The sequence below is a fragment of the Cuculus canorus genome, chromosome 2, assembly GCF_017976375.1.
Source record: "Cuculus canorus isolate bCucCan1 chromosome 2, bCucCan1.pri, whole genome shotgun sequence".
NCBI lineage: Eukaryota > Metazoa > Chordata > Aves > Cuculiformes > Cuculidae > Cuculus > Cuculus canorus.
Genome location: NC_071402.1, coordinates 137,623,365 through 138,124,351, shown reverse-complemented (window position 1 = coordinate 138,124,351; position 500,987 = coordinate 137,623,365). Strand labels below are relative to the sequence as shown.

The window sequence follows — 500,987 nt, the reverse complement described above, 5'->3', positions numbered from 1 at the left end:
CATTTCCAGCCCTTCCTTTACTCACAAATGTTGCCTCTCCAGTTGATCTGATTCATAAATGCCTTGGGTCAGAAATTCATAAGGTCCTGATCTCAGATAGGGTTTCAAAGCAACTTTATTACTATAAGTGTTAGTATTAATAACAACCACAAATTCATTAATTTAAATAACAGAAAGTTTAATGGTTGTTTAAAACAGATCCCTTCAAGGGCAGCTTTGGAAAGGCAAACTATATTAGAATAGTACAGTTTCCGTTTTCCTCTTTGCAGGCTCTTAAGCACTGCATGTAGTAAAATGTGGAAATAGAGTATAAAGTGATGGCAATTTATATATACATGAAAGGACATATGACATGCTGTTATTATAGTACTTTCAAAATTTTTTTCCTGTTACTGTTTAGAGAAAGTGAGGAATGAATAAATCAGAAAAAAATGTTGATTTTCTAAAAACTCTTTGACATCATGCATACTGCCAAACTCACATGGAAGTAATGTGTCAGACACAAAGTATTTCAGAAGAGATAGAATAAACCACTAACTAATACCGTAGGGAGCAGTACAGAAATCTTTGCATCTCTATGCCTTCTTTCTGCACAAAACATCTCTGAAAAAGCATGCTACACCCTGATTTTGTTCATGTTCTTCAGTTGCTTCTAGGCCACCTCCTTAATAACTATGTTGGAAGTGGTTCCAGAACACGTATGTGACAACGGCTTGGTGAATACTTTCAGCATCATGTTCCTATTAGCTTGGTGCAGGAATGAGTCTGTACCACATCTGTGTGAAGAAAGCCAGCTAAGTGCAACGCTATAAGATAGTTCTGCTAACAGAGAACCGTTTTAGTTTAACAAATAGAGTCTTTTTTATTATTGTACTTAATACACAGCACATGCACTGAGGCCAGTCTGCTAAGATCTGCTAAGCAAGAAAGAAAATAAAAAGTACTAAGAGAAAACAAGAATCCTGGAGGGACTAGAATTCAGTAGAAAAGCTGACTTTTCCAGTCTTGCAAAGGAAAGAGAAGCGTGGCGGTTACATTAAAATGCCCAGTCTGTATACAGGGCTAGCCATGGGGTAGAAAAGGAAGTGAAATGGAGATTTTTGTTGCTATCTCAGGAGGAGATGATCAGGTCCAGTCAGCACGGATTCACGAAGGGGAGGTCCTGCTTAACTAACCTGATTGCTTTTTATGACAAGGTGACCCACTTAGTATATGAGGGAAAGGCTGTGAATGTTGTTTACCTGGACTTTAGTAAAGCCTTTAACACCAGCGCCCACAGCAGTCTCCTGGAAAAACTGGCTGCTCATGGCTTGGACGGTCATACTCCTTGCTGGGTAAGAAACTGGCTGGATGGCTGAGCCCAATGGGTTGTGGTGAATGGAGTTAAATCTAGTTAGTGGTCAGTCACAAGTGGTGTTCTCCAGGGCTCAGTGTTGGCTGAGGGGAGAACTTATCACTCTCTAGAGCTACCTGAAAGGAGGTTGTAGTGAGGTAGGCTTCTGTCTCTTCTCCCAAGTAACAAGAGATAGGATGAGAGGAAATGGCCTCAAGTTGCACCAGGAAAGTTTTAAAACAGATATTACAAAATATTACTTCACCAAAAGGGTTGCTAAGCATTGGAACAGGCTGCCCAGGGAAGTCGTTAAGTCATCATCCCTGGAGGTATTTAAAAGATGTGTAGATGCAGCGCTTAGAGACATGGTTTAGTGGCAAACTTGGCAGCATTATGTTTACAGTTGGAGTTGATGATCTTAAAGGTCTTTTCCAACCAAAACAATTCTGTGATTCTGTAAGCCAAGTATAAATTTGCTATAGACTTAATTGCAGAAAAGACAGAAATGGCTATTGAAAAGCATGGAGAAACTCTTCTCAGTAAGCTAAGAAAGTTGTATGGACTACCAAGGGCCCAGGGTGATAGACCTCAAGGCTGATAATGGGAAAGGAGAGCTCAGGGAAGAAATGCCAGACTAGTGACAAGAGTCCACCAAAACAGAAGTGAAATGTGGGATTGAAGAAGTGCAGGTGCTTATGTGTGGAAATCGCAGGAATCCAAGAATAGTAGAGTAGGAAAAAAGCCTGTAACTGTAGAGGCTGTTTTACTTCTCCAACAAGAGTATAAATCTCTAGCGTATTAGGTAACCTGCATATCTATAGGTAGATAGTATTGGAAGATAAAATATTTTTGTCTTGTAGGCAATCATGTTAATGAGGATGCAAGAACTTTCAGTCCATGCAGTTGCCAGGAAGCAAAGTGCCTCGCCTCTAGGTCAGTGATGAAGTAAGGCACAAGCAATTCTGCAAGGAGCCAAATGAGCACAATTGCATAAGTATTAATTGGTGATGCAGTGTTGTTTATTACGTATTGGACAATCAAGTCACAGAAATGAAATTTTGATAGGTGTATAATGAAATGATGAAAAAAGTTTGTTGTTTGCTAGAAAAGTAATTTTGCAAAACAGAAAGAAATGCTATGAATATTCTTGCCAATGTACTACTGAAGCAGTTGAGTGTGGGTGTAGTTTGATATCAGGAACCTTAACACTGAGGCTTTTCCTTGAGAGGCTGTAATCAGGAGGAAATTGAGTTGTTACCCATGACTAGATCAGATGTAAGCACATATGCTGAAGGGACTTGTGCTAAGTTCTGTGGCTATTTTTCTTCGGTATCCAATATCTTTAATTTTATAAAAGGGCTGAATTCATTCAGGTGTTACTATTTTAACCGGTTGCCATCAGTAGTTATTGCTTTCAAATACAGCTTTCAAAGCATCATAAATAAGCCTCATCTTCCTACTTGCCTTCCAGCTCTCATACTCCTAAAGCAAAGCCATGGAACTAAAGGTGAAATTGGTAACATGCATTTATACAAGTGAATGCACAGCCCACGCTATAGGCATGAATTACTGCTGGATAGATATAACAAGATGGCCATAAACAGAGTGGTCCTTCATGACATATTTAGCCCATACTTGATACTTTCTTGAAACAATGAATAGACATCCCATCCTTAAAAAGGTAAAAATAGAGGGATTGTAGATTTTGTTGATGTACTGGTAGGTCCACAAGTTGCTCATTGAGACCTTCTGCTCAGGCATTTGCTAAAGCAGGCCTCAAACAGTGATCAACACAGGTCAGTCACACAAGCATAAATATGTTAATAAGATATGGAAACAAATACAAGATTCCTGTCAAAAATCAGTAATGGGGCCAGATTTGTTAGTCACAGGTTGACCTACAGTAAGATTTGATTACAATAGTAGTGTAACAGTATTCTAAATCGATGTGGTCTTTGCTGCAAAGTTCTCATCAAAATATTTAATGTCTTTGTACGAACAAAGGCAAGGAAGTATATTTCTTCTTACAGAGCTGGGGAGTCTGACACAGTTTTCTTTTGCTGAATAGGGGATAATCTACAGAAAAAGGAACTGGAGAAGGTATCAAGGCTTGGCACACAGTGTCCAGAGGGACTTCCAGTGGACAGTCACACTGGTTAGGATGCCTATGAAGTCCAAAGCTAGTAGAAGTAGTAAGGCAGCTGTTGCTGCAATAGTGGTCACAAATCAAATCTAACTTTGATGTAAAATCTGTGGGAAATGCAAGAATGGGGAGCAGAGAAACTGCATGGTTCAGAGACTAACCTCCAACAGAGATGCTGATTTATTGCCATCTTTATTCAGTCTTGCTGATGATGAAAGAGACAATCCTGTGCTTCACAGCTTCCCGGAATGTAAATTTCTACCCTAGTCTTTTTGTCAACACTAGCAACTACATAGCTATGTAGTAAGAGCACATTGCTTATATCATGGTAAAAGCTACTTATCCAGTAGGTTGCTTTTCACCTGCATCAGTCAGGTGATCCCATACAGTCTCACCATCCTCCTGTTCACAGGGAAAAGGCCCTTTCATGACATTTTTGCAAGCTTTTACTCACTTAAACCATGTGGAAAGATGCATGCTGAGATTACATTTACAGCCCTAAGGTTTGGATGTGAAAGACATCTATGTGAACCTAATGGAGTAATTTACCCTTAAGAATTATTTTACAACTCTAACTGAAACAAAAAACCTACAGAGTCCGTATTACTAGTTTGAAAGACACATTCAGCTGATCTAATTGTCATTCAAAAAAAAAAATACTACCCACACTGAAGAAAGAATTATTGCACAAATAAATAATCTTTGGCATAGATTCAGTTGAATCTGGATTTATTTGAAATCTATGTATATCTGGTTAGGAAAAGGTTGGTTTTTTTTCCTTTTTACAAGACAGCAGTTCTATAAAAAATAGATTATTTCCAAATTGTCCTTCTCGCTCCACTACTTCCATCAACTGGCTTATACCTAAGATGTGACTTAGACCCTATTACAATGAAGAAAGAATACATAAGAATTTCTCCGCATGCTCCAGATTTTTCTGGATTGTAAAGTTTCCAGGAGAAATAATCTTTCATCTTATTACCTATACATTTTAAGTTAGATATGTGATCTGATGAATTAATGGCAAACAAAATCTGCTTGAGAGTGTTCACAGTCAAGAAGAGTATTTCCTTCTTGAACAGTTGGCAAAGAAACGTCTCTCTGAGGAAAAAAACCATCGAATTTTGTTTTAAGAAAATATTACCTGTGGAAGTGCATATTCTTTTATTTCCTTCACATTTAGAATAAGCTGAAAATAAAATGCCATTTCTATAAAGAATTGTATAAAAGATTAAAAGAGCAATCGGAAAGATCACAGAATAATTTATGTTGAAAGGGACCTCTAGAGATCATATAATCCAAGGTCTGCCTCATTGAGTTTTGGGTATCTCCATGGATGGAGACTCCACAACCACCCTAGTTAATCTTGTTCCAGTGTTTGACCATGCTCACAGTGAGGATATTTTTCTTTCTATCTGCTCCCTCATTGTGCCTTGTATCTGCAAGCCTTTTGTCTATTTGCTGAGTATATCCAAGACGACGCTAACTATGTCCATCCTCTTCATACTCTTCCATTAGGTAGGTGAAGACATTAATAAAATCCTCATTTAGCACTCTCTTCTTAAGACAAAACCATTTCTCTCAGCCACTCCTTGTACAGCACCCACTTCACTCATAATCACAAGGACCCCAGCAATGCTCATTCAGTATTTCAACATCCTTCTAGTACAGCAGAATCCAAATGGACACAGATGTCTGTTATACTGAAGAAACTTTGGATTATTTTTCAGCACTTAATGAGCTTTTATTTGCTTTATTTGCTTAGGGATGTGGTTTAGTGGTGAACCTGGAAATTTTATGTTTATGGTTGGACTTGATGACCTTAAAGGTCTTTTCCAACGTAAACAATTCTATGATTCATTGTCATGACATCACCTTATAGTACAAGGGCAAATATTAATTGAAAAGTACAATTGAAAACACAAGCTGCAACAAAACTGCTTTTGCATGAACCACCACTAGAACAAACATAGTGACAGCCACGACAGCCCCATCCGCAGAAAAGATAAAGCCAAAGGTAAAGAAACACAGAGTGCTTACACCCCAGAGCTGTTTTGATGTTTCCCAAATGAAAATGTTCTATAGCATACAGTCTAGAAATCTAGAAAATGAGTCCTTGTCAACTGCAAGAGCATTGTATTTCCCAGTTGGGCAGTCCAGAACCAGGGAGGCTTCTCAGATATCTAGACACGTGCACGCCTCCACTGTCCTGGACAGGTGCACCCTCTGCTGGGTAAAAAAATAGTTGGATGGCCAGGACCAAAGAGTTGTGGTAAATGGAGTTAAATTCAGTTCAATCTTACATACTAGACACATTCCATTCACACATACACCAGTTAGCTGCCTGCCTGGAGATTCCGGAAGCCAGGCAAAAAGCAACCTTATCCTCAGATGGCTGTTTACTCACTGAATTTAGATTTAAGGTAGTCCATTCACCAGTCTATCAATAAGCACCGATGGAGACTAGGGAGTCTGGGAGTCAAACGATTCACTTCACTGGTTGGTCGGAATCTGCTATTGAAGCTGCTGGATTGCTTACACCCAGACAGGCATGTGAGATAACCTGGCTAGGAATGCAGAAGCCTTAACAAGTCAGGGCATCGAAAACTCGCTATCTTCAAATCTGTAATAACAGAGCTGCCAGGCTATATGACAGTTAGGCAATGTTATTCTTTACTGATTTTATCTTATCTTCACAACAGAAATGTGATTTGGGCAGCCTCTGGATACCAGCATGTCCCAGTGTCCTAAGCATGGTGGTCCTGTTGGAATTTCATATTTCTGCAGCTGTACCAGTACCTTACACATTATTACATCACATATATGCTTGCTCACATTCATCATTCCTACCATCATTAATATAAGAAAAAAAAAAATATATATATTTTCCAGGGTAGGGACTTAGGCTTTTTGGAAAATAATAGGGTCATAGAAAGAGGTGTTCAGTTAGAGGAATGCACATCTGTAACATGCATCATAATACTCATTACAGGTTTTTTAGGACTATGGACTCACATCCCTAAAACTTTTCCTACACAGGGAAAAGCAATGGTGTGATCTCTTGGAGCGAGTCCAGAGGAGGGCAAAAATCTTCAGAGGGCTGGAACATCTCTCATATGAGAAAAGGCTTAGAGAGCTGGGGTTTTTCACCCTGGAGAAGTCTCTGGGGAGACCTTCTTGGGGCCTTTTTGTACTTGAAGCGGGCTTATAAGATAAAGACAGACTATTTAGCAGGGCCTGTTGCACTAGGACAAGGGGTAATGGTTTTAAACCAAAAGAGGGGACATTAGTATAAGGAAGAAGTATTTTACAATGAAGGTGGTGAAACTCTAGCACAGGTTGCCCAGAGAGGTGGTAGATGCCGCATTCCTGGAAACATTCAACGTCAGGTTGGACCAGGCTTTGAGCAACCTGATCTAGTTGAAGATGTCCTTGCTTATTGTATGGGGGGTGGACTAGGTGACCTTTAAGGGTCACTTCCAACCCAAACTATTCAATGATTCTATCTCAAGGAAAAAAAACAGGTGAAGATTGTAATATCAAACTTCTTCCATAGGCAGCAGTGAAAGCTGACCCTTTACCATCAGACTAGCAGAGACTCTATAGGCTAAATACTAATTTAGCAGGTCATTAAATCAGGATATCTTTTGTGTGTGCTAACCAAAAAGTAAGTGCTTTATATATATCTGCTTATAGCAAAAGATGACTGAACAAAGTGGTCCAGAGATGGAAAGACGATAAGATGGTTAATGGGGAGACATTTTGGCATCAAATGCATGTAGTAACAGGGAAGCAACCAGAAGGTGCCACAGCTGCGGAAATAAAGAGGAAAGAAGTCAAGGAACAAAGCCCTGTTCACATTAGTTATGAGTGATAGTGCAGTATAGCCATGCTGGCAATTTGCTCTGAGCACGGCAAGTTATCTCACAGAAAATATTTTAAAATTGATACCAAGATCACATGAAGAAAGTGTTATGCCATCTTCTGTCTTTAATCTTCCTGGTCAAAAAAACTTATCAATTTAGATGACAATCTTTGGCTTTAGGAACAGCAGAAGAGTAGGATTAAGTAGCAATTCAGCAGATGAACAGTCTTTTATCCACTTTGCTTTCACAGCACTTATGGTAGCTTTGCTCCCATTTCCATCTCTACAATCTGAACAGGGTATTAGAATGTCTTAGTGTTATCTAAAATGTGTGGATGAAAATTTTTGGCTAGAGCCCAACTTAGATAAGGTCACAGCGATTCTCATGGCTACAACTAAAGACTGTAAAGCAACATTTAAAAAACTTGCTGCTTGTGACACACACTGTGAAACACTAGTCCTTCTTATTTCCCAAGTACCAACGCTTCAGTGGTAAGAATACTTGAGAGGCTGTAGGACTGCAAGTTTGTTAGTTTTCTATCATATGCTGACTTTGCTATTCTTGTTCCAGGCTAGACTTAACAGCTGTGAACTGAAACCTGAACTAAGCCTTAAACTCACTTAGAAATAGCAACTATTACTACGGATCCCTTGTTAAACAGCTTTTTTTGGTTTTTTTTTCAGAATCTGGTCAAATTTTGTTCCTTTGCTTAAGCTACTAATCAGATTTTTAGATGAAGATGTGATTGCCCTTGATTTTAAGCTCTGAGCTGCTTCTGGACCTACCTGGGAATCATGCAGAAGGATCAAGCAAATGTTTACTATAAAAAACAACGTGTGATGGGAACCTTTGATGAAAGCGAAGGCCACGGTGACCTGAAGTCTTCCCCACAAGGGAAGAGGGAGCCATAGGACGCTGCAGTCCCCATATGGCCTATAGTAGCAAATACATCCGGAGCCTCATAGGGGTGGAAGCGAGTAACAGCGTCTGCAACCTGGTCAGGGTTATACAGGGTTTCTCTAGAGGTCCCTGAGTCTCTGCCTGAAGGCAGTGATGGCAGGCACCAGGCTATATCCTGAGCATAGTCCAAACCTTCTGCCTCATGTAGAGACCCTTGCATGATGCAGACAACCTAACGTGCACCTCCCTTTCCTGTCCTCATAGCTGTGTCATGTCAGACTGCCTCCGCTACTGCTTCAAGACCTATCTGAGCTGCCAGGAATGACTTGGGAGCTCTTCTGAGCAGCCAGGACTGCAGGAAAGGGGGAAATCTCTGGGCTGAGCCATAGCTTTCCATCACACATCATCCAGAGGTGCCAGAGACCTTCTCAGTGTGCTGAAGGGCAGCACTGACACGCATCTCTGAAAGCAAAGACCTCATTAACTATGGCAAGTGGGGCTGGGTGGGCCTGCTCATGTCTTTCCCCACACAAACTGCTTAACCACACAGTGAAGCGTTTGCTCAGTGTGAGAATTAATTGATAAGTTTTCTGCAGCTGGTTTGTATGTTTAATTATCCTGTAATATAAAACCATCTTCTATCAAGAGATAATATGCAGACAATCTCCAGACATGGATGAATAACCCAAAAGAGTAAATGCTCTCTTAAGAGTTGCAAGAATTTACTGACATGCTTAACTGTCTTCTAAGATGGAGTTGTCTTAGGTCAAGAGAGAACCTGAAGGGAGTCTCCAGACATGGTCGGGTAACCTAAAAAACCCAAACATTCTTCGAGGATTTAACACACTTCTTTGTCTAAAACTGGTACAGACACGCACTGTTTCTGTGAGACACGATGCCTTATTTAGAAGGGCATCCGATTCAGCGCTGAATCCTAAAATAAAAATATTACCGCCTTCGCTTCGAAGACTCTGTCCTTTCCAGTATTTCACCGGTGACCCGGCGTTTCTCGCACTGAGGAAGGCAGGACGGCTCCAGACCCCGCTCCGCCCCGCAGCCCCAGGCTCCAGCGCAGCCGCCACTCCCCGCCACGGCCGCCTTTCCTCAACACGCAGCGGCGCCCGCAAAGCCTCCGCCAGCCTCACGCCCCGCCCGCGTCCCACCCCGGGGCTGCCTTGCCGCGGCCCCGCCCGCGCGGCTTGAAGTAGGGCAGAGGTGAAACGGGGCGGGCGGTGCGCGGGACGGGTAAGCGCTGCCGGCGGCGCAGCCTCACACCACGCTCGGCTCGGTTCGGCCGTGTTCGGGCGCACTCGGTGGGGTTCGGCTCGGTTCGGGTGCACTCGGCTCGGTTCGGTCGGTTCGGGCGCGCTCGGCTGGCTTCGGCTCGGCTGGCTTCGGCTCGGCTGGGCTGGGCTCGGCGGGGTTCGGCTCGGTTCGGGCGCGCTCGGCTCGGTTCGGCGGTATTCGGGCGCGCACGTCTGGCTTCGGCTGGGCTGGGCAGGGCCCGCTCCTCGTGCCTCTGTTCCTGCGGGCTCGGCAGGGCCGCCGGGCGGTTCCCCCTTCCCTGGTCTCCGCTGTCCCGGAAAAAAACGCCAGGCCTCGCGTCTGCAGCCCTGGCGGCTCCCCAGCGGGGCGAGGGAGCGTCCTGGATCCCGGCTTTGTGGGCGGACAATTCCGTGATCGGTGTCTCTGGCCCTGGAAATGGGCGGGGGAAGGAAAAAACAGAACGGGAAGAACGACATCTCTCTCGGGCGGGTTTCATAGACTGTTAACGTTGTGCTGCAGGGCTGCATCATGGAGAAGCAGGTGGTCTCGTCCTCCGAGGAGCGAACCTTCCAGTACCAGGACTCCCTGCCTTCCCTGCCTGTGCCTTCTCTGGAGGAATCTTTAAGTAAATACCTTGATTCAGGTAATGACTTAATAGTATAATAATAGCGCTGTGTGTGCGCTGTTGTGACCGGGCTAATCTGAAGATGTTTGCAAAGTGATTTGTGGAGACGGCTTTTATCAACTGATATAATTGGGATGGGGGATCCAGACAAGTTTAGAGAGAAAAAAGCCTTTTTTCAAGTTCAAAATGGCAAACTAAGTGCCCAGAGCAACTTGATTAAAAGTTTCTGTTTTACCAGTATGTGACTTTCTTCGGTGTGAAAGTGAATGGGGCATGTGAGAAGGTTATCTTTTGGGGCTTTCTCTCTCTAAGGTTTAGGTTTTGTTTTTCAGCTATGTGGGGTCCAACACAAAAAAAACCAAACTCTGAGACTAATCCTATAGCTCAGGAACCAAGAGTGGGAGGGGAAAAACGAGGAGACAGTTATAGAACATGAGCCTAGTCTCACTGAGACAGGTTAGAACAACTCAATCACTTTACTCAGTACTAGTGGACACATACTCAAATATAGGCACTTTCTTACCCTCAGTTAGAAAATCATAGAACTGTAGTATAGAATCATAGCATGGTTTGTGTTGAAAGGAACCTTTAAAGGTTCAACCTCCCTGTGAGGGGCAGGGACATCTTCAATTGGATCAGGTTAGTCAGAGCCCTGTCCAACCTGACCTTGAATGTTTCTGGGATGGGGCTTCTACCACCACTCCGGGCAACCTGTGCCAAGTGTTTCATCACCCTCATTGTAAAAAATGTCTTGCTTATACTGAGTCAAAATCTCCCATCTTAGTTTAAAGCTATTACCCCTTCTATTATCACAACAGACCCTCCTAAAAAGTCTCTCCCCATCTTTCTTACAAGCCCCGTTTAAGTACTGAAAGGCCACAAGAAGGTTTTCCCAGAGCCTTCTCTTCTCCAGGCTGAACAACTCTCTTGCCCTTTCCTCTTCGGAGAGAGTTCCATCCCTTTGATCATCAACTGAGCCCTTCACAACACCACTGGTGACTGGCTGATACACTGATGTAACGCCATTTACTATAACTCCTTGAGCCAGACCTGTCACCCTGTTGTTCACCCAACGTATTATGCAGTTCTCTAGCTGTATGCTGGACATTTTGTCCAGAAGGTCTCCCTGCAGCCTTCTCTTCTCCAAGCTGAACAACCCCAGCTTTCTCAGCCTTTCCTCATAGCAGAGTTGTTTTATCCCTCTGATCGTTTTTCATGGCCCTCCTCTGGACCCACTCCAACAGGTCCATGTCTTTCCTGTGCTGAGGGCTCCAGACCCGGACACAGTATTCCAGATGAGATCTCACCACAGTGGAGTAGAAGGGCAGAATCCCCTCCCTCGCCCTACTGGTCATGCTTCTCTTGAAGGATCTGGTTGGCTTTCTGGGCTGTGAGTGCGTATTGCTGTCTCATGCCCAGCTTTTCATCCACCAGCATCCCCAAGTCCTCCTCGGCTGGGTTGCTCTCAAACCATTCTCTACCCAGCTTGTATTGATAGCAGGAGTTGCCCTGACCAAGGTGCAGGACACCTTGATAGGCATATCTGTAATATTCTTTGCTACAGTTTGTGAAGCAGTATTTGGCTAATAACATTGCCGTGCTTGAGCACCCACTCTGTTCCCTCTTCCCCAAAGATCAAGTCAGTGCTCAAAGGAACCCATTTTTTGTTGGCTGAAGAAGTGAAAGCAAAACTGACGGACTTCTTGAACAGCTTTTCAGACAGTGATTTGTGGAATTGGTTTGAATGTTGGCAGCATCACGCACAGCTATGTGTCAACTCAGAAGGAAACTATTGTGAAGGTGATCATAGTTATTTTCTAGATTTGTGAAATAAAAAGTTAAAGGCACAGTCTCAGTTTGTTTTTGTGGTGTTGGACCTCATATTAGCTGGTCTAATGAAAGATATTTTTCTGTCTACAAATTTTGTTTTGCGTGATGACTGCTTTGCTTGTGTGTGACTGTGTTTGCCCAGGGTCTTTTACACTTTCTCACCAATTCTGTTAACTATACAGCAGTAGGAAAAAAATGGTATTGGGCATTTTTGCATGATTTTCATGATCTACTTTAGAGAGCAAAGTTCTCAAAAGAACATCAATGCACACATGCTTGGCTTTGTTTATAAAGCAGAGACACTGACTGGTTCTTTATTATCATATCAGGATTTGATATGTTGGGGATGACAGGGATACATTACCTAGTATCTTGAGATTAGTTTCCAAAGTTTCTTTAATAATTTCCAGAACTCTGAGACTTTGAGCTTTTTTTCTGTAACATCTGCTTTGTGTCTTAACGTCTTACCTGTAATACAGCGATCCTAACAGTTAGACCTAGAGTTCTGTCCTTAGTAGAAACCTATTACACCAAAATTTTCCTTTCCCAAAATAGAAATCCTCAAGTTCAATCAGAGTTCGCTTTTATTTGGAGTGTAGATGGCCTGGTAGATGGTAATGGCTTTTCTTTGTTGTTCCTTATGTCATCACATTCTGATGCAGAATGTTGAAATGGTGTTTTTAGGAAAGACATGTTGTGTGTACGCATGTCAAAAAAAGTTCTCTTTTTGTTGTAATACAGATTAAAGTTGTGCTGCAATAGTAGTGAACCTGCAATAGCAGAATTGCCCTTTAGAACTACATTTTGTAAACCCAGCTGGCTTTCCAAGTTAGTAAATAACTCTTATGGAGTGACACAACCTGACAGTGAATTTGTTTACTCTTGTTTTCTGACTCTGATCTGTGATTCTCTAAATACCTTATGACATGTCCCTTTTTTTTCATGCTGAAGTTACTTCCTCTGTACTGTTCCTTATTCGTAAGTCATTCTATAACTTTGATCATCGTTGTTGATCTCCTTTGGTCTCACTGGAGATTGGAGGAAACTTAATCCAGTATTCTTTGTTCTGCCACAGTCTTCCCTTGTTCTAGTCACTTAAAGCCACAATGTGTAGTGCACAGTTCTAGATGCTAGCTCAGTGATTCTCATTGCTTAAGCTCTTCATTTGTTAGTCTGCGAAGGTGAGTGAACAAAGGAAAGTGCTTCTGAAGAACAATTCAGAAGCTCCAAATGACCCTTCATATATGCTGTGAATTTTTCCTTGGAAACCTCTGTATTTTATTGGTTGGAGGAGGATCCCAGGCACTTAACATTAGATAGTGTGCCTGTTGGTTAATCATTTGTCTCTTTGAAGCCAATCAGTTAGAAAGGCTGGACAGAGTATGTCCAAATAAGGCACCTTCTGAGGTCTTTGCAGTAGCTGCCCCTGCTTTGGATTCAGGATGATTAATCTTGTTTTGAAGGTAGGCCTTGAGCAAAGAGGATGGCTGTAGCCATGTGTTATTTAGCCTTTCAGCTCACTCCAGAGGCTGAGACTCAGAAGCATGGACTCAGCCTGAAAGTATGAAAAGCCAAAGGTCCAGCTTCCTGAGTGTTCCTTAACTATGCAACTGAAGACGTCTTTCATGGGGTAGTTTTTGTTTTATGGATGGAGCTCATCTATGTAGAAAGGAAGACAAGGTCTGTGGGCCTGGAGAATGTGGCAAGTTTCACAGAGCTCTAGTGAGAAATGAGTTCTGCTCCTTTGTAATAGTACTGCTCCTACCTCCGATCAAATAGTTTTTAAATGGAAAGAGGCTATGTCATCACAGAACCACGTGGGTTGGGAGGGATTCATCTAGACCAGTTTCCTGCTCAAAGCTGGTCCAACTACAGCAAGTTGCTCAGGCTTGCTTAGCTGGATTTTGTATATGTGCCAGGGTAAAGATTCTACACCCTCTCTTGTTGTGGTATTTCATCACCCTCATGATTGTGGGAGAGGGAACAAAACCCAAACCAGCAACAACAACAAAAACCCTTCACGTTTTTCTTGTCAGAAATTTTCTTTATTCCATCTTTAATCCATTTTCTCTTGTACTATTCTTGTGCATATGTGAGAGGAGCCATGCTTTATCTTCAGTTTGCCTTTCCATTTAGTTGTTAGAGCAGCAAGGTCTTCCCTTTGTATTCTCTTCTTAAGCTGAAAAAAACCTCAGTTCTCAGTCTTGTCTCGTCATCATGTGCTACAGTCCCGTAGCAGTCTTGGTCACCCCTGAAATAGGGACCACAACTCAACAATTTTGCTTAATTTCTTTCTTAAGTGCATATGTATATGTTCTGTAATGACTTTACTTTAAATAATAGAGGATGATCACTCTCTCTTACAATATTGTGTGGTAGTAAGGTCACTCAGAGAAACCTGAGTGTCGGATTACCCTCAGTCTGGTAAGCCTTTCGGCTCCAGGTTTCCTGGGTGGATATTGTAGACTGCTAAATGGTGTAGGTGGATGCCTCTCTTTTTTTTTTAATCTGTGTTCACAAGTGATGGTGGTGCAATTCAAGCTACATGTAGATATTGTTTATTGGCTTTAACAAGGCTTTTGGCACTTCAAAAGGTTGTTTGTTTTTGTTTGTTTGTTTTTTAAACTTCCTCCCAGACCAACTGATGAAGTGTGGATTACATAGTGGGCAGTCAGGTGGGCTGTCTCAGCTGCTGATCTCAAAGGTTTGTGGTCAGGAGCACTTATTCCAGGTGTAGATCAGTCTCTGATAGTGTACCCTAGGGGTTCAGCCTTGTTTAGTCTCTTCCTTAATGACCTGGATGATGAGACAGGGTGCACTCTGAGTTTGCGAATGATACAAAGCTAGAAGGAGTGGCCGGTGCTCCAGATGGTTGTACTGCCATCGGAGGAAGCTTGCCAGGCTGGAGGAACAGACTGGAAAAACAAGCTGACAGGGACTTCATGAAGTTCAACAACGGGAAATGCCAAGTCATGCACCCAGGGTGGAATAATCCCCCACACCAGCAGAAGCTGAGGCCCACTGTCTGGAAAGCAGCTTTGCAGAAAAGCCGGTGGGGTGCTGGTGGGTCTGAAGTTGAACATGAGCCAGCAATGTGCCCTTGCAGCAAGGCAGGCCAGCAGCCTTCAAGGCTCCACTAGAAGGAGTGTTGCCTGCAGGTAAAGAGAAGCGATCCCCCTCTCCTCAGTGCTGGGGAGGTCACACCTGAGTGCTGTGTCCCATTTCTGGGCTCCGCAGTACAAGCAAGACATGGGCATACTGAGGTGAGCCCAGTGAAGGGCCATGAGAGTGATGAAGGGCTTGGATTATCTGACATATGAGAAAATGCTGAGAGAGCTGAGACTAGGAAAGAAAAGGCTCTATGGGGGATCTTTGCCATGTGTGTAAAGACTTGATGGGAAAGAGTAAAGGAGATTGAACCAAACATCACAGTGGTATCCAATAACAGAACAAGTGCAATACAAGAAATTCCTTTTAGGTGTAAGAAGACTTCTTATTTTAAGGGTGGTTAAGCACTGCAACAGGTTGCTGCCAGGGAGGTTGTAGAGCCTCCATCCTTGGAGATGTTTGAAACCAAATACAGTCTTGAGCTGCCTGCTGTAGCCTACCCTGCTGAGATGAGATGTTGGACTAGATGATCTGTAGATCTATGAGGAAGAAAAAAAGTAGTGGTTGCAGGCAAGCAGGCATAATTGCAGCAATGCACAGTTGTGAGGAAGTAGGATTCTACTTCTATGAGGATAGGTTAGTATTCGAGAGCGTCCCAGGCTGAATCTCCATTGTTAGAAAAACTAGATTGGAGGTGATACAGACACTTGTTTAACTTTTAGTAATAGTGTATCCTTCCTTGTTCTTAACAGCTGTAAGCAAATGGAGGGTTAGCACTAGCAAGGCAGACAAGAACTTGTTGGACAGTAGTGCTCAGCAGCCTCAAAAAGTAATCTGACCTTATTGCGTAGGCATTGAATCAAGCAGAAATGCCCCCCACTCCCACCCCACACTTCTGTTTGCTACGAACTTGCACGGAGTATAAAGGTAACAGAAAATACCTTATACGCAAGGTGAGTATAAGAGGGCAATAAGATGTGCCTGTATGGAAACTGGCATCAGCAGTGCCTGTTACTGAACATAGATTTCATGGTAAAAAGGCTTTAAGGAGGGTTTTAGATTAAAATAATGACTAATTTTGCAAATGTTTACAGAGAACTTTGGCTTGAATGGTACGTGATCTGAGAGAAATCCAAAAGTATTTTAAGATTATAAAAATAGTTGCTGTAAGTGTTATTCAAAGGTAGGCATAACATGGGGACAAGGAATGAGAATTGATGGGCAGGGTGCTTGTAGACCATGAACGAATCTCTGAAAATAATGGAAAGAATAGCTTATGGCTGGTGCAGCTGGTGGAATTGCAGAACTCCATAGTATTTCTGCCTACAGTTTTAAATGTGTTTGGTTTAGTTATCTGTTAGGTATTTCAGGTTTTCAGCAACTGCTTAATCTGCTAACATCTGCATTTATTTAACAGTATGTATTTGTGTTTTATTAGAACACACTGGAAATTATTTACAGATTTTTAAAAGGTGTGTCCCTTTAAATATTTGCTTTAGAAAAGTAAGTTTTGAGTATTTTCATCCACTGCCTTGCCTGTGAGTGTCTGGAATAAAAACCAAACATTTCCTTTCTACAGTGAAGCCATTTCTAAATCAAGAAGAATATAAAAGAACTGAAGATGTAGTTAAAAAATTTGAAAATGGGATTGGGAAAGAGTTGCATCAGAAATTACTGGAAAGAGCTAAAACAAGAAGGAATTGGGTACGTATTTAGATATGTAAGAAAGCATAACTGAACTGATAGAAAGTTGATTCTTCAGAACCATTTAGCTTTTTTGGTTTTAGGATCTTCCTTCTGTCTGCCACTTGGCCTATGGGTATGAATATATTCACTTATTTATGTGTGATTTGTTTTATTAAAAGTGGGGTGACTGAGTTCACTTACTGAGATATTAAATTACCTTAACAGCTTTTGAATGCTTTGTCTGTCAGTCTCCACTTCTATCACAACCGGTCCCTCCTCTCTCCACCCTGCTCCCCTCCCAAAGACAGAGAAAGAAAAAGTAGGATTTAGCATTTTGTCTCTCTCTCTCTCTTTCCTGAATAAAGCTATGTGGTAGCATTTTTGTCTTTCAACAGAGAAAGGGATACAAAGGGGGTTGTTACCGAGTAGAATTCATGAGGACTTCTTAAATCTCAACATGACACACTCCAGAGTGAAGATTTTCAGGTGATGGGAGGAAAAAATACATTATGAAATTTCCCTCTCAGATCCTCTTTCGCACAAATCTCCTTTCCTTCCATTCCTCTTGGAGTAATCTGTCTGATATTCACAGCAGCTGTAGCAGACATCTGTGAGTTTAAGGTGATGACTATCAGGGAAGAACTTATCATAATTTACAGTTTAATAGTCTTAAACAGTATTGAATTTTATTTCAAGCTTGAAAATAGAAGAACTAGATGTATTTTACCCCCAGCAGTTAGTTTTTAACCAGTGTCTTGCTGCCTTTTACTTATAAACTAATATGCAAAATATATATATTTTTTTAAAAAGTAGTAAAAATACCCCGCAGGCAGTTGAACAATCAAGTGATTAGTAAAGAATTGATGCCCGAAACTTAATTTAATGTTAAACATTTTTCATTTTCAGCTGGAGGACTGGTGGCTGAATGTGGCTTATCTTGATCTTCGCATATCAACACAAATACACTGTAATATGGGAGGTGCTGCTCCCTTTATTGAACACTGCTGGCCACCTAAAGAGGGCACTCAGATAGAAAGAGCATGTGTGAATATATGGCACAACCTGAAATTGTGGGAGCTATTAAGAACGTAAGACTTTAAGAAAAAATAATTTATTCTGAATACGAATGATCTATGTGTAATTTAGTCACAAAAATGTGTTTATGTTCGCTGGCATGCGTTCTATGCATTAAAAGATGGGTTTGTCTTACCTTGATTTACTTGCATAATTATCAGCTCTCTACTTTAATTTTGGTTTATTTGTTTATTGCAGAGAGAAGATGCCTGTAGAAAGAGCTGGGAATGCTGTTCTGGATATGAACCAATTTCGAATGCTCTTCTGCACTTGCAGAATTCCTGGAGTTAACAGAGACTCTATCGGCAGTTATTTTAAAACTGGTAAACAAATGCAAATTATGGGTTAATACAAGGAGATGATTTTGTATTAATGGGCTAGAGTAGTGGTCATTTTAACCCTAAAATACTCATTTCCTCAAGCACTATATCAGATACTTGTTACTGAGTGCTTATATAAGGAAGCAATTAAGATATTTGATCTACAAATGCCCTTTTTGGTCCAATACTTAGTCCTTCCTAAATAAGATTAAAAGAAAGCTCTGCTTCAAATTGTCTGTTACCGGCCTAATGCCTCTAAGTGTGCCAGCATTAAGAATTGAAAAAGGACGAATTCCATGGATTACAAATATGGGTGGAAACTCAGTGTTCTATTTTGATCACACTTAATGAATAAAACTACTATCCTGTGGAGATGCAATTTATGTCATCCATGTCCCTTTTCTCCCTTAAAATATTGCAAGAACTTTAGAAAACATTCTTGCTTCTATCACTTCTCATGTTGTACATGGCAGGTGATACCCATTTCCATGTAGACTGTTTGCCCTCAGGTGATGTATTTAGTCCAGTTGGATGTCTTGGTTCTCTGTGATCCATGGAGATATATGGACAACTCCAGAGAAGAGTTTGGGCAATCAAAATATGTAGGACAGGCAAAAGAGATTGTTTATCTCCTTTGGCTGCTGAGGGAACTGACATGGTCTGAACACTGGACAAAAATTTGCTACTAGGTAATGACAATGGCTTGAAGTACCAAATAACAGTAGAAGTTCTGTACTTATGTATATTTTCTGACAGTTGTAAAAAATTCTTCAAATTTGCCGTAAGACCATACGGTTTGACTGAAAAAGTTATTGTTTTTTCCTGTTTTTGACTGTATGAAGTCTGCCTCATTTTGAATGAAAAATGGGTCTGTAGGACTTGCTGAGTGTTTTTCCTTTATCTGTCTCCACGGTTGGATTTTCATTTTTTGTTTCATTTCAGAGACTGAAGGTGAATGTCCATCTCACTTAATAGTCCTGTGTCGAGGTCGAGTGTTTTCATTTGATGCTATACATGAAGGCAATATGATGACTCCTCCAGAGATTTTCAGGTGTTCAAACTACCTTGTTTCCGATGAGCTGTCCTATTTAAGCTACCTACCAAAGAGAGTCTTTCTTTTTCTATCCGCTTCACCCCGAAGATTTAGGTGCGAGAGAGGCCACAGCTTCTCAGATGAGGGTTCAGATTTGCATAAATTCTTGTTTAGTGGATGGCAACTTGCCGTGAAGCATGATGATCATCTACTGTTGTAATACACCCGTAGAACATCATACAGAAGGTGTTTCAGTAGGAAATATCATTTACATATGAAAGTTCTTGACATGGAACTATTAGGATTGTAACTAAGATTGTAAGTTGGTCCTCTCAAGACCAACCCACATTGATAATTATCTCATTGTTACTTAATCATTATCAAAGATGAAGCACCACTTGTCGTGTTGATTCAAATCTAATACATTTGTGTCAATTTTCACAAGAATGGAGGATTTGAGATTCCTATTAATGAGTACAGCAGAGTCCAAAATCACACTGACTTTCTGCGAGTACAGAGCAATACAGCAGCACTTCACTTGCATTTCTTGTCTTTGCACCAGACCTGTGACAACCAGCAATGTTTGTGGCTCTTCATGTTCCTGAGCTGCTGCAAAGGAAGAGAAAGAATTTGGTTCTTTAAATAGTGAATTTCAGTACTAGTGCAACTGACAGTGGTTTAAAGCTTTTCCATGCTGTACCTCTGTTTTCTCTCAGCAGCATGAAGAAGTGTTGACTTTTCAAATTGGTAATACAGTTGTGGCCACAAGGTTTTCTGCTTTGTTGGTTGAAGTCTTATGTCACGTACAGAGGGAGTTTCAGCATAAATCTCTTGTGATCTATTTGGGATCTATATCCATCTACTTAAAGAGAGGTTGTGCATTTCATCTAGGAATAACTTACTCTGTTTGTCAAGGGACTGTTTATAGAGCACAACAGAAGACTTCCGTAATTCAATTTAGGAAAAGGTGGATGGCAAAGTTCCTTAGGCAAGACAAACTAGTTTTGAGAGTCTGGTACTTTAATACTTAAGTTATTTCAATATATGTATTTCTAGATTCTGTAGTTGTACCTGTTAGATCAAGCAAGTAATAAAGAAATGAATGCCTGAAATACAGACAGAAATCCCTAGATTGTCTGTAGAAAGAGCAGATTGGTTTTGGTTTGGTTTTTGTTATGTGGTAGCGGTTTGGTTTGTGGGTTTCTTGTTTGCTTTTTTTCATGACGTGAAAAGCTGAATTTGCAAACTACAAATTAGTACTTTGTTAATAACTTTTCAAAGGTAAAATGAAAGGATGGATAGGAAGGGAAGTAGTTTTGTGTAGTTCCATCCTTCTGTTTCAGAAGTCCTTTTTCTGCTTTAAGTTTCAAGGTTTATCTTGAGTGGAAGGTTTCCCCTTCTGTCTAATTAGTTCCTATAGAAGCTGTGAAATTGCAGTATTGCAGGTGTCCGCTGCTCAGGAAAGTCTGGTCTGCACAGCTGAAGTCTTAAATCTAGTTTAAAATTAAGTGCATACATCACACTTAGGAGCACGATTGTTTACATTTAAGTTTGCACGGGCTGGTACCTGCAATTGAATCAACTGTTAGTGACTGAAAATAGAGCAGATGTTCAGCTGCACCTTAGGGTCTGAGGGAGCTGATTCATGCTTCCTGAAAATTCACATTAACTTGTGAATGTGGAACCGAAATTCAGGCTTGGCAAAAAAGAGAAATAAAAAGGGTGACTTATCTTCTTTCTGTATGTTCTTCATTAACTTCAGTTTTTGAAATCTTCCTAAAGGCAACTTGCATATATCCAGAAAATATGTCATAGTGAACCCGATGGACCAGGACTGGCAGCCTTAACAAGCAGCGGAAGGACAGAATGGGCAAAGGTGGGAATACTGTAACAGCTGATTCCTTAGAAAAGCATTGTGATCACTGGAAATAAATAATTTCACTTAGTTTTGTCTTTCATGCTTTCTAGTTACGTGAATATTTGATTGATCTTGATCCAAAGAACTTAGCTCTTCTGGAAAAAATTCAGAGAAGTTTGTTTGTAGTCTGCCTGGATGATGCTAGTCCCCATGCAACTCCTGAAGACTACAGTGAGGTATCTATGGTTTATATGATAATTCGTATCTTGTCTTGTATATATAAAAATATCTTCTGCATATATGCATGTCTTTCTGTAGAGAAGTAGCACTTCTTACTCTTGCGGAACAAAGAAGATGAAGCAGATAAATGCACAGAAAATGATTCTTGCTCACAGGATTACTTAAATAGTTTGAATTGTTAGGATATTGGAAGTGGGAATGGCTGAAATCCGCCTTCGTAAGCTTTTAGCCTTCTATGACTTCAGGGTCCTCAGAAACAGTCATCAACTTGTTACCACTCTTAATTTAAAAACTTAGAATTGTTAGTGTTTAATTTTTAAATGATGAAAGTGTCTGGCGTCTCAGGGAAGACTTACTTGCTTAATGTAGGCTTGTTTTAGCTGACAGGTTGACAGACTACTCAGTATTTTTCAAAACCCACGACATGTAACTTCTACTTTAGGTTACAAGGCTGGGGCTAACGGGTGACCCAACTCTACGCTGGGGAGATAAATCCTACAATGCAATAGCCTTTTCCAATGGAACCTGTAGCATGTTCTCTGATGTAAGTTGAAAAGTCCTGCCCCCTCCTTGTAAGTCTTTCAAGTACTTATTTACTAAATTTTCCCTGTCAGAGTATTATTTTAAAAGTTAGTGTGTTCCTTTTTAGTATAGTTTTGTCTGGCTGATTTCCAAAAGCAGTCTGCCTTCATAATGCTTGACATTGCACCATACTTTGATTAAGAACATGAGTTCTGAAATAATAAACTTTTTAACAAGTGTTCAGTCCAAAGGAAAAAAAAAATACATTGCACAAGAAGCCCTAAAATTAGCTCTTTTTATTACATAGCTATTTGAGCAGCTGTATTTTTAAGTTAGGATTTTTTAAAATTCATTTCTGAATGGCCAGATGGGACTACATCCTGCCTGAAACCTGCTTCTCCACAGCAGTGTTGTATTGTGCCTCCACGTGTGGCAGCAGAGCAGTCAAAACCGTGGGTGAACTTCCAGTAGTTCAATATGTATTGTAGAACTAGAGAAACAGATCTTGCACTGTGCAGTAAAATTGTTAATCTGCATAGAGGAGAGTGGAAGAGGGAATGAAAGCAATTTGATCCTCTTGCAGTTATCCAAATGTGATATTTTGTCTTATATGATTCTAGCATTCTTCTTTGGATGGCATGGCTTTGATTACTCTGTCTACTTATGTCGAAAAGAAGATATTTGAAACTGAGGGAAAATGGAAGGTATCTATCCTTTAAACTTTCACATGCATTAGGTAGTGTGTCTTTTCTTTTGGGTAACATTTTCTGTTTTCTCTTCTTTCTTTCTGTCTGCATCCTCCCAGGGATCAGATAAAGTGAGGGATCTTCCATGGCCAGAGGAACTTGTATTCACAGTGGATCAAAAAGTTCTAAGTGGAATTAGACGTGCTAAAGAGTTGTATTACGATAAGGTGAAATTTCTTGCTGCTTCTTTTAATTGTTGCTGATAGTTTGGGGTTTGGTTTTTTTGTTGTTTTTTTTTTTGTTTGTTTGTTTTTGTTTTTTTTTCTTGTTATATTTACATGTTTTTAGCTGGTCTTTCTCCATGCTGGAGAACAGGAATGAATATGTAATTCATAAATTGATGAATCAAGGGACTTAACACCGTGGTTACATATGTTAAATTGTTGTTTTAGGCGGATTGTATTTTACTTGAGGTGAACGAAGTTGTGATATTTCTTGAATTCTGTGGCTTTTCCTTCTTTGGTATGACAGGTGTCTGACTTGCAGCTGGTGAATTATGCCTTCACATCCTTTGGCAAAGCATTGATTAAGAAGAAGGAACTTCATCCTGATACATTTGTGCAACTTGCCCTTCAGCTGGCTTATTACAAAAATCATGGGCGGTAAGAAAAACTCATTACCCAGATTAGCAATAAAAAAATAGACTCTTGAATAAAGATATGGATCTGGAGATGCAACGCCACTGTGTAATTTGCTATGCTGACATAAGAATGAAGAAGTAAAGATCTTTTACTGTAAAGATTGAAGAGGACTGTATTTGGCACTATTGAAATCCATGAGGCTTATGCTCTTGGCTTCAGAAGAATTGCCTTGTGCCCACAGGGATAATGTGTGTACATACTATGGAAAGGAGGGCAGAAGACAATCCATGAAAATGTGGTCTTGGGCTGTACAAAGTAAACAATTGGGCAAATGCCAAACACTCTGTGGGTTAGGATTCCATTTATCTGTAGCAAAGACAGACATCAATAAAAAGGTTAGTCTTCCAAGCCCATAAAAAGCCTCGCCAACCTCAGTGTCTCACTTTCTTTGGCACCATTAGATGTGAACTTTTGGGCAGAATAATAGAGCTATACATAGGGACCCTACAAATGTCTGCCTATGCATTTTTAAGTGTGTAATTTTTGTATTATTGGTAAAAAACAGCATTCTTCCTGATATTGGTGATCCCAAATTTCTTTTTGCTAAGTTGCACCGATATGGCGTGTGACTGATTTGACAAGTATTGCTTTAAAAGAGGAGTTTTGTCATACGAGCATAATGCTTAGTCACCGGAGATGCCTGTTGTCTCTTAGGAAAGGTCACTAGATCTCAATTTGCTGAATATTGGAATAAATTGTCTGACTAAAATAGGCTATGAAGTGTGTTCTAAACATACTTGTATGTTTCATGTAAGTTGTATATTGACTGGTAGAGTGTCATAGAGCTGTGGATGCTCCAGGTAAAAGCTGGGTGAATGTAAGTATGCAACAGAGAACGATTCGAGTCTTTTCCTTGTAAAAGCATTGGGAGATGCTGCTTATTTCTAGTATTTCTCTTAATTTTTTAGGTTTTGGATGGTGTAGATGGTTTGTTTAATGGAAATATATAATGAAACGGAAGCCTGCATGATTTCAGCTTATTTATACCAGAAGCTGGTAGATCTGTAGTCTGCAGAAAATATACATGACAATACAGTCTTGGCTGCACTGGCATTTTTTCAGTCATCTGTCTCATAAGAGCTTGCAGAACTCTTTTCTTTTTTTTTTTAAGGCACAAAATTTGAAGAAAACTAGTGGCTCACTGGTACTTGTAACTAGGCTAGATGTATAGGATGCTTTGCAGTACTTATTTTTCCATTGAGAGACCATATAGTTTTGTTAATTTAATGAGATACTCTTGTCTAATTTTTCTTCTTAGTCCGGGTTGCTGTTATGAAACTGCCATGACCAGGCGTTTCTATCATGGCCGCACAGAGACCATAAGATCGTGTACTGTGGAAGCAGTGGAGTGGTGCAAATCCATGCTGGATCCTTCTGACAGTGTAAATACTGAAATCCTACTTTAATTATCATGTATTTAGAAGGCCTGTCATTCAAACAGCTTAAAACTTATTTTCCTATTATCTCATTAATGGGACTTGGCCTTGTTTCCAGTGAGACAGATTTCACGTGTTGAGTTGCTTGAAGTCTGGCTCTGGTCATGGTGACTGAGGTGAGCTGTCATGTGTGGGCTTGTTTGGTTTTCTATCTACTTACCTTTTGGTTTCAAGAATGTAAGTTTCTTGACTAGCATTCACGTTCATTTTCACACCTCAGAAAGTAAGAGGGTTAGAACCAATGTATTCTGCTGTGGAGAATACATTTGTTGGTTTAATTTGCAAGTGAAATCAGGAAATGTTAATCTAATCCTTGAGTACGAGAACAAGGTTGGAATCTGTTTGTGTCCAGGGATGTATTCCAGAGTTTGTCTGTGAATAGCTGAATCAGTGACCTTTTCTTTCTTTTCCTCTGGTGCTTGGCTAGCAAAGCATGTCGTGCCTTTCTTGCCAAACGAGTGCTGTACTAATGCTCTTTCTGTTGTTCTCACTGCATGTTTCTCAGATCCTGAGAAATGAAGCAAGGAGAAGATTTTTGAGATAAAGTGCTACATATCTTTAGGAAATTCAAAGGTTCTATATTGTTGATACATCTTAGAAACATGCAGGAATATGGCTATCAGGAATTATGAGTGATTGATAATTACAGTCTTCAAGAATATATTTTCCTGGTCTTCACTGTCTTCTTTTGGCATGTGCTGCACCTTTAAAACTCAATTTTCCTGCTATTATTCAGATCTATTTTCCTATTGCAAATATATTTTCCTCTTATTTCTCTGCTCTTCACTTACCTTCTAACCAGTTACCAGGATGTTATGGCTAATACCCATAGAGGTTTGTTACTTCCAACATTAACTGTAGCCTCTTTCTTTTTCTCTTTGTCATTTTAAAAAGCATCTCCAAATGCCTTGCTGTTGCTATTTTTTTATGATGAACTCTTGAGGCTTAAAAAAGCGTTGAATCTGTTCAATAGCATTTAAAAATCTACTTTTAAGGAACTATAGAATACCTAAAGTTAGGTGCTTCAGAAAAATCCTTTTGTTTCAACTGCTCGTTTGCCCCTTGTGAGCTTAGCAGATTGATTTTTACCCAAATTGAGTAGTTACTACCCTTGTTTCTCATTCTGTGCTGCAGCCTTTCATAATGAGTAGTGAATAACAGTATAAAGAGTGCTTCTTAAGTAGTTAAGAATCTACATCATACAAGCCAAGATCTTGAATGACTAGAGATTTTTCTCTAGGCCTCCTTTATCAAGACATGTATTCATATTCTGTTGTCTCTGTTTTTAATATGTAAGCTTCAATGTAAAATAAAAAAACCCAAATGATGTTGGGCAGAATTAGTGCCATGACAGTAATGTTTCAGTCAGCAAAGTTTGGAATGCAGTTGGCATCTATATATATTTTAATTAGGGTCTTTTTTGTTTTGTTTCTGCTTTTGCTTCACAGATTATTTTTTTTCATTTGTGCATTTTGGGTTTGGTTCAGTTTGGGTTTTTTTCACATGAAAAATGATTATCATGTAAATGCAAGCACACCTGCTGAAAGCCAGCACGCTTCTAAATAAGTGGTACTGTAGGAAATCTTCGAGTTTGATTACTTTAGTTCACAGTGGCTACTTGCTATTCTTTTGGCTTTCTTGGGAAAAAACCACAAAGTGTAGAATATTATTCAGCTCAAAAGCAACATGACTAACAACACAGAGATAAAGGAAACAAATGAGCAAGTTCTCCTGAAAAAAGAACTTGGAATTAGGAGAAAGTTTACGAGCAGTTCTAATGTACCTCGATTTTCTTCTATCAAAAGTTGCTAGAAACTGTGGAAGGGAAGATCTGTGATTCCTGATGTTACTCATCTGGATTGCTTTTTGGTTGCTGTGTGTTGTTTTTAATCCTGTCTCCCTTGCTTTACACAGAATTATCACCGACTACAGTTGATGCATAAGGCATTTGCAAAGCACAATAAAATGAGGAAAGAATGTGAGAATGGAAAAGGTATTCTTGGATCAAAAATTAGTTTTATTTTTTTAGTTTCGGTGAAAAAGGAATATTGCTGTATGCTAATTCATTGTCTCTGTCTCCTTGTTTTCAATCTGAGTAAAAACTACCCCTTAACATTTCAGGGAGAGGGACTAAAACTTAGTCCATGCACTGTTCCTTGTGCCCCAAACACATTCACTTTGAATATTAATTCATTTTTTCTGCCCAGCTAAACATTATTTCAGAATGCTTTCTGGTTAAATATATGCTTGGCTGAAAAGTAGGAAATTCAGTCTTGTAAGGCAGAGGAGAGATTTGGGTGAAAATCTAGCCCACCTCTGTTAGCATGGTAAGTTATTCTATGAATGAGAGAGAGTAGCTGGGAAATAATCACCATGTAAACCTTCATTCTCTCTCCACCCTACTTGGTGAGTTGTCTAGGCAGTTGTGGCCCTAAAAGCCTTTTCACCTTGTCTGTGTAACTGCCACTGAGCCGGTTTCACTATGTGGAACTCCTCCTTGGCTGACATGGAAGCTTGCTTGGTTTTTGTTTTCCACAGGAACTGTGCTGGGTTTGTATTACTTAGTTCATGTGCATTTGGGCTCAGTGTTGCAAGCTGAAAGTGGCGAAGGCCTCTTAAATCAAGTATTTGGGAAATGCTTTTGTATGCTACAATATGAATCTTGGTTTTCAATTGACTCTATCATTTGTCTGTGCTTGTACTGCTATTTGAGCTTCCAGCTATCCAAACCAGAACAAACAGAAAAGCGGGTAATGCTGCTTTTTGTTTATGATGCAGTATTTGCATTTATTTGACAGGCTTTGATCGTCATCTTCTGGGTCTCCAAATAATAGCACAGGAGCAAGGACTGCCAGTGCCAGAACTTTATTTGGATAAGGCCTTCACAGCTAGGTAATTTATATTCATGTACTAAGAGGAGGTTTTATCCCTTGATACTGAGGGCAGCGTTACACTGACCTTATACGTACTGCTTTCTTGATCTCTAGGATGAAATTACATTTTTGTAAAACACAATTGTTTTAAATTATTTTTAAAAATAATGGGTTTGCTTTGTTTTCTTTTACAGTGGAGGAGGTGGGAATTTTGTTCTTTCGACTAGTCTGACTGGCTACTATAGGTTTAATGGATGTGCGCTCCCCATGGTGCGTCATGGTTATGGCTTTTTTTATAGCATCAGAGATGACAGGTAAGGATACGATTTCATTTTGAGCATGGTTCTGTCTCTATCACAAAGGGAAAGGTGGCTAACAGAACAAGGAAGGGAAAAGACAGAAGAAGCAAGGCTGAACGTGTCAGAGAGGGTTGAGAGGTGAGGTACGTGAGAATGGAGGCATTAACATTCTGGGAAAGTGTGTGTGGGAGGAAGGGTGAATGGTAGAGGTGAAGTGAGCACCAAGGTATTGACATTGGGCGGAAAGAAAAGAGCAGGGAAGGTGGAAGAAGGGAGGAACAAAAGAAATTAACTTATTTTAAAATAAGGTTTTGGTTTAAAGGTCATTTAAATGTACCATGCAAAGATGCTTTTTAGGAAGTAACAGTTGGCTGAGATAGACCAGATAGACCAGGTGAGCACACTGTCCATCATTCTTGGCAGTGACACACGGTTTTTGGCTCAAACCAGACCTCTGAGTAACGTGGAGAAATTAAAACATTTAGCTTCACTTCTTGTAAATGTTAGGATTTGAAAAGAGCCAACTTTGGCTTACTGGTCTGATTGACAAAAGTTATTGCTTCTTTATCAAATCTCTTAAACGTCTTTGATTATAATGATTTGAGATAACTTGCTATTTTTGTGATGTATATGTAATTTGGATGACTTCTTCATAAAGCTAAATATGGATTGTGTGCAGATTTGATTCAGTTTGAAAATACAAACCACTAATATTTTGATCCATGGCTCTGTTAAGGTAAATAAAGCTAGGCAAAGGTTTACCCTTTATTAAGTACTTTAAACCTTAAACTCAGTATTTTCAAATATAAGCAGCAAAGTTTTCTCACTGTATGTAGAAATGGGTATTTAGATCAAAATATCAGGTTTATAGATCTGTTAACAATATTGCTTACTGAATGCACTAGGGATCTTAGTCCTTTTTAAATGTTGAGACAGTATGTTTATGTGAGAGTTTTTGCTTCAGAATTTATGTCAATAATTTAAATGTGTCAAAAATTTAAGTGTCACTTTTATCCTAGACCATGACAATTAAGAGTGCTAACTTCATTGTTTTCCTTATTGATAGGATCCTTGCTGTCTGTTCTTCTTGGAACTCCTGTCCAGAGACTGACGCAGAAGTGCTGTGTAGAACTGTGTTCCAGTGTTTCCAGGACATGCTACAGTTAACAGTTGCAGCTCACCTGTAAGGTTTATAATGATGCAGAAGCCTTTACAAGCTCACAAAGTTATGTGTATTACTTATTAATGAAATGATGCTCAAGAATACTGTTATATTCAAGTTGGGACATGTAATGAGCTGTGTGAAGTCTATAATTTTTATGGGATTTACCATGGTAACAGTACCCAGTTAAAAGTAACATAGCCATTTGCAACAACAATGCAAGCAGTAGTACCTTATCTGTGTAGAACTATGCAATATTGAAATATGCCTCAACAATGCAAACATACTTGAGAGACAGGGTGTTGGAAGTGGAGAATTTATGGGAGACTTGTATTTATCATCCTAGCAGTAACAGTTGGAATACTTTGTAGTCTACTGATATTGTTTATGCCAGCAGAGCACTTAACTGCTTACTTAAGAGTAACCACAGGGTCCTCATGGGTGATTATGCTTCCTGTTCCCAGTGGTTTATGAAGTAGAAGGACTGCTTCCATCGGGCTGTATGTTATTTTATAAGTTATCTTCTATTTTTGCTGTCAGGATTATACCAAATAAATGTTGTATCCATGAATGGGGATGGTCTACAGTTGTAGTATGAAAGTACTGCCATCTCAAGTATTTTGAAAAAGGAGCTCTTGATAATAAAGACAGCAGCATATGAGTTCTGAATTCCAGAGTTTTCATCTGGTAGCGAACTGTGAATGTCTGCTGTTTTATACTAATAATACGTGATAAAAGTAAGCACTGAATACAGTTTACGATTCTCAGGATTTTAAGACTTGATTCCTCTGTTTGAGCAGCTTTGTATTTTCCTGTCATAGAAATAAAATTCTTCTGAAAATCAACTTTGTATTGATTGCTTTGTGGGTGGGTTGTTTAATGTGTAACAACTGAACTTTGTGAGAGACGATGTTTGGGACAGATAAACTTGATAGAGATATTCTAAAATACCCATTGCTTTCTGTTTTCTTTAGTTTTTGGAGTTTTGAGAGAGACTAGAGATGATGATTTGTTTTACAGGAACAACTGCATCCTCAGCTAACACTGAACCAATCTCTTTGCCCTCTGGAAGCTCTGTTACATAGCAAGAACAGAGTTTCCCTTTTCATTTCCTTCTTCAAAGCATGATGCTTCTCCGAGTACCAGGCCAGGGTGTGTCAGACTGTCTAGTTGCCTCATAAACCGAGTCTCATTATTTCAGCCTTTGTCTTCCCTGCCTTTACTGGACTACTTGTACATTCTGTCTCAATTATATCTGACAACAGTTCATTGTTCAATGGTTGATTTGGGATCTTGCAGATTCATACAGAGTAAGAATCCATTCCTGGTCTAGAGTGCTTGTAATAACCCATTGTCTTTCTTGGAGGTAAATGACTTTCTGAAATCTGTTAATGAAGCATGAGTCTGTACAAGTTTGTATCTGTTGCCCCTTGTCCTGTTGCTGGGCACTGTTGAGAAGAGTCTGGCCCCATCCTCTTGACACATGCTGCTTAGATATTCATGAACACTGATAAGATCCCCTCTCCATCTTCTCTTTTTCCAGGCTAAATAGACCAAGCTCGCTCAGCCTCTCCTCATTAAGATGTTCCAGGCCCCTTTGTGGCACTCCACTGGACTCTCTTTAGTAGTTCCTTTCTGGAGTGGGGAGTCCAGAACTGGAGAAAATACTCCAGATATGACCTTACCAGGGGAAAATAGAGGGAGAGGATAACCTCCCTCAGCTTGCTAGCCACGCTCTTCTTAATGCACCCCAGGATACCACTGATCCTCTTGGTCATGAGGGCACAATTCTTGCTCATTGTCTATTTGTTGTCTACCAGGACTCCTGTATCCTTATCCGCAGAGCTGCTTTCCAGCCAGTCAACCCCTAACCTGTACTGGTGCAGGGGGCTGTTCCTTGCAAACTGCAGTACCCTACACTTTACTCTGTTGAACTTCATTTTGTTCCTGAACTTCCTGAGTTCAAAAGAGAGAAAGGCAAAAGAGAGATGAAAAAGAGGAATGAAGCCTGGGCTGAGCAAAGGGCAGATGGGGAGGAGATGTGCAAGAAGAGATTCACTTGAATGCATAGGGGAAGGGGACATAATACTGATAATTGAGAAGGAGTTGGTGTAATCAGGGCAATAAGCAGCTTCAGCTTCGGCTGCAATTTTTGCCAGACAGGAGTGTGGCAAGTGCTGAAAGTAAATGTGCATGGGAGTCAAGGCGCCTGTTGAAAAATACAAGCAGAGATTTCAGCTGCAGGGACAAAAGCAAAATACTTGGTTAGACTGGGTGTTTGTTGAAATTTTCTCCTGCTCTCCACCAGTCTTGACTCAGTGCTCGTGATTTCCTCACCTCAGTTTCACTTGTTACTTACTCCACTTAACTTTTAATCTTGTACACCTACGCTCCCTGCAGATAAGCTGTGATTCTGTTGCTAAAGAAACCTTGATGGCCACGAAAACAGGGAATACCTTTGCTTTGCCTGGCTTCACATTGCCTTCTTTTTACCCTGGGCAACCTGCTTACTTGTCTGTAGGCAGATAAACACAGTTTAAAATCATATCTTTGAAAATCTCCCTGCTTTGTCACCGAAGGAAAAATAGTGGGCAGAAGTCTTCGTAAGTCTTGACTTAAAACTAATGAAAGCTCAGGCCTTAATTTTCTTAATGGTTGCCAGATATTAAGGGGTTTTACTTGTGGTTAATTAATATAATCAGCAAATATTCTGATAACAACAATTGACTTAGCCTTGGTCAAGAAACAGGCAAATCAAAACTCCAAATGTAAAGCATCTTGGAAAGCGATTTTGTAAAGTAGATTCATGGAGCACTGTACTCATTCCAGCTCATAATTTAGTCCTGATGTGCTCATTTTACATAAAAAGAAAAATTAAAAACTGTCTGCTGCCTAGAAGGTCACCGAGGGCCTGGGACTCGAGCTCAATGCTTCCTTATGTATTGTCATCCATGTAAGATTTGTACACTGTGGAATCCCACTGCCTTCACAGACCACCCCCACGCAGCCTCCGTACCACTGCGCATTGTGTGCTCATGGGTTGTACCAGGTGCGAATTGACTCCATGAGGTGAATGTAGGATTAATTCTGCTGCTCATAAGGAGAGCATGACACAAATTTACTCTTTTAGTTGCACTGTTTCTGCTCTACCTTTCAATGAGAGTAGTTTATTTTTCTCCAGAAGAATCCCTCTTCTAAAGAGAAGTATAGATTTTTACCTAGAGCTAAAAATAGATGTTTGGGACTTATTTTCCTTCAGGATCATTTGATATGGTGAGAGTGAGACATTTTGCTGAATTGCTATGGAAATGCACGTATTTTAAATTTTGCCAGAAAATGGGGGTCTGCAAAAAAATTGCTTTGATTAATATAGTCTGCCAAAACCAGATATTCAGGTCATTGCCTAACAATCATGTAACTTTTCTTACAGTCTCCAAGGAAATTGGCATGAGATAATGGTAATCAGTGACTATGAGATAACTTGAAATATTTCAGTGATAAGAATGCACTCCACAAGGTTACCTGTTTGGCAAAGATTTATGAATAATCAGCGACAGTATTTTGAAAAATTTCTTGGTTACTGTATCATGTAAAGATGAACAAGTTTCTTTTGCCAACACATATATTCTTTTAAAAATAATCCTCTTTTAGCTTCCTATATTAATATGTAATAAAACACTCCTAGGCTTGTGAAACATCAGTCTTTACTGTTTCAGTACTTGGAAGCAAACTTGACTTTCAGCCTTGAAGTCAGTAAGAAAAATGAAAAGCCTAGCAGCCCTAAACACGAGAGCTAACCTCCAAAACCTTAACTGTACCTCTGCACTTAGCAGAACTTTCTTTTTACATTTCTACAGACAACTGTGAAATGAGAGAAAGAGACAATATATGACAGGTAGAAGAGAGGGGCTCTGAGACAAATGAAGAAAAGGAAATAAAAACAGAGTGCTGGGAAAGATTAGGGAACATGAATTCAGACTCGGGACAGCTGTGAGGTACCCAAGACTTAAAATGCTCAGTATGCTCTGAATGCTACCAAGTATTTGAAAACATAAATTAATAACTCACCGTTTAAATTTTCAGGTTCATATTTGCTCTGTCCCCATTTGACAGAATAATACAAGGCAGAGATTGTCCTCTTTGAGAAGTGTGTTCTTGATCCATCGCCAACGTAGTTATCTATTAAGCAACACTTTATAGAACAACATGAAAAACATCACTGAACCCACTTGCCCCGTGATTTCCAGTTCCTTCCAATTTTTATTTGCATGTCCAGCAAGTGTCTTCATTTGGACCGTTCCTGTTACAGCGATAATTGGAACAATGACTAAAAGCAGAAGAGTCAGCTGCCAGCCATAGACCAATGGCAAAAATCCCAGTCCCCAAATTAACTACATTTTGCACACTTAGTCCCAGTCTAGGAGCTGTAGCCTGGAAAAAAGTGAAGCTATTGTAAATTGCCCTGTCTTATTTGAAAACTAGATAGGAAATATTTGTTACCAAGATAACTTAGTTTTATTCACCAGAGGATGTCTGAAAGTGCTAATTTGGTCTAAACTTTCTGCAGAATTGGATGCTTTATCTTTTAAAAAAATTGTATTGTACAGATCATTCCCTCAAGTCTTCTGTATCTTATCTAGTCTTACTCCTCTGTTTCCATGTGTTTACTTGGACTCGTAGTCCTTGTTTTTAGGTTTTGTCATTTTTTTGTCATTTTTTGTCTTTTTTTTATACCTAGAACTGTGACGCCAAACTTGCTGGGTCTCCTGAAACATGACATTTCCTAACTTGGATGCTGAGATGACTATTTTTTGTCTCTGACCTTAAGCATGTGAACAAACACAGTGCTGCAATGAGAGCAATTTTCCTTTTGAGACATACTCCTAAGAATTTTGTTAATATTTGTAACACTTAGCAGAGAAACACAATGCTATCTAGACTTCTAAGCAGATTGGATAAATAAACAAATTATCTCCTTGGATGACTCATTTATACTAGTGATAACAGGTCTGAACATTAGTATGAACTAAAAGCAGTGATATATAACTATATAAAATACATATCCTACCTACTATTATGACATTAAACTTTTATGTGACACCAAAATATTGTTTAATAAACAAATATTTGTTAAATTAGGTTACGTTATGTTACATTACATTATAAATAATAACAGCTTCCAGATGACTGTGTGTACAGGGTTTCTACCTATTGAATCCAGTCTGTAACTCGCTCCATGCTAAACCAGATCTGAAGAAAAGCCAGTGGTTGTTACTCCTTTCACTTGCAAGGCATCACTAGCAAGTCCTGTAAGTAGTGTTCCAGTGCTATTTTTAGGATCATCAAACCAGCTCATCTCTTACAACATGAAATAGGATTGTTATAATCTTGTAAACTTTAGACAGCACATTGTCTGATTAGGTGACATAAGGTAACTCAGTCGCTTTGGATTACAATGAGATGACACACGCAATAGGGTGTTCTTTGTGTGTAACTAAATAAGGTAGACCTAAAGGTTTAATAAAGATATGGGAACACAAAACTCAAACCTCAGTCATGTTAACAATCTGTATATCCTTTTGCAATAGCACAAACACCAACACATTATTTCATACTACGTGTAGCTTTACAAGACATTTTTTCTTGTGAAATCAGAATGTTTTTTATTACAAGGTGCTCACTAATTAGCAGTACCAAGGATTTTGGCCTTTTTGAACAATTACTTGGATGTATAACATGCCTCTGCAAAGACTACTAACTAAATAACAAACTTTCTTCTGTTATAAAGCTAAAAATACATCTCAGTTCTCTGTCAGTTACAAGTACTGTGAAATCTGTAAGTCTGCTGTGAAGTGTTTTGAAAGCCCGAGTGTTGCTGCAAAATTTCTGTGGTGCCTGAGAAGACGTATGTAAAATGATATGCGGTGCTGGGACATTACTCAAGAGTATCTCTTCCTCATCTGGAAGACACTATTTTAGGGGAGAAAATCTTGTCAATCATATACTTTTGTATCTCTTTAGAAATTCAGATTAAGTGGTCAGAAGGGTCACTATATTACCTGAATTAAAAGCAACACATTTGTCTTATTCAAACCCAGGAAAAAAGAATACAATATTCATTCTGTCTTTCCCCCAGATTTGCCAAATATCAATACCAAAATATCATTATCATGGAACAATGTAAGTATTTGTATTACATACATACTTCTTAGTGACAATAGAGTATTTTTGTGTAATAACTGTTCAAAAGGTTACTGAAAGAGCTTTTATAATTCCTACCATTAGTATTTAAATGCAGAATTTTAGATATTAACAAAGATGCTACATTTTGATTTCTTAGGGCTTTATTGAGAGTGAGAGGTTACTTTTAAGTCCAGTAGAGTACTGTATTCTTAACTACAGCGAGAAAAAAAGATGTAAAACAAACAGTGTCAATCTGGTTGCATGCTCACATAGCCAGATGGCTGCTTTGGTGTCGCGTGGTACAGAAAACACACCACACGTGTTGGTGCTAATGCATAAAACCCTCACAGGCCCCACTGCCATAATGACTGTACTTGAACACGATGCTGAGTGGACATTATTTTCACTCCGGAGTGAGAAAAGTGAATATAATGACATTAAACTTGACTCCTCAAAACCTTGAAAACCTCTCTGTTACCTTCAAGGTGTTTCAGGCTCTTCCTCCAGGGATCTGTTGAGATTCGGCATGGTCTTAAGAGACTTCACTTTCCTCCTGGCTACTCAAAAAAGTCTCATGAGTCTTGATTCCAAGTAGGTGACCTATAATCCCTTTCCATAAAAATCAGAAAGAAGAGGCTTTTAGCCCCAAAGTGAAAGGGATTAAGGAAGGGGAAGCTGATGTAGATCAGGTTGGTTCTTGGCAATTCTCAAGGGGAAAACAACCCTCTGTGGAGACCTTGTATGGGCTGAAGAAGTTGGGGGTTGAACCTGTTTGGAAGTGTCCTCTTTGTTCCCAGACTCACCAAAGCATCAGACCAGCCTGGTTGGGATAGACCGCTGCCTGTAGTGAGTGAAAGGCAAGGGAGTGATGTGTCCAGTCTCACATTACTCTGCTTTCTACTGCATCAGCAGTCAAATACACACCTACAGCTCTGTTAGCTGAAAGTAAAATTTAATCAAAATTCAGGGTACGATTCAATTTATGCTGTGGATTGATAATAAGGTATCGAATACTCACATTTCCTTAAAGTACTTGATGAACCAAAAAATAATACTTGGTGAGAAATCAACTAATAAGAGGAGGAACAGCAGCAAAAGAAGGGAAAAAGTACCTGAGCTAGCTCTAGCTGTGCAGAAATCCTAACTGAATATGTTGGCAAGCCTGCAGGGCGGGTACCAGTGCAGGCTGTGCCACCCAGGTAAGGCTTTCTAGTTTGCACTGGTGCACCACATACACTGCAGCAGAGTAGGGGTGCTGAGCAGCTCGACTTTGCACCAGCTGCATGAAGCAGCTCATGCCTGCCATCAAATGATGGTGTTGAAGCTGGTAACGCGTGCAGTTGGGATCCTTGCCATCCTCCTCACTGCTTAGCAACTAAACACCGCTCTGCTTGGGTTTCTGTCTGATTATTTTTAAAAGTTTTCATTCTGCTGTTGAATGTATTTTCCTGGCAGAAAAGCCCTGCTCTTACCCCTGGATACTACCGTGGCTGTCTTGGTGCTTGCTGCGCAGGAGCAGCCACCAATTTAGTAAGTGCTGCTAGTCAGAAATCCAAGTCCATAACCTTCACAACCTTCACTAGTAATTATTTGTGGCTCCTAGGCTGTAAATGGAGTCAGCTGACCTTTGAAGGCTGAATTTCAGATTCAGTTTCTCACAGTGCTGGTGCTCAGTCCAAAGGTGTTTGATTTTATTATATGAGCTAGATAAACACAACCATTACCTTTGAGCTTCGTTACAGTTCAGTTATAGCTATTTCAGTATAAAGGTTTTAAAATAATTTAGAATATCTTCCTGAACCTGTTACGAAGATTTAGTCTAGCCAGTTTCTAAACTCATCTAAGGAAATCAGTGTGGCATTTTTATTTCTAAAGGTCTGGAAAGCCAAATATGTAATACTTTCACCTGTCTCGGAATTGGTCTAATATTGTTATAACGTTTTAAGGACTCATTATTTTTTTAGACTAAGACTCAGTGATAAACAGACTTCTGTTGTTTGGTATCTACATGTTAATAAAAAACAAAAAAAACCCTAAACAAAACAAAAAACTAAACCAAGCCACAACAACTGATTTTGTACAGAGAGTTTGCTGTGCTATGGAAATAAGTTTCCATTTAAAGCTTCTATGCAACTCTTTAATAAATTAATATTATAGATGTTACTCAACTTCTATAATACGCAAACAAAACGCAACAGCATACAAGCCATTGTCTACTTTTATATTTGGTAAAAAATCACAGTCTATGAAGCAAGGAGTTAATAAAGCTTTGGTTTTGATGGGTTCATAGAGCAATAAAGAAAATTCTCCTAAGTTTAGATAACATAAATATATTTTATAAGGTTTGAATCTTCAAGGTCTTTTAGACAGATCTTTGACGGTGTTATATATTTTTCGTTGTTGTATTGCATTTGCATATTTTGGATGTTGAGTAACTGTCATTATGTGGTTTTATTTTTTTTAATGAAATATAATTTCTGTTAGTAAAAATTTATCCAGTTTGCTCAGAGTAATTGCAGTTTCCCTTGTTTTACATTTTGGTCCATAGCAATAGTATTTACAATGCACTTATTTAAATTATATAGTATACATTTGTTATAAATCCTACCACATCTGAAAACTTTTTTTAAAGTTTTAGAGTAAATTAACATCTTAGAAAGTAAGGACTTTCATTTGGTTTTTTTTTTTTTCCCAATGCATATCTTTGTCTCTTTGTGAGATTATTTTCCATGTTGGACTGATTTGGGAGCAACTACTGAAAGATTGCAACTGCCTAGCATGCTCCCCTTCCCTAAGGAATGTTTCCTATTGCTCTTTGCATTAAAAGTCTAAGTATAACATCAATATAATACTCTTTCTCATACAGCTCTTTGGATGTAACTCCTCATGTATGATTACAAAAAAAATAAGATAGGCTCTTTCAGTGTCTTTCAAGTTGTATACTACAGTTCGACTGGCTGTAAAAAATGCTCTAGTAAATGCAGATGTTGCTGTGTTTTCGTTTTCTTCATTTTTCTTGTTTTTTTGATGACACTGTGAAAATTTCTAGTAAACATGTAAAGACTGAGAGCCTCATCCCAAAACAGTCAAAACATAATCTGAGGTTCATCTTCCAAGGCTGTACTTGTTTCTAAACTGATTAAGATTTAATGTAGTAACATGACCGTACATTCTTTTCTTGGTATGGCGTGTGAGTAGCGTATGGCACAGGGGTACATAAGTGCGCATAAACACATATACTTTTGCTTTTGCATTGCTTTGTGTCACATTATACCTTCTGAAAGGCTATGTGGGCAAGACAGCACCAGGATCACCCTTCATGCCCTGCTGACATACTGCCTTTTCTAAAAGGGTAAGGGAGTCAGATTCAGAGAGGTCACGGGAGAACCTCTCCTTGTTCAGCATCAATGGGCCAATCTGCTTGAGGATGTGTGATTTACACCACTATCCTGTGAGACACTGAGCAGACATTTTGCCTTCCAATTTGCAAGAAGTTTTGGCTGTTCCTCATATTTGTGGTACAAACTGAAAAAAAATATCATTTTATTGGCTTATAATAAAGATAATTAGGAAATAATGACAAAAGATGAAGCACACAATGAAGATTTTTTACTTGTTTTATATGCACCCCTTTAATGTTTAAAATGATGCCTGAAAACATGGGTTGCAAGGCCCCATTAATAATTGTGCATAAAGTTCCAATAACAGAGTATGTCCATTCAGCTTTATTCAATTACAAAATTTCAAAAAATGAAATTAAACAAACATATAGGCTGCTTTCGCATGTTTTCTTAAACAGATACTTGCTCTTGAGGGGGAGTCACATTTCTTTGTTATCCTGTTAGTTGTGGAAAATGCATACAGGTAAGAATACAAAGACACTCATAAAGCTGAACAGCTTTTATACCAATTTCATGATTTTATATTCTGAAGCTTCATATGCTGTTCTGAGTGGATCTTCTTTCCTGATGCCTGAAATGGCACACAGTATGATGCTATAAATTGTTTACAGCCATCCAGAGGGACCTTGACAGGCTAGAGAGCTGAGCCAGTGTGAATGTCATGAAGTTCAACAAGGTCAAGTGCAAGGTCCTGCACCTGGATTGTGGCAATCCAGCATAGATATAGGCTGGGCAATGAGTGGACTGAGAGTAGACAGACCACATCTGAACAGCAAAACTCCAGGAGCCCGAGCCACTAAGGTGCTGGTGATTTGCAAAATTACTTGTGTAAAAGTTTGTTTTCAAAATTACAGTAGGAGGCACAGGAGCAGGTGACTCGAGGAGGGTGTGGAGTATCCATCCTTGGAGGTATTCCGAACCCAACAAGATATGGCCCTGAGCAACCTGCTTTGACCTCGGACTCTGCCCTGTGTTCAGTAAGGGTGGAGACAGATAAGTCACCAAGGTCCCCTCCAACCTGAGCTATTTTGTAATTCTATGACTTGGAAAAGTAGTCCGAGAACTGATCAGCTCTGAAACTTTATTTTTGTCACAATCTTAACTTTTATCTTCCTACATACTTTATTTTTAATGTAATGCTTTTAAAGAACCTTTTTTTTGCTTAGAATTCCTGTAATTCACAACTTTGAACTACATTTGCACTTTTTACTCAATATGAAGTTTTCTTAATACAAAATTTAGAGCTCTTTAGGAAAGCTCTTTCTGCCCTAGAATTTCTTTACTGAGAAAACACTGCAAAGCTGGAAGTACCTTTGGGAGCAATTGAATCCTGTTAAAACCAATATCAGACAATATGATAAAAACTAGGAAAAAAAATTGTGGAAAGCTACCTGCGTATTAACAAGCTTGTAGTAACTTTCATTCTCTTCTATTCATTCATCATGAGTCCCTTCTTCTGTGATGACATCATTTTCAAACGCAGATATAAGGTCTATATTTTGAACCATTGAGAAACAATGAGCAATTGCAAGTGTAGCGCGTCCTTTCCTGACCTGCAAACAGTGTAACGATGGCTCCCTGTTAGCATTGTAAAAAATGTATAATATTTCCCATCTTCATATTAGAGTTGAACAAAATATTTTAATGGAAAAATTTTTCCTACTGAAGACCAAAATTGTCAACTGAGAAATTTTGAATTTCACAATATTTTTCAGTTCCTCCTAAGTAAACTTAAATACTGCAAAACATATTTTATTTGGAAGTATGAATTAAGGGACTCTGGCTTTTTTTTCCATGTCAGACTATTATTTCTGAACACAAATATCTAAAAGTCCTTTCTTTTTGAAACTGCCTTTCAATATCCTCCCAGGTTATGTCTCCAGTTTCCACTGAAAAGAAAGACTTTGTACCATTAAGCATGTCAGTGACAATTCTATTTCAGAGCATTTTCACAAATACTAAAAATTAACCACATAGTAAGGAATCACAGAAATTACTTGCTCTGAATTATTTGTTTGACTTAGCTGAAAATATTTGTCTGAAATTCTTCTGAAAATCGTACTTCTATTACTCATGTTGGTTTTCCATCTTTTTAATCACTCACTAAAATAAAACAAATCCTGTAAGTACACAGTTTGACACGACAAAGATGTTTTTACAGGCACATTGTGACAGTGTGTGCTTTGATGAGTTGGTATTAAAATCTAATGACCCAAAAAATTAATCCAAGCTTTATATAATTCAGTTTAAACATCTCCACCTAACATTTTGAACTGCTATAGTAATGGCTTAGTAAGTGTTTTACAATTAAGAAATAACAGAGAAAACTGCAATGTGTGAAATATTCTCAATGAATTTCTAGCCAAACCTCACATCTTAACATTGTCACATGATTTGAAGAACTGGAAATAACAGCCATTCAACCTACGTGATAAAAAATGGTATGTATTTTCTTGGTAGTCTGAAACCTTCACTACGTCTGAGATGATCTTAAGAAGTTAATATCACATCAAAATACAGAAGAAAATCAAATTAAGGTCCTTCATTATGAAAGCAAAGAATTTAGCACAGGTTTGGTGAAGCCTGCAGGGACAAGCAGTTTGCACTATATCCGATGTAAACCTTCTATAAAGGTACATGCTCAGCACAGCAAGGAAAATAAAAAGTAGGCAAGAGGAGGACAAATGAATGCTTGGCACACATTTGTTTGGCTTTATCTTGCTTAACATCAGCAATCAAAGCTAGTCTAGTCTCAGCAAGTCTTTCTGGTGTGCTCTGCCAGAAATGTCAACGGGGAGATTCATCTCTCCTTCCCCACATCTTAAAGACAGGTGGGGAAGGTAAGAGGCTAAGTAACTTGTTTGAACTAGCTGTATAAGTTTCATATTGCAGCAGTTAGTTGGGATTGTTGCAAGTATATCTCAATCAGGAGTTCTCTGCCCTCCTCTCTCTGGGATTCACTTTACAGGGCATGAGTTGGAAGAAAGATCTGTAAGTGAGCCAGCAAACATAGTTTCAGAAAGTAGTGTGAATTACTGGGAATTAGGACCAGTGGACAGAGAGTCTTACTCTCACTGAAGTTATTAGTAATTGGGTGTCCAAGTCAAAATTAGGAACTAAAACATCTTTGTAGATGAGGATTTAGATTCTGTTGCCCGATTCTTCCAGGCAGTGAGTAGAGTAAGATAATTCTCTTAAGGCAGACTAGCATACAAGAGAAAATGCTTTCTGAAGATATTTTGCATAGATAAATTGCAATCATTGCTGAAAATGTTTATGCAATGGAAGTAGAATCATAGAGTCTCTAGGTTGGAAAAGACCTTTGAGATCATAAAGTCCAACCATACTTGCGTACTACTAAATCATATCCCTAAGCACTTCATCTACCCATCTTTTAAATACCTCCAGGGACGGTGACTCAACCACCTCCCTGCGCAGCCTGTTCCAGTGCTCGATAACCCTTTTTTCCTAATGTCCAGTCTGAACCTCCCCTGGTGCAACTTGATGCCATTCCCTCTCACCCTATCACCTATCACTTGGGTGAAGAGACCAATGCCCACCACTCAGCAACCACCTTTCAGGTAGTTGTAAACAGTGATAAGGTCTCCCCTCAGCCTCCTCTTCTCTAGGCTAGAGAACCCCAGTTTCCTCAGCTGCTCCTCATAACATTTGTTCTGCCATCCCTTTACCAGCTTCATTGCCCTTCTCTGGACGTACTCCAGGACCTCAATGTCTTTCTCATGCCATTGGTCTCAGCCCATCGGTCCAGCCTGTCCAGATCCCTTTGCAGAGCCTCCCTACCTTCAAGCAGATCAACACTTCCTCTCAGCTTAGCATCATCCACAAATCTTAAAGAATACAAAAAAATCTTGCAAGATAACTCTAGCTAGTGAAGGGAAAGGACTACAGAAGTATCTGCTCTGTGTCTTGGGCAGGTTTTACAGCCCTTACTGTGGACTTGTTCCTGCAGCTATCACATAGGACGAATTCCTAGCCATTGACGTCACAAATATCTGCACAGGCTTGGGAATGCAGAGTGAGGTCTTCACTACTCTCTTAGACCTTACTGTTGTCAATAGGCAAAGATAACTTAGCAGAATGTAATGGTGTTTCCATCAATGTATAATGTTTCTTTGCATCTGCTGCTTTGCTCATCCTTGTTTTCACCTGTCATACAACATCTTTTGCCCTTTCTCACCAAGATTACATCTAAAAAGATGACCTCTGTAACGGATAAAGCAAGAAGTGAAAAAACAAAAGCCCTTCCCTAGTACTAGATAACCTTATAAACTTCTTAGAACCTTGATACAGAATTCACTGATAATAGTAATCTTAGTCTTCATATTGGTTCTAATGGTAGATAATATAAATATCAGATAATTTCAATTGCTGTCTTTAGAAACTCATGAGCTGGAATATTTTCTCTGTGTAATTATTTAAAATGCGACTTAAGAAAGACCCAATCCTTCCTGTCCTCATATTCTACCTTAACAAAATGGAGACAAATTCCATTTTATATATTATTGGAAGTAGACTCCCTTCACATTGGAAAGTATGACCTTCCAAGACATGCATAATAAACATATTTTCAGAAATCATTCAAATGTCTTCCCCAGATGACTGCATCAAGACATACCTTAAAGCTCTCAAACGAAATAATCTGTTTCTTCAAAGGTGCAGGTTTTGCATTGTAAATGTAATAAACCAGGTGTTGGTCTGCCATCAGTCTCAGAGAAATACTACCAGATTTACAGTGTTGACAATCTGGCAGATCAGTACACTGCTACAACACAAGTGATGTCCCCCAGGGCTCAGTATTGGGGAAGATTCTGTTTAATATCTTTATCAACGATCTGGATGAGGGCATTGAGTGCACCCTTAGTAGGTTTTCAGACAACATCAAGTTAGGTGGGAGTGTTGATCTGCTTGAGGGAAGGAAGGGTCTACAGAGGGATCTGGACAGGCTGGATCAATAGGCTGAGGTCAATTCTGTGAGGTTTAACAAGGCCAGGGGCCGGGTCCTGCACAACAACCCCATGAAATACTACAGTCTTGGAGATGAACGGCTGGAAAACTGCCTAGCAGAAAAAGGGGGTGTTAGCTGGCAGCTGGCTGAAAATGATCCAGCAGTGTGCCCAGATGGCCAAAAAGGCCAATAGCATCCTAACTTGTATCAGAAACAGTGTGGCCAGCAGGAGAGATGTGCTTGTTCTCCTGTACTTGATGTGGTATTATTACAATGTCTGCATTGCATAAAATATATTAACTAGAAAAACACACGTTATCTACTGCCAAAAAATCTTGACTTTTCGGTTCTTCTGTACTTTAATCATTACAGAAATCTGAAGCTGACTAAGTTTCTTTACCCTTAGAAATACTTGCATCACTACCACGAGGCAGTTCTGGTATGTGTCAGGACAATTAATTGCCTGACAAGCATAGGAACATTCATGCTCCTGACGCACACCAGGAAATGAAACTGTAGAAGAGCACTGATGCTGTGAAGTATTATGGACTGCACATGTTAAATAGGGCTGGGATTTTAATCTTAGCTGAAAGGGCAAGGCTGGCTAGTGTCATGGGAATTCAGTAGACAGTTGGTACTTGACACCCTGATACCATTTTGCAAGTCCTAGCCAAAAGAAACTATTTCTAGAACTTCTCCAGGACTTAACAGTCAGTCACTTGTGATAATCTCAGCTGTGCCATTTTACTTCATTTGTGTATTTATTTATTTTTACTGACAGCAAAACTCATGAAGTCCAGTGAAGAAGGTGAAGGCACTGCTTATTTACCCTTTTGTATGACCATATGTTGTACTTGGATGAGCTTTGCTGCAGGATAGTTGTGTCCATCGTGGAGGCATTGCACTTCTTCAACTATACCAGTGTTATCATGTGCCCATTCACACCTTTCTGTGTTTGAGTAAGGACTAAATTCTCTAACAGCCTGATTACATTTTCAAGCCTTACAAACACCAAATGGGACTATAGGGCATATGGCCTACCAGTTTACTGAAAACTTTTTTGTCTATCTTTATCCAGAGAGCTGATGAGAATCCCGGAACAGGCCTGAGTGCCAGGATCACAGGTGTTAGTTTTCAACCTTTTGTAGAGCCAACTATAAATTCAATGAAAAGGGTAGCCACTGCCTGAAAGAACATTGCCACTTCCCCCCTATTCCTTCATTAGTCTCAGAAATCTCACTGAAAAAAATGCAAGCTATGTCCAAACAAACAGGAAAGTATGGAAAACATGGAAATTAACTTGCTAGGTACAGCATGCTTTCTCAGTGCTCCATCATGTTTCTAACACCTGCAGCTCAATTCAACCACAAGTTTGCAGCCACACAAAACATAGGGCAGCATTCTCCAACATCTCCGTTCCTCAGGCTCCATTTAAATGATCCATATGCACCTAAGGATCCGGATCAATATTATAATAGCATAACCTACAGAGAAGATAATAGAATAGAGGAAAGCATCACAAATTATTTTCAATAATTAGAATTAATACTCAGTTGGCAATTAACTGATATTTCGTACTTATTCTACAAGCCCACAAGTTCTATTCTACAAGTTCATCCGCATCATTTACATCAAATCATACAGTCTCCTGTCTCATTCATTCTTTTTGTTTACTGGCCAGTAGCCAGTGCCTGATATGGCTGAATGTAGGCAGCAAAAACAGTTGAATGTAGGCAACAAAAAGAACATCAGCTCCTATTCCAGAACAGTAATATGCATGTCTGGAAGGAAACAAAAATACTGGAACCTGAATGAATTCTACTACAAACAGGGCTGGCTGCCATTTCTCTTTCTTCAGTATAATGAATGTTTTAAAACTTCTTCCAGAATGAAATTTTAGTTTTTATCTTTTGCTATCTTAGACAACTTCCACAAATTAACACAAAACTTTTAATTTAAAAAGTAATGTCTTGAAATGCATGAAGACATGTTAAATAATGACATATTTACTCTTAGAAATACTTTCTACAATTAATGAAATTAAAGACAGGAATTTTAAAAGTCATTTCATTGTTTTGTTTAGCAGTCTTTGAGAAATGATAGTTAGGTTTTAAAAAATGTGTTACATTCCTAGGGAAAAATAAACGCATTAACATCTAGGTACTGCTGAAGTAATTACAACAAAATAAGGCTTCACACATACAATGAAAAAGAAAAAACAATAAGGACAGTTACCCTAAGTTTTAGCTACAAATGAATGCCAAAGATCTTTCATTTGTAACCACAATTAAACAAATATATCATACTTAAACTGACAAATATTAGTACATTAATGAATAAGTTAAAATTAAATGAGTAGTTGAATGTCACTCTTAATCATTGCCAGCATAAGAGATAAGTTACAAAAAGCAGCAAAAGGTGGGGAGGGAACAGAATTTATGCATTTGTTCAAATGTTTATTTATACTAAATATAATTAATTAAATTTTGGCTCAAAACCCCTTATTTATTAAGTTTATTTTATATTATTAATAGTAACAACTAATTGGAAAAACAAAAAAAATATGACAATATGAGTTCTTTGTTGGATGACAGTTTTTAAGAAATGTATTGCTCCGAATTTACCAGCTTTTTTTGCAAGACAAACACACCTGATGTCTATGTTTAGATTCCAGTTCCTGAACTAAGCCACATAATTTTTATATCAATAAGTATTAATTTTTATCCTGTGCAATGGGGTTTGTGCAACAAGGGGAGAATTTGCCATCTGTGATTTCACACTCCTTTGATCATCCTGCCTTACTTACAAAACAAATACCCTTCTCTGAGGTTGAAGACAAACACTGAGGTTTTCTTCCCATTTCAGAGGCATGAAGAAAGAGGAGCCAGGACTTGAAAAAATGTAAAAACAGAAGGAAAACCTGAAAAGGGCAAAGGATGACAAAAGAAGAGATAGAGTACAGGTAGACAGAGAAAGAAAAAGGAACAACCGCCCTGGAACCATAAACCTGCAAACTGCTCAGACGATCACACCATGTAACCCCACAGCCTGTCTCTGAAAATAACTGGTGCTTAACGCCTTAGGAGACTGTGAAAAAAATTTTATTAGACTAACATGAAACAGCTTGTCAGTGAGACAGTATTATCGGATCACCTGTTGCATCTCAGTCCCTATTTCAGTTTCATCCAAAAATAAAACTACATGATCATAATGAGTTCTTGGCCTAAGTTATATTCTTTAGTTCTGAGCGCTGCAGATTTGCTGGGTGTATAAAAAGTATTTATTTTATCAGTTTTAAATTTGATGATGTTTCTTAACTTCACTATCTATTCTTCGTTCTTACAAAAGAAAAAGGTACCAAAGACTACTTGTTTTTACCACCCAATGGCAATCATTACCTTTACTTGGGTGACATTTGGGTGGCTCTTCCTCTGTGTTTGTAGTGGCAAAGACCAGAAAACTGAAAACCTGGAATGGTGAATAGGGCAACTGTGGCAGGAAGGGGAGAAGCCAGCCTGCCAGGCAGGGCTGCTGGAAGAAAGGGAGCCGGAGAGTTCAAGGGAAGGCAGAGGAGGGAAGTATGCAGACAAGGAGGAAGAGCAAGACCAGGAGCAAATACTGAGAGACAGGCATGAGAACTGGCATGGGAAGAGAATGAATCATCCTGATACATGAGAATTTTGTGTGAATTTTTACCACTAGTTTCCTGCAGGTTTTCAGAAAATGAGGAGGAAGATGGGAACTCTGCTGAATACTGTGCTAGTGCTGGGAATGCCAAGAGTCTGGTGATGCTCATTGTCATCTGACATGTATCATGCAGTAGTGGTTTTCTTATGCTCTCTCTGCAGTAGGAATTTTTTTTTAAATGCTAGAGTTATCCACCAGGAGGTAAAAGGGCATTATTTTCCATACGTATTTGGAGACTTTCACAAAAGAAAAACTTCCCTAAAGCTACCTCAGATTATGTTAGACACAGGCTTGACTTAAACCTGAATAACGCCAAGTCTGCTACTAGCTACAGATGAAATTTAATTAATCTGTTGAATCTTAATGCAGTTATTAATGAGACAGATGTTGTACAGAATAGTACGGAAGCTGCTATTATTTCCTTGTTAGGTTAACTCACACGGCTCATGTGCAGTTTCAGTTGAAGTCCTCAAGAGGGCAGATAACTAACGAAGTAATAAGAGACATTCTTAGCATATGTTACAAAAATCAACTTCAGATGATTCGTAGGATATGTTATAAAACCAACGTCAGATGATTGCCCTTGAACAGGTACCTAGAGAAGCTGTAGGACCGCAGCTGCTGGAGATTTTCCAAACTTGCCTGGACAGGGCTCTGAGGAACATGCTCTTACTTTCTTGTTTAGGCTAACTTCAAGAAGGACATTGGGCCAGATGACCTCCCTTTTATCTAGGGTTGCTCTAATTATGTAAAATGCAAAAATGTTGTGGCCTGCATACAAAAGAAGATAATTAAAATTGTGTGCTTCCAAACCACCTGTTTAAAAATGAATGCAGTAGTATTGTAAAATCTTCTGTAATTCCTTTTTTTCTGGATTTCAGTTTGGGTGGGAGAATGGCTGAGAAGAGACTAGTTAGCAATGTAGTATTGATAAGTTAGTATCAATTGCAGAAGAACAAATTGAAATAGAAGCAAAGATTTCCTTGTTTCTACCAATGCCTTTAAAAGAGTAATCCATTAGGCAGTGATGCCAAATGCGTATGAAAATATAGCTTGTGTGGGAGATAAATTTTCTGGCATAGGCTGTTCTTAAGCTAGGGGTTTTCCTTTTCTTTCTTCCTGTGTCTGTTTAGCATTTCTAGCCTAGATTAGAGTCTAGTAGTAGCTATTTGCCATATTTTTAAGCAGATTTGGAAAACTATGTTGGCTAATGTTGGCTAATGCAACATTACTGCCAATTGTCTGTCAAAGACCTGTTGTAGATAAGTACTTTGATTTCAGATCATTAGACTGCAGTCAGGCAGACTAATGTGTCTAATGATGAGGTTCAACCTGTAGAACTGAACTTGGAAGAAACTAGGCTATTAAAATGAGAAGTGGACTGTAAAGATGGGAAAATTAAACAAATCTGGTGAAGACAGAGATGGTGGTGGAAAGAACGCAAAGCTTTGTGATGGTTAGAGGGCTGGTACCAGAAATTAAAAATGCATAGGTTAAAGTTCAGAAAACTCACTGTGAGTTCGCAGGTCAGTGTCCTCTTCTAACACAAGACAATCTGTGAGTTATTAACACGGCTTATGGGACTGAAAGATGATCTGTGTCAAACAGAAAATGTCAAAATCATGCAGGAGTTTTGCCTCTGCTTGAAAAATATGAAGGTTCATACCGAAGGTTTCCGCTTGAAAAAATGTTAAAGCACTAATATTTAGCTGAATGTGTTATAGGGAAAACCTTGAGGCTTTGGGATTGGGTTTTTGTGGGACTAAACCTGTATTCATTCCATTGCCATTATGAGGAGTGCCAGTTTTAGACTGAAAAGTTAGAGTAAGCAGACTTTGCCGAGGCTTATAGAGGCTCCCATGATCCAAGAGGAGGCGGTTAGAGACTTGCTTGCCCAGCTAGACACCCACAAGTCTATGGGACTGGATGGGATCCACCCAAGAATATTAAAGGAGCTGGCGGATGTGCTTTCCAAACCCCTTTCCATTATCTTCCAGCAGTCCTGGCTGACTGGGGAAGTTCCAGGGGACTGGAGGCTGGCTAATGTTGTGCCCATCCATCCGTCTGACCACAGTGACCGGGAAAGTCATGGAACAGGTGATCTTGAGTGCTATCATGAAGCACATGCAAAAGAACTGGGTGATCAGGCCCAGTCAACATGGCTTCACGAAAGGCAGGTCTCACCAAACTAACCTGGTCGCCTTCTATGACAAAGTGACTCGACTACTGGATGAGGGAAAGGCTGTGGATGTAGTCTTCTTGGACTTCAGTAAAGCCTTTGACACAGTTTCTCACAGCATTCTGCTTCAGAAACTGTCTGCCTCTGGCCTGGATGGGCGCACACTCTCCTGGGTTGAAAACCGGTTGGATGGCCGGGCCCAGAGAGTGGTGGTCAATGGAGTTAACTCCAGCGGGAGGCCAGTCACAAGTGGGGCTCCCCGGGGCTCGGTACTGGGTCCAGCCCTGTTCAATGTCTTTATCAATGACCTGGATGAAGGAATTGAGTGCACCCTCAGCAAGTTTGGGGATGATGCTAATCTGGGTGGAAGCGTGGATCTGCTGGAGGGTAGGGAGGCTCTGCAAAGGGATCTTAACAGGCTGGACTGCTGGGCTGAGACCAATGGCATGAGGTTCAACAAGGCCAAATGTCAGGTCCTGCAGTTGGGCCACAACAACCCTATGCAGCGCTACAGACTAGGAGAAGTCTGACTAGAAAGCTGCACGGAAGAGAAGGACCTGGGGGTGTTGGTTGACAGCTGACTGGACATGAGCCAGAAGTGTGCCCAGGTGGCCAAGAAGGCCAATGGCATCTTGGCTTGTGTCAGAAACGGTGTGACCAGCAGGTCCAGGGAGGTTGTTGTCCCTCTGTACTCGGCACTGGTGAGAATGCACCTTGAGTACTGTGTTCACTTCTGGGCCCCTCACCACAAGAAGGATGTTGAGGCTCTGGAGTGTGTCCAGAGAAGAGCAACAAAGCTGGTGAGGGGGCTGGAGAACAAGTCTTATGAGGAGCGTCTGAGAGAGCTGGGGGTGTTTAGCCTGGAGAAGAGGAGGCTGAGGGGAGACCTTATTGCTTTCTACAACTACCTGAAAGGAGGTTGTGGAGAGGGGGGATCTGGCCTTTTCTCCCAAGTGACAGAGGACAGGACAAGAGAGAATGGCCTCAAGCTCTGCCAGGGGAGGCTCAGGCTGGACATCAGGAAAAATTTTTTCACAGAAAGGGTCTTTGGGCACTGGCAGAGGGAGATGGTTGAGTCACCTTCCCTGGAGGTGTTTAAAGGACGGGTGGATGAGGTGCTGAGGGGCATGGTTTAGGGAGTGTTAGGAATGGTTGGACTCAATGATCCAGTAGGTCCTTTCCAACCTAGTGATTCTATGATTCAATAAAAACAGACATCTTATTCAATCAGTAGTGCACCAGACCTCCACTGGATACTCTCAAATATGATACAATTTTGTATTCATTTGCCTTTTTCAGAAACACGGCAGGCTCTGAGAATGTTATTAAAGTGTGCCTTGTTTGCAGAGGGAAGTAAGGTTTTTGATTGTGGGTAGTTTTTTTTTTATTTAGTAAATTCAAAGAGAAAACATGAAATATTTTATTTTTACCTTACATTTTTTACAGATTTTTGATATCGTATAACTAGAAATGATAGCAGTATGCATTATCCTGAAATGACAGAGACTGCAAGCTGATAAACTCTGAAATGCTAAATTATCATGCTTCCCTCCATGGACAAATTCAGGACAACTTTTTAAAGTTTTAACACTTTTTGTCTGAATCAAAGTGAAATATCTCCTTTTTAGGATTTAAAAGGAGGAAGAGGAGCTTTAATAAGGGTCTTTTACCTGTAAAACATCAGAAAGGAGATATAAGAAGGCTGTTATCTGAATAAACTCCCTCTGAACAGTTCAGGCTGTCCAGTTAAAACTAAGACTATCCAGCATGTTTAAGAGGTAAATTGTGTTTCTGCTGTTTTGCATTGGGGCTTCTTTCAGCTCTAAAAAGTTCAGTATCGGATCAAATCATGGTCTTTCTGCTGCTGTTATTGGTGTGATTTATTTTAAAGGACACAAAACACTGTGCCAGTCAACAGTTTAATAAACTCTTAACCCTAACTGGGATGAGTCACTGTTTTCACTTCTACTATGCACGTGGGTCAGTCTCTGGTACCTAAAATCCCATTCAAACCATCCTAAACACTCTCCCAGAAGGATACGTGGGTATCAGGTGTCTTTTACTGCATGACATGGGAAACAGGGAACTACAATGCTATGCAGTTCTTTAAATTATGAAATCTATATTCCACTGTAATCCATTTCTTTTTTTTAAGCAAGAGAGTGGTAGTAGAGGAGAGCATGCAGTACATCTGACCCCAGCTGGCCCTCCATTCTTCTAAGAAACTTACATCCTTCAGAGAACTTGGAGAAGCATGTAACTTAGCTGTCCTTTAACTATTCTGGCTTCATTTTCTCAGTACTTTAGACAAGCCTTTTAACAAAAGAGGATAGATACAGCTGGCACTGCCTTCTTGCAAGAGAATGAATGAAGCTCCCAAATTTCCAATAATCACAACAGAAATTCTCAATCATAGCATCAAGGTACAAGAAAAGCTTTCTGCTCCTCAGACAGGTTTCCTCTTTGGGTTCTACTGGATTTATCTGTTAATAATTCATCTATAATTAGATTTATTTATTTAGATATAGATATTTATACATTTTTATATCTGTGTTTGTCTATGTTGTCTGAAGATAATAATGGATATAAAAGACGTTTCCAAAAAAAGGAATACTATATAATTATTCTTGTATTGTTTATCAGTAAAATTTAAGCCTATGTAGTTAAAAGTAAAGCATTAGTAGAATAGAATCATAGAAGACTGAGACTGGAAGGGACCTCCAAAGACCATTTGATTCAGCCTTTCATGAGAATGTTTTGAAATCAACTGCTATACTTACCATTTGTCTTTAGATCTGTAATCCTGATATGATACATATCAGCCTTTCCACTTCTGTAAGAGTTTGTTTCATCTTCAGAATGCATTTGAATCTGTTTGAGAAACAAAGTACTTCAGGAAAAACTAAAAAAAATAATACAAAGCTAATAGTCTGAAAACCTGCATCCTGTTGTACTGTTTGAAACCAGCTTGTTTTCAGCTTTTAAGTAGGACGTATAGTGGTGTTCCCTGCATAATCCCTGGTAATATGTCATTTCAAAGCATGTTAATTTCTTCAGCTTACCAGAATTAATACAAAATAAGTAGTAAAATATATTTTAAAGTAGAACAAAATTTCACTGGGTATTTTCGTGTGGTTTTTTGCATTCGCTATTGAACACTGATAATCTGTCTCAGACAAAAGAAACGTGCTGACTTACCACAGGGGTGATCTGAATCCATTTCCACCTGTTCTGGAAGATTATTCAACAGTCAGTAGGGCTAGGTTGGTTAGAACCAAGCAATGAGGTTGGATTTTGCTAAGGAAGCAAAGGAACTTGCTATGATAAAATAGTGTAACATAGCGACATCTAAAACCAGAACACATAAGTTGAGAACAAATTGATATGACAGTGTTCAAGTATCTGCTTAATATGTGAATTCCCTAATATTGACTTCTTAAGATGAAAGATGTAATGACTTACTGTCTATGGTGGTAAATGGGTGAAAAATTGTTTTCATACATCTAAGATATGTAGCCTCAATCTGTAGGCTGAAATCCAAGTAATTGACCAGTTTGTCAGTTATTTATCATCTCTGAAACTGAAGTCAGTGGGCAAAACCACTTGAAAATGCTGAAATGATTTCCCTGAACCAGGTGTAATATTTCTTACTGATATATGAGTATTCTGAAGCTTAACATTTGCAATATGCTTTGAGTATTTAGAAACAAAAGCAGTGGATGAAAACAATACTCCCAAACTTTTGGTGACTTAGTCTGACATAAAATTTTCTTTTATTTGCATGAATATTCCGAAACTTTGCTTTTGGAAATGATATGGGAGTCCTGAAGCAAACACCTAAAAGGGGGACTGCAGCTGCTATTCTGATGTTTGTAGGTCATAGCACAGGAGCTGTAATCATGGCTAGCACTCAACTGCGTGAGCAGCTGCGCACACAGGAATTGCTAAAGCTGGATGAGCAGGAGCAGCCGGAGAAGGCTGCATCGGTTCTCTATGAAGCTTCTCAGAAATATCAATGATGGTTTTGTGTCTCAAGCACCAAACTATGTACAGACTGAACTGATATACAATACTTCTACAGCTGGGAGAAGAAATTTTTAAATTGTGTAGTCATATTAATTTTTTTTTTGGATGAGGGCATATTCTCAGGACAGTTTTCCTGTATGATACCCATGAATATGCTCACCAGATGCATAGTCTTGTGAAGAAATCTCGTTCTTGAAGCAGATTTTTCCTCGGTGTAGAGTGATAAACCATCTCTGCATCCTCATGGCAGCTGATTTTACCAATTATATAATTAAATTATTTTGAGATTAGTATTTTTATTGACATAGAAGTCCATTGTAGATCTATTATAGTATATTAAATTGAATCAAGCATTGAATTTCCTGTTCACAGCTGCAAAATCAAGCAATTACATAAGTATGTAATACTTCTATCTTCTGTTAGCAGGAAATAGTAAATTCACCTAGTAATAAATACTGATGCCAGTGGTAAAATGGCTGTAGTCTCGCAGGTGGAAAGTTTTACTTTATCATAGCTACAGCATTTTAATACTCTATTTTGTAAATTTCTATCTCTGTTCTTTATAAATTATAGGACATGTGAAATTCAATGTAGAATGATAGTGGCGTTTAAAGTAATACCTCTTCAAGAAGTCTTTCACTAACGAAAACGGCACTCAAATTCTAGAACTGGAATCAAATTACCCAGACTAAATGGAAACCTCTTTGCTCTTGTAATACTCAGAAATATTTTTAATACATCAGAGGACTTTTCTTTAACCTTATCCTTTATCTTAAAATATTTTGTGACAAATCAGATTAAATTAGGAAGAAATAAATGAAAGGTCTTTGATTTAAATTCCAAGATAGACAAGATGGAACACTATATATTGAGCTGAAGAAGGTAGGCATGAAGAAGAGAAGAAAAAGAAATTCATAAAAGAAAATTCATATTAATTTATCTATTGTCTGAACAAATTAATCTATCACGTGGCAAATTAAAAACATAGCCGCAGAAAGAAAAACAATAGATTAATAGTATTGGAGAAAATGATGAAAATACACGCTTTCTGCAGTGAACTCAAAGAAAACGCGTGAAAGTTGAGATACAGAAATTTCTCATAGCTTTTCATGTTTTCAAGAGGAATTCTTGAGGAAATTTTGAAGGGTAATTCAGAAATTCTTTATCAATGAAAGATTCTTAGATAGAAAGCACATGCATTTTTTGTGTCTTTCAAGTCTCATAGGTGATAATGGAAGAATGAGAGTTAGAAAGAACAACCATATCTTCAAAGGAAAGATTTCAAATATCTTCAAATGAGAGTGAAATGAGCAACTACGTTTCTGATAATTAATCAAGCTCCTCAGGAAATTGCAGGAAATGAAATTATAAATATCTGCAAAACTAGGTTGTTCTGTGCTTCATTGAATGTACCTTTATCAAGTTGAACCTTGAAATCTTAGCATCCTGAACTGTATTTCTCAACTCTGGCAAGCATGAAGAGCAATGTCTATGTTGTTTCTGATTTGGCAGATATGCAAATGATGTTCATCTTTAACCATTCATCATTTGCATTGAAGAATAGACAGGTACATGGAGATAAATCTTCTGTAGAGCTACCCAACAGAAAATCTTGGGAAAGCTTCATTTGGATTAGGACTTCCTATGCTGAACTCACTTTGTGGATGGAGAAATCTGTTGTCATTTCACGGTGCCTTTTTTATCCCTCCCTTAGAAATTGTGCGTATAAGTTTTGTTTGGCTTTTTGTTTGTTTTTTTTTAAAAACATAGAAATGATTTGTTCTTCTACATTACTATGAAATATGTGCATGTCAAGGAATCACTGAAGACTTAGTATAGATTTGAGCATTTTAAAACAGCCCCATACAATTCCTAGTATTTCCGTAAAAAATGTATCTGGCTTGGTGAATAAAAAACTGCAGCTAGTATTTACAGATCTACTTTTTGAGACAATAAGTAGTGCGAGATCTAAGATCCTTATTTTAATACAGCAGTCATTCAAAGTGTGACTCATTCTGTCTACTGTTGTTAATCTGACCTGCTAGCGAAAGCAACTTCAAAATGGGAAAAATGCCCTAGATTCCATTGATCAGGCCTTTATTGACTCTGCATTAGATGGGCTTGCCTAGAGAACTTAATTTAGGCATGAATGTTCACTTTGTGTTAGATGCATTCCTGTCCTAGACCTCTACAGCAGAAGTGTTAGAGTACTGATCACCTCAGTTAATAGAGTACAGCTAGAATGAAATGTACACAGGAACAAAGACAAAAGGAAATGTTCTCATCTTACAATAACAGGGCTTGCTAAAGATAGTTGTCCTCGTGTGTTCTGCTCTTTTCCTTCCTATTCTCTACTTTTGATATTCTCTACTTTTGATATTCTCTACTTTTGATATCTATCTCATTTCTATTGATATCAGAATTCACAGCAAAAGACTTGAAGTGGCTGCTGGTCCTGTCTCCTATTTTTTTTTGAAATTCACTGCATTAAAATAACCACAATTATAGATACTGTCCTATCTGAGAAATAGAGAAGGAATGTATGACTAAACTACATTGTTCTAGATAATTTATCTAGAAGAAAGTCTAGGTACTTGACAATAACAGTTATTTAGACAGTCTATAGATACATTCATAAAGTGGCTTTTTCGTACAGGACTTGCTAGTTGAGTGGTTTTACCCTGTATTCAGAGGCACTGTCTCATGTCTCTCCTCCCCTCCAAGCCGCTGTTTTCTTTCCTTCCAATGACCAAGTCTACAAGGTAGATTGGATTTTTAAGGAGAGGAATAGGAGGAAGAGTTATAAATGTATGGGTAGACAATACACCTTCAGGAACAGATTAACTGTATGTCTATTTGTACTATGAATGATTACAATAATTACCCATTAACAAATGTTTCAAGGAGGTCTTTAGTGTCTTGCAGAAATTAATGCTACCAGGAAGAGTTGCTTTCATAGACAAGCATAGTGGCAAGAAAGAGAAAACAGGTTCAAAGGATTTACTCACATGGAAGTAGGTTTCATTAAAGTGAGACTGATGGGGAGTCTCTGTCAGTGTGGAAGATTGTTGAACACCTCCTAGCATATGGGATAGTTCAGGAAGAGCTTTGAGGGAATGCCCGAAGAAGAGACTAGGGGAGATCTAGAACCAGTTTACAGTCTTTGTTTAAAGATGGTACATGGCCTATGGCACTGGTGAGAAATACTTCTTCAGAATCATTTGAGGGGAGGGAGAATTTCAGAATTTATTTATGCCTTCGTTCTATATCAGAAACAATAGTGAAATATTTGTTGCATAAGGAACAGCAAATTGCCCTTGTAGGGGTAAATATGTTGGAGAATGGTGGACAACCGGACACTAGTATTCAATACCCTGATAGGAATCTACACTAAGAAAGGCTTTCTAGAGCTAAACCCCATTTTAATTCTGAACACACTCCTTTGATTAGTTCTTTCAGCAGGAGGGCTAGCAGACTGTTGAACTTATGTACTTCTTGCTTCCTTTTTCCTACAGTCAATGGTATATGCTTGGAAAGTGATTCAGTTTGCCAAAGTGATATCAATGCTGACATCTCTCGGAAGACTCGTTCCAAAGGTAATGGGGCAAGAGGCATGAGAAATGTATGAAAAGCACTGCTAGATTACCTTGCTCCAGAAAAGTAAGGTCTGCTTGAAACTGTTGCAAGCTCTCAAAAGAAGAACAAAGCCAAAAGATCTTTAAAATAACACGTAAGTATTATCAAGTGTTTAGGCTGCTTACAGTTGAAGACAAGTGCTGACTATTCTCGTGAGGAGAACTCAGAGTTCAGATACATATCTTATGATATGAAGGTGAATGAAAATGCCTCAGAGCCTAACTGAAAAGGAAGAGGTAGGAAGTAAAATCTCTTATGTCCTCTAGAAAGACACAGTTGAAAAATGGCCCTTGGAGCAGAACTGAGCAATGCACTGTGCAGAATTGTCCTAGGTCAGTCAACCATTTATTTGGGTCAAGAATTATAATGTAAAAGTGTATTGATAGAATATGGTGAAGAGCACATTTTTGAAGGCCCCTGCCTGTCCTTTTGGCTCTGTGATTAAAGATTACACGACGAGGCAACTGGTGGTAGCACAATAGCACTAATCTGGTGGTTGTCTTCCAAAAGGAAGTTCTGAAAGCAAAGCAAATGTGAGCAGTAGCATAGGTATTTTCATTTAAGTCAGGAACAGAAGAAAACAGGTAAGAGATTCAAGAGGAACACAATGCAACTGCACAAATCAACATTCTGGGGAGTGTTATTAGTACATTGATGAGCCTAACTGCCTGTCAGTTAGGCTGTGTGTGTAAGCAACTACATGTAGATGTGATAGCTCATGTATAAATCTTGGGGAATCAGAAATTGCTATGATGGAAGTGTGGAAGACTGATTAATCAGGCCGATTTTAAACTTAAAAAAAACCCTTTACTGCATAGATATTAATTAACAATATACATTTCTAATGGTTAATTAATCAGAATTATTAATTAATTAATAATCATTATTACTACATATTGAAAACAGTTAGTCTTTAACAGTCATCCTAAATTAGCAACTAACACACAATACCTCAGAGATGGTGTTATGTAATCAGCACTGATGATTACAGTCCTTGAGAGTCTTAGTCACCAAGGTGATTAGGTTCAAGAGCTTTTCAATGAAGGAAGCTAACACTGAAAAGAGTGTCCTTCCTTTGCCCAAATTCAATGTTTCCACCTTTTATAAAATACTGCAGTCTTTAGAGAGTTCTTAGCCATTGACCTCTGACTCCTAGGACTTTGAGAAACTTGTCAAGAGCACTTTTCCAGGCTGCAGCAGGTACCTTGCCTTGCCCAACAGTTATGGGTTTTTTGCCTTGCCCAACAGTTATAGTTTTGTTTTTTCTTATCTGCTGCTTCTTTTCTGTGTCATGCTTCAAAGAGTCTTTTCCCAGGTCTTAAGGTTGCACCTCTTCAACGATCAGTAACAGACCATCCATGAAGTACTTAAACTTCTGGGACATTTGATTTCAGCCTGTGCCCATATTTTCAAGATGTTTGCTGTCATCTCAGGCTAAAACTCCACATCACAACTAGAGACATCTAGTATCAAGCTCCAGCTGACCTGTAAGTTCTCATAACAAGTTGATAACAACCTTAAAACACCAGGACTGACTGTGCCTTACACAAGGCCTATGATAGTAGTGTGTGGTTAGTATAATGAAAAGTAGTATTGAGAAACTGGTATATATTTACTTAGTTTTTTTCTGGTTTTGTAGGACTTTTGAAAGGAAGGAGGAAATCCAGAAGTATCAAGACTAACTATTGATACCAAAATAATTACAGTGACAAAAAATAGCAGTATTGAAATAATTAAAGTGACAATTCAGAAATAAGTATTTTCTTTAATTTACATGTTGCATGACCCACTTTGAACATTGACCAGAGAATTATAGATGCCTTTTGCAGCAAGCAGCTGCTGATGGGTCCCTTGTTCTACAACTTTGCCGTTCTGGATCACAGCTATCTTGTCAGCATTTTGGATGGTGGAGAGGCGGTGAGCTATCACAATGCAGGTGCGACCTTCTCTGGCTTTATCCAGTGCTTCCTGGACAATCTGCACAAGGAACAAACCAAAAGTTGAACTATTCTGGCAGCTGTAGTGGGATATACCTCAACTGCCACCTTTGAAGTAAACTGTACTATGACAGTGTGGGAAAGGGAATATGTGTCTTTAGCTTCCTTTTTTAGAATTAGCCTGTGTTGGCAGGGAGTCGAAACTGTCAGAGTGGGTGATGCCATGATAACTAAGAGGATGAAATGGGACCAAACTCAACACTGAGGTGCCTGGTATATTTTCAAGGACCCTACTCGACACAGCACTAAGCAACCCAGCTTGAACTCAGTATTGGCACTTGTTTGAAGAAGAGTCTTGATGAGTCCTCCAAAGGTCCCTTTCATGACTGATTAATTGTAAGCCAGTCATCTTGGGTCAACTATTATCATACTAGTTCTCATGATTTCACAGGGAATCTCATGAATCATGCTTTTCTTAAAGCTAGCACTGGCAGCAAAATACTAATAATACTGTGTTTATTAATGCAGAATAAAACAAGAGATGAAATTTCTGTACGTAACTGGTATGTAATTAAGAAAACAAAGAATCCTGGAATTATTTAATGGCATTTTCCAATTAAACATTCTGGCTTTATGCCTACACTTGGTCAAAACTTAGTCTATAGGGTTTGAGCTTTTCAGGATTTAACATTTGTATATTTGCCTCATTAATAATACATACTTTTGTATAATCAAAGCCAATTTTCTACAGCTAGATTGTGCTTCTGTTATACCAAGATTGTAGCTTTGACCTTAAAAAAGAAATAAGCGCTCTAGTAATTTTTTCACTGGAAGTTTGCATATTAGCCATGAACATATAACAAGGACTGGAGAGCAATCGGAGAAGCAAGAAAAATTATGAAAGCAAGATTTGGCCATTTCTCAGAAAAAAAGTTCTTTGGCAGCATCCTCAATTCCAGCTTTTGAAGTTTGTGGCTTCCAATTCTATTTTGACAGCACTTTTCCAATTGAAGCTAGAACAATTCCAGGCAAAGAAATGCCTTCTTCATTGTTACTTCAATCTGCCTACTGCCACTCAGAAGAAAAAAAAAAAAAAAAGAAGTTTTCTTGGCAAGGAGGAGTAAGACCTTTATATTTGTCTGTCATTAGCACAAATAGGTAATTTGCATAATCCATCATATTTCAAGCTTTGGCCTTTAGTTTGTGGGAGTGAAAACAATATTCATAATAAAAATGAGCACAGATTTAAAGCCCAGACTCTGAACTCACAATCAAGTTACCTTTTCACTTTCGGTATCTAAGGCAGATGTAGCTTCATCCAGTAGCAGAATTTGGGGCTGACGTACAAGAGCTCGGGCAATAGCAATACGTTGCTTCTGGCCACCAGACAGCTGAGTTCCCTTGTCTCCTACGCGGGTATTGTATTTCTAGAAACAATATATTCAGATTATGAATGCAGATCTATTCTGAAGTATATTTGAGCGTATTGAACCTGGCACCAGCCATCCATAAACTCCATATTCCATGCCAGCAGGTCTCTGAAAACAGATGACCAGAACTGCCATCTGCCACAGATCTGTAGATCTTCCATTAGGGGACTTGGTAGCTTCAAGCATTTCATAAACTCAAAGCAACAACCCCTCTAAGGTTAGAAGGCAACATTATTCTCAGTCAGGTATAGAACACCAAAACTCAGTGAGTGTCAATGATGATACTGGGGACCAAACCCTGACCCTAAAACCTCCAAGCTAGCATCCTAACCAATCAGTTATTTTAAAACACATTTATTCATCCCTAATGAAAAAATAGCAGTGTATAAATTGTATCAGTTTCAGGCCAAATTATATACTATATCTATATGTAAACATAGACATTTTAGATAATTATGCTTTTACTTTAATTAAGGCGAACCACTAAGGTCTCTGGACAAATTCACATGTAGGTCACAATAGTTTTGGGGGTATTATATATTTGGTTGCAAAAGGCACCAAAGTTTCATGAGACAACATTGCGTATCGCAAGATCTCTAAAAAATTTTAGAAAGAGCAGATCTTGCTAAGTCATTGGAAACTAAACACGATCTGCAAAAATCATGGGCTTTGGACTTTGCATTTTTTCAAGAAGTGCAAAAAGCAGCTTAAGAGTCTAAAATCAAGCTGTATACTTACAACATATAACTGTGCCAGCAACCTCTGGTTGACCTGACCTCTTGGTCAGGTTTCATCTGACTCAAGATGTTCATTCTTACACTGTTATGGGTTGGTCAGATATATATATGAAAGACTTTCTTACTAATTTTTGCACTGTATGAATATTCAAAATTTAAATTCTGACAAGGTGTAACTGGAAGAAATGCATAAAAACCTCATCACTCTAGTGGAGTCCTTTACATATGCTTGAGATATATAGGAGCTTAAAAAAGAAATGTTTAACTCACTTTAAAAGAAATGTTTAACTCACTTTAAAACAACCCACCCAACACTTCCAGCTCTCTATTAGATATAATCGTGGATTTTCTTCCCTGATGTCTCAGGTGTTCAGCTCTCCATCTGACAATCAAGTCCCTCAGAGTAAAATAAGCATGGTAAACACAACTAAGAAAGCATAAGATATAAAAAACAGTTTCAGATCTATTTGCATCTTAGGGAATTATTGTATCCCAGAGAACAATAAATGGACACAATTCTTCCTTGCCACAGTAGTTTACCTCCAGTTCTGAGAAAGAGAGAAAAGGAATAACTTACATCTGGCAAAGCATCAATGAAGGAATGAATGTTGGCTTCTTTTGCTGCATTAACAATTTCCTCATACGACACTTCCCGACTGTTATCTCCATATGCAATGTTTTCAGCAATAGTGCAGTCAAACAGCATTGGTTCTTGTGAGACGATACCAATCTGAGCTCTCAGCCACTGGATGTTTAAAGTCTTTGCATTTTTGTCATCAAAAAGCTGAGAAACCAAGCATTTTAAATTTCAGTCACATGGCTTTGTTTTATTTGAGACTTACTGTAAATTCATACACAGTAGTTGTGCAATTGGAGCTCTTTCCTTGGGGAAAACATAGGGAAACCTTAAAACTGAAATTACTAGAAGTATTTACAATCTATTGCTTGTTAAGTGGGAATACTCTGAAAGATGTTTCCAACAAGCAAAAGTTATGATAAAAATAATTTTTGTCAAGGATGGTCAATGTTTTAGAAAAGAAAATAGATGGCAAATTCTATTACTATATTATACAGAAGTAGATATGTATACTTAATAACATTTAAATTGTTCTTAACATAAAAACTTCAGGAAAATTTCTCTGAATTCAGAGCCATCATTGGACTATGGATCAGGCATATTTTTACCACACAGACCTTGTTTAATTAATTGATTATAATGTGTGAAACCTAGACTTTTTCCTTTATATTATCTCATTGTATTGAAATAAGGAACACTGATGAGCCTGCTCCTTGCCTTTAATATTAAAAACATTTTTTAAACTGCTATAAATATTTATTATATGTTATCATTCACATAAAACCAAATAAGCACATCCTCACTTCATATTTTGACACATTTTTACAAAAATGCTTACCATTTCTCCATCAAGTGGATCATAAAATCTCTCCAGCAGCTGAACAACAGTACTCTTTCCACAGCCGCTGCTACCGACAAGAGCCAGAGTTTGTCCCTTTTCTACTTTTAGATTCAAACCTTGGAGGATTTTGACCTGTGGTCGGTTTGGGTAGTTAAATGACACATCTCTGATGGTTATGTTTCCCTCAAATGTATCCTATAATTGAAATAGTATCACTGTTACACCTTTAAGACAATTTAACAGATGATTCAAATACAATTGCAGAAGTCTTTCTTTTTTATCTCCACTGAAATCAATAGAGTTTTTGTATTTGCCGGAATGCTGACAGTAAGTTTATGGTCTGAATCTTCATGAGGCTATAAAATCTAAGTACAGCAATGAACTATTTTGAAAATGCTTTGAATTCTGCTGGTTGAATTCTACACAAGTTGCACCTTAACCAGATTTTTAAAACAAATAACCTTTACGCATTGTAGGCAGTAGGTGGACTCACAAATAGCAAAGTTGGTACATATTGTGTTTAGATAAAGCCTTGAGAACACTTTGTGGTAAGGAAGTAATCAGAAGGAAAGGAAGAATCAGTATGAATGAAGTGAGAAGAGTACTGTCCATATTGTCAATAAATAATATTACCTGTTACACATGGCTTACTTACAGGTTTCTCTCCTTCCTCACTGTAACTATCTATGGCAGGTACTGTTTCAAACAGCAGAAACAAGTGGGCTGCTGATATCTTGGCTTTGGCATAGTCTGGAGCAAAAGAGCTGCTTTGTCCTAATGCCATTGCACCAAATACAATAGCTGAAAACACTCTATAAAATAAATCAGGAAAAAATGTATCAATAAATAGATGATGAAGAAAAGGGCTGCAGTCAATCTCTTTTTTTTTTTTTTTCTTTACACAGAGGAAAAAGCGGACTAAATTTTGAGAGAATAAAGTAGTAACCGATTATTGGATCAAACCAGGAATTTGGTTTGATCCTATTTTAATGAGATGAAATAAACAAGGCTCTATTCCAAACTAAATGCTTTCATTACCTATTAGCACTAATTCCTTAAATTATTAATACTGCTTAACTATATCAAGTCTCAACTGGGGCTAGGAGGAAAGTGGTCAATGGACGGTAAAACTGTTACACTAATCCTGTTCTACTACTGCTGTGGTTTCCTCACTGTGGTTCAGTGACCTCTAGGAGTTACTGATTCATTTTTAAGTCATCAATGAAAACAAGAAATCAAGCCTGTAACAAGGTGACAATAAAGATTTAATTTGCTGTCTTAGCTTTGTGGAAAAATTTGAAGGGCGTACAACCCCCCAAAAAGGTTGAAAACTAGACTTACAGTTTTATGGTGAATGTAGATCTATCGTTACTGGCTACATTAGAATGGTTTAAGAACCTGCTGTCCTCGCATATTAATTACTGCCACACAATGTAGGATTGCGTCACTGAGAAATGGTAATTGACATGAGACCTCTCAGACAGTTTTAAGGCAAGGTAAAATATACTCATTTATTTGAATTTTTATCCTTTATCTTCAGACCTATATGAACTGATCTGTTTTATTCTGCATTTGAAAAGCCTAGAAGGGCACACACAGTTTTAGGTCAGCCAGTCCCTTCCAAATCTAACTGAGCCACTGGAAGTTCACTGGCTAGAGATGTTCATTTACCATATGGGATGCAGACACTTCCCAACATCTTCAAGCCAGAATGATCTATGTTAACTGTCTTTAATCAGACTGCCAATGAAAAACCAGCATGATTGGCCTTTCTTAGATATTGTGGTCACTGATATCTGTACTGGTAGAATCTCATTATATTAATACTTGTTTCCATGGGCCTGTATTGAGCTATTGCCTCTTAAATTAGAAATTATAATTCTTCTGAGTTTATAGAGATCTAGAAGAACAGTGCTTTGGTTATGCTAGGATCTCTTAGGTATTATGTTAAACGATTGGATAAAGAGTGATTACAAAATCAAAATATAAAGGTAAGAAGCTAAGGATAAGCTAGAATTTGAAAGTCATTCCTTTAATTTTTGTACAGTTTCTGCCCTTACAAGTCTATAAAGTGCCCTTAAAGACAAATAATTGTACTATTCCTTGTACAATTTTAGATTGCAATGGATAGTCCTTCTAAGATTACTGCAAATTAGAATAATATTTCATTAGCAGTACCTGTCCAAATTAAAAATAAAATGCTCTACTTAACTATGAGTGTGTACAATATCTACTGTTCTTGCACTTACGGTCCATACTTTCATTTCCCACTCAAAATTCATTCATTTAAGTGAGCAAGCTTCTTATCAGAACATTGTCTACAATAATTCAGCTATCCTTCACTAACAGCAAACAGTGTCTACCTTGTGGAATCCCATTCTCCAATCATTTAACATGTATTTTAGAGAAAATTTCAACTTGCAATGAATAAACCTGACACAGAAATAACAAAGACAATGATGATCTATTCTTGAAAACATTTTACCATACCGTTATGCTTCCTCAAACAGGTACATCTATAGTTTTCATATAATATACAGAGGACCTCACAGCTGCATAAGCAATAAGATTGGTGAGAATAAACAAAGTAATGTAAGTAGGGTAGTCTTTCAACATCTGGAAAACATAATAGTCCCAAACAAATACAGAAAAGGAAATCCAAAATCAGGCCTACTTGAACAGTTCAGACTCTGTAGTCGCCTAGAGTATCCACTTTGTAATATGCTTTCATTATATTTAAGTACAGAAGAAGACCTTGCCTGTTTTCTCATAGCTTACCCAATGGATTCCTAATATCTCTAGCAGTAAACAAAGACCTTTGCCTGGACTGACAGAAAAAAGATTGCAAAAGAGATACTTACAAAAACACATCTTTATAATTCATGTGTCCTTTTACCACTAGATAGGCACCAAACCGGAAACAGCCAGCGTAGGTAAAGAATATCATTGCTTGTGAAAGGGCAAAACAAAGTCCAAACACATGTGCTTTCTTCACAGAATTTCTGTAAGAAAGAATGCATATTTTCATAAAAATGTGCAAGCGGGATTAAGTCCTTGTACACAAAACCAGTTAATTGACTTCAGATGACACTCTTACAAGTGGACCAACACAGTCCCTTGTCTCCTATTAGTCTGTGTCCAAGAGACTTAGTTTTGCTTCCAGAATTTTATTTATGTCCATGAACAGTTTGGAATATGGGTGCAGAAAAAAGTGACACCTTTGCTGCTATGTGTAATTATTGTCTTACCATTCCATAGCTTGAGTTTTAAAACACTTTATGGTTCAATCCATGATTACCAATTTGAAGATGTAAATAAACATGTTTGAAATTGTACTACCACATGACAGGGGGGAAAAAAGAGCAGAACCATTAGCCCACTTTCAGCCAAAGTCAAATTTTTGTGTAATTTTCTGTACCTGTGATTTTGTGTTAACCAAATAACGAAGATATTAAAGAGTTCAATATCATACATTTGAGACACTGTTTCTTTTCAATTTAATCACTCAAAATTCCTCTTTATCCAGATTAACCCTGGATATGTGATGCAAAAATTAGATTTTGGTTGATAAAACTATGGCAAATACTAAAAGCAAGGCAGAAAAAAAGTTTCTCTAACTATGAATTCTACCAGACGAAAAAGAAAGAAAATATTTAAATTTTATTTATGCTGTTACTAAGTCACAACTGTATGGATTCTTCTGGAGAAAATTCACATCAAAACTAACAAGAGCCAGATACACAAGTGTGTTTTTATTGATTAACAGGCTATTGTTACTTCTGTTTTACACAGCTGATTTTACATTAATCTGGTATAACCAAAGCCCTAAACTCAATTTTTATAAAATAGAAACTCTTTGCCTAATCAGTGGTTTAACAAGCACTGAAACATTAACTGGAAAACACATGTCCTGTATCTTCCAGACAAATTGACCTCCAGGGCAAGTTCTTATTTAGACTAGAACAATATTTATATGAAAGTCTTGGAGCAACCCCATCAACGTCAGCCCTCAGAGTGGTTAGGCATCGACCTGCAAGTTGTGAGATTTGGACTCAAAACTGAGCAACCTGAGAAAAAGTCTAAATAATATCTTTTATGTCCTACGCTATGCTGTGCCCTAACCGCTCAATTATTATAGTGGATGTATTAGTAGCATCCCTACTTGTCTCCCAGAATATCTGTGTACAAATACTGCCATTTCCTTCACTTTTCTCAAGGATGTCTGAAAATGAAATACTTCATTACAGAACAAATAAAACCTTCATTGACAGGGTTTTTTTAGTTTTTTACTTTAAGACTTCTTAATTTTGATTTAGTACAGGTAGATTTATATTCCTTTGTTTCAGCAACAAAACAAAAAGTAATCATTCAAATGATTTCTGTTCTATTCATACTTTCAAAGATGGCTTAAGCAGTATTCAATTTAAATTTAGAAGTTTTTAATTAAATATTTGAAACACTTCAGGCAGGAGATTAGATGACTTCCAAATTTCACTGAAAATTAACATTTTTACCAAACCAAGTGACATTGCAATAGAAGATACCAATATTATTACAGAAAATTAATTAAATAAAAGAATAAAAATGTTGGCTGGTAGTTGCATTTACTAATAAAGAAAATGCAGAATATTTACATTTAATTCTGAGGTAATTAAATTATATATTAAATTATACACACTAACAAAAGATCAGTGTTAGCCCAAGTAATAATTGTAATTTATTCTATAATTTAAATATAATTTGTTTTCTAGCTTAGTCATTTTTATTATACCTGTATGGTCCAAGCAAATGTTCTCCATACATCAACTCAAATTTTCTTTCTCGGGTCAAACTAGCAACAGTTCTAATATTTTCTATGGCTTCCGTAGCAATCTGCAATAGAAATACAAATTCTTTAATCAAAAGTTAAGATTATGTTGCAATTCCTTATTCTAAACTAATAAAAAGCATCTGTAGGTATATAATTCTATATTTTTTATAATTGCTATTAAAATCACGGACCTTTGATATCAAAACTAAGCATTTTACCTTTTTCTCTTTATGACAGCAAGATTTTCTGCCGATGCTCAGAATTTTCTGGTAAGACCTCTAATGCCCTCCAAATAAGTAGTTAAAAAACATTAGACAGCAGTGACTGCTATGAAGATACTTTATAAGAAAAATGGCAATTTAGCATTCAACTTCCAGTCCATTGAGGTTGAACTATAATCAGAATGTACGGGTTATTAATGTACTGAGAGCCTAATTTAGATGTCAGCAGTAAATAATTGATCTGATCAATAATACTTTCTTTAAGCTTGTAGAGTCCTTAGACTTGAGTTGTTTGCATACACAAAAGTACCTAGTAACATTTGAAGACCGTAGATGCATGCCTATGTGGGAGCAACTGATTCAAGGATTTTATGTAGCTTATTAAGTAGCCATAAAGTCTTCCTCAATGAGGATAGAGTGAGGATAGGAGCCTGTATGGTCAATTCAGCCCATATACATGTAGAAAAGGATGATGCTTAGAAGTGGCCAACAGAAAACATCTGGAACAATCACATCTTTAGACACCAGGACTAGTGCTGTATCCCTCTGTTCACCTCTGGCTGCAACACTGGGCTTGAGTCCATGACCTACATATTAGCTCCAGCGCAAGGTGTGGTATGTAGGGTGTTCCGGTTGGCCGCAACTGCTGTTGCTCTGGGAGGGCAGAGAAGCCCCCTTATAGTATAGTATACCTGATGATCCCATAAGAACGAATGTTTTCAGTTTCCTAATGCATCTCAGATACCTATATCTAGGCTCTATTTAGTTGCCAACCAGTCTCATTTCCAAGGATGAGTATTTAGCAGAAGAGCTCACTTACTGGCATAGATACTGTACAAAGGCACAGTGATAAGTCTGTTTATGACTCAGAATGGGCCTAAATAGTGCTTAGCACATTCTGGGGCTTATAAATTATAAAAATAAATATTGGTTACTAACAGAATTCTTTAATTATTATCAAAGAAGTGTGATGCTCTACAGATCCACTAGTCAAACAACACAGAGCCCGGCTGTCTCTGGAAGTTAAATATTATGACATGTTCTGTACTTGGAAATAATGCCTCCATCAGCAATGCTTTGGTAAACATGATTTTATACATTATGCAAATGCAGATAAATTTCTCTAGACCCACCTTTCCTGCAGCTTCCAGCTCTATTTTATCCTTTATAGCATGTCCAGCCAACATCTTCATTTCAATCATTCCTGCCACTGCAATGATTGGCACAACAGCTAAAAGTAGCAGCGTCAGCTGCCAGCCGTAGACTAATGAGATAATAATTCCAGTCCCCAGGTTAGCTATGTTTTGGGCAATCAATGCCAGTCTGACACCAGTTGCCTGGAGGAAGAAAGAAGACATTTCTTGCTGAAGTTACTGTATCTTAAATAAGGAAGACATTTTCACCTATAGTATTCCTGATCCTGAAAACACTCTAGAGAGTGTTAACCCGGTTTTGTTATTTTTCAAAATGTGATTTTCTTAAATGATTTACTAAAAAATTATCTAGATCACTTTTAATTATTATCTCCCCATATTCTGATAACTTTGCACTGCAGTTTCTAAATTCTGCTTTTGATTCTGAACAGACTTCAAGCTTACATTTACACCTAAACATTAAAATCTGTCACATCGTGTAGACCATGCAGCTACTTTTGTAAGTCATCACTCAGAGCCCAATGAAGAAGAAAATTAGATGTTTAACCTATAAAGCTGAAGATACTACAAAATTCCTCAGTTCTGAGAAAAAAGCATGTAACTTCACTTAGCACTAAAACTTTATTTAAGCATACACATAATTACATTCAGTGTTCTTTAGCCTAACATTACAGACTCCTGGAAGTTCACAAATTACTTCTAAAGAATCTGCAAAAGGTAACAAGGAAAAGGAAGTCTGTTGCTATTATGTCTGGATTTTTTCATATCCAGAATCTGTACGATCAAAAAAATAATAAGAGGTAATAAAGTGAACAAATTTAGATGCATATCTTTAGGAAAATAAGATAACCCCAGCGGACTTCTTAGATAGAGATTCCCAATGAATGTGTTTAATAATGAAGATCACAAGACAGCAGAGTAGTGAAACCCAAATAAGGTTTACCTGGAAATTATTTTGTAAACATATATTACTATCATTTTTATAAAACACACCAGTGCATTTTATACCAGCTATTTCATTATAGTAAATTTTAACTGTCAAAGTTAAGACTTTTATCCACCTAGTCAGACCAAAGCTGCAAGTTTACTACATGCTAAAGCAAATATGAAAAATTCCAAAGAAAAATTTTACTTACTCCTTTCACTTGTGACGCATCATTAGCAAGTCTTGTAGTTAATGCTCCAGTGGTGTTTTTAGTATTATCAAACCAGCTCATGTCCTACGATAAGAAATATTTTTCTTAGCACCAGTTTTTTGACATTTCATATAATCTGCAAAAAAACCTTGAGGTCTACCCAGTATGATTGAGTCCAGTGTCAAAAGACTATGTATGTGTCAGTGCATGAGTTCTGCATATTTGATTAAGAATAATTGTTTCATTGCACAACGAATATTTTTAGAAAAAGTTGTGTGCCTGTGGATGATCTGATGTGTACGCTAACACTGCTGAGACGGAAGGAGAGCAGTCTGGGTAATTCACAAAATCAGTATATGCCCTCCCCTGCCACTGCTCAATCGAATTTCCTTGGAGGAGTTGACTCTTTGGTCATACTCCTGCACAACTGCAAAGCTGTTTGGGGATGAATTAAGCATAAAACATTTTCAAGGTAAAAACACCCAATTTATTACTTTACTTATCCTCAGACTGACGAGACCTCTTTGGACAGAAAAAAAACCCAAACCAAACTGGTTTATCTAATCAAAGTCAATTGCTGGTGTCAGGTACACAGTTTACAATTTATTCAACGTGTGACCAAATATCTGATTAAACTTTCATGTGCAATATGCATTGAATGAAGACCTACTGATGTAGTATAGGCATTTGTGACCTTAAGACTCAATTGTAAGACTGCTCTTTCTTTAGGTCCTCAGTGATGCTGATCTATAAATCATAGTTTTTAAGACTACAAAAGCTTTCTGTCTGCATTGCAAATAGTCATGTTCACATGACTCAAACTCTGTGTCTATATGTAGCTTTAAATGCAAGACATAAAACCCCAGAAATATTGTGTTGTATATTTGAAAATCTGAAATACTGATCTTGAAATCATACAAGATTAAGGTCTTTTTAGATAACTACCTGAATTACTTAGAACCACTATGAAATATTTATATTTTAAATCTCTGAAAATGCCATTAGATTTAAGTATAAAATCTCATTATTGTATTAACAAACATCAATAACAGATTTGGGAACTCTTTGAAAGAGACCTTCAAGAAATTAAAAATCTCACATCTGTTAAATCAGACATTTCAAGTAAGAGTTACAATGTAAGCTGTATTGCATTACATTTCTTTAAGGGAGAAAGCGCACCAAGGAAGCAAAATAGGAAAATGAACATATAATGGGATACTGCTCGTGAATACCAACTTGTCAGGCTATAGTAACTTGGCTGTAAATCTAAGTGCTTGTAAGGAGTACAGAATAAGCTCTTTTACTTGTATTTATTTAAGACTCTCCCCCTAAGGATACATTGCTTAACCACATGTAAATAACCAAATTGGTTTCTAGACTGATTTAAAGAATCTTTCCTATAGACAAGTCATGATACCATAGAATAATGTAGAATGCAGTTATTTTATTATGTGTTTACAATTAATTATTTTTAAAACCCTGGAAATCAAAATATTTACTCTCTTTACCTGTCTAAGCATTGCTTTAAATGCCATGAATCGAAGCCTCATTGTAAGAATTTCACCAGCTTTGCCAAACGTGAAACCCTATTTAAGAAAAAGTACAATTGCTAGCACATTATTACATTTTTTTTGTGTTTATTCAAGAAATATTTTAGATATATAGTCTCTACTATATACAAAGTAGTCAACATACAAAATATTGCAGTCCTGATTGTTCAAAGCAAATGTAAAAACTGGTTTAATATTCATAAATTCTAATAAGTTCACAGTACAGACATTCAAATAATATTTCTCAAAAAAAAAATGTAAAGCATAACAATATAGTGTTTGACTGCTGAAGAAGTGAGGAACTTTTGAAGTTAAGAGGCCAGAATAGGTTAGGAGATCTATAACACTTGAGAAGCTCTAGGTCAAAAAAGATTCAGTTCAGCACAAGGCACATCTAGAAGCATAAATGTGATTTCTGGTTAAGCTTGGAGACATGTATTAAGAAGATACAAATTTTTAGTATATTTCAGATCTGGTTTCTAATATATGATGAGCAATTATAATAAAGCTAAAATAATAAAACATACCTGCATAAAGAAAGTTAGAAAGTATATGATCCCAAGTACTAAAAACATCAGTGAATAAAAGTTGCTCTTTTCTCTTAAAATGCCTTTGTCGGTTTCTGAAAAGATCTATAAGATATTTAAAACAATAGGGTGTTTGTTTAAATCAACTAATAATCTAGAATAGTCCCATATTTCTCAATAACTATGTTTAGTAGTCATTTGCATTGGCATAAAATTCGAGCATATGTCACATACGATTATAGGTACAATAAGCAAATTTCAGGCTGTAGCAAAACTTTTGGATTTTGTAAATCTCATATAATTCTTCAGATTTTTGTAGTAGTTCTTCATGCACCCCTCAGCTTTATTATGCAGTGATTGTTTAAGACTTGTTTTTATTAGAAATAAATTTTGTGGGCTTTATTTTTTTTTTTTTGCATAATTTATTCTAACTTACCCCTATAATTTCTGAAAATATGATGGCAAATGATGGTTGTAAAGCTCCATTGATAACTGCACTTAAAATTCCAAATACAAAGTATAGCCATTCGGGTTTGTTCAACTTCATAATTTTCAGAAAGGGAGCTGGAGGTAGTTCTTCATCCTTAAAAAATGGGAATTCTGTTAGGACAAACATGTATGTATTTGGAGACATATGGAGAAAGAGAGTTTAATAGTTGGCTTCCTACTCCCAGAATCTACTCAGGGGAAGTCAAATATATATTTTTAATATCATCAATAATTAACTTAATGTACATTTCCTTTTGTTATTTTAATACAAGGAAGGAAGAGCTGTGAGAATATAATTACAGTTCTTATCATATTTTAGTTTATCTAAACAATTTGTATTCATCAGCAGTCATAGTATTGATCGGTGATGACTGAAGTATTCCCTCTGGGCATATTGAGTGTAATCCATGACTAGATTAATGCAAGTAATTGTTCATTAAGCAATTTCTAACAGCAATGTATTTGATGCAAATATGAACAAAATTATATTTCTTGTATGGGTTTTTTGTAAGGTTTGTTGTAAGAATTGCATGTGGGGCCAAAAGTTCTGTTTCTGATAAAAAAGTTAATATTTATCCAGTATTGACTATGTTAGTATGGTATGGAAATATATGTAAGTATATTTGTTTTCTAGCAAATTGATTTTCAAGAATAAACTGATCCTTGTTATAGATTTTTAAAATCCTGTTTTATTGCTATGATAATTTATGGTGAGAATAACAAAAAAAGTTATGAATATTAGCTATCAAAGGCTATTGAGATTTAGAAAATTCTCATTTTTTTTCACCACTATCAAATGTCTCCTTCCTCTTGCACCTTTCTAGAGTACAAGAATTAATGTAATTTTAACTTATTTTGTTGTAAAGTAACAAGGTTTACTAACTGCTTTGCAAAGACACTTACAGATGGACTGGTTTTCTCATCAGAATCATCAATTTGTGCTGCTGGCTTTCTCATACTTCTTCGAGTTGATCGTCTTCTCAGTCCTCTTGTTAAGGATTCTTCAAATTCTGGTTCAGATTCACTTTTTTTGACACTAAGTGCATTTTCATCTTCTTCTGACGATGGAGCTTCAGCTTCTATTGCCTAAAAGAAGGAAGAACGTGATGCTAAGATTAATTACGCGTGTGTTACTTCAAACTTTCAAAAGTATGAGGTAATCCAAGTAAAAGTCACTTTGTTTCAGTGGAAAGAGATATGGGGGAAACAATACATAAAGCAGACATAAAAATCTCTCTTGCATTTGAGCAGAGCTCTGTCTTCAGAACTTGGTTAATATGTGAGTATTCCACTTATGAAGAAAATACTTCTACTGAGTGGAGGGCAGGGGAAAGGAAGTAGCTGCTCTTTTTTTATGAATTAACTTCTAACAGAGTTTTAAATTGAGTGTAAACCACTCACTTTGGAATCTTTTTGAATGAGTTCTCAGTGGATACACTGTTTAATCATGAAATTAGAAAAAAAATACCCCTCAGTGCAGAACATTTAAAAATTTTTAACTTTAAATACAATAAGGAAGTTCAGGATGGAACACATCAAAAGGAGATTTTGACTGAAAATTTTGAACAATCTGGAAAAAAAGCTCTACTTTTGGTGGTAGTTTTGCCAGTCTCTTTGACAGAATAAATAAATGTCTACCCTCCACCGAGGTATTTAATAGTAACCTAACTCAAAGTTGCCTTAAAATAGTACTTCTTTTTTTCCCAGTAACTTTTTGTTTCTTACTGCTTCTTGAACTACTAATAAAAGGAACTTTTTTGATTCTCTTTCCATTTTTTGTTCTTTTCCATTATTTTTTTATTTACTTTCCACTTCGTGTTTCTTAATTTTTCCCATTATCCCATTTGCTTGAATACAAAGGTACTTTGACTCTAAGGTGACCAAATGCATTCTCACCATTATTTTATGGAGAAATGTTTTAATTGACCTAGTTTACTCTTTCCAGTCTTGCACACTGACATAGCAGTTTCAGTTTCTTTAATGGATGTGGTAGTTATGCAGTAAAACACCAGTGACACAGAAGGCTATAGCGAAGCTCAGCTACAGCCTATCACATGGGACATTGGGATATACCAAAGTATTTTTTTCTTTACTTAATAGCTAATACATTTTTACATTTATATTATTATCCAGTCTCTATGTTTCTCTCTACTTACTTTAAAAGTGTACATATTTTTGCAGTCAGCATAGCTGCATTATTTTTCTTTTTCTCCTATTCCTCCATAGTTTTTTCTTTAGAAATAAGTTCAGTATGAAGGATTATAATTAAACAGCTTAAAATGTGCATGCTTTATTCCTCTACTACCAGCTACTATATTTTACCTTTTACTAGAGTCTAGGAACAAGAAATGAAATATCAAACTTCTATAGCCAGCTGCTCTACATTAACTGCATAAAAGGAAAATATAAATAACCTTTCAAGTTTTAATTCCTAGAGGATTAAAAGTGTACTATCCTCAGCTTAGTTGGTTCTGGTATCAAAACTAATGTCCTGTTTTCACAAACAACCTCTCTGCTTTCAAAGTACATTTTTTTTTTCTGTTAACAAAATGTGCTGCAGATTTTCCCATATTTCTGATGATAGCATACAATAACTATGAGCATGGAATACAAAAGAGAGAATGAGGCAATAGCTAGGAAGAAAAAAGTACCTGCATGTTGACAAGTTTGTAGTAGATTCCCTTTCTCTCAAGCAATTTAAAATGATTCCCTTGTTCAGTGATAACTCCATCTTTGAAAACAGTTATAAGATCTGCATTTCGGACTGTTGATAGTCGATGAGCTACTACAATCGTGGTGCGTCCTTCCCTGGCCTACAAAAAACAATATTTAATGTGAGTATTTTTAAGTATATTCAAAGATTGTTCATCTTCATATTAGACTTAAACAAGACCTAAAGTAAACACTGAAATAATCCACAGAACAATATAGCTTTCAAAAAAATGTTTTAAAAAGAGATTTCAATGAGTACCTTAACAGAGAATATTAATCTTATTAGCTTGAAAATTAATATTAGAGACAATCTTTCACTGCAGCACATAAAAACATCAGATTTTTATCATCAGTATCTAAATAAAGCTCAATATTTGAAATTTTAGAATGCTACAATGCTACAAATCTTAAAATTTTAGAAGTATTAAAATAGATTATATTTAAGTCCATAGTTGTCCATTTAAGCCTTAAAACTTGTTAAGGGTAATTTATACTCCGAAGCACTGGGAAATATTTCACAACAACATTTAAAAAACATTCGGTGAGTCATTAGTGACTCAAATAGCTTCAATGAAAATAAAATTCTCTACAATTTCATATGAAATACATTTCAACTGACTGCCTATCTTTAGATACTTATAAGTCTGTCACACATAATATATTAAATGCCACAGCCTGCTCCTTTAATTACCAGGCTGTATGAAAATGATCAAGCAATGTTTAGTTTAAATAAAGTAATGAACCCAAGCAGTGGAATTTTGTTGGAACCTGGATAGTGTTTATCTTCAGAGATGTCCCCCAAAGGTCCATACTGGAACCTACACCATTTAATATCTTCATCATTCCAATAATTAAATTGGATTGAGTACACACTCAGTAAGTTTGCAGATGGCGGCAAGACGCGTGATGCAGTTGATTTCCTTGAAGGAAGGGATGGCATCCAGAGGGACTTTGACTGGCTTGAGGAGTAGGCACATGTGAACCTCATGAAATTCAACAAGTCCAAGGGCCTGCACCTGGGTCAGGGCAATCCTCAGCAACAATATAGACTGGAGGATGAAGGGATTAAGAGCAGCCCTGTGGAGGAGGACTTGAGAATACTGCTAGATTAAAAGCTAGACGTGAGCCAACAACGTGCACTTGCAGCCCAGAAAGCCAACTGTATCCCAGGGTGTGTCAAAGAAGCATGGCAAGTAGGCCAAGAGAGGTGATTCTGCCCCCGTGCTCCAATGATTCCCCACCTGGAGTACTGCATGCAGCTCAGGAGTCCCCAGTACAAGGAAAGACATGGACTTGGTGGTGAATTCAGAGGAGGGACACAAAATGCTCAGAGGGATGGAAAACTTCTGCTGTAAGGACAGACTGAGAGAGCTGGGGTTGTTTGGCCTGGAGTAGCAAAGTGAGACACTGTGGTGGCTGTTCATTATATAAAGGGGGCCTGTAGGACAGGTGAAGAGAGACCTTTTACTGGGGCCTGTAGTGATAGGACAAGGGACAATGGCTTTAAACTGAAAGACAGTAGATTTAGAATAGATATAAGGAAGAAATGTTTTACAAAGAGGGTGGTGAGACACTGGAACAGTTGCCCAGAGAAGCTGTGGATTTTCCACCACTGGATGTCAGGATGGACAGGGCTTTGAGTGATCTGATCTAGTGAAGGACATCCCTGTTCATGGCAGAGGGGTTTGACTCCATGATCTTTAAAAGTCCTTTCCGACAAACCATTCTATGATTATATGATTTCCTAGGTCTTCTGCAAAGGTTTATGAGTAACCATATTTATAAGATTATGTGACAAAAAATCCAGACAAATAACTTCTCTATTAAATGTATTTCCTTTAAGAATTCTCCTCAAATTGTCTTTATCTATCTAACATCAGCAGGAAGCATTAGAGTGCTCCAGCAGAATCTGACTGTGTAAATTCAGAATACTGTTTGGGGATACAGCTCTATATTCCTCGAGACTCCTGAGTTGCACTGGGGATCAACTGTTCCTTAGTGAGACAACTTTACACTGAGAACAAAACAAGCACCAATAAGTATTCATATCAGCTGAAGCAAATGTTTCCTTCGGAGTGTTTCCTGCCAAGTCATTGATCACTTATGACATGCTGGTAGTGCTTACCTTATCTGTCAGGCTCCAATAAAAGTTAAGTAAGTAGGTGACTGACAACAATATGCATGTCTGCAAGACAGATAACTGCAGGGGATGGAATTTACACCAAGAAAGTATTAATTTAAGCTTAATAATGCAGAAAATATAACTCCATCTTCTCAGTTTAAACAAGAATCCTCTCTGTAATACCTGCAGGATCTCAAAAATTCTCTGTACAAAGAATATTTCCCGAATACAATACAAATATATATATTTACCTTCTGTGTTTTAAGAGTCTCTATTCCTTGCTACTCTTTCAAAATATGTAGGGAAAAAAGTAAATATTAGGCCTCTGCTTACCTGCTTCATTTTAGAATACAACTGACCTTGTCCAGTGCTGCCTGCACAACTGCTTCACTCTCAGTATCCAAAGCTGACGTTGCCTCATCAAGCAGAAGAATTTTAGGATTGCGAACCAGAGCTCGGGCAATTGCTATTCGTTGCTTCTGACCTCCACTCAGCTGTGCCCCTCTTTCTCCAACCACAGTTTCAAATTTCTACAAGACAACCACACACATTTCCAAAACACTAGGTAACACAGTCCTTTCACTAAAGAAAGGCAGTGTAAAGAAAAGGCACATCAATGTTTCTAACGTTGGCAGCATCTTCTCCTTCCCTCTAAAACACTACAGGATAAATACTCAATGGATGAGGGTACTCGCCTAATCATTTGAGTCCCTGGAATCCTAAGAATTCTTCAAATGATCACCAAGTCACAGCCTAAATATTTAAAATTAACATTATTCTCAAAAGTTGTGAGGAAGCTCTGTATAGCTCTGCTTATTCGCAGCTCCAGGGATAACTTTCCCTATTTACAGTAATCCCTTCTAAGGAACTATTTGGCACAAGAAGGTTTAGGAGAAATGATTCCTGCAGGATAGCTGGTTTGCTTACATTTGGTAGCTTCATGATGAAGTCATAAGCATTCGCTTCCTTGGTAGCTTTTTCAATCTCTTCCATGGTGATGTCCTCACGGCCATAACGAATGTTTTCTGCAATGGTAGTAGCAAAGAGCACAGGCTCCTGATTCACCACACCAATAATTTCCCGCAGATATCTTACATTTAGGGTCTTGATATCCTGCCCATCAATGGTAACCTAAACAAAAGGAAGCAGATAAAAAATGTTTACTAAATGTTTTGGTCAAGGAACCTCTCTCCTCATGCTGGCGTGTGCCTTTTTAGGGGAGACTTTGCTATGTCATTGGAACACGAGCAGCGAAGCCAGAAGTAGACTTCCAACAACTGTGATACACAGAGAAGTCATGTCACTTGAGGCATCTTACCGTGCCTTCCTTGGGATCGTAAAATCTCTGGATAAGCTGAACAGTTGTACTTTTCCCACAGCCACTGCCACCAACTAGGGCCACTGTCTGGCCACAATTAACTGTGAGATTCAAGCCCTTCAGTATCTGTGCATATAAGAAAGGTATGTAAAAACTTCAGTGTAGAGTTTTAAGAAATTCTAAAGTCAACAATAAAATACTCTTCATATTTATAGCACAATCTGAACAAAATAAAATTTCTAAATATATAAGCTTAGATTTGGAGTAACTAATTACTTCAGCTTGATTTCCTTAATATTTACATCACATTTGGTCCAATATCAATGTATTATACAACACACTTCACAATTACTCATACTATGAAAAAGTTCATATGACAAAATAACAATAATGCAATTACTACCCATAATTAAAATACCATATTGAAAAAATATGATATAATATTTCTGCATTGTGTTGCCTCACTTTTTTTCTTTAATGCATCATGCAAACTACAGGAAAATTATTGTACCATAAAAGTCACATTTAAATGTGACAGAATATACCCTACATTGTTTTGGAGGGAACGTAATTTTAGCAGTTTTGAAGTATCCTTCATTTTTCCACCTTTAATTGGAATTGCTGGTGGGGTTTATTTACAACAGTGACATATCTTTGCACGACATATAACCTTTCAGTACTAGTCAGCATAAAATATAGCATTTCACATCCATGGAAGAGAGAAAGTTTCGCCTTCCTTGGGACTGTTACATCAGGAAAATGTAGCTGTTTGTGCCATGTAATTTCTTTTTCATTTAATTTTCAAGAATACAACCTGTGTTGAGTTGCGTAGTAGGACTATAGGACACACAGCATGTCCATGCCATGTATACTACATTTTCCCCATCTTTCTGCTTAACTAGCTCATTTGAGTAGGAAGAAGATACAGCAACAGGCAAAAGCAATAAAATGGGGTTTTTTTCTTCTTTACACAGAAAAAAGGTGTACAGGAGTCTATAGAGCCCACACTACTTTACACAGCCTTCGTGACTGGAAATGTATATTGAAATGGAGAAAAGCATACTTGTTCAGTAATTAATCTTCTGGAGGATTAGGCTACAATGCATTATGCATGCCTGAATGTCAGCAGCTGCATCATGACTAAATGCATTTTTCCAGACACACAGCCGTACACTGATATGTTCTGATACTTTTCCAATGTACTTATCAGTACCTTGCAGCCCTGTGTCCTCATTACTCTCTCTTTCTTCCTAAATTTCTGCCTTCAGCCCTACTGCTATCTCTTCACCTTTAAGTACCAACATTTGTGCCCTTTAAAAGTATGCCTTATATTGTTACAATATTTTTTAGATCAAAACAAGAAGACCAACATAAGTAATAACAACTGAAAATTTATGAAGCAGCCTTATTTAACCTTCTGGGTGTAACACTATCGATCATTTAGTCTATAGATCTTGTATAGACCTTGTAGATCTTCTACAGAACCGCTCAAACAAATCTAACTTAAATAAGACAGCAAATAGAAGTTGACTAAAACCTATGGATTACCACTGATTTCAGTGGACTATTGACAAGAACATTTTTCCTATATAAAAACAAAATCCATAATTAAATCCATTTAGGCTGTTTCTAACAACTCAAAACAAACCGAGAAGACAGAGTAAGGAGCATAAATTAATCAGTCTAGTTAGAGAGGAAGCGAAGTGCAGCCTTCATCCTGCCTGCCTATTACTTTGCTGCACTTAATCCTTCTGAGGAGTTAACTTGAAAAGTCAGGTAGATTAAACTTAGGCAGAAAGGAACTACCCTGAGTTATCTGACCTCCTCATTTTTCTGTTTATTATAATTTATTAAATAATTGCTAAACGTTTGGTGCAGGCCTAACTTCCTATATTTATTATCTCTGAAACTATGAGGGAAAAATCTCTGTTCGTATCATACCTTTATAAATTTATAAAATAGTGCACTGAGATTAATAGTTGTCTTTTAGTTACAATTCTATATGAAGAAAAATCAAGCATATTCACTTTCTTGATAGAATGAAAAGATGAAATGTTTAACATATTTATGAGTAAAAATGGCTTAAAAAGAAAGATTTGTGTATTTCCTTTCTGCCAACTGAAATTGAGAAAGATCCCTTTATCCATATCAGTGATTTTCCCTCAAGGTAGGAAGGAAACAGTTACATTGTTCAAAGACAGTCTTCATGAAAATATTTTCAAAAACCCTTCAAAAGTCTTCCACCTCCACTGCACTAAGATTTTAGATTTACGACAGTGCTTTAAAATGCAAACTTGCTCTATCTAGGCAGAGAAAATACAGATTCTGATCGCTGTTGCATAGGTAACAAGTCCTTGCTTTACCTGCTTTCTTTAACTGGTTGAGATATAGTCTCAACAGAGCTGCATTGAAGGTACTTTTGAAACCCACTCATTATTATTACTGTACAAATCAGCTTAGATTAGATGTATAAATTAAGATTCTGATACCAATAAATCTTTAAGTTTTATTGCATAGCCACACTGACTATTGCTTCACACAGAAAATTATTCAGAAAACATAATATGTTTAGTGAAGGTGTAAATAATTCTAGCTAAAATCACTGTGTTAGCAAAGTAGTTTCATACAAATTAGAGAATAAATTTGGAATACTTGTATTTTCAAAAGAATTTTTTTATGACTTTTTTTCCCTAACAAATTATCCGCATCTATAACTGTAATATGTATAAGGTTTCATTTACAATACCTCAATATCTGGTCTAGATGGATAACTGAAGTAAACATTCTGGAATTCCAGGTTCCCTTTAATGTGGTCGGGTTTGTGACCCGTCTCTGAAAAACTGTCAATTTGAGGTTCCTGTGCAAAATAAAATAAAATAAAATAAAATAATTAAAACCTTATCTCCTAATTTTTTTTTTCATAAAGAACTCCTAGAGTACACCACTATTCTGCAGACACAGTAAACATAATTTTAATGTAATTTAGGTGGGATTGCTGAAACATGTAAATTGTATGCTTTTCTGCCTCGTTACTACATTGATGATTTGCTCACACAAGAATACTTTTATCATTTCTCCACTTAAGCTTTTGTGTTAATTTAGTACACTGTCTTTAAGGCTATACCCACAGTTAGCCATAATTCGAGATTCAATTCACTGCCTGATGATTAAGCTGAACACATGATCTTTAATGAGCTGTTCATTTATAGCTTTCTGTTTCTCCTGAAATATTTTATGTGAGAAAAAACCGATACACTGATCATTAAGTAGAAACATATTTATCTTAATTATTATTCTTAATAACATATTATCATTAATTATTATTATCAGTAATTATTATTAATTATTAATGGATTTTTTTCAGTGCAGGGTGAGTCTAGAACTTGACACATGTCTTAACAATAGCCCAAAAAACGCAATTGCATTTTATAGAGCTTCATTAGCTAATAAATTCACAACTTCCCTGATTTTAGACTCTTGCCAATTGAAATACATATCCCGGTTACCAGGTTGTGTTTATTGATCTGCCAAAACTCACAGTGCTGGTGGAACCATTGATACCTTGCAAGATATGTTTATACACCAACACTGGCTATAATAACACATCTATATGGTAACTTAGATGTGCCCTTCATTATAAAAACACTAGAGGACACCTCCAACACCAAGGAATTTTAAGATCCAGTACTTTTAGCTTTGAAGCCAGGACTGATGACTCTAGAAGACAAGGACAACTTAACTAATAATTACATGTTCCATGTTTTACGTTTTTATTTCTTCTTATTTTACACATTGTTACTTATTACTAATTTCATATCCATAAATAATGCCTGTACTTTAAGTCTTTTTAAAAGGTCTCTCGGTCCCGAAATGAGAGTGAGGGCAAAGATACTCACATTGTCTATGATATTAAAGATTGCATAGGCAGCTCCTCTTGCACTAGCAAATGCCTCTATGCTTGGAGCAGTTTGTCCAATACTGAAAGCTCCAATCAATACAGAAAAAAAGACCTAAAAGAGACGTTTATTGTGACATATACAAAACGTGTATTTAAGCAAAGAATTAGATTGATTTATTTATTTGTGTTACATATCTTTGGGTCAAGAGGCTCCATGCCTGTTAATGGAAGTTTAAGAATCTAGGATCGAAGAAAAAGTGAAAGAGTTTCTCTTAAGCAGAGAATAACGATAAGAAAAAGGCTTTTAAAAATTCAGCCAAGAACTGAGTTCCTGCAGGAAGTGAATGTTGCAAACATATTGATAAGAAGTGAAAAAGTGACTGAGACCTGCCAAATTTATGCCAAAAGATGTATATTACACTTGACATTTCTGGATTTATTGCACTAATTCATTCCTTGGCAAAAGAACTCCAAAGACCAGAAAGTATATTCCATGCATTCCAAAGAACAAAGACGTGCAAAGCACTAGGAGTTCTGCTTTCAAAGTGACAGTGAAATAGTTTGAGTCCAACTTCGCCACCACAAAGTGATGAGTCCCTTTGCTAGAATGAAAGAAAGTGCAAGCAAACAAGAAAAAAACAGAAAAAGAAAAAATACATTTTTTTTCTCAGAGAAGCATAGTTTATTGCTTTCAGCTAGTAGAAAACAAAAGTAATAAAAACACACCGCTCAAATAGAGATCATAATAACTGCCATAGTACATCAGAGTAAAGGTACATCGCACCCATCTTTCCTCTAAGAGTGATCATTGACCGATGTGATGCCTAATAAGGCAACATCCTACTGTTCAAGTCATAAGAACACCATTCCAACAAACTACAATGCAGACAACAGAAATTGCAAGTACTTGGAAAATTAAAAATTACATGCAAAGGCATGAACCTCACTGAAATTCTGTGTGGCAGCCTGTCTTTAAAAAAAATAGACAGGCCCAAAAGACCAAATAAAACATATCAGATTTATTTTTCACAAACTTGTGTGGTTCATAAATAAACTAAAACAGGTAATTTAAAAGACATATCAATGTATACATATATATGCATATGGCTATGTTTCACCATGTTTAACAAGTTATTCTTCTTACCATATTTGCTTGATATCTCATACAAAATTAGAATGGTTGCCACATCAAGAAAACAATTTAAGTTATGACTTATGCATTATGGTTTTCTTCCTTTCGTTAGAAATCTGCAAAAATCTAGATAGAAGCAACATGCAGACATTTTGGCGGGAATCTTTTTGTTAAGAAGAAGGGTTGCTATTTTGATGATTAATAATTCTTATTACACCCAAATAAGTTCCCAATATCACTTTAATCTATTTTCTTTGGTATTTCTCACTATTAAAGGGAATTTACTCATTAGTACTTACTGTAAGAACATTGCCAATAGAGTAATCCTCATTTATGACCAAGGTAGTTCCATACCAGAAGGCCAATGCATATGATGCGTATATCAGCAAAAAAGCAGCACCCATAGAAATATTAGATGTAATAGACTTTTTTATTCCAATCCTTTTAGCATCTTCTAAATTTTTATGGTATCTAGAAGAAAGATAGAAGATCAAAATAGATTCAGATTTGTACCATGGCACACAGCACTAAAAACTCTATGGTTTAATTAGAAAAAGAACACTCACAAAGTACAGGAAGGTACATAAAATGTACATAAGACATACAACTCTAAGACCGCACAAAGGTAAGCCTGGTAGTCAGACTCAGAGACTTTAAGGTAACTCCTAAAAAGGCAAACATGACCCAATCTGTATATTAAAAAAAAAAAAAAAAGGGCATTGCAGTTCAGGGACTGACTTTCAAGATCCTTAAATAACATACAGGTCAGTGAACTTTGATCATGAACCACTCATGACAGGTTTCTAGATTATAGTTGTTAGCTTAAGATAAAACGTTAAAATATACCGCAAGAATGTTGTTTTACAGTATAGTGGAAATAGAGATACTGTCTATCAGTACCTTCAGAACAACTTCTGAGTAATCAGATTACCAAAGATACCAACATCTCTTCTCATGGCAGAGCCTTTTTTTAGTCTAAAGCTCTCACTGTGATGTTTAAAGGAGTTTGTACACTCTCTAGAGTACTGGCAATATATCAACTTAGTACATAATTTTCTAGAAAAATAACTAATATTTTTAAACGTGTAGAGAAACAGAATAGCCCTTAACGGACAATTTCACATTACTTAAACTTATTTGTTTTGACAGACTTTCAACAGCAAAGATACAAGAACATTTCAAAACATCTGAAGCGAGTACTTTAAATTCAGCTGAGAAAGCAAACATTGTTCTTACCTTTTGATTTCTTTTTCCTGTCCTCCAAAAGCTATCACTGTACGGACTCCGGCCAGAACTTCCTCTGCAACGGCACCTGCTTTTGCATATGCAGCTTGCTCTTTGTCAGTGAAAGCAGAGAGAACCTAGTACAGGATCAAATATTTTGACTTAAGAAAAATAGAATGAGCTCAAGCACTTCATAATGGCTTTTCTAACAGTTACTTCCTTTCAGTATGAAGCCTTTTGATTACATAAATGCATCAATGCAAAATGTTTGATATTAAAATCCTTAAGCACATTATGAAATCAAGCAAATAATTCAACACTATCCATTCTCAAAAGTTAAGGGCTGGGTTTTCCACTCTGCTTTCATCCAGTTCAGGAGATTAGACTACTACTTATACTGAGCTGGTGTGGTTCTCATCAGCCAGATCTGCTCAGATCACTCTCATCTCTGGCTACCTTAGGCGGAGGTCTCTATAGCTTACATTAAATTTGCCACTGTCCATGAAGACTCTTGTCCAGTAGACATGTGTAACATAGGATTCTCTACTCCTATCTCTTCCATGATATGCTCACTCAAGACAGAGAAGACCTATATAGTCTTTGAAATGCAGCAGAAATAAAATATTGTAAAAATTAATAAGCTTCCAAACTACAAATGTAAGTCACTCCAATCCATAGTAAATTAGTATCTCTCACATCTAAGTCTCTCTATAGTTTCTTACCAAAGCTTTCAACAACTCCAAAAAGAAACTCTGTCTGAGACCAAGGCTAGGTCTAATTTATTCACTTATATTTCAGGAGTTGCAATTATTCCTTTCAACAGAACAAGTACACATGTGGATGATGTTTAACAGTTATAGATGTTATATTTGTAGAAACAGCATCAAATCAAACAAATCTGTCCAATCTACTGGAATTATAATATTTAACGTACATGAAGGTACTAAGACACAATTCACCTAAGAGCTTATGTACATAGATGTTGTCTAAAGGTATAATTATTCTAAGCAATGCATTCTAACAGTGAGAACTAGAGAATGTAGGTTTATTTCATTTTTTTTGCATTAATATAATACCTGACACTGAATGTATGTTAACCTACCTTTGCCCAGAGGGCTGCTGAAAGTCCCAGGAGAGGACTGACTGCTAATATCACAAGAGTTAGTTTCCATCCTCTTATGAGACCAACAACAAATCCTGCTATAAATGTTGTTAGTGATTGAAAAAGCAATCCCATTTTGTCACCTATTCCTTCATTAATCTTGGAGACATCACTGAAAAACAAATTACATCCAGGCAGGAAGGAAAATGTAGAAAGCACAAGAAAGCTTTTCAGTTTTGCTACATGAGGATCTGTGTAGAGAACAATCTTTATTATTCAATTACTGCCAAACAACAGTTTGCTTCAAGATAGAGCACTATATAGCATGATCGAAGAAAATTTCATATTTCTTGTGAAAATGTAATAGCATAAACCTGGTTTTGTCTGAAAATGTTGAAATTCGGCCTACATTACAAAGCTACTCTCACTTTCTTAATTCCAAATATTTGATATGTTTGAAAACTGTGGGATACCTGGAAAGAAAAGATAAAGCCTTTCATCCAGGCAAAGAGAAAGGAAGAGCTTGTCATGCCATTAAAGCTGTTCACACCTCTGGGTCAGTCAGCACATTGTTCAGTCCCCAATGTGCATAGAAATGAACTATTTTTTCCCTTCACAGGGGTAATCTCATAGGCTGGGCTTTAGGCATCCTCTGAGATCAAGGGCACTTATCAAAATGCTTTTGTAATATCCCTGTCACAGTCCAGAATCAGAAGTTGTTCAGTCTCTGAGACTCTTCGTAAGAAAACCTGAAAATTTCATTTCATAATGAAATAATTTCATTTCACTTCACGGAGCAATTTTATTTTACAATGAAATAATTACATTTAAAAACAAAACCTAAAAAAATTGTAATTCATACATTCTTAATAAGATAAAAAAACATCTGGAAAGGTATAGTATACTTACTCTATAAGACGCGTATTAAGTTCTCCCACATCATTTACATCAAACCATCCAATGTCCTGTCTCATTATTGCATGAAAAAATTTTTCTCTGACTTTTTTTATTTGCCGGCCTGCTGCTAGGGTCCAAAATGAAGTCTGGATATAAGCAGCAATAAGAACACCAGCTGCTATTCCAGAATAGTAGTATGCATATCTGAAAGAAAAAAAAAAAGGGCAGGGCTCTCTGAAATTAGTTTTAATTAACTAGTCTATATTTAGCTTGATGCTCATTTTCTCTGTTTCTGACTTGAGTTAGAATTTACATATTTATACTGGAGTTTATACTTCTCTGCAAAATTTGCCAAGTTTTCTGTGAGTAGCATTTAAAAATAAACTAAATAAACTATACAAAGCAATTACTAGGCAAGAATATTTTCTTTTTGTCCATATAGTAAATATTTTCTCATAGGATTATTTCAGAACTGGTTTAGATACAATATCCTTTTCTCTTACATGTATAATTTTCAAAACATCGTAACATTTTTGTTTAAACATGTATAAACAGACCTAATCATCTATACCTATATTCACACACACACTTATATCATACAACATGCCCGTATATATATTTATGCATGCATACCAATGCGAGAATACAGCATTCCTATATATAAATCCATTGCAAGCAAATGCCATTAGATGAAAAAAATCTTTTGCTCTCAATTTTATTCATAACTGATATTTTACTTTTAAATTAGTTCAGCTCGACGTCACAAGAAGGGTATCAAGTATGCAAACCTCTATATTTCTCAAACTGGAACTGAGTTTGAGACATAGCTTTAAACTATTATTCCAGTTTAGCCCTTAGCCAGCAGCTAAACAATAGGCAACCACTCTATCACCTCCTCCCAACCTGGAGAGAAGAATCAAAAAAGAAAAGCATACAATGCTTAGGAAAAGGAAATGCAAAAGGAAAGTAATACAACTTTTGGCTATGTGGCTGATGCCATCATGAGGGTTTTGTGCTCTGTGACAATGGGACATTCTTTGATACCTATAAGCTGTTAGGAAGGGGTAGAATCTGCCTGTCTTGAAGAGGCAAGGGAAACTTTGGCAGTAGGCTGGCCAACTTGGTGAGGTGGGCTTTAGACTGAAGGACTTGGGGTGTGGGGTCCAAAATGGCAATGCTTATGCCATTACATCTAACTGGGGAATAAACCAGGCCCATCAGAGCAGCAGCAAATGCTTCTTATCTTCCTCTCATGACAACAACCTGATGGTCAACCGTCTCAAGGGTAGGTACAGCTGTGGTTGATCCTCTCGCATGCTTCCAGGGAAGCCTGCATGCGCAATTAACATCCCTGACACACATTTACACCAATGCACGCAGCCCACGAAATAATCAGGAAGAACTAGAAATCTGTGTGGAGTCGCAGGGCTATGATCTCATTGCAATTACAGGAACATGGTGTGATAGCTCGCATGACTGGAATGCTGTCATGGATGGCTACGTGCATTTAGAAAACACAGGCCTGCAAGGCAAGGTGGTGCAGTTGCTCTTTATGTGAGGGAGCAACTGAAACATATTGAGTTCTGTCTGGGATGAATGAAGAATGAGTTGAGAGGTTATGGGAAGAATTGAGGGGCAGGCTAATATGCACGGCACTGTTGTGTTTACTACAGCCACTTGATCAGGAAGAGGAAGTTGATAAGACCCTCTACAGACAGCTGGAGGCAGCCTCATGGTCACAGGCCTTGGTTCTCATACGGAACCTCAGTGACCTGAGTGTTTGCTGGAAAGACAACACACCTAGGCACACACAGTCCAAGAGATTTGTGCAGAGCATCGGTGATACCTTTCTGAAACAGCTGGTGGAGGAGCCAATTAGAAGAGGTGTGTTGCTGGACCTTGTATTAACAAACAAAGAAGAAGGTCTGGTTCGGGATGTGAGAGCTGAGGGCAGCCTTGGCTGCATTGACCATGAGGTGGTGGGGTTCAGGATACTGTGTGGAAAAAGCAGGGCAATAAGTGGGATTACAACCTTGGAATTCAGGAAGGCTAACTTTAGCCTCTTCAAAGATGTACTTAGAGGAATCCCATTGGTTAGAGCTCTAGAATGTCGTGGGGCTCAAGAGAGCTGGTCAATATTCAAGCTGTTCTTCCTCCAAGATCAAGATCAGTGCATCCCTGCAAGTAAGAAATCAAGCGAAGGAGGCAGAAGACCTGCATGGATGAGCAAGGAGCGTCTGAAAAAACTCAAGGGGAAGAAATAAATTTACAGAATGTGGAAAAACGGACTGACCATTTGGGAGGAGTATAGAAACACTGTCAGAGTATGCAGAGAGGCAAGGAGGAAGGCTAAGCCCCACTTGCAATTAAATCTGGCAAGGGATATCAAGGACAACAAGAGGGGCTTCTTCAAGCACATCAGTAACAAAAGGAAGACTAGGGAAAATGAGAGCCTCCTGCTGAATGAAGTGCTGTGGTGATGGAGGATATAGAGAAGGTGAAGTTACTGAATGAATTCTTTCCTTCATGCTTTACTTGAGAATAATGATAATACTAATGCTATAATAATGATCCCCAAAAATATGCAAAACTATATTCAGCCTGTCTGTAATGGCTGCACTCAACCCCCCTTTAACCAAACCAGCAGTAATTTGGTTCAGGCTCCAAAGGAGGCAAAGGCCTGGGCAGTGGCCAGGTCAGGAACTCCAGGAAGACCATGAGAAGCACTGTGAACACCAATAAGATATGGGTCTCATGCACACCTCTCCTATTGTACGCAATTTGACTATAAGACAACAACTTTTATCCAATAAATATGACAGTATAAGTGATCCTTTGAGTTCTCCCTGCTGGGCAGTGTGGCTGCAGGGACACCTCCTCAAAGCAATGAAATCTTTGATAATGACAGATCACTAGTGAGCCCCACTGGAATCCTCCCTGGACAGCAGCAGGAGTGCACACCAGGCAACTCTCCTCTTTAGCAAGGATTAGTTATTTAGCCTAATTAAGCAATATTATAAATAGAATAAAACATTTAGAGTTATAATATTGTGTGATTTATTATGCTGTTTGCATGGATTTATAGATAAAACTTTTCAAATTTTAATCCAGTTTTTTTTGTAGCTAAGATAGCATACAGCTTATTCAGGGACTTTGGAACTATACTCACTCTTAAATGAACTTTATCTAAACTGTTTAATAAAAACAGCATAATGCCTAACTGAATGCTGATTACTTGAATATTGACCTCGATCATCTTCTGCTCCATTAAAACTCTGCACAGAAGCTCTCAAACGAAACCCAAGAACACTGCTTCAAAACTCAGCAGTAATTACTTTAGACACTTACTTAATGATGCTACCTCACTTTAAAAAATTGGTTTATGTTTGGACTTTGTTTCATGACAAATTCTACCAAAGGGGCTTAATATCTTCGCCAGATTCCATGCTGATGAAATACATTCTGTAAATTCACTGCTGAAAGGTAGCAAACAGTAAATGCTTACTGCATTGTAAAGAAATTGTTCTTTTTCTCTTGAGAAATCCTTGGGGTTTAGGCAAACTGTTGCTCAAGTAACAAACACAACCACGTCCATGTGTATAGTTCTGTACTTGAACACACTTGTGTAAGAACTTTGTCCCCATAAACAGTCTTTATTATTATTCAACCTGCTGGCAGGTGTTTTTAGGGAAACAGGGAGTGGGTACAAACAGCTTTTTCAAACCAGACTAATTCAAGGCTCTATCTATAAACTTTAGCAAAGAGAACCTGTTCCCATGCTGCTAGTAAGTAAACAGTCCTCATTCAACAACTTGTTTCTAAAGAGAAACTTGGGCAGCTTTTTATACATACTTTTACTTTCAGAGGTAATGTTTAAAAGACATAGTGACACACACAATGTTAATCCATCTCTTTCAAATAAATCAACTCTTAGGGTTGTGAAAACAGGTAGTTCTCAGTATTTAGATGTTGACATAGATCTATATTTATGTTTACACTTTCTTTCCGTCAGCTTGTATGTTTTCCTGCACTCTTTGTTCTTTAAGCAGTAGTGACTCCTGGACAGTAGCCCACTTAGGACAATTGGAGGATTCCCATTCATTTTAGTTGAGACAAATTTATACGAGTTCAGAGATTAAAAGAACACCAAACCATTAATCAAATCCGGTTCTGATTGATTGTTGGTCTAAAAGGCATAAAAAACACAACGATCTACACACTACTCTTATGCTGTAAGGGTCAATTAATACCTTGTGTAACTCTAGTACATCCTGCTTCTAAAATACAGGTTAGCTATGCTTGAGTAGGAAAAATAAAAATGAAAATATATGGATTTTAAAGCTGTATAACTTAAACCATGCACAAATTAATTTGCTCCTCAATTTTGCCTCCAAATTTGCTTTCAAATCAGTGGGCACAAATATATTCTACTGAAGCTGCATATGTATTACTTGCATTCATGAGTGACAGAAATGTTGTGGGAGCAAGAAACTTGTGTCCACACTCTCTTGTAAAACGCAACTGCCAATTCCCTGCCAAGTCCTTCTCATTACATGATAGCTCTTCCTTTCTGAGTAGAAGCCTTTTCTTAACTAGCTCTTACTCATTTATTTTACAGTAAAGAAATTTTTTTTTTGTGTAAATTGATTCTTTTTAATTAGAAACTTAACCACTTCATTGTTTTGGCTTTGGCTGGAATAGAGTTACCTATCTTCATAGTAGCTGGTACAGGTCTATGTTCTGGATTTGGGCTGGAAACAGTGTTGATAGTATAGGGATATTTTAGTTATTGCTGAGCAGTACTTACACAGTCAAGGCCCTTTCTGCTTCTTATAGCACCCCATGAGTGAGAGGTCTGGGAGTGCACAAGAAGCTGGAAAGGGACACATCTGGGACAGTTGACCCCAATTGACCAAAGGGATATCCCACACCATATGATGCCATGTTCAGCATATTAAAGTCAGGGGAAGAAGGAAGAGGAGGGCGTTTGGAGTGATGGTGTTTGTCTTCCCAAGTTACAGTTACATGTGATAGAGCCCTGCTTTCCTGGAGACAGATGAACACCTGCCTGCCCATGAGAAGCAGTGAATTAATTCCTTGTTTTGCTTGCATGCGTGGCTTTCACTTTATCTATTAAACTATCTCTATCTCAATCCGCAAGTTTTCTCATGTCTACCTTTCCATTTTTTCTTCTCCATCCTACTGGGAGACAGCACGTGAGTGGCTGAGTGGTGCTTAGCTGCCAGCTGGAGATAAACTGCAACATTAATCTAAATGATCTGTAAGTTTACAGTTCACTGTTAGCAGAAATGATAATACATTTCAATATAAAACAGTAGGAGTTACTAGAACAAATGCCTTATTTCCTTCTTTTCCTTGGAGACCACATCAGCATTCCTGAGATGTCACTGATATTTTTCAACACTTAATAAGGAACAGACTTCAACCTGAAGAAAAGAAGCTGAAGTAGTACAAGAAAATGCGTATGAACTTTAGACATCCTGCATAAACCAAGTCCATGGACAGTGGTTAATAAAGATTCTTAACAGATCACATCTATTGGAAGCTGATGTTTCTGCTTATTTTCCATTTTCTTTATGAAGCTCTGTAGCAGAAGTACCTACTGACTATTGTCTTCCGCTATTGCCACCTCTAGAATGCTAGACTTAAGACTGCATATAATCTAACTCTGAATTTTCTGTAGTTCAGATAATGTAGTTGAACTTGATGCTTTGTCAGCAAAGTAGGTATTAGCCAGCAATTTTAATTCTGCTTTTTATCAGTGAATCATCATAGCTCAAGGAATGGATGGATGATAATCAACAGAAATTTTTAGCATAAGAACTACCATTTATAAATTCAGAGGAAGAGAAGGAAGAAGGAAGGAAATGCAGATGGCATTAGAACATAGAACATCTCTGAAAAGGAATTGGGATGGATGAAAGCAAGAGATTACAGGGAAATTTTTGAGATGGCTAGGGATGTTCAAGCCTCTCCCCAGTAACCTCATGTGAAAATCTTTAGTTACATACATTATTCTGTTCAGCACTGCTTTTATGTTGTTTAAAGTATGAAAAACATCCGTGGGAGAAGAATGGCTTGACTAGAAATATGTGCCAACATTAAAAAAGAAGAGGAAATATCAAATTCTAATTACCTTGTCATATCTTCTTCCAGCTTGCCAAAAAAATATTCAGACATATTTGCTGCAGGCATGTCTCCTTAGAAAAGAAGAAAATAGTAAATATATTTAATAAAGGAAGTTCTAATAAAATTTGTTTCCTGCATGCTCTTGAGAAAAATTTGAGTTGATACATTTCCTTTTGAATCAAGTTGATTTTAATGAAAGGAGGAGTGTAACAATTTCAGGTTTCTACGTATTCAAAATCAATAAATATACTAATACAAGTCATAACTCCACTGACTACAAAACTACATCAGTGTAACTTGAAATTAAAAGGTCTTTCTCAGTATTCTTTTAATGCTGAGTTTGGGTTTTTTCTTTCTGAAAACATAGGGCATTTGTAAAATGCCAAAACCCATTTAAAATACAGGCCTAGCAACTGACATCAAACCAGTAACTGTAGATAGCTTAAACCATTATGAAAACATTGCCCATAATGTTGGTGTTGGCCCTAGAATATTACTCCTCTATACAAGAACTTAGTGACAAATGTTTTGAGAAAACTACAGCTGTGGCGTTTTGCATTTGCATCATAAAAATTTGATCAATTTATTGCACTTGGGAAGGAGTAAATATTAAATTACTTATTCTCATTAATGCAATATGCCTGTGTTTCTTATAGCAGTGTTATAAATGAAAAAATGTCACAGGACAGAAGATAGTCATATCCATTATGTTTTCTGTGTTACCTCAGACATTTGTTAAAATGCTTAATAAAGTTTTATCAGATATTTCAGGCAACAAACCTGTTCACAAGTGTAACATCTAATGCATTAATTTGAAGAACAAGGTAATCTGGTCCAACTGTGAGTTGTTACCCAAGTGACAGTATTAGTTCTCCCTCTTATATCCGGCAGTACAAATGTGACCTCCTCTGCATTTAATTTTGTACTTCTGATTTAGCAAATGAGGCTGTTCTAAAATTATTCCAAGAGAAAATAAGTAATCTTATTTTTGTTAGCAAAATTTTCTGTTTAACCTACTTATTGATTTGTTTCACATTGTGAAATATAGTTGTCAGATTGATGCAAGGGGATCAACAGGAACTTATACTGAAGAGACGGGATACCAGCCTTTTCCTATTTATCATGCCCACAGCTAAACATGATATGTTGAATGCACATTGTGGTAGATAATTTGAAAAAGATAAAAATAGAATCTACCACTTTCTACAGAAACTAAGAATTAAGAACAAAAGAATTCCATAGGATACCTCTATTGCAGCAAACATAAGAGTTACTAGCTGGCACCACAATAAAGTAGAAAGTTGATTTTTTTTTACATCAATATCTCATATCAAGATGCACGAATATCCCTCTCTGTTTTCAAAATATGAGCCATTATTCTCTTCATATCAGGTATATGCTTACCTGTATCATTTGTAGTTCCAGAAGAAACAAAGCTATCAGTCATATCACCGAAAATTATCATTGTAATAGGTAGACTGCTTCCATGGACTATTGCCAGGAGAGTGCCTAGTATCATTAGTAATCTATCTGACCAACTGGAGTATCGAAACTGTGAGTGAGAGGAGAAATTCTTTGTAATTGTTGTATTAGAATGCTAACACGTTACATCTACAAAGGCAAGAAAATAAAGGAAAAGCTATCAATTGAACACCTATTGTCACAGAAGTACAACTTTGTCTGATAAGAAAATCAGTTTACAAAACAATTTAAATGTACAGGAAGAAATCATTCTAATATAAGCACTTTTACAATATAAACTCTCAAAACCAGAGAAGTGTACTATTTTAACGTATGAATATCTGCACCTAGGTAAGAAAGGACATGAAAACAAAGTATAAGAAATTTGTCCTTTTTAAGTTTGCTATTTGAAGTTCAAATTATACGAAAATTTAATGGCATTTTGATAATTAAGGCAATAACTACTTGTACTGTAAATTCATTGTTATGCTGTCAGAAAAAACTGTTCCAAATGTACCGGCGACATTATCAAAACTTACTGAAATCTTAACTACCTCTTGCCATTGAACTTGATAAAGTTTGAACTCAACTGTCACAAATCATTGGCTTTCTTTTGTATCATAAAATACTAAGTCTACTGTTGTAAATTATAGTGGTAGGATGTAATTGTACAAGCGCAAGCTGGCATAGAAAAGCAGAAAAATTGTGCATTGGCCAGCATCATGGGCTACAGTTTCATTTCTGTTATTTGTCATAGTGTTGCTGCCCTTTAGGCATACTACATCTACAAAATGAAAAAAAAAGTCAATATTACTAAAATAAGACCTAGGATTTACTTTGATTAAATATTAACAGATTAGCTTATTTAAAATATACAGTAAATTTAAAATTTCTGTAATTTAAGTACTTTTTAGTGCATGAATTTTAATTTTAAGTTTCATCAGTGCCATAGAATTTCCATTTACTGCTAACCCAGGTGACTGAATAATGATTAATGGGTCTAATTAGTATGATTAGTACTCAATCAGATAATTTAGAGGATAAGACCACACATAACCTAAGGTATACAGACACCCTTTCCACTGTATTGAAATAAATAGCTGAGCATGGAAACCCCTACGTTTCACAAACAAAAATCTAATACAGGTGTGTTTTTCATCAGAACTTCCTAAGGGAAGACTCTTTAGAATCCATATATGTACAAAATTTATTTAATAAAACTACATCCACAAAAAGAACTGTTTGAGTGCTATACTTTATCGAATATTCTGTAGTATCAAAGTATTTTGTAGAAGCAAGACTACATATGCAGTAGTCTAATATAATTTTAACAATTTTTGTGTATAGTTTGAAATGCGCATGTGTGTATCTATATATACACATACAGAGAGAGAAAAATCTTACCAGTGTAAGCGGGCTGACCATCTTAGCCTTTTCTGCTTTCTTCTTTTCCTTGCTTAAAAGGTATGATAAGCATAGTGCATTTAAAAAGCAACAACATTTCACAGAAATATGAATGTGATGCATTAATTAAGTTAAAATCTAATTATGAAGTAATTCTACAGGAAACAATTGTATGTAAAATGAATATGATTTATAGAGCATTCTTGAGATGTTTTTGTTTAAACCTCCAAGTACAGAAATAGCATCCTGACTGCTTAAATTTAAGTCAAGCTCTTCCCAGTTCACCTCTCTCAAGGGTACAAGACCACCAAGTGTTTGTTCCACTGTCTGACCAGCTAAACTGTGAAATAAAGCAGTACAGCTTTCAAAATGGGAAAGTGGAAGATAACCTATAAAATCAAATTTTCATTCCTGGGGGATGGAGAATAAATAAAATGTTCAAGGTACGTAAAATACTGATTCCCTGGCATACTAAAGCTTTCAACATAATTTTTAGCTCATGATACAATTGTATCAAAGATGTCCATTCCAACATAATTTCTGTAATATTTTGGAGTAATTTTCCAACAAATTATAGGCAATACTGTGGACACTTAATGCTTAGAAGAAAAAGTTAAAAGGTCCTTTAGCACAAAATGAACACGTCAATGAATGCTACTTTCAGGTTGATACAAAGCTTTCTGTTATTAGGCTTTCTTGACAAAATAAAGCAAATTTTTTAAAAAATTACTAAAGTAAATAAAATGTAAAAGAAAATCTAAAATAAGTTAATGTAATCTTATAAGGTGCAATACATAACACATTTGCAATAAATAAGGGTACTTACTGTTTGTCTTCAGATTCATTTCCCTGGCTGGATGCAGTCATCTCATGACTATTTGCATCTGCAGTACGCTTGTGCCCCTTTTCGTCTTCAGAATGCATTTTTAATTTATTTAAGATAGCTACCTGTAAAATAACATTTGACTGAGAAATACACAACTGTTAAACCAAAGACAGTAATCTCAACAGCAATTTGTTTTGAACAAAAATATAGATACTTATAAAACCAATACAGTTACTAATGTCATATATTGGAAGTGAATCCTCTCAATGAGCAAGTATAAAATACATTGGAACAAGTTCAGATGTTTGGAGATGGCTGGCAAATATCTACATTTCGGATTTGTACTTGTTTGAGAACTGTGTGTTCTTCATTTAATTTGTGTATTCTGAAATTCAGCGCAGATATACAAAATAAATGAGAAAGTAGATGTTTATTTAAAAGAATATGCAGTTATTTTTAATTTTCCCAATTTTAGTTACCAGTAACTTTTAGAAAACACCTCTGATTTAAAAAAAAATTGACTTACCGTGAAGATTGTTCTTGGTTTGCGTCTAGTTCTCTGGAAGACTATTCAAAAATCAGCAGAATTCGTACGGTTAAGAACATGCAGTTTGATTGGACTTTGATCTTCTTATGTAAAACAGAGATGACGAACAGCTTTCTCATCCTCTTCCCCCCCCCTCCCCGCCTCCCCAGCTCCCGTTGCGTTGCCTACTTTGGAAAGTAAAATATATGCACTTCGGACTCTCCCACTCTTTTCCTAAAGGGAATATATAGCAAACAAAGTCCTTAAACAAACACTTATTTCATTGTCACTCCAGAAAACAAACGTGAATGGTCTATTCTTCCACCAGGAAAAGTTCCTCTTATCTACTATTGACTTAATTATGCCCTTTAACACTCCCCGGAATCCCTCTTTACCTTATTAGAGATGGTGCTGAATGCTCCAAGTAACTGTTACACTTATACATGAACCCATTCTTGAATATGTAGTGAGAATGAAACCAAATAACACAAAAGGAGTGTTTCACTATTTTGCCTCCTTTCTCTTCTTCTAAGTCTAATCCAGAAAAATACGACCCATCGAGCCTGAAAGAAAATAGGATTTTACTACCGTGCATATTGTTTCTCATTTGAGTAACTGCAGAACAGCAAAATGACTTTCAGACTCGGTTTGGAAGTGGTTTGGAAATTGCTATGTTCAGCAGAAGTCTGCTCAATTAGTATTCCAATTTTTGAACATATGTTCAGATTCTAAAGTGTTCAAAATTGACCATTTGTTTTTATCAATAGGCATTACTTCAATGAAAATAAGAACAAATATTTTAAATATTTAAGAGGAATTCATGGCACTTCCTAAATGTTATTTCCACATACATAGTAAGCTAGATATGTTCAATACCTTCACAGAAGTAAAATTTATAAAAAGTTAAATAAAAATCCTTGTCCTAGAAGACAAGTACATTTATAGGAATTTCTCTGGAGAGCACCTGTCACCTTACTCAGACAAAGTTCACTTAATTGGTTAATTAACCATAAGAGATAATTTTTGTTCCTCTTAATCATGCTTACCTGTAATTTCAAAATTTAGATATAAATTAGATAAAAATTATCTGGAATACAAAGAGTCATATAAGAGTGAGGATTACTTTAGAAAGTGTAGTTTACCATTATCAGTCAAGCAAAATATAAAGAATTAGTAAATAGAACTACTACTTATTTATGAAAAGACATCCTAAGACATTTGCATAGATTTCTACCCATTTCTTGGTTTTCACTAGTGTTCCTAAGTGCTTTGCTTGACTTGGTCTTAATGGACTGGTCCAGTTTCCAGCAAAGGATATTTGTCAATATATTTCAGAGCGAGCTGAATAAAGCTAAATGGAAGACTCTAGAGAAAAGTCAGTAAATTTAAACAAATGACACTGTGTGTGCAGGTCTTCTACAATTGTTTCACCATACAGGGAAAACGGGCAAAACTACAAAATCTGTCACAATGTTTCATTATCTAATTCCAATATCTCAGTGCTATAGCAGTACGATCATGATAAGAAAGTGAAATAGAAATAAATCAGAATAGCAATATGTACCAGAGTTTCTATTGCCTATGTACAGTAGGGCAAAGAAAATGAAGGACTTTTACAGCAGATCTTACCACATTAGGAGCTGAAACAATTAAACTGGTACTACAAAAGTGGGAAAATTGGGACAGGACATTATTTTACACCTACTTTATAAGCTACCAAATTCTGTTATTTCTCTGTAGCTTCTGTACTTTGACTTTTCCTCGAAATATCTTCACAGCTGCACAGAATCTGAGGCCAGAAAAAGATGACTAAATCTTTCTTCTAATCTCTTGTATCTCAAAATTTGCTATAAATCAGATATTTCTGTATAAAAACTGATAATTTGAGTTAGTCTATACAATTTCAGTCTGAAGAGATAATATTTGTGTCATAAGCCAACAGCAGAACAATCTGAGGTGCCACCACTGCTCATTACCTGCACTTGAGTATATAAATTACATGTAGGTGAACGTAGTAGCTGGTTCACAATTCAAGATGTACAAGAAGACCTAGAAATAACGTACGTGCCAGTCAATCTAACCGGAGGAGAAATACTTTCTCATTCAAAGTCTGGCAACAAGTTTTGCCCTAAATATATATGCAGGTTTGAAGAGTACTTTCTGTTCTCCCTCAGATCAGTTATTTGGTTAGAACAATAGCTTACCCCCAGCTTTAGAAGCATAACTAATTGAAACTTCAGCACAAAACTTGAGCACTACATTTTTCAAATGCCTTTTTCTGCCATTCCAGAAACTGAATTATGATCAGTTTGTTCACAAAATATTACAACATTTTCATACATAGGAGAGGGTTGGATATGTAAATTCAGGTAAATATATACATGGAAACAGTCTGAAATAATTAGCAGTGATTTAAAATACAGAATTATCAGTGTTACCTAATTTATCTGCAGTCCAAAAATTATGTTAAGAGAAGGGAATTAATCGTGTCTTAGTCTACAGCATTACAATCTCTCCAGAATTTCAAGAGACCTACTGGTCATCTCTCAAAACCACAATATGTTCTCACACTCAAACTTCTAAAAGAGATGTGTGCATGTAACCCAGGAGCTGTAAAAACATGTCAGATAAAAGTAAATTGGCTACTACCTTAATAGAGAGAGGGTTCAGTAAACTTTATGAATATTTAGAAGTATTTTCACATAGAAAAGATATCTGACAATGAAGGTCCTCATAGAAGCAATAATATCCAAGAAGTATTGTTCTGTCTTGAATCAAACAATTTCCATGAAGGGAAATGGAACACAGAAGCAGCTAGCCAATAGGTACAAAGAAATTGTGAACAACTGCAGTTTTTTAAGTGAAACTAGATGTTTTCCTGATGTATAGGCTTTAATTTAAACAAGGTCAACTCTCCTGATCCTGAGACTCACTTTCCAGAATTTTCAGTTGTCTAAAATCTCAAAATATTTATCACATAACTCAATAGAGGTAGTTTTTCAAGCTGCAGTCGTCATTTCTTCATACAGTCCCAGTGATCCGCTATGGGATAGGACTGAGATGGACATAGAGCAGAGTTTTGGATAATACTGGTGCATGAACCTTATGATAAGGCTGCAATGGACATATAGCAGTTTTGGACAATCCAGTTCAATGAACTTTATCAGCCATTTTTCACTTGCTTGTACAACAAGGGATTTGGATTGTCCAGCAGTTCCTATATCAGTCAATTCCTGTTTCTACTGATCATAGGATAATAAACTGGTTTGGGAATGGATTTTGTAGAGTTTATGAGCCTTAAATAGCTCAAAGGTCATAGATTGGTCATCTCTGTTTAAATCCGTCTTCTGTGGGAACTTTGTGACTAGTAAATAGAATGACAAAAAGAAAGGTTTTCTTTTTTCTCAGATTTATGAGCGAACAGGACACTCTGCTTTCAAGATGTTCAGATTGTCTTTGCACTAAGTCAATGCCCATTTGATACAGACAATGTATATACAAGATTTCATGCTTCAGGGCTTCAACGTACAGAATTAAAAAGAAATCTCCCTTGATGACATCGAAGACTGGTTAAAGCACCGGGCATGATACTGATTTAACTAACTCATGCTGAGGCAATCTCATCCCACAAATCACACATTGATTCCATGTATATTTTTTCACCTGATGCAGGCCAGCAAAGGGGGTGTCCAACCAGCACATGGTATGCAAACAAACAACTAACACAGACACTTTAATATAACTTTGAAGTCAGAGTCAAAACATTGTGAAATGATGGCATGATACCTTCAGAAAGTACCATTTTATTAAGCTTATCAATAAAAATAACAAGACAAGAACCTGAAGGCAATCTTTCAAAGCCTTTACATACTGTAACCAGAGAAAAGGACGCAAACTAATTTTTTTTCTTTATTTCCTTTAAAGATGGAGAATTGGATTTTCCAATAAGCTCCAGGTAGGTGAAATGGTGGAGAGGGTCTCAGGAATCTTGTATTGATTCTTCAGTGATATTCAGCCCTAGCATCGGTTAGAACAAGCTCCGATTACGGTACTCAGGGAACACCTGTTCCATTTCGGCAGCCTCTCTCCTGTTAATAAATGCTGTAAAAGAATACAACTTTGTACAGGAATTTTACCAGCTTAGTCACCATTCTATCAATGAGAACTGTCCTATGCAAAGAGAATTATCATACAGTCAGAAAATGACAATTTTTTGTTCCTTGAACTATGCTGTGTGCTCAGCCACAAGATACAGCTTGGGCTAGGTGTGAGACCAAAGTGAGTTCTTGTAAGCACGATGCTTGTATTTGTGTTTAAAAGAAAATTTATACAGAAAAGAATGTTTTAATGATATTACAAAGCACTGTTTTTCACTGTTGAAGTTGAATAAAACATATATTATTACAGATACATGCAACTTTCTTCCAGATAATTCTTCTAGCCATATTATGCCTGGTAACATTGTAACAGTGCAAGTAATCAAGGAACTTGAAAGAACTTTTATTGTTCCTTCACTGAATCACTTTGATTGGACACCTTTTGCCATGCACAAAGAACCTCTGTAAGCTGAATATACACAACTTAAAAGTATTCAACAGTTACTGATTACTTACCATACACAAAGATAACTTGAATTAATAAAATAATAATCGGAGCGTTAGTATGCCTTGAACTGCTGCCTATCTCTATCTTAAGAGTCTTACCTCAGTCTGCAATTGTACCTCTCTTAACTTGCAGAAGTCCACCCTATCAACTTTTTTGGAGTTCTTGCTCAGAATTTAGTGATTACATTATAAGTCTGAGAGCATAATGCAACTGTGCTTTGAATCACAGACAGCCAAGTTCCTGAGGAAGAGGGGAAGGAGTTTACAAACTAAGTAATTACATATTAAATATATAATAGAATTAGTATCATATCGTCTACAGAAATCAGAGCTATTCATATTGACTTATTACCTTCTACCATACTACTTAAAAATGTATTTTACAAATATCTCCATTGTATTCCATATAATTATGAAACATCTAGATTACCCAGGAAATTATGAGAATAAAAACCTGTTGTTCAGCTTCAGCCTATTAATACCGAATTCAAAGCTTTATTTATTTCTCTATTCTAAAATATAGTTCATCATATCCCTTACAAATTGCAAAAATAAGGAGTGGAAGAGACTTGAGAACGTCCCCCCATCCATCCTCCATCCTTCAAATCAGACCAGCTATTCTATTTTGTTCTTGACAGATGCTTGAGTCCTGTCACTACATCGATAGTTTCCAAAAATAAAGATGGAGAATTTCAGCCTTTCTCAACTGTTAAGATTTTTTTCTGATGTCTAACCTGAATTGCCCTTGAGATAGACTAGACCTGATACCCCTTTGCTGTCCACAGCAAATATGAAGAACAACTTCTTTTCTACTTTGCAGTACTACTGAAATCTTAATACTGCCTTCACAAGTGTTATCTGTCCTCTTAAAACAAAAAAGCACAGTTCCTATAACCCTTCTGGACAGAGTTTGTGATAGTGACTTTGCCATCGCTATCGTCTGGACTCAAAGTGTTTCATCATTTTTTTTTTTTGGTGAAAGTAGCCCCAAACTGGGGTTTATTTAAAAAATAGACAAATATTTTTTACCTCTATGTGCTGATATTGGCTGGGATAAAGTTAATTTTCTTCGTAGTAGCTAGCATGGGGCTATGTTTTGAATTTGTGCTGAAAACAGTGTTGATAAGACAGGGATGGTTTAGTTACTGACGAGCAGTGCTTATGCAGAGTCAACGCACTTTCCACTCCTCACACCACGTCACCAGCAAGGAGGCTGTGGGTGTACAAGAAGTTGGAAGGGGACACAGCAGGGCAGCTGACCCCAACTAACCAAAGGGATATTCCACACCATATGATGTCATGTTGGGCATATAAAGCTGGGCGAAGAAGGAGTAAGCAAGGGACATTCTGAGTAATGGCATTTGTCTTGCCAAGTTACAGTTACATGTGACAGAACCCTGCTTTCCTAAAGATGGCTGAATATCTGCCTGCCAATGGGCAGTAGTGAATTATTTCCTTGTTTTGCTTTGCTTGCATGCATGGCTTTTGCTTTACCTATTAATCTCTCTTTATCTCAGTCCAATCCTTACTTTTAGCTTTCTGTTTTTTCTTCCCAATGCCACCTGAGAGTGAGTGAGTGGCTGGGTGGTGCTTAGTTGCCGACTGGGGTTAAACCACCACAAGGTAATTCAACTTATTTGTGCTTTAACAGTATGGAAGTACACTTACTTACTTTAATTAATCTTGTATATTGGACTTTGGTTACTGTAGTAAAATGACAAGAACTAATAACTTTATTGAGTTAATCTCATAAGAAATATATTATGGCAATATGACCATGTTCTGCATGTGTCTTTGAGCAGGGTCAAATTGGTTTGTTTGTTTTTTGATGTTTACCGTAAAACAAACATTTTACTATAAGGTAAATGTGGTTCTACAAATAGTTGTGTTCAGGCAGATACATACATGTTCATGAGCTTCAAACCTTTTGAATAGCCATGCCCATAAACCTTTTGAATAGCCATGCCCATAGACACTAGAGGTAACGCTTCCTTTTACCAACCACTTCTACTTCCAGAAACACACCGCCACGTGCCACATATCTGTCTGTTTTACATGCCACAATGTTAAGACACCCCTAACAACCACCCAGATAGATCTACCACGAAGATTTCAACTACGATATCAAGATGTGCCTGCATGCAATCACTGCATGAAATAGTTCTAAAGAGGCTGGAGTAATTAAGTCTCTCACCAGGATTTAGCAACTAGAACATCAGATTTCTGTATATTGTGCCAGCCACACTATGACTACAGTCACTGAAAAGATAATTACCTATAGCTATCCTGTTGACCCAGGCTAGATACCCTACTGTTTCATTAATTTATCTGTATCTCCTCTTAACTCCCAATTTCCCTCATGCCATAATGGTGCATTAATCTTCACTTCCTAAAGTCCTACCCAAAGTCTAAACAGAACTCTTTCCCAGTACTTCCAGGTGCAAGCTGCTCTTTTGCTTGCAGATCTGAGCCATCTTTAGAATCATAGAATGGTTTGAATTGGAAGGATCAAAAGATCATCTAGTTTAACTCTCCCTGCCACCGGGAGGGACACCTCCCACTAGATCAGGCTGCTTAAAGCCCCATCCAGCCTGGCCTTGAACACCTCCAGGGATAGGGCATAGCCATTCCCCCTGGCCCTACCACTACATGCCTTTGTAAAAAGTCCCCCCATCCTGGCTTTCTTGTAGCCCCTTCAGGTACTGGAAAAGCTGAGGTTTCTTGAGTGGCGAGGCTTAGGGCCGTGTTCTGGCACCATCAGAGACAATTGAAGGAGTGCAGTGATCTCTGCTCATACAGGAATATGTCATTTTATTACACTTCACTTTATTGCACTTTGTAGATACTGTGTTCTTTATTGCACCATTTTTTAGCAATAAAGCAGTTTTTATTAAGGTGTATAGGTTGGTTTTTTGGACACAATGCTACTGCACACTGAATAGACTACAGTACAGTGTAAGTATAATTTTTATACACACTGGGAAGCAAAAAAACCCCCATGTGACTCACTTTACTGCAATATTTACTTTGTTGTGGTGGTCTGGAACCAAACCCACAATGTCTCCGGCACATGCCTGTATTCCAATTTCCTCACACTTTGCACTCTAGACTTCCTCCTTTCTTACTCAACTCTGAGTCATTACCTCTGCCTAGTTTACATTCTGCTTGCACAAAATGACACATGACCTTGTACAAGGGTCATGACACTTAATGTATTTTTTTATTTCCTTTTATAGTCAGCAACAGATAATGAATGATTAACAGCTAACCAAATAAACTGTTCAGAGCATCTCTGTTTTCCATTTCACCATTCACTGAGAGCAAGTGCTTTTCTTTGTATGGAATTATGTTCAAGAAAGAAACTCTCATAATCTCATTTAAGCACTTAGTCAGACTGATCCCTGCTACTGTGAGTAAAGACCCATATCACTTGTATTCAATATCTGCACTTGGCACGCTAGGAATGTTCCAGCAGAAATTAGAGATCCTAAAGCCCACATCCTAAGGCCCACATCCTGGGGATCCACAGGTTCCTCTTGTAGGCAAGGTATGCTTATTAATACTACAGGGATTCCTCAATGAGAGGAGGAGCACCTTCAGTCACTACTATGAAGCAGAACTGTTTGTAGATAATGGATCTGTCTTAAACTGCCTCTGGTGAGTACCTTGGGCCTTTTATCTGACCACTGGAGGAAATGATCTGACGGTGATTCCATGGGCCATTTGCAGAAGATATTACAGCATTTTCCACGGTGTCTGGGAACAGAGATATTGCTAGGTTTTCCCACATCCAAAGGAGGCAGATAATTTCTCTAGTTATCCCTCATGGCTGGCAATCAATTCATGAAGAGGTCCATTGAATTGGCAGTTATAAGCAGGTGTGACTGGAAGAAAACCAAGTTCTATAATAAAAACTGATTCCATGGTGTGGTGCCCATGAGGGAGGAGAACATACCTGCCTAGGTTATTTATGGAACATCTTGGCAACACTTTAGCACAAAAGATTATTACAGTGTGCAACAGGATGGGAAAGAATTTCTCATACACCAACTGTATAATGCAAATCTAACGTGTATGTTGGAATCGTATGTTTACAAGAAAAAATTATTTGAAATGTGGAGCTTCATATTGTCCCAAATACGACAAATACTCTTTCTGAATATGAGTGTGGTGGGTTACTTCACAGGACTAAATTACCACCTACTATATTCATATTTCAACTAGACCGATCTATTTAAGAGTGGTTCGTGTCTCAGGGGAAGTATACGCACTTAACCTCTGTAAGGCCTAAAAAATGAAGATAAGTTAATAGCATGAAGAGTGCCTGTATGTTTTTTTCCATACTGGGGGTTAGATTGGGTGATCACAACAGGTTAGAGAGTTCACCTTGTTCTAGCGAACTCTACCAATTTCATCCGGTTCACAAGAGAGAGAAGACAGGCAGAATAATGCTAACTCCATGATTTCACAGTAAGATGTTCCCCATAAATAATTTAAACCCAAGAATGGGTAGAAGTTATGATATTGTTTCTTTTTACATGCCACTGCTACAGTAGTGATCAAAACAACTTTGTGCTAGGACAGTACTAATAGTAGTGGCCTATTTTGATAATGGTAAATTGAATAAACAAATCTCCTCCCAATGGATCACATGGATATAGATAAGTACTAGATTGTCACACAATATCAGATGAGTCATAGGTTAGTGTTAAACCATGAGAGGAAATAGGAGAAAGTAATAATGCCATCATTCACATATGAAAATTCCCTTTCTTCTTGATGTATATTTATGAATATGCACAGAAAAACAAAGAGGTGAACAACACAGAAAATAAAACGGGTATACCTATCTTCTATACTAGCAAAATATGAGTAGAAATAGTTGCAAATCTTACCAAAACTCCCTGTTGTGCATCAACTTTGATCTAGATGATGATAAAAAATGAGACCTTTGTCTCTGCCTTGATCTGGAGATATAATACCAGTCTAATAGTGGTTAAGAGTAGGTTCTCAGTTTCCGATTGTTAGGTTTACCTTATAGTTTTTGCAGTGAACCATTTACTAACTTGAAGACAAATTCTGAAAGCTATTCTGTACAGACATATTTCTGCACACTCAGAGAACCCTTTTAAAAGGAACCGAAAAGGAAAAACAGTCCCTGCTGTCGGTTTAGTTCAGTCTGTAAAAAGAGATGGTAACAGTAACTGCAAAAGATACTTGGAGAACTTGATTAAAAACTTCTTTTAGGGAATGCCAAAGGACTGCAGGAAAGCAACATGGTACAGTTTGAGAAAAAGAAGCAAAGATATGAGAAAACCGGATAAAATCCATAAATTTCCTACTGGCTTCTCTTGTCAAGCTAACGAATAAAGGTGATACTGGTGAACAAAAGCTACAGCATATAACAGGTCCCTCTCAGTGAAGCTCTCAGGCATCGTCTCTCCCTCTCAATAATAAAGACTAAGGACCTGATATAGTGGCAAAATTACAGTACAACCAATGCAAATGGCCAGTAACAATATTGGTGCTGGGTGGTCAGGGAAAGAATGTCAACAGCCACTAGCGCTATGATGTTAATTGATACCGTAGTGTCAATAAATGCAGTTCCAGCTGGAACTAAAGAAAGCAGAAAAATGATAAAGTTTGTATTATATGCATGAAATGAAGTTCAAGCACATGCATTAAGATCTCTGCCTGCAGTTAAATAGATGCCAAGTTCAGGAGCTCCTTCTGAGTGCAGGAATGGGAGGATCCCTCTTACAAACAGCAAGGGATTATTGGCACAGCCTTGCTGAAAGTAAATGGATTAGCTGCAGATTTTGCTACAGAAGTTTGTGGAATTGGGGCTGACCAGTAGGAGATGAGGGTGGAGTGATTCCTGCAAGTCATTGATGCTTTGTTATTAGGAATCCGGAGGAAGTAAAAACAGTAGCTATTTGGGTAACAGAATTTCCTGAAGTTTTCTGCATCTGTAAGTTTAATTGTGGAAAAATGGAAGTTGAGTATTAATTGAAGTCCAGATACTCCTTCCCAAAAAACAATATCAACGCCCACAAGAATTAGAGGAAGGACTCCAACGTACCATCAATGAGTTTACTGGAAAGTTAGGGTGAGGACAGAGATCTATAGTTTAAACATCCAATTTTTCCTCTAGGTTAATAGCAAAGAAAAAAGCCTAAAAGTAGACTTAAATAAGGTAGCCACCTCTCAGGTTGTTTGTGGTTAAAAGATGCCTGGAATTCTTGTAGCACTAAGCAGAATATCTCACTGATTTTTTGTTATTGACGTAGCCAATGTTTTCTTTGCAATTTCACTAGCAGAGCAAAGCTGTTTTAAAAAAAATAATCTACCTATGAGGGAAAGAAATATTGTTTTATCTACATACCTTAAGACTTTCAGATCAAACGTATCAAATGTGGATGAAATTACCTTCAAACTGTGTTATGTCATATTACACATGGATGATGTGTTGGTACATGTAAAAACTGAATTAAAAATCTAGGAATACATCCGAGAATTAATTTGGATTATTCAAATCACAGGCTTTAAAGCTAATCATGACAAAATTCAGTTGGTACAATCTGAAGTGAAATATTCAGAGTTTTAGGTCAGGAAGAGAAGGGGATGTAGGGATTATCAAAGAGTAGAACTAACAATGAGAGTTTACATCTCCACTAATAATTATGTTAGATACACTTCTGGAATTGCTGACATTTTTGTAAGAATATTCTTAAATTTGCAGATATCAGTAAGCTTCTAATGAAGTTAGTGAAGAAACCTCACAAAGAAGAACAGAAAGGACAGAAAGAAGCAAAACTTCAGTAGTTCAAACCCTGGCATTTAGCTGTCCAGATTCTTGCAAGCTGTTTCATATTCAGCTGGCCACTATCAATCTAGATCTTTGAGACTGTGCTATTTGAAGAACGCAGAAATAGGATGCAAGTTACAGTCTTTACTTTGCATGTCTTAAGATCAGAGGGAAAGTACCCTTTTCTGTGTTAAAAAACAGGTTTGGCATCAGCGCAGGCAACAAGCTTTGGGAATAAATCCCTAGAGATTGTTTTGCAGTAGTACATATCACACATACTCCGCTAAAGTACATTGTCCGTGGAAAAGTACGAACTGGATAAGTATCAAACCCTAAGTTAGCCGCATAGACATTGACTTTTATAAACTTTCTGTAGCAGAAAACAAGATTTTATCGCCAGCCCTATATGGCTTTTAACCACTGGAAGAGTACATAAGTGCCCTTTACCTGTTTATGTGTCTCTCACCAGAGTAAAGCTCCGTTGCTGACTGTGTTCCACAGGATATTCAATGTGGTTCATAGATGGGTCCAGTTTATTATCAAAAAGACGGAAAATCCTCTATTAGATATGCTGCAACCCCTGTGGAAAATAAAAAGAGCAGTCTGCCTTCATTCTGCACAAGCAGCAGAGCTACAGGCTCTTCTAACAAGGTTAAAAGAGGAACCTGAAGGAAATGACTTGGCTTTGCACATAGTTTCAGACCGGATAGATCAAGCTTTAACTATTTGGCTACCAACATGAAATAAAGGTGACCTACAAACACAGAATGGAAATCTGGCATCCTATCAATCATGGAAAAGAAATATTGAAAGTAGTTTGTAAAAAGAAGAGAGGAAAAAATATGCAGGTCATCTAAAAGCATACCAAAAAGAAAAAAACAGAAGCAGCAGTATTGGAATAGCCAGGCAGGTGCCCTTGCCAAGGTAGTAGTGGTCCCAGTAGACCTAACATTTGAAGAAATACTCATTTTGAAAACAAAACAAATACAATCACACAAAGCAAGGTATCAAAGACCTAGCCACTTTACAACTTGGAAACTTAGAAATTGAGGGTTAATTACTATAAAAGCCAGTAAGGTAAAGCATAGAAATCATAATGAAGCCAGATAACAAACACTTGTAGATGGAGAGCACTATATACTCTTCAAGTAGATTTGTTTCAATAAGTGCATGAACAAGATCATGTAGAGGTTACATGAATGTAAAAGGGAGTATTAGAAGACAGCTAGTTGGCCAAAAGACAGGTGTGTACATAATCGCTTAACTTGTGCTGTGGTAAATACCCCTACTAAGACAAAAATAACATTAAAACATTTGAGAATTCATGAACCACAGACTAGGATACAAATAGACTACACTAGACAACATGTAATCCCACCTTAATTCCACCTGCCATGCAAAGTGGGATTAAATATTGTTAGATGGTATTAGATCCACTGACAAAATGGTTTGAGATAGATCCAATGAAGAAAGATACAGCCAAGTCTACCACAGTACAGGCATTAAATGCTGTATTTTCCAGGTGGAATTTAAAACAATACATTCATTTGGAGCAAGGAACATTTATGTGGAGGCCTGGGAAGAAAAGAAAGGTTGCGCATTTCTGGGAACTCCTATTCCAAGGTAAATTGAATGACATGATGGGACTATAAAAACAGCACTAATCAAAATGGTGAAAAATTACAGAAGAGTTTGAGATATTGCATCATCTTGCCCTTTTAATGACCTATAAACCACAAAGTTCAAGTTCACGTGATTTAGAACTATGCCTGTGAGAAAAAAAGACTGCCTAGTGTTTTAGCTGAAGAATGTATACAGACCCTATCTAAACACTTGGAAGAGGTAAACGTTGTTATAGCAACTAGGAAGGAATGCTCAATGCATGGATAAACAAACAAGAAGAAACCACTAGTCTGCAGAATAGCGAGAAGGATGGAGAGCAATGTTCCATGTTTTCCACGCAGACTAAACTGTAAACGGGATGGACTAGCTCCAATTATAAATAAAGCAGGCTACTAAAAGAAGAATCATAAATTAATTGTTAGGCTTTGATCGAAATGTGCATGGTTTTTATTTTTATTAATAAATGTATATTAATAATTACGTTAGATTAAAAATTGTGAACATTTATTCATGTTACTAAGGGGTAGCAATCTCCCTGCTTTTTTATTGATAACAGACTCTACCACTTCTGGCAATGGAAAGCTCTTTTGTACCAAAGATCTTAAAAACATTCGATGTACACCTCTACTTCTCTAGAACTGCGGGAGGCAAGTGTGAAGGCTAAACAATAGAGTCTACGTTCCATGATGCCAGAAGTAATCTTATTATTTTAACAAATTACTCTGATTTTAAGGAGGTGTATGATGGGGGCTTGAAGCAGCATACAAATTTGGCTTGGATATTTTGTTTCTACTTACTTGGCTAAAAATCAAAATAACTACAACAATTGTGATAGAACCTGAACAACCACACCAACTGAAACGTGAGTGGAAAACATCAGAAAACATCAGTTAAAGCAAGCGTGAGAGCCAGAAGTGAAGTAGAAACTGAAACAAAAAAGAAAAGGTCAAACATGCTTAGTTCACAGAGTTGTGTTGTTGCGGATAACATTTTAAACCAAAGATTGCATTTGAGAGACAACTCACAATTTGGGGAATACAAGATACTGCTCAGTGGCAGCAAATTTATGGTGTGCATATTACCATGAACAAAGCACTACTTTGAATTTTCCAAGGCAGAACAGATAAACTCCTTTTATTGAAGAGACATTTGTACCATTGACCCAGAAATTAATTCCCTGTGATAGAGTACAACATACAAAGATGGTTTAGGGATACCATTTTAGAGGGAACAGGAGCTACAGATGGAATCTTGGACATCACTGATGCAGAAACTTTAACTAATAAATTATCAAAATTGGGGCATATTATATGCAGCATTCAAAACCCATGAAGTACATGTATTAAAAATACACCTTTGAATATTATTTATACAAGATTTAACACTGTCATACGGGAATCAAAATGTGGGCAAAAGTAGCAAAAATATTAGTTTTATAGAAAGAAAAGTACTGGAACTGGAAAGCGGTATTAACCTTGTTCAACTACTAATAGAATAGTAGATTCTGTAAGTAATTATCATTAACACAGAAGTTATGGGACTGCCAGTGTGTAGAATGGCCTAAGTTTCAACCACTGAAATGGGATAGAACTGTGATTTTAGGAGACATGAAGGCTACAAGACTATAAAGGAAGCATAGAGATGATTGCAAAACAGCACATGCACAACCTGCTTTGCTATTGCTTGAAAATATCTACCGGTAACCGCACAGAGGTTAAGTAGCATTACTGAGGGTGCATTAACGAGTTTGAAAAGATACTGTGAGAAATGGGGTTATAGCCACTGGGGCCTGTCCTGATGGAATGGAGTCTAAATAAGCCCCCACAATGGAAATAGGATATTACTCCTACAACAGCAGTAACTACTTGTAGTGGAGCCAGTTAGTAGTTAATGATTCTAGGATCTATGACACCAGATATGGATACATGTTATTGCATCTCTGCATCTATTTCAGCAGGAATTGCCAGAAAAATGCGTTCTGTGTAGAGACGTAAGTCTGCAAAATTTCTCATCTATCTAAGTCAGGGTAAGCATCTGCAACATTCACCCATATCACCAGAATTATAACAGCCAGAACACCACCAGCCTGGAGCTAATTTGGAATCTATAAAAAAAATAATTACAGAATCACAGCAAATAAAGCAAGTGGCTAAAAAAAATTGATGAATAGGCACCAAGCAGTGAAAGGACATAATATTTTAGAGAATCAACAGCCACTATATTTTTTTAATACCATAAAAACTTTAAAATATGCAAAAAGAATGAACAAGAGAAATGAATACAGATTGAACATTATGTGCCCTGACATAAAGCAGTAATATAATTTATGGTTCACCAGCGTAGCTTTCATAAGCTGTTTTCCAGTGTTTCAGTTACAATGCCTTCAAATATTGCTTTCTCATTCATTTCAGGCAAGCAACCTTAAACTGATTTGCAACAAGTTTTAAAACTCCTAGACCAAAATTTACATCCTCCTTGTCCTAAATCACAAATATGCTTTAGTGTCTACTTTTTCTTGGCCAATGCTACTATGATGGTGATGTCATTTTGTAGAATTCAGGTCTTGTTCTACTTGTCCTTCTGTTTATGATTGTCACTCAAATATGTTCTAAAAAGACATGTGGTACTCTGCTTTCTACAGTTCCTTCCACTCCTTTCACAGAATCAAGTATTAGCTGGATGCCAAGAAAAGATGCTGGGTGGAATTCCATCTCATAAAGCATCCTCAAATTTTCTTTTAAAGGATCCTGTACCAATTTCTTGTAAGACACAAGGATAAGGGATAAGCAATAATGCTGAAGTGCAAGGCCTGCAAATAACCTGGCGAATTTACTAATTCTGAGAGTTCATGTAGGAAAGCATGATTTGCAAAAGTGCAACTAGAACTCCAAATGGTACCTAGCAGGTTTCAGTACAAAGATATTGGTAAATCAAATATTCACAGATATCCAGAGGATACTGCCAAGAAATAATTAAGAAAAAAAGCACAACAAAATTAAAAAAACCCACAAACCTCTTCAAAACACAAACTTTTGAAACAGCCTCCTACATATACATAAAGCTAAGCAACTGAATGAAATCCATGAGATATGCTCCAAATTATTAGTACACTCAAAACTATCCAAAAGTGCAATAGTAAAATGCACCGTAACCAGTTTGTGGTTTTCTCCTAATTTATATCAAGTCATTTTCTCCTACTGAAGTCACAATACAGTACCAACTTGTCATGGGTTAACCCCTGCCAGCAGCCAAGCCCTACACAGCCACAAACTCACTCTTGTAAATTTGATGGGAGAGAGAATTGGAAGAGTAAAAGTGAGACAAAATTGTGGGTTTAGTTAAAAGCGGTTTAACAAGCGAGAAAAGCATTGCATGCAAGGAAAGCAAAATAAGCAGCGCATTCAATACTTCACATCAACAGGCAGATGTTTAGCCATTTCCAGGAAAGGAGAGCTCCATTATTCGTTACAGTTACTCTGTAAGGCAGATGGTCAGATATCTCCTGTCATCGTTTCCTCCTTCTCTCTCTGAGCATTTACCACTGAGCACAACGTCATACTGTGCGGAATCTCTCTTTAGGAAAATAGGGTCAGCTGAGCTGTCTGTGTCTCCTCCCATCTTCTTGTGCACTCACAGCGTGTTTGCTAGCAAGGCAGTACGAGAAACAGAAAGCCCCGTCACTGTATAAACACTGTTCAGCAACAGTTAAAATATTGGTGTATTACCAGCGCTGTTTGGTAAGAAACCCAACACAGTACCAAACTGGCTGCTATGAAGAAAATTGACTCCATCCTTGCCAGATACAGTGCACATCTTGCATAGGAATTTGCTCAAGTGGACCTAAACCTCGTAAATATTTAAATCGTTCAGAAGTGAAGTTTTAAAGTTGCAAATTGTGCTGAGACACAAAGTCAGAGAGAATGGAATAAAAAGCCTGACTTTTAGATCTTATTTTCCAATGTTTTCAGAAAATAATTCTGGTGAATGAATTCTGCCAAATTTCTAAGGGGAGCATGTTACTGATTTTTTTAATTAAGTATATCCTTTATGGTGTTTTTGTCATTTCAGTTACGCAAACGATCTGTTTAAAAGGCATCTTCTTATTGACTGAAAGCCAGTAAATCTGCAGAAACACTTTGGAGTCTTTTTCTTTGAGAAGTAGTGTTTTTCATAAAGCCATTGCTATCCATAAATCCAAACTTATTTTAACCAGTTAATATTCCTCATTGATGCTACACCAGCCATAGCTGCTGTATTTATTCATATAGTGACACTTCAAATTCCTGATTCACTAATGCTGTTTCTGAATATACAACGTAATCCGTTCCAGCTTAACATGGCTGAAATCAAACAGGAGTGAGTTCCCAGTAGGTTTGGTTTAGATTGGGGCTTTTTGTATACCTTTTTAGAATGACGCGCTGCTCATGCCAATGTTTTACAGACATCGGCATCTAAGTAAAGCTGCATACCCTGTCACACACAGCTATGGGTATCTTCTTGAAGTTCTAGAGTTGACAGCATCGTTAGAAGGAACCAGTTGAAGTCTGTGCATCAGCTTACACAGACACAGTGTTATCATTGGTACAGTGCATCCATATTATGTATTCTGGGTTCAGAAACTTTAGAGATGAAAGTACTTTTTCTTATGAAATTAATTATAGGAATAAATGTTCGAGACAGCTGTCAGATGTGAATCAAAACAGTTTAGGCTGCAAATGACTGATAGAAGTCATTTTTCTACCTACTCAAAGCAGGGTGAAATTTGAAGTTAGATCACAGCATTTTGATTCTTCATCCAGTTAAGCTTTCAGTAACCCTGTGACAAACATTCTACAGCTGCTCTCAGCAACCTGTTCCAGTATTTGAACATCTTTGCAGTCAAGAATTTTTACCAAATATCAATTCTTTTCCTAACATCTAGCAGCTTAGGACAATTGCGCCTTCTCCATTTGCTATGCACTCCTCACAAGGGCCTGACTGGTCCCTCTACCCCCCCATTAGGTAGTTGAAGACAATAAGATTTTCCCTTAGCATATTTTCTCACAGAGAGGCATTAAAAATGCAAAAGTTACCACAGCAAATTTCCTGGTAAATTTATTGATCTTTCCAAAGTCTAAGGCAGTGGATTATATTAAATACATATTCTTTTGAAGACTTCTCAAACATTTTTACATTTCCTGCTTACAATAGTAGAAGATAGATTATATTTTTTAAGACAGAAATTATCTTTGACAAAATTTACTTACTTGAGGGCTAAAACCTAGTAATATTGAATCTAAAGCTTGGTGCAAGAGATGAGCCTGATTTCATCTTAAATCTCTTTCAAACATAAGAATTAAAAGTTGAAGTTTCTGGAAACAAAGCAGAAGAGAACAGAGAAGATATTTCTGCTTTGAATATATATAGAAAAGTTCTCACTTTTCTATATATCACTTGGATTTGTTTATTTTTTTGTGAAGTGTCATGGACACATCCACAAAACAGAAAACCAGTCACTGAAAATGAGTATTTACTTAGGACTCAAATCAAAATAAACCATAAGGCCAACTTAACAATTCTTAAGTTTTGCAAACAATCCTGTAGGAGGATGATCCAAAATGTGCATAATCACTCACCGATAGGATGAGGGATTTCAGTCCCAGGGAAGTTACCTTGGTTGGTGTCCAGATCCAAGGAGAGAATCCCTGACTGTACACCCACTGCTTTGTGAAGAAACTGGCTCAAATTGGCTCTTCAGCAGCACTCCATTACATAGCATAGTTGAGTCTGATCTGTGGTCAATTCTAATCCACTGCAGCCCCCATCTTCTGGGACTGTGTGCCTAGCAGTAGTTCTCTACCTCCTTGACAGCAGCTGCACAGGGATGGGGGTTTCAACAGCTAGGAAGCCCCAGTCTTTGCATATTTGGCAAGCCCAGTATTTCCCAGGTCTTTAGCAGATCACAAACTTGGTCAGGTCCTTAGCAAACCACAAACTCGGTCAGGTCCTTGTCAGACTCTTTGTTGAATCCTCATCAAGGTGATTGCATCTGCCACAATTCACCTCATGACCAGTCACAACTGGACTAGTTTCCCTGGCACAGTGATACAGTCACCTCTTGCCTCCAAGGTTAAAGGGGAGCACAGTCCTGGCATGGTTTAATGGTCATTGTGGATCACCACTCAATTATTATAATATCCCATTCACAACCAGGTTTCAAGGGGTTGTACTCTACCATTAACCACAGATTTCACTACTGTGTGCCTAACACATATTATTACAATACATATTACAGTAATCATAACTACAATCATCACTAAAGAAAATCCAAACATATCAGAACTTTCCCCAACCCATTAGTCCTTAGTACAGCAACAACTCCTTCTGGGTTTCTTGCCACTTTCTTCATTTTGTTGCGCTGATTCTGAGGCAGCATCGACACATTCGGGATGTGGATGCAGCACTCATCTATCAACAGGTTTAATATTCCACATATAATTTTCTCCTTTAGCAACATCCAGCATTAGTGTTTCACCAAGCACTGCATTCAGCATCACCCCATGGAACATTAGAGCACAGTATAGTGCCATTCCAATCCTCACACTGTGCCATGGGTAGGAACAATATGAGTTCATCATTTGGGTGAATCCTGCAATCATTCTTGCCACAGTGTTGTTGTTCAGGTCCTGGTTGTCTCCATTGTCAGTAGGAGCACCAAGGAGTCCATTTTTCCAACGTCCAGTAAGAAAGAATAGAGCTGGCCTTGGCTTAGAAACCAGGCTTCAGGGTTAGAAGTCAGGGTGTATCCACCGAGAGCTATTACAGTGAGTTTTTCCACTCCCATCCATGGCTTCCCAGGCATATAAGCCTCTGGGTTTTGCCAGGTCATGGGCACAACATCAGTGGGGTGTAGCTTAACCGTTAAAGGTTGGCCCACGTGTTCGTAGTGAGAACTGGACCATTTTATCATCAGGTATAGGGTAAATGCCCATTAATGTTCCTGAAGGACAAAATGCACCAATTTGGGAGTTACTATAACTTCCCTAGCATCTGTTAATAATAAAGATTGTATGTGGCAACCGTATATCCCAGCTGTGGTGTAATACATTAGCATGTCTTTTAATCAGACCATTGGTTCATTCAACTGTACCATTAGTCTGACAAAATTACAGTTTGTGGAACACTTATTTGAGCCCTTCCCCTCCAACCCGGTCTCGTACCACTGTGGCTGTAAAATGTGAACCATTAGCACTTTGAACGCACTCAGGAGTGGGTGAATTACTAAGACACTCACCTTTTGAACCATCTGATCTCCAATGGCAGTGCTAACAGCTGTCAGTCCAGCTACCACCTTTACTCCTACCAAAATATATCTCTTCCCATGGGATGGTTTTAAAGGACAAATACAACCAATCTGCCAGGTACCCCAAAGAGCCTTGTCTTGTTTGATATCCTGGGTTGGGCTTGGTTCAGGTGGTTGGCCTTAAGCCTTACCCAACATTTTGGACAAGGTGTAAGAATTCCTTCAGGTATTCTCATAGACACTAGCCATCCCTGAGACTGACATGCTTAACAGAGGTATATTTTCCCTGAGTGACTCCCCTTAACGTGCAGCCATTCAGTGAACTGTTCCAAATCTTCCTCTTTGATAATTACTGCTGAAATTTGGGTTAGGTTGATAGCAAAAAAAAATGCCAGCAAATAAACTCTCTTAACAGTCATTTGGGAGTTTTAGAAAGCAAACATCCTTTATTACAGCACTGGGTGCATGGAGAAATAATTCCATCAATCACGTGTAACAAGAGAAGAGCTGATTACAGAATATATTTTCCATCTATATGCATATGTATAACATTTCTCAGAAATCTTATACATATTCTATCACTTTCCAAGGACTAATTTTAATGTTATGAACTTTACAATAGCCGAATCTCCACTAATTGGTACAGTATCATTTCTCTGTCTGACCTTGCATTCTTTAGATAGATAGAGAGAGAGACTATAAACAAATGAAGAAGATTACAGAATAAGACACATCTGTTCAGCACATATCATACCTAACCCAAGATGTTATTGTTTCTCAAGAGAACAGTGTCTGGAAAAACACTTTGAAAAAGATATGCTATTGGAGGGACATTCTCTCTCTAACTTTCAAAAATACAGTTACTTAAATGAGACTTCAATGAAGTTAGAAAAATGATTCTACTTTAGCTTAAAACAGAATATTCCACTTTTTGCAGTGATAACTACTCCTTGCAATCAAGGTGGTCTACCTGCTGATTTCATTTTGCAGTAGAGGTACTATTCCTTGCATGATCTTCTACCCATCCCAACTTTAGGAATCATGATCTGCCTGTTTCTAACAAACCCCAGCTCTCCAGACTATTATATGTCCCATTTCCTACTGGCATATGCACTCTGTGGCACCCTTATAGGTTGCATAGGGATCAGGGTAAATTATGGTGGCTCCATTCTCTGCTGGCAGCAGGAGGGTATGCAATTCTCCTACCTGTTCACAACCTTCCCACCCTTCGGTAATTGTTTTCCCAGCAAAAATTTCCAATGCTGCTACTTTATATTTCCACCTGGATCCCACTCAATGAGCAGTTTCAACAGCCAGAAAGCCCCAGTGTTTGTGTCTTTGGCAGCCCAGTATTTGTCAGGTCCTTGGCTGGTCAGTTGCAGCTGCCACAGTGTTGGTAACTATCCAGTGTGCTTATCGTAAATTCAAGAACAACAGACCTTGCAGCTGAAATTGCTAATATGCAGAGATTAAATCTACTTCAGCCTCAGCTTGAACTTAATCAAAAGATTACTCAACCTGCATGAATCTCTTAACAGAAGCTATAGAGACAATGGGCCTCGATGAAGACTGAGAAGCTGAAAGAAACCTGAAGGCAGGCTCTTAATTTCTGAGTCAACAAGTAGCACGGTCAACATTTTCCTTTGTCTGAAAGAATCAGACAATCTTGTTCTAGCAGAGCCATTTCATCCAAAAAAACCCTGTTATTCTTGCTTTCAGAGTAGATAGAGGAAGTCTATCCTCCTTTAGATTTAGCTGTGCCCCGACTTGTTTTATGCTGTTTCTGGAGAGGGGAGGAAGAGAGGCAGGAAAGAGGATGATGAGCCACCTCATAGTGAATTTGAATTATAATGTGCTTGTGGAAAAAATCCATCCAAGCAAAGATTAACCTTCACCTTAGTGAAGGCAGAACATTTTACTTCCCATTTAATATAAAGCTCAGTGAATATAAAGATTAGTTCAAAACTTATTCAGCTATATGCTGAGTGGGGTGAGAATAGAGCACATCAAGTAACATATGACTATCTTGCAAGTTTTGGTAAGTGGTAACAACACTCAAAACAACTTATGAAATGTCTTCTAATGAAAAAGAAGAGACATTTACATGCTACTGTGTCTGAAAACATGGTCATCCATATGGAGATCTACTTTTTAAAAGTCCTGCATCAACACAATTCCTCTTCAGGGAACATAATTAGCAGTCAATAACTGGACACAGTTCTCTGTTTGACAGCATTTCTAAGGAAGAACTTCATACCTACAAAGTTATAGTCTCTGAGGAAACGTGCATGTCAATAAGTAGAAGGGTTTGTATTTAATAAATGGAAACGTATAGCTTAGACTGTAACGTACTCATTAGGAATATCATAAGCATAAATCAGTAGAATAATGAGTTACACCACAATTTATTTCACCATCCATCCTTGAAATAAATTCATTTTCTTAAACAGAAAGGGAACTTCCTCCCAGAAAAGTCAGAAAAAAAATTAATCCATCTCCTCAACTATCTAGTGAAATCCACTCCTTCACACCCCACAATACACAATTAATTTACTGCTAGGTTTTCTTCAGAAGTGTTGGATCACCCCATCTTCCACTCACTTGAACTTCATTTCATCCTGTATCTTTTGTACAACTTGACACCAAGGCAAAGCCCTGTACCCAGAGTTCTTCTAAGCAGGCTCAGAAATCACATCTTTCTTTAGAGCATGGGCAAATGGCTGTATTTTGATTGCAGAGTGGATTACCACTTCATTCAAACAAGTATTACGGCCTCAGAGGGCTAAAGGACTCACTCGACCCGCAGACCAACTTGAAGGTGAATGAGGGGAAACATAGAATCATAGAATGGTTGGAGTTGGAAGGGACCTTAAAGATCATCTAGTTCCAACCCCCTGCATGGGCAGGGACACCTCCCACTGGATCAGGCTGCCCAGGGCCCCATCCAACCTGGCCTTGAACACCCCCAAGGATGGGGCAGCCACAACTTCCCTGGGCAGCCTGTGCCAGTGCCTCAACACTCTCATGGAGAAGAAAATCTTCCTTATGTCTAGTCTAAATCTGCCCCTCTCCAGTTTATACCTATTGCCCCTCGTCCTATCACTACAAGCCTTTGTAAAAAGTCCTTTCCCAGCTTTCTTGTAGCCCCTTCAGGTACTGGAAGGTCGCTATAAGATCTCCTCGGAGCCTTCTCTTCTCCAGGCTGAACAACCTCAACTGCCTCAGCCTGTCCTGCTATAGGAGGTGCTTCAGCCCTCTGACCATCTTTGTAGTCCTCTTCTGGACCTGCTCCAACAGTTCCATATTCTTCTTATGCTAAGGATTCCAGAACTGGACACAATACTCCAGGTGGACTCTCGCAAGAGCAGAATAGAGGGGCAGAATCACCTCCCTTGACCTGCTGGCCAAGCTTCTTTTGATGCAGTCCAGGATATGGTTGGCCTTTGGGGTTGTGATCAGACATAGACGGCTCATGTTGAGTGGGTAGTAGTATTATAGTATCATAAAGATTGGAAAACACCTCTAAGGTCATCAAGTCCAACGCCACCATGCCTACCAAACCATGTCCTGAAGTGCCACACCTACACGGTTTTTTGAGTGACTCCACCACTTCCCTGGGCAGCCTGTTCCAGTGCTTCACCACTCTTTGTAACTCTGTAACAACTGCTAAACTGAAAACTTATATTCCTTCTATTTGATCTGCTTCAGAAAATTTGATAAAAACATTCTTTTTCTGGTTTTGTCACATATCTTTTTCACAGGTAAGGGTACAGGTAAGCATAAAAGCCTAATATCCAACCTAAACTTCCCCTGGCACAACCTGAGTCCATCTCCTCTTGTCCTATCACTTGGGAGTAGATATCAGCACCCGCATCGCTACAGCATCCTTTCTGGAAAGGGATGCTTGCTCTGCCACGGACATGCTCCCCCTTTTACACCACCCCGCCCCCAGTGCCCTGGGTATCGCGCCCCCCCACCCGCAGTATCCCCGCTTCCCCCGCAGCATCCCTGCCTCCTTCCAGCAGCATCCCCGCTCCCCCCGCAGCATCCCGGCAGCATCCTCGCTCCCCCCGCAGCATCCCTGCAGCATCCCGGCTCCCCTCGCAGCATTCCAGCTCCCCCCTGCAACATTCCCGCAGCATCCCCGCTCCCTCCGCAGCATCCCTCCGCAGCATCCCCGCAGCATCCCCGCTCTCCCCTCTCCTCCCGCTCCCCCCGCAGCATCCCCGGCCGCGGCGCTCCCCCCGCGCGCTGATTGGCGGTCGCGCTGCGGCGCGGTGGCTGCAGGGGGGGTTGCGGGGGGCCGAGGGGACCCCATCCTCGGGGCGCTCGGAGGGAGGAGGAGCAGCGCGGAAAGCACGGGGGCCTCCTCCGAGTGCGGCGGCGGGCGCGGCATCCTCCGGGAAGGGAGGCCGGGAACAAAGGGCTCCGCGGCAGCGGCTCCACCTGCGCCCGGCGGGGATGGCGACCCTCGGCTTAGGGGGCATCAACGTCTCCGCCCGCAGGAAGAGCGTCCCGGCTCGCAACGCCGCCGTGGAAAGGCGGAACCTGATCACGGTGTGCAGGTGAGACCCCGCCGCTCCTCCTGCCCTGCCCAGGGGACCCTCCCCCCCATCCTGACTCAGCTCCTGCGGGGCGTCCGTGGGCACCTCGGCGCTAAGGGGTCTTTTTGGGGGAGGAAAGGTTTGTTTTCGCATCGCGGCTGCGTCCCTGGGCGCCGGGCAGGGCGGGCTGAGCTCCCCGCGACGCTCAACCGAGCCTTTCATCTCCGGAATCGGCGCGGCGCCGGTTGCTCTCAAAGATTCGTGTTTAATGCGTGTGAAGTGAAGCCGCAGCCCGTGCCCCCCCCGAGCTCTGTGCTCTCCCGCTGGCGCCGCAGCAGCGTCCCGAGGAGCCTGCGGGGGGCTGAGATCTCCCAAATCTAGAGCAGGAGATCCGCAGTACGGGCTGGAGGCAGCGCACTCGCGTTTTTCTTTAGCGTCCTAGTGCTGAGCTCAGGGATGCTTCGTAACGCTTCCCATGGTTTTCCGCGTGAGCATTCCCGGCCCTGTCATTGTTGAATCCAGGCAGCATTTCCAAGTGTGCAGCGCTGACCCGTTACATCGTGGCAAACTTTTAAATACGTGAACGTGCTGGTGGCAAAGGCTCTGTTATTTCGTTTGTTTCGGCTGCTGCATTTTTGAGTTACCAAATTTGAGTATTACCTGGAGAAAGTCTTCAACAGATTCACGTGAGCTATGATATAATTTTAATTCTCACTAAATTTAATACTGTATCAGACAATTAGACAATTTTGTGCCCTCATCCCTTAATGCTGCAGCAGTGTTTTTTAAAACAGTTCAGCACAGGTTGCCCAGGGAAGCTGTGGCTGTCCCATCCCTGGAGGTGTTCAAGGCCAGGTTGGATGGGCCTTGGGCAGCCTGATCCAGTGGGAGGTGTCCCTGCCCATGGCATGGGGGTTGGAACTGGATGATCTTTAAGGTCCTTTCCAATCCAAACTATTTACATGGTGAGTAGATTATAGATTTTACGAAGTGTAACTCTATCATCTGGCTACTGAAAGGTATTTGCTTCAATGTTCCTTCAAGTCTTAGGATCTGGGTTTCAGAGTAGCATCAATGCTGATCTGTATTTTCCCTGGGTTTTATTCTTACCTGTATCCTTAACTCTGAAAAAGATATGTAACAAAAACAGGAAAAGACTGTTTTTATCAAATTTGCTGAAGCAGATCAAACAGAAGGAACACGAGTTTTCAGTTCCACAATTGTTACAAATATCACCAATCTGCAGGCTCGAGAGAACGCTGCTTTTGTCAAGGAATAACATGAATTGTTCAAGGTATATACAGTTCTTTTTAAATCAGTATATTGTATTCTGCAGAGCTTGCTACTTTCTCATTGGAGAGAAACTTCTGTACTCTGTGCTGTTACAGTTTATTTTGGGGTTTGTGAATTTCATGTCCTTGTCTTGCAAGTGGAAATAATCTTGTAACATGTTTAAAGATGCTTAGAAATCTGAGGGAAGTAAAACACATGTGAAATGAAGACCTACTGCTGAAACTACTTGAAATCAGTGTATTTTAATTATTTTAAGTAAAACTGTTCAGTGTTGCTGTATCTTCACAAAACTTGAGTTTCCTTGTTTGTGAATACACCTTATAATTTGGAAAGGATAATGAGGAAAGAGGATTTGCATTATTATAATGTTCATACATTTTCTATATTTTTATAATTCTGCCAGTGTAGGAGTAAATGTTTAAAGCATCTCTGTGCTTTACTGCTGTTATTCCACATTTTCTGTTATTTGTTAGGAATAGCCATATTACTATCAAACCCAATCTTTTCCAATCATAATGCTATGAGAATGTGATATATTTCTGGTAAAAATAGCTCCAATGAATTGATTCAATTAGATTTATATTATATTTCTTGCTACCCAGTGGAGGTGAGAGATCACAAGGAAGATATTCTTCTGAATTACCATCTCTTAACAGTCTCTGATAGTTTAATGAACTATTTTTGTCAAAGCTTCTACTTAGCAGATTTTTACTTAATGGTTAAACCAGGCTTTGGAGTTTCAGTCTTTTCTTACAGTGATGATATCTAACTCCACATGGAGTTGGATAGTTTCTTATATTGACAGCTTTGGAAGTAACAGTTTGTTTCCACTCAAGTGTTGAGTGGCGCTGTAGCCAATGGGAAGTAATGTGGTTACTTGAGTTCCATAAATAAAATGGCATGTGAAAATACATGGTTATGTTTGTGTAACTTCACAGCCATGATTTAAATTGCAATACTTTTTAGGACTACAATTTGATGTCTTTCATTTCCTGAGAAGTGGTGCTGGTCTTTTGAGGTTCCTCTGGGTCGTTCACTTTGTTTTCATCTAGTCTCCCTCAGATTCATAGATCAGAGATCCATATGGATAAAGAACCACCAAAAAAGTAGAGACTTGGAAGTGAGTCATAGCTTAAATACAGAGAGATATGAGTTTATAATGTTGGAGATTATTCTGCATTAACAGTTTATATCCTTTAAAATGGCATTTTAATGATGTTTCCCAAGCTGCAAGCAAAATAAATTTGACAGAATCCTTCCATTCATTTGTAAACCAAGAGGAGCAGAATCTGACAGTTAAAAGTGACAAATTCGTATAGCGATTAAGTTCTCTGCCTATGTGCGTTTTGATTAGAAGCTTGGTGTTGTTTGGGAAATAAGCCTATGGACTGGGATATAGCCACAAAAGTTTTGGCTTTGGTTTGGAGTTATTTATTTGAAGAAACTTCGGAGACGTTCTTGTGTGTCTTGCAAAACAGTGGAAGAGTGTACCCTAAAAAGATCATTGTAGATCTGTCTTATTAATGTTTTAGTCTTACATAATTCAGAAGGTCTTTTTAAGGTTGGGGAATGCTACTATTTCTGCATCTTTTTTTGGCTCAACCAAGACTAAATTCGTGATGGAGAAGAATATGCAAGAACCAGAAAACATCAGAGTTTACAAGGGTCATTTAGGGACACTGATTTTGGAATCTCTCCAACATTAGTTACCATATTAAAAAACCAAACCCAAACAAAAAAACCAAAACAACAAACCCCACTATTGTTGCAGTGACACAATGGGAAAGAATTGGATAAAAGACTTTTTTTTTTTTAAAGAGTCTTGAAGCAACAGGTGTTGGAGCTATATTACTCCTGTTCTCCTACAATCCACCAAAAAGTTGATCTTAGAAACTTTTAGGATTTTTTTCAAGCCACTCTACTTTCTCAAACCCTTTTGCTTCAGCTTCTCTGTTAACCTCTGAAGTGTAAGTAGACCTGGTCACTGTGTTTCCCCTCACATCCAATAAAGCGTTGATATTCTCCTTGGTCCTCCTTTTGTTGCTAATGTATTTATAGTAATGTTTTTTTATTGTCTTTAACAGTAGTAGCAAGATTAAGTTCTAGCTGGGCTTTGGCCTTTCTACTTTCTCCCCAGCACAGCCTCACATCAACGCAGTTCAGCCAGGCTGATTGTCTTCCATGCCGGCTTGTTTTTCGGCTCCCAGGGACAGCCTGTTCTTATGCCTTTAAAATTTCCTTCTTAACAAGTGTCCAGTTTTCCTGGACTCCTTTGCCCTTCAGGACCCCCAAGGGACTCTGACAACCAAGTCCCTAAACAGGCTAAAGCCTGCCAGAAGTCCAAGGTGGCAGTTCTGCTGACCCCCCTCTTTACTTCTCCAGTTATTGAAAACTCTATCAGTTCATAATTGCTGTGCCATAGACAACCTCCAACCATGACATCCCTCACAAGACCTTCTCTTTTCACAAACAGCAGGTCCAGCAGGGCGCCTTCCCTCATGGGCTCCTTCATGAGCTGTATCTGCCCAGGTGGCCAAGGCAGCCAATGACATCCCACCTTGCATCAGGACTAGTGCAGCCAGCAGGACTCTGGGAAGTGATCCTTCCCCTGTACTTGACTCTGGCGAGGCCACACCTTGAATACTGTGTTCAGTTTTAGGCCCCTCACTACGAGAAGGACATCAAGATGCTGGAGAGTGTCCAGAGAAGGGGGCAACAAAGCTGGTGAAGAGTTTAGAGCACAAACCTTATGAGGAGTGGCTGAGGGAGCTGGGGTTGTTTGGTGTGGAGAAAAAGGAGACTGAGGGGAGACTTATCGCTCTCTACAGCTACCTAAAAAGAGGCTGTAGTGAGGTGGGGGTTGGTCTCTTCTCCCTGGTAGCCACTGACAGGACATGGGGAAATGGCCTCAAGATGTACCGGGGAGATTTAGGTTGGATATTAGGAGGAATTTCTTTACTGAAAAGGTTGTAAAGCATTGGAATAGGCAGCCCAGGGAGGTGGTGCAGTCACCATCCCTGGAAATGTTTAAAAGATGAGTAGATGTTGTACCTGAGGACATGGCCTAGTGGCGAACTTAGCAGGGCTTGATTGATGGTTGGAACCAATGATCTTAAAGGCCCTTTCCAAACAAAACCATTCTGTGACTATTGCTCTAGAGCACAAAGCTTCTGTGCCAGCCTAGTGAGAGAAGATGAAGTTGGGAGCCTCAAAGGGAAACAAGAGCTGCTGTAACTGTACCTACTTGGACCCTTTTTCCTTCGTCGCTCTTGTGTACTTTAGACCTGACCTTTTCTTTCTTGACTTTCAGTGCCAAGGTGCTCCCACATAACTATGCAAGGGCATATGATTTTTTTTCTGGGGAGCTGTACACTGGAAACAACATATGAGGCATCTTTCATAACTGAGTAAGTTGCCTACCGAATGCTTACAGTGTAATATTTTTTCAAATACATCACTTCTACATACCTTTTTCTAATCTGCATGGTAAGCATGGTAAAGCGTGAATATCTAACATAGAATCATAGAATCATTGACTAGTCTGGGTTGGAAGGGACCTTAAAGATCATCTAGTTTCAACCCCCCTGCCATGGGCAGGGACACCTCCCACTGGATCAGGCTGCCCAAGGCCCCATCCAACCTGGCCTTGAACACCCCCAGGGGTGGGGCAGCCACAACTTCCCTGGGCAACCTGTGCCAGTGCCTCAACACTCTCATGGAGAAGAAATTCTTCCTTATGCCTAGTCTAAATCTGCCCGTCTCCAGTTTATAGCCATTGCCCCTCATCCTATCACTACAAGCCCTTGTAAACAGTCCTTTCCCAGCTTTCTTGTAGCCCCTTCAGGTACTGGAAGGTCACTATAAGATCTCCTCGGAGCCTTCTCTTCTCCAGGCTGAACAATCTCAACTATCTCAACCTGTCCTCATATGGGAGGTGCTCCGGCAAAATGTTTCTGTGACTTTTAACTTACACTTAGAGCTACGTTTACCTCTCTGTAGTACTGGAGAAAAAAGAAAAACAAAGCCAACACAGATATTTGCCTAAGATTTTTTTTTTTTTTAATCTTCCACAAAATATTTCCCAACAATCAGTTTTTGCCTGGTAGCATTGTTACCTTTCTGGTCTATAGAAATAAGATGTACATACTCCTACTCCCTGTCAGACCTCCTAGAAGCCAATTTCAGCCAAAGTTGACATAGCTATAAATGTTGTTTAGGTTTTTGGTGAAAGTGCAGAGTAGAGAGATAGAAATTAATATTTCTGTGGAGAGGATAGTGGCAGTAGTGTGAGCACTTAGAAAGTCCACCATTGATGACAATGAACTGTTAGACTGTCTTGTCTGATCAGATCCTAAATACTTAAAAATTGTTGTCCTTAAAAACTAGTTATATTTTCTCTTCAATTGAATTGCAGAATGCTTTAAAACTAAAAAAAATATACTTACCTGTGTTTTTTAGAAGTGTATGTGGATTGCTTTTTAGTGTTCTTCTTTAATATAATCTTCATTTCTGAATATATACCCCATACAATATTAACTAGCAAACTTTTAAGTAGGACACTGAATAAAGGAAAAATAGGCATAGCTTCCTATTATACATTATTCTCTTTTCCAGTTTATGGCTGATTGAGTCATGATCATGTCTCTGACTTTTAAGATTATATTCCTATAGGTGTAATAGGGTACATTTTCTAACTCACTGTATCTCTTGTGTAGTACCTGTGAATAAGGGATAAGCTGCACCTTCTCTTTTTCAGACCTGCAGATTATGGGCCGAATCCTCTTGTTACAGCTAATACTTAGTCATGACATTGCTATATGCATGTGCTTTTCAAAATTAAGATTTTGTTTTTCTATAGATAATTTCATAACTCTGGTATAAAGGAAACAATCACTGCTGCCATTAGAGAGTAGTCAATAGCAATGATACTGACTAGGTAGAAATATGCTGGTGGGCATGCATGTCTCTCACTGAAAACTGGTTAAAAATGTGGAGGAGTTGAAAACTGAGTCATAACTTGGCACTGCAGAAGCAGCTTCCTCCCCCACCCTTCTCATTCCAAATTCCTATCCTGCCAAAAACATTACAACAATAGAAGCCTGCAGGAAAGGTAGGATGGGAGTTTTTACCAGAAGTTTACTTAATATGACACAATTGAGTTCAGCTCTTGAAATATACATGTCAATTCAGTTTGAATGTAATTAGCTTCATTTAGTAAATGAGCATCAGGAGGCTGTGCTGACTCCACTAAGGGGTTACCTAAGTTACGGTATAGAGCATTTGGAAATACTGCTGCTGTTTTAAAGGCATCTTATTCCTGCCCATGCCTATGCAGTCTGCTGCGTCAGTATGTGCTGTAGAACTGTTTGTGTTGGGATGCTCTGAATCATATTTATTATGAATGTATCCATATTTAATAGCCACTCCACCCTCCTCTCAAGTACTGAAAATCTAGCTCAGTTCATACTGAAAAAAAACAGCACAAAACCCAGCACAACTGAGGGAGCAATGTTGAAGTTTGGATGTTTTGAAAACTATCACCTCAGGCTCTAGTGTGGCCCCATTAATACAAATAAGGGTTGTTGCAAAAAACCACAGCAAATGCCTCAAAATGAGTGTTACTTTCAAAGGTGAGGATATATGAAACTTACCTTGAAACTGAGAACTGAAGAACAAGGAGCAGGAAAAGAAATAATACTGGATTATAATTTAAATGGTGAAGGCATGAGAAAAATCAGTCTTGACTTGTTTCTGGAGGTTTAAACTACTATCTTTGAACAAGAATGAAATTGTGTAAGTGCAGGGGTAACTAGACACAGCTAACTGGCTAATTGACTAGTTACATCTTGTCTGCTTTTCACAGTGGCTTAATTCAGCCTTTTCAGTATCAAATGTTAGATCATTTAAATTGATAGCTTGTCTGGCATAATAAAGAAGCAATATGGTGCTGAATAGGGATTACTCTGATTCACAGGGAAATCAGCCTGTCCACATTAATGCACAGACTTAGCAGTGCATGAAAATTCATTGCTTTATAATATAGTTGGATTATTCCTGCATTAGAATGAAAGTACAGTGTTCTCATAATAGGATAAAGTTTATACTTATGATTCTTGGACATGAAGTTTGGAATAAAAGGAGCATTGATGAATAAAGGAGTATTCTTGCTTGAAATGTCAAGCAAAAATAATGATATTTAGGATTTCAAAGAGAAATTGATGTTGGATGCTTTTGAGTGCTTGTTTTTCTACAGCTTTATTAAAATAGTTTAGAGAAGAGGAAAATAATTAGAAAATAATTAGAAAATAATTAGCTCACTTCTACGTAGAGCATGTGGGGATTTTTGTTTTCTTTTTGTCTTTAAGGCTTTATACCTTGGATCAACAATGATGCATGTATTTCCAGGCAGTTTTTCAATGTGGCATGTGTTCTGCTCTGACTGAACTTGAAAACATCAAGGTGATTTTGTGTTTCTTTGCTGGTTTGGTTTGTACAAACTACTTTCCTGCTACAGAGGACTAATAGCTATCCATATAATTTATGATTGTCCTTTCCTTTTGCTCTAGGTTTTCAGTCAAGACGCTAATTGACCGTTCCTGTTTTGAGACTATAGATGATACTTCCCCTGAGTTTAATAATTTTGCAGCCATTCTGGAGCAGATCCTCAGTCATCGACTAAAAGGTATGTTAATTAACTTCCTTTCTGGTGATGTTTTCACCACGAGAATTTGTTTATATGAAACCAGTGTATCTCTGTAGAAACTCCTTGGTGCTGAATGAAAGTGTTGGCTTTGCGTGCTTTCCTGATTGTTTGCATTACTGTGGAAAAGTCAATGAAACGGTTTTTGTGGAACATGTTTCCAATGTTCTCGTTGTAAGCTTTCTTGGCTGGTAATGAAGGAAGTGGATGTTGCCATGGTGCTGAGCTCTGTCTGCTTTTCTTCTTTATGATAAGGCTGTGTCCTAAGAGTCTGAATCTGAAAGACAACTGTAGTGTTTTCTGCTTTGAAGTGACAGAGAGCATGTAGTGCTACTCCCTTTTCCTTCCTCCATCCCCGCTTTTGTTGCCTTCTTTTCCAGATACTGCGTTTAGGTCCTTTCATTCCTGTCCCCTCACATATAATGGATCTGGATTAGATTGCTTTTGAGAAAGGTCATTTGCTGGTTTCCCTCTTGTTTTAGAGTCATATTTTGTTCTAATTAAAGAAAATATCTGTTTGGATCTTCTGATTGTTCTAGAGGAAGCTGCTTGGCTAAAAGAACAGAGTGTGCCTCAGCAGTAGCAAGCACTAGAAAAGGACTTTGGAAGTTTATTCTCATTTCTCAGTTCTGTGTACAGTTTCTGAAATTATTTGAGGATTATGAAGGACATCATAATCATCTAAATATAGATGTGTAATATGACAATCTACTCCTTTCCATACTTGCTTTTTAGTATTCATAACTAAGCTTTGTGAACAACATTGTGTGTAGGCTGACATATGAGCAGCACAATTACTACCTGCTGTCATTCTGTCAGAAAAGGAAAGAAAAACCTCTCAGTGGGGTAGGAACATAGCGTTTGTCACGTTGTCACAAAGATTGTTGTAGCGATTATGGGTACTTAGCAACTTGACACTCCAGCAAAATTGTTCTGTTTTCTCCTTTGCTCCAGCTTCAGTGATGTTTGAGCAAAAATCATTATGAATTTTATTAATTTCTTTTCCCTCAACATTCTTTTGCATCACAGGCTATTATTCAGATCAGGTAGTACAGAGAACAAGCCTTAACAGGTTGGCAAATGTGTTACAGGCAAATAGAATTTGGAAGTAAAAAAAAATTGTTTCAAATACAAACCAAACAAAATTAAAAAGCTAAATTGTTGTTTTGGTCTTCCTCTTGTAATTACCAGCATGATTTTCTAAGTTTGCAGAGTTAAAAAAATGTGGGAAAAGACAGCAACTTGTGCATACTGTTGCAAAGTGGGAATATTTTGGTACTTCACTGCAAGTAATTATTTTATTCTTTACAAACTTAAGAGGGAAATCGAGATAATCAGTGTACCACAACAATTGAAGTTTTAAGAGGGTTATATTATCCCACACAGGCTTGAAAGAAATTGCATTTTATTGATGGAAATAACTCATATATTCTGAATGCATACTTCGCTTCAGTAGGAGCACACGAAAAGCAAACTGGTGATTGCAGTGGGCTGTACAAAACATTTTAAAGCAGACAGAACATATCTGGTCTGTTTGTCTATGGTAAGATAAATGGCTTCTTTGTATTAAAGTTGTCAGGATAATCCCATGACAGTGTAGTTGAGCAGATGTTCCACATTTGAGAGTTTGAGAATATAGACATTTACTTTCTTAAGACCATGGCAAATAACAATTCTTAATCTTTAGCTTTTTTTCACAAGTATTGGGTGAGGAAGGAAGAATTAAAAAAACCTCCAAAACATTTAATTTACTTTGCCAAGGACAAAGTTTATTTTTATTAGATAGTATCTAATAATGGCAAGTGTCTTTTCTGACACTAAATAAAATATGTTTTTAAGAAGTGAAGCATAGTCCTGATGGAATATAGTGACTATTGCTGCTTATTGGGTTTGTATTCAGATAGGATCCAGACAAAACAAAATGGGAGGAAGAAGGTTAGCCATTTTAAGGAGGAAAAAATATTCAACTAGGGGTCTAGACTTTTATGCTTTTCCTAAAACCATTGCAATTAATAATTCTGAAATAATAATTCTTCAGTTGTCATTCTGGCTATTTTCCTAAAAATGCCAGTTACAGCAGTTAGAACACCATTTTAATTTTTTTTTTTTATAGGTAACTGATCTGATGTTGCCAACTCCAAATAGCAAAAGGGTCAAGAGACAACGCTCATAATGGTTTTGAGTAGTTTTGTAGGTTTATTTTTTCTTTTCAGAACCATTGAAGAATTTAGTTTGGAAAGTACCTTAGAAGGCCATCCCATCCAACTTCTTGCTCAAAGCCAGGCTGTCTCCTATCGCTCGTGGGATTTTCCAGTTGAGCATTGAAAAGCTCCATGACATTTCTTAGGCTCAGTGCGGTTTGCTACCAAATTTTATCCCCACCTCCCACTTCGTGCTTACTTTTCCTTATCATTGGCCATGGTCTTCACTGCGTCCTGTGGTGAGCCTGACCAGGAAGTCAAACAGGCAGAAAATGAATGACTTTCCCCATGGATGCACTGCTTTAACCCAGTTGCTCATTATCCTAAGAGTGGTTTAGATGTGAGTGTTTGCTTAGTAATAAAATGAGGTCAGCATAAATTTATCAGCTCACACAACAGAGATCTGTGAACGCTGCCTGATTGCAGGTGTGTGTTCACATGATACAGAAGACTTATAATATATGGCACCAGAATAGTTCCAAAAAAGGTAACATCATATGCCATGGCCAAAGGGCCACATCTGTTATGTTACATTTACGTGTAGAGCAATGCCAATAAGCAGCAGTCAGGAACAGGCCACTGTTGTTAGAACAATCTGGCTCACAGCATATTTTTCAGTTGCCCTAAAGAAGAGGGAAATAGAGTAAGCCCTATTAACTGTCTTTTCAGGGATTGCAAGCCATTGACTGCCTTCTGCACTAGAAAGTGAAGTTATCCTTATTCCTGTACTGTATAATACTGTACGTGTGGTAAAGCTGGCACTCCCTAGACACGCTGGGTTTATTGTGAGTGTGGAGTAGACCAAATATTGCAATGAGGAGGATATAAAGCATGTGTATTTCCTGTCATTAAAATAAGTTGTGTGGCATGACTGCTGGTAAGGAAAGATACTACTAGACAGGACAACTGAAGATCTTGAAAAGGTAGGAGAGAAGGAGTGATAGAAAAAAATGAGTGACTAATTACTCTTTGATACCTTCTTAGGAATAAGAATTTGCATGGATTTATAATATGGCAAAGAGTAAGTTGTATTCTGAGTGGATACAGAGGCAAGGTCTCTGGACCAAATAAGACCTATAGTCCTGAAAGGCATTTTACAGATTTGTATAGAAATGTATGTGGGTTTGATAATCTTTAAAGCAAGCTCTGTAATTTCATGAGCCTTTCATTTCCCCAGATAGTTGTTTGAAATTTGTTCCTATCTTACCAGTTCTGTACTATGAAGATTAAACTGCTTCTTGTCACTGTCTTGGTGGTTTCTTGTTTTCACTGCTGGCCACAGATTTTTCACGTTTTTTCCTGCAGGTGTCCTTTTTATCAGATCAGATAAGTAAACACAGTGCAAAAATGGTAGGGGCATCAAAAAGTGCTCAGCAACACTACTGGGGGGTTGATCACAGGTATATCCTAGCCAATTTAAAACCTGAAGTCAATTCAAGGTGATGTATATATTGACTTTACTATATCACAGTGTTTTATGTTTTCTGCCTTTTTCTCCCACTTTAAATTAGTTTTATCTGAGTTAGTACTGAGGAACTTCAATAATTATTGTAGATTTTTATGACCAACACCTCAAACATCTTTCTGAAAACTTGTTGTCATTTGTATGTATTTGTTGACCTATCAGATTTTCATTGTGCTATCCCTTACAGCAAAATGTGTTTATAGCCAAACTGCTAGCCCAGTATCCATGCTTAGGAGTAGTTTTAGTTTATAAATCTACCTACTACCTGCGATTTCATGGAATCTTTCTTTTTAAACTATGCATATTAATATAATCAAAATTCACTGAATTCTAATAATTCAGGCATAAATAGTGGTTACAAAGGGAAAGAGTAGGAATTATGTCTGCAGAAGACAATTTGTGCTTGTAGGTCTAAGTCACAGGTGAGGAAGAACGGGTCTTTGAGTAAGATGCAGCTTGTAACACAAGTCTGGTAGAGTAAGATAGTTGAGGTAATGGAGCTGTAATGGAGGTGAAAAAAGTGGCTTAAGGAAATAAGAGCTGAAGACACTACTGTCATGAAAAAGACAAAGTCTAAGCATATAGCTGCAGTGGCCCTTTATTTGGCACAGTAATGCTATTGGAAGAATAGCTTTTGTTAATGGATTTAATATTTATAGACACATAGTGACACTATTACTGGCTTTGGCTAAAAAGAAATAGCAGGGCTCCTGTGTGACTTATAGTTAACTCATTCTCCTTTCTCCGGTGTGGAGAAAAATCTTGAATGAATTTATAATTGTCTTGGAGGACTGGATTTATGAATGACTGTAAATTTTTAATTTTTAATGACCCATTCTGTAGTCTCATAATGAAAGAGTAGCTATCACAGAAATTCCTCAAAGGAATAACATGCCAGTTTTTGAGTAACAGGTTTTAGTAAACTTATTTTTCGTGGGATAGAAAAAAATTGCTAAATAATTTACTAAATAACACAGAGAAGTCTGGAGAAAACCTGCCTGTACCTCAAAGCATCCTAGATGTTACTGTGCAACCACAGAACTATGTAGATATGAAATTGGACCGTGATTGAGTAGCAATCAAACTGTTTAATGTCCTATTTGTGAAGAATTTCTTGGGTATGGAAAAAGATGCACAACAACTAGTGTTATGGGTGTTTCTATCTAGTTGTCAGATTGCTGGAGCAGAAATGGATTGATATAAGTAAGTGTGCAGCAGTATTGGTGAAATTCACAGTATTGTTTCTATTTGCAATTCTGTAGACAAGAAGTGAATTAATTTCAACAATGTTTAATAATAAACATGCAGTTTCCTTGCTTACCTGACAATTCTGTTTGACTGACGAAAACAATAATGTCATTCCTGTTGGAATAGATGTCAACTTCCATGTCTTCTGATGACATATAAAAGTCACGGAAAAGACCACATACTTTTTGTCCTTTGGACCTCACAGGAAACTTACTTGTTCCTTAAGAAGCACTTTGACAGAATATAAGTTGTATATGCTAAAATTACCTTTAAAGTTTATTAGGGCTCTTTAAAATCTAGATACAATTATAGAATCCTAGAATGGCCCAGGTTGGAAGGGACCTCAAAAGATCGTCAGGTCCAACCATTAGTGGGAAAGGAGCCCAGCTAGATTACCTAACACTCTATCCAACTGCGTCTTGAAACCTCCAGCAATGGGGACTCTATTGCACCCCTGGGAAGGTTGTTGCAATGAATGATTGTTATTACTGTAAAAAATTCCTTTCTGATGTTGAGATGAAACCTTGCTTGGTGCAATTTGGACCTGTTGCCTTTTGTCTTCTCCATGTGACTGCTTGTAAAGATAAAGCCTCCATGCTCTTTGTAGGGGCCCTTTAAGTACTGAAGTACTGTCATGAGTTCCCCTGTGAGCCTTCTCTTCCCTAGGGAGAAAAGACTTGATACCTTCAGTCTTTCCTCAAGAAGCAAGTTCTCCAGACCTTTGAAGATCTTCATAGCCTTCTTTTAGATCCTCTCCAGTCTGTCCATGTATTCCTTGAATTGTGGGGATCAGAACTGAACACATTACTCTAGAGGCAGCCTGACAAGCACTGAGTAACCTATTTCATTCCTCATTCTTCAGAGTTTTTGTGACTGTGTACCTTGAGCACATTGAGGGCCAAATAGAACTTAATACGCCGAAACCTTTTCAAATCATAGTGAATATACAGCTTGATATCCAGTTTAGTAGTTCTTAAAATACATTCTCTCTATTATTTTCCCTAGTCTTTTCCAACATTTTTCTGTGTATAGAATGATTAAGTTTCTCTTCAGATGGTGTTAATTAGTAGAGTGTGGCAAGGTCTGAAGTTGTAGGGGGAAACCGGTGAAATATAGAAGTCTTTGGTTCACAGAAGATCCTGAGTTTCAAGTGAAGGCAATTTTTACTTAAGTCTGAAACCCATCTCACCTGAGAGCAAGTCATTATGTCAGTGAATATTGTCATTACAGTCAGCTTGCTATGTTGATCACTGTATGCCAAGTAAGTGCTGTATGCTGACATGTATTTCTGTTATAATTTTTGTTTTCAAATGATGTGGTTTTCAGGTGCTTGTTAGTAAAAGGAATTGTTTTGAACTAGTGACTTCAGGAAACTATGGAGTCAAACTGTCCAGTTTTTGCAGAATATCTTCTGTTCTTTGGATAGGTTGAAAAAGCTCCAAAAGCTATTGTATGATATGCTTGCCCTTATTAGTTGGCACTGGAACTGGTGACACAGAGTCATTTTTACACTTTGCGTTTAATTGTGCAGGTACAATCTCCAGGGCAGAAATGTTTCTGATATAGTAAAGAATATGAAAAATATCTGTAGCCTTTCCTGTTGATAAAATGCCGTTGAATTCTTGTTGCTGTCTGCTACATTTGGCACTTCAAAAATACTAAATTGTGTAAGAGCACTCAACTAATGGAAATTCTGATGAGAGGATCTGAATCTACAGTAACTGAAGCACCTTGGAATTTTGTTTTTCCTTTTTTTTGTTTTTCCATATTGAGTAGTATATATTGCTTCTTCTCGCATTTTAAAAAATGCCTTTTATCAAGCTTTGAATTTAATAAATAAATCTATTTGGTAAAGTAAGCAGATGGACCACAAAGTCAAGTTAAATGTACTTTCTAGGGAGAGAAGACCACCACTTGACTTCCTTAAGATCATAGGCGACAGAACTTCGGCACTGCTCTGGCTGTGCTTGAAACTAAGATAAGACATGCTAGGTAAAAATATACCTGTCATTGTATTTTGGCATTTTGTAGTAAGTATCTGTAATTTGCAGTATCAGTCTAGTAGGTTCCTTTCTGAAATCTGAGCTTTCTGACAGGAAAGTAATTAATCTTTCTAATAAATAAGAAAAGTTTAGAAGTACAACTCAAGACTTAAAATAAAATAAAATTAGCTTAACAATAAGATTTCATTTTATATGGAGAAAAGGTTTTGCCCATATGTAATAATAGCAGTCACCAGAGGGCTTCATCTTACTTGTTACACACCTGTTTTCAGTTGTATGTTGTTAAGTCTGAAAAAAAAATCCTGTTGCAGCTGTAATTAAATTTATTTTGTGTGGAGCAGCTGCAAGTAATATGTAATTTTTCCTTTTTTTTTTTTTTTCTAAATGTGATACATTCCAAGCTGGAAAAAAACATGAAGTATTTTGGTTAAAGGTCCAGACGAGATATTGTTTTGCTCAATTCGTTTTGGTCAGCTTCTCAAGGAATGTTCTATGAATACTTAAAATAAATTTTGACTGCAAAACTTTTTTGATCATGCATCAACTTCTCCTCCAACGAAAGCATATCTTGAAAAAATCCAGTCTGCCCCTAGAGAAAAGATAACACCATCACAGCAAGCAGTGGTCTTTTTATATAAATGTGTGTGTGTGTGTATTTATATATATATATAAAATTTATGTTTTTAAGAGCAAAACTCTCTTTACTTGACTGTATTAATGAAACATGTAATTCTACCTAAAGCAAATAATGAAAAAGTCCTTGCATCATATTTGAAGTCACAACAGTGTGTGCTCTACTGTGATTTAAAAGTCCTGTGAAGAACTCTTGAGTATTATTATGGCATAACAAGGAAAAGAACAAAAAAACTCCCAACACTTATGGAAAACCCCCAAATTTGTCTTTGTGCATCAGTTTCAAACCTGTGAGCCAGTTTGCAGTAGGAATTTATGGACTTGCTAGTATAAAATCCTGTCAGTGAGGGCAACCTAGACGCAAGTATTTTAATTATGTTTATATCCAATAGGCAGAGAGGGTGGTTAATAAATCTTTATGTATCTTGTGTTTTGATTTAAGGTCAGATCACCTGGTTCGGCTATGAAAGTCCTCGTAGTTTCTGGGACTACATTCGAGTAGCTTGCCGAAAAGTCTCTCACAATTGCATCTGCAGTATTGAGAACATGGAGAATGTCAGCTCTTCTAGAGCTAAGGTAGGGAAGAAAAAAGGTCATATTGACTTTTTTGTTTCTTCTGTGTAAAATATAGCTGACATTTCTGTACCCAGAAGAAAAACACATGACTGAGATTGCCTCACAAAATTTTTCATTGTTTAAAATAATTATTTCTTATGCATACCTAGGAATTATTTACTTTTAAAAAAAAACACGTTTAAATCTGACTGTGTTTCCTTTTAAATTTGGTATTCAGTAGAATAAATCTCCAATTCTCTATCCAGTGGCATATTGTATTATTAAATGATTGCCTTCACATTTTCAAACTTACACAATTTTTTGAAAATGCAGCATGTTTAGGGAAATTAGGTTCACATGGACATGCCTAACAATATTATTTTAAAATTGTAGAGATGTGATTTTTTTCCTCTAAGTATCATTTTATTTTTTATGTATTTTATGCACTAATAGAAACAGTGTCATCAGCTCTTGAGTTTTTTTGTGTGAATGTGAAGGAAGCCTTTAATATATTTGTTTGCTAAAGATCCATCATTTTAAAGTATTTATATTGACATGACATTACAATTTCTGAATGTAGGTACAAGTAAATGTTAAGGAGGTGATGATTTAATGGGTTTACATGCATGTAACCTGAATAAGCTTTAAACTGAGCTATCATTAAATCTTAATAGTTCGAGACAGTATACACTAAGATCTTCAAAACAATACCGTTGGAGAGAGAGATTACAAGTTCTTTTTACTAGCTTGTAAATGCTTTTCAATAGCTTGCATTTCTCTGTAAGTCAGCTTTGATTGATAGCTGAGAACCTTCTGACTTGAAAGTGTAAGTAGTTAAAAACAATGCACAAATTCTTAATTCTTCTTATTCCTCAATTAACTGGAATCAGTTGTTTGAACAAGTATCGAAACTGTGCTCTATGGCTATTTTAAAAATCGCATAGTTCCAAGTTTTTATTCTACTCTGGATCATTCACAGTTGGTGTCAGTGGTAAGGTGGAAATATTTAGATTGTTATATACAAATATTTTGTAGGTTTGTTTTTTTTTCAGAAGCATAGCTGTGGTTAATGCAATTTAAATTATATGTATTTACAGAACCATAATTTTCTTCAATAAAGGGTGGTGCTTGGATCAAGTGGCATCATGGATCTAGTAGATCTTTGAGCTGCCATTCTGATGATATATAGTATTGCAGGACAGCTTCTTTACGGTGTCTGCTGTTGCTCATTTCTTCTTTTGTATAGACTCAGTTTTAAATTTTATATAGTAAACATATATGTAATTTGCATGAAAGCTTTGAAACACTTGAGATTCTATGACGAAAAGCTATTGACTGGTTTTCTTATCCAGAACATTACATGCTTTCGTAGCACTTAATGTACCAGAGTAGTACATTACAGTAGTAAAGAGTAGTACAGAGACTGATTATTTAAGTCATATAGCTTTTCTTGCCTATGTTGAGATGTGGAAATTCAGATGATTTTGAGAACTTACCTCCAAATACTTTCTGGAGATATTCATGTTCTAGAAGCTGATGATTATACTGCTTATATTTGAGGTTATTTTAAAGATATTTCTGAATTCCAAGATTTTAATAGATATTCATATTTAAAATCAGTAGATAATAAGATGCAAAACTATTTTCAGGTACACTTTTATGAATAAATTAAAATTTTCTTTTTCTCTGTGCAAAACTACATACCAAATAGTAAAAAATGAGCTGATTTGTGCAGCTAGTGTAGAGACCGGTGCTGAATTTCTAAAAGTGCATGTGGGAGTATTTTGGATGCCCATATCTGAAAAGGCTGGAGGCATGTCAACACAAATACCAAGGGTATGCACCCGTTTTACTGGTGGCCCAAATGGGTGTCTGCTTCAGCCTAGAAGCTGTTAGTATGGGTTTGTAGGCACTAATTAGCCCTGTTTTCACTGGGGCTGCATGGGATTTAGTTGTTAGCTAAGCAGCAGGGTTCTTGTTCTTAAAAACTGCAGTGTAAAGGCAGCTCTCCAGATAAACATCCTTTTCATTTTAGTGTGCTCTATGTTAAAGTTTTTGCTGTGCTGGTATTTATGAACACAGGGTTTTTTGTTACTTAGCATCTGCCTAACTTATTATAAGTTTAGTTTGATTTAGGTCTGTATAAACTAAAAGTAGGATCGTAATCTGCTAAAGGTAGTTTTGGTAGAGTGTTTGTAGTGACGTTCAGCTAGATGTCAGCAAGCAGCAAATATATGAGGCAGAAAGATGTCTTACTACTTATATAAATATCTGTAAGTTTATATGGGTTACAAGAAATGTTCCTGGTGTTCTCAAACTAACAATCACAATTATAGCAGCCATTTGAAATGTCTCTTTCTTGTAAACTACAGTCCTGTGTGCCAGATCTGTAAACATAGTGCAACAGGCATTCCTAAAGGTTATATTTGAAGTTATTGCTGTTGTACTACAAGTTTAGGCCGCTTAGATTTGATTTAATTCCTGTATATTGTGTGCACCTTCTATAATGATGGCCTTACTGATGGGAAAAACAATTTACACAAATTACATAATAAAAATATGTCACTGAGTTATTTGTGGAATCAATTAAAAAATTGTGTATTTGAATAAACACAGAGAATTAGTTCTTGCTTGAAAAAATTGCCTTGAGAGTGGGTTACTGTCACTTTACAGTGGAACCGATAGGAGGCTTCCAATACAATTGTCTTTAGAATTAAAAGCTTTCTGCCCTGATCTACTAGCACTTATGCACATGAGAGTTTAAAAAAGCCGGAGTATATGATAAAAGCAGAATACCCCCCTTTTTTTGTTAATCAGTTCATTTAACTCAGGTAAGTCGACTATATTACTTCGCAGATGTAAAATTAAGTGTTCAATTCTATAATATTTAAGTATTTGATGTCTGTTTCTTCTTGCAGGGTCGAGCGTGGATCAGAGTAGCATTAATGGAAAAGCATTTGTCTGAATATATTTCCACAGCCCTCAGAGACTTCAAAACAACCAGGTCTTGAAGACTTATTTTTGCAATATTTTAACAAATGTTGCTTCAGTGAAGGAGTTAGGTTTGGAAATTAGTGTTCCACTTGATTTGTATAGGAAAAGATGTCAGTAGTGAAAAAGCTGTGTAACCTAGTACAACACAGCTGATATCAACTGATTGGATTTTAGCATGGGAAAATCTGCAAAACTGAAAATCCGTTTGTGATATAAAAAATGTGGAAATACGCCTGGAATTGTTGTGAGGTCAAAAGAGGAGAACATTTCTCTAAAGAAGGAACTAATTCTGAAATTGTAGCATGATAAGGATAGAAGATGTAATGTTCCTTTCAAAATTAGATATGGTTGAAGAAGCCTTAGATACTCATTAGAAAATAATTTTTGTAGGAACTTTTCTGGAAGAAGAAAAGAAGATAATTTCAGGAACCTTTCGAGAAATACAAAACAAAATTAGTGATCGGGCATAGCTAGGATTCTTGATGTAATATGAAAAATGTGTTGTACCTTCTAAAGGTAAAAGCTATTATGGACAAGAATATGCTTTGTGTTACAGAATACCCTGTCGGTTTCAAGCTGGTTATATGATGCTTTATCCTGTAGCAAGTGTGTCTTGTAGATTTATGATGAAGTCATCTATATGGACTACTTAAACAATGAGAGTTTTCTCTGTAAGGACTTCTGTATGTTTAGAATATTATTTCTATTTGTAACACTATTTGTCCACAGATCTTAATATATTTTGCCAATATTAAGGTGACTTTGAAACATAACTTGGTAAAGATCCAATTTTATTAAAGTTTCCAGGCTTTGTTGTCTTTATTTTACCTTGACTTGCTTGCATTTACAGTAGACAAGAAGCTTATAAAACAAAGATTTCTGGAATAGATTTACTCACATTGCCTCAAACTGAAAAGTCATTTCTGGTTTTGAGGGGGAGATGAGGAGGAAAAGGAAGATCACAAACTCTGTGGTCAACTAGTATAATTCTTTGCCCCTGTTTGGCAGTGCAGTTCGTTTGCTAGTGGATAATATTGGTATTATTTTATTAGCAGCTTCAAAATAATTTATTTGAACATGTTAATGTTTAATATATTTTAATGTTCTTTCAGTTTTATAGCTTTTGGAAACAACCTTTCGCGTATACCAGGGTATATGAAGTGTACATGAGATCAAGGCATGGAGTTCTAAAACTTTGGACAATAGGTGTTTTACAATAGAAAATGGTGTTAAGGAAACACTCCTCCTTCAAATAATGAAATATTTAAATCTGAATAACAGGGAATAGTGTGCATCTTCCCAGCACCCAGTGTTTTAAGAAAAAGCATGCTACTTGGAAAATAGCTGATTTGTGAAAATATTCTTTTTAAAAACAATCAGTAACTAAGAATGAAGCATCAATGTTGAACTGTAAAAGAGCCTGCAAGTACAATTTGAGAGAGAATTATTTTTCATACGATGGAATTATTATTTTTTTAGTATATGTGACACATTCTTCCTTACAGCAGTAAAGTACAAGATATCTTCATAATGTTCTTTGAATTTTTTCCATCCTTTATACTGTTTCCTAGGGCTAATATTGGAAATTCTTTTTGCTTCTGTCTGAATTTTTATGTGCTTTAAGACTGTGGTGGTTTCTGCTGTGCAGTCTATTGTTTTGCTTAATTTGAAATGGAATATGAATGCCTCTGGGGTTCATGAGCTTTTTATTTAAACTGGATTTCCTCAGTTTTCTGTTAACTATGAAAAACATTATTATTATTATTTGAAAGAAAATAGTATTAACTGAAACAAATTTTTTTTTTATTGAAGGAGATTTTATGAGGATGGAGCAATTGTTCTTGGTGAAGAAGCAAATATGCTTGCTGGTATGCTGCTGGGACTCAATGCAATTGATTTCAGGTATTACGTTTGCATGCTTCATAACAAAATCCTCGGGGAAAATACTTATAAATGAATGCAATTTGGAAAACATTTTTAGATTCCCATGATAGTTTGAGAGACCAAACTTAGGTGAGGGGGGAAAAACGGTGAGGGAGAAGGAGATCTTGAACGGCTGTTCTAGGTAAGAACAAAATTATGCCATAGTTTATATAGCTGCATGATTGCACTGTCTTTCAGGTATCAGCAATCAGGAATTTAACTGCAGAAAATATATAAAATCTACTAAGGGAAGCTTACAGACAATTGAAACTTTTGAAGTTATTTTTAAACTGTAAGGAAAACTGTGATTATGTACATAGTTATGCCCTGTTACTCGAGGACAGCATTGTAACTGCATATGTAGAAGGTGTAGGTATTTTTAACTTCAGAACTTATGGATTTTAAAAACTTAACATACAAATGATCATTTAATATTAATTTGTGTTGTAATTAACTGCAGCCAAACTACAAAGTATCATCAGATTACAAGGATTTACCTTTGGAATCTCTAGCTACACTTTTCTGTGCTTTGTTATATGATTAATTCTGTGTTTTGGGGTAATGAAGGTGAAAGAGTACCTTATATTATATATATACACCAAGGTGGGGTTTGTGTTAATGTATGTGTATATAAAACATCATCAAGTGTTGTGGAAGCTCCTGCAAAGCAGACATCCATTTACTAAATAATGAGGATTTACTTAGGACTCCAACAAACAAAACTAAACCACAAGTTCAGATATCAGTTGGGAATCCACTGCGTAAGTTGCGTGAGCAATCTGCTAAAAGGATGACCCAAATGTGTGCAATCACTGACTTGGGAAAGGAAACCTCTCACTCAAGGGTACCCAGAAGACAGAAATGCTCACCCAAAGGGTCAAGGGCTCGTTCAAGGATACACCCAGAAAAAATACTCCCTCGCCAAAACGAGGGTGAGGGCACCCAGTTCCAGTGAGTAGCATCCCAATGCCAAGGGGAGAGTCCCGAGAGTCCTCACTGCAGTGCCACTGCTCTGAGGAGGAACCGCCTCAAATCAGCTTTCCTGCGGGACCCCCTTAATGCCCAGTTGAGCCTTATCTGTGGTCAATTCAGATCTGCTGGGGACGCTATCTTCTGTGCCCGGCAGCAGCTCTCTGGCACAGGGCGGGTGGAATGGGGGGTTCAACAGCCAAAAGCCTTAGTCTTTGTCTTGGCAAGCGTGGTGTTTCTCAGGTCCTTAGCAGGGCGCGATCTTCATCTGTTCCTTGTCAGGGCAGTGGCACCTGCCACAGCAGGGTGTGCAGGACACAGTGCCGATGGAAAGATCAGAGCTGGCTGCTGCGAGGCCCTGTCAGTAAGCCTCGTGGGGCCCCTTCGCCTCATGCAGAACCACTGGGAAGGGTTTCATAATGCTGCGTAGGGAAAATGGGAGAATTCATGTTTTCACCAGTCTCTTGGTAGTTAATATTTACCCTGCAGCAGCACAGATGCTTGTCACAAACCAGCTTAGGAGATAAACTGATGGAAATCATCACATAGTCTCACTGGATGCACTGAGTAATAGACTGTTGCCAAAGGTCTTTGGAGATTTACTCCTGCTTTTGTACCCTTATACCAGTTTTGAGGCTTGTCAGACCCTTCTGTGAGCCACATTAACTTGTTTTGAGGAGTGGCCGAGGGAACCGGGGGTGTTAAGCCTAGAGAAGGGGCGGCTGAGGGGAGATCTTATCATTATCCGCAACCATCTGAAAGGAGGTTGTGGCGAGGTGGGTATTGGTCTCTTCCTCCAAGTGATAGGGACAAGAGGGAATGGCCTCAAGTTGCGCCAGGGGAGGTTCAGGTTGGATATTAGGATAAAGTTCTTCACCAAAAATTTTATTGGGCACTGGAACAAGGCTGCCCAGGGTGGTGGTTGAGTCACAATCCCTGGAGGTATTTAAAAGAAGTGTAGATGAGTGCTTAGGGACATGATTTATTAGGGGACAGTTATGATTGGACTTGATGATCTCAAAGGTATTTCCCAACCTAGTGATTCTATGATTCTATTTTATTGATAAAAAAAAAAAACCACAGCCAGTAAGAAGACGGGGTAGTTCTTTTGCTGTTAGCTGCTTTGGCTCATGGAAGCATCCTTTTAGTGGCAGAGAGGATGGGACCATTGGGCTTAGAGAAGAGAAGGAATGAAAAGAATTGAGTAATGTCTTCCCTTTCTGGTGGCAGGGAGTATTTAGTTCAGCTGCCTGTGGAACTGCAACTGCATGCTAAAGGGGAAGAAAATCTAAAAATTCTGGTCTTGATGGCTGAACTAGCTTGTCATGGAATCAGATGAGTGCTAGTATCGTTGTTAGGAGGGGAAAGGGAGTCTGGTTGGAGAAAAAACAGGGAGGGAGAGGTTGAAAAGGCAAGATAGCTTCTCTTGGCAGCATTTAGTCATTAGAGTGGCTTAACTGCATCCGCAGCATATGTTCTGAGGGAATGTAAGTGTGCTGCAGGATGATAAGAGAGATAGCCTTTTGTATAGCAAATCCAAATCTTACCAGATTTTATTAGTTGAAGCTTTACGCTATGTGAAATGAAACTGCTTCTGTATTAGCATTTTACCTGGAAGAACTATACATGTACATGAATAAGAAGCATAGCAAGAGTAGGTCTGCACTATGTAAATCCTGCCATAAATAATCAATTGACTGTGTTTGTCTCACATAAGCCCTCGTGGTACATACTACTGGCGTGAAAGCTTAGTTGTATGAGTGCATTGGTTCTTCCTTTGTCCTCTAATTTCTAATGTAAGTGTATTTATAGGTATCTTAATAGTATTCAGAGTAATAATTGTTTCTTGTTGGAGACATTTAATTTTTTGTCAATGCAGCTTTTGAGAGCCCAGAAAATTTCAGGGCATAATAGAAACACATTTGTATTTTGCCACTTATAATTCATAGTCTTGTGGTTTAAGTGGCTGAGGAGCAGTAGCCATTCTTTGTATTTTGTATTTCAGATATTTTTTCTCACTTCAAACAGTCTCTTATAAATGCTGTCCAGCTTATCTATGTGGAACTGTAAATAAGACTTTGGGGTGGAGATGGGGGAACCCAGGTGAGAACAGAATCTAAGTACTTTTTTTCCCCCTTCACAGCTATGTGGAATTACGTATTTAGTTAAAATCATTGTGGATTTGCTGCAGGGGTATTTTTTGTTATTGTCTTTGCTCTTCTTTTCTTAGGGAAAAAAATCTTTCAGATGTACTTCCCAAATACCACCTAAGTGACTGCATTGTCAAAAATGACACTTTGCATTTGAGTTAGCAAAAGCTGTGTCTTATTAGAATCTGTTTTTTGATGACAGAGATAGGAGTGAGGAATACGAGTCTTGTGGAAGCATAATTAATTTTGTCCCTTCTGTGATGGTTAAACATGATTCAAATACAGTCTTTTATATCCAGTGCAAAAAGAATGCAGCGTAGATGAGAGCTTTATAAAGTCACAGCCTTTTATGAACTGCAGCCCAACACCAGAAATTATCTGAAAGGAGAAAGCATCTGGAACATTTTTGAGAACTGATTTTTGACTTAAAGTTAGTAGAATGGTTACATAAGAACTCTAAACACTTTAAATGAGCTTAAATACTGAAGATTCCAAGCTTATTGATTGCTCTTCTGTTTCTCTTGCTTCAGCTAACTTTCCTTTCACTGTTATTCACTTGCAACCCATCCCTCTTTTCAGAATAAAAGGGAATGTTTAAAAATAAGAGTTGATACCACTTGCTCTGATCTATTCCCTGATTATGTGGAATTTGTTTGTTGGGGTTTTCATTATCCTATAACATGCTCAGTGACTCTTATCTAATAGTAAACAATCTAGGCCTTTTTCATTACCAGAGAAATAAGAAGAATCAAATTTCACATTAAGATTCTACTGTAACTGTCATTTAATTTTCTCGTTATAATTTTATCATTATTTCTCTATTTTGTCAGTTTTTGTCTGAAGGGTGAGGGATTGGATGGCAGTTTTCCAGCTGTCATAGATTATACACCATACTTGAAGTTCACCCAAAGGTACTTTTTATCTTTACACTGCTTTTTTATTTTATTTCATTGGTGAAATTTTACTTCATACTGGGCCTCTTACTTTTCATTTCACGTTCAAAGTAATATCCATATCTAAATACAAAACTGTACTCTCAGCTACCTTGCTCTTTCAGAATGGTGGAATTATTACATGACTCATCAAAATGAGTCATGCTAACTTTGTTTACTTGGATTAGAATCACAGTTCATCAGGAAACAAATATTTTATTTCTTCTGAAGATCTCAAGACCAAGTTGGCCTTGGGTCTTTTCTGTGTGGCTATAAACTTTAAAGGAGTTATTTTGTAAATAAAAGGTATGTATGCCCTGGTAAATGGTAAGATAAGACAGATAAAAGCAGTATGCAATGTGAGCTGTTAGCATGTAATAGAAAATCATGACCTAACAGCTACATTTTGCTCCTCTGGCAAGTCATATGATTAAGGACTGAAAGAATGATCACTATCTAACAGATCAGATAGCAATTTGACATCTCCAAAACAGCATGGAAATTAATGGGATGTGTTCTATTGTTAGGTTTGCCAAAATGAAGGAAGCAGTTGGGAGTTAGGAGTAGTCTTGGAGATGTACAGTTGAATGTGAAGCATCCTAGTTATTCTTTTGAAGTTCTTAATATCTTACATATTAATGACGAGTTGCATAGTTCAGTTAAAGCAGGATCATGGAATTGCAAGAATCACTACTTAAAAAAACTAGTAAATGCTGTTAATGTAGTGGAAAGCATAGCTGCAAGGGAAGATTTCAAATGGAGATTGGGATAAATTCAAAATCTTGTCTTTGTGACAGATGTCTGAATTCTCTGACGTACATTGATTCTGCATGATATGGAGATATTTTAACAATGAATATGCATGCTATATGGGGAGATACTTATTTTCTGTGAAGTAACAGGCACATGGTCATCACTATAGCCATAATATTCCCATTTAAATTTATTATGATTTAATGTAACAACAATCACTTTATCACTTTTTTTATTTTTCTGGTTTTTTAGAAAAAAAAATATATATTTTCAGCTACTACTCTTTGCCCTCAATTTATGATTGAAAGATTAAGTCACCACTTCCTTAGATAGCGTGTTGTAACACATTGGGCCTTTGTGATTTAGGAGAGTGTCCCACATGCAGTTGTTTGACTCACCCAAGACAACTTTCCTAGATCACAAGCAAATTTTTACATTCTTTGGGTGACTCTACAAGTAAAAGCTTGAAATTTAAGTTATGTTTGGTGATCCTATCCCAGCATTTCTATTCTTTTTGTTTACAGAGCTTTAGATGCCTTTATGAACTGTGGTGCTTTAATTTCAAGGGGGATTTGCATTTTAATAAACACAGTTTTTTGCTTGGCTAATAAAAATGATCCTTCAGTTCTGACAGCATCAGCAGTGATGAAGAAGAGCTAAGAACATTGGGCAGTAGTGGCAGTGAAGGCAGTACTCCAGAGAACGTTGGTCCTCCTTTCATCACGGATGAAAACAGTTGGTACAACAAATGCAAAAGGGTAGAACAGAAGTACCGGCTGGCATTGGAACAGAAGGTAAAAGATTAGTTTGGGGGGGGTGGTGATGGAGCCAAAGCTCATCACCATCCAACTGGTGACGTATCCATTTATGTAAAGTCAGAAAAATATATTAAATATTTTTTATCTTCATATAAGTGGTCTTAAAATTATGATCTTAAGAGTATCTAAGTATCTTTGGTAAATGATTTGAGGAAAAAGAGGTTTGGAGACAAAGGAAAGAGAATAATAATAATTCGAAGATCAGATTTCATAATCTAATGAGGAATCTTTGGCTCATTTTCCAGTCTCAGAGTTACAGGCAGTCTGTCTCTGAAGCTGCTAGGCTGTGAGTTTGAAGTGAAAGCTGCTGTAGATGCCCTAGAATTTTATTGATGTAGGTAGACTCAGAGCTGCAGGCTTTTTGAAATGACAGTGATATTAAATTTTAACATTTAATCTTACAGTAAACAAAAGTGATCTAGAAATGTAAAGAAAAACTATCTTCTCTGATAGTTGGATTTTTAGAAAAAATGGATGGATTTTTAGAAAATATATGGTTTTAAGACCTGCTAGAATAAGAAAAGGGGGGGGGGAAGAGTGCATTTGTTTTGATTTTAGTAATTTAGGTGACATACTGAATGTTATAGAAATCAAAGGTAGGTCCTCTACCACCCAAAATAGTTAGTTGAAGGTATATGTTAGTTGACATATATATCCAAACGTTTCAGTATTTTAGTATTTTTAAAAGCGTTTGTCAGTTTTTCATAACAGCATATTACAACTACAGGGACAACACCACACAGTATCCAAGGGGCAGAAAAAAGGGGAAGACTATTCATAGGCAAGGAAGAAATAGTGCACAGGAAAAATGAAAGGGAAGACAGAAAAATGAAAGAAGAGAAATGGTTAATGTTTTTAAAGAACTTTATTAATATTTTTAGTATTCTTTTTTCCTTATGTTAGAATGTGATTTGGTGAAACCCTGGACACAGTAAACCATATTGAAAGGCTGGAACTACATAAGGGTGCTTGGAGGTGTATTTATTTCCCTTAGTTTAGGGCATTAGCGTCCCAGGGTTATCTCTCTGCCTTTCTAGTTTTCATTGTAGTGAAGAGAAAAAAAATATTTATCTTTTTTAAAAGAAAAAAGAGAGGGGCATATGGAATCTAGAATGGATATGCTGCCAGTTGAGACTCACTACATTCACTGTGGCCCAGGTCCTGGTATCAACTCAGTCGCATATTTAAATTCTAAGAATGGTTGTTGGCATGGGTTTGGCCTGGGATAACTAGCACTGTCCCAGACTATTTCAGGTCACAGTCTGTGAATTACTGTTTGTCAGGGATCATTTCAAAGAACTAGTATGACTGCACATGTGGTCCTTTGGAACTTGAGTTTTAGTATAGAAATAGCAAGACTGAGAGAATATACCTGAGAAGGATTTCTGGCTATGTTCAGTTCATTAGGGTAAATGTAGGAATGGATTGCTAAACATCAGTCTTAATATGAAATGGGTGGAATCAAAGCTCGTTTACTTTTAAACCTAGTTTAACGTTTTTCTAAGTAACAGTGAAAAAGTCAGACTTGCTGTGGGATGATAGATAGGAAATGTATGGTTTAAAAATATGCAGACAATTATTTATTTCCTCTTTTGAGTCCCTTAGACTTCTTGTTTTTGAAATGACCTTAAATGTTGGCATCCAGGTTACTGGTATGATCTCCTAAGCCAGTGTGGTACCACTTTCCATATGGAAGGAATTTGTGTTCCTTGGGGCTCTCTCTAGTACAGAGGATATATTCCCTCCTTTTGTAACCAAAATGTGCCATTCAAAAGTAATCTTTTCAAGTACATAAACAAAACGAAAACCTCTCCATCCTCACCCCAGCAGTCCTTGAAGCGTAGGAACGTAATCAAGACAGTATTTCATCCATATATCTAGACAAAAACATCATAATGGTTTGAACTCTGCTCTTCCACACCCTGTCCCTAAGATTATAAAAATATTCTGAGTTTAATGAGGAAAATCTCATCAGCACTGAAGAAGCACTGAAAAGAACAAAATGGGAGGATGTTTATTTTTCTAGGTACATCCAGGTGGTTTATTTTCAAGAATACCCCATGAAGGATATGCCATCAAAGTTGTGAAAGACATCTATAGAAACAGTATTGAAATGTGGTGTCCAAATCCACTTGCCAGAGTCACTGGGAAGCTTTATGGCTGCAAAAGCACAAAGATCTTCAGTGGCTGTGGCAGCAAATGGAGGGTTTGGTTTATTCGCAAGTCTAAGATCCAGAAACAATCCTATTGCTTGGGAAGGCATCCACTGTTGTGATAATGAATATTTCAAATTCTTGAGCGTTACTGTTTCAGTGAGTCACATTATTCCTTGTAGTGTTCTCTTAATGAACTGCCAGCTTCTATAGCCAACTAATATAGGGGTGAATCCAAGTCAGTTTTATGATAATTCTTTGAAAACTTTGGTGCATTAAATACAGTCTTCAAAATGCTAGCTATTCTGACAGCCATTGACACTTTTCTACTGTTAGAATACCTACGGGACAACTGCAGCAGCAAAATAACTTATTTATTCCCCGATACAGAAAACTTTTCCTTGTCTGATTTTCAGTTGAGATGTACCTGCCAAATTTTTAGATAATTTGCTTCAATATACTACATCTGTTCTGTTATAACCTGAACAAATGACCACTAAGAGGTTAGATGGACTATAGAATAGAGCTTCTTTCCTGAGTGTCTCTCTCCTTCCATTTTCGGTACCATTTTCATGGCAATAAGTTGCAATAACAGTCAAGTTACACACAGTGCAGTAAGTACCAGTTAATCAAAGACAGTGTTTTCTTTCAAACAAAGGGTCTTCCTGACATTTTATGTGCTGGAAAACTGGATGTTTGTGACAAGAAGACCAAGTTGAAAACGATGTATTTTTAGTAACTGATACAGTGAGTCTGATAGATCCTTCTTTTGCTCTGTTGTCATTGACTTTGCACAAACAATGGTAAATTCTTTTTGTGCCTCCTAAGTAAGTATGTGTACTGCAGTTAATAGCACAGGTAAATAATGTTTACTACAGTCACAACATGACAAGCAATTGCATTGAAGCTAAGATAAAGGTATCTGTATCTTCTGAGTTGTTTGAACGGTAGGATAGGGTCAGGTATTATTTTAGCAAGGCAAATCCTAGCATTTCTTTATTGGATCAACAGTGATACGCTGCTTTAGGCCAAGAGTCTTTGGTTATCATGCTATCCTATCTTGGATACTTGCCCAAAGCAGATGTGAAGGGAAGAATAAAAACAAAGCCAATGTATATGCACTGCTTTTTCTCTAATATTTTCTTGGCCAGTGCATATCAGCTGAAGGACTTCCTGAAGCTGATAAGGTTTGTCTGTTCAGTGACTTGTGATGGATCTCTCTTCCCAATAATTTTCAAATATCCCCGTGACCTCATGTAAATTTTAGGCATCCAAACGATTTCTTGGCAAAGCATTCTGCTTATCTGCCATCTGTTGTGTGAAATGCCACCTCCTTTTCTGTCTTTTGAATCTGGCTCCTACAAGCTTGATTTCATGGTACATAGCTCTTGTATTTTAAAAAATTATTATCAGTTGCTTCCTTTCTGTCCTCTCCAGGCCACTCTGGAAATAGGATGAGATTGCCTTTTCCAAGTTGTCTTTTGTCCAGATTAATGAGTCAGAGTTACACATTTGTTACTTATGTAGAAGGTTTTGAATGGTGTAAACTGTTTGCTTCTACATAGTAAACTGCTGAATTCTTTGTGTACTGTTTATACTGGAGTTTTATGTGCTTTCATTAGAGGCATTATGCACCCCCATGTCATTATAGATGGAGGTATATATTGTTCATAGTATTCTGTTTCTGATACTGATGCTTCATACCCAAAATCTTTTTGTAAAATTCTCGTTTGATGTTTCTGGGAGGCAGGAAATTTATGTATGTCCTAATGCCTCATTGAATACTTTGAAAACACTGCTTAGAACTCCAAGGAGTACCTCAACAGTCAAGATAACAGCCACATTTGTCTGGGCAGTACTAAACTTATTGTATTCAGCTTTAACTAAGAATTGATAAGAAGTTACTGGTATCTGAGGTGCTGGGACTCTGCCTGAAGAAGAAAAAGAAATAGCTGCTTAGTCTTGTAACCAGATGCATAATTTATGCACAGACTTTGTGGCTAGCCTGCCATCACAGCTGCTGTTAAATGCTCACATTGTGAATTTTTGTAAATGACTAAGTGTGGTTAGGACTACTGCATATCTTTTATAGTATCAACTGGAAAAATTATTACATAAATGCACATGCAGATTCCAGCTCTTCTTGTCCAGTGTTACTAAAAGAAGTGCCCTTCACCAGTTGTCCTACCTTATGCTTTACTATAGATTAATATTTATTCCAGTAATTTTCTTCTTTGTCCTTTTAATGTGTGATGTAGTATTGCAGTTTTCAAATAAACTTTAAAATAATGTGAGAGATTTTTTATAATAAATCTGTATCCCTTTCCGTAACTATACAGATCCATATAGATCCATCGTACTCTTGTCTTCTTACACAAATCTAACATCCTACATCTGTTGAGTTGCAAGGTTCTGATCTTTTTCTTGTACTAGTGACTGTTCTGTGTCATTTTCATGCTGGTGGCATTCCTGTCTCATTGTTTCATCCATTATTATACTACTCTGCACAAATACACATAAGTACATGATTTTCTTGGTACCTGTTAGGAAACGTCATGTTAACCTTAGGCCAATTTACTAGTCTCTTTAAAGAAAGAAAAAAAAAAAGCCTACAACAAAACTAAAGTAGCACTGTACACATCTTAAACCAGAAAAATGTGAACATATATTATGAAAAGATTTTTTGATCGTGTGTTCTTTAAAGCTCTCTAACACTTATATTTCCAGGGTTACCTTGAAGAATTGGTACGACTCAGAGAAAACCAGCTATCTGAATCTGTCTCACAGAATAAACTGCTGTTACAAAGAATTGAAGATATGGATCTAGCCCATAAAATGGAGAAAGAACAGTTGGAATATATCATTGTGGAACTGCAAGACCAGTTGTAAGTTAGTATAATGAGGAAACATTGTTAGTGCAGTATTACTTAAGTTATTTAACTTATTTAACTATAGGATATGAAAAACTTCTGGTCCTGTGAAAACGAGTGAAACTTTTAAGGAAATTTATTCATTTTAGCTTGTTCTTTTTTTTTCCCTGACAAGTCTTATATTCAGAAATGTCTCCCCTGAAAACTGCAGTAGTGTAAAACAGAATAATTCTGAAATTATTTTCTTTCCAAGATCTGAAATAGCTTACGGTAAACTTGCTTAAATTTTAACATGTTTTTATAAAATGTTCTTTATATTTTATTGCTCCCTTTAAGGCTACCTTTTCAAAAATATTGGGAGCAGCTTCCTTTGTAATACTATTTTTAAAATGCTAGGCAGGAGAGTATAAATAAATGTTTATTTTCTTTGTATAGATTCTATTTTATTTGCAGGTGGTTCAGACACAGTAGTAGTTTATCTGGTAGTCCTAAAAATATTCAAACTGATGAAACAGTTTGCCACTCACCCTTTCTTCAATGAAAAGCAAAATCCTTAAACAACAGGATGTTTAATTTTTAATAGCCTGTGTGACTCCTAATATGGTAAATATTTGAGTATCTTGTGATACTTACACAGTTTATCCTCCCAGCCCTGTCTGTTGGGTAGAAAGTTGCTGCCCTTTTACAGAGACACTCCCTGGTGATATTTAAAGACCCAGACAGATGAAGACTCGTGTCATGGTGAATTGCCACAAGACTGCTGTAGTGAGCATCTGCAGTAATTATTTTTTTTCCATTCTGTTCATAACAAAGTCAAGATAACATATTTTACCTTATATCTGGGGTGATTTGTACGTGTCTGAGCCCTGAAGTAAAATGGAAGCCACCTGTGGCCTTTGAAACAAACCAGTATGAAGAGAATATAAAGATGGCTTTGGGGTACTTTAGTTCCCTTTGCCTGATGTCTCACAGAGGCATCACCCAGAAGGATCTTTTCAATGCAGTTAGAAGTACTTCCTTCCCCTCTCTTGTCTCATGGTAGATAATTTTATTGCCAATGCTTGAAATGGATTTTATGAAAATCTTCAGGAATACAGTATTTCCATCTTATCTATGTCAGTTTCAGAGCTAAAGAAGAAAAAAGATGGAGTTTTGATTCTGTTTTTTTTTTTTTTATTCTTTTTTTCTGATTACCTGTAAGGTTTTGAGAGATACCTGTTCTTGAGTTCTATTCTGAACTTACTGAGATAGCTAATGATTCATGTTATATTTCCTTCACCTCCCTGATTATTTTGGGGAGGTGGGATGGAAGGTGTGATATCATTTAAACCCACTCTGATACTTGGATATTTTGAATGTTCAGACCTGTTGTTAATTTTTAGCTGAGCTATATGCAATCAAACTGTTGTAAACATAAGTCTTTGGGACTTGATTTCATTTGCTGGCATTCTTATATGAAGGCTCAAATTATGGAGCAGTTTCTGTTGTACCTTGACAGTGTGTCCTTGTGTAGCTGTTTGTGAGAGACCGTAGTCAGGAGCCTTGATGACACTGGGTATTTGGAGAGAGAGGTGTAATTTAACAAAGTTGTTACTTCAAGTGTAGTATGCCTGTCAGATAATCTCTTCTTAAAGTGTGCCAGAAACTCATAGCTCCTAACTGAGGAAAGCAAAGGGAAGAAATGTTCCTAGCAGGCTGTTGATGGTCAACATCAGTCGTAATTAATATCTTTTAATCATTCTTCTATACTTTTCTTTTTTTTTTTTTTTCCTTTCCTTTTTTGCTTTTTCATTCTGACCAAGGGTGGCTTGGCAGTGGAATATCGGTTGCATCACTAATGTTTCTGTAATGAGGCATGAGTTTTGACCAATTGCTTTTTCTAATCCAATCATTTTAGAATGGTGTTCATGTAATTCCAAATCTTGGTGTTTTGCTCCCCTACCATTAGCAGCATTTTGAAGCAATGAATGTATGCTGTAATCTTTTTTAATTCTTAATCAGCAGGTAAGAGCAAGTTTGGGATTGTAATTCTGCCTGAGGCATACCACATTACTGTTTGTAAAACGCTTTAAGATCTGATTTAGGATCATTTGCTGTGTAATGGAAACTACTATAAATAAACATTCTATATTTCCCTTTTAATGATGCTTTTCTATTCCACTGGTGGCTGTTGTTAAGGTAGCAAGTTCTACTGCTTCAAACTTCCGCTGAGTAAGTATTTGTTGATGTTACCAAAAATGGTATTTCACAGGAATGCAAGTCAAAAAGATTTAGGTATATTCTCCATGGGTTTTTGGAGAATCTGAGTCTGTCTGTCTGCCTCCTGTTACCTTCCCAGGATAACACTAGTGATCAACAAGGCCTTCAGGTTATGAATTGGATTACTGACAGAGAAACTTTTCCATATTCACTTCTAATAAGGCAGTTTGCTGTAAAACATGAAATAAATAAGGAGATTGGAGGAACTTGCAAGTCATTTTTGTTTTACAGCTGCTATGCAAAGCTTAATGTTCTACAAATTTCAATATTCTAATCACACATTTGAGTATCTAAACTACAATGAACAACATAGTTTTCAATTTAGTTAGAAGCCATTTCACAGATCCCATAAATACAAATATCTGGAAAATAGTGATGCTGATTTTTTTTTTTTCAAATTAGTTCTTCATAAAAGAGTAACATTTTTTGTGTCTTTCAGCCTAATTGGATTTCTTTGTAATACGCCCACCCATCTGAGGATGGGACATCTCACTTTGCTAGCAGGTGTCTGATGGCCAGTCAGGTTAGGAAAATGAAACTGCAGTAGACTACTTGTTCATCAGTTGGACACATTTAAAATAATGCACAGCTGATCAAGAAGGTTTAGACTGGACATTAGGAAGCATTTCTTTACTGAGTGGAACACTGGAACAGGCTTCCTAGAGAGTTCATCGATGCCCCAAGCCTGACAGTGTTGAGGCATTTGGACAATGCCCTTAACAACATGCTTTAACTTTTGGCCAGCCCTGAAATGATCAGACTAGGATCATTCTTTTAAGTCTCTTCCAACTGGAACTGTTCTGTTCTATTCTATGAACAGCTTGCTCTTATACTACGTTTTCAGCATCTCCAGATGAAGTGGATTGCCTAGTGATGTGTGTTAATTACAATAATGATCAGACATATTCTGGCTTTCATTTGCTTTCTTCAGAACTGTTTGCTGTCAGTGGGACATGCATTTGCCTGAGATTTGTAGTTGAACACGAGAGAACAGTGCTTTTGTCTCCACTCTTCTGTTGAAATAATGTATTTTTACAGTGAGGACAGGGCAGTTCTTAAGGCCTTAAAGCACCTAAAATTAATAGCTCTTAAATGCTTAAAAATAACAGCTCATAGGAGAACTGCCAAGAGAATCCTGTGGTCCATGGCATGTCTAACTGAAGAAAACTGTGTGAATTCCATAACATTCAAAATGTGACGGATGGAAGAGGGATCCCAGTTCATCAAGGAACTTGTATCCTGAAGTGTTCAAAACTCAGAGGCAGGCATTTCTTCCTCCTCTAAGTTCTTGCAAAGAAGTGTTGCATGTCTCTTGGAGCAGAGGCATTTAAATGTGCACTCTGTTAGTAAAAACAATCTGATCAATCCCACTAATGCAGATATATTTGTTCATGTATTTATAAATGATATACATGTACTGCTGCAGGTTATAAAACATACAAAAATATAAATAAAAAAGGATGAGATAAAGATGAAATATAAATTCCTATATCCCTGTCTTGTTCTGCTGTTTAATGGAAGGAAAGAAAGTCAAAAAACTCTTCTGTGTTTAGAATTTTGTGGCACAAATAAGACTCATAATAAATTGTAGGGACACTCATATCTTACACTATGAAGTTTGTCTGTAGAATTAAGAATGTTTTGTATGTTTCAGCAAAACTTAAATCTAGATTTATTTAGTTTGTCTGGCTATTACTTCGGAACTGATCAGGCTTTTCAAGGCCCCAAAGGTGCTTGTACTCCATTCCTATATTTTAACATAGCTGTCTAACAGATCCAGCAGTACTTTAGTTCCTATCCAGATAACACAAATGTCTGTGTAAAGACAGGAAATGGCAGTTTACTTGCAACCCTGAGAGACCATTTGTTTCAGTGACACACTTTTAATTACAGTGAATGTTCTGTGTATGTTTCCACTCCTGAGTTGTACACAGCCTGTCACTTATGCTTCACTCTTTTCCAGGCATTGACTGTTGGAGTACTCTGTCCACACACGTATTTTTCCCTGTGTTAGCACTGCATTGAGCTCAGGCTAATGCATCCTGCCTTTCAGAGAAGTCCATCAGCTCATTCTCAGCAGCACCTGAACATAGCCGCAATAGTTCTGTGAGAGCAGCATGCCGGAGTAAGTTCATACGTGTTTTAAGTCCAGGCAAAATGAGCTTCTCTGTTTCAAATACACCACATCCTATCAGATTTATTATAGAGTTCTTAAGGAAAGATTTTCTATATTCTTTGTAGCAAAGATGATTCCTTTCCACAGACCAATTATGCCTCATTTGGTTAAAAAACTTGCTTAAGAAAATAGTATCTGTGCTTCCTCCTGCTTTGCCAAAGTTCTGTTTGTAAATGCGCTTGAGCCTTTGGAGCCACAAATATTCTGCCCGAGAGCAGGCAGGGAAAGGTCACAGATGAAGGCACAAAGTTTTAGAGGATGTAGGCAGAGGAAAATCAGAGAAAAGCTTGTCCAAGGAAACGGAAGCAGATGGGCGTGAGCAAATCCTTTGAAAGTTAGCCTGTGTTTTGTGTCACCTCGCGAGTAAATGTGGGTTGTCTGTCTTTGTAATCCTCACTAAAACATCTGGAGAAGTAGGAAAGCTGGATCAGTTCTTTAGCATTCTTACCTTCATTCTCAAATACTCCTCTTGTAAGACTTTTTTTTTTTTTTTAAGAAGCCAAATTCCTCAGCTGCATAAGTACAGTAAATCCGATTTGTTGTAGCTACTTTATTTTCTCACTGAAAGGAACTGGGAGATTAAAATTTAATGTTTGATCTTCTTGGCAATTTTATTTCCTTAGAATGTCAAAACCTAGAATCCTAATCCTTCCTTTTAAAGCTTTCATGGATCCTTGCTATCAAACCATAATTCACATTAGCCACGCTTTTATCTGTAATGCTTCCTCTGTGTCCTCTGACTCCTTCAAGTTTGCAGGAGCAGTTTTAAAGCCTTAGCACTCGAGAATGGTTTGTTTTCAGTGCCTCCTTTTCTCAGCTTGTCTGTTCCTCTTTTTTTTATCAAACAACATAGGAAAAATTGCCTATTTTGACAGACATTAAAACTGGTTTGTTTAAGCAGTGTTTTGGATTTTATTTTTGTGGAATTCTTTCTTTAGGGATTTCCTGCACTATTGTGCGCTTGTTCTGTTTTACAAGGGTGTGGTTAGACAGCAAGAAGGAAAGTTCTGTTTTCAGTGAGGTGGAAACCTGTGTTTCTTTGTTCCTTAAGAGTATTACTAGGAAAAGTTCAGCTGGGCATAGTACCTGGATAGACAGATTCCTGCCATTCAGACTGGAGCAGAGTGAGGCACAGCAGAGAGATATGCAGAATTAAACAAAATTACAGCCAAACCTCTGACATAACAGAGGCCATGCTATTTTTGGAATTCAGAAGGATTGCGTGGGTTTATTTCACGACAGAAGCCAGAAGTTTCTGGATTCATGGCAGCCCGAAGAAAAGAACTTGCTCTGCAAGAGGCAGTGCAAGGAGAAGTATTTATTTTTAAACACTCATACTTTAATTTCTCATTCTGAACTTCTTAAAAGAGGACTTTAAAATTTTATATTAAAATAGACCTTACATTTTAAAGACGTTAAAAGCCTTAGGAGTTATTGGTATCTTCAAGGACAAGATGTTTTGGTATATTTACAGCAAAATGCTGGCTGACACCAAGGTGAAAAATACTCATTTTTGTAAGGAGACGGGGGTCCTTATTGGGTTACAGAACCACAGTGACTTTCCTTTGACTATTTCACATATGTAATGACATTAGTATGGGAATGTGTCCCTTTCTCTGAGTCTCTAATGTGTAATACTAAAGTCTGTTTCTATAGTGGCACTCTTTCTCTTTTCTCCCATAGCTACATTTCTATGGATAATGACATTGCATAAAAGTAGCAAGCAAGGAGGCTTTAAATTACTTGGACATTAGTGCTTCGTGAATTCCAAATTCCAGAATTTTTATCCAAAGTAGAATTCTAAGATTGGGAACAGCAGGAAGGCTTTTCAAAATAATAATGACAATAATTGAATCTTTGAGGGCCTGAGTGCATTGCAGTTGCAAATGATATGCATTCCCAGTAGGAAAGTGTATTGTATGGGTCGTGGAGTTTCTTCTTCTGTTAATATTACCTGAACTTACCTGAACTGTGGCAGAAAGAGACCACTTGCTTTTAGGCATAGTAGTGCTAAAGGACCTATACAACAAATATCAATATTTTCCTTTTTTAATTTCACAAAGATAATCGTCTCATGTCTAGAATGAATGAACCTCAGGCTTTGGTTTCATAAAATGGTTTGAATAACTTGATACTCACTGCAAATGGAGGAGATAGAGATCATCAGCTAAAAAAAAAAAATGGGGTAACTCAATCATGATGTATAATCATCAACTCTTGGAGTCCAAAAATAGAATTTGATCTCTTTGTGCTTCACCCAATTAGATAAATCAACTTGCATTACCATTTGCTTCAGAGAGTCCCTATTTTTCTTGCTTCATTTTTTAACCCTTATATAAGTTTACTGTAGATTTTTCTACTGTACTCTGGAAGATACTGATGGGAAAACCTGCTATTTGAAAGTGCTTATACATAACTGAGAAAAGTTGAACAAAAGCTATTTTTACATTCTTCTAATATATTTAAGTTACATGAAGCTCAATACCAAACTAAATGGACTTTAAATGGGAAACAGTAAAATATTATGATTTTTTTGTGACTGTGGAAGGATAGCCTCAGGATAGAATGGTGAGGAGAAGCTAGGTTGTATTGCAGAGGCATTAGTTTATCATTGAAAGACTGCATCAGCCTTTCTAAGTTTCTTTAGATGAAAGAAATTTTTACTGAAATTATTCTAAATTTTATTTTTATTCGGCTATATTTATTGGTTTAAATAAATCAGATAAAGAATTAAGCATCATCCATTAAAAAGGAATAGAAAAAGTCATTTTATTCTTTCAAAATAAAATTTAAATTTCTCTAAAATAATAGTTTGATCAAAAAAAGATGAGTTAGAGTTCAGTGTCCGTACAGAGGCAGTCACAGAAATGTTTGGTGGTTGTTTTTTTCAAAATTATGAATGATATTTGTAAACTTAGGTTATAACTTGGTTTTCTTTCTTTGAAATCCAGTTTTTGTGTCTTGGGTTTTCTCAGTGTTTGTTTAAACTAAAACACAATTTAAATTATATCTGGAAGGGCTTGAAATAGAAAAAGTGGAGTGTTCGAAGCTACAACCAAGGAAATACAGGGTAATATGTTACCTGATTTCTTGAGCAAGAAGCTTTTATTAGCGGCTTTTCTATTTCCAAGTGGCTGAGATTTAGATTGATGCTTTTTCTGTTTGTTGTGGAGATGTTATTATGCAGCCACTTAACAAAAGAAATTTTTCAGTATTTTATTATCCAAAGTATAATTCAAATTACACTTGGCAAAGATTTCCATTTCCTGCCTATTTTCTCTTTCTATTTCTCCACTTCTGCTGTTCTTTTCTCTGCGTGTGGTTTTTTGTTTGGGTTTTTTCCCCCCTTTCCTCTTGGATCATATTTTTCTCCTCCATTTTTTTTTCATTCTGCAGTTGCCTTAGATTTTGAAGCTCTGACTTATTGTTTGCATAGTTTGAGAGTTATAGTAATTCCTATTCAAGGAAGAACTTAATGGTAGTCATGGTAAGTCAACATTCCTATATTCACTTTTTTGTAATTAGAAATATGGTATACTGGAGGACCTTATATGCTAGCTGTGGCAAATATTTGCCCATATAAAAGATCCATCTTGCAGTTATAATATCTCTGCTGGATATCTCTGCTGCAACTCTTACTGGCTTAATAGGTGAAGAGAAGTTTGAAAAATGTGGTGATTTTGTCAACGCAATGTTTATTTGAGCGTTTTGCAGTTGATACGGCTGTTTTTACTGAATCCAAAGGCAGCATGTTAAAATGCCATAAAAATATTGAGAAGATCACTGGTTTTGGTGAAGTTTTCCTGATCTATTCTGAAAGAAGACCAGATCTTGATTTTCTTTACCTGCCCCCATGGAAATGTTTTGGTTTGGTTTGGTTTTTTTTTTTTAAATTAGTTCATCTGTAGGTAGGTAATTGTAGTTATCTGACTGACGAGGAAAAAGACTCCTTGAATGATAAGCTCTGTTTGAGAGGCTATTTATTAAAGGCAAGTTTCATAATCTATCAAAAAAAGCTGGTTGCCAAGGGTCCTCCATTTTTTAGTGGAAAGGATCTCATAGTTGAAGAACAGAATTAAAAGCTGCTCCTTAATTTTTTAATAGTTTGTTTGCTAGTCAAGTTCAGCATTTTTCAGTCTAAACATGGGATCTGGGGAAACTGTTTGTGTTGTGCCTGTTCTCCTCCTCCAGAGGAATCGGGCCTGGGTATGAAGAGTGTTGGTCACACGCTGCAGGAGTATTTTAATGAGCACGCACAAGGTTAACATATCGTAGTGTGCTTTGATCCATTCTGGATGTCTGTATTCTGAAATAAAATCTCCAACTTAATTAGATTAGAACTGAAGGGTCAAGCTGCAGGTATTTCTGCCAATATTAGCTTATTCAAATTACTTCAAAGGTCAAGGAGATCAAAGGTTGTATAAAATTGATGACAGTAATTTTATTACTGGAGGATATATTCCAAGATCTGTATGAGATCTTAAAGGAGGACTAAAAAAGTTGCTGAAGAAGCTTCAAGGGGATCTGTTTTGTGGGACAACTAGTACTGTTGCTGTTACACACGAAGATCTGTTGGCCAGTCAGGAAGAGCAAGAAGTTGTGGTGTGGTAGGACATGCCTGCTTTTTTTTTCACCGCAACGGTTGCCATTAGAAAGCCTGCTGGGAACTAACTACTTTGGCACCTAATTTGGGGAATACTGTGTCTGTGCACAGGGCACAAACCTGAGAGAGGGGATATATTGCAGCATCAAAATCTACTGGTAAGTATCTCATTTTCATACCTGCTGATCTAATTTCTCAAAGTCCAATGACATACCAGTCCAGGCAGCTCTCTGTCTTGCTACAGTGCTGAAAGCTCTAGAGTTCCCTTTTGGTTTAGAGTTGCTCTTACAGATTTCAGTTGTATTCATGTATGCTATCAATTTGAGTTTGCATTCCATGTTCTCTGTCCTAAATAAATGTTTTTAAAGCTTGTTCTTTCTTATTCAAATGTTTTTATTTTTTTTAAGCTTTTATTTTCACTTTTACTTTTCACTATCAGGTAGTTCTTGAACTGGAACACTCATCTGATATAATTCCCTTTCTTAGGGAATTAGTCTGTTTGGTTTATTTCCTGTCTTCATCTGCTGGTAGGAAGGCAATTTGCCAACTGGACTGGCATTTTCTGGATTTGGAGAAATTAAACTTGCAGGTAAGAAATTACCGTTTTTTCAAAGGCATAACTGGAAAGAGAACTGACTTTTTGTTTATTAAACAAAAAAAATCTGTGTAAATGGGTCTTTCAGAATAGGCTTCTAATGATGTGAATCTGGATTTGATCCACGAGAATTTGGAAATCCAGTCTAGCTGGAAAGAGACCACAAATTTTATGTGGTACCAAGATAAAGCTTTTCTGTATTAGCTGGGTCTAAACTTGAGATTAATTTTTGTTTACTTACTTATTTTTAAATTCCCAGATGTAATATAGTTACAGTATAGTAAATGACAAGAGATAATCACCTCTTTATATAATTTCCATTGTGCGTTCAGGAACCCCACGTACGAGCTGTCTTTTGTCCTCATCCCCCACCATAAATGAGGAAATCAAGTTGGGCCACAGTTTCAAGATGCAGAAGTCTTAGATGTGTTAATTCAAAGGCGTAATTTATCCTTTTGAGAGGCAGCAGAGCTGTGAAAAGTGATGCCAATACAAATAGAACTGTTCATGAGGTTACCTCATGATTTCTTTAAAAAAAAAAAAAAAAAAAAGCTTCTTTAAAAAAAGTCAAAATTTTAAAACATTTTGATGGTCCATATTCAGAGCAGCTCCTATGAGGTTGCACCAGAGCAACTGGAAGGGCAGCAGCTGAAAGGGAGCAGGGATGGAAATGAGCAGTAATTTGTCAATTGCATTTTATTATTCTATGTGTACCATAAACAATGATATTCGCCTTGTGCTTAACAAATAATGTCAAAATAATAAAACATGAAATAAACATCTTAAATAAAATAAGAAAAGTTGAGGAAACCTGCAACTGAATATTCTGGAGAGTACCTGACAAAGACAGGGCCAGCAAACACTAGAGGAGAAGGATATTTATCAGAAGACTTTACTAATCTCACTTTTCCCTACTTCTCAAGCACACAATTAAAGGACTGAAATTTGAAATTTAAAAGCATGTGGAGACAATTCTGGGAGTAGCTGTATAAATCTGATTTTAATGCTGTGGCTGTTGCTGTTATTCTTGAGTAAAAGTAAGTAAATTTACAGACCTGGAGGGAGCATATGTATCTGCACTTAAATCAGACATTTATTCTTAACTTGGGACTATGTTCGTATTGGTTAGTTAATGAATCATCTGTATTCTTTTGTAATAGGCGGTAGTTCATTAGCAGAATGTTTTTCTTTTACTTAATACTTTTCATTGTTTTCTAAGAGCAGCTTAATTTAAATAGCGGTTCCTGATGCAGAGAACAAAAATTACAAATGTAAACAAATAGGTATTAGTTTTTAATTATGTGTTCTAGTATTAAGATGATGTTCTCATCTCTTTTACTGCTTGTTTTTACTAACAAGTTATTAGTTGTAGCAATATTTTAACTTTGTATGGAGTTTTTCTTTTTTTTTTTTTAAACATAAAGAAAAGGCCATCACAATTTAAATGTCATAACTTAAACAGGGTATCCTCAGCTAATGTGGTGAGACTGCGTATGTTATACTTCTCTTATATACTTGTATTATGGAAAAATATATGCTGTGAAGCAGCAAAAATATATTTGATAATTTTAAAACCAGGTTTTTTTTTAAAATACTGTCTCCAGCATCACCAATGCCTCTCTCCTGTAATAAATCCCAACAAGCATTTTGCTGGGTTTGTCTCACTTACACTTTTCAATATGAGAACAGGAATTCAGCAGTACTTCTGAAGTAATTAGAAATCTTATCCCTCTGCCTGCCATGTCTTCAGTATTTTTTGATTTTTGTATTTTTTTCAGAACTTTAAACACAATTTGAAGTTACCTTATAAAAATATTTGTTGGAGTGAAGACCGCTCAGGGCACAAATGTTGAGAGCAGGAGAAAAATAATTGTTTTCTCTCTGCAGATCAGAAAAGAGGGCTTCTGCTACTTTTTGCCAACATGATCATAAATGGATGGAAATGGTTGTAGGTAGAGAAGATATGAGTGAGTGGATGGGGGTAAAAATTCACATGCTTTTAGAGAACCAAGAAATTTTTTGTGCCTAGGTTCATTCAGTTTAATCCTCCCTTGCTTTCGTAATAAATTCTTACATATTCTTCCTACTCTGCACAAAACTTTCTGTGTTTTCTAGCCCCACAGTGTTAGTCCGGGATACCCTGTTCAGCCATATTCACATGCTGCCTTTCATTCAAAAAATAACCATACAATCTCTTACTAAGATCCACTGAATTCTCCATGTACCAACTACTTTCCTGAGATTATTGCATTTAAAAGCCATTGTTCTTACCTTGGTTTTGGCTTTCAGGTTTTACATTTCCAGTCTAAAGAAAATGAGTTAACAGCTTGTTGTATAGGCTCAAGTCTGTATAAGCTTGTTTTCACTCAAGCTTGATTGTGTTTCCTTTTTTTACAAAAAAACCCTTCTTTTTTGTAGTAAACCTTTTTTTCTCTCTTACTTTTCCTCTTCCCTTTTTGGAATGTCCTTGCTTTTACTCCTGTACTAAATAGCTTAACGTATTGTCTACAAACCTTATCTTGCATCATTCTTAAATCATCACAGCTACAAAACCAAAAGAAAAATATTTTATTAAATTTTATTTGAAAACAAAAATGCATACTGGTGATCGTCAGTGTAATTCTTATGATGTATTAGGGACTTCATGTAAGTTATGCTTTTAAGTTATGAGGTACTATCCTCCATAAAACCTTGGCTTTTTTGGTCTACAGGAGTTCAGGTCATTTTGGTGCTTCTTGCCAGCAGTTTGTTCTTGGTAACACAAGCAACATAATAAAAGCTATTTCTATGTAGGTTATTCCAGTTTTACTATGGACCAGTATTTTATATAGAGACATATATTACATTACATTACATTACATTACATTACATTATTTTTATGTGAACTTTTGGTATTTTTGAAATATTTCCCACTCAAGGCACGAAGACTAAAGTAGTTCTTTTTTTATGTTTGTGTAAATAACAGAAAATGCTACCTTACGTTTCATTCTTGAAAAATTTGTGAAAATTGTAAATTTCACTAATATCCCTATTTCCCATCCATTCCTCATTTCTTACATTTGTTCCATGAAGACTTCATTCTAATTTTTCCACTGAAAGTTTTTATATGCCCAACTTATTTTACTCTACTAGTAGATAAATAAGTTTCAATAGTGATATTCTTCTTCTGCTTAAACACTGACAGTAAACATATAAGAAAGCTTGTAGTCTTTGTTGCACTCCTGATCATTATGAAAAATCCTATTTCAGACCTTGCAGAGTCACAGTACTAGTTACAATGTTTGCATTCTCAGGAACAAGAGTGCTGCTGTAAAGATTCAATCTGCCTTGGACAAAATTTTGTTTTCCTTTGAGAGCTCTTACCTTCTAGAAAAGAGCTCCTCTTGTCTGACCAAGAGTAGGACAGCACTCAACCTCGTGCAGCATCTTTTCACAGTTAGTGTTTCAAGATTTATATGCTTCTTTCATTAATGCTTGAACATGTTTCCTTCTTTTTTTTACCTCCTTTCTATACAAAACACTTTTGTTTCCATTTCTTTTTCTCTTCCTGCTTTTGAATATTTTTAGCAGGACCACTGTTGCCTTTTGAGAATGATGTGTAGATGTGGCACTTAAGGACATGGGTTAGTGCTGGACTTGGCGGTGTTAGGTATACAGTTGGACTGATCTTAAGTGATCTTAAATGAGTCTTTCCCAACCTAAATGATTCTATGCAGCTTAATACTTTAACTCTTAAAATAAGTGTGGTTAAAGTGCATAAATTGACACTGCCTTTGCTTATCTCGAGAGAATCACTGTTTGTAAGTAATGCCTCTAATAAGTCTTTGCTGCAGTGGAGTCTGATGATGCTTTAAAAATAGCTGCAAGAGAGCAAACAGCTAAATAATCCACAAAGTTAAAAAAGTAGGCAGTAGCTATCAGCAACTGCTGTGACTATTTTGGCTAGCCTTCTGTTCTCTATACTACTATTTTATATATACTGAATACTGTGTTTGGGTCTCATTTTATATATTCAAAGTGATTCTTACATATTTTTAAAGATTCAAAATAAAAGCATAAAAGACTTAAGAAGAAACCAGTTGCTTCTGTATCCTGCTTGATGCTTGGTTTTCTTCCTGAGCACGGTGGAGTAGTTTAACTCATGTTCTGCTGGAACTGTCTTTAAATGTTGTTATGCTAAAATGCCTGGAGAAGTTTGGTTAGGCTTTGTTTCACAATTTCTTTGTCCACACAGAAAGAGGGAAATTTCAAGTTTTAGTAAAAAGCAGCATAAAGTAAAGCAGAATAAAGATTTCTGGAAAATGCTTCAATATCTATCAATGTAAAATGCCCAATTCCTCCATTAGCAACTTGCCTATGGAGATGCAGTTTTGTTGTCTTTGCTCAACATGTTTATTTAATAATAACTTAACACTGCTGCTGAGTTCTGTGGTGGTAACATACAGGAGTTGTCCAAACGGCAATTCACACTTAAGTGTTATATTTTGATGAATTTGCATTTAATTACTGTGTGCATAGTTGATAATATAAACTATGTCTTGTTAGGAAACTTCTGTGAAAGCATACATGAAGTCCTTCTGAACAAGGAGGTGATGTAATTTCACTGACTAACCTCATGAGAGCTTACTAGGTCTCAGTTTCCTTGAATCAACAAGCCGACTTAATGGTCGATGTACCTCATAGGATTAGGGGAATTATATGGGGAAGTGAATACCATACAGCATCTTTGAAATTATTGAGAGCTTTGGGTTATCAAAATGGTTATTCCTATAGACCTTTAGAGAGGAGGGGGTGGGATGAGATCCCAGGGTAGAAAAATTGATTGTTTGCTTGCGTGAATGCTGGAGGAATTCATCTTGAGAAAAGTTTCTTGAAAGTAGTTTGTTCACTGTGGTGCTTCACCACCTTCTCTTACAAAATTGCTCTGCATCTGTCTCCTCTCTCAAACTCAGCTACTAAAAATTCCTTGGTCAACTTGCTTTTGTTTTACCTTGTTTTGTGGCAAATTTTGGGGTTTTGGGTGGTGTTATGTGCCCTTAATGAGGTTTTTTATTTCTAAACAGTTCAAATACCATCAGAATCAAAAGTGCGTTATAAAAGTAGACCTGTTGACAGTGTTATTTGTGACTTCACATAAATGTATGTGTGCCATGACTAGTTACTTAATTTGCTATGCAGTCATTTGGCTTTGAATGCCCGAGTACATCCAGGATGGAGACATGTAATATCAGCTCTTTCCCTCAGGCCACAGGCAGTCAAACTTATTGTGATGCAGCATTTTACTGTAGCTTAGTATTTCGTGGATTGGAGTGTATTTATGGGTTAACAAGCGATACTACTTCTGTCTAGAGTTATTCTCCAGGGTAGGTTGTAGGTTGCGTGGTACTATTGGAAAAAGCCTGATCTTGTCTTGGAGCCTGAAGAACCATGTACTTTCCTTAATACTGTATGACTTTTGGCAGATGATTTCCAGGGTTGTCATATTAGCTTCCTTATTTCCAGAATCGTTGAAAACTGATCTGTTTCATTGGGACTATGAGGCAAAACTAATTCAGTTAAGATATTTTCTTTAATTTAAAAACATAAATTACTAGAAACTGTAAGGTGATAGAAAACAGAATAACTATGTGTTCTATTTTACCCAGAAGCATATAACAGAATTAACACGACTGGGTTTTAGTTAATTCTGCGAAAATATTGGAGGGAGGGGCATTTAAACTTCAAAAAAGAAAAGATGGAGGGGAAAAAATGACATCACATTCCCATAGTTGCTTTGCAAAATAGGTGGACTGTTAATCACCATTATGCTGGCATAAAGAATCTTTAGAACACCATTGCCTTTTTATTGCTTTTGTAGAAAGATTCTAATTTCAACTTTTTTTTAATCCTAAATACCGTCTCAATAGGTTTCCAAGTTGCTTCCCTTAGGAAAAATGAACAGTTTAAGATCCTCTATGAATGTTGCAATCTGTTGGTCAGTTGAAGTAGAAAAACAGCTAGGTTTTTCTTTCTGTACCTTAAGGAATTGTATTTAATAGACTGAGATTTACTGCTTTTTGTATTCACAGGACTGTGCTAAAGAATAATGACTTGAGATCAAGACAAGAATTAACTACTCACCTCACCAATCAGTGGCCTTCCCCAGGAGCTCTGGATGTCACTGCTGTTGCCTTGGACACTCTACTCTATAGAAAGCACAATCAACAATGGGATGAGTAAGTTGAACAATCGATTCTCCTTCAGTGGAACAAGGAAACTCAAAGTTATACATTTCCCTTAGCATACTCTTAAATGGATCCTATTGGAATTACCTGTTTCAATGTACAAGAATCAGCTAGCAGAATAAATTGGTTTCTCTTGCCTACTGTAAAACTTTTCTTCCTTTGGATTTTTTTTTTTTAAAAAAAGGAAATAATTGCTTTAGGAAAAAATAGCAGTTTAGGAAACAAGCAAAAAGATAGTATTCAAGAGAAGAAAGATTAACTGCTATGGGTTTTTTTTTAGAAAACGTTTTAAGGAGAATCAAAGATTTCTAGTCAGATTTTTAAGTGTGTTAATATTAAATACTACTTCCTTTGCAGGAAAAGTTTTCAAAGTCTGGACCAGCTTTCAGCAGAAGTTAGTCTTTCTCAGTCCTCTCTCGATCCAGGTCACTCTCAGGATGGGAAGCAGGATGGAATGAACTTGTTAAATGAAGGTACAGAAACAGTCTAGTGGCTTAATTTTATTTTGTTCTTCATAGCTTTGATCATCAGTCCTTGTGAGATGAATTTTCATTGTGAACAAAGTATGTATTTAACAGCATATCTGTTTCATTATTACACAAATTGTTTTGGTTTCCTTAAAGGCTATACTGCAAATAAATTTGGATTTATGAAGATGCCCCCCCTCATATTTATAAGACTTCATGCTGTATTTGAAGCTGATTTTCAAATATGTTGCATATCTTCCTCCTCCATCACAGAACCAGAGACAACTCAGCTACAAGGAGGATCTTCTGTCATTTTTCTGTCGTAACCAACTCAAGTCTTTTGAGTTCTTTGAGTTTCCACTTTTTGTTTCTTAAAATAAAGATTAGAGGCATTGGATTTGCAACTACCACCATCATGCTTCTATCTTGCATTCAACATGTATCTGTGGCGATGCAGCCTGATGGTGTTTTTGTTAAAATATAGAGGAACATGATATGAACCCATGCTCATATATAAATGTAATATGTTGCCACACCCCCCTTTCAAATCCATACACTTAGCAAAGTTGAGCTGCTCCATCTTGTGGGCAATTGTGAAAAACAGAAAAATGCTGGAAGAGTCCTGAAATAGTATTTTGGGTACAGAACATAAATTGCTATAAATACTCCTTATCCGATCATGTGTTAACTTTAAATAGACTTGACAATACAGAGCATTACTAAATCATAATTGTAAAATTTCTTTGGTTTAAAATACCAAGAACACAAAACACAGCATGTGATCCTGCTGTTCAAATACCTCTGATCTAAATCAGAGTATGGCAGGTTTAATTAAAAGATTAGAAATACTAACTTTCACATTGCTATTAAGCCCACTCATGTAGTCAGGTTTTTAGCTTCACACTTGTTGAAATCAAGAGCTGTGCCCAAACAGTGTTTCAGTGCTCTTTGTGTATTTTCTGTCCTCAAATGGAATGTAGTCTTTAAAGGATATTTTTATAGGATTGAAGGGTTTTCTAAAACTGAAGACTTTATAAGAGCTCATCTAGCTCATTCTTTAGGGAAAGCTATTTGGTCACTTGAAAAACAGCTCAGTAGAGATAAGACATAAAAATCTACTGGAAACTGCTAAGGACCATAAATTATGCAAGAGAACTACATTTCATTTATGTTTTTTTCCACACTGAATTTCAGACAGGACGCAGTTTGGGTTGTTCAGGTTTTTTCTTGCATCCTAATCATGGGAATAAAATTCTTCTACCAGGAAAGGAGACAATTTTAAGCAATGGTGCTTTATAGATGTGATTTTTAAAAAAACTATTAGACTGGCTTCTCAATAAAATCTGTGTCTGTGACCTCTTTAAGTTGATTTTCATCTCTAGTTTAAGGTGATCTTTTCTGTTCTGCAGGTGAGTCACAAGGATGAAATAGGGTGATACTTGTAGATCAAATTCTTTATAATGTAATTTATTAGCAGAGCTGGCAGAAAATAACTTGAACAGATATTTTGAGAAGGGAACTTATAAAATAAACAGAAAAAATTGTCCAATGCAGTCTTATACATATAGGGTTGTTTCATGTTAACTGTATTTGGATGACAGGGCAGATACTTTTCTAGTGGTCAGAGCCTAGGATACTTCAAATTAACAGGGTTTAAAAAAAAAAAAAGCCTTTTTTTTTTAAAGAAATGTATCCTCATTCCAGTTCATTCTACATTTTTTCCTGAGGGATTCAAAATCAGATCTCTGGTACCAATGTTGCATCAGTAACGTCATTTCCATTTATATATAATGTACTCAACTAAAACCGGTGCTTGAACCTAGTAACTTCTGATCACTGTGTAGCCAGTGGAGTCTCTGAATTTCCCTCCATAGGAGACTGACTACAGCCCAGCCTGTAGCACACAAGTAGGGATCGCTTTACCACTTGGACAGGGAAGGTATGCCACAAATTACATGTCCTCCTGACTGCTGAAGCAGTAAGATGTAATTCATAGCAGTGTAGATGAAACATTTTTTTCTGTATTTTTTTTTTTTGTGGTCAGATCATTTTGTGCTGTAACAATGATTAGCTTAATTCTTGTTTTTCTTAACAGGGAAGGAAGACACTCCATCGTTGCTTGGTCTTTGCGGCTCTCTTACTTCAGTAGCAAGCTACAAATCTCTCACAAGTCTGAAGTCAAGTGAATATCTTGCAAGTCCCACAACAGAGATGACGAGTCCAGGCTTAACACCATCTTGAAATAAAAAGAAGGAAGATCTTTGTGTTGTATGCATTTGGTTTATGTTCCATAAAATGACATGAAATGAAAACTGCTAGTTTTAAGTTAAAAATAGGCTTCTTTATTTTTTCTTTTCATGGTTACCTATTTAATTCACAAATTCTCTGTTTTCATTCAAACTTCTTCCCCAGAGGACTTTTCAGATTTTCTATTTTAGCCTTGACTTATTTAAAGCACTTCATCAGGTATAGGGCATATAATCTGATGCTTATGACTGATTTTTAACAAAACAGTTGGAAATCAGTCCCCGACTTAACTGCCATGACCTTTGTTTCTCCTTGCAATGGCCTGGCCCTACTCTAGCCACGGTGCTTCTCTGCAGTGCTTTAAATATCTATCAATTCTTGCAGAACAGGGAATTCTTAATGCCAGTCTTTGTAGGCAAATAAATATTTTACCTAAGAATCCAGCTTTTCATCTGTGTATGTTGCATAGGACCTCAAACAGCCTATTTAACCTATCAACAGCTCTTCTGAAATTGACTGAATGTTCTATTTTGCATTCCTGTTAGTATCATGGCACTTATGAGATGTCTGAATCGCACTAAAGAATCACTTTGAAACACTCTTACTAATTCTTGAAGTTGCATGTGAATAACAAATGTAAGTTGATCATCTAAATCAAGCGTACTTAGCAATTTGTAACTGCTAGGACACTTTTGAGGGGGCTGAGTTACAGATAATCGACCATTAAACAGGAAATGTCTTGTTTAATTGGTCTTGCTGGAAAGATAGGGACTAGGGATGGTGGAGTTAGCATCTTGGGAAGCCTGGATTGTGTGTTTATTGGCAAGATCACAAGAGTGAAAAGGGGAAACAAAGACAATGTAATGACACTATTATCATGTTAAAGATTTTTCTCATTCCTGTAGTAGTGCAATAGGTATTTTTCTTGATTAGGTAATATGTCAGAACTTAATTAAGTCCATTTCCTCAAATTACTTGCCATTGATTTAAATGGCTAATAGAAAAAAAAGTTTTTTAAATGAAACTAACTTTTCAGATTTCCCTACAGTTTCAGAGTTTGCAAATTGATTTTTGAATCGCAAACTATATTCTTAATTGTTTGTAAGATACAATGAATCCTTTATCTATGAATTTTGCTAATCAAGGTAATGCTTATCAGTACAATTAGTAACTTTTTAAACAAAACTTAAATGCATGTAAGTATGTTGTATTTAGAAGTGCTAGGGAAAATGCTTTTTTGTGCCAAAGAATTTTCATAAATTGTTTACATGAGTAGCTGCAATACAAGACAGATTTTTAATTATTGCTTTCTCTAAGATGTTTACAGTATGTCACTACACTCTGTACAGTTTTAGTTGATTTGCCTCTTGTAATGGTACCTTGGCACTACTACTATAATCTGGTCATCTTAGTATGGGCTTGAAAGAAAAGAGGAATCATTCTTTCTTTACTAAAAACTACAGGAAGTCTTTAAGCCTTTAAGTATAATGCTACGCTTCTCTGGAACTCAATGTGCTGTTGGATTTTGCTGGTGGAGGTTCAAGATACATCTCAACTCTGTAGTCCACAGTGCTGGAATTTACTGCATGCACAGCAGGATGAACAATTACTGATGCCATTTTAATGCAGACTTTTAAAGCAGCTTAGCAAAATCCATCAGACCTTGTCTTTCAAGCCCTCATGTGCCCACCCAGCTAATTTCTCTGTAATAAACTCTGACCATTAAATCCTTTCATGCACTGTCAGAATGCTCATTACTTCATGTAGCTTTTTGTTATCGTATTAAGCACCTGTTCTCTCATGGCAGTTGAGTCACGTTATTAAATACTGATTTGTAAGCTGGAGATGCATTTTTACTACGAATACCGTGAGGGAATCTGGATTCTACAAGTTAACGTTCTGCATCAAGGTACAGTGATTTAATTGGTCTTGTTTGCTGTTGAACACTTCTCCCACTACATCAGTGTTTTGGAGGGGGCTATAATCATGATCTTCAGTCATGTTCACTGATGGCTCTTTTCTTGGAGCTACTGGTGTGAAATTCATGTGTCGTTCAACTGAAGTCTTTTATGTAGTCTGACACTATTGAGTTTCTGGTGTCATGTTGTGCATGGGAAATCAGTTCTGTGTGTCTTTCTCTGTTCTAAACATTAATCGTTTCAAAAAAAATGAAAAAATGCTGAAACTGTATGTTTTGTTGCATTGATGTTCCATAAACATTGCATGTAAATTAAACATTTTGTATCATCGCTAATTCCTAGGTTTTGTCTCTGTTTTAATCACACAGGATAAAATAAGACTATTTGGTGAATTACAGTATTACCAAGTTTAGAGCAAATTCTTTTCTTGCAAAACAGGGAGAATTTGCTTTTGTTGCTATATTTCATTCAATTTTGTCCTAAATCTGCTGTTAATACTTTCTTTCTCTTAGGCCTTATTTTGAGTTTCTAGTGCAGAATTACTTTGAAAAATCACAATGGGGGAACAGTCAAGTATCTCCTATGGTAGCACCTCTTGCTGCATCATATGCTGTAACTTTCTGCCTAATGTCTTCACAACTAGAGCATTTTTCAGTGTTATGAATTTTCACCATGGCCAAACACATGCTGGGATACCTTCTCCATACTAGAATAGGACTGAAGTCCATTTTGTAAAGCACACTTGAAACTTGGTGTCTTAAGGACCTGAATACTGAGTTGCTTTTGTACCAGCACATCCCCTCTTTAAAAGAAGTAAAAAATAAAATACAACAACTTTATTGAACATGCATGAAAGAAGGGTGTAGTGAGAGTAGTTAAAAGATAATTTTTAAAAAGTAGTTGTACAAAGGAAGCTCTGATTCCATAAGTCAAGTGCCTATGTGCAAGGGAAATGCTGCAACAGTTCACACCACGTGTGTGCAGCACACCATAGCAGACAATGGCTAAGTCTATAGAAGTAAACTAAACGTGCTTTTCCCTTCAGATACATACTTGGCTGAGACAAACTGGCATGGAACTACCTGTGTTTATGCCAGCAAACCAGGTGATCCCACACAAACAGTGTATGAGGAATACTCCCTGGCAGGAAGCCTGGCCCTTCCTTGGAGCTTTCTGACAGTGACAGTTTGCACCTTCCAAAAACACGCTACAGAGCGTTCTCCACAACACCTGTGCAGGTATTTGTCTTCAGTGCCTGGGTGTGCTTTAATTTCTTAAAGTACTACCTTAAACTAAAAAGCCTCTGCAGCACCTCTCAATGTATTCTCCATGCTCTCTGGATTTATATTGAGCATGAGGTACTTTTTCTGGGTTTATTTAAAATGAAAAATGCTTTAGGTTAAATTGAGAAGAAGCCGAAGTATGCATTTAAACAAAATATAGAACTGCAAATAACAAACATGCACAGAATTAAAAATATTAAGCAAGAATAAATGTTTATTGGATTCATTCCGTATCAACCCCCTTACGGAGGAATAATCATATCAAACAATTGGAAGCCCACAACGTTTTCTAACCATCATTTTAAATACCCCCCAAAAACGTTCAGTCAGAATGAAAATTAACACAGTGGCCGTGGTTATTCTTCATTGCTTTGTCCAGCCTCATTTTTTTTCACCCTTTTAACAGTCAGCACTTCTTTCCCCACCCTCCCTTCTCCTATCTCTTTTTCTGTTTTCTCTCTAGCTGCAAGAGAAGTCAAAATCCTCAGTGATATTTTAATGGTTACGTGTATTTTCTTAGTCTTAAGAAAAATGTAAATTTATCATTTGCGAAACAGTTAAAAAGGAAGCTGTATTTCATTACCAAATGTAATGGCAGAAATTTACTGGGAATTCCAGAAAATGCCTTGACAGCTTCAAATTTGGGACAAGATATTTTGCCGTATATTTTGACTTCACACCATCTGATGAAGGAAAACTAAGGACATTGATTTATTTTTTCATTTACATGAGAAAAGACGGACTTTCCATATTCATATGTGCTGATCATTATCTCAGAAGCAGGAGCAACTCCACACAGCCGTGGAGTAATACCTGCCTGGAAGAGAAAGTATTCACTGTCATTTGTTTTCAGACTGAAGCACTCTAGTACCATTTAGTGGTCATAATATAACGATGCCATAGTGCATCAGTGTAGAACTGGGATTCTACCTGTCTAAAATACTGGAATTACTGGCTGTAGGTATTGCTACTGTAATAACCTTATGCACTCACTTAAGCCATCCTTCATGACCTGCCTCACTGCCCCTCTGTCTCTCCATTGTGGTGGAGAATCTTGACCTGTGGGGCTATTTTGCTCCAGCACAAGAAGAGGTGGCTCTGGGGGCAGATTATGTGCCTTCCCCTCTGTGTTAGTGCAACCCTGCTGCTTGTGTGGGACAAGCAGAGGCTTGTGACCTCGCAGGTGGAGCAACCAAGAGATTCAGAAAGCCCTAAATACTGAAATGGATAAAGTTAGGGAGACAAGGGCTCTAGTAACGTGCCAGGCTGTACCCTCTGCTGTAGGTATGTGTCTCAGCCCTTCAAGCCAACAGCTGAGAAAAAAGCATGATTCCCCTGCCACTGTCTTCTAAGACTTACAGCACTTTCACTAAAATGGAAGAGTCCTGGTCACATCAATAAAGGACAACATTGAGGTGTTAAATGTCTCCTATTCCAATCTGTCAACCATAGTCTCGTCAGTGGAGAAAATAAAGCTGAATCCACTCATTCATACACAGCCATCTAGTTCCACCTGAAATGCAAAGGTCCACATGTAGTTAGTGCAAATGTCATATGACTGATTGAAAACTTCTGTTCCTTTGGAACAGTAGCAGGAAGCAGGGCAGAATACCTCCAAGTCATCTCACCTACATGTGGGTGACTGAACAGAGACGGTGGCTGGCCAAGAGAACACCTCCACACTCTTGATACCCATGTGTCAAGACCTAAATGTACGTATGCTAATCTGTGAACTACATTCAACCCAAAATATCTAATAATATCAACACTTCATGGTGTCATCCATTCTGCTGGCATCAGTGCTTGGAAATACGCAAGTCTATTACCCAGCCGTGCCATGGCTGTACAGCAAGTAAAGCACTTTAGTCTCTTTCAACAAACACAAACAACTCTTGCAAATCTTCAGACAGTTGTGTAGCCATTCCCACAAGGAACCTCAGAGAACTAAGGAAGTGCTGTCAATGCTGGTAAGTATCTGGGTTTGGAATGTCTCTTGTAGTTGTTCATTTCAGGATGAACAACTACAGACTTTTATCTCAATATCATTTTCATCTCATTATCTTGTCATTTCCTCCTTAGGCTGCCAGTCACACCTAACACTGTGTGCATTGTGAAGGACTTCTGTTCACGGCAACAACAGAATATTGCTCCAGCCACTCAACAGAATAGGACAACAGCGACCTCACTCATCAGGTAGACTTGCTGAAGATAGAAATACAGGGAAATCTCTTTCCCATACAGCCTGGGAGCAGGGTATGGGGGGAGCTGAATTACAAGCATGGGGGAAGAAAGAAAGATTAGGGAGATGAACATCCTGAGGTGGACACAGGAAATCAAGAGCACTTTGTGACTATAAGCATTTTACATACATTCAAGGTTGAATTTTCAGTCTCAAGTTGCCATACGTAGAAAGAAGAATATTCAAAAGGAAAACAAAACCAGTTAAGTTTTTTTTTTTTTTTTAACCATTTAGTTAAGAAGTGATACTGTTTTAGTCTGGCAATACTCGGGCTAGTAAATTATTGATAGAGCTACCTAAATGTACTTATTCAATAAAGGCAAAGTTTCACCCCCAGGTAAATATTTGCCTTTGTTTAATGAATGATAGCAGTTCTTCACAAAAAGATATGAACCAGTAATTAGAATTCTTCGAAGATGTGTAATCAGCTTGAACATTCACACTGTGAATATCCATTTGCACTGTCGTGTAAGGCTGGAAACACCTGCTCTCTCAGTTCCTGTCATGTGGTGACAATCCAAGATTATCTTTGTGCATACTCAGGTACACAGAGTGGGAAATGTCTCGCACCACTGGAGTTTCCACTTAATTCCCACTCGGCCACAATGCAGGAAAGGGAGAGAAGGTAGACAGTGAGTGCACTTGTGGAGGGAACTGAAACACAGGGAGATGACTCGCAGAAGTGGAGTGCTACAAACACTTCAGAAGGGATAGGCAAGGAAGGAGAGGTGGTGTGGTAGTTCTGCATGTTACAGTGTATTTAGATTGTCTACAGGTTAATGATGGTGATGACAAGGTTGAGTGTTTATGGGTAAAGAGAATCGGGGGGGGGGCGGCCATATCTTCCAGTCCTTTGAAAAACCTGCATCAAAGTCCAACTTAAAATGACTACATCACAGGATAGATGGAATCTATGCTGGCCCTTCTATTCCACAAGCCAGTAACAGTATTTTATTATATGACTTCTACTTCAAAATTTCTATTCCATACTCAGACTTCTTGGGTTCTCAATAAATGTTTCTTATTGAAAGACTAAGAAGGGACACAGGAAAATACCATTGAAATTTAAGCTCTGCTTCTGAGATAGAAAGAACCAAAAAAAGTTAGGTATAGAAACTAGTATGAGACGAAGAACGAAAACCAGGGTGGCTATTCCCAAATATAGGTGCTGCAACAGTAATGACAGTTTGAAAATTTTTAGCACTGGATTAAAAACTGCATCTAAGAAACTTTCACAGTCTAGAAACACCTCCACACTGTAGCTTCCAAACCTACAATCCATTTAATTTCTTTTTACCAATTCTTTCAGAAAAATCCAAGCTGTACAGTTTAACAAATAAACAAATTATTTAAATTTGAAAAAAAACTGTTTCCTGAACTGAACCCTACCCCACTATTTTTAATTGCCAGCACAGAAATATTTGTCGATTCCAATCCTTCTATCTTTTTACATAAACCATGTCCATTCTTGGAAGCAACTTGTGAAGAGATCAGCAAAATTCTCTCTGGATGCACGCATGTCTATTGCTTTATATACATAAACTATTCCATAACTGAGAATGTTAACAGAGACCAAAATATTATATAATTTATGTGTGATAGCACCTATAATCACATTCTACTGATCAGAAACTTTCTCTCTAATCTTAATTTTTTAATAAAGATATCAAAATATTTACCAGCAAATAATCCAGAAATCCCATTTTTTTCTTGAACCCAATACAGTACAAGAAAACAGTGAATTAAACAATATACACAATACCACAGAAAACTATTTTAGAAATCAGAGGCAGCCACTTCAGATGTAATTATTAGGTTTAGTTAATTTTATGTTCATTTTATCGATATTATTTATACAGGATGATAAATTCATACAGTTTTTGAATTACTATAATACTCAGGTTAAAATGACATGGGAAAACCTGTAGTAATAACTGGAGTAAGATTCATGAGCAGAGACAGTATTCCTTACTGGAGTAACTGAAATATTTGAAAACAGTCAACTAACTTTCAAATGAGCCAGGGCCTTTCCATGTCACTTCATATACGCAGCTAAGAGATCACCAAAATTCATATTTTTAAAAAAGAGCTTTCCATTATGGTAAACTGAATCTAAAGATAAGTTTTGACCACTGATATTGTAAGAATTAATATAACAATTAAGCTAGGACAGTACACCTTACGGCTAAGTTTACAAAATCAAATCCTCCCCAAATTTATAAGTTAGTTTAGGAAACTATAGGTCTATAAGATGTGGATCACAGTCCCTTGTGGACTAAATCGCATACCATAAGCAAGTGGAGCAGCATCAAGAAGCAATCAGCATTGCAGACATACGCAACTGGTTTAAAGACAGGATTTTCTGGTACTGTTTCACTCTGCACATGCTGTTTTCATTCACCAGTAATATGAAAGCAGCCAAGAATTTTTTCAAAAAGTTCAAATTTTTTAAAAATTCAGATTTTAAAAAAATTCAAAAATTAAAACAGTTTCATAGACTACATTCAGCAGGTACATCCCATAGCATCTGGAAGCTGCAAAATATTTTTGCAGCAACAGAGAGACAATATGTAGATATATAGTCAGTGTCCAAACCTACCCACAACTCATTTGGAAAGAACTAAACTAGTACAAATTACAGATAATCATAATGAAATTTTAAATACACATTAATCTAGCTAATATCAGCCTAATAAATATATGGCAGCTCCCTGTGATTTAATCTAGTGTTAGCAATGAATTTTCACCTTCATCAGCACAAGGGAAGCATTGAAACACAGTAATAACTTATATTTAAATTGTTTTCGATCTTTGTCTGTTCTGCAATGAAACATATGTAATTTTTTTTCCAAGATTTATACCAGAAGAAAATAATTTACCTGAGAGAATGAAACCTCATGCCAAAATTTTATTTTATTTTTATCAACTCAAACCTCTTTTTCAATAGATCACTTTTCACCTGAATATTTTGTAAGACATTCAAACTTGGTCTAGTAACACAATGGGATTCTAATCATAGAATTAGAGAATGATTTGAGTTGGAAGGCACCTTAAAGATCATCCAGTTCCTATCCCCCTGCCATGGGCAGGGACATGTGCCACTAGACCAGGCTGCCCAAGGCCCATCCAACCTGGCCTTGAACACCTCCAGGGATGGGGCAGCCACAGCTTCCCTGGGCAACCTGTGCCAGTGCCTCACCACCCCCATGGTGAAGAAATTCCTCCTTATGTCTCGTCTAAATCTGCCTCTCTCCAGTTTATAGCCATTCGCCCCTTGCCCAGTCACTATAGACCCTTGTAAAAAGTCCTTCCCCAGCTTTCTTGTGGCTCCTTTCAAGTATTGAAAGGTCACTATAAGGTCTCCTCAGAGCCTTCTCCAGGCTGAACAACTCCAACTCTCTCAGCCTGTCCTCCTATGGGAGGTGCTCCAGTCCTCTGATCGTCTTTGTAGCCCTCCTCTGGACCTGTTCCAACAGTTCCATATCCTTCTTATGTTGAGGATTCCAGAACTGGACACAATACTTTAGGTGAGGTCTCACAAGAGTGGAACAGAGGGCCAGAATCACCTCCCTCGACCAGCTGGCCACACTTCTTTTGATGCAGCCCAGGATATGGTTGGCCTTCTGGGCTGCAAGAACACATTGCCGGCTCATGTTGAGCTTCTCATCAGTCAGCACCCCCAGGGCCTTCTCTGCAAAGCCACTCTCAATCACATCATCCCCCCATCCTGTATAGAAACTGTGTATTGCCCCAACCCAGGTGTAGGACCTTGCACTTGGCCCTGTTGAACCTCATGAGATTCACTTCTCATGAGGTTCACTCAAGGGGCCCACTTCTCCAGCTGCCTGACTGTTTTCACACAGGAGCCGCTTTTGCAATACAAATTGTTACATTGATTTTAATTCCTCTTGAAAGAGCTAACTTGAGCTAACCACAGCAAATACGCAGACTGTGCTCTAAGAACACCAGAAACCGTGTAGCTGTTGGGGCATCATTCAAATAGTAGCGTTAAGATAGACAATACTAAGGGAGCATATAGAGTATTTATGACAAAATAACTAGAAAATGCATTTGGAAAAAGCATTAAGCCTTAGCTTTATTTAATCATTTTTGTGGCATTTAATTTTGTTAATTTATTTTTTTAAATATATTTTTCTTTACTCACACATCTAATTGTCTGCTCAGTTCTTACACCTACAAGGCAGTAGCTGCCTGTTACAATCTTTACCTCTAACTTTCTGGCACCCCATGATGCCTCCCAAGTACTAAACACAACCAAGTGCTCACTGGCTGTGAAGCAAATGGCAAAGTAGCGTGGAGATGGACTTAAAATCAGCAAGGATGTTTTGGACCAGTGGAGGAACAGCAGGCATGGACACAAGAATCTATAAAAGGCTGAGAAGAATGCACACACATCACCTTAGTGCCCTCTTCCTTGTGCACTCCCTCACAGTCCTCTGATCCTCCCACTCTGTGAAAGCAGCGGAGGGAAGGAAGATCACTAGCCTCAGACACATCGGTACAAATCCTAGTAAGACAAGAGTTTCTACTTGAAGTCAGGGCCTTTCAGCACTAGCATTAACAAGTTCTTTAGCAGTCTCCTCACGATATAGCAGAGCTGTGAGAAAAAGGCAGAATACATGATCATCCGTATCCCAGTTATCTTAATGAATAAGCCCAGCACTAGCTATGCTATCAGACTTACCTTCAGACTTTCAGCTTGATAGCTGAATGAGCAAAGCTAACTTCATGGTTTTCAGAGCAGTCGTACAAGCTAATATCTCCTGCCAACAAAAATTCCTGAAGACACTATGGTGTCACTCTCTTTGTCCGTGTTTTCAAAATTAAGCATAAGAACACTTACATACACGATGTGACTCTCTAAGGAAATAGCTACTATACATATCATAGGGAAAACTTCCTACTGAAAGTCGGTAAAACAAAAGAACAGTCATTGCATAAACTAAAGATGAGAAGAAACAGTCTAAGAACAGAGAAAGGGAATGTAAAACAGAACTTTAGTTGGTATCCACAAACAAAATCAGGGGGAAAATCTCAGGTCCTCAAAGAATTTATTGATAAAAATACTCAGAGGAGAACAAGTGAATCTCAGTCATTCTTAAAGCTAGCCTTTAAAATTACCTAAAACCACAGAAAAAACCTAAATGAGTTATGTATAAACAGATCTTCTCACATAACACAAACTTGCATGGAAAACAAACCCTACAGAATAGTAGAAGTCCAGCCTCTCCACAGAGAAAGCCATCCATTTGTAGCCACTTCATTGCTGATGCATAGTTGCTTGTAGGACAACTTGTGATACTGTATTCTAGTTCTGATCAACTCCAGGGGGCTCACTGCAGTAATGGAACCAACTGCAAATGAGAAAAATACAGGCTTTTATTTTAAAAGTAACATTTGCTATTAATATTTCCTGAATATTGAAGTCAGGTCTCATCTTGCTTTTTATATTTGATTGCTTTCAATTCTCCCATTTTGCTTGAAATAATTTCCAAAATAAGCTTTCTTCCCAGATAAGAGTACTGTATCTATTGACAGGGCTTAAATTTTCTGGGAGCACAAGCTACCTACCTTTTTCAGTACTGGCACATTGTAATCCATGTAACATGTTAAGAATCCTCATTTTCAGATTTATTGCATAAATCAGCTGAAAATTTGAAGTACTTCCAAAGATTTAATTTAAATAATTGCCATTTTTAAGCATAACTTGAAACGTCCTTGAGTTTAGGGTTTTTTGAAATGATAGTTAGAGATTAAGCTGTTACTGATTTCTAAGCATCCTTGCCATTCTTCTTTTAAACTACCAAGAATATTTAGCAGGCAAGCTGTATCTGATAAAGTAACTCTTGCATCTTGTGGAAAGATCAGTGAGCCACCACTCACTAACAAGATCCAATCACACATATAAGACTTCAATGATTTTACTAGATCCAAGAACTTTTCTCCTATTGCTGGGATAAGTTGTCTTTGACATGTGAATTTAAAATTTGCGGCAGCCTAATCAGAAAAAAATGCCAGAATAACATTTCTTCTTCCACTAGTCTTCCAGTCCCCCTCATGGTTGTCATCAGTATAATATGGAATATGGAACTACATCCTCAGCCTTCTAAAAAAGCCCCAAAATAGATGAGGAAAAGGACAAACAAAAGTAAGAAAATACAAACCCAAATTCAGTCAACTTTACATGATACAGCAGTAAAATCAGTAAAAGTCTAATTTTCCTTGTAATTACCTATGTAGTTTCCATTAGAGGAAGTAATGATGTTTATTATTAGATTCACGACAGAACAGACAAATTAAACTCTCCTTGGTAGAAGTCTAGAAATAAACAATTTTAAACAAATTACAAATGTAGAGAAGGTATTACAGGAAAAATAAATCACATTATTCCATGTTAGAGGGTTATATTGCCCAAGAAATACTGGGTAATTACAGTATTCCTTCTTCTCAGCTACAATATTATCCCTCTTTTAAAGCCACAGTAAATTTATTTCAAAACCAAACAACAAAACAAAACCAAGAAAACAGCATACAGGTATTTTCTCTTTAAATAGTTGGCAACATAAGTCTGCTTAAGGAACCTGCAAGAACTGGAATGCGTTCATCTTCCTTTCTCAGTCTAGATTTCAGAGCTTCACTCAATTGGTCATAGCAGGTAAAATAGATTACTGTGGTAGGAAGTGCCGTTATTCTAAAATATAAGAGGGAATCTAGATTAGTAAAAGGAAAGCAGGAGCATAAAATCAAACATTTTGCAAGGATATTTTGCTTAAAAAAAAAAAGTTGAATCTCCAACTTTATGTTATAGATGAAGAAAAGCATTAATCCCATGGCTTTGATTCCCTGCCTCTAGTTCAGAGTTTCAAGTCCACAGATTTCTCAGTTTTCTAGTTTTTTTCATTTCATTAGGAAAAACTATAAGTGAAATGATGGTGGATTATCTCAGTCAAAATTTATTTCACATCAGCTTCAAAGTATTTTGATAAAGAAATGGAATTGAAAGATCTGCATATGAAGCAACCAAACAAAACATTATGGAAATAGCTAGTAAACTTAATTTTTTATTCATTTAACAATTGGAGATTATTTTCTCTATTTTAATCAACACTTACTTTCTCACTACATTGTCACAAAGTCAATGTGTGATGAATAAATATAAGCTTTTTCCATTCCAGCACAGCTGAAATACAAACCTTTTAGTTCAGTTAGGTCCTAAAGGTTTATATATTGAAACTGCCACATGGTGTAGGATAAACAACAAGGCCTGAGCTCCACCACACTTTGCATTATTGTGCCAATATACTGAGCACTGTGTGCAAATCAAAAGTGTACCACTGCTTTCCCACTGGGCAGCACTTCATGTCTTACAAGATACAACTTTAAAATACATCTTAGATTTGACCACTTGCTTTATGGTTTATGGAGGAGAATATAATTGCAGAGGTCTTAATTACTATCTGTACCAGGCTAATATGAATAAAAAGAGAAAAGATGTTGGTGCTGATTAGCCTCAAAAGAAGACCAGGAGATCTGATAACACTGTTTAAATACATACATTGCTCTTGTAGAGAGAAAATGAATGACCTATTTTCCATGACAAAGTTGGATAGTATAAAAAACAATGAAGCTCTTTGAAGAAGATGCTAGTTAGATGTTTGTCAAAAAACTAAGTAAGGGCAATGAGGTGTAACACTAGAGTGTCTATGCAAACTGTCGTGTCGCCTATTGTATTCTCTAACAATCATGTTCGATCCTATGATTTGATGATGCTGTCGAGGGGATGGTTACAGTAAGGATACCATCTCTAAAAGGCAGAATGAAAAGTCTGATATTCCTGCTTAACTACAGAGACTATATCAAAGAGGTTGCAAGGAGAAATCTCAAGATCTAGAAAAACTAAACTCTAGATGTTTCTGATCAAGTTGATTACATCATCTGTAACTTCAGAATTTACCTAAATTTAAAATCACTTAGAAATAAACATACTAATTTGTCTAAATAATGAAGTAACTTTTTAAACAATAATTCCTAACATTACTAAAAATAGAACATTCCATTTACAATGTCGGGGGAAGTCTACTCCACAGTGATTTTACTCCCTCTCTTTGAATAATTTTCAGAAATGCATCCTAAAAATACAGCCAGGCAGAGGGCAATAATTACAAACTTTTGTATTCAGTAACATATCTAGCTGGCAAAACACAAAATTAATGTATTAAAAAGCATGTTTCTAGAATGGTTTATCATTGTAAGATTTTGTAATTGCTTATGCTACCTATGACATTTAATCACACAAATAGTTCCACTGAGTTGAAGGGAGCGTGGAATTGAAATTAGTAATTTCCTTCCACCTTTGAAATACCAAAGAATTAAGTTTTTATCAGTAGCTGACAGCTCTGTGAATAAGTTATTTTCAGAACTAATACAGCACAGTGGCAACTTGTGGAAACTTTCCCAAAATGATCCACTACAATATTATTTTAATACATATCAAAAGTTCTAGATATGAAATAGCAATTAACTCTCCATGTTTCTTCAATACTTACTTTCTTTGACAATATACGTGCAATATATATATACTGTACTATATACTTGGAAGCTTACAATTAATATCATAGCTGTCCCGCATACTCCCAGACCACTGAATTTGAATATCATTCAAATTAAATCAGCATCAAAAAGACAAATTCACTAATATTAGGATACCAATTTTCTTAAACATCTGGAGGAAGAGGTTGAGATTTGATTAATTAGATAATGCTTAAACCAGACATTGTCACAGGGCCTCAAAAGATACAGAGCCTGACAGACCACAAAAAGGACTCGAAGGAAGAAAAAGGCAAACAGCTGTAAAGTAGACAGCCTTGATGGACAGATACACAGAGGTAAAAAGTTGTACAGGCAAAACAAAGACATAATTTATCAAAACAAGCCTGACTTGTAAAAAAATGGAGCTTTGAGAGGGAATCAAGAGACCAGTTGATGATGATAGTCATTCTTCTTTATGAATTACCTTGTCACAGCAAAAATGGGCACAAAAACATGTCAATTAAAAAACTAAGCAGCTTTCTAAAAATATATAGTAGAGTTAATTGAAAAATCCAAACTTCTGAAGTTATCAATTTAAAAAATAACACTGTAAAACTGCTCAAGAGACCTTTGCATGAAAGTCTCACTCTTCTTGGAAATTTAATTCTGAATAAAACTTGATGACACATGTTATTTAATGGCAGAGCCAAACAAAATCTTGATCAACAAAGCAGCATCACAGTGTTCGGCAGTAAGTGTGCTTCAAGTGTCTGAGCAAAATGCTAGTCCTACAAATTTCAGTGGATCCAGAACTTGACATACAAACTTAACTTCCATACACTACTTGCGTTACTGGTTCAGGTCAGGAGCATACTGGGAGATCTGAGGACAGAAGAGCTGTAATCAGGTGCAGAAAATCAGTACCTGCAATCACCAACTACTGGCAATATAGCTCAAAAAGTAAAATAAAATCGTAGAGCCAGTATCCCATGAGTAAAGATGTGTGGCAGAGCCAGTATCCCTTGAGTAAAGATGTGTGGCTGCCCCCTTGTTTGCCTAAAGGAAGGAATACATATTTTATTATAAAAAGTAGAAATTATCATTAATCACCACACAAATTACACAGTGTAACCACAGGAACACCTCTCAAATAGTAACAGATTCTACTAGAACTTAAAACCAAATAAATTTACACCATTTTATTTTATTTTTTGTCCATGCACAGTTTTATATAAATACAAAACATTCTTACCATTGTCCCTTTGAGACGACCAGGTTTCTTATACCATGCTTGGCTGTACCCATTCTCACAAACGCATATACGATCCATAAGGCCATTTTCATATACAAAACACCTTCCTAATAAAATGGTGTATAGGAATATAGTTAATGCTTCTAAGATTGTTCTCACTCAGCAGCAATTTCAAATTGGATATAATGGAAACACAGATTTATCTCATTAGACAAACGGGCAAAATAATCTTGGAAAGTCAATGGTGACAAATTAAGTATAAAAGGGAACAAACGTACTCCTCAGAGTGTCAGATTAATTGAAACTGCCCGCAAAGGCTCCAGGAGACATTTTTATGTTATACCACCATCTGTTGACAGCTAAAAACAGTGCAAGACCTGAATGTCACTATTGTATGTAACTATGTGAACATCTTTCAGGCTTCTAAAATTTTTCATCAAGTAGCCTCAGCATCCACATTACAAATGGAGATAGTGTATCTTAGGTTAGACTGTATGAATACTAGATCATCCTCTCTACTTGTTTTATATTTCTTCTACATCACGTACTTTGAACCTGTTTGATAAAATATTATTGCCATTGCAAAAATATGCTTTGAGCTTCACAATTTCAGATTTCTGAAGGGTTTAGAATTTACTAAAAAAAAATGTTAGAAGGCACAAATATTTTTTCTTATCTACAGCAAGCGCAACTGCAAATATTAATCACCACAGGCAACATGGAACACTAGTCAACTCCTTTCTTTTTAAATCTCATTTATTAATCTTAACTAAACAGTAGGAATTACAGGCATTTCTTTGAGTACATCATATCTTCATCCATTTAGAACCCGAGAGGTAAGTGTCTTAGATAAGGCCTACTGCTCTTTCAAAAGTCTCTGCATTCTGGGGGTGATAACTTTTGATATAGCAGCCTGAATACATAAGCCCCCTGTTTAAAATGGAATATATTTACGGGATTTTTTTTCACTATGTTTACTCACCGGCATATTCACTCTTTAGTAATTAAAGTATATATTGCTGTGTTTTCCCCTGCACAACTTATGCTTAAGAAATAACTATTTTGAAACAAATGAAAACATTCTGTAGCTCAGCATTATGATAATTATCAAATAGAGGCAATAGCAAAAAGCAAACTGCGTCCTCTATTACACTACACATTTATTTACCTCTGGGGACTGCATTGCTTTGCACTTGAAGTCGACTTTTGATAATATCAAGAGGAGTTACTAAAATGAAAGAAAGCTCTCAGTTAGAAACACTCTGCACGCCCTTAAAATGAATGTGTGCAGATGCCTTACCATAAACTTCTGCAACTTTTTTTTCTTTTTCTGAAGGCAAAAAAGAGACCTGTTTTACAATGCAACGATTGGAAAAAAGGATAACTTACAAATCAAGTATGGTTTGCAAGTGACCATATGTATCTTTTCTAATACACTAACAGTTGTACTGACAAGAAATACTAGAGATACATAAAGCTCATCTAAAAACCATTGCATCATCTTGTCTGACAGGGATAAAACTTGTGTTATTATGCTCTGCTGCTAACCTTTTACAAGTGGCATACCAAAAGGCATATGAGATCGGATTTTGGCCTCTGCCACATAAAACATTACAGCATTTATCGTGTGTTTATTCTTTTTCAATAAAATGACCATAATAGCAATGTTCAAAAGAAAAACATTAAACTCATGGTATACTTTCCTTCTTCACTGTGTGTAGAGAACTAAAACGTCAGAGCTTTTGAAAAGTAAATGGTTTAATGACGATTTCTTTGCTTTTGCCTGAACACTTGGAACTATTACAGGCCTAGACTTGCTAAACCCCACCTCTCACTGATTAGATTGACTGAAGGCTTGATTCAGTTGCCTATGTGCAAGCAGCCAGTGCCATATGAGTCTCTAAGGTATTCAAAATATCTACACAGTTGACAGTACCACATAGGACCTCCAACCTTACTTGCCAAGCAGCAGCTAGAAGCTAAGTCAAACCCTCCAGCTGTTCACAAAGGCTTGTAGTGATAGGACGAGGGGCAATGGATATAAACTGGAGAGGGGCAGATTTAGCCTGGACATAAGGAGAAATTTCTTCACCATGAGGGTGGTGAGGCACTGGCACAGTCTGCCCAGGGAAGCTGTGGCTGCCCCACCCCTGGAGGTGTTCAAGGCCAGGCTGGATGGGGCCTTGGGCAGCCTGATCCAGTGGGAGGTGTCCCTGCCAATGGCAGCTGGGGTGGAACAAGATGATCTTCAACGTCCCTTCCAACTCGAACCATTCTGCTTCACCTCTCTGATCCGAACGGCTACTGATCTGGGGATAGGCTCTGTGGGGTTTTTTAAGTCATTTCTTATAACACAACTGCCTTCCAGAGCAGCACCTACAAGCCGTTCAGCCGCAGGAACCTCGGAAGGCAAAGCCCTCCCTACACACGCGCACAACCCCACCCGCAGCCTGAGCGCCTCCTCGCTGGGGTCTGTGCTGCGGGGGCCGCCCCCTTCCCGCCCCGCCTCCCGCCGCGCTCCTCCCCCCACGCGCGCGCCCGGCCGTTGGCGCTGCGCTGCGCGGCGCTGGCGGAGGCGGGAAAGCGCGAGGGGGCTGCGCGGAGAGGCGCGGAGGATGTGACCCCCGCGGGAAGATGAAACCGAGCGCCGCGGAGAAGGGAGCGCGTCCCCGTAAGCGGCGGCGGGGCGCGGTCGGGCTTTGCTCGCCCCGCACGGGGCAGAGGCCCCAGTGGAGCTGGGCGGGGGGAGGGGGGAGCGCGGGCTCCGCCGGGGCCTCGGGACGCTGAAACGAGCCCGGGAAAGGAGAGGCCCCGCTGCGAACCTCGCATCGGGTCCCCTGGGAGCTTAATAGGTCTTAACTCCGTTGTTTAATAATTTCTGCACTTTAATAAGTACCCCAGAAGACTTTTGTTTTGATTGAAAATGTATTAAAAGTTAGATCGTAGAATCGTAGAAAGGTTTGGGTTAAAAGGGACCTTAAAGATCATCCAGTTCCACCCCTTGCGATGGGCAGAGACACCTCCTACCACACCAGGCTGCTCAAGGTCTCATTCGGCCTGGTCTTGGACACCCTCAGGGATGGGGCACCCGCAGCTTCTCTGCCAGGGTCTCACCACCCTCATCCTGAAGAGTTTCTTCTTTATGTCCGATCTAAGTCTTCAATTGAAAGGCATTTACCTTCATCCTATCACTACATGCTCCTGTAAAAAGTGGCTTCTCAGCTTTCTTGTAGATCTGAAGTAGCACAGCTGCCCCCTTACCAGCCATAAAATGTGTTTGGAAGGGGTGTTGGTGTAATGTCGTTTAATCCTCAAAACTTTCTTCACAGTGGCTGTAATGCTCCTGTCTTCATCTCTTCACGGTATATTACTTCATATTATTTTACTTAGAGGGGTTGGTATGGGAGGCAGGTATTGATTCTTCCTTGATACTAGTTTTGTGCAGAACCAGACCATTCTAGATGATCTGTAGCTATACACTGGAGACAGCCAGACAATAAAGCAACAGTAGTGAAGTCAGCAGGTTAGAGTAAAACAAGAAGTTATGATGTTAAACAGTAGTATTTTTTTTTTATTTTGTGGGCATGTCACAGCTTATTATTTGATGTTATTAGTCAACTCAAGCAAAATTTATACTTGTATCGTTACCAAAGCAATTCTTACTGAAAAGTTGTATGTGAGCTCACATGCAAACTCTTTTCCAGAAAGATATTTTGCTTTTTTTAAATGTTTGAATATACTAGATCTGTACCACTCTTAAGTTGGAAAAGGGCACTTTTCCATTGGTATTAAAGTGTTCACAAGGCAGTTCACACTGGAACTAGTGTTTGGACTCGATAATCCTTAAGGTTTTTTCCAATCTAAATGAATCTGTGATTCTGCAATCTGTTAATTTTTCAGCTGCCCAGGCCATTGCATGTGTGTGCTGGATATAGCACCATATTTGATCCCTGGTAATCTGCAGAATTTCACTTGCACACCTGCTTATCATCCATCTTTTCTGTTTAGATTCTGAATCAGTTACACTGTCTTAAGCCTTCCCATTTTCCTATTTCTCTAATTCTGTTGGTCTCTAGATTGTACAAAGCGGACTGTTGTTCCTGCTTCATTCATGTGTGTTCGTAACTACTACGTTATGTTGCAGCATGAGTGATAATTCTACTCTGTCTCCCATCTAAGACCATTTTGGAGTGGGAGAGGAGACATAACAGAGGGACTGGTTTACACGTTGGCTTTTTGTTTCCAGAAGAGGCCTGCTCACTTCCTGCAGCGGCCCTCATTGTATGCTTTGAGCTTCTCCAGAAGGGAAGCAATTAGGTGTCAGTCAGTGAGGAAGAAAAAATAATGTAAGACTAACAATATGCAAGTTTTGGATGATTCTGTCTCTGTCACTGGTTGTAAATGGATTCCTGTGGAAATACATAAGAACAGAGAAGGTATGATTACTTTCACCTAATAATGATAGTCTAGTTTCCAGCTGTGTTTAGCTACAGGGACTTTGTGAGTTGCATGTCACTTCTGTGCATCTGGGAGCCCTCAAAGTATTCTTCTTCCTTGCACATGTCCAGCCTCCCCTAGAAATCACTCCTAGTTTTCTTTTGTTTCATGCTCCATAGATCTTCTACTAAATAGGCTGTTTAGTCACATTATGTTCCTCTTGATTTTTTTTTTTTGGTATCTATTCTTCTTTTCCTAAGTCATTTACTTTACAGACTGACAAAATCTCAGTCTACAAGGTCATTCTTCATGCTTTTGATCATCCTTATTACTCTTGAGGTGTAGCTGGGTTTCTTAGGTTTAGAGTAAAATTCACTGGGACAGACAGAGTGTATGTAACCAGAATGATTCTGAACATTAAGCTTAGTTTTCATGCATCTCAGGTAAGTGCTCAAAATTTAGATAGATAGTAGAATCTCAGTCTTGTATTTTTTGGTGTTTCAGTTACTTGTGGCTAGGGTTTTTTTGTTCTAATGGGTCTATATGAATCCTTTTTGTTTCAGATGAGTAAGAGACAGATTCTGTTGTAAAACAATGTTCTTGTGATTATTGGTGACTGTGCAAGTAGACCATATAGTGTGGTACAGAGATAGTGAATATTTGCCCAGCTGGGTTAGAAAACTGATGACCTTGTATAGCGACTGAAATAAATAAGCCATTTTAGGATATTATTTTAAGAAGATGCTTATGAGGGCTATATGTAGTAGTATTAATGCCTTCTTTTTACATTTTTACCATATATCTATTTTTTAGAAGTCCCTTTTGAAAAGAAAAAATAAACAGTACACAAGACGGGGACCTGTTTAAATTCACTTTTCTTTTTGCAGCAGATGGAATGCAAGCAAAAACAGAAAAGATAAAATCTTCTCTGAAGAATGTGAAAAAAGATACAGGAAAATCAGAGAAACTTAAATACAAGCCACTCACTGGGAAGGTGTTTTACCTTGATATTCCATCAAATGTGATCTCTGAAAAAATAGGGAAGGACCTCAAAGAGCTAGGAGGGGTAAGTTAATGAACAGAGACCTTTATGAAACTAGAAAATCTGTGCATGTGAAATGCCTTTTCCATGTTGTTTGTGACTGCATTTTAGTGTTACTCGCATTTTATATGTGATAGGATTTTATTTTTTGTTTGTTGTAATGTTTGATACGAACAATTAGCTTGTTTATGAATTATTTTGTGTTTTTCTGCTAGAAGCTGCTTTGCTAGTTGTAACAAAAGTGTTTATTATAAAGATTGGCTTTCAGTTGGTTATTAATTTGCTTGAAATTTTATCCAGCTTTGGTAAGGTTTATTGTTTGAGGTGATTTTTTTCCGCTGCTTCAGATTATATTGACACATTTATTTGTTGCAACTGAAGTTAAGATATTAAGAAATTGAAATTAGAAATTGTGACTGGTAAGATGCTACTACAGCTCAGATGTAATCGTCATCTAGATCTTTAGAAAATATCACCTTGTAAAGTCAGTGATTTTGAACTTAATTATTCTAGACGTTTGTCACTTTTCTTTAAAGCATGCAATGTAAATTGAGTTACAAATTCATTATCCTGAAATAATTACTTGTTTTATGTCTTTATGTTTAGAGAGTGGAGAGTTTTCTTAGTAAAGATATCAGCTATCTGGTGTCTAATAAAAAGGAGGCAAAATTTGCACCAGTTCTTGGTCAGATTTCTCCTGTTCCTAGCCCAGAATTTGCCCAGAATGGAGGACATAGTTCACCTCATCCTAGCAACCGAAAAGATCGACATGACGGAAGTTCATTTAAGATAGTAGATACTGTAAGTTTGTAAGTAATAATACTGCAAGTCAGGTATAATGCATGGGATGTGCTTTTAAAATTTTTCTCCTACTTTGTTTCTTAAAGATGGTAACTGTTCCTGAGGTGAATAAGGTTTTTTTTTCATGTTGTGGTTTGGTTTTTTTCTAAATTAGGTCAAATGTGCTTGTAAACTATTTTAGGCTAGCTTGTCAAACTTAACAAACTCAAAGTAATTAAGCAAAGTTTCAAAAACTAATTTTAAAAAAGGATTAAAAAAAAGAGCCTTTTGTTCAAATAAGCAGGCAATGCTAAAATCTGTTCTAATATAGTAAGCCTGAATTATAATTAAACAGTGACCTTGTTGTCTTTGACACCTGGCTCAACATGGATAGGCTTGTGATGGCATCCAGTGGTTCCTGTCTGTTTAGCAACACAGCCTACTAATATCTGGCAACTCTGATGTTGTTAATCCAAATATCTACAGAAGCACTCTTTGATAGTAGTTCAAGAATATAATTAGAATTAAACATTATGAATATTAAGTATTTCTGAGATATTTCTTAAGAGTATCCTGTTAATTGCAACAGTTAGTATGTGAATTTGTGCAGGTTTACATGAAGTTTCTTACATGGGCAGGTCTTGCATCCTGTCAAAATACAGTTGGAAACAATTAGCTGTGCTGTATACATAGGCACTTAATTAGAAATATGACTGTTGCCAATCTATGGGCTGGTCTTTCTGTCACAGAGGTGCAATCACCTCATTTTGCAAAATAATATGGGTAGGTAAAGGCATGCTTATTATGAGCAAACAGCATACAGTACAAAAGGACTGATAGAAAAGATGGGGATATGACAGAGGCTGTGATTATATTCATGGCTGTTAGCTTAATTTGGCTGAAGTACAGCTGATGAAACCTCATATTTTGGTGTGTGCCACTGTGGCTGCTTATTCCCACCGCCTGTGTTCTTCCAGTACTAAAATTTCTTGAGCAATGCAGTGACCTGCTTTAGCTGAAGAGGCCTGGTTTTGGGTTGGGTCGTTTGGGTGTTTTCCACAGGCCGTATTAACCCTAACCTTGTGGAGAAGATATGAGTTAATGAAAAATAGCAGTACAGTAAACAAGAGAAGACTGTCATCACTAAAATAAATATTTGTTAGCAACAATGGAAATTGTGTTACGTTTTGGTTTTTTGAAACTAATTCAAACTTGCTACAAATGTGTTTCCGTTTTTTTAAAGGTACGTATGAGCAGAGGAAAATCTTTAGTTGAAAAAGCAATGAAAGAGCAGGTAAGCCAAGTAATCAAGTGACTTATGCTTGAGAAACTTTGGTTTTGCTCTTCTAGGAAACAAGCGGCAGTAAGAGTGTTCTTGTTTAAGATAGAAGTGTCTCTTGGAACGCCTGGACAGATGCCAAGGGATTGTCTTGAGTAAAACTGTTGGCTTGTACTTGCTGGGTGCTTCTTGAAGAATTGAAAATTTATAGAATCTTAAGACTGGTACTGTAACTTATTAGGTTTGCTAATACAGTTAGCGTTTGAGAGGTACTCCTGGAGTTAAAGTGCATATATAAATTCACTGTCTTCAAATCTCAGTTACTATAAAATGTGACAATGGAATACAGTTTCGGCTTTACGAAAGGTTAAATAGTTTGAGAGGTACTCCTGGAGTTAAAGTGCATGTATAAATTCACTGTCTTCAGATCTCAGTTACTATAAAATGTGACAATGGAATACAGTTTTGGCTTTACGAAAGGTTAAATATAATCTTTGATGATGAAGTGCTGTAACACAGAGATGGAAAAGTCAGTTGGGGAGAGAGGTAGTCTTTTGACAGGAAGTAAAGCATCTGTGCTTTGATCTGTTCTTGTATTATGTGCTGTAGCATATTTGTAATTGTTTTACATAATCTACTGTGTGTTGCTTAAAATTATTAATATAATTTATTGTTTGCAGGACTTAGTCCCCTCTGGCAGTATACTATCCAATGCTTTGAGTTGGGGAGTGAAGGTACTTCATATTGATGGTAAATACTATTTATTCAATGAAGCCTAACATGAACTTGTAACGTTAATCATTTTCCTGTTGAATTAAAAATACTAAAAGTGACAAATTACTTCAAACAGGCAAAAATAAACTTAGCTGAGTTAATTATCCCTCTTTTTGCCAGATGTGAAGAACTACGTTGAGCAAAAGAAAAAGGAGCTCTACCTAATTAAAAGAGCAGACAATTCTTTTAAAGATGGGGTGAGTGGCTCTTTGCCATTTGTGAAAATGCCATTTGTTTCATTAACTGAGAAAACACAAGTGTAGTAAATACTACCTACTGTGAAGCTTATAGATCTTATATTAATAAAGTCTTGCTCATGTTCAGTTTTTCAGACCAGTATGAATTTTATGAACTTTTTATGAAATGATTTAAAAAACATCTCTGAAAAATATAAGGTATTAGCTATACATTTCAGCAATGTTAAAAAATAAATTCCATAGTAGCATCAGGTAAATAACATATAGACTCTTGCAAAGGATATGTAAGAATCAGAAGTACTGTACTGTCTAAAATTTCCTTTCTGCTTGCCTCAAAAAGAATAAGTAATTAAAAAAAATAGTAGTTTGGGTTTAGGATGAAGTAGATTGTGGTTAATTTGCTTTGTATAATTTTCCCTGTGAGGCAGTGATTAGAAACCCTTTCCTTTTGATGGGCCATTTGGAAGAATCACAGTTATACTTTCTGAAGAAATGTTCTCTAGGGAATCTGTGTCACTTGCTCAACTCTGCATATTTTCCTTCCTAGTCTTAAAACAACTAGGATAAAGTATCTTTGAGCTTTTCTGACAGTAATTTGCAGTCGGCATGTGAAAATCCTGATTACTCGAGATTTTAGTGTACGATACAGTAAGACATCAAACTGTTCTAGCTGCTTGGGCACTGCATCTGCACGTACTCTATAATATAAATAAAATGTGAAGTTGTACAATTATGTCTAGTCTAGGCAGGACTCAGTGATAAGTAAGTGGAAACATACTGTCTAGCATATGTTACGTTGCTTTGGAATGCAATATTGGCTAATTATTGAGACCACAGAAGTCCTGTGCTAAGTCATCGATGTGTTGGTCTTCATAGATAGCAGGGTGGGTTTTTTTGCAAGTAGTATAAAATATTAGCTGTAATTGGTTCTCGTAAAGGTATAAACTAACAGGTGATGCTTGAATGTAGACTCCTCTTTTCTGAAGACAAAGACACTATTTAATTTTAATCTTCATTGCAAAAAAAAACAAACCCCAGCCTGTGTAATTCCATTCAAATGAGAAGATTTTTTTGAGTTAGAGAATGTTGCTACATGTACTTTTTTGTGTCGTTTTACGGCTTGTTGTTAATTGGCATTTATAAAGTGTTGTAAAAATTTTATCAAGTGAACTTTCAGCTATGGCAGAGTATTTTGTGGGAGGAGAGAGTAAGTGAATAAATTTACCTGTGTGGGTTTTCTTGTTTGGTTTTCTTCTTAGGAAAAATAAATGGAAATGTCTGAACTAGAACACCATTTTTTGCAATGTAGAAAAAATTTTTCTTTGAGAAACGTATCAGCATATTTTGGAAGTACTAATTAGCTTAGTTTTTCTGCAGAATTAATTGTGACTGTGTACGAAGTCATGATTAACACAGACCCTCAAAATTTGAAATTAGCTACAGTTAAAGCTTTAAGTAAAATGCAAAATGATACTTACAGGGATTTTCTACCTTCTCTTTTCAATAGGTAAAACAAGCTACTGCTCAAAGGTCAAGAAGTAAGTATTTCAATATTTGTAGAGGTTTTTGTTTTGCCTTGCTTTCTGAATGCTTAAGAATGTACTGCAGTTCTCATTTGGTCAGGTGTGCTGCTGTATTCTGATTTGCATGTCTAGGAAAAGCATGTAGAAGAACTACAGAAATCAAGTTTGTCAAAACATGTATGTAACGAGTTCTAAAATAATGTCTGCTTATTCAGCTACTGGACTAACTTACTCAATGGAGAGAAGTATTTATCCCTTAATTTCCTTTTCTCCTTCCTTGAACAGGTAAACTGAAAAATCCATTTCTTAAGGTGGAAGATAGAAGTCGGTAAGTGTTCTCTTTGTGTATTCCATTATGGGGTTCTCAAACTGAGTAATTCATAAACATTTAGTATGCCTTGAGGAAGTGGCCTTCAGATTTCAATTTCCTTTGACTTCCTGGCTGTAGATACCAGGCACAATGTCCTTTTATAATAAACAAAATTTTCATCTTTGTGTGCTCTGGGTAGGTGCCTGTGTTTAGCCACTGAATGAGATTGAACAGGTAGTACTTTAATAGAGGATACTTGTGATAGGTAATGGACGTGGAAGGTTAACATGTAGCTCCAGTTTGTAGATCATGAGAGTGAGTTCTTTGAGTAACTTTCTGCCAAGGGCTCTTTCAGTGGAAAGGAGACCTGGAAGCTTTGAACTTTGACATCTTTTCTTGGATCCAAAACCTGTGACCCAAAAGGCCAGTAAAGCTTTGTATACCAAGTTCCACTCCTGTAGTCCGAACTCAATAACATTAATTTCCTATAAAGACTGTTTAAATCTAAGGAAAGGGAAGTGTCGTTATTAAAGTCATCCCTTGAAATTTGGTTTAATTTCCTGTTCAATCACTTCTTTTTAAGGGGAAAAAAAAATTAATCTGATTTCAATATCCACAGTAGCATGAAATCTGATACTTGCAGCCTTTAAAATTGTTGTATCTTTCTGGTGCTGTAATAGGTCAGACCTGTTTGTGTAAGGAAATACCAGTTTGCCTGAAATTCGGAGAACAATAAATTATAAAATAAGTGCAGTTCTGCACAGCGTGTACTGCACCTTTATATTCTTAACTAACTTTTGCTTTATGATGATGCTTATGAGCTCCAAATTATTTGACCTGATTTTTTGATATTTTCCTGCATTTAAAAAAATCTAAGCCTGGTTTTACACTGTGAGTTGGCATAATAGGCATGAGGAATGTGAGGATAGTGGGGAAAATCATACAAGCACCATTGCAAGTACAAGACATTCGTATATAAGTATGTGTAAGTTTGACTTCTGAATGTAGTTGTGTACTAAACTCCTGAAACTATTCTAAATGGTTATGCATCATAAAGTTTTTTAATTTTTAAATGCTTATACATAAGTAACAGTTCAGAAGTGGAACAAGACGCTTAGCTATCTGTTTTGTTTTTCAGACTTTTTCTTCTGCTTGAGCAGCCTTTATAATACTAACATGAGGGAAAAAAAGATGATTGAACTTTGGCATCAGCATTTCAGTCAGATGATTCATTATGTAAACTTTTAGTGTGCCCTATTTCAAACATTTTTAATATAATCAGAGCACTGGTATAGTCCCTAGTTCTGATACAGGTACAAAGCATTACAGGACAGTTATCTTTCTGGCAAATTAAAAGGTCAGTTTTTACATTTTGAATAGTAAATTGATTAAAATATGTTAAAAAAGGAAAGAAAATGGAGAAGTCAAAAAAGTAGTGCCCTGCTTGTTAGGAGCTGTTATAGCTACTTCTCAGGAACATAGATGTGACATCATCCAAATTGTTCTTATTTTTATTGCTTACCCAACTCTCAACAATAAATAGGCATGAAAGCCATACCCCAGGGAATGTGTAAAACTGCTATGGAAACTCATGGCTAATCTATTTTTAAAAATATGAAGTTTATAGGTAGGAGGGAAGGAATGACATTCCAGGGTGTTTATCTGCTTAGCATTCAGTGTACTTTACGTGTAAAAGAGACACTTTTTCAGAATTTTTTACTTGATTATATAGTAATTTGTGCTATAAATTTCTTTTTCCTTTTCTGATGGTTCTAATGCATTTTTTTTATCTAATACAGCCAATACCGACCATTTTATCTGCAGTTTCCCAGTTTTCCACTTCTGAACTACTGTGTTCCAAAGCCATACAGTCCATTTGAGGTGGATAAGAAATATCCTTCTGGTCAAAAGCAAACTCAGTCTAAGCAAAGGTTTGTTGAAAACTTGTTATTGAGGTGTGGATAGAGGCGAGAGCAGTTCTCTAAAATAATTCTGAAGTAATTGTTTTCCAAAATAATTGCTCTACTTCTGATTTTGTGTGATATTTAATACTAATAGCCATGTCTTATCTGACATATTCACTGCACCTTAATTGTTGGTGTCTGTCTGTCTTTCTATACCCTCTTTGTCCTGTCCTTAGTCCTTTGTTTGGACATACAGATGCATACATCCAAAAATGCGGCCTTCTCCTATCGCTGTGGGTCAGCATAAGATCTTTTTTCCTTTCTGCCACTGGTTTCTTCTTTGTCCTCATCTTGGATGCTGTCCAGTAAGTATTTTGCAGGAAGTGGATTTCTTAAGACTTCTTTTGATATTTGTCAGTATAATGCTAAAGTAGGCAGCTGGTCTTTTTTTTTTTTTCAGACAGTGATATTTTTTTTTTAGACAGTGATATTTGGTCATAGCATAAAATAATTGTTGATAAAGAGTGCACATTGTTGATAAAGTCTTAATTTATAGAAATTAGACTCTGCAATTACTGCTTCAACTCTTCAGGTATAAAAAGTAGATGCTAACTGCCCAGTAGAATGGCATTTAGACGTATTTAGATATGATACTTGGTTTTTGTTATAAAATAGCTTCTCCGCTGTTAAGGTTCAGCTTGTTCTTCACTATCATTATAGTGCTTGACATTTTCAGTTCCTGTTGCCATGATGGATTTTTTTGTGTTTTTTTTTTTTTTAAATTACAATAAATGTAGCAGTATGAAAAAAAAATAACCCTTGCAATAATAATGCAGTTTCTGATGCTTCTCTTCAGAAGGAGTTAGAAAGGCCCGTTCTTTTCAGAGCATTAAAAAAGGAAGAAATTAAAAAAAAAGAATATTCTTTTCATTTGGATGGATTAAGGAATACGGTACATTAAAAATTTCAAGAGTTTGAATGAATATTTGTATTTAATCTTTCAGATTGGTACTTGCCAAAGAGATATCTAGATGGGGATTATTTCATACTCAGCAGGTAAATGTCAGGAGTGTCAGTTACAGGAGGGAGAAAGGGAAGTGCTCCCTTGTTTCACCTTCATCCGGGAGGAAATCTTGTTGAAGCTGAGTTGTCGGTTCTACTTGCCTCTGCATCAGGCAAGACCTGCAGGCATTATTCAGTCTTCAGATGATAAATTCTGTTGCTTATGCTCTGCTTTACTGGTTCTCTGTGATTTTTAGGGTTCTAAAGAGGGAAGGTGAAAAGGCTAGTGTAATAGTAAGAGTGCACAGTTAGGTGGAGCCTGTCCAGTGGAAACCAGCAAATCCTGGGGCAGGTGTTACCAATTTAGACTTATTGACAGAAACCAAATGTTTAAAGCAGTGTACACTTATGCTGAGCCATACATTTGTAAGTTTTGATGTTAAGTCTTGTGCTTACATCTATGCAGATACTTGGTAAAATCTGTCAGAATTATTTTTGGCTCGACAGGAAGATGGCACTATTCCTGTGAAGTAAGAGGGAAGTGTAGAGATTGATGGTTTTGCTTTATCACTAGGATATCGTCCTTAGATAGTTTAATAGCGAATTGCAGCAAAGCAGTAGCTCTCCCCAAAAGAGGACTCTGAAGGTCACGTAGCAGCTATTGAAAATCTCTTCGTGTATTAATCTCCATGAAGAGCTTGAGGTTCATTTCCTCATATTTCCACTTAGCCTGCACCTAGAAAAACAGAACAAAATGGCATTTGATCAGCATATTCAAAAGCTATGTATAACCAACTAATATGATTGTTCTTTACTTATACCATAGTTTTGATTTTATCAAACCTCTGTTTCTTCTACGCATAGAGATTTCAGTATGTCCTTTGATTTGTCAAGTGAGATTTTTTTGTTTAGCAATTTTATAGTGTTTTATTCTGAGTCAGTGGTAGTAGTACATCTGTACTAACCTGGATGTTTTATGCTTACATGTAGTTCCACTGAGCCTGCCTGTCTTCTTGCAGTAATTTTAATTAATGCATATTTTTTCTCTTTTTTTTCTATGCATTGACTAACAATGTAAATAGTATGAGGGGAAAATAAAAGTTGTTGGATTTTTTTTTCAATTGAATAGAATGAATATGCTGTGAAAGGCAAGTATAAAGCTCAGCTTCCTTTTTGAGACTCATTAATTTATTTTTTCTGTTAACAGGAACAAAATAAATACTGACAAGGACTGTGGGACTCTTGTTCAACTCCCTCAGAAGGACAAAAAAAAGAGAGGATATTGTGAATGTTGTGGGAAGAAATATGAAGATCTGCAAGCAGTATGTGAAATGTCAAGTATATGCTTACGGGTTGATTGCTGCCTCTGACGGCAGTAATAGTTCATGTCTTGGAGACACTAGTAATAAATTAATGATATTTCCTTGCTGCTCCGTCTCATATGGTTGACTTGTATATTCATACCTGTAGTATTAGATTTGCTTCATGTTTTTTCTTTAATTTCAGCATCTTGAAAGTGAACAGCACCGAAATTTTGCACAAAGCACACATTACCAAGTTGTGGATGATATAATCTCAAAGTTTATTTGTGAATTCATTGAATACAAGGATGATGCAAAGAAAATAAAAAGGTAAGTTATATGTTAGAAGTTTTAAAAGACCCTGTGAGTTGAGATGTTGAACACAAAGATACTTTGGTTCTGATATTCTGGATCTGGTGTTATATAAATTCATATTTTTCAGTCTGAAATAATTCACTGAAACTTGCAATGACATTGTACCTGTTAAATCAGTTCTATGAAGCAGAAATTAAAAAAAAACCAAACAAACAACAACCCAAACATTAAAAGTGTTGATGGTATCACTGGAAAACGAGACTGAAAGGATTTACCAAAAGTTGTCCTACCCATTGTTCATCTTCAGTAAAGCAAGATGTACTGTGCTAAAAGATTGTTGGCAGAGGGACAGCAATGGCTGGATGTCTTTTGCTAAAAACTTTCTGACATTCTTAGAACAGTAAATGATATCCTCCTCAGTCAATCTGATCTTCTTACCAGTCGCATAACCTTTCCTAGTCTAATCTAGATCTTCCTGTCTATACTCTAAGCCTCTTAGCTTCTGTACTGCCTGTGCTGGACAAAGAAAGCAGATTTTCCTTTCTTCATAGCTTAAAAGCTTAAGTGTGAGAAGGACTTGTTCTGTGTTTTGGTGTGTAAGCAACGTTTTCTTAATTAGTTGGAAAAGTAACTCAATTCATGATTGCTCTGATTTGTTTTCGAATCAGTCCTTATTCCTTATTTGTTTTAAAACACTGAAGAAATGAAGATATTCTTAGTGAAATCAAAGGAAATGCAAATAGTCAGGCAACGGATAGCCTAATGAAGGCAAGCCTTTATTCCTTTTGTGATTTAAAAATACTCGAGTGATTAGGTTTGAAATGCTATGTCAAGAAAAGCATTATATCATTATGCTAATTTTGTGTTTATATGTAATAGAATGTTGTATTTATCGTCATTGCATTATATTCATTAACTTCTTTTGTTCATAATACCACTGTGAATTGATATTTACTGAAATACTAGACTACTTACTTCATGTGTTTTTAAAACAATTTTACAAGCTGTAGAAGTCAAAAAGAAAACATCAAATTAAAATATAAGGCACTCTTTTCCTCTAGAAAGAGTGTATTGCTACCCTAAATACATCTTTCCTTTAAAACCCAACAATTGCTTTGTCAGTTTATTTTTTTCTAGAACTAGTTGCATGTAGTTACTTTATACATGTCTTTTTCAAGTGTTTGTTAATTATTTTTAAAAAATTACATTGTAGGACAAAATGCAGTACAGGACATTTTTCTCCTATTATTGGAAAGATAACTAGACCAGAGGAGCTGAACGAACGACTGAAAAAGCAACGCATTTCATTGAAAAGTTACTTGTGGAAGGATACTGCAATACGAGCACTCAAACTGGATCGCCGGCCTGCTGAAGTACAACCGCATTCTGTGCCAATACCTACCCCTATTTCTGGATCTGTCTGCTCGGTTCTTTATCATCGACTGTCACAACCTTCAGATCTAAAAAATAAGTTCAGAAATAACTATGAAAATATTAAAACTGATTGCTCCTGTGCTGAAAACTTAAGAGAGACTGATCTATCATCAAATTTCATACAACCACTCCCTCAGAAAGATGACAAAGCATACACAGAGAACTTGTCTCAAGCTTTTGAGCCATTTAATAAAGAACTACTGGAACCAGAAGTAAATAAAAAGAATATACAGTGTATTCAGGAAGACATATCTACTTTATATGCTCGTACGCAACTTACAGATTTTACTGAAAGAGACAAAGGCCTATCCCAGCCAAAACGAAAATTAAATAATGCAGTAGTTCTACCAGCAAAGTGTTTGAAAAACAAAGATGCCAATCCCACATTTGTCAAGAAACGCGATTTATGTGATAATCATCAACAGATGCAGCAGAATGTGGTTCTGGAGGCTGAGGTATCTGATACTGGTATAAACAAAGAACTTAATGAGTGGGCTGCCAGCACTGTGCACAGTTCACCGCCTGGGCAGCTTCACAGAAAAGTGAAGATCTACTTGGGAAGGAATAAAAGAGAAAACCGTAGACAGAGTATAGAGTTAAGTGTAAAGCATAGAGATGGACTATCTGTTCCTGAAGAGAAGAGAAGTTCTTGTAGCTCACCGGTGCAGGCCCTACTGGAATTATTTCAGACAAGTGAAATAAACTCAGAATTTGGAGGTTTTTCGGGTTACACTGAGAGCAAAGGTTCGACCAGCATGAAAGATATCTGGGAAGGGCAGAATGCAGATATTATGCAGTCACTGTTTTCCTCTTCTTCCTCATCCCCTTTTGTTGGATTTTGATGCTGTTTTATTTAATATAATGACATCAAATAAACTCAAATTTAAGATTTTATTCATGGAAACTTGAATTGCTGTGGTATATGTACAGCTGGTTTGGTTTTCAAGGTTTTTAATGCAAAAACTTATGTATATGTAAATATGAAAAATAAAAATAAGGTGATGTTTTGGGTTTTTTTCATAAAAGGTATTGCTTTATCTTAGCTGGTAACAGGCTCTGACACCAGAATTGGGTTACATTGATTGCTAGGCAACCAATAAGCATGGTGTAGCTGAATTTAGGTAGAATCATTTTCTAAAGTCCTTGATTATGATACATTCTAAATAACCACATTATAAATAATTGGGTAGTCCATGGTAAATGAGGCAGTCCTTTTCATGTAGACTGCTGATATTTTGTTTAGATGTGGCTGGGAGACTTTGCTGCTTCCCTTCCTGTTCCTTCTGCTGCTGTTTTATTAGAGAATACCAAAGGAAAAAAGTCACTTGCTCTCCTAATATTTCTTCTGCTGAAATTCTCAGGGAACCTATGTAATCACAAAGAAATAAGATTAGGAAAGCATTATTTTTTGTCTGTGACATAATTTTTTGTTAGACTAAAACTGGCTGCGTTTTGTATTTTAGCCAGTGGGAAAGCAGTAGGTGTATACTTTAATTTTTCTTTTAAAAAAAAAAAAAAACACCAGACACGACAGCAACAGGATAGCAACAATGATGACGACAAAACAGCCAACTGGTTTCTGATTGACTCAGGTAATTTGTCTGATTTTTCTTCCAGAATAGCCAGCCTGTCTGACTAGCGTACTGGGAAGCAAAAGGCACAAGTGAGAATTTGGAAGACTTCAGATCTTTGGCAGAGCCAATCTTGGAATTTCCCTATCTGTAAATCAGTGCAAGGCATGAGTATATAATTACAGTGGAGGTAATTGCAAAGGTTTCTTAATAAATGTAAGTGTCTTAAGGTCATATAAGAGAGAAACCAGCAGAAATTACTCTTGTTAATTTTTGCATAGATTACTTGTTTGCATTTTTCTCTCTTGCCCATTTAGTATTCTCAAACCTATTTTGTCAGTGTTTTTATGGTTAAAGTACTTTCAGTGATTGCATTCTGTTTCCTGTCCTTTCTAGGGTGTTTTCGACAAGGTGGGGGGTAAAGCTTAGTGGGGAGGAATGGGTGAGGAAAACCACATAGAAATACTTTCCTTTAAAGAGCATGTGAGTTGGAGGCTTAATGGTGAAAGTAGCTGCTTAGTGTGTTACTGTCACCTTGAAGGCAACATTTCTTATTCCATAGCTCAGGTAATTGCCTACACAGTCTGGGAAGAACTGCTTTTGGGCTCTTCATCTTACTGGTCACTTCTGGTTTGATTTAAAGTTTCTTCTCATCTGGATTCATATTAAGAAAACTATGTGGAAAGCTATTACATAAATGAGCACAATTAACATCTAAAAAAAGGAGTTTATCTTGACTATCTATGTCTGTATATATTTTGCCTGTAATTTACCAATATATAGTGATTTAGGATGGGTTTTTAAAGTGGAACACTGAAGCTATTACTTTGTTCTTCATTGTGAGTGACACTTTAATGACAGAATGATTGTCATCTGATTCAATGAATGCAGTCAGTTTTAGGAACAAGTGTTTTTACATTTTTCTTGAGAATTTTGGTTGGTTGGTTGGTTTTCTTGGTACTTTTTTGCTTTTAATTCAGTGATAAAGTCTGAAAAACCTTACACTTTTACCCTAACACATTGCAGTGATCTGTCAGTATCTCTTGTGGTGTCTCCCTCCTCACATCCCTGAGACATATACTCTTTTTAGACTTAAATGTTAATGGCAGAGGTATTCAGTGTTTCTAAATCTGCTCATCAGGTAACCTGTGTGTCTGTGTCCTGTATGTTACATCATTAGCTGCAGTATTAGAATATTTTAACTCGACAGGCACTGCGGAGAAACTATTTAAACACACTGGAATCTGGCTTTGGAATCTTAAGGAGAAAAAAATAAAACAGGTTCTTGTTAAAATACAAAGACTACTCATTGTAATGCAGAACAAGATAGGAGAGTCCTGCTCCTGAATGCAAAAAGCATGTTGCAGATCTTGTGTACATGTGACCGGTCCCATTAGTGTGTGCCAGAAGTCCTCTCTCTGTGTAGTATCTTCTGATACCATAACGATCCACAGTAACCCTGTTAACTATTTCTAAAACAGATTTATTCAGCACATAGTGTGTGGTTTTCATGCATTTATTGTCTTTCAAGCTTGGTTTAGCATGAGAAGTGCATTTCATCTGTAAGTACATCTTTGTGATAATTACATATTACATAATTACAGTTTGACCTTTTTCACAGGTAGATGAATTTATTTTAATGGACTTCATTTTTTTAATTGGCTTGCTTTATGTGGATTTGGGAAGCTAGTATAGGTGGTTTCTATATTCTGTTCAAACCAGTTTTTAATATATGAATTGTTGCTTCCTTTTTGTGGTGGTTAGAGAAACTTGGAGCTGTATTCCCATGGTGTCTGCAGCGCACCTGTACACAGTTGGGATCCAAAATTTTAATGAAGTACACAAATCTTTACTGTTGAAAAAAAGGAAAAGCTTTCACACTAGTTTAGAACAGACACTACTTCAGTTTAAATTCTGATTAGAAAAAAAAAATCCCCTAAACTTTTACATTATGAAAGTGCTTGTTTAAGTGATTATCCTGTGGCCCAGTGACCATTGCTCTTTCTTTTTCATAGGTGTAGCAGGCGCATTTCTAGGGATGCAGAATATTTTAGTATAATCTTTAGAATGTTGAAATAGAAGGTATATGCATGCACACACGTGTACCATTACTGAAGGCCTGTGCAGACACCATACTGGTCTGGTACTTCACTGTGAGGATGAGTTGCAACTGATCTGTTCAGACCTACTTTGTTTTGTTACCAGGGAAGAGAGCAAAATGATTTTCAGTAAAGACTTCTAAAATGGAAACCATAACTACACAATGCAAAGCTCTGATGGTAGTAACAACATCCAAAGAAGTACAAGTGTTAAAATTTGCTTTTAGAAATAAAGCATTAGAAGTAGTGTTTTACTTTAATTGTGCCTACGCCAAGTTTGGTTTGGTATTTCTGCGGTAGATGCCCAACCGCTGCACATGACTTTGCTCCACAGTATGTATTTTATCTGGAACAGAAATGTTGGTTCTTTTCTGGTAACTATAGTGTGGCAGAGGGAATAGAGTTCCAAAGGTTGGGAATACTTATGTGTGGGTGTGTGCATATGCCTATGGGTGTACATACAGCTACTCAGATGGGTATATGGTGATAGTGGGGATCAGTGACTCCAAAACCCCATGTGTATGAGGAAGTTCTGCCATAACTTCTGAGTTTCGTGCACTCAGGTAAGCCCTGCACTCAGCAGCAGGATTGTCGAGCCGTAATATCCTGCTCAACATCCAACTACAGAACATGTAACACAAAGCAGCAGGTAGGTGACTTAAAAAAAAAGCTGGCCTTCCCCTTGGAGTTGGGAGGAAGGTAGTTACAACCTGAGAAGCCTGAGCATGTTAACATCCATCCTGTCGTTCAGGTGTTGCCATTGTGCATCAAGGTAGTCGAATCCATGTTCCACCTCGGGTTTGCGACAGAAGGGCGCAGTTAAGTTATCCATTCATGCTGTCACTGTTCTGTGTTATCTCCTGGCCTATGTGACTGCAAGGCATATGACTCCTTCAATACACCAGGGGGAAAGAGGGTGGCTGTGCTTTCATCTTGCAGCCTGAAGGCTTGGCTCTGAAGGCCTCAGCAAATATAACTGGTGATGGTGTCTGTGGAGGTCTTGTGGTGGTCTCTGAGTGCAGGAATGATGAAAAAAATAGTAGCTGTTCTAGCTCATGCAGTTACAGTAAGGTATGTGGACATGGGATGAAAATACGAATCCCCTTGTATTCCTGCATTAGAGAATCATCATGGGCTGTATGGTGCACGTGACCTCTGGACCACTGGCTGATACGCACCAAGGGCTGGTAAAGGTTGCCCATGCTGGGCTTCTTGATCAAGCTCATAGTTGATACCACTGATTCCTGTAGCAGACTGAAGAGAAGTGCAAACTGAGTTCATTAACCAGATTAACATCTCTGAAGGTGATAGGAGATGAATATTTGTGGGTTTTACCCATTCTGTAAATGCATTCTGTAAATGTTACTATTTGGCTCTACTATTCAATGTTGTATTCACTTTATAGACTGCAGCTATCCAAAATAAGAGCCAAGCATACCAGATATAGCACCATTTAAATGTTTGGGTTGCAAGGCAGTTGTTTGAGTGGAGTCCAATTTCATTTGAGATAAAGCAGCTGTAGATTAAGGTGGCTATCAGATATATTATTGTTGTTGTTGTTATGGATATCAGTTCAAGATTCCGTGTCTCCAATATTCTATGTATGTAAATAGCTAGGCTTTAAAACCCAGGCTTTCTCTGACCTTCAGAAGAGTTTTGCTGCTCCAGTGGAATAGTGGTTAAGTACCACTCAGTGGAAGTCAGTTGCCAAATGATGGCAGTCATTTCTGTGGTTTAAACCACCAGGCAAAGTGAGAACTGGGTCTCACGCATTTCAGGTGCAGGCACACCAGCCAGTGTCACATGGGGTTCATCTTTCAGGTGGATTGTCTGCAAGCAGCATAACTGAGTTTTAGAAAAGGTTCATGGCCCTTGGAAATGGAAAGTCTTCTAGCCACGGAAAGATGCATGAATCTCGTTCTGTATCCTGCATTTGGGATGGGTTAGCTGAGTAGCTATGTACCTTGTTTCTGAGCATAATGTTAACAACTAACTTCCCTGACATGCTTTAGGAGTTACTACAGGAGATCTAACCTGGAAGGTTCTAAGTGAATGCAAGTTTTGTGTATTGTAAAACATGTATGAGATCTAGGAATGTGTTTTACTTTATTGGTGCCCTCCCTTCCAAATCACTTTGCACTGAGTCAAATTATTCCCTTTTCATATGAGAAATAAAAATCTTAGCTTTCTTTGTCACCGGGTTTTCTGAGAAACTGTCAGTCCTAGACCATGCTTGTAGTTACCCAGCCCTGTCCTCCAGTTCCAGGAGTGGCAATCAACAGTCACAAGAATGGCAAAAAGGATCCCATGCAATGAAATGTATAACTCCCAACCAAAAAATCCTATTTCTAAACTTGGAATAACAAGACTGGACAAAGCTGATGCACTTTTTTCCAAAACTGGCTGTTCACTGCTGCAGGTCTGGATGTTCTCTCACTCTGTAACAAAATCCTGTCCTTGACGCTGAGAATTTTGAAGGATTTCATCAACAACCTAAGTAAAGATTTCAGTTTTGAATTAACACATTTCTTCTTATCAGCTTTTCATTTGCTAGGTTTTAATTCCACTGACTGTCCCATTATTCAAACCCTGGTGCTGGGAAAAAAGAAAGCATGAGCTTACTTTCCCTATACCACCGATCTATCATTTTATAGTGTTCCTGTCTGTTCATTGCTGTCCTGAACAGCCCTGATCTTTCTGGGTTCTGTCACCTTCTTTCTCTGAACTCTACCATGTCTTCACTGGGAATGGCTGCTGCAGCACTCCGTATCAGACTGTTCTTCCAATTTAATGGCAAAATAGATTCTGTGTGATGTGCTCTATGTTTAGATTACAGTTGCACATCCCTCCTGTTTTGACGCAATATTTATGCTCTGAACTAAATAACCAGCAAAGTCACATGTTTTTATGTACATTAGGCAAAAAATCTCTGCTGTAAATGTACAATTGTGTAGTCAAAATGCACTGTTGACTGTAATTGGACATGTAACTGATTCAAGAAAATTCAGTTACATGTATTCAGAACATAAATGTGTTTTTCACATGGGAACATTTGGGCTAGTGCACTTATGGTAAGAGGTGGCCAGATAAATAGAGACAATTATGAAATATTCACATATTTGCCTTTTATCAAAGAAAAGTCTTAATATGCTTTTTAAAACTTAATAAATCATGACTGAATATCAACCACTGAGAATATGTTTGGTAAAAAGTGCCCTAGATTTCAGTTACAGTCTATACACAAAAGTTGCTGTGTGCGTGGAGAAGTGTTATACTTTCCATGGTATGAAGATACTGTAATGTTCTGTAATGGGAGTCAGTGTTATTTTTCCATCATCTCTATGCATGCACAAGGCTCCATTGTGTATTCCTCAAAGCAGAAAATTCAGATTTTATCAAAATTATAAAAATACAAAGCAATGTCTGTATGTTTTCTAGCATTTAGAAATGTGATAATTTTTCAGCATTTTAAACTAGGCTAATTGCTTCAGAACTTTAGGCACTTTAAAAGTGTAAATCATGATTGCAAAATAGTTACTATGTACTGTAGTCATTATAGCAAAGCTTAAGTTGGACAGCTGGGAGGTAATTTTCAAGAATACCCCAAATAAATTAGAAGTATGATGTCAACAGTGCTGTTTAGTCCATGTATCTTTCTTATCTTCTGTGGAAAGAAGAGAAGTAACACTTAGATATTAAATTATGACTTGTAATTAACTGTAGTTCAAAAATAATCTTTGGAATGCCTCTGGTAAGTAAAAAATTGAATATCTGCTTATAAAATACATTTTTTTCACTGTCTTTCTCCTGACCCTTTTGCAATATTGGCATATGCTTTTCAGGCGTCATTTTTCTGCAATTGTGGTTCAGATAGTCATATAGATGATGCTCGTTATGTTTGGCAAGTTATGAAGACACGTTGCCACACAGGAGAGAAATGTTATTACTCTTTTTTTTTAAAAAAATGGCCTGAATTTTTCAGTATAAGAAAATACCCTCAAATGTGAACTGCCAACAGAATGAACGTTGGAAAGTTGGCCATCATTTGCACCCACCAATTTCTTTGGGTACTTCAATATAAGGACATCAAATTAGTACAGTGTCTCCAGAGGAGGATGACCAAGATGGTGAAAGGCCTGGAGGGCAGAACTTCAGAGGAGCAGCTGAGGTCACTTGATTTGTTCACCTTGGAGAAGAGAAGGCTGAGGGGTGACCTCATTGCAGTCTGCAGCTTCCTCAAGGTGGGCAGTGGAGGAGAAGGTGCGTATCTTCTCTTTGGTGACCAAGGACAATACATGGGGAAATGGAATGGAAGCTGCACCGGAGGAAATTCAGATTGGACATGAGGAAGAAGTTCTTCACAGAGATGGTCAGTCACTAGAATAGGGTCACCGGAGAAGTGGTCATGGCATCAAGCCTGTCAGAGCGCAAGGAGTGCCTGGATGATGCTCTTAGTAATATGGTTTTGGTTTAGATGGTCCTGCAGGAAGCAGAGAGTTGGACTCGATGATCCTTATGGGTCCCTTCCCACACAAGATATTCTATGATTCTACTCTGTGCTGGAAGAAGAAAAATATCTGCCCTCTGATAGGCTTGATGCTCAGAGCTGGGCCGTCTGTCACAGTCCTAATGAATGTCAGGGAGCTTCCAGTGAAGTAAGACTAGGAAGTGAACATCAGTTTTCTCTGCCTGATTTCCCAAACAAACCTGGAAAATCCATCAATAATTTAAAATATTATTTCTCTGAAGGATTCAGCCTGACAAATTATACCTTCATGATCACCCATTTCAAATCAATGTGTACTATAAAAGGAAACTTCAGACATGCAGATCAGGATTTCCTTCATCGTGATTTATATCTTTCAGTGTGATACAGAAAATTTCTACCATTTATTTAAGCCTTTGGTTTTGAATTAATCTTCAATATTTATCATGCAAGTGTTTTCCTAGGCAAATGTAGAAGGATGTAAACAACAGAGGTTTGCAAGGAGAGGGAACAGTTTTTTCATCTCTGTTTTGACTACTTGCTTCTAGCACATGTATTTTTAAAATGCCTTTATTTTTGTATCAGTTGGCTCTATTTCTGAAAACGGTTTTGAAAATTGCTCTTTAAATTAGTTAAGGGTTTAACGAAAGTAGAGTTGGCATGATAAAAAAGCGCTGTATTTATGAAATTACTTTCGTCATATTTCATGACATCCCCTGAGCCAACAGACTGGATAGAACTCCGTGTCATAATTGTTAGCTTAAAGCAGCCTTGCCTTAATTAATGCTGTTTTGGTGAACCTTCCTCGTGTGATATCTACGGACAATAGTAATGGCAGGAGGAAAAAGAAATGTATGATGTACTGATCCAGGAAATGAGTCTGTAACTGTACTGTGTATCTGTTGCATAACGGGTGTAATACTTATCCAATATCATGAATTCTCACAGAAATACTAACATAAGAAGCTGTGAAACAGTGTGCCATCATGCCAGTTTGGTGTAACTCAGATAAGGGTAGAGGCTGGCTGCAGCCTGAAATGTAAGCACTTATGACTTTTGAAAAATGTTTGAAACATCACATTATAGCACTGATTTTTCTCTCTATAAACAGCATTTTCTGATTTCCTTTACCCATCCCACCTATGGTCCGTTAGATACCCCATTTGATACCCTGCAACAGAGTTCCATCAGCTAATTGTGCACTGTTTCAGCAACTGCTTTAGGATTCAGTGGATACCTGAAAGTAAAATTCTGCCTTGTCTGCAGTGTAAGCAGGACAGAGCAAAACTTACCAGCCACTTTCTCCCCGAAGTTCATACACATTTCCAGATGCAATATTGTGCCCTTAAAATGCCTGTCTTGCACCCACTGTCAGCTGGTGGAAACATCATCTTGTCTGTATTTTATATTATGGAAACAAACCGTGAGAAACTTAATTTCCTCCATCTACCCTCTCATGGCTTCCCATAATAAGATGATCGATATAAGCAGGGTAAGGCATTCAGAAAGATCAGCCCAGGACTCCTGGCCTTCTCCATGAGGGAGAGGGCAAGCTGTCCTGGGAGCATCGTCCCTCCTGTGGGAAGCCCACGGAAGGCAACCAGCAGGCTGGAAAGCTCCCAAGAGCAGAAATGGAAGTGTCAGGTCTCCTGACAGGGCAAGCAATGCAATTAATATTGATCTACATAATAACTTTAAGGCTACAAAACCAATGATTTTTGTTGTTGTTCTTTTCATCTTCCAGACTATAATGAGCAGCAGCTTTCAGTGCCGTTTACTCTGACGCCACCTCTTCGTTATGTGCTTATAACTGGTGTAAAACCTTTCCGTGGTCAGTTCGACCTCGTATTCTTTTGCCTGAGCCCGTATTGAGCTGCATCTGTCCCTGCGCTGCTCTGACCTTCCTCCCCCTCTCCCGGCTCAGCCTCACCGCGTGCTGGCGCAGTCCTTCCTAAACGATTGGGAAGGGACACCTTAGGCAATTGCCGCTCTTGTCCCATTTTCAAGGAGAAACGTAGTTAAACGGCGAGACGGATCGTACCGCCGGGCAGAACCGGTACCCGCGGCTCCCCGGTAGGTGGGGGTGTGGAATTGGGCTGCAGATGCCCCCACCCACCCTCTGCCGGGGGAGAGAAGGGGGAGAAGAGGTCGCGGGCCCCGTTCTGCCCATTGCTTCGTCCAGGAGCGCACGTAGTAACTTGAAAAGGATTCTGCGTTCTAATCCTTTTCAACTCACTTTTAAGCGTTTGCCCAGCGGAGAAAACGGGGAGGGAGTGGAAATTAAAGAAAGGAGGAAAAAAAAAAAAAGGTCACAGAGAAGGAAATGGAGGATGCTCTGAGACGGCACAAGGGCGGGGGGAGAGAGGGGCTGGGGCAGAGCCCCGCGGAGCAGGGGACGGGGCTGCGGGGGTCCCGGGAGCCGGGACAGAGCGAGTGGGGTAGTAACACGTAAGTTAAAGTGTAACGTTAAGTTCACACGTTACATTCCAAGTCATTCCCTTCCAATTCCCAGTTTCTATTTTTAAGAACGCCCCCCCCGCCAGGCTGAGGTCCGCAGCGCTCCCACGCAGCTGCCGCATCCCGCGGCTCGGAGCGCAGCGGCAGCGCCGGGGCAGGGAACCCACCGCCGGGGGACCATCCCAACCGCTCCGGCTGCCGCTGCGGACGCAACGCCGCTCCCAGCGCTCCTTCGGGCGCCTCTCACCGGGCAACGCGTTATGCTTTAGCAGCGAAAACGCCCCCGGGGGAGGGGGCGGGTGAGACGCCGCCTGCGCTGCCTTTGGGGAGGGAGCGCCTCGCCCCCCGCGCCGGGAGAGCCGGGGCTGCCCGTGCCCGCAACGCATCCCCGTGCCCGGCCCCGGGCTGACCGTGCCCGCAGCCCACCCCGCCCGGTGCCGCAAAGCCGGGGCTGCCCGCGCCCGCACCCCCTCCCCGTGCCCGGCCCCGCGGGGCGCTCCCCCGCCTCCGGGGCTTCCCCTCCGCTCCCTCCCCGGTTCCTCCCGCATCGGCAAACGACTACATTTCCCAGCACTTCCAAGCGGGCTCTGCGGGGAGCCTCGCCTCGCCTCCGCTCGCAGGGGGGCTCGGCGCGGCGGCGGGGCGGAGCTCGGCGGCCCCGCAGCCCCCCCCGTGCATCGCGGAGCCGGCGGGGCGGCGGGCAGCGCTATGCGGGCTGCCGCCTGCCTCCTCTGCCTGGCGCTCTGCGCCCTGCCCGCGGCCCCAGGTGAGTGGCGGGGCAGCGCTCGGGGCGGGGGGCGGCGGGGCACGCCGCGCCGGGGGCATCCGCGGCAGCGGGGGCGCAGCCGGTGACGGTGCCTCTCCCCCGCGCAGGAGGCGCCCGGCGGGGCGACAGCGGCTTCTCGGAGCGACAGAGCATCAGGCCCCTGCGGCTGCTCGGCGGCGAGGGCGGCGGCGGGGCGCGGCGGCCGGTCCTCAGCACGCGGGTGCGGAGCGGCGCTCTGCGGACACAGGTAGGCGCGGGCGGACACGGAACCGGCGGGCGGGGGGGGGGGGAAGGCAGCCCCGGTGCCGGCGGGTGGAGGGGGGAGAATCCCCGGTACCGGCGGGTGGAGCGTGGGAGAGGGAGCATCCTCGGTACCGGCGGGCGTTGGGGGGAGGCATCCCCGGTACGGGCGGGTGGAGGGAGGAAAACATCCCCGGTACCGGTGGGTGTTGAGGTGGGAGCATCCCCGGTACCGCCGCCCTGGGGATGTGTTGCGGGCGCGGGCAGCCCCGGCTTTGCGGCACCGGGCGGGGTGGGCTGCGGGCACGGTCAGCCCGGGGCCGGGCACGGGGATGCGTTGCGGGCACGGGCAGCCCCGGCTCTCCCGGCGCGGGGGACGAGGCGCTCCCTCCCCAAAGGCAGCGCAGGCGGCGTCTCACCCGCCCCCTCCCCCGGGGGCGTTTTCGCCGCTAAAGCATAACGCGTTGCCCGGTGAGAGGCGCCCGAAGGAGCGCTGGGAGCGGCGTTGCGTCCGCAGCGGCAGCGGGAGCGGTTGGGATGGTCCCCCGGCGGTGGGTTCCCTGCCCCGGCGCTGCCGCTGCGCTCCGAGCCGCGGGATGCGGCAGCTGCGTGGGAGCGCTGCGGACCTCAGCCTGGCGGGGGGGCGTTCTTAAAAATAGAAACTGGGAATCGGAAGGGAATAGCTTGGAATGTAACGTGTGAACTTAACGTTACACTTTAACTTACGTGTTACTACCCCACACGGGGTACGTTTTCAGATTTTTGGTATATGAAGACCAATCGCTGTAGTTTCTAACAAATAGCTAATTCCAATTTGTACTGAAATACCGCGATTTTCGTCTTGATTTGTAAGCCTCAGATTTGAGGCAGTGCATGGCTGTTGGATCTAAAGGGGAAAAAACATTGAGTCTATGCTGTTATAGACAGACATAAAAATGTGCATTTGAGGTAACAGCGGACAACCGAGATGAGTTGCAACCTCCATTTTTTCTTTTTCCAGTTGGCTACTGTCTGTTTAAGAAACAAAATAGCTGAAGTGATTGTCTCTGATTTCTTGTTTATAATCCTTCAAGTATAACCACTGACAGCTTGCATTCTTTCTCCGTAGTTAAATAATCAAAAGTCTCTTCAGAGCATTTTTGTTTGCCCCTGAACATAATTTGTTGTTTGTAAAGATTTTTAAGTTGTGAAGGCCGTACTTACAGAACAACATCAGAGGATTCTTTAAGTTCCAAAATGGGTGCTTTACTTGAAGAAAAGAAAAATGCCCTCAGCATTTCAGAATTCGTTGAAGACCCTTAGACACTCACAAGTTCAAACAATTTGTGACACTTCTGTTTAAAAAGCAATAATGATTGCATTTGGATCTCAGATTAAGGTCCAGATAGTGGTTTTAGAGAGCAAAAAGTTAGTGAGTGGATTTTGGTTTTCTGAATGTCTCAACTTTTATTCACCAAATCTTATGCTCATTAAAAATTTTCCAGTCATCTTCATTCAGTTAAATTGCTAGTATTAATGTTATGCCAACCACAAAAGTAGTATCACTGGTGGGTTAAAAAGAGTTAAATGCATTTTTGTACAACATTCTCCACCTAAACGGAGCTTATGTGTGTGAAGCTCTGCGTGCAATGACAACTTTTCCTCCAGATCAAGAAGTTTCCCTTTGCTGCTTAAAACATCCACAGCCTCTCCCATGGTTGGTTTTTACTGTATGATGTTTTTTTACCCAGTGAAGGATGCAGTAGCTGGCTGTGATTTGAGGAAGAAAATGATGAAGCGAAAGCAGGCTGAAGGGAGTGGAGCAGTACTGATTTTCTGTGCTTCTCGCACAGGGCATGGTTACATCCTAATTGCAGGATACTGTGCCCCTTGCCTGGAGGTCTGAGTCAGCCCGGCAGCGTGGCTGCCTTTGCTTAACTGAAGTTTTGTAGGAGCTGCATTTAGGAAGGTATTTTTGCAGTAATTGTATCAGCTGTTGCAGTTGAGTAATTTAATATCCTAACTCCTAACGTCTAGAATGTAATGAACATCCCAATACCCCTTTCTCTGCCAGACTGCTTATCAAAGCCATGGACTAACTGAATTAACTTTTATGGTTGCTTTTGGGTGGCTGGTAAAAGTCACAAAGTGTAAAGATGCAGGGTGCTGGATTCTGCTCCCACGTGAAGAGGCATCCATGTCTACTCTGAAGAGTTGACAGGCTAAGATCAGTGGCTTATCAAGGATAGGGGGACAGAGGGCACTCACCATCAACAATATTTTCAAAAGTATTTGTTTTATGATTAAATATGCTCTGACCTGTCTCCCTGCCTTGTTCTGTCCAGTGTTTGGAAGGCTGTGTGTCAGAGTTGGAAAAAATGGTCTTGAATAGAGATTTCAAAACAAAACTAATGGCTTTGTGGGTTAGTTTTGAGAGGGTGAGTCTTGGAGGGGGTTTGAAGCATTCAATAAGGATCTCCGATAGTCAAAGGACGAGCAACTGTGGCTAGAAAAGCAAGGATACCTGACTGGGATGGTGCAGTCAGAGGACTAGGCAGCGAGGCTGTGGCTGTTGAATTAGCGTAAAACCATATCATTATGTTTTGAATTGGATAGAGATAAAAGGAGAGAAGAGAGAGAAAAGCTGGAGAGAAGGAAGTTGTATTAAATCGGATTGGATTCCTTTAATTCCTGGATGAAAGCTTTAGCTTCTGAAAGGGCAGAAGTCATACAAGAGGGATGCAAGCCTGCGTTTGCAATTGCACAAAGGGAAAGGAAGATAATTGTTCAGGGGAAGCAGAAGCAAATCTTGGCCTTTGCAGATCAGGAGTTTCTGAACAGGCCTGTAATCAAGTTGAGGCAAAGGAATGTAATATGAGAGAAAGAGGCAAAAGAAGATAATTGAAGGCAAAAGTGACTGGGAAGTGGTGGCAGATTTCTAAAAGTGTATTGGATTTTTTTCAGCATTTGTTGAGGTTTTTGACTAGCAACCTCCTTTGTTTTGTTTATTTGTTTTGGGTATTTTGGTCCATTGCCATCACTATAGCTACTGAGTGACTTCTCAACATGCATGCTTTACTAGTAAATAGTAAAAGAAATAGTCTGTGTACTCATCCTAGAAACCCAGGATGTTATTCCTAAACAAAATCAACATGCCCACAGTTGTGGTTGTCTGAGATTGTCAGACTTCACTCTGAAGTCAAGCACAAGGCAGATATTGTAGGCTATTATATAGTCATGTCATTAATGTTTTAACGTACAGTGTATAGTGGACATGGGAGAATTCACGTGGCTTTGGGTTTCTGCTTTCAATTCTACCACAGAATAGAGTCACTACCAGTATCTGTGGCATTCCTGTATTTCAGTTTCTCTGTTTCCCAGAGGAGGCCTATTAGCAGGTGCACAGCACTTAATCCAAAGAGTAATCAAGATAAGATATATCCGAGAGTATGCTAATTATTAATATTATCATAGATTCAATCCAGGATCCTAGCAATGGACACCTAATTTACTGTTGCATAAATAAGTTGATTAGAAGATTAATGTCATGTATGTCAGGGGCCTTCAGTGAAGCTAAGCTAAAATTTTTGTGTTTAAAAGAGTTAAGTTCCTACTGTAGATGTTTATAAGAAACCTTTCAACGCCATGCCTTGAGCTGTATTTTGGTACTTTAAGAAGCGCATAGGAAATCACGGGTTTCTTAGTACTTTCCGTTAGTCAATACTCTGCAGACATCTTCTTCATTAAAATGTTGATATGTGTAAGCATTCCTTCCCACTGCTTGTATTTGTTCTTCTGCTTGTGAAGGAGACTAAAACAGAGCACAATAGTAGGCCCTTTACAAACTTGAGTGCCTGATTTGGAGGACCTTTCTCTTAATAGTTTTCAGAGGATCAAGTGTTCTTGTTGTGAAGACAGGATTCGTTTTCTAACTGGAGATTGGAGAACCAGACCTGTACATCCCTTCACCCAACAGGTGCCTTCCCTCAATCACAAGTCTAACTTTACAGTGATCTTGCTCTTGGCTGGAGGTAGCAGCCTCCCCCTCACGACGGTGCCCAAGTGCTGCCTCCTAGAAGGTGTCTGCACATACCTTGCAACTCGCTGTAGTGGAGGAGGGTCCCAGTTCTCCTTGAGGCCCGCACTTCATGGTCATGCTAATGCATCTGCACACGCAACCTGAGAGACAATACCTTGTTCACATTGTGGCTTTCTTTACAGTTATTTGCTTTTGGTATATCTAGGTGTTGATGGTAAAATCGGGAAGATTTGTTGTTAGTGTGAACAAGGTCATGGCTCAATGACCCTCTATGGACATAGGTTGACTCATCTCTGCTGGCTGTGCAAAACGTCCATACGATGGCAGCTTCTGTTTCTCAACTTGTTTTTCACTTGCTTTTTGCCAGTTGTCGTGAAGGTATGCTGGATTCTTTCCGAGTGAGTAAAAGGGCTGACCTAGTCCTAGAAAGCCCGATGTGAAGGGGCTGCAGCACTGAAGTGTGCCTGGAGGTAGAGATACATACTGTTTGTAGTCCAGAGGGACTCAGCAGTTTTCAGCAAGTCTGTTTATTTGTCTTCTGCAGTTTGCATTCCTGATTTGGTTGTGATGAAATGATAGAATTTCATACATCGATTTGGAAGCCTGGCTTACAAATTTCTTAAGTAACTTCTTATTGCTAATAATTGATTGCAAAGCTGCGCTGCTCTGCTTTGTCATGCTGAGCTTGCAGAGCTCTGCTTGCACTTAGAGTTGAAATCATCATTAGTTATTCAGATGTTGCCTAGTCTTTGCTATTGGATTCTCTGTCTTCTTGGCTTCGTGCTCTAGTCTTCTAACAAGGTATTCCTGTTCTTTGCGGGTGCTGCTGAAACTACTGACTTTGTTTAAAAAGTTTTTGGTTTCTGTTCTGATGCTGTCAACTTCTGTTAATATTATAAGCTCCTGTGTTGGGTAGCTCAAACAATTAGTAATTATTTTGTTTAAAAAATGAGTTCTGACTGTTGAGAGGCTTATAAAACGCTCTAGATTTTGGGAGTGATGGATGATGACTGTTGGAAAGAGAAGTGTCACAAGAAATTGCTCAATTTTAAAAATTCTTTCCTGCCTACTTAATCAAATGACTGCTGTCTCTTTGAGAAACTTAGGCACAGGTTTTGATAAACCTATCAAAAGAAACAAAGGGGGAGGAGGCTAAACTGGAACCGAGGCTGTAGTGAGCAGGTATACTGCCAAATTTGGTTTTCTTTCTGCCTTGTTGCCTCTTTCTCTTCCTTTAAGGTTTATAAGGCATTTGACAAAATCTGTGTGAGACTTTACTATATGTTCAATATGTTCTGTGTGCAGTGCTTTACTCTATTTTTGATGTATGCAGTTCTTCAATATTTGTGTCAGAGTAAGACACTTTACCAACCTAACAATATTCTGTTTCACGAATATGTGTACAGCAGTTAAATATCAGTACTCTTGATGCAGATCCTGCCTTCTGAAGAGGGAAAAAAATCACTGATAATCCAAACTTTGCTATAGATTACCTCATGCTGCAAGGACATTGAGAGTGCCCTTTGATTTCTGATCTGGAGGGATGTTCAGATACACCTTTTTATAAAACATAATATTCATAGTGTGTTTTGGTATTCTATAGGCAAAGAATATTTCAAATTTCTAATTTATCCTTCTTTGCAAGCTTATTTCAGGGAAAGTCTTCTCTGACTTGACAACGAGATTTGCTGTGACAGAGGAACTACATAGGAAGTGAACATTCACTGTAAAATGTTTGCAACAAGAGTGTCATGGATGTATGTGTAGCACTGTCACAGTAGATCTGGTATTGTAGTAATCTTCTGATATCAGGTCCCCTTTGTAGTCTTCTCGATAAATATATCAGTCTTTAAGTGACTCAAGTCTAACAACTTAGGGCTCTGCCTGTTAAAACATTGTTGCAGTTACCCTGTCAAACACTGCTTAAAGGTCAATCAAACTCTGTTAAGCCTTCAAGAGCATGGTAATGTTCAGCTCTCTAAATTGTGTGTCCTTCTGGCTAGTGCTATCATAGTGCTTTTCCCTCTCAGATCGGCTCTGCTGAGGTTTGTGATCCTTCCAGTTACTGTGGCCACCTCCTGCCAGGCTTCTCTGCTTTGAGAGGATGTGACCCTTGTCTTCAGCTTCCATAGGTTTGAGCCAAGGATGCTTCTTGCCCAGGCCCGTGGCTGTTCTCCGAGTCTGGATGTGGAGGGTGAAGTCCAGTGCTATCAGAGGACCGAGCCCACCCCTCTTGGACACAGGGTTGTGGTGTATTCTTGCAGTATCTCTTCCTCATTCATCAACTGATGTGGTTCAGTTTTTTGGTCCCTAAATAATCTTCTTTTAGTATTGTAGATTGTAGAAACAACGTAATTGTTGGCTCTTGCATGATAACTCTAAGTGCTATATTTTCTATCTCCAGAAATCACTGTGATACCCATCCTGGCTCTTCTCTCAAGTTTTGACTTCTGTATTTTGAAATATGTCAAATTTGCTGTGATTGTCTGTGTGAAAACTTTCAAAAAAGAAAGCATTCTAGTCATGTTCTTCCCTTTGGATTTCCAGTGTCCTCCTGGGTAGTGCATAAAATACTGTTCTGAGATGTCTTTTGGAGTGCATAAAAGATCACAGAAGCCTGTCAGATGAAGTTTTATTCTTCATAGCCATAGATGCTCCCCGATAGTACTCCTCTGAAGCTATTGCAACATTTGCGTTAATCTAAGTAGGAGAAAACATAGCTGCAGGGATGAACCATGCAGTGGCAGCTGTGCTGAGCCAAGAATGGAGCCACATCCTGCTCCTCAGATGGAGACATGTTTAGTGCAGAGGAGAGGTTTACACACAGGAGATTACGTCTGTGAAAACTTTTTAATACCTCTCGTGGGATGGTTGTGCGAAACTTTGTTGTGCGAGTGTTCAGCAGCAAGGGTGGCTGAAAAGCTGCATGGGAGTGCTGAGCACATGGACAGGATGGGTTCTGCCACGCTGTGGTGTGCACTTCCATGATGGGGGTCAGCGGGTTGGGTAAGTTCAAGTGGAAAGCAAGTGTCATCTGAAATTAAAGACATGATTATGTAGAAGTTAAAGAAAGTGGCAAATGATGTAGAGCTTTTAAGCTATTGAGTCAGTAAGAATCCAACTTGAAAACTGGGTTCAGTTAAGGAAAGTTAAGAAGCATGATATTGCTGCTGGGCATTTGCCATCAGACAGTGAAATTTGGTAACTGCTCTGGTAATTTCACCAGCTCGAATTTGTGCACCTTCACCAAATTCACCCTACAATCTCTCTCTCTTTTTTTGTTGTTTTTTTTTAATGAGTGTTCCCAGACCAGAAGACTGTAGGAAGTGAAAATGCTTTAGAAAATGCATATTTCAGAATATTTATGCAAAATGTAGGAAGAGTTTATGTGGATAAATGCCTGTTAGTAGTGCCTTAATTCTGGAAGCGTTATATATCTGAACGTGGAGACTATAGCCCTGACTTACAGCTCAAAAGGAGCCCAGAAGAATAGCAGTATGTAGAGCACAGTCTGTTCCAGGAATGTCTCCTTAGAGTATTTCAGCCCCTGAAATTCTGTGGGAATGAAAAAAATCCATCAGCTGTTTTGGAAAATGTGTACAGTGAAAATGTTGATTCATTTTGATCTCCCAGGCTGTATCAAGAGGAAAAGGAGCTTTGAAGTGTGCTTTTCTCGTACTTTCCAACCTCACAGGGCTTTGATACTTGTATGTAGGGGTTGAGTCATATTTAAAAAGTATTATCTGTGGAGTTGATTGAGCAATGTATTGGCAGGCCTAAAACTCTGCAAGTTTCGTCAAGCTATTAGCCTGTGGTGCTGACAAAATGTTTGTAAACTTTCTGCTGTTACCCAAGAACCGATCATAGGAAGAGTTAGCCATGTTGGTAGCCTTTAGGTGTCAAAAGAGTGCTTGTTGCTTGCAGTAGGAAGAGCTAATCTTTTGATATGTAAGACCTTTGAAATTTTGTTTTTAATATGTCATTGTGTTGCTTAAAAATGTTTTGGTCACAGATACTTGTTGCATAAAGTAGCAAAGTTAGCGTGAACTATTTTTATTATGTTTGAATACTTTTTTTTAGATGTAAAGGCAATGCAAATAGAGGAGTTTTGCAGATTCCTCTGGTAGCGGAACTCTGTTCCTTTGTTTCTGAAGCCAACAGGAGATGCTGGAAAGGGAGCCTTTCTCTACACGTTTGGAAAACATGCGGCTAAAAATGACCTCAAGGAGCCATCTGCTTTGCGAGAGAAATACCTTCGCTCCTCTGGACTGTTACATTCATTTAAATTTCCTTCTTGCCTAAGTGGTGTCCTTGAGCCAATAGTCCTTTCTCCACCTGAATGACACAGTGATCCAGATGGGTTTGTCTTCAAGTGCTGCCTATGGTGCATGCACTACTGCACTTGTTTTGTGTTCTCTCCCCACGCAGATGCATTGTGCATTGGTTGTTTGCCTCTGGGGCTGCAGCCGTACAGGAATGGTGGCTCATTTGGGTTCTGCCCACTCAAAACTGCCAGATGTCCTCGGGATAGAGGATCTTTCATTGAAGAGAGATTTTCCTTGTTTGAGTCCTTCCCTCTGACATCATGCTTCTTCACAAGGAAGTAGGTTGACCATCTGGTTGCACAGTCAAGTCTTGTAGTATCCAGTGAGATAGACAGAACATGTTGCTCTACCACTGTTAAATCTAGTGTTGTCTTCATGTTATATGTGACCCTCTGAAGCCTACAGTGGCTGTGGGGAGCAGTGGATACTGCCATGTCCTTGTGTCACAAGGTGAGTCTCTTCTCAGCTCCCCAGTCTTGGTTTTAGAAGCGTGACCTTCAATGGTCATCAAAGTTTTTGTATGAATTGTGGCACGAAGACATTCTTAACTTTCCAAGTTTTCATTTATTACTTTCCTTTGTTTCCTATGTGTAGCCCAGTACTTTATTAATCACCTTTATAATAACCTATTTGTATTAGGTTCGCCTGTAGATCCCCGCGTGCAAAGACAAGACCACTAAATCAAGGTTAAATCAAATACGTTTTATTGTTCAAATAACCTACTACACCTGGCTACATAAAAAACTTAGAAGCTTACCGACCAGTGGATTGGTGTCATTTACCGAGCAGGAAAAGGACATGAAGTGTGGTGCTGCGATGATCAGAGTTGATAGGTACCGCACCTTCAGCGCATCCCCTGGTAAAAGGCATGCATATGGTCCTTCTTAAATCCTACCCATCCAGCCCCGCTCCTTATATCTTCTTCTTGGGGACTGGAAGAGGGTTAGCAACATCGCCTACCCCTCGTATGGCCAGTGAGTGAGCAGCTGAGTGCCGACTTGTTTGTCCCGCGCTAACAGCGATTACGACACCATGCCCTGTCTCCATAATGACTACAAAATTATTTACACTTTCCACCTTTCCTTGCTACACGTGCTCCTTGGGTTCTGCTTCAAGATCTTGTAAATACCAGGCAGTTACAAACACTTTTCTATGTTTTTTTTAAATCCGATTCCAAGCCTGATACCTGCTTAGTTCAGTACAAACAGTTGCATACTTTCTCACCGCAAGCTGGCTAAGAGTTATTACTTAAGCTAATTCACTCACGACTTTACTCTAAACTTATCTAACATAAAATTCATGTCTACAATACCTTAACTATATATATATATCATTTGACTATATATCATATCACACAACGGACCCTTATTTATTGTCTCTGATACACTATATTATCATACTGTTCCTAGACATTAGTTTTTCATGAAAAACCTTGTCAACTGCATTTTAAAAATAAGAAGTTGGTTGGTCACCAGTTTTTCTGGTTTTACTCCATTAGTGATATATTTAGGACCTCTTGTACGTTAGTTAAGTGCAATCTTTTATACGTGAACCTTTGCTGCTCCCCCTTTCACACAAACACAGAAAAAAGAGTATGGCTTCTCAAAAGTTCTTGCAGTTCTTGCAGTTCTTCCTTTCACTCGGCTATGAGGACTTTCACAACAGCAGAATTAGTTTTAAAGAAAATCAAAAGTTAGAACTAAAATTTTCATAAAATCAAATTAATGTCATTCTCTATGCAGAAGAGCACAGTGAGTGTAAGATGCAGTGTTACGGTTTTTTGCTAGTGCTGGAAACAAGTGTTGGATTGCCCTTTGGGATGCAGCATCTTGCCCATTCAGGTAGGTAAGTTTTTCGGTTTAGGTCTGTGAAATGGTAGTTCATGCTTAAATTTGCCAGCAGTTAACAGCCCAATAGTTTTCCTGTCTTCATTGCTCCATCATTTGACCGTGGGTGAATTTTTAAGATTAAGTGGAGGCGAGGAAGGAGAGCAAGAAGTTTTCAGGGGAAAATAGGACTTTTTCTTAGTCAGTTTGTTGTAAGTATGCAAAAATGCCCACAGTTTCAGAGTGTCGGGTGAAGGTCTAGTGTGAGATGCATGAGAGAGACAGCTGAGTCCAACAGAGCCCTGCATCTCACCTCTGCAGGGTCTCAGAAGGATCCCTGCTGCTACCCAGGTATTGAATCTGGAGTATTAACACCTGCATTAATACACGTCATCGGTTTGTGGTCAAATTTCCTTTTTCCTGGTCTTGCTTCTGTCATCCATATTTCTGGAGACCCCTTTTACTTTACTGTATTAAGCAAATGCAAAAAAACCTCTGATTTCAAACCTTTAAATAAATAATAAAATAGTTTCTTGTGATTTGTTTTGGGTCTTTCTTGCTATTGAAAACAATAATTACTGGCATTTTAGAGGTACAAGTAGTTTTTGTTTCTGACTGATTTCATTGATACTATGATGTTTGTTTGGAGAAATGCTATTTTAGGTTATGTTTATGACTTTGTCAAGATATTAATCTGCTGAGAGCTGGCAAAACCCCACCAAAGTGAATCGGGCGATGGCACTATGCTCTGGCTGATGGCATTTAAGAATCTCTCTGTCTCACCCTCATTTGGCACAGAGAAGAGATATGTCATCTATGATTCAAAAATGAACATGAACCTCAAATTCATTCCTTATTTCTATTTTTTTCTCAGAATAAATGACTTATTTACTAAAGGTACCCCAAAGAGGCAGCTGTAAAAGCCGTTTTATCAAACCATGGTTCTATTCTGCAGTATTTTCATGAAAAATTTCTGCCCCCTGAGAAAGCCCAATAGATATTTAGATTCATACAATGGATAAAAAGAGAGATTGCATTAAGAATAACAAATAATGATTATTAATATAGCAAATGAGTGCCTATAAATATTTTGAGAATGCTAGGGAAAGAAAAAGAGATTTTGCAGTCCTTTATTATGTTGCAATATGTGAATCCACTGAACTTTTGATTAAAATTAGGTGTTTGCAAATGGCGATAGAGAGGGATTGAGGAAATCATGTTGCATTTATATTTTATTGTGTGGGGTTTTTTTTTTTTTTAAGATTCTTGGGCTTGGAGATACTTATTTTTATTCTTAGAACTAGACTTATTTCTGAATTTTGTCTCAGAGCAAAGTTTTTTTTTTTCCCAGTACAAAAAATTGTCCTTTTATAATGTGTACATGTGCTAATTAGCATTGTATTCCTCTACTGTAGCATAAATGTAAGTGTAATGATTATTTTCAAAACCATGGTTAGAATTTGTTGTAGGTGAATCTATGTAAAATGTTTAGTAGTTTTCATTTTGTTTCATTAGTGTATTTATTTGAATTTTCCATGGACTTACCTGTGTCCTTACTGAACTTAAGAAACTGTCATTTCATACACACTTACAGGTTTGTTAACAAGTTGAGGGTTTATTCTCCCATTAAATGGGGAGGGGAATTAAACTAATATCTAAGGAATCTTGTTTTGTAAATGTGACTCTCTCCCAGAATATCTGCTGTAAAACCTCACTGTTCTTAAAAGCTCTGAAGCATAGCTTTTAAGTTCTCTCTTGCTGTGATATTCTGTATTATTCTTTTCTTGATTCTCTCGATGCTTTTCTTTTTGCTCTACAAATTTGATCAGAATCTTTTCATTAGAAACCACAATGCTATAAATAGCAGTAAATATAAAATTTCTTACATCAAAGGGCAAGCATATAAATATGATTTTCTCATCTTTTTTTATAAAAATATATTCTTCTCTTTTGACAGAAATAGTTTTCTCATCAGTAAAATTTACTAAGAAGCATCTAAGTGCTTTATGCATGCTCTTTCAGAGGTAGGAAATGTATTATGAGTATTTACACATTACATCAAAATACATTTTAAATTCTCCTTTTCTTTATTTTAGCGGGGAAAAATATTAGTCATGTTACTATGCTGCTTTCAACACCCGAGTAATTATATACAGTGTGAGGAAAAATTCTAACATATTTCCTTTCAAAATTTTTATTAGCTTGTTTTTTAAGAAAGTGCGTAGCTTGTAAAGGTTTCATTAGTGGTTAAAATTTTTGATTTATCTGAAATAAAAATCTTCCAAACTTATTTAATGTTACTTCATTAGAGTTGATATATATGATATACATTGGTTGTAGTTTATGTACGTGTATTCTCTTTAGAGATGCTCATTCTTCAGGGCCAGTGTCTGGAGAAAGCTGGTTCCCAGTAGGGGGTACTGAAGGGATTATATCAGGAATATCATTATTTTGCTGTGTTTCATTATAATAATAAAGAGTCATACTGGGTACTGATTCCAGTCTCGTCTGTTACCACAGTGATCCCTGAAGCATGGAGCAAGTGATTTAAATAAATTGGAATCACATCCTGCTTGGTTTTGCCGGAAGGTTTGCTTGCCACTTAAGTTTTCCTAGGATTCAAACTTTTAATATTTGTTTTAGATAAAATATCTGTGCTTAGTGATTTGAAATAATCCTTTCCACTCTGTTTACTTTTGATTCCTTTCAGACATTCACTGAGATACTTAAGCTCTGCCATCTTTGTCAACAGCTCTCTCTTCCCATAGTTGCGTTAGATGCATGGGATGCTTAGTATTTTCTGTAGGAGGGCTTGCAAGGTAATACACTTTACATGCCACTAGAAACTGCATCTGAAATCACCACAGCTAGTTTCAGAGTTGTTATCAATATTTTTCTTCTTCAGTTGCGTGTCATAAAAATTCCAGAACTTTTTATTGTTTCAGAGGCACGGGCACTGTGCTTTTCCATTAGGTTGTTACATTCTCCTTTCCTGGTTCTTGTTTATATCGTGCATTGAGTGCATCTCCCCTGCACTCCAAGAACTCCCATTTTATGACTCTGTCAACCATCGATGTGTCACACCAACGATTGTTGAAAAAGCCTCAAATTTTTTGAAAAAGTTCCTTGGTTTGAGAACTGAATGACATAATTGATTGTCTTGCTTCACTGGCGGGTGTCTGTCTTGTTACTTCTGCTTGAACGAGATGGCATAGGTGGCATAAAAGTACTTATTTCCTTCCTTTCGGTTCTTTCATTGATATGTGTCTATGACTGTAAGCTTCCTTTGCAGCTGGCCATTTTACCTGTTCGCTAAGCAGGCAGGGAGGTGTGCTTGAAAATAAGGTAAAGCCAAGCCTTTTTAAAATCCATTTCTTTATTCTGGAGTTCTTTTTGATCGTTTCAGAGGTGTGGGCACTAGCTGGCACTCTTAGGGTACAGTTTTTTGTTACACTGAATGAGACCTGTTAGCTGTCATTGAGAGGGGGAGTCTGTCTTCCTCTTCATTCTCTTTTTCACATCCCCTACAGCTTCTTTTCATCGCATCTAGTCATGGTGTGACTAGATAGGTTATTTTGTCCGACAAAAAATGGATCCGCTCCAAGACATGATTAATTTTCTGATGCTGATCTGACTTTCTAGGTAGTCACATGAGCTGGCAAGGGAGAGCAGGTGGAAACATGGCCAGGATGGGCAGAACTGTCTGGTTTCGGCAGCAGCCTACTGTACTCAGTGTTGCAGTGCATTACAACCATGTACCAGGGTTCAAGATTTCTTTGAATCTGGAAGGGCTGCAGATTCTGGGAAGGGCTGAGTTTGTCTGGCTATCCAAATTGTACATCTTGGCATCTCAGTAGGTTTGAGTAGGTTGAGATTCTGTCAGGGAATAACTGTGGTCCAGGGTCACCTCAGAAGTACGTTAACCTTGTAATTGCTTATCTTGGAGACATGTTCAAGGGAGGAAATTTCCCAGACCAAATCAATATGATGCAATATACCTAGCAGTTAAAAATCAAACCAAAGCAAAAAAACCTACTCATGTCTGCTCTTACAGTGAATGAGGTGAATACATTTTAATGACAAATTCTCCGTTTGGTACATGTACATTTACAAATTTATCTTAGACTTTTTAGATTCTTCCTTACTGACAAAATCTCTTTTTGTACCAGCGTATGGTCATATAGGAGAATTGGTTATAATCTGTACAGAGAGCTTAGTGATGGCATATGTAGCTATGTTATTAACAAACAGAAATAATAAAGTACTGTAGAATCTTCCTTGCATTTAATAATATAATGATGAAAAGCAAACAGCTGGGCTGTAATTACTCTTTTGATCAGAAAGTGGTTGTTGTGGTGCAGATAGGTAAATGAAGGTAAGTTAAGGTTAGCAAACATGCTGCAGTGGAACAAGGAAATGACAGAACTAGCATTGACCTCTAGTACGTTACTCTGTTCTTGGCTTGTCCCATCCTCTCTAGGAGCAGCAGCCTAAAAATTCACATCTAGCAAGAGGACACAAAATTTTAAAATCGTTCAAAGCAAACTCTGCTGCCTGAGAGTTGGAAAAGAAGTGCAAATGCGAACATGATAATTTGTTGATGGTTGTTTTTGCTGTATTTGTGGATGTGCTAAATGCTGCAGGCCAGAAGCAGCTCAATAGTGGTCCTACGTGTGGGTGGCCATACATGCTGAGGGTGTCTGTACGTGCCCTGTGTGTCCATTGTTGCTTTGCATGTACCGGCTTGCTGTGTCATGGCTCAGTGTGGGCAGGTTTGAATCCCTTAATTTCAAATATGGATCAAAATGGGTGATGTTAGGAAAGAACTGCAGGTTTGGTTTTTGGTTTTATTTTTCAAAGGCCTTTTGGGATTGGAAGTAGGATTGTAATATCGATGATAGTTCATAAGCTATGTTATATTAAGTTAGTTAGTCAAGGATTATACATTTATTGAAAAGATGTACTCTTTGATTGTCCAGAAATTGTAAGAACCGCTTAGTGAAGACGTGGCTTGTGTTACAAAGTGGGTTAGATGTAATGAGGATAGCTGAAAGGATAACTGACTCTGTGAATTGCGTCTTTTGAGAGGCCTTCTAAGAAGCTTTCCAGTTAGTACTGCATACTTCTAAAAAGTAATTTAAATATCTGAAATTTCTCATCATGCCATTTTGCATGCACGTTCACTGTAGTGGCACCGCTAGGCACTTACACAGAGGGCACACAGCCTGAGCATCCTCTAATAAAAGAAATTGCTTGACTACTTTTTTTTTTTAAAGGAATCAAGTGTTTATAAATATATTGGAATCATAGAATGGTTGTAGTTGGAAGGGACCTTAAAGATCATCTGATTCCAACCCTTCTGCCATGTGCAGGGACACCTCCCATCAGACCAGGCCTCATCCAGCCTGGCCTTGAACACTTCCAGCGAGGGGGCATCCAGAACTTCCCTGGGCAACCTGTGCCAGTGCCTCACCACCCTCATCATGAAGAGTTTCTTTTTAATGTCTAATCTAAGTCTTTACCCATCCCCAATTTAAAGCCATTCCCCCTTGTTCTATCACTACATGCCCTTGTAAGAAGTCTCTCCTGACCTTTCCTGTGTTCCCCTTTTCAGTACTGAAGGCTGCCGTAAGGTCTCCTTGAAGCCTTCTCTTCTTTCTCCGGGCTGGACAACCCCAACTCTCTCAGCCTGTCTTCATAGCAGAGGCACTCCAGACCCCTGATCATCTTTGCAGCCCTCCTCTGGACCCATTCCAACAGTTCCACATCCTTCTTATATTGAGGATTCCAGAACTGGACACAATACTCCGGCAGGGGTCTCACAAGTGTGGAATAGAGGGGGAGAATCGCCTCTCTCAGCCCGCTGGCCATGCTTTCTTTGGTGCAGCCCAGGATACAGTTGGCCTTCTGGGCTGCAGGCACACGTTGCCGACTCATGTTGAGCTTCTCATCAGTCAGCACCCACAAGTCCTTCTCCATGGGGTAGCTCTCAATCACATCATCTCCCATCCTATATTGAAACTATGGATTGCCCTGACCCAGATGTAGGGCCTTGCACGTGGCCATGTTGAACCTCATGAGATTCACACAGGCCCACTTCTCCAGCCTGTCCAGGTTCCTCTGATTGACATCCTGTCCTTCTGGCGTGGGAACTGTGCAACTCAACTTCTTGGTGTCATCTACAAACTTGCTGAGGGCGCACTCAATCTCGCTGTCTATATCAGGTTTTTCATTTTTGACATAAAACCCCCATTCCATTGTAGGGCAGTTGAAAAATGTAATAAATAAAAAAGCACGACTCCCTCAACTTCCCATTTCCTTGTTGCTGTTCTTTTCGAGGGAAGCTGGTGTTCTCAGCTCTTCTGGATTTAATGCCTATTGAAAGTCTGCCAGTAGTTTTAGAGAGAGTGAACTTGATGATTCACATTATCCCATCCTGCCTGGTGTTTCCCAGAGTTTTCAATAAATCATTTGTTAGAGTTGTACTGTCCTGTGTTTGTTTAGAGAAGTGTAGTTTAGAGTTGTAAGTGGTTCTTCGGTGTTTCTTCTTAGATTCCTCTGTCTACATGCTTCAAATCTTAATGTGCAGGTTTCAATGGGAAGAAAATAAAAACAAAGTTGAAACTGCTCCAACATGTCTGAAAGTAGCTTTTCATATTAATTAGTTAAATAACATGGTTGTTCTGTTTCTTGGGAGTTTTCATGTCTAGAAACAACCGTTGCATTTCCCTTGGATAGCTATTTTCTTCCACTGCTGCTAGAATAGATGTTCTATTTCTGGCAAATAGTGAGTTACAAAGTATTCCCATGTTTGTTCTCGATAGGACTGAATGAGAGCAATTCAGGGGAAATATATGGCAAAGAGAGAAAGAAAGAAAGAGAGAGAGAAAGAAAGAAAGAAAGAGATGTTTCTCTAGCACCCATTTTTCTTTGATTTTAGTGACTGCTCTAGGAGTTGGAGTTTTGGGAGCCTTTGGAGGAGATGGGTGACAGTGTGGTGAGTCAGACCTTTACAGAAAATGTGACTAATCAGATTCTAGCCCATTGCTTTCACCTCTCTACGTGGACCTAAATGAGAGTCTGTCTGAATGAACAGTTTCTTTCAGGTAATGTTGTCGAGATTTGTGAGTGTATCCTGGTCTGACCAAACCAGTACTGCTCATCTGTTCTCCACTGGTCTGTGTCCAGAGTCAGGTTAAGGAAAGAGTAACACATTAGTCAGGTGAAGTCTTCCACTCTTCTTTGCTCAAGGTTTTGTCCAGGGTGGAAGTTCAAACAGAAGAACTATTTCCTACTGTGTGGTTGGGTTAAGATGAGGGGTTACGAAGGCAGAGCCTCCCAGTCACAGGTTCTGTTATTGGGACTTCTTGAATAAGCCTCATAGATTCAGAAAACAGAAATTTTATTCAGTATCATAGACTTCTTTATCCATTTTAATGCAATTTTATTTGGTTAATGCCATATTGTTCCTTAGTAAATACATTTAGTTTCTGCACTCACAGACCTGTATGATATGTTTTGTTTTGACTGAATATTAATTCCAGTCTTTTCAATGTTGCAGTCTACCCACATTGCTCGAGCCAGCTTCCAAGTCGATGCTTTTGGATCATCATTCATCCTAGATGTGATGCTAAACCAGTAAGTAATGACTATATCTTACTCTTCATTTGTTCAGGATCTGGTGCTAGTGAAATGCCATTTTTTAGTGGAGGGTTTGGAGGCTGTGTTATAGCACAAATGCTATTTCTATATATTGAGTTCATTTGTAGTAGTGTATGTTAAGTTCTTTTGTTATTTTTCTCAATTACCATTGTAGGCTTTGATAGTCTCATTGTTACTACTTAGCAGCTATTGCAGTGTAACTAACGTTCTAGCATTGTAATTTCATTTGCCATCTTTCAATTTACTATTATAAAGGCAAAGGCTTGTGCAGAGCTTCCCTGGATATTAAAAGATGGAGTTGCTAAAACCTAGTAGCTGTTAGTATTTTAATAACTAAGTGTTGAGTACTGAAAATGCAGCAATTGCACTACAGGTAATCTTCAAGAAAGAATGAGATAGATAGTTGGGAATGAAGTTCCTCTGCATGCATTTACGGTCTTGTGGGAACAGAGGAGCATTATGAGGCAGTAGCACACTGTGGACTTCAGGCTATAAGGAAAGATTGAATGATAGTAGACTTGAAGTGAAATCTGGCATGTGGCTTTCAGTAGTGAGTTTTTGCAGTAGCCTTTTGGCACAACTGTTTTAAAAAGAGGAGTTGCTTTGCTTTTCTGCTCTGAAATGAAAAAAAGAATAAATAGTATAGTAAATAGAAATGCTTTGTTAAGTAATTCATCTGCTAATAATTGAACACAATGTTGTGTGGTTTGGTGTAAGAGTTTGTGCTCAGTTGCTACAAGTTCTGCTATAAAGGTGAACTATTCTGGTTGTGATGGGAACCACTCATATATAATTTTTTATCACTTGTAAGCTCATTTTGTAGGTTTTGTACTTTCTTTATGTGCGCTGACAGGAGTAAAAAACCACAGAATCCTTGCTGGCTACAGACAGCAGAGACACTGTGCTGCCTATTCTTAAGGATGTCAGAATCCAACTTAAATATGGACTTTTCCTAAAGAGCTATACTTTTTATAATGTGAAAATTTTCCTATCACAAACTGTGAGAAACGAAAACAAGAAGGCTGCAAGGAAATTAAGATGTTTGGCTTCTATCATGATACTTAAATCAACTTTTAAACTGCTTCTGAAATAGCATTTGAAGATCATCAAAAAAGAGGGCCAAGTATACCAGAGCAACTTTTAAAATATATTCTTATATTTGTTCACAGGAATAATAATTTTCTATTCAGAAGGCTGTATGTTTCTTCTCTTGCAATTCTTACTCTCCATATCATATTGCGTATTTATTTTCTGAGGGTCTTGAGAGAAAAACACTTATTTTTTTGAGGCCTGGTTTGAAAATTTGGACCACAGTAGCCTTATAATTGAGAAGTAGTTGAATGCTTGAAAGGAGTAAGGTTCAAGATTTTATTTTTCCTCTGGAAAACATATCAACTTACTATTTATAACTGAACAACCGCTAATATCAAAACCGTGCTGAAGCAGGCCTCTGTGGTAAAATTAGCTTTTATGCATACTATACATTTGAGGAATGTTAAAGGAAGTATGGGGGACAGAGAGGGGAAAAAATAATTTAATATATAAAGATTGTCAGAAAGGAGAGACTCTCCCTGCCTTTGTCAGTCTCCTTTCTTGCAGTCTCCCTGGTTTTTAAAGGTTGGTGTGTACGGCTTGTATGTCTGAGTATATCTGAGTATCATCTCTGGTTACGGTGTCAGTGCTGGACAGTCACAGAGCAAGTGTTCGTTCTTCCATACGGTTCCGCAATTTATGGAGGAAAAAAAATTCAACATTAAAATTATGGCAGCAAACAAAGAGCTTTTAAAAAAATCAGGAAGTAAAATATACTCCTGCTCCCTAATGTTTGTCTGCAAATAGTTTTCTTTGTTGGCATTATTTTCTCTATACTCTTCAAATCTGTCTTTTTATCTGACAATCAGTTTCCCTGTTTCCTCTGCTGCATTTGCCTGTGCTTTGTTCTATATCCCCCATTATGTACCTGTTTGTATTTCATGTTCCGTTTTGTTTGTATGTTTTCCATCTATGTACTAATTTCTCTGAAGAGTCACACATTTCTTTCTCTTCTTTTTCCATCGGGAATCATTGTCCCCTCTGCCATCGTCATAGATACCACAAATCTTTCTTGTTTTTCTTGCAATCTTTTTCATGACAACTTTTTGCACCCTGGCAGTTGAGGCTGGCAGAAATGTTTATGGGCTCTTACTTACCTCTCTTTTCCTCCACTGCTTGATACCCTCTGTTTCATCTCTTCACCAAAGAAGTTGCTATTGAAACTGGGTGTTAGTTGAAGCCACTTTCCTTTCCTAGTCCCTTCCTCTGTCACCTCTTGCAACACAGTCCTGCAACCAAAGGCTCATCTCTGCCATGGAACAACCTGGGAAGATGCAGGAGGTGGTCAGGGAAATAAAAGAGCAAAGCTTATGCTGACATTTCAGACTTAAGGAAAACTAAGGCGCAGGATGGGAGTGTTTTGCTGGTCCTGGATGCAAGTGAGAGGAAGGTAAAATAATTTTCCAACTCGCATTACAGTGTGGCAGTTAAATTTAAGATTGAAATCTGCATGCTTTCGTCTTGCTGGTTTTGGATCTTAACCAGTTTTGAATGCATATTTGTTCACAATAAATGCAAGTCTTAAGAGGAGCGGCTGAGAGAGCTGGCGTTGTTTAGCCTGGAGAAGAGGAGGCTGAGGGGAGACCTTATTGCTCTCTGCAACTACCTGAAGGGAGGTTGTGGAGAGGAGGGAGCTGGACTTTTCTCCCACGTGACAGAGGACAGGACAAGGGGGAATGGCCTGAAGCTCCGCCAGGGGAGGTTCAGGCTGGACATCAGAAAAATATTTTTCACAGAAAGGGTCATTGGGCACTGGAACAGGCTGCCCAGGGAGGTGGTGGAGTCACCATTCCTGGATGTGTTTAAAAGATGGTGGATGAGGGGCATGGTTTAGTGGTTGATAGGAATAGTTGGACTCAATGGTCCTGGAGGTGTTTTCCAACCTAGTGATTCTGTGAAATGCGAAACATTTGGGCACTGAAACATTACCTTGAATAATAATAATAATAATAAAGTAATAAAAAGCTGGTGTATTTATAATGTAGTTTTCTTTTTTGCAGTTGTGGTATTTTGTCCTCATACATCATCATTCTTTCTCTCTTATTTTTCCCCCTTGAGTGGCCATAATATCTCTACAATGAGTTCTATAAGGTATAATGTTTCTTTTTTGACTTTTTTTTTTTGCCTCTTCAACTGGCTGAAGTATTTAAAAAGGAGCTTTCAGATCAAATCAGCTGTATTTTTAAAAGGTTCAATCCCTTCAGCAAAGGTTAGGAATGCATTAGCTGCATCAGTGTGTTTATCAATCCATTTCCTTGCTGTCCTTATGTGTTCAGGACTGCATCTGATAGAGCTGTTTTCTATGGCCATCTTCATTAATGCTGCCTTTAGCATTAGCAAACCTGAGGCTTGACTGCTAGGCTGTGCAGCCGAGTGTTGCTCATCGCCTTCCCTCCTTCAGCGAGTGTCCAGCTCTGGTTGTCAACCCAGAACTGTGCAGGAGTTGCAGAGCAATTAAGTACAATATCTATTTATTTATGTAAGTCCTTCCCCTTGAAATTTTTAATGCTGTGAAGGAATCTGTGGCTCAGTACATGGCTATTTGTTTTTGCATGCAGTGTATTTCTTCTTAAATGTAGCCATGTGACCATTTACACTGTCATCTTGGGTTGCAATTATGTGATTAAACAGCAGAGCTGGATAGGAACATGATTCCAAAAGCTCCTTAGAGGTCCTTTTGGTCCTGCAGACCTGGGCTAGGGCACGTCTGTCTGCATGTGAAGCAGCAGAGACCTAGTGGCATACCCAAAGCGAGGTGTGATCATGGGGTGGGAGTGGGAAAGAGCATGCTGCAAGTTGGTTGATCAGAAAAACTGCAGCATTTGTGCTTGTCTGGAGTGTGGACAGGTCTTGGCATGTTGTGACCACCCCATGTTCACTTTGCGATAGCCACAACAGGCAAGAAAGATGATCAAGACCCTTCCTAGCTACAGCGTCATTCTTCATGCAGGGGCTCTGGTGTCTCCTAGCACAGAAACGAGCAGAGAGTGTTTCTTGAGCCTGAGCCTGAATTGTGGTCACTTCAGAGGTGTAATTTGGACACCAGGTGCCCCGCTGAGGAGACTTGGCTTTCTGAAAGCTCCCTGGAGTGTCTGGCCACCTATGCACGCCCTGACTCTTTATGCTGTAAGTAGAAGGGCCCTCCCTGATCATGGCTTTTTTTTTTTTTTTGTGAGAGTGAAAACATTAGTAGCCTGAAATCCTCAGGTTCGTGGTGACAGGGATGCGCTCTAAAGGGTGAAGCATAAATAAGGATTTCAGGCCTGTATCTGGCACTTGAGAACTGCTCTCTCTACTTCCTCATGACAGTCACTTGGATGGACCATAACTGCCACCTACTTTCTCTTCTTGCAACGCAAATTCAATTTCTCTGGTCCATCTGTTAGTGGAGAATGATCTACAAAGAAGTAGTAGGCTGGGCAAGGTACGCTCAGAAACCCTGCTCCTTCAGGAAGCTCACACATCTGTTCCTGTTGAGGGCCTGACTGTGTCCTGGAGGAGTTCTAACCCTGTGTATGAATCGATGGCCGTGACCTTCAGAAGGCTGAAAGATTTCAAATGAGGTAAATTTTATAAACTCTGCAGTCACTATTCTCTATGTGGAAAATAAATGCTCCTATCACTTAGTTTATCAAAAGGCAGACAAATCAAAGAATTTTCTTCAGAAAATATTGACATGTATTTTGTATATTTCAGTATTAACTGAAGTGATTTCTGGTTGGTGATACTGGAAGATTCCTGGCACTCCAGGAATTAACAATTTTTCCATGCCTCTGAATGGTTTTTGCAGTTTCTGCTGAGAAGGTTGGAGACATTCCCCATGATTTGTGGGGAACATTTGTCAGGAATGTCTTAACTAGAGTTTTGTGAACCTTACAGAATCAGATTGTAAACTTCATCAAAAAATCCTGAAAATGGAAGCAAAATAAAAGGCAACTTGACAGACAAGTGCCAGCTTTTTCATAAGACAAATTGCTGAAACCTTGTCTGTAATTTCTCTTGGCAAATTGTCTCCAACACTAATATCAATGTGTCATGTAAGCTGTAAATGAAAAACATATTCCTAAAATTGCTCTAAATTGTAAACATTTGGCTGTATGGAATTAAAAATACTAGGTTTCTGACGTGGTTTAAAAAATGCAGTTACACTGTTTCTGACTATTATAACTTATAGTACGTCTTTCTCTTGTGTTGTCTCCATGAGTCTTGAGCTCCTCCTGGTCACCTGCAGGATGGGCATGTGGTTGAGGGGCTCCATGTGATGTGATGTGGCCTGCTGGGTTGTGCTGCTGGGTGCGAGAGGACGCATCTACCATTCCTCCTCTAAAAGTACTCTGTGCTTTATGATCTTCGTTACTCTTGTAATGACTCCTGGTTTTACTGCATGTAGTAAGTGATGGTCAGAGCAAACCTAGGGAGGAGCAGCTCTTCATTTAAGCTGTTTTGGTTCTCACGGAAGTCAAACTCAATCCATTATTAGTTATTTTAATGAATGCCTTGGGTGCGCACAGTGCCAATTGTTCTCACTGTCAGCTGGAATTTATTTGGATTGAGGGAATTTAAGCTCTGTTCGCTTTCCTTATTCATGTCTTGTGCACGCAGGGAGAGGAGCCCCACTTGGGTACAATCCCATTTTAGTAATTGATTCTTACTTAAAATATGATAGTGCTTTGAAAATTTAATTGTGAAATTTAGTACCAGTTTACAAGTACGATATAGACTGGGTTCAGATCTTCTGAGCAAGGTACTAAATCATGTTCTGCACTATTTTTGAATTATTTTTTAAGTAATGTTTATCATGTGCTCTGTGATCAGAACTCCAGCTGACCCAAAAGAATTATTCTTTCACAACCTCATTTTGCAAAATCATTCTTTCACCCTCCCAGAATATGATAGCAAAAATAGTATGGTCATAATTGCAAACCAGACTGAAGAAATGCTTTCTCCCTGATATTGCTGCTTAATTTCAATGGTTGATTTTGTTCTCTGGGACACAATTATTCTGCACCTCCATTTATGTTAGCACACTTTGCATATTTTTTGCAAACTATTTTTTAATGAAAAATGTCAGTTCTGCAGAGATTTCTGCCAGCTAATTCTGTTTGGGCTGAAAGATAAACTAAGGTAAACCAAGAACTTAAGTTTTTAGTAGTGTATCTCTAAACATATCTTAAGGCTAGGGTGAATATCTGGGATTATGCAGTTAGATTTGTGAAGCCGTCATCACTAAACTTTCCTGCCTTCTGTGTTTTTTTTTTTTTTTTTTTCAGTTTTGTGTTGAAGAAGTATAGGAATGAAGAATTTGTCAAAATAGAAATTGAATAGTGTAAGTACCCTCACTGATAGAAGTTTGAACATTAGTTTTAGACTGAAAAGGTCCTGTGGCTTAGAGATTTCCTCCTGCCTTCATACAGCATATCAGCCACCTTCTTGTTACAAAATAGTTCCTGGATCTTTGATAAAATGGCATCTTTTAAGGTCTTTAATAATTTCTGTGCCTTTTTGCTGACCTCCCCAATTTGTCAGTATCCTTACTGAATTGTAGAGTCAGTACTGTATTTTGGTAGTATTGCATATAAAGTCAGCACAACTTTCCCATTTATAATTGATATATCTATATACCTCCTTATGTTGTTCTCAAGATTTGTTCTTTTACTTTCTTTTTCTAATTTTTCCTTTTTTCTTTTATTTTTTAAAAGCTTCCTTCTTTCAAGCTTAGAATTTATTGTTTAGTAAGTGTGAATTATATACTTTGATCTTATTATTGATCTTATTATATCATCACTGTTACTATTATTGAATTTGTAGTGCTGTACAAGAAAAATATCAGGATTTCTTTGACAAGAAAATTTTCCATAAACCTGTGCTGATTATCACTAGGTTTATTACCTTCCTTTAATTTGTTTTGTATAACGTTCCTTTGTGCTTAAGACTTCTTTGGAAAGGGTGAATTGCTTTGGATAACTCCATTAAATTTTATTAATATTCTAATTTAGTTTTAGGTTAATAAATTTCTGTAATGATTATTATTTACGATTACTTTTATAGAATTTTGTTGATTTAGTACCAGCTACTGGTAAAGGCTGTTGAAATCAACACAAGTTTTCTACTGTCTTCAGTTGGATGGGGTATGAGAAGTTTAAGTGGTGTCTGTGAAATGCATGTGAGTGCTCAATTGGCATTCTGGTTAAAATGATAAAAAGGTGATTTATTTAATTCGTCTGTTATTTCCAGGTGTGTCACTGTGAGGTAGTTGTAATCACCTGTGAAAGAATTCTCCTGATGTTTCTGAAACATCATTTAAAGCTTAATGCTTTGGGACTTGTAAGGAAAATAGCATATGAAAACATTTATGGATCTACAAAATCTGTGCATCCCCTCATAAGATACTTTCCTGGCCATTAAAAAGTGTTCTGAAAAGGTCAATCCTTTGCTTTCCTCTCAGTGGATGTGAAAAAGAATGTTTTACTTCTTCTGGGAAATTGCATTCATTGGAAGCAATATTTGTTGGTTTATAGTAGAGTAATTAAAAACATATGGGATTATCAGCACTGAGTAGATGGCCTTTCCGTGGACTAAATTTTTTTGATGCAAAAATAATTATAGAAAATGTATTGCTGTGTATTTGTGAGAGTGGGTGTTTAGGATGAAAATGATAAATTATTCTGGAGAGGTATTATCATTCTATTGCTATAATTTTTTTCTTTCTTGATCATTCTCCTTAGATAACCAGATCATTTAGGAGCTATATATCTTACACACATATGCAGAGGTGCCTCATATGTACAGATTAATCATGTGCTATATTTAGCATCTTCTTTAAAGTAAAGTGGCTTAAACTAGGGAAAGAATCAAATTCCTTAACATGTTTCAGGGCCTATAAATTTATCTTTGCAGTGCTGAGTATCTCCAAGTGGTGGTGATTTTAAGAATCAAATGACATCTAGCCATTATGAAAGACTGTAAATTTAGTTGTATTTTTGATTTAGCCTTTACAAAGTGACTATGTCAGTCCAAGTGTAATTTCTGGATTGACCGTTGAAATGGAATTCTATCCTCACATGCTAACATTAGTTTGGGCACCAGTTTTTTCACTTGTGTTTGGATTGTATATGCATTACTGATACTTCTGTAAATAACACAAAACAGACCATTGACCTTTCCAACTATTTCTATACTTAGTTATGCCTGAAGAGCTAGAGTAAGATTTGTGTTTACAAAAGCAAGCAAGTGACATGCAAGTCAGTCTAATAAAAGTGATTATCTTGTCTGACTTTCTGTCACTTAGATTCTCAGATCACTGTGGCTGCAACACTGTTATTGTTCTATGAATTGTGACATTTAAATGCTCTTCGGACTAAGACACGTGAAGAGGGTAGTAAACAGGCAAATGCGTGAACTGGAATGTGAATAGTGGGTATTTTCTATGCTGTCATTTATAGGGCATCTCTGCTGTGAGTCAGCAGCCTTTCTGCTGATACTGTTCCTTTCATCTGCTTTTGCCTGTGTTGTCCAGCTGCTCTGCTTTCTTTCTTACTTTCTCCTTGAGAACTCCTTTGGCATCATAACCTTCTATATGTGTGCATTAAAAATAGAACTTAGCAGAGGAAGTGCTGCAGGCTTTTTAGCTTGGGGCTCAAATACTTCCTTCAGCTAAGAGGTGAAATGAATTGGAAGCCCTTTTTCTAAACGAGGAGTCAAGTGATGCATGCAGCTAGGAATGAAGATAAGGAGAATGAAAATAGTAAAAATTATTAGGCTTTCCAGGGGGAATTGAGGGACCTAATGGATGGCTGAGCAGCCATCAGTGTACAAACTCATGGTCTTTAATTCTGCAAGATCTTTACAGGAGGAATAGATTATTTAACCCTCTTTTACTCAGGATAGCAGTTCTACTCAGGAAATGTATTTTGACTCCAGAGACTGAATCAACAGGCAGTATTAAGACAATATGTTGTTAACATACAGAACATCTTACCCACCAAATAACAGTGCCGGACTCGCACACAAAAACTCTGTTGTATCGAAGCAATAGACTTGTTTTCTTTCCTTGCAATACATATTACAGAGAGAAGGTGCTAACCCAGCAAGTCTACAGCCATTTATTTCTGTGATTGTATGAGATTTAGGTAGCGTTTTTAGTGCTTTCTGTTGGGAAGATTCAAGACAAGTGTGCTCACGTTCCCTCAGTTAGTGGCTGGAAATGGGCTTCTTTTGGCAGTCTTTGTATGGTGTGTAGTCTTTAATATAATTGTTTTCATTTGTTTGGAACCTGCTGGTAGGTAAAACCTCATTTACAGACAGTTGTTTCATCTTAGTGCTGTAAGTTTGTTAACTTCAAGAAAGCCACAAACAAATCCAGTAATTTTGTTTGAAAATCCTGTTCCCAGCTGTATTAGCATGAGAGGCGCATTGAGCATAATGACCCACCCTATGGGGACCCTTCTTTCTTCCTCCAAAACACGCACAAAAATCAGGTTTCCAAATCTTGGAGCACCAATTAGCAAATGCAGATCTGGTAGGAAACTACTGATCCTGCTCGTGGTCCTCCTTTCTCACAGCGTTCTGCTTCAGAAACTGTCAGCCTCTGGCCTGGATGGGTGCACACTCTCTTGGGTTGAAAACTGGTTGGATGGCTGGGCCCAGAGAGTGGTGGTCAATGGAGTTAACTCCAGCTGGAGACCAGTCACAAGTGGGGTTCCCCAGGGCTCGGTACTGGGTCCTGCCCTGTTCAAGGTCTTTATCAATGACCTGGATGAAGGAATTGAGTGCACCCTCAGCAAGTTTGCGGATGACACTAAGCTAGGTGGAAGTGTGGATCTGCTGGAGGGTAGGGAGGCTCTGCAAGGGGATCTTAACAGGCTGGACCAATGGGCTGAGACCAATGGCATGAGGTTGATACTGTTCATCACATAGAGCATTAAATTCTGTGGTTTACACAAATATGGAACAATTTGCATTGCACAAATATAGTAAGTTGTTTAATGAAATGTACTATCAAATAATCCTAACAGAAGCACTGAGCCATGTTTTATGGTGTGTTATTGGAAACAACTCTTTTTTAAATGTCTTTTCTGTTTCTTTTCAGATGTTTTAACCAAGGAACATACAGTCTCCTTGTAATACCATAAAATACAAATAAATTCATGTAGACCAGAAAAGATCTCTTTATCAACTGACTGAAGGATGCATGATAATATTTCTATTTCTTTAAAAAAAAAGAAAAAAATGATGTTAAAGAACATTTATCCTGTGTCCTCATTCTGTTCCATTTACTTTATTTCTGCCATCCCAAAGGAAATAAAATGCTGTCATTTGGTGTGATACACAGTGAGATGGAGGAGAAGAATCATCTTTTACTTTTATTAACGTTGACCTACAAAAGGTATTTCTTCTAAATTGGGCTTCTGCCCTTTTTTGAGATGTAAAAGGTCAGTTGAAAAAAATACATTTTTTTTACTCTTGATCTTTCTTTTCTTCTTTCTCCAGAGAAATAAAACCACTTAAAATCCAACTTTTTAATAGCATGGTTTATTTTTACCCTGTGTTGTTTACCTCATATCAGATCTCCTTGTTCTTGCTGAAGAATCTGTTGGGGAGAGTATAAATGTATAGGAAGAGTTACATATGTACAGGATGTACTTATCCCCTAAAGTAAACCCCCTCCTCATGATTTGCCTTGGAAGAGCAAAACAAAAGCATTCATGTCCAAAAGGCATGACAAATTTTAAGCCTCTGTTTGTGTGTTATCAAATATATTGTAGTGGCAGTTTGAGACTCCAAATCATTGTAGAGATTACTTTAATGCATCATTTTAAAAGAAAAATAAAATTACCTTGTCTTTTTGAAGACTGAATTTTGGGTATCTTTTGGCCAGCTAGCTAAAAAAGCACGTCTTAAAGATTTTTCCTCAATTCAGTTAGAGCAAAACTGTGCCTTTTCTCCTTGTAACTGTGGTGCTTGTTATGGCTCCCATTCAACCTTCCTTTCACAAAGACAGTCTTGGTGGCAACAGTAAAATTATAACTGTCTCTCTGCTTATTATTGCTCTTCTAATTAATTGCTTTCCACTTGGTCTGTGAAATCTTGATAGTAGACAGTGAAGTTATGCTGAGAGAAACGGAGAAGAAATGAGCTTGACGTAATGTTTCTACAATGGAGTTATGCATGTTTTCAGAGTAAAGAAGAAAATCCAGATATATCTTTACTTCTTAAAGTGACAGCTTTTCTAAGTATCATTAGATAAAGGGGATAAAGAGCTTTATGTAATGTTGCCATGTGTTTTAGCATCACCTCTGTTTTTGCTTAATCGTAAGAAGTAAAGGAGTTCTCCTGCTGACTACAGAGATGGGAATCCCATCCAAAGGCGTCAGATTATCAATGCATTTCTGCCCATATAAAGCACCCAATTTGATTACAGAGGAAAATTCCCAGAAATTAGCTAAGGAATAAATTTGGGTTATTGTATTTCACTCTGTGAGTTGATCATCAGTAAGCAGAAATCATGAAACTTGAAGCTGCAGAGAAACATCAAAGATCAGGCTGAATAGGGTACTGTAAAGACACTGCCAAGTCTAGCTAAGGAGATTAGAATAAAAACATTTCCAGTGTTATTGAAAAATGGTGGCTGGAGCTTTTAATTTATACATGCACAGCCTTTGCTTTGGTACAAAGTCAGAGAGTTTCTTTTGTCTTTCTCTTTTTGCAAGAATCATTAAATCTTACATTACAATGTATTTTCTGGGTGAGCTTGCTGATCTTTAGCCTGTACTTATCCATAATCATTCTTTGATCTTCATTTCTTTTTTGCTATAAGAGGATGTATTTCTCTTTGGTGGTTTGCCAGAACATCACTGCTAATGGATTTCTGATGTGCCAGAATTTTTGCAATAGGAACTGATATAATAATGTCCATTGGCCTGTGAATGCATGACCTGTTGCCACTTGAGTTAGGCAGTTGTGCTGTATCCATGCTTTGTTCTTCCCTTTGCCTGTCTCCTTAGATAGACTGTGAGAAATAAGCAATTTGTCACTTCTTATTGAATGTGTTTGTTTTCCATATTTGTTGATATGACTGGGATAATTTTCCAGCTGGGAATATGAAAGACTAGGAGCTGATACTAATGAATTTCTGCCATTCCCTTTATGGGCAGGTTCTTGCATGTATCTTTATGGGTTTTGAGCCTGTGAAGGTCATTTGAGTTCACTTTTATTTCAGTCCTGCTCCATCTGGATAGCAGAAATTAAGAACATCAGGCCCAAGCATACAGGTTTGCTGGCTAATGCTATTTCTGCCCTTCCCTTCAAAGTCTGATTTAAATTAGCCTTCTAAGGTCTGAACCATGTTTGAATGTAGACCTTCAGACACTGAGTGGTGGTTTTCATATGGTCAGCCGTTGCTTGGTGCTAATAATTCCTCCTTCACTTGTCCCACATTCGCAGCTGGTTGTTTCACCAGTATGAAACTGGAATGTGACCTGTGGGTTTATCTGAAGAAGAAAAGAGGAACCTTTCCTTATGATTATGCTTCTAGCAAATGATTGAACATTTCAGGTTAAGGCCCTGTGTAGTTTACGCCAAAAGGCTTGACAGATAAAGTTAGTGGCATCAGATTTTGAGGATGGAGTACAGAAGTTGTTTGTAGTAGATGCCTGAAAAAAGCAGGTGATGCTGAAGTAGGGGGGAGTGTAAAATTTAAATCTTTTGCAGTATTGATGCCAACAAAAATATGGCGTTGTCACGATTTAGCTCCGTTCTGGCCTGAATTGGCAGCTAAACTCGAGCAGTTGTGGATGGCCCCAATTCCTGTCCCCCTCTGCCCCCTTCCAGGTAAAGGAAATGAGAGAAAAAAACCTTGTGTTTGGAAACTAAAACAACTTGAATGAAAGAACAGAAAGAATGAAAGAATAGAGACTGAGCCTTGTGATCCCTCAGTTTTATACGAAGTATGACGTAAATGGGATTGAATACTCTGGTCAGTTTTGGGTCACCGGCCCTGTCTGCTTCTCCCTGCCGGTGTGACCCTTTTTCGCCTCTTTGACGTATGTCACTCCACCAGCTTGAGGATGACCTTGGTTTCTATAGGGATAGTATAAACAATGGTCCTTCTGCATAACGATGTTAGCAGTTCTAGAGAGAAACTGTCTGAAAAATCTGTTATCTTTTAGAAAATGAAGTTACTTAGATGAGGCTTAGCTGAAAAGTTAGAAGACTAATTCTACTTTAGCTCAAATCAGAACAGGTGAGTTAATAAACTTGCTTGGCTAATACTATATTGTTGGGGTTTAGGGCTGCATTTTCTCCCTGCTCAGGCTCTTACCATGCTCTTCCCACTGATCTGACCTTCCTGAGGGACTGAAGTATCTTCCTGCAGACCGAATACATGTCAACACTGAGATATATTCCTCCTCTTCTCTACGTGAGGAGTGTTGGATCACTTCAAGAATTTTTTTTTCTCTTGTCTGTTGATCTGCAAATACTTTGCTTTGGGTCTTTGCTGGGGTGAGAAGGGAGTACTCAGAAGAAAAGGAGAGCATGACCGCTATCCATGCTGTTTGGCTCTGGAAGCAGGTAGGCTTGTCTCCGCTTCTCAGCCTCTCGTCCATGCAGAAGCAGATGTACAGTTTGGCCAGAGACGAGTGGATTAGACTGGAAAGATTTGTCATGTGTACAGCAGCACAAAATTAGTGTCTTGGAGAACTCCTTTGTACTGACACTCAGTGACTTTGGTAGCATGTGTGTTGAGAATTGAGATGTTGCCTGTAACAGTGGTGGGAACAGTGGGAAAGAAAGTGCAAAAGTGGAACTTCAGTTTTTGGAATGGTTAATTTTTCTAGGATTTACATTTTAATATTTATTTTACTTTTCAGAATTTGTTCCAAGATATCCTAGTTCCTTTGCAGGGACATACTAGCATATAGCATAGAAGAGTCTTATCTTTATTAATGAAGTTTCTGATAACCCAGTGTATAAGTATCCCTGTACTTGTGTGTGGCTGAATGCTGTGTGATATGTATTTTCTTTGTAAACTTACTCAGACTCTTATTCCTGGATGGAGTCATCATTGAAATATAGTAAGAAGAATTTGAAAAGTTTTATTTTTTCTGCCTCCTTCCTTAGATTGTCGTAGAAACGTTCACTAAAACAAAGTTTCATGGGAGTATAAACAAGAGAGAAAGCTTTGCTGAATGTTTCCTTAAGCTGCAGTGCAAGCTAAATTTGAAGGATAATGAGCACTCACTGTTTCTATTGACTTCTTGGGTTTTGTGCAGAAAATGATCTTCAAAGAAAAAAAACTAGAACAAAATGTAAATAGTTTATTGATATATATTTATCTTTGAATCATTGTGGCAGCCTTTATGTTGATCCATGCTGTAAGGCCAATGTATTAGATCAGTACAGTTCCACAATTAGCTAATTGTATAATTCAGTTGGAATAGGTAGAAGCTGTCAGAGAGTCCAAAGAAGTGTGTATTGCCTGAGAGTTCTTTGCGAATACCACAACGAATTGTATTACTAACTTTAGTAACTTCCTCTGTGCTTTTTTTAAATACACTTATGTGTATACACACACACATACACACAGAGGGGCATTTCTGTTCTCCCCCTCTCTTTATAGGTAGATCTGCACTTAAGACTTTACGTAATTCTTGCATGGCTCCTGTTCCTAATAGCAGCCCAGAAGGACTGTTATTTACAATTGAATTGTCTAGACGTTGTCTGAATGTGCAGATAATAGAGCAATGTAGGTATTGCAAATTCTGGACTTGGCTTCTCATGTGGGAGATGTACTTGAACATCTACCTCCTAGCAGGATTTTTCTGAATTTCGTGCTTTCAATTTCTGTGCCACTCTCCGCCCCAAATGAGCAGATTGAACAAGAGGCACTTTGTCACTTCAGAGAAGTGAGATCTTCACTGCTTTTATTTCTTTTGCAGATAAATTCTAAAGTGTGGTTGGGGTTTTTGGAAGCAAATCCTCTGCTTTTATTTTGGTTTCAGTTGTTTCATCTTGATAATCATGCAGATAATTCCTGAGTGCAACTCATATTTCTCATGAAACGAACATGAGGAAAACAAGGTAGTTACTGCTTGGTCCTTGCAAAGCCTATCAGAGGATAGGCTTTAACTACATTAGTTCAGGATAATATGACTGAGATTGTTTTTTTAATTATTATTATCTCTGCATATCTTTCTGTCATGGAGAAATTAAAGCAGCAACATGTAGACAGTATGCTGACATTTTACTGTGCCAGCAGGTATAAGAAAAGTATTCAAGCTGACCTTCAACGAGGAAAACATATGGACAGTTTCAGTTGTTTTGGTATACTGAAAGAATCTTTAAACTGTTTTCAGACTTGTTTGCAGGTCACTGTGCACACAATCCCTTCACTGTGTGTTGCTGATAACACAAGTTCCTTCTTATGTGGAGTAGGAGAAGGCAAGCCACCATGGTGTTACCTAAGTGACTGTGGGACTTTGGGGAACGGCTAGGTAATGAGCAAATAATGAGTTGTTCTCCATATTGCAGATCCAGTAGCCCTTCAGTATTTCTTGGCAGAAATCTGCTTGTGAATTCAGACAGATTAAAGATGTATTAATACTCTTGTGTTGTGTCAGCTGTGTCACCACAACAGAAAAAGAAGATGCTAATGGAATTGCACATGGGCTATGGCAAACCAAATGATGCTCCTGCACTTGGGCAGCTGCTGCTTTTCAATTCTCCTTTATCCAAACCTAACAGCTAGTTTTCAGTTATGCATTTCATATTTTCCCTGTTTAGGCATGTGTATAGCATAAAATGAATGTTATATGTCAAATTTTGCCCTTGGATGAACATCAGTAGTTCTGGTTGACTTCAGCAGGAGCTGCAGGCAAACATCCTAAAAAAAGAACTTGGCCTCGGATCTAAAATCCCTTTTGCTGCATCCTATATTCCAGGAATGTGTATCTCCCTGTTTTCAAAGTCCAGCAGTTACCAGCATTGTTAACAAGACTCTTTCAGTTGTCCTGGAAAACCAAACAGAAGGAGCTAAAACTTGTATGGAACTGAGAGGCCAATGTTTGTGCACCTTTGAGATCTCAGATCCTGCTTTCTCAGCTGCTACCTAACCAAAACATTTAGGATTTTGTAAGTGTGCATGGACAGTTAATACCCTAACCAGAGCAGAGTGATCCTAAGCACCAGGCATCTGTAGAAACTGCAATAGACAGGCTTAATGGGGTAGTACAAGTGTTTTGAATATTTTTGAAGCTGCATTTTTATGCATTGTTAATGTGTAGTAACTATGTAGTCACATTTTCCCTGGGGTTTCTGAATGTAGCTAACAACCTCTGCTGTGGAATGCTGTCCTTACTTGAGGGAAGAGGCAGAATACAGCTTTTAGCTGTCAGCTATGGAGCCAGCAGAGGAGCGTATCAGAAATCAAGAATCCTTTCACCTTCTCTAAGACCATATGGCAAACAAAATCTTCCAATTCACTACCAAGGAGCCATGAGACAAAGGAATTTAAGTTGCCAGTCAAAGGGTGGACCAGAGTAGGGAATAATCAATTTACAGAGAAACCACCTGGGGAAGCTAAAAGGCTGAAGCTGCATTAGGTATTTCCCATCAGAGACTGAAAATAATTTTATGCTCTTGTAAATGCATAAAGCAGGATTGCCTTCTTTCTGGTAAACTGGGAACACTGCTATCAGTAAAATGAAGCTGGTGTAAGAAACATCTCTATTTCCCAATTTAATGTGAAGTAAAATTCCCAATACCTGATGTAAGGGCTTAAACCAAATTTGCCACCCCAGCTGGGGGACCAGAATGGTTGGCTACAGAACCTGCCTTTCAGGCATGATGGTTGTTTAGTATGTGTAGCAAATCTAAAGCTTTCCAAAAGCCCAGTGTTTAGAGCATCATCCTGGGATGTGTGAAACCTGATTTGAAGTTTCTTCTGCAAATCAGCCTAAGCAGGGATTTTTGAAACAGATCTGCTAGCTGCCTTGTTTCCTTAGGCATCCATTAGTGTGTGAGAGTTGATGTCAGGTAGATTCTAAACTGAGATAAAGAAATGCTTAGTAATCTGTGGCAGCTCTTCAGGGATAAAGCTGGTGTCAGCATCAGTGTGGGGAACAAGGATTTGTTGGTATAGTGGCTAAGAAAAAGTGCATAAAACTAGAGGGTGTGAACAGGTAAACTCTTGTTTATGAAGTGCTGTTTTTATACCTTCTTTGTTTTTCCTTACAGATACTTCAGATATGTGTTGAAATAATTGTTATTATTCAATCTGTGATCCTGTTCAGTAATTGCAAATAAATGGTCATATTTCGGATTTGTATAATCAGTGGGTGATGAGATTATTTTAATATAATACAAGGGTTGGTTTTACTGGTGTGCAGGAATGCCACACTTAGTACATTCATTGAGTCTTGGTATAATCATCAGTGAGGTATTAAGGATTGACTTAGGACAATTTGTTTGTTAACAGGTATGTTCAGATAAAGTTTGTTTTATTGGTAAGGATCCATAGAAACCATCTCTCTTTAATGCAAGATTGAGTGGTCCTGTCCAGTTTCCTTTGTATAAAGATAGTTTTCTCTGCTACTACAAATTTAAAGTCTTCAGGTTTATTTTTTTTAACTGCAAAATTTTATTTTTTTTCAAGTTTTTAAAAGTTTTTAGAATTTTAAGAGGTTTTTAAAGACAAAAAAAATTAAATACAAAATTTAGATATGAAAAAACAGCAATAAAGTATTGTCAGTACCCCCAAAGTGTCAAGCTAAACATCCAGTAAGAAGCCAGGAGAGTTTTAACCACTTTTGAAAAACATCATCTTCATTTTTCAGCCAGTGGCCAGTTCAGAAAGAGCAGGATCTTCTTACTGTCAGCTGACTATTCCCTTGTCCTTTAAGGAAGTTTGGTCACCAAAATATCACAGATTTTGATTTCTTTTGGCATCAGAGCACCTTGGCTACAGAGGAGGCAGCTGATGCTGCTGTGTTGATATTGACATCATCTTCTCATGCTAGTATTGCTAGAGCTCAGAAAACTTAGCATGTGGTTGCCTGCTTTTTCTGTCCTTGCTGTAACTTGGTGCAAGCATCTACCTGTCACCACTATTTCTTCTTCCGCTGCATCCTTTTTATCCTTACATTACTCCTGTTGATCGGATTTTTCATTATTCAGTCTAACTTTTTTGGGTTTCTTTTTGAGAGAGGAAGAATACATTCACGTTGTTCTCCTGGTATCACTCTGAGCCTGGCTGTTTGCTGGTAACCTGGACACTGTTTTCTGCTTGTCAACAGTCACATGCAATGCTTTGAACGGTATAGCCGGAGAAGCTTTAGGTTTCAGTGTTTTTTTTTTTTTTTTATTCAGCTCCATGATAGTGAATGTGATGGGTCTCTAGGCTTAGACACTTTTGAACTTTAGGGAGAATACTTGATGCCGGAAAGTATGCTCTTTACTCAGGTGCTCCTTGGAACTCTTCCAGTGTGAGTACCGCAATTACTTGGCTTTGATTACAAGAGCAAGATGACATTGTTGTAGTGGTCTCACAAGTGATTTTTTCAATAATAGTCCCCCTTCTTCCCTAGGGACTTTGTCTGGCTGTTTCTTAGCTCATGTGCTGCATTGTCTCTTCTCACATATGGCTGGTTTTGCCCAGGACATCAGGTCAAGGACATTTGTCTCCTTCAGCTTCTTTGTAGCGCATTAATTTCAAATTGCATTTGCAGGTGGAAAGAGCAAACTGTCTCCATGCTGCAGACACTAGGATCTGAGTAAATAAAGGGTTTTTTTTGTCTTGCTCTAAACCTTTGCTGAAATTTTTAAGGTTGTTCTAATTTGTGCATTTCCCTCTTTTATTTTTGATGTGTTACTACTCTTCCTGTCATTAACTCACAGAGCTACTCCTCCAGGCACATCTCTTCTCTCCCAGTGACTTTCTCATCTGCTTTTTTTGCCCCCTTTTAAGTCTTCTCTCTTCCACCAATTGCCAATGTGATTAATGAATTTGTTTTTAATTATTGGGGGGTTTTTTGTATTTTTCTACACGTATTTACAGTGTTGTCTTGGTGCATTTTATAGGACTGTTGTCTCTGCCTTCTCTAAACAAGAATAATACTCTTTCTTAGCTCTTAGAACTATGCAACTCTTAATGGGTAGCAGCAGTACCTTCCTTCAGCAACCCAAAATCAATTAGCAGTTACCATGTGGCATCTGCTGCACTACAGGGTTATTGCACTCTGTACAGATGTTAGTCCTATTTCTGCTAAACTACTGCAGATCATATTCTGCATTCAAAAAGTGGAGATTTCAAGGTGACCATACAGGTATATTTGTACATAAACATTGTTTTTCTATGCTCTTGTGTCCATAGCCACTGTTAAATTTAGAAGCCCCGTGGCGTTTTCACTGTGCACTCTTGCACTGACTTCTGCTGCCTCCCATGACTTGAGGGGTGCTTCTATACGAAAGGGGTGCCTCTCTAACAAGGCGGGGGAGACATATAACAAATCGCCTATCACTTTCAGGGCACAGTCTCCATTCTTGCAAACTGGTGTAAGGAAAGGACTCTCTAGGACTCTCCTCAGTGTATAAAGTCAAGTCATTCTCTTAGAAGCGGCTCCAGCAGTTTAACTCTCATGATCCTCTTGAATTGTCCCAGAGTCTTTGTCAGGAACTTGATGTTGATAGTGAGGGTTTCTTCCTCAGCAGTCTTGGATCCTTTTAGGGTTATTTTTATATGTTTTCAAACTGTTTGAACACTCTTGTTATTGATCCACAGGTTTACTCGTATAGTGGTTGCCTTGTTTTGTTACGCCTTTACCCTGTAAAGTATTGCCCATACAAGTTCTACCTATTAGTGTATACCTGGAGAAGGGCTACCTATCCCATGTTGAATTTTGAGGTATGTGGACAGCCTGCTATGTTTTAAACAGGAGAATAACACACATACACCCCACTCTCTCCCCACCCTCCCACCCCAGCCAGCTTTGTTTCCTCTTTTCTTGGGAGTGAACATTTACAAACACCTCTTAATATAATGTCTAAAACCAGTAGGTAGCTAAAGTCTGGAAAAATGTTTTGTACTAAAATTAACACCTGTGCGCTCAAGTTAGTTTCTTTTGCAGTGTGGAACAGTCTTTTAGTTCTGATGTGTACATAGTTTTTACATGAGGATGGCTGTTGTGCAGCTCAGTGCCACTACTTTTATAAACAGAAGATTGTTAAGTACTTCCAGGCCTGTTTTCTTTTGGACTTCAATTTACAGATGAAATAAAGAGTCAGGATTATTGTTGATTTTAGATTGGCCTCAGATACTTCTAATCCCTTCCTGATGCCCCAGGTTGTTCATGATCTGGTCCCATAAATGTTTTCTTTGTCTCAAGTGCCTGAGGAGGGTTTGATGCTTGCCCCAGATAGTTGTTTGTATACTATACATTTAGCGAGTGTGAGAGTTTCCTCTCTGTTTGAGCTGCCTTGGTAGTCCACCCACCCTGCATGTCTTGTGGTTATTTGCAGTTGAAGGAAAAGCAAAGGTGATCCAGTAGCTGGAAACGCCCCTGGGGCTGGGCAGTCCCTGGTCTGCCAAGTCCTTCACTTAGTCTTGAGCAAATCACTTTATCCCACCTTAACTCAGCTCCTGTCTGTTAAGCAGGATAATAGACAATCTGTAACTTGAAAGGGTGTTGTGGGCTTTAAAACATTAACTCAGATCATGGGGGTTGAATGCAGAACTTCCAAACCTGAAGGCTTTAACTATGACTATCCCAGGACCTCTGGACCTCTACAGTGTTAGTAGTTTACCGAGTGTTGCATAGAGACTCGTAATAAGCATCCTTTGGAATGCACTGTCCTCAGATACTTTAATAGTGAAAATGGGTGGGCATATGTCAAAGACAGCTACTAAATTGAAATGAAAATGGGAGAAGGCTGTGATGTCTTGCATGCTGAAACAATCTGTGAGAAGTGCTGTGGCTTTCAGCTCACTGCTTTTTGCGTTTTCCCTTGCTGAGTTAGAGCTATTTTTAAACTCGGTGTCTTTTAAATAATGTATAAGTTAACAATAGAGACTTATAGTACTGGAAAAAACCACAAATGATCTCAAATAAACCTACCAGACTGCTTCCAGGAGGGTCTCTGGGAGGAACAGAGCATATTTGTCTGTTCAGTTTCCAGACATTTTTTGCAAAGTTCTTTTTTTAGAGCAAAGCTTCTGTCTTTGAATTGAGATTTTCATTTACGAAGTGCTTTCCCAATCCAAACAACTGAATAAGCGCTATGCTGAGAGAGGTACATCACTTCGCAGGCCATGTGTTTTGACGTGGCACGGCCAGACTGGGCTGCGCTCAGTACCTTAGAACCTTCGCATGACAGGAGAAGTGGTGTCAGAAAACCCCTTCTCATCTGGGAATAGTATGCATGAATGGTTCAGCTGAGCTGTGCAACTGCAACTAATCTTATTTTTTCAAGCAGTGCCAGATCCGTGGTCTGTGTCCTCCACGGCTGTCCCATGCACAGGTGGCCGAGCCACCAGAGCTGCATGGAGCCTCTAAGACCTGAGGCTCTCAATGGCTGCCCCAGGAAAGATGGTTAGTGGAGGTGGTTACCTCCAAGTAGCTTTTGCAGCCTACTTCCAGCAGCCACACTCTGTCTCTGCAGCTGGCACATGTCCATGGAGGACGATCAAGAGAAAGTGCTGGCTGGGAATACTGTCCCTGCCAGACCAATTTATCTGGCCCTGATTGCTCCAAGAAAAAAGAGGTTGCAGGGACTGAGTCGCTGGGCAGATTAATTGTCCTGACAGCTTGCAGTTTTGTAACCTCTGCGGTCACAAGTACGGTGTAAGCCACAGAAGCCTGGGCTTGCATGTGAACCATGCTAGTGGGGCAGAAACTGCAGAACTGCTTTAGGTTCTTCTAACGTGTTAACCTCTAAAGTGTTGCTGGGTCTGAGCTGGGGGACTGCAGCCCTCTGCCCTGCTCAGCTTGGCAGTGACACGAGCAGTGAATTTAGAGATGGAGAAGGACTGTGACATGAAGAATGTGCTCAGGGATTTGGATCTGCTGTGTTTTTCTTGTCATCTAGAGGTAGTTCAGCTAATGAGACCTCTAACTGAAGGAAAGGGAGAATTTCTGTTTTCAGTAATCTGTTGCCTTTATTTCCAAAAAAATAAACTCTAATGGTCTTAAAGGGGAAAAGAGAGAGAAACACAGAGTATTTATAAATCCAATATCAATCATATAATTTTATTCACTTTCACTTGTGTCAAAGGCTTTTACACCATCATATAGACAGTAATAAATATTCATGGGGGAGGATACTTTTTTTCAAGTACATTTGGAAATAATTTCCACTCTGGTTGTCTGAAAAATTACAGTTCTGTGCTCTTTTTCAGACACGTTATTTTAACACTTTGTGAGACATTTTGGGTGAAATGGTTAGATAATTGGAACTGTTCCATTGTAAGAATTCTCTTTTTTCTCTCTGTCTTCAAATTTCCAGGTGTCTGTAATAGACAGAAGATGTTTTCTATTGATTTTCCTGAGAAGCATTACTGATGAATGTCTGTTAATAAGGCATTAATGTGTTACAGGGTTCAAAGAATTAAAAAATCTACCTATATGTTAGCCATAGTTCAGTAACTGATGCAAGAGATAAAAATAATCATCTACCTGGTCCCAACACAGAAAATGCTTTTAAGGATACCTTTTCATGTTCCTGCATTGAATTTTTACAGAGTTTTGGGGTAGTTGGTTGAAAGTGGTGAAATTTTGTGATATCTGTTTAATTTTCAAGAATTAAACATGAAGAGACCTATGTAGTACATGTAGTTTTTCAGGAATATTGCTCATGGCTTAGTTTCAGGGGGAGAACTTCAAGAGTTTTAGGATGAATCTGGGCTGAGAGTCGGAGAATGTGTTCCTTGGTTTATGTATTATCAATGAGGAATAAGGGCTTTATTTTAAAATCAGTGTGTCAATTACAGTGTTCTTTGTAGAGATTGTGAAGAAGGGGTAGGTTTGACGTCATCCTGTAAAGTCTATAGTACTCTGTACTTTTGCAGTATTGCAGTGTGGCACATCCTCGGACTATTTAGCCAGATCTATTACTGTTTGTGCCTGGCACTTCCGACAGTCAGTGTAGATGAGGTTTGCGTTTTGGAGTCTTACAGGGTACACGTTCTTATCTTTCCTTATGTTGCAGGCCTGAGGACATAAAAGATGGTGCATGTTCCCTGCTATGCCTCTCATCCAGCTTTGGCAGAGTACCATATTTTTAAATGCTCATGTGGTCTGCAGCTGTTCCCAGAACCTCTCCTTTCCCTCCCTCTCCCCAACCATTTTCTTCTTATTTTGGAGTCCTTCAGAGAGTTGCACTGTCCTTTTCTCCACCTTCAAGCTTGTCATTACAGATGAAGTGAGACATAACAGTCTCTGTCCTCCAACCTGTGGCCTGTACACAGATGTGACACTCAAGTTTGGCTTTTCCGGGTTGCCTGACTCCAGGCATCTCCAGGCTGTGCGTTATTTGTAAAATTTTATTCATTTTTTCAGAAAGACGCTTTAGACCAAAGTCTATGTTTACCCTGAGGAGAAATGCTTGCCCTTGTTCTCTAGTCTGCGACTGCACGAAAGTTAGAAGAGCATGGATCTGTTCATGCTTGGAGAGGTCTTTTTCTGTGAGAATGTTACCCAAAAAAGAAAACTGTCCCCAGTGTCTTTTGGAAGGCTTTCTACACTCTTTTCTCATTTTCCAGGCTTGTACACCTTGCAGCCTTATGGCAGCAATGTCCATTTTCAGGAAGCTTCTTCCTCGGGGCATGGTAAACGGAACAAAACTGCATATTTGAGCAGACAGTGCTGTGGATGATCATATGCCCGTGCTTGAGCCCGTGCCCTAGCTGAGCTTATTCTGCCAGGAGAGACTCGGTGTGGAACGTCACACCTACTGCTTCTGGCTTCTTCATTGGCGCTGACTTGTAATGACTCAGTGAGCTTGGGGGATTTCTTTTACCTTTCCTTTCTGTATATACATAGACTGTCTTGTGTAGCCATTCCTTGTGTGTTTAGGACACATGATTAAAAAAATAATTATTCTAATTTAGATTACAATAAATCCATCTGATGATTTATTTATTTTTAAATGGAAAGCATTTTGGTTCTTGAAGATCTTTTGGAGTTGCTGATCCACCCTAGAGTTCTGTCCAGCAGTGGTCAGGTCATGGTAGAAATTTTCTTCCATCTGCAAGACAAATGTTTAACAGTCTCAGTGATTTCTGTTGAAATTCTATCTAATTGTTTTTTTGGAATTGTATGCACTGTAGTATGAATTTCTAAAGTAGGCTTGCCGGTGATAAATTATGTTCTCATAAAAAGTAAAATAAATAATTCCTTTAAAGATAAGATGATTTCCTATTGGGGGGGAAAAAAAGGTGTATATTTGACAAAATCTTATCTAATTTATCAGCTTTTCTGACAACCACCAACAGAAAAGTTTAGAGGGTTTTTTTTGGCAATAGTTTGTTTTCTTTTTGTCTTGAAGGATGAGAAACATTAACAGAGGTAGGAAAAAAACCCCAGAAGATCCTTTAAAAATATTGTAAAAGCTTTTGAAGTCTTGGCTTAAAGAAGCCTAACGTAATATTGTTATCTCAAATATTGTTTGAACAAACAGGTATACATTTGTGCTTCTTATTCTTTTGGTTGTATTATTTTTCTGTAAGCTTTCCTTTTTCTCCCTGGATAAAACATTTCATTCTGTGTTGCTGTTACCCTGTCATTGACTTTTCTTCAGTCATAGTGTAGGGTTCTTTGCTGCAAGCTCTGAAAAACTTGAACTTGAGACAAAAGTGTAATTCTGCTTTTAGAAATGATATTTTACAAGTCTGGTATAGTAACTCATTATTTTTTCAATGTCCTTTTATAAACCCATATCAGTAGTAGTGCTAAAATACTTACTTGTATTCTCAGTAAATTGCTGGAACTCAAGTGGCCAAGTAGCTAAGAATAATTCCTTATTTTGAATTATTTTCCAGTGCTTTCCAACAAGTTGCTCATTCAGGAAAGATGAATAAGATTCTATTTTGGTGTGTTTCTCTTATTTAAGTATCTTTGAAGATTAAAAAGGAACTGCTTGGGGGAAGAAATGCATGTGGAAAAAATGTTAATACACTATTTCTCATTAGACTAAAGGATCTGGTATTTGTGCGTTGAGTTACCACTAGTGAACGGAAGCTGTCCTGTTAAAAGTGTAAATTGTGTACTATTTATGGTCCATTTATGGCATGACAAAAATGGTAATGAAGTAGAATTTTCTGAGCTTTCACTATGTGGTACTTTCTGTGTTTTAACATGTGCTGGTAAAAGCAATGAAACGATTTCAGAAGTACAAAATGATGATACTTAGAAATATGACCTGGAAAGAACTATGTCAACATACTGTGAACAGAAACCTTTGAATACTTAGAATGTATTTAGATAGCAGGGAGAGCTAATGGTGATTAAATAGCCTACGAGGCTTCCATTGGCATTGGGGCATACCTGGGTTAGGGTGACAGTTGGAGGAGCTGAGAGTGGGGTGATCCCTGGGATGCCTAATAAGTCCTCTGCTCCTGTCTTTTGCAGTTTTAGTCTGTTTGCAGTTCTATACCTCTTGACACCTTTCTGAGGTGGTGGTGTGATGGTGTAAATAATACTGAGCTCTTTCATCATCAGTTCTGTTGAGTATGAGACTGAGGTTCTGCCTTGCTGCTGAGGGAGCGGTTCCCATGCTCTACTGCACACCAGTGCTTTTGAGTAGCAAATCTAAGTCTATATTTTCTGAATAAGTGTCACCTTCCATTTCATTTTCTGTGATGAAGCTAAAGCACATACATTTTCAGGCATACATACTCATCTATGCTTACAGACCCATTCTTGTAAGCTGAGTTTAAGCTGGCGTGAGTGGTATCTCATCTCATCTCATCTCAGAGGACTTAGTTCTTTGAGAGGCTAAGTGCCCTTGGCTCCCACTCATTTAATTGGGAATTGGGTACCTTCACTTTGTGCATGCTCAGATTATAATGACTGAAGTATGAACTTTATGTCTCAGAACAATATCGTCATCCTCTGTATAAAGAAAATTTCTTCAGCAACCTGCAATATCTAGAATAGCACTTTGTCAGCTCCTGCTTTTTGATTACGTCATTTGAAGTTGAAAATGTTTCATTTCTTCACCTTGTCCTTAATGTGTACTTCCTGCTCATATTATATATTAATTCTAGAAATGCATTATTTAACTCTGAAAAGCATTTTAGGTCGCAAGCTGTCATAGAATATGAAAGGATGCTTGAGGTAAGGGCAAACACATCTTATCTATTTTAAATTTGTTTAGATGAATGTGTATATATGTATATGTGTATATATGGTTTAAGACTTTGTAGAGAATTTATCATTACATTTCAAGAGTTTACTAGTGTTTCTGATGTTAAATTGACTTTGATGTGAGAACTCAAATATTTGATACAAAACACAAACCCATATACATTTGCTTAGTTTTCGTGTTACTTTTCATGCTTTCCACAATGATAAGCTGTAGTATCTATTGTACAAAAATGAAATGGGCTTTGCAAAGGCTGAAATTCTCTGTGTGAAATTTGGCTATATCCTGGAGACTGTGCACCTCAATCAGGAGAAATCTGTTTGTACTTGGAAAAGAGTTCTACTCTGTTAAATTCTGTTTCCATTAAAATCTTTCATAAAAAACTGTAAGGGTAGTAGATTTTAATGATGATAGCTGCTTCTTGTAATGCAGAAGTGGTAGCAGGTCTTTGCTTTACTATTGTAACATAAAATACTAAGCTGTAGTGCAAAGCATGAACTCTGTAAGGTGATGATACAGGTGTGGGAAGAGCTGGAATTCACCTGTTCGACAGTGAATCACCCATCCACCGTTGGGTTTAGCCGTATTTCCCCACAAAGTAAGTTTCCATGAGATGTCAGTGTACCTCTAGAATTCCCTTCCACATTTTCATTCTCTTGTTTTGAATGTTTTAACACTTACATATTTTTGGCCAGAAATATCAATCTCAAATGTTTAATCAGTAGTCTGTTGTTTAAATAGAAATAGGTTGATTTTCAAAAGTGCTGTGTATTAGTACCTTCTGCTTTGGTAACACATATAATGCATGGTCAGCAGCTCAAACTATCTCGTGTGGGTTCTTGAGAGAAATGTCAGTTCGGGAACAAAGAGGGAAGAGAACTGATAGCACTGAGGCATAACAAGCCTCACTTTAAGTCTCCTGGATGTGCTATCAGTTCTTTTGGCAGAAAGAACTCCTATCTCAAATTTTTCAGTTAGCCTTGACTTTGCTTCATTTGGCCCAATGAATCCATTGTATGGCACAGAGTGGAGATGTTGGAATTGATGCCAACCTGATAATAGTCTTTAGAGCAATGATTAGAGTACATATCTTATTATAGATACTCTAATTATGCTCTTTGTCTGGAATCAAGTAAATCAGTGCTTTAAATGGGAGTGAATAGGGTTATGGCGGTCTTTGGCTATATGGAGGTGTGTTTTGAAAAAAGTATTTTCTTTAAACTATTGCAATGCTGATTAAAGCTTCCCTTTGGAAAAGTTGGAGGAATTATTTTGATGAAAAGCCATTTGTTGGAAATTCCGTCAGCACTAAATAAACATGTTTTCAGGGAATTTGAAGCATCTCAGACTTCTTGCTCTCTGTTCTTATGCTCTAATTCTCTAGCCACTGTAGAGAATAGTCATTTCTACCTACACACAACACTGGTCTGTAAACAAAATAAAGGTAAATGCAAAATATCTATTATTCCTGTTAAGACATTCCTTAAACTTAGGCACTTTACTTTTGAATTATCTTTTCTGTAAGGGTGTTTGTGTTTTTGATAATAGTATTAAGTATTTGAGGTTATATCCCCAAATGCCAATAGCTATCTGCAGAATCAATTAACTTGCAAGGAAATAGACATCAATGCATATGTCTTTCTGATTTAAGGAAAGCTACGTTTATTTTTCTGACTTTCAGTTTAATACTCATCTCCAAGTATTAAGATAGAGTGCTGCAGATTTCAGTAATACTAGCAGTGTTTAGCAGGTGTGCTGAAACTATTCCTGTGAAAAAAACATTACAGGATTGATTAATTGGTACTATTATTGTAAATATGTCTGTCTCTCTTTTTGTGAGGGGAAAAAAACCAACCTGGGATGTATATATAAAACACCTCATATTTAAAACACCCTGTATATCTTCTAATTTAAAAATCATTAGCATCCTTGGAGGTCTGTTAGCTTTAGTTCATAGTTTAGTTCAGCATTAAATTCTGTGATACTGTGTGGAGCTTTTGGAAGGCTTTTTATTTTTCTGCAAGCCACCTTACCTTCCCTGATGATTGCTTGTAAAATGCATTGCGCTATAGAACTGGAATTTTAAATCCAGTTTTTAGTATAAGTAACACATGACATGTTAGAAGGATTATTTTTAGAAACATAAATAATTTAAAGTACTGAGCAAGACTCTAGAGACATGCAGTGGGGAGAATAATAAGGATATCCTTATACATTTTTGTACTGGAGGAGACTAGCCTTGAACGTGTGCTAGTCAGTGTGAGCTGTAGGTATAAACAGTAGTGCCATTTATCTGAATTAATGCTTGCAAAACCACAGGTGATGTTCCTTAAGAACTGTTTGAGCGCTGTTGTGAGTGAGAGGTGCTTGAATCCTCTACTGAGGCACTGCTTTGTATTCCCTGGGGGAGTTCTCCACCTCATTTTCAGGCACAATGAGCAGAGGCGCCTCAATTAGGAGGCTATTCTCCCAAGGTGCCTGGAGCCAGGAGGGAGAGCCAGGAGGGAGAGCATGGGCTCCTGGAAAGAGTTGTCAGGACAGGAAGCTGGCAGGCAGGTGATGCCTTCATGAGCAACTGCTTGCTTTCTCTACTGGTGGTGCAGGAGGGGATCCCATAGGGACCAGCCTCCCAGCTGGATGTACTGTTTCCCCATGGCTCAACAGAGTGGATGAGGGGGTGATTTAGTTTCTCTTTAAAATGTCTTTCTGTATCTTTGCTCAGCTGCAGAGGTTCCTTTAGGACACCCAGTTAACTCAGGATGAGGACAAGTGAAGAGCTGGAGCAGTTCTCCTGCTAAAACGACGTCAGCACATCACTGAGATGCTGAGCAAAGATGACAGGAGATTTGAAAGTAGGTTTCTTGTATAAATGCCTGGTCAAATTCAAACTCGTCATTCACAGAATGAAAATTTTAATTAGAGGGATCTCCACACTCAGATGCAGATCACAGCTAGAGCAATCGGTTTGTGACTGCGTGCTTGGCTGATGGAATTGTTTTATAGATGCTGGGTGTGCTCCCAGCTGTAGACCCTATCAACTGGCTGTGTTTTGCATCTCAGTTCTAGATGAGCAAGTGGATCCTTGGGTTGGCAAAGGGAGAGGAATGCAAGAGGGATGGCACACAGAAGTGATACTGAGCTCTCTATTCCCTTCACCTAGCAACAGTGGCACTTTCGGCTATCAGAAGCCTTGAGATGAAGTGCTGTGCGGAAGAAGCCACTCAGTTAACTGAGTCAAAGGCTCTGAGAGGGAATATGTTATACTGTGTGCTGTTTAGTGTAGTTCTTTTTCTCTTTCAAGGTTTTCTACCACACTGCTGTATGGCATTCAAAAAGGTCTGCAGCTGTTCTGCACCTTTAGACATTCTTTTTCTTTATGAAAAAAAAATGGATGAAGATACTCACTACAGGGTAAAATGATGGTTGGACCCAAAGGATGGTGGTGAATGGAGTTAAATTCAGTTGGAGGCCAGTCACAAGTGGTGTCCCCCAGGGCTCAGTGCTGGGTCCAGTCCTGTTCAGTATCTTTATCAATGGTCTGGATGAGGGGACTGAATGCACCATTAGTAAGTTTGCAGATGGCACTAAGCTGAGTGGAAGTGTTGATCTGCTGGAGGGTAGGGAGGCTCTGCAAAGGGGTCTGAACAGGCTGGATCAATGAGCTGAGACCAACGGGATGATGTTCCACAAGTCCAAGTGCAGACAATTTATTAGTTTCAGGGTTATTTATACGGATTGCATCCCACCACATAGGTGCCAATACGTGCCACGATGCAGGTTCAACTCCACCCTTAAATTGTGTAGTTACTGCTCTTTATGGCTCATGCGCAAACCCCAGTCGAGTCTTTGCCTCCTCCTAAAGGTTGTTACTTTATCTTTCTTTGTCTTCCTTACTTGTCCTTTAGCCGCCCTTGGCTGTCATCCCTCTCACTGAAGGTTGCTTACAACTGCAAGTTTCATGACTTAGGTGGGAAACACAGCTGAACAAGTCCTTCTTCTCTTAAATATATGGTTCTTCATTGTTCTCAACACAGTCTTTCTCTTGTGATGGTTCAGTTACTGGTCAGGCGTTTGCTTGAACTTGCTACAGTTAACCACTTTCTCAGGTACTTGCTTAAACTTATAACAATACAATACACTGCTTTACCTCTACAGATCAAGTAATTTTCATCTCCAATACAGTGTGACATAGTGCTTTCTTTGAGCTGTTTTACATTGGTCTAATTTCTCCAAGTACTTCCTTATTTTACTGATGTGGAATTAAGCGAATAACAGTTTTGCATTGGTTCTGTCTGTGGCCCACATGATATTGTAAGCCTAATCATATTCCCCCACCCTCACCCCATCCTCTCTTCTCCAAACTGAAGAGCATTTTGAGTTCAAAGAGGATGATTTACTGGTAAGTAACACACAGGGAGGCGAAGTAACCTGCTGGGTCGTCAGCACTGCTAGAGCCGTCTGGCAAGCCAGACGATCTGACTTGGACCAGCATTAGGAAATGGATTTTTTTGTCTTTCTCAAGCTAGCTGTCCTCTTGCAGTTGCATATGCTAAATGAAGATTGATGATTGTAAGTTTGAGGAGCAATGATAATTCCTTGGGCTGTGGGTAAGTGATTAGTGTTGTCTTAGAATCTAGCTCCTGAGGATCTGGTGGTTAAAGGACTCTTGTCTTCCCACTGCTCATTCATTTTTAAGGTGATCCATGAATTTTATTTCACAGAGCTTTGTGTCACTTGTCATTTGCAAATGTTCTGTGAGATTTCCCCAGTAATGCTGCTTCGAGAGGCTTCTCTTCTTGTCTCCCTTAACTGTGCATTTGGATTTCTTTGCATGGTTTCAGAGTACAACCCTGGCTCACTCGCAAATGCAATGTTAGACCTTTGACTTCTGATCTGGACAACGTTCTGTGGTATTAAAATGCACCTTCTTTATAAAAAACAGAGATTACAGTGCTGCAGCAGGTACCTGTAGTTTCAGTTTCTTGCTCTTTGATTTGCCTGACATTGTAGATACTTTTCACATAATGACTCATTTTTCCTTAGCCCCTTTGCTGATCATGGGCTTTTTTCATTGTCTTTGTAGTTACAAGCCCATTTCTGTTTTCTTAAAATTCTAGCAGATTGTCTCCATCAGAATAGTTTCTAGAAACTAATTAGTTCCTAGACTTAAGCCTTACTGTTTTTTGAATTAAAGCTGTTTTCAGGTACACCCTTTTCTAAAGTTTACATGTTTTGTGAACAAAAATAAAAGTAGTGGTAATCTTTTTTTCTGATCTCATTTCTGAAACATGTCAGGTACTTGGACAGTTGATGCATTCATCAGATTAACAATAAAAACAAACATCTCCATAATTTTTAACCCATATATGCTAATGCTCTTTAATTATTAAAAAAAAAAGAGAACTGTTCAGAAGAAAATATCCTTCTTGGTGAGTACTACAAAAAAGAAATTCTCGAGGCAAGAGCACTGTTTCAAATTTGAGGATAGAATGCAAGTTCTAACAGCAGGTAACCATGAGCATAAGGGAGCGTTCATCCTAAGCGTGTACAAAAGAAATGACAGCACAGCAGGGGAAAGCTTTACTGTCATTAATGATACACATTTTGGGATAGATGTGTTCAGTGTTAGTGCCAAACTGTGAATGTAAATTTGAAGAGATACTGACTCCTGTGCTTGTCTTTCTTGGCATCATGCAGAAGCTGGAAGCAGTGGTGTGGAAATGCTGGTTGGTAAGATGTGGTGATGGGCTAGGGAATAGAGGGAGGAGTAGGAATGTGGCCAGGGAGAGGGGACCTGAGGACAGAGGAGGTGAGTATGGCGATGAGGAGTTTGGAAGGATACGATGAAACAGGGAGAAGCTGGGGTGGAGCGTAATTTGCCTCCTTTATATTCCTATTTTATGCAGCTTAAGTTTTTTTTATTTTATTTGTTTAATCGGATGCTATTTGTTGCCAATGTAAGGTAGTCTGAGGGTGAAGCAAGGCTGTGCTAGGACTGAGGCAGTTTCCTGGGCAGTCCCATTTTCCCGTGGGAAATGCATATGTGCAAAGCAAATGGTGATGCCTGGTCCCTTTGGCAGGGATTTCCTGTGTGGGTCTAATCAAACACCTCCAATAGTGGTGCCTTCTCTATTTGCTTTAGTGACTGTTGTTCTCCAGGCACCTGGTGAGCGGGACATCTGGGATCAACTCTCCAAGAGCTCCTGAGTTGTCCTAACTGCAACACAGGGCAGTACACATCTGAAATGTCTTATGATGAAAAATATATTGTATTTCTACAATGTGAAGTTTCAAACTGGCTTTCTAGTATTGAGGAAAATGCTGACGCCTACTCTCCTGTAGGACAGTGTATAGAGAACTCACTATTTGTTTTTTTGCAAATACTTTGAGAGATCAGCATGGAAGCGCCCATAAGTAAAGGAATAATTTGTATATTTGCTCCAGGGCAAAACGGTGCATATGGTAACTAAAATTTGAGGGCAAATCTTGAAGGAAGCTACCAAATAAAAATATTTAGTAATGTCTATTCACTAAATGATACAGGTGTCCTGTGCAAAATGTGTGTTCTTGTGTTTAATAGCATAAAGTCATGTTGCGGCACACTGATATGGGTGATATTTTACGACACTTAAGCATTTAATTTTGCACTTTTTTGATACAGTGTGTGTGGGCAATACACAAATATGAGCAAGAGTTGGATTGAAATGTGCTTGAAATAAAAAGTTAGTTTACCTGGGAAGTGATTTTCCATATAGTGTAAATCAACTTGACTGTATAAAGAGGCGTATTAAAAGCTAGGATTAGACCATGCTAGTAGATTTCTGCAGGAAAATTTGTAGCCTGTGTCTCTCATGTGCTTGCCTCTTTCCTTGTTTATTATTTTACCATCTTTTCAAATACTAAAATTACCTATCCTGTCTTTAAAGTAAAAAGTGTGCAGACAGAATGGTGTGGAGGAAACTGCTTTTTAATAGTGGTATGAACACGGTCTAAAAATATCTGCTCATTTTAATAGGACTCCTTCTGAAATTTCTGTAGGAAAAAAAGTAATTGCCTGAAGATATACTGATGTAAATTACTCATCAGCAGAAGCAGAGAGAGGTTTTATTGACACTTGCATTGCCATGAGTAAGGATGTAGGATAAGTAGGTAAGGAGCGGAGCTGGTGAACCTTGCCCAGACTGCTTTCAGCTCTAGTTGTGAAAACAAAAGTTTCAAGCTAAAAAAATCTTATTTCATCTTTCTACCTGACAAGGTTCTTGCAAACAGCTGCCATCTACTCTATGCTTGTTAAAGTCTTTATCATTGTGGCATTTCAAGTAGCAGTATCTCCCCTTGGATACTAGGAAGAATCTCTGTTTGGGGGTGCAGCTTCCTTGTTGGGGCAGGAGGTTAAATATCACTGTTGTCTGAAAGAGAAGACTGTGATCACCTTCCCTCCATCACCAGCAGGATGCATTAATTGCTGTGTTGAGTTTGTGCCCTTTGCAGTACTTGTGCCAGAAAATGTTTTACAATGCTCTATTTAAAAAAAAAAAAAGTCCTTATATATATAATATCAGTTGTTATTTTTATGTTTAGATATTCGTATTAAGAAATGTTAATATTGATGCAAGAAGTATTAACAATAATTTGATTATATTTAAGTTGCCAGGGAAAACAGAATGTGAAATTGTGATTTCAGAGCTGCTTTAGGTTTGTCCTGTTTTTACTTTTGTTGGAGTAGAAAGCTGTATTCAGATTTCATTAAAGCGTAGTAAAAAGAAATGTGTGGTGATATGAGTAAATAAATGATTAGCTTGTAAGTGCCTCTTTTCTTAGCTGCAGAACTTAAATATAAGCTCTTATTTTTTTCTCTGGAAAATATAAGCAGTGTTTGTTCATCATTATGTGACATATTTAAAGCAATTTCTCGTAAAACTGCCTATGTGGTCATTGAGATAAAGGAGATCAGGCTGAATTGCAGAGGCTGAAAAGGATGGGCTGAAAAGTCAAGGTAGTGACTGTAGATGAAGAGTGGCACCACAAAATGCCTGCAGAAAGGGAGAGCCAAGTGCAATTCAGGTACAGTTCACGTGCACAAGGCACATCCAGCATCAGGATATGGCCACAACAGCCTAAGCATTGGAACTACCACTGTTTCTTTACAGATTTTCCTTGCATCTTTTGTTGTGTCTTCTTTCCTTTTTTAATGCTGGTAATAGGACTATGTACATAATAGAAATTTGATGAAGCTAAGCAGGAATGTCTTCAACCTGCTTAAATGTTTTCCCACCGGGAAATGAAGCCAATCCAGTAAATCAAATACACGCTGTTTGTAAGGTAGTGCGTCTAGATTTCATCTCTGATGCCAGAAGTGGAGGCTCTGCGCAAGACTGCAGAGTTCCTCTGCAATTTGATGTCTGCAGTAGGGTGCCGGGCAGTTACTGTCAGGTCCTGCAGGCACATTAGCTATTAAAGGATAAAGAGATTAAATGCATTTTCAAGTCAGATGTCATTAGCGATCTAACAGAGAAGTCCTGGAGTGGAAAAGTTTGAGAAAATGTTAGTATCTGGAAGAAACTTCATCAGAGATTCAGGTTGCTTATCATTGTCTGTTACTGAAATGTGAAACTGAGCTCCAGGAAAGGACTGAAATTGGGTACGACTCAGCATTTGTGTATAATCCCTTGAGGTCTCAACCCATTCATAATTCTCTTTGGAGAAAATCTTTACTAGTCAGTAGGAACAGAAACATTAAGAAATTACTTTCTCCTTTCTTCCCTTCATATTAGCAACAACAAGAACAGAATAGCACAGTAAGAATAAAAAGGGAAGAAGCTTCAATTTGTGCACACAAGAACTGGCTGTTTTTCTGAGTTGTTTTTTCTTTCTTTCTTCTAAATAGGCACTGTGAAAACTGCTGCTGTATTTAAGAGAAGCTATCTAATTCTGACTGATTAGTCCATTTGGATAACTTAACAAGTACAGTCATTAAATTAATTATCCATGTAAAAAGAAATTCAGCAGTTCTTTTGAGGGCAAGAAAGGGATAAAAGTTTTAGAGCTGTGGCTATTAAAGCAGATAGATTCATGGAGTTTGGAGATAGCTAATCCCCGAAGGTGTAGGCAAAGTTCATGTGTGCGCAGAGAGAAGGTGTTTGGGTAGGCATTAGGATAAAGGATAATTAAAATGTCCTAGCTAGTCAGGTACAGAAATCTACCAGCTGAGTGGCTTTTATCTTGCTGTATTTTTAGTTAGCTCATAGATGATCCTGAAAATGTTTTAGGATCATAGTGTAATGCAAGGTAATGCTGATTGTCCCATGCACTTTTACTGACTGGCAGATACAAACATCCCTTCTGTACCCTCACATCTAGTTTTCCACTTTCTTGGTCCTTGTTTCATGATAATAATCAACCTGCCTTCTCTTCCCTGGTGTACAAAATAGGCTGTTCTAAAAATACTACCTCCCCTAGTCACTCTTTCCGTATCTATTAGTCTGTTAATAAAAAGAGTCTTTCAACGTTTTTCTCAAAGCAACAATCTGGTAGTTTCTCATCTTCTACAATGACCTCCTATATGAATCTGATTCCCTCCCTTTCCCTTCTTTTGAGAGGGATAACTTCTTATATAATTGAGTTACAATTCAGACCATTCCAGGTTATTTGGTAGAGGATGTACATCTCTGGGGGAAAATCGTTCACTTGATGGGAAGTTTCCTCATCCTTATGTGCTTGATACCCAAACAGTGCCCTTTTACCTCAGCTCTCTCAAGCGTTATGTTGCAGGAGGCTCCCTTTCACACCTTGCTCCTTCAACGTGGGTTAGCATTAACTGTGCAGTTAGTATGGCACCTTTCTCTTATCAGTGTCTCCATTGTTTCCCTGAACCTGTCATTTTCTCTTGAACGTCTCCCTATGTCTGTCGACAATTTCATACTGGCATTCAACCCATCCAGGCCTTTCTGCTGATTTCAGCTAAAGCTCTGTCTTCCTTTTCAGTAATGCATCTCAGCTCAGATCTCTCATTTGATGTCCTTGTCTGGCACCATATTTAATCTGAAATTTCATGTGTATGTAAGGGAGAGTTGTGGAGATAGAAATCAGGGTGAATAAACAGAAGAAATGATAAAGAGTTCCCATGTTGTCCAAGGAGACACAGCTACGATACTGGATATCATGAAGCCAGTAACTTATCTCATTTATTACACTGATATGCCAATAAAGCCGCATTTCAGTACTATGATTATAAACTCCTTTTATTCCTACCTTTCTTTAAGTCTGTAATTGCTCCAATGGCTTCTGAAAAGGTCATTATCCTTTCTGCTTTTTTTGTTCCATAACTTTTAGGCATTCCATCTTTACAGTCTATTGAATCTGGAGAGTTGAGTTTTGTTCAGAAGCTGATGATGGTTGATGGGCATTTTCCTTCTCTTCTTGAAAATGAAAGTTGCTATGTCATTTCCAGGGATAATTCACAGTTTGTTAGCTGTTTCATATTTAAATGCAAACCTTAAATCTTTAACGGCCTGTTTTTTCTTCTTTCAAGTTGAAGTACTTTATAGTCTCCTGTTTCTCTTCCTGTTTCTTTGTTTAGTGCACTGGACCTGTTCTGTCCTTTTCTGCTCTGGCCATCTCAGTTTTTCCCTCTTTTTCCTTCCTGGAACAGCCTCCTTCTGCTGGGGAACCCACCTATTGCCAAAGCTTGTCTGTTTTCCTGAGCTCCCAAACCCAGCTTTGATTTGGCAAACATTATATGCAAATGCTACAGCTAATTCAAGGTAGAATTTCAGTGCGTATACACACGTGATTTTGGATAAGGATAATTTCCTTAGCTGAGGTCCTTTTCTGTAAGAAAATTCTTCCAGTTCACCTTCTCCTGTGTACTTTTATTGTGACTCTCTGGGAGATTTGGGATAGCAGAGAGGAGCTTGCTCATTTTGTTATTCTTGCCCTTATGCTGTTGGGTCTGTATGGGGTGGACTCATATGGTTGTGACTGAAGATAATGCTCCAAAAAATGATCCTGCTGTAAACAGAACTACTTGATTTGTGTGCGTTTTTAAAATAACACATCTCTGAAAACAGAATTGCTATTATTAGCGTAACTGGTTTTTACTTGTAAAATCCACAGATCACGTGTGCTTCTTTCCTGTGAAATGGTTTATTTTTAGGTCTTAACACATGCAGGTTTTTGCTATGCCTTTTCAAAGGATTTATAGCAGTGCCTCAGCAAATGTTTCTGAAAAATCTTGTTCTCCAGTGTTGTCTTTTATAGTGTAGATGTTTTTTCACTGTAGTTTTCTATATTCTTTGTGTTTCTAAGATTTCTTTTTGAAATCTGTTTGGGTTTGGATTTTTTTTTCACATGCAGATTTTATTTATAGTTAATACCAAAACTACTACTAAAACTGTCAAAGAGAGATTTTAATACAGATTGGCAGACAAGCTAAATTATTTCTGCTTCATCTCTACCATAGGAAAAGGTTGTACAATCTATATTGAAATGCAGATTATTTTAGTGCTGACTGCTTAATAACTTATGTTGCTTAAATAATGTTCATTGTTTCATGAGTGTTTCGGTATAGCTTCTGGTGGTGTAAAGTAATGGCTCTTATTAAAATTACATGGTTATGTACCTCACTGTTTCTGAGGACCAAACAGTACTCCACCTATGTGATGATTTCATGAGAAGTAGATCTTTTGGCATAAGTTTCCAAGACTGGGTATAATTGCTAGGTTGTAGCTTAATTTGTAATAGCATTGCATTATTGGATCTGCCAGAGTGTTGTTGTGTTTTTTATGATGTTTCCTGTGCACTGAGTCATAGTAATAATCATAAAGCATAACATGGCATCATTTGTGGGATTTTCTACTGATAAAATATTACCACGTGTATCCTGCCCGCCATGTTACTTAGAGTAGGCCTTAAAATGTCTTTAAATTTCAGACCTCTTGTCTGTTTCTAAGCTCCAGACTCAGTCCCCAGGAGCTGCCAATGGCATTTCCCTTCCAGTCAGGGTCATTTTGGGAACCAAGACAACTGCAACAGACCTTCAGAGGTGAGGGAGTGCCAGAGATGTTTCCAGTCCTTTTGTCCTGCAAGTAAGGACCAAGGATGGAATGGATGGACCTGTTTAGGAATCCTTCGCTTATCCTACTTTGAAAGTGAGCACAATTGGAACAACCTGGGTGTGTCCATCAGAGCACTTGACTCACCACTGGCAACCCTGGAGCTGGATGCTGGGGGACCCTACATAACCCGGGAGAAACAGAGCTCTGCCACGGTCCAAGCAGAACAGCTCAGCTCAGGTCAGAGGGGCACGTGGTCAACTGTCCTGTCTCAGTGGCCCAAGGCAGATGCTAAGGGAAAAGCAGAAGAGTAGAACAAGCATATATCAGGTTTCCAGAGTCCTTTTTCAGAACTCCAGGACTTTATAAGTCAGGTATAATTTCTGTGTGTTTGGCAGCCCTCAGTTATGTCTATTAACTTGTCCGTTCCCAGCCTGAACTAGAACAGACCTTCAGCATCCATGCTTTCACTTGGCAAGAATGTATTCATTGTAACCAGGGGCTGTGCTGCAAAAGATCTCTTTTATTAGTTTTGAGCTTACTGGCCTATTCTGTTACCTTTTACTTCTTGCACTTGTACAAGGCAGAGAATGATCAATCCCTTTGTTGGATACAATTGGATACAATTTCCACATCTTTGAGAATGTAAGGTATGATCTTTCAGAATGTAAAAACATTAGCAGCAGAATCTTCTAAAAAGCAATAGTTTTGTTAGACCCACATGAGAAGACCCTGTGGTTCTCCTTGTTATCCCACTCAGACATTTATTAGCATCCCTCTTTTTGTTGCCTCTGTGGTTTGCATTTAGATACCAAGCAGTTTCCATTCAATTTCCATTGACTCATTGACAGCCTTTGTGCCTTTGAGGTTCTGCCAAGATCTTCTATAGCCTAATCAGCCACCTTTATACCTTGGTGTATAAACTCTGTTCAGATCACTTCACAATTCATTTTTCTGCTAGCCTTCAGGAGCTTTCCATTCCCTATTTGTCTCAGGAGCCTCTCTGTGCCCCCAGGTGATTGAACTCTCTATACAAAGCTGTCCAGTACTTGTCCACACTATTTGAAAGGAGATCTCCTTTGGACAGTGGTATTAATCTTACCTCAGTTTGACTGGAAATATATCTCTTTGATGTATTCTGGGATGACAGTTGTGTTTTTCAGGAAGGTGCCCTATTGATCTGGAAAATCATTTTGCCAGAATCAAGTGCAGTGATGTCTCTCTACCTTTATAAACCAGGCCTTCCAAAACAACATAATAGAAATTCCCTCCAGCCCTTAAGTGCATAAATTTGCTGTTTGTACAATTGAATTTGATCTTATTTCTAATATCCAGTCCTGAAGATCATCCAGCTCTTTCCTGTGGGAGTTTCTTCAGTCTTCTTCTTCATTCCCCATGCTTTCCAACTTAGCGTTACCAGCATATTTCATTAGAGTGCTCCTGTTTTTTTGTGCCTGGGTCATTAATGCAAATACCAAGCTGGCAATTTGCAGGGCAGGTATGGAAGGATCCTGCTCGGGGTTCACCCTAGGCAGTAACCAGTGCTTACATGAGCAAAAAGTCCATGGCCCTGCTGCCTCTTTGGACAGGATGAAGCTCTGGGAAACCGAGCAGCTCCTGCCCGGGGTGCTGCTTTGCTGTCCTTGCTCTCCCACAGCAGGTCAGTTCGCCTCTGACCTATGTGTTTTGCTGTTTGAAGGACAGTTTTGCCTCTTCTGCCAAGAAGCTCTGTGATTGTTGCCTCCTGTCCTGTCAGTCAGAGTGCCTGTTCTCACGTTTTCTTTACTGATACTTCATCTTTTCCAGTTTAATTGCCTCTTAGGTAGGCCAATATTAAATCTTTATGCAGACTTAATATGAGTAAAATTTTGCAATCTTTGGAAATGCTTAGTGAAATTTCTTATGTAGTTTTATTTGCTTGCCTAGAAGATAACTTACATAGGAGAGGATTTGACTGGTTTAGCATATTGAAGCGTCTTAGTAAATACAGTGTGCCTTTAACTTAAATCCATTTGCCTCAGGTCTGATTGATATTTGTCTTCAGTGTTTGTTCCAAATCCTTGTGTAGTTTTGAGACTGGGTTTGCTATTGCCCAGAGCATTTCCCTCTGATGCTGCTAAAGCTGTAGGGCTTCCAGGGAGAGCGAGTGCGACAAATGGGCCTCAGTGGAGGGGAGCTGGAGGGCAGCCTGGCACCTGCCACCTGCCGTAGCACCTATACAAGGTGGGACTGGCCAGGAGCCTGTGGTGCAGTTCCTGAGGCTGATGGTTTCACCTACATATTTAGCATGATCTTGAGCTCACTGTATTGATGTTACAAGGTCATTTCATTATTGTACCAGTATGTCCTCATGTACCATTGAGTCCTCCGGAGGCAGCTGCGATTTTCTCGGAGATACAGTCTACTGCAGGAGTGACTGCAACTGATTTCCTCATCATTCTGCTTTTTTCTTTTTTTCAAAGTTCAGCCAGCTTCCTTACTGTTTGCTTTTGGCATCGGATAGAAAAGTGTCTTGAATTAAAGTCATTGTCTGGTTTTGCACCTTCTGTGAAGAACCCCCACCTCAGTTTTCCTCGTCTCACTTTCTGGTATTAAAAATCAATGTGTACCATGCACTGTGTAACTCCATCGGAGGTGATTGTTTGTGATTTTCATGAACATTTTAGGAAAAGTACCCTGCAAGTTTTGCCCTTTTCAAATGTAAATGTTTAATCAGTGCTTGCTGAGACAGAGTATAAGAACACATGCTTCACACTTACGATTCTTTATTTCCTCTTCTTGCAGTGACCTGCTGTCTTCTGAATATATTGAGAGGCATATCGAGCCAGGTGGGAAGACAGTGGAAGTTAAAGTAAGAATTTCCTTTTTAGGCTTTGTTTTTTTAATTTGCTTTGCTTTTGATATTAATGCAAACACCTATTTTCGTGAAAGGAGGGATATCTGCTTTTTCAGGTGATTTGTTTTGCTCTTCTGAGGCAAGCATGTTTCATGTCTCCTAACTTTTTAGTTTTTTAGATAAGGCAAACTTTATGGGAAAATGTAGTACATTAATGTTTACATCAAAATGATATCCATGAAAAAAATATATATGGTAGTTCTTTTTACTAATAAATATAATTTGCTTTTGATGCCTGTTGAAGAAAATATTTCTGTTTTGGTAGCTAACATTTCCTTGTGTTACTAAACCCCAACTTTGTTGTTTTTAATGAGCTGGTTTGTACATTTGAGAATAACAACATTTATTGTATAGTATTTCTAAATTTCTAGTCACTGTCTTGAATTCTTTCCCTCCGTGATGGTTGGTATGATGGCTACAAGATCCTGGTTGTTGCAGTTGTCTTCTGTGAAATAGCCTACTGCCTTTGCAGAAGTGTTTCGTTATTTGCATTCCAACATAAGAGAATTTTCTTAAGGAGCTTCTGTTCGTTAGGACAATATTTTGTAGATGTTAGGTATAAAGTTACTGTAGATTATATAAAATGTGTATGAATGTAATATATGTTGTGCATAATGGAAACTCTTTAAATTTGCCTATCAGATCAAATTTTGTTCAAAGTTTACATTCTGTTAAAAAAAGCCAAAGTCTTACTAAAAGTGAGATTGCCTAAATACCCTGAAACAAATGTTAAACTCTGTAATGTGAAAGTGGAGGTGGAAATGGACAATCCTTTAGTCACTGAGTAGCTGAAGATATGTGTTTCCTTTGGTTTATCCCTTTCTAGCATTGCAAACTTGGAATCTGCTTTCTTTTTACTCTCTAATAATAGTCTGCATACATTATCAAATTAAGGCAAACATATACGTGTTCCATTAAGTTGTGAAGACTAATTTCTCAGTCAACCATGTTCTGCAATCAAGAAGTCTTGACTCAGATTCAGCATGTGAGTCAAAGCAGAAATAAGGATAATAGCTCATATTAATAAGAATGAAACAATCCATTTGTCTGCGTCAAGGTGTATATGCAAGTTAGCTAAATTAATCTATCTGAGTCCCATCACTGAATTAGGACAGATCCGTTTCTGAAGAGAAAGCCTTAATCAAGCAAGGAAATGTTTGAAATCAGTAGCTCTTCACATTTAGGTACTGTTTAATTGCATGGGGAAGAGACAGGAGGTTCAGGCCTTTCGTAAAACGTTTTCTGGGTGAAACATCTCCTGTTCTCCAGGGTCCCAGAGATAATTTCCCCTTCAGTTTGCTGCCTTGCAGGGTCATGCTATACCTTCAGGGATGGCTATCACTGCCTTCCTTAATACTTTCAAATCTGCCCTAAGTAGAGAACCAGTGCTCCTGCATTGATCTTCATGCTCGAAATTAACTGAACTGGGAGTGAAAGATTGCATTGTAAAGGAGGAATATTGCTGCTCGAGTGGGGTGTTTCCCGCTCCATGCTGCCTTCTGTGTTGCAGGCTGGGGCACATGGAGGGGGAGGCACTTTGATACCTTCCTCACCCATCACTCTGGGAGTTTGGTAGGAAGCAGTCCTGCAAAAGTGTGCCAGAAAGGGGAATGTGTATTTCTTGCTTGTTTTGCTGCATCTGAATGCTTGGGATTGGAGAAGAGGCAAGCAGCTGCTCTGACAAAATGTCCGGAAGAGCCCATCGGCTGCACTGAGGGACACAATTTCAGAAAAGTTCACATATCTAAAGATTTTTGGAGGAGTGCAGTCTACTGAGTACATCTTGATGCCAGACACTAAGTAAGTCTAAGTTGAATATCCAACAGCTGTTTAAAAGTAAAATTGGTTCCCGCTGACCAGCCAGCATTTTTCAGAGCACTACTAAGTGCCCTGGAGAGCCCCGTTTGTTGAACAATTTATGAAAAGCCCAACAGTATTTGTTTTGTATTTGAGAAGATGAATTCTGGTTTTACGTCAGATGTTTTGAAAATCTTATTGCGAATACAAGAATTTTTTGTGACGGTAATTCAGTGCCTTCTGTGGAAACTACTGTAATTGGTAAAACCACCTTTGAAATGGTACTTACGATGAGCAGCAGGTAAAGCAGCATTATTATACTAGATTTTAGGGATTATGCAGATTTCTTAGATATTTAAAAATAGCTAGTAAAGTGGTGCAACTTATATATAAATCACAGAATATGGACTCTGCTACGCAGCATATTCTTAAGCAGAAGTAAGGGAAAAGGTATTTCAGAACGGAGCCAGGTTTTTATCGGTTGCTCCAACATGCAGCTTTTCACCCACCTCTGTGTGATTTATCTTCGGCTGTAGGCAGAAACAGAGGCGGCCTGGCGACATCTCTTTTGCTGCTTCGGTGGGAGTAATGGTGACAGGAAGAAAATGCCCATCTGTTCTGCATTGCCAGCTGCAGGCTTTGAGCAAGGCTGTTTATACAGCAATAGGGCCGCCTCTGTTCTTGGCCCTCTTAGTAATGTAAAGAGAGGTGTATTTTAAATTACATATATATTTCCTTGTTACATTTCAGTGCAGGAATACTGCACAAACACACAAATAGTCAATGCTGCTGTTGCGCCATCAGCAGTATGGGAGAAGACAGAAGCTTTGAATTGTTGTGGGAAGGCAGCTGTACCTACATTCAGCAGTTTGGGAATGTTACAGGAATGAATATGTCCGGGAAGCAGATGCCTGCCTTGGCTCGTAAGTGATGTAGAGTTGATAACTCCTCTTGCCACTCCTCCCCCTCTCCATCTCCTCCCTGTAAAATTTCCTGTGCTGTAAAATACATATGGATCTTCTGCCGTTACTGAGGATGATTCAGAGAGGAGAGGGGGGCAGGGAAATGGAGAAACATTCACATCATTAAAAATTCCGCTTTGAAGAAGCAAAGGGAGGAGAGTCCTCAGTTTAACACACTTTTTTTATTAAAAAAGAAAGCTGAATTACATTTGATGCTGCATAATTTGTTAATACATTGGACCGTTGTGAAGGTAGAACACGTTACACACATTTTTGCAGGGTACCAGCATTTAGCAGCTGCAGAAGAGAGACTTCTCTATGACGCGTCCTTGTTGATTTGGCACAGTTAGGCAGCACCTAAGACCTTCTTATTAAACCAACAGCAATGTGCAGTGCTTAAGGAAAACAAAACAAGGTAGGTCTTTGAATTATTTCAGTGTTTCCCCCCACACCCTCCTTTGCTTTAGATTATGTCTCTAACTGCTCGGGAAGCAGCAGTATTGGCCTAACTTCCCTCTGGTAGCAAAGAGAATAATCAATTAATAAGAAAGAGAAAAACCCTTCACGCGTTGCCTTTTCCTGATTGTGTCAGTCCAGCTCATCCTATGCTCACGGCACATAAATACACAACTTGTGTATTCTTAATGTTGCTGCAGTATATCTCTCTGTCCTTTTATCTATCTGTCTCTTTTTTTGGGTTATCGTTCTGTCACTGATGCTGTCAGTGAGATGAAAGGCAAAATCCAGCTATAGCACCGATTAATTCACATTGCTAGATTTTTCTCCTTCAGAAGGAACAACTTGTATCTATTCAGTGACATTTTATCATATAAAATATTCCAGTTTTCTTCTTTGGAGAGTGTAGAAATAAGTATTTCTGCCTGTATTTCCCCAAAACATTGGATAATTCAGTTAGTTCTTACAAAATCGCTTTCTGAAAAAAAATTAAGCAATGAAAATAATTCAGATCCTAGTTAGAGAAATTGTACAAGTAGCATTGTGGTAGATAAATTTTTGGTGGCAGGTTTAAATATAAGTAAATGGAACTGTGTTTCATAGTCAATCCTAATATTCTTAAGTGTGGTAGTGTAAACAAAGTTTGTGTATTATGGGCACAAAATTACAGAAAGAATGCTCACAGCATAGAACAATGTTGCTTTTTGCTTCTACTTCACAGCATGTTTATAATGATAGCATCAAAGAACATAAACAGAGAAATATTAAATGCTAGCCACTGCTTTTCTCCATTGTGGTGTTAATGGAGAAGCTTTTGCCAAACTTGCACAAAGCTTAAGATTTTTATGTCTCAAGCTGTGCTGAGCCATATTGCTGGCCCCTGCAGTGCTCCTGTGCAGCAGTGAGCACCAGCAGGGCAGTGCTTGGTGCCTTCCTCCAAACCACCCATGGCCGTCCTCTCGAGCTGGGGTGCCCCAGCATGGCCTTGAGCTCTTCAGTGGCTCTTGCAAAAGTGCTGTCATTACAGTTGGGGGAATGAGAGTTGTGGGGCAAATGTGTTTTAATGCTGCATAGCAAAGCAGAGCCCTTAGTTTGCAAAAACAATCATTATTTCCTTCTGTTAGATGCATTGTTTGGCTAATAGTGTGCACAAAATGCCTGTTACTGCAGCTGAAAGATATTTTAATGCCTGTGCACAAGAGGGGGAAATTGTTGGTCTTCATGGCCTTTCTGTGATTAAAATCTCACCTTGTGTGCCATGATGTGTATTTGAAGGGCTCTTTAAAAACCTTTTTTTAGGAAAATAATATAGAAAGGAGAAAAACACTAAAATCTTGAAAGGCCAGAGAGGACTGTGGACCCTTGACATAAGGGATATGTGTTCTGTGTTGAACCCCCTTCTTCAGTCTAATCTGCTCAAGAAGTTGTTAAGGTGCAGTCCCTTCACTGAGGGCAATGTCTATGTCTGTCACGCCTTAGTGCCTGTGTTTGATGTGACCTTATCCTAAATAGCATTACAACATTTTCTGTATCACCACAGGTATGAACTGATCATAAAGCTACAATAATTTGCAGTGCAGCCAGTGGGCAGATAGTTTTTATGATTGACTGGTATGCTTCCAGTCTTACAGCAAGTTGCTTTTACCATCATCTTCAGTTTTGAGGACATCCACTGTCTGAGCTCCATAGAAGAATCTCTTAATGTTTCTTCAGCTATTGATAACTCACTGTTTTGCAATCAAAGAGGAAGGCATTTCAATTTACCACAAAAGCCCATATGCTAAACACGTTTTCCTGTGAGGGATTACATTTTCTTCCTGAAAACCAGAGCCCCAGTTGAGGCAGCAGGAGGGATGGGAGGGGAGTGCAGGAGGCTCTGTCCTGCGAGGCTAGAGCTCAGGGCTGATGGGGAGCTGTGTGCGTGTGTACCTGGAACTTGCATAACCTGATGATGAGCCCCTGAGGGAGAAAAGAAACTGAAAAGGAACAAATAATAAATAATGCAGGAATTACGCATGCCTAGTTCCGACAAGGCTTTTCCGGCTGTGTCCAGAGACTAGAGAGGCTGCTAGTACCAGAAGAATTACTCTCTTGCTTGTTTGAGAGAAGATTTTGAATAAGGGTTCCTGTAATGTCATCAGAGGTCCTCTCCCCTACTCCCTCATCAGAGCTCTGCTTGCCTCTTGGCAAATTATTAATAAATCTGGCCCATAATCTGCTTTTTAGTGATAGCAATGTACTAGCCCAAGAAGAGCTGACAGAGAGCCTGTAAACCTGACGCAGTTTAGCACGGGATCCCTGGAAGGCTGCTCTTCAGACTGCTCTCATCAAATATTTTCATTAATGATTTACATTAAAAATGGTATTTGCGTAATAATGAAATTTGCTAGCAATACAAAACTGGGAAACATTACACCGTGGAGAAGGATCAGATTGAGAAATGGCTGTCCTTGACCTGTGGAGTAAATAAAAATGGGATGAAACTAGATAGAACAAATGGCGACTTCTTTCAGTTAGGGACTAATTATAAGTGGTTTTGCTGTACAATAGCAGTTCATAAACTGAAAGTTCCACAAGAAGAAAATCAGAGTGGAGCAGCGGAGCAGGAAATGACTGTATGGTTCAGACCTTACAGGATTCTGCAATTGCAGAAAAGGGAACTATGGTCCCAGAGTATACTGGTCAAATTACTTCCTGTAAATTTTGGCTAGAATTAATGTTACTGCATGTGCCCTGATGAAGAGTTGCAAAATTTTTAAATTTCTGTATAGTTTCAGTTACTCTGGACATCTTTTTTTTTTTTTTTTCAGCAGTATCATGCTGCCACATTGAGTTGATAGGCAATTAGAAATATCTCACTTTTCTGTTTTAGCATTGTTTGATTTATGAAGGCAATTCCTTTGTGGTTCAGTAGTATCCTCTTGTGGGGTACTAGGACAAGATAACCAGCAACTGTATATAATCCATTTGCTGGACCTAATGGTTCTGCAGGACAACACTTTTAATGTATATTTAAATTAACATTTTTTAAAATGTTTATCTGCCTACTATTACTAGCTTGCTTTCTACATACATCCTGCTACGGAGAAGGAGGAAATGAGAAGTGGCAGCTTTCCATATTAGGAGTCTTTCCCAGGCCATGTTTTTGAATATACTACACTAGAATGAATCTCAGATCGTGATTCAGAGGATCTTGCAGGTTTAATAATCTTCTCTTCCATTTCTTTGTGAAATAAAAATTAAATCCAGTGTTTTAAACTAGTCCTAGAGGGGAAAACAATTGTTAGAAAATAGAAGCCATCGAGAGCTTAACATGTACATCCCATTGCAGATATGGGACCCATTGATGAAGTCCGAGTTCTGCTGAAGTGAGAAGCCAGAGTTGGGCTTATAGTTAGGATTAGAGTTGTGTCCTTATGGAAAGCTGGCCAAGGAGAGTTGTCCTAGACTCCCCTCTTGAGTACTGTGCTACCATTTTCACATGCCCCAGAGGAAAGGCACTGGTCCAGTGCTTGAATTTGCAGAAAAGTCCTACAAGACTTTGTGCACCTCACAAATTATTTTCTATAAGTGATGACACACAGCATGCTTAGACAGTGAGTTGCATCAACCAAGCATGCTGGAAACTCAGACCATGCAAAAACTGAGTATAGCTAAGAGAAATTAAATACTGCCTTAACATTAAAGAACATTCAATTCCTTTGTAGATGCTCTTATTAAAAAATAAAATTATCTTTTTGGGTTTAAGTTAATCCCTTTGAGCAGGAATTAAGCTAAGCAAACTGAAGTGGTGGTACTTCCGAAAGAGCACTTCTAAGCAAGGCTTCAGTGTGCTTTAGTGCAACATCTTTACTTACTTGATATTGACTTCAGTAAATAGCTTTGCCTAGAAACATCTGTTGTTCTCTATGGATACCAAACTGGCACTGTGTTATGTACAGTAGGTTAATATTTCTAGATACAGTCTTGACTTCTGTGAATTCTCACTTAAAGAGGAGTTTCTGTCATTGAGAAGTAATGAACCAATAAGGAAATTTAATTAGTATTTTTCTCTATTTTACTCATAACTTTATCTTCTGACTGACTGGTATCCACATAGGTCCATGCCAACACCTCTGCTTCTGTGTTGTGTTTTAGTAATGTTGTACATTATGTGCTTGTAACTTGGCTTCAGACTCAGGGTAGGCTGATGAACTGATGTGACTTATAGTATGGGTAGTTTATAAATAATTTTCATATAGTCTCTTAAAATGCTCCCTTTTCCCTATGTACAGGCATGCAGGAATGAGGCAAAATGACTGTCATTAAAATTACTTGTATACCACAACTCGGAGACACTAGGCACAGCTACAGGAGCCAACTTTATTAAAGACAGCAGGGTAGGCAGGAAGAGGTAACCAACCCTATTCTCCTCAACCTCAACCTTATCCAGCAGCTGATAATTAAAATGATTTTCTCTTACACCAAGGTAAGGCAAGGCAAGTAAAGAGGCTGTTTCCCTAGCAGATGCCAAGGCAGCTCCCAGACCAGATGGCGTTGTGCTGGGATGAGCTCTCTATCCACACCCTGCAGCTACATTTGCTGAGCATCTTCTCTTGTAGCTACTGGGCAGTAAGCACAAGGCTCATTTGGCCTCTGAACTGCGAAGCTGGGCTGATAGTGCATGCCATCTGCTGAAAGTGCCTACTGGGAGTCACCAATGGCAGTTGGACTGAGTTGCCTGTGTGCAGAATCCTGTCACGTACACATGTCTGTGTTTTTAAGAGTGCTGCCAACAGTCTTTAAACATGGACATTTTCTGGAGAAGCCTTAGAAGTGGTGATGCTTTATCCTAATTTTAGAATCCATATTTCTGATTTTAAAATCTGAAATAGTGTTACAATCCAAAGTCACCACAGTACACCAGCTCTGAGTTACGCGAGTACGTGTGATAGCTGTCCTACAAAGGGAGGGCACTGTTCACGTTTGCAAAACAGTTGGCTTTCAAGACTCTACAGTACACCCTATATAAGTCCAGAGACATGCAGGACAGCACAGCCCCCAGCTGGGCCCCTGCATTTGCTGAAGCACATGTCAATTAAAAGAGAGGTGTCTCTCCATGTAGTTAGACAGATCAGAGTGCTGTTTTGACTTATCTGCTTACAAATAGAATCTTATCATAGAAGTCACCAAGAGGGTGTGCAATTTCTTCTCCTGTTGCTCTTTCTTATGCAGTCTTGGTTGTCACTGGGTCAAAATTTGTGCAGCGTCAGTATTTTGTAAATGATTACTAAGGAGGCAGTTTTAAAACTAGTGACCCACAATCGGTAGCTCTTTAGAAACCTAATTGTTATCCAGCATTTCACAGAATGGTGTGGCATAGTCATTAGCTGGCCTTTTGGGAGCTTTTTGCTGCAAGGAAGGAGGGACCTGTGTTGCTAGGATCTGAACTAGACAAGCAATCTCCTTTGCTTTGGATTAATGAGTGTTAAAATAGGAATATGTACCTGCTGGAAGAAGGAAGTTATTAATTTTACGTTCAGTGACTGACTGTAGCATGAATTTTAATGGCCAGCACCTCTCCTAACTGCAGAAAATTGCTTACTTAAAGATACCATGTCGGGTGTTATTTGAAAGCAGATGAATACGCATCCTTAATTTTCCTCCCCTGGGAAGGTCATAGTGTCTCTGAGGTGAATAACAAACACTGTCAGTGTATGGTCAGCAGATGTTTTCTTCACAGAGACTGCAGAGAAAAGTGAAGCACCGCCATCACTGAGTGTTGTGGCTGCTCTTTGCTTTACTTATTATTATTGTGAATATTCAGTAGTGTGTTTTTTCTCTCGTTTTCTCAGCAGCTGGTGCATCTCTGGGTGGGGAAAAATGATCTTAAAGGATAGAAATGGAGACAGATTTTACTTATATTGCTAACAACTCTGCCTGCTCATTGTTTAGTATCTTTGCCACGCTGCCTACCCAGAGAGGCTGCTGGGAAACTCAGACTAACATGGGCAAAAAGGATTGCATGCTAGTTGACAGGGAGCTGCGTAGTTCATGGGATAAGATACCGCTAATTCAGGATTTTGCTGTAATTACCCAACTTCAGTATTGAGATTAAGGCATAAACTGGCCACTATCATAATGATTAATTTGTTTTAATTGACCCTGGGAACATTCTGATTTTTGTTGTTGTTGTTGTTGTTGTTGTTGTTGTCGATAGGACGTTATTAGATTTTTAGCTCCCCAAATCAATAGGCTTCTTATTAAATATCTAAATATTCTCTTTTCCTCTTGGAAGTGACTGTTAAGGCTAAGAGGTTTCATCAAGGAAGGAGAACTTGATGCACTGAAGAAGTGGACAACCGTGTGCCATGAGCATTGGCAAGAAATTTGCCTTATGTCTTGCTAACCACAGCATGAAGAGTGACTGTGTGCCTTGGGAAGTTGAACTCTTCTCTGCTGTAGCATTAGACTGCCTTTGGATATGGGCTGAGTGTGTGTGCCTACGTTGCAGGCTTGTGTAACAGACATTGTCACCAGGTTGACCTTGTCTCATAGGAGATGATATTTAGCCTAATTTTCTCCCAGACTCTACTCTGGCCAGGTTCAGTTTTAGAGCAGAAAGGAGTAACTGTGCTGCTCACATTGGCGGCTGGCATATGTTAGAAGAGCAGTTTTATTTCCTCTTCATTTTCACAGTAAACTATTCCCCAGCAGCTGACAAAGGGAGGTTTGATTGCTGACATGGGCAATTATTGCCTGGTTTTGGAGAGCAGAGGGGGATTCTAAGTAGGTACAGGAAACCAGTAGCTCTTCACAAAACACCCTTGATTCTCTGCACCAAACTGTTGATAATGGTGCTTATTTCGTCTCTTGGGGGAAGTCGTAATTTTCATATGGGACCAGAATATTTTTAAGAAAAGGTAGATTTTTTTCATCTCCTATGTCACTGCTACGGATACTAATAGAGAAGAGAGACAACTCCAGTCTTTCAGTGACTGTTTACAAGAGCAGAGTGAAAGACAGATGTAATGATTAGGTTTAGTCTTATGCTGGTCTGTAGTACTGTGTATTTTATTGCAGCATCTGCTATAAAGGAGCTTTAGTATATATCAAAACCAAGAGGATTTCGTCCTCAGTGCTACAGGGAGGCAAAACCAGTTAACTTCTTATCCAAAATTACATGTGCTCCAAAGAAAACATTGATTGGTAGAGTCTCTTCAGCTGTCCTGATTCTTGGTACAGAACCACTCCCAGCCTTTGTAGCTTCAAGTGCTTCTCTCTTACTTCCTTGCTAAGATTGTAACAGTACTCAGAACTACATTTAGGAGTATTCTGACAGCAGAATTTCTTAGGATGAGGCGTTAAAAAAACCCTTTTAAACCCCTTAAATTTTGTTAACTGGTTTGAGGTGACATACATTATGTTGATAAGAACATAAGTCCATGTGTAAACAATAGCCCCCAGATGTAAGCACATAGAAATAAATGTTTTGTAGTGGTAGGAATTGGTCCCTGAGACTGAGAAGATAAGAATTATATATCTGTCTCCACTAGAATTACTGTGAATTTCGGTTCATCAATGAGTTGAATTGATTTGATTAAATAGAACAGATTTGTGTGTCTGAGTTGTGTTTTTCCCAGGCAAGAATTGAGAGTTTTTTTTCTTAGATTTTTGTTTTGTAGATCTGTATGCATGAAAGTTTGTTCATGGATTTATTATGGGATAAATTAATTTGGAGGTACTATCATGGGGCATTTATTTGATTCTCATTAAGAAGATCAAAACACACTTTTGAGCCACAGACTTGGATTTTTAGTATGAAAAAGAATGTTCCTCCTGGAGACAAAGACATGGTTTTGCAAACTAATGGAGCCTGAGATTCTACTTCTGGTACATATTAACTACATTTTCTAAGTACAAATCAATTTGTCTGGTTACTCCAAATTCCTTCCATAGCTAGAGCTCTGTGCGACTCCCTACTGAGAGTCTTTCCAATATTATTCCCATATTCATGTGCCTCCTCTAAATCTTTTACAGGAATACTACTGCAAGAGTTCTGTTTAGAGAATATTTTATTACTCACAAGGTTTTAGCTCATTCCTATTGTTTGATTGTTATTAGCTTACTGGACTCTCTCTTTGTTTACTTTCTATTCATATATGTTCTGGAAAGACATTAAAGCCATAAGCAGTACTGTGAATCTATAGTGGAGGATGTCCTATGGACTGCAGGAAAGAAAATCTTAAATGAAGAGAGCTTAAACTAACTAAGATATAGGAAGTAGATAGGTGTGAAAAAGGAGAACAAAATGGAGAAAATGAGCCAAAGCTTCAGGACAAACAAATTAAAATAGAGTCCGTCTAAAATCCCATGTTACTTAGGTTGGTGACTAAAATGCATGTGAGTACAAAGCAGAAACTCAAACCGTCTCCTTTTCACTTGTATTCCGTCTGAGTCTTAAACACTTGACAGTCTTGAGAAAAGCTGGTCCAGGGACAGTGGCGTGCATGTCTTTCACCAGACACCCTGCTGTAGCCTGGTATGGAGGGTCAGCCCAGAGCTTCTCATGGGCTTAAGCCAGATAAACACCTGTACAGGCTGCTGAACATTGCATGCAGCAGGCAGCATTCAGTAGCGTTTTCCTGCAGACATCTTAGTAGGGAGGTGCCCATGGTGCATGGAATGATGGCAACTTTGCAGGTCAGCCTGGTGAAAGTGTTCTGTATCTCTATTGGATGCACGGAGAAACAAACGCTGTGGTGGAGAGGCAGTAGAGATGACTGTTGTCATGCAGCACATGGAGGGAGGAAGTGGTGTGTGGAAGAGAAGAAATAACAAGATTGAATGGAACTAAGGGGCAAAAAAAATTGTAGCAATTTCAATGGAAGATATGTGATTATGGCTATAAACTGGAGAAGGGCAGATTTAGACTGGACATTAGGAAGAATTTCTTCACAATCGGAGTGGTGAGACACGGGAACAGGTTGCCAAGAGAAATTGTGTCTGCCCCATCCCTGGAGGTGTTCAAGGCCAGGTTGGATGGGGCCTTGGGCAGCCTGATCTAGTGGGAGGTGTCCCTTCCCAAGGCAGGCGGTTGGAACTAGATGATCTTTAAGCTCCCTTCCGACTCAAACTATTTTATGATTCTGTGATTCTGTTCTATAAGGATTCCCTATACAAAGTAAACCAACAAGCCAGATAGTGACAGACATGTAGCGTGTCGGATCAGGTGTTGCATTTCTCTATAGTGCTGCTATTGCTGATCACTGGAGCTTTAAGCTGCCTCCGGGTGTGCTGCACTGAGTGCTTTGGGATCCAGCAGCAGCACAGCATGCATGAATGCTCCAGAGAAGATTTGGAGGGGGAACTAATAATTTCCAGTGATCAGGTTGAGATCAGGTCTCTTTCCCTGCAAACAACCATGATCTGACAAACAGGCCCTTATACTCTCTTAAGCAGAACATGTCAAAATAGAGGCACTATTTCATAGTTGCTTTAAAAAATAGTTTGCACACCTTGTAGGAAACCGAACAGGATTTCCTGATCAAAACACAAAAGTACTCAGTATTCTATGTGTTTTCTTGACTTTTGCTTGATTTTGATTTTTTTTTTTGATATTTGAAAAATAAAATCCAAGTGCATTTAATGTCAGATGTCTAATAGGATTGTGCTATGCATCACGCAAGTGACTACTAGCTTCTGAAAAAGCAGTAATGCTTTTCCCCCCTGCAGTAAATGGACATAGATGTTTATGTGGCTGAGTGTGTTAGGCTAGGTAGATTATTCATACATTTACTCATAAGGAATAGAAATCACTAGTGAAGTATTGCTGTTGGGTGGGGGGAAGCACTGAAAACTTTCATAGTCATTTAACCAACAGTAGTGCAGTAATATGGTGCAGCTGAATTTGGCAAGGCACTAATAGGTAAGTTCCTATTAGTAGTAGAGAGTGGCAGTTAGAATTTAAGAATTTAAGGAATATTAGCATTGTTTCTCTAATTCTGCATACAAATACTGACATTGTGCAATACTTAACTCATTCAGTGCAGGTACAGTAGGGCTTACTTTGCTGTGGGTGTGAGTTCTGTGAAACTGTTGAGGATTTTTTAAATACGGTCTGCTGCATCTAATTTGAAAGATGTATATTTTACTTGCAGAAGAGAAGAGGTAAATATTAATTTTCATTGTATTCCTTGGTTATACTTAAAAGTTTCCAGTAGTTTTGAGGGACTAGTTAGCACTTCTGATTTGTTGTTTTTTTTAATGAAATATTATGATTTGATAAGCAAATCTTTCTCCTCAGAAGCAGGCAATTGCCATACCCTCAGAGCAGAGCTCATCTTGTCTGATGTAGTCATGTGCAGAGCAGGTGCTGAGTCTAAGCCCCTTGTTTCCGGCTCTTTTCCTAGTCAATGAAGAAAGATGAGCGCTTCTGGAGTCATTTGTCTGTGATATCTGTCTCAGGATGTCAGGGATTTCAGACAGAAAATATCTCCATTTGGAGTAGAAGTTGTGGTGTTTGTCTTGGTACCAAACCATGGCTAAAAGGAAATCTAGGGTGAAGACCCTTGTGAGTGATAGTTCTTGGTGCTACGTGAGTGGGTTGGGAATGTATTTATGAAAAAGCAGTTTAATAGGATGGAGTGTTATACTGTGGATTTACAGTGTCAGTTTCCAATTTCAGGGAGGAGAACATTGCTATTATCAGGGAGAAATTCGAGGAAATCCTGTATCATTTGTTGCCTTGTCAACATGCCACGGATTACAGTAAGTCTGCTGTTTTTTTTACTGGCCTTTGCTTGTTAGTCTTTTAAGCACAATGCAGTTAGTTGTTTATAGTAAAATAAGTGCTATTTGTTTCCCTACTAGTTTGTCACCAATGTTAAGTACTCAACAATCTTTAGAGAAAATGGGTTTAATTTGAACCTCACAAAAGTCTGGTTTGTTTTCAGAATTAACTGACAAAGCACACAAGTTTTATTTCTTTTTTTTTTTTTAAACTAAGGGCATATGACAGTGGCCAGGTATTGTTTTAAGAGAATTTATTATAAAGATGGAAGAGTGGCTGAAAACATCCTCTTCCTCAAGAATATAAAACACTGCCAGTATTGATATGAACAATTTGGAAATTATATTCTTTTCTTGTTGCTACGATGATGTATTTTATCTTCCTTGTCTACGAAAAGGAAAGTGTCAGTTTAGAGTTTCTCTTGTCCTTTCCGTTTTCTTCACAAAATTGCTGGTCTTAAGCTGTGTGTGTGGGATAACACCTTTGATACAGTAAAATACTGGAAAATCTGGAAGAAAAGTTAAAAAATTTTGCAATTTTTTTTTTTTAAGTACATCATTTTAGTGATAATATAATTAAAGGATCTGTCATCTGAACGTTATATGGAGCACTGTATTGATTGTACAGCTTTTGGACCTGTCTACTTTTGGCAGTATTCAATGATGTTAGTCAGGTTTTCAGAGCAACCAAGTAATTTCAGTGTCTGTTGACTCTGGGAATTACGGGATCTTAATGCTCGTGATACGGAGATCAACTTCAAAAGTCACAGCAGCAAGTGAGCCTCTTTTTCAGGGGAAGCAGGGCTTAGCTGAATGAAATCTTCAGCTTATTTTCTCTCTCTCCAACTCTTCTGTAGTTTTGGTATCAGCCATATAAGTACAAATATTCAAGTAGTGTCTTTTTTTTTTTTTAATTCTTTGTTAGGAAGGGGGAGAGCACATGCAGAAGAATTGTCATCCTTGCACTTGTCTGACTTACAGCTGTGTTTATCTCTTTTATGATCAAGGTTGAGCAGCTCAAGAAACCTGAGCCCATATTCAGTGTGGACAGTGAGCTAAAAATAGGAGCATCCTAATGTACCCTGAGCCATCGCGTGGCTTCCATTAGCAGTGATCCATTAGGTCTTGGCCCCAGCTAACTCCTAGGAGAAAAAGCATAAAGAAAGGAGAGCCTGCACATGTCCTTTCCTGCCCTCCTTTTGTGGGTTTGTTCTCAAGACTAACCCTCCTGCTGCTCTGTATTCTTAAATTGCCTGATGTTCAAATTGGTCCCTTCTAACATAGTTATGCAGTGAAAGTTGCTTTTTTTCCTCTGTGTAATTCATCTGTCCCTTGAGAGGTATATTTTTTCCTCTTTTCCTGATACAGTAAGATTTCAGCAGAGTTATCTTTCACACAAGAAGCAATGTGAAGCTTACTGAAGCAAGCTGATAATTCCAGCATCCAGTCTGAGAAAGTGATGTTTTAGTGAGCTGTTTTAAACTTGTATACTCTGTCACAGCATCTCCATCACCAGAGCTAGCTGCTCCACTGTCAACTTTAAATGCTAAGTAATTACTAGCAGCTCACAGCGGCAATCAGAGCTCCTTAACTCCAACCACAGTTTGAAGCATCTGGCTAGAATAAGTGAAGCTGGGGACAATTATCTTCTAATAAGGCATGCGGAGGGCAGGAACTTTTCTTTTATGAATATTAGGACATGCATAAGACAGAACAGATGCTTAAATAGAAAAAAAAAAAAGCTTCATACTCCCGAAGTGCATGCTAATCTCTCTTACTTATTAATACCCTTAAATCTTTGCCAGCAGAATTTTCCATACATGTGAGAAAATGTGGTTTTGTAATCATAAATTGTGTGTTCTTCTGCTAGTAATGTCCATATTGTGGTCTCCCTTTTGTGAGTTAAATTAATTGAATGACTGTCTGGGAGAATACTTAAAATTTTGAAATTTTTCTCTTCTTGAAGTCTTTTCTAATGAAAAACTTATCTCTGCCACCTTAACTCCAAGAAAGCCATTTTGTTTGGAGATTTTTTCTTTTTTTTTGTGGATATGCAGTAACCACAGTTTCCTATGAGTTAACACTAAGAACTCTGAATGCAAACACTGGTTGCTAGGATATAAATAAGCTATAGTCAGGCACTACTTGCAGTCCTGTGTTTAAAGGCGAGTTGCATAGACACCAGGTTGGTCTATGATTGTGCTGCCCACTGCTGGTGAATATAAAACCTGCTGTTAGGACGGCAAATTAGACTTTCTGGACTATAAATTTGGGTTTTTTTTTTTAAGAATATAGATAAACAAAATCCAGGTTTTTTTTTAAATGGCTCCTGTTTTGCCATTGCTTTCTCTCTAATACATCGATGAGCATGCGATTTGTTCACAGAGCACTGGGCTGTTGAAATCAGTCAGAAAAGAGACGTGTATGCTTTGAGTAAACAAGTCAGATCTGTAGGTCAGCCGTGACTATTATTCTTGTCACTGTTGAGTGACTGATCAGAGGTCAGTGCTGCTGGGTGGAACAGTTGCATGAGAAGCTCTTTGCTGACAGTGCTTCATCTTGCAGAATATACCCATGCAAAATTGCATTTTAGAGGGAAGTTTTTCTGATTAAGAGCTGCCAGGTGTGCCCAGGTGTCACCTTATTCCCAGGCAAAGAATCTTCAGCAAGTGCTAGAATGTTTACTGTAAGCTGTGTAGACAGTATTTTATTTCTAAAGAATAGGCACAGCTACGCCTAAATGTTTGCTAATAAGTAATCTAAATAAATAAATAATCTTGCTTTCAAGCTGCTGTTGTGCACTATGTGCCAAGTTTGAAGTTACAGCTCATATTTATCCTGAAGGCTAAAGCCCTTAGTAGTGGCACTTTGAAAGGGACGTGCTGGTACAGCCTAATCCCAACCATGCGTGTATGCCACTGCAATAAAGGCAGAATTATTAAAAAATTATGCTGACTTCTTTGAAGATCAGAATGGTAGTGAGGTAAGAAAAGCCCTTTGGTTTTATGCTCGTACAGAGTAGTGTCTGTATCAACACTTGAGCATCCTGCATTATGTTGAAGACTAAACCTATCTGATTTGCTTCCTTACCTTTTTATCATGAACATCATCTAACGTCCACGTTTATGTGATAATGCATATAGACATTAACATTTCCTAGAAATATAAATGTAAATTAACTCAATTTAAAAAGAAAATACTATCTGTCATAATTATTGTTATTGAAATATCCCAACCCCTCTATGTCCAGAAGAGCCCATTATGCCCTTTGTATTCTCTGAGGTTACTGAGGAAAGAATTAATAAAAACTGTTAAAACCTAAGGATTAATAAAACTTAACAATATTTTTATTTGGGGCAAACTGCGTGCATGTTCCAAATACTCATCTTCCTAAAAGCAAGTCCCTTATTAACCTGTTGCAGGTGGATCTCTCTTGCGTGGGGGTTCTCAACTGCATTTTCAGTTGGCTAAATTTGCCGATTTTTGTGATGTTTATATGTGTTGTAGAGGAGCCTTGGGGAAGTAAGAAAAGTCTATATCACTAGAGAATGTCTTTCTTTCTGAAGTGAAGAAAGAAGATTGACTCAGAATGACGTTCAGTTCCTGAAAACATTTTGAACTGCTTCCTTTGCTAAATAGTTATTTTTTTAAAAATATATTAACTTCTCAAACTTCAGTGTTTCACAAGTATTTGTTTATTAAATCAGTATTTATATTTCCTACTCTTGACAGTGGGATGTTCTATGATGGAAATCATACTTACCTTATTGAGCCGGATGAAAACTACACTTCAGATGTAAGTAGAAATTACAGTAGTCCTCCTGTGTTGTTTCTTGAATACAGACATTCATGTGTACAGAGTAGGTGTAAGGCTCTGGGACCAAAGGGTCACCCCCTCCTTCCCAGCTCATTTACTTAGTATGTGAGTCCTCTTCACCAGAGACTAAACTAGACCTCCAAAAATTAGTCCGTGATATGTGTATATATGTATACTCTATAACACTTGGATGTAGAGTGCAGCACTAGAGGTTGCTTAGAGTCCCTTGAAGTCAGCAGGAGAAGCCTGTGAGCGCCCTTTCCTCTTGTCTGGCACTTCCTGCTCTGGATTTGTTACATCCCTCTCCTCCTGGTTCAGCCTCACTTCCAGTTTAGCAGCTCCTGTGACTTTCACTGATGTTCTCTGGGCTGGTCACGTAAGCCTAGCTCTAAGCATCTTCAGCTGCTGCATTTAAAGTGCTCAGATATTTCAAATAAAAGGAGGTTAATTGTTAATGATCACATCACAGCAGGTAAAGGAGAAGAGCGTGGAGTGATGGTGCCTTGCAACTTTCACTTTCACTGGTGTTGGATAACCAAGGACCTTTGGAACTGTCTATTTAATGCTCATGGGATGGATTAGTTTATTCGGGTGTAAAACATGCAATTCTTTGTTATTTCAGGATGACTTCCATTTCCACTCTGTTTACAAATCCAAGTTGTTTGAGTTTCCTTCGGATGACCTGCCATCTGGTATGATTTCTAAAATTCATAACTTATTGACTTGTTTTAGTCTGAGGTCAGATTTGTTATTTGTATTTTATAAGTGATCTTCTGATAGTATGTTGTTTATTTGGATATATCTTCTTTTTCCTGATTAAATAATAAAAGCATGGAAAAAAAAGAATCTGGAATACTGAAAGCACTGGAAAAGAACCTGTAATGCTGAAATAAGCCTGAATCCAATGTATCAAATCTCTCCTGGACCTTCATGTTGTGATGCGTGTTTCTTTTAGCAAGTCATGTGGTACTTTTTAATAGGTACCATGGTGTGAGCATAAGTTTGGGAGACAGGAACTTGCCAAATATTGTTGCTGTTCAGTGACTCTCATCGCCAGTCCGTTCAGTGTCTTTCACTGGCAGTAGTGTGGGTCATGCATTTCAGTACAAATGAATTTGGAAACAGAAATGGTTTCGAGTGCTTGCAGCGATGAATTCCATAAACGGTTTATATTGTGTGTGGAAGGAGAAGAGGTTTTTAGAAAAATGAGTTTCCATCTGAGAAGGTGGCTTGTTAATTCAAGCTAATATTGCAGTATTTATGGCATATTCCCATTCTGTCAAGGATCTGCCAGTTTTACAGATGTGTTTTCCTACTCTACAAAATATATCCTAGCTAAATAAAACTGTCCTTCATAGACACTGTCATTTGGGTAGAAACCATGTCTAGGCTAATTTGTTCAGGAGAGTTACAGATGCCCACTTATCTTGTTGCAAACTATTTGTCATATGGTAATGTTTGGATCTGTGATCCTGTAATGCTGGGTGGTGGACATAGATGGATCCTTCTCTGGAGCACAGCGTGTTCAGGTTTGCTAGTTGTTAAGCAAAGGAGACTAATTCAGAGAGCTGATGAGAAAAAAAACAAGGGAAATTGATACTGTTGTGCCACCTCAATTTCAATTCCGAATAAGGAATCTTTCTGTGTCTAAACAAAACACTATCTCAGCTTGTTGCCTCACATTGCGTGGTGATGATTGCCCAGATGAGGAGGCGTTGGAATGGAGAGGTAGCACAGAAGGCTCATGCAGTGCAGGACATGGACATCTGTATCATGAAGCATCCTATGAATGTGCACCTTAGGCACGAATCGTGGTTACTCTCTGTACTTGTGGAGATAGCAGTGTAATGAGAACAATTTATTGAACATAAGGACAAATGTATCTTTTATCACACTTTCTTGAGGCTGTGTTATTTGAAAGGTTGGAAATAATGTAATCACTTCTGAGCTTAAAATAAGTCTTCTGTCTCAGGTTGTTAAGGTGGAAGACTGCTTAAGGTTTCTTAATAGCGAAATTTTATGTTTTCAAGATTTGGAATAATTTTTTTTTTTCTGCTTTTGAAATTATGAAGGGGTGTAAATTGCAAGTATAATCCATCAGTTTCACCTCCACCAAAGCTTCTTGATTTAATGAAAAAAAAAAAGAAGCTGTCAAAATAGAGCTTCAGGTTTGGTTTGGGGTGGTTTTTTTTTTTTTTTTTTTTTCCTCAAAAAACCAGATATGCCTGTATCTAGTTTTTTTTACTGTAGATAACAAGTAAATGGTTGCTGGCTTTGCTGTACAAAGTCTGACGTGACATAATGGAAGGTGTTGCCATTAGGTTGAATTAGAATTGCAAGACTGTAGAAAAGGTTGAAAAGGATATTTAATAGTGGTGTGCTAATGGTCTTGATGATGCAGATATTTGTAATGTGAATAAGAGCTATAAGGTGCTAATCTTCTATTGCTTTATATTTAGGATCCCATATATGGAGAAACAAACTTTAAGTCACATTCTGCTCTCCCACATGTCCCTACTTGTTTTTGTAAAACTGTTTGGAAAGGTGTTTCTGAGGTCTGTACTGAAAATTTTGGTAGATGTGATAGATTACCCACCGTTTTAATTTGACTGTGATTATTCATCTCTGTCTTTAAGCCATCCTGTGTGCATAGACACTGCTCCAGAGGATGACAGCCATCTGCACCACCTCTACTTTCCTACCTTTGTGCCCACAGGAGCTCAGTTGTTCATCTCCCAACCTGCTGCACAGCCTGCCCAGCCTTCCCCTTTGCCCCTCACACATGCACCCCACCAGTGTCTCCGCTTGGCACTGCCTCTTCCCTGCCAGTCTGGAGAGTGCTGCCTTTTCTTTTGATGTTTCTTCGTTTTATTTACACAATATTTCCAATTAGTTGCTAATAGTATTGTTGTGATTGATCTTTTTTTAACGTACTACCACAGAATCATTATTAGTAGTAGCAAGCACTGTACTTGGTCATATCAGTATTATTTCTTATATTCCTTATTGCTCTCGTAATTTTTCAATTTGCCCAGCCTAAAGAGATTTTCCTAGACGTTAAGATTTTATTTTATCTTTAAAAGGGTCTGTGTGTAAGCTAAAATTTCCACTCAGCACTATGTTAGGAGTGGATGCGTCATCAGCTTCAATATGGCAAAGAAGGAAAAATCAAATAGTAGGATTTACTCTATATCAGTGATAGTAAAAGCACACACTATCACACTGCAGTTCAATAGTACTGTACTTTTTATGTTCTTTTGCTCTCTGGGTTAAATAAAAAAAAGAAAGCTATGGCACTAAAGAATAAATTGTACTGTACTTCTCAGTGATCTGAGGAGGTAATGAGGACTTTAGATAAGGAAAGCTTGGATGGAAGCTTGGAATGTTTATAGAATTTGACTTCATCATTTAGTAGACTGTATTTTTTTTCTCCCAATTTGTATCGAGACATATAACGCCCTGGCACGGTCTTAGTACTATGTTATTGAAGGTGTTGTTTTTCAAATAATGTATTGCAGATGTCCTTTTCTTTTGAGGTCACTTGATTCCTCATTACACTTTTTCAAGGTAATATGTTCCCACCAAAATTTCCGCTAGGCTTTCTTAGCTATTCGCATTTCCTGTGATTTTGCTGGTCGTGTTCTTTTGCCTGAGGGTCCCTGGCTGGAAATACACCTTGAGTGAATTAATTCAGCTGGTGAATTATGGCACAGTGTTAATGTGTGTCAGTGTATTCAGATTAATGGCTGCATCATTCCCCTCCAGAGACAACTGACTTCCGATGGTGGGTAAAACGATCACATTTGCTGGTAAAGTTATTTGAGACCTGACATGCATAGTGTAAGTTATTATTTTATTGATTGAAAAGTTGCATTTTTACCAATTTCATGAACTATAATAGGAAACCTAAAATGACAGGTCAGTTGTGTGGCACTAGAGCACAGACTGAATTAATCAACCTATGTAATACATAATCAAAACCAAATTTGTAAAAAAGAAGTCAAGATGTAGTTTCTCTTCATTGTGAGGTCTGTTGAGTGCAGGTCTTTAAGCAATAAATAGGGACCCTTGGATGTGATTTAATTTAGTTTAGCTCCTTTTTCTGAAGAAAATCTGTAAGTGCACTAATGTAACCATGTAAACATTTTAAAGTAAAGGGCCTGTGATTATCCAGGCCCTTCCACAAAAAGATACCTGTAAACTTCACACACCAAAATGACGGCATTGTTCCGGAGATTTAGCTAAGACAATTCCAGTTAGTCATGCTTTGCTTTCTTGGTTTGTCTTATCGGTAACTAGCCACTCCTGGTGAAGATTCTAACACTTAGTCCTGGTAATGTTCTGTCAAATTGGCGATTCAGCTTTGTATTTTAAGGTTTTACTGTCAAAGCGTTGCTTTTAATCCTTTTATTTGAACCTCATGCAGAAATTGCACAGTTAATGTACAGCAGGTGGGAGGTAGAGCTGTGAGAAACTTACCTGTCTCACTGGCGAAACAGAACTGTTTAGGATTTTGTAACACAACTAGAAGCTGTGTACAAATGTATATGAGCTGGAAGTCCCTTAATTTACACAGCTCCTATAGGACTGTCTACTTCTCTGCAGGACTGATAAAATCACTCTGGAATACTGAAAGCAGTTTTCTACCCCTGGAGACTGAAAAGATGTCCAAAGCTGGAGAAAGTATAAAGAAAGGAACAAAGGAAAAAGACATATTACAGAACGAGCAACTGCAAACATTTAATTTACGTGTTTTCTTGGGATTATGTGAATAGTAAACATGTTTATAGAAGATAAGCAAGGAGATTTCTGTTCTGCAGAGAGAAGTGAGGCAGGGACTATGAATCTAAAATTACAGATGGAAAAATACTTCTTGGACATTTAAAAGGGTGAGAACAAGTATTGTCTTCTGCTTAGTTTATAATGTGTTCTTTTCCCATTTCCACAAGGAATAAACTACTTGGTGGTTATCGTTAGACGTTTAAGAAATTAAAAGACACAGTGGGATTAGCAGGAAGTAATATTATATTGATAGTGAGCATTGCCAAAATCTCATAAGGTTTCTCCCAACATATTTTACTTTGTGACTATAATCGCCTTAAAGCATTAATTCTGCCTTCCATGCTCTTTTTGTTAATTTGGATAGCTATTGCAAAAGCTCCATGAATGTCTGCTGAATTCCCAAAAATGTGATTCACTTCACAGATGCACAGTGCTACTAATATTACATACCCAGTGTTGGTGAAGTTTTGGTGTAGAATATCTGCTGTGCTTTCTGAAGTGTGACACCCACAGATCATCTGTTTCAGCGGACCCAGATTATTAATAGTGGAGTTTTTAATAAGAGCCTTGTTACAGGGAAGCATCTGTAACGTTGCCTCGTTTCTAGCTGGAAACATGAAAAAAGGAGTTGGTACCACATCTGATGCTTGAAAGAATGCCATACTACTGTCATGCTGCATCAGGGTCACTAATTGTTGGGTTATATTCTTGTAAACATTCAATCTATTTGCCTATGTTTTCTGCTTAGAGTTCTGGCAAATGAACAATACGTCGCAGAAGTTTGTTGTAAAGCCAAGACACAAAAGAAGTAAAAGGCAGGTATGCGCCAAATGCTTGTTTATAAGTAATATGCCATCAAGTTTGTTTTGTGTCTGCTGAATTAATCTGTCCAGATGGAGTCCGGCTGCTGCTGCTGGTTTGGCATGAGGTCTCTAAATCAATACAGCTATTACAAAAAGAGATATCTAATGCTGACAAAATATTGTTGGGTTCTCTTGGACATTGCCTGCTTGAAGAGTTATAAAATTGTTAAAAACTGCTAAATTGCAAATGAAAAGGTAGCTAAAATATTTTCTCTCATTTTGAGTATAGAATTTTATCAGAAACTCCCAATTAATGAAAAAGGTACCAACATTTTTTTATGTTGCAGTAGTGACTTGACTTTTATTTAAAATAAATATTCTAAACTGAGAATTCATTCCCTGTTTGTTAAAGTGGGGGAGCCACTAAGTGCAGATCTTTGTCTGTACCCTGGAAAGACATCGGCAATCTTTGCATTTTAGGAATGGAGCTCAAATAACAGTACAGGTCAAAACAGACCTGGGTCAAGGGGACTGAACCGTGCAGGCAAAAATGAAATACTGAGAGCAGTAGGAGATGACTTTAGTATCTCTGACTAATGCAAGCCTTTCAGAGGCAGAAGAGGAGTTAGAAAGACATTGGAGAAATTCCAGAAGTTGTTCTCGAGGGTCTTACTTTGTATCAGGTAGTTTGCTGCCTTTCTATAAACTAGTCATTACTCTGCATTTTCAAATCATAGTGATGCAGTAACTCTTCTGGAAAACCCAGGAAAACAGTGACACCATGAAGAAGCACAGTCATAAATGTTTCTAAATGCACAGTAAACACAACACAGAGATTATGCCACTGAATGAATTGAACAGTGTGCAAATAAATTATAGAATTGTTAGAGAGATTTTCTCATAAAGAATGCAGGAGGGATCTTTTTCTCTGTGGAAAAAAAAAAAATATAGTTCTTACAAGCCAAGGGGTTAGACTAGATATCTTTAAAGGTCCTTTCCAACCCAAACCATCCTATGATTTTTATAGATATAGGCCCCACTGAGGATTCTGTTTCTTTCAAAAAATGAAACTTGGGGTTAGATGGATTGAAAGACTTGATTTCATTCTGTAAGATCATGCAAATGTCCTGGTGGAGGTGAAAGGATTTTTTAGAGGGATGCAACTAAGCACCATAAGTTTCATCAATATCTGATATCAGATATCAGAATTAAGAAAACAGAAGAAATGTATGCACCAGAAATTTAGTTTCTGAAGCCATTTCTAGTTACCAGTTACAATCGCTCTGTACTCTGTTAAAGTCTCTTATAGTTGTACTCTCTCCATAGGTTCGTCATATTCCACGTAAAGTTGAAGAGGAAACGAAATATATTGAGTTAATGATTGTAAATGATCATCTAATGGTAAGACTGACACACTTCAATAACTCACAGTTACTTACATCAAATTACTTTAATTGGTCCATAAAGGATAACAATAAAGAACAATATATGGTCAGAATGTATTCAGTAAATTAATCAACCTTAAGAGAAGATATGGTCTCCTTAACCATTGCTGAAGTTGCTTCTGAATTTTGGTGAGGTATATTCACCAAGAACACAAAAGGCCTGACTATCAGAAAGAAGGGTCGTAAATTAAAGCCTTGTGTCGTGAACTAATGTCAGTGTGACTAAAGCTGATAAGATTTTCTTTCTGGCTTTCTTGAGCACTTACCTTAGTTATAGCCACTCAGCAAGCAATAATGCAGTTATTGCAATTGTGCCACAGCTGTTGACAATGGGGAGATTAATAATGACTAGATTTTTTTTGATACATCCAAATCAATACAGATAATTTTTTTTTAAAGGTTGTATACTTTCTCTAGGAGAACATAAAAAGGCTTTTTAATGTAGTGGAAAGAGACGTAATAAAGATTAGTGAATTGAAGAGAAATCAGGCTCGTTCAAGTGGGAAAAGGCACAGATTTATGTCAGCGATTAATAATTGAGTACGGAGTATCAAAGGAAATGGTGAATTGTTCATCACTTGCAGTCTTCAAATCCAGACAGTGTATTTCTGAAAGATATGGTTATTTCAAACACAAACAATAAGATTCAATCTTAGAGTAACTGAATAAAGTTCAGAGGCTGGTGGTGCCCCTCTTACTACTGACATTAGTTGATTTTATGGTCCTTTATGACTTTCAAATGAAAATGTATCTATACACTCTATCCACTCTTTCTGTAATGTGCAGCTTTGCTCAAGCAATACCCAAATTGGCAAAAATAGACATCAAGAGTGTAAAAGGAATATGCCACTGTCCTTGGACAAGCATACTCCTGTCAGCTCAGTTTGGTGAGAGTAGCACTAGATTCTTGAATTAAAATGGGCAATACTGGATGCAGAATTACCTAAATTGGTGTCATTGTGTTTGATTCTGAAGACCTGAAGCTACAACATTGCCCTGATTCCCCCCATGGACAGTGTTTCCTAACTTTTTTTAATTATTGATATTAATTAAAATTCAGTCCACCTGGGAGTTTATTCGCTGAAGCAAATGCCAGTGAACGTCTGTGGTTGAAGAAGCCAAATAATTTCTTTCTGGGAGATGGAAGTATCGTATGGTCTGGGCTTCTCCCTTTCCCCACAGCCTGGGCTAGTGCACCTGTGTATTTGGATTACTCTGTGCAGGCGCTGGATGTGGCACTATGTGGTGCTCAGCATGGAGCAGATACCTCAGAGTTGGAGCCATTTTTTCTGTTCACACTTCCCAGGCACTTCCAGAAGGAGCAATAAACCTTGCGCTTCTCCTGCTGGTCTGCAGAGCCTTCTGCATTCCACTAGTCGCAGCCTTCCTGGGCTGCTCGCTGCTGTGAGGGGTGTGGTGCTCTCCTGTCCACCTGTCAGCTGCTCATCCAACCATTGCTTCCAGTTGAGGAATAAAGCTTTTAAAACCCCAAAACTGAAATAGGGTTATAAATTAGTATACTGAAAAGACCTTTTGGGATTTTAGTTGCAAATAGAGACTTGAATAGTATACTTATTTCCCTTTGCTCCCGTCCTTCATTTTCCATTTATTTTGTGGCTTTTTCATTTCATCCTTTCTACCATTTTTAGCTTCACAATCCTGTCCTGCTTTTCTAGTAAGTGTAACTTCCTCATTTTTGGTCGCTTTTCCCCTATTCCTGCTTGCAAGCACGCCTTTCTCACTCCCTAGATTCTGGGCACTTCTTGCCATTAAAAGATCCTAGCTTCCAGAAAATACGGACAAGTTTCACTCCAAAATCAAGTGTCGCAGGACATAAGATGTCTTGACATTTTTTTGAAAATTTCTGAAAATTTGTAACTTTCATACCCGTGGTGCTTGCTTTATTATAAGTGTTTTCTCTGCACGTAGGAGAGGTATCTTCAGTGTCGTCTTTATAGCACTATGTTACAGATTTCAGTAAAGGCGCCATTGCGGTTTGATTACTGTGGCATTATGGGGTGTGAAATGAAGAAATCCAGAAGGCAGCTTAAGAGAGAACTGAAAAAAAAAAGAAGGAAGTCTGATAGATTAAGACACGGAGACAGGCAGTCTTGGAGTAACACTTCTGGAAGTTGTGTATTGCCATTTGGAAAAATTGGCAGTAATAAAGTTACTATTATTTTATATTCCTGTTCCTATAGCATTTTCCAGTAAAGATCTTAATTCCTGTTTAAAAAGTACTTTTTAAAGTTGTAAAGTGTAAAGTGTATGGGGTAATGTGCATTTCCAAGCAATTTTCTATTGTCCTTTATTAACATTCCATTCAGCACCGGAGACCAAACCTTACACAAGGATTTTACTGTTGATGTAGTTGCTTTTTACTTGGTGCTTTTTTGGAAGTGGGACTTCTTTTTTCCTCTGAAATCTGTATATGTAACCTGTCTGTGTTTGTTTACAGTGTAAAAAGCACCGCTTATCAGTTGGCCATACAAACAGCTATGCTAAATCGGTTGTGAACATGGCAGATTTAGTAAGTATCACTCAGCTAAATGTTTTTACATGTGAGACAAGTCAGATGATTCTCCTACTGATACATGCAATTTTCAGCTCATAGTATACCTAATAATAAAATATGTGAAGATTACAAAATTTCATCTCGAACCACTGTCAGTCACCTGTGAAGTCTTTGTTTAACATAAAGCGTTATAGATCTTTTGTGGTTTCAAACATTTAAGTATCCTGCTGGATCAATCCCTTGAACCTGAGTTTTGAAGACTATCTTAGATATGACAATTTTTAACATAGAGTCCCTTTGTTGACAACCTGAAACCCATAAGACAATCTGAAATTGTAATGAAATGCACTAAAATTTCTCTAGAAATGGCACTTTTGAGTACGTGAGTACATGAGTTAGATTAGGGACATGTAAGTGGATTATATTGTATTTGTGGTGCTGAATTGGATGAACTGCTGGCTCTTGCACTTCACTCCAGAAAAGTATTACTAGAAAAAGAAAAATGTGGTTCCCACTCTTGAAAGTATTTGGTGTGGAGTATTAACCTCCAGCATTGAAAGGATGATCTTTTCTTGTGATTCAGCCAGTATGAAGTTATATACTACTGTAGAGGTGTGTAACAATGAAAACTTGTTTTATAGATCACTGTTTGGTACAAGAGAACCCTTGTGTATTGCTGGAGTGAGCCAACTTTATAAAGGACCCGTTAATCCTAAATCTTTGAGCTATTTGGAATGGTTCTGCATACAATTTTCAAAACTCCCCTCTCCCTTCTATGCAGCTCGGTCTGTGTAGGACCTGTAAGGGATCTTTTTGCAAGCTGAGAGTTGATTGGAGAATTATGCCTAAAATTGAGATTTTGCTTTGTTTTCATGTTTGGCTTTTGATTATAAGGGAGGTAAAATCACCTGGGAAATCCTAAAGTGTGATAGGACCAGCTAAATATTTAGTTATGTAAAAATGCAAGCTATTAGAAAAAAAAAGGGTAAAGCTCACCTTTATTCTATTTAACATAATTTATTTGTTCATTTTGTTAATGTACTAGATATATAAAGAACAACTTAACACCAGGATAGTACTGGTTGCCATGGAAACCTGGGCTACTGATAACAAGTTCACCATATCTGAAAACCCCTTGGTGACCCTACGTGAGTTTATGAAATATAGGAGGGATTTTATCAGAGAGAAAAGTGACGCAGTTCACCTTTTTTCGTACGTAACCTTGTGTGATGTTTTATTACTGTTGGGTTTTTTTTCTTTTCCTTGGGGGGTTGCTTATCTCAACTAGCTGATACGTCTCCTGTTGTGTATGTAATCCACAGTAATTCAGAAAATAATGTTTCTGATGGGGAGGTGGAAAAAGTTAATGCACAAACTGCCTGTCAGTGCAGCTAGAGGTTTGATTCACATTTTAGTTTTAATGCACCAAGCCTGAGCTGGATGCACTCTAATCCTTGAATATTCTATCTATTACCTACTCTGCAATTGCAGCTGCGTGAAAGGTGATACATGGTTCCACCTTGGAGGTTAGCTTCTTCAGCAGTAGGGCACAGACAGCCCTGCTGTATTATTTACAGGCAGAACATTGGTTTTGAAACCAGTGAGGTTTCCTGCTTAAAAAGCACTTATGACCTGCTTTACTTTGTTGAATGACCTGCACGCTCCAGGATTACTGAAGTGTTTCAGATGCTCGAAACAGTTTGTTCAGCAGAGAGATGTGCTGTAAGAAGAATAAGCTGAGAGGAATGTTATTTTCTCTAAATCTCCTAATTGTTTTCTAAATAAGACTGATAAAATATGTCTACAAAAATAGAAGAGAGATTCATGGCTGATATTTCTGATCCACATGAGACAGACCAGATGAATTGCTCTGTTGGTGTCCTTATCCCTCTCTGCTGACTGCTGGAACAGCCTATGTGAATAAACCTAATAACACCTCGCTTTCACGTGAGTGTGGTAGGGTGCCAGAGTACCCAACCCCAGTATTCACCCTATCAGAATTTTTGCATCTGCTTGATTACTGTCATTGACTTCTGACATGAAGAGAACTAGTAAGATCTGTAAGTGGCGTTTGCAGATTTTGGGTTCTCTTTGTCTCAGTTCTTTGTAAAATGAGAATCAGATTTTCTCACATCCTTAATCTATGTTCTCTGTTGATATTGTAAGGTCTCTGGGGGAAGTCTTGTTCTTATGAATGTTTGTGGATTGGCTAGGATAAAGAGGGCCCTATTTGTCCTGTGACTGGGACTCTAGGTACCCATGTATTGCTGATTCCAGTGTTGTCCATAACACCACCACTGATGTTTGAGGTATTGCATTCATAGACTGTTTAGAAATACCAGTTTCTAAATGTGTGAGTGAGACATGGTTAAGCTGGGAGGTGAGGTTGGCAGGTGTTGTGCTGCAGTGGTTACAAATTAAGTTCTGCCTTCAGCAGTTAGCTGATTATATTGTTTCTTAATGTTTTCTTGTTTTCCTTTCAAAATAACCCCAATTTGCTGCAGCTTATATAGATCAGTACTCTGAAGTGGAGTAGAGTATATTTTGTCTTGTGGTCAGCACCAGAGAGATGATTAGGTTTAGGCTCATAGTGCACCTATCCCTTAGATGAGAACAGCTGCAGTTGCAGGGAGTTTTCACCTACATCTGCATGAGGGAGCCGCTAATGCATCTCCCTTTGAGTTTTGTCACATTAGCATTGCCCAGCTAGAAACGTCCACCATGTGCTGACAGTGAGGTGGCTTTTCCTGCACTCTGTCTGTAGGATGTGCCAGCAGAAGTCACTTGGTGTGGTAGTATGTCAGTGAACAAAAGGCTAGTGAGTTTCGGGTGGCTTGGCAAAATAATCCCCTTCGTGCTTTCTTATACAAGGCAATCTGAGAAGTTTGGCTTGTGAGGGGTTACCTGTTCTTCCCATCTTGTTTTTGCATAGTTTTCAGCATAGAGGTGGCAACCAGAATTTGCAAATGTCAGTTTCTCATTTGGACGTCCGAAGGGTAGATACTGGGATAGATAGGTGCAAATCTTATGGGCTGAACAGGATAAACCTTCTCTTCCTTTTCTTTTTTGTCAAAGGGGCAGTCGATTTCAGAGCAGTCGGAGTGGTATAGCCCATACTGGTGGAATCTGCTCCTTGCTTAAAGGTGGAGGTGTGAATGAGGTAGGTGAGAATATTGGTGTGAGAAAAAAGTAGTGGAAATTTATCTGCTCAGAATTTTATCACTGCAGACATATTCCTCAAAATATCTTTCTGCTTCTTCATTGATAGTTTTAGTGCAGCTTTATAGAAGTGCTGTTTCAGTGAAGAGAGATGAGTGAATGAAGTCAGATATGGATTCAAATATACTTTTCAGCATATTCTGCAATATCCCATCATTCATATGTGCAGCCACAATGGCAAGAGAGAAGCAGACTTTTTCTTACTTAACTTGTCCATAAACCAGCATTTAGTTTTCCTTGCTTGTCCATTACCTAGCTGCTCTGAAGCAAGAACTCTAACATTGTGCATCTGATTTTGACTTTGGAATGAGAAAAGCTTCATTTGTGTCTCAGATACCTGTATGTAATCGATTACTCTTCCTACCTTGCTTGTTTCTTTCAGTTTGGAAAGCCCAACTTAATGGCAGTCACCCTGGCACAAACCTTAGCCCAAAACATTGGCATTTTCTCAGACAGAAGAAAACTTATAAGCGGTAAGGTTGTTTGCTCTTTCTCTCTGTCTTAAGAGAACATCTAGAAAGGTGGAGGATCTTGTCAGTGCCTCTCTGATGTGTATTTTTTCTCATGTGCCTAAGGATGTTGGAATTTTTTTTTTCTTGTAGTGGCATGAGGAAAGATTGACATAGCACTGATTTTCTTCTATTTAAATGCTGTGTTATGCCCCTGCCCATAATTTCTGGCAGCATTGGTGTCACCATTTCCTTAAAAATAAATCATAAAGGTGTCTGTCACTTCCATTAATTTCAAGTGGATCTCATGCCCGCAGACTGACTAATATTCAGAAACTAATATTCAGAAATGTAGGACTATGCTACTGACATGTTCAGTATTCACTTTCCTGCTGCATATAATTAACCTGCTACAGGGATAGGGTAAAAGATGATAGTGGTGGTCCCCTTTCTTTTGGCTGAGCAGAGGGACAGGACATAGTTTTGGTGGGGAGGGAGCGGAGTGCAACTAATAGGTAAAGCCTTGTTTCCCTTTTAACTGTACTTTTCAAATAAACTGATGTTCACGTATTGCAGTAAGTAAAATTGCAGAAGGAGAAAGGTGGAAATATGTGTGCAAAGTATGTGTACAGCAATAGACACAAGTCACAATTTTGTAAGTGTTGGGCTAAGACCAAAGGAGAGCACTCCAGGCAGCCTGGCAGGGCAGAAAGGAGGGCTGCCCTCTGCCTGGTGGAGTGGCGTGGGCAAGGCAGTCACAGAAGGGAGGGAGAGTGCATGAAGAAGCTGCTAGATCCTGCTGTACTGCCTTGTGTTTACAGACCATTTTGTGCATTTTTGTGCACATTAATGTATGAGGTGTTTTTCAAGGGAAGATTTCCCCAGGCTGGCATAGTAGTAGAAGAGAACTGAAAAAATAGAATGATTGAAATGTTAATTTTTTTTTACTCTGAAAATTTGGGAATCAAATATCATGACATGGGACAAGGCAGTAGAGCTCACTTAGGTTTTCCCAGTGTTGGAGGCTAACACTTCAGTTTTCCCTAACTTCACTTTAAGAGAAGGAGAGAAAAACAGGACATATTTTCAAAGCTTAGGATTTCATAGTCTTGTATAAATTTTGAAAGAAGGTTTGTCAGCATGCATTGATACACTTTAATTAAAGTGTGCAATAAAGCAGGAAATTATTCTCTTTAATCTGTATTTAAGTATGAAATAGAATTTGTGATAATAAATGTACTATTTTGGACTCACAAGACTAAAGATGTAAATTTTCTTTTTTTGTGTGTGTTGTCAGGTGAGTGTAAATGTGAGGACACATGGTCTGGCTGCATAATGGGAGACACGGGGTAAGGCGTTTCACTATAGCGAAGTCATGTCTTTCATATAATGACATAAAGGAAAGGTGTGAAATTGTTTGCCATTTGTAATTTGACAGAACATTTTCTGTAAATAATTTTTCAGAAAAGGTATTAGCTGTACAACTGTATGTGGAAAAGACACTTTCAAGGAAATGCATGAGTAAGTGAGTTAATGAGGGGATGTGTGAGGATTTTTAGTGACCACGGGTTTAACTCGCAAAGCATAGGGCTCAACAGCCAAGCCAGGTCAGTGCAGAGAAGCAGAAGAATGCTTAGCTTCTTCGCTTCTGCAAGCTTGCTCTTGAGTTATGGGAACAATGACACATCCTAATTCTGAAGTACTGTTTTCAAATTTCTTATGTATGCCTTCAGTGTTTCTGTTGGAATCTTCCAGTTATATCTGTCATGTTTTATCCTCCACCTTGTGTGATAATGTTAGAAAAACTGCCTCCGTTGGAAATTGTGTCTGCTTATACTCACATATAATATCACTAGAGAGATTCTATCTGAAGAGTAGTGAATCAGCAAATTTTTACTGCCAGATGAAATTTGATGCTTTCTAACGTGTATTCAGACCTTAGTTCTTCATATTACCAGCTTGTCTTTTGTCACGTGTATAAATTAAACTATAGTCTAGTTTTAGGTATAGACAGTGCTCCAAATTTTTGAATTAATTTCCAACTGACCTTCAAATTTTCACAATAGCTTTGTGGTCAGAACAGTTTTGAACAAAGAAGCATATTTCATTAGAAGCTCTTTGGAAGAATGACTGCCTGCCTTTTTCACCTTGTCTACCTAAAAACATACTAGGTAGGATTTTTCTGATTTTTTAGTGTGTTAAAAAGCCAATCTGAGAAGCATTCTGGTTCTTGTAAAGGTGATTCCTTATCTAATCTGGATGTGAACCAGCAATGTGCCCTTGCAGCCCAGAAGTCCAACCATATCCTGGGCTGCATCAAAAGAAGTGTGGCCGGCAGGTTAAGGGAGGTGATTCTGCCCCCCTACTCAGCTCTGGTGAAACCTCACATGGCGTACTGTGTCCAGCCCTGGGGCCCTCAGCACAGCAAAGACATGGGCCTATTGAAGCAGGTGCAGAGGGCAACAAAAGCAATCTGAGGCCTGGAACACCTCTCCTGTGAGGAGAGGCTGAGTAAGTTGGGGTTGTTCACCCTAGAGAAGAGAAGGCTCCAGGGAGACTTGTGGCCTTTCAGTACTTAAAGGGGGCCTGTAAGGAGGATGGGGACAAACTTTTTAGCAGGACTGGCGGCACAAGGGGTAATGATTTTAAAATAAAAGAGGGTAGCCTTAGACTAGATATAGGGAAAACATTTTTTACAATGAGAATGGTTAAACTCTGGCACAGGTTGCCCAGAGAGGTAATAGATGCCCCATCCCTGGAAATAGCCAAGGTCAGGTTGGACATGGCTCTGAGCAACCTAATCTATGGCTCTGAGCAACCTAAATTCGTTGATCACCACTGCAAAGTGGTAGCACTAGGTGACCTTCAAAGATCCCTTCCAACTCAATCTGTAGTATGTTTCTTGGCTCTATTGTCATTTTAATGGTCTTCAAATTATTTATCTGAAGTCCAAACCCTTCAAATAATTAGGTACACAAAGCCAGCCTGTATTTACATAGCTTATTGATGAAGGATTGTGAATCTCACATTCTCTATAGTCATTAGACGCAAATCATGAACACTAGAGCTGGAAAAGACATATTATGTTTTACAAGCCATCACTCCTGGCAACGCAGGTTTATTTTGTATAGCACTTGTGCTAATATTTTTTTTATCCAGTGATGAGCTGATACAGGAGAGCCCTTGAGACTCCAAAATCTGCTTGAAATATAAGTACTTATATGACTAAAGACCTAAATGTAAGGGTCACTTAAGTTATTTGGGAAAAAGTCTTTCCTTGTGGAAAGTATCCATACAAAGATTCTATGCATCATATTGGTTTTAGGTGATGTGCTGTACCTTAGACTGGCCTTCGCTGCTCAAATGAAATTTATTCGGTGCAGCACATGGAAGAAGGAAGTTGAAATGTGAGCTGATGTTTGTTACAAGCATGTTTTAAAATGGCACTACTCTACTACTTAAAAATTCTATGGGCCAGGAGAGCAGTTTCATCTAAGAGGGAAATGAGCAATCTTTGTCTCCTATGATATGTACTGGAAGGAATAAATGTAAGTCTGAGATCAGGCCCTTTAGCAGAGCAGGTCACGTTTGTGAGAACTACACACTATGCAATAGGATTTGTGGTATTTTGCTAAGTTAACTTAGCAAACTTAGCAAAATCTTTTAGACCTCTCACGTCACATAAGCTCTGTGTCATTGTTGAAAGTTCTTCACTTGCTAAAATTATTTACAAGTTGTTACAAGCAGATCATCACTCTGATTCTGAACAGTGTGTTTTTGTACTTCTTCTAGAGTATAACATTAGATTTCATCTCCTATTTTGAAAAAAAAGAAAATGTACCGTAAAGAGGGCTATAGAAAGTAATCCTGCTACCTTATGTCTGTGCAGATATTATCTTCCGAGCAAGTTCTCGAAGTGTGATATTGAAGAATATCATGAATTTTTAAGCAATGGAGGTGGAGCCTGCCTTTTCAATAAACCAACCAAAGTAAGCATTACCTTATTATTGAGTTTTATTTCCATTCTATTTCTAACTTAGATGAAACCAAGAAGAATGAAAATTATAATCTTGGAGAAAATAACACCTGTAATTTTGATATTTTTTTTCAAAGTTCTAAATTTTCTGCTAGAGTTTGGAAAACTGGGACTAGTTTTTCTAAAGCTGGAAGTGGTAGGGCAGGAGAGAAAGCCCTGAGGTGTAGGGGACACACGTTAACAGGGGCTGTGACTGCTGGGCTGTCACACTCCTTTTTTCCCAGGCCCACATGGTCCCAGTAACTGTTGCCAGGGTCTGTCACCTCCTGAACCACATGTGCTGGGGGAGATAAGTGTCTGGTGAGAAGTGCTTGGATCGTCTTAGCCCTGTGTTAGCTCCTTCTAGGACAGCGCGCGTGACCCTGTCCAGCCTTGCCTTGAGTTGGGGAATCCCCCAGGTGGGGAAGAGTGGTGAATCCCTGCTGGACTCTGGTCCTCAGGGCCACTGTAATGTGCCTTGTTTAGCTGGAGGTGTTAGCTCCCTAAAGACTTGGGGGCAGGAGAGCTACAGAGACATCGGGACACACTTAAATGACTGACCCATCCCCTCCAAATTTGCTTCTTAATTATGAAGTTAGAGGTCTTGCTGCGTGAGTCTTGGAAATCAGTAGTAGAGGGGAATATCTCTTGAGATAGTATTCATCTTTTCTTTGCTTCTCTTGTCTCAGTTTTGACCTGCTAAACAAGTATATTCACATGAAGGATGCAAAGAGTATGAAATGATTAGCAGAGGCATTTAAGGAAGATGCATATAAAAAAGTCTAAAGAGACTCCAGCCAAGGTACAAGCACTTCTACAGTGGAGCATTTGTAGTAGGGTTTCAGTGTATTCCTGCTCCATTTACTGAAGCATGTGTTAAAATGTAAAGTAACCAGGATAACGAACTTGACTCTTTTCTATGTGTAAGTAATGTTATCCTCTACTTAATGGCTGTTTCAACAAGCAAAGGAGAGAGGCTAAGGCACAAAGACAGTCCAGTGTGGAAAAAAGACTTGATAGCTGAGGTGGTCACAGATGTACAAGAGAAAGTCAAGTCTGGAGTGAGTCACATTCCTTCTGGAGCAGCTGAGAAAATGTGCGTATTCTGACAACCACAGAATTTTGGTAATTGTTGGAGAGGGCAAGAGATGGCACCGAATCCAAATAAATTGAGTCTCCTTATCACTCATAAGTCTCCTTTTTTCAAAATGCAACTGTGTTTTAGGAATTTGTTGTCATTTAAGATTGAGAGAAATATCGGTGGTTGTATTTCTTTACTGAGTGAATTTTCTCCACAGTCTAGTGTGTCTTATTTGGGCTTGTTTGAGTGATTATGTTCATTTGCACATCTGTCAATGGGGAAAAAAATACTCTAATATCAATTTTGATTGGCAGCATTTACAGCTTTTTCTGATGGCATGTGGAAATGTGAAAGTTAGATGTGAAAACCAGGCAAATTTGGAAGGGGTGGTTCAGTCATTTAAGTAGGTCCCAATGCTTCTGTTGTTTGGGTTGGTTTAAAGTTATTGCCAATGGATGTGTCTTTAATTCGCAAGGCTGTCAAAGATGTGTTTCCTAGCATAGGTGGTGAAACACAAACTTGACTTTTGCTTTTCAAGAAATATGTGATAAAGGAAAACTAATGTGACAAGGTGCAGTGTTTGACAGTGCTGTGCTGTAAGGTCAGCTGTGGGCCTGAAAATTGCGTCAATGACTGCTGGAGCAGTTTGAGCACGTGCTCTTGTCAAATGAATGGATGAATCGTATGCCTTTTTGGGAAAAAAAAATAACCAAATTGCTTTTCATGTTTTTGTCTTCCATTTCATATTTAGCCATCTCTATACACTGTAGCAAACTGGTCCAATGTTTTAAGGCAGGACCCTCTGTTACTGCCATCTACTTGTCTGTATTGTGCAGCACACCTAGAGATACTGAAAAAGTTAAGATGCTGGAAAGATAGGTAGGAAACAAGCAGTTTTATCAACTCTTTAATAAATTCTGAAAGATAATAGTTTGCTTACATTTAATGTAACATTCTACATATGCATTTCATGCTGCAGTCAAATTTACATATCAATAGGGGGATTTAAAAATAGCACGTCAGCCTGTACCAAAAGCCTCAGGCTGGTTTGTGGCACAGTGAAATACATGGGAGGATGCTTCATCCTGTGGGATGCTGGCAGAAAGGCAGCAGCCAGAGAGAAATACACTGTGTGCCATGAGCGATGAACTTGTGCAGATGGCTCATAAGCAGAGTGGTTTCTGAAATGATCCTAATTTAATTGAAGAACTGGAGGGCAATCTGCAGAATTTTCATCTTGGTAACACTCTTATATACCTTCTTATTTATGGAACAAAATGACTCGTATGTTTTGGTATGCTCAGAAGAAAACAAAACATTTTCTTTTTGAAGAATTACCTCTAGAAATTTTAGGGAAATGATAACAATAAAGCTGGAAAAAACAGACTGTAGGTATCCATTAAAAGACAACATAGCATGGGTCCTCTGTGTGAAATGGTGTATGAATCCTGCCTCTGGGAAACAAAAGTACTAGTATAAATATACTGATTTAGACACTTTAGGTTGGAGTTTAGTGGAGTGGCTGAAGGGAAGGGGAAGAAGCCTCACTAATTATGCTTTCTCGTCTGCCTGTGACACAATTATGGAAAACTGCTGAAAATTCCCAACTGTGGTAAAGAAAAAGGGTAGGAAAAAGCATCCAACTGCAACAAACACTGACAAAGAAACTCAGCCTCTCCCCTCTCCCTGCATTCCTGAAACAATTTTTTATGGCTATTACTTTTGAAGGGATTATGCAGGCATCAACGGGGGTCACAGCCTTCATCACTTGAATTCCAGAACAACAGCAATTGCAGCCCCTATGATGATGATAATGAAAATGTTGTATTGTTTTAACTTACTTCTTTTATTGTCACACCTTTTGTTTTTGCTTGTGGCTTCTGCTCAGACAACCTACTGTAAAAAATGGTAGTCTCACACAGGAGGCACCATGTGATTCTGCAGTGTTCCTGAAGTAGTTCACAGTGTTGTTCATTTTCTCACATTTTGTTTGTGTCGTTTCTCATTTGCTTCTTCCTGAGTTGTGGATACCGTGTTTTGGTTAATGTATTTGGAGTGCTATCTAAACAAACATGTTGTACAGAATAAATATGACAGTGATTCCCTTAGGAGAGACATGCCCTTAGACTTCTGATTTTGCCCTGCAGCTTCTGGATCCTCCAGAATGTGGCAATGGTTTTGTGGAAGAAGGAGAAGAATGTGACTGTGGGACAATAGCGGTAAGTGTAACGTACTTCAAATTAGCAACTAGATTCTCGAGGACACAGTGCTGCCCATCACTGTTGTTGACATGAAGTGAAGAAAGACAGGCAATGTTAAGGTCCTGCAGCAAGAGATTAATCATTACTTATCTTTTTTCCATCACATTTAACACAATGTGGGCCGGCTTTTTTATTTCGTCACCACATAAATTCTAAACATTAATAGCAATAGTTACCTGTGAAGAATCAGGCCTCAGAAGATGTTAAAAAGCATATTTTTCTAGGTGTAAATGTGACTCTGGTTATTGCTAAAATGTCAGTATTTAATGATTGATACTATTAAATTAGGAAAATTATTACCTATATTGCATAGCAAACAGCTGTGCAGGAGCTTCGTACCCAACAGTGCATGCTTTTTTTTCTGCTTCTAGATGCCTAAAAGCCTAGTTAAAAACCTGTTAAGGTAGCATCCTAAACCAAGAATTAATAAGATCTCAGGGCTCATCTGCTTTTCCCATGGATTCTGTTGTAAGTGTATGTGTTCCTCAGGAGTGTGCCAGTGAAGGAGGAGAGTGCTGCAGTACTTGCACCCTGACGCCAGGCTCCCAGTGCAGCAACGGGCTTTGCTGTCGGAAGTGCCGGGTAAGAGCAGTCACCTTCACTGCAGCATCTTAACGGTAATGCATCCAGGTGGCTGCAGGCAGCACTGCACATTTTTTTCCTTGCAGACCTTGTTTTTCCTTTTCTGAAAACTTGCCTTTTACAGTTGGCTGAAAACTGATATGTCTGGGGCTATTCTCTATCTTTTAGTCTGGGCTTCTTAGGACAGAGATTGTTATCAAACATATAGGTGAATTAAAGCCGTCTACTTTCAGACAAATTTAGATTGGATTGTGGTTCCCTGAGGTTTCATTAGATGTCCTTGTTTAAACACATATGTCTTTACCTATGTGCTGCTCCCCAATGCCTTACATGTTGCTCTGTTTTTTCTCCATCGTACTACAGAAGCCTGAGAGAATGTTATAGTTAAAAATAACAACAACAGGGAAACAAAAAACCCTAATGGCTAGCAGAATTGTTCAGAAGTGTTCATCTGAAAGACTTCAGTTTTAGTTAGGCCTGCCTGTGTCCCCTTATATTTGGAATGATTGAAGTCCCCACATAGTAAAGGGAACCAAGCCCTGTGTACGCTATAAAGTATTTTTTCTGATGCATCAGTAAATAGTAGAAGGAGGTTTGACCAGGCTGTAAGGGAGCCTAGCTAAAAATGACTTCAAGTAGTTGTTTATACTCATTTAGTAATAATGATAATTATTATTAATGTATTAAAACTGTGATGTACTATATGTGATACTTTTATCTTCGTCTGTGGGGATTTGAGGGTTTCATTTCCTTAGAAGGAACATTGGTAATAACTGTCGACCATATTCTTGACATTGTACTCATCCTAATGTTAAAAAAAGCACAGATTATGCTGGAACAGATCATATTTCCCTAGGCATGTTCTTTTTTTTCTTTTTTATATAATGTAAAAGATTAGCAGATTGCCAGCATGGGTGAATTTTGTTCAAGTATACAAGTCACACTGGCACCATATTAAAAAAAAAAATTAAGCTTGTGTTCCTACATTTGTTGTGGTGAGGTGAGTGTTGGTCTCTTCTCCCAAGTAACAATTGATGGGATGAGAGGAAATGACCCTAAGTTGTGCCAGGTTATGTTCAGATTAGAAATCAGGAAAAATTTCTTCACTGAAAGGGTTATCAAGCACTGGCAGAGGCTGCCCAGGGAGGTGGTTGAGTCGTCATCCCTGGAGGTGCTTAAAAGGCAGGTAGGTGGAGGGCTTAGGGATATGGTTTAGTAGTGGACAGGTACAGTTTGACTCGATCTCAAGGGTCTTTTCCAAACAAGCGATTCTGTGATTATTTTTACAAACGAAACAAGAATTTATCTGTGTACAGAGTGGTGAGGGTGAGCCAAAGAAGAGAAAAGAGTTTTGCCAAACGCTTGTCCCTAGGAGATGTTGATCAGAACAAGTCAAAAGACCACAGTTCCCAAACTTAGAGTTACCTTCCCCAGTAATACCCTGCCTGGAAGCAGGAGTGAAGGAGGGATTGCAAGCAAATCATGGTGGGTGTACATCCCAGAATCTGTAAGGTCCCTGACAACATTCCTGTCTGTCTCCATTTTCCCAGAGACTGGTAGGGAAAAGATAAGCTGAAGACTGAGAAATTGCCAGAGTCTAGCTCTTCCATTGATGTGTGCTGATTTACACCAACTGTAGAGTTAGCGGTTGTTCTCCAAGAAATGTATGTGCACGCAAATCCAGAAAAAAAATCACAGACCTGCAAAATTAACAGACATGCAAAATTAAAAATGGGTTTTGCAGACTTAAGAAACTTTTCAGGGAAAATAATGGATCTGCACTAACAGTTGCCGCTAATGGGATGCCTTCCTGCTTTTACGGTTCTTGAGAGTTAGCACAGAAGTCTAACCAGAATGCCTATGTTAGGCCACTAATACATATTTCGTTGTTAAATATCTGGTCACTTAGAAAATGGTGTCAAACTATATAGAATGCAGTACATTTATTAATAATTTCTCTTTTACAATAGAGCATTGTAATAAGCACGGTGTTTATACGGAGAGCTTTGCAGTGTTCTTTAAACCTAGAAAGAAGATGAAGATCACTCTCCCTGTTTTATAAAGAGTAAAATAGTAACAAAAAGGTGCAATGACCTGGTCGAGATAATGCTGCAAGCTGCTGCAGTATTGTTTTGATAAATGTCAGGGGACTTGTGTCATGGAAGAGCACTTGTCCTGCTCAGCTCCACACTCAATGCACTGAGGAAGGGGTGCCTCAGAGAGTGATACCACTTGCACCAGTGAATAGCTGGTGGCTTGACAGGTGAAATGGCTACAGCAAGGAAAGGCAAGTCTTCTCACTTCAGTCAGCACATGAAAATTTCCCATTTTTCATTTAGTTAAAACTCTATGAAAGCATTATGTTTAAGTCAAGATATGGAGAAAGCAAGGCACTAATTTTCTGTCCTGTTTTTCCAGTTTGAACCTAAAGGAGTTCTGTGCCGAGAAGCAGTGAATGATTGTGATATTGCAGAGAACTGCACAGGAAATTCCAGTCAGGTGATTTTTATATTTTCCGTCCAAGAGATGAGCAAAATAACCCTGTAGTCTTTCAGTTACTATGAATGTTACTCTTTTGTATAGTAAGGTGTATAAGAATTGTATTAAACCTTTCGATACAGAAAATACCAGCGTGGTACTGAGATAAATTTCCATATGACATGTGTTGTATGTTTTGCTTCTGTGCTTGTCTGATCTATTAGTTATTTTCTCTTTTATATAGTGTGCTCCCAATATTCATAAAATGGATGGATATTCATGTGATAACAAGCAGGTAATTAGCACATCAATTTATTTTATATTCTTTCTGCATTTATAGATTGCTTGTTATAGATCTTGGTTTAAGGTCTTTGGAAGTCACCTGGGACAGTTCTGCTGACATACCTGAGTTTAGGTGCTAGTTATATTTTGGAACTAAGTATTTAAATGAACAGAAAGTAGAATCCCATATTAATTGCTTTAATACTGTGTGCCAAATCTATATTTTAAACAAACATGTATTCGGCAAAATCAAGTTATTTCAAACTTTTTCTGTATATTTTCTTCCTTTCTTTCTTTCCAGGGTATTTGTTTTGGAGGAAGATGTAAAACCAGAGATCGGCAGTGTAAATATATCTGGGGTGAAAGTGAGTGTATGTTATTGTTTCTAAGTTGGTTGTTGTTCACGTAGCTTGAAAGATTATCTTAGCTGAGAAAAACTATGAAAGAGGCATATTCAGAAGAACTAAAACCAGCTAGAACTGTATACCCCTACCCCTCTCTACCCTCCGTATTTCGTCTTTCCAGCTCTTTCTGTAGTGTTGGTTAACTTACTGGTGAGTATTCTGAAGTCTTGGATTTAACTTCTCATTAATACCCACCCAGGACATGTTGGACCAATAAATCCTGGTCAGTCTGAACAAAATCTTAAAACAGTCCTATGATGTCAAATTAAAACATTTCATTGAGAATACTGTGCAGAGTTTCACAGGCCGTTTGCAGACCATTGACACTGCAGTTCACATAATGGGAAGCTCTGTTTGCTTTGATTGTGCATTGCCATTTCATACAACCTGGCTTTTTGAAGTCATCATCTTAGAAGAGATTTGTTTCTGTTTTTAGAAGTTTCTGCTGCTGACAAGTACTGCTATGAGAAGCTGAATATTGAAGGGACTGAGAAAGGAAACTGTGGAAGAGACAAGGACTCTTGGATACAGTGCAATAAACAGTAAGTTGATCCATTTTGAAAACAACTGACATGAGTTTTTTATCCCTGATTCAGTTCTTTAGCTGTCATGAAGATGTTCTCTACAGAACAGATTTCTCCTGACTTTATTCTGCAGACCTCAGTGCAGGAAATTCTGAAGGGAGAAGAGTGTCAAGAGGAGTTAATCTCTGCCAAGAGAGTACCGTCTGAACTTTGGGAGCACTTGGGTCAGAAGTGGTCCTAGTACTCTTGGTGATGCTTAGCAGCGCAGAGGAGAGCAGCCTGTGGTTTCATATATCAGTGTGGCGTTCAACTTTTATGCTGTGACATTGCATTGCTAAGTTGTGTTCAGTTGTCATCATATTTTGATCCTCTACATATATTCCTGCAAGTTGCTGCCTAAACCGTGGTTTCACATTCTGTATTTATGCAGTTGATTATTTCTGCCTATGAACCTTTTGCCAGTCCTCATCAAACTGCATCCTATTTTATCAAATGAGTTCTCCATTCTGTTAATGCCACTTGAATTGTAGCCCTGTCTGCAGGTAGAACTGATGTTCTTTCCCACCTTTCTCTGCAGATTTGATAATCTTACTTTTCGAATTCACGAGTAAAACATATCTTCCATGAATTCATGGGTAAAACGCATTCAATAATATGGGAGAGGCTAGCTAGTGCACAAGTCTCCGCACCTGAGTTGTAAAGTCCCTTCAGCTGCTGAATTAAACTTCATGTCTCTAGTTCCCTTATGTATGTGTCATATGAGAGTTTATTTAAAGCCAGTGTCTGCTGTTTCTCCTCCATGGGCCAGTTACTGTATCTTAGTAGGATAATAAATCAATTTGATGTGATTTGTTCTTGGCAATTCCTTGCTTAGTATTACTCAGAGCATTGTTGATAATACATCTTGAAAAAGACTCTTCCCAGTCTAAGGTCCAAGGAGAATAGTTTTCTTGGGAAACAAGACATTACTTATGGGAGTTAACTGTCAGTGGGAGAAAAGCAAGGAATAACAAACATGTTACAAAGCAAGTGAAGAAAAACACATCTGTTCATCCATTTTCACTGAAATTTATTTTCAGTTATTATCTCTTTATTCTCTCAATGCAGGGATGTGCTTTGTGGATATCTTCTGTGCTCCAACATATCCAGCGTGCCCAGACTGGGAGAGCTTGATGGTGAAATCACATCGTCAATCTTGCAGTTTGGAAAAGTCTACAATTGCAGGTAATTGGCAGCCCTGAAAACAGAAGACAGACAATTGATATCCATCTTGCATAGAAAAGCAGCTTTCTCATTTCTAAGTGGAGAACAACTGTTTCCATTAACGTTGTTTTTTTCCCCTGTTAATACATAACTGTTATTCTATCTCAGCATTTGTTAAGCTTCAGGAACTTGACTGCATGTGGGGAGTGCAGCTGTTTTGCTGTCCCCTCTGTGTAATAGTTAATTTTGCCTGTAGAGAAGCAATGCTCTTCTCTAGCCTCTTGATTTACATTCTTTATTGTTTGTGAAGTACTTGATGTACTCAAAATACTTAGACATAGGCCTGCATGGCCAAAGCTAACTGGCAGCTTAATACGTCGCCATATGTTAGCTGAATCCCAATTATAGACCTGGTGTGTTCTTACAGCTTCACACAGCTGTAAGATGAAATAAAGTCCTGCACAAGGAAACTCAATATTTTGTGCAACGTTAGCTTTTACACATGAAAAATGGTTTTTGTTTTCACCATTATATTAGTTTGGTGTAGATATACTGTGTTTTGGTTTGCTTCGCATTAGGGCCAGTGAGGTAAATAAGCCAATAGTTACTCTTTCCTGGTCCTGGCGTTGTATAATGCAGACAGAAATGAAAGCAGCAGCTCAGAGCCCAGTTTCTCAAGCAGTCCCATCTAATCACAGCATAAGTCTTTGGGATTGTCTTGATTGTCTTGCAGTGGTGGCCATGTAAAGCTTGATGAGGAGACGGACCTGGGCTATGTGGAGAATGGGACGCCTTGCGGGCCGAATATGGTGTGCCTTGATCATCGCTGCCTCCCCACCGAGGCCTTCAACTTCAGTACCTGCCCAGGCACCACAGACAGCCAAATTTGTTCTGGACATGGTGTATGTTCTTGTACTCTTTAATCCTTTTTTTTTCTGGTTTTGTTGAGTATCTGATGTTGTGTAGTGTACTAGCTAGACATTTCAGGAAGCCAGCAGTATGTTTCTAGAAGTCTTTATACTGGAGAAGCTTTTGAAAAGGAAAGGAGGAGGAGGCATATAAATAAATATAATGCATGCCAGTCAAGCCATCTTAAACAATGAGTCAGAGTAAGTACGTATTAGTTTTGCAAAAATTTTATCAATCAGCCCTTTTGCTGTCACTTCTTCTAACTTTATATTTCCTCGGGCAATGTACTGGTGAATATAAAGGTTTAAGAACGGGGAAACTTGGATCTGTGTTATTCTAGATGCTCTTTTTAATTCTATAAGGATTATGTCAACAGCGGAGAATGTTCATAAGGTTGTTGGATTTTGTTGGCTGAAAGTTACTTTGCTCTGAAGAAGAGGGCAGTGAGCTGCCTCTTGGCTAGTGGCAACTTTTTTGCCTACTGCACAGCCTGTAGCTTTGCTGTGGCCCTGGCCAGTTGGTTAGTCCCTCACACAGTTTGAAACAGTGTCCCTATGGCTGAGCTGAGATCAAAGGAATTGTTTTCTCATAACATCTTTTCACTTTTACACTGCATTTAAACTCCCTTTTTTATCTGAAGTCAACCACTTAATCATATTTTGGAAAAAATAAAGCCATTGAAGTTCAGAGTCTCCCAAAGCAATTATAAATGGCTCTATTAAATATATATTACATTAAAATATATTAAAGTACTTGATACTTACTACACTTATTTTTATATGAAGTAGAAGAATACATTTAATATTTTTATGTAACATAAATTAAAAATTACTGTATATTAAAAACGTTCTGCAAAATTTTGCATGCAGTCCAAATCGATGCTATAGAACTGTACCTATAGTGTAGGTATTAATTACGGGAATAGATTAATTTTGTGATTTTATTCTGAGCTGCACTTCTGGCTGCAGGTTTGTAGCAATGAAATAAAGTGCGTCTGTGACCGATTCTGGGGAGGAGATGACTGCAGTTCACGCATCAAGGATGATATGTTTTTTGATAAAGATGCCATCAACAAAGGTATGTTACCAATAACTGGAGAAGGTTGGATTTGACGAAGCATAGTTAAGCAAGGCTAAATCTCCTACTCTTTCAATTAGCATACAACAGGATGCATCATTAGGAGCCTCATTCCTTTCCCTTCCTCCAACATCCGAAGGACTTCATGTCTGTGAATAGAGGTCTTTGACTTGGCTCTAGATGCCAGTGGTGCCACTCACAAGCACTCAGTACACCTCTCAGGGCAGATACCTTGCTTGTTCCAGTCATCTGAGTGGCCTGATTAAGTATAGATTAGGACAAGCTAAAAGCTACTGGGACTTTTTATATCAAGGTGGAAAAGGTAATGTGGCTTACATGATTTGCTTTTATGTGAGAGTCAATTTTTATTATATGGCAGGTATGCAGAATATTGGCATACAAATTTTAGACTTCTACTTTTTTTGAGTGAAAGTTTTCATTCATCTCTACGCTTTCATACAAGATAAAGATATATTGTGGAAAAATGAGTTTTATTTATTTATCATTATAAATCCTTGCATGAGCAACAGTTTTACCATCTTCCAGAATGTCTCTTTTCATTAGTTTAGTTAGCTATGGAAGTGGTTTGAGCTAAAAGAAAGAAAAATGTCACTTTTAATCCAATGTAAGCATGTATTTGCCAGGCTGGTTATAAGGATGTAAGCTACAGCATCTTAATATTTTAATATTGATAACATTATATGGGCATACCTGGCACAATGTTCCCATATAGCAGTTGTTCAGTTAAGGGAAGTGGACAAAGAGATCAGAGCTTGATTTACAAATTATCTTTTTATGCCCATGCTACAGTTGTAGATTGTATCATTGGTTACAATTAATCAACTTAGCAAAAGTTGTCCAAGCAGGTTCTTGAAAAACTGCATTTACTGGTTCTGTATATTATTCTCCTAAAACCTTGTGTATTTTTCCCCTTTCTTGTGTTTCTAGGTGTTGTTAGCACAAATATAATAATAGGGGCTATTGCTGGCATCATTTTAGTTTTGGCTCTCATCTTAGGAATAACTGGTTGGGGTTACAAGTAAGTAAATTGCATTCTTCTTAATAGTTTAAAATATGTTTAGTTCATATTTATGTTATTCGTATTATGTTATGAAAAGAACGATTCAAACATAGTCTAAAAATAACCCAAATTGGATCATATTTACACAGTGGAAATGTTTATAGTATTAACATTTTTCAGGCAATTATTACATGTGTATGTGGTTTTGGAGAGCTTGATCCTCTTTTGAAATTTATTTCCTCTTTAGTTATTTTATTGTATATGATCAGATTATGATCTTACTGTATCTGGCAAAGGAAATACAAGAATACAGTCTGATTTGATTATAAATCTCTCCTAACGATGAAGTAAATTTAGCAAGATTAACCTTCAGTCAGTCAGTAAAGCATTTAACTATAAGCTTCCTAAACAAATTGTTATCCTTCTCTCTAAATTGGAGAGAGATGGATTTGAAGGGTGGACGGTAAGGTGGATAAGAAACTGGTTGGGTGGTCACATTCAGAGAGTAGTGGTCAATGGCTCAAAGTCCAGATGGAGATCGGTGACAAGTGGTGTCCCTCAGGGGTCCATACTGGGACCGGTGCTGTTCAATATCTTTATCAATGATATTGACAGCGAGATTGAGTGCACCCTCAGCAAGTTTGCAGATGACACGAAGCCGAGTGGTGTAGTTGCCACTCCAGAAGGACGGGTTGTCATCTAGAGGGACCTGGACAGGCTGGAGAAGTGGGCCTCTGAGAAGCTCATGAGGTTCAACAAGGCCAGGTGTAAGGTCCTGCATCTGGGTTGGGGCTATCCCCTTTTTCAGTACACGATGGGGGATGACGTGCTTGAGAGCAGCCCTGCAGAGAAGGACTTGGGTGTGCTGGTCGATGAGAAGCTCGACATGAGCTGGCAACGTGCACTCACAGCCCATAAGGCCAACCGTGTCCTGGGCTGCATCAAAAGAAGCGTGGCCAGCAGGTCAAGAGCAGTGATTCTGCCCCTCTACTCCTCTCTTGTGAGACCTCATCTGGAATACTGTGTCCAATTCTGGAATCCTCAATATAAGAAGGATATGGAGCTGTTGGAACGGCTCTAGAGGGAGGGCTACAAAGATGATCGGAGGGCTGGAGCACCTTCCCTACGAGGACAGGCTGAGAGAGTTGGGCTTGTTCAGCCTGGAGAAGAGAAGGCTCCGAGGAGATCTTATAGCGACCTTCCAGTACCTGAAGGGGGCCTACAGGAAAGCTGGAGAGGGGCTATTCATAAAGGCTTGTGGGGACAGGACCAGAGGGAAGGGGTATAAACTGGAGAGGGACAGATTTAGACTGGACATTAGGAAGAATTTTTTCACTATGAGAGTGGTGAGGCCCTGGAACGTGTTGCCCAGGGAGTTTGTGGCTGCCTCATCCCTGGAGGTGTTCAAGGCCAGGCTGGATGGGGTCTTGGGCAGCCTGATCTAGTGGGATGTCTCTGTCCATGGCAGGGGGGTTGGAAGTAGATGATCTTTAAGGTCCCTTCCAATCCAAACTATTCTGTGATTCTATGATTGTATTTCAGCTTAATCTGAAATTAACTCAGGCATGTGTTTTGGTAAGAGAGAAAGGTTTATGTATTTAAAAAAGATTCAAGGTGCTTTATTTGTCACCTCTCTTTAGATGAGATTGACGCTTGAAGTCCTTCCTCCACAGGTCTTTGGTGTGCTTGGAGGGCAGGGTAGATTCAGCTGCAGGCAGTGCTGTAGCTGGGACACAGCCCCACCAGTTTGGCATAATGAACTGGCACGTCCTCTGCTGGTTTGTTAGACTGAGGTAAGCTGAGGGCAGATAAAAAAATATGTAGGGAAATAGGCACTTGAGAAAAAAGCATGAAGATTAGGATAATAAAAAGGTAGGTTATACTGCCTCAGCGTCTGGCAGTATCTGAAAATCTTCTAAGTACAATTTCAAAAGTTAAGGCCTCATTTTGAAATCACATCTAGCCAATGGGATTAGCTTTTGGAGGTAGAGGGCAAAAGTGCAGCTTTCACTGGCCACTTCACAGTGAACAGACTTAAACTCATCATGAACTGCACTTGCAACTCAGCGCTGACTATAGCTGTCAACATGAAGATATTTTCCTTGTTTATTCTGATTTAGTATATTTATAGAATCATAGAGCCACTAGGTTGGAAAAGACCTCTTAGATCATCGAGTCCAACCATAATATGAGTATGTTTATTTCAGAAGTGTTTTCTGTTGAGATATTTTAAGCAAAAATTTAATTCTGTATACATTACTTTTCTCTTTACATTTTTTTTCTCTTACTGACCATGTATATCTGCATACTGATAACTCATTCTTTCTTTCTCTTCTCTTTGTATGGAAAGAAACTACAGAAGACAGAGGTATGTGATTGAAGTAGTGTGATGTATATTAGAAAGTTCTGAAAATAGCTCTTCTCTCCTGCTCATTTACATGCTGTAAAGAAAATATAGTGATCACTATAAGGAAAATATAGTGATGGATTATCATATTTTAAAGACTGTTTGCTTGAATGTATGAAATTGGTATTTATTTTATAAAGGCATTGCTCGAAATCCTGATTTCACTGGACTTAGTAGCAAATGCAATGTATACATCTGACATAGACTATTTTATTCAGGAAAATAGGAGAATATTTCCAATAAGAGAGACTGAAAACTGCTATTAGAGATGAAAGTGTTCTCGGGAGTCTGAGAATTGAATAATTAATATTAACATGATGTTCAGGATCCTTTTGAGACAAATTCATTCCTGGAACTGCTTTCCAGTTAAAAATATGATGCGTTTAAATTACTGTGCGAATGAAGAGCCCATTCCTTCCCACTACCCTGCTCGATTGATCTGTAGCTGAAGCACAGTACTGTCTTCAGCACAAGACTGAGTTTTCACCATTTGAAGCTTGTGGCCAAAACCCAAACAGTTCTTTGTGACTCAGGTTTGACTCTTGGAAGACTACCTCCCTATCATCAGTCATCTGCCTGCAGATTGGTCTTCTGGAAACCAGTTGGCTCCTTCCTCTCCCAGTCCCCCACAGATAAGAGGGTTTCTCAAATTCTCCTGTTTTCTGCCTGTATCACCACCTCCTAGTCCAAGCTGCTGCTTTGTTTGTTGCCACTGCCTGTTGTGCTTGTTCTCCATTTCCTCTACCTGTGCAGCGCTTTCTCTGCCAGGCTCAAAATACTTGCAAAAAGCCGAAAAGCTCTGACAAGTGCTGTTTGTGTACTACAAGGTCACAGGAACGGGAACAGACAAAATACAAAGCTATTGAGGTCCAGTCTTCTGGAGAGGTTGGTAGGTAGTAAATGTCACCCAGCACAAGGAAGGTAGAATTTCAGGGTTTGGTGCTCTTCTGTGGTACAGTGTGTATCTGCAAGCATGGACTAACATGGCCATTGAGTCACTCTGCTGTGGATGTTTCAGTATTGGCTGAGGGCAGAGCAGTCTCCCTCAGAATATGGAGGGAGACTGCCCCATATATATTCGTGTTGGAAAATTAGTGAATCTTGGAATTTTTCAAATTCCCTCATCTCAAGAAGTTAGTATATGGATAGAGAACTCTGAACATGCAGTTAGTATGCAGCTGTGTCTGTGGGCATGGAGAGTAGAAACCAGCATCAGCTGAGTCTTTTGATGATGTAGGTATTTAATAACGTCTCCTTCATGCAGTAAATGAAGTTCTGTAGGCTGACTTCAAGGTAAAATAATTCTGGTTATTTGTAAGGAATGCTCCATAAATGGAAAAAACAGACATCTGCTAGAGTGTCCAGAATGTGCTTTTTTGTCCCCGTTGTCAATGATTAGTCCTTAAATAAAGATGAAAGCAAGCCATTGTGGCATTTTTGAGCCTTATGTAAGGAATGATATTTGGTGGTGCTAAGCAACTGAAATGAATAAACTGAAAATAACAAAAAGAGCAAATTAGCAAGTATTCTGCCAACTGGGATAGTGTGGCTTAAAGGGCACAGGTACGTGGGAGAAGTTATTTCTGACAGGGTAGTATGAGGGCAGTTTGCTGGAGGAACCCTGGGGAGCAGAGCTGCTGATATTGAGTCAATTCTGAATGCACTGTTGAATGTACTGGATGAAGAATGGGACAAGAACTGAGACTCACGAGGCGTTAGAAGAAATAGTGTGGAAGTACTGTGTTACACTAATGATTTCTGTGCCATATAATTATATATTTTAAATACTTCAGGATACCTTCTGATAAATGTGCATCTTGATAGAGGCAGACTGAAGCAAGGAGGCCTTGGAAAATGCAAGGCTGAATAGTTAACTAAGCTGCTGATGTTATGATATAGCAAACTTTGGAAGTTGGTACATGTACTAGGGAGGATTTTTCAACTTGGTGGAAGTGCAACTGTAGTATTTCCACAACAGTTTTCCTGCTGGCAATGACTTCACTGTCTCTAAAAGTGTTGCACGACTTGATGAAGGCATTCTAATGTATAGGTAGTTCTATGCACCAAAAGCTTCTAGTACTGGAAAAGTATAAACTATTGTTGGATGTGAGTAGCATTAATTTTATGTGTCTTGGCAGATTGAGTCTGTTGTGGTGTCTGGAGTAGCTGAGAACCTCTGGCACTGGCATTAGTTTCCCTGCACAAGAGAACAGTTAATAAACTGGAGGGTTTTCTCCTGAGGTTTAAACGACTCAGCAGATTGCTATTCTTGTATTCAGTAGTGATCACAAAAATTAAGTGGAAAGCATCTATCTCATAAAGAAAAAAGCATTCACTTCCTGAACTCATTTTTGATCCAGGCATGCATTCAGCTCATGCTGCAGTATTTGTACTGCACGTGGCAATGCTTTTCACAACCAAAGCAATGGAGCAATGAGCCATTTGAGAAGTCTGAACTTGGTTATCCAATGTATCAAGAACCACAAACTATTTACTTTGAAAGCTATGACTAGAGTTTATCAGTGAAATGTTCCTTGTTTTCCCCTACCAAAACCACACAATCCACTTTTCTGCACATACTAGAAATATGCAGGAGTTTTCTCTCAGATGGTTGAAGTATTTATTAATAGGTTTATTTTGTGTGGTTAACAGTTTCCTTGAGGATTGCTAGCCTTGCCTCTTTCTTTTAAACTAATATTTGTGCATGTTTCTGTGTGTGCTTGTGCCTGTCATGTTTTCTGACTCTACAATGTTTGTTATACTTTAGACAAATACCCCAGGGAGATTATGTAAAAAAGCCTGGAGAGGCCGACTCTTTTTATAGCGACATGCCTCCTGGAGTCAGCACAAACTCTGCATCTAGTTCTAAGAAGAGGTCTGCTTTTCTGTCGCATTTTCAGATTTCTACCTGTTCCATCACCCATTATTCCATTAGTCAGAACATTTCATTGTTTTGCAGCAGGTTTGAGTCTTTCTTCTTTCTTTGTGGAATGTGTGAAATAGCATCCTTTGTGCTTTGATTACTGATTTTTTTTCACATGCCCTGAGTGGCTAATTGTTATGAATAGGCCAGATTAAACAAGTTTTGCATTGTAAACCAATTATCAGTTAATCACATTTTCATCATTGCCCCACTTGAGAATTGTTCTCAAGTAGACTGTAATAATAATTACTGACTCAAAAAAAAATTAAGTAAAAACCCGACAATTTTTAAAATCATAGTCATGTAATCAAAGAAAAGGAACACTGTCTTGTTTCAATAATAGCTATAAACAGAAACTGTTAAGTATGTTCTTTTTGTCTTTATTTGTCCTAGTTGACCTAGACTTCTGCATAATATTCTTACTGTCTCACATTAAAGATGATGGTGAATGCATTTTAGTCCACTTACTGGACTGGTATACTGAATAGTCACCACGTGTTATCTTAGAAGATAATTTTACAAAGACTTTCTGTAGTTTTGTGCTTGCTGTTATGAGTAACTAAGGAGGACATTAGATTTTACCCTTGATGAGATTTCACTAATTTTATTATTGTTCCAGTTATTAAAAAAAGCCCAAACATTTCAAAATGGAAAAGTCATTAAAAAGCGTTACGAGTCATTTGTAATTGCTGAGGTCATTAGGTCATGATGCTCACCATCCCTCTGCAGTTAAAGATTCTTTAATGAAGAAAATCTCCAGCTAGCACTTGAAAACAACTTCTGAGAAGCAGTATATTGTAGGAGGAATAGACAGTCTTGAACTGCTTCCTAAGAAAACTGCAATTCTCTATTCTTGTCTTGCCGAGCAGTCAGTAACTGTGCAGTTGATGAAACCATCTTCTTTCTGGTTATTTCGAAGAAAGTAAAGAGAATGTGTGGGAGGGATACATTTGCAGTGACATTTGCTATCTGGGTATAGCAGCTTCATACTGTATGCAACTTCATTCATACTGTTCTAATGAATATGTTATAAGGAAAACTATAGTAGTGTTTAATTAATTACTTTTAATTTTTAAATTCAGATTTTTAGATATGAGAGTCGATAGTTTGTTCTTTTTTTTAGGGGAGCAAGCCTTAAGTGATGCACTGTTTGTGTTGGAGAATATTTTCTTATTCGGATAAAATTTTGAAAAAGTCTTGGGAAAGCAAGTTTTCATAGCTTTGTATAAGCAGGTTCAAATACCAGTTAAGAAAGAAAAAATCTTTTAAAATTAATGTAATTTAACCTGTTTCTTACTTGTATGTGTCTTTTCATACTTCATTTCTTTCATGTGTCTCTCTTTATTATTTGTTTCAAAGAGCTAATGGTTTCTAAGGTCTGTCTGTACTAGAGAGTTTTGTTGTTCCCCACTGCCAGTTCGGGTATGTTGTGCCACTGTCAAGTCTTGAAAAGTGAGTCTGACAAGTAGTCCATTAACATTGTAATGGACCCTACATAGTCCTTCCATTTGAATGCCCAGAATGCTATTTCCTAGCTTCCAAACTGGTTTAGATTTGCTCTATGTGCAGATTTAGATTGCATCTTTTGGGAGATGTTAGAGTAACTGGGCCATTATCTGCCAGGTCTTCTCCATGCTGGAAAGCACTGTGAAGCATTGGTTGATATTCAGATGATGTTCAAAGATTAAAACATAACTTTATGATAACTCTTGCTGTTAATGAGATAGCAAACACCAAACCTACTGTATAGCAAGGCATTCTTGAATCTGAAAATAGACTTCTAGGAGGCTATGCTTAGGATTAAAGTCTGTCAGTGTATCTGTTGGTTCTCAGACCTTTCATGTTGTAAGTAAATTTGAATTCATGAAACCCTGGGCTTACTTCAGTGTGGCTGCGTTTAGCCTGGGCCTTCTGGAAACTGAAGAGCGTGTCTTAGATGCCTGCCCTCTAAGGAAAGCAGAGGCTGAAAAATGCAAGAGTATCCAGACTTAGAAACTAGAGAGAGAGTTCCTTTAAGCAAAACTGCTTTGTAATAAAGAAGCCATCACTTTTGACCACTTACCAACTTCCTGTTGTTTTCTTCTCTTTTGAAGTAGTTGTAAATCTCATGGCAAGCAGGGGAGCAGCAGACTTAGCTCAACAGGAGGGAGTCCATTGCAAACCCCGGTGTATTAGCTATCACCACACACATCCTGGCTCTTAGGGGGAATTCCAGAGGAAGAAAAAACTTTAGTTTGGACCAAACACCTAGATACAAAGACTGATTTTGGCTTTGAGTTTAGCATTAGACGTACATACTATAGTGACTGGCTGACAAGATGTAAACCAAATTCAGAATTAGTGGAAAGGAGGCAGAGTTATCTCTCCACTGGAGCTACAAGCTGTGGGTGGGAGGATGCTCATCACAGACTCCTGGGCCCCTGAGACTGGTAGCGGTGGGGAGAGGGAAGCAGTCCCAGCATTCCTGCAGCTTCAGGAGGAGGCAGTGGGCAGCCTGCAGGCACATTGTGCTTGAATGTGGGATAAAAAAACTTCGATATAAGCACAGTTGGAAGAGCATCTTCCAGCTAAGAACTGGGGCAATGCTGCAAATCCACAGGAAATCTGGTGCGTGCTTGTGTTTGTACTTTCAGCAGCAGATCTGTGAGAAAGCAGTGCTGTAGCCTGGCTCTTGAAAGTGAGCAATGCCAAACTGCTGCAGCGAAAGCTGCTAAGTGTAAGTGCAAGGTTTAACCAGAGATCCTGGGTGCTCTGCTAGTGCAGACAGACCTTAGGCTGTGTTATGTCACTGGCCTTGGGAATGTGACTCTCTGAACTGCTGGGCTAACACTGATGTGAGGCAGTACCCTTAACAGTAACCACATCTAAGCCCTCCTATTCCAGGTCAAATGGATTATCTCATTCCTGGAGTGAAAGGATCCCAGACACAAAACATATTTCAGACATATGTGAAAATGGGAGGCCTAGGAGTAATTCTTGGCAAGGTAAGTGTGAACCTCTATGCTGGCCACAGTGGAAACCAGCCTCTAGGCCATTGCTGCTCTGCTGAAAGTTTAGCTGATCTTAGACAGCAGCATGATTCCTTAAAGTTGTGCTAATTGTCATTAACCTGGAATTTGGATTTGCCAGCATCCTCCACAAGTTGGTGGTTTTTTTCTTTTTTTTGCACAGTGCTTTGTCACACAGAAATGACATTTAATTTCTCCCATACTCCAGTGTGAGCTAACAGGAGGGAGAGGAAGAAGTCTTTTCATACTTGCCGACTACTGTGATTTTATTAGGCAGTGTTTAGTGTTTTTCCTGAAGTGTAGTGATTTTTTCAAATGAAAACTGAAATTAAGGAGTTCTTTGCTCTACATAGTTGCTACAAAAAGCAGAGAAAGATCTCCTAAGTGTCAAGTTTAGCTGGTCTGAAGTAAATCAAGAGGGACTGACCTGTGACTTTAGATGGTTAAAGTTAATGAGGTAATGAGTCTTTTGCTGGGGGTGCAAAGGGAATATAGAGTTTGACCTGGGATGCAGGTGAGTTTCAAGTTGTTTTACTACCTGTCTTTATCCTTTGATTTTTTTCAGGTAATATAGGAGGAAACAGAAAGAAAGTCAGAGGCAAAAGATTTAGGCCACGGTCTAATTCAACTGAGTAAGTCTGAACTTATAAAAGCAAAACCAAAAAGTACAGTTTCCATATTTGTGTTTTGTAGATGGAGATTAAGAGTAATGGAAAGTAGACAGCCACGTTTTTGTTCTGCGGCCTATTCTGATTGCTGAGTGATAATCTGGTAAACGGTTTGGCTAATGTATTTCAACCTTTTTTAATGTATTCTTTACAAATTAACTATCAATTTTCTTTTTTATGTAGGCTTCCTCACAGTCGTTCCCATAGCAATTCCCAGTGATGGTGGCAGCCTGCACCATCACTGCAGGCTTTTGTCTACAGTAAACTGCCATTGCTGAGTGTATCCTGGTTCAATACTGAATTTCTGATAACCTTTTTCCTACCCTTGTCTTCACCTTGGGTTGGGCCTTTGCAGAGTTAGAGATTTGTATCTCTGTGTACCTGCCTGGAGATTTTAGGAGAGGTATCTGTCTGCTTTGAGAGTGCCCTGAAGTTTATCGTCATAAGCCTGAAAGAGTCAGTCTTGAGTAACCCCTGAAAAAAATGGGTATTGAGAATCCTTACCAAGCAACTGAACCCCAGACTTTTCTAGTACGGCTTAGAGTTGTTTTCTTATTGATTTATTTGCTACATTTACTGAAGCAGTAAATGCTTGCAGTATGCACATGCGTGCAGTGCTCCCCATAGGGAAAGAGCCTTTTGTATGTACTTCAGCCTGCTGGTTCAGGCTTCTTTCATGAACGAATGCTGAGTGGCTGGAAACATAATCTGTGGGCTTGTCAAGCACTGGCCGCCTCATACAGTACTCATATGCCACATGGGAATGGCCCTTTCTTTGGCTGCGGTGGCAATGACAATGCCCTTTCCCTGTATCATTAGTACTAACTTTGCACCTTTATGGGCAAATGGGCTTAATACCAACCCTGCTAGAAACTAATAGTGCTAACTCCTCTCTGGGCCCTGCTTTCTTTGGTTTGAGGGTTTTGAGTTTGTTCTGAAACTTTTCTTCTACCTGCAACACACTGTCATGAGGTGAGTAGGCTTGGAAAGGTTCATAGAGAAGACCCGCTGTTACAAGTTACAGAAATAATAGTTCAATGCGCATTGCAATTATAACATTGGATGGTCAAAATGGCAACATGGAATCAGACATTTTAGCCCTAGATCCCTCAGAGGAGTTTATCTGTCAAGTGCCCCTTTGGTCTTGGTCTTTGTGCTGATAAACTCTTACTGAAATGTTATGCTGCTTATTTTCTCTTTTCCTTGATAAAAGCAAAATTGGTTTGACCAGACCGCCAAAAATACAAACGAGGTTGCACATTCTTCTTTAGAAACTTGTCCTGTGCTTTCCTTCATTTTCCAATTCTATTTCTTAAACAAAATTTGTTGGTTTTTTTTAAGAAAAAAAGTTTAGATTAATGATACCATTATTCTGTCATTCAGCAGAGATGTACGTTGGGGCTGAATTGGTTCATAAAGAATGAAACCAGATCAGCTCTTTTTAGCCTGGAGTGAACGTAACTGTATGATAAGCATATTGTTTTCAGTAAAAGAAAAAAAACCCAAATGAGCATATTCTTTTCTCTGTGCTGCTCAGATTGTATATTATACATTTGCTCTGAGAGCTTTGGAGCACTAAATAACTGGGTAGACAGAGAGTATGAGTTGGAAATCTTTTTCCTCTTAAGTTTTTTTTTTTTCTCTTTTAAAGGTGCTCCTGAATTCCACCTAATTATCTGCTTTCCTTCTTGCTGCTTATTACAGTCTCTCAACACAGCAGCAGCCCTGGTGCTAGAGGGAGGAGGTTTGTACTTCCCAAGGGCTGTGGGGGAGCCCATAAGGGAAGTGATTCTATGAAGCACAACTTATGTGTTCCTGGGAGAGACCTGCCAGGCAGGGAAAGTGCTGTTTCTCCCAATGGTGTCTATCTTGGAGTGCATGAGACCGCATGGCTTGTCCGTGTCTCCTTGGCAAGTCTGTCGTCCCTTGGAGACAGAGCTTCCACTGAGTGATCCATGTGCTGTGCCAACTCAATAAGGAATGGAGAGAATTGCCAAGGGTGCACAGTGGCTCTGGTTAGAGAGAGAACTTACCTTGCGAGCAGAGAAAATTGACTGAGAATAGCCAGCTCCACTCATTTAGGAAAGCAAAAAGGTGATCATGGAGGCTTTTCCCAGACAAATTTACTTTCTTACTTTCTCTGGGAAATATAGAAGAATGTTGAAATCTGTTCTGAAATGCTAGACAACATTTGCAAAGTCCACCTGTGTAGCCTCTGGAGTCCAATGAAGCCTACTTGTTGAGATGGAAGAAAAGGGTTAATGCTGTTGCTCTTCTGTTAATAGTAGATACAGCGTAGTTAACCACTAGAAATTTGGGTTCATTTGTGCCATACCTTTTGCAGAATTATTTTTTTTTAAGCAAGTGCGTAATAGTACAGTTGCCTACAAAAGTATTCGATATAGGTGTGAGTCTGCAGTAACTGTGCATATTATGCCCAGTTTTTTTGTATACAGCCAAGCAATAGATTGAGACTGAGCAAGGTTTGAGCTCTGAAGCCCTCACGAGCAGCACTGACAGGATGGTTGAAAGCACATTGGGCAGTTCCTGAAAAATGTACTGTTTTCTGAATAAGTTGACAGTTTAATTGGGAACTTGTGTTAAAACAGATCCCAGGGAACATGCATTTTGCCAAACAGCAATTCTAACCTTTGTTGATTTGCGCTGCTTTTCCTATAAGCATTTGTCTTCCTCATTGTTATAACTGATACAAACATCTTTGGCTTAGACTTTCTGTTATATATTGTCTTTTCGCAGCAGGGTAACCCATGCATCTGAGCCTGGGCTTTCCCTCGCCCACCAAATCCCGGCCCAAGGCATAAGCTCTGGGGGTTCTGACCACCCCCAAACAGGGAGTCGGGATCACAGGTCAGTCTCACCTGCCCCTGCATTCTAGGCTGCCATTTTATGCCGTGAAAAGTCCCTTCCCTCAGTATACAATAATTTCACTGTGGCAAAACACCGTGACTGCTTGGAGGTGCTCCTGCTGATGCAGCGCTAGCTAACCTTCCTCCTTGCTCCTCGCAGCCTGAGGAGTATGAGTAGTCTTGAGCCCAGTTTTTTTGCCTTGTTGCATGTTGCGCTGCAAGCCAAATTAAGCTCTTGGTCCAGCTGTAGTTTTTATCTGTAAGGACACCTGTGTTTTAAAGCTGAATTTCTCACTCAAATAAAATATGGTTTCTGGCCATCACTAAGGAACATGTGGCCAGGAGGAACAACCTGAGAGCTCTCCAATGGTTACATGTAGTGGTCTGCTGTAGCTTGAATTAGCCTTTCTGTAATGGATGAATTGAGGTGGTGAACGGAGTTCTGTAATACAACCAGATGCAGGAAACCCTGCAACATGGTTGTGCAACAACTGCATGCTTTGATACCACCTTACACTTTGTTTTCTAATACAGGAAGCCAGATTGGGAGTGTTTCATGGTTACCAAAAGACCCTTTCAAATGAAAAAAAGCAAGTCAAAAGTACTGCAGCAAGTACAAGAAAATGTGTAGTCACACCTACAATTAAAGCTAAAGCAGAAGATTGTTAGTTCCTGGTGATGCTGGCATCAGCCTGTTGCTCCACTTGCAGTTCATCTGTTGCTGCGCTACCACTTTTGACATTTTCTTTCTCTAAGAACCCAAGCTGGAAAGCATAAAGCACTCCTGATTCCTGATAAATAAGTGAGCTGAGGAAGCTACTTAGAAGCACTTGTGGCTGAGGGCGAGTACTTTCTGAAAGCTGTGGCTGTGCTTGCGCGGGGCGGGGAGGAGAAGTTCCAGAGCAAAAAAGGAGCAAAAGAAGTAAAAAATCACTTTTGTCATCAACATGGTTTGAAATACGGTGGGGGTTGAACAACATGATCAGGCCCAACCTTTACTCATCTAATCAATCCCTTGCAAGGCCTGTTCCCATGTGTGAGGTCATTGTCGAGAACTGGCCCATAAATATAAAAAATAACCTAAAGAGGAATTTTCTTTTTCCTTTTAGCTTGGTTACAATTTATTTCCTGTTTCAGAGTGTGCTAGTCTCTATTATATAGAGATGGTGATTACAAATGATTGTTTTAACTGTTGCCATTCTTATACAAGAAACTTAAAATTGGACCAGGCAGACTCCTGTTTCTACATTGCCTTTTTTTCTTAACATGACCAGGGGAGGGGGGAATTTGCTAATTTTGTTACTGGGGCCTAAGAGGAACCAGGAACACAGAAATATGTATTCTTCCATGGTAATATTACTGCTGGATAATTAAACTCATCTTTATTTCATCATTTTCATGTACCTAATATGAGTATGCAGCTCAGATTTTTTCCTAAAAAGTGTGGGTTTGGTAACAACATTGCTTCCACAAAACGTGAGAAAACTCTGCAGCCCACCTCCATTAGAGCTTCTTGTGGTGCTACCAAATTAAATGGTCACTTTAAAATCAGAGGGTTATTTGCACATAAGTGTAAAAATTGTAACTGTAGTGGCAAACAGTTCAAGCGTTTTAACACACCGAGACTGGAATTTGTTCCTGTAGAAAGGGCCGAGCCCAAGTTTTTGTGCTCATTAAGCTATTATCTTGCTATTTATTCTAGATGGGTACAAATATGTGTCTTCAATAAGCAAACTGCAGGATTGGAGCCGAAATGTCCCTTCATCATTATTTGGAGATTGTGAGAGGAATTCAGACCATGAGCTTAACACTGGCCCTCTGCATAGGAGTGAATTTTATCCTTAAGACATAAAGTGAATGATTTATCCCAAAGAGTTTCCAAATTAATGAAACATATGAGTCTTGTTGTAGGGCAGATTTTCTCATGCAGTTGTACACGTTGCCCAGTCCTCACCCGACATTCATAATTTATTTGCCATATTCACTTGCATTTTGGGGATGAAGGCATCCTTGCTAAGCTTGTGCTGTGTGTTCTCAGATTTTCTATTCTTGTTCTTCTGCTTTCTCTGTTCCTTCCATTGCTTTCTGCAGGTATTTAAACCCATGGTTCAAAAGAGAATATAATGTAGCTAAGTGGGTAGAAGATGTGAATAAAAACACTGAAGGACCATACTTTAGGTATTTTGTAAATTAATTCTATATCGTTTTTAAGAGCTATTCCAGCATATACAAATACCTTGGGACTCCTACCTTGTATAAATCAATACAAGTTACTGTAGGTGCAAAGGGCCCCTCTTCTTTTGCTGCATTTTGATGTCTGTTTTTGGCTTCATGTGCAATTTACAATTCTTTTTCTGAATGTTTTAATGAAGCCATTGAAAAGGGTGTGTGTAGTGCATGCGTTCCCACCATCATCTATAGCTTGTAGTAGCTTTCTCATCATTTTATGCTAAGTAGTGTTTTATGGGCATGAGACATATTTATCACTAATAAAGTAGTATTAACTAAAATAGAATGTAATTTACTGAAGAAAGTGGTTTCATAACACATTGACTCTACCCACTGTCTTATATAGTGCATACTAAAATTTAAATGAAAAAAGAATAAAAAGTAGTGGTGTTTTACCATCAGTATACAATGAAATAATTAACATATTGTAATTGGAAAACTAAATGTATGAGAATATACTTTGTGCTCTATTTATCAAATCACTAATTAATCTGATACAAGTGAGTGTAGGGTTCAACCCAAAATATTGCTTGTTTTTGAGAGGGGGAAATGTGTATTATTTGACACATTCCAAGTCAAAAAGAAGTGTGCATGAGGCTGGCCTACCTGTTATACATGAATCCGGAGACTGAGAACATGTCAGTAGATTCCCAAAAGTCACAGTCCCACTGAGACAGAAATTTGCATCAGCTGAAAAAATCAGCTAACATAGGAGACAAGGGAAGACAATTTATGACAAATAATATAAAACATGAAAGAAATTGATGAAGCTGAAGCAAGAATTATAGAAACAGAAAGAAAAAGAATGCAAAGCAATATCTTTAGCTAAAAGAGTAAAGGATGGTAAGAAGGAGTAGGCATAACAGTAATAGTACAAAAAGGCAGAAACATAACTATGTCCAGTGTGTATTTGGGAAAAAACGTGATGGAGTTGTATCATAAGATGCTAATGAAACACTTATTTTCCAATAGTAGCACTGGCAGAATGGGAGTTCAGTCATTTTTAGGACTAAAAATGTCCCAAAGTTCTAAAAGAGCATAAAATTGTCCCTTGTTTAAACAACATCTGTTTGCTTTCGAGAATTCTAAAATCACAGAATCGGTTGCAGAGAGGCAAAGAAGTATGGCAAATGAGGTAAATTTAAGCCTGCCAGCCCTGATCTTGGTCCTGAACAAGGAGGAAAAATCCCTGACACAAGAATCCAAGCCTTACAGGAGGATGTGATTTTACCAGCTGGTATCAGTAGGGCCTCTGTGTTGGTGCTTGGACATTCAGGCAGGGTGTGCTGTGAATCCAGGAGTTCTGCTATTGCTGGTTTTAGTGTTGGGATACTGGGTCCAGTTCAACAGGCGCATTCAAGAACTGGGGAGATCTAAGCCCTGAGAAACCGTAGAAGGGACTGCAGGGCCTCAAGCTGTTCAGTTTGATGGAGCTGCTAAACGCTTACCTGATCGTAAAATCCACCTAGCTGCATGTGGAGCAAAACTGCTGTGGGAAGGCCTTTAGACTAGCAGACTAAGACTGCTAATGACCAAAAGTCACTGGAAGGTGAAATGAGGCAAACTTACAACTAGAAATGAGGTGTGTTTTTATTAGCAAACCTTTTCCTGAAAATATACTCTGGGCCTTTGTCGTTCAGGCAAGACCACCAGTCACTCACCACAGCCTAACCCCATAGCTGTCCTTCATGGTGTTTGTATCAGAGGCCCTGTGATCGCAATAAACAAGAACATTGATGGAATAGGTAGATAGCACTAGTTTAAAGTAGGTTGAAATTCCTGTGTGGATACTCTTAATTTGGTTTTCATTTTTTATTATCAGTATATCTTGATTTAGTAACTAGATTAAATTGATGGGAGTGTACGCTGCCCGTGAGGATTTTCAACTGTTGCTCTGAATGAATCATACTTCTAACTGTATTTGAGATAAACCAAACATTTTTTTGCGTGTAGATGAGGACTAAGCTGACCCACGTGAGTTTTAAGGTCACTTAATGCTTATCAGCAGAGATGAAACACAAGTTAAAAGTTTGACATCATAGAAGCTTACTAATGACTGCCTGCAGCAGTAGCTTTAGAAATGAGAGAGAGACCAGAATAAATTTAGAAACCTGCATGCTCTAACTAATTGAGGTAGCCATGGGGAAGTACTCTGCAGGCACATTATGGAAGGCAAAGAATCAAATGCTCTCCTGGGATGAGTTGCCATGGATGAGAGGTTGAGCTGAACAGTTTCTCCCCAAAACTCAGGTGCCGTTTTGGTTAATCTCTCACAGACTAGAAGACTTCCCTGAGAATGGTGTGTCTGATTATCATGTGGCTGGGTTTGGAGCCTGTGAAGTGATTCCACCAACAAAACAAAACATCTTGTTTGGTAGCCAGAAAGTCAGGCTGAAGTCGGGCTCTCCAGGTGTTATGTACTTTTTAGGAATCATAGCTCAGGATAACACATTTACACCAGATAATAAGATGAGTGGTATTTTTGTTGCTAATCATCTTTGAGTTCTCTTTTCTTTTAAAGATGTCTTGAAAGTAACACTGCTGGTTTGCTTATCTCCCTATAGTTGTAGGAATAATGTGTTGATGATCGGTGCTGTTGCAGGTAGAATTGAAGTAGAATCAAGAGAAAAGATGAAAACACTGCCTATAATTCCTAGGAACACTGCAGATTTTTGGAAAACAGAGATATTATTCATCAGAAAGACTTTCTGCATCAGCTTAAAAAAAATCCTATATAAATCAAAATTTGTCTCTCTGACACCCAGTGTCCTAGTTTTTATTTTCTTTTCCTAGTGTACAAGTCTATTGGGTATTTCTATATAATTACTTCTTGTTAATGATAGTAGTAGTAGTAGTAGTAACAGTAGTAGTAGCTCGTGTCTCTAGTGCCAGAAAGGTCCCAGCTGTGGGATTCCCTTCTGTAAGAAAATAAGATCTGTAAAGAAAAATCTCATTTTACTGCTCAAATTCTAGGCTAGATTTTAATTTTATGTGCCAGGCCATAGCTGTGTAACCTCAGCAATAACCCCAGGCAGAAAATGTTGCCCTGATTTCGGCTTTGCTGCAAGCCAAGCATTTTTACCAGTGTGATACTACTACTTACTTTGTTACTGCCAATTACAGTGGCTACTACACAGACTGACCTTATTAAATGTGGTTAAGGATTATTTTAAAGAGTCAGGAACCATGATGACACCAGAAAATAAAATGTCAGAATTCCAAAATGTGGCATTTCTGTAGTAACTATAGACAGAAAAGACTAGAAGGCACCTTCTGAAGCACTGAGCTGCCTACATTTGATTTAATGAAAATATTTACAGCAGCCTAGATTCTATGGAAGTTGTTTAAGGATAAAAATAGTTTATAAAGAAAATAATTTTTTAGATGGAGACTCAAGGTGGAAAGTGGCCATCTCACATCAGAAAGGCATTGGCAAGGAGCAGGGAGGGCAGGATGCAACAGGCTGTCCATTTCCCTCCATTTTTTCCTGTGCTTTGACGTTGTCACTTTCTTCCTTGTTTTCTTCTGAGCTCCTCCTCAGCTGATCATCAGCCAGAATTGGCTGTGCTGCTCTGTGAGGTCCATTGCCTTCCTCTGTGAGCATCCAGCTGAGGCCAGAGCTGTGACCAGGCATTAGCTCCCAGCTCTTGCTGAGGCAGCTTAAGACTGTGTTTAAAGAAAAGAAGATTTTTTCCCTGTTACAGCTAAAGCAATGATAAAAAGTGCCTATCGGTGTCAGCGAGAGCAGGATTTCATTTGAAGAGTTAGTGTGAAGGATTCTTAAAAGCATGAGGGTGCCTGCTTCTGTGGCATTGCCATGCAGGGCTTAAAGTGGATGGCTCAAGCCACAGCTTTTGCCTTTTCTGTAGCCACCCACCAGCCAAGCCTCCCCTCTGCTGCTGCACTTCATGAGGAAACTAGCACACATCTGTGGTTTTTAAAAGGAACTGCATTTAAAATGTTAAGCCACAGCAGTGTTCCTGGAATATCCTAGCTTCCTAGTTTAGGATAATTTAGGCTGATCATATTCTACAAAGAGCTGAACCTGTGGTTGCGAAGGTCAGTTTAGGCTGATAGCATCTACATTTGGACCTGAAATGCTTTTGCCAGGTTGAATGTTAAGTGGATTTCATTGTTATTTCAGTCACAGCTTTTGAACAGCTCAGATTTGACAGGGCCACCTGCCTTGTGTTCAGCTAAAGTGACACTTAAAATCACAAGATGTTTTGTTGTGGGACCAGGTGACACATTTCACACTGTCTCTTGTGGGCAAACACTGTCCCATTTAGGTGACAAGAAGGCAGAGCAGTCAGGTTCCTGGCTGTAGGAGAGCACATGCAGATGTCCTCCTGCTGCCAGTGTTTTGTTGCGAATCCTAGCACAGTCTCCCCACACTCTTGGTTTTAGTTCCCAGGACAGGAAGATGAGCACATCATCTCGACATCTTTCTGTCTGGTCAGAAATGAGAATTCTTGCAGTGCATTGAGGTGCATGGCTTTATTTGGAGTTGGTGGTAAAACCTCTGAAGCTGCCATAGTGTGTACAGGGCAGAATACACACTGCAACGCAGTCTGCTTTCCTAGTTTTTTGTGTAAGTTTTAGCTGGAAACAAGGTTTGGCATGAAAGCTAATGGATGTGATAGCAGGAGAACTGAAACCCCAGTGAAAGCTATATGAATCCCACCTGTGACCAAACTGCAAAGTTTTGCCTACCTTTAACCCCAGCATTACCCGCAAGTGTCCCTGAATGCTGTCTTTTTTCCATCCTATAAATGAGAAAGATCATGCTGGCTCTTTCTCATTTAAAGTACATGTAAATCTGGGATACACAGCACATACACAATTGCAGGGCAGAAAAAATGGTCAAAACACCTGAAACAACTATGTTTGTCACACAAGACGCATCCTAAGATCTGTGAGCATATTTGTAGTGGTGATATGTTTTTACGGTCTCAGTAGATGACACTAAAGATGGCATAAACAAGTACAGAACTTGTGTAGCAGAAATAAGGTGTGAGGGCCTGTGAGGGGAGGGCAAGGTCATTTCTTTTATGTGTGCAACTGCATTCTCAGTATATTTGGCTGTAGCTTTGCACATGCAGGTGAACAGCAATGTGCGCATCAGTTAGGCCTGCAAAATATGGGTGAGCTGGCAATGCAAAGCGGGGTTGTGAATTAAGAAATGTAGGCAGCTACACTGGAGGTCCAGGCTTCAAAATCTTTTGAAAAGGCAGCATTTGACTTATGGTGCAAAGCTACCTGGCTACAGGCTCAGCTAGTGATCCTGGTCTGAGAACTTGCCGTGCAAAGAAAATGTTCAAGGTGCCCCGTCCCTGGGGGCATTACTGCTATTTCTAGGATCACCTGCTCAGGTTGATGGACAGGTATATTGGCCATGACTTTCCCTCTCACCATGGCCTTCTCTTGTGGTGTCTAACCTGTGGGAAGAGCCTGTGGTGCGCAGGAGGCAATGTTTGTGCAAGGGATGGGAGATGCCTTCATTCTGTGTACTCCCTCCTTGGATAAACAGCTTTCTGACAGGGCTTGCCCAAGTCAGATGTCATACCTCCCAGCTCCTTCCCTCTGAACTCCAGATGTATTGTTATAAATTTAACCATGAAGATTTCAAATTCTTCTGCAGCTGTGGGGCAAAATTTGTGAGTAATAGATTACTAATAATATGTAAAATCTGCTTTCCTTATCTTTCCCTCTTCCTCCTCTCTTTGTTTTTTTTGATTCTAGATCCACTAATAGTTTGTTAGTGATCTTCATCAGTCCAAGGGTGTGCACAGATGAGAGGGCTTGTTTGGGTAGAGAACAGCAACGCACTGTTGAAAACCTTTCCCTGGATTTTATTTAAATAAACAACCCTGTTATGTTGCACATGCAGTTTGGTGCCCAGATCTGTGTTGCCGGACATATGAACATTTTGTTTTATAATGCAGTAGCTGTTTACCATTTTCTTCCTGAAAATGTTTGTATATGTCCAGTTCATCTTAGTGGGTGATCAAAGTGCATTTGTGGAAGATGTACTCTTCAGTGTTTGGAGAATTGTACTAACCTAAATCTTTTACGGGCCGTTGAACTTAGAAGGTACAGCATGAGGCACTAGAGCATTGTGAGCCAGACTGGAAAGATGTCACTTTATAATTTCCATTGACATCTTGTGGCTTCTGCCCACCATAGGTCATTGTTTGTATGGGAGATAAGAGAGTGTGTTGTTACAGGGAGCTACAGACATAAAAAATTCATGTAGTAGTCCAAAACAAAAGAATGACTATTTAAAGGTAAATTAATTTCACTTATATAATAGGTATACAAAGCAATTCCAGAAACAAAAGAGTCCCCACCTTGTCTGCAATCCTCTCTGAGTGAAAGGACCTGATCCTGCAAATCCAGAAGCCAGGGATGTCAGGCTGTCTGCTGGGGTCGTTCCTGTGGCTCTTTGGTATCAGTGATGGTGCTCATCACTGGGGTCTACACCTGCACAACGTGCAGCCTCCTGCTTTATTTGAGGGCCTTGGAAGACTTGTCTCTAGAAACTGAGAGAGACCTTCCATCTTCAGGGACACGTTAAGTTCAGAAGACAGTAGATAGCAGTGCTCGGGGAAGGTCTCGGTGATGTACCTACACTAGTGAGAGGCCTCCTTTGAAAGATGCCCTCAGTCTGCAGAACAGAACAAGAAAACAAGGTTAAATCATTTTTTCCACTTTGAGGCTTTTCCTCCTGCTTTTATTCTGCCCAGATTTAGAGCCTAATAGGAACCTCTCAAGTGGGAAAAGTGCAGAATCTCAAAACAGAAGCATAAGAGTTTTTCTTGGGTATAAAATTTCAGTCAATAATGTGCTGCTGCCTTATTGACATGAAAAGAATGCCTTTCATGTGATACAAACATTTACTTGCTCCTGCTTACTCTACTCACCTTGTACAGAAATGCTGATTGCCATTGACTAATCAGTCCATTTTTGTATATTCTCATCAGACTCTTTCTTTGGCTGGAACAATATGCACTGTATGATGCTTGCATGTCTAATAATTTGTTATTAGCACTTTGTATATGCCTTTGTTACTTCACAACTAACAGTTTGGCCTCCAAGTGCATGCATTTGTGTAAATTAATGTGTTATAAAATCATAGATTTATTTGCTATGTTTGTATCAATGTAGGAGATGTGTAAGGTATACATACAGACACTGATAATTACCATTTAGTCAGTGGCAGAAGACATTGTTCAGCTTGTATTTACACAATCACTGTTTCTATTTTAGACTTCATAGTGCCATGCCTGTCTTTTAGTTTTGTATTTATTCAATTGCAGATTTGGTGTGTTAATTTTATAATGATTAATTACAGTATTATAGAAAAAAGTTTTAAGAAATCATTTTGGTTATGCAATACAATTCTAATAAGAGGTAGGAAATCCTGTTTTTTTCTTCCAATGTTCCTGAAAGCTATAAAATACCTTTGTTCATATAATGAAATTATTAGACTACAGATCAAACAACTTTATCCCCCCCAATATTGAGCTAATAATAAGCTATACACTTGGTTCTGAACCAAGCTTCAGAGTAATGGCAGTTGCTGTTGCAGTGCTGAGACCCAAAGACATCACATTTATTTTGTGTGTTTCAACATCTCAGGACACTATCTCCTGCAAAGTCTCCATCTTCATCCACTGGATCTATTGCTTCCAGCAGAAAATACCCCTACCCAATGCCACCACTTCCTGACGAGGAGAAAAAAGCCAACAGGCAAAGTGCCAGGGTATGTGTCCGTTTTCTTGGTGCATTTTGTTAGTAGCTTGGTGTACTGGTAGTTTTTCAAAAGGAAAACGTGCCAGATCAGCATCTTTGACTAACAGTGAGAGCAGCAGTGGCATTTCCTTTGTACCCATGGCTCCGGAAGCTGCTGAAGGCTGAGCCTCTGGCAGCAATTAAGGCAGCTTTAGCGGCTGTGTTTACAGATATCCTTTCAAATTGCTCTTAAACCTGCCCTGAAGTCCAGATTTCACTAGTTGTCTAATTTCAAGCCAGGAGTGAGCCCGGGGCAGGTTTGGGCTGTGCAGGGCTGGGAGCCCTGGAACAAGCATCATGTCTTTCCTTCCTTAACACTTCCTGGGGGCTGACGTGGCAAGCGACTCTCATTCAGGATGGCGGATAGCTGCTTTTGGGCTTTATGGAAAGGTAACTACATTGCGGTCAAAGAGGATGTGGAGGGTTTGTATCAAGCCCTTGCAGACCTGGAGAGAAATTGCTGCTGCATGCCTTGAGCCCACCGTGGCCTCCAAAGGTGGGCTGGAACTACTGGAATGTGCTGCAGTGGTGGTACTACGCCACAGGGAGAGATTTCCAGCTGCTACCAAAAGGCAATGCTATCTAGTTCTTCCTTTGTGTCAATTCAGACATAGCAGATATTTGAATAATCAAAAATTCTGAAATTTACTTCAAGAGTTTTACTTTGATGGCTTTAGTTCATATTCTTGTTTCAGATGAGACTCCCATCTCTGTTCTCTGTCCTTATTTCTCCAAGTGAAAAAGGAGCGGAGTGTGACTGAGGGGACCTGCATGCTGCTACCCTCATGTCGTGCTTGGAACAGAAGGTTATGTGAGGGGCAGCACAGGGTGTCCCAGGCTCATGTGGAGCAGAGCAGCTTGGAGGAAGGGCTGCACTGGTGTTTCTTGGCCCTGGAGCTGCCTCGGCACCAGCTCAAATCCATGGCAGAAATTCACACTGCCTTGAGTTAGGCAGAAGAGAGTGGGAAATTAGATGATATGAGTTATTGTAACTGTAAGATAAAAGCAGTCTAGTAGAAAGTTGATGCTACACTGATATTTTTCCTCCAAACTCTCCATACTCCTAGCCATGGACATTTACTGTGCTGACTGCAGGTCTGTGCTGAAATGCTTGAAGCTGCTGACTTTGTGGTATGAACAGATACCCACCAGGAGCTGGGAGACTAAGAACATAGCCGCAATGACTAAAGCGAAGTAGATACCATTCCCTGAGCAAGCTCTTCATGCTGTTTGGGTAACAGCCTGTTTTATCTTGGTGTTCAGTGTGTGTTTGTGTTCCTTTTCCCCCTCTCCAGCTTTGGGAGACGTCCATTTAGCTGCACTGTTTTCCTGGAGTGACATCAGAACTGTTTACTTTGAATTTTATAGAAACTCAGCATCACTGAGTCATTGAACATTCATCTGCTCTTCAGACAATTCGAAAGATCAACAGAGATACCTGTGATCACAGTGAGAACCTCCTCTCACCTGGAAGGGAAAAAAAGCAGTCTTCTTTCCTTTTGGTTGACTAGTATTTTATGGATTTGATGAACAACCAAAATCGTAACAATTAACAGGAGATAATTAGCCCGGATGTGACAAGGCTGCCCCGCATGATGACAGACACACTTACCAAGAATCCCAACTGCAGTCCGTTTGCCATGTAAGAGGTTTTTCTCTGGTTTAATGCAGTGCTGAGTCAGACCAGAGTGGAACTGGGAACACACCTCCTGGAGAGCCCAGCCGATGTAAACGTGTACGCTGTATGCATGGACCTTGTGTTCTTTACTTTCCACGTGTAAGGGATAAACAACATACTGTAGTAGAAATTAGCATGCAGGAGTAAGAAATATAGGATTTTTTTGTGACAGGATTTCAAGCTTTGAAAGGCAACTATTTGACACAAACATCAAACAAACAAGGCTTATATCTTTTTTTTTACCTTATGTGTTTATAATCTCAGTATACAGATTGTATATACGTCAATGTTTGATAATGTCAAAAATCGCTGTTACATGTAAGTGTATTTTGCAAGACACCTAAAGAAACGGTCATGACTAACATTATCACATTTCAAATTTTTAATATTATGAGCAGACAACTTCGGAAATACAGAAAGTATAGTACTGTAAAATTGTGTCTCTCAGAAGGTGATATTTGACCAAAATCCATACTCTCTTTTCAGTATGTTATACTGTCTTGACAATCTCAGTTGTGTGGTAGACTGCAGAAACCAGTACAGCAGCACTTTGTCTTAAGTCATCGTAAGAGGAACCAGCCAAAATGCAGTGTTCAGTGAGATAACCAGTGTATCCTCTCACAGCTGTAATCAAGGATGATTCACCAGACAACAGAGACAGAGTCTCTAAATAATGTGCAGTCCAGGCATACTGGACATTTGCAAATACTTCTAAGTAGACAGTTCAGGATGTGGTGATGTGAAGTCCTTCTGGTGAGAGCTGCTGTGTATTTTTAACAGAGCATTTCAGATCACTGCACTCGATACTAACAGTGCTGGGCAAGTGAACAGTTTCATTGCTATCTTTTATTTGTTACTGGAATCACCTTCATGCACTCGAATGCTGTGCTTGCTGCCCCTGAGGTCCCCTTGACAATTTTTGGGGGCATTAAACTAAGTGATGTGAAACATGTGAGTTTAGCCTAAAAAAACACAGTGTGGGGGGAAACAATACCATGGAGTTGTTAACCTTGTGTAGAAGTGGATGGTTAGATTTTTAACACCTGAGCATTCTAAAGATTGTTGTAAAACAAATGTCTTTTGATTAGGAATTTTCAGTCTGTAAGAAATCAGACCATATTAAATCAGTTTGTAACTTTCCAGCTTTCCAAAATTGACTAATTATTAGCTTAAGGTAGTATCATTGAAGAATAAAACACCCGCTTCAGTGCGATGCAGTTCAATACTTTGCCCAACAGCCGTATGATCAATTAGATATTATTGTGATGGGAACATCTATGGTGTTTCTGACTCTTCTACCTCTTTCACGTGTTTCCTTTAATAAGTGAACTCAACACTTACAGCCTTTTAATATATTTTTTTAACTTTTAAGTCTCTTGATAAAGTCATATATATGTAAGATTAAATTAAGAAAAGTTTAAAGATGTCAGCAGCTGTAAAGTATGTAAGATTTTTACAGACATTATATTTTATGATTAGGCTGTGTGTTGGATTATGACAGAATACTGGCCTTGGAGTTCAAATGATTTTCCTTCACAGTTGGCAGGTTTTGGTAAGTATTTTGGAGAAATACAAATATGAGAGAGTACAAGTGGATGCAGACAGACCATCTGGAAGGAGCCAGTCACTTGTAATTGCTTTAGGAAAAGATTCTGCACTTTTGTGAAGAGTAAATATCTGCCAGCACTGTAGAATATTTTTTGCAAACATTTACTTTGAGTGTAGGTAACTGGATTAAAGATAGTTTATAGCGTACAGCTTGTGAAATTAGGGCCTGAGCTATAATTTCATGAAATCAATGTCTTATTGGCTTCACTGGACTTTGAACAGGACCCCCAAGTTCACCCACGTTAGGACATTATGCGAACCCAACAGCCGCTGTGTTACTCTATTGCCTGGAAGCTGGTTTTCCCTCACATATTAGTATCTTGTCTTTAGTAACTGGACTGTTCATCATGTGCCTTTTATGGTATTTTGTTTGGATACAAACTGGCATGTAATTTTGAATAATCCTGTTACATTTCTGTGCATATTTTATGTTTACCAGTGTTTTCTCTTTCTATTTTGCCTTATCAAGAACCAGCAAGATTTGGCAGACTGAACTGGGTATAACATACTGACTTTGTGTAATGTTCAAAGCTTCTTGTTTTGCAAACAAATGGCTCTCCTAACAGTATTTTCAGTGTAGTGTGTACTTGCAGCTTCTCCCTTGTTTTGGTATAATTAATTTGTAGCATATGATAATACAGTTATATGTGTAGTGTAACTTTTTACAGTCACTTTCACTTTTGGAGGTATTTAGTGACTGAAGAGTCTAGTTACGAGCATTAAGTTTTAGTTAAATAAATACTGACTTTCACTTGGATGGTCTAGAGTGAAAACATCACAGGACTTGGGTTTTTGCAAAGTTCTTCTGCAGAGAATTTTGCATCAGGTTGGTAACTTGAGACTTTGTCATTGCATTAAACCTGACCTGTCAGGGCTGTAGGAGCCTCCAAGGCCAGAGAGGTCAAAGAGAGAAATGGTTTCCTTACATTCTGTGGTTTCCTACTTCTAAAATGTAGTGTGTTAGAAAGCTGCCAGATTCATAATGGTGAAGATTGCAAATATTTTTATCCACTGCAGTTAGCTGCACTGGCAATAGCAATATAAATTGCCGCATAATACCTCATCCATCCTAAAGCAGAGTACTTGGATTGTCAATAAGATAGCTCATTTTGACTCATCGAGACTCATGCTTCTATTTTCATGGTTGGACTCGATGACCCAGTGGGTCCCTTCCAACCTAGTCATTCTATGATTCTATGATTTTGGGTTTTTTCTCTTTTTTTTTTAATTTTAATAAATGAACTAGTTATTGCCAGCTATGCTGTAGATGCCTGTTGAAGTGCGGACCGTATCAGTTCTTCTCAAATAGAAGTAATTGTCCATATAAGGATAGGACCTGCAGGGTAAGCTATATTTGAGTTAGTGTTATATATTTCAATGTGGGAGAAGAATCTTGTATAATTTAAAGTAAAAATTAGTATAACTAACTGATGGAGACTGGAAAATAGAGGTCGTGTCCAAATAATAATGCTGCACACTGATGCCACAGCTTAACAAGTGAAAATTTACCTGCTAATTCTGGATTTGTTGACATAAGAACTTCAGTAATTCATACTATCAACTTTCGGTGAATATACTTGGTCAATATACCAGAAATGATTGTAACTGATAGTTTGCATAAAGTTTTATTATATTTAAATAAGTAGTTTTGAGGAGGTTGTTAATTTCATACATCCTGTCTTTGCTTAAGTTGTGAACTTAGGTCACTGCTTCCTACTTATCTGATTTGAAGCGTGATTTGACTTTGAAGATAGCTACTTCCAAGTGATTTAAGAGTTCCTGATTTATAAGATGTTGAACCTGCTAAGCTGATGTACTCATCAGATAACTTTGTTTGTGCTAATGAACAAATGGACCTTTGAGCTATAGCCTGAATTAAAATCGGAAAGAAATTGTGTCAGTAGCTAATATACTGGATTCCTCTTACCTGAATTCCTGTTGCTGGTTTTAAGTGAACTGAGAGTTCTTGCCAGCACCAACAAGACATTTTTAAAACTAGGGCTAAGAGTAGGCACACGCACTATTACAGACATGCATATAATACAAATTCTGACAAAATTTACAGTCATTTCATTAATGAATGAACTAATAGGATAGCATGTAATGTGAAAGAATGATGAGACCTCATAATCCTACAGGAAAACAAGTCAGCTCTTAGGACTTGCTCCATTGTCAAATCCTATACGTTGCTGCTGTAAGCAAAATTATTGTGCTCCAGTGTAAACTCAGCAAGCTCCTGTTCTCTTCCATCCCCTTTCCACCCCTACTGGAAATCATTTCTGTGAATGATAATTACATCCACTAAGAAGTGTTAGCTGTTTGTGTTAGCTGGCTAAGAAGCTGTGAAGTGAGGTACCTTTCTGCACAGTGGCCTGGAGGTCTTCCCAGGGCTGTTCTGTTAGCGTATCTTTTGCTCTTGTTGCAGTGTACGTGATGGAACCTCATGTCTCGTGTAATTTGCATTGATAAAATCATTTAGGGGCTCAGTCATCCTGGGTCTTTTTCACCCTCTAGCATTGTTGAAGGCTAAGTCTGTGAACCTGGAAGTTGTGATGTGTCCTGTTTCTCTTGCTGCAAATCTGAAGACCATCAATTTCTCTCTCCATTTATTTATCTGTATCATCAGCAGACTGCTTGGGCCACTGTTATCAGTTGACCACAGTGTGAGGTCCTTTACCTCATTTTTAAAGAGCTTGAGCATTCTGGTCTCCTCTGAAGCCATTTTTTCCTCCAGAATAGATTACCATCAGATTGTTGAGTTGAATACCCACTATTTGCATGGCTTCCAAACCACAGGAGACATCGGCAATACGGGATGTGAATTTGATAAGATTTCCTAAAGACAAATATGAATTAACTGCACCTATGTGTACAGCTTGTCATCCCATAACTGCACAGTGGGGCAACATTCCCGTGTGCCCATAACTATTATCTTAATAGAGCAGGAGAAAAGGAAGCCATGAAACTTAGTGTGCAGACAATAGTTAACGATACAGATAGAATTCTTAAGTTGATTTCAGGAGGAAATTAATACTTCCTATCTTCTACTCTAAAAACTCCTTTGACCTGAGTTATTTTCCAAGTCAGCTTACGAAAAACATGTCTGATGCCTCAAGTATGGATGTTGATGTAAACTAAAGCTTTGGGAACAACAGCTTGTACACCCAGCATTCTTGTGGTATCGTCATTCCACAAGTTTTCTGCAGCTATTTTGAAAATCACTACAGCAGTCAACTTTAATGTTATCTTGGCCAAGTAATGAAAACAAACAGTAAAAATAAATTTGGGACACAGAAATGTGGTTGTTTCTCAAACTTCAGAAACTTTGTACCTGACTTCAAAATTGGTTCACCTATAGCCAGCTCTGCTGGGTTTAGTTCTCTAAAATCCAATCTACACCAGTTTCAAAATTGCTTTAGCTAAGCCAGCTTTGAAGTGTTTATAAAAACTTCTGCTATGTAGACAGGCCACAATTGCAATGTAACTCAGAGTGAGATGAGGAACATTATAGAAAGTAAGCGCAGAGCTGTTGAAAAGAAACACATTCTCTAAAGGAGAAGTATATGTGTCTTTCTTACACTATTTGTAATTACTAGAGCATAAAGTGTCAAAGCAACAAGCTATTTTTTTCTGTTTCTGTATTCCTCTGAATAAAAAAAATAAAATTTGGTTAAAATAAATTTTAACGTGAGGCCTTAAGACCTTATATATTCTAACTTTGGCATGGAGAGTCTATTTTTACAACCATGTTAGAAATTCTGTATATAGGCCTGACTGACCTTGTAAGTATAGTGGTGCTAGCAGCTAAACATGCAATATTGTATGGCTCTGTATAACAGTAAATGCTGATTTATTTTGATTATCGGTACAAGAACTCCTGCTCACTGCCTGTGTAGAGAATTTGCATATTTTATGCTTGGAAATACAGCCCAGAACATATTCAAACTGTGAATATATAACCTGATTTTTCTTTTCTTAAGGGCAAAGATATATTACAATAGTAGTGTTTTATATAGAATACAGTACTTATTTTTATTGTTGCATAAATGCAAAATATTTTTTTCAGAATAGCGAAGCATTACATAATTTTTAATCCCCTGGAGAAAACACTATTTATAGTATGACCACTTCTTTCAGCAAAGCTTTTGGGGTGGTGTATATCAATTGGCTCTGCCAGCTTCATTTTGTGCTACTGTTTGTCATTGGCATTGCTGTAAACAAAAAAAAGCTATATATTTTTTCACTTATACTGGCCCTTATGGGTAAAACATTTAGAGAGTCAAGGAGAATCGTGTTTCACCACTGGGGCTGGGCTAGTATTAGCAAAAACAACTGATCTCTACCATATTGTTGTCTTTGCTAGTTAAAATCCTTTAAAGAACATACCTGATGTAATAGAAAAATAAGATTTCTGACAAATGCCAAAATGAAGCATTGCAATTTACAACTTTCTAGCTTTGAGTGTGGTATTTTTGTCATAACCATTACAGGCATTGGGCTGTTGAAGTGAATGAATCTGGCTTTCATGTAGCTACAGAAAATGTTGCTTTTTATAAAATAAAATCATTGTAATTTGGGGTTCTAAATTCCTGCTCACTTTTAATAACAGCATCACAGTATCCACTTCTATGAGATAATTTAATACAAATGCCTGTGGTTTTCAATGTTACTAACATATTGTAACATCAGTAAAGTGACTTTCAATGACAAAAACTGTTGTGTGTATTTTGTTCTCAGAAGTCCTTAACATCTAGCACTTGCTGTTATATAGGTCACCGTAAAAAAAGATGCTGCATGTATGGGGAAAAAAAAGGCTATTAACTAATAACCAAATGCAGATGCTATTTTTAACAGAATACAGATGTTATTTTTCGAATTCCAGGGTTGACAATAATCCTGGAAGCTTCTTGACCTTGGTCTTACGGTTCGACTGTTATCAAAGCAAACCTACAATTACAGTTCCTTAAGTTTGCATGTCTGGGGGAAACTTAGAAATATTATCTACGCTCTAAACTATACTCGATTGCACAGAAGTCAAAAGCAATGACTTCTCTTTTGGGAAAGAGAAACCCTTAATTCTGAGTAACCGGTAACTGTTTCTCCAAAGCAGGTATCTTATTCACATATCCAGATTGCTTACTGAATCTACTCTTAATGGGGAAGCAACTTTTACCTGGGTTTCAGGTTTTACATTGCTTTACAGTGGGTATTTTTAGTTAGATGACAGCAAATTCTGTAGGCACTCCTTAGCAAATTTTTTAGTTTATATCAAAAGATTATTTATTCCATCAGTCCATGTGAATACTGTGTATTTTTGAAATGCTTATGGAAAACAAAAATCAGTGCTTTCTTGGATAAGGTAAAATTTGTGCCTGGTTTTGGAGCAGTGTTACTTTTCTCCCTTTATGTTTACCAGAAGATCCCTGAAGAAGAACCTACTGGTTCACACTTGTCACACCATTTTGCTGCTCAGTAACTGGTTGGTGCTAAAAGAGCAATTCAGCCTGGGGAAATAAATTGAAGTAGACTTAATGTTTGTTATTGATACTCTCATTGGTTCAGACAAGTGCTACGCTTTTACTTTAAAAAAAAAAGAAAAGATAAAAAGGAAAGTAAGCAAGGTAAGCTAAACACATTTTTTTTTAAGCCAAGCTTTTATTTATAGGTTCAGTTTTACTCCTGCATATTATTTCATCAATAATTCTCATGATGTACTGTAAAACTTCATATGTGTATAACAGTGTGGAACTTCTGCCCAGAGAAGCTGTGGATGCCTCATCCCTGGAGATGTCCAAGACCAGGTTGAACGAGGCTATGAGCAACCTATCAAGTAGAAAGTGTCCCTGCTTATGGCAGGGGGGCTGGAACCAGATGATCTCTAAGGTATTTTTCAACCGGGGGTGTCAGGTCATCTAGGAAGTTACACTTATATACAAGAATATTATATTTGATATTCCCTGATGTTTTCTTTCATTATTAGTTTCAGGCCTGTAGTGGATGGAGAACTGTAAGAGCAAAAGCAAAATAAAAAATAATAAACAGCAGATTAAGGTAAAACAGCTTTAGTGAAGGAAAAGAGTGGAGAGGGAAAAAAAGCCATGTAAAGGCAACCACTTTCCACCTCCCACCAGCAGACCACTGTCCCACCAGTCCCCAAGCAACAGCTACTTTGGAGAGACTTAGCCACGCCTACCCCAAATTTATTGCTGAGCATGATGTTTGGTCCACTCGGGCCAGCCCACCTTCAGCCTCCTCACTGCAGCCACAGAGTGGGAAACAAGATTTTTGTGTTGAGCAAGCACTGCTCAGCAACAGTTAAAACACTGATGTGTTATCAATCAGTGCAGTTTCAGTCACAAATCTAAAGCGGAGGACCGTATGGGCTGCTATAAAGATAAACCCGGTAGAAGACCAGAAACACAATTAATCAAAAGTATGAGAGAAATATTGTGTGGGTAATGAGCATTTTGGTAAAGATGTCTCATCCTTTTTAGTGTGAAATTAACACTGTAAGGCTGAATACTGTATGCAAAATGATCTAATCAAAACCCTACAGGAAGAACAGCCTTTGCTTCATACTCTTTACTTTGTCAGCTGTCACAGCTGTCAAAGTTCTGAACGACAGGAGAACTGATGGTGGCTACTTCAGTCAGACAAACCTTTACAGACGGTAATTTTGTTAGAAATGTTGTCTGTAGCATTCCATGTCCTTCCCAGTTTAAGTTGCAACAGGACAGCGTACAATTGTCAGAATGTGGAAGTACAATCATGTCTGTGCATTTAAAATTCCAGGGCAGAAAGAGAACTAGCTCCTGAAATGAAACTAGAAGCAATATGCGAAGTATTCTGAATTTAAACAGTAATACTAGCTGTTTCTTTAGGTGAGACCTGCCAGCTTTGGAGTTATAGCTCAGAAACCAGAGATGTGGATTTCAGTGTCCTTAACAAGCTAGGGTATAAATTACCTTCAAGCAAGCAAGATTTCTGCTCCAAGGATTATTTCTATTGTTTGTGTGGTCATGTACATGTAAGTGTCTAGATACACACATGCAAGTGTAGTTTTGCTTTCATTCTGTAGTGCAAGGGCTCCTCCTCAAAAGTGCTCTAAACTACTAATGTAAGAAACATACTCATGTTAACATTCCCCTGGCATTCTTTGCATTTACAAGGCTACCAAAAGAACATCTATCACTCTTCTGGTGGTGAGTGAAATTAAATATTTTTTTCCCTTAAACATTTCAGGCAAATAAAGACTTTTCTTTCTGTATCTGCTTTCATGTAAATTCTACAACATTGGCAATTACTGTCGTGATCTGAAATACTAGTAATATAGCAAGAAACCCTTGAATGTTGGTTTGCATATAGAGGCAAGCACTACTTGTTAGGGTTTAAGGTGGAGGAGATATAAACATTAACTTACACGTAACTGAAGTCTGACAGCTTAGAAGTTCATTGTCAAAGGGATAAAAACACACAGTGGAGTAATTTTGTATGTTTAAATATGTTTTATATAATGACACAGTGCAAGATTCTTACTGGTACAAAAGTCCCCTATACAAGAAAGAGCACACTGCTAGAAGTGTGCATCCGCATCCCGGCTTATGAGAAGTTCTACAAGGTAGCCTTACGCTCCATGTATGGAGTCACAGATTTCATCCTGAAAATAGCTAGCAGTCTGAAGAAGCAACCTACACTTACTGATGTTCTAACAGAGCAGCATAAAATTACCATTCCAAAAGCAACTTCAGTTTGTACATATGTCTTATGCTTTTAAAGACAAAAGGATATGTATCATCTTATGTCGTATACATGATACTGTTTAAGACAGAAAAGGTAAGTTGCAGTCCAGGTGCTGGTTCTAGTGAAGCAAGTGAAAAAAGGTAATAACATTATAGAAAAACTATCTGCATAACTTGAGTTACACATGATGCATTGCAAGTATACGAAGATAAAAACATCTTTAAGAGTCACAAGTTAGAAATTAAAAACAACCGTACGGGTGTAGTTTGTATTGATTGTCAAAACTAAAAAAGTGCACACGTGTAAAGCAATTCCTTCATAAAATATGCAATTTCCAATATTGAGATACACAATCATTGTAAGATTTGGCAAGGCAAAACACAAACTGGAATGTTAATCATGATCACCCATGGCTTCCATCCTTTTGATTTAGATGCTCATAACACACTGTATGAACTGAAAAAAAGAATAGCCACTTATTAGAAGTATGGTAGAGAACCACTTTTCATTTTTTCTCTTAAAATACTCATTGTCACTACACTTTTCTGTAAACAAATTCAGTCTGTGAACAACAAAACTTTGAAACTAAATATGAAAATAAGCTAATTGTTAAAGAACGCATCTCCTTAATAATGGCAACACGCACACCACACACCACACCACCCCCCCCAGAATGCTTGAATCTAGTGTTCTTCTCTGCACAGATGTGGCCAGAAAGCCAAGACCTACATGCCTGACTGTGTGATTTCTCTCTCTCCATCCTGAACCTCCCCCAGCCTTTCCCAAGTAAAATGTAAATGAAGCCTTAAAATAAACAAACAAAAAATTAAAAAAAAAAGTCACAGAAAGCGATGTTAGCAAGCAATGTAGCTTCTTAGATCTTTTTGAACCATGTTGGCATGAAGTCCAGACAGAAATGCACCACATTTTACAGAACTCTATAAATAAGTTAAAGCTTTTTGAGACAAAACTCAACGAAACCTGGAACCTTTGTGCTCTCAGGTAACACCATAAGAGTACAGAAGACAGACACAAACTCAAATTATTACTGTTTGCCTTCAGTTTTCAGTTTTTCTTTAGTTTTACCCTGCAAGTTTAACTGACTCATTAAAGTTCACTTACATCATCATAATGGAAGTTCACAAAACCTTGCTGAGATGCATCCCTTCTTCTAAAACATTCTGTACAAATACATCAAGAAATAAAACCAACATCAGGTAAGAAGAATTACAGTTAATCAATTTTTAAAAAATGCATTGTACTTTCATTAAATTCCCCCAATTACATGAGTTAGAATTCATGAAGAACACTGCAATTCATTCTCAGACTTAATTTCCTGTTCTTCATTTTCATATTTATCATATACAATACTTTATGTTCCATTGATAAATACAGTTTCCATATTTTGATAACATAAGTCTTCTAGCCTCTGGAATAAAACCTGCATTAGTTTTAAGGCCATTTTTCAATGGGAACTTAAAAAATAATAATTGAAAGAAAACTATTTTGTGCTACAAAGAAGTTAAGGTTGACCCCGAGATAACTGAGTAATCAGATTTTATTAAATAAAAATATATTATGGGGATGATAGTAACAATGCTATAATCCAGCTTACCAGTGAGAGCTCTGAGTTTCACACAGCAGGCTATGTAATCATCAAATGTAATCTTTCCGTGAGTGCTGTATCGCCTTGTGATTGCATTCACTGCCTGTGGGCTCAGTCTAAATCCTATTTAAAAATAAAAAGTCTACATTGAAAAGGCAGGCAAGTTAAGATGATCCAACACATTTCTGATTGAAAATACCATGTGTCAGTTACTGCACGATGTTAACTGAAAATGGGAAATGCTGTAAGTCAGCATCAGAAGCAAGGACATTTCATAACTTACCCATGTTCATCAAGGCTTTCTCCAGTTCTTGACGATCCACTGTACCACTCTGATCGTTGTCAAAACTTAAGAAGTGTTGCTTCCAGCCATTGACCACAGCCCAGAGCTCTTTAAACTCATTAAATCCCAGCGTGCCAGACATATCCCTCTGATTCCAAAGGTAAGAAAAACATTTCTTAACTTAAAAAATGTAAAAGAGTCCTCTCTTCAATGGAAACTCATGTTTTTATCATCTGTATTTAAAAACTTTCTCAAAGGTCAATATGAACAATTTTACTATTATTAATTTTTCTGGTAGAAAAATAACTGGCACATTGCACAGCACAGACAGAGGGAATACTACTGATCAAAACTAAAGGCCAGAGAACTTGCTCTTCCCACTTCTCAGCGAAATCTGATAAAACTATTTGTTCTTTGTGAATTTAACTTATTTCACACACTTTTATCTGAAGCAGTATAATTGTTACCAATAAAATACAGATCCAAAGTAAAACCAGATGACCAATGAAAAACTACTTCAAGTTAGAATAATACCAGTTCTCTTGCATTCTAGGTATTTTATTCAAGGTGAGCTCGAAGCCCTTCCTGTTTTATACATGCTTTTTTTTTTTTTTATAAATGGCAAAACATTTGAACATGAAGATTTAAGTTTTGACTAAAAAAACCCAAAGACTCCAGCCTTGCGCGTATGCCTACATCTTACACAGGTTCCGCTGCTGAATGCCATACACCATCCCATTAGACATTCAAACCTGATTCATTCAAGCAACAGTACTTAGGGGGATGTGGTCTGTATTCAGGCTCTGTAGTACAAATGCTTAATTCATTAGGAAGAATTAGAATGTTGTTCAATTTGAAAAGCACAACGAGTGATTTGTACAAAACTCTGTTCTGAACGCCCAGATGTGACTCTTTGTACATTCAATGCAGAAACAGTTCCTTAGGGATACCACTTGTTGTAAGACAATTAGTCACCAAGAGCCTTATTTATTACAATTATTATTTAATCCTGTAAAATATGTAAGAATGGAATTTTGTAGTTCCCCAACCATAATACTTCTGAAGTCAAGGATTAAGGGTATCATAACACATTTCTGAAATTTTCAGCACCCTCTCACATCTTTGCATACGTAACAGAAAAATGTTTATCTTTCATAGTAAAGGATACATCCAGCATTGAGATCATGAGTCTGCAAGTCTCCAAGTTGAAAGCTGTTTAAATTTAAAAAAAAGGGAGAATAAGTTATATTAAAATAATAATTTTTGGGTTTGCCTACATTTAAAATTTTAAATCGCTTTTTATGATATACTGATAATATGTTATAATGTATAAAATATTATATAATTGCTTCTACTGTATACAGTCATACCATATTTTGATCCAAATAAGAGCTTTTAATCATTTCTTGTTAGAAAAGCTGACAGTGGACAATCTGGAGGCAATTTAATTTATCTTTACAATTAATTTTCTCTTATGTCAATCCATAAAGGTTTTAAAGTGGTGTTTTATATTTCACTATAGACACCACTTAAGCAAGACAGTTTTACTCAAGGAAGCTCGATTTTGTAAACAGAAAACTAGATATCCCGACAGAGGAGTCCTGCTACACAATTTTTTTGGTCAGTATCAAAGCTCAATTTGAAAAGAAAGCAAAACACCTTTTTAAGAACTGGTTGTCCATTACAAAACAAAACACTTCAAATCCACAGCTCAGTAGCGAGGAACTAAGGAGGGTGAGAAAGGAAGTCCTATACACACAGAACCCAATTCAGAGAACTTAGCATTTCAAAGTAGTCTATAAGGAAAGAAAGCCCATTTACCATGCAAATGAAAACTCAAAAAACTCTGCAGAAGGCACAACTACAAGCATTGTCTAGTAGACGCCAGAAGAATTAGTATGCTTTAGGGTTGGTTTTTTTTTTGGTGAATTTAAATCATTAACTTACGTTTATACGATCCTGCAATCCCTGACTGGGTGAGACATCTCTGTAGCTCATCAGCATCTATTTGTCCATCCTTTCGATAACAGAAGATGTATCAGCTATTGTTTTAATTCCCTCTACCAGGCTGGTTATTCCCAGTACCCACTCCCTTTTCAGCAGCATTAATTTAGTTACCTTTTCAAAAACCAACTGATTACCTGTCTGCTATATGACAGAAACTACCTTTTATAACCCATGTCTGTAACGATATTTCTTGCATCAATATTTTTGATTACCTGTCTGCTATATGACAGAATCTGCCTTTTATGACCCATGTCTGTAATGATGCTTCTTGCACTGATATTTTTGCAATATGCATTAGCATCCAGTGATGTAACAACAACTGAACAGGATTGGCATGTTTGCTCTAAATCTAACTTTTTAAAAGAAAACGAACCATATCAAACACAGGTAGTGTATACTCGACAGCCAGCTGCACAGAAAACAAGGTGCTAAATTTGGAACAGAAAGACAGCTTTCCTTAAAGTACTAATGTTAACTTAGTGGGTACTGTAGTCACTTTAGATTATATGTTTATAATCTCACTGCTACAGTATGAAATCTGGAACCCAGATCATACGCAACCTCTTCTCAAGACAGCCTTAAGACCTGCAAATCTAAAAAAGGATTGGTTTGGGGGGAATAGTAAGTTGTTAGAAAAATGAGCAAAAGCAGAAAGCAAAGAATTTTAAAAGAAACCCAAAACAAGCCCAGAAAAGACAGCCATCTGCGTGGTTTGGAAAAAGACTCACTTCCAACACATCCTGGTCAGGGCTACATAGAGAAAACAACTGCCAATTCACAGAAAGCAACGAGCTGTCAGAAGTGCAGTTGGAATTCTAGATCACATTCTTCACACACCTAACATGAAGTTCAGTTCACAGAAAGTTTAATTTGTTTGACAGAACATTATATCTGTAGATAGAAAAAATTATGTGACTTCTGTAAAGCACTAAAAGGGAAAAAGAGAGCTGATTTATATTTGAAACAAATTTATTTGCCCCAGCATTTTCCTAATGTTTTTGTATCAATTACGCATTTTTTTTTTCTTCTTTTGTTATAGAACAGAGATACTCTACTAAATGTCACAACCTGGTAACAGCCAGGTAACTTTCAGAAATGAAGTATCATTACTTATAGGACAAAGTAGTTAATATGTTAAAAGATATTTGATAAGGTCTGATATAAAAAGCAACAAATTTTTGAATCTATGTACAATTAATGGCAGCTAAACCCCAAATTGTTTCCAATCTACTCTAACCACAGAGATGTATTTAAAACTTCACACTCGCAGGAATATAAACACAAATGGAGATTTGAAAAGCCATGCACATTAAGCAGCAAATCTTTTCAAAGCCCTTGTGTCTTCTCAAACAAAGGCAGGATCTGTGTAACTCGGTAAGAGGCAGGAAGACAGAAAAGCATGATTTGTAATCATGATTAACATTACCAAAAACATGCTTGGCTTTTGTTTTTTTCTGAAGTAGAACTTAAACAGTTAAACTAGACAAGGCATACGGGCTTTGCAAACAGACCAAAAAATGAAAGTTATTACTTCCTACAAAGACAGACTCAAATAATTGAATAAATATTTGGAACAATACTTTTCACTTTCTTCTGTAAATAAAGGAAACATATTCCTCAAATCTAAGACAAAATCTCTGTTGTAAAACTAATACAAGGAAAGCTCAGAGATAACATCATATGCTATACAGGCACAAAACAGAGAGAGCAGCAGACTACAACTAATTCTACAATAAGTACTTGAGGAAAACTGAGAGATGTTTATTTTACAGACTTGCACAAATGGCTGTAAAAGCAATTGATAATTTATCTGTTCCATTTCACTGCCTCCTTACTGTTTTAACTTCTGCACAGCCACTGGACTCTGAAACTTCCAGTTCCAAGAGAACATTTCAAAAGCTACCGGTTCACTTTCTTAAGGAGTGATTTCTACAAAAAGAAAGTATTTAAGAGTACTAACTTACGTACTCTTAAGTGGTAACTTGATCGTATCCATCAGCTCAATGTTTCCACAGCTTTCAGTAACCATGCCTCACTGAGTATGGTCCATGCTTTGCTGAAGTCCACCTCTTGCCACCTCTTCTCCACAGGACTGCATCCTGTTTGCTGTTACCTCCCTTTCTGTTTACCCTAGGAGGTTACTCACTTTTCCATTGTCAGTTACTGGCTCCACAGCCGATTCCTGGCACGCATCCCAGTGGCACCTGGATGCAGAGGTGTCTCAACTGGCTGGTAAACTTTCAGTACATTCAGCAGAATTCAGCTCGGGCCTCCACCTCCCCAGAGGCCTGCCTCACTATGCACAGGTCACATTCCAGTGTTCTCCTCTACTACAAAAATACATGGTCTACATATTTTCATAAGCAATGTTAAAGAACTAACACATAGGCTGTCAGATGCATTATTAACTCAAAAAATAATGTAGAGAACAAACCCAAATTACATTCCTAAGCTGGGAATTTAAACATCAGCTTATATTGCTGAATTCAAGCCTTCGTGTTGTGGTTATGTCTACCTGTGGATAACTGATCCAGGAGCAGAGTTTTAGATCTGCATACAATCTGGAAGCATGCAATAAATAGCTCCACATAAGGCCAATAAAGACAGAACTTCAGCTCAATAAACCTAAGTTATTTGCTCCTAAACTTCAAAATATCATTCAAGAACTACTTACTTCAACTAATACCCATAATTATACTAAAACAATATACACAATAAAATTACAGGATAGAAATTAAAAGTGTAGTGCAGAATGACAGGCAGGAAAAAAAGAAAGGTCTAAATCCTAAGTTGTGACTGCCGTTTCCCTTAAAAGAATAATCACCCCACACTACCAGCAAACTCAGATATTGGCACAACTCCAAACTGCTTTTCCATTTGTGAGTCTATTGAGATTATTTAATTATCTCCTTCTTAATAGTATTTCCTGGTCCTAGCCACAGTCTACGCTTCCCATTGTTTCTGGCTTTTCTACTGAAGCTGACAGCATTCCCTAACCCAGAGCTGAGTCACAATTCAGTTACATGTAACTATGTAGTCTCTGAATATACTTATATAGGAAAAACAGAGCCTACATGCATGCACGAATTTACACAAACATACAAAACCTATATAGAAATGAACAGCATTATTCAAACTCTATAGTTACTGTGTGTATATAGCTACTTAGCATAGTTATACAGCTCTACGTAGCAGACAGACTAAGTAAAAACATCTTGTTGGCTTTTTAAAAATTTGAAAAAAGTTTTTCTTGCTGCAAATTCCTCTTTCCAAAAGCTAATGTAGAAATTAGTTCCCAGAATAGATAAACAAACAAACAATATTGTAGAAGTTTACCTGCCCTGCAACTGCAGCAAAATAACCATACAAAGGATCCTGGGCTTGTCCAGGGAATGCTGGTCCTCCTGGGGCTCCTCCATACTTTAGAAATCAAGAAGAAAATTTCAAATCAATGATTCATTTAACTGCTATGAAGCTGCAGTGTTTGTACTTAAGAAACAACTTGTGTTTTCATACACACACCATGTAAAAAAAGTTGAACCAACCAAAAAATAAATCCTTAGATAAAATAAAGACAAAATTGTGGTATCAAATAGAATCATAGAATAGTTTGGCTTGGAAGGGACCTTAAAGATTATCCAGTTCCAACCCCCCTGCCATGGGCAGGGACACCTCCTACTAGATCTGGCTGTCCAAGGCCCCATTCAACCTGGCCCTGAACACATCCAGGAATGGGGCAACCACAGCTTCCCTGGGCAGCCTGTGCCAGTGTCTCACCACTCCCATCATGAAGAAATTCCTCCTCATGTCTAGTCTAAATCTGCTCCTCTCCAGTTTATACCCACTGCCCCTCATCCTATCACTACATGCCTTTGTAAAAAGTCCCTCTCCATCTTTCTTGTAGACCCTGAAATATGTCCATTTGTTGTAATTTAAGCAGATCAGTGTAAAATCTTGCACAGGAGCAATGTGCATCATGCTATATCTCATCAAGGTGGACCTTTAGCCTCCCACTACCATAAAATTGCATACTCAAGATAGGATGACTGCGGCACTGCAGTTTTCTTTCCACTTCAGAAGACCTGAGCAAGACAGACCTCTGGGGAAAATACTTGGAAGACTAAGCATGGATTTTTTTAAATAAAATTGATTGTTAACTGAAAATCATGGAATGAAAGAAGTTAATCGTGTTTGACCAAGTTCAACCAACAATCTGTGTAACAGAGACTACACCCTTTCTGCAGATGGTCAGACTCTAACCAGGAGCACCTTACTCTTCGAAGCTGCCTCATGATTTACAGCCCCAGGAGAGCTTGACACAAGGTGTGAGGGATGGCAGCTTGCTCGTGGGCAGCGACATAGAATCATAGACTCACCAGATTGGAAAAGATCTCCGAGATCATTGAGTTCGACCTATCTGCTACTGCTATCTGCTCCTAATCCATATCCTTAAGTACCTAATCTACTAGTCTTTTAAATATCTCTAGGGACAGTGATTTAACCACCTCCCTGGGCAGCCTGTTCCAGTGCCCGATTACCATTTTGGTGAAAAATTTTTTCCTGATGACCAATCTGAACTCCACCTGGTGCAGCCTGAGGCCATTCCCCCTTGTCCTATCACCTGTCACTTGGGAGAAGAGGCCAGCCCCCTCCTCTAAATCCCCTTTCAGGTAGCTGTAGAGAGCAATAAGGTCTCCCCTCAGCCTCCTCTTCTCCAGGCTAAACAACCCCAGTTCCTTCAGCCACTCCACATAAGACTTGTTCTCCAGCCTCCTCACCAGCTTCATTGCTCTTCTCTGGACACGCTCCAGAGCCTCAACATCCTTCTTGTAGCGAGCGGCCCCAAACCAAACACAGTATTTGAGGTGCAGTCTCACCAGTGCTGAGTACAGCAGCAGAATAACCTCCCTAGACCTGCTGGCCACGATGTTTCTGATACAAGCCAAGCTGCCATTGGCCTTCTTGGCCACCTGGGCACACTGCTGGCTCATGTTCAGTCACTGTCAATCAACATTTCCACGTACTTCTTTGCCAGACAGCTTTCCAGCCACTTTTCCCCAAGCCTGTAGCACTGCACAGAGTTGTTGTGTCCCAAGTGCAGAACTCCGCATTTGGCCTTGTTAAACATCCCATTGGTCTCAGCTCATCGGTCCAGCCTGCTCAGAGCCCTTTGCAGAGCTTCCCTACCTTCCAGCAGATCGACACTTCCTCCAAGCTTAGTGTCGCCTGCGAACTTCGAAGGGTACATTCAATGCCTTAGTTCAGGCCATTGACAAAGACATTGAACAGGACTGGACCCAGCACTAAGCGCTGAGGAAACACCTCCAGAAAGCACCATGGCCCGCCGCGATGCGCCCCCTCCCTCCGCCCTGGAGCCCCCGCCGCCACCGGAGCCTCGGACCCCGCGGGCGGCACAGAGGGCCCGGGGGGAAGGCAGGGGAAGGGCTGCCCCACCCCAGGCGCTATCGCCCGCGCCGCAGCCGGGCTGCCCCGCGGCTCCGAGCTCCGCCACCCCCGCAACTCGAGCCCGACGCCCGCCAGCCCCCGCTCACCCCGCCCTGGTAGAAACCGCCGCCGGGCGCCGGCTGTCCGGGAAACGCCATCTTGGGCTGGCACCTGCCCCACCGCGCCCGCCTCGCCGGGGCGCAACCACCCGCGCAGGAAGGGGGGGCGCTGGGGCAGCCTACGGGCTGTGTAAAGGGCTCGAGCTGGAAGCTCTGCCTCTCCTGGGGGACAAGAGGCTGTCTGCGGACACCGTCGCAGCCGGGCAGGGTAAAGCGGTGCTGTCGGGAGCTGAAGGAACCATCCTCCCGCAGGGTGGTACAGGCCGCCCCCCTTTTCCCCGGGGTGGTACAAGCCGCCGGCCCGGGTCCGCCTGTTCCACGGTGCCGGGTCCCGCCCGTGGAGGGGTGCGGTGGGTTCCGCTCCCCGTGGGGGTGCGCCGGAGTGGACGGGGAGCGCTACGGGCGCTGGCGGTAACGAAAATGCCGACAAATAAAACTCTCTAAGACTAGTTTTGGAACTTTAGAAAGCACCTTTAACCAGGCCGGGGCAACGTGAGGGCGTGATCTCCATCAATCATGTGCAACGAGACTAGAGCTGGTTACGGAATGTATTTCCTGCTTACATGCAAATATATGCGTTTTCCCAGAAATCTTATGCATATTCTATTACTTTCCAAGGTTTAATTTTAATGTTGTTATGAAACTTCACAACAGTCGAAACTCTTGCTAACTTGGAGCTGTGGAGGCTGCTCTGCCTGACTTTGCATTTGAGATAGGGAAAGACTGCAAACAGGTGGTCACAGAAGGAGGCGCATCTGTTAGCACAGAGCACGCTGGACACAGGACGATAACATCATAGAATGAACAGTGTCTGGAAAAACACTGTCCAAAAGGAAACATGATATCAGAGGGACATTCTGTCTAACTTTCACAAATGCAATTACTTAGATGAAACTTTAGCTTAAATCAAAGTGTTCCACTTCTTGTAACTACTTCTTGTAATTACTTCTTGTAACTACTACAGGAGAAGAGCAACAAAGCTGGTGAGAGGGCTGGAGAACAAGTCTTATCAGGAGCGGCTGAGAGAGCTGGGGTTGTTTAGCCTGGAGAAGAGGAGGCTGAGGGGAGACCTTATTACTCTCTACAACTACCTGAAAGGAGGTTGTGGAGAGGAGGGAGCTGGCCTCTTCTCCCAAGTGACAGGGGACAGGACAAGAGGGAATGGCTTGAAGCTCCACCAGGGGAGGTTCAGGCTGGATATCAGAAAAAAATTCTTCACAGAAAGAGTCATTGGGCACTGGCAGAGGCTGCCCAGGGAGGTGGTCGAGTCACCTTCCCTGGAGGTGTTTAAGGAACGGGTGGATGAAGTGCTTAGGGACATGGTTTAGTGGCAGATAGGAATGGTTGGACTCAATTATCTAAGAGGTCTTTTCCAACCTAGTGATTCTATTCTTCTGTGATTCTTGTACCACTGGAGGATGTGGGGCCGGTGGAGGGGAGCACATTCTGCAGGACACAAGCAGGGGGCAGCGGCTGGGAAGGGGCGTCCTGGCATACACGAGGGGCTGCCCTTGGCTGCACGTTCCAAACCGTACGGCATTTGGAAAGCACTGACCCTGCTCCCTTGTGAACTGCCTGTGTTGGTGTGAAATTGGTCTTTAAATTGCCCATCTGTGATTTACAAGAAGTCCATGAACTCAGTAGTTTGCGCGTATGTATCGCGGAATGCCTTGTTACACATGTCCTCATCCTATTTTGGTCCTGTAGCTTTCTCCTTAAAGTCTGAACACCTACCTGTGGTCCTAAACACAGAAAAAATGGGTAAGTTGCATAATTTCTCCTCAGGTCTGTTGGTCTCAATTCCTTGGAGAAGGAACGATGGAGGAATGGTAATGTCCTGTTGGATTTAGGAAGCCTTTTTGTGCTGGCTGCCACCAGCAGAGCTCAGTCTGAGGCCTCTCCAGTTTTGGAGATCAGCTGGAGGAGTCTCTGCTTTTTTTCAACAACTTCCTCTAGGTTAGAGGATCTCACTGGTACAATCCATGTTTTAATCTTTATTGGTGTTCACTGTGCCTGTTTCTTGTTGGCTTTCTGGAGGACTTCTTGGCTCAGGCTTTTACCTCCTCTGCTGCCTGAACAAAACTGCTGCTGATTTGGTTAAGGGTGGGGTTGAGTGCATCTGTCACACTAATGTATAGTGAAGTTTTCATTAGGAGTGAGTTACCCTTCTCACCTTCTAAGTGATCCAGTAAACAGAGCTTTCAGATAAGATCTACATAGCATATATTTTTATTATTTCAGCACCATTTACACTGATACTCTTAAGAGTGGCCAGTAACATGAACGTAAGCACTGTGGCATTCTGTGAAATTTAGTATTCAATAGAGTTGCCAAATGAAAGAAACAAATCACTGTGTAATACGTGCCTCACACAGGACAGCATATAGAAAGCCCACATTTTCAGGGCAGATGAAGTGCCCTAAAATCTAGTCACAGGTCACATTCATTGCCTGTACCATACAGTCTCACAGTGAACAAAGGCTAGCATAAACCCACTACAAGTCACACACTTTATGCTCACCTGTCTTCCCTCCCTCTGACCCACTAAATCTGCATACATTTAGCCCTAACATAAGGATGCACATGGTGTGGGAGTTCAGCCAACCTGAACGGAAAGCCTTGAGCCACACTGTGCTGGCAGTTGTATTCCCATCTAGTGTAGTGGCTGGGAGCTCAGCGCTAGGACATCACGCTCTCCTGGCAAACCTGGTGTGGAATTTGTCCTTTCCAGAACAGCAATAAAAGAAGCTAAGGAGGCGGCAGGGAATAAAAGTGTAAAGTTCAAATTTCCTGAAGTGTTTACTTAGCACATCTGAGGGGATAAAAACTTAAGAATAAGTATATTACTTAAGGAGGGGCAAAATATCATCTCCTTACCCTTTTAATTGCCATAACTAGAGAACAGGCATAAATTCATAGAATCATAGAATTGTTTAGGTTGGAAAAGACCTTTAAGAACATCAGGTCCAACCGTAAACTTAACACTGTCAAGTACACCACTAAACCATGTCCCTCAATACCACACCTACACATCTTTTAAGTACCCCCAGGCATGGTGATTCCGGGAAGCCTGTTCTAATGCTTGACAACCCTTTTTTTTCCCCCCTAATAACCAATCTAAATCTCCCCTGGTGAAGACAGTGGAAAGGTCAATATAGTACAGATCAGAATAATGTCTCCCTCGGTGCCTAGAATGAATGGTGCTCCACTGTTCTGCTGCTTTTTTTTTCTCTTTGACACCACCCTTTCTTTTTCAATAGAAAATATACTGCACATTATTTATATTTAGTTCTGCAGCCGGTTATTTTGTACAAAGATTTTCTGCAATAGCCAAGTTTTATGTTAGTTTCATCAAATCATACACTTGAGAGGACAGGGGACAGGGTAAGGCATTTTTGTCACTTTACAGGTAAAGAGAGTATGGAGATCAAAATTTTCTATAAATTTTGATGGCCCAGTTTGAGCTACCTTAATTTTCTGCAACCCAGTATAACTTCCAGACTTACCGTTCCCTCCAGCTGCTTTATCAGATGGTTCAGTGGTGACCACCTCATTTCATACTCCTTCCTTTCTTTTTTTTTCTCTGTGTTCAGCATTGTGGGAATTCTTCATCACTCACTGGACATCAGCAAGAGTATCATTGAAGGCCTAAGGCAAGATAACCTTAACTGTGTATAGTGCAGCTAATGAAGTTATGAATTACCAAGTTTATTTAATTATAAATATAACAGTTTGTTCATTCTCCAGACATGAGTTCTTTACAGGACCAAAGCTAAAATGCTGGTTTTCAGTAACAACATTATTATCTAAGATTTTGCTGCTTGTAGTTTGATGGTTCCCAAGATGATATTTAATTGTGAAAGTTATAATTACAGTATAAAGACATTGGAAGATAACAGTGATGCCTGTCTGTGACTTGAAAAGAAAGTTACAATTCTGCTTTGCCTATCGCTTTGCAACTGATCTTTATTCCTTTACCGTGTACCTTATTTCAAAACCTTCAGTACTGAAGATTTGGATAATTTAAAACAGATTGATGAGAACTAAAGCAAATCATGCAAGCTCCTTTAATCCTTTGGATGAATATACACGGGGTCAAGATCTAGATCTCTGTTTTTGCCAGACAGAAGCCGAAGTATGAAAATGAACTGTATAAATGATTGCAGTACAGAGTGAGTTCAGCAATAAGGCATCTGATTCCCCCTGTACAGCACTTTTTGCAATCATATGTGCTAGCATTTATGTTCTGATATAAATTATAATAATATGCTACTTTACCTTCTGATAGGGCAGGATTTGGCTATACTGGCTAGGAGATAAGCATTAGCTTGTAAAACTCCTAGGTGCAGATGGAAAGAAGGTGCTGCTAAGGCCGATTCTTCTTCATGGGTATCCAGCTGCAAGAGGGTATTCCTAGTCCACTTCCAGTTTTATGAATGATTTAATTAAAAATCAGTGTCTATCTAATGAAAAAATGGACAAATGGTCCAGGAGGCCAAGCCTGAAATGCATATATGATCTGTGGGCTAAAGAAAAAGATCCTACTTGTTTGTTCTCTTGTTTAAATTTTCAGTTCCACGGTGGTTTTGTTTTACTATGTGGGCTGAAGTATGTTGTTTTACAAAATTGCCTTAAGCTAGAAATTTAAAGGATGCCTTGTTCTTACATAGCCTGAAACTAGTTTCTGCCACTTTGTGGGTGAAACCCTTATGTGTTAGGGTAGCTACACTACCCTGTGAATTAGTTATGCAAAAAAAAATGATGACATTGTGCTGTTCTCCCCACCATGTTTTGCAGTGAACTCAGTTCTGCCAAGTGATCCAGTTGGAGGATTTATTAATTATGCTATGCCTGAGTACCAAAATGGTGGTAGCTATGAAATAAGATCATAGCTGGTTAGTTAGCCATAGAGCAGTACTTCTGGGCAGAAAACCATCATGTAGAGTGCAGAAATCATGTTTGAGATGTCTAAATTCTGTGATTGTCTCCATTAGGTGCCTGAATTTGGCACCTAATTAGAATTTGGGCTCTAATTCTTACCTCCTAGGTTTCGTAGAATCATAAAAAGAGTGGGCCTTAAAGATCATCCAGTTCCAACCCCCTGCCATGGGCAGGGACACCTCCCAGTAGAACAGGCTGCTCAAGGCCCCATCCAACCTGGCCTTGAACACCTCCCGGGATGGGGCAGCCACAGCTTCCCTGGGCAACCTGTTCCAGTGCCTCACCACTCTTACAGTGAAGAAATTCTTCCTAATGTCTAATCTAAATCTTCTCCCTTCCAATTTAAAGTCATTTCCCCTCATCCTATCACTACATGCCCTTGTAAAAAGTCCCTCCCCAGCTTTTTATACGCCCCCTTCAGGTACTGGAAGGTCGCTGTAAGGTATTCCTGGAGCCTCCTCTTCTCCAGGTTGAACAACCCCGACTCTCTCAGCCTGTCCTCATAGCAGAGGTGCTCAAACCATTTGATCATCTTCATGGCCCTCCTCTGGACCCATTCCAACAGTTCCATATACTTCATATGTCGAGGATTCCAGAACTGGGCACTCTATTCTGGGCGGGGTCTCATGAGAGTGGAGCAGAAGGAGAGAATCACTTGCCTTGCCCTCTGGCCACTCTTTTTTTGTAAACATCCCAGGATATGGTTGGACTGGACTGTGAGTGCACATTGCCAATTCATGTCGAGTTTCTCATCAATCAGCACCCCCAGGTCCTTCTCCGCAGGGCTGCTCTCAATCACGTCATCCCCCATCCTGTATTGAAACCGCAGATTGCCCCAACCCAGGTGTAGGACCTTGGTCTTGGCCTTGTTGAACCTCATGAGTTTCATACAGGCCCACTTCTCCTGTTTGTCCAGGTCCCTCTGGATGACATCCCATCCTTCCGATGTGACAGCTACACCACTCAGCTTGGTGTCATCTGCAAACTTGCTGAGGGTGCACTTGATCTCGCTATTTATACCATTAATGAAGATATTAAACAGCACTGGTCCCAGTATGGACCCCTGAGGGATGCTGCTAGTCACAGATCTCCATCTGGACATCAAGCCGTTGACTGCTACTCTCTGAATGTGGCCATGCAACCAATTCCTCATCCACCGAACTGTCCACCCATCAAATCCACATCTCTCCAATTTAGAGAGAAGGATGTTGTGTGGGACTTTTTTACAGAAGTCCAAATAGATTACAACCATTGCTTTCTTGAGAATTGTTGCTTGAGAGTCTAGGCAGATAGCATGTGTTTTCCCTATGTCTAGTTTTCCCTATGCTTGAACTGAGTTGACACCACTGCAGGGCTACCAGTATTCACCTTTGTTTGCTGATCTGTAGTTTCCATATTCAATGAGACTGGCACAATTACTGGGGAAATGTTTTTGGCTGGTTTGCCTGTGACTCACATAGTAAAAGTGGCATGCAAATAAACAACTCCAGGAAAATAAAGTTTATTTTTTATGCACTTGCTTGTTTAAATGCCCCATTACCACAAATGATGCAACGAAGTTCCCGGCATTTGGGGAAATCACAAGTTTCAGCATGCCTGGAGTGAGAGAGATGTGCCACACCCTGTGGAGTAAAATCACTTTCCTGATGGTGATGTCTCCTCTTGGTGCTTGTTTTCATTACTGTTTTGTTACTATGTGGGGTGTATGTTGAAAAGTCCTCAAATATTTCAACACGCATCCCCAAGTAGCCAGTGTGAGGTGTTTGCAGTTCCTGTCACTGAGTTTTGTAACACTTGAGTGCACTCTTAAAGCAATACCAGTAAACACAAAATTTCTTCCTCTAGCTGTGGCTTTTGTAGATGTTTTTTTCTCACATGTATAGTCCACACTATTTTCCTTTTTTCTCATATTAGCTTGTTTTCTCCTCCTGTGTCATGTCTTATGAACATTCAGAATTGCAAAAGATTGAAGGAATCAGCCTATTGCTGTCGCAAAACGTGCCCACCAGGTGTCACACTGGTACTTCTAATAGGGGCACATCAGCCCGTGCTTGATGGCTTTCGAACCTGTTCCAAACTGTCCCAGTTTAGTCCCTGACCAGCCGGTGGCCAGCACCAGGCAGTGTAGTCCCAATTCCTGCCCAAGGAAAGCAAGAAAGAAATAGGGAGAGAGGCTTTTGAGTTGGAAAAAAACCCAACCCATCAAACGCAACTATAACAGCTTTAGTGACATGATAACAATAAAAGGAGATATCATTATTATTAAGACAATAATAAAAACTTACAGATATACAAAACCAAAATCAAGTTCCCTCAATGATGATCACATCACCTCTGACACTGCTGGGCAGACATGGGGAAAGTCCCAGAGTGGACCCCGTGGCAGACAGGAACTGGATTCAAGAACTGGATTCAAGAACGCATGGATTGGGATTGAAGGCAGGGAAAGAGATAGAGTCTCTCCAGGACGTCAGCCATAGAAGAAGAGAGCTTGACTCTTGTGATCCCTTAGTTATACAGAATGTGACGTGTATGGAATAGAATGCCCCATTGGTCGGTTTTGGATCACCTGTCCTGTCCACTCCTCCTTGCAGGTATAACCAGTTTTCACCCTTTTGACTTACAGCATTCCACCGACTTCAGCAATGGCCTTGATATATAGAAATAATTATAAATAAGGGTCGTGCTGCATATTAAGCGTCATCACTTCTAGAAGTGGGCACTATCTGAAAAACATGTTCTTCAGGAAGTGTGATGTCTTACAAAAGGTTTGACTGAGAATTTAAAGGAGAATTGATTCTGCTTTAGCTTAAACAATAATACCAGGCCCTACCATATACAAATATAAGCCCGGACAAAGCTAGAAAGAGAACTTACCTAGACAAGCCTCAGGTAGCTGCTGTGGGAGCAGCTCCTTGGGTCTTGGTGCTGATCTCTAATAGGAGCTATAATATTCCTGAGCTGTCTTTTGTGCCAAACTGCCTTTTAAAGTATCTAACAGTGGTTTAGGAGTTTTTATATAGTTTTTTTTCTATTGGGAAAACCTTTGCATAGGTTAATGCATATTTTTTTTTTTTAAATCCACTCTGAAGTTTTTGGCTAATATCTAAATGTTTGGTAGTTCTAGATAGCCTGATGGTTAAGCTGTGTAATTTAAAAAAAAAGCTCCAGGTCTGCCACTTGAAGTATTCCATTTTGCCATATTTTATATGAGTTAGATCACAGGGAACATTTCTCCTCCCTCTGCTGGGAGTAATAGTCTTTTTTCCACCGAGAAAGAGTGAGCAGTACCTATGAATGAGGTCATGATCAGTCAAGTAAAATCAGAAAACATTAGCCACCTGTGCGTAGTGATGTATGAAAACACAGCCATGTTTGGTGCATCGAGCTTCAGGACATGGTACCATGGCTATTAGGACAGCTGATGTTATACAGGTTGTTCTTATTTCAGGTTTGCTATAGTGATGCTTCTTTCATGCCCAGTTCTTTTGTTGCTGAATCCTTCCATATATTGTTAATATGTACATTATAGGTGATTATTCCTTATTCTTTCAGTAAAATGAATAGGATTTTCAGGAAAATAAAATAAGAGTTCTGTATCACCTCTTAGTAAAAACATCTATATGTGTTGTTTGAAATTTTGGACAGGGCTTATATGAGAAAGTAAAAAGATAAAGAGACCAGATGGGTTGTCAGCTGCTCTAATCTGTTTTTCAAGAAGTTTTGAGTTCTCCAATTAAAAAAAAGCCACAGAACTTTATGTTTTTTGCTTTTCTGATAACGGTATGCTATCATTAAAAACAATAGATATTTTCATGTAATGCACCTGCTCCAGGAACCTTTATAGGGATGCTAATAATCACGCTAATAATCAGTTGCCATTTTGCATTTGTATTGTGCAAGCTTGCCACGTTACACCCAGGAGTGAATCGGCCTTGAGCTGGCTAAAAGTGCTTTACAAGTTTACAGCAAAGCTTTCTGATCGCTCTGTTAGAGCAATCGGTTGGTGGCAGCAAGCACTAAGGAAAAAGGTCTTTGAAGTTTGGAGCTGCTCTCAGATGTGGGAGCCCAGTCTGGGAATGTCAGTCCATAGGTGGGCTCCAAGGCTGGCTAAAGCCCTTGTGAAGCCAACAAAGCTGTGAATCAGCACAGTCATCTCCGTGCTCTTCTGGGTTAGAGTGTTTGTATAACTCTCTAAGGATGTTCCCATCCTTCTCCTTTTCCGCTTTCATCCACAGCTTTTGTGTCTTTGTTAATTTGTATCACAACTTTTGTACTAGCCAACATCTAGTATGGCTTGCTTAAGCTTCAGCCTTTCACATACATATTTCCCATACATACGTAACAAAATTGATAAAAAATTGTGTTCTCATCATGTTCTAGAGTGGAGGCTAATGTAAATATTAAAGATTAGGGAAAAAAACCTGTATAAGCTATGTTCTAATAAAGCTGCGAATATATTCAGGGCAAAGCCAACCCCATAGTAGTTCTGACATATAAGATGGTTATATGATAGCTCATGACCATCATTATCTTGGATTTAAGGGACGCCAGTTCTTCACTAGCAGTGGGCACAGTGAGTTATACCTGCATAGTCCTATTTTGCACAGGAACCTATGATGATGCAAAGGCTGAATCAGCAAACAGCCTTGTGAAGCTCCCTGCTAAAGACCTGCTTGACAGAAGAGCTCACAGATATCTGTCTTCATGCTTGTAGAAGTGGCCAGGGGTTTCTGTCTGAGGAATAAAAAAACCTGCTTCCTCTGGAGGTTTGCTTTCCTTAAGAAGTGAGTGAGAGGAGAGGGGGGAGGAGAATGGGTATGGATTGTTTTATTTTGTTGCCCTCATGAACACTGTTAATAAAACTAGACAGAAGACAATTCTTTGCAGATAGTGCCCTCTTCCTCTGTGAAACAGAAAATGGAGGTATGTTAAGGATTATCATTGTCCTAGCTGAAAGATCTGGTTTTAGAAGTTGTTTTCAATGTAGATATAGATTAGGTGTAAATATGCTTTACCCAAAGAGAGGGACTTGATTTTCTTCTGATGCAGGAGTTAGAGCTCAGGGTGACAACAGTGGTCAGATGCCTCTGATTCTGCCTTTGAAGACTTCTCTTTACCTCCTTTTAAACAAGACATTTTTTTTTACCTCTGAGTCTTTCCACATTTAAAATCTTTAGGTAGAACTACTGTAATACAACTAATTATAGCATGAATATTCAACCGAAGTAATCTTATTTAAACATTTATTACATCCAAGATTGGGATTTAAGGCACATTCACAGAGTGCATTAGTACTACACCTAGTTCTTGTGCTGTGATCTCTTTTTAGCTTGCTTCTTCTGCCATAGGTAACAGATTGAATTTAATTAGTTTATTTAATTATTATGCATTTTCTAAAAACTAAGCATCCCTACTTAGGAAGCTGTTGCTATATTTTCCACTAAATTTGTTTTTACTGTTTTCTCTGGCACATCTCTGACATAAACAGTGTTTGGACTGATCACTGAAACTTCTCTCCAGATAGCTAAGGGAAAAATCCGTGGCTTTTTTGTTTACACATACTCTGCGCTTGTGCTAGAGTGACCTACTTAAGCAACTCTACTTTTTTTTCTGTGGTAACCATGTGGGGAAAGAAGCAGATGATAGTCCTTTTTTTGTTTGTCTGTTTTTAGGAACTCTCAGAAGAAAAAGTGAAAGGTATGCAAGCAGTAGCATTCACACACTTGCTCCCACGTTTTAAAGAATAAACAAGTACTTTTTTGTGCAGTGTAACCTCCTGCATTACACAGGCAATTAACATTTCATCTAATGCCGGTGTACCTATGCGAAACTCAGTGATTTACCCTTGACTAAAGCATCCACACTAGCATCACATATGATATAATATTTGCAAAAGACAGTGAATCCACCCATGCTAAAGAATACTTTCCTGATAATATGAGGATAATGATTCCCACTGTTTTTGTCTTCAAGACACAACTAGAACATTTTTAATCTAAATTTGTATGACTTTAACTTCATGCATTTTTTGTTGTAACTTTCTCATGATGGGATAGTCATATATGCTACTGGTTCTTTGCCTCTATACTGGTTCTAATACTTCTAACATAAGCATTTACTTATTAGTTTTCACGTTCTTTCCTTTGGAAAAAAAAAAAAGTTCTAATGGAGCCATGTGTTTCCTTATGTGTGTACTTCACAGTGTTAATAACCCAGTTATTAAGTTATTAAATTATTAAGTTAAGTATGTTACCTAAAGAGAAGGACTTGGAGGTGTTGGGTGGATGAGAAGCTCAACATGAGCTGGCAATGTGTGCTTGCAGCCCAGAAAGCCAATTGCATCCTAAGTTACATCAAGAGAAGTGTGTCCAGCAGGTCAAGGGAGGTGATTCTCTCCCTCTACTTTACCCTCGTGACCTTACTTGGAAGTCACATTCAGTTCTGGAGACCTCAGCACTGGAAGGGCATGGATTAGAGCAAGACCAGAGGAGGGCCACAAAGATGGTCAGAGGGCTGGAACACCTCCTATACGAGGAAAGGCTGAGAGAGTTGGGCTTGTCTAGCCTAGAGAAGGCTCTGGGGAGACCTTATACCAGCCTTAAAGTTCTGAAAACAAAGCAAAACAGTCACATGAAACTTCCAGAGGGCAGATTTTGGACTGTTCAGAAGGTTGGTTGGCACAGTTCCATGGGAGGCAGTCCTTCAGGGCAAGGGAGCCCACGAGGGCTGGGTGCTCTTAAAAAATGAAATCCTAGCAGCTCAGGAGCAAGCCATCCCTACGTTCCAGAAAAGGAGCCGGCAGGGGAAAAAGCCAGCTTGGTTGAGCAGGGAGATTTTGGGATGCATCAAAAAGAAGAAGGAGGTCTATGAGCTTTGGAGGAAAGGGTAGGCGTCTTGGGTGGACTACGGGGACGAAGTGAGATCGTGCAGGGAAAAAATCAGGAGGGCTAAGGCCCAACTAGAAATCAAACTGGCTAAGTCTGTGAATGATAATAAAAAATCTTTCTACAAATACATCAACAAGAAAAGGAGGACTAGGGAGAATATTCAGTCCCTATTGGATGCAGAAGGAACAATAGTGACAGGGGATGGGGACAAGGCTAAGGTACTTAATGCCTTCTTTGCCTCAGTCTTTAATAGCAAGGAAAGTTGTTCCCTCTGTGTACAAACCCAGGAGTTAGAGGAGCAGAATGAGGCTCCCATGATCCAAGAGGAGGTGGTTAGAGACTTGCTTGCCCAGCTAGACACTCACAAGTCTATGGGGCCAGATGGGATCCACCCAAGAGTATTGAAGGAGCTGGCAGATGTCCTTTCCAAACCCCTTTCCATCATCTTCCAGTGGTCCTGGCTGACTGGGGAAGTTCCACTGGACTGGAGGCTGGCTAATGTTGTGCCCATTTACAAGAAGGGTTGCAGGGATGATCTGGGGAACTACAGGCCTGTCAGTCTCACCTCAGTGCCAGGGAAAGTCATGGAACAGTTAATCTTGAGTGCTATCATGAAGCACATGCAAGAGAACCGGGTGATCAGGCCCAGTCAACATGGGTTTACAAAAGGCAGATCTTGCCAAACTAACCTGATCGCCTTCTATGACAAAATCACTCGATTACTGGATGGGGGAAAGGCTGTGGATATAGTCTTCTTGGACTTCAGTAAAGCCTTTGACACAGTTTCTCACAGCATTCTGCTTCAGAAACTGTCTGCCTCTGGCCTGGACAGGCGCACACTCTCATGGGTTGAAAACTGGTTGGATGGCCGGGCCCAGAGAGTGGTGGTCAATGCAGTTAACTCCAGCTGGAGGCCAGTCACAAGTGGGGTTCCCCAGTGCTCGGTACTGGGTCCAGCCCTGTTCAATGTCTTTATCAATGACCTGGATGAAGGCATTGAGTGCACCTTCAGCAAGTTTGTGGATGACACTAAACTGGGTGGAAGTGTGGATCCGCTGGAGGGTAGGGAGGCTCTGCAAAGGGATCTGAACAGGCTGGACCGCTGGGCTGAGGCCAATGGCATGAGGTTCAACAAGGCCAAATGCCGGGTCCTGCACTTGGGGCACAACAACCCTATGCAGTGCTACAGACTGAGGGAAGAGTGGCTGGAGAGCTGTACAGAGGAGAAGGACCTGGGGGTGTTGGTTGACAGCTGACTGAACATGAGCCAGCAGTGTGCCCAGGTGGCCAAGAAGGCCAATGGCATCTTGGCTTGTATCAGAAACGGTGTGACCAGCAGGTCCAGGGAAGTTATTCTCCCTCTGTACTCGGCACTGGTGAGACCGCACCTTGAGTATTGTGTTCAGTTCTGGGCCCCTCACCACAAGAAGGATGTTGAGGCTCTGGAGCGTGTCCAGAGAAGAGCAATGAAGCTGGTGAGGGCGCTGGAGAACAAGTCTTATGAGGAGCGGCTGAGAGAGCTGGGGTTGTTTAGCCTGGAGAAGAGGAGGCTGAGGGGAGACCTCATTGCTCTCTACAACTACCTGAAAGGAGGTTGTGGAGAGGAGGGAGCTGGCCTCTTCTCCCAAGTGACAGGGGACAGGACAAGAGGGAATGGTCTCAAGCTGCACCAGGGGAGGTTCAGGCTGGATATCAGAAAAAAATTCTTCACAGAGAGAGTCATTGGGCACTGGCAGAGGCTGCCCAGGGAGGTGGTCGAGTCGCCTTCCCTGGAGGTGTTTAAGGAACGGGTTGATAAAGTGCTTAGTGACATTGTTTAAGGGAGTGTTAGGAATGGTTGGACTCGATGATCCAGTGGGTCCTTTCCAACCTGGTGATTCTATGATTCTATGATTCTGAAAGGGGGCCTACAGGAAAGCTGGGGAGTGGCTTTTTATCAGGGAGTGCAGTGATAGGATGAGGGGTAATGGTTTTAAGCTGAAAGAGGGGAGATTTAGATTAGACTTTAGGAAAAAATTTTTTACTTTGAGGTTGGTGAGGCACTGGAACAGGTTGCCCAGAGAAGTTGTGGCTGCCCCGTCCCTGGAAGTGTTCAAAGGCCAGACTGGATGAGGCTTTGAGCAACCTGATCTAGTGGTGATGCCCCTGCCCATGGCAGGGTGCTTTGAACTGGATGATTTTTAAAGTCGCTTCCTACCCAAACTCTTCTATGACTATAAATAAGTACAAAAGCATCAAATGTCAAATACCTAAACCTAGGAAGAATTGAAGAAGTTTCTTTACTCTCAGCCTCTGAGTAGAGTGATTTAAACATAGTTGCACCTTTAAACCAAGTCAAACCTGCCTTGAGTAAAATTGTGGGTTTATTTGAAGCTTGTGTGGTACTCTCTGGCTTCTCTCACACCTGCTGCTCTGTTAACCTATCCCAGAACTGCATATGTTTGTATAGTTTGTGGTTTTTTCTGCTGTTTCATGAAGGAGACAAACTGCTTTTTCCCACTTGTCCAGTTATTGGATTATGAAATTTGATCAACAGGATAGTGACCTGGGTTTGTTTTATTACATCCACCTCTAATTTTATTTGCTGAAATGAATAAGTAAATTCCTGTAGTCTGTAAATAGAGGAATATTTACACATTCTTACTCCATTTTTGGTGTAATAATCTTTTCTTCAGAGTCTTCATTGTCCTTTTCATAGTGTGAAACAATGTGCAGTCCCTGCTCTCTGTAGCAGCTGAGTAACTTCTTTTCCCTGTACATCTGAAAATCAGAACACCATGTTAGATCTTTCTCCTATCTAGCCTTTCCTACTCCCCAGCACATCTGAACATGGTTCATAGCTCTTCCTAGTAGGCCCTCTGTACATGATTTTCAGCTGGTGCTTTCCAGGCTACATCTCTGTGGGCTGGAAGTGTAGTATGCAGTCTTCCTTCCTCTACAGCGACCTTCTGCTGAGCTGGATTCAATGGTACCATGGCTGAAAATGCACCATTCATCAAATCACTTCTATGTGTATCTGTCCTCATTGCTCATAAGGATTTCCAAGATAATATTGATTGCACATTTCCTCAGCAATGATTTTATGTTTGTTTGGACTTGTTATGTATAATGACGAGTCTGCAACTAATTTCTGATAATGTAGAAACTTGATTATGTAGTAGTTGTCTTCTTTATGTATTTACTGGAGTTGACTACAAAACCCATAATCTTGCACATAACATACTAGCTTTTATTCACAATCTTATTAATAAATTTTACTAGCATTTTTTTTTGTGAAATTATGTTCAATTTTGAGATTATTCATGGTGACTGTTAATATTTTTAGTTGTAGTTGTAAATACCTTTAATCTTTCATTTCATCATCAAGAGACTTTAGTGTGTGGTTGTATTTCCACGTATGCAGTAGGACCAATGATTTATATCTCTCCATAAATATATATAAAACCCCACATTTTCTTCTTACACCTAAGCTTCCTCTCTGGGGTGATATATTAATTCCATATATATACAACATTCTGAATATTTCAGATAAGTCATGGAAATCATAAATTATGTTGTCTGAATACTACAGTTAAAAAAAATCAGGCTGTGTGTATGTGTTATTGTATATATTGGAAGGGAGTAATCAGCTGTCAAAATAATTTGCCAAAAGTTGTGCTGAGTTTTCTAATGTTTAAATCAAGTTCAGCAGTTCTTTCAGAATATCTATACTTCAGGAATTTTCAGCCCATTTTAATGGATTACCTGCCAGCAATAACAAATGGTAACTAGGATAAAACTGCATGTTGTCAGGAAGCTTAAACTTTACAGCAATCTGCGTTGCTGTTGGAAAATTTGTAGGGGTATGTGAACTGAAAAATATGACAACTCCTGATAATTCAGAAAGGATTTAATTCAAACAGTGTCTACAGTCCGTGTTCTGCAGGAAGAGAGAATAGCTAATCACAAGGTTGCCTTCTGGCTCTCTAATCTGTAAAGCTCCTTGTAATTAGAGAACTATCCTCAGCTTCAGGAAACCTAGGTCCAATTCTACTCCTTGCCTCTGAATTCCTGTGTGATGTATAGTCCCTGGCACAGGAATGGATCATTAAAGAGCTTGGGATATGTCTATGATGGCAGTCAATTGTGAATCTAAAAGTGTCAGCTTCTTTGTAAAAGACGGGGAAGGCTTGGCTTTGCCAGGGAACTTGGGTGTTTGTTTAAAGAAGACATACCAGAAGGTATTCAGTGATTCAAGGTATTCAGTATTTAGTATTATCCCAAAAGTCAGCGTGTAGCTTCTCAAGCCCCTTTATCCCTCTCAGACTTCTGTAACTGGACAGGTGTAACTATCCCTCTGGTCCTGGCAAGACTAAGTGTCTTAATTTGTAGGATTTGTCTCAACAATGCTAGGCAGGCTTAATAGCAAAATAAGATCGAAGTTTCTACAGTGTGAATTGAGGTTTGACCTTTAGACCAATCCAATTAAAGATGGGATTTGGTTTCCAGTCTTTACTTATGGCATTGGAAAACAGAAGCTACAAGCAAAACAAATGAGATGTAGTCCTGTAATTCCATGCAGTTCTTGCACCCATCCCCTCTGGTTGCCTGTGCTGGTTCTGAGGGATGAGGATATCGTGTTTTTCTGTCCTGGGCCTCCCAAACCTCTGGTTCATCACCAGCCCAGCAGGGAGGGGGAAGCTGCCTTGTCCCTTCCTTCCTTCTGAGCACTACTTGCTACAGACTGGGGGAAGAGTGGCTGGAGAGCTGCACGGAAGAGAAGGACCTGGGGGTGCTGGTTGACAGCTGACTGAACATGAGCCAGCAGTGTGCCCAGGTGGCCAAGAAGGCCAACGGCATCTTGGCTTGTATCAGAAATGGGGTCACCAGCAGGTCCAGGGAGGTTATTCTCCCTCTGTAATCGGCACTGGTGAGACCGCATCTCAAATACTGTGTTCAGTTCTGGACCCCTCACCACAAGAAGGATGTTGAGGCTCTGGAGCGTGTCCAGAGAAGGGCAACAAAGCTGGTGAGGGGGCTGGAGAACAAGTCTTATGAGGAGCAGCTGAGAGAGCTGGGGTTGTTTAGCCTGGAGAAGAGGAGGCTGAGGGGAGACCTTATTACTCTCTACAACTACCTGAAAGGAGGTTGTGGAGAGGAGGGAGCTGGCCTCTTCTCCCAAGTGACAGGGGACAGGACAAGAGGGAATGGCCTGAAGCTCCACCAGGGGAGGTTCAGGCTGGATATCAGAAAAAAATTCTTCACAGAGAGAGTCATTGGGCACTGGCAGAGGCTGCCCAGGGAGGTGGTCGAGTCGCCTTCCCTGGAGGTGTTTAAGGAACGGGTGGATGAAGTGCTTAGGGACATTGTTTAAGGGAGTGTTAAGAATGGTTGGACTCGGATGATCCAGTGGGTCCTTTCCAACCTGGTGATTCTGTGATTCTGTGATACTTCTCTGGCCACCTCCTCAGATCCTGTTCCACCTGTCCAGCTGTCACTTGTCTTCTTCATCAAGTGTTGTAGGATTTTATTTGTTTCAGATTTTCATGCCACAGTAATGTTTTACCCTTTCTTCAGTGAGATCCTGTGTTTGATTTTTCTTCATTTCTTAAACTATAAAATGAAGATGATGGTGTGTCACATGGCAACACAGCAGTCCGTTAAGCACCCTTTCCTTCTTTCCTTATTATGCTCACATTCTAATAAATTTTTTACTTTCATTCCATATACTTTTCTCCCAAATGCTTCTTTGAAAATACTTATCTCCCTCTATGCCAGCACTCAGTTGTAGGCAGTCTATCCCAAACATGCCTGTTTTGGGACATTCTATTTTGGTCTAGCAGTGTTCAACCACTTGTGTACTGCAACGATAAGCATATTAGTTACATTACAATAACTTACATTTTTTTCATTTCTCATTTGTCTATTTTCTGAAGTCTCTAAAGAGAGATTTATAGAGAGTAAACTGTCTCATCTTCCATAAAACTGAGGAAAAAAATTAATGGATAATAAACTAGGAAAGGCCTCTGCACTGATGTTTAATAGCTTGAGTCTACCGATTGCAGTTAAGCTTTTCCTAGATTAAATCTGAGTGAGTGTGAAGAGAAGCAAACACAGTGGAGGGACTGTATTTGAGATAATCCCAAATAAGTAGCAAATCTGATGTGGAAACAAGAGACAGGAAAAAAGGATGTGTGTAAAGCCATATAAATAAAAAATCAGTATCTCTGATTTGCAGCATTTGGAAATACAGCTAGCTAAGTTTCATGCAATTCTCTGAGGTCTGTGCATGTCCTCTCAAGGTTCTGCAGTGTAATTTTTGTAGCATTATCGTTCTTTAGATGAAAATATGGGAGGATTCTAGTCTTGTCAGAGCTAATATTTATATAAATTCTGGATTGCCAGATTCAAGAACATTAAATTAAGACAATGTGCAACAATAAGAGATGTGCAGTTTTTCTCGTCATGGTGATGTGTATATATATATAAATAAAAAGACTCGAGGAATGTCAGCTTCCTCCAGGGAGCAAATAATTCCTGTTAATGTCAGGAATTGGAGATACAAATAGAGTTCCACAACAGAAGCATGTATAAGGCAGAGGAAAAAAAGAGTCTCTGCAAGAGAGAAAAGCTTCCACAGTCTATGGAAGAGAAACCATATTTAGGTTGTTACGGGAACACCAAAGTTTTATTATATACGTTAATCATAATATAGAAGAGCTATAGATAGTTGATATACTATAGTAGATATACTACCTATAGATAGTAGGTTACGTAGTTCCTGTGAGTGTTCACACTATTCACCCGTTCATTATTTGGACTAGTGAATCAAGAAGGATTACCAGTGTTAGAGGCGAGATTCTCTTCTAAAATCTCGTGTCTGGTGGAAGTTAACAAGGGCAGAGCCACAAAAATCTGACATGCTGGAAAAAAGGAGTTTTCTAGACTGGGTCATGAGCAGTCATATCTTGGAGTAAGAAGTGACTGTTAGATAAGGTAGAGAGGGCTGACAGGAGGTCATGGTGCAGAGCAAAAATAAGTTGCAGATTTCAGAATGTGCAGTGCACTGTGATGGAACTGATGGGACTTGCTTAGGTCTCTGTGGTTCAAGCTCCAACAGTATCTGTGGTGTCAGCTGCATCCCCCGGGGCCAGTGGCCGTCTGAATCCCATTACTGTCTCAAGATCTAAGCAAATCTAATTAATTAAAATACTTTCTTTTCACTAAGACATGCATTTTTTTGATTGAAATGGATATTCCCTAGGTATAACAAAAAGGTAAAGTGAAGTTAAATTACAGACATCATGCAGGATGTAGAGGTCTAAAAATCAGACTCTGCGGTAATGCTTCCTGTCAGAATAAATCTCATGCAATGAAATCCAGCCTTAGTTGTTATCATGACAGTCTCTATGTGACCATTTATTTTAAAAAGTGTAATTTATGTGTTCTATGTGTTGACTCTAATTTAGAAGTAGAGTTCAGAGTCAATGCTTTATTCCTGCAGGAGTTCTTAGAATGGCTTTATGTACATATGCACACAAAGGCTTTTCTTGGCTTTTGGAAACCGTATGGAAGACACCCTTTCTAAAATTCATGTCATGATCCTTCTGATGTCCTTTCTGATCAGGCTTTGTCAGTACATATAAAAGAATATTAAACTACAAAGTGCTTAGCCATAAGAAATGTATACAAGCGACCAAGAGTTTTTATAGCACTGGCTATTGTTTTCAAAATATTGCAACTGAACACTTTTAGTTTAACTATCATGTAAGATCACTGAAGAAATTTGTTTTTGCTACAGTGTTCAAGAAATAAGTATGTAAATTTGTGAACCAAATACTCCCCAGATGTTCAACAACAGCAGGATATCTGACCTATCATTATCTACTGAAGTCAACAGAGAGCCTGCTGCTGACTTCAGTTGCAAGGGCTCTGGATCAGCTTTTGAGAGCTGCCGGATGCTCCCCAGCATTGTCTCCTTGGTTAATACATGGCAGATATTGGCACTTTAGTCTTGGAATAAACAGCAAATTGCTAATTGTACCTAGCTTCTTGGTATATTCAGTAAGTCTCATTTGTGTTTTAGCATAACAAAGCAATGTGATTATCAGTCCTTGAAGGAGTTCTGTCTTTTCTGCAGGAGCTACTGTTTAGTGCATGTTTGAGACTATGGGTACGTAGTGGGTGACTGTACTGGTGTTGTTCAGCTAGGCCACAGTTACATTTGCACTCTTTCTCAGTGAGGGTAAAGAAGACCTGGTTTGGCCTGTCCCCATTAACACAAGGCGCTCAGAAACACAAAGGAGCCTGTTCACTAAGAGGAAAGGAGGCAGAGCATTTGCAAAGTTGCTGGCAAGTTGTGCTTTAAGCTCCAACCCATGAGCTCAACTGTGAGAGGGACAAAAAAGGCAGGTTTTAGGTCTGGATAGGCAGGAACCCTGAATATAAATCCTTTAAAAAGTAATAAAAAACTCCAATCTGTATCTGTGTCCTGGAACTGTTACTATTTGTAATAAAATGAATCTAGACTAATTGTCAGTGAGACTAGAATTTGGCCCTGAAATGGCACATCTAAATGATATTCACTCTGGCTGCTGCTGCTTATTTTCTGCTGATCTGTAGAAAGGTGTTACAGGCATCCTCACAACAGTCTTCTCACTTTGAGCCTATACACAATCCCTTTTGTAGTAAATGATTCCGTAGGATTAACATGGAAAATCTTTGATGGAGGCTTGAAATGGAGTGATATGTCAAGGAAAACTTCTGTTTAGGTCTGCATAAATTTATATATATCAGTTTATGAGCTGCCAAGTATGACGTATGCACCTGTGCTGGCTACTTAGAGTACTTGGTGCTGGAAAGCCAAGAAATCTGGCTCCACCAAGTGCTGATCCACCAGACTCCTTTTCCATCCTTTTGGGGATTAAGAACAGGTTCTTTCTGTGCCAGAGGATGATGTGAAGAGGGGATTTATGTCAAGAACTAAAAAGGGCTCCTTTGTTGAGAAATATTTTGAGAAGTATTGTTCAGGTCGTTATTTTGTTTTAAATTCTGCTTGATAGTTATTGTTTGAAAGTACAGTTAGCTCTACCAGTTAGCATGTTCATACTTTCATATGTGTATTTATCCTCTGTATAGACAGGGAGGAGAGCAACTGAGGGACAAAAGATAGAAAGTAATTCTCTTCCTATAAAAACAAGCACATTTTGCCTTTTCTTAATTGTCCAATATGAAAGAGACTGTCAGATCATCTGTTTCCAACTTAACAGGAGATCACCATCCCAGCTGGATCCTGGTTTTCCACAACATAGGTAACTCACTTTGAGCGCTGAACGAAGATCTACTTATGAAAGCGTCCAATGAGCAAAGATGGGGGGAAGATGTGCCCAGGCAGCTGTCTAAAGACAGGATCCCATTTGATTACTTGCCCCAAGTCCTTCTGACACCTTTGTGCCACGGAGCATACCAACAGCTGCATTGTATCAAAAGAGGCTCCAGAAATGATAAGAGAGCTCAATGGTGTAAAAAAAGTATTCTTTATTGTGGTTAAAATATCTATACTTTCATAGGATATCTGTATTATTGCATCTAAAGGTTTATTTTTTGAAAAATCAACAATATTCCCATATTTTCTTCATCAGATATAACCATGACATATAATACAGTTCCCTCATATTTTAGGATACTTCTTCAGTTTTGTTCCTTACAACTGAATGCTCATACAAAAAAACACTGACAAATTTTTGCCTGTACTTTTTACTTAGGCTTGTCAGCACATCTTCTATCTTTCTCACATTTTGGTCTCTCCTTCATCTCCTTCCCACCAGAGTTTCTGGTAGAGCCATACAAGGAAGGATTCAGCAATCCTTGGCCCATACATTTTGAACATTAGAGTTCCTGTACACAAACCAAACAAATCTTACTTGATGATCTCTAAGGTATGAACATGGGTCTCTTTAGGATGAGATCTTAATGGAGGATAAATTAATACTGAGGCAAGAGAGCTGTTCCTCAGTCAGCATCCATACTGCACCCATTCTATGGGTGCTGCACCCATTCTATGGGTGCTGGTGGCTTTTGGGGGTGGTAGCAGGCGGTTCATGTGTGTGTACATGTGGATCTGTGTGGATGTGTGTAGGTGCACGTAGACCTGACTGTCAGTGGGGAGGATAGGAAAGAGGAACAGACACCATCTGACACCAAAGGTTACTCCGATTCTGCACAGCCCTGGAGGAGGTTTTGAATAACAAAGGAGGGACGTGGCGTACCATTTACTTTTCTCATACCCTTCTTAGGAATGGAGGGTGAATAGACAAGGAGGAATATACTGAGCAAAAGAGAGGACCTGCACCTCTGTGGAAACATGCCTACAGTGCAGGAACTCAAGGACCTCCATTTAGGTTTGTATTTTAAGCTTGTCATTGGGGTGGTTTTATGTTACTCAGGGCCTGGCCAAATTTTTCACTTTTTCTCAAACTCTCCAAGTAATGGAGGCTTGGGAATTCATTTTGATATGCATTTATTATATTTTTTTTCTTCTTCTCTTTTGTAATACAAACTAGTCTAATTATACAGCAGACTTATTGGTAATGTAATTTGACTGTTCTGAGTATTGGGGATTCCGCTCCCAGCCCTGTCGAATTCGTGTAAGAGGTTTGTCTAGACAAGGGAATACCAGCACAAATTTGACAACCAGTACAATGCATGGAACAATGAGGGAGAGCATATAGGCACTTGGAAGATACCATTTGTATGATGATGGGCTCAGGAACCGATTTCCTCCATAAACCAGCGTGTGTGCAGTGCACAAAATCAGTGTCAGATATCCCAGTTTGGACTAGGGGAGAAAAAAGGAAAGAAGGAAAGAAAGAAGTGAAGGTTAAACCAGTAAATTAAACCATAACAAATTCAGGACACAGTAAGCTTTGTACAATGTGCCAACTTTGGGGCTAATTGGGGACTGCTGAAATAAAACTGTTTTATATAATATAAAGGGTCTTAATGTTTTTTAATAAAGATTCATTCAAATGGATCTAGGTGAAACACACTTCTTCATATTTTTTCTCCATCAATAGTTCTGATAATTTTTGCTACTTCACACATACTTCCTAGTGGTGGTCATATTTGTGAAAATGCAAAGAAAAAGCTGCAGATCTGTGGAAAGATCTGAGTTTTTATATGCTATAGTGCTAATCCATCCAGAACTACCATACTGTGCAAGTTTTTGGCCTTGATAAAACATTCACTGATAGTAATTTCCCCTTCCCTTGCTTTCCATGCTCTGCAAGCCCAGCTTCCATCGAAGCATGTCAGCTCTCACCAGGCTTCCTCCACACAGGGGCTGAGATTATAGTGTTACTCAGGGCAGCCTGTTTACAGGCACAGCAGTTTTTAGAGTCTGCAGAAACTTCAGATTCTCTTTAGATACTTGGCATTGAGAGGATTATAAAGTCATTTTTCAGACCCATTTTAACTGAATTATCTCGTGAACCAAAAAAATCAGGCGAATAAACAGCTAAAGTATTTTGTGACTTAGTATAATTCTGGAATTCAGTATTTCCAAAATGTCAGCTTTAGGAGCACAGGTCTTCCCAATTTTCTCTTGTTAATTCAGTAATCTCAGTTGTATCATAAGCAGCCATCAGAACAGTTGTTTTTCCACAGATGAGCTGTATGGCTGTGTAATACTTTTTTTCACCGTGTGATGGTGGATAGTGCACACATCACTTTTGGAGATACTAATGGAGGAGAGGATAGGGAATTTTCCAGAACAGAGGGAGGAAGGTTTTTTAGAATAGGTCTTTTTTTTACCTGTACAAATCGAAATTCTCGCCAGTTGACATTGTTGCTGACTGAAGGCAAGGAAGTTATTCCCAGAAGAACAAATAAAAAAAATCCTAAAATCCCCAGAGCCAAATAAGAGTCACTAAGCCAGGCATAAGTCGTGTTGAGTGGTTGTGTTGCATTTTTCAATGCCTGAAGAAAGAAAGGAGTATATCTTAGTTATAACACTTTTAGGATCAATATGCAGAAAAATTATGGTAACTAGGAGGTGAGTTTTATATATTAATGGTCTGAAAGCGTTAGTATCTGGAGATTTACTTTGAATGCCTCACTTAAAAAGCTGAACAGGTATATTACATGTAGGTTCTACATAACTGTAATTGTGGTGTGTCTTTTACACTGATGTAGAACTACTATTGAGGACAGGTATGTAATGCTTTATTGTTCAATAAGATCAGAAAGTCAAATATGTGCAATTTTCAAAGTCAAAATATGCACCATTCTTAAAGGTTTATGGAGAAATAGGGAAATATGTTTCTTTAAATTACTCTTAATGTTTACATTTCTCCTGCTTATTTTATTAATACGTAAACTTTCTAGGAGGAAGACTGAGGCCAGAAATCCCCATAACATCCTTAACATAATATCAACAGACTATATATACACACCAATGGTTAAAAGGGTCACAGAAACAAAGAAAATAACCCGATTGTAAAGAATATTAGACTGTTAGACTGTCCACATGAGTTTCTAAAGCTCAAGATAGAAGGTAGTATTCGTAACAGGGTCAGAGGAAAGAAAGACATATACCAGGGAAGCAAACTTACCTGGGAGACAGTAGAACTGCTGATTCTCCATCTTACAAAGGAACGAATTGGGATAACAAGAGTATACAAAACGTGCAAAGAAGCAAACGCCAAGGCTACCAGTCCAAGTTGTTTCCTACACAACATCCATTTGTCCAGCCAGTCTGGGAAACGGCGATATTTGGTGCCTCGGTATAACTGAAGAATTGCAGCAAGTACACCAGGGAGATAAACCAAGGCAAGAAGAATGAGTGCCAGTATAGGGCAGATCTGATTTGGAATGGAAATTGCTATAAAAAATGAAAAGTCTTTCTTTTCATAAACATAAGCGTAAATTACATCACGAATTAAACAGTAGAAGAAGAAGAACGCAGTTAGGCCAAGGGACAAAAAGATGGGAAACTTCCACATTGGGAAGAGCTGCAGAGGGTAATTTTCTATTTCCTGAGCAGCTAAGAGGGATCCCTGATCTAATGGAGTGAGACCCAGTGCACGAACAATATCCATCACCATTTGTTTAGCTTCCATGTCATCTCCACAGACAAACACCTGCAGCCAAAAACAAACAAAAGTTTTATTGAGGCAGACTTCTGTGACATTCTCTACTGCTGTCCTTCCTGGATATGGATGAGCACAAGCTTCCTAGGCTACTTGTTGAATTCCCTACTGGCCTTAATTTATATAGGCAAAAAGTAGCCTCTAGGTACTTTCTTGGCCAACAGGTCCAAGAACTAATAATATGAATCTTTTCTTTTGGGAATGAGATTGTTTCAAGTGGCAAAATTTTATATCTGAAAAGAACAATGTATAACACAGTAAAAGTCTTTGTCTGGAAGACCTGACATACTCTTCTGAAGGCCTGCAAACAATTTGTAAGCACAAGATTTTGTAGGAATAAATAGGAGCAAATTTTCAATTGTTGTTCAGTTGGGGACAGAGGCCTTTAAAACATGACTGCCCTATCAGTAAATATTATTTATTTTGAAGTCTAGTAAAACAGTGAGGAAACCGTCTTTCCTGTGAGTGTGCAGACAATACTCCTTTTGGAAATGGGAGAAAGGAGACAATTTTGGCTTTGGCACTTATTGATATGATGAAGGCTTGCAAAGCCTAGGCTTGGAAGTCTTTGAGTTTAGCCAAAACCATTTATCTGTCCGCAGAAAGCAAAGCTAGAAGTGGTTTGAGTAGCTGCTGAAGCTGTGTGTTGTACAAGCGCACTGTCCCTCACAGTGGCAGAAAACAAGGTAATAATAGATGATTTCTCTTCAAGTAAGCTGCTGTGCTTCTTCCTGTGACCAAGTCTGTGCTCTCTGGCCTGTGGATTAAAATGCTTTTCATGCACTGTTCTTGTGTTAAACTTCTGAGATGATGGATTCTGATTTAAAAAAACTTATTAATTTACTCACCTTCTAGCCCACTTCTGTTGCCTATACTCATTCTATTGCCCCATCATATCCCTTGCCTGCATTTTTTTTGCACTCCTCATTTTGTTCTTGCTTTGATAAATACTTCCTATCTCCTCTCTGTTTAACTTTACAGTCCTGGTGAACAATTGATAGAGCCCTTGCTTCCTTCTGATTCTTTGTCTCTTTCTTCTTTTATAGCTCTGCTATCTTTCTTCTCTGGTGTCTCCAAACACCTTACTGAGTTCAGAGGCAAGCTATAGGTATTCCCTGTCATACCATATTGTAAGCCAAAAGTAAATTTTAGCTCATGTTTGATTTGAAATGGGTGATAATAATGAAAATACCATCTCAACCCTGTCTGATTTGTATGTCCTGTGTGTGTTTTGTCTAGCTGTTAAGAAGCCATATGATATATAGCTCTATGACATAGGAACCTCCCATTGCTCAGTCTTACCTGCCGGCTTGCATCCAATGTGCCCGACTGCAAGGCCCAGGCTGACACAGTGTTAAAGGCTTTCACAACCCTAGCACCAGGTACCAGCTGAGCAAGGTACTCTGCATTGGATTCAGGATACTGGTTTATTTTTAAGTTGTTGCTTACATCCACCAAGACTTTTCCACGGAGAACTTCTGCTAGTGGTGTAAGGAAGTTGTAATGTTGCCTCTGGATCGCTATAATGATGATGGCAGCTTTCTGTGCTGCCTCTGTGTGGCTCAACACCTCTGCATCCTTGGGAATCAGGCTGGATGTCTGTGCGCTCCGGCTTCCAAACACGACGGGGTAGCCAGACTGAATCATTTTATGTCCCAGAGCTCTTCCAAAATCTCCAGTTCCAAATATGCACACAGTCTCTCGTTTTTTCGAGGTGTTAGGAGCCAAAGCCATTATGTTGTAAGAATTTCTATTCATCTGTTAAAAAAAGAGTAATAGGAAAGCAATGCTTCAGTCTCTTGAAAGTGAAAGGTTAGCATCCATTCTGGCTATGCAAAATAAATATCTGAGCATTTTCTTGCCTCTTTATATGCTTCTTGCACTATCTTCTAAATACACATTCTCTGAAGATTTCTGTACAGTTTTGAAAAGGCAGTTCTGGTTATTCAATTCTCCGTCTCCTACAGTACCCTCTTTTCTGTCCATTTAATGGCTGAACTATTGCAGTTTTTCTCTCTCAAAGGCAAAGCAGGAGGAAAAGAGACAGGAGCACAGAGATTAAATGTTGCATGCATTTGAGAGTAATGTTTGTTTATTTATCTATAGAAAGGCATTGAAGAGGAATGTATATTTAATCAGATTAGAATCTGTAAGGTCTTTTGTAGAATACTTGAAGAAGAGATATTATAATAGGTAGCTGCAAACCTATCTGTTCTCAGTACTTCCTTAATACGACTATTCAGTGCCGGTTTGTTTCATTATTGTTCTTCAGTTTCCTGAAGAATGTCCCATGGAGCATTTGGACAGTGGTACTGGAATATTTCATGTTGAACAGTTATTTCTGATATTTATATATTACTTACAATAAAATTCTCTTTGAGGTTTTTATCTGTCCTCCTTTATCACTATACCTAGAAGCTTCAAAGTCTTTAATGTATTATCTATGCAATTGCAGTATGTGTGTTCTGTACTTCCAGAGTGAGACCCATGATACAAATAGAGAAACAAAAGGGTCTGCTCCAAAGGTCTTTCAGTAGGTTAACCTCACTTCACAAAAGGCGAACTCAGACCAGAAAACCTAAGGCCTGAAGGAAGTCCTCCAACAAAGGAGCCTGAGGGACCCCTCTCTTGGACTGGCCAGCAATTCGGTACTTAGAATGGACATTTAATCTACAGAAGCCCCAATTCAAGTATTTCACTACATCACAGAGAACTGTCTTAATTGAACATGTGGGAATAACTAATTTTCCAATTTGCAGGAAAGAAATGCATTAAATGTTTAGCTAGACTCAAAACAATGGCTTTGCTACTGCTGTTTATTAACCCTTTGCTTACATTCTCTGTGAAGAGCTGTTCAGAATGCAGCTGCCATTTAAAAATAGTGAGATGATACTCTTCACTTGGTTTTGTGCTTTTCTCTAGCCCAAAGGGTATTTTTTGCTTTTAAAAAATCTGGCATGGTTTTAAAGCATTTTGATCTAAAATTTGCTCTTGTTTGGTGAATAAAAAGAAAACCAAACCTGAACTTGCCCCTACCCTCCTGTGACTTAGAGTTGAGAGCTAAGTCAAGGATGCACATGTCTTTTTGGCCTATGCTATAGAATATAAGCTGCAATAGCATGATAGGCAGAAAAATGTTTATTCAGAGAAACATATGCGAAGATTTTATCTTGGACTAGCTCTGTATGTCACTAAGTAGCCCTCAGCTGGCATCAGTGCCTCCTCAGCATCGTTCTTGCAATGAGATGTGGGGCCTTAAGATGTAGACTGCTGCTAAGGGAGTTTGGTTCTGGTCATTAGTGGCAGGTGTTGATTCAGCCAGAGAAGGGCCTGAGGGTCTGTGTACTCACAGCCTGTGTGGCTCATGCAGGTCCCACCGTAGGTTTTGCAGCACAGAAGGATGTTAACCCTAGCTCTCCTGAAGCTGCAGTCCCAGCTACCCAGCTGGACCCTGTACTTCATCAAGTAACTCACTGAGCATGAAAATGGATCCTCAGAGGGACCCATCTGAATGTCTCTTGCATATTTGTGTGCTCTGGCACATGAATGCAAATTTGAAGTCCTTTGACATATTTAAAAATCATTTTCTGAGGGCTTTGTTAATGTCCCGCAAGGCTCTAATGTGACTAAAGCTATAAAATTCCTTTTTGGGGATAGCCCATATTTCAAAAAGAATAGAAGAATTGCGTATGCAATATTAATAAATGGTCCAACTCAGTACCTAGTAAGACTCAACTTTCCTTTCTCAATTTTTTCCTTTTAACAAAGTAGGCTCCTGAAATGAAAAGTAAAACTTATTCGTAACACATGATCATCCAGCTGAAAACTTCTGTATTTGCCTTCAAGAAATCATTAAGTTATTGATGACTGAACTATGCAAATCATTCTCCTCTCCAAAGACTGGAAAAACCTAAAACTCAAATGTGTATTGTCAGGTAATATATTTTGTAGATTGGTTGACGTCATGTTTTTTTTAGAGCTTATAAAAATACTTAATATAGAAATGGATTCATCAGCAAGGAATAAGTGCTTCCGTTGTTCACTAATACTATACAACTAATTTGCTGGTGAACACTGAATTAATCTTGTCAGAAAAGACTAAAAGAGAGAGATGAAAAGAAAAATTAATGTAAGGAACATTCTTTTTTGAGATACAGTTTCTTGAAGTGCTATGGAAGATGCAAGGGTACTTTTACAAGGCAGTGAACATTATTCCATAGAAAGCTGAAGAGAATTAAAGCTGCCTTTCATACTGGTGGTCTAATTTAGCTTAATAACCTTTTTAACAAGAGAGGGAATTGGCTTGCATAAAGTAAGCAGATTTTACCTTTTATTTTTAAGTATCACTGAATAGAGATGCCCATAGCTGTTATGATGGCAAACATTGTATATTAGAAATAAATTGGTTACCAATGAATTTCTTAAAAAATTAAGTATATTGTAAAACTTATATTAATTTAATGATGCATCTTCTAGTTCTAAAAATCACATGTAAGACAAGGAAATCTTGCTTTTAAATCCAAGGCCTTCTGGACCATGCCTCCTTCTAACAAAGAAATTAAATTAATTTTTTCCACTGAATCCATTTTCCACTGAATCCGCTTTGTTCCTTCCTTCCTTCCTGCCTTCCTGCCTTCCATGCCTTTGTGCCATCTGGCTGTTGTTGAACCAAGAGGAGGTTGTGAGCTTTGCAGTGAACTTCTGAAGGTTAATTCAGGTGGTAGGTTATGAGTACATAGCCAGTGCATAGATAAATTCTGTCTTTGCTCTACGTATTTGAAGAAAATGCAGTCTCTGGTGGGAGGTGGGTGGGTATAAAGTCAAAACAAGGAAAATGCCCTCCCAGAGTCCATGACAGTAATAGCTGCAATACAAGAAGATACTAATTTGTTATAGTGTTTTATTGTCATACATCAAGGTGTTTTATTGTCATACATCAGTGTGAAAGACTTGAAGCAGAAGTGCATCACAAGGAACATAGGGCAAGTCTGGTGCCCAGGAGCTCAGCCCAAATGCTGATACTGGGTTCTCAGTAAGCAGCCGACTGCAGTGGGGGTCTGCTCAATGCCCATGGCTTACGCTAAGCGCTCTCAGAGTGCCAGGGGAAAGCAGGAACACCAACAAAGAAACACGTAGCAATCATTCCCTCATCTTTTGTACACATAGTTATATATTGTCTGAGAAAAAGCCACAGAGATTTGTGTCATATATAATGTTTTTGCTTACGTCCATCCCTCTAACATTAGAACCTATGTTATTTGAAAGATAATCCGTGTAAACTACAGTAACGATTAACTGTGTCCTTTCTCATCTGCATTGTTGCTATTTTCTTGTACAAAGGATTATCCTATTTTAAGGAAAATAGTGATAATCTCTGAGCTGATTACCACTTGGTCAGTAATGATAAAAGGAGGTGCTGAAAGAAAAAAGGAAGCTAACCTGTCAAATCTGTTATTTCTACCCACTGCATAAACACTAGGGAAACTGAATGAAGGTACAATGTTTAGTTCAGCAATTATATGTAAATACTTTGGTTATGAAGGAATTTGAATGAAGACAGGTACATTGCCTTGGACATGGCAAAAAGGAGATATTTCTTAACAGAAGCAATGCCACAGATGAAGTACAGTGCCAAAACTGGAAAGGCAAAGATGGGACTGAGATACTGAGATACTGACTGAGATGGGTAGTGGAAAAATCAGAAAGATGTAAGATGGAACAGGTTGCTTAGAGAAATCTTGGATGCCCCATCCTTGAAGGTGTTCAAAGTCAGGTTGGATGAGGCTTTGAGCAACATGGTCTGGTGGAAAGTGTCCCTGCTCATGGCAGGGGTGTTGGATCTATATGATCCTTAAGGTCCTTTCCAAGCCAACCCATTTTATGATTCTGTGATTCTCTGATTCTATGAAATGGCAGATGGGAGATCAGTGGAATGATTCAAAAGGTAGAAAGGCAAATGAAAGGAGCAGGAAAGAGTAATTTTACTCTTTACATTTAAAAAATAGGAAAACAAATAACTGGTAGTTATCTAAAGAGATTATCTAGTCCACCTCCCTCCCTAAGGCAGGATAAACTATATTTAAACCAAATCTGACAGATTCTTGTCTAACTTGTTTGTAAAACCTTCCTGTGTTGTGAATCCTGATTTTTTTCTCTCTTACTGCTTTCTCAGTCATACTATTAGACAGATTTACCTGTCTTTAGTCTCTATCTCCTCTTCCACAGTACACACAGGTGTCAATTCTTCCCCCTTCTCTTTGCAGCAGCCTTTGTTGAACGTGAAAGCTGTTTCCATTTCACCCTTTTCTTCTCTAAAAACAACTCTAGATCTTTCCCTGCAACTCATGCTTCTGAGAGTGGAGATCTTTCTCATGACTTTCTTCTGATCTTTCTAGGCTTAACTGCTCCAACTGTTAGTTAAAAGTATGGTGCTAAAACTGAATGCAGTACTCTTGCTGAAATTTTCCCAGATAGAAAAGGATTGCTTCACTCATAGACAACACATCATCCTGCTGTCATGTTTATCTTATTCACAACACAGTTGATTCATAGCAGTATGAATCAGCTTGTGATGCATTAAAGCTATGAGAACTTCTAACAAGTAGTGTGTGGCAACAGGAGGAACAAGATGTGGAGTGTAGCAACTTGTACCGAGCACACGATGTTCACACCATCCATGTGTCAGAAATTTCCACTTTGGACTAATTTTGGTCTAGTAACACAGCTTGAGTACCCATCAGCAGCCACAGTGTAATGGGGTACACCTAAAGCATGTCTTCTGGTTCAGCCTTCATGAAAAGAATCTAGTTTCATATGCTCCAAGAGCTCTCTATGCAAAGCTTGATAAATGGTAATCCGTTTCTACATCTGATCAGAACTGAAATACTAATGTAAACACATCCTGTTACACCCAGTCCTTTAACTGAACTGCTCCCATGCCACTTGCTCTGTCCTTGATTTCTGTAGTTTTTTGTAACTTACAGCTGTATCGTGCACTTGTCCCTATTGAATAGCACCATATTTTTTCAAACTGTAACTTCAATTTGTCAAGATCATTTTGATTTCTAAGTCTGTCCTCTAACGTGCTTGCAGCCCTTTTCAACTTTGTCAGACTGTCAGCTTTAATAAGCATAATGTCTATCCCACATCTATGCCATTTAGTGAAATTTTGGAACAGCACTTATGATAGGAGAGAGCCTCTGTAGATCTGCAGTAAATGTAGTCTTATATTTTGACAGTGATTAACTGAGAGACTGAAAATGCTTCTCACTAGTTCTGCAGATCCTTAACTTACATTATTTTAATCTAGGCTGCATTTCCCTAGTATGCTTCTGAAAAATGTTCTCAAAGATACACCGTACCAAAACCATCACTCATGTCAAGTTGTATAGCTTCTGTGATTCACAAGGCCTGTTATCCTGTTATAAGAGGAAATAAGGTTGGTTTGGAATGATTTGTTCTTGATTAATCCCTGTGCCTATAACCTGTTTCTTTCTTATCTTCCATTTGCTTCCTATATTTGAGAATTGTACTTAAATGGATTGGGCCATAATTCTGTACCTCCTCTTTCTTCTTACTTTTAAAGATAGCAGTTATTCTTGCCTTTCCAGTCTTTCAAAATTTCACCTCTTCCACACAGTTCTTAAAGATAGCTATTAATGTCTGTGGAAGTGCTTCAGTTATCTCCTGAACGATGTGAGGGTGAATTCCACCAGCCTTGGTGATCCCAGGTCATTTAACTCACCAGAGCACAGCCTAATCTGTTTCTTCTGTCATCTAGCCAGAATTTTCAGCTCTCTGCTATTGATGTAAACCCTTTTATCATGACTGACCCTTCTGGTGAAGGACAAAATAAGCATTACAGAGTTGGCTTTCTTGGAGTCATTAGTCAATAGCTTTCTCTCAGTTGAGTGGTGAATCAATTCCATCCTTGATTTTCCTTTAGCAGTCTATGTTTTTGCAGGAAACTTCTTGGTTTCCTAGATGTACCTTACTAATTGTATTTCTTTTTGTGCTGTGGTTTCTCAAATCTTATCAACGTATGAATACCATTCTTCTATGCTTGTCCACAGTTTTTTATTTATGTAGCCTTTTTGAGTTAGAAGTTTCTGAAAAGCTCACAGCTCCAGCCACATGGCTGATATAATGCAGTCCTTCTTTTGCATTGCAAACTTTATGTCTCTGCTTTTAGTATAGTTTCTTTAAGCAGCTGTCAAATCTTCTGACCATATTTTCCTCTCAATTTGTACTTCTCATTGAATGTCACCTTCCCACCTTCAGGATTAGTATGATCTATGTATTATTCTGCTAGATGGACAAGTCCATTTTTGAACGCATGATCTCATCTGGTGGCCCATGGTGGCTCCTAGCCATGGCAAACCTCCATGTTTTCCCTTCTGTGATTTCTCAAAGCCTCCCACTAACTCTATATTGTTTTATCTTTTGATTCAGAGCAAAAGTATAGAATATGGAGCAGCATATAAGGACTATGAAGAGATAAATGGCCAAAGTATTGCCAGGAGTTTGATCTGTAGTCATGTAAAATAAAGGTTTATAATTAGAAAAAGAAGAGAGTTAATGACCATCACAGCTGTGACCCAGGTAGGTTGTGGTGTTGTCTGCTGTAGGAACTAGTCTCAATGCTGATCCTTCTATCTTATTTTTTTTTCTTTTTAAGCACATTGTAAAAGTCATAATCACAAAGGTTGTCAAAAAGATCGAATGCAGAACGACTATTATGGGAGCATAGCTTTAAAAAATGAAGTAACAAAGGCTGTCTTTCTATGTAAATAACAGCAGGAACTCTGTTACGCTATGCAAATTATAAACAGTGCTAGACATGAGAATGGCCTCTCTGGAGCAGCTTGCTGGTTGTTCTAGTACAAAGATTTGGAGGCAAATATAGGTCCTGACAAAATACATCTGGCCAATCTTATACCATGCCGGGGGTAGATTCGTCTGTGTGAATTCATATGCAGTGCACCATGAATGATGCCAACAATATTGACTGCACATTGCAGTGAATCATGTACTAGAATATCAGGATGAACAGTCTATTTTCTAGGTTCCCCTTTCTAGAAAAAGCTTGTTTCTCCAAATTTCAAAAGGGTTATTTGTTCTATAACAATAGAGAGGCAGTAGGGCTGACCTTCTGTCTGACCTTTTAAAATTTATTCCATTGCACAGCTGAACTCTTGCAATAGTGTGCTGCTGCATGAAGAAGTTAATTCTTCCCTCAGGTTCACTAATCTTTGGTGTTTAACTCTGCTTGTAGAGTAGTGAAAACAGGACATCTGAGATAAGCGGTTTGGATTCACACTATGCCTTCCTGTAGACCTCATTCTAAGCTGCTGACATGACTGCTTATACCTCATCTTAACTCCACTGCTCTTTTAACACAGAGGCTTTGTCTGTTTCTGTTTTCTTTTTTTTTTTTTTTTCCAAATCTGTCATTGTCATTACAGCAAGGATCAGCCTAAATTTCTCACACAAAATGCACTTATATGAGTCCTCAAGCCTCTGCTAAAAGTCTCTTTTAGCCAAAGCTCTTTCTCTCCCTGGTCAGGAAGTACTTGAAAACATTCAGTTCCTTGCATGGATTCAAGAACTTGCTTGCATAATTTGAACCACGCGGACAAGGCTGACAACATTGCAACTCATTTCACAAACAGAGATTCAGACTTTGTCTCTTCCAAAACACTCTGAAAACAGATCCTCACCACTACTGCCAAAGAAAGCACATCATGCCATCAAACTTGATGAGATTACACATCTTAGTCCTGCTGGGCAACTCTTAAGTTGATCTTGCATTAGCACTTATTATAGAAATAGTGAAAACAAAACATTTGGAGGTGTCCTGTGTCCAGCAGACCTTCCTCATACATCTTTGAACAGACTAAACAGGTTTAGTCAGGCGTGCTTCCCCAGTGCCTCTGTATACTTGATCCTTCCCTACCTGATAAACGTACATCCTTCTCTAACATGGATGGGCTGCAGTCATGGTAACCATGGGGCTTTGACATCATCCTAATGGCATGTACTCATTTTGGTGACAATGAGGAACAGTGCCTACAACCACAACTGTCAAAGGGAGTGGAAGCGGATGGGGATTTTGGTTTTGTTTTTTTTTTTTTTAATATCAAATATCTTTTTTCATTGTTTCCTTCAAATCCTTGTATGCCTGTGGATAGTCATGGTGAATCTCAAACCAGTAGGTAAACGAGCACATATTTTTGTTTGGAGTTACACATTTTTGATTGGTAATTCTTAGTTTCCCATGCTGTTAACTCTTATTTTTGTCTTAGCTGTTCATTGCATGTACTGGCAAGCAGAAATCATCACTAGCTGTTTGTTTTTTTTTTTTTTTTTGTGGTAAACAGGAATCCCACTTAGTCTGGTCATCTATGAATAAAAGGTGTATATTGGACAACAGAGCCTTAATACACTAAAATTGCATATAGTGGCCCATTAAATGTAGTAGAAAAATGAAGTCTTTAATACTTAATTTCTTGCATATGTAGTACTGCAACTTTGGAAGTGTTTTTGAGAAGTATTTCACACATGCATAATATTCAGTAATCCTGGTGTTTCTTGGAAAACAGGTGAAGTGTGATTAAAAAGTCTCCTCAGAAAGACATGTACACTACCGTAAGGCAATCTCATTTACTTAAAATCCCATTTTACCATTCCCACAGAGAGAAAGATTGCACTTTATAACAATTACTGTTTCTTATAAGCTGACAGTTGTAGAACCAAATCTGCCCTAAATTATAAACTGCATTTTCTGTTGCTTGATTCACCTAAAATTGAAAGGCGTGTGGCTAAACTGCTCTCCCATGATTAATTCAATACTTAAACACATAAAGAAAATAGCAGCATAGACCCTAACAGGTGTATTACAACAAATTACTCATTAATTTTCTTTGAAGCAAATGAATATCTGCTGTGCTTCTCAGCAGAAAAACCTTGGCTCCAAGTTTGACAAAGCTGATAAAAAATAATTGTATGAGACAATAAATCCTCCAGAGGACATTGCATTTCCCACATCTTCACTTTTTATCAGGAGAACACTAAAGCTGCCTGGAGGCTCTTCAAACAGATGAAGTATAGGCCTAAATAGATGTGCTTAATGTTGTCTAAATCATAGCAAAGTACTGAGAGAACTGGAAATCTTACCACCTCCAACTGCTTCCATAAAAGTGTAAGATCCAACTGTAACTTGCATAATTTTCTCAGTCTTTTAAGGGCTGTTGTACTGTTCTGTGGTGTTTAGATATTAAGCTTTAATCCAACCTAATCAACTGCAAGAAGAATGAAAATATTTCATAAATCGCCTGAAGATGAGCAAGGATGAAGAGAGACAGGTCTGTCTACAGTACTGGGAACACTATGTCCATCCCAGCTGGCCCAAGAGATGTCCTGAGACCCTGAAAGACATGTTTTAAGATCTACCACATGTGGAGAAGTACCTCCTTGATTCTTGCTGAGTCCTTCCCTCGCTGTGAAGCTATTCTTCTGGGCATCTTTTATCTGCCATTTAAAGACATTAACAAATATCTCTGCTTCACAGAGCAATAACACCAGAAATAATGGAACCTGGCTTCCAAGGGGTTTGTGGTTTCTGGCTGATTACAAGCACTGGTTGAAGCTGTTTCCAGTCACAGGAGATGACTCCTCTAGTATTCCTTCCCATATTGATTTTTAGGTCTTTTAAATATACACTGTCATGGTACAACCTCTCATTTTTCAGGACTCTTCTGTGGGGTCTTCGGCTATCTTTTTCCACGCAACATAAGGAAAACAGAGCCTTTGCTCCTCCCGGTATATGTGTTTGAAATCAGCACAAAAAAAGTGATTGAGGAACACCCATAAACATACACAGTCTTGGATGTCTCTGCATGATCAGAGAAATCTCACTTCCTACAGAAATCAGACTAAGATAATGGACACCCTAAAAAAGTAATTATGTACACACAGCCACATGCAAGCCTGTACCACCCGAAGAGAAGGAAAGAAGTGAGAAATGGCTCTTCAGTTGTGACCCTATGTTGTTGTGGTTTGTTGAAAGGCAAGGGAGGACAAAGCAGGGGATGTTATGTGTGATGCTTTTACTGACAGCCCATTGGTAGGACAGGAATTAGTTAAGATCATACTAGCAACCAAACAAACCAGACCTTCAGAGCACTAAAAATGTAAGAGTTCAAGCCATATAATTATTATGAGCTGTAGGAGTGTGTGATAAGCCTGATTCTCTTATTTACACTAATGGAATTGTTGATTTCTAGTTAAATCAGTTTTGCACTGTGTTGGCACAAGCAGGAAGAAAATGAAGCTTCGTAACAGCTGGGGTAAAATCAAAGGCGAAGTGGCTGCTGAGGTGCAGTGACGATGCTCTTGGCTGTCTTACACTCTTAGAAATCTGAGGAGTAGGAGGGAGAGTATGATGAAAGATTTGCAAAAAAGGAGCATGAATATGAGTTTTTCTTGCCAAAACAAATACATGTGAATTGCAACATTTCTGGAACAGGGCCAAGCAGCTTTTACAGAAAGTTCATTTATCTGTGTCCTCATTTACACAAACCTATACACTAAAATACTGTTAGAAAAAAATGTTTAAAGACATATGATTTAACAGTTAACATGCGATTTAACAGCAGATAACCTTATCAGCTCTCTTATTCACTTAATATGAAGTACATTAAATGTATTTACTTGCATCTTTTAGTTTCCTTCCTTTCTTTTGCACAGACCTGAACACTTTTCTCTCCTACTTTACTACATTCAAGTAGCATCTGCAGGACAAAATGAACACTGATATTTTCAGAAATTATATTCCTCACCAAAAAAAGAGAAAGTTTTAAATGATATTGTGTTTTTCAGCACAGAAAAGTTCTTATCAGTCAATCTTTTAAAAACTTTTTCTCAAGATGGAAGAAATTCCTCTTCTTACTGAGCCAATGATTTTAGGAGTCTTTAGGCAACAGCCTTAAGCTATAGACTTTGAAAATTACCTCTGAGAAGCCAGAATTTAAAAACATGCTTTTAAAATAATAAAAAAAAGAGAGTGGTAAAAACTTTACAGAACTGTTGAGGACAGCATCTCACACTGAGAAATGGAAAGATGTAGTTTGGCTGTTTGTTTTTTTTTTTCTACCTAAGCTCTCTTTGAGTTCAGCTCAGGTTTTGCAGATGCCTGAGCTGCTGCTGGTAATTCCCTGGCCTGGCAAGTGGGAATGGGTGTGCACAGCGATGGGTTGTTACCTCGGCTCCTGGTCCACACGTTGGACTGCCTGAGCCCAGTTACACATAGGCTGCCACTTTCAGAGAGGTCACCCTGGTTTCTGTGTTCTACTTGCTCCTGGATCTCAGACAAGGCCAGTGGGTATCTCTTGTTCCTACCCATCTGAAATATGTAGGGTCAAGGCAGAAGTTATGGTCTTGGTTCTGCACCTCAAAACCATGCAATAAGTAAGAAAGGAGGATGCCAGGCCCTATCTGTGCAATTGGAGTGAAGGAAAAGGTGGATATTTGGGACATGACATGGAGCGGAGGTGAATGAAAAGCTTTTATGCTCTTACTAAACTTAGCTGAAGAATAAAGAAGAGGGAACATAGAGGTCACTTATGGGTATAAAGTGTCCTTCACTTTGCAAAAACATAATAAGGAAAAACAAAGGCCAGGCTGGAGGAAGTAACTTATTTTTATGCGGATAGGGAATTTGTCTCAAAATCTTTCAAATGTATTTTTTTAGAATGACATAATTAAAGAAATAATTCCGTAAGTAAATACTTTTCTTAGTGTGTATCACCAATCAAAATAGCAACTGTTAGAATTAATTTCTCCTAAAAATCTCCAGCTAGCATTTTAGTCGTGCTCTCAGTTGGTGATCCAGAGGTCTGAATTTCATTTCTAATTTGGATTTTTAAGAAAAAATATGTTCTTTTGGATCAACATGGGGAACTATTGACCTTCCTCTCTGCTTGTGTAGATTTTCCACTAATTTTACAAGCAAAACATTTTAGATCTGTTGGGAACTTTCTAAGATTTTTTCCCCCCCTCTAAACAAATGTGCAATCACTTCTGAACTCCACAAAGAAAACCGTGACCCCAACACTGCCAATGCTGCTTAGTCCTGGAAATCACTGATGTCTACTCTGTATAATTTGGTGTGAAAGTGAGCTGAATTTATACTAGGAGGTGTCATGCTGCTTTTGTAATTTCCTAATTGGAAAAAATAATTCCCTCCTGTGGGGTCATCCTCTCTTGTGGCTTCAACAAGGAAATACAATGCAAAATGAGGAAATGGGCTTTCTGAATAAGCCCATTGTTTTTATCGGATTACCATTTTATGCTGTTATGACCACTGCAGAATTTCCCAGTTGCTGTAAATACTCATGTCTTTTTATGTATTTCCTACTCTCACAGTCCTTGTAGCATGGGACACCCCCCACCGCCGAGAAATCTTTTGACAAACATTTCTGTTGTGTCAAATGATGCCAGAAAGTGTTTAGCTCTTGGGCAATCATCCTCTCTGCTAGATTTAAGGCTTATTTATTTAGAGGCCTACAGAAACTTGCTTACATCACTGAAATCACTAATGGATTGGTGACAGGTACCAGTAAAAGACTTCGATCCAAGCATCTAAGGTGGATAGTTGAGCCACTTCCACCACTGATCACGCAGCAGTTCATAGCAGATTATTGTAATTAAGCACCTTTGACATGCCAAGTTATATGAAGCTCTGGTGTGGTTCAGGTTGAAGAATTCAAATGAAATTTATTAAGAGTCTTACTTTTGTGGGATAACATGCTGCTTATGGAAATGTTTTCTGCACATTCAGGTTGGTCCTGGTGAGGCTGCTCCACCTGGGGAAGGCACATGGAGGGAAACAATCCAGATCTGAAAACCTGTCCTCACTCCTGATTTAATCTTAACCTCATTTTTTTACAGAACAAGTCATGGGATCTGCATCTCTCAGTGGAGGTTTAGACCTATCCTTGTCATTGAACCAGGGTGATCTGCAGCACTTTGCCAGCAGAACATGCAAAGCGGCTCAGCCAAGCATGAGAAGAGCAGTCCTGAGATAGGCAGCCCAAGCCTGTGCCACCAGCTTGTGCCCCTACCAAAGTCAAAGCATTCCTCCAGTAATCTGACCAGGAGAGGGTCATCTCAACATTTAGTTGAACAACATTAGCTTGAAGTCACCTTTCCAGTTGTGTCTCAAATCAGTATGAGCTGTGGAGGCAGCTTTCTCGGTCCTCTAATTAATGCTTTTGCTGGCAGCAATTCCCGCTCCTCCTCCATTTCCAAGAAGCACCGACATAACCAGTGCTTACCCAAGCTGCCAGCTACTGCCTGTCACAGCCACTGCCTGTCACAGCCCTGCCAGAGCACCCTGCCCAAACCACGGCAGCGGTGAGGAGAGGGCTGTCCGCAGCAGCCCACAAAATGCTCCACAAGGAGAGTGAACCCATTTCTCACAGCTGTATCCATGACATCAAGTAAGTGAATTTACTGACTATTTTATTTGCCATGCTCTCACTGAAGGTAATAAATACATGATGGAGAAATTTTGAAAAAGAAGACAGTATGTGGATCTGAATAGTGATATCAGAAGAGGAAAAAAATCCCCAGTTTCTTGTTTTAAAGACTGCAGGGACACCCCTTGCTCCCCACTTTGAACTGCAATGAGCATCTACAAAGATGACATTAAAATACCTGTCCCTACTTTTTCCTCCCCCAAACCAGCTTTCAAAAACCAAAGCCAATACGCATTAAGATTCAACTAGAATAAAAAAAGTAAAAATTCCTGCATCTATAAAATATCTCACAGAAAATAAAATGTTTACAATGTTGCAGGTCCGCTCTGCCAGCACTGTAACTAAGAGTGGAATGGGAGAAATGATTGGCTCAAATTGCGAAGATACCAAATAAACAAGTTTTAATAAAAACAGATTGGTAAGCAGTGAGGGAAGCCTTAAAACATACAGATTTTAACTACTCTCCCTGAAACCCTCAGTTGCTGTCTATGTTTTTGAGAGCCTAATTTGTAGGTAGGAAAAAGTGGTTCTGAGCGTGTAGTGCCCTTGCTAGGAATATTGCTAAGGATTTTACTTTGGACTAGCTCTGTCTGGTCCTGTGAGCTTAATTGCCTTTAACAATGAGATTGTTTTGTTTCACCCAAGAGCAGCCAAGACTGTATGTCCCCACCTGCTCTATGATGTGAAACATGGCATGGTACACGTCGGAGGGCAGCAGATGCAGTTCCCAAGTGAGCTCCTGCTCTGAAATAAAACATTAATGTAGGCAACACACTTTGTTAATAATTTCTTAACACAAAGTAGACCCCTTATCAGGTTATCTTTTTTTGCCTGGGACTAATAAAAGTAATTTAAAAATGTACCATCTTCCTAAAATTGTATAAATATGAAGGGTGCTTAGTATGTTTGTATAAGAAAATTCCAGTATGCAGGAGGAAGGTGAAGAGATGCTTGATTTCTCAATGGCTATTGGAATATTTTGGTATGTAGTTACAGTACTACTTCATGCTAGTCTAAATCGTTGTTAAGAAATTTAGGAGCTTCAGGAAGGCCACATCTAAAAAGAATTTACGTCTTTCACTAATTGCACCATTTTATAATGTGTCAACACTCTGGAAAAATTGGCCTATAGTGTGAGTGACAGTTTGTTCTTGCAGATTTAGAGGGGATATGAAATTTTACTATATCAAAGCTGAGGAAACCTTCAGACAGCTGCAAATGTTCTCTGAATTAATAATGTGGAGCTGGTATGAGACAATATTTAATAAAAATCCATTTCTTTCTGCATCATTGAAGCCCTTTGCTTATAAAATATTAAACAGGATTAAAATTGGCATGCTGCTTGGACAGGGAGAGAGAACTTGAAATCCACATACGAATCCAGAAGTGGAAAGAATTATTAGTTCCAACTGTTAGTAGTGATAACTTATAATTTGGGGTAAATCAAACACTTTTGGAGTCCCTACACTTGCTACTGAAATGCAAATCAGAGTCTTGACTTTGACTTAGTTAAGAAAATCCACTTTTTACCTTTATCATTTAAAATCCGCTGACCAGTCCTTATTTGCAGAAGCTTTCTCCGCTTCCTTAACTATAGCAAACACCTCTGGAAGATCAAATAAATTTGTTATCTGCTATGTAAGCTCTCTGAATACCAACTGACTAATCCAAAGTTCTAGTTTTTCCCAACTTTACAGATATAAATCCTTCCCTATGTCTCAGTGCTTCCTTACATCACCTTTTAGTGACTGAGGTTGTATAATGCCCATACAAAACCAGTAGACATGCCCTGACTTTGTAGTTTTTTGTTTACCGGGGAGAAAGTTTCGGATAAAATTTTATCAGAGTTAAAAATTTAAGTTCAAGCCCACCTAAACTTCTCAGGTTGACAGTTTAGCCATTCTCTTCCCTGTTCCCATCTGCAGACGTGAGAGATACCTGCTGCTTGTCTGTGTAAAACTCACCTGTGCATTCAACTTTCTGCAGTCCCTCTAAGCAAGTCTGTGCTTTCCCAGCCAGTGAGATGCCGATTGTGATGGAGCAAGAGAGACCTCAGGAGCTGCAGAGAGGTCTGGTTGCCTGGAGCAGAGTGCAGAGACCTTGACAGCCTCACTGGCATTTATCTAGTGGAAGCCAGGGCGACTGCACAGGGGAGGGTAAGACGAGGGGATGTTGCAAGCCCTGTCTGTCTGTCCAGGGTGAAATAACTTCCCGTCAAAGTCTCAGGGAAAGTCCCAGCCCTTGTATTTACAGCTGAGGTGAAGCTGTGGTTTCTTTTGTCATGCTGGCACTGACTTGCTCCTTGGCTATTGGCCAGAGCTAGGGTTTGGCTCTGTTCCCCTACTCTTGGAAGACTAACCTGAGAAATGCAGAACCCAAGAATGTTGTAGAGGCACAACAACAACTATTTGTAAGGAGAGATGTTTTGATTTGTGTCATGGCTCTCCTTCTGCCATTCCAGCTGTGGGTTGGGACAGTAAGAGTGTCACGTGAGGATGAAAGGTATTTGGCATGGGGATGGTTGAAAGTACCTGATCTCTGAGATTCTCTGGATATTCTCGACAGCTAAAGCAATCCTGTGGAGGCAGAGCCTGTGATGGATAGTATTGAGAAATGGGTCTTTAAGGGATAAGTCTATGGAAGGTTTCAAAGCTCTGTTTGGAATGGGACACAATTCAAAACAGGTGCCTTAAGCATCAAGAGATCACTGGAAGGGATCATAGTCCAGACAACAGAGTCCCGCTACCACTGAGATTTTATAAGAAGTTTGGAAAATGAATCAAAGGGGATTTAAATAATATTGCACTCTAGATCTGCCTGCAGTGTCTGCCAGTAAAGAGGAGGAAAGTAAAAACGAAGTATTTCTTCACATCGGCTTGCTTTTGGAAGACTTACTGGAAACTAACTAGGAAAGCACACTAAGAAGGAAAAGCTACAGAGAACATAAATGATAGAGGCAATCTTGGAATTTCTTATAGGTGCAAAGGACACCAAGGCAATGGACATATCTGGGATTAAACAGCTGACCCATCAATTAGCATACTGCCCAAAGTAGTGTTATTACATTTAAAATAAAATCTGCAGGGGGTGAAAAGGAAGACAGTTGACTCACAGAACTTAAAATCACAAAGCTAACCCCATAGAAGGGGAGTTGTGCAAAATAAATGTACAAATTCATAATAGATGGGGAAAAAAGGACAAGTGCTATGCCTTTCAGAGCATCAAGGTGATCTAAGCACTGACATCCTATGTAAGAATATAGGCAGGAAAGCTGAGAAAGAATTTGTTGCTGTTTCCCAGTAGACCAATACCTTATGAATACTAAATAGAGTAGGAAAGGATTGAGTTGTCTAACAATCCTCACACCTCTGTGAGCCCTTCATGTTGTAAGGCCATGGTTAAAGAAGGAGCCGGATATGCTCATTGCTCTGATATTGCTGGAGGAACTGTCAGAGTAATTCTTGTAGCTATAAAATAGATGGATGGAACTTCTTGATTGTCCGTAGACAGACCTGAAGAAACAAAACAGGTCTGTTACTCCACCATGGGGAGATGTGGACAATGACAGCTACTTCTCTGTCCTTAGTACATTATGGGGCTCCTGGTGGGTGTTCCTGTTAGGAAAAAGACAATAGCAGTTTTTTTGGATATCCATGAAACCTTTGTGACTTGCAGTGTTTTCTCAGATGTCTATTTAGGCTGCATTTGGCACCTGAGGATAAATGTGATAAATTTTTCATGCCTTTCAGGTTATTAAGATTTATACAGATGACATTTAGATCTAATGAAAAATACTGGCTCAGAGCAGCTGTGGGCTGAAGCTGTGTGAAGAACACTGTAAATGCCATGTGACACAAATAATAACATACTTGAAGAAGTCAGCACAAACCCCAAATAAATCACCAGAAAATATTCAGCAATTCATGTTCTCCAACAATATTTGGGTATTGACTTGTAAGAGAAATATATACCTAATGCAGCTTCTTGAGTGCTGTCCCAATGATTTTCGATGTAACTTTTGAAAAAAATGAGAAATAGAAGGAATTAATTAGCTATTTCAGACCTGAGAGTAAATTGTCTGTGGAGGATTTTGAGGCTTATATTGATGAAGTCCTTTTAAACAGTGTGGAAAAAACCCAATCACAGTAGTTTATGAGTTAGCAAAACCTAGGCATGAATATACTCAGAGGAAAAAAAAGATTTAATCTTAGTCATGGAAATAAACAAAACCATACATTTTTATTTATTGAAGGCCAGCGCTTTTTGAAACTGATTATAACTCATAAGAAATTACCAAACAGAGCCTGGCCAGTGGTTATTTTTCATTATTTTTCAGTTATGGAGTTTGACTTGCAGCTTCAATATAACCTTGAAATTGCAAGCGGGATTTCCAGAGCATTTGACAAGAAACCAAACCCAGAGAGAGATTTTTACATCAGTCTTGTTGCAACAATAGTTACTGAGGATACAATGCTTCAGAAAACAATTCATATCATGACTGCAAGATGATATATAGCCTGAAAATATGAGAGTGGTGAACTTGACAGTACTACTGGGAAAGATCTTCCAAAAGCATGAGTGTGGACAGTTTTAGGATTCAAATTTAAAAGGAAAATGCCAGAGACAACTTGTACATGAGTCTCAGCTGAACAATTGTATTTAGAAAGAGAATAAGGTGTGTCCTATGTAGTGTGGCCATGGTGAGGGCCATATCTAGTGAAAGAGTTTACAGAAAAACAGGAAAAAACCTGAATCGTGAAAGGATGTGCTTATTTGTGCTCCAAACACAAATTCTGCTTTTCCTGAGATGGCCTTACTATCTATTACTTTTTGCCCTGACGAGAAGACTCCAGAAGACTGTAGTGTGTGTTAAATTTATTTATGTTGGCCTAGCATACCTGACAATAGGCAACTGTTCAGCAAACACAAGCTTAAGAAGGGAATTACACTTTTAGAGAGGTTTTGTTTAGTCCCTCTTGCTCAATCCAATAAAGCATTGGAAAAATAAATCAAAATACCGTGCAGAACTACAGAAATAAGTGAATTGCACCCTTGTAGATATCCTCTGGGGCCTTGGAAGCAGCTGGTGCTGCACAGCCTGCATGATGCTGAGGCAGGAAAACACACCCCAGTGTGGAACGAGCCCCAGGCTAGGGTGTCAGAGCTGTAGAAGGGGCAGGCAGGGTGGGAGCAGAGGGCTGCTTCTGGCTGGGTTGCATAGGTCCAGGTCCTCCTGGCCCTGGAGCAGAAAGGGCAAGCTGTGTGTTCTACACACACAGCTAGGTCCAAACATCCCTTCTCCAGGCCCTCTCCCTGGAGCAGGCAGTTTGACGTGGGGAGTGTTGACATAATCTTTCCTCTATCAGCACCAAAGGCTTTGCTGCAAATGCAACCCTCTACTATCCCCTGCAGTAATCTGCCTTTGAGAGTCTTTGCTGGGCTGCTGGTCTTCTCGCACGATCTCCTCCAGACCTGGGATGAGAAGAAACCAGGACCTCTGCAGCCGCCAGGAGGCAGGAGCTCTTTGCCATCCATCCCGCACAGCCCTCACCTCCATGTGTAGGGGGCAACTCTGTGCAGTTCCTCCTCTGGCTCCCCTAGTACATCTCACAGCTTCTGGCTCTGCTCCTTCTCTCACATCCCAGTTTTTGACTCACTCATCCAAAGCTCCAGTAAATTACAGGACCTACTTGCTGACGTCCTCTTGGCTATGGCCACTGTGTCCATCTCTGCCACCACAAACATGGAGTGCAAGAAAGTGAATGTTCTGGCTGAGGGGCTTGCTCCCACTCCTAGATGGACAACAACCCTAACAGCCTCTCAAAGTCTTCTGGGAGTGGTGTACTCTGCTTTGTGTCCCTCTCTGGGGTCCCTGTGATATGTTTTTGAGCTCCCAACCCTCGCAGTCCACCCTTCCCCCTTTTTGGTTCTGTTTGTTCTCTCCTATCATCACTTGCCTGTGATCTTTTTTGTAGGAAAATAAAAAGAACAGCCGTGTTACAAATCTGCATGTTGTTTGTAGGAGGTTGTTTCCCCAGGCTCAGAAATACTGTGGAAGAAGAGATGACAACCTTCTAAAAAAAACCCAGAAGGGAAAGAGAGGAAAAGAGGCACAGAGCCTGTCACTTTGTGCTGCAAAATCTCCATCAGGCAGCAGACAGACACCGAGACCACAGAGTCCCAGGATGCACAACTAGGATTGCTACACCTGGGAGAAGCAGACCTGCTGCCCTCCGGGAGCCAAAATGCCCACAGGGATGCTGCAGGAAACCTCAGAGGCTGATAGAAATTTACTGATAAATGCAGTCTCAAGGTTGGTGATAAGCGTTTGTAACTCTCTGTTATATCACTATTTGAAATATACTTGGTTTTATGTTTTCCTTGACAGGGAAGGTATAGTCTTGGGATTGTGCCTTAAAGTTTTGGCATCTGAAACAAAAGTTCTGGCTATAGTGCTGTAAAGTCTTTCTTTGTTATATGCAGCCTTCACAGATTTGAGGACATCATAAATGAAATCTCATGCTAGGTGCTTATTGAGTTCCAGAATTGCAAAGCTATTCAGAATGGAAGTCAACGCGTCTTTCAGGATTTACGTGCTAGAGATCACAGAACACCATCAAGCACACTAGTTAAGCCAACTCTGAGTGGTGCCACAGTAGGATGGATTTCTACTTGAAAAAAAGGGCATGCAGTAGCATAATTTAAAAATAAGCTTTGTTCCGTATACTCTGCTCCCTATCATGGAATTTCTGTACATGGCATAATTTGTTGAGAGTAAAGAATTGGGTTCTCTGACTTTTTAGAGGTAGCTGGCTAGACATCAGCTTTCCCAGAACCAGTAATGTATGATTCTTGTACGCTTCACTGTGAAGTTTCCATAAAATGGTATAATCACTGACTGGAAACAACTCAGAGAAACTGCATGCTCCTTTGCCCTGAAGCTATTCTATGAAACTTGATTAAAAAAACCAAAAGTGTTTAGAAGGCAAATTAGATCATATTTCCCTTTCAAATAAAGTCAACAAACTTTCTTATACTTTGCTTAACACTATTTTATGCGGTGGTTCACTTTCTTCATGTGCTGAGGCTGAAGCTGTTGAATATAAATGTTTGGTGTCGGTGTCTACACAATGGGAATATCTAGACTGTGGCTAAGCATAAACTCTAGAACTTTTGGTAGCTTTAGTTTTCTTTCTTGCACAGTGATTTATCCGTAAGACTGAGGGAAATGCTGGGCATGCTAGCAGGTGAGCAGGACAGGTCGCTTGAATTTGGAGACCAAGATAAACAGCATTTCATAAGGTGCTCAGCAAGCGAAAACACAAGTCAAAAATATACATACAGAGATGAGCTGTGGTGCAATTAAGTGTTCAAAGCTAGGGAACAGGTGAGGTTTTAGAGGAGATAGTAATTTCTAGCTTCTTTCTTCCTATATAAATAAGTAACTTCATCCAGACTGTTCACATAACCAAAACGAGGTCTTTTTGATCATCTTCTGAAAAAATGTTTGAGAAGTGAGGAGAAGGCAAAGAAGGGGAATAATTTTTCTTGTGAGAAGCGAGACTAACACATGGGAGGCTTCAGGTTGGTAATGACTGAAGCATTTTTCCTTTTGCTATTCTCAGCTTGGACAAAGTTCTCTTGGATTCTTGCCTATAAGTTGATATCTGCAGAGGATCTACACTCACATATGTATGTGAGATATGTCAGGTTTTCACTGAGTCTTGTCAGTCTTCAACGCACATGAGAAGATCAGTAAAGATCATACTAGAGGGACCTTTCACTTATAATGGTGTCAGTCGGAGATGGGAAAATGCAACAAAATGAGCTGTACAATTTTTAGTGTTATTTTCTATTTTTTGGCTACCTGCCATTTTGGATTTAAAGTGGGGATTTAAGGCATTGAAGACACGTGGACTGAAATATTATGTTTTGTAGGCTAAACAAAGGTAATTTTGTTCAGCAGGTGTTTGCCATTTATTCACAGAGTGACACTTCTCTTTCTGAGATGATAATACCATTTGGTATCAGCCTTCCTTGCTAATTCTGCAGATAAAGCTACCCTGTGACCAGAGACAGCTCTTGTGCATGCATTTGTGAAGGCTACTCCAGGTTCCTGCTGCACTCGAGCTTGTTGCTTCATTTCTAATTAGTTTTTACTTATATTACAACAAACATGCAACTTATCCCAGTGAATGCTATCACACTAGTTTGAGCTCTGCGGGGCCTAAGTTCCCCACCAAGCTAGCTCTGACTGCACGTGCATGGCATTTTGGCCCTGCTTTAGTACTTTCTGACAGCTTGTAAGAAGAAGATTTCCAGATACAGACTTCTTAAAAGATATTTCTCAGTATCATCCAGATTGAAAAGTATTATTTTTCTTCTAGGCTAGGTAGACATACAGAATATATTTTTGTTTCCCTCCTTTTTTGTTTTCCTTTTGAAAACAGGAACTTCATTTTCATATGAGCAATAACCAGCAGACATAGACATAGATAAAAGTTAATATTTAAGATAGGAGAAATTATTTTGATGTCTTTGTGGCTATGCTGCCTTAAGAAAGGTAGAACTTCTTTCCCAGTAATATTACAATTAATCAGAGGAAAGGGATTTGTACTGCATTATGACAGAGAGCAATAGGAAGGGGACATGAAGATGAATAGGCTAATTAAGTGAGTAAATGACTTCTGGTGCCAGCCTGGCATTGAAATAGAGGACTTGAATGTCTGTAGTGTTATCAAGACTCTGAGACTCCTCGATAGTTTTATTCAGGGCTTTTGAGGGCTTATTGTATCACTTGACCACAAAGCAGAAGACAGAAGAGGAAGTCATTCGAACAAGGCAAGGTGCTGTTTTCACTGGATAAGATAGTTGTCCAGATGACTACTTTCATTTACTCAGCAGGACTTGGACAGTGTATCATATTGGTGAGAGGAAGGAAATAAATCAGTTCTTTAAGGAAACCAGTTTGCACTTGCCAATGCTATATGGAGACTGCGTTGTGTACTGAACAGCTTTAGCCAGCGCTGCTGCTGTCAGCTAGAGAAAAATGCAAACATGGAATTGATCTAAAGATAAGCAGATACTTAGATAGAATACTCAGGCAAGTATTCTACCTTCTCTCTCCTCTCTCAAAGCCCAGAGCTAGGACCTTGTCTGGCTGAAAGGCTGGTGCTCAGCTGTGTTCATCTGTACTGAGAACATGAACACTCTCTGACCTGTCTTCATTTTTTTTTGTGGCGAGAGTAGTAGCACCTAACACACTGGAAAGAATGAGTTCAAATTCTTCAGAAATGATTGTGAGCCTTTATTAAATTACATAATTCTTCTAAAAGATCTTGCTTTTGATCTTGGCAGAACAACAGACTTTCTATCTGCAAAATCTCTTCCCTTCACGCTTTCCTCCTACTGACCTCACAGCACTGGTCGTGCTCTCTCTGCTCCTCTTTCCTCTAGCTCCCCTTTTTGTTCTTTCAACTTCTTTTAAAGTACACTTGCTACTAGCAGTGAGCTTTTCTCTGGTTTCTGTCTCAGATGGTATCTCAGCCGCACTATTTTCTTTGTGAACATAGTGTTTACAGCTAAGTCAATGAAGAGGGAACAAGAGGTCTCCCAGAAAAAGTAAAGATCCAGAGTCTCAGGTTTCACAAGTAGTACTTCATAGGCACATGTGCTCTGAAAATATGCTGACAACAGCCCTAAGAGACTGCATATGAATAAAGGACAATTTCTAGCCAGTTCTATTTGGTCTTCTGTCCTCTTGCCCCCTAGTCCACTTTGTTATTTAGGAAACTCAAAAAGCAAACTGGCAGAAGGTTCAGGTAGACTGTATGAGATGCTAGTAATGGAACTGGAAACACCAGAATACATTACAGTAAAGCTATTGTTGTCTTGACCATTTTCATATATATCCAGTTATTTTTGTGAGAAGTTGTTAAAATGTGTGCATATACCTCAGAGGAGTACTCTGTTTTTTGCATTTTTTTTAAAGATTGTCAGGAAGTTGGGGTAAATATCTCCATAAAATTTGCTTAATAAGAATTTCCAGAAGCATTTGCCGTATTTCTGCTAGCAAAGTCAACTGAAAGACTATTTTTAGCAATGTAAAAATCTGCTTGTATTATGACAAAAATTATGGCCTAAGGGATAGAGCCACCTCCTCTGGAAATTAATACTTACAAAACCACATTTCTGTCAACAATCTGATAGCAATGCCATGGGAAGGTACTAATGGGAAAACAGAGCTGTCATAATAAAAAGTGTTCATCTTCTCTAAACCAAGCAGACTTTATTTATTTTTCTGAGCAACAGGCACAACTGAATGGTCTCTCTGAAATCTCTGTCTCCTGTAGATAATATGCTTGCTTTAGTACTAACTCATACTTCAGCTTCTGTCTCATGCACTTAGTGTTTTTTGTCATCATGCAGACCATATGGTCTTTGGAATAACAACTTTCTTAATGTGTTTTCGTGTTGCATCCACAATTACAAGTAAGCTTAGTGGGTACAAAATACACCAAACAAATTTCTGTGAACTAAAAGACCAAACCTGACATATCAATTCAAGAACTAATTAAGGCATTAGCAGTCTAATCAAAAAGTTATTACTGGACCCATTTTGATAAAACCAACACTGCAAATTTTCCAGTTATTATAGCTCACTCCCAGTCATGATGCAAATGAAACTTTTCATACCGTTTTGTTCGTCTTTATCCTTTCCTCTGGTGTCATGTTCATCCCTTTGTTGGTCCTTAAGCAACAGGGAGAGGGTTATAGTGAGTTGTTAAGTGTCCGAAGTTCTTCACTGGAAGAAGTGTGGTGTCGCTGAGGATTTCTTCCATCTTACTCCAGGATCTGCCTGGGGCTATTTTTATATGTTTCTTGCCACGTACTACACGTTCCTCTTTCTTCATTGGTCCACAATTCCACTTTATATCAAAATAAACTATATATAGTGTATTTTAATTACCTATGTACAATGTTTGTTCTTTGTTCCCTTTGTTATCTCTAAAACCAGTTTTACTAGCCTCCCAAGGGCTTAATGACTAGTAATTGATCATTAGCGATTTGTTTATAGCCCAGGAGCCTTTGGTTTCATCTTGTGTCCACACTTACAAAACCTCTACTATAATCTGTTGCTCATATAATCCTCTACACTAGTTTTATTTTAGGTCATAGGTGCCTCTACCCAAAATAACTACTGTTCCTCTACTACCTATTATATACAGAAATCTCAAAAGTATTGCAATAATAGGCATTGTAACACACAACCCTGCAAAGATAAGTTAAAATTTAAATGACTATTCAAGTAATATTCATCTGACAGGTAAATAATTTCTGTTACAGCTCAGATAGCTAGAACGAAGCTCGAGGCAGACCAAGACAATTCAAACAAAACCATCCTGCCATGTCCTAGCTCCAAGGCTTTGTGGATTTAATGCAAAGGTAGTGGATTCTTTCTAGCAATGGCAATGCCACACTTGCTGGGCTGTGGAGTCTCATTCCTTAGCTACTGCTTCCTCTTCATCAGTTGGGTGAGGAGGTGTGTTCCTCTTTTCTAGATTAGTCTGTGTTGTCTAAGAACTGATAGTTGTGGTTTCTTACTTGTACAGCTCACTGCAGTCAATCAAGCCAAAAAGATGGCAATATAAAATCTCTTAGGTGGAAAGGAAATGTTAAAAAGAATTTGCAAAATAGTACCTTCATTTTCATGCCTAAGTCCTACTGAGATCCATGGCTTATCTCTTCTGAATAGTCTGATCTAATAGCTTCATAAAAAAAGTGAATATATATGTCATGGAAATGAGAGCACAAGGAGGTTTTCTAACCATCTGCATTATGGGAAAGCATTACTTCCAGGCTTGAGCTTTATGTCTCAGTTTGGCCTCAGATTTGTTCAGCCTGTGGCCTGTGAGGAGGAAGGTCAAGTTTCTGATGGGGAAGAGGGAACACAATGTGGTGGACCACAAACCATTCTCCTCTGTCTCCTTTGTTTGAAACAAACACAAAAGAAAGCAAAGTTAAGTACAGTGCTGATCTTTTTAGTTGTTTCCAAAATTTCATGTTCCTCCCCAAGGTTTGTGCTGTCTTAAACACAGCTTGCATTTCAGGAGTTTGGGTGACAGCAGAGGCGGATGGAGGCAGGAATGTTTCTTGGACACAGGATACATTTCTGTATCTCCTGGTTGTCTGGATGTTTGCTGGGTGGGAGAGCAGACTGCAAAACTTCCCTCATGGCAGTGAAAACCCTGCTCTTTGCTATGGTGCTGTGAGCTAATAGCATTGTCAGGGAATGCTCAGGCAAATTTCTTCCCTCCAGCTGCATATTGTGGCCTTTTCTGCAGCATGCAGGAGCACTACACAGTAAACTCTGGTGTAATAAATGACATGAATCATAAAACATCTGCCAGCAAGGAAAGTAACTGTCCCAGATAAATGTTGCAGGCATAGTGGAAACTCCTGCTGGTTTATTATAGCCAGTTTATAGGATTTATTTCTGTTTCTTCTGACAGTAGGAAAAATGAAATTCTCAAAACATCTCTAAACCAGAAGAAAACCATAAAATATTAAATTACTTCTACCATGGTGGTTAATGCAAGTGTCTCGCATCAAGGAGAGACCTTAGATTTAATCAGCTGCTTAAATTCCATCTCAAATCATCAGAACTGCATACACTGAATATTTTTTTTGGTACTAAATAGAAGAATATGCAGTTCCCATGCAGATTTTTATATTCTATTTCTCATATAAAATCAGATTTATTTATAAGATCTGGGATTATGCAACTATCAGGGAAAAAGGAATTAAATAATTAGGATAATACACATGCTGCTTTAGAAAAAAGTCAAAGGGCTTGGTAGCCCAATCTTTTTACAAGCCATGTGGTGACTTACCTTATAACTTCCTGATAGCCACAAAAAACCCCAAAACACTGCTTTGGTCTTTGTAGAATGTAATTTCTATACTGTATTGGCAAATCTGTGGTTGTTTGAAATTAAATCCCTAACAGTTTTTTTTTTTTGAAAAATCTGTTTTATTACAGCATTTTAGTCCTATACTGAGGTCTACATATCGATGCCCATTTATGTCACGTTGGTATGGAATTGTATTATGTTGACTTGTTTCAGAAATAACACTAGTAAATAATGTTGAAACATCTTTTCCCCAGGGGATTTTTTCCTGCCTATTTTAGCAGTAATTTGGAAAAACAAGAGTGGAAATAATTAAATAATCTAAGCAGAAATTATCCCATTACAATAACAAAAGTTCAATCAGAGGTGGTTGTAATCTTTATCTTCACTAAAAAATATTCATTTGAAGTGTGCTCAGGTATAGGACACAGAAGAGACATACCTTTTAAGTGACAGTGATTGAATTGGAGATAAAAAATAATTGTATGATATATTATTAAATAATTAATTTTGCAATGGCCCAATATAAATTCAGAAGTGAATATATGTGAATAATTGCAAATGGATGCACAAAAGGAATACAAATAGTATGTTGGTCATTTTATTATAACTGTGGTATCTGAACCTATTTGATGAGATACATTTTTAGACATATAGCCAGCCATCACAGAACAAAAATCTCAACTGTCTACCTAAAACTCTTCATAAAAACATACTCAACCGCAGTGGGACTTTACATCATACAAAATATAATGCATACTGAGAGAAAGCATGCCAGACTGAGTGGGTCTCTTACTCTCTCCAGAATTATTGTTGTATTGTAAAGAGGCAGAAAGAAAATATAGAAATATAGGCCAGCAGCAGAACTGCAGGTGTGCAAGATCACGGTGCCACTGCAGTAAAAAACAATAGTGTCTTCAAAAGAAAGCACATTGTGAACATAAATGAAATATAAATACAAAGGAGGTAACATGGACAGTCCATGAAACTAGTATGTGGTCCTGCAGACCCACTGAAAAACATATTATAAAATACATCTTGAGAAGGCTTGTATCGGTGTAAGTAAAACCAGGGTAAATTTATAGTAAGAAAATCAAGAAATGTCAGAGCTATTTTCTGTAAAGACAGAAAAATGCACCATACAGCAGAACTTTCTTCACTTACAGAGGTTTTGTGCTGCTAATACATCACTTCATGTTATAGATAATACTGCTGTCAAACACTTCCTGGATAACTCTTTAAAAGGGAGTCAGCAGTGCTGGATCATTTGGGAAAACAGGATGGTGTACTTTGAAAATCGTGTGAATAAACTGAACAAGCAGTTGAAAGATCGCCTTGGTCGTCTTAGCTGAAAAGCAATGTGGAAGCTTGCTATGGTCTGAGGAGTGTACTGCACTGTTGTAAGAGCCTATTTTTTTCCCAGGAACCAAGACAGACTACCTCAGAGGAGTAGAAACATCTAAACCAACAGCCATGGAACTTTTAAAACCTTCTGCAGCACTTTCAGGATGTGATAAGTACTTGACCACAATCAAGACAAACAGTTAAACCTGATATCAATAAAGGTGATTGATATCTCTTTCATAGTTGAAGTAATGTGTTGATAATAGAAAGTGGTTAAGCACCAGTATTTTGGCATAACTTAGCAAAATACTTTCCATCTTGCCTAATATTGCTCTGGGAATTGAAGAGTGCTCACAAGCACGGTGGATGGGAAGACCTCATTTTCTTCTCAGAAGGAGGCTTTGTCAGAGCTCAAATGTGCAATCCAACACAATGTACATTTTGGGATCAAGAAACATTGTAAATGAAAAACTAATTTACACTTTCCATGGCAAATAGAAAGCTAAACTTTTTGGTCTCTGGTGTTTTAATTCTACCTGTTAACTCTGATGACTTAGCAATAGTCTCACCAGTACTTAATACTTTGGTATACATTGGTATAGTTAAAATCACATAAATCAATCGTGAAAATGGCTCCTACCCTTCATCTGTGCCTAAAAATTACTGTGTAAGAATTGTCTTTAATTTTAATTACATGGACATGATCTAGTGACGTTAATATTGTGCTGGTAGCCTACTAATCTTTTAGTTAATGCAAATTGCCCAGAGGCCTAGTTATGCTCCCAGGAAAAGTCCCATCAACTTTTGTTTTGTAAATCTGGAAATGCTAATTCATGTATTCCCCCCCCTCGACTTACTCAATGTTTCCTGAGTGTTTTTATGTGCTCACGGGTGTAAGTAGGCTGCAAGATCCAGCTCTAGGTAATTGTATTATCCCAGCTTTAAAATGGCAAGTTAATATTACTCAGGAGGCAATTGCACACAGATAAAATCCTGCAGGATTTTTACTGGATCTCTGTTAGCAATCCAAATAAAGATAAAGGATCTAGTCTTAAGTCATACAGCTGTGTGAACAATTGAAATCAATTGGAGGTGTTGTCAAGCTCACTTGGATCCCTAGTCACACAGATATTTTTGGAAACGATTACATAGCTAAAGTAGCAAAGAAAGCATTAAGAAGGATTATGCTGATATTCTAGTTTCACTGTCTAGGGATGTAATTACGTCTCTTATCTACTCAAGAGCGATAACGCCTTCTGGGTTTTTTTTTTTTTGTTTGTATAATACATTTAGGTATAACCCAGAGATTTCACAGAAGAATATTCCATGGAAGGCTTTATGACTAATTCTTTAGAAAAAATAACTAGATATTTATTTTAGGAAGTTGGCCAGTTGTTCACTTGGTTTTAAAATGTAGATGATTTCCTGTTTGCTTACGCTATTCCACTATACCTCCTGAAACTGTTTGCTTGAAGGCTGCTGTTCACTCTCCCATTTGCCCCGTCCCATAGCCTGCTGTACTTGTTGCTGCTGTTAAGCCCTTTGTTTACTGCTGACTTTGGTAGTGTTGCTTGTGTTGATAGTAAGCAGGTTTGCCAGCAATTTTGCAAGGACTGCAAAGATTTGAAAATATCCCATGTCAGAAGATAAATCCCGCATCAAATAACGACTACTTCAAGTTTCAGTAATCTATTTAAAATGCCACTGTGATGACTTAAGAGATGCTTATAACCTACCACTTAATTGACCTAATATGAAAGTATTTGATTTCTGTTTATGGCACTGTTACAGCTGGATATTACTTGAGCTGTCATTATTGATTATCAGTGCTGATGTTACTAATTAGGGCTATTTGCCGAGAACACTCGGCTCCTCCAAAGAGTGGTTTGTGGCCACCGAGGCTGCCTGGGAGCGAGGAGCAGGTGAGTGGCCCCGCTGCCGGCTCTGCTGGTGCTGTGGCAGGGCACGGGGGCGTAGGGTGGTGGCTGGGCGTGCGCATGGCATGGCAGCACTGGGGCTGCTCTGGAGGCACAGAGTGCCTTTGATTTCACTCAAGGTCTGCATGCAGAGTGGCACGTCTACAACTGTCAGCTTTTCTCCATACAGGAGCGCCGCGCAGGGGAGGGACAACCTTGAGGATGAAGGCAGCACTAAGATGCTATCGCAACAAGGTGTTCAGCAATACATGTAAGACTTATATAATTGGAGAAGGTCTCTTGTGTCTCTGAGTCCCACTGTGTGCTGTTGTGATCATCAGTGCTTCACCAAATCCCTTTGCAAACTTTTCAGTCTCCATCTCCCCCTGACTTGGATATCTGCCTGGAATTCTTCATTTAAGGAAGCTGCTATAGTACCGAATTTTCTGTCTGGTAAATTTGGCTCTAATTTCTGGGTTAAATAGGCCAGAATAAAAGTAGCAATTCCTGTGTGTGACAAGAAGCATCTAAAGAGAAGAGAATGATGAAGGACATGTGTGTACCTGTTTTCTTTTGAGAGAAAAAAAGCTGATACCTCTGTTGTGATTGATAGCAATACATAACACATAAATATCTGTGGTTCCAAAAGCCATTGCTAGCAATGACAACCTTGCCTAGACTGATGAATGTTCAATTTCTGTAGATATAATATAATATAATAATATATTAGAAACACCCTTTAAAATAATAATGACTGGCTCCATTTGAATGATCTGAAAGCCTTAAAGAGGGAACAAATGTGTACTGAAAACACTACAATGTTTCTGTGCTTGGCAGTTATAAATATTTTTTTAAAAATTCAGCTAGTTGCTTAGCTGACAATTCAATTATTCAGCCTTGTGCTGGAGAATGTCATAAAAAATTGTCTCTATAGTGACACTGTAGTAAATCTGAAATAAAATATGTCTTTGGAATGAACAAAGAATCTACTTGTTAATTTTATTTATGTGATATCAAAGCAAAAACCATCCAATTCACCTGCTCGTGTGATATCTCTCACTCAGCAGTCTAGAGCACAAATAAAGTAAGAATTCTATCCTTCCATGTTAAAAACTGTCTCTTTTCTGACTGTACAGTAGTTCTTTGTGTGAGGTTTGTACTGGATAGACGTTGGAAAATTAGCCCGTAAAGAATCAGGAGCCCTCAGGAGGACCTGGACAAAGCTGCTGAAGACAGAGGTTCCTGTGGCGCTGTGAGGCCCTGAACCTCCTGCCACACCAGGAGCCACGTGGTTGTTGGCACTGTGGATGTGGTCAGTTAAAAGTCAATCCTGCCTAGGTTTCCCTCTACAGACAAATTCCCATGTCTTCTCCGTGAATAGGGCAGTGAGATGCTGACAGAGATTTGTGTTTTATTTTTTTCCTACAGTGACCAGCTTCAAGAGGAGAACCGAGCATTATCACCTGTGCAACCTGGGGAACATCCCAGTGGTGAGGACACATTTCTGCAAAAAGTATCAAACCCCAGGAGGTTTGCAGGAGGTGATACAGGTGTGCAGATCAGATTTGATTTTACAGGGGATTCTGAGTAGTTGACTCTGAGGGTATGATTGCTGCAGGAGCAGATGTGGCCCAGCCTGGAGAGAAGTACAGACAGCTTCTGGCCACACTTACCTGGTAAATCCAAGCCTCCCCAGGGCACATGGATCAGACCCTGTGTTTACGGAGTCCTGTACATCATGACATAGCTCTCAGGCCCTTTACAGGCCAGCCCTGCTACCAGTTCACTCTCCATAGTTTGCATAATTTATCAGAAATGACGCTGTGTCATATACCTTGAAAGACCTTCTGAGTGGCTAAGACCCATTTCTGTCAGTATAAAATGCAGCCACCACTCTGGGACCTGCACCAGTTTAGATGTTGCTATGTTGGTTTTCTACTTTTTTTGGCCATTCCTTGACCTACATGTTAGTAGTCCACCTCTAGTCCTCCAGGTTCCTGAGGAGGAAACAATTTGAGACACCCATTTTGGCACATTCACCCTCTTGTGCTTTTGACTGTAAGGCTGAGAGGAACATCTGCACAGACTAGGGTGCAAAATTGTAATTGAAACATGTTAAATTCTTAAAAGATGCAGACTCTGGCTTTAAGCTCATGGATATGAAGGGCTTCCTCTTCTTCCCACACTTCCATCTGTGTGGGGGAAAGAAAAAAAAGAAAAAAAAAGGTAAAAATCACTACTGTATAGACACAGGACTTTTAAGGGAAAGACCATAAACCATTGTGTAGAAAAGAAAGCTCCAAGATGTTACTGTACTTGTCAGAGCTCAGACTGATGCTCAAAGACCAAAGGGCAAGAAGTCACATCAGTATGGGCTGGTGTGAAAAGCAAAGCCAGTTATAGTTAGATAACTGACTGTGTGCTCCTCATAGTAGAGCTTCTTTCACAAGGGGCATCACTCTACGCTTGCCAGGGAGACAGATTGGGCAGATTTGTAAGGCTGGATAAGCAATGTGACAGGGTCTTTGGAAAACTCAGCCAAATATAAAGATAAGGGGGGGGGTGTGTCTTTCTAGGAAATTTTGTCTTTTGACTTTGTATGCAAATACTCAGACCTTACATTTAACAAACAACGCACAAAGCTGTTTGCTCTTTCTGATTCTCAGTCATGGGTCAGAGTTGTAAACAGTGGTAGATCTGACACATTACAGTGGTAAAAATTCATGAGTTTAGCTGCTACTGGCATGAAAATATGGCAGCATTTCTTGCGCCCTTGTGTTACTTCACGTTCTCTGGTATTACTGTTTCAGTCAAGTCACTCTCTGCAAGAAGTTTTGTTATTTTTACGGATATAATTCATAAGAGAAAGAGTTGTGCTGGCAAAGACAAAAGATAACATAGATAAGAAAGGAGAAAGGACTAAAAGGTGTGTTTCCAGAAAAATAGTTAGTGAAGTGCAACATGTTATCAGGAGCTACTCTACTCATACTGATAATTTCTACTTCTTGTATGAATAGAAACAGACAGTACAAAAGTAAGCTTAAGATAGCACTCTCAATGAATAAAAGTTGGACTTTACTATTCTACCATATCAGCAATAAATGGAGAAGCCAAACACTGTATACATATTGATCCCTTTCTGAGAGCTGGTGAGAGAGCTCCTGGCGGTTACCTTTATATGCTGTATTGACTCTCCCTTTGCCAACAGAGCTGGAGGATGGAGTTTATGATAATGGCTGAGAGGGAGGAGGGTACTATGCAGAAAATCAGGAATGACTCAAAGAAAATGCTCGCGTCTTGACAGGTGACGTTTTGACAAGCACGTATGTTTCAGTTCACCTTTGTAAGTGTGGGTGAACTTTGTGAGCATGGTAAACTGACGTGAGGGCAGTCAGTAGGGGACAGAAAACCTCTTGATGCTGCCTCTATCCTGCCCTCATTCTGTGGCCATTTGCACATCCAGCTGCAGTATCAGAGGGTGCCGGTTGTGCAGGGTACAGATTCATTGAAATCACTTCAGCAAAAGTACGTAGCTACTGAGGGGCCTTGTTATTGTCTTTTTTTTGGCCTTTGTGAAAAATAGAAGAGCCTGCCTTTAATCAGCACTGTACAACAGTGCCCTCCTGTGCAGGACAGCAGGTCAGGTCTGGACAAGCTGCAGGGAGTAGGGGTCGCAGACCTGGGAGACTCTGGGCTGTGTTTCTACTGGACCTCTGCACTTACAAGTCTCTTTGAGTGATGGTTAATGTGAATGACGTGCACAGGACATAAAATACGAAGAATAAAAGATTAGCACATTAGCTGGAAAGAGAGTTTGGTGGTATGTGTGGAAACAGCCTGGGTTTCTCACTGGCTTTCGTGCTCTGTGAATGGAAATTATTCTTTATAAAACCTATTCCTGCACCTCATAAGGGCTAGTGCAATTGTTTCTTTCTTACAATTGATTGCTCATCAGTATAGCAAAAAAGCAGGGGATTGCTTAGAAAAGAAATCGAGACCCATTAACTCTTTCCTTGATTGTATTAGTATTTTTTTTTTTATTTAGGCTTTTGTAAGAAACAGAGTTTTATTACTGCAAATACTATTATATTCTCTAGCTATTCCTCTTTTATGCAGCTCTATGACATTCTCTTTGTTTTGATGGTGGTTGTCATTATGTATCAATTCAAACAGGTCCTCAAGGAACATTGAGCTTAGGTTGTTTTCTCTCATCACCTTGGGCAGCTGCTTTTCTCTTCTACTTTCTGTTAAGGTGCCATTCTTTCAGTCACAAGGGTGTATTTTTGCTGGTGTAGATAAAGAGTGTAGGATTAAGTCACAATGCAGACACTTGCTGGGAAGCTCAGCATTAGCTCATGAAATAGGAAACTGAACACTGCAACTGCCTATCCTGTAAAAATGGAAATTAAATGAGTTTCCATTGTTACGAACCAAAAGGACCTTAAATTGTCTTGAGAAGTGTGCATTCGTGTTATAATGAATGTATTGTTTATCTAATAAATATATCATGATTCATATGTATATGAATAATCACTCTCAGTTTTTAATGTATATATATATATCCCAGAATAAATATATTGGAACCGTCTCAAATTTTACTGACAATTTTGAGGTCTCAACGCTTGTGACTTCTCAGTGTTCCTCAAAAGCAGCAGCTATTTTTTCAGGAAACAAACCAAACTTATCAGGCCTGTGAGTAGTTTTTGGAAAACTTCACATGCATATTGGGAGCTGAGCATCTGATAACCTTGGAAGAGAGTAAATTAATCATTCTGAAATAAATGTCTATAGATTAAATCCTGAACTTTTTTTTTAAAGCAGATATCCTCAATCTGTTTTTCAGCAGATTTCCAAGGTTTTAAAAACATTTATGAATAAGAATATTCAATTTAGTTTTATTAATAGAGATAAAATATTATTGTTATTATTCATCTAATGCATCTGGTTTTGCAGTTCTAAGAGTTTGGAATTTTCAGGGATTGGAACAAGGCAGATCTGTTCTGCCATCAGATCTGTTGCTGTTTTTCTCTGATTCTTTTTCTAAGGAGAAATAATAAGACAAAAGGAACTTTTAAGCTTTCCTTGCTAGCCAAAACTAACTGGGTGCTGGTTCAGAGACATGAGCGCATCTGTCCATAGAAGAAAAACAAAATGGGATATGGAAGCAAAAGTGAAGTCTACCCCACCTCAGGAGACTGTGAGGAATGCAGTGTGAGGAAGGACAGCTGAGGCCAAGGTCACTCTGACCTGCAGACAGATATCAAAGAATCATAAAGTGGTTTGGGTTGGAAGGGATTTTTAAAGGTCATCTAGTCCAACCCTCACTACAATGAGCAGATACATCTTCAACTAGGTCAGGTTGCTCAGAGCCCTGTCCAGCCTGACCTTGAATGTTTCCACCTATGGAATTTCTACCACCTCTCTGCGCAACCTGTGCAAGTGCTTCACCACCCTCATTTTAAAACATGTCTTTCTTATATTTTTAATAAATCTAATCTATTTTAGTTTAAAACCATTATCCCGCTCCCATTGTATCAGAGGTGAGTACTTAGTGCTCCAAGAACACCAGATGCGGCACCAAGCACAGTGGAAATGATTGCTTTTAAGCCATATGGCTGGGAATGGAGTAACTCCTACTTCCAAAACAGCTTATGAATTTTGCATTGAAGGAATTATTGGATAATGTCCACAGACGGTGTTGGGATCTTGATGAAAACATCAGCGTCTCATGTAGTGCTGCCCAAGTGAAAGCAGATACAGTTATCATGGTATTTTTCTGAGTTTTGGTTAGCTCTTCCAATCTCGTGAATTTGTAAGTGTCAACTGAATTTATTCTGACCTGATTTCTTGGGGCTCCAATGCTTATATAAGCCAGATGCCAAGCCTGTAGGGTAATTACAGTACTAATTACTACTTTTGACATATATTTCTAGTGATGAGGGTTTTTTCCAGAATGCCTTTGATACTATTTTGCAAGGGCACTGAGCTGAGACTTTCTTTCAATGCTGATGTTTGCTTGTTCTCTGCTTTTAGATGTAGGAGTATAACAGTAGACAGTAAAGCAAATTCAGCCATGTTTTTTTTTATGTAATAAGAGGCATAAAATAAACCAAGCAATAGATTTTTGCTGTGGGGAAAAGATATTTCTGTTTTTCTCAGTAGTTTTGCTATGCAATACCTTTATTTATTTTACCTCTCTTGTGTCCTTAAAAATAGGACAAGAATCACCTGAAGGTAAAGGAAGTTAAGAATCATTTCTAAACACAATCATGGCTTTCTTGCCAGTTTCCAACAGCAGTCTCCTTGTCAGTAATCCTTTTATTTCTTCCTTGATTTTTCTCTCCTTATTAAGGAGAAAAGAGTTTGCACATGTGTGTGACACATATTATGTCTCCTAATATTCAGTTAAATAGAAATAATGAGATAGTAGAAGCAAATACAGAAAAAAATGCTAGCAAATGTAATAATGTTATAACAAATACTGAGGTTTGTTAATGAGCTAAGCTCATTAGACCACATCTGGATTACTACAGCTAGTTTTCATAGAATCATAGAATCGTTTGGTTAGAAAAGACCTTTGAGATCATCAAGCCCAAATGTACCTGCTCACTGCTAAACCATATCCCTGAGCACTTCCTCTACCTGTCTTTTAAATACCTCCAGGGGTGGTGACTCAACCACCTCCCTGGGCAGCCTCTGCCGGTGCCTGAGAATCCTTTCAGTGAAGAATTTTTTCCTGATGCAAAGTCACGGATCTGGATGAGGGGATTGAGTGTACCCTTAGTAAGCTTGTGGATGACACTAAGCTGGGAGGAAGTGTCGATCTGCTTGAGGGTACGGAGGCTCTGCAGAGGGATCTGGACAGGCTGTATTGTTGGGATGTGACAAATGGCAAGGGGTTTAACAAGGCCAAGTGCAGAACCCTGCACTTGGGACACAACAACTCCATGCAACACTACAGGCTTGGAGAAGAGTGGTTTGAAAGCTGCCTGGCAGAAAAGGGCTAGGGGGTGTTGGTCGAGAGCCAGCTGAATAGAGCCAGGGAGACTGGTGGGAGACCTTATCACTGCCTACAACTACCTGAAAGGAGTTTGTAGCGAGGTGGGTATTGGTCTCTTCTCCCAAGTAACAAGTGTCAGGACAAGAGGAAATGACCTCAAGTTGCAGTGGAGAGGTTCAGATTGGACATCAGGAAAAATTTCTTTACTGAAACAGGCTGCCCAGGTTGGTGACTGAGTCGCTATCCCTGGAGGTGTTTAAAAGATGGATAGATGAGTTGCTCAGGGATATGATTTAGTAGTGGACAGGTATGGTTGGACTTGATGATCTCAAAGGTCTTTTCCAACCAAAAGATTCTATGATTCCATGACTTCAGTGTCATCCCCGTACTACCTGCAAGGAGGTTATAAAAATACAGAGCCAGCCTTGTCACAGAGGTGTATGATAGGAGAGCAAGAGGCAAAGACCGTAACCTGAGCAACAGTGATCCAGACTGGATATAAGGAGAAACTTGTTCCACAGGGGAACAATTGAGCTGTGGGATGGTTCAACCATGAAGGTTGTATTGTTTCTGTCCAGGTAGTTTTTCAAGACCCGAGTAGACAATGTCCTGAGAACGCTGTTCTAATCTGACCCTTATCCCTGCTTGAGCAGGAGGTTGGACCAGAGACATCCTGGGACTCTTTCCTGCCTGAATTATCCTGTGGCACATTAATTCTGTAATAAATAATTGATTCCATATCAGGGTCTGTTACTCCAGGGAAGCAGAAAAACTACCAGGAAATCAAGGGGCTGAGGCAGATGGGGAGCATGTGGTGAATGCAAGGCTGGCTGTTTCTTTTAGTTTTTCATTTTTGAAATGGGCCTGACTCATCTTACTGCTTCAAGTAGCATTGATCCTTACAATGTTTGTTCTTCTGTAGGACTTCATAGGTAGGTTAATACAGAGTGCCAGATGCAGCACAGTTTCTAGCGGTGGTGGGTAGAAAAGCAACAGATTGTGAGGCACTTATTTTCCTTTTGTGAATAAATGATGGATCTTTTAATGTCTAACTTATTTACTAATGAGTCTTATGCAATAACATTTTCTGACCTTTACTTATAGTGCTGGAACCTGTGGCCTAATTGCAACTAAATCTGACAAAGCAGCCTGAAATATTAAGTTTCCGTGTTTTTAATGAGAGGAAGAAGCTAGGTAATGGAGAAAGACCCTGTTAGTGTCTCTGCCATCAATTTAGGAACTAACTGGAATGTTAGTCTCTTCAGGGGAGATCAAGGGTAAGTACAGGAGATATGAGCCCTGCAAGTCAGAACTTCAATGAGATCCCACCTCTAGATGGCATAATGACACTATAAAATTGTGAAGATTTTTTTTATATATTAAGCAATCATTAAACCATTGTCATGGCAAGCACATACTCCAAAGGCTAACACTCAGGACCCACATTGGGTGATACTGATTCCTAGCATTCCTGAAGTGATCATGATGCCAATATGGACTTAAAATGCCAAAAGGAAAATACTGAACACGCACAGTAGCCACATTTTCAAATATTACTAACTTATTAATTCATTTTTCAAATACTAAGAGGTCATAGCTCACAATTTATGAAGGCATCAGTTCCTGATTAATTTTTTGCTAAAAAAAATTATGTTTTGTTAAAAAAAATTAAGGTCATGTTTATGTTGCAGGAATGCAGAATAAGGCTGCCTTTGCTGAACTTCTGTCACTATTTTTATTCTTTGAATCTGCTTGATTTGAAGGGAAATAAATTGTGATAATGTCTGCACATGCTTGTCGTATAAGTTCTAACACATTTGCAACTAAAACATTCAGAGTCTCACAGAAAATTATTTACCCTTCACTAAGTACATGAAACTCTTAGCAACTTCAGTGGGAGCTGTGCACATGTGTTTGACTGCATTCCTGAATTTTGCCTGTGGGCACAGAAGAAGTCCAAATGATAATCTGCAAGAGAAAAAGAATCCTTGTTTTTGTTTTTTAATTTTTTTTTTGTATTGAGTTATTTTCTGGTTGTGCCTTCCCTGAGCTCTTCAGTTCGTAGATGTCAGAGAATGCCTCAAATGCTAACTCCTAAGTAGTCTTCACTTTTCAACCATCAATGAAATTAGTTCTGTGATGAAATAAGAATTTACACTAGCTCAGGAAATCCCCTGCGGTTCTTTGCTCTGGAAAACAACAAAAATGGGACCTAGATAGGTAGACATCAGATATTATTTGACTCATCAAATCCTATGCTAGAGAGAAATTGCTTATAAAAGCAGTTGAAGAAACAAAAAGTACTTATTTCCTGCACATAAAAGAATAGTTCCAAAAATAGCTTTCTGCTCTCTGGTCTTCTGTGACACTAGAGAGCCACTCTGGATCTTATGCTTTGCGGCAGCCACTATCAATATCTGCTTCAGCATTTAGACGGGTACATTTTAAACTGGACTTGTCAAGCTGAAGATTAGATGCCTGGTTTTGCAGACCACTCTGTTCCTGTGTCTCAGTAGTGACCACTCCTTGCACCCTATGATGACTTTGCAGAAGGAGGGAAGCATTTCCCAGTGATGCTTAAACTCTGGTGCACTGACTCTGAAAATGATTTTGTAACTTTGTCTTGCAGTAGTTGAACATCCCAGGCTGCTTCGGTGATGAGAAGACGGCAGTGGCCTGTGAACCACAGTTTGCGTAATTCCATTATTTCCTTACCCAATAAAGGAAGTACTAAAGCACAAGTCAAACCTGAGAAAGTTGAGACATGCTAGATTGAAGAATTTGTTTGCCAAATAAATTCAGAGCGTTTGGATTTATGCAACATGTTACTGCCTTGAACTGCATGTTCCTTTCACCCACAGGAGTATTTGTTCGTTCCATGTACAGATAACTATCATATTTGTTTTTCTTTTGCTTGTTTCCAGTACTGTTAGGTTTTTAATGGCTAACCAACTAAACTAACTAAAATGAAAAAAACCCAAACCCACCAACCTGAAGACACAGACGTTTTGTCAGATGATACTGTATGGACTTATTCCTAATGTTTGCCAATGTAAATGCATCCTCGTTTGTCCCCTAGCCATTGTAAAAGCCATTAATATTCAGAGTGCCTTGGTGATAGTAGACCTTCACAAGGCAGAGTCACGCAATGCAGCTCCCAGTCACTCGCTCATGTGACAGATTTTAGATGACTGGCCCTCAGGACAGGCCCATATGGTGCAGTATGACAGACTTGCTGCTTTTCCAGCCTGGCTGGGAAAAACAGTACAGAAGAGGAATGAAGAAATTCAGAAGAGTTCAGGCTTTCAGAGGAGTGCCCTGTGCTATACGTACTCCTCCCATCACTCTGCAGACTCCTTCCCTGGCCCCCATCACCACTTTGCCTCCCACCTGTACCTTGACATCCCACCTGGCTTCTGGTCTCCTAGCTCCAGACCTTCTCTGTTATGTTTACCCTACTTCAAAATCCAGCTACCTCTTCTGCTAATAAATTGCACCCTAACTATTTTCCCTGTTCTTCCTTATTTCCATACAGATTTTTTTGTGCCTTGTGGTCTTGATTTCCTCTCCTCTGAAGTGCATGGAAAGTGTCTCAGGGACCACAGAGAACTCAACACCCTGAGTCCTTGGTGCTTCCTTCCTCAGCTGAATCCCTCCTGAGATTGTCTCCACTCTTTGCCCAGGGCCTTCATAATTTTGTGGCAAATAAGATTTATGATGAAGCCTTGTAGTTTTGGTTAAGAATTGAGTTCTCACAGGAGCACTGTCATTTCTAACACCTCATTGCCACCCTTCATTCTTATTTTCAAACACATCAGTCAGAGCTTAGGGGCATTAAAATGTTACAACAAAACCAATGAGAATAATTTATGGCCCAAGCATTATATTTTTTCCTTATGCTTATGGCACTGATCTAAATAGTCTTGTGGAGAGGTCTGTGAAACGGAAGGTTTTATTGCCTTATTGTGCCTGTGTGAGCCTTCCCAGTGGTAGCTGATGGTGTGAGAGCTCTTTGTTTACTGTAACCTGTTGGAGTGGTGACTTCTCAGACCACCTGAAGCCAATTGCACTCACCCCACCAACAACGCCCTTGCTAGGGGAACAGCAGAAAAAAAATGTATTGAAACTTGAAGTCAAGACAGGAACCTGGGAGAGAAATTAAAATTATAAGGAACTGAAACCAGAACCTGATAAAAGAAAGTGTCGATAACCTTAAACTGCAGGCATTGCTACTAGTTTAACTTAAACTATCTGACTTTATGTTTTACAACCATAAATCCCCCTGCAGCTTCACAGGATACATTCTTCAGTGTTTGGTGCTTATAGCTACTGTGTAGTGCTGCTGTGAGCTGTGAAAAGCTGCTCCACTGAGCTACAATGGCTGGGGAGACTTCTATAGTGCTCTGTATGGAGGTGTGTGTGGGTGTGAATAAAGTGTTTGTTGCAATTTGAAAGCACTTTAGGTCCCTAAGCCTGGACAGAGCAAAAGGTATGATTATAAGACTTTGTCAGAATCTATTGCATGTCTCTGTTACCTTACTAACAGTTATTTTAAAAAATTGCATATACAGCAATATGAATTTAAAAAAAAGTACTAATGTGTTTCCTTTATTTTTTATTACGCCAAAATCTCCAAAGCTCTAAACCCATGAAGAGTAATAACAAAACTCTCCAATAAAGGATGTAAAAATTCATTGTAATAACACCTAAGAAATGGTGAATCATTCATACTGCCTAACTAATACATCCTGTTCTGCTTCTGCTGGAAACGTAAAAAATTACAGAAGCAGCCAAAGTAATAACAATACAGTGTTTCTTACTATGAATAACATAGATTGAAGTAGTGATTTTCTTGTTCAGGAATTCAAACTTGAACATGTTGTCAATAGTAATACAGTGGTCTGTGTGGTATTCTAAGAAAATTCAGCACTAATATTAAGGAGGGAAGAAAAGTGCATAGAGGAAGAATGTAAGTCTGTCTTTCCCTTCCCCCTCATTTGCAAAGGAATGTAATGGGATCCTCTTTACATGCTTGAAAATGTGAATGTTGATTTATCTTTCTAGAGTAATTGCAAACTGTTATTTAATCAGCATTGCTGTATATATTTTCCCTTGATTTATATTAAAAAATCTTGTATTTTTCAATATGTCTCAAATGTTTTGTTATCATTCATACTTAATAAGAAGGGCTTGCAACTACTACTGTTTCCTAAATGCATGGATTTGTACACCTTCCAGTGGAGAGCCTTCATGCACCAGAGATAGCATGGAGCTGGTGATGGCTGTCCAGCTAATGAACACAGTCCAGACTAGAAGTTGGGAATTTCTTTTCCTGCAGACATTTCTTCATTATCCAGTCTCTCAGAGAATTATAAGGCCCCGGTCTTGTACTATCTAATTCCATTATACTACATTTTTTCAGGCAGAGTTAAAAATGATAGATTCTGGGATGGATTCTAACCCCTATTCCAGATAATTAGTTAAAATAAATCATTGACTTCAACATGGATTTTCACTAGTGTAAATTAGATCTGATGCTGGCTATATTTCTTTTGAGCAGAGGTTGCTTGAGTCTGAAAATAATATCTCTCTGTGCTGAGGTTGTATTTCTATGATGATCTCCCAGTAATTTTCTTTAGTTGAGGGACATCTGTTACCTTCCTAGTGCATTAGTGATTCTTGTAGCAATGTTTAAATCAAGGGGAATCTGAGTGGCAAATGTTGCTTTGAGAGCATCCACTACTTTCTTAACGCCTTAAAAAATTCCTCTATTCTCACCCACATTTACTGCCAAGATCTTTAATATGGCAAACATAAATTTTTTTTTCTTCCAATTTTCATCTCACAGTACTCATTTTCATTAAAAAGGGGCAACAAAAGGGGCACATGATCTTTTTCTTCACTATTTCTTCACTAAATCCCTAGAGCAGCCTATCCATCCCATTTGGACAACATTCTGTCCTGATCTTTCAAAGAAGCTTGCTCCAAAATCATAATCTTAGTGTTATCTTTTCCTTTCCTTCAACTAGAAATGTCTGAATGGACTGGGGATTTGTTAATTCAGCTGTGGGTTTTGTGTCTTATCTTAATTTTGCTCCACTGGAGGTCAAGATATTAGCTGGACGTTTAACAGTGTCAGCTCAGAATATGTCAGAAAATTTACTGCAGGCGGTGGGAATTGTGAAGTGCTTTTGCATTCTATCTGCATGGATTTCTTTATGCCTTGCAATCTTTCTCCAAATTGACTCCAGTTCTACAGCACCGCCTGGTAATGTCACCCATGCCCTTTTTTTAACGCCTATTCCGTGTGTGTGTGCTGATTAAATTGTTTAGCCTACCTGGAATTCAGTGTCCTCTGTCAACACGCTACTCATATGGATACCTATTCACTAAGAAAAGCACCATTTGCTATTTATTATTCATGCTTAATTACAAAATAATCTGATATACTCAGTAATAACTTCAGAACTCTGGGGTTTTTTTTTGGATGAATGATAAGCAAAAGTGGTAAAAACTGAAATTAAGAAAAAGTTGAAAAATGTATAGCTTCAGATCCAGCTTTTGATTTTATTTCTGTGGTAATAAAACTGCACTAGATTTTCCCCTGTAGTGTTGATTGTTGTCTAGGCCTTTAAATTTCTGTCATTAGGAAAATGCAGGAGGCAACGTACTTGTGCATTTATGAGAAATATAAAAAGAAGGGATCCAACTGTGAGTGCACCTCCCACTGAGCCAAAATTTTCTGTGTTCTTTCTTTTCAAATTGGTCTTTTTGCAGCATCAAGGGAAAGTGGCAAAGGAAATGAAAGCAGCTATATTTAATACAGCCTTCACTGAAATCCAAAACCCCAAAACTCTTCTTGCTTAAATTAATGCAGGACAGATAAATAATGCCAACAGAGCAATTAACACAGACAAAACAGCTTGCAATTTAGCTACTGTGTAGCACACTCAGTGTCAGCATTAATTAGTTGGGACAAAATGGCATCTTTGTCATGGGGTAGTAGACCTTAAAATTTTCATATTTATTAAATTCTGTCCTTGCTTGTTAGTGACAGGATTCTCTATGTCAGCGAGTCTATGGATAGCAGGATAGTAAAGGAATTCAAATAAATGATTGATTGGAAAGCTGGAAAATTTAGAACAACACTTGGATGGAAAGCTAGTAAGAACAAGTGCAAGTGAAAAGAAATCTGAGGCTTTCATGAATTTTGGATTGGAGAAAAATTTTCATGCTAGGTCATGGGACATTTTGCAAGATCTAGCTGGACTTCTGCTTCTCAGAGAGACTGCAATTTCCTATAGTGAGTACACACACGCTGTGATGTCATTGGTTTTATGTTTATTTAAAAGACTAGTAAACAAAGATGAACATATCATCCTTCACAAAGTTTGCCAAGGAGAAGTAGGATGTCACAAGGTCCTTTCCTGAAAGACAGCTCATCTGAGGACTAACATCAGTTCAGAGGGACAATTATTAAAAAATGTGGAGAGTTATCAGAATGTGAATTCTTACTACTCGATTAAAATGATTGAGGAAATTATTTGTGATTGAAGGAATCCCTTGAGATTTTACATAATATATTTCTGTAATTCTTCTTGTGCTATTTCCTCTGCCCTTCGCCCCATAAAACTAGGTTTTCCTTATACTTCAGAAGAAAAGTCAAACGTGAGGTGTATGGGAAGAGTAGGACGCAAAGGAACCTGAAAGAGAGGGAGAAAAAGTAGAATTATCATGGCAATATGTTCAACTAACTGTTACATTTTCAATGAGTGGTTTGAGTATAACAACTTAACTCAGGTATCCTGCAACTCGAAGTACTGTTTATCCTAAACTGGCCACAAAACACGTAACCATACTTTTGGCAATACAGTTGCATGTTAAAAAGAATTAGTTCATGCAAAACAATTAGAAATAGAAAGTTAATGCAGCATAGAAACAATTTCAGCTGGTGGATGTCACGCAAGCAATGTACTCATCAACTCATCTTAAAAAAAATATACTGACTTGCCCAGTCGTTTCTAAGCTACATCAAAGTTAGAACTTGTTTTTATGTGGAACTCTGGGAATAACAAAGAAAAGGAGGAAGCTAATGTGCCTTTTCAAGAGTTTCAAAAAACATAACCTCAGATCTTGCTTAACATACTGAACGTATGCTCCAGTTTTGCAAAAGTTTTACAGCATAGTCTTGTAATGTCTGAAGTAACATCTGATTCCTTGCAAAGATGGAATCACAATCTTGTGATATATCCTGAAGTAACAATTCTGTGTCACTTTTCCATTTTAGATCACAAGAAATAAAATGGTTTGATTGTATTTGTCAAATACAATACAATTTATGAATATTATGATTTGTTGTGATCCAAAAAGTTTAACAATCATGAAGACACAGAGTGATAATGCCTTATTGATTAAATTTTGATCCTTATTTAGATATCTCTACACCCCTTTGCCTTTGCCAATGGGCTGTGGGAAATGGTCCATCCTAAGCAGTAACAGCAGCTTGAGTTCTGTTTTTCTGACTTCATCCAAAGCTACTTGTTTTAACTCTTTCAGTAGGAGATTTCCACTTTCTGACCATTAGGACTGCCATATTATGCATTTTTTTCTCTATTTGTATAGCTTTGCTTGTTAAAGCTTTGTTTTATATTTCACTTGGGTGATTTCCTTGTTGCATAAACACTCTCCTGAAATAATTTGATCACACTTTTATTGTCTTTTCCCTGACATGTATGTGAAGCAAGGTTGGCTAATATCACACTTTCAAAAGCTGGATGGTTAAACAAATTACATTTCTGGTGGCCGAAATCTATTGATAGGATCAAGTTCATAACCTCATTAAACCATCTTACTATCCTTTTCCATTCAGTTAATAGGGGAGGAGTAGGAATGTTGGCTGCAGTTTAAGTTTTATGCTGCTCCAGTCCTTTCAGATTTAGTGTCTGCTTTATCCCTCAAGCAGTAGCCAATTCCTAGGGCCTTTCTACTCATCTACAGTGCAATCACTCTGAACACTGAATTCTACATGGAGCAGAATTAAATCATGCTGAAGAAATGGTTAAGTGCATTAGATGTTGTGGTGTATTGGTATCTGACAGAAGCTGCTGTGGCTTCATTTGGTGATGATTAGGTTTTGCCATAGTCTTTCCTATGAATGTGTGGGAACTGTCTGGACCTGTTGTCACCAGCTGCATTTTGATTTGTGTACAAAAGAAGAAGTCCTCATGCTTCCTGCCCTTTTGGAAAAGCCTTCTGCTAGGAAGGTCACGAACATCCCAAACCAGCAGCAAGAAGAGTCAAAAGCCTCAGTGGGAAGGGAGTGGGAGAAGAACACTGATGAAAAGGTGCTGGTTTGTTTGGCTGAGCAGGACTTAATGGACAGCAGGAGTGCAAAGGCTGGGAGCTTCCACACCCGTGGGTGACTACAAAAAAACACATAGACTTCAGCAAAAAATATCCATCAGCAACACATGTACCTCTCCTTATTCATTTGAATTTGATAGAGTGATTAACCACTTAAAGAGCAAGGATTGCAAGCAACATATAGGGCTGAGGGTATCACATATTCAGAGAACTGATCCACCACACAATTAGTACAGCAGGCCTTCTCTAGACAAGAAAAAAAACGAAGAATAAGATATTTACAAAATGAAGTTTCAAAAACTGTTAGGAAGCTTATGCAATCTCTTCCCTTGCTGTGAAGTCTAGGTAATCCCTATTTGTCTGGTGATTTCATAAACACCAGATGCACAGCTCATTTTACACCAAAACTTCCCAAGACAGAGCAAATTACAATCCTAATATCAAAGTTGTAAGATAACATGAAACTACAATGTATTCATGAAGTAATTAAGTTGAAAAGGATCCCTGGAGGCTATCTAGTCAAAGCTTCTGCTCAATGCAGGGTCACCCTTAAAGTTAGATCAAGCTGCTGATGGACCTGTACAACTAAGTTTCAAATAATTCCAAGGATGGGCATTCAGCACACTTGCATTAATAAAAGCTGCAAGAGTATGTATGCAAAACCTCAGCACATTTATGAAAGTGTTCAACCCCAGCTAGTGATTAGGATTTGTAACAAACACACAAGAACCAAATTGTGTTGATTTGCTCTGCTACGGTTTCCATGCACAGCTGCTCAGAGGATAGCAGCAAAAATATTACCTCAGAAAATATATCATAAGAATTATTGTCAATATTGCAGCAAAAGCTTAAAGAACTGCCTGCATGAGAGGATATGGAATATTTATTCATTTCAAGCTGGATATGGATATAGAGCCAGCAACTGAGATATTACTTCTGAAAGAAAATCCACAAACAGAAGAAGGTGAAGAGGTAAAATTCATGTTTGCTAAGGTGACCTAACCTCCAGAAGGGAATATATGAATTAAATTTACTGGTAAATAAGCTGGAACAGATACAATTTTTAATACTCCCAGAAAATAAAATGCCCATTATTAGTTTAAGAACACATAAAATCCTTGCTTTTTCAGGGTGTATTTGCTGGAAAGTGAGCTAAATAAGCAATGAAAAAAATTTTAAACCATCTTTCTTGAATATAAAAACTCTCAATGGAATATGGAAGAATACATGAGAAATATGATACTTTTCTGATGTATTAGAAAGGTCACTTTAAGGTTAAGGCAGAAAGAGCTTAGTAAGTTGCTTCAAATGTAAGTCATAGAGACAGAAGACAAAAAAAAGATATAGTGGTTCTCTTATTGATCTCTGTGGTAGCAAAAGTAGATTGTTTCACTTGAAAGTATACCTGAACCTAAAAAAAAATATTAAAAAAGAAATTAAGCTGCATGTGCTCAGAAATTTGTCAGTAGGATCCAAAAGCCTTTTTTTTTCTCTCCCTCTGCATGGAGGCATCAGAAGGTCTCTCACAGATGCCATTAGGGCAATCAAATATGGTTTAATTCACTGTCGGTACTTCTTTGAGGGTATACATTTTTCTTTAGATGCTGTTTTATAAAGAATAGTACCTGAGATGTACCGCAAGAAGATGCTGGAAGCGCAGACAGCAGACATTAGAATTCTGCTCCAAAAGGCATTGAATGACTGTGGACAATCTCACAAAGTGAAGAAGTTCAAACTACAGCTTTTGCGAGACTGCTTGCTTTGGTTGGGCTGCCTCATATATAGCAGTTAAGAGCAACTAGTTTTGTGCAGATCAGCTACACGGTGAGGTGGATGCATCTGCAACTCCACACCCACAATGTGTGGGGTCAGTCCTCAGCAGGACAATAACTCTGATGGGCTCTTGAGGTGCTGGATTTTTCTGTCTACACATGGACATCTCTGTGTTGCTGTGCAGCGTGTGGAGAGAAAGCCAGAGAGGTTCCAGTTTGGTGGGATTCTTCTAGTGATGGTAAGTATGAGCTGTGTGAAGCAAGATGAGAAATGACTTACATGAAATTCTCATTAAACAATTAGTTAATCCTGCTGTTAGCTTCCCTGGAGTTAGCCTTGTGGAGAAGACACAAAATAAGGTAGGACTCATTTATGAGTATCCTTGAGCTCCACAGTGCAAAAGATTCAGAGCTGGTTGAGGAAGGTGGGAGTTAGGTACCAAACCATCTTACAATGTCTAAAATGTCCCTATATTCTCCAAAAGTGTCAGTGCCTGCCTGTCACAGTGATTTCTGCTTCATTTCTTTGTCAAGTCCTGGCTTAAGTGAGTTAGTTTTAGAGGATATGGACAACAACACTTTAGAGATGTTAGTCTGTGCACTCCTTATGCAGAAGATTTGGAAAGCTAGTGTCTTCAGTTTAAGGGGTTGTTTTTCTTACCATGGTGGTGATTTATCACCCTTACTTACTTGTTCAGCTGCATCCAGTAATGAACATTTAGTTCAGCCACTGTGCAGAGTAGATTACGATTTCTATGTACTCAAAAGACCAAACTTAAATGATGGCTTATTTAAATATGTAAATTATTTAGATGCGTGGTGTTGGACGAGTTGCTATCCAGTTCTGTGAACTTCACTGTTTCATCAGAAAACCTGCAGCTTTGGAGCTGCCAGTCAGATTTCAAAACTAGGATAAATATTTATTTTTTCACAAAGTCTTAAAGAGGAAAAGCCATTTAAACATAGTGCATGTCGCTTCATTTGTCATATGTTATCAGTAGCAGAATAACTTTTGTTGATGTCTACTACTTCAACCTGTCAATAAGTAAGTAGATAAAATAGAATAAAAATATCCTTAATACTTTCAGTGACTCATAATGAAAAATTTATTCACTTATAAAAAAAAAGGAATATTTATGCTCCAGATTTCAGAAGCAGCCAAGTGTTAACACTGGGGCTTTTCACAGTGGAAATATTGAAGTTGGATACACCTATAAAGTCAGTCTGGGATTGATCCACATATTGTGTGACAGTAATGGCTAAAGGTCCTCAATGTCTTCTATATTTCTTTTTGAATGACTTCATGACAACACAGCTACGTATTTGGTGTTCCTGCAGCCTGGGATGAAATAGTAAAAAGAAGCATGTTAGTACTGTTATTTTACACTTTCATTCCTTTGCAATTTTAAGTCCTTAAAAGCATTTCTTCCTGGAAAAGAAACTTGCCTCATCCCTCATCTTGTAATGAAGGATGCATACTGTTAGAAACAAGAATTGCTTTGAATCCCTGCATGTACAGTCAGTACTTAGAGAAAGGTAGAAATGACTGTCATTAACTCTTGCCTCCAGCTTCATATTAATGTATTTTGAAAGCTGTAAATTTTCTGCTTTTGGTAGATGGTTTGTGATGGAATAGGTAAGTCAAGTTTAAAATAAGTTCTTGCTTTGAGTAAGGCAGCCTGTGAGACTACTGAATTGTTGATTAATAACAGGACTCGGAAACACTAGGAAACAAAGAACAGGGAAAAATTGAAAGAAAAAATGCTGGTATCTCACATATCTTTCTTATTTGTGACTGTCATCAGAGCTGGCATATATTTATGAAAAGGCTGAGTGGTTTACCATCAAGGACAGCTCCATCTTAGTCACCTGTGGACATCTTTTATGATATTAATAAACAATAATATTGTCATCCAAATACAGATCTATCTAGCTCAGTATTTTGCCTCCAGTAACAGGAGGTATCAGCGTGTTACAGAAATGTAAAGTTGGCAGTTATTTAATATTTTGAGTATACTGAAAGTCTCTTTTTTACCTCCTTGAGTGAGAAGCTCTTTTGTCCCTTGAATAAAGAGTGAGGAGACACATTCCCAACAAAGCTCAGCATGATGGTACCTCTGGGTATTTTACTTATCAGTACGAATACATTATCATTTGGGAGATCTAGGAGAGATGTTGACATAGCAGAATATAGTGAAAGAAGTTGACCATAGGCTAATTGTGCTTTGCCTGGGGAAAGTGTTCCTTATCTGCCTTTCAGTATTAGACAATGCCTTTTTCTCTTATATTAGAAGACAGGACAACAGTAACACGAGGACTCATTTTGGATGTGTAAGAAAGAAATCTGAATAGTAATCAGTGGGAAGCATCAGAACGGCTCATAATCAACAAATAAGCCCTGCTGCTGTGAACCTCAGGCTCAAGCTCATGCTCAGGGACTTTTTCATGAAGCATTGGGGTATTCAAGAGAAAAAACAATGATGTTTTGTGAGTGGGAGTGGAAAGCAGAAGCGACAGTTAAGCCATTGGCGACAACACATAAGGCTTTTTGGCTTCATGATTTGTATGCTGGCCCTACCACCATTCTGGGCTTTCTAATGTTCCCTTAGTTTTCTTTTGCATAAATGCTGACTTTTACAGAATGTTACTGAGAAAGACCAAGAACTGTGTGAAAAAGACAGCATGCAGCAAGAATGTCATCACTGAAATCCTGGGGGAATGTAATAATTCAGGCTATAAATCAGGCCAATGACTTCTAGGACTACACTAATGTTTTTGCTTGGATCTGAATACCAATGTGCCTGAAACTGCTTTTTTTTCCTCTGTTTTAGTCATGATCACTACTCTGAAAAGGTCTTTAAGAAATTATTTCTGTGCATTGTCCATGTTCAGAACCTGGCTATGAAATACAACCACACACTGGATGGGTGGAATAGTCCAGTGTATTCCAGTACTCCCATGAGAAGTGGGATTCGAATCTGGTGAGAAATGAGTCAAAACATGGCCTGATTAGTCCAGTTAGCCTGCATGGTCTCAGGCATGAGGACTATTCTCTATAACGCTGTTATAAGACAGATCTTTATTTCTGATCCACACATATACAACATAAAGGATGATTGAGTTTATTTCTGAAGTTACTTCCTGAAAACCTCTTTGTAATGGGCAGATTATAACTTCCAGTTCCTACCTATCAGGAAGACATCGAGGCTGCACTGAGACTCATCTGGGTGGCTTTCACAGCCTCTCAGGTCCAAGCACCTGCTTCCAAAACATTTAATTACACAAAAACAACTGACCCAATTTCTGGCAATCCCCAGCTGTGGGAAGGCACTGAAAAGATGTATAACAATTGAAAAATATTGAGAAAGCAATTCCTGTCACAAAATGGTCTCAAATACAGCAAAAAGAGCCAGGGCAGCAATTATAATTGCTATACAACATTCTCTAGGGATACTCTTTGGATCTTGCCAAACTAACCTGATCACCTTCTATGACAAAATCACTCGATTACTGGATGGGGGAAAGGCTGTGGATGTAGTCTTCCTGGACTTCAGTAAAGCCTTTGACACAGTTTCTCACAGCATTCTGCTTCAGAAACTGTCTGCCTCTGGCCTGGACAGGCGCACACTCTCCTGGGTTGAAAACTGGTTGGATGACCGGGCCCAGAGAGTGGTGTTCAATGGAGTTAACTCCAGCTGGAGGCCAGTCACAAGTGGGGTTCCTCAGGGCTCAGTACTGGGTCCAGCTCTGTTCAATGTCTTTATCAATGACCTGGATGAAGGCATTGAGTGCACCCTCAACAAGTTTGCAGATGACACTAAGCTGGGAGGAAGTGTCGATCTGCTGGAGGGTAGGGAGGCTCTGCAAAGGGATCTGAACAGGCTGGACTGCTGGGCCGAGACCAATCGGATGAGGTTTAACAAGGCCAAGTGCCGTGTCCTGCAATTGGGGCACAACAACCCTATGCAGCGCTACAGACTGGGGGAGGAATGGCTGGAGAGCTGCACGGAAGAGAAGGACCTGGGGGTGCTGGTTGACAGCCGACTGAACATGAGCCAGCAGTGTGCCCAGGTGGCCAAGAAGGCCAACGGCATCTTGGCTTGTATCAGAAATGGGGTCACCAGCAGGTCCAGGGAGGTGATTCTCCCTCTGTACTCAGCACTGGTGAGACCGCACCTTGAATACTGTATTCAATTCTGGACGCCTCACCACAAGAAGGATGTTGAGGCTCTGGAGCGTGTCCAGAGAAGAGCAACAAAGCTGGTGAGGGGGCAGTTGAGGGTGGGTGGGATTTGAAAACCACCAAACTAATTTCAAATTTAATGGCTGTGATGCTCATTAGCTGAATACAGGAAAAAGAAAAAGACCTTGAATAAAAATGATCTACTTTAAAAAGCGTGTAATATTCTTTAATTATAGGGGAACAAAAATGGAGATAAAATGGTGGTCAGCTAGAAGTTGGGCAATTTTTAGCATCTGGAAGGGAGACTGAAACAGAAAAGGTGACAAAACCATAAGTCAGAGCCTCAAAGCAAATATTTTTGTCTCAAACTGCATATTGCAAACATCCTCAAATTGCTAAATATCTTCCTCCTGTCAGTCTGCTTCTGGTCTTGCTGTGCCAAACTTGCACCAAACCCACTATTTACCTATATCTCCACCAAGCTTTTCTGTGAGTTCTCTCAGGCCTATGGTGTTCTTAAAGGCAGCATGGGTAGGTAAGCAGATAAGGTGTTATGTCAAAGGCTACATGAAACTTTTTCAGACCTTATTGGTGCTTTTTGAGACTGAGATGGGGTTTAAGAAGATACTGCCCTAGAGAAGCAGGCCATGCAGCATTGCCTTCAGAGGAAACCTTAGAATCATAGAATCACTAGGTTGGAAAGGACACACTGGATCATTGAGTCCAACTCTGAAGATGATATCCCGCTGTTGTTAGTCCAGAAGGAGCAATTCATCAAAGTCAGCTTGATGGAAATCTGTGAGTTTTTCTGTGCATCCCTTTCTGCCTCAGGCTGGAAGAGCACTGGGTCCATGTGGCAGGGATGGAGCAGATGTTTTCTTTGATGGTTCTGCTCATCCATAGCACACGCAGAGAGATGTGTGTGTGTGCGCATGTGAAGACACCAGGACTACAGCATTGCTGAGGGGAAGGTGAGCCCAACTAGCATAAACATGAGAAACACAAATGGTCTTTACTTGCTGTTTAGTTGGGATCAGATTTTGCTAGCAGATCTCACATCCACATGTGCACATATATGCATAATCACAAGGGTCTCTGTTAGCACGTCCAACCCTATGGTGTTCCCAGTAGCTGCCTCTCAGACCCTTGGGTTGCCCAGTAGCTGGCTCAGACCTATGGTGCCTCCATTAGCCAACTCTCAGACTCTAGTGTGTGCCCAAGACTCATCTACTTACCAACTACTCCCTCTTGAATCTCCCTGCATAGATTTGCATTGACTGGTTAGCACTTTCATGCAGGGTTAATATTTAGAATGGAGTGTAACAACAGCAGACTCCAGTGGTCAGATGAAGGACTTGTTCACTTTTATCTGCCCTGCTTTCCCTTTTCCATTATTGGTCCTCCCCAGTCTCCCCTCATGGATGCCTTTCCCCATAATATACCATAACAAGTTTGTTCTTACCCTTAAAACCCATGGTAACCTTGTTCCCACTTTCTTCTCTGTTACAAAGTTCTGCTTGAAGCTCCTCAAGGCTTTGAGTGGTTCCTGCCATGTCCCATCAATAATCATTGTGAGAGCTCAGGTATTTGGCATAGTCTCTGTTTAAACCTGCTCCTTTGGGGTTGCTTCTATCTGGGTTTTTAATTTACTTCTTCTCTTCCACTCCCTTGTTTCAGTCTTTGATGTTCAACATAACCTGGTATTTGCACAAGCCAAATATCCTCTCAGCCCTCACAAGGGTATTTTATAGTCTTCTTTAACAGACATTCAGAGGACCTTGCTGGAGCTGGAGTGGGACAGGAAGAGGCTGTGTTTAATTTTACTCTTGTGTGAATTTTGGTCTAAAGATATATAGTCTCTCTATGGCAGTCCAGCAATTTTAAATATCAAGAAATCAAGTTAATGGAGGGAAAGAAAACCAAATATAAGCTTTGTTTTAAGGATCATTAAATTAGAAATCATTGAATGACTTGAAATAAGATTAAAATGTGAGTTTTCTAGTCTATTTTTAAACTGTTCTACTATTATGGTTTTTTTATTATATAGAAGTTAAGCTAGTCATTTTTAAAATCATCTAAATGCACCTTTTTCACCTTCTGTTCTCAGATTTGGCAGTGAAAAATTGTTCTGATTGTGGTTTCTTGAAGTGTAATTACTTTGTCAAAGGAAAATATAATTAGAGCTGATATTTAAAATGCACTGTAATTGTATTTAAGCCATTTGATAACTTGGTCACGTACTGGATGTTTTGTTAATTTAGCAACAGCTAACAATACCGAAGTTGGAAAATCGTCTGATAGTTTCTCTTTCCCATTTTAAAGAAAACATAATTTGCTCTAGCCATCCGTCTATTCACAGAGAGGAGCTGCGGACACCCACTTTCTGTGAGCAGCTTAATTTACTGCACAACGAATTGTCCACAGATGTAATACTCCCGTTGATATGCTGACTGGATCAGGTTTTGTTTAAACAATGATTTGAACTTAGTATTTGACCATTCTAAAGAGAGAAGTGAAATATGAAGAAGCGATTGGGGGCTGGGAGATGAGTTTTTGTTCCAACTTCGACACTCGAGCAAACTGATGCTTTTCAGCTTTACCTTTCTGTGACACAAGGTTGTTCAGTGCATACCAGCTTCTCTGGGTGGTAGCAAGAATGCAGCAGATGATAGCTTTGGAACTGAAAATAGCTATTATATTAGGATTTTTTTCTGTTTGGAATGGACTCTTGATAATGCAAAATAAGGAATTCCCATGACTTATCTCTAAGATGTCAAAATACTCTAAGCAGAACTTGCCATCCTCTGCTAATAATGGACCACATCCATCATTCATAACAGGTTTACACAGATCCGTTAAATCTTCCTAACTTGGTGAGAAGCTACCTTCTTCCGCAAAGTCAGTGACGTATCCTTTGCAGTGACAACAGCCATGAGGTAAGGAGCTAGTAGACACTAATGTGCAACTGCATCCACAGCAATAAACACATAGGGGTCTTGCTTGTTTCATCTGGGAAATCCAGATCTCTGCATCATTTAATGTCTGCACAGTGACCAGAGACATTCCAGATGTATCAGATATAAGGAATGACAGTGGCACACACCAGATGGATTGAACTAAGCTCTTGGTTGTGGGAACTATGCATGGGCAGTACCAGACTATTTGGCTGCAGTTCCAGCTAGCATACAAATAGCACAACAACAGTGCACTGGAAAATGCCGATGGAGGGGGAGGACCAGATGTAGTACACATTACTGAATCTGAGGTGACTGTTCAGAAGCAGAAACTGCATTTTTCACCTCAATAACAGAAAGCAGCCAATCCAGAGAGAGCTGCTGTACTCGCAATCATGAACAAAACCAGAATGGGTTTTGGGAGGGGAATAAACAGAAGATCCCGAAGCAGTGGTGATGGGCGGTGAGGGCAGAGGATGGATGCATTTGTTCCTGGTCTTCATGTAGAAGGAATTACTGCACAATGCAATGCAGAGATGCACACATCTGCAGTGCTTTGTAAGGATGGTGTTTAATGCAGCATGGAGCATCCCTTGGACGCTATTTTTTGTGAAAGTATCAAGGGAAGAGGTCCTCATGAGGGAGATCACAGCAGAGGGACATTTGTGGGTGTAGGCGTGTCACCAAAAGAAAGGGACTAGCAGATAGCACTGCTTCATGCACAGAACTAGTATCAATTAGTCTTCTTAGCTTGAAGTATTTTCTTGAAGAAAGAGAAAAAATCTATTCACTCAATTTTTCTAAAAGCTCTGTTAAAAATTCTTGTGGAGTGTATGCGAATCAGTGGCAGAAGATATCTTATGTGGATCTCATTGCCCAAGAAGGAACTTTGCTTTTGGCATGTGTCCTTCCATTCAGCCTGCAGACAGGGAGCTCCCACAGCAACATTCAAGAGCCAATACTATAGTATATATACGTATTATATATATTTTAATAACTGGTGGAACTGAGTTGTGGACAGAGGTATTTATTTGTCAACTTTTTTTTTTTTTATCAGAAGTTCCAGGTGTCTTTTTGTATTAACATATTTTTGAGGAGAATAGCCATTACGTGACCCCCTCAAGACAGTCTTCTTGCCACTCTGTAGTATTTTGCTCTTGGAATTTTTTCAAAAGACTTTTCATGGTCGCCATTAAAGTAGTCTTTGATTTGTTAAAGTCTCAGGGCATTTCAGCCCGTTATCACTCAGTCTAGTTTTCATTTCAGGCAGCCAAAGAAAATTTAGTAACACTACAAATGTGTTTACTTTTTTTCTCACACTGTTTTGGTCACACAGCCTCTTTGCCTTGAACGATGTTAAATATCAGCAGTGGAAGACCTGAATACAAGATATAGGAAAAAAAATCCCGGTGAGCAGAGGGAGAGAGGAGAATCTAACCTTAATGTACTGAAGTATGAGGGACAGCAAATTAATGATTCTGATGTATCAACGGGAAAAACTGCCTCACATCAGAGGACTTTTCCCATAAATGTCAGGAGGTGCTTCGCTCTGCATCTTATTGTCAGTTCAAACTGCCTGCTGATCCTTGGGGAAGTTTAAAAGTGGACTGCAGCCCAGGAAGTTTATGATATTTTCCTGCACAGATTGGAGTTGTGGTTATTTCATCCCTCCATCTCTATTCTTTTGCTTTTTTGTCCTTTGTTCTTTTGTTCACCACTTTTGCTCTCATCCAAATCCTTCCTTCCCATTTATGTGCCTCATTTCCATCTTTTCAGATCTCTTCCTGATGTGTGATGAGCTGTTTGCTTTTAACCAATGATAGGTCCCTCAGCAAGACCTCTCAGGTTCCCAAAGCCCACTGGGATGAGACAGTTGCCTCTGATCTCTGGTAAAATCTGTTTCTCTCCTCTTATCAAACAAGAAGAAAGGAGGCAGAGAAGGGTCTCATGGGCTGTTGGGCATTTGTGCTGCTCTGGTCTCTAAACAGCCACTCCTATTTGGAAAAACATTTATACAAAAATGATGTGGGCACCTCTCTGTTCCCATAGCTCCCGTATCTATTGCTTTAACTAGGTTTGCTGTGCTTTTTTACTGAACAGGAGAGGTTACAAGATCAGGTTCCAATACATTTCAAGAAATGAAGTTTCAGTTAGAACAGAAAACCCCTATAAATAACCAGAGAAAAGGAAAAAAACATAAGATCCACAACTGCAGTGGTTTTGGCATTTTATAACACTCAGAGAACAGGGACAGAGGCATTGAGGAAAGGTGAGAACAAAACTCACAACAGCAGACAAGGCAAGCTAGTATCAGCATAGGCTTTGTGCACCAGTATCATCAGGACATCTTTGTCCTCCAGTTTCTAAAAACAAATGTTCATAATTAAAAAGTAATTAAAAATAAATATTTAAATTTTATTTTATTTTTTCTTTTGCAGTATCAATATATTTAACATCTTAAGCAAATTTCTGACTAAGAATTTGAGAAGGCTTTCTGGATTATTTGAATCTCTTACTTGAATTTCTGTTCCCTGGTGGAACCTGAAGAGTACTTCACATACAAGGTAAGTGATAGCCATCATGGAGCTGACCTTTGTTTTTTCTCTTCTCTTCTCTCTGGTTGATAGTTACAAAGCTATACATGGATATAGGTTGTACAAAACAGAATCAATTCTTAGAGCACTGCATTGCATAGCTATTTTTCACACCTTGAGGTTTGTCTGCCATGCACAAGATAACTGTAACACAGAACACTGCACACAGGTTTACCAGCCTCTCAACTGGTACCTTGAAGTTCCTGTGATGGTGGGAACAGCTATCATCCATGTCCAAGTAACATGTTCCATGGACGGGTTTAGGTTAGGATAATAGGATTTTTCATAAGAAATTATGGTATATTTTTAATAAAAGGTGTAACAAGTCAGTGGTATTATTTTAGTAATAATTAATGTCTTGAATCATACAGAAGGAACTGCAATGATGCAAGCTGCTTTTCATACATGATCTGCAAATGTCAACTTTTCTTTATGACAGTGGAAATTTAAAGTGTTGAAATTTGTATAAAATGGCTTTATTTTATTTCCTTTTTAGAAAAAGGTTATTCTGGCTTTCTTAAATAACTTACAGTGTTTTAATGATCTCTTGTGATTATAATGAGCAATTTCAAAACTATTACTATATATGATGATTGCGAAGTGGAGAAAATAAGATAATCCTTTTTTTCAAGTGATGTTATAAATTCTCAATCCATTGTAATGGGGCATGGAAGAATGTTACTTTATCAGGTTTTTTTCTGTGATATTTAGAATGATTTCAAAATATGCGAAGGCCCAGAGAATTTGCAACAGATTTTCTATGTATCCAGACTTCAATATGGACTTTAGTAAACACTTTTTACAGAATAAAGATGAGCTAAGTGCAACTTTTCTACCAAGGGTAACTTAAACCAAGTGATTTAATGCTGCATCCTGTTTTTCTACTCAACTATTCTTCCCTCTTTACCTTCTTTATCTTTCTCTTCTCTCACACGCGCTTCTTTTCTCCTTTTCTAGCATGAAGTTCCCCTTACTTACGTTTTCTGTAGCTCCATTCTACTATCTCATTTCTTTTTCATGAAAGGAAAGATTTCTTCCTTTCATTCAGTTTTTAGACCCTTTCTTTTTTTAGATACAGTTTTTTTAGCCCCATAAACCCAGAATGTTAAAAGGTGCTTTTACTGCAAACTTTCTGCCATTTTTTCCAGTTTTGAGCGAGGTGACTGCCCTGTAGTTCCCTGATCTTCTTTCTTTCACTTCCTAAAAGGTGTGATGTTTGCCATATTTCCAACCTTTTTTTCCAGCCATGGTGGATGGTGTCCCTGCTTATGCCTCCCAAATTGTATGACTAAATTGATAGACCACTAGCGGAAATATTTCTGGATCACCTATCTATTCATATGCAGGGTTGCCTGGCTGAGTGCAGTCAGACTTATGTTAGAACTGTAAGAGATTAAAAAAAAAAAAAAAAAAAAGTGATGCAACAATGAATTCCCTGTCTATAAATTGGGGAGAAAATATTTTTCTTAACTAATTAAGATTAATTTAAATTCCTGGTGCTTACACACAGGACTTGTGAAGGGTGTTTGAAAACATTGCTCCCGCCCAAAAAAGCTAAAAATCCTCTTCTTGTCAGCCCAGACAAGAAGGCTGTTGTTTCTTCTAAGTAACATGTGTTACCTCACTAGAACTGTGCAGAAGAAGAAACAAGATAGGTTGTTTTTTGGGAACAAAACAAGAGAAGTAGCCAAGCAGGTTGTCATTTGAGAATAAAACAAAGTAGTTATAATACTTAGATATATGCTTAAAAACTGTGAATAATTTTGAAATATGTCATTAAAAGGATGCATTTTAACTATTCTAAATTTTTATTCAGTTGGACAATATTATCTATGTGAGGGTGGAATGGAATTTGAAAATTAACCAGGAGATCTTTCTAGAATATTGGAAGAATGTAAGTCTGTTCTTGTTGCAAAAATATTGGGAAGCAATTATGATTTGCTTCCAGATTTCAGTATAGGACAGAAAGCAGATAAAAGATTTACTAGAGAAGTCCCATTTCTGTGAGTGTATACGTAACTACATGTGCAGATGGAGAAATGATTACCAGAAAACAGCAGGGGAAGAGAAATTATGTGCTGAGAGCCAGCATGCGAAAGTCTCCCAAGAAGCGGTAAATGGTCCTATGAAATCCACCAGAAGGGTATACACTCTGAATCAGCCAATGCCACACAGGTCCGCAACCAACCAACATCAACTGGGCACTGGGTGGCTCAAGTCATGTCCAGGAAACAATGGCTGCTGTCTGCTGACAAAGGCTACGGACTTATACATGCATCAGAAGAATCCAGGGACTGCCATGAGGGACTTTCCCAATGCTACCTAGAAGCCAGTGGTGTGCCAGTGTCCACTAGTTGTCTATTTCTGGGTGAACATTTGGAGTTGTCATTCCCACTGTTCCTCCCACTGCATGACTATGAGTGAGTACCTTTGGGAACTGTGTGGGAGAACCAGTGATTCACTGTCCGAATAGTTACCACTATTAACAACAGCTTTATAGCAACTCAATTGACAAAAGATGTTCTAAAAAAATCTAGTTTTGATCTATGTCTTCCTCAGTGCTGTCTCTGTTAAGGGGACATGATTTACAACATATTCACAGTGACACAGTAGAGTAAACCATGTGATGATTTCTGATAACTGTATGTTTGAAAACTTATTTGATTATTTTATGATTATAAAAATTGTCCACAGCTGTTTCAGGAAGTGTTTCTCCTGGAGTTATTGCTAGAATGTGAGGAAAATCCTAGAACTTTGTTAAGTTGTTAATAAGCTGTTTAACTATAATGAAGAATTTTAACTAGGATTAAGGAACCTTTTACATTTCAGATTTTTACATTGTTAGTCAGGCTGCAAATATAGAAAAATGGTTAGTGAGAATGAAAGAGAAGATGATTTATTGTTTTTCTACAAGATGTCCACGTTAGTAGGCAGTTCAGTGCAATACAGTCAGTTTTGTAGGAAGAAATCGTGCAGAGGACACAGATGTTCTGGTATATGCATTTGTAGTCTCTACTGGTCCTGTGGACTAATTACCCATCAGCAGTTGGAGCACATCAGATGAGCTTGTAAAGTTCAGCTTTTCATTTAGGCTTACACAAAGAAATGGAGTTTGTGTGCTCTCAGGTAACTCTGAGATGTAAGCCAAAATGCGGTAAATAGGAATGACAGGAGATTTGTTTTAGGTGTGTGCTCCTGCTTCAGGCTATCACATTAATGTAGACATGCACAATACTAATTAAGATGTAATGGATCAAACAGACTGAAGCAACAGGGAATATGTAATTGATATAGTAATTCCTTGTATATTATGCCAGCTCTTTTTATTATTTTTTAATCAATTTACAACACTATGCATTTCTAGTACATTATTAATTACATAAGACTGAACACAACAGGGAAATATCATCCACCTGTATTTTGCAAGATCTTCAGTCAGATTTTCTTTTACTTTTAAGAACTGTATATCAGTTCTTTTATAACCTCTTCTCAAAATATCTTCTATGGCTCTTAAAAAATCGCAGTACTTAAAAGCAAAAGGTCCAGAGAAAAACCAAAATGATCTTAAGTGTCTTCTGAACACCAGTCATCTTAATTGAAGTGGATCACATTAACTTCAAAATTAATTGGATGCTTTAAGACTGCAAGTACTGTAATTTTTCTAGGACTCCATGATTTCTTCTCTCCTCCCTTTCTTTCTCCCTTCCGCTGTAGTTTGTTTGAGCCATGCAGTTATTTGGATCTTCTGGAAAATTCCCCATAGGCTGCATTTACTTTCCAGACGGAGCATAGTATGGGGCTGTTACTGAATGAGTTATTTGTACTTTTATGTTTTCTTTTTCAGAATTCCAAGGCTGCAGCTTTTGATGGTATTTTCTGTATTATCTTTGCCATGCAGTTGACTGAGCCATACTGAGTACCAAAAGAACATGACTCTCCATGTGAGATTTGGGACTGTACATTTGAACTGGGAGTATTCACTTGGGTAAACTTCAATGAACCCATGGAAAAAAACAAATCTGAAGCTTCCATTTGATAGGAATACATTAGTCCTTTCAAAGTTTTTAATTCTGTACTCGTATAAATGAATGTAAAGGAAGCAACGTGTGTAAGGAATGTAATTAATTTAAGGGAAGGAAAGTGGTGATGTGTTAAATGCTACAGATGTTTTTACCAGGGAGATGTCAGCTTTTATGGCTTTCCAGTCTTGCTTAGCAAGGAGCAGGTAGCATATTCATTTCTGGAGCATTCCTCATGTGCCAGCTGCAGCAGAGCAGCCCATGGGACTACATGCATTCAGGGCAGCTGCAGAGAAGATGCAGTGCTGGGCAGCAGTCAGGGACTGCTTCATGGCTCGACCCTTTCAATTTTCTTTCAATATTAGAAAATGGGTTTTAAATTTGTTAGACACCACTGAGCTGTAGAAAGTTGTCAGCACAACAGGAGCCCTGTTAAACATGTCCAGATGAGCTCTCATGCCTATACAATTTGCCACGCTCTCTTAAATTTCTGGTCTTGTAATTAAAAATAAAATAAGATCTGGTACTTTGATCCCGGTTCATCCTAATATATGTATGTTCACCTCTGTGCTCAACCACAATGCCAGGCAGTCTGTTACCAAACAACCACAATGAATGTCTGTAAATTAGATTCACTACGCAATCTCCAGGGAAGACAACAATTGTCAGCTCTCTGTCAGCTAAATAAAAGTAATGAAATGTAAGTTACAAACAGCAGCAAAATTGTGTGAGTCATTCTATTTATAAATGTAATTACATCTAAAGGTCCAAGTGTCTCGAAATTAAATGAAGATTGGTTCTGTCAGGTACTTAACAAGGTTTTCTTGGAAAGAGTCCTCTTAGAGAAAGCACTGCAGAAAGCATCTGTGTCGGTAAAGCATAAACAGCTTGACACTGTATGCCAAAATTCAAGTGAGAGAACGTTGCAATGCACTTCTGCACATTGCTTCAACAAGCAGAGCTATGTGACCAAGATGGAAAACGACTGTCATATGAAGCTGTGCTTCCCTCCCTGTGTTTCTGATAATGAGCATTAACTGAAAGTTGAGAAAAGGAGGTGGTAAATGCTGAGGACAGGCAGGCTCTCCTCTCTTCTTTCTTTGAATCTCTCAGAAGGCCTTGAGGCCCTGGAAGCTTGATAGTGGGACACATTGCATATTAATAATACATAAAGCACAATTAGCAGACGTGGTGCTTTGCAGGCCTGTAACTCACACTTGGCTCCAAATTTCAGCACAGCACTATGAGGGGATAGGAAAGGACTACATCGTAAATACAAAATAACTTATTGATGCATTATTGAATGATTTATTTCACAAGTCTTGTCAGTACAGATTTGAAAGCAAGAAAAAAAAGGTTCTGTGAAATATTCATCCAAATAAAGTAATAGGATTTTGAGGATAGAAAAATAGCTACAAAGGAGTTGGGCATCGTTTTCATTGAATGATTATAATTTTTCAAAGTAAAAGCTTGTAGGGTAGAGATTGTGTATTGAAGGAGAGAAAACATCAATGGCTGTAACATCAAATATGAAAACAATATAAAATGACCTTTCCTCATGAAAGAGTTATATTACATAACCCACGTTATGAGACTGGAACCCAAAGCCTCCTGGAAGTCTTGAGATATATTATAATAGTGAGCATCAGTAGGCTGATAGATGACATTTTGTGTGTCTGTTATAGTATAGTGATTTTACTAACATCCAGAGTGCTTCAAAGCCCTGCTAGTTGGCACTGTAATTCATGGTCCATCTTAAATATTCACTTATGGAACTCAAGTATTGGGTGTTCATGTTCATATAACATGAATTTTTAATGCTTTTCAAATAGCTGAAAGTGAGCTCATGTGGTACTTTATTATGGCAATTTATATAATAGATATAATAGCTATGTGGTGGAGCATGCTTTTAATGTCCATTATTGTACTTAGGAGTTTATGTGTTACATTACAGATGTAATTTGTCAGCTGTAGCATACTGTTGCTATAAGAAGTTACAGTAGGAATTTCAAGCCCATGCTTACCTATCATAGGGCTTAGATTTTGTCTGTTGAAAAGATAATTAAGCAAATTCATTAGTAAAAAGTAACACAGTGACAGGTTTTTGTATGAACATTTCTGTTGTTCTGTTAACTAAATTCGATTTTTGCTAAGAAAACATCTGCTTAAATGTCTGTTTGAAATGTGGATTACTCCAGTAAGAGAAAAATATGTGTTTCTTTTCAGCAACAAAATAAAATCTGTCATTATTTGTGCATGCTGGCAGGATATCTGTGAGAGGTCATTTGTGTGTTCATCATTATCTTAGCTTGTAGAGATTTTTGAGCCAAAATCTCATTTCTTTGAATGGAATAATCTGCCCAGTGACCTCCAGATTTTTATAACTATGGATTTTCTTTCTGATCATAAGTAGCATCATATTTGAAAAGTTGCAGTGTCTTTGAAAGGCTGACTGTAGTTCAGTAAGTCCGTTCACATGGCAGGGTGCTGTGACCTTGATTGGATGGAGATGGTAAAAATCAAAAACATAGCTCCCAAATAATACTCATAAATCCTCTCACAGAATTTTAGGACTTGATGATGTTTCAGAATGTTGTGTTTCTTTATGGGATCTCCTGACTTCAGTGGAAATTTTTATTTATTACCTGAACTGAATATGGGTGGTCTACTTGTGAAAAAAATAACAACCAAAGCCTCAGGAAACAGTCAACGTGGATTTGGTATGGATTTTAAGTAAGGGTGCAGCAAATGTGCTGTCAAGAATTTTCAAATGTATCTCTTAGAACTAAGTTTTGCCCTCTCAGTCAGGGACTGCTCTTTCAGTTTTGGATACAACAAAAGCAGTAAGCACTTTGAACTGTGCCTACCACAGTTAATTTTACGTTTTGTGAACCCCAGTGGTTTTGATGGTGAAGTATTAAATCTTCCTACTTTTGTGGCTCACACAAGTGCCTTGGAACGGTCCACAGAGACAACTTACCTATGTTTTCACAAATTGTTAAACCTGATTTCTGATCTGCTTTTTTAGGGAGTATGAAATACTGTTTATGCTAATCTGTTGTGAGTCTGCATTACACCCTGGGTGCTCTTATTTTCATATGTTTTAATTCAATTCACTTGTGCCTTGCTGGGTTAATGCAAGTTGTATTTATAATTCTGTACGAAAAAGATAAACATCAGGATAGCGCAGAATTGCTGTTGTAGAATTAGTAAAGTTCCTGACTCTTAGCATTATTTTGACAATGATAAACACTGCATCAGGGCAAACATTTATGTAGATTTTTTTGCTTAATATCTAGAAAATGTTTATTTTCTCATCTAGCAGCCTTCCTACCGCCTGACCTACTCCTTCTGAGAAATGATGTGAAGATGAATCACTGCTTACAATGGGGGTCTGCAGCAGGAAGTTTACATTAGAAACAATCTTAGGAATGTCGGAAAGACATCTGTCAATCTAAGATCAATACCTGAAGGGCTCTCAAGTTCTAAATTAAATCAGGACCTGCCTTTAGCACACTTTAAGCCCACCGTTATCTTGTATCTGGCAGGCTGAGTGGCAACACAGGGAGGATCAAGATCTTGAAGGCATAGTTCTTTAATTTCTGCCCCTTAACATTTTAGGCAGTGTGATGGATGTGCTTGACCCCCGTCCTTAACCAAACCAGCAGCAGTTTTGTTCAGGCTCCAGAGAAGGCAAAAGCCTGTGCCACAGACAGGCCAAAACCTCCTCCAGGAAGTCCATGAGGAGCAGAGTGACACAATGAACATCAATAAACTGTGAGTATAACGAGCCTTGTAAACACATCTCCTATTGTATGCAATTTGACTGTGAGCCAACCACTTTTATCCAATAAATATGACAGCCTAAGTGAGCCTTCTTTGAGCTCTTCTTGCTGTGCAGCGTGGCTGCATGATGATGATTTCCCCTCGTGCTGGGCTGCCTCTCAAGTGTGCTCCATGAAGCAATGAGATCTTTGACCAATGACAGATCACTAGTAAGACTCATTTGAATCCTCCCTGGATGGCAGCTGGCAACTTTCCTTTTCAGCAGGGATTAGATTTTTAGCCTAAATAAGCAATATTTTAAATAGAATAAACCACTTAGACTCATAATACTGTGTGATTTAGTATGCTGTTTGCTCAGCTTTCTTAGCATCACTACCCAGACTTGCTTCAAAGCTGTAAATTTCCGCTTAAAACTTTCCCAACATATACAACCTACTTAGTCAAAACAGAACCTCCAGAGTCAGCAAAAATCAGAACATGCAGAGACTTGAAGAATGCAGACCATCAGCAACAACTGCAATTAAGACAAGATAACAACCTGTCTGAAAGACAGTGAAGGAATCCAGAAGGAATCCAGAACATCCCAGACCCAAATATTACTACTGGACTGAACCGTTGTGTGAGGGACAGATAAATGGTCTGTAAGGGTATAATTATCTGGCGATTTCTCTGTTCTTGTCAGCCCCCTCTCTAGAGATGACCGTATTACTGTACTACTCTATTTAATTTATGAAATCCAGTACCTGAAAGTCTGCTTCATAAAACCTCAAGTTTGAACTTTAGAGCAAATGAAAGACACCCAAATGGAAGGTGAGTGAGTTGGGGATAGGCATGATGAAACTTTGAAATCTTAGCTAAGTGACATAGAGGATTGGGTGTGCACATACAGTCTTTATCTATGAACACGTATAATCCTTACCCTCTGTATCTCTTAGCCATAAAATGTCAACCAAGTCTGGGACTAGGATTGGATCCAGTCACACCTGGGCTCCTCTCTGAGAAGGATTTTAGAAAGCAACGAGATCTGATCCGAACTTTGTGACTTGACAGGAGATTATCCCTCACCTTTTGGCATCCTCAGTTCCTGTGTAAAACACTCCATATCAATTCTAACTTGATTCTCTCTCTGTATGTTTCCTTCATGTAGCAAGTAATAGGGTGACCTTGCCATCAAACTCTGTAAAGTTGCACTTTTATCTAAATATTGATCTTATCTAAAAACTCATTCATGACAGGCAAGTAGATATTCGCAACACTTGGAAGCCCCAGCAAAGCCAAGTTGTTACTGATTTGGACAGCAACGTTTCACAATTACTGATGTTGAAAGCTTCACACACACAGTAACAAGTGCATACCCACATATCTCAGGGAAGAGCTGAAGTTTAGTAGTTGATTTTACAGTTAACAGCCTCCTCTGTACTTTCTAAAGCCTGTGGTCTCCTGCAAATGAGATATCTAGATATTTTTCGTGAAGTAATTGTCTTGTTTTGACAAATGCATTATATTCTTCCACGCCTCTAGGTAGTCTTCTCTCTAAACTTATTGACAAATATATACCCCTTAAAGTGGACACTAGATCGGAACAAACTCAGATACAAAGATAAAAAGAAAACCCACAAGAATTCTAAAATCAGTTGTTTTTCATACTTTTTCATCTCTTCCTGAGACTTTATGTCATTTTCTCCTAAAACTTTTATCTTTTAGGGTAGTTTAGCTGTTCTTCTGCCCTGGAAATGCTCAAGGTACACATTATCAAGGGTATCAGCGCTTTCAAATGACAAGTACATGGCATCCATCAATGACGAATTTAGGAAAATAACTAATAAGAAGAAATAAAGCTGGGGCTTAGCAGGTGTTAGAGAGCTGGAGAATAGCTGCATGTGCTTTTAGATATCTATCAGTTCCTGGCTGATTTCATTGCCTAGACCTATACATTGTGACACATAGCTATTAGATTAATTTTTATTTTAGTGCTGTTAAAGTTTCTATGCATTTTCCAGTTCAATAATTTTAGGTAGCCTAACACTGCCAAGAAATAATGACTTTTTTAATTTATGCATCTAGCCAAAGATTAGCTTAATATCTATACATTTTTTTTGTAGATATATATAAACCTTGGCATTGAAAAGCATGTATGGCACATCTATGATGCTCTCGATGGTCTTAGGGATAGCCATATTTGCTGGGCTTTGGGTTAAGGGATTTCTTTGTGCCTGCTGTCAGGTCATACAGTCAAGGAGAAGAGAATACATGTGCACACACACATGCACATAGACACACACACTATCACAGAATCATAGAAATGTTTACTTTGGGAAAGACCTTTAAGATCATTGAGTCCAACCCTTGACCCAGCACCACCAAGCTCACCACTAAACCGTGTCCCTAGGTACAACATCTACATGTTTTTACATAGCTCCAAGGATGGTGACTGAAGCACTTCTCTGGGTAGCCTGTTCCAATGCTAAAAAATTATTCCTAATATCCAGTCTAAATCTCCCCTGGTGCAATGTGAGGCCATTTCCTCTCATCGCTTGTTACTTTGGAGAAGAGACCAAAACCCAACTTGCTACAACCTCCTTTCGGGTAGTTGTAGAGAGCAATAAGGTCTCCCTGAGCCTCTTTTCCTCCAGACTAAATAGATCCAGTTCCCTTGGGTTGGAACTAAGTGGTCTTTAACGCCCCTTCCAACTCTAACTATACTATGATACTATGATACTATATTATGATACTAAAAGTATGTATAGAACTCTTAGAAAATTTTAAATTATTATTAATGGCTTTGGATTTTTTCAAAGTAAAAAATTAACTTCTGGTTGATTATTTCACATTTCAGGCTCTGTACATCAGAGCTGCAGGTGTCAGACAGTGTCAGACTGTACAAGCTCGCTAAGTAGATCAAGAGACCAAGAAATCTGGAGACCTAGAAGTGCCATTAAGAAACAAACAAAACTCCAAACTCCAGAGTTTTTCAGGGCTCATCCAACAAACTCAGCTAGGCTCTGACTTTAACAATCCCACTGAAATATTTAGGCCGGTGTTTCCATAGGAACCAAGGCTGATTTTTGAAAAAGAAAATAGTGTACTTAACAATCTTGTACACCTTATGTAGTTTGTTTTGTTTTGATATATACATGTTTCCTCTACTAGGCAAAAATAGTACATGGCAACTCTTGGGAAACAAAACAATTAGTGATCTCACTATAAGTTTAAATGGAAGAACAGTGTGGAGAAACAATAACTATACACAGCCGAGAAAATCTGTTTCCGTGTAACTCACTGATAGGACTAGGGGTAATGGTTTTAAGCTGAAAGAACTTAACTCACTGACTGAACTTTGTCTAACTATGTGGGCATGTTTAAGCACATATGAGCAGGTATAAAGGCTCTTGGACTCTTCCTTCTACCTGTACATGATCCTGCCTGGCAAATACATAAGATGATCCTCAGTCACACACAGAATCACACAGAATCACAAGGTTGGAAAGGACCCATTGGATCATCGAGTCCAACCATTCCTAACACTCCCTAAACCATGTCCCTAAGCACTTCATCCACCCGTTCCTTAAACACCTCCAGGGAAGGCGACTCGACCACCTCCCTGGGCAGCCTGTTCCAGTACCCAATGACTCTTACTGTGAAGAATTTTTTTCTGATATCCAACCTGAACCTCCCCTGGTGGAGCTTCAGGCCATTCCCTCTTGTCCTGTCCCCTGTCACTTGGGAGAAGAGGCCAGCTCCCTCCTCTCCACAACCTCCTTTCAGGTAGTTGTAGAGAGTAATAAGGTCTCCCCTCAGCCTCCTCTTCTCCAGGCTAAACAACCCCAGCTCTCCCAGCCGCTTCTCGGCTTCTCGTAAGACTTGTTCTCCAGCCCCCTCACCAGCTTTGTTGCTCTTCTCTGGACACGCTCCAGAGCCTCAACATCCTTCTTGTGGTGAGGGGTCCAGAACTGAACACAGTACTCAAGGTGCAGTCTCACCAGTGCCGAGTACAGAGGGAGAATAACCTCCCTGGACCTGGTGGTGACCCCATTTCTGATACAAGCCAAGATGCCGTTGGCCTTCTTGGCCACCTGGGCACACTGCTGGCTCATGTTCAGTCGGCTGTCAACCAGCACCCCCAGGTCCTTCTCTTCCGTGCAGCAATCCAGCCATTCTTCCCCCAGTCTGTAGCGCTGCATAGGGTTGTTGTGCCCCAAGTGCAGGACCCGGCATTTGGCCTTGTTAAACCTCATCCGACTGGTCTCGGCCCAGCAGTCCAGCCTGACATACAGTCATACATCTTGATTTAAGAATAAGAAGAGTAAGAATAAATCTTTGAATAAAATCAAGTTGAATAAACTATCAGAAGAATTGCAGTTGCAAGGCGACCTCTGATTTTGAGTGTTTGATGCCAGCTGTCTAGGCTTGTGTGCGGCAGCACTGAGCAGCCACTGATGTCCCTAGGGTAGAAGAAGACAGCACAGGACCATTGACTCTGGAGGAATCAAGCTGATGCAGAGCAGGCTATTATAAACACAAATTTATTTCTGTGTGCGTTTAGCATTTTAGAGGCTGTAGTTAGCAAAATAGTCACATTTCTTACAGCCTCTGCATCTGTATTTACCTGCAGGTAATTGTGTCAGTGAAATTGGTGAATTGAATTTTGCTACAAATTCAGCTCACCGATCAGAATATGACCTGAGTGTACACAGGTATGCTGAAAAATTACACTGTCATATATTTCATTTTCTTAGTGTCTGGGGATTCTTTCAGTAATCCTTCCATAAATGATACCATAGCCGTAGAAAAGCTTGTAGTAAATCAGTTTTGACACACTGAAAACTGGCTTAGGCTTAATAGAGACCTTGTGGTCTCTTTTCTGTACTCAAATTGGACAGTGGTTTAGGCTTTTTCAGAGCTATGAACTGGCTAAAATAAATACTTGCTATAAACAAGGATCCAGAAGCACCTGTAAGTAAAGTGAAATGTTAAATGCAGGGTTGACAGCAGGCGAGGCTGTGTAGATTGTGGGGGAGATGAAGACCCTTCTCCTCTGTCTGAGAGGCAGCAGCTACTGGAGCCCACCCTGGGAACATATCTCCTAGTTCTCACTCCCTGACTTTCCTGTGTGGTCTCTGATAGATGGAGCATTTCTTAATGGGGAAACATGGGGCATGAACAAAAACTTGAAGGAACTTACATTTAAGGCAGTCCCTAAATTCTTTTAAGCACTTATGGATACATTTTTTTCTCTGTGTTTGAAAAGAAAACTATGCCCAAGGAGAATGCATTATTACTATTATTACATACAGTAGGTATAATAACTTTAAGTGGAACTGATGCATACAAAGGAAGATTTTTCTAATGGCAACTCAGCCTCTCCTGCAATCATCCTGATCTCTGGTGGGTTATGAGGCCGTTTGACACAATGAGACAAATTCCAGTAGAGGTACACTGGTGCTGCTAAGTGTTGCCAGTGAAGAGCTGCCGTCATTTCTGCGCTATAACTAGACACTTTTAACAATCCTTACTCCCAAAAGCTTTCAGTGTGTAGTACTAGTTTTTAGTGGGTGCATTGTAAATGTATTGATTGCACAGGGTCAAAGTAAAACCACTTTATGTATCAAAATTGCCCTGTGGATAATCTTTCTTTTAGTCATTTAAAGTCTAGGAGAAAAATTAGATCTACTTTCCTAACAAGGTGAAAGGGAAAAGAAATTAAGAAAGTTAAAGGACAAATGCCTCATTTCAGGCCGTAGAAGATGAGCAAGACAATATTACTTGAATTCTTGTTAAGAATTCTGCAATAAGAAAAAAAATGAAACATTTTGTAATTAGGCTGCAAGTGTCATGTACTGAGACATGAACAGAAAAAATCATTAAACTTATTTCTGAATTATATAATAGATTCTTTTTCCCTTGCATCAGGGAAACACTATGTATCTTAAAAGAAAAAAACTTCTGAGACTTCTGTTGAAGTCACTACTTTGATAAAGCAAGTGAAAAGTAGGAGAGAGCACTTGTCCAACTTAACGGTCTCAACAGGTCTTGCTGTTCCTCTGTCAAGTCCCTCTCTGTAATTCTGATAAAGACCTCACTAAACCTAGCTAAAGGGTTTCATCTCTACTCAATAACGTCATGAGTCACGGGCAGGGACACCTTCCACTAGATCCGGTTGCTCATGGCGTCATCCAGCCTGGCCTTGAACACCTCCAGGGATGGGGCATCCATGACTTCTCTGGGCAACCTGTGCCAGTGTCTCACCACCCTCAGAGTGAAAAATTTCTTCCTAAAACTTAATCTCAATCTCCCCTCTTTCAGCTTAAAACCATTACCCCTTGCCCTATCACTACACTCACTGATAAAGAACCCCTCTCCAGCTTTTCTGTAGGCCCCCATTTAAGTACTGGAAGTCTGCTCTAAGATGTCCCCAGAGCCTTCTCTTCTCCAGGCTGAACAACCTCAACTCTCTCAGCCTGTCCTCACATGTGAGGTGCTTTAGCCCTCTTATCATCTGCGTGGTCCTTCTCTGGACTTCCTTACATAGATCCATGTCGTGGATATTCCACTATGTGCCATAATAACCCTTCATCTCTACAACTCTACTATATACAGTAGACTAGCGTGGGCAGCCCATGCAGAAGGCTCTTGTCACGCACAATAAGAAGAGTTGCCTGTATGAGAGAGGGAAAATATAGAATATTAAAAGAAATAATGAAAGAGATTTCTAGCATTCCTTTTTTTTTCTGTTCCATTGTAGGAAAGGCAGGGTTTGCAAGAGTGCTAAAGCTGTCTGTTACAGAAGCTAGATGCGGAACTCCCAGCTATAACCCGACACTCCTCTGTGCTGCCCTGCTGTTTGCTGAAAACTCTGGAAATGCCTTCAGAAATACGGCAGGTCTCTCTGCTGCTCCCACTGCAAAATCCCGAGCGGTCCATCTCTGTTTTTCCAGTACTGAGGAAAGGAAGCAAAATTGTCCCTCAAAGCCAAGAGAAGGAGAAGAGCATATGTGCTGGCCAGTCCCCACCATGTGCTACTTATTCTTAAGAAGTGTTTCAAGAAAATGTTTCAACATCTAGAAAATAAAAGATGAAGCTTAATTTTCATTGCAGTATTTTTGAGATGGCCTAATTTTCTAGGGCTGCTATGAAAATTCATGTAGCAGTTTGGTATTTTCTTTTGTCTATAGTGGTCCTTTTTTTCTGTCCCATTAACCTTGTCAGAAAAAATGGCCTATACTAGGATTTTCCTGATGCTGAGAAATTGTTATTCAGTTCATTTTTGAAGACAGTATCATCTCTATCAGCGCCTTATCAAGATGACTGTTGCTGTGCTATTTTTCCTTTGTCTGCTTTAAACATCTATTGTATAAAATCCTATACTCCGTGACCTCTTTAGTAGGTAAGATTTGTTTTTGGTAATTGTTTTTTATCACATATACCAGTACAGATTATATTTTGAGATCTACCACATTACATGTAGTAATGATCTGAAAAAGGACTCATTTTTCCGTGATAGAATTTCAGTTCCTCGCTTTATTCTCTTCATGACGATTTATCAAAAGATGCAACCTACAAGATGGGATGTGACCTTGTTCTTCCCATCAGCTCACCTTCACTTCCTCCTCCCTTTACTGCTACTCTCACTCACTCTCTGTCTTACAGATGTATTTTTTCATTCATACCTCTAACTCTTTCACTTTCTACAGTGATCTATTCCTTTCTTTGTGTTTTGACCCCTTGCAACAGATTGTCCCATTCTAAAAAACTTGTAAATAGGAAAAAAACAAGAGTCAAAGGCTCCTGATCCTCCTCTGTTTTCATCCAAAATGCTGGAAAGATAATTTTCTTTGCCTCTTGCATGATCTCTGTACTCCTGTTTATATCTTTCCACCTCCTCCTCTCTCTTCTACAACAAACACACACTTATTTTTGTTGTTGCTAGTGGCCCAAGACCTTTGATAGCAGCCTCTGTTACCTCACTTATTAGACACATTGTCCCATTCTGCCTCTCAATTTTTGGCAGAAGAATTCATCTGCCAAGCTACCTCACAGCAGTCTGCCATTCTTTATAGGAAGAATAAATAATTTTTTATACTACTCACTCCTGTTGGTAGGTGGGCTAGTTATCTTTTGATTCTTACTGACATGCTGACCAGTACTAATTAACTCATCATTCCTGGTGCTACTCCATCAGCTTTTCTTTCTTTCTTGTCTCTGGTTTTATGCTGATGTTTTATTTGTACGGTGTTATGCAGCAGAAAGAAACCCAAGCAACCTCTAACTGAGCTACCTTGGCTGCAGTAAGATGGACAGTGCTCCTAACGTAGTGTTCTCTTTGCATCATTTTCCCTCCTAGGAAGATGAACCCCCTGAGAAGGAGGTTATATTAGGTCAGGTAGCACCCTTGGCACATGGAAATAGGCCAGTGCTTGGGTTAGCCTGGATACACCCACCAGGGAAAGCGTTATGTCATGCAGTTACACCCTTCAGTCATATGGGTTTGGGGCAGAGTATTATATGCTATTATTTACTGATCACAACATACCACTTGTCCAGGAATAAAACAAATTTGCAGTCATAAAGCAAATGGTAATTACAAATGCCTCTAAGGAGCCTAGAGTGCTCTTGTTTCTAACTTGGAGTTAAAGTGTTTTGATTGAAGGCTTAATTATTTTAATTTTAATCAGTATAAATTTTTTTGTCAAGGGAATTATTTCAAATCAAATCTAGGGATTCTGAAGCATCTTGTTTGTAATAATTTGTTGTTATTTCTAGAGGTTTAAACTGTATTTTACATCTGGAGAGGTAAATCACTGTCTTTTTGAAAGAAAATCAAGAATAAAATCCTAATCAGAAGTGTCTGCCCCAAAGAATTTATTATTTTTTACACTAATTCTAGTGAACAACAGCCTTCCAGTTCTCTTATTTGAGAGGCTGCCTTTGATTAAAGAAGAAAAACCTCACTCTGTTAGTAGCTGAGCTCACAAGCAAAGTGAAGGGGCTGTTTTATCTCCGTTACCATGGTAGTTTTGCCTCAGACCTCTTCCAGTCCAGTGTAACTAATGTGGATACTGCCATTGGAATGTATTTTTGTCTTACCTGAGTGAATGCCAGCTATGTAGTTGTTTCTCCATAACTCGGTGATGTTTCTGTTCTTTACTTGAAAAGATTCAAAACACCCATAAATAAAATAAAAGGGGATTTCACATACTTAGTTCCTTGAAAGCTGAACAAATATGTGGGTCTCAAACTAAGTCTTCAAAATACTTTAAAAAATATTTTTTTCAAAGTAGACATTAATCTTAGCTATATGCTTCCCTTAAGTTGGCTGCAAAGGAGGAAATAAAGTAAAAAACATTACTGCAGCTTTCATCACTCAATTCAGAGGCTTGTAACTGATGAGTACTTTTTTACCAACACTGGTGATGTTGAGATATGCAGAAGACTGTACCAGTGTAAGTACCTATGGGCCTGCAGGTCGATTTGCCTTACTGCTACATATAATTCCCATGCTGATATTTATTAAGAGATGAAATAACGGATGAAACAACATCACTAAGTTTGGGGTTTTTTTGTTCACAATAAAAGAGGTTTAGAAAACCTGAGAAGAAACATGACATCTTTCTTCTTTTCAAGCTGAAAATCACTTCACCCTGAAGCAGATTACCAAACAGTAGTAACACTTCTGTGACTTCACTTTTTCTGGAGTTCGTCATTGCTCGCTTATACTATCACCTAATGCAAACTGACTGTGAGGCATGTATACAATCCCATGAGTCATCTTCATTTCTCACTGACAATCTGGCCAAGCTTGTTGACATCTCAGGGCCACTTTTGGATCCTGCAGCTTCACCTACCCTGTATGATACTGAGACACCCAGGCTGGAGAATCTGTCCTTTCCACATCTGGCATCCTCTCCTCAGGTTAAAAATGATCCCCTCTGACATCCAGCACCGTAGAAGGACCTCCCACTCCTAGTCACAGAAATACATGTCCAAAATGGAAAATCCATATCCTAAAGCACAGGGTTTTTTTTTTCCCTCTGCCCCTCTCCCTTACAAGACACCAGTACTCATGTGCCCACCTCCGCATGACAGGGTTAAGCAGGTACAGATGCAGTGCTGTTCCCATTTGGCCTATCCAGTTCAACCTGTTGCAGCCTTGGAAAAACAGAGCAGATTTAGCAGAGAGTTAGGATGCAGGTACTCATAGTGGACAATTTATCAGCAAACCTTACTTCTTGTGTTGGCAAGAAAGGGACAGAACAACAAATTACAAATCTGCTTCAACATTTCCCTTGGAGTAGTGTTACAGTACTTCTTGGATGGAAAAAAGGAACAGATAAATAACAAATATAGTTTATATTAAGCCATGCTGGAGGAGAATACCCTTCTGTTAAGTACACAATACATTCCTCCTTAGGTGGATGTTGCAGCTGCCATCCAATAGGCAATTCAGTTGTTAGTTTAAATGCACTATTTCGAATAATACTTATGAGCAGTTTTGCTAAATACCAATACATCTTTAAAAGTAATTTATGAAACTTTTGCATACATAATTCAAGATAACTATCTTGAAGCTCCTAATCTTTTTCATTCTGCCAGTCTGTTTACACAGAAAAAATTCTTTCTGCTGATGCATTTGGCATAGGAATAGACATCATGTATTCTGCAAGTTTTAAGAAATAAAGAGATCCAAGATTCCAAAGCAGAACAGCAGATCTTCATCTTCTTTTTCTAATATGGGATTGCTAAAGCACTAACACACAGGTTACTGACTGTTCACTACAGAATATCCCTCATTAAAAAGAAGCATATCCAATCATTTTTTAAACTGTAGCTCTTAGATATTGCTTATAATTTCCTGATGAAATTTTCAAAGCAAAATGAGAAAATCAAGCTAAGGCCATTTGATTTACTGACATCAAAATATAAAATTAAATATGTAAGAACTAACATGTATCACTGTAAGAAGCCCTTTTTTTCCTTTTTATTCGGTTATGGCATGATGTTTTTTAGATAATACTCTGGATAACACAGAAGGATCTTTTTGCAAGTGCTCCAGCAGACACCTTTTCACTTTCTATATTTTGTGGTGTTTGTTGCTGTCTTCGCTGATCCATGTAAAGTCACTTCTCCACTTGCTCTGGACAGTGTGAAGACTCCTTTTTCATTGGAGTAGGTAATGGGAAAAGCCATGGAAAGTACAAAAGCTACTCTAGCGGCTGTGGTCTGTGCAGGGCTATACCTCTACAGACAAAAATGCATCAAACAATATTTTTAATACTGGATCTTGAGTTATCATAATCTTGGTTGAGCTCTAGTGTTCAGGATTGAAATAAAGGTCATGCAGGAGAACTACCAAAGAAATATCCATTTGTATTGCAAGCCTTTACTCTGACATACACAGAACAGGGGAATTGGACTTTTGTTGCACTGCAAGGAGAGAGATGATACCATTTTGAGTAGAAGAGTTTACTGCACCCTCCTAGCTGCTCCATCTGAGCTAGGAGTACCCCATGAATGACACACTGACCTATATCATGCAGCACATTTAAAATACAGAAATAGTGGATAACACCCTGATCCTTTAGACCAGCTACCTTAGTAGACCACAATCTGCAACTTCAGCTGGATCTGCTTTTAGTATCCTATTCCTCTACTAACTTTTTCATTTCAGCAGGTTCTTTTTAAACCGCATATTTTTTAAAAAGGTTCTTTTTAAACCACATATTTACCTCTAGAAATGGATTGTCTTTCTTCAAATTTCCCCATAGAGGGCTGGGTCTAAAAGATCTGTCCATAGAAGCTGAACAACATACATGACTATTTATATTTTATTTTTCATTTAGCAGTACTATTGTAATTTTGGTTAAACCAGCAGGAAAGTAACAACCTAATTCTTCTAGTCTCCATAAATGTTTTCCATTAAGTTTGACATTCGATCGATATTTTAAGTGATATATTCTCTTTCTAATACCTCTCCTAATAATTACATGACTTCCATGTGCATTGTCCACATAGACACATTGTTGACATATTGATGAACCATGAATGTTACAAGAAAGAGCAAAAGTGAAAATAATCTTAATTGGACTTTTTGTCACTAGGAATCAAATACTGCCTATTTATTTAGAAGTAGTGTAGACTGTACTAGTTCAAATAAATAGAAAACCTGTTCAAGATCCGTATTAACACACTTACACACAAACAACTAATGGAATATATTAATGTAGCTTTTAATGAAACCAGAAGGATTTTTTTGCTCTTTCTTAAATACATGTATAAGCGATGAGATAAATATGTATAGTAACTTGTTCTGATGTTAGACATGAAAGAAGTCTGGATTTCATTTTGAAAATAATTGTTTCTTGGAGGAATTGCAGCACGAATAGATTTAGCTGAAAATTACTAGAAACATTCCAGAATGTCGATAGCTGAAACACCATTAATTTTCTGCTAATTGGGAAAAGCAGTTAGCTATCTTTACACTTCATGTTTATTATAACCTGATTTCTTAGTATTGAGTTGAAATGTTTCATTGAAGCGCAGCTCCTATGAAGCATTGGCATGACTGCAGAAGAGTAGAATCATTTGCAGTTGAAGAGATGCCTTCTGGGTCATCTCAGTCCATCAGCCTGAATCATTGGTGAATGGATTTCATTATTCTTAAAATCGCTTTGAATATCTTCAGTGATGGAAATACTGTAACCTTCACTGGCAAGTTGTTCCATTATGTAACTATTCTTCCAGTTATGAATTTTCCCTGCTGCATTTTAATCTAGTTATTAGTATTTCTTAATCAAATGCATTGACAAATGAGATTAATTGATCCTCATTCTCTTTATAATGCTCTGTTAAGTATTTTTACATTCTTTGTCTCTTTTCAACCTACTTCCCCTTAGTTTTGCATATCCATTTCTTTTAATCTTTCTCATGTCTGACTATCCATCTCTTCTCATGTACACTTGTATACCCTTTTAACGCCTCTGTTTTCGGGGTGCTTTCTTTTACAAAAATAAAACTGAAGAACTCCTATGGAGACTAATAGTGTGGAATTCAGTAACATATCACAAATAATTTAGTCTGAATATATGGTGTATTTAATAAAAGCAACTCAATATTTAGGAATGGAGGGACACAGAAAACTTTTAAAGATTACCATTCCAGGCTGGTTTATATCCCTTTGTTCTCCTGCCAGCACTACTCCATATTTTAAATATCTTTTTCCTTTCCTTTTTTCTCTTTCCTCCACACCTTCCAAATCCTCTCTTGTTCATCCCTACTACATATATGTACAGAACACTCTGTCCCAACATTTTCTGTTTTTAAACTCTCTTTTTGCTGAGGTCTTTCAGCCTTGTATTGCAAGCCAATCTGCCCATTCACCTGGTCATCTTAGCAGTCCTCAATTTGTATTGCAACTCAATTCAGTTTTCTTTGAGTACAGGCAGTGAGAATTGCGTTCTACATTCACGACAAAACTGAGCTGGTTGTTCTGCAGTGGCAATGTCAAGGACTGTGTAATAAGTCTTCTCATGGTAGGAGGACCTCACTAAATGCTTCCTGGGATCATTGTTTCAATTTCATGGCCCCTTTATAGTAAGGGATTATTGCGACCCTGGCTTTGCCTACTGCAGGTCTTTTACCTTCTCCATTACTGCTGGAGGATAGACTTTTCCTTTATTTCAGAAAGTCTTTCTCTTCAGTCTTAGTGCATGATCTTGTGCTGTGTGCATGATCTTGTGCTGTGTGGTGTTATTTTCACCTCACTCCACATATTCCACCTCACTCCACATATTCCAGTCCTGAAGGTCTCTTCATGTTTCAGGCACAAGTTGGGGATGAGATGACAGGTGGCTGAAGCCTGGTATCTGCTTGCAAAATAATTTAGTGTTTTTCAGTCCCCTAGTCTTCCTGTGGGGATGTGGTCTGCAGAAACAGCTGCATAGATATGGTGAGTGGACCTTGACTGGCAGTCAGATGCCCATGTAGCTGCTCTTTCACTCCATCTCCTCAGCAAGACAGAGGAAAAAAAATAAGATGAAAAAGCTCGTGGGTCAAGGTAAGCACAGGGAGATCACTCACCAATTGTTGTCACAGGCAAAACAGATTCAGCTCGGGAAAGGATAATTTAATTTATTGCCAATTCAAAATAGAGATACTGAGAAGCAGAAAGAAAATTAAAAACACCTTCTCCCCATCCCTTTCTTCCCAGGCCAAACTTCACTCCCCACTGTATCTACCTCCTCCAACTCTTCCCCTCTGGGTGGTGCAGAGAGATGGGCAATGGCGTTGTGGTCTGTTCATAACGCTTTGTCACTCCTTCCTCCTCATGCTCTTCCCCTGTTCCAACTTGAGGTCTCACCCATGGTACACAATCTGCCATGAATTTCTCCAGCCTTTTTTCCTCTCTAATTCCCATGATTCAGGTACATGGTGGCTTCAGCAATTTACACAGGATGAGCTTAGTCCCAGCCTGATACGTAACTGGCCACAGAAGTGTTGCTAAGCACCTTGAACATCCTGTGCTGTGCTTGCTGGGCTTTAAGGGTTTATTGCAATCAAACACAAACATCTTTTGTCACAGAAATCAGCAATTCTACACTGATTGTGGTTTATGCTTAGAGGCATGAAGATGTGAAAACTTGTATGTCATGTAGCCCTCATTGCATTCTGGGAGATCGAGAGAATGAGAAAACAAGTAGAGAAACTATTACTCTGGTTTTAAGGCTACACTTGCAACCCTCCAGCAAGGGACATCTCATGCAGAAGAGGCTTTCCTGCAGCCGTTGTCAGGATACTGAGAGTCCCTTCCCCTGTGCTGGTTTCTGTTTTCATCCCATATGCAGGGGATTAAGGCATGCTTGGTGGGTGCCCTGCATGGAAGGAGGCCATGGACTGGTCTGGGCCAGTTAAAAGTGGTTCCATACAGTTCCAGAACGGTGAAAGAACCCACTGCCCACCAAAACAGAAGCCAGGCAGGTGGGCCTGCAGCAACTCTGCACGGACATGCTCAGGAAAGGTTGTTAGTTGTAGGGGTAAGAAACGTCATAGGATACCTGTGAGGAGCCACAAAAGGAGATGCAGAGAGATTCATGTGAGGGCATGCATATGGAAGAAGGCATAAGAAGGAAACATGAGAGGAGGCACAGGAGGACATATGAAAAGGGAATACACGAGCACAAATATGAGGACACACATTTAGAGGAATAAAATGGAGATGTGGAAGGGGCAATGTTGGGGACATGGCTGGCGATGTACTCATGGAAAGAGGTGCTCCATCCTGGAGAAGGTACAACTCTGAGAGGACTGGGGCTGTGAGCAATCTATGCAGGGACAAGGACAACCCTGAAGGACTGCAGATGTGGATGACCTGTGCTGAAACAGGGACACCTCTGAGGGACTGTAGCGCACATCGGTGAACCACACTGCAAACTGAAGGCAGTAACAAATGAGAAGGGGGGGAAGAGAAGAGTGAGCAACAGGTGGTGGCATTATGCACTAACAGCAACCTGCACTACCTATCACCTTGTCAATGGGATTGGGAAGAACTGAGTAAATCATGGTGAAAAAAGGGGCAGCAGAGACGAGGAATGGGGAGGAGGGGTGTTGGACTGAAGTTGAATGTGGGGAAGAGGGGCAAAAGCGATTTCCTTTGTTGTTTGTTTAATTGTCTATATCTTCGTTTATTTCTCAGTACCTGAATTAGTAAGGAAAAGACTACGGTAATTATCAATAAATTAGTTGAAATTCACAGGCTTGAGACTGTTCTGCCCACAACAGTAGGTCAGAGTAGGAAGGTTTGCCAAAGGCTCATGTGCTTCATGTATCCTTTCACATGAAAGGCCAGCTGTGTTCCCTACTTGGCAGTTATTCTCCTTCCCAGTTTGTAAGGACATGACGCTCATGAGTGTTATTATGTAATATAGGAGTCACTTGTTTGTCTTTGTTTGTTATTTAATTTTTCCTTTTTCATTTATAATGCTCTGCTTAGGTTAATTAAATATTTCCTAGAAGGAGCTCACTGAAAGAGTCTACAGTTAAAAAAGGCCGTATGTTCCTTCTACCATGGCTACAAAAAGTTCTTTGCTGTGTCACCGGAGAAGAGGAGGGCTTTGGGACACCTGACACACCACCAAAAATAATAGGGTATCCAGGAGAAGTGAGCAGCGGTAGTGTTGTCAGCAGTGTTGAGGTAAGTCCAAATTTCCTTTTGAACACATAAACATGGTAAGGAGGATTCCTTCTGCTCTTTTCCAGTCCCTTTCCACTTAACTTCTACTGAAGTACCTGCTCATACCCCTTCATTGGGATGTAGGTAGTAGTAACTTCTTCAAGATTTCTATTCAGCTTGTAGAATTTAGCTGGGCTGGATGTGGTTTCAGTCTCATTCATGCTGTTCCCTAATTATCAGAAAAGTATCTTGAATGATGAAAGGCTGTTTGGATCTCTGGAGGAAGATGATCGCTGCTCTTTATTTTAGAATAAAGCCTTCCGAAATAACTACTGAAATCACACTGAGATCTTCAAAACAGTTTTTGGCTCTAAATATTTTTTCTAAAAATCCTCACATTAGTAGGTGAACTACACAGGGTGTATTTTAAATTACTTGTTAACTTCCCAATAGTGGTTGTGAGCCTGAGCTATTGTGTAAGCAGATAAAACTTAGTTCAAACGGCAAGACTTCTCTATTCTTTCCTTTCAAAAGGGAATAAGTCAGTACTCATTCTTCCATAAAAAAATGACCTTCTATGGCTGGGAGATTTATTTGGTAGAGCACCACATTAGCAGAATTTGTCCTGACCGACTGTGCTGGGTCTTAACAAAAGGCAAGCCATTTATGGAATAGCTGTGTGGCATTTTGGTACTCAGCTCATGCTTTGGAAGGGCCTTTTTAAAATAACACGCAGGATGGATTTTACCTCCTGCATCATAAAGCTGTGTGTTTGTTTAATTTCCTGTGGTCAAATAGCCTGAGGATCAAATGTCCTGCTCTCAGTCTAAACATGTCCCTACTGCACTGAGCCTATTACGAGGTAGACAACTGACTGAGAAAGCCTAAGATTATTACCAAAAAAGACTCACATAAAAATATAGTCTGTATTACAAATATTATTTCTTAGTTTCTTAGAAATGCTCTTGTGTTAATATACTATGTCAAGTAAAACATCCTGAACGGTGTATTTTATTTGAACTTTCTAAATAAGTGGGGAAATCAGATGAAACCTGTTTATAACCTAGTTTTCAGTTTAGCATCATCTTCTCTTATTCTGTCCTTACAAGGGTTACGGCCTTCTTCTGAATACGTGGAGGCTTAAATAGTTTGTGTAACTAGAGATGTAGCTGGGCCTCAGCCTCACTGCAGCACTCAGACAGCAGCACATGCCGTGAAATTCTCATACAAGTGAGATACCCAAATTATTGTCTAAGCAGATGAGTTCATAAGAACTTCACAATTTACACGTGCTGTGGGAAGGAGGATGTTTGTTGTTGGTTTATATTAGTTATAAACAATTTCTGGGGTCTTGTAAATGAAATGTATTTGAGGAATCAGTTTTATTATTACTGAGAAAAAAAACATCCTCATTATCAGCCTGCAAATCTTTATAGAAAAGTAACCTGGCAAAACTGGCTGAATGAACTTATCCAATTAACCCCAGAATATTTTATTCCTTCGTTGTATTCTGCTATTGCATCTGACAGTTTTGCTGCTCCTCTGATCTAATTAAGGATTTTTGGCAAGCGTCACAGTGTTATAAATTTTGAAAATGTGAACAAAACCTGGCTCACAGCACTTGCTTCAAATCAAGAGGAGAGCTGAACTTTCATTTACTTCTTGAACTGATGAATTTTCATGAGAAATGTTAACTCCTGTTTAGTTTGCACAGAAATAGATGTTTATGTATTTATGTATACACACACAGAGATATATATTTATTCTTCTATGATCATGTTATAAATACTTGTTTCTTCCTTAGAGTTAATTTTTTCCTGTTCTTAATAACGGGGAAAACACTTTATGATGAAAATAAAAACAACGGGCAGGTCTGGCTTTCAAATTCATATGTGTCAGAACACGACATTTGGGTCTTTCACTTGGCAAACTGGGGGTTTGTGACTGGGCTGTGTGAAGCCAACCAATTTTTCTGGGTCAAAGGATGGCAGGCATGAGGACTGGAAGTGCAGTGCTCATCCCTTCTCTGTGAAAATCAGGTAGAAATGAAAATTTTAACCTGTCTGGGCTCGTTTCAACACTTATCTGCTGTTCACAAATTCAGTCGCATTGCAGTTCTAGAGATTTTCCTATGATATGAGCAGCTAATCTCTGTGCTATCTAAAAAGAAAACTTAAATCTGCATGCTAGATTGTGCCTAGAATACTGGAAATTCTCTACATGCTCCTTCTGCAGCCCCATTTCTTTGAATCCTACAGCCCATTGAGAAGAAGTTGGAGGAGATTAAGTTATTACTTAAAGTGCCTTTTGAAGGGAGGTGGATCCCACCCCATCCCCAGCTGCAAACCCCATACAGAGTCCATGCTGGCAGCAGCAGGAGCATTAAGTTGCTGCTCAGGATTGTATGTCTGACCCAGTGTTGTGGGTCCCAGCTCTCCTCAGTGCATTTCAGTCCCACGCAGCCCCTCCGCCTGTCAGAGACCACCCTGGGACTGCAGTGTTCAGCAAGTATCAGACAAATGAGTCCTAGGAACTCCTGGCTTCATGTGTTCTACAGATCTATGGGGACTTTGAGCAGGTGAGCCAGGAGCATCTGCACAGCTGTGATAGAGATATATAGCCAAGTCTTTAACATGTGCTCTGGCCCCAGCTGCAGTCTGAGACTAGTTGGAATCCAGCAGCTCTTTGATGGCTGGCTTTGGCTTTGGCAGAAAAACAGGCTCCCTATCTTCCTTTTATTCTGAAATTTGTTTGAAGCAGAAACCATTATTTTCTATGATAAAACACCAGCACATTGTTAAGGTTTATGAAACACCGATGTTATTCCTCTGTAAGTATTTACCTGTCACTAAGTTCTAGAAATATATTAGTAAACTACTCAGTGAAGCTGCTAGTAGCAGCTATTGTGTAATAATGACTATGAGTGTGTCTAGATGACCTCTTCACTTCTCTGGTTTTAGGTAATAGCTAGATGCTTGAGTTACTCTGCTTCTTACATCTGATCATTCAAATCAACAACCATAAAAGATTTAACTACAGATTACTGTTATGTGAAAAACATTCCCCCTGTTGTTTTCCTGAATCTGAGTCCCTAAGTCACCACAAGGCAAGGCTGATCTGCTGTGTGACGCTCAGGAATGCAGCTGGGAGCCGAGCCATGGATCTGGGCAGCACCTGGTATTAACCCAAAGCCTCCACAAATGGTTTTACAGACATCTTTCGCTAAGTGAAAGCCTTTGATCTTTGAGGTAAGTATATTTAATAAGCTACTAGTTCTCTATGAAAATACATCCATTACTTTGACACAAAGAGACTTCCCTAAAAGACTCAGAATCTATTTCAGTGGAAAACATCCTTTTGTCAGTTTCTCTAAAACAGTGAAGAAGCTGGTGAAAAGTCACATCTCTTGCCACAAGGGGAAATTCACAAAGAAGAGGGGCACGTATTTTTGTTGAGTAATTGCCACAGAACTCTGTTACTGATGGTATTAATAAGAATGGATTGTGTTAAGGTACAATAATTTTTAAATATACAATAATTTTTATGTTGTCAGCAGTGCGGAGGAAACCTTCCACAAATTTTCAGAGTGATACCAGCTTCTAATCAGTAGTGACCAGAGAAAATATCCAGAAGTTTGCCACTAAGAAAGATAAACACATATTCAAAGGCACTTAATATTGCTTTAACTCTAGTCTGTTATGAGGCTTATTGGAGTTTTATCAATGACTTCAGTGGAAGGTTAAGACCAACAGCAAATGTTAAAAGAACACAATTATAAACTAATTTTCTGAAAGATATTATTTCTAAACAAGAAACGAGGATGACATCAAGCACATCTGAAAAAGCTGGCTTTTGTAATTGATGTATTCTTTTGGAAGTCTATTTCATTTTAAAAGCTAATCTACTCAATCATAAGGAATCACTTTTTAAAGATCTGTATTTTCTTAAATGTCTTCAAATACCTATATTCTGAACAAGTAAAACAAATTAATTTTTAGGGCTGAGCTGTTCTCATTGGTATGAAAATACACATCTCAAATTTAGTGCTTCTTGGAATACCGATATCTATACTCAGCATTTTGAGGTGCTCCATCTTAGTGTTTAGAAAGCGACTTATTTTTATATCTATGAAAAGATAATCAGATATTCAATTTGAAGTGAAAAAGTAGAGAACAGACAGGTTAGGTTATGGCAACCTTTTCTCATCTGAAGTTTGTTAGATTTGCTAGCAAACTTTCCTGAATGTTAAAAACAGTTGCTAATTTATAAGCCACATATTCTCTGCTGTGACACCTTCAATTCTAATTAGAAGTAAGAGTTACAAATTATCTTTATGAAGTGGTTGTTTGAAGTGGGTAGTAGTAGGAGATTTCCTCACAAGTTGAATTTTGAAAGACTGCAAATTGCAGCAGCCATTTCATTACAAATTCAAAAGCTAGGGGTAGATTAGCAGGGTTCATTAAACTTTGGTGGTTTATGTGCAGCAAGACTGAGCTTCAGGACAAGAACATAGTTTGAGTAGCAGTATACTTTTTTCTCCTTATCAGTCAGACAGAAGAACTGTGTATTGATGAAAAGCAAAATACAATATTGAGACTGTATGGGAGGAGTGGCTGATTTGCAAGTGGCTTGTGCTGCCATCCATAGAGACTTCAACAGGTAAAGTCCTACGAGCAGGAAAAAAACAGTCACCAAGGTATGCTGGGGGCCACACAGCTGGAAAGCAGCTTGGCATAAAAGGAGCTCAGGGTATTGGTGGACACTGAGCTGAACAATAGCCAGCAGTGTGCCCATGCAGCAAGGAAGGCAAATGATATCCTTAGCTGCATTAGACAAAGTATTGCCAACAGATCAAGGGAGATCCTTTCTTTCCACTTTGCACGGATGGGGCCACACCTGGAGTACTGTGACCAGTTCTAGGCTCTTCTCTACAAGAAAGACGAGGACATGGTGGAGAGAGGTCAACAAAGGTCCACAAACTTGATTAAGGGACTGGAGCACCTCTTCTATGAGGAAAGGCTGAAAGAGCTGGGAATGTTTAGCATGGAGAAGAGAAGTTCAGGGGGGATGTATATAAATACCTGGAGGGTGGGTACAAAGAAGACAGAATCAGGCTCTCAGTTGTGCCCAGAGACAGGACCTGAGGCACACACTGAAACATAGAAGGTTCTCTCTGAAATCAGGAAACACGATTTAGTGTGAGCATGAAGAAGCAATGGCACATGTTGCCTCCCGAGGTTGTAGAGTCTCCATCTTAGAAGATATCGAAAAATGATCTGGATGTGGTCCTGGGCAACCTGCTTAAGCAGAGGGGTTGGACCACATGATTTCTAGACATTCCTTCCAAATCCAATCATTCTGTGATTCTCTGAAGAAGATGGTAAAGGATTTCATACAAGACATGTCAGACATGCACTGAGCCTTAGAATCTGTGAAGTGGCCGAGGAAATCCACAGTCATCCTACACAAGTTGTGTCATGCTATGTTACTCCCAGCTCTCATGGCAGACTGACTGGGTAAGGAATATCAAAGCATCTGTGTCATGGCTTGAGACCCATACCAAAACCACAATCATAGTGCGGAGAAAAAGCTACTTCTTTGGAAACTTGACTGGAGAGTATCATACCTACCCAGCGCTCCTGCAAGCATGAAGTCTGCTCCTGCATCCCATGCATAGGTAGGATTCATCTCTCCTAATATTAATCACCTCTATACTAAGCACCACGCCCAGGCCAGACATCAAGGTTCCTCCTGTAATCCACAGAAAGAGATAAACTCCTCCAGAAGGCTGTTGATCAGTTCTCAGAAGGGTGTTTCAGGAAGGTGGGATAGATAGGTCTCTGGAAGTGACTATCCTATTAGACATTTAAGGCAAGTAAATTAGATTGCACTCTCAAAAGTCTCTAGCCAGCAATGTCTGCCTGTCCTTCACTTCTCAAGAGGGCCAGTACAGCTTGTCTTTGGCAACCCTACATTACCTTCCACTGATTACTTCTAGTTCAGTACTCTTTACTGTTTTAAGATAGACATAGGGAAGAATATTTTCACCATGAGAGTAGTGAGGCACTGGCACAGGTTGCCATGGGAAGCTGTGGCTGCCCCATCCCTGGAGGTGTTCAAGGCCAGGTTGGATGGGGCTTTGGGCAGCCTGATCCAGTGGGAGGTGTCCCTGCCAATGGCAGGGAGGTTGGAACTAGATGATTTTTAAGGTCCCTTCCAACCCAAACTATTCCATGATTCTATCTATGATTCTGTGATTCTATGATTCTATGTTTAAAGATATTTTGGAAAAAATAAAAATATATTGGAAACTTTCTTTCTAAACAGAAGTCATGATCATGGAGCAAAACATTTATAGCTGAATAAATACACAAACTGTTCAGTTTAAAGCTCTGTAAATCATCTTGGCTTCAGTTAAGTTTATTCCATCTGCTTTTATCATCTGTTGTTACAATAATTTATAATTCCCTCATACTATTAAAATGTCAGTGAATCAAAAAAAGAAACACATCTAAGGACCTGTAGTAGGTAATGACATTGCATTCAGCAAGTGAACCAAGTTATATAAACAATCATATTTCATCACCATAGATGCTAGTAATTGTGTAATTAATGCATATTTGCATAATCACATAATAACAGCTTTATGATTCATGCTTTATGATAATCTTGACGCACAGATTTCTGTCTCAGAACTGTAACTTCCAAAGCTGTAATTGTCTTGTCTTTCTTTCTCATTGAAGGAATCTGAAGACCCAGTGAATGATCTGGTCTTGTTATCTAAGGCTTCTTCTTTGACTTATCCATAGAAACAGCTTCACATGATTACCAGTTACTTGTGAAGAAATTTCTAACCATAAAAATAACCACCAAATAATTGAGAGGACAAATCTATTATTTACATTAGCAAAACATATAATGTAATATATGGTTTTCACATTTTTATTAACCAGCTTATCTGTTTTCAGTCATTTTCAGTAACTGAAAAGGGGATTTTCTTCATAGATCAAGTTTATGGAAAAGAGATGTAAGTATTTTGAATCTACATATTTCTGTCCTGCATGGTAAAAATGATTTTTCATTAAGTTACTGAGAGCTTTTTATTGAGTTCAAGATTCATTTCACAGTGCTTAATTACAAGGGATGTCCCTACCCTTAGCTCTGCATAACATCAAAAAGGAACACAACCTTAGGAGCTTCAAAAGATGCAACAGTGATTTGAATAGTTTAGATTCTAATAGCAATGTATTAAAACTCTTTTGCTCATTCATAATGAATATTTTGCTTCTCTTCACAAGGTTGTTGTCCAAATAGAATTCACATTTAAAGCGATCTCCCTGAGTATAGCTAATATAATGTAAGATAATTAAAAGAACTGCAAAACCTGTTTTTCCCGTCTCTTATACACTACTCAATTATTACTCGGATTTGAGTTCAGTCCTGCTAGCTACTGCAGTCAGATTATCTTTTGTTTATTCTGCCACTCTATCTCTACTCTCTGCCATTTGTACCATATTTCAGAGGTAAATTATAAAATACATTTCTGAAAAGATACCAACTGATATTGACTGACATGAGGACAACCCAGTATGGATCCTAAATATGGGCAAGCCAAAGCTTTAATTATGGGTTAAAGCAAAAACTATGATAATGACATTTACATCTACTTTTCAGTTTTATCAAAGTGTTATGTTGTAAAACTAGAAAATTTAATTTAATTTCCCAAATTTAATTTGTTAAAAGATGTTTGACTATTATTAAAAACAGAATAAGATGGGAAAACTTTGAAAAGACAATGATCAAAATTATTTGGGAATAATGTGGAAATGTATTTACAGGCCAAAACATTTTTATCATGCATCACAGATGTACTGTTTCACTCATTTTTTTTTCGGCTGTTCTCTCTGCAGGCCATTAGTGGGTCACTTCCTAGCAAAATAGAAAAGCAGCAGACATCAAATCCCTCACTGAAAAGTCAGATGACTGAACCAGTGAAGATTCTGGGGACTTAATACACAAATCTGACAAGACCTGTACTCACAGCCTCAGATTCGTCTTTCTTTGGCACCTTTTTTTATAAGCTATCAGTCCTACATTTGTTTAACCCTGACACAGTCACAGTTGGAAGCCCTTTCTACACACAGAGAAATTAGTCAAGCAATAACTCTAAAGCTCAAAAAGCCTCAGGCTCAGATGTATGACTCTGATTTTTGTATAACAGCCAAACCTCTTCTTATGATACCATGCGTCCTGAAACTTCTGCTCCTTAAGTTCCAACTCCTGTAATATCTTTTATCTAAGGCAAAGTGATACAGACTTTCTAGCAAATATTAATATCTAGCATTTCTCATCTGGAGATGTGAAAGCGATTTGTAAAGTAGATAATTATCATCCTCCTTTACTATGTGATAAATCTGGGGGCAGCTGGCATTATGAGCTCTTCAAGAAATTAAGCTGCCTGTGGGAAAGAGGTAAGTCATATTATAGATTAACAACAGGTTTACAGATAAGAAACAAAGAAAAGGAATAAGTGGTTGGGCTTTACAACGGAGGGAAGCCATAAATGACAGGAATCTTTACTGTGTCTGTTATACTCAGAATATATAGAAATGAAAAAGGATGGAGAACAAGTAGTCTAATGCTGATGCCCAATTATTCAGGATAATAAAAATGAAAGCTGATTGAAAAGAGCAGGGAAGAAATGTCATGGTATCAAGGAGGATTCGGATAGGGATGACAGATTAAATTCTATGCAATAAATGTGAAGTGATGCACAAGGGAAAAAACAGTCAATGAAAATTGGGTTCCAAACTACCTATTTCCATTTGGGAAAGAGAACTTCTGGTTATAATAATAGATCTTTTCAAACATCAGGACAATTCTCAGTAGTAGACAAAAACCTCCAATGTGTATTGTTGCAGTTACTGGGAAAGAAATACAAATTGACGCAGAATGAAAATTCTTATGTCATTAATTTATGTTGTGAATACATTTTGAAATGTGGTGTAGAACTGGTTCTCTTTATCTTAAACAGGACTTAGTCATATGAGAAAAAAATCAGAGAGGAGAAAGAAGGTCAAGAGTTTAGAGCCTTTATTTATGAGCAATGAAAATAATCACAGTGCTGTGACAGAAATCCACAACATTAGAGATGACATACCTAAGTGGAGAAGGAGCAGTTGAAACAATGACAAAAAGCAATTCTAGACCCTAATTCATGACGTGTCTCTTTTTTTGCCGCTCTGGAGCACTGGTGAACAGACAGCTGCAATGTATTTCACTGCCCCCCCCTCCCATGTGGTGACTTATCCTTCTCCTCAGTTTTCTGGAACTAAAAGAGGTCTCTTAAGCAGTCTTATCTTTACCTTACAACTTCATTTTTTTTTAATTACTTAATTCAATAAGGGTTTACCTTACTTTGTTTTCTTATAATTCTTCATCACATATGGCTAGCAGAGTTTTCAAGTCCTTTAAGTCCTCTTGCTTTTTGGAGCTGGATCTCTTTCTCCAGCCCTCTTTTAATGTAAATGAAGCCTCTGCCGGCAGACTGCTGAAGTGGTGAAATACAAAGCTTTATTTGTACTTCAAGCATTGAAAGTTCAGTAGTGGAATGTGATGGTGTCTTCAAGGCTGTTGTAATGGTGTATGTGTCGTAAGAAAAAATTACTATATGGACATCTTACCAAACCCACAGGTGATAGCTGGCAATTATTTCTTCAAGAATCATACATAAAATACTAATAATACAATTGATGGGTCTGACAATTCCCCTCTTGCTTCTGCATTTCGTTAATTTTAGCTATTTTAACCATTCTTACAGAACTCCACTTAAAAATGGAGAAAGAAAGGCATAGAAAATGCAGTGAGCTGTCCTGATTGTGTCAGAGACAGGGGTTCTAATTCTCCTGTCTTCTGGCACTTTTTCAGTGTTCCATTCTGGGTGAAGCTTGCATCTTATTCTCAATTTTATAAGGTTTTATTTTCTATCAAAAACAAAACACAAAAAGACTTCTTTTCTGTAGTCATAGATGTCCGATCAGCCTGGGTGTAACTTCAGCTGTTTGTGTCCACAAGAAGGTGCTGATAGTAGCAAAGTACCTGATTTATGTCAAGGCTTGAGTACTTCACTACCCAAATGACCTAAACTTTGAAATTGCTATGGGGGAGAACTGCCTCAGTAATTAATAGCACCTAGAAAGACTGCAGGCACAATGAAAGAAATTTTGGCTGTGAAAACGCAGCTTATTCTATATTTGTCTTGAGGGGAATCTGCTTTTGTTCTTTCAAATTTTTAACCCTATTGTGGTTTTCTAGGCACTTTTGCCTTTACTACAAGACCTTTAGTGATAACTTCTTTCAGCTGTTCCCAGTTCCAAGCCCTCAATGTCAAGATCAAGTTCATAAATGTCTATTATTAATCGAGCTATTTTGAGTATATTCAATAATCTTTACATCACTGTTTTGTCCAATCTGTCTCTTAGGACTTCTTCCAGAAATGCCTCACTCTAATGAGTAGTTTAATGTCTCACACTAGGAAAAATTTATGTAAAACAATTTTTCAGGATTAGCTCCTTCAGCCAGAAAGTTCTTAATCTGTGGAATGTGTTTAGCTGCTTTAGGAAGCAGCCAATACATTTCTGATGCAATATACTGCAGTCATTGTTAAAAAACAAAAAGAAGTATTACAACATAACTGGAAACATAAAAATACTAGAATTTCTCCTACCACTTTAAAAGTAGATTCACTCTTTTCATTGCCCCATGCTGCAAGGATACACATTAATTTTGCTAACAGATAAAAACCTTTTATGTTTTCCTTGGATGTAGTGCAGACTGCACGTTGGATGAGTGAGATAGGAGAGAATCATCAATTATTGCAAATAAAGACATTTATGGCATGGCTTTTAATAAATTGAAGTGTCAGTCTATTTCTAATGAATTAAATTCAAATCCCGTAAGTAGTGTCTGATGATGTTGGTCATCTATACCAGCTGCAGAAACCTCACCTAAAATCCTTCACAGGTAGTTGGTTGTATAAACACTTACTATACAAGGTAAAACAGCTGGTGACATTGTCTTCTCTCTCTTCTTAGTTAGATGACTGTGGTCTAGAGCTCAGCGTTAAGCCATTGGATCTAAACAAGTGTCAGAGAAGGAGAATAAAATATTATTTCTTAAATTAGACTCTGGACAAAGCCATGACCAAACAGAGATGAAGGCAAAATTCAGACTGAAATTTCAAACCGCACACAGGATTTTAGCCAAACAACAGCTGTTAAACCCACACAAATCACAGAACCAAATCACTCAAAACTCTCTGAGGACCAGATTCAAGCCTGTGCTGATGTCCACCCACCTGAGGAACATAAAGGGACCTTGAAGCAGACTTTAATGTGTAGCAGAGGACTGCCCTAGAACAGAGAAATCTGCAGCTGGCATAAAACTGATGTTGCTATCTCTTCATCAGTCCCTCTGGCCCACAATGTAAAAGAGGCATGTCAAGGGCAAAAGGAAGAGCAGTCAAAATATATTGTGCACTGCAGAGCCTTGCCAGTGTAATGGGAATTTTGGATGCCAGGCATTAAAGAAGCACAGACAGGAGTTGTGGTGGAAGTTGTCTGCTTCCCCATATTTCTCCCCGTTAAGAAATACCTCAGCTTCCAAAATGGTCCCTGCCACTTGCTGGGAAGAACTAGTCTAAGAGTTTGGAGCAGGAGAAAGGGCATCAGCTGAAATCTCAAAGGTTAAATAACAGAGGTCTAGAGCAGTTAAAAACCAACAACTTGTAACCTTGTGGAGACCTTTCACCACATAAAAATCAGGCCCATTTTTGTTTCTGCTATCCAGCAGATTATTCATGCAAATTAATGACTCTCCTGCTAGCTAAAACAGAGGTTTCCAGTGAAATGAGTTTGGCTGCAGCTGGCCAGCTGATGAGGGGCTCAGGAGGAATCAATTGAGAGTTCATCCTTCATTCCTCTGAGAGTGCGCCAAGGTCAAACAACAGTATTTAAGGCCTTGGTTTATTAGCACTCTCAGGTGTCCCGGCAAGGCAGACTGGATTCAGATCAAGTACAAGTCTCTGATTGCATTTCTGTCAAATTAACAATAACACATCGTAGTATTTATGTCAGCTGGTTGCATAAATATGGATGATGCCTGATATGGCATGAAATGAGATATATGCCTATAAAAGATACTTGCCTACCACAAATCTCTGGGTTAAAATTATGTTTGAACATTTTTTTTAACTTGTTTTAAGTGAGAGAAAGTGATTTAATCATTTTCACTCAGGTGACTTTGCATAGCGTGTGTGTGTAGGCACCCTAAAACTAGATATAGTATCTCTAGGGACCACAGGGTAAGTATAATTGAAGCTGACTCATGACACCTTAAGTAAAAGGTCCCTTTCCACCTAGAAAGTTGCAGGGTAGTGGGTCATAAGGTTCATATGAAAAGATTTCTATTTAAGCCAGTCTTAAGATCTACGACTAATAAAAATAATAGAAAAAAGTGTTTGTGAGAAGATATTTTCACATTAGGGCTACTAAAATGTCATAAAATATTCCCCAAGTCCTTTATTGTGACATATCAAAAGTACTAAATTTTACACCTTATGATCATTAACACACAAAGTAATTACTGTATTGGCTACAAGAAAAAGTAAATGCATTTCCAGTTACGGAAATTGATGGAAATTCCTTTTGCTTCTTCCAGCAGAGCACCTTCTATATAACTGGATCTCTGCTGCCCTCTTCAAAATAACAAGCACCAAGTGAGAAAGGATGTTTCATAAATTTAGGGAAAAAAAAGAATTATGGTGATTCTTTTCAGAAACCTGAATAATGAACTCTTGGAATTTGTACACCTCTGCTACAATATACCATTACCTCTCAAGTGGATGGACTGCAAGGCAGGGATTGAGGGACCAAAATCTCTACCGCTGTAAAGAGAGGATCAGGTTTGTCTTTCACTTGAGAACCTGAACATACATAAGTCTATTGGATCTGAAGAGATACATCGCAGAGCTCTGAAGGAACTGGCTGATGCAGTTGCCAAGCTACTCTCCGTGATATTTGAAAAGTCATGGCAGTCAGGTGGAGTCCCTGGTGACTGGAGAAAGGGAAACATTGCACCCATTTTTAAAAAGGGTAGAAAGGAAGACCCTGGGAATTGCCAACATAACAGCCTCACCTCTGTGCTTGGGAAGATCATGGAACAGATCCTCCTGGAAGCTATGCTAAGGCACATGGAGGACAGGGAGATGATTCAAGACAGCCAGAATGGCTTCATCAAGGGCAAGTCCTGCCTGACCAACCTAGTGGCCTTCTATGACTGAATCATCAGCGGATAAGATAAGAGCTATCTGTCATCAGTCATCTATCTGGACTTCTGTAAGGCCTTTGACACAGTTCCCCACAACATCCTTCTGTCTATATTGGAGAGATACAGATTTGATAGATGGACTGCTCAGTGGACAATGAATTGGTTCGGTTTGCATCCAGAAGGCAGCAATCAATGGCTCAATGTCCTGATGGAGATCTATGACAAGATGTCCCTGTTTGCTGTAGGAGGAGTTGGAACAGATAACTTGTAAATGCCCCTTCCAACTCAAACCATTCTATGATTCTACCTCATTGAGAATAAGGCTACGATTTTCTTTGTTTCCTTCTTCAGTACTGTGACAATTTTTGTTCCCTCTTGATGTCAATCAACTGAAACTCACTTAAAATTCCATTTAGAAAAATAATACTGTTGGTGAATTGAATCAAAAGAAGCCATAATTCCAATAGTTTTCCTCTCAAATCAATACATCAATGACACATCGTTTCTGTCCAGGACATGCTGGAGATAAAAATTTAAAAGCAGAGCTGCACACTGATATATGGGTAGACTGAATGCTTGTATTGAGCTGCTATTACTAGTTCTTAGCTATTCCAGTTCTACTAGATTTCACTCAGTGTAGCTGAGGTCCATGGCCAGGTTCATTGTGTTACACAAGTACTAATGTGGAGTGACTCCAAATTTGCGTTTTTCTGTCACATTTACAGTGTCGATTACTGCAGTAGTGAAGAGCTCACTGCCAGCAGTATTTTAATGCATTTACAGAAACATGGACATCAATAACAAGAGCTTTAGTGAGAATAGTTTTATTATCAATAGGTTTCTTGCACATTCCTGGGATACCTAATGTGGCTGGAACTTCTAATGGCTTATTTTGGAAAGTTAGGAGTTACTGAACACATTAAGTTCCCAGTCTTATCTGCACTGAAATTATTTCCAAGATGTCATTGATTCTCATCTGTTATGCTTAATTGGAAGTCCTGAAGTAATTTTCTCCCACTTTCCTCCAGTATGTATTAAGAAAACATAGTTATTTGCATGATAAAGTACAATATGCAATTAAATTTGACTAGTTTAAAGAATTAATGCAGTTTTAATATAAATTCAAAGAGCTCTTGCTACATTGTAGATGTACAACTGTAGAAGTCCAGCAAGTTTATTTGCGGAAGAATTTTATTTATTCTGTTCCTGGGGTTTAACTCCACTACCAGCACTTAGTTACGTTTGCCAATTTAGCAAAATCTTTGGGCAAAAGCATGTGTGCTTTCCAATTTACACAAATCTAATCCTTTCCTAAGCTGGAAACTGGCTCTGATTTTACAGTAAGCCTGAGCAACCCAGAGCACAAAGTGCAGCAAAACCACTATTTGCACAGGAGAATTTATATTGGTTACAAGCTGCAGCCAGGGCCAAACTTCAGCCTAGAGAAGACCTTAGCAGAGTTTCTTCTGACCAGGCTAAAGCTTCTGCATATGTCTAGAAACTCTTCCTTGTGATTTAACCCGTTTTTCTCAAAGGCCTTTTGCCCCTATATAACATGCGTCTTGTCCTATATGCCATGAAATCTCCCTCACTGTTTAACATCTCTTGCCATGTTTCAGCATGAATTAGGATGCCATGATATAAAACCATCACAAGGATTTTGCTGGTGGTAGTCCCATCTGCCTTTTAGCTTTTTTTCTTCTTTAAAAATAGACCTCAGCTTCTTTCCCCCCGCTCTGTGCGCTACCAACTGTCTTCCTTAGTGATGGTGCACCACAAAGGTGACATAAATCCCAATTCAAAATCTGTATCCATAAAACATACCCAGGCAAGTGCTCTAGTCCTACTAACAGGATCTTTGAATAAGTAAAGCTGTGATTACTTGGACTAAAACAGTGAGCCACGCAGAGAGCACATCAAAGCTTCCACCCTGTTCTTTTAGTGAATCTAGGACCTGTAAGGCAAACCATCAAATTGTACTGGAAGAAACTCTTGTGAATTTCATTAATTTCCCACCCTTGAAATCAAGTTTCTGTGGTTTCTTACATGTTAAGAATGGTCATTTTTGCCACTGCTTGTACTGTGTGCTTGATTACCCTGGCAAGTTTCATTGCCTACAAGGAGGGAGGTATGAGATAATATGGTTACATGTATGAGACTTACTTAAAAATCCTGTGAAATTCCTAATTGATCTCATTCAATTAATGCTGCAAGGCTTGTGAATTCTCATTTAATTTCCCTGCTCCCTGAAGTCAAATTATTAGGAATGTTTTTTACTGCCAAGAATCATCAATATTTACAGACTTATATATTCATAAACACCTGAAAGATTTTGGCCTCAGTATCCTTCTGCTCTGTTGTTTACTCTTTCATCTCCTCTCAAACATGGACAGAATCATTGATATTTGGTCTGCAGAGATCAAAAATGAAATATATATCACACTTAGATCTCATTCTGGAAGTTAAAGATAATTTTGACTGTTAAAGTGCCCTTCAATGAAACAATAAAATTCAGGTCTTGCCTTTGTTGAAACAAAAAATCCACCACAAATAAAATATTAGCTTAGTTAGTTTTCCCCTCTGTTCCCAAGTCTTCCTATAGAAAAAGTAGGAGTTATGTGTGGGCACACACACAGGCAGTTTCAATTGCTTTCTTTCCCTTGTCCTTGTGGTTTGTACACAATATACATTTTACACATGTTTTGAGAACTCACCTGTTAAACGTCACTGCAGTCTTGAAGAGCAGATCGTAAAATAATATCATCTGCACTAGAAGTCAAAATATATGAAGCATCTCATAAGTAGTTTAGAGTAATGAAAATAAATTACAGGAATAATTGTGTAAATTCTAAGTGAGGGGAAGATGTTAAAGTGTGACATTAGTTACTGTATCATTATTTTTTCCTTTTACTCTTATTTCCACAGAGGCAAACCACACGGACTGTCTGAACACAAGGAACTACTGGCTTAATTGCCGTTGCCTCACATAAGGAGTATCACTCTCAGCAACAGAGTGGACGCATAAACATGAACAAGGAATGAAATTCCCCGCAAAAGCATGACAAAAAGAGATTTAAGTCAAAGCTATACTTTCTTTTTTGTTTGTTTAAGAAAGAAGAGGTAATAGTTATATGCTTCATAAAGAGAAGAGGAATAGAGAAGAACCATTGGAAGAATGGTTTCTGCAATAATTCATTCTCTAAATGTGTCAATGAAAAGAAATGCATATGCATGAAAAATGCACTGTGTTTATTGTATTCCAGCATAGCCTGAATCTAAGTTGTGCCTGTGAGGAAAATATTCTTAAACCTCTCTGTTTTGTACTTAAGTAGATATGAGTATATGGGTCACTTAAAATGACCGTGCAGTTACCCCAAGTAAAAGCACATGTATGGACAATTACTATGAAGTAACTGATGAAAACTCCTGACTACCAGCAAACTCTCATCACATGGTAAATACAAGGAAATCTGAAAGAGATCATACCAGACAGTTTAGCTTGCATACTGAACCAGTAAATACATGTATGGCTTTCTATAGTGCTCCTTTGTCTCAAACATTTCTAAGCTTCTCTGCAGTAAGAGCAGGAGAAGAGGAACACCTTGTCACAAAAAAAAAAAAAAAAAATGTTCCCAAGCTTTACTAGCTTCTGTTGTTGTCCTTAATGAATAAGATGCAACAGAAATGAATGGAAAGAGCTTCATGAGGTAAATGATGGTGACCAGGGGCGTAGACCCCCTCCCACAGTAGAGGAGGATCAGGTTTGCAAACACCTGAGGAACCTGAAGGTACATAAGTCCATGGGACCTGATGAGACACATCCCAGAGTCCTGAGGGAATTGGCAGATGTGGTTGCCAAGTCACTCTCCATGATATTTAAAAAGTCGTGGCAGTATGCTGCCCGTGCTATGGTGCTCAAGTTAATTTAGATACAATGAGTGTAGTGGTTCTATTGGAACCCAGTGTGAGCACAAATTTTGTGCAGCCAGATTCTTGGTTGGGTAGTAGAAAATGCTAAGATGACCGTACACATTCTTCCTCTCTATTTCACTTCCTGTTTACTTAAAGGACAACTCAATAGAAAGGGACTTGCCGGAGTCACGATTTAAGCACCTTAGAAGCAGGAAGATATCACTGCACCCTATCCTACCAGGGACTTGGCATCTTCATCTTCCACCCTTAAGAAGCTGAAGCTCATGAAACTCCCAAAGCTGGTGCTTTATGCTTTCCTGGTCCTAGATGTTTTTCCTGTATCCTTTTATCAGGTCACATATTTGGAGACAATGGATTTCCTAATTAATGTTGACAGCTAAATTTAGAACAGTTAGTTAGTAGAGGCACCAGACTCACAGCCTGGGCATGAGTTCAAGGTTTGGAGGACGTTGGTGTAGTTGGATTACAAGGTTCCCATCAGGATATAATGCCTGCTGCTGTAGGGAAATAGGAGAGACAAATTGATTGTGAGGTGGGCAGTGTACTTTGAGCTGAAAGAAAAGGTGAATGATGTCAATAAGGTAAATAATCTCTCCATAAAGTAACAATGAGGGAACTTCTTGAAGCTGTCCAAAATTTCACTGGTATACTGTAGGATTTGGAGTGTTAGGTGCTTCTGAAGGATAGGCCATTTCAGCTGTTTTTTTTTTTAAATCTTATTTTTATTTACCTTCTCAACAGAAGTGAAATCCACTCAAACAGTCGTATTATACAATTGACTGTAAAATTTATGTGTATCATGTGTAAGGCGCCATTTTCTTCTTCCTATTAATAAGCTTAACATTAAAGAAATGAATTCTCCAGGGAGAGTGAATTAAAACAAAAACATCCGGAGAAGAAAAAACCTATAAAAAGCAGATGGTACCACATATAAAATGCCATCAATTTTTATGCATCTATCTAAAATGGCTGAGATGTTCCCAGCCTTGACATAAATTCTACCCATCAACTCCATCAAGATATCAAAGCTTTATTAATGATTGCAACAAATTATTTTCTACTCACCAATCCAAAAACATTGCACCCACCTCAGCAAAGAATCTAGGCACATACTCATGTCTAACAGTAATCCTTCAGTGAGCCCTACAGCTTTTTACATCAAATCTAAATTTTAAAATTCACGACTCGTGTTTTCTGTCTCTGTTGCCGCTGAACTTTTTCCCATATACTGGATTTATATTTGGGAACCAGTGGTTCGAGCAGGTTGAGCAAAAAGGATGAACCCGTGATGATTACCTTTTGGTTCAGCTTAACTATGAATCCTTAAAAAGCTTTTGCATTTCAACTTTAAGTTCGTTTTTTTTAAAGCCAGCTGTCACAGCCTGGACCTTAACCTGAACTCGTTGTGTCTTAGTTCGATGATCATAAAAAAATTAAACTAGCTAACTTGGGCAGAAGATTATATCACTACACTATATATGTGACCAAACCCAAGTTCATGCATCCCCAGATCAAAATTAGCACATGTCTGAATTCCAGTGTGCCCAGAACAGTTCCAGTGCTCAAAATCATATTCTGGTACATTAAAACCAGGAGTTGATATACCTTGCCAGATATCCAGCCCAAAATTCACAAAGCAGGGCTATATCACAGCATGACTTTGAAAGTATTTAAAACTGAAATCTCCAGTAAACACTCAAGAGAAAGATGCTCATAGGTTTAGAATTAAGAGTTAATGACAACTTGCTCCCAGAGACAGAGCTTGTTAAAGAAAATAGATTACAACACTTAAGCACAAAAGTAACAGTACAAAAAAAATATGCACAGACGCTTTGCGAAAGTAGAACATTTCTAAGTATGAAATCCAAGATTTAATTGGGAAAGATAATTTTCAAGTAAATGAACATAGTTACTCAGTTAACAATATGGGTCAGTAAAACTTCATAACTATTGAAAGAGAGCGTGGCTCAGTTCATCTGGTGTGGTTTGTGGACATAGTTTAAAACCAATGAAAAGATACGTTTCTTCTATTGTTCCCATTTTCTTAGCTGCAGCAATTTTACAGTACTTTGCATATAGCCAGCTTCACTTTTACCCTGTATAGTAAGATATTTCTGTTATTACTGTGATTCAAAACCCTGTATTAGAGCTAAATGCCTTTTTAGGAGTATGACCTGCCATAAATGAATCTGCAAACATGTATGGTGCACGTAAAGCTTTCTATTTAGACTTCTAAAATGACAGGGAAAGACCTTCTGTATCATCAAACTTTTTTTGTTGTTGTTTTGTTTTGCCTTCGGTAGTGATGATGTCATCAACATCACTTATTTTGTTACCATATTCTGCTGCACACAGGTGTTATTCCAGGTATCTTGGAGTTTCTTTCTCTCTATAAATAGAAAGCAAACAGGAATCACACAAAAAACTAGTAGAATAATCAGATAGATGTCTATTTTTAATAGAAGGAGGAACTGAAGAGTACCTGAGCAGGGATACTCCATGAAGAAATTGGGACTTTTCAAACTAAAGTTGACAATAAGTATTTAATATCACAGTCTTATTGGATTTTTCTGCAATCTATGTAGGGTGCCAAATCCTGTGGTTTTATTAATTTTTTTTTAAGTGAACTCACAATGAACTCAGGCAAATAACTGGTACTTTTCTACATTAGTTTGCCCTCTATCACATGTTACATGTGCAAACAGGAGTACATGTTCGTATGCCTAGTTGCACATCCGACCTTTTGAAAACTAGTCCTTAAATAATTTGCCCTAGGACACAGAATGAATCAGTTATTTGTGTAAATCATAATTTACTGCCAGATCCATCTTCGTCACTTCAGCTCTTTTGTATGCAATACTCTAGTCACAGTAGAATAACAGCAACCTAACATTATGTGAGATTTTAGTACCCCTAATTTTATTTTCTGTTGCCTGTCATCCATCTGTGAGATTTTAATGTCTTAGTCTCATCACATTTACAATAGAAAACTTACATCTCTTTCTATAATGTAATTATAGTTCTTTTATCATTCCTTCCAGTAAAATGTCACAAGGAATTTTCTTCTGCTTAATGTACAATTTAATTCCCTTTTTGATTGGCATTGTGCAGTATTGTGTTTGTCAGGAATCTCCGCAATTACATTTTTATACCTGCATGTATTTTCAGAGCAAGAAAAATTAAAAGCATGCGAAGTGACTAATGCACATATTATTTGAGTGGGAGGTCTTTAGGTCTCACTCTGTCTTTCCATACACAACTATGGTATCTCCCTGACCTTAAAAACCTAAAAACCCCCATGACTCCAGGTTTTCCTCAGCAGGTACACTGTGAATTAGACTTCCCTCACTTTCTTTTCTGCACTGGCTGTGTGAATCACGATCTTGTGCCATTATCTTAGATAGGCTTGATAAACTGTCTTTATTTTAGTTTTTTTTATCCAAGTTGATCTATATATAGAAGACGAAATTCAAAACTTACTGAGTTAAAATCTGCAAAACACCAGATGCAATAGTGTTTCATATTCAAGACAAAATGATGGATCTTCTATTACTGAAAAATTCAAACAAAACTATGGATACCATGTTTCTCCTGAAAAAGTGGTTTTGTTGTCTTTGTCAGTGAAAGCTTTTCAGAGCAAAAGACATGTCTTCTAAAGGACATAAAGGATCCTTTCTTTACAGCTATATTCTTGAGTTTTGCATGAATCTAGGTGCCATCATGATAGTGGGGAGATTGAATTCCTAGGAATGAAGGATTCCCAGAGTTGGATTAAGCCCTGTCTCCTTCAGGTGTTCTGGAGTCCTGGGTCTGCCTCTGTGGGCTGAACAGGTGGTGGTGGGACATGTGGTATCATGACAGAGTGCTTAAAGCCCAGTTAATGAACCACAAGTTTGACACCTATTTCCTGAATTATGCCCTTTCAGTTGAAGCCTTCCCATCCCATGAGGACGATAGCTTGAGAAAGTCAGGAAACTGTAGTGAAATCATAGCTAACTTCTCACAGTTAAAAGCAACAGTGACAGGAATCACCGAGACAGTATTTTATGAAACTGTCTTTGACTAAATGGACCTTCTTTTGAAGTGAGACAACAAAATCTTTGGTTAGAAATCAGCATCTAAGGCAGAGGGGGCTGTGTTTTGTGCCTGGACTCATCTGGGAGTGAATAGCAGTCACAAGGGCTTCTGGGTGAGAAAAAAAGACTCTTTTTCTGGGGTGCCATCACTGTAAATACTCTCATGATCCCGTGATTATTATTTTCATTTATGCCTTACTTTGCTAGCCTGGTTTAGTAGTAGTGATCTTAGACTTGTAGAATAGTTGGGGTTGGAAGGGACCTTAAAGATCACCCAGTTCCAACCCCTCTGCCATGGGCAGGGACACCTCCCACTGGATCAGGCTGCCCAAGGCCCCATCCAACCTGGCCTTGAACACCTCCAGGGATGGGGTAGCCACAACCTCCCTGGGCAACCTGTGCCAGTGCCTCACCACTCTCATGGTGAAGAAATTCTTCCTAATGTCTAGTCTAAATTTGCCCCTCTCCAGTTTAAACCTTTTGCATGTTATTTAAAAAATCCAAATATAGACAAAAAAAAGAAGTAAAACGCAGATAGTAGAGAAACAATCTTCTATTGACAGGTCCTCTAGCTGAAGCATGACCAATGCCCTTTGGGTCATCTTTGGATGCCAGTTAATATTAGTTTTTTAGTCACAAAGAAAGCTGATGTTTTTAAAGCTGAGAAAATGAAGAGTAAGGATAGTAATGTTATCTACGGCTCCATAGAAGTGTGGGGTAATCAAGGTAAGCTCTGTTTCATTGATATACCTATTGAGTTTTTAATTCTACTTTGTTTGCTAGTCAAGTGAGGTACTAGATTTGAGTAGAACACCTAGAGCTGGTAAGAGAGAAGAAAGTGAGAAAACCTATTTCAACTGGTGAAATGCAAATCACTAAAACTAAATTACTAATGCATTGCAGTCTGATTTCTTAGTCCAGGATATCAACTTTTATATCTTGTGTAAAATCTGAAACCCATCCAACTTTCATTTTGGAAATGAATACACTCATTAATTGTAGGTTGTATTTTTTATAACTGGATGAAATTCCAGTATATTCATAAGGAAAACCAAAATACTAATATTCTATAATTAAAAATGTAATTAGTTTTCTAGTACCTAAAGAAAAGATTACTTACATAAATGATTAAAGAATTCAAGTTCCTGGGGTCCAATTTATAATGTTGCATGTGTGCGCATTTGCATCTAACTGTAATTAAAAATCTCTCTTACTGAGTGAGGATAAGTAAGAGGATTTTGATTATTTTTAAACTAAAAAAATGATTAGTGCAAAAGAAAAAACTAGATGAGGCCTTATTTATTGCTAAGTTTTTGCTATGGAAGATGTGCTATGGGGGAGCGCGGCGAAGAGGAGCGAGGCAAAGAGGTGCGGGGCACGTTATTACGAAGGGGCAGTTTGAGCGGCAGTTCGAGCGGTCAGGGCGAGCAGGAAGGGCTCAGGGAGAGGCTGGTGGCTGACCATGGTGGCTACCAGACAGAAGATTAAAACTGCTCCGGGTGCTGCAGCCAGCAGGATGGATACTGCCACCCAGACAGAGCCTCAGTGGGTCCATGCAGCCACGCAGACCCTGTGTTGTAGGCAATGCCCCCCTCCAACACCAGCCTGTGCCTCTGATACCGGCTACGCTTGTGGGAGCTGTGCACGAGTCGCAGAACTCCTTCACATGGTGGCAGAGCTGAGGGAGGAGGTGAATAGGTTAAGGACTATCAGGGAATGTGAGAGGGACATAGATCTTTGGAGCAGTGCCCTCGCACAAACCCAGCAGGCTGCTGGAGCCAATGCGGCGGAGCAGCTTGATCCTATAATCTGTGAGGCAGGGGGAACAAGAGATGGGGGATGGCAGCAGGTTCCTGTCCGGCGTAGGAAACCTGCTCCCCCCACCCAGACAATTAACCCCCAGATAGCCCTCAGAAATAAATATGAAATGCTGCAGGTAGAACCTATTCCCCAGGAAGAAGCAGTGGAAGAAGGAGATGGTCCCCACAGCCTGGAAACATTCCCTAAGCTCCAGCATCCTCGGAGGGCCCTAAAAACATCCTCTGTCAAGAAAAAGAGGAGAGTGATCGTCTTAGGGGATTCCCTTCTTAAAGGAATGGAGGGTCCCATCTGCAGACCGGACCCGCTCCACAGGGAGGTCTGCTGCTTGCCGGGGGCTTCAGTGAGGGATATCAATAGAAAACTCCCTTCCTTGGTGAAGGAAACGGATTACTATCCCCTCTTAGTATTTCAAATAGGTAATGATGACTTACAGTGCAGAAAGCTGAAAGCCATCAAAAGAGACTTCAGGGATTTAGGGAAGATGATTGAGGGCTCTGGAGCGCAAGTGGTGTTTAGCTCCATCCCAATACTAAGGAATATGGAGCAGGAAGTCAGGAACGTACAGATGATTAATGCCTGGCTCCGAGCCTGGTGTGAGGAGAGAGGCTTTGGCTTCTTTGATCATGGGGTGACCCACCCACCCCCAGGTTTTCTTACTAGGGATGGGTCATACTTGTCTCGAAGGGGAACTAAAGTTATCTCTAAAAGTCTGGTTAGGCTCTTAAATAGAGCTTTAAACTAGATGTGAAGGGGGAAGGGGAGGAGACCAGGCTAGTTGGGAATGAGCCTGGAAGTGGGAAACCAGCGGCTGAGAAATGGTGTGCTGGAGAGGACCACCAGTACACCACAACAGGGCAAGTGAGGGCGAGTATAAGTGGGGACAGTAAGGGTAAAACTGGGTCTGTGGAATTAGTTATTCCAAGGACCAGTCAATCGAGAATAAACTCTCTTCCCTTTATGAGGGCTGAAGGTTCATCAGCCCAGCTGAAGTGCATTTACACCAATGCACGCAGCATGGGCAATAAGAAGGATGAGCTGGAAGCTGTTGTAGGGCAAGGTGACTATGATGTCATTGCCATCACAGAAACGTGGTGGGATGACTCACATAACTGGACTACAGCTATGTTGGGATATAAACTCTTCAGGCGGGACAGGAAGGGTAGGAAAGGAGGCGGGGTAGCCCTCTATGTCAAAGAGTGCTTTGAAACTCTCGAACTGGATTACGGTGAGGACGGGATCGAGTGCCTATGGGTTAAAATCAGAGGAGCCCACAAGAAAGGGGACTTTGTGATAGGAGTCTGTTACAGACCACCCAGCCAAGAAGAAGCTGCTGATGAACTCTTCTATAAACAGCTGGGGACAGTCTCTAAATCTCTGCCTCTTGTCCTTGTGGGAGACTTTAACTTTCCGGATGTCTGCTGGGAGTACAATACAGCAGAAAGGAAACAGTCTAGGAGGTTCCTGGAGTGCATCGAAGACAACTTCCTTGCACAACTGGTTAGCGAACCAACAAGGGAGGGTGCCTTCCTAGACCTGCTGTTTGTGAATAGGGAAGGTCTTGTTGGGGATTTGACGGTTGGAGGACGCCTGGGATTAAGTGATCATGAGATGATAGGGTTTTCAGTTCTAGGTGGGATTAAGAAGGGGGTTAGCAAAGCAGTCACATTAAACTTCCAGAGGGCAGACTTTGGCCTGTTCAGAAGGTTGATTAGCAAAGTCCCGTGGGAAACAGTCCTTCAGGGCAAGGGAGCCCATGAGGGTTGGGTGCTCTTGAAAAATGAAATCCTATCAGCTCAAGAGCAGGCCATCCCTGTGTTCCGGAAAAGGAGCCGGCGGGGGGAAAAGCCAGCTTGGTGGAGCAGGGTGATCTCAAGATGCGTCAATAAGAAAAAGAAGCTCTATGTGCTCTGGAGGAAAGGACAGGCATCTTGGGTGGACTACAGGGACGAAGTGAGATCGGGCAGGGAAAAAATCAGGAGGGCCAAGGCCCAACTAGAATTAAAACTCGCTAAGTCTGTGAAAGACAACAAAAAGTCTTTCTACAAGTACATTAACAGGAAAAGGAGGACGAGGGAGAATATCCAGTCTCTAGTGGATGCAGAAGGAATAACAGTGACAGGGGATAAGGACAAGGCTGAGGTACTTAATGCCTTCTTCGCCTCAGTCTTTAATAGCAAAGAAAGTTGTTCCTTCTGTTTACAAATCCAAGAGTTAGAGGGGCAGATTGAGGCTCCCGTGATCCAAGAGGAGGCGGTTAGAGACTTGCTTGCCCAGCTAGACGTCCACAAGTCTATGGGGCCGGATGGGATCCACCCAAGAGTATTGAAGGAACTGGCGGATGTCCTTTCCAAACCCCTATCCATCATCTTCCAGAGGTCCTGGCTGACTGGGGAAGTTCCACTAGACTGGAGGCTGGCTGATGTTGTGCCCATATACAAGAAGGGTTGCAGAGAGGATCCGGGGAACTACAGGCCTGTCAGTCTCACCTCAGTGCCAGGGAAAGTCATGGAACAGGTAATCTTGAGTGCTATCATGAAGCACACGCAAGAGAACCGGGTGATCAGGCCCAGTCAACATGGGTTTACAAAAGGCAGATCTTGCCAAACTAACCTGATCACCTTCTATGACAAAATCACTCAACTACTGGATGGGGGAAAGGCTGTGGATGTAGTCTTCTTGGACTTCAGTAAAGCCTTTGACACAGTTTCTCACAGCATTCTGCTTCAGAAACTGTCAGCCTCTGGCCTGGACAGGCGCACACTCTCCTGGGTTGAAAACTGGTTGGATGGCCGGGCCCAGAGAGTGGTGGTCAATGGAGTTAACTCCAGCTGGAGGCCAGTCACAAGTGGAGTTCCTCAGGGCTCAGTACTGGGTCCAGCTCTGTTCAATGTCTTTATCAATGACCTGGATGAAGGCATTGAGTGCACCCTCAGCAAGTTTGCAGATGACACTAAGCTGGGAGGAAGTGTCGATCTGCTGGAGGGTAGGGAGGCTCTGCAAAGGGATCTGAACAGGCTGGACTGCTGGGCCGAGACCAATGGGATGAGGTTTAACAAGACCAAATGCCGGGTCCTGCACTTGGGGCACAACAACCCTATGCAGCGCTACAGACTGGGGGAAGAATGGCTGGAGAGCTGCACAGAAGAGAAGGACCTAGGGGTGCTGGTTGACAGCCGACTGAACATGAGCCAGCAGTGTGCCCAGGTGGCCAAGAAGGCCAATGGCATCTTGGCTTGTATCAGAAATGGGGTCACAAGCAGGTCCAGGGAGGTTATTCTCCCTCTGTACTCGGCACTGGTGAGACCGCACCTCGAATACTGTGTTCAGTTCTGGGCCCCTCACCACAAGAAGGATGTTGAGGCTCTGGAGCGTGTCCAGAGAAGAGCAACAAAGCTGGTGAGGGGGCTGGAGAACAAGTCTTATGAGGAGCGGCTGAGAGAGCTGGGGTTGTTTAGCCTTGAGAAGAGGAGGCTGAGGGGAGACCTTATTACTCTCTACAACTACCTGAAAGGAGGTTGTGGAGAGGAGGGAGCTGGCCTCTTCTCCCAAGTGACAGGGGACAGGACTAGAGGGAATGGCCTGAAGCTCCGTCAGGGGAGGTTCAGGTTGGATATCAGAAAAAAATTCTTCACAGTAAGAGTCATTGGGTACTGGAACAGGCTGCCCAGGGAGGTGGTCGAGTCGCCTTCCCTGGAGGTGTTTAAGGAACGGGTGGATGAAGTACTTAAGGACATGGTTTAGGGAGTGTTAGGAACGGTTGGACTCGATGATCCAATGGGTCCTTTCCAACCTTGTGATTCTGTGATTCTGTGTTATCAACAAGAATTTCTCTTTAAAAATAGTGGTGCTGGAGATGGTAATTTAAGAGAGAGCACATAATTTTCTTATGCATTAAAGTATAAGATAAATCAGCAACTCATAGTCAAACATGTCAGTGCGACAGCATCAAAATTCATTGTCCAAAAGCCAATTACATTGTCTCTTAAATTTCCCCAAACACAGAGAATTTCTGGGTGACCTGGTACTGCTGCTGTGACATTTTAATACATCTACATATGTGCCATTCCCTGTGTGTTTTGGGTAGGAAAAAATGGGTTATTATATCAGTATGCATTTATCTGATGATCACTGTGTTAAGGCTCACTGACAGTGGAGATAAATTAGCATAATGTTTTGGCCCTTCTTTTTATTGTGAATGCAACTGTAGCAAGACTGAATATCTCAACTGTGGGAAGACGCACAGGGCACATTGTGTCTTATCCTTGGTTTGCCTTACCTTGTCTCTAGACCAAAACCAAAGAGTAAAAATGTCACTCACAACATGGGATGTGGTGTTCCCACTGCAAGGAAGGAGAAGCAGATCACAGACGAAGGGCTCCTGGTGAGTACTACTCTTCAAAGGATCAGGACCAAAGCCTTTGCTCAGTATATCTCTTGGAAAGGGGGCTCTGAAAAGTAACCTTTCTTTTGGCCTGACATCTCCAACATATGGCTATGTAGGAGATGTGTCAATCTAGTTCAATTAAACATGCTGTGGGAACTAAGTGATTACCAGACCATTAACTGATGCTATCTCCGTTTAGCAGAGCACACTTTCAGGGACAGACAGCCTTCTTCTGATTTCTTCACAATCCCACTTCACTGCTCATTGGGTTTAGTAGGAGAACAGAAACCAAACTCAAGAGAGCTGGAGGACAAATTCCTTAAATTCTAGCCCTCGTGCTGGGATCCACTTAGAATTTCTCTTCCTCTTCCCCCAACTTTTCCCAATGTCACGTTTACCTCAATTGGAAAAGTTTCTATTTCTCATTAAATGAAGACAAATTTCTCTAGTTCTCTGGCCCTTGTCACTCTTTTCTTTGGTTTGAGCTGCCTATGATCCAAGGCCAACTTTGATTCAGCACAGCTGCATAACCTTGGCTTATGCTCCTAAATAGATTCCTAAGTTGTGAGAGAGCTGAGAGAAAGCACGTAGCCTGGAGCCATGCAAGATAAGAAAGGTAAAACTGCAGTCAGGAGTAAGATTGTTGAGTTGGGGATAGGCAGCAGTTCAAAGATTCAAAAGGAGAAACGTTGTCATGAAAAGGTACGAAATCCTAAGAGAGAAAACAAAGAATAGGAAGCTGCCAACTCTGCAACATCAAGGGTCAGCCTGCTCCAAGGAGCAATGGAGACCAACCCTTCCCCATTTGGCTGACAGAGTCCAGCAAAGACTCACTGGGTGTGGTGAGCCTATTAGTGCCTAGCCTGGTAGTTCCAATCAATCCTAGCTATTATGTCTATTAGGAAACAAATAACTGTGGAGTCTTTTTGTGCATGACAAAAGTTGCCTGATCAAATCTGGGAGGGCAATGGAGGACTCCTACCCCCAGCTTCATCTTCAGTTTTATTTCCCCTCA

General features: G+C 38.8%; 8 protein-coding genes and 1 long non-coding RNA gene across 33 annotated transcripts; 5 read left to right on the top strand and 4 right to left on the bottom strand.

The window, feature by feature from the left end:
* Nucleotides 1–9,334: 9,334 nt before the first annotated feature.
* On the top strand, nucleotides 9,335–29,806 carry CROT (carnitine O-octanoyltransferase). Of its 2 annotated transcripts, none has more exons than XM_054058243.1 (17): nucleotides 9,335–9,487; nucleotides 10,028–10,151; nucleotides 16,651–16,775; nucleotides 17,664–17,845; nucleotides 18,030–18,154; nucleotides 19,094–19,202; nucleotides 20,967–21,060; nucleotides 21,153–21,278; nucleotides 21,725–21,826; nucleotides 22,425–22,508; nucleotides 22,610–22,717; nucleotides 23,022–23,152; nucleotides 24,450–24,573; nucleotides 26,542–26,620; nucleotides 27,426–27,519; nucleotides 27,695–27,814; nucleotides 28,866–29,806. In XM_054058243.1, exons 2-17 carry the CDS (start codon nucleotides 10,037–10,039, stop codon nucleotides 28,984–28,986), a joined length of 1,839 nt encoding a protein of 612 aa, XP_053914218.1. In that variant the 5' UTR covers nucleotides 9,335–9,487; nucleotides 10,028–10,036; the 3' UTR covers nucleotides 28,987–29,806. The 2 variants fall into 2 exon arrangements, with proteins under 2 accessions (XP_053914218.1, XP_053914217.1); XM_054058242.1 differs by having other exon boundaries at nucleotides 9,440–9,555.
* A 24,026-nt stretch (nucleotides 29,807–53,832) lies between these two features.
* On the bottom strand, nucleotides 53,833–113,787 carry ABCB1 (ATP binding cassette subfamily B member 1). Of its 9 annotated transcripts, none has more exons than XM_054058046.1 (31): nucleotides 113,664–113,787; nucleotides 109,080–109,212; nucleotides 97,616–97,783; nucleotides 97,221–97,261; nucleotides 96,695–96,816; nucleotides 95,869–95,920; nucleotides 94,408–94,555; nucleotides 93,011–93,074; nucleotides 86,866–87,057; nucleotides 85,957–86,128; nucleotides 84,867–84,991; nucleotides 83,930–84,101; nucleotides 82,497–82,610; nucleotides 81,347–81,457; nucleotides 78,601–78,726; nucleotides 78,210–78,413; nucleotides 77,642–77,812; nucleotides 75,100–75,261; nucleotides 73,352–73,534; nucleotides 72,396–72,542; nucleotides 71,960–72,064; nucleotides 71,391–71,468; nucleotides 69,883–69,966; nucleotides 68,726–68,929; nucleotides 67,333–67,433; nucleotides 65,423–65,563; nucleotides 63,217–63,373; nucleotides 62,559–62,756; nucleotides 61,721–61,927; nucleotides 60,257–60,403; nucleotides 57,991–59,016 (listed from the first exon to the last, which is right to left on the bottom strand). In XM_054058046.1, the coding sequence occupies exons 5-31, from the start codon at nucleotides 96,790–96,792 to the stop codon at nucleotides 58,810–58,812; spliced, it is 3,870 nt and encodes a 1,289-aa protein (XP_053914021.1). In that variant the 5' UTR covers nucleotides 96,793–96,816; nucleotides 97,221–97,261; nucleotides 97,616–97,783; nucleotides 109,080–109,212; nucleotides 113,664–113,787; the 3' UTR covers nucleotides 57,991–58,809. The 9 variants fall into 9 exon arrangements, with proteins under 9 accessions (XP_009557369.2, XP_053914022.1, XP_053914021.1 ...); XM_054058049.1 differs by having other exon boundaries at nucleotides 109,099–109,212; XM_054058048.1 differs by having other exon boundaries at nucleotides 113,731–113,781.
* A 7,968-nt stretch (nucleotides 113,788–121,755) lies between these two features.
* On the top strand, nucleotides 121,756–172,317 carry RUNDC3B (RUN domain containing 3B). 3 transcript variants are annotated; one of them, XM_009559105.2, is made up of 11 exons: nucleotides 121,756–122,102; nucleotides 129,941–130,056; nucleotides 138,067–138,200; nucleotides 141,098–141,183; nucleotides 142,986–143,075; nucleotides 147,046–147,126; nucleotides 148,526–148,694; nucleotides 153,599–153,756; nucleotides 169,443–169,589; nucleotides 169,956–170,071; nucleotides 172,161–172,317. In XM_009559105.2, the coding sequence occupies exons 1-11, from the start codon at nucleotides 121,999–122,001 to the stop codon at nucleotides 172,304–172,306; spliced, it is 1,347 nt and encodes a 448-aa protein (XP_009557400.2). In that variant the 5' UTR covers nucleotides 121,756–121,998; the 3' UTR covers nucleotides 172,307–172,317. The 3 variants fall into 3 exon arrangements, with proteins under 3 accessions (XP_009557400.2, XP_053914086.1, XP_053914087.1); XM_054058111.1 differs by lacking the exon at nucleotides 121,756–122,102 and adding an exon at nucleotides 123,285–123,375; XM_054058112.1 differs by lacking the exon at nucleotides 121,756–122,102 and adding an exon at nucleotides 129,815–129,833.
* Nucleotides 172,318–176,209: 3,892 nt separating this feature from the next.
* SLC25A40 (solute carrier family 25 member 40) lies at nucleotides 176,210–189,212 on the bottom strand. Its single transcript, XM_054057899.1, has 9 exons — nucleotides 189,104–189,212; nucleotides 188,724–188,801; nucleotides 187,556–187,662; nucleotides 185,836–185,903; nucleotides 184,343–184,465; nucleotides 182,981–183,130; nucleotides 179,762–179,805; nucleotides 179,433–179,462; nucleotides 176,210–176,327 (listed from the first exon to the last, which is right to left on the bottom strand). Exons 1-9 carry the CDS (start codon nucleotides 189,210–189,212, stop codon nucleotides 176,212–176,214), a joined length of 825 nt encoding a protein of 274 aa, XP_053913874.1. The 3' UTR covers nucleotides 176,210–176,211.
* DBF4 (DBF4 zinc finger) lies at nucleotides 176,210–208,822 on the top strand. 4 transcript variants are annotated; one of them, XM_054058109.1, is made up of 13 exons: nucleotides 176,210–177,707; nucleotides 192,880–193,058; nucleotides 193,641–193,835; nucleotides 195,058–195,108; nucleotides 195,774–195,843; nucleotides 195,988–196,064; nucleotides 197,572–197,602; nucleotides 197,873–197,915; nucleotides 199,697–199,828; nucleotides 200,038–200,166; nucleotides 202,011–202,125; nucleotides 202,310–202,434; nucleotides 203,633–208,821. In XM_054058109.1, the coding sequence occupies exons 2-13, from the start codon at nucleotides 192,888–192,890 to the stop codon at nucleotides 204,693–204,695; spliced, it is 2,202 nt and encodes a 733-aa protein (XP_053914084.1). In that variant the 5' UTR covers nucleotides 176,210–177,707; nucleotides 192,880–192,887; the 3' UTR covers nucleotides 204,696–208,821. The 4 variants fall into 4 exon arrangements, with proteins under 4 accessions (XP_053914084.1, XP_053914083.1, XP_053914082.1 ...); XM_054058108.1 differs by lacking the exon at nucleotides 176,210–177,707 and adding an exon at nucleotides 190,070–190,226 and having other exon boundaries at nucleotides 192,883–193,058; nucleotides 203,633–208,822; XM_054058107.1 differs by lacking the exon at nucleotides 176,210–177,707 and adding an exon at nucleotides 190,070–190,226 and having other exon boundaries at nucleotides 203,633–208,818.
* Nucleotides 208,823–215,105: 6,283 nt separating this feature from the next.
* ADAM22 (ADAM metallopeptidase domain 22) lies at nucleotides 215,106–354,473 on the top strand. 8 transcript variants are annotated; one of them, XM_054057631.1, is made up of 33 exons: nucleotides 215,106–215,232; nucleotides 215,340–215,479; nucleotides 233,203–233,279; nucleotides 274,586–274,652; nucleotides 288,579–288,661; nucleotides 292,415–292,478; nucleotides 293,122–293,191; nucleotides 298,030–298,100; nucleotides 299,411–299,485; nucleotides 301,988–302,059; nucleotides 303,090–303,256; nucleotides 305,120–305,204; nucleotides 305,646–305,736; nucleotides 307,010–307,061; nucleotides 309,602–309,701; nucleotides 312,956–313,027; nucleotides 313,559–313,651; nucleotides 316,070–316,150; nucleotides 316,374–316,424; nucleotides 316,713–316,776; nucleotides 317,252–317,357; nucleotides 318,447–318,563; nucleotides 319,276–319,444; nucleotides 320,420–320,528; nucleotides 321,477–321,567; nucleotides 323,900–323,917; nucleotides 329,763–329,863; nucleotides 330,453–330,519; nucleotides 333,313–333,423; nucleotides 333,957–334,031; nucleotides 335,514–335,600; nucleotides 343,293–343,416; nucleotides 344,741–354,473. In XM_054057631.1, exons 1-33 carry the CDS (start codon nucleotides 215,175–215,177, stop codon nucleotides 344,759–344,761), a joined length of 2,829 nt encoding a protein of 942 aa, XP_053913606.1. In that variant the 5' UTR covers nucleotides 215,106–215,174; the 3' UTR covers nucleotides 344,762–354,473. The 8 variants fall into 8 exon arrangements, with proteins under 8 accessions (XP_053913606.1, XP_053913599.1, XP_053913601.1 ...); XM_054057624.1 differs by lacking the exons at nucleotides 333,313–333,423; nucleotides 333,957–334,031 and adding an exon at nucleotides 326,724–326,831 and having other exon boundaries at nucleotides 215,108–215,232; XM_054057626.1 differs by lacking the exons at nucleotides 333,313–333,423; nucleotides 333,957–334,031 and having other exon boundaries at nucleotides 215,108–215,232.
* Nucleotides 354,225–364,074, bottom strand: SRI (sorcin). The gene is made up of 8 exons (XM_009559076.2): nucleotides 363,920–364,074; nucleotides 361,704–361,787; nucleotides 358,308–358,377; nucleotides 357,529–357,572; nucleotides 356,361–356,508; nucleotides 356,087–356,200; nucleotides 355,594–355,652; nucleotides 354,225–354,927 (listed from the first exon to the last, which is right to left on the bottom strand). The coding sequence occupies exons 1-8, from the start codon at nucleotides 363,968–363,970 to the stop codon at nucleotides 354,901–354,903; spliced, it is 597 nt and encodes a 198-aa protein (XP_009557371.1). The 5' UTR covers nucleotides 363,971–364,074; the 3' UTR covers nucleotides 354,225–354,900.
* Nucleotides 364,075–385,787: 21,713 nt separating this feature from the next.
* STEAP4 (STEAP4 metalloreductase) lies at nucleotides 385,788–415,259 on the bottom strand. Of its 3 annotated transcripts, XM_054060069.1 has the most exons (6): nucleotides 406,393–406,553; nucleotides 405,959–406,034; nucleotides 390,192–390,647; nucleotides 388,353–388,880; nucleotides 387,553–387,717; nucleotides 385,788–386,578 (listed from the first exon to the last, which is right to left on the bottom strand). In XM_054060069.1, the coding sequence occupies exons 2-6, from the start codon at nucleotides 405,965–405,967 to the stop codon at nucleotides 386,309–386,311; spliced, it is 1,428 nt and encodes a 475-aa protein (XP_053916044.1). In that variant the 5' UTR covers nucleotides 405,968–406,034; nucleotides 406,393–406,553; the 3' UTR covers nucleotides 385,788–386,308. The 3 variants fall into 3 exon arrangements, with proteins under 3 accessions (XP_053916044.1, XP_053916043.1, XP_009557372.1); XM_054060068.1 differs by lacking the exons at nucleotides 405,959–406,034; nucleotides 406,393–406,553 and adding an exon at nucleotides 415,124–415,259; XM_009559077.2 differs by lacking the exon at nucleotides 405,959–406,034 and having other exon boundaries at nucleotides 406,393–406,552.
* LOC128851409 (uncharacterized) lies at nucleotides 404,253–432,702 on the top strand. Of its 2 annotated transcripts, XR_008448780.1 has the most exons (5): nucleotides 404,253–404,389; nucleotides 410,451–410,741; nucleotides 418,763–420,870; nucleotides 422,028–422,149; nucleotides 430,229–432,702. It is a non-coding gene; the product is annotated as an uncharacterized LOC128851409 (long non-coding RNA). The 2 variants fall into 2 exon arrangements; XR_008448781.1 differs by having other exon boundaries at nucleotides 418,763–422,149.
* Nucleotides 432,703–500,987: the final 68,285 nt, after the last annotated feature.

Excerpts from the sequence above, each read along its gene's own strand:
- CROT (XM_054058243.1), top strand. The coding sequence starts at position 10,037 with ATGGAGAAGCAGGTGGTCTCGTCCTCCGAGGAGCGAACCTTCCAGTAC. Across the intron at positions 18,155-19,093 it reads CGGCAGTTATTTTAAAACTG|AGACTGAAGGTGAATGTCCA; the intron begins GTAAACAAATGC and ends GTTTCATTTCAG. Across the intron at positions 23,153-24,449 it reads TATTACAAAAATCATGGGCG|TCCGGGTTGCTGTTATGAAA; the intron begins GTAAGAAAAACT and ends TTTTCTTCTTAG.
- ABCB1 (XM_054058046.1), bottom strand. The coding sequence starts at position 96,792 with ATGCATTCTGAAGACGAAAAGGGGCACAAGCGTACTGCAGATGCAAAT. Across the intron at positions 78,727-81,346 it reads CATCTAGACCAGATATTGAG|ATACTGAAGGGCTTGAATCT; the intron begins GTATTGTAAATG and ends TTATATGCACAG. Across the intron at positions 62,757-63,216 it reads GTGAGGAAGGAGAGAAACCT|GATACATTTGAGGGAAACAT; the intron begins GTAAGTAAGCCA and ends TTTCAATTATAG.
- RUNDC3B (XM_009559105.2), top strand. The coding sequence starts at position 121,999 with ATGGCGACCCTCGGCTTAGGGGGCATCAACGTCTCCGCCCGCAGGAAG. Across the intron at positions 138,201-141,097 it reads TCAGCTCTTCTAGAGCTAAG|GGTCGAGCGTGGATCAGAGT; the intron begins GTAGGGAAGAAA and ends TTCTTCTTGCAG. Across the intron at positions 143,076-147,045 it reads CTCAATGCAATTGATTTCAG|TTTTTGTCTGAAGGGTGAGG; the intron begins GTATTACGTTTG and ends CTATTTTGTCAG.
- SLC25A40 (XM_054057899.1), bottom strand. The coding sequence starts at position 189,212 with ATGGTCATTTTATTGAAAAAGAATAAACACACGATAAATGCTGTAATG. Across the intron at positions 188,802-189,103 it reads TGGTATGCCACTTGTAAAAG|AGCTTTCTTTCATTTTAGTA; the intron begins GTTAGCAGCAGA and ends TTTCTAACTGAG. Across the intron at positions 183,131-184,342 it reads CTTGCAGGTTCCTTAAGCAG|AGTTGGTTCCATTACTGCAG; the intron begins ACTTATGTTGCC and ends TTTCTCATTTGC.
- DBF4 (XM_054058107.1), top strand. The coding sequence starts at position 190,190 with ATGAAACCGAGCGCCGCGGAGAAGGGAGCGCGTCCCC. Across the intron at positions 197,916-199,696 it reads AAGGTGGAAGATAGAAGTCG|CCAATACCGACCATTTTATC; the intron begins GTAAGTGTTCTC and ends TATCTAATACAG. Across the intron at positions 202,435-203,632 it reads GATGCAAAGAAAATAAAAAG|GACAAAATGCAGTACAGGAC; the intron begins GTAAGTTATATG and ends ATTACATTGTAG.
- ADAM22 (XM_054057631.1), top strand. The coding sequence starts at position 215,175 with ATGCGGGCTGCCGCCTGCCTCCTCTGCCTGGCGCTCTGCGCCCTGCCC. Across the intron at positions 215,480-233,202 it reads GCGGCGCTCTGCGGACACAG|TCTACCCACATTGCTCGAGC; the intron begins GTAGGCGCGGGC and ends TCAATGTTGCAG. Across the intron at positions 317,358-318,446 it reads TGGATACAGTGCAATAAACA|GGATGTGCTTTGTGGATATC; the intron begins GTAAGTTGATCC and ends CTCTCAATGCAG.
- SRI (XM_009559076.2), bottom strand. The coding sequence starts at position 363,970 with ATGGCGTTTCCCGGACAGCCGGCGCCCGGCGGCGGTTTCTACCAGGGC. Across the intron at positions 356,509-357,528 it reads TCATGATCTCAATGCTGGAT|AGGGATATGTCTGGCACGCT; the intron begins GTATCCTTTACT and ends CTTTGGAATCAG. Across the intron at positions 354,928-355,593 it reads TGAACTTCCATTATGATGAT|TTCATACAGTGTGTTATGAG; the intron begins GTAAGTGAACTT and ends TCTTTTTTTCAG.
- STEAP4 (XM_054060068.1), bottom strand. The coding sequence starts at position 415,165 with ATGAACATGACACCAGAGGAAAGGATAAAGACGAACAAAACG. Across the intron at positions 390,648-415,123 it reads GGATAAAGACGAACAAAACG|ATGAATAGAAATTCTTACAA; the intron begins GTATGAAAAGTT and ends TTTTTTTAACAG. Across the intron at positions 387,718-388,352 it reads GCAGTTCTACTGTCTCCCAG|GCATTGAAAAATGCAACACA; the intron begins GTAAGTTTGCTT and ends TTCTTTCTTCAG.